The 568,326-nt window shown below is 39.9% G+C and overlaps 6 protein-coding genes across 10 annotated transcripts; 5 read left to right on the top strand and 1 right to left on the bottom strand.

The window, feature by feature from the left end:
* The first annotated feature begins 5,663 nt into the window (after positions 1-5,663).
* Positions 5,664-42,840, top strand: UBQLN1 (ubiquilin 1). Of its 2 annotated transcripts, XM_033122325.1 has the most exons (11): positions 5,664-6,331; positions 23,329-23,480; positions 24,998-25,113; positions 28,965-29,227; positions 29,718-29,876; positions 30,031-30,265; positions 35,436-35,578; positions 38,580-38,663; positions 39,878-39,993; positions 40,252-40,420; positions 41,748-42,840. In XM_033122325.1, the coding sequence occupies exons 1-11, from the start codon at positions 6,152-6,154 to the stop codon at positions 41,898-41,900; spliced, it is 1,770 nt and encodes a 589-aa protein (XP_032978216.1). In that variant the 5' UTR covers positions 5,664-6,151; the 3' UTR covers positions 41,901-42,840. The 2 variants fall into 2 exon arrangements, with proteins under 2 accessions (XP_032978216.1, XP_032978217.1); XM_033122326.1 differs by lacking the exon at positions 38,580-38,663 and having other exon boundaries at positions 5,925-6,331; positions 41,748-42,289.
* A 10,351-nt stretch (positions 42,841-53,191) lies between these two features.
* Positions 53,192-59,714, bottom strand: IDNK (IDNK gluconokinase). Of its 4 annotated transcripts, none has more exons than XM_033122129.1 (5): positions 59,591-59,714; positions 57,606-57,636; positions 57,174-57,260; positions 54,459-54,502; positions 53,192-53,740 (listed from the first exon to the last, which is right to left on the bottom strand). In XM_033122129.1, the coding sequence occupies exons 1-5, from the start codon at positions 59,638-59,640 to the stop codon at positions 53,395-53,397; spliced, it is 558 nt and encodes a 185-aa protein (XP_032978020.1). In that variant the 5' UTR covers positions 59,641-59,714; the 3' UTR covers positions 53,192-53,394. The 4 variants fall into 4 exon arrangements, with proteins under 4 accessions (XP_032978020.1, XP_032978021.1, XP_032978019.1 ...); XM_033122130.1 differs by having other exon boundaries at positions 57,174-57,256; positions 59,591-59,690; XM_033122128.1 differs by having other exon boundaries at positions 57,606-57,711; positions 59,587-59,685.
* A 39,009-nt stretch (positions 59,715-98,723) lies between these two features.
* On the top strand, positions 98,724-348,577 carry FRMD3 (FERM domain containing 3). The gene is made up of 14 exons (XM_033123926.1): positions 98,724-99,060; positions 218,543-218,647; positions 232,139-232,181; positions 247,768-247,846; positions 253,844-253,941; positions 260,756-260,879; positions 277,541-277,628; positions 279,471-279,559; positions 282,639-282,702; positions 283,535-283,623; positions 293,604-293,678; positions 293,993-294,061; positions 300,690-300,814; positions 344,230-348,577. Exons 1-14 carry the CDS (start codon positions 98,914-98,916, stop codon positions 344,826-344,828), a joined length of 1,794 nt encoding a protein of 597 aa, XP_032979817.1. The 5' UTR covers positions 98,724-98,913; the 3' UTR covers positions 344,829-348,577.
* Positions 348,578-368,853: 20,276 nt separating this feature from the next.
* LOC117032406 (uncharacterized) lies at positions 368,854-376,102 on the top strand. The gene is made up of 3 exons (XM_033123933.1): positions 368,854-370,300; positions 371,518-371,629; positions 376,012-376,102. The coding sequence occupies exons 1-3, from the start codon at positions 369,799-369,801 to the stop codon at positions 376,100-376,102; spliced, it is 705 nt and encodes a 234-aa protein (XP_032979824.1). The 5' UTR covers positions 368,854-369,798.
* Positions 376,103-376,426: 324 nt separating this feature from the next.
* LOC117031528 (F-box/LRR-repeat protein fbxl-1-like) lies at positions 376,427-449,698 on the top strand. The gene is made up of 9 exons (XM_033122018.1): positions 376,427-376,537; positions 384,698-384,848; positions 404,767-404,939; positions 424,143-424,297; positions 425,328-425,405; positions 438,604-438,681; positions 441,234-441,350; positions 446,861-446,971; positions 449,526-449,698. Exons 1-6 carry the CDS (start codon positions 376,427-376,429, stop codon positions 438,605-438,607), a joined length of 672 nt encoding a protein of 223 aa, XP_032977909.1. The 3' UTR covers positions 438,608-438,681; positions 441,234-441,350; positions 446,861-446,971; positions 449,526-449,698.
* An 8,177-nt stretch (positions 449,699-457,875) lies between these two features.
* Positions 457,876-527,469, top strand: RASEF (RAS and EF-hand domain containing). Its single transcript, XM_033122217.1, has 17 exons — positions 457,876-458,557; positions 487,515-487,661; positions 490,940-491,030; positions 493,181-493,276; positions 495,862-495,939; positions 498,101-498,216; positions 500,350-500,418; positions 502,076-502,160; positions 503,183-503,271; positions 506,405-506,639; positions 506,962-507,099; positions 507,217-507,364; positions 508,702-508,783; positions 510,102-510,216; positions 517,345-517,464; positions 519,830-519,906; positions 526,345-527,469. Exons 1-17 carry the CDS (start codon positions 458,133-458,135, stop codon positions 526,448-526,450), a joined length of 2,217 nt encoding a protein of 738 aa, XP_032978108.1. The 5' UTR covers positions 457,876-458,132; the 3' UTR covers positions 526,451-527,469.
* The last annotated feature ends 40,857 nt before the right edge of the window (positions 527,470-568,326 follow it).

Here is a 568,326-nt window from a genome sequence, read left to right as displayed (position 1 = left end):
CTTTTGACCTTCTCTAAGGGCTATTGGTGATGCCCCACTGCTGTTGACACTTCTTCAGCTTTGGTGTTACTGGTCTAGTCCAACCAACTGACTCTAGCCATACCATTGTGGCCCTTGAAACTAATTTGTGTCATGTTTTTGGCTTTCTGGACTATTTGTGGTCTGACAATGGTGTACCTTTTATTGCAAAAGCCACTTAACAATGGGCTAATGGACAAGGTACTAAATGGACTTTTTATGCTCTGTACTATCCACAGTCATCTCAAAAAGCTCTCGTACTGTATATCCCTCACTTCCTCCTAGTTCATACACTTTAATAGTAGGTATTTTGGTCACTGAATGTGGCAGTCCCCAGAAAGAGATCATTTCCTCTTCCCAAAAAGAGGCCACTTCCTAGGTAATGATAAGGACAAAAGGGGTAGTTTTCTTTGTTGTTTGTTTTTAACTATCTTGAAAATCCAGAATTCTACTCTGGGTGCAAAGCTTCTTTCTTTCCCCAAATGACAATCACAGGTCGGCCTGGTTGGTGTACCTTTTGGTAGCAGGCCAGCCAAAAGGGGGTCTAAGAGATTTAAACTTAATTCTGGTTTAACTACTTGGATTCTCTTGTTGGAATGACATGGTCCTCATGCGTAAGGAAAATGACTACATGGTTGAATACATTGCTTTCTGAGTCCCCCTATAATGGCATGGTCTATGGGGGTCCAAATGGGGTACATAATGAGTCTCCGTAAGTTTTAGAAAAATGTCCTTATTGCTTTTGTGTCTTACCCTTCTGGACAAAAGGTCTAGGTGTGAGTCAGGGATGAATAGAAAAGGTGAAGCTATAGCTACTAGAATGGGACACGCTGTTTTGGTGGTAGAGGTAAACAGGTTAGTGCTACAGGAAGAACATGTTGGACCTTGGGAGGCATGGGAGAGGGAGAGACACCAATGATCTTCCATCTTCCAGAGCTATCCCTGGACTATTCCTCATGAAGGAAGACACTCAGGTGAGCTTCTCCTGAACAAGCAAACACTAAATTCAATTGACTGTTGGGTCTGCTGTACCCCACTACATAGCTCTGATCACAACTGATTGCCATTCCCCTTAAGTTTAGTTAAGAAACCAATTGAAAATGGCAGGGAATGTCCCAGCTCTTGCACCTACCATGCAAAACATGTCAGCACCTCCAGGTATCTTTCCCACTCCCATTCCTGTAGCCTTCACTAGTCATTTTGTGGTGTAGATGAATGCCAGTGGGCTGGTGGCATGGACAAACAGGACAGTTTGGACTGACTGCCTACAGGCAGTTCCTCCATAAAGATTATTCAGTTATTCAAACTGAACTATGGAACCTTACGGCCTGTCAACCAGCTGGGAGACCACAATGGAGGCACTGTCAACATGTGGCCCCTGACTGATGTATATCACATTTGGGGGGGTGTCCAATAATTATAAACAACATTTGCTTTCTGAGTGTACACTGTGTGTGCACCCCAGAGCTGTACTTATGTGGATGTTAGGCATTAATTTGCCTCCTCTTGAAAAAACAGTGTTTTGCACCTTAGGGGTGGTCATAAGAGGCCTTCAAGTGTTTAAGGAAACACCACGGGTAGATCACAGAGCACTAAGATCTGACAGGGAGGACTATCCAAAATGAGGCTGCCCTTGATTTCTTGGAAGTATTTCTCAGAGGAATAACTTTCTTGCTATTTGTATGAACCTGGGAGCAGTTATTCTTACGAGAATCATTCAATTAGAAGAGGTGGAACAAAATTTGTCCTGAATTTAGCTGAAGAGATCAATGACATCACATTGGCCCTGGAAAGCATTCAAGTCAACCTCAACTCGCTGCTCAGGGTATTTATGATGTAATTGCTCTAGACTCCCTCCTCATAAGCCATGGCAAAGTATGTGCAATTGCTAAGACATCCTGCCATACCCAGATTAATGCTTTGGGGCAAGGGGAAGTCAATACAGAAACAGTACTAAGGAAGCAGCCAAAGTAGATCTCGATGGTTTATAGGATTTGTTCAGTTGATTGGGTCTGGACCCTTGAGGAGCAGTTAATACTGCAGGTTGGCCTCATCTTGCTACTTGGAATCTTGTTGATAATAGCCTTATTAAATGTTCTAGAGACAAAAAATGGATTTGATCCCAGCCTCTGGTGGTCAGATTAATCACAATGACCAACAGAGTGACACCCTCAAAGGAGTTTTCCAGAAGCCAAGAAGTGCAAAAACAAGGAGTGGATATCATCGGGAGATAATTCTTCATGGGTCTCTCATATTGTGTGTATTTTGTGAATACAGGCACTGACTACTATTGGTGGGCAGAATAATGGCTCCCCAAAGATCCTAATCCTCAGGACCTGTGACTCTGACGCTTTACATGTGAAGGACTTTGTAGATGTGATTAAGAGATGATGAGATTATCCTGGATTACTTAGGAGGGCTCAGTGTTATCACAAGGGTCCTTATAAGGGAAAGAGGGAGGCAGGAGAGTCAAGAGATATACAATTGAAGCAAAGTTGGAGTGATTTGTCCATAAACCAAGAATGTGGGCAGTCTCTAGAGGCAAGGAACAGATTCTATTTGTCCCCCAGAGCCTCCAGAAGGAACACAGCCTTTGATTTTAACCCTTTCTAAGATCCATTTTGGACTTCTGACCTCCAGACTTGTGAGGTAATAAACCTGTGGTGTTTTGAGCCACTAAATTTGTGGTTGTTAACAGCAGGAATAGGAAACTAATGTACTGCCTTTGTTTTGGACTATGTTTTCAAGGATATCTGTATAGCGAACTGTCCTTGAAGATCTCTGAGCAAAGGGCTGCAGGATTACTGCCCATTTGTAAGATCTGGGTTCCCCACGCTTGGGATTTCTCTTAATGCAAGTCACTGTATGTGCAGGTGTCACCTGGCCCTCTTTGCATCATTCTTCAGAGGTTAGGGCTTGCTGAACTGGTGCCAAAAAAAAAGAAAATAAAAAAAATAAAAAAAATGATGGTACCCTGGCTACTGCTATTACCGCAACAAAGTCTGTTTCCAACCTAGGAATTTTGTCTTCTGCCAGCATTCATGAAACTTGGCTTGTAAGTACGTAGTGGGAAAATCTCAGACCCTTCACAATGCCTGATTATAGAATAACTCAGATAAATCACACTGTCATTCTGTCTTCGCCTTTCAATTCACTTGGGAATCACGTTATATGAATTATTGGGATGAAATGGAGTGATTGAAGGCTATACGTTTTTTTCTTTTTTAAAACACCTCTCAGCTGCCTACAGGTATGTAGACTATCTCAATAGGTTGCCTTCTTAAGTACTACAGAACTCCCAACATCCTAAAGCATCTTTTCCTATAAGCATTAGTATTCTCTGGAATACGTAGATGATTTGCTTCACATAATAGATTTTGCATTTTCACCTACTTCTCTCTGATCTCAGAGAGTACTTAAAATTTCTCCATGGCTCATTTGCTTAGTCTACACAACATGATGGCAGACTCTTCACATAGGATAACCTCCTAAGGTCAGGAAACACAGTCCAAATACATATGTGTTGAATAAATTTGTTATCTGAAAAGAAATCATTAGGCTGAGAGCTTCACACAGTGAATGGTTCCTTCCTCTGAACCTATTGCGAAGCAAGTAAGTTTCAAGGTATAGCAGTATAAAGTACGCATATGATCTAGAGTTCTAAATGAAATTTCCTGTCTAGTGGAAACATGACAGCCCAATAATTCAGTTCAACAATAAATACTCTGAAGCCAGGAACTGAGTGCACTGTGTGATTAAGACTTGATCCCTGTTTTCAAAGATCTTGTCTAATAAAGGACTAGACACAATTACGTTTAATACACGGCAGAATGTGATAAGTGACACCAAAAACAGCAATAAAGCTATATGGGAATATGCGGTATTTATAGAGAATGTATGGCCTACAAAGTCTAACATACTATCTAGTCTTACTTGAAAGTTTGTTGATCCCTGATCTGGACCCCCATCTTCAAAGGTTCCTTACAAGGTAGGATTATTTCTAAAAAGTGCTTTAATGAACAAATAACTATACCATATATTCTTACAGATACAGTACTTCATAAATTGTGCAAATACTTCAGAATTTAGAAATTAATGTAGACAATTAATTACAGAACAATTTTCTTAAGTGTTGGGTTAGAGATAAATGACTGGTTGTCCAATGGTGGAATTTTCTACCTTGAGAAGTAATGATTACCTTACATCTAGACACAAATATAGTCATCCTTCAGCAGAGAGCCTTGCATATGTTATTGAACAATGCTGTCAGAAATTTAGCTGATACCAGATGATGACTATATTGCAATTTATACTTTCCCCCCCCCTTCTTCCGCCTGCCCTCACCCCTGCCCCCCATTCTGGTTCAAGCCCTATTTCTCAGTCCAGCTGTGTATTATGAGCCTTGCACTCCCTCCCTGCTGAGGCAATCAGCTGGCCACTCATGGTAGCCTACCGCAGCACATAGCAGCCCACAGCAGCCCACGCCAACCTCCTGCAGCTCATGGCAGCCCAGCTCCCGGGAGAGCCATTGTTCACAATCTTAGCTGTAGAGGGAGCAGCTTACTGGCCCATGTGAGACTTGAACCAGCCACCTCCTCCACCTGTTTGTTAGCACTTGGAGTGCAGCGCTCCAACCACCTGAGCCACCAGGCCGGCCCCAATTTATACTTTCACAACTCCTTAGGCCCAGATTCCAAAGGGACTCTGCTTTAAAGTAGTCTTCATGCAACAGTATTTTTTTCCCAGAAGAGAGTTGGATAATTTAAAAACAAATGCAGAGTGCATCTTTGCAATATTTGGGTCACGTTGGGCTGTCGGGGTTTACATTTGTGTAACACCGATTAATAAAGTTAACGTTCTGGGTTGTACATTCCTTGAAAGTCATCTTTAAAGGCAAACAATGGCATCATTTTAAATTTGGAATTTTCAAGGGGAAAATAACTTCTTATTCCTTATTTGTACCTACACTACATTGAAAATAATTATCTTTAATATTACCTAAAGTTTGAAATAGAGCAGTAACTTAATTTGGTAGAATATAAAATGGAACACTTCGGCTAAACTTCCTAGTTGGGTGGGCACTGTTTCTGTCCCAATTTATGGGATAGTGTTCCCAGAAAATTGGGGGGGTGGCGGTGCTCGCGCAGGATTGTAAGAGCGGGAGCGGAGGCCCCAGTCAACACAGGTGGCCTGATCACCTGAGCACACTGGCCTGACCCAAGGACAGGAAGCCGTGGCCATAGAGCAATGACTCGCGGGATTGCGCACAGCGGCTGGAGACGTCTACATTTTCCTTTCGTAATGAGGATTTTTCCTCCATTAACTTAACTTCCAACTTCCGCGCACTGGGCACTAAGATCAAGCATTTTAAACCTTCCAAATAGGCAAAAACTGATCGTATTAAAATAACAAAACACCTCCCCTGCATTTATTACAGACCCCCGTCCCAGTGGGATGTACGGAGGGCGCCCAGACCCGCGAGCGCGGCGGCACGGCCTTTGACAGAACCGGGTAGGGGGAACTAACTGGACCCCCACCGCGCAGCCGCGACCACAGCAGCAGCGCCCAGTGGTCGAGCCCCCTTTCTAGTATTTTCGCTAGGCGCAACGTCATTCCCGTGCGCCGTGACAGTGCCTCCCAGAACCTGCGAATTTATTTTTTGGTGAAAGGAGTGAAAAGAAATGAACTGACCTCTCCCACTACACTTTGCTTTTAGTCCTTCCCTCTGGCCGTGCCTACAATTTGGGCCATGGAGCGGGAAAGGGAACGTAAAGCAGCCGGAACTCGAAGCGGCGCCGGCTGGGCATGACTCGGTGACGCCGCCAGCCGCATTACCCGGCGTGCCCTGCGCCGCGCCGGCGGAGGGACGTTGGGGAGGGGTGGGGAGGAGGAAGCGGCGGCGGCTGCGGATGTCGCTGCGACCAAGCCGCGTCTGAACGGCGGCTGCCGAACGGCCGACCCGGGCCTGCACCGGAGCCCACACCCAGCTCCGCGGCCCGCCGCCCGCGGCCCTGCGCCTGTTGACACCAAGGCGGCGCGTCCTGTATTCTCCGTTGCCCGAGCCAGCCTGCTGTGGCGTCTCCTGGCTCCCCCTCGCTCGCCTGCACCCTCCTGAGTCACTGCCGCCGCCGCCATGGCCGAGAGTGGTGAAAGCGGTGGCCCTCCGAGCTCCCAGGACAGCGCCGCCGCGGCCGAAGGTGCCGGTTCCCCCGCGGCCGCTGCCTCCGCGGAGCCCAAGATCATGAAAGTCACCGTGAAGACCCCGAAGGAGAAGGAGGAGTTCGCTGTGCCCGAGAATAGCTCCGTCCAGCAGGTGAGGGCCGCCCTGCGCTCGGGCCGGGGTGGGGGTGGCGGCAGGACCTCCGCCCGCGGCGGGAGGAGACGGCTTTGCAAAGGCCTGGGAGGGGGTCGTCCCCGGAGGTGCTCTCGGCCATCTCCGGGCTCGTCCCAAATTAGATCACACCCAACTCCGTGGATTTGCGCCTTGGGACACCGCTGAGGTTTGTGGCGGGGCCGCGCGGCCTGTTTGTAGAACGCGCCGACGCCGCTTCCCTCCGCGCCTTCCTTTTGCTCTGGCGTCCACGGACCCCCAGCCTCCGCCCCCAGCTCCCCGCCCCCAGCCGCCTCCCCGCTGCTCAGCACAAAGGAAAAGGACTCACCGTCTGGCTCCTGGCGAGGTGAAGGCTGAGCCGGGGCGAGGGTTCACTTTAATCTAGTCGGCGGTTTTGTCTCATGAATAAAAAAACTGGGCGGGGGGTGCTCATTGTTTTACCTGCCTGTGGGTTAAGGTGGATTTTACTGTGAGGAGCACGTGTACATTTAGTTTTGCATTTTGACTGCTGATGTCTTGCCCATACTTTATATTTAGTTTTTTAAATTAACTATGACGTAGATATTGCGTACAGCCACATCGTAAGAAGTAATACTAGGCTTAAGGAGAAAGGTGGATGACTTGCAATGATGACTTGCTGTTTTTAATGTGTTTATCTTGCCTTAGATGCCAATCATTGAGTTGCTTTTTGTTTGATTTTAGAGGAACGATAGCTGCGTTATTCAGATATTATCGTAGCGGTTGCAATCGAATAAAAGAACATAGTTGGCGTTAATGGACAATGCTATCGAATAATTTATAACTTAAAATCTTCAGGAATACAAATTGTGCAGTTAATTAGAAATCTTGAAGAATTCAACAAATGGTTTTAACTTTGTTGAATACATCCCAGAAAATTTTCTGTAATTATTGATCTCTGGCGATTTCAAACATTGTGAACAGTTTATGAGGAAACAGCAGACCCTAAAATGTACCTGTTTCCCCAGGGACGGTAAATGGGGTATTGGTTTATATAGTTCCAAAAGGTGGTGTGTTTTTTGAAGCGGTAAGTAGAGCATGTAGCATCGAGTGAGAGAAACTTTTACCACCTACTGAATCACCACGTTTTTTGTCTCAATTTTCCTAGGAAATTTTTCCTTAATTTTATATTTTACAACATACAGGAAAATTGAAAGAATTAGACAACGAACACCCATATGTCTATTGCCTACAATTAGCATTTTGCTGTATTTGCTCTATCACATCATTTATTAGTCCATTTTATTTTTTGGATGAATTTCAAAGTAAGTTGTAAGTATCAATTCATGTTACCCTTAAAAAGAACTTCAGCAATGTGCACATCATTAACCTGAGTTCAATTTTTCTTTTAATTTTTTTCTTTTTAAGTTTGACTTGCAATAAAATACACATGGTTTCCATTCTGTGTATTTCCACAAAACTCCTGTGTAATCTAAAGACTCATCATGATGTAGAACTTTATAGTAGACTAGAAAGTTACGTCTTACCCAGTCAGTTCAGTCACTCTCCCCTCCATCAACCACTGTTTTCATTTTTTTCCCCATGGGTTGGTTTTGCCCACCCTAGAATTTCACATAAGTGGGATTATATAGTATGTATTGGGTAAGGCTTTTTATTCACTCAGCATATATAAGTTTTTGAGATTTATTCTTGTATATATCACTGATTCCTTTTTTGTTGCTGTGTTGTTTTCCATTGTATGAATATACAGTGGTACTTAGGTTTTCCAACATCTCCGTTGACGAACATTTCAGTTTATGAACGCCGTAAGTTTTATGGATCTATGGTATCATTAAATAGTAAAATTCATGCTGAATTTGCAGTTTTAGGGGTTGATTTTAAAGATCTGGAATGGATTAATCCATTTTGCATTACTTCCTATGGGGAAACCGAGCCTCGGTTTTTGAACATTTCAGAACTCAGAACGGTCTTCCAGAATGGATTATGTTCGAAAACCGAGGTACCACTGTACCGTAGTTTATCCATTTTGTTGAGGTTACTTTGGCTGTTTCCAGTTAGTTGCTGTGAACATTCTTGTACAAATCTTTTTTGGACAGATGCTTGTCTCATTAAATACAATGGTACCTCGGTTTTTTAACGTAATCTGTTCCAGAAGACCGTTCGAGTTCTGAAACGTTTGAAAACAGCTGACAGCTAGGCCTCAGGATCTTGCACTCAGCGGAAGCCATGTGACATGGAAGCCATGTGACATATTCCACTTCCGAGGCGTGTTTGAAAACCAAAGCATTTACTTCTGGGTTTACGGCATTCGTAAACTGAAATGTTTGTCAACAGAGAGGTTCGAAAACCGAGGTACTACTTACTAAGAAGTGGAATGACTGGATCAAATGGTAGCTGTTATGTTTAGTTTTACAAGAAACTTTAATAGTTTACAATCCCACCCGACAGTGAATGGGAGTTCCTGTTGCTCCACCTCCCTGCTAACATTTGATAGTGTCAGCGTTTTTTGTTTGAGCTATTCTAGTGGGTGTGCAGCTATATTAACTTTTGAAGACCTCAGATTGTCTTTCTAGGAGTCCTAGTTCAGGTCTCCACCATTCTGGCTTCTTTGAGCATTTTACTGTAAAAGATTTGAAATATTCAATAGTTTATAAATGGAAAATTTCATTTATATATCTGTGAGATTTTTTTTAAATAAACTTTTTGTGATGGTAAGATTAGGATTTTTAAATTCTGTGGAATTTTTAATTTTACTCCTGTGTAACCAAAAAAAAATTTTAGTAGATAAAATAAAGGCCTTTCTGAAGCAACTTTTTCTGGTGGCAGTTAAATTTTTATTTTAATAAAAGCTTTCTGTTAAAGCAGAAAACATGGTAAAAATTGAAGCTCACCACTACACCAAGGACCTGAAGACAAGTTGAACTGTCTTATCTCTGTGCTCTGTTAAGGGAAGCACAAACAGGAAAATGCAAGAATAAGAAAAGCAGATTTCAGATGATTTGTAAAATTCTAGTTGAAACACAAAAAAATCTGTCATTTTGTAATTAAAATTTTCTTAGAGGGTTTGATAGATTTAAATTATTTGCTAAAAATTAAAATTTATTTTTTTAAATATAGTTAATGATATTAAGATTCATCTAAAAATATTCAGCAAAAAATTGGGAAGTATTTGATCCTGAAAATTCTTATGTAATGTTGGAGGGAAGAGGGTAAACAAAAGACCTACAAAAAGGCTTAGGCTTTCTATCAGGCAAATCCTATTTTCTGCAATTTAAAATCTCTTTCAGTAATTGTTCTTACCATATAATGTAAATTATTGTAGTATACTGAAATAGTATTTATATGAATATGTTCCAGTTGATTGGATGAAATTATATTAAACCTCTTGGGTCAATTGTGAACTACGTTGGAAGGTGGTAATTTCCTTCCCCCCCTCGGTTTCTGTGTGAGTATGTAACCAACAGGCAGAAACAGAGTACCTTAATACAGTTGGTGTTTAATACATGTTACTGGTTCAGGGTTGATAATAAAGCTTATACTTTTATGAAATTAAAGTGAAATTTACTTTTTATGGAGCACTCAAAATCAATTGAGTAATGTTTAAATTTCTCCGTAAGAGTAGTTAGAGCATAAACTTCACTATGTATATTCCAAGCTGGTTTCATTAATAGGGGTTTTCATAACATAAATAAGTAGATTAAAAAATAGATAAATGTGTAGTGGTACAAAGTCCTTGTGTACGAGATTGTGTTTTATTTATTCCTTATCTGTTATTGGAAACAGTTTGAGGATTTCTAAGTGTCAGCAAGCAAGATGAAGTCCAGAAGAGTGTGTGCGCGTGTGTTTGGTTAAAATTAGTGCAGAGAATGGAAGGAAGCTCCTATAATAACTTCTGACTAGCTTGTTCTTGATTTTGTAGCTCTACATTATAGTGTAACATTTTGAAATACATATAGTTAGCTGAAATATTCAGGCAACTGGTATTGTTTTAGAAAACATCTTCACTTGAAATTGTTAGAAAAATATTAACATACAATAACGTAAGTACTGTACTGAATACAATTGAGCCTTTCCTGATGGAGAAATTGCAGTGCCTCAGGGTCATTATCATAGACATCATTTAACATTATAGTGTGGATCTAGGACTGCACTGTCCACTTTGGTACCACCAGCCACATCTGACTGTTGAGTACTTAAAATGTGATTGGGATGATATGAAATGTCTGTAAGTGTACAATGCACACCAGATTTTGAAAAGTTGTGACTGGTTTCTTTCACTTAGCATATTTTCAGGGTTTATCCATGTTATGTCATGTATCAGTACTGCCATTTTATTGCTGAATAATATTCCATTGTATGGATATGTATCACATTTTATTTCTCCATTCATCAGTTGATGGACATTTGAGTTATTTCTACTTTTTGACCATTGTAAATAATGTCTCTGAATACTCATACAAGTTTTTGTGTGGACATGTTTTTATATTTCTTGGGTGTATACCTTTGAGTGGAATTACTAGGTCATGTGGTAGCTCTATGTTTAACTTTTTGAGGACCTGCCAAACTATTAATATTTTCCAAAGTGGCTGTACTATTTTATATTTCCACCAGCAGTTTATGAGGATTCCAATTACTCCATATTGTCCACAACACTTGTTATTGTCTGTCTTTGATTGTAGCCGTGCTAGTTGTTGTGAAGTGGTATCTCGTTGTGATTACTTGGCTTGCCATTACTCAGGCAGCAGTTCTCAATGTGTTTTGGGGTGCCTAAGACCATTGAGATCCAGACTGTTTTTGTAATAATTCTGAGCTACTTGTGTTTTTCAATCTAATTCTCAAAAATGAACAATACACTTTTCCAGAAATGTAAGTAAGATGTGGGATTTCACAATACATGTGAAAATCTAATTGTTTTCCATTACAAGACTAAAGTGATTTGCAAAAATTTAAAACAGTGCTACTCTTCACACTGGGAAAATGTAGTTATTTTTTATAAGAATGTTATTTATATATTTTTAAATGAGTATTTTAAAAGATTTCTGTTTTAATTTCTAACGTAGCAAATACCAATAGCCGTAACCTACATAAACAACTCTTTGGGGTTTCAAATTTTAAATTTTTGGTCCTGAGACCAAAAATTGCTGTAGTGGAGTATTTAATAGATTAACTAGGTACTTGCAAGATTGAGGATTGACTCCACTAAGTTGCCTTTGCTACATGTCTAGAAACTATAGTAGCCTACTGGTCAGTCCCTACTTTTCTGTCATCCCCCATTCATTCCTAGAGTAATATCCAAAAATCGTTAGTCAAATCATGTTACCCTCTAGGTGAGACTAATGACTCCCCATCAGTCTTAGACTATCACGGCAGTGATGCCCTGTGTAGTATGGCTCCTGCCTACCTCTCCATTCTGATTGCCTGCTTTCCTCCTTGGTTACTTGGCTCTTGCCATTCAGTCTTACAAGACTCTTGTCCTGTCCGGTTCCCCTTTTGCCCCCCATCACCAGTCAAAAGTCCAGGTTGTTACCTGGACTTCTGATTGACAAGGTTCCAGTAACCCCCTCCTAAGGGTCAGTTTATTTGCTAGAGTAGTTCACAGAACAAAGAGAAACACTTAGTTACTAGGTCCCCAGTTCATTATAAAATGGTATATTTGTCAGGAATAGCCAGATGGAAGAGATGCATAGGGCAAAATACGGGAAAAGTCTCCAAGCTTCCATGCCCTCTCCAAGCAGCACACCACTCTTCGAGCACTTCCAATTGTTCACCAACCCCAAAGCTCTCCAAACCCAATCCTTTGGGTTCTTACGGAGGTTTCATTACATAGACATCATGATTAAATGAAAGGCAGGGATCTTCAATATGGAAAGTGGCACGTCAAACCTTAGGAACAGTGTGTGATAAGTTTCAGCTTGTTTGTGCAGTCAGTTGGGTGTGAGCTATGGTTGAGAGAAGGTGTGTTTTAAAGTGTGCCGTAAATCATGGATCACAAACAATGCACTATCATGAAATTTTGTTTCAAATTGCAAAAAAGTGCTAAAGAAACATACGAAATGTTAAAATTAGTTTATGGTGGTGCTGCAGTGACCACGAAGATAGTTTACAAGTGGTTCAAGGAATTTCTTAATGGCTGTGAATCGACCGAAGAGAGATAGGGACATCCTTCAACATCAAAAACCCAAGAGAATGTTGAAAGAGTAAATGAAATGATTTGATCAAACAGGCGATTGACTATTAGGGAAATTTCTGAGGATCTGAACATCTCTTATGGTTCTGTTCAAAGCATTTTAACAACAGGTATGAATGTGAGGTGATTGAGTGCAAAATTTGTTCTACGCATTTTGACTGGCAAACAAAAACAACAGCGTTTACCAATTTCTTTGGAGTTGCGCGATCTTGCTTCTTCAGATTCCAGCTTTTTAAGATATGTCATCATGGGAGATGAAACTTGGGTCTATGGTTATGATCCTGAGACCAAGGTTCAGAGTTCTCAATGGAAATCACCCAGTTCTCCTAGTGCGAAAAACACATCAATCAAGATCTAATGTCAGGGTGATATTAATTGTGTTTTTTGACCTTGAGGGAATTGTGCGAGCTGAGTTTGTACCCAGGAACAGTATGGTGAACTCTGAATATTGCAACGGCTTATTAGAGCATTTAAGAAATGATGTGGATAGAAAACGGCCTGAGAAATGAACAAACGGTTTTATCCTCCATCGTGGCAATGCTCTGTGTCACACATCGCTTCTGATACAGCAATTTCTGTCAAATAAACAACACTACTGTGTGTCCTCATCCACCTATTCACCAGATCTGGCATTGTGCGACTTCTAGGTCTTTCCCAAAGTCAAAATGACCATGAAAGGTAAAAGTTTTGAATCGATTCAGGACATTGAGGCAGCCATGATAGCGCAACTAAAGACACTCATGAAAGAGGACTTCCAGAACTGCTTGAGAAACTGGCAAGAATGATGGGTTAAGTGTGTTTGAAACGAGGGTGTGTGTTTTGAGGGGGATTAATGGCAATGTGTCTTTTACTGTAATAATTTTTTAATTTAAACATACAGTGTATGTTTTGATCACACCTCAGTATATATTCCTTATAAATCACAATATCGCAGTTTGGTTTCTTGAGGTTTTGTTGTGGGGATTGAACCAGGTTATGTGTTTGTGATGCCAGGCACAGTATAGCTATTTTATGGGGTAAGCACATATTCAGTTTCTACTGTGAAATTTTTTCCCAAAGTATACCATACCAATTTATACTTCTACCTGTATGTGGGTTCCAGTTGCTTCACATCCCCTGCAACACTCTTTAATGGTCTTGTAAATTGAACCATTCATTGGGTGTGTTGCTGGTTTTGATTTGAATTTACCTGATTATTAATTACGATGAGCACCTTTTTCTGTGTTTATTGACCATTTAGATTTCATTTCTGTGAAGTTCCTTTTTCAGTCTCTTGATCCTGTTTTAATTGGGTTGTGTCTTTTTTCCTGATTTGTAAGCATTCTGTAAAAAATCTGGATTTGAGCTCTTTGTTAGTTTAGTGATGTAGACATTTTCTCTCCGTTGTTTATCTTTTTACTCTGTTAATGATAGTTCAATTTATTGCTTCTCTCTTTTTTGGTTAGATCTTTTGTGTCCCACTTAGGAACTCTTTCCCAGTTGAACCAGTGCTTTATTGATTTATCTTTTTGGTAGTGTTTAATTGCATGGTACTGTTTAATTGCATGTGATCAGAGTACATACTTGGTAAGATTTTAACTTTTTGAAATACGATGATTTGCTTTATGGACTAATTTTGCAAATGTGCTTTAAAAGAATGCTTGTTCTGCAGTTGTCTAGTACAGTCTTCTGTTCATGCCAGTTAGGTCATTTGTTAATTATTGTGTGTTGCTCAAATCTTTTATATCCTTACTGACTTTTTATTGCCTGTTTAATCTGTCACTGAGGTAAATGTGTTAAAATCTCTTACTGTACTTTGGGGTTTATTGTCTTCTCTGTAGTTTTATTTAACTTTTGCTTTATGTATTTTGAAGCTGTATTATGATGTACCATATACATTTAAGATTTTATCTTTTTGTCAGTTGAACACTTAATGGTGAAATGTCCTAGTTACTTTTGTATTAATAAGTCTGCTTTGTCGATGAGAATAATTTCCCTATCTTTACCCATTCTTTTTCTTTTCAGCCTTTTCCTTTATAGTTCAGGTGTATCTTTTTTAATCAGTGTGAAGTTGGGTTTTTAAATCCAGTCTGGCAATCCTGTCTGTTTAACATATAGTCTGTTACATAATCACTGATAGATTTGATTTACATTTACCATTATACTATTTGATTCATATTTCTCCTATCTTGTGCTTTTTCTTTTCTCTTTGACTATTTTGTATCATTCCAATTGCTACCTTTATTAGGTTGGTAGATGTATGTTGTTTTTGCTACCGTGTTTCCCCCAAAATAAGACCGGGTCTTAATATTAAGGTTTGCTCCAAAAGACGCATTAGGGCTTATGGTCAGGGGGATGTCATCCTGAAAAGTCATGTTAGGCCTTATTTTCTGATTAAGTCTTATTTTGGTGGAAACATGGTATTCTTTTAGTATTTATCCTAGAGATTACCATATGCATCTTATAAAATGTGTAAAGTAATAAGTACTTGTAAATAATGCAAGAACCTTAGAACAGTTGAACTTCATTAACCCCTTCTGGACTTGGCTTGACCAGCTGAGCTACTTTTCTTCCTTCCAGCACGAGATATTATTAATGCTTTATAAAATCAATTTTCATTTCATTTTACCCACATATGCAGCCTTTCCATTCTTTATTGCCGCATCTGGGATCATTTTCTTCTGTTTTTGTGTGTCTGAAACTGTTTATTTCAATTTCATTTTGAGGGATTTTTCAATGGATATAAAATTTTGGTAGCCAGTTATTTCCCCTCGCCCCTTTAAATTTCTTCTTTGTTTTTAAATTATGGATAATTTCAAATATACAGAAAGTAGAGATAATAGTTAAGTTAAACTCCCATGAATCCTTCATCCAGCTTTGAAAATTGATCTATAGCCAGTCTTGTTTCAGGTATACTTTCCCTTAAGGCCCCTTTGTTTTTCCTTTTATTTTGATGCATCTCTCATTCATTATATAGTTTCTTCCCTTAGTATGTAAGCATGTATCTCTACAAGACAAGGACTCTTTTTAAAAAAAGATCAACACATTATCCCACCTTACAAATTAATAATTTCATCAGTTCAGAATTTCCCCATTGTCTCAAAATGATTGTTTTAGCATAATGATACCATGAATTTATTATTACACATTTTTACTTTTTGAAAAATAGGTTTTATGTTTTTGGAGCAGTTTTAGATTCACAGCAAATTGAGGGGAAAGTATGGAGTTCCCATCCCTCCTGCTCTCCCCCACCATCAACATCCCACTCCAGAATGGAACATTTGTTACAGTTGATGAACCTACGTTGATACTTCATTATTTCACAATGTCCATAGTTTAAAATTCGCTTGGTGTTTTACATTCTGGGGGTTTTGACAAATGTATAATGATATATGCTCAGCCTTGTCGTTCCTCTCTCTTCCTTAACCCCTGGCAACGACTGATCGTTTTACGTTTCCATAGTTTTGCCTTTTTCAGAATGTCATATAGTAGGAATCATATGGTATGTAGCCATTCCAGATTGGCTTCTTTGGCTTAGTAATATGCATTTAAGATTCCTCCATGTTTTTTCATGGTTTGATAGCTTATTTCTTTTTAGCACTAAATAATATTTCATTGTCTGGATGTACCACAGTTTATGCATTTACTGAAAAACAATTTGGTTGTTCCCGAGTTTTGGCAGTTAATGAATAAAACTGCTATAATCATCTATGTGCAGGTTTTTGTGTGGACATAAATTTTCAATTCCTTTGGGTAAATATAACTAACAAGGAATATGATTGCTGGATCAGATGATAAAAGTATGTGTAGTTTTGTAAGAAACCACCAAACTGCCTTCCTAAGTGGCTGTGCCATTCTGTATTCCCATCAGCAATGAATGCGAGTTCCTGTTGCTGCACATCCTTGCCAGCATTTGGTGTTGTGTTTGTTTTGGACTGGCCATTCTAAGAGGTGTATTCTACCTCGTTGTTTAATTAGCAATTCCCTAGTGGCATATGATGTAGAGCAGGGGTGTCCAAACTTTTCTCAACATTTTTCGCCAAGGGCCAATACGGTAAAATACACAAACAGCCGGGCCACTCACTCGAGGTGAAGTACGTATTGCCTCACCTGGTTTATTTAAGTAAACTAAATATATTTTTGGAATTTGCTGCGGGCCAATTAAAAATGGATTGCGGGCCACAGTTGGCCCGCGGGCTGCAGTTTGGACACCCCTGATGTAGAGCTTCATATATTCCATATATGCTCATCTGCCATCTGCATATCTTCTTTGGTGAAGTGTCAGTCTTTTGCCCATTCTTTAATCAAGTTGTCCAGTCTCTTACTGTTGCTTTTCAAGAATTCTTTGTATATTTGGGATAACAGTGCTATATCAGATGTGTCTTGTCAATGTTTTTTCCCATTCTGGCTTGTCTTCTCATTCTCTTGAAAAAGATTTCTTTTTAAAATGGGATGCAAATAAGGTTCATACATTGAAAAAGACTGATAAATTTATTTCATTTTCCTTCTTTTCCAGTAAGTATGCCTCCCCCCCCCCCCCCCCCGCCTTGTTGCATTGGCTAGGACTTGCCGTATGATGTTGAATAGAGTGGCAAGAGTGGACATCCTTGCATTTGTTCCTGATCTTAGAGGGAAAGCATTCAATTTACCATTAAGTGTGATGTTTACTATAGATATTTTGTACATGCATTTTATCAAGTCTAGGCAGTTCCCTTTTATTCCTAATTTATGTAGAATTTTGTCGTGAATGAACGCTATCAAATACTTTTTTACTGTTGATTGATGAGAGTGTGGTTTTCTTTTATCTGTTAGTAAAATGAATTGCATTGATTGATTTTCAAATGTTGACTTAGCTTCACATTTTCGGGATAAACCCCACTTGGTTATTCAGAATTATTCTTGTTTCTATATTTATCGATGTGATTTACTAGTATCTTGTGGAGAATTTCTGTATTATGTTTTCATGAGGGATGCTAGTCTGTAGTTTTCTTGTACTTTCTTTTCCAGTTTTGGTATCAGGGTAATGTTGACCTCATGAAATATATTGAGAAGTGTTCCCTCTTCTGTTTTTAGAAGAGATTGTTAAGTTCTGATAGCTTGAATCTTTGAAGAAATTAGTCCCATTTCACCAAAAATTGTCAAATGTTTGTGTGTGGGGTTTCCTTTTTATCCTTTTAATATTTGTGAGGTCTGTAGTCATTCCCATGTATAGTATCTGGTGTTCCTGATACTAATTTATGCCTTCTCTGTTTTTTTCTTGGTCAACCTAGGTAGAGATTTATCAATTTTACTGATATTTTAAAAGATTTTCCTCTTGTTTTTCTGTTTTTATTCTGTTGAGTTCTGCTCTTATTTTTAATTCTTTGTTTGGGTTTCATTTGCTCTTATTTTTCTAGTTTCTAAAGATTAAAATTTAGAGAACTGATTTTTTACTTTCTTTGTAAGTATAAGCCTTTAATGCTATAAATTTCTTTAGGCATTGCTTTAGCTGCATCTCATAATTTTTGAATATTGTAGGTTTATTTTTATTCAGTTGAAAATATTTTCTAATTTCTCCCCAAGATTTCCTCTTTGACCCATGAATTATTTAGAAGTATTTGTTTAACTTGGGGTTTTTCGAGATATCTTTTTATTACTGATTTTTAGTGTAATCCTATTATTACCAGAGAATATACTTACATGGTTTTAGTTATTTCAAACTTCTTTTTTTCTTTTTTAATTTTTATTGGGGAACATTGGGGAACAGTGTGTTTCTCCAGGGCCCATCAACTCCAAGTTCTTGTCCTTTAATTTAGTTGTGGAGGGCACAGCTCAGATCCAAATCCAATCACCATTTTCAGTCTTTAGTTGCAGGGGGCGCAGCCCACCATCCCATGTGGGAATTGAACCGGCAACGTTGTTGAGAGCTCGTGCTCTAACTAATAACTAACTGAGCCATCCGGCTTCTGTTTCAAACTTCTAAGGTTTGCTTTTTTGACCCGGTTTATGGTGAGTGTTCCATGTGTACTTGAAAAAGTTTCATTTTCATCTAAAGGTTTTATCTCTGCTTTTTCCTCCTTAGTAATTTATTTGTTGAGGACACTTTTTTCTTTTGTATTTTGTTCTTGTTAGTTGTTGTGTCCTTTTGATGTCATTTAATGTGTTCCTTTAGCACCTACTTTTCTTTTTTTAATTGTTAGACCTAGAGCAGACAGTGGTTCTTAAGCTTTAGTGTGTGTCAGAATTTCTTGGGAAGCTTATTAAACCATAAATTGCTGGGCTCCATCACCAGAGTGTCTGATTTGGTTGATCCTGGATAGGGCCCAACAATTTGTATTTCTATCACATTAACTTGGTAATGGTGAATGTTGCCCATCTGGGAACAACACATGGAGAGGTACAGCTTCGGGGGCAGAGTTTCTCAATCTTGTCATTGATGTTTTGACTTGGGTAATTCTTTGTTTTGGGGCTGTCAAGTGCACTATGAGATGTGTAGCAGCATCTCTGGTCTCTACCCACCAGATAACCAGTGGTACTCGCCCCTGTTGTGACAACCAGAAATGTCTTCAGACATTGCCAAATGCTCCGTGGGGTGTATAGAGGCCTCTACCCCTGTTGGGAACCAATGCTCTAGGGGGACTAATTGGGGAAAGCTCTTATCCGTATCTTTAAGTTCTTTTCTTTTAGGCTGGTTAGGCTTGGGATACTAGATATTATAATCTTCCTGCTTAGATGTTGAATGCCCAACTGCCAGAATTCTGTTTGACTGGTGGGTGAAGGGGGAAAGGGTCAGCATGTAGTATGTCTTTGCTTACTTAATCCTTTTAGTACAGTGGTACCTCGGTTTTTGAACGTCTCTGTTGACAAACATTTCGGTTTATGAACGTTGTAAATTTTATGGATCATTATAAAAATTTTATATAAAATTTATAAAATATATATATATATATAATTATATATATATATAAAATTTATATATATATAAAATTTTATAAAATTATATAAATTTTATATCATTAGTAAAATTTCTGCTAAATTTGCAGTTTTAGGGGTTGATTTTAAAGGTCTGGAATGGATTAATCCATTTTGCATTACTTTCTATGGGGAAACTGTACCTCGGTTTTCGAATGTTTCAGAACTTGAATGGTTCCGGAATGGATTACGTTAGAAAACCGAGGTACCACTGTATTTTCTCCTGCTCAAGTGTGCTTGGTGTGTTCTTAGTCGAGATCCTCTGTTCCCTTTCCAGAGAGGAAAGAAAAAATTCTCTGGTCTTTTGTCGGGTTTGTGGAGGAACAGTTGTTTGGTGTGCAGTGAAGATGTGTTTACTTCTTAGACTTTCAAATAATCCTCCTTATTTTAGTGCTTAGGCACTTCTTATTCCCTGCCTCCTACCCTCAGCCTCTGGGGGTACCAATATTGAGTCTTACGGGAATTCTGCAGATTGTGGGGATTGAATTAGCTTTTAGCTTTTTGCATTGCCAGTTTAGGATTCTGTTCTCTTGGGTTTGCTAAATTCGTAAGACCATGTGGCCATCTCATGTTGAGCTTCAACATTTTGTTCCAGTTGAAACCAAAAGGTCTCAATTTGTTCTGTAGTCTGAGTTTCTGCCTTAAAAAAATCTTGTGTTTTTTTTTTTACAAATCATATGTCTGTGAGAGACTTGTATCAATAATATATAAAGAATTTTTACAACTTAATGACAACCCAATTAAAAAATGGGCAAAAGATCTGAATAAACAGTTCTCCAAAGAAGATATACAAATAAGCACATGAAAAGATGCTCACCATCATTATGGGGGAACTGTAAAGCAAAACCATTTCACATTCGCTAGGATGGCTATAATAAAAATGTCAGTCAGTTGGTTAGAGCGTGAGCTCTGAACAGCAGGGTTGCCAGTTCCATTCCCACATGAGCCAGTGAGCTGCGCCCTCCACACCTAGATTGAAGACAACGAGCTGTCGCTGAGCTTCTGGAGGGGCGGCCGAATGGCTCAGTTGGTTAGAGCGCGAGCTCTCAACAACAAGGTTGCCGGTTCAATTCCCGCATGGGATGGTGGGCTGCGCCCCCTGCAATTAAAGATTGAAAATGGTCATTGGACTAGGGACTGAGCTACGCCCTCCACAACTGGACTGAAGGACAATGATTTGGAGCTGATGAGCCCCGGAGAAATACACTGTTCCCCAATATAATATTTAAAAAAAAATGTCAGATAATAAACTATTGATGAGGATGTGGAGAGATTGGAACCCTTATATGCAGCTGGTGGGAATGTACAATGAATGGTACAGCCATTTCAGATAATACTGGTGGTTCTTGAACTGGTCAAACCAAGAGTTAACATATGACCCAGTAATTCCACATCTATGTGTGTACCCAAGAGAAATGAAAACATATGTCTCCGTAAAAACCTGTACATGAATGTTATAACAGCAATATTCACAATCGCCCAAGGGTGGAAACAACCCAAATGTCCATCAACTGATGAATGCATAAACAAAGTGTTGTAGACCCACACAGTGGGATATTTGGCCATAAAAGGAACAACATACTGATACATACTACAACATGGATGGACCTTGAAAACATGCTAAATGAAAGAAGCCAGTCACAAAGACTGCATGTTACAGGATTGTAATTAAGTGAAATGTGCAGAATAGGCAAATCTATAAAGGCAGACTAGATTAGTGTTTTTTTTATGGCTTGGAATGATGAGAGGATAGGAAGGTGATAACTAAAAAGTGTACTGGTTTCTTTTTGAGAAGATCAAATGTTCTAAAATTGACCATGGTGATGGCTGCACACATTTGTGAATATACCAACACCAATTGAATTGTACACCTTAAATGGGCAAATTGTATAACATGTAAGATATATAGCTCCATAAAGCATTTACAAAATCCTTTATTGTTTTAGTGGGGATTTGAAAGGATATAAGAGTAGACGTGTGTCTTCAATTGTGCATCTTACCTTCAAATCCTAAAATATGCTAACATGTACAATTGTATGTTAGACAATTAAATCACTTATTTTGGAATGACATGAAGGATTCTGAAAAGGACTTCTTAGTTTAAAGTTAAGAAACACAAACCTAGATTACTCTCATTTTACATATGAAATAGGATCTAGTCAATCTGGGTAGTCTTATCCTTGAAATCAGACCTTATCCTTTGAATCTTACCAGCAGTATTAGTTGTGTCATTTTGAGAGGAGAGGGACATTTTGAACCTCTCTTTGTTTCTGTATCTGAAGTAGGATTAAAAATTGTGTGTCTCACCAAGTTATTCAGGCTTAAGAGAGCTGGCATAGTAGCTGCTGTGTGCCCGACGCTTGCATTTTACATATGTTCTCATTCAATTTTTACAAAACCATATGTTGCTGCTCATTACGTTATTAGTATTTCTCATATCTACCAAAGGGAGAAATGTCTAATCATAGGGAATGGTTAAATTATGGATTGGCCTATCTATATAGAGTGTTACGCAAATGCTGATCTACAAAGATTTTTTTTAGTTACTGTGTTTGGAAATTGCTTGTCTTAGATTAAAGGGTTATATGTCATTAATTTCAGATAAAGCAAGAAAAGTTCAGTTGGAAAAGCTCATATATTTTCTGCAGTATAATTTTGCATTATCTTTGATTTTTTTAAAAAAATCAGTTGCTTGCATTGAGTGTTGTAACTTGATTATGGAAAATTTTATTCATACTCAAAGGTAACGTGTGATGAACTTGAATGCACCTCTCATTTTCAACAATGATTGACATGTGGCCTGTCTTGTTTTGTTCATATCTCTACACTTCCCCTTCTCCATTCCCACAAGATCTCATAAGTCTCAGATATAGATGTGAATGTGTCTTTGCATTTACAGTGACAACCCAAAATACCTCCTTACATTTCTTAAACACACCCTTGGCGATAAATAATGCAGTCATCTGTTGAGATCCACTTCTGTAGGCCATGTGTAGAATGGTTTAAGATGTTTTTCTTTGCTGAATTTGGACTGATTCCCTCTGGTAGTCTAAATGTAGATTCCTCGGCCCACCCTGAAGTTTCCTGGTTTGGACTGTGGGAGTAAAACCTAAGCATACAGGCTTTGATAAGAGGTTTGAGAAACACTTAACCTGACCTAGCATAGAATAAGTAAGCTTTTCTTTATAGTATTATGTTCTTTTATCTGGTTTCCCATGTTATTCTCCAAACCTTTCTTCAGGTTTTCCTGGTTACTTCCTAATGTATTTTTAGTTTTTACTGGAAAGCTTTCTCAAACTACCCTTTGTGCTTCCTCTGTACTTTGTAGTTTACTTAACTGGCTTCTTTCGTTGGATTGTTCTCCTTCAAAGAAAGATTTTTGCTTCATGTTTTTGCATCTTCATAATACTGCTTGCTAATAAATGTTGAATAAAAGAGGTGAGGAGGAAAGTCAGTATAATAGGACAAGAATATATATTCAACTGTATACTGTATATTGGCTGTGTGTGTGTGGACACACATATTCAACTAGAAAGGAACAGACTGGAGATAGAACTATGAGAATAGGTTATTGTAAATTTGGTAAGAGCTATGTGTGCCTTGAACTACATTTAGTATTCTTGATATAATTAGAAAGAGGATATTGCAAAGAAATGAATTGTTAGATCTTATCAGAAGACTGAATATAGGAAAAATGCACCTGTAATAAAACCTTATGTTTGAAGATGAGTGCAGTGGTAACACTTTCTACTAAGATCAAGATACACAGAAAAGATGTATCTGTGAAGGGGCCTCTGTGAGGTATTTATTTTAGAAACTAAACTAGATAGTGCTATCAAGCACCTGTAATACATATTTTTTTTATTTTTATCTTATATCTTAGTTCAAGGAAGAAATCTCTAAACGTTTCAAATCACATACCGACCAACTTGTGTTGATATTTGCTGGAAAAATTTTGAAAGATCAAGATACATTGAGTCAGCATGGAATTCATGATGGACTTACTGTTCACCTCGTCATCAAAACACAAAACAGGTATGTTTTTAGAAGACATATTGCTTTCAACCATGAATAAATGATTATATTTCTCTTTAAAAATAAAACTTTGTTTTTAAAATAACCAATGTAATTCAGTAATGCTGATGCTTACACATTTGATGTTTAAGAAGGCTCATCAGTATAAAGCCATAGCTAAATTATTTGAATTATAGAACAAGCAAATTAATATGTTTTTAGGTATGCTTCTTTTTGGGAGATTTTTGGACAAAGATTGGGGTGATTTCATCTCCTTGGCAAACCACAAATTATAATCATATTTCATTAAATCTAAGTAAGGCACCATAAATTTTTAAGAGACACCTGTATGACTAAGAAAAATTACTGCCAACTAAGCTGATAGGTTTTCTTTTAAAATTTTAATTTTCCGTTTAGTGAAAGAACTCCTTTAGACTTCTGTAGATACGGTATTATCACTCCTGTGCATGTATGCAAAGAAAATATGCATGACATAAATTGGCTAAGGCATTCCCATCGTCACTTCACATTGAGTCTGAGTCTTTTGAATCACCTTCTGACTTACTCGTGTCCATGTTTTTCCATATGGCATGAAACTATGCTCAATATGGTAGGTGATGCAACATTTCTTAAAAGAGCCCTACAGTATTTTCTCCAGGAGGTTTTTTCAAGCTATTAATACCCATTCTGCAAATTTTTATGCTGGTTTTCCCTAACAGTAGATACTTGCTTCACAGATACAAAATTCATTCCTCCTGTTTCTGTTTCTGTGCTTTTTGTATACACAATAACTTCATTTTAGTACCAGTTAATTGTGTAATATTTCTGAAGACACTTTATATGGTAAACACAACATATATTGTACAACAGTGTGTACTCAGTCACTCAGTTGAAGTTATGTAGAATACAGTTGTAACACAGATCCTGGTTTTAGAGATGTTAAAATGAAAAAAATATGCATCTTAGAATCAATGAAAGAAGCAGTGAATGAGATTCAGAACTCTTAATTAACTGGTATCAGATGGAAGGGGTTTCCAAAAAAGTTTGTTTTTTTAATTTAGTAATCAGTTATTGTATTCACTTCTCAGCCTTCTTTTGGTGAAGTATCTCTTTTTATTTTTTACTTACAACAATTTCAAGAGTCTGAGTAAAACTTCTTCCAACACTCAAAACTCAGTAGGGGGTAGGTAAAAAGTTGCTTATATAATTGAGCTTTTCGGGTGTGATAGGTCACTGATTCTCTTCTGTGAGTGACCCATCTCCCTGTTATACATAATCAGTATGATTAGAAGTAATGAAATATTTATATACATTATACTCAAGGAGATGGGGCAATTGAAGTATAGTTTGGTTTTTGTGAGATTTTACTACATTTCTTTACATTTGTGTTTCTAATGCTTAGTTATCTCACGGTATTTACTTTATGATAATTGAGTTGGTCTGAAAACTTATACTTTATTTCTGGGTGTCAGTTTTAGAGGTTCTTTTAAAAGTGATCAATTGTACTGTTTATACCATGATTTAATTATTTTCCCTAGGCCTCAGGATCATTCAGCCCAGCAAACAAATACCAGTGGAAGCAATGTTACCACATCTTCAGCTCCTAATAGTAACTCCACATCTGGTTCTGCCACTAGCAACCCTTTTGGCTTAGGTAAGCGTCTTTAGTCATTTTCATAGGAATTGGGGAAAAATTGCCTTCTTCCCCAGGGTAGTTTTGATTAAATGACAGAATTACACAGTAAGTGATACTTTAACAACAACAAAAAAACTTATAGCCTATTTCTGTAATTGTTGTAGGTAGTAAGGAGATAGTTGGGAATATAGATCTGGTTAACTTTCATTTACATTTAGTAAATGGTCAATAAGTGACATATTTCTTTTTAATAATGAAAGCGGTAGTATATGTATACTTGATCTGACTTAATTGAATCTGAGGAAGAATAGCTAATTGTTGATCATAAACTAAGATCCTGAATATAATTTTCTCACTTGTAAAAAGAAGGGTTCAGACTGCATTTAGTGATTTTCTAACTCCTGAACACACAGAAAGTGCGGGGGCCTAGGAGCAAGCCCAGTGGTTAAGAATTTCCTGCACCAGCCAAAACCACTTTTATATCAGTTTTATATACTGAGGTTTTATGGAAGGTTTTGTTGGGGGTAGGGTGGGGGTGAGGGGAAGTATCCTGAAGCTAACAAAAGTTGAACTAGATAGATAGAAGCTTAATGCTTCTTTCAGTTCTTAAGTTGATAAGTGTAGTACCTTGAAATATGTCTATTTTTGCATGTACAGTTTTCACATATCAAGGATCATACCTTTTATCCTTCCAGAAAATGTTTTTTAGTAGTTGAGTTCTATGCCAAGTATGTTGGAAACATTTAGGGCATGGCTTGGCTTCACATTTGCTTTGTAAAAAATATTTGCTGTTTTTATTTTCTAAAATGATCTTAGGCTAAATGTGTCTCTGTTGGTTTAGGCCAATGAGTTTCAGATGGCAAAATTATTAACAAGAACAATCTAGAAAGATTAGGATGAAATTATTTAGTGTTCAGACCCGTGAAAGGTATTATTTAGGTGTAAATCTTTCCCCACTTCCCTCATTTTATAGGCAAAAAAATTAAAGCATAGAGAGGTTTTTAGTTAATTTGTCTGAGGCTATACATTTCCTTTATCTCCTCATTTCTGTTTTCATTTCTACCCCCTTCTACCAAGTACTCCATTTAGTCTATATATTCAGTTTTTCTTTTTGCTGCCTGTTCTCATATTAAGGTCTATCCCATGTATAAAAGCCACAGAATCTTGCTGCCACCCTTTCTTTTGCTTCCCTTCTCAGCTGTCTTTGGAAAAGGCATTTTCTGTTTTCCGGCTACATTTCCTTTTCACTAAGTTTGCTGTGCCCTAATTTTTGCTTATCACTTCGCTGAAAATTCCTTTGATAAGGTCACCATTGACCTCTTAGCTTACCAAAATTAGTGGACACTTTTTAGATTTTAAATCAGTCTCTTAATGCTTATCAATCTCTCCTTGAAATTTTCTTTCTTTAACTTCTAGTTCATTTTTTGACCCTTTTTTTTCTGTCTCGTTTGTAGGTCTGTTTTCTTCTGTTGCTTGTGTAGGTACTGTTCCTCAGAGTTCTGCCTTGGTTTTTTTTTTATCTTCTTTTACTCGTTTTCCTGAGTGACATTATCCTCACTCTATATATCCTGGTAACTCTCAACTCTGTATCTCAACCCACATCACTTCTGAACTCCATGCCTGTTTTCAACTCTCTTTGGTATTACCTGATGGTTTCTAACTACTTTAGCCTGTATGTGTCCCCTCAGAAAGCAAAAGAAAACAAAATAAATGCAAATACTCATCAGTTTGCTCCTCAAACCACTACCTCTTCCTCACCAGATCTCTTGATCCATAACCTCTTCTCTCTCCCACCCCATGCAATTATTGCTACTTTCTTGATGTAGGTTCTCAACTTTTAAAATCTGTAGTGTTTGCTCTGGGTCATTTCTACACTGCTATTAAAATAAGAACATCTTAAGTGACTATTCTGCTTAAAATCTTTCAAGATTCTCTGTGATTTAGCTCTTGTGTACCTCTCCATCCTCATTTCTTACTACATCTCAACAGTTCTATTAGTCAGGATAAGCTATCCTGTGGTAACAGATAACCCCAAACTCAGTGGCTTATTACCACAAAGCTTAATTTCTTGCTCCAAAGCTTTCCTTCATGCTGTATGCTTTTTGCTGGTTAGTGGGGCCCCCATCTGCATAGTCTTCGACACTCAGGCTAGCAGAAATCTGTTATCTTGCAGCTGCACCACTTGGAACATGGCAGAGACACGGCTAAAGAGAGTCAAGCTAGACCTCCTATGCTATGGCTAGAAGTGATACCCATCATTTCTTGCAGTCCTTTGTCTGTAACTAGTCACATGGGCCTGTTCAGCTGCAAAAGAAATATAAAGCTACGCATGGAATGATTAATGAGCACTGTTGTCTGCCATTCCAGTTATACTGAATTTTTTTGCAGTTTCAAGAATACATCTAATATTTATCTCTACTTCTTGTATATGTTGTTGTGCCTATTGTTAACTCTCCCAACACTCCCCACTTCTTCTCCTTGCCACTTATTCATTCCCCAAACTCATTAAGTATCATGTTGTGGAAAAGCAGCCATCCCACTTAGGTACTATATTACCATAATATCTGGGACTATCTATTGAAGTACTTCTCTGCATTTGTTTTTCTTTTCTGTCTTTCCCACTAGATTGAGTTCTGAGGGTAGTTCTTATGTCTTTCTTGTCACCTTATTCCCAACATGTAGCACAGTCCCTGGCATATATAGAAAGTGCTCAATAAGTGAAGAATGAATGCATTTGGTTGGTTATGTAATTTTTACAAAGTAAACATTATATAATAAGTACTTTATCATCCTCTTGGAACTGTTAGGTTTCTTCATGATTTCATTCTATTGAATGTCCTGGCCTTTTCTCTCCTTGATTGACAGCAGCTCTTCTCTAACCAGAGTTTATAGGTAGATTGCTATACTTAAACTAGTCTTTTGCAAAGAGATTGTTAGAAGTATAATCCAGAGCATATTTTTCATTTCTTTCTTCCCTTTTGTTGGCATATTAAGGGGTGTTTCTCTGACACCAGCCAATTTTTTAACACTACATGGGTGTCCAATAGTTCAATTCTGATACTACCTACCTGGAATTAGTGTCAGATCCCACAAGTTAAAGGGCTCAGCCCCTAAGACTGCCCCTACTTAAGATAACAGTCCCATACCACCTCTGCTTCTGAACAGCAGGCTATAAAGTGGGGTTTCCCACAACCCCCTCCTCAGGCTTGGTAATTTGCTAGAATGGCTCAGAGAACTCAGGAAGATACTTATATTTACCAGTTTATTAGAATTAGACAAATGGAAGAGAAGCATAGGGCAGGGGTAAGGGGGTTGGGGGTGAGTACAGAGCTTACATGCCCTCTCTGGGCAAGTCACTCTAATAGCATTTAGATGTGTTCACCAACCCAGAAGCTCTCTAAATCATTGCTTAAGAGTTTGTTACAGAGCTCAGACTCGAGCGCCTTCTGCTCCCCTTCCCTGAGGTTGGTGGTGATGGGAAGTACGCGGCTCCATTGTAATCTTAAGGGACCAACATCGTATATGCAGTCCGTTGTTGACCAGAACAAGTTATGTGGCACATGATTTATATTTTTGTATTACACCACACATAAGAAATATATATTATACCACACATATGAAAAATATGTATGGTTTTATTACTTAAACCTAAATATCAGGGTGAATACATTTTTGGCTAATTTCAATTATAGAAATTAAACATGTATTTATAAAAAGTAATAGGAATTCTGTTTTTGCTTTAAAATGGTTTTCTGTGATGAACTATTGATTCATTTAATATTTTTGCATCTTCATATTTTAGCAGTCATATTAATGACAAAATTTCTGACTTTCATTTATGTGTCTTTTTTTCTCTCTTTACCCCTTAGGTGGCCTGGGAGGACTTGCAGGTTTGAGTAGCTTGGGTTTGAACACTACCAACTTCTCTGAACTACAAAGCCAGATGCAGCGGCAACTTATGTCCAATCCTGAAATGATGGTCCAGATCATGGAGAATCCCTTTGTCCAGAGCATGCTTTCAAATCCTGACCTGATGAGGCAGTTAATTATGGCCAACCCACAGATGCAGCAGTTGATACAGAGAAACCCAGAAATTAGTCATATGCTAAATAATCCAGATATTATGAGACAAGTATGTGGAATGTTCTTCCATTTCATTTAGCTAAAAAATTATACTTTATTAATTTTTTTATGCCTAAAGAGCTTGGCTTGTATATATATGGCTAAGATAAAAAAGGAAATCTTAATCTTTGCTCAGGAAAACTCAGCAAAGCACTAATTTAGATTATTTGAACAAAGCATTAATTTAGACTATTTGAATTGTGAATTTACTGCTATATTTTAAAGATCCTTGTAAGTAGATATTTTTCATATTTAAGAAACAGAGTCCAGTTCAGGAGATAGGCATTCACTTATACCAAAGTGCTTCTTTCTTGAAAGGGTTTGAATATTAGCTTGCTTTTTGGGGTGAAATCCAATAGGAATTGTTTAAAATAATTTTCGGATTTCAATATTGAAGACTGATGATGGAATTAGAAAACTTGATAAAATTAGCTGTGGCAGTTAATAAAGTAATCCATGTGTATTTCATTGCCCTTTTTTAATGGAAATCTTTTCTTTAGACATTGGAACTTGCCAGGAATCCAGCAATGATGCAGGAAATGATGAGAAACCAGGACCGAGCCTTGAGCAACCTGGAAAGCATCCCAGGGGGATACAATGCTTTACGACGCATGTACACAGATATTCAGGAACCAATGCTGAGTGCTGCACAAGAGCAGGTGATAACTTTGGCTCCCAGGCTCAGGCTAAGGGGCAACTCCTATTTTAACAAAAATGTGTGTGTAATTGAGGAATGTGATTTTCATTAAAAAATTTTCATAATCTGTTATTTACAACAAAAGCTTATTATCATTTTTGTGTTTTTTATTACAGTTTGGTGGTAATCCATTCGCTTCCTTAGTGAGCAATACATCCTCAGGTGAAGGTAGTCAACCTTCCCGTACAGAAAATAGAGATCCATTACCCAATCCGTGGGCTCCACAGACTGCCCAGAATTCATCAGCGTCCAGTGGCAGCACCAGCACTGTAGGGGGCACTGGTGGTAGTGCTGCGAGCGGCACTGCTGGGCAGAGTTCTACTGCACCGAGTTTGGGGCCTGGAGTAGGAGGTATATTCATAACAACCTGCACTTTTCTTTGCTGTGCTCACTTATTTGAATAACGAAACCATTTCTTAACGCTGTTATTCTTTGTGCTTCTCTCTCTCTCTCTCTCTCTCTCTCTCTCTCTCTGACAAGTAGCATTTATGAACTATCTTTTCATATTGTAAGCTTTGGGTTTTTTTAAAGAAAGCTTTAAATATGTAATGATTAGTATTGATCAGTTGTGTGCATTATAATAGGGTTACTGAGGATTTCCAGGGGCAGTTTTGTTTTTTTAACATTTTCGTAAGATAGTTTGGGAGAAGTAGGTGGTCGATCATCTCATTTCAACATTTGGAAAAAGGAAGTGCAGAGGGAACACAGTTACCTGTGTGCTTATTACTAGAGCATATGTTTCCTGGCTTTAGTCTGGTTTTGTATTCTATATCAGGTTCTCAACTCCAGTCCTGAGACAGGGCTAAACTAGCTGCTTCAAAGCACCTGCCAGGTTTGTTAAAAATCCAATTTCCAGGTCTTAACCTCAGACCTCGTGGATCAGCATCTTCCACAGTGGGGTTTAAGATCTGTGTTTGTATAAAGCTGTTAGAGTCTAATGTGTGAACAGGTTAGGAATTTACTTTAATCATTTCCTTGTACACTGGATTCAATAAATGGATATCCTTTTTCCAACTATTCAGATATTTACATATAAGATTAGGTCTGAAGTTGGTAGCCAGAGGGATGGTTTTAGTTCTAATATTTGGCATATAAATGAGAAGAAATGAAAGCATGGGACCACTTCCTTAAGATGCGAAGGACTGAATAATATATTTTAAAAGATGCCTGTACCTTGGCAGAGGAAGTGTAAACATGACATGCTGGCTGAAGAATTTTTTAAAAATTCATTACTGAGAGAAGAAATCAGAATAGGCAGTGTAATTGGTGATCACAGTGCTATATATTCTTTTATAGAATACAGTGGATAGCATGAGGTGTCTGGATATAATACAGGTTTTATAAAAATTGAAGTAATAGCCATGTTTTAAAATTGAGGTATAATATATATTAGTTTCAGGAATACAACATAATGATTCGATATCTGTATGTATTACAAAATGATTGCCACAGTAAATCTAATTAACATCTGAAGTAATACCATTTCTAAATTTAAAAAAAATCCTGTTCTGTATTTTACTTACTGCTTATTTGATTCTTATTGACAATCCTTTGAGGGAGATGCTTTATTCACATTTTAAAGGTCTTAGAGCTGACAAGAACAACAATTTAATCAGATTTCCTAATACGCGAACTGCTTTTTCTACTACACCATGGTTTTTTACAGTAACTTTTTTCTAACAAACGAAAAATCAGTTTTGCAACTTTTTACTCAGATTTTTTATTTAATGGCTTGGTACTGTGATCTGGTTAAGACTTCATGTTAATGCTATCATCAAAGGAAAAAAAACAGCAAAAATGAATTTACTTTGCTGGCCTAACAAATTGTTAGCATGTTTGTACACTAGTATGATTTTTACTCAACTCTTTGAAGTTGGATATACACATATTATATACGTGTGTGTACACGTGTATCTGTAAAGATGAATTTCTTGACCTCTCTTTTGCCCTGTATACACTTAACTCTAGAAGGTAGAGAAATCTTAAAGCAGGGATTAGCAAATTTTTCCTTTAAAGGATCTCTTTCAGGTCAAGAGGCAGAGTCAAGAATATTACATTTCAAGAGAAAACATTTCCACAGGTTTTTTTATTGATGGAATTAAAAATATAATTTTTTTTATAAGTATCTACGAATGATAGGAATGGGTTTCTTTTTGGGGGATGACATTTTGCTTAGTTGGTATTCACACAGTTCCCTGTTGCAATTGTTTATCTATTAATACTGATATATAATGAGATTTTACTTATTTCATTCAAATACAGTCCCTTGGTAATGTAGGAGATTGGTTTCAGGACCCTCTGCAGATACCAAAGTCCATTCATGCTTTTTAAGTCCTTCATATAAAATGGTGTAGTATTTGCATATAACCTATATCCGCATATAGGCTGTAGCAAGGTATGCCTATACATCACTTCAGTTGCATTGATTCAGCATAATGCTTGGCCCCGGACGTTCAAGTTTTGCTTTTAGGAACTTTCTGGGTTTTTTTTTTTTTTACTCTGATTATTTTCAATCCATGGTTGGTTGAATCCACAGATGTGAAACCCTCAGACAGGGAGGACCGACTGTATGTACTCATTCCAAAAGTACATGATTTTAATAGCATATTCATCAGGTTGGAAAGCACTTACAGGATTCTATTAGATTCTTTGCTTTTAGCATGTTACTGCAGATTAATCACTTCCAATTGAAGGTAAGGTGGTAGTGCCTCAGTTATAGTCAAATGAACTTTGAAATGTGGAAGTTCTTTGCAGTTGCATTGAGGTCTAGAAAATGTTGCTGGAATGGTAATATGAGGTAAAAAACATGTCTACTGCAAATAGTGGGAATGAAGATCTTTTAACTTTTGACAGTATGAGAATGTATAAAGTACCTCGATGTTGCTTGTGATTCTAACAGTTTCAGTTGTTGAAATGACTTTACCACTGTATGAGTTTTGCATGTAAATGCTGTTTTGCCTTGTTGAATTAATTGAGAAACATTACCAAGTCTCTAGCAAAAGGTGATTTCCAAAGTCATTTAGTCTTGCTTCCATACTGGTGGTTGAGTGGTTCAGAAGAATTTCAATCTTAGCCCTAATCTGAAAAATTTGCCAATAAATCTTTTCCTCTGCTAAGCCGTCAAGCTGCTGTGTGGTTGCGTAAGACAGGGTATTTCTAACAAAAATTCATGGAATTGACTGTGGCTTAGTTTCCAAAAGTGATCGAAACTCCTACTGGTTTAATAACATGATAGTTCAAAATATTTTCCAGAGTACTTGCCAATGAATAAGACAATGAATCATAGTCTGTAAATACATTTTATTTTTTACAAGCTTTGTATATTTGTCCAACTAATCCTTTTATTCCTTCACATGTGCTTTTATCATCATCAGATCTAGCACGTTCCATCAGATTCTACTTCAGGTTGTGGTGAACTAGTTTTTTCTCAACTTTGAAATAGTTTACCTGTAGTTAGTTCATGCAGACTGCTTAATAGAGGCTAATTTTAAGTCCCTTCAAACTTGGCATTGGTTCCTCAAAACGAACGGGTCAGTATCAATAACATCTGTCAGCTCATCAAGATCCAAGGAATACCTCTCAAAATAATTTGCATTGTTTTTTAATTGAGCCTAATGTCTTTAACTCTTGAGGAGCTGTTCTCCCTGAAAGGCTAGTTTTAAATTTATTTTCTCAGGACACATTTATTTGGCTGCCGCAATCAAGATTTAATGAACCCATGTTAATTAATCACCATTAGTACACTGCTTTCCTTACCTGGCTAACAAATAAGTCACTTGGAAACTTAACTGTGGTTGCAGCCTTATTTTCATGTTTTATTTTGTGAAGAAATTTGGCTGTGATGGGATACTGCATTTTAAATTTTGTTATTTTTCTGACTTGCTTTTTTGTGAGTTGGGAATACTGTGATGAGTGCTTAGTCTAGCAGTGTCAAAGTGTATTGTATTCTTTAGTGTCATTGCATAATAAATACAAAATGTTGCCATCTCATTTGATAAAAGAAACCATACTCCACTATATCTTAAAGGCATGACATTCATAACCTAATTCTTCTTTTTTCTTCTCATTTTGACATGATAGGTATGCACTGGTAATAAATAAAATAACATGCTACAGTGATTTGTGTGGCATCAGGTATAACAGTTACTGTGATTTGTGGTACACTGAGCAGTAGTATGGGGCAGTAGGGTAGTGTCACATAAGCCTCATTCAAGTCTGCTTTTGTAGTGTAAAAGCAGTCATACACAATAAACAAATGAGCATCACTGTGTTTCAATAAAACATTTATGGGCACTGAAGTTTGAATTTCATATAGTTTTTGTATTTCACAAAATGTTTATTTTCTCTAATCATTTAAAAATGTAAAAACCATTTTTAGCTTATGGGCTATCTAGAAACAGTTCTCATGGGCCATATATTCCCTGCAGGCTATGTTTGTCAGTCTCTGTCTTATAATACTCTTGGACTCCACGATGTAGGAAAAAAACAAAATTGAGACATGAGAAAAATAGGAGAAAAACAAAAAATTAGTATTTAAAAAACAAACTGTAATAACTAGAAAGATAAGGGAGAAGAGTCATATGTTTTTTGAAACCTGATGAAACATTGGATGGAATAAGAGCATAAGGGAACTGAAAAAGTTAATGAGTTAAGTACAATATGAGTTTGAGAATGTATTTGAGTTTGAGTATATGTAGTCAGCAAGTGAAAAATCTGGATATATGTTGAACAAATTAATTCGTTTTCAAAGAAAGTTGAATTCAAATAAATTTAGCTGTAGCTCTCACCAAAACAAAAAGAAAAGAAAAACTAGAGAATAATAGGAGCAAGCACTTTACTAATTCAACGGTCACAACTGCCCTATGAAGTAGATACTATTGACCCTATTTTCCAGATGGGAAAACTGAAGTATGAAGAAGCTAAATAACTTGCTCAAGGTTACATAGATTAGATTTTAACCCAAATAATCTGGCTCCAGATACTACTATTAGTCTCTATGCTGTCTGGTCCCTGAAATGTTAAATGTGTCTGCCATTTTGCTCAATGAGTGCCAGTGCCCAGTGAAAACGGGATGGAGGCCTGCATCTATTGTTCCATTGGCAAGAAGGCTTCTGTCTTTCTTCAGTGTGAGCATATTGAGTGCTGACTAGGATTCTGATTAAGTGATCCTGGAGGAAGAGTTGGCTCAGATGTCAGTTTATGGGATTTTTCAATAGTAATTTTGACCATAATTTAATTTTTGTCTTAAATGGATCTAGAATTTAACTTTTCCATTAGATGTGATTTTACTGTGAATGCAACCAGAATGTTTAAAACCCGTAAGCCCTCCTTTCCTGGTATATGTTGGGTGTGTTTTGGAGATCTTAGTTTTTAAAATTCTTCATTAATTAGTTCAGTTGATAAGTAATATGTGTACTCCTCTGCTAAAATTATGCACAGTGTATATTGTTCAAAAATTGCACTTTTGTTTACATATATTTTCCTTGATACAGTGTTTTTTCTTTTTTAAACAAACTTCCAGCTAGTATGTTCAACACACCAGGAATGCAGAGCTTGTTGCAACAAATAACTGAAAACCCACAACTTATGCAAAACATGTTGTCTGCCCCCTACATGAGAAGCATGATGCAGTCACTAAGCCAGAACCCTGACCTTGCTGCACAGGTGAGTTTGTAATTGTATTGAGAAGGACTGTGCAGGGTGAATTGAAATAACCTAATCAGATACTTGTGATTTTGGCATATTTGTCAGATACTTGTGATTTTGGCATATTTGTGTTGTGTACTACTTTAACACACTTGAAAAGTAGGTAAACTGCATCTCCACTTTTTGGACAGTTTGTTTCTTTGCAGCTTCATTTCTGCCATTTACTGGCTATAAAGAAATGCAGGTGTACTTTGTTACCTACATATGCTGATTTAGGAGATGAATAGGAAAGTTTTGGGTTGCTTTGCTTTTTAAAGATATATTCTTTAATGAAATATAAATCTTGAACATGATTAAAAACAGTGTTAATACATTTGAAATACTTTCATTTATTAGTTCGCACAGATTCTGAGTAATCATGTTCAAAATGGCAGTTATAAAATAGCCTTAAGTTGTTTATTAAAGGCAGAGGAAGATTTGTGGGAACAATGTTCTCATTCTTTCTATTGTCGATCTACCCCGCTCCCCACCAAGTTAATATCCTGGTCCTTTGTTCATTTCCTAATTTGTTACTGGAGAGACCATAGTTAAGAAAATTAGTGGATCTCAACTGTCGCTGAACATTTAGGATCACTTTGGGAGTTTTAAAATGGGAAAAAAAAAATTCTTGACCCATGCGGGGATCGAACCGGCAACTTTGGTGTTATTAGCACTCTAACCAACTGAGCTAACCGGCCACCTCCCCCCCCCCCCTTTTTTTGAAAGCTTATAAGGGTTTATTTGAGCCAGACTGAGAGATTTTCAGTTAACTGCATTGGATCTCTTCCCCCTTTCTTCCCCCGCCCCCAAGTTCCATAGGTGATTCTGATATACCCCTAGGTTAAGAGCCATTGGACTTGAAAAACATTGGAGAATGTAAAATGAGCCTTGATCACCTGTAGTTTACATTTGCTATTTATTGAAAATGGCTTTTGTAGAATGTTATGAATTTGAAATAGTTCGCTTTATAGTTTATTTCCATTTCCAAAACTTTAAAAGCTTTTAAAGGTAATCACTTTCTTCATTATGTCAAATGAAATGCTTTTTATTTTCTGAAGTCTGGAACCTTATTGTTTGAAGTATTTAGCGCATATATCTTTGAGCTATAATTTTCATCAATAACTTTTGCCCTCTTAAACTTTTGTGGAATTGAAAATAAAGAAGTTTTTAGGTGAGTTTTTGTATACTCTTTTAATTTTGTATATTGTAGGTACATTTTACGAAACATTATTTTACTCATGAAAATTATCAGACTTGAGTTATTAGTATTAAATGCCACACTTTCCTGTGATCATAGCACTTTATTTAAATGTGGAACATATGTATGTAAAGGGATCCTATTTGTATGTTTTTAAATGTATATTTGACTAATCATTAACACTGAATGTGCATCTTGAACAATTTGGCTTTAGCAAGCACATTCCCAGCCATTTTTATTAACAATTTCATATTTATAAAGTGACATGAGCACTTTCTTCAAAGCAAAATGTTGACAAAGAAGGAATGTCTTTTGTTATCGACGATTTAGAAACATTTACAATGTGCTCCGGTTATCAGCAGATTAAAGTTTGTAGTTCTCTTCTGATTTTGATTTTTAGGCATTCGAAAAAGTCTGAGTGTAAAAACTATTGTTATATAAACAGGTAAGTTAGGAGAAATATCCTCATCAAATGAGATACGATTTTCTATGAAAGAATGAATTAAGTTTAAGGTGACATGCTTTTTCAAATAACATGAATTGGGAAGATAAATGTGATGACTTTATTAATATGTTCATAATAAAAAGTTATTTGGAGCCAATAAAGAAGCAGGTTTGTTGAGCTCAAGTAGGTATTACTTTACTGTAAAGTTACTGATCAGTTTGAAATACATACTCTATATCCATAAACCATTGTCTGACTTCTTCCTGCTTTAGATACTTTTTTAAAAAGTTAAGTAGTCCACTTTGCAACGATAGATAAACTAAAGGAGGGAGAGAGGAATTCTCTCTACTTCTAGTACTTACATATAATTACTCTCAAATATGGTTAACTATTTGAGGGCAAGGATCATTTCCCCCCAAACTTTGAGCCAGTAAATAGGCTATCAGTAAATCATTGTTATTTGACTCTTCATTCTGGTGGGGAAACTGATAAAAAAAATTGTGTCTTTCAAAGCTATGAGTATTTACTAGATTCTGGTTATGCTGATTGTGTATTGTAATTTCATTTTCAGTTATCTAGCATCATGTTAATACTGACCCTGACTTTTTAATTCTAACACCTATTTGAAGGTTAGGAGGCATGCCGCTTTTCTCATCTCTGGTGATAGTGAGGGGAAATCCAGAGGCTAATCTTGGTGTTCTTAAATGGACTTACATCTTTCAGGTCATAAAGTATTTATTACTTCCCCCGGAGATCTGCTGGTGCTAGTCCTGGGCTGATTTTCACCTACCAGCTCCTTTTCTCTAGCAAGGTGGTTGCTGTTCTGCGGTGTTATTTTTCTGGACCTAATATTAGCTGTTTTGTAGTAGGCAGGTAGTTTAGTGGTTCCAGATCTGGATTTTCTCTGCTTGCCACTTGGGTGTTGCGGTGTCTAAGCAAGCCGTGTATAGTTTCATGTTTTGATGCTTATGTTTATTCTGTCAGTGTAGCAGAAAATATATCCTCATGAATGCCAGTTATTCCCATTTTTCTTTCAAGGGCAGCTATTCACCTTTGCTCCAGGAAAAGCCTAAGAAAATGATTGCCTTTATTTCTTAGGATACTGCATGTCATTATCATAATCATCATTCTCGTTGAGAGAGAAGATGCCTTGTTTTTGTTTTTTTTCTGGAGATTTCCTCTTGTGGACAGTATCTTCCCTTCTTTTTTATTCATGTTCTACCTTCCTCCTTTTTAAGTGCCAGGTTAGGCACTTGGGGGAAGATAGACTATTAAACAAGGTACATTACTTGTTTCAGATATTTCCAGTTAAAATTGTTTGAACACTTGCCCCATAGATGATGCTGAATAACCCCCTATTTGCTGGAAATCCTCAGCTTCAAGAACAAATGAGACAACAGCTCCCAACTTTCCTACAACAAGTGAGTAAGAAAAGATGCTAGCTATCTTCAGTAATGATTTGCTTGAAAAAGTTTGATGATAAACATTTTCCTTGCTCTTCTCTGGCTGATAGCAAAACATAGAATAGAGTCTGGTAATGCTGTCAATTTACAGAGAACTCAGCTTGATATTAACTGAGCCCCATTTCACTGCTGACCTTTTGCGTATTTCTTAAACATAAATTTTGAGGAAAGGACCATTTTATTTTTGCTTTTGAGGATTTAGGATTTTGAATGCTTTGTTGCTACCATAAACCATTTCCTTTCACTTGACTAACTTTGAAGTGCTTCACTGTGTCATGTTAACTAATCTCCAGTAGCAGGAAAGAGCTACCCTATCCTATTTTACAGGTTTGCTTTCTTTGTGATGTTTTAATTCCTCCAAATGTAATACATCACCTGTTTTTCATGGGGTAGATCTCATTTCCTCAAACTTGGAATTAGCAAGATTAAAATTGTCAGTGTTGTCATATAAGGAAGGCTTTATTATTAAAAAAGTACTTGAGATTGCCATGGTATGTTACTATTTAAAAAGATAAAAGAGAAATCAGTCTTGGTGTTTTGAAACTGGTAGTTCTAGGACTTTTAAATATTATGTAAATGATTCTCAGGCCTGTAAACCATTATCCAAGGTTTGTTAGTGTCCTTGGTCTATTGTAATGTAAGCCTATCTTTTATTGGTCAGTCAGGTGGTGTATATTCGGAGGTAGTGAAGCTGAACTCAGGACACATGTATTAACTTCAAATTTGGAACTATTGTTTTAGAGTGTAGTTTATTGGTAAAATTGTTACATCAGCAACAAACAGATTAACACTTGGTCAGGAGGAATATGTGGCTTTTACCATATTACCATGTTATATAAATTGTGCATTTGGAGTTGTCTCTTAGAAATAATACTTTCATCTTCTGTTGGAGAAAGGGAACAGCTGTGGCTTCCAGAGGAGCTCCTGATTGTCTTTCATTATGAAAGATGGCTTTCATGATGGATTTGGGAGGAGGTCAAATAACAATTTGCACACTAGGTTTGCTGTCAAAGAGGAGGTGCTTGTGTTTATTTTGGGAAATAAATTATGGATTACCAGTGTCTAGCAGTAAGGTTTTAGATTTTCTCCAGAAACATAGCAAAGAAAACATTTAAATTTTACCATCACTGGTTGTAATTCCCCCATAACCACCGGTTTTCTTTCTTCCTTAGATGCAGAATCCTGATACATTATCGGCAATGTCAAACCCTAGAGCAATGCAAGCCTTGTTGCAGATTCAGCAGGGTTTACAGACATTAGCAACGGAAGCCCCCGGCCTCATCCCAGGGTAGGCTTCTTTGGGGAAGGTTATGAAAGCGCACAACGATTACTTTCTCTGAGAATTTCAGATTTAATATCATTTTACCTTTTTTTGTTGAGATTGTTTTTAAGACAGCTTTCAAAGTTAAAAAATGCTCTCATTTTAAGAGTATAACTTAGCTGATATTATGTTAGAATGTAACTGATTTAACACCAGCTGTCCTGGTCTGGCCTCCTATTTTGCAGGAATTTAGCATTATTACCAATTTGTGCTTTCCTTACTTAGGTTTACTCCTGGCCTGGGGGCATTAGGAAGCACTGCAGGCTCTTCAGGAACCAATGGCTCTAGCTCTGCCCCCAGTGAAAACCCAAGTCCCACTGCAGGAACCACCGAACCTGGACACCAGCAGTTTATCCAACAAATGCTGCAGGCTCTTGCTGGAGTAAATCCTCAGGTAGTGATGCTTTTCTGTTCATGTTTTACATTCCTTATGTTAGAAATTTCCAAAAAAGAAAGAAAAGAAAGTGCTTTAGGGTTTAGACTGTAATGAAAAGCACAATCTTAAGGATATTGATTCTAAAATAGGCATTACAAAAACTGTTTCTGGTACTGAATTGTACTTTGGTACTACATTAGACACTAAAGGAAATGTTTCAGTTATAGGTGAGAAGTGCTAAAACTTTGCCTTATTTTTTAGAAAATGCCTTTTAAAATGCAGTCTTGTTTGGAGTCTCTATTTGAAAATTATGTTAAATATGTTAATTTTATAAAAGTTTGTCAGGGAGAAATAAGAAACTTGCTTATCCCCAAATATCTCCCAAACAACTGTATTCTATCTAGTCTTTGTATTTTGACTTAAAAAACAAAATCCTAACTACCTTACCCCTGCCGCTACTATCTCTTCTAGGAACTTCTGTTACATATGTACACCTCACAAATATAGCTAAAAAATGTGGGCTCATAATAATGTTTTAGCATCTGGAAACATTATTGGCTTTATTAAGAGTCTGCCATTATACAAAGATGATTGCCAGTTCAAACCTATTATAGTAGGTTGCCTCCAAACTTCAGCATGGCAAAATAATGGCATGCTTGCTTATTTTAAGCCTTACTGAATACAAAAACAGAGCAGGCTTTTATCTCATACAAGTATTTGTATCCCTGATACCTAGCATAGCTTCTTGCTCAGTAAATATTCATGGACTTAACGAGAAAAAAAAATTTAGGTATTATTAGACAGAGTTGTTATATAAGTTGAACAATCTACAGGCCTCATTATCAGGTTGATCAGGATTGATTGATCATTTATGTATTTTTGTCTTATCTCATTATTGAAGAAAAATTTGATGCAGCTCAATTGTTAGGAGTATAGTCTGCAGGCCTGAAGCTGAAATGTTTTTCTGAAGACTTTTGGCCAATGCAGAAATTGAATCTACATTCTAAGCCTCATTAGCACTTAAGAATTTTATACATGAGGACATTGGCTTTTATAATTATCCAGTTGGTCAATAGCTACAAAATAAATTATCTAATTCTAAATTATTTCCATATATAATTTTCATTGCCTGTTCATTAGTTTCTTAAATACGTAAAATAATGGTTGAGGTTTATTAAGCTATTTTTTTAAGCATGTGATCTATTTGACATGGTTGTTTAGGTATAAATTAGACTACTTAAACTTAACAAAATAATGTGCTAATAGACTTTTAAATATGTTGAAAATGTTTTGAGAGTCTAGTGCATTTGTAGCTCAGAGTTTTGGTTATTTTTTTCTTTAACAGCTGCAGAATCCAGAAGTCAGATTTCAGCAACAACTGGAACAACTCAGTGCTATGGGGTTTTTGAACCGTGAAGCAAACTTGCAAGCGCTAATAGCAACAGGAGGTGATATCAATGCGGCTATTGAAAGGTTACTGGGCTCCCAGCCATCATAGCGTTTCTGTATCTTGAAAAAATGTAATTTATTTTTGATAACGGCTCTTAAATCTTTAAAATACCTGCTTTACTTCATTTTGACTTTTGGAATTCTGTGCTGTTATAAACAAACCCAATATGATGCATTTTAAGGTGGAGTGCAGTAAGATGTGTGGGTTTCTCTATGTTTTTCTTCCTTTTTTTTTTTTTTTGTGGAACAATGGGAATCAATGCTTTTTCATTTAAGGCTATTGCATGTATCAGACACTTCTGCATTTATTGTAATTTTTAAAAAACATATCACCTTTTATAGTCAGGTGAAGAAATTTTTGTCCTGCATCTGTCCAGTTTATTTGCTTTTTAAACATTAGCCTATGGTAGTAATTTATGTAGAATAAAAGCATTAAAAGAAGCAAATCATTTGCGCTCTATAATTTGCGGTATACAGTATTGCTTATTGTGACTTTGGCATGTATTTTTGCAAACAAAATGCTGTAAGATTTATACTACTGACAATTTTGCTTTATTTGTATACAAATAAAGTATGCACATTCGGGACTGCATTTCTAGAAATGTACTGCCGTAGATTTTCCGAGCAAAACACCTACAACCAAAAAAAAAGGTAAAGGTAAGGAAATAACTTTAAAGTTGAGTATTTCCTAATTGTGTAGAATCTTACAGCATCTTTGATAAACATCTCTGAGCAAAAGTGCCAGTCAAGTTTGTTGAAAATATAGTAGAAAAGCTGATTCTGGTTATCTCTGTAAGGCCATTTAATTGTACAGACAACATAATGTAACATTGTCTCAACATTCACAGATTGTAAATTACCTTAATCTTTGTGCAGACTGAAGGAGCACTATAGTGTAACCCAAAAGTGCATTTGCCTAGGACTTTTCAGCTTCTCCCATAGGTAGATAAACAGGCATTACACTTTGTAATTGAAATGTTGCTTTCACTGAAAGTGTCTTGATGTTTCAGTTATTTGGGTTTATCAGATTTCTCATGCACAGGCGATACATGAATTTAAAATGATTTGTGAGCTACTTGTTTCTGAAGTGTTTTGGTAGTTTATTAAGAAATAGTTAAATATTGTGCTTTCAGAGCCTCAGAGAAGGGAATTTAGGGGAGGGGGCGGGGATCTATCCTGGATTGGGCCAGCCTGAGTAATACTGGCAACGAAGATTCTGTTAGGATTTCTGTGCATATAGTGTAGTAAACAAGTATCATTCAGGGGTGAAAAACAAAGAGCCGTTTTAACAATGTTGAGTACATTTGGCTTTCTACAGCCTTTTTCTTTCCTCCCCAGAGAAGTTCTGTTTGCCTAACTCTCAAATTGTTGGGGTGGTACATTCCTTTAGGACCAATTAAAACATAACTTTGGGGTCAGAAATATATTTGGCTGACTCTGGTTCAGTATTCTCTTATGTCATTACAGTCTCTCATGTACATTTACAGGAAATTAAAATGTTAAAGTAATCTAAATTGAGTTCAGACCAATAAAATCAAGGGAAATAAAATTTGAATTCCTTTACTTCCGTAAGTTGCTTGCTATTAAAAAAAAAGGTCAAGAGGTCAGGTTGCCCACTAGCCCATGCATTGTTATGACACTTTCCCCAGGAGGAAAACATGTACCAAGGTCAAGGTGGAGGCATGGCTAGAGGAAGTTGTTAAGGATGATATTCATGTGTCTTTGCTCTCTCTATGCCTCAGTCTGATTTAAAAACTTTTGTACTGGCGAATGGTGGTATACAGTGTGGGATAGTGTCATAACCAATTTGACAGTTTATTAATCACAAAATAACAATAAATCTCTAGCTTTTACACTTGGTTTGTCGTGCCTCTTTTGTAGAAAGAAAAAAATGTCTTCAATTTACTTCTAACGATGTCTTTTAAAGACTGTTGGAGTTGATTTACCCCAGATTTTATCACACTTGATTCTTTATTCACTTTCCAAGTTTCTCAGTTAAAATATGTGCATATATCGTATTATATGTTAAAAACATAGCCAACTGGGGAGTTAGGTGACGTGGGCTCTGCTAACTTTTTGTGGTACCTGACTAGTTAGTTATTTGACTTTGTAAAGGCATCGTGATTTCTTTTCTGTAAAAATGGCGGTGAGGCCCATGCGTACACTGGACTGAATGATCTCCTACGTACCTTTTCAGCTGCTGCAGTGGTGTGATTTTTTTGTTGTTTGTTTCTAATACGTTTATCTTACATCTGAATATCTTTTAAGGAGTTCAAAATATTTACGATTCTCAAAAGATTAAAAAGACATTTAAAATACTATAGCCTTAAATTATCATATTGAGTTATTACAATTGAATAAAGAATGGAGTGGTGAAAAGAATATTTCAGAATTTTATTTACCAAGTGGAATATTTGTGATATCTTTTTTTAAAATATTTTTTTATTAAAAATATAGCTAACATACAATATTATATTAGTTTCAGGTGTACACCATAGTTATTCAACATTTATATACCTAAAGAAGTGATCACCATGATAAGTCCAGCAACCATCTGAAACTACTGCGCTATCACAATATAATTGACTATATTCTCCATGCTGTATATTACCTCCCCATTACTTAATTTGTTTCGTACCTGGAAATTTGGACCTCTTACTCCCTCCTCTCCCCCCTCTTTAAGTTTATCAATTACAGTTGATAGTCCGTATTTTATATTAATCAGGTGTACAGCATAGTGGTTAGACATTTGTATAATTTAAGAAATGATCCCCCTGACTAGTACTCACCTAACACTACACATAGTTACTGCCATATTATTGACTATATTCCCTGTGCTTTATGTCCCCATGACTGTTTTGTGACTACCAATTTGTACTTCTTACTCGCTTTACCTTTTTCAACCTGCCCCCAACCCCTCTGATTACCACCCCAACAAATCTGGTACCCATCTGACACCATATGTAGTTATTACAATATCATTGACTGTATCCCTTGTGCTATAGGGTACACTCCCAAACTACTTTGTAACAACCAATTTGTACTTCTTAATCCCTTCCCCCTTTTTCACTCACTGCCCCCCAATCTGGTAACCATCAAAATGTTTTCTGTATCTATGAGTTTGTTTCTGTTTTACTTGTTTATTTTGTTCTTTACATTCCACATATAAACAAAATTACATTGTGTCTGTCTTTCTCTGTCTGATATACTCTACTCTGCACAGTACCCTCCAGGTCCGTCCATGCTGCCACAGATGGTGAGAACCCATTTCTTTCCATGGCCGAGCAATATTCCATCGTGTATATATGTACCACCTACTCTTGATTCATTCGCCCATTGACGGACACACAGGCTGCCTCCACATCTTGGCCATTGTAAACAATGATGTTATGAACATATGGACGCACAGGATCCCTCAAAGTAGCGTTTTGGGTTTCTTATAAATACCCTGAAGTGGGATTACTGGGTCCTTCTTTGTTTCCTGATAGCCTTTGTTTTAAAGTCTGTTTTGTCTGATATAAATATTGCTATCCCAGCTTTTTTTTTTTTTTCCATTTCCACTTTTATGAAATATCTTTTTCTATCCCTTTACTTTCTGTGTGTCTTTCAACCTGAAGCGAGTCTCTTGTAGGCAGCATATGTAAGGGTTTTGTTTTCTTATCCATTCAGCCCTACTATGTCTTTTGATTGGACCATTCAGTCCATTTATATTGAAAGTAATTATTGATAGATATGTAGCTATTGCCATTTTATTCATAATTTTGATTTTTTTTTTCCCTGCATGAAGTCCCTCAAACATTCCCTGTAATACTGGCTTTGTGGTGATGAACTTCTTTGACTTTTTCTTGTCTGGGAAGCTCTTTATCTGACCTTCAATTTTAAGTGATAGCTTTGCTGGGTGGAGTACCCTTGGTTGTATGTCCTTGGTTTTCATCATGTTGAGTATTTCCCACCATTCCCTTCTGGCCTGCAAAGTTCTGTTGAGAAATCAGCTGACAATCATATGAGGGCTCCTTTATAAGTTATTAGTTGCCTTTCTCTTTCTGCTTTTAGGATTTTCTCTTTATCTTTAACCTTTGCCACTTTAATTATGTGTCTAGGTGTGAGCCTGTTTGAGTCCATGCTGTTTGAGACTCTACACTTCTTGGACTTGTATGTCTATTTCCTTCGCCAGGTTAGGAAAGTTTTCAGTCATTATTTCTTTAAATATGTTCTCAATCCCTTGCTTTCTTATCCTTCTGGTACCCCTATGGTGCGAATGTTGTTACGCTTGATGTTGTTCCAGAGGTCTCTTAACCTATCCTCATTTTTAAAAATTCTGTTTTCTTTTTGTTGTTCCGATTGGGTGTATTCTGCTACCTTGTCTTTCAAATTGCTGATTCTGTCCTATGCTTTATCTGGTCTGCTGGTGATTCCTTCTAAAGTGTTCGTCATTTCAGTTATTGTTTTCTTCAGTTCTGACTGGTTTTTTTTTATGGCTTTGTGTCTTTTTTTATGCATTCTATCTCTGTTGAAGTTCTCACTAAGTTCCTTGAGATCCATTTTGTTTAGTTCTTTTTCTGGAGTTTTCTCCTGTTTCATTTGGGATGCATTTCTTTGTTTTCTCATTTTGGCTGCCGCTCTGTGTTTCTGTGTATTAGGTAGATCTGCTCTGTCTCCCAGTATTGGCCAGGTGGCCTTATGTGGTACGTGTCCTATGGAGCCTCGTGGCAGAGTTTCCCTCGTCACCCAAGTGTGCTCCAGGAGTGTCCCTTATGTGGGTTGTGTGTGCTTTCCTGTTCAACAGGAGAGCTTTGATTGCTATTGGCATGTCAGTGAGTGGGATTGACTCAAGCTGACTTGCTGTGGGGTTTCGCCATGTCCATAGACTACGGGCTGCTGTGTGAGGGGCTTGCTGCACTGAGTGGGATTTGCCCCAGTAGGCTCAGATGCCTGTTGAGACCACCCTTTGTGTGTGCCACTTGGTCTAATTGGGCGATTCTCTGCTATGGTCTGAAGCCAACCTCCAAATAGGTTGGTTCTGGAGCCTTTTGGGAGGGGCTCCAGTGTAGTCACATGTCAGCCACTGCCTGTGATTGGCCAGGGGCTACCTGGTAGGAGCTACAAAGTGATCTGTCATTGTTTGCTGCCTGTGCTAACCCTGGAGGCACGTGGGAGAGGCCATGCTGCAAACCCAGGACACCGAGGACGGCTGCCACCAGTGCCGGGCCTGAAGTCACTCCACAAAAAGCCAGTATACCCGGAGGCCTGCTGCCACCTGCCAGCTCCCTTAAAGGTTCAGAAATTGATAAAGCCTCAGGCTATTCACAAGTTGGCTGAGGTAGGGTCTCAGAGAGTCTCTAGAATGGGAAGAATTGTAGTCACCAAGTTAATAAGTTAATGTAGACTCTTGTTTGGTGTTAGTGCTGAGCCTAGAGTGACTCAGCAAAAGTCTCAAGAGTACCCTGAGGCCAGTTGCTGCCCACCTGGGGCCCGTGGACTCCAGTAGTTTTCCAAGAAAGAGTGCAATGTGGCTGCTCACACAGAAAGTGCCTCTGGGGGTGTGGGAGTTGGGTAGGGTAGTGTGCCAGCTGAGTCAGCAGGGCAGAGCTCACCAGGCCAATCAAAATCAGATTTGGCCATAAGCATAGGGGGTGGGCTCAACACAAGAAAGATGGCACCTGCCTGCTGGCTACGCAGGGGGAGGACCTCCTCAGAGAAAATGCCTACTCCTCCAGCCCTTCTTCCGAAGCCACACATCTCAGTCTGTCTCCTGTAGGTCTTCAAGGCCTCCTGAATCACCCTTCCTCTGCTGGAGACCCAGGTGAGTGCCTGTGAGCGAGTCGGTGCACAGGCCACTTACATCTGTGTTTGCTGCAGCTTTCTGTCTCATCCGAACGGTTGGAATCCATACTGTTTTTCACAGCCAGGTGTTGCAGGGGCTCTTCTTCCTGGCACCGGTCCAGATTCTCGGCTGCCATAGGGATGTTTGGGGCCCGTTCCCTCCAGCCCTCCTACCAGTCTTGACTTAGCTGCTGCTTTATATTTTTAGTTGTAGGACTTTTGTTCGGCTAGACTTAAGGTGGTTCTCCAGGTTGACTGTTCTATAGTTTAATTGTAATTTAAATGTGTTCATGTAAGGATGCAGCCAGAGCGTTTATCTACTCTGCCATCTTGGATCTCCTTATGATATCTTTAAGGGTAGCAAATATTGAACAATCATATAAATGACAGCTGGCTTCTGTGTCTTCAGAATTGGAGTTTGACTTGGCTTAAATATAATAATGAAAGGGGTCTTTTGCATGGGGAGACATTAATACTATGTAAGGTAATGGGCAAATTGCAGCAAAATAGCACAGATTAAAATGTCACTTAACATTAGTGGTAAAAGGGAAACCAAGCTACATGTGTCTGTGTTCTTGACCTAAACAAAAAAGGTGGTGTGGTGAAGTCAGGGAAATACTGCATATTGTACTTCCTCTCTTAGAGGTTAACATTAAATTAAACATGTTAAAGTCAGAAAGTCTTGCATTAAAGAATCCTGTTTAAAATTGTTTAATCCAGCCTTTTCCCTATCTTCTTTCACTTAACTATTCGTCAAGGTAATGTTGTATCCAATGAACACATTTTGGGAAAAGTGCACTTAGCAAACCTCCATTTCTCTGGTATTGCAGGTGGTATTCTATTCTCTGGAATTTCATCTTTCTTCCTCAGCTTATGAAGAGCCTACCATTCCTTCTGGGCTCAGTTCTGAAGTCTTAAGCTTTGCCAACCAGTGATTGCTTTACTCTCAGCTATTTAACCTTTAAATAACCTATTTAACTATAGACTGTTGTATTTTGTTCCTCTCATTCACCTTAATGTTTTGGTGGGTTTGTTTTCTGCTCTGAAATTTTCTTGTCAGTTACTTAAATAACATTGTGTTTCTTCTCAACTTTTGTGTCTCTTTCCTCTAATCAACCATTAGCAACCATTCCTTCAGAAAGTAAACATTTATTGAATATCCAGATTCTTTTGTAGTTAACAGTACAGCATTAAATAAAGTACTGGCCATATGACATGTAGTACTGTCCATATGACATAGTAGAATGTAGGGAGACAGACAATAAAACACGTACAAGCCTGTTAGGTAGTGACAGTGCTTTGGTGAAAAGAAGAGTAAGGAGGCTGGTTCAGGAAAAGTGTTCTTATTTTTGAAGGCCTCCATGAGAAGGTGCCATTTAAATAGTGACTTGAAGAATATCTGGGAGAGTGAATAACTTTCCGGGAAGACGGACAATGAATATGCCCTGTAACGTGAGTGTCCTGAGTGTGTTTAGAACAAAGGGAGTTCAGTATGACTGGGCCAGGTGAGCTAGGGAGAAAGTGGTTTAGGGAATGTGGTTGGAGAGAGGGAGGCAGGGTAGTGGTTTAGGTGTTTGATGTGGAGTACTTAACACCCCAGTGTTTGTGTTTGCTCTCAGAGTTTCTGGTTTACTACTTCTGGGGTTGGAGAAGAATTGCATTTCTAACAAAGTTCCAGGTGAGACCTACTGGACTAGGCGACCAGGGTGGAAGCAGAGTGACTGTTAGGAGGTAATAATCTTGGTGAGAGATCGTATGGGCTCAGGCTGGGTTGGTAGCAGTGGAGGTGGTAAGAGGTAGACAGATTTGGAGTATGTTTTGGAGGCACAGCCGGGATGATTTTACTGACAGATACAAGTGTGAAGGTAAGAGCAAGAGAGGTATCAAGCAAGGCAAAAATGTAGAGGGGCACATACGGGGAGGAGTGGAAATCAGAAGTTTAGTTTTGACATGTTAAGTGGGATGTTCTTGATTGGCATATAAGTGCAGGTAAGGAGAAGGCAATTGGAAGACGGTTCAGCTGTGGACAACTTACGCAGTTGCCTGTGTATGTAGCTAGTAATTAAAGCCCAGGAACTAGGTCAGTGGTTCTCAACCAGAAGCAATTTTGTCCCCCAAGGGACTTTTCGCAATGTCTGGACACAATGGGACTGCTATTGGCATCAAGAGCAAGTATTTCAAGAAAAATAAAAGCTGTCAGTTTTTCAAGGTGTGGGCCCAAAACTGGCCCCGTGTCATTTCTCCCATATTCTAATGGTCAAGCAGTTTTAGCTTGCCCAGCTTTAGGAGTCATAGGCCCCGCTGCTTGATGGGTAGAATGTCAAAGAATTTATGAATTTGTGACTATTGTAATCTACCATACAGTATGGTCTCAAAAGGGGGAAAATGTCGGAGGAGCACATTTTTCTTCAGTGTTCACTTTTTTCCTGATGAAGTAGTGACTTAACTGCTTGTTGAATATTGTAGAAGGAACTAGGTACAGTTGGCTGAGCCCTTTTTCCTTGGGAAAGTCTCTCCAAAAGGTAGCATGCATTCTAGCCTGCTGTCCTAGCATTTAATAAGTTTAGTGAGATAGGCTCGGCTCTTGTGAAAAAGGCCTGTGGTTTTCTTTTTTGCTAAAAATTGTAATATAGATTAACAATTTACTATTACAACCATTTTAAGGTGTATAATTCAGAGGTATTAGGTACATTCACAGTGTTGTGCAACCATCATAATCCTCCAGAAATTTTTCATCGCCCCAAAAGAAAATACCATAGCCATTAAACAATCACTTACCATTTCTCCCTTCCCCCAGACCCTGGCAACCGCTGCTCTGCTTTCTGACTCTGGATCTACATATTCTGGATTATTTCATATAAATGGAATTACGGAGTATGTGACCTATTGTGTCAGGTTTCTCTCACTTAGCATATTTTAAAGGTTCGTCTATGTTGTAGTATGTATCAGTACTTCATTCCCTTTTATGGCTGAATACTCCTCCATTGTGTGGATGTATACCACATTTTATTCATCTGTTGATGGACACTTCCGTTATTTGGATATTGTGAATAGTACTGCTATAACATTGGTGTATAAGTACCTGATTTGACCTGACCAAGGATTGGGGAGGGTGGAATGAAACCCTGGTGGGGGTTAAGAAGGAAGACCTATTAGAGCCCAAGACTTAAGATTCACATACTTAGGAGGGGTTCATAAGCTACTCCGCTGTCAGAAAAACAGGAGTGAGAGTTTTTGTCCTATGGTCACACTCCCTCAGACTCCAGGGAATGACGAGCTAACATTTGTTGAACAGTTGATGTGTCCAGTTTTGGTCTCAGCACTTTGCATGTATTATATCAGTTCTTACAACCTTATGGGGCAGGGGGTCTCCCCGTTTTATAGGAGGAAAATGTTTAACTGGAACTTCTCCAGTGGTGGGGAGTAGGAGGAGGCAAGATGGAGAGTCCTGCCAGAGGGGGTGGTGACTGGTATTTGCAGGATTGAGATCTTTCATTGGTATCTATTTTGAGCCACTACAAACAGTTCTGGCCTGGCCCTTCTTCCTGGGTCATCGAGGCTGGGCAGGGGTGTGGTCAGGGCGGGATGGGGAGCCGCATTCCACTGCCTTTGACCCAGGGATATGACCCTTGGCTGCTGAAGTGTTCTCAGGACTTGGAGAGCCCTTTTTGCTTACTGTGTCCCCCTCTGCCGCCAGAGGGCAGTACTGGCTCACTTTGTCCTCCCTGTGGCCGTTTTTTGGGGAACATGACCAAGGTAGCCAACCTCACCAGACTTAAGGCCATTGTTTTTTTTTAAACAAGTATTTTCTAATGCCCCCTCACCATCTTGAAGTGCAACTATTTGCTAATAAAGCTTACCCAAGCAAATAATACATATGATGCCTAACTAAAGGACAAAAAAGGGAAAGTAACTTGTCATAAATGAATGGCTTTCGATATGTAATGCTTGGAGGTGGCTACACTAGACATACACAATGGAGTAGTTGGGTGCTTGTGCCTGTCGATGGATCACTGAATGAACACTACAAACGCAGGTGGATGTAGGTGTGTTGTATTCATGACAGAAAGACACCGTGGTTTTTCTGAAGTGATAAACAACTCTTGGTAAAGTTAAAAATAAAATGGAATACAGTTGTCCCTTTAGAGAGAGAATGTTGCAGGCTTGGCAATTTCAGTGGATATTAAAACTGCAAAAAAAATTTTATATATAAAATAGAGTTAGATTCTGTGCTCGCTCCTATAATTATAAACAAGTTTTTTCATTTGGTCCTACATGAATGTCCAGTGGGACATTTGAAAACCAATTCTTTTTTGTGAAGGACCACCTTCACTGAGAACGCTGGCCTGTGCCAGAGAAGATGAGATGCCTGATCTTTTCACCCGAGTGTAAGTGACCGGAGAGCCAGGGCTTTGTGTTCCAGGTCCTCAAATCCTCCAGAGTGGCCCTCACAGTACCCAGTATGGACTCACTGAGGACAGTGGACTGATTGAGTCCTTTCTCTGGCTGGGAGTGACTCTGATCCAGCTGGAGCATGTTGACTGGACCCTAAATATGAGGACTGATATAAACTGAAGCCGGGCAGGAGGTGCCCCCGATAGTCTGGCCTCCACAATTCCTTAGGCAAGGTCTGTTCACCCAGAAGGGTCCTTTAATCCCACGGGCACCCCATACGGGTATTCTATTTGTAGTTCCCAGGACAAAAACTGCATGTCCTTGTGAAAGAAAACAGGTGATTAGTTCCAAAACTTTCTGGCCAGAGCCAACCAGTGCCCCTGCAGAGTGGCTGGGTCCTGCGGTCCAGGTTAGCATAGATGGATAAGGAGCCGTCTTCTGGAGCCCCATGGGAGAAGGGCTCAAACCCAGCCCATGCTGGCCAGAGTGCAGCTTCCCTAGCTGGTGCCTAGTAAGCTGCCTGCCAGCAACGCACCATCACCTCCAAGCTCCCGTGCAGCCTCACGGGCCAGCGGCCACTGGCACGTCGCTGCCCATCAGAAGGTTTAGTTTCACGTCTGGGCCTTAGCAGCTCTGGCGTCCTTCCTTGCATGCCAAGTGTGCATCACTGATGGCTTTTACAGCAGGAGGGCAAGTGCGCTGATCTCCTGTTTTTCGGCCTGGTCTCAAAGAGGTCTCTAAAATAGGGACGGGCAGACTGGGTCAGCGAGTCCCACACTTCATTCACTCAAGTTCCATTTTTGCAGTTTTCTATATTCGTGAACTACATAGGCTTTTTATTTACTCAATCTTGAAATGACCAAAGGACAGAGGATTAGGTGTGTGGTATGAAATGACTTGCTGCTGAGTGGTCAATTTTGGACACATTTATGCTCCAAAGACCAATATCCAAGGGATGCCAAGGATATCCAAGTTTCATTTATTTGTCTGAAGGCAGCATGATCAAGAGAATTCTAAGTAAGGTAATGGTTTCAGCATCGATTATATAATATCCTTTGATCATCTGATTGGATCATATGAATTTAAATTTCAATTGGAGCTTTACTTGCAGTTTCCTCTCCTCTGAATGTGCCAGAGCATGATGACAAGAATATCACAAAATTCCCAAAAATACACCTGAACAAGCATATCACACATTGTGGTTTGATCACCCTAACTAGAATTTAGGATACAGTATCAGCAAGGTTGCTGGAACATGGTTTGGGATAGAATAGAAATTTATGCCTAAGTCTTTTCTGTACCACTGATATGAAATGACTTACATTTCATTTTAAAACTTTCAAAATTGTAGCAATTATCTCTGAAAGATTTTTGTCCACACTGATTTGGATGAAATTTTCTGGAGCTGATGGGGGCTCCAGAATATCGAACTGGGATTGCAATAACTCAGGGGGCATAAAATGTCCTTTTCTTTGGAGTAAGCGTTCAGAGATGACCTCAAATGACCCACTCAGATGGACCACAAGGAGCTTCACCTCAGCCAGCTTCTCTTCCTTCCCCGGCTCAGCACACTTCCGAGGTGCGCCATCTTTTCCTCGCATTAAGATATCTCTGTATACTTTCTTCAGAGCTGAACAGGCTAGAACCACATGCTGTCCTGTGGCTACATCTCTGTTAAAAAACAAAACAAAAGGGCAGGGGAAGAGGAGGTGCTAAAGAATAAAGACATTTAAAATACTTGATGTCAATTCTAGGTTGTAGTCCAGGCCTACTTTCCTGCCAGTGGAAGGTGTTACAAAATGGCAGTCAAGTATCAAGCAGTCCTAGCTTTGAGGTAAAGATCTACTAGTGAACTGACCCATCTTGGGCAAGGTACGTACCTCCCTGAGCCTCAGGTCCCCCCGTTAAAGGGGGCTACTTGGAAGATCTGCCCATAGAACTGTAGTAAGGAAAAAGTTAATCAAGATGCTCGCTAAGAGTTGACTCGGCTCCTGATGATACAGGATGTGGCTCACGTGCAGCATGCTATCCTTTTTTGTGCACTTTGTATATACTGTTCTAAGTGCCACCCGTGCTTCATCTCGTTAATTCCTCGCAATAATCTGTGACTAGGAACTATGTTTCATCTTCGTTTTTCAGATGAAGAAACAGGCTTACGGAAGCCAAGTGGCTAACCAAGACTGGAGCTGTCTAGGTTTATCTCCAGGACCAGACTAAATGACACGTCCGTAGCTGGTTAAAATCATTGTTGATTATTTGATAGAAACACATTCCACTTCTGGAATCCTTTATCATCAGTCAGTTGTGATTTCAAGGGTGTATTTTTTCCCTATACTTTCTGATGGGTCTGTTTTACTCACTGGCTTATGTCAAGGCCTGATGCTCTTACCTTAATAAAATGTCATGCAAATTGCAGAGCCATGGAATCCTGTCCTGAAATTAAAGCAGACACAAAATGACTTTTCCAGGTATTGTTTGTACAGAAGCATAATCATGTTTGTCTATGCTGAGGTCCAGAGAGATCTTGGTGGTTTTGAGAAGTAGGCCATACACAAGGCTTAGGGGTCAAGTCACTCGGCAGTTAAGCAACAGAAACATTTTCCTGGTTCAGACACCAGGGGCTTTTTTCACAATAATAAAAGTTGCCCAGTATTTATCTCCCCCATCTTAATTTCCCTGTTGTATATATGTTTTCCCTGGCTCTAATGTGTTTACAAATCCCCTTTTATTGTATTGCATGATTCTGTAGGTGCCTCTGATGTGAAATGCAGGGAAGTTTTCACAGAAACCTTTATGTTAGCTTTCCTCGGTCCTTTCTTCATATCCTCCAACATCAAAATTCTCCTCGGATTAAAAGCATTGTGAGAAATTTTTATTTTTCCAAAGAGAAGACAGAAGTTTACATAGGACACCCACCTACAGTGTTTCACACAAAAAAATCTTCCTGAGACATGTTCTTTCCTCCTTCCTGGGGTAAATACTGATTGGCCATAATACATTTTATAAAAGAAACATCTTTATTATGAAAATTTTAAACATACAAAAGCAGACAAAATAGTACAAAACAAACTCCTGTATAATCATAACATAGCTTCAACAATTTTCAACTCAATCTTGTTTTATGTCCCAACCATTTCCCCATGTGTACCCCACCCTATATTTTTGTGTTCTGGACACATGATACATTTTAAAATGTTACTGCTTTTACATATTTGATTACTACCATTTTATTGAGGATTTTTGCATTTATATAATTGAGACTTGTATAGTCTGTATTAAATTTTGGTATCAAGGTTATACTATCCTTATAAAATGAGTAGAGTAGCTTTCCCTCTTTTTCTATTTTTCTGTATTGTATGCCATCTGTTATTGTTACGGAGTAAATGTTTCTCTCTCCCAGAATTCCTGTGTTGAAGCCGTAACCCCCGAATGTGATGGTATTTGGAGGTAATTAGGTTTAGATGAGATCATGAGGGTGGAGTGCTCATGGGATTAGTGCCCTTATAAAAAGACCAGGAAGCTAGTGCACACTCTCTCCTGCCAATCCCCACGTGAGGATACAGTAAGAAGGCAGCGGCCATTTGCAAGCCAGAAAGAGGGCCCTCATCAAGAACCTGACCATGTTAACATCCAGGTCTTGGACTTCCAGACTCCAGAACTGTGAGAAATATCTATTGTTTAAGCCAACCATCTGGGCCTGGGTCCTTTTTTGAGGGGATATTTCTTGATTATAGATTGAATTTCTTTAATAAGCATCATTGTATTCAGGGCTTCTATACTTGATTCAGTTTTGGTAACTGCAACGCTGTAGATAGCAGGAAGAATGCTCTAGAATTGGACCTACTAATGGTTTACTGATTCAGGTCCTTCAGGGCAGGACACAGGGAAGAGAGTGAGATAGTGGGGGCACAACTGGGCATGAGCCAAGTTTATAGTAAGTGAAAGCAACAGTGCTGGTCGTTGGCCAGTTCCATTTCTTCCTGTCCTTTGGACACACTTGACATGTGGGCCTGGCTGGGATCCCAGCTCAAAGTTGCTCTGTGGACCGAAACCTCAGCCCTGCCCTCATAGTGTCTCCTGGGCTACAGCTAGTTAAGCCAACGAATCCACAGTTTGTAACTCTGGCTTCAGAGAGACCCTCTATGAAATGGCCTCATGGTGTTGCATGCAGGAATGAAGTGCTAGTCATACATTCCTTCTCTCATTCATTCATTCACTCACAAATATGCCACAAGTATTCTCTGACATTTACTGTGTGTCAGGCCCTGGGATACACAGGGGTTAATAGAAATGGCTAAAGTCCCTGCCCTTTTGGCAGTAAAATCTAGTTGCAGAGATAAATATTAATCAAATTCTCACACCATTAAATGCCAAGTTGCAACTGGGACAGTGGCAATAAGGGATGAGAGTTTATTATAGGAGGTTTTATTTAAGTAGGTCAGGGAGGACTTCCTTAAAGAAGAAGCACAGGAGCTAAGATGTGCAGGATGAGCAGGCTTAACTCAGTGATAAGAGGAAGGAAGCACCTTCCAGGCAGTAGGACTAGCAGATGCAAAGGCCCTGGGGAGGAACATAGCAGTAGAAGGGACTGAGTGCCTGGCACCTAAAGAGTAGAGTGGGGTAGGGTCAGTCTGTTCTGACCACGGACATTTAGGACTTTAGTTGTTTGGTCTTTACCCTGAGATTGGTGGGAAACTTCCAAAGGGCCAGATTTGAATTTGCAAAGATCACTGTGGCTGGGGGTGGATGCCACAGTCTGGTGATGGTGGTAGGCTGATCGAACCTGAGAAGAGAAGATGAACTTCTCCACATATGAGGCTCTCTCAGGGATTATATTCTGCAGATAAAAATTCTTCAACAAAGTGTTCTGGCAGATCCTGCCCAAGCTGGGGCAGAGGGCGGGTGCAGCATCACTCCTGACGCTGAGTTGAGAGAGAAGTTCGGGGCCAAAGTTAACATACATGGAGACCTCACTGTGCGTCTGGCTTGTGGAACGCTGTCCATGTTATGTCACAACTCAGGAACTGAACTACACCAAGTGCTGCAGAGATCCCAACCTATGTCACCCAGCTGGAGCATTCGTGTTGGAAATAGCTAACATTACCTGATCATTCAGTGGAATCCCTTTTCTCATCTTCATTCGATTTTCCTCCGGGTGAAAGTCATCTGCATCATAGAATGTCCATCCTAGCTTTAAGGACAAAGGGAAGAAAAGGCACATGTGGCAGGTAGGGCTGCCCTCTCCTGCCACCTTCTTCGCCACCCACAGCCTGAGGGCAATCCTCCAGCTGCAGGAGGAAGGACGCCTGCAATGCCACTTCACATCCCCGCCCACGCGGCTGCTGCAGCTCCTTTTTTCATTCATCACTACAGGTAATCACCAAGGAGAAAGACAAAATGGCTCCACTGGGTTTCACAAGCCCTGTGGAGGTACCTGTGGTGTTTTACAAACCACTACAGGCCAGAAGAGAGGGAAGGGAAATGGAGAGAAGCAGTGCCATGGAACTCGTACCCGGAAGGCATTAGAACACGTTACCTCGCATGCCAGCAGGGCGCCCACGGTGGATCTGTGGAGAAAACACAGATGTTCAAACGACTGCCCTTTCTCGGCCTGCGCGGCGCCTCCCTCCATCCAAGGATGGCTGCCCGCGGTATTAAAACACCAATAAACTTAGAATATTGAAGCAGTGAGAGTGATGCTCTTGACCCTCGAGTCTAGAGCATAACTTTTCTTCAGGAATTTAAATAATTATCCACTTACCAATTATTTTTTCCCCATAAAGCAAGACATAAGATCTCATTAAAGTCCTGAACTTCTTTCTGAAATTTTTTCATCCCTGTCCTATAGATGTTTATTTTTTGAGAAAAATACTGAATTAATAAAGCGATCAAACAAACCTTGAAACATTCTCGACTCCTCTCTCCCTCTCTCATACCCCTACATCCAGTCCATCAACACATCTTTTTGTTGGCTCTACCTTCAAGATACCTCCAGCATATGACCACTTCTCTTCACCTACATTGTTTTTCTGATCTCACCTCCCACTCAGCCATTCCCTCTACCTATTGATGCCCTTTCTCCAGCTATCCATGTGGCTTATTCCCTCACTTCTCGTAGGTCTTACTCAAATATCACTTCCTTAGAGGAACTTTCTTGACCATCCTGCCTGGCATTTTGTTCCACTTCCCTTCCTTTATTTTCCCCTAGAGCACCGATCACCACCTGGCACATTATATTACATGTACTTATTCACTTACTGTCTGTCTCCCATACGAGAATATAAACTCTTCGAGGGCAGGAATTTCATCTGTTCTGGTCATTATATCACTGACATAGTGTAAGGATTGAGCTCAATAAATATTTACCGAATGCATGAATACAATAACCATAATTATAACCATATAAATCATCTGGTTCAGACCCTCCTCTGTTCCATGGCAGAGAGGGGTACTGCCCAAGCTCACACAACCAGCAGCAGTAGACCCAAGACCTAGGGCTCTGGGTACATCTCACCAGAGAAGCAGTCATACATTCTCCAACTTCTCAACTCATACAACAGTTAGGGAGTTTCAGACTCCACGTCTTATTTTCATTTCAGTTAAGGTTTCCCAAAATTATTTTAACGTCTCAAGATTGGAAGCTAAAAAAGGCCACAATTGTTTTGGAAAGCTAAATCTACCTACCGGCAGCAAGAAAGAGCCTAATAATATACACCTGACCACATGGGCAGTTTCTGATTCAGAATACTACAGGCCTTTGAAGATTATCCTATTTTAGTTTAGTTCCGTCTTTTACTGTCTCTGGTGGAAAGCTGCAGTAGCTCTTTCCTGATAAAGGGCACAGTTAGATTTTGGTCTAATCAGGAAGCCAAAGGCTAGCGCCCTCAGCCCCCAAGTTGGCCAGACGAGACTGGGCAGAGGTTTTGCGGTAGCCAGTGTTCCTCTTTCCTCCCAAGCCTGCAGGGGCCTCCCTCCGTATTAACAGCTTTAGCTGATAAACACTGATCAGAGAAAGGGGAAAACAATCGACCAGGAAGCTTAAATTCACGTTCCGAAATCTAATCAGAAAAAGGCCAGGGCCTCGCGATGAGGGAGCTGCTGCTCTGCCCAGCCTGACAAAGGTCGGCAGGAGCCTAGGACCAGGTTTGTCCCCGCGCTTCGAGCCCTGCACCCCAAACGAGCACTTGTGACCGCCCCAGCCGCTCCTGGTGCTAGCAGAACCTTTTACTCCATTTGCGCCCCAGCAGGCACCTCTTTCAAGGGACTTTCGATAGAGCCTCTCCGGGTATAGAGACCCCGGGTCTCGGACGTGGTCCCGGGCTAGGTGCCCCTGGGGAGCAGGTTGGAGGGTGGGGAGAGGGAGCAGGTGCCCCGGGCTTCAGTTTCCTCACTTGCAAACAGGAGAGGGATCTCCCCAGGGCCTAACCGTCGCCGCGGGCCCGGAACGGAGACCCGTCTGGCCGCCACCGCCCCGCGCCGCCTCCTCCCCGACGCGCCCCGCGTCCCCGGCCCGGGACCTACTTCCCCGAGCCGCTCACGCCCATGACCAGCAGCGCGCCGGGCGCCGCCATGGTCCCCAGTCCCGCTCCTTCCCGCCGTCTCCCGGGGCCCGTCTGCCACGCCTTCCGGCCGCGGAGGGCGGAGGAACACGCGGGCGGGACGAGTCGTCCCCGCCGCCGCAGCTTGTCCCCCTTCACCCGCCTTCACCGCCCTGCACCCGCCGCGTCCCCCGCCCGCCTCCCGGAGCCCCTCCACCTGCTCTCCTCCCTCGTCCCTGGGCTGCAGGTCTTACTCTCCTGCGCCGCCTCCACAAATGGGAGTAGCTTTTATTTACTTAAAATATTACTATAAAAAGAATAAGCAGAAAATAAATTCACACTGTCCCACACCATGTGGCAATCAGCGTCCATTCCCAAAATGATCCCCGTCCCGCATAGATGGTTATGAATATTTTATGAAATTGGGATGTGCTGTACATAGTGGTTTGCAACCTGGCAATTTGTCACAGCAATATGAGGCGGACATCTTTTGGACCGTGGTGGCACATGTCATGGCTGTATGGCTCTGCTATATAATCCGGCTCCTGTTCTCGGGTAAATTACTGAAGGGGAAGGAGAACCTCTCTGAAGGGCCCATTTGCTTTAAAACAATACGTTAATTATATGTCATTTAAAATATTTGATTTAAAGCATTTCCAACGACATTCTGCCCGACCTTTGTTACCTTAGTTTGTTACTTGGTGTCCTCGAAAACAATAAAGCTGACATAAAGCATTTATTTAATCAATAGTTCAATTACCCTTGCACTGACTCTGCTTTTCCGTACTTAGCCAGAGTGGGTGACACTTCAGGGTTCCTGGATAGGGTTGTGCAGATGGAGAAATTAAGACCTGGAGAGAGGAGGTGACTTGTCTGAGGTCTTATACTTCAGTTGTGGCCAGTGACCATGTTTTGAATATCTACCAGCAGCAGGACTCCAAGGATGAATCTTACCCTCCAGGTGCCCCCAGGCCGGTAGGGGGATAGATGTGTATCTTGTGCTCTGCTTTACCAGCTCAGGTAAAAAAAGAAAAGTTCTTATTTCTTTCAGTGTCCAAATCATAATGATTAGCGGAAAGTCTGGTTTTTCTCTCCACATTTCCCTGCCAAGATCTGTCCAAGGGCCTCAACTTTGCTGTACTAGTGGGGGTGGTAACAGGAAACAGGACACTCAAGGGGTCGTTGCAAAGGTTTTAACAAGGGGGCTATTTACAGAGATGAGGAGGGTGTCAGTATAAGCAAGAAGGGGCAATGTCTTAGTCCCAGTAACTGAGGGGAGGTGTGAAGGGGCAACGGGAGGGAGCCTTCCTGGTGTGTGTGTACAAGCTTTATGGGTGGAGATGTCTTAGAGAGACAGACACCCCTTGTTGGCCCAACAAAGAGGGAATCAGGAGAGGAGATGAGCTCCCCTTGCCTTCTCTTGCCCTCTGATCTCCTGCTAGTGACCAAACCCCGCTGAGCCAACCCCACTGGAAGGCAGAGACCTAAGCAGTCTGTCGAGTTGGCGCAAGCATGCCAATCTCCTGGACACAAGCAGGGAAGAGAAGGGTAGAGAATGTATGTGAGAGGGCAACGGAATTACATCCAGCACTTTTGCTCTCAGTTGTCAGTAAAGAAATCCTCCTGTGCGACCAGGAAAGCAGAACTCAGAGGTGCCCCTAAGAACTGAATTTCGCACTTTTTTTTTTTTTTTTTGACTTCCAGAGAGTGCCACCTGTGGCTCTGGTTGTCTCAGCTGTGATTCATGGGCAACCCTGAGGCTGAACATTGGGCTGGTATTAGGTCCTGCTTGTCTACCGTGTTTCCCCGAAAATAAGACCTAGCCAGACCATCAGCTCTAATGCATTTTTTGGAGCAAAAATTAATATAAGACCCAGTCTTATATTACATTATATTATGTAAGACCTGGTCTTATATTACAGTAAAATAAGACCGGTTCTTATATTAATTTTTGCTCCAAAAGATGCATTAAAGCTGATGGTCTGGCTAGGTCTTATTTTCGGGGAAACATGGTAGGTAGTACAGGAGCTGCTATACTAGCTGAGGCACATGGTGCCTTGGAAACCCGAAGAGATCCTCGGTGAGGTCCTGCTTCCTGTGTGTGTTGTTATAGTGCATAGCTCTGGGACAGGGAGGATAGCATGAGGGCGTGCTGCTTTGGGTCATCTGGAGACAGCTCTCCATGCAAGAAAGCTGCTGTTCACGTGGCCAATAATGAGAAAGGGTGTCTGAGAGGAAGCACTTAAGAGGAAACTGGAAAGTATTTCATTTCCAGCATGCTCCTGGTTTTCCATCTGTAATCATCTCAAACTTTCTCACCTTTTCTCTAGTCTCAGATTACCCTCCACCCACAGCCTCCTTCACTCGCCACAGATAACTTACTTCAATTCCCCATTGGCAGAGACAAAAGCAACCTCAGCTTCCTCCCACCATTCTGTTAAGATGGAGATGCTGCTAAAAGTTTTGGGTCTTAGGACTCTTTTTCACTCTTCAATTATTGAGGACTCCAAAGAGCTTTGGTATTTAGGGATGATATATATTGATGTTTACTGTTTTAAAAATTACAACTGAGAAACTTAAAACTATTAATTTCTTTAGAAATAAAAATAATACATCCATCACATGCAAATATAAATAACACATATTAGGAAAAATATCTATATTTTCCAAAACAAAAATAATGAGAAGAGTAGCATTATTTTACATTTTTGCACACCTCTTTTACGCCTTGCTTAATAGAAGACTGGAGGATTATTGTACCTACTTCTGCATTCAATCAATATGTTTTGTTTGAAGTATATGAAACAAATGTAGTCTTACATGGACGTATTTTGAATAAGGGGTGGTGTGGGACTATTTAAAAGCCTTTTAAGAGAATTGTCTATATTCTTTGATATTATATCAAAACTTGATAAGTGGTAGTTTCTTAAAGTCTAGTTGTAGTGTGGAATCTGGAACCGAGGCAGGACATGTAGCCTAGGAAACTGACAACCCCTTCCAGGATATAATATGAGGTGCCTCACTGATTACACAAGTGACAAGAGACTGTATCCAGCACCTGCAGCTGGAGAAGAACAAGAACCAGTTTCATCTAGCAAGGCTAATCCCCTTGACTGGGACCTGACTTTTAGCTAATTATGTCATTATAATCTCATTTACGTTGTGGTTACCACAATGGGATGTTCCCAAAACCTGCCCTTTGGAAGGTATAATACCCATGGTCTGGACTTCCTCATTGAGACTCAATCCCTGAGTTCGCCTGCACTTTCTTCTTAAGCATGTACTTTCGTTTTAATAAACTTCCTGTGCGTTCCTGCACGTCTTGCTTGTGCAAAGATGAGAACCTGGTTACCACTGCTCTGGCTTGAGTCTTCTCTTAGACATCCCTGTGAGCCTTTGGAGACAAAACTATACCAATGATCACTTTTTACTCTTACATTAAAATCTCTTTATCTATCTTGCATGGATTTTTTACATTCAATGACTTTGTAACATCATGCCCTGATCATTTGGAAAATATTGGTTCACTGCTGCAAATCATCCAGATGCTGACACACTTCATTATACAATATATTTTTAAAATTACCTTTGTAACATCACCTTCAATTGTATAAGAAAAGTCTTTAAGTCTTGGGGAGCTGTCAAGCTTCCAAGGGACCCTGGGGTTTTGTGAACCTCACTTTGAGAACTACTGTTTTGAGTTGTTAACTGCCGACTGAGGTTGTTAGTTTCTGTTCTAATTATCTTTTCTAACTGAGGCAGAGGTAAAGAATATGGTGGTTTGTAATTTTTCCCCCCACAATTTATTTTGTTAAAGGTCTGTCTTCTCGACTTTACTCGTATCTCCTTAACTGTGGAAGCCATGTATCCTTAGCATCTGGTGCTATGACTGGCTTTTAGTAGCTGTTCAAAATACACCTGCTGAATGAACTACTGGGAGGGAAGAAAGGAGGAATGAAGAAAGGAAGTGGGGGGAATGAGACAGGAGGGAGCCAAAGTGGGGGGAGTGAAGGGGAGAGCTACTTCTGTTTCCTTACTGCCAGGGACTAGCATGGATTTTAAGTAAAGCCTGACCCCTAGTGGAATTGTTTTGTTGGATGAGCTGGATTGAGAAAGTTGCAAGCAGATAACAGTATTTATTGTTCACCTTGACCCCTCAAGTCCATCTGTCACCTTTTTTTTTCCTCTGCCCCTGTATGAGATTCTGATCATATCCAGCAGTGTTCCCATTCCTCGTGGAATCAACATGGTAAAGGGCCTGATTCCTGGCTTTGCAAGTCCATAAAATTGACTTCTATCAGTGTATCAGGGTTGATTAGGCCAGAAGACGTGATTCTGAAGCAAACTCATAATAGATAACAAACATGAAGGTGTTTTGTTATCTATAAATTTCTGTTACAAAGTGTTAGTTTCTTTTTTTACTGAGATACATTGATATAACATTGTGTAAGTTTAAGGTGTACAGCATGTTGGTTTGATACATTTATATATTGCAATATAATTACCACCATAGCATTAGCTACCACATCTATCACATCATGTAATTATCATTTTTGTTTGTGTGGTGAGAACAATTAAGATCTAGTTTCCTAGCCACTGTGAAGTTTATAATCCAGTATTATTTTCTATAATCACTGTACATTAGATCTCCAAGATTTATTTATCTGCTAGTTGCAAGTTTGTACCTTTAACATCTCCCAATTCCCTCTTGTTAGTTTCTTTTAATATGAGACTATTGTATAGATCATGCATTCATGATTTACAATACAACTCATCCCATTCAGTTTCTGAAAACCTGAGAAAACCAATGATTAATCGGAAGATTGCTTCGTGGGCGTGAATTAAGAGTGAAAAAGTATTGAATGGCCAGGGCAGGTATTTATTACAAACCGGGAATAGTCTAATGAGCTACACTCAGTTACTCTGTATCGTTCACCATTTCCTGTCTCAGGAATCTCTGAGACTTACGAGACTCGTGTATTTGTAGCACCGCTTTTCGGTAATGTCTGTGCACATCCTTTCTCCATTTTCTGTTGGTTGTTTTCTTCCTCTTACCGTATTGTAAAAGCCTCTTTGTGTATTTGTTGTAATATGTCTTTTTCAATTTGTCTTTTATTACTTTATAGTATTTTCTTTTTGCCCTGGAGCAGTTTAAGATTTTTATCTAATATAATTTCTGAAAAATTTTTTTCAAGTACAACTAGAAGTGATGGCACTTTTTATATAATACACTGAAATGTTTTGATATTTATTTCTGTCATGTCAGCTAGGAATCATTTTACCAGCAGAAAAAATATTTTATGAGTGTTAGAAAAAATATATAATTAAAAGATTTAGTAATTTTTTTTAATCAGTTTATTGTTTTAATCATTTACTGGTGATGCTACTTTATAGACAATATTAGTGTGTATCAAAAACTGTTAGAGAATGTATGGGAGAAAAACATAGTCTTGAGAAAATTTTACCCATAAACTTACTTTAATTCTATGGATTGGTAAAATATGAATTGCCAATGTATGATTTCAGTTGGTCCATCTCATGGAAAAAATGAGTGTTCCTTGCGAATATAGTTTGCAAACCCCTATGTCATATTTTTTCAACGTTTTTCTTTTTGTAGGTCCTCTAATGGGTATTTAAGAAACATGTACACCAAATTTTTTCAGTTAGTTAAAAAATATATTTGCTATAATTTTTTAAATAATAAAAGTAAAGCTGGATCTTTAAACATTGATGATAAAAATTATAATGGTTTCATATTGGTGAAAAGGGTGATATTTTTTGACCTTTCATGAGGCATCTATATAAAAAGCTTGAAAAAACTTAAGTTAGAGGTTAACACCTTGTTGGTTTATTTCCGGAGAGTTGACTTCTGTGAATTTAGAGAACACAAGTTCACAATGATAAGTCCTCAAGATGAGAGTAAGTGCAGGGAGCTCTCTCAGATGGTATTGGATTATACAGAAATGGACAGAGCTCAGGAGTGAATGCCTTCAGATGTTAACCCAAACAGCATGGCCCACATATGTTGCCATGGAGAAGGATTCCTACTCCAATGTGGCTTAATTCAGCCTTGCAAAGTCATTCTTCATGTTCTGTTACAAGTATTTGCCCAACAAAAATGTAAAATATGCCCAACAACATGCCAATGATTTTATTCTTGAACTAATGAAGAACCATCAACTGTTGGGAAAGAGCCAAACTCCACTATCAGCTGTTTTGCACATGGTCCAATATTCTTATGATATCCTGATACCCTTTTTACTCTACATTAGGACTTAAGAAATTTTGGCCCTATAGGAATAGATAAAGCAATCCACTTTAGAACCATTAAGCAGGCCAATTGAGATAATATAAACCAATCTTGGGGCGGCTGGTTAGCTCAGTTGGGTAGAGTACGATGCTCGATGCTCGTAATACCAGGGTTGCCGGTTCGATCCCCACATGGGCCAGTGTAAGCTGCGCCCTCCACAACTAGGTTGAAACAACTTACTTGACTTGGAGCTGATGGGTCCTGGAAGAACATACTTAAAAAATAAATAAGTTAAAAAAAAAATCCTTACTTTCCATTGTTAGTATTATAAAGTAATCCTTTTATTTGAAAAGTATTATTCCTGAGATAATTCATAAGCAGTATGGTAAAACAAAACAAAAACATTTTTCTGATGGCAGTTTAAATGGAATTACTCCTTCATAATGCTCTGAAAGAAAAACAAAACCAAATTCTCTAAATTATGCATCTTTGTAAAAAGAATGGTAGTTTCTCTGTTCTCTTGCATTATATTACAAATTTAGATGGAGCTACCATTAATGCATCAAGTGCTATCTCAACCTTGGGCACGCCACTTAAATTTGGGGGGCTTAGTTTCTTCTAAATAATGGGAGAATACTGTTCTATCAGAGGGGTAGGGAGGAAAAGGTGCCAGGATGAGAATTTTCAAGTGTCTTTTTCAACATCTTGCTACTTGGCTTAAGTTACCGGGATTGGATGCTTACCTAGCTGGCCCAAAATGTTCTTTCCTCTTCTTTATCCATTATTAGTACCATGGTCTGGAGCAATGAAAATGCTGGCTTTCATATTTTATACAACGATGTCAGGTTAGTAATTTACTGGGATCTTGGGATGGTTTTCCAGAAACTCATAGAGAACAGCAAATCTCTCATTTTTGTTAGGTCTTAAAAAAAAAAAAATCACACAAAGTGGAATATGTTGGTTGTAAAAAATTCAAGTGGCATGAGGTTGTGTAGAGCATAAAATGAAAGTCTTCCTCTTCTCCGCTCCCAGAGATGTTCAAAGTTAAAGGTCTTAGGTGTTTCCCTTTGGGCCTGTTTTTTAGCACATATTTAGGCCTGATACCTGGCTGTTGTCCAAATATGGGCTGTACCAGTTACTAAAATATTGAAGTGCTTCCGTAAGCATTAGAAAATAGTCTCTGTCTGAGGTTCCCCCCACCCCGATCTCTGCTTTGCAGGTTTCCTATTGCAGGGCACTAAATTAGAGTTCTTTGTGAACTTAAGTCAAAGCAAACCTGGAAGGGTGGCTGGGAGCCCGCAGTATCCACAGGCAGTTGGAGAACAGACTGAGAAACAGAGGAACCCCAGGGCTCTGGGGGCAGGTACCACTGGACGATTCAGGCAGGGCCCAGCGAAAATGGGTCCCACCCTTGTCAGTCTTGTCCCTTTGCTCAAGGTTGAATTTCTTTGATTCCAAGTACACGGTGTCTGATTGCCTAGGCCAGGCCAGGTGCCCTTCCTTTGGCTCCAGTTAGACATGGTACCCTAATAAACTATCCCCCAGACTGTAGCCAATAAGGAAGAGGCTGGTCTTAAAAGGAGATGAGGTGCTATTATCATAAAGTAGAATGGATTCTGAGCAAATCAGCCGAACAACTCTAGCATATGACTTAACTTTCCTAATTGTTAATTAAAAAATTATATCTAAACTCTTTTAAAAAAGAGATTTGACATAGCTTACAATAAGGAACATATTTAAACAATAAGATGGGTGAAAACAGAAAAACCTGTATCATTAAAATGAAGAATAAAACATACTGGCAAAAGGATTGACATATTTGCCATGACTGGGTCTCCCTTTCTTGAAGTTCCTGGTAGAAGGAAGGAGTCTTTGCTATTAGAAAGGATATATTATAGCAATTATTAAAATAAAGTTCTAGGAAAAGTTAACTCTGACACGGTAATGAACTACTGTGGACTCTTTACCAGCAGTTTAATGTATGGGGCAGAGATTAAACAGTTATCTCTGGGAATGATTGTGATGAAAGCAGAAGATATTACCAAAAGCAATCCTGTGGAGAAGTACATGGGGATTTTATTTATTCATTTAATAAATGTTTGTTGCGTACGTGCTATACTCTAGGGAGGTGATAATCTAGCGTCCACTATGGTGGCCCCCAGCCACGTGTAGCTATTTAAGTACTTAAATTTGTCTCATCCAAATTGAGATGTGCTGTTTAAGTATAAAATGCATAACAGATTTTGAAGACTTAATACAAAAAACATGTAAAATATTCCATGAATAATTTTCATGTTAGTTACATGTTACAATGGTGTTTTGAATATACTGAGTTAAATAAAAGATATTAACATTAATTTCACCTGTGGCTACTTGAGATCTTTAATTACACATGTGCCTCACATTCTATTTCTATTAGAGAGTGTTGGTGCAAAGGAAGAGGTAATCATTATTTAAAAAAAAACACCCATATTAATATTAGGTATTAGAGTAAAAGAGAGCAAACTAATAATGTTTGGGGATTCAAAGTTTAAGATTTCCTTGAAAATGTGATACCTGAAGGAGGAGTAGGAGACAGTCTGAAGGAGGGAAGGATTAGGGCTGGGTGTCCTGAGATGCTGATGGTTTTGACCAGGGCGGTGGCAGGGCAGGTGGAGAGAAGTGAATGGATTTAAAACTCATTTAGGTGGTATCTGGATAGAACTTTGTGATTGCTTGGATGTGGAGACAGTAAGGGAAAGAGAAGTTAAGAACGACTCCCAGAGATAAGTGTGGCAGCAATCTGATTCAAGTTAATTTTTTTTACTATTACAAAAGCTGCCTCTGAAGTAGCAAATCCATTAATAAAATGAAGATTAAAAAAAAAAAAAAGAATGACCCCCTGTTTTCTGGTTTAAGAAACCAGGTGGGTGAAGGTGCTGTTTACCGAGATGGAAGAGTGGAGGAGAAAGGTGATCATGGGGAAATCAAGAGCTCCATTTTGGACAGAACCTGTGGAGTCCCCAATAGTCAGATAGAAGAAGAGTCATTATCAAAGCAGACGGAGGGGGGTGTAGCAAAAGAGGTAGGAGAAAAAGAGAAAACTTTAAGGGAGCCATCGATCTTCTGATGTGACTGAGAGCAACAGTGGATTGAAGTGTGTCCAGTGGATTTGGTAACCCATTTAAATTATTCTTTGAGCAAAAGGGTAAAAATTTTACTTTCTCTTTGGAAAAACATATAGAAATGCACCCGGTACTAAGGGAACATTGAAGAAGAAAAAAAAAGTTTTGTATTTTAAAATTGCTGATAGTATTGCTAGAAAGGACCTCTAGTCCCTCTGGTGGCAGGGCTGGGATATGGCTGGTTCAGCGTTTAGGGGAGCCAAGTGTTAGTAGGGTGATGTAGGGTTATGTTCTTAACAGTGAGGATTTCCAAAGTGAAATTTAGCCAGTATGTTCTGTTTTTGGAGAAGAATTATCTGAGCAAGCTAAATTTTTACAGGGACAAGTTCGTGTGCAGAAGATACAGTAGAAGTAGGAAGGTATAGTTTCAGTAAAATGAATTCTCAAAAATAGAGGAGATTTGAAAGTCACAGAATTATTTGGGATGGAAAATCATTAGTCTTGGCTCTGGAAATGAGTCCTAAGTCATGGCTAGTGAGGATTCTAAACACCAACTGAAATGGACTTAATGTTTAGTGGAATAAGTTGAATTTTTAAACGCATTGCTTTATTATGAGTGAGATATGTTCCACGTTCAGAACTTTTGTGAGCAAAGAGACTATAGGCATATCAAATTGCAATTTCTCTTACCATTTGAGACTGATTTCTGGATCTGTTTGAGAAATTTTATCTGTTGCTTCACTAATATTGTACCCGATCTCAATTCTAGGTCACAAAAGAAACTTAAGTTTGAGAACTAACTCACTGACACTATGAAATAATCTTTGGAACCTCTCCAAATGCTACCAAGTCCAGGCCCTTAAGATTAAAATGGAGCATCTCACCAATATTTCATTCTATGGTTTTAATTCACATTAAGTTTATTATCAAGGACATATAATGTGAGTTGTGTTGGGTTTTTGTTTGTTTCAGTTCACAGATTCCACTGTGGAGAGTTTTGTACACAGTTATGTGTAAAAGTTGGTGATTTAGATGTGTTCCAGTGTAAGAGAGTTAATATCATTTCCCATCCTGAAATTTTAAAAAGACAACTCTTTATCAAAATATCCAAGTTTAAACAAATGCTAAGTTCCCTAATAAAGCAGGTTTAAGAGAAACTGATATAACATTAACTGGATTTAAGAATTAGAAGTTTTCTTGAAGATCCATCTTTTCATTATACCTGAAATGCTTCCAATCTTAACATTTTCTGATCTGAGTCTTACCTCAAGACTTGATTATGATATTGCTTTTTATTTTTTTATGACAGCTTTCTTGAAATATAATTCTCATGGCATACAATTAAAAGTTTCCAATTCAATGATTTTTAGTATATTCAGAGTTGTACAACCACCACCCAATCGAGTTTAGAACACTTTCATCACAAAATGAAGTCTTCTACCCATTGGCAGTCCTCCCTATCTCTCCCCAGGAATCCCCATCCATTCCGAAGTTTTCATGTAAATGGATTAATATAAATGGTTTCAGTATGTGTTCTTCTGTGATTGATGTCTTTTACTTAGCATAATATTTCAAGATTCATCCATGTTATAGCATGTGTCAACACTTCATTAATTTTTATTGCCAAATCATATCCCATTGTGTGAATATACCATATTTTATTTATCAGTTAACATGTATTTGGATTGTTTCCACTTTGGGGCTATTTTGAATAATGCTTCTATGAATATTTGTGTACAAGTTTTTGTGTGGATATACGTCTTCATTTTTGTTGGGTATACACCCAGGAGTGGAATTGCTGAATCATATGGGAACTCTATGTATAATCTCCTGAGGAACTGCAGCACTGTTTTCCAAAGTGGTCACATGATTTTACATTCCCACTAGAAGTGTATGAAGGTTCCAATTATTTCACATCCTCACCAACACTTGATATTACCTGTCTGTTGGATTATAGCTATCCTAGTAGGTGTGAAGGGGTGTACCATGTTGGTTTTGAGTTACATTTCCCTAATGATTAGTAATGTTGATCATCTTTTCCTGTGCTTATTGCCAGTTGTATGTTTTTGCAGAAATATATTTTCAGATCCTTTGCCAATTTTAAAATTGGATTATTTGTTTTTTATTATTGAGTTGTAACATTTCTTTATATATTCTGTATATCATTCTCTTATCAGGTATAATTTCCAAATATTTTCTCATATTCTGTGGGTTGTCTTTTCACTTTTTTGATGGTGTCCATTGAAGCATAAAAATTTTTGATTTTGGTTATGTCTAATTTATCTATTTTTTTTCATTGCTGCTTATGCTTTTGGTGTCTTATCTAAGAAGCCTGTGACTAACCCAAGGTCACAAAGATTTACACTTACGCTTTCTGCTAAGAGGTTTATAGTTTTAGCCTTTGCATTTAGGCCTATGATCCATTTGGAGTTTTTGTGTGCAGTGTGAGTAATGAGTCCAATTTCACTTTTTTGTATGCAGATATCCAATTGTCCCAGCATGATTTGTTGAAAAGACTATTTTTGCTCTCATTGAATTTTCTTGACATCTTTATTGAAAACAATTGAATATAAATGTGAACGTTGACATGTGGACTCTGATTCTCTTCCATTGACCTATGTCTTCCTTTTGCCACTACCATGGTCTTGATTATTGTCACTTTGTAGTAAGTTTTGAAATTTGAATTTGTGAGTCTTCCACCTTTGCTCTTTTTCAAGATGGTTTTCACTATTCTGGGTTTTTTATAGTTCCATATATATTTTAGGATAAGCATTTCAATTTCTTTTTAAAAAGCCAGTTGGGATCTTATTGGAGATTGCACTAAATTTGTAGATTAATTTGAACAATATTGCCAACTTAACAATATTCTTCCTATCCATTGACATGGGATGGGATGTATTTCTATTCACTTAGGTCTTTAATGTCTTTCAACATGTGTTTTATTTTTCAGAGTTTGTGCTCCTTTAAAAAATTATTCCTAAGTATTTTATTTTTTTGATACTATTGTAAATGGAATTATTTTGTTAAATTTTCAGATTATTCATTGCTAGTGTATAGAAATACAAATGATTTGTATATATTGCTCTTGTGTCATGCAACCTTTCTGAATTTGTTTATTACTTCTAATAGGTTTTTAGTGGATTCATTAGGATTTTCTGTATATAAAATCATGTCAAAATAGAAACAGTTGTATTTCATCCTTTCTAATCTGGATGCTTTATATTTCTTTTACTTGCCTAATTGTCCTGACTATAATCTCCTATACAATTTGAATAGAAGTGGTGAGAATGGACATTATTGTCTTGTTCTTAATTTTGGGGGTAGAGCATTTATCATTAAGTATGGTATTAGTTGTGGGTTTTTTGGTAGATATCTTTTATCAGGTAGATAAAGTTTCCTTTTATTCCTAGTTTGCTGAGTGTTTTTTTCATGACAGGGTGTTAGATTTTTGTCAAACGCTTTTTCTGCATCTACTGAGATTTTCATGTGGTATTGTCCTTTATTCTATTGATATGGTATATCACATTAATTGATTTTTGGCTGAGAAACTAACCTTGCATTCCTGGGATAAATCCTACTCGGTCATGGTAATTAATCCTTTATATGTTGCTGGATTTGGTTTGCTAATATTTTGTTCTGGGTTTTTTGTGTCTATATTTGTAAGAGATATTGGACTTTAATTTCCCTATAATGTCTTTGGCTGTGGAATCAGGTCACATAGAATGAATTGGAAAGTATTTCCTCCTCTTCTATTTTTTTGGAAGAGTTTGTGAAAAATTGGCACTTTCTTCCTTAAACACTTGGAAGAATTCATGAGTGAAGTCATCTAAGACTGGGCTTTTCTTTGTGGACAGTTTTAAAATTACTAATTCAATCTCTTGTTATAGGTTTAACATTTTCTATTTTTTCTTCAGTCATTTTTTAATAGGTTGTATCTTTTTAGGAATTTATTTCATCTAAGTTATCTAAATTTGTTGGTATACAGTTTTTGTTTTTTGACCAAGTGTATCCCTGCCCTTCATTTGGGAACTATCCATCCCCATTCTTTGTGGTTATAGTGGCAGAGTTCCTTAGCCACCTCTGTAAGGTGTGGGCCAGGCTGCCTTGCTAGCTTTGATTGGTTTATCTGACCAGTAGGGAGTTGAAAAAGAGCTATTTTTACTGCAGTCACATGGACCAGTAACATGTAAGCTCAGAAGCTCTTGGCAGCCACATTGGACATCCTGTTGCCTGAAAAACAGGCATCAATGAAGCTGACTGTAGGAGTAAGTATCGGAGACGACAACTGGATTAGGATTAAACCCCCGGTTTTAGGTCATATTATTGAAATTGGATAGCATCCATGTCAATGATTCCCCACTTTCACAGTCTCTCTCTCTTTTTTTTTTAAACGACCTTTGAGAAGACATCTTTCAAATACAACTAATAGAGTCTTGACTAGTAGAGAACTCAGTCCTGGGGAGTGGACATTGTAACTGGAAGCAGGCAAGGCTGCATTCTGTGTTTTCAAGGTGGTGTCACAGGTAAGCTCCAGTCCCAGGGGCCTGGCTGAAAGCAGACAGAAAAATGAGAGAACAAGGATGTAACTTAGCCAGTTATAGCCTCTTTGTTAGTAGTTAGTGAACTGAGGTTACATAAGGTCAGAAAAATCACACATCTGGGTGAATAATAATAGCTACATACTCTGTATACCCCATTTCTAAAATAAAGATTGAGATTCTGATTAGGAAGATGGAGAACCTAGCAATTAGAAGAGAGAAGTCTTGGAGAACCTAGGTCCCCACAAAGCAGCTTCTTCTAGGTCCTGCATTGGAACAAGGGATGTAGCTACCAAGGCCAGGAGAAAGCCTGAGGTACATGGACAGTATCCTAATGTAGTTTTAGAGGAATGCCGCCTACCTCACATTCCAATTTTCCATGTGTGGCCTAAGACCAAGATCCTTAAATGGATACAAAAGGGATTGACAGAATCCTTATTTTTTATGCTAAGAACAGAAGTTCTGTGGACATGTCCATGTTCCATTTAGCAGACCTAGGACTTTAAAAGTAATGAAATATTTGTGTCATGGAGTATTGTCAAATGGAGTTCCTCCTAAATGGAACTTATTATTAATAATAATCCACAAAATATACGAGTAGTTTCATGTACTTTACTGTGTCTAACAAAAAAGGTTAAGATATTTATTTTGGGAGAGTAATCTATTGGAGGGTATTTTTGTTTTTGCCATTATATTGTTTTTTCTCCACCATTATATATTGGCTGGAGTTGAGTTACATTTATCATTTTACCACCAGTTGTAAAATTAGGAAGTGCTATATCTGTACCACGTTGAGCTTACACTAAAGAAATAATGGACGCTACCAAAAGATCTTGAAAGAAGAACAGTGGCTCTATGAAATCTCCTCTCAGAGCAGTATCTGGGCGTGACTTCGCAATGGAGAGAAGATAGTTATGTTAAGACCATTTTGGAATTTTATATTTTAAGTGTAAGAGGGTATGTAAGTGTTAGGTAGAAAAGGGGACAATGTAACTGATACCTACTGGAATGACAGCCCTTCTGTATTTGAGAATGGTCTCTTTCTTTCATCTCCATGCTTACAGAGCTGGGACTTGCAGTAGCCGTGCATTGAAATTATAACATAGCCCTTTGGCCATTTTTGATTGGTTCGGAGATGACCATCTGATCCAAATGTGGACAAAATCCCTTTCTTAGACCTTTTTGTTATTTCATCAGTTCAGTAATGGCTGTATGACCCAAACAGGGAATAGCGAGTGTTAGAGAGAGATTGAGAAGGAGAGAAAGAGAGAGAGAGAGACACCAGACTATAATTTTCCACCATGTGAACTGAGGAAAGGAAAGAAGAGAGAAGAAGGAAGGCAACACTAAGAGCAGAAATGAAAGATAGACTAAGTGTGTTCAGGTCCCTGCTTCCAGCTTGTTTCTCGGTCCCAGTGTCTCATGGGTTCTGTGATCCAGTCTTTAAAGCAGATCTCCCTATATTCTTTAATTTTAGTAGGTTTTTGCTCCTTACACCCAAAAGAATGTAAATCAATGCAGTCTGTGAAAGAGACTAACATCCTATTTGCTACATCTATGGTAATACATTTAATATAATGATTTGTTATGCACAAAAAACATGACAATTATCTTTCTTAGTCTATCAGCCCTTCCAGTGCAAGGACTATAATTTCTCCTCCTTCTCTCCTTTTGCATCCGCCTCCTTTTTTGTGCTCTTGGAGCCTCGCATAGTCCCAACATCAGTGGATACTAACATAATGAAGTAAACAACAATAAAACGGAAAGCGAGAAATTCCCCCGAAGTCCTAACACTAAGTGAGTAAAACCATTTTCACTTCTCCCTGGATTTGCAGATTTGTCCATGCTCTTTTATCATTTTTAAATGTAATTCCGGTACAGATGCAGTTTTGTAGTCTACTTTTTTTCAATAACAATGGATTATAAACACATTTCCACGATGTTCACAGCCTTCAAAATTGCTATTATTATTGCTTCAGTAATGTGAAAGATAAATTTAGAAAGTACTTATACTGAATATTTCATAAGGCAAACAGAAGTTGAAAGTGCTTTCATCACAGTCAACAAGGCAGAGCTGCATCAAGAAAGATGCATTGTCCTCTCTTGCAAAGCCACGTCCTGCTCAAATCCAACTCTTCTCTTACACCACACCTGCTCCTGTGCTTCTGAGTGGGGCTGGAGAAAAAGCCACCACCACTACCACACTGACCATCTCACTTCCAATTCCTGGTCACTAACCCCCAGAGGACCCCTGATGCTATGCAGCAATCATTCCTGAACTGACGCACACTCCCGTTGTCCTAGGTGCTTCGATTAGTCTTTCACCTCTAACCTCTAACATTGTCTCCCCCAGCCTCCACCTGAGCTGATGACCTTGCACTTTCTTTCACTGAGAAATAAGAGGCAATCAGAAGAAAACTTACAAGACCCTACAGCCACCTCTCCTTGTCTACCTCCACTGCCTTGCCTCGTGTTACTAGGATCGATCTGAACGTGTTCGCTTTTAGGGCCAGCTGTTTCTTGCACTGCACTGAGTCCTCTCAGCAGCTCAAGGGTGTTTTTGTTTTTGTTTTTTAGCTCAAGGGTTTTGCGCCAGGGATTCCCTACCATCCCCACCACCCCCATCTCTTGCATCACTATTATTATCTTTTTTACTGGACTCTTCTCATTGGACTACAAATGTGTTGTCACTTTGTTGACCTAAGAAACGCCCAAACCTGTAGAGAATTTTTATAAGTTTATTTCAGCCAAACTGATGACATATACCGTGGAGCAACATCTCAATAGAGAATGGCAGTTTTGCAGCTTATTTGATACATTAGAATCAAAGGAGGAGACATAAGGAGGGTTACATGAAATCCATTGGTGGTAGATTAAGGGAGTGGGAGAAAGCATCGTGGGGAAATCTCTGGGACTGGATAAAAGGCAAAATGGAGAGACATATACTTCTTTTACATTGGTGGGTACAGGATAGTTAATAATTAACATTTTACAGCACATAGAGGTGGTATGTGGAGAACAAGATAACAATGAGCGGTTCTGTGGTCTCCTGCTCTGGTGCTTACGTGGTGCCTTCTAGGTAGGAAAAGAAAATTACTCTGACATTTCAAAGGTATGTTAGATGCATAAGAACGATGGGTAGAGCTCTCCTGAGGTGAAGATTGACCTTTGCTAAGGAATCTATGGGCCTGGAATGTGACTACTTGCTATGACCTGCCCAGTTAGGAATTCCTGATCAGACCATCCTGTGTGGTTTGTTTCGGTCTCTGAGTTTGTCCAGCCATGTGTCCCCCCCACCATCTGAGATTGTCGGGTTTATTGCATAGCCCCCCTTTTGTTTACAACTTCTTTTCTTAACACACACACACACACACACACACACACAGCTAAAAATCTTCTCATTTCACCTTCCACCTACTACTGCTCCATTTCTTACCTTCCTTTTTGAGGTTAGTGGTTCTTAAAGTGCACTTTGAAATCAGCATCACCCAGGAACTTGTTAGAAATGCAAATTCTCAGGCTCCACCCCAGATTTACTGAATCAAAAATTCTGGGAGTGGGGCCCAGCAATCTGTGCTTTAACAAGCCTTCCAGGGGATTCTGTGGCAGGCTAAAAGTTGAGAACCCATCTTTGGCATATAGTTGCTGACTAATTTCTCTCTCCTCATTCTCTCTGAAATACATTCCAGACAAGCTTTAGGTCCCTGCATTCCACAGAAACTGCTCTGTCAAGGTCAAGAAAGAGATTGGTGGGAGTCACATTTCTCAGAGAGGAAAGTTACAGATTAGTGAGCAAGAGGTTAGAAGGAACCCTGTGGTACTGGACTAGAGTCAGAGACAGTAGGATGAACTTATGTTTAGCTTAATGTAAGTACGTATACATATAGATAGCCACATAGATAAATAATTATAGGTAAGTGTACATACCTGCATGATCATATACATGTGAGTATACGTGTACCTAGCTCTGTGTGCCGAGAGGGCCTCAGAGCAATGACATTCCGGTAGCAATGAGCATACTCAAGCGCTAGGTACCAATACCATTCTCTAATAAAAGGAACTAGGCCTCCTTGAAGCAATGGCTAAGTTTAGTGCTGGGGTAAGGAAAATACAAGATTACCTGGAGCATCTTGTAGTACCAGAAAGTAACAAATTGCTCAAAAACAAAAAAAAAGTTTTTTAGTCCAGGGCACCACAGGCCTTGTTTTTGTTTTTATCCCTCTGGCTAATGTTTCTAGTCTCCTTTGCTGATTCCCTCCCATCTCTCTGATCCTTACACATTGGAGTGTCTCAGGGCTCAGTCCTTGGACTTTTTCCTCTTTTCTATCTTCAAATCACTCCCTCGTGATCTCTTCCAGTTTTGTGGCTTTAAATACTATCTACAGATCCCCATATTTCTATCTTAGCTAGACCTCTTCCCTGACCCCAGAATTGTATATACAGTCATGAGCCACTTAAGGACGGAGATACATTCTGAGAAATGCCTCATAGGCGATTTCATCATTGTGTAAACATCATAGAGTGACACTTACACAAACCTAGATGGTATAGCCCACTACATACCCAGGCTTTGTGGGGAGGAAAATCATTTTCCCCACTACTTTTCTGAATTCTTCGCTGAGACATCACTGTAATAAAAGCCGATTAGCAAGAGAAAAACAAAAGTTTAATAACATGTATGCCTCTTGTATTCATGGGAGAGAATACAGGAGTGACTGGAACTCACCAAAATGACTGAAGCCACTACCTTAAATCCTATCTTCAGCTGAAGACAGAAGAAGATATTGGGGTCCGGGAAGTCAGTTTCCTGGTAAGCAGCGAGGTTACCAGGAAAAGCACAGTGAGCAAGGGTCAGGTTGTTCGGCAGATTTAAGTGTCCTTCTGCATTGATGAGAGTTTCTCGAGCTGAGGTCGTCCCCTCTTCCCTGGACATCCAGGGAGACACCTTTATGAATGGAGATTTCCTTACAAATTTAAATTTTTTTATATGAACATGTCTCAGGCCAGGGCGCCCTGTGGCTAGAGGGGAGGCTCCCAGAGGAAGAAGAGGAGCCCTGATCTGGGGGTGGACGGGCGCACCCCTGAAATCAGCTTCCTTACACTTCACCTCTGGGGAAACAACTTCCTCTAGCTCTTGCTCTTCCTCACAGTCCTATTCTGAAACTATAGCACGTGTTTTCAGTAATCCAAAATGACGTTGAAATCAATAGAAAATCTCTACCTTTAGGTACTTTTGTGTCACTTGTAATGACTTGGGGGGGGTGGTGGTGGTGGTGGTGGCGGTGGCAGTGAATACTTGAAGGAAAAGTAGTGGACTGCCTGCGTGGTGGGCAATAGTCTCTGCCCTTAGCTTTCATTTCAAAAATAGCGTCAATGGTCTCTGGAGTACTTCAGCAGAATAATGGAGTAAGGAAGGCAACTGGAACATTCATGTGCATGATAAAATCTCATTATTATTATTCCTGGGAAATGGGCTCTCTGGATTAAAGAGTTCACACAGTGTTTATATGGGGAAAAATTAAGTTAAATATGCTTGGCATCAACAACCTGACTACCAGCCAGTTCCAACTGGGCAGCCAAAAGCCTTAAATAGAACGTGTTTTCCGCATCTGCTGCCTCTGCCTTCTGAGGTGATTATTTTCCAACTTTGGCTCCTTCAATGCCCCCACGTTGGCCAGCCTGCCCCACTTAATGGCCTCTTGGTGTTAGAAAGCAAATAACTGGCTCTGCCACAGGCTACACCTAATACAGTTCCCCCCCACCCCTGCCCCTTTGGATAAATTAGTCAGAGGTTTTTAAAGAAATAGGTATATTTTGTGCCAGCAATCAGAGCTGTCTGGTGACTGAAGTGATGGCTCTGTGCACAGAGAATGGGTGTGTATCTCTCTCTACAAAAAGTCCAATATCTGCCAGTTCAATGCAGTCTAGGGCACAGGAAGCTTTGGATAACTGAGGCAGACCAGAGGTGCTCTTCCCTGAAATGTTGGCGTAAAGGACTCGGTTTTCAGCTGTGCCTTGGTGAGGGAGGAGACCAGCTGTTGTATTCACCTGCTGCTCTCTGGTGGGTTTTCATATTAAATTGTCAGGTTTTAGACAGTCCGTAATAAGAGACTTCATAGTCATGCAAATGTGCAAAACGAAGGATAGAGCAGGACTGCTGGCCTTGACCCTGCTGACTTTCCTAGGACAGTTCAGAGCTTGGCATTTACTAGGGATTTGCAAAATTCCCTGCTCCCTCCCCTCTTCCCTTTCTTCCTACTTACACAGAGTAAAATTGGAAAGGAATATTTAGGCAGTAAATAGAGAGTGTTGAAGGTCCACACAGCAGTGGGGATTATTTTTTTAAACATTGGATGAATTGTTCTCAGTAAGTCAGTTAACAAACCTTTGATTACCCTCTCCACCTGTGATGTGGCCACCATACTTTCAGATGCCTGAGGACTGACTCAGACAGAGACTCAGCCCCGAGACCCCTGGAGGGGTCGATGGGACTGAGACCTGAGTATTCCTTTCCCACTGGCAATAGACTTTAAATATTATGAGAATGAATTTTACACCAGTAAAGACTAAGGAAGGGTCCATGGGAATGAAGTTCCATCAGAGATGGCATTGCAAGGTAGGAACACTGTCAGAACACGGATTTTAAATAAACATGTTGGAAGTATACAAGCAAACATGTTATTGTTTGAATATTTTCAGTCCGATAAAATAATGCTGGGGAATCGAGCACTTTCTGGCAGGATAATGTCTGCGATATTGGCTAGTCCCCCAGCCTGTGCCCCACCATTTGTTATTTTATCCCTCTTTAGTGAAAAGCGGAGAAAAGAAGGTTTCTTCCTGGCTTTGTGTTTCAAAAGCCCATGCTCTCTGTGACCTGGAGAAGACTGAGGCATAGCTACTGAGCTGTGAAGCAAGGAGAGGTTCAATCCTAGACAAGCCAGGGTAGGCTTGGGAGTGAGGTGGGGGTGCGAAGGAAACAGACTGTCGGGGGAAAGCCAGAGGCAGGAGATTGCCCTCTGAGGTCACCATGAGGGGCCTTGTGGGCTGGTGTGAGCAAGCACCCAGCAGCCAGCTGGGAACCAAGCCAGCGCTGATGTTTGAGTAAACATCATTCGTCATCACAGTACGGGCAAGGCTGATCCAGCCTTTTGTGAGGGTCTGTAAAGCTTCACTTCCACAGCCACCAGCACTTTACTCAGAGAGGCTGCACAGCAGGATCCTCACATTGTGAAAACAGTCGCCCCACCCTGCTCTCCCTGGCTCACCTGTACACCCAAGAGAAGTAGCATAGCATGGGGTCCTAGATACACAGCAGGTGAGAGTGGGGTGAAGAGAAAGTCCCTCAAACTATACTGGGAAGTTCAGGGGTGGGGGCTGAGAGGAAGCAGCGTGGAGCCCCTGAGCTGGGACAGTGGTTAACACAGCCTTGTTACACCATAAAAGGCCCTGACTGGGTGCTAGAGGGCCTGCTTCTAAGTCTCCGTGTAATCTTGGGCACAGTACTGAATTTCTTTGGGTCTCTGTTTCTACATTGCATTCATTTATTCATTCACCCTCTCATTTATTTATTTAATTTAATAATTATTTACTTTTTATCTTTTCTCTTATTCAGTGAACATTTTTCTGAGCACCCTTCATAGGTGAAACCCTTTGCTGGGCACTGGGTGGAAATGCAAACAGACGTGGGCTCTGTCCTCAAGGACCTCCTAGCCCAGAGCTCCAAAATGCGGGGGTCTCAGTGATTGGTCTCCAGGTGTCTGCCAGTTCTGACATTCTGTAATTCTATTATTATTGCAAGTTTTACATGGATGTCCCCTCCCCCTCCAAAAGGTAAAACCCTTTTTCCACCCCACACAGAGTTTGTGACCCGGTGACAGCAAATTCTTGCCCTGAGGGACTGGTTTCAGTATTTGGAAATGGCTAAGGGTCACGTTGAGCCACGTGTGCTGACAAAGGCAGCTCGGGCATAGAGAAGAACCGAATTCCAGGTGGCCTGGCGGTGGAGTTTTATGGCCTTGTATTTATTTCTGGTTGGAGTCACCCTGAGCACAGCTTGTGAGTGCCCTATGGTAGTCTGCCCAGGTCTGCGGTTTGGGGGAAGCTTTCAGATCATCTTCCAGAGTACAGCTTGCTGATGCCAGAGTGAAAGCCTCCCAGCGGCTGTGGGCAGCCTCTGTCAGTGAGGTCACTGGCGGCCTGCTCTGTCATCAGCTTCTCACGTCTCTGCCTTTGCCACAGTTAGTGCTATTTCATCTTCCCTCTCCCCCAGCTTCCTTCAAAGGTTAACAACAAACTCAAGTAGTAAAGGATGACACATCTAAGAACCTACTCATGGAAATGCTAATTACATGCCCACTCTCGTCTCAATTTAGAGGTACCCTTCTATCTTCTGGGTGGAGAAGCCTGTTGAATTGAAGAAACTGTTGTCATTCCATTAGTACTTCCTAATTATCTAGTCAGATTGTTCTGTGAGTGTGCCCTTGCATATCTCACACCTTCTCTAGACCACGAGTACTTGATTCCATCCACTTATTTACTCCTTTATTCTCTGAATAAATAATAGTTACCTGGTACCAAGCCATGTAGGTAGGCAGGGATGGTGCATAACACATGAGCCCTGCCTCGTGAAGCTTACATGCTGGACAAGGGATGGGCACATGTCCAATTGTGATACGACACATTAAGTGTAGACAGAGAAGTCTGTAAGAGAGAGAGTGGAAGCACGGAAGAGAAGAGCAGGCTGGGCTCTTTGTGGTAGACTGTGTTCTTGTTTGTAAATACACACTGCTCTTCTCAAGGATTTTACTTTCCTATTCTGTTAATGTCAGGCTTGGCCTTGGGACTTGCTTTGGCCAGTTACATGAGATGTGTCATTCTGAGTCAGAAGTTTTAAAAGCCAACATATGGTCTGCCACATTCTTTTCTTTTGCTCTTTGCCATGATGAACAGCAAATATTCAAGGTTGTTCTGTGAACTTGTGTCCTGGAGTGGAGCTGACATGATGCTCACGCGGAGTAAACAAGAAATAAATTATTGTTTAAAGCCACTGAGTTTTTAGGGTCATTTGTTATTGCAGCATAACCTAGTGAATTCTGACTGGTATGCTTTTATTTGACTTTGCACCCCAGTGTCTGGTGCATAGTAACTACTCCATAAATGTTTGTTGAGTGAGTAAAGAGCTGAAGGGATTAAATAGGCTTGAATGAGTAAGGAAGGGGGGTTCGGCGGGGTCTGGAAGGCCTTATGTAAAGAAGTTCAGCAGGAGCTTGGTTATTATGGGTGTTACAAACTTTTCCAGATGAACTGGATAGGGAAGGCTCACAGTGCTTTGTCTTCCTTTATGTCTACTGTTTGCTTGCTCTGTCACAAGCAAGCCTTGGCAGCCAACTGTACTGATTAGCTAGAAAAGAAGTGATATTAAAAAGATACTGGGTAGCTCATAAAAATCATTGGGGAGAAGGTTAGACTAGAGAAGCAGACTTGGGGCTAAGTTGCCAGCAATAATACCACAGCACTCTCAGAGAAGGCAGTGTTTCCCAGCTCCATTAGTAAAGGTAAAAATAAATGGCTGTAACAAAGATGCTCAAAATCCAGTGGTTTAAAGAATGTAGAACTCATTTTTCTTTTGTCTAACAGTTTCAAGGTAAGTAGTCTAGGTTTTTATAATTTGATGACTTTTGACAATTTAATACATAACTTCTTATAGATATCAAATTTTATACTTGAAAAGGCTACTTTCAACTCCTGTGAAAATTTCTTGTGATAATATTGATAGATTTTAAGCAGTAGATTGAACCACATAAAATTACAAGTACTAGGTCATTCTTGACCTGCAAAAATGGCAATTTCATATGCTTCGACTTAATGTAATTATACTTGGTCTAATAAAGTATTTCAAAATAAAGTTGAAGCTTATTATTTCAGCACATATTGATGTCACCATAGAAATGTTAACAATTCACTAATAATATTGGCTAAATATCACATTTTAACCATTTAACTTCACCAGAGTTGGCATTTTGCTTTGAATCCATATTATTTGTTCACATACACACGTTTTACACATTTTTAAATTTACAAAATTTGCAGCTTTCAATTTAACTTCAGGAAAACAAAAATGTTAGTAAGTAAGTTATTTCATTTAAGCTAGGAATATCCTTCAAATTTCCAAGGTGAGGGTCATTTGCAAAAAAATCCTCACTTCAACTTGACTTTTACTTTGAATGCCAACACACTTTGGTGTGAAAACCAGAATGGTACTCCAATTCCATGCTTCACTGAAAGTTGAAACCAGATGGACTCCTTGAACTTGTATTTTGTTAGATTTCCCCATTTTGTTTCCATCATTTAGTATATAATTCAGAGCTGTAGACATTTACATATGACAGCTTTTTCTCTGAATAAAACATGTATTACTTGAATCTCAAGATTTAAAAAAAAAAATTCATGCTGTATAGGGTCTTTACATCTTCCTGATGTTGCAGCAAAATCACAAGTGTGCAACTACTTGCAATGTTTCCCTCGTATTTCATTTAACAAATCTTTATGACCTCAAATAATTCATCTGCGTGGTTTGATTTGGCACTCTGCTCGTGGAACAAATTGTGTTCCTCCAAGCATTTCTCTTCGGACCTTCTAATCAGTGTCATTAACTGACACAGTTACTCATCTCTGCAGTTAGATCAGTTAATTGATAAACTTCTGAATTAGCGTGGTTTCTCCATTATATGAAATGTCATCCATGGGTCTGTTAATAGTACCATCTGATGGGGCAGTGGGTATCTGTTTCTTCTACTTTTGGTGGTCCCAAATAGGCTGTGGATAATTTTCGTGCAGGCAGATATAAAGAGCAATCTGCATTTATGTGAGGCATTTTAGCTTTAGCTATTAATATCATGACTTTGTAACCAGTGCTCTGATATTGTTACCAATCTCATAAAAGAAATTCATTTCTTATTTTGATTGTTCATAGAGATGATTGTGTCTTTTGCTGTTTAATGTGGAGGACTTGGGCAGGGGGCCATTGCTTCATTTGCTAACTGCAAATATGACATCTAAGCTCAGGAAGAGAAGACTTTTCAGGTCACACAAATCCAAATTCAAGACAATCCTTATAAAGTATTAATTAGTGACTCAAAAAATATGTATATTTTTACTGCTGTGTCTGTTTTATGAATCTAAAAGCTTTAGAATTTAAAACTTTTCCATAAATATCAGTAAAAAATTAATAATCAAATGTAAAACACTCGATGGAACTAGAGGCCTTTTAATGGCTTCAGAAAATCTTTTGGTCAGTATATTTCTAGGTCATCTTCATTCTTTAGGATGTTTTAAAACAAATTACGGGAAAGGATTTTGAGAAGATACTGTAGTAAGAAGCACCAGGAATCTGTCTTCCCAGGTAGGCAATAATTGCACTGGCAGAATCTGCCTATGTAACTATTTTGGGACTTTATTGAATGCTTGTAACTTCCAGGGGAAGCTTGACAGTAAATTGTAAATTGTGGTTAATTTTGGTCAATTTTAGCTCTTAGCATAGTAACAGTTACCCATCTCCACCCCCACACCCCACCCAGCCTTGTAGTAGAAACCATGCACACATTCCTGGAGCAGCCTGAACAGGCAATAAAGACCCTCCAAATGTCAGGGATCTCTACTCTGATTCTTGATTGAAACCTCTGATCGAGGAAGTACTGACAAAGAGAAGGGTGGCCATTGTTGTACCTTGCTTCATTCTTGCAAGCCCCTCACTCTCTGGCTGAAGTGACTTCCAGGAGATTTAAAGGGTCAGCACACTTTCTCCCCTCTCTCTTTATTAAGACTAGGACATTAAAAAACAGCTGCACATACAAGGAAAATTAGGAAGTGACAATGCGTGTCCAGGGACTGTGCATGTACACGCTCAGAAAAGACCTGAGGAGACTTTAAAGTTGCACCTTAGGCTGATCCTTTGAACAAAATAGAATTATCAATAAAGAGAGAAAACCAAAAAATGAAATCTGTAACTTAAAAGTACAGTAACTGGGGGAAAAAAAGAAAGAAAAAAAAATCACTAGAGGGATTCAAAGGCAGATTTTAGCAGGCAGAAGAAAGAATCTGTGAACTTGAAGATAGGACAATGGAAATTACTGAGTCTGAGGAAGCGAAGTAAAAGATCGAAGAAAGGGGAACAGAGCCTAACGGACCTGTAGGACAACATTATGCATCATGGGGGTCCCAGAAGGAGAAGAGAAAGGGGCAGAGAGAATATTTGAAAAACAATGACTGAAAAACCTCCAAATTTGATGGGAGATATGAATATAAGCATAACAAGAATCTCAAGTAAGATGAACTCAAAAAGACCCATATCAAGACATATAATTAAACTTTTGAAAACTAAAGACAAAGAGAATCTTGAAAACAGCAAGAGAGAAATAATTCATCACATACATGGGATCCTCAATAAGATTATCAGATTTCTCATCAGAAATTTTGGAGCCAGAAGATAGTGGGCTTGGGTGTGACACCAAAACTACAGATAGCTAAAGAAAAATAGACAAATTGGACTTCATGAAGATTAAAAAGTTTGTGCATCAAAAGACACTATCAACAAAGCAAAAAGGCAACCAAGGATGGGAGAAAATATTTGCGAATCACATATCTGTTAAGGGATTAATACCCAGAATATATAGAGAACTACAAACTCAACAACACAAAATAAACAACCCAATTCAAAAATGGGCAAAGGACTTGAATAGACATTTCTCCAAAGAAGATGGTCAATGCAAATGGTCAATAAGCACATGATAACATACTTAACATCACTAATCATTAAGAAAGTGTAAATCAAAACTATAATGAGATACCACCTCACATCATTAGGATGGTTACTGTAACAAACAAAAACAGAAAACAAGCATTGGAGAGGATGTGGAGAAATTGGAACCCTGTTGGTGATAATGTAAAATGGTACAGATGCTGTGGAAAACAGTATGGTGGTTCCTCAAAATCGAAAAAATAGAATTACCGTATGTTCCAGCAGTTCCACTTCTGTACATATACCCCAAAGACTTGAAAACAGGGTCTTGAAGAAATATTTGTACACCCATGTTCATAGCAGTATTATCAACAATAGCTAAAATGTGGAAGTGATTGAAGTGTCCATCAGCAGATGAACGGGTAAGCATAATGCGGTAGACATACATTGGAGTACTATTCAGCCCCCAAAGAATATTTACTGAATGCTGGAATTTCATAGATGGAACCATAAAAAAGAGTGTTCAAAATATTTTCAATGATCAATTTGTGGGGGCTTTACAGCAGAAATCTATTTTCTAACAGTTCTGGAGGGAGGCTGGGAGTCAAAGATTAGGTACTGGCCAAATTGGTTGTGGGTGAGAGCTCTCTTCCTGGCTTGCACATGGTTATCTTCTAGCTGTGTCCTCACATGATAGAGCTTGATTAATTTTTAAATACCCTTAATTTTTTTAGAGCATTTTTAGGTTTACAGAAAAATTGTGCAGAAAGTACTAAGAGTTACTGTACATCCTACCGCTCTCCTTCCACCCCCAGTATCCCCTGTTGTCATCTTTGCCTTTTCCAGAGGTCATATAGTTGGAATCATACAGCATGTAGCCCTTTTAGACTGGCTTCTTTCACTTAGCAATATACATTTAAGATTTCTCCATGTCTTTTCATGGCTTGATAGCACATTTGTTTTTTTTTTTGTTTGTTTGTTTGTTTTTTAAGATTTTTTTTTATTGGGGAAGGGGAACAGGACTTTATTGGGGAACAGTGTGTACTTCCAGGACTTTTTTCCAAGTCAAGTTGTTGTCCTTTCAATCTTGGTTGTGGAGGGTGCCGTTCAGCTTCAAGTTGTCCTTTCAGTCTTAGTTGTGGAGGGCGCAGCTCAGCTCCTGGTCAAGTTGCCGTTTCCAGTTGCAGGGGGCACAGCCCGCCATCCCTTGCGGGAGTCGAAACTGGCAACCTTGTTGTGGTTGAGAGGACACGCTCCAACCAACTGAGCCATCTGGGAGGCAGCTCAGCTCAAGGTGCCGTGTTCACTCTTAGTTGCAGGGGGCGCTGCCCACCATCCCTTGCGGGACTCGAGGAATCGAACTGGCAACCTTGTGGTTGAGAGCCCACTGGCCCATGTGGGAATCGAACCAGCAGCCTTTGGAGTTAGGAGCATGGAACTCCAACCACCTGAGCCACTGGGCCGGCCTGCACATTTGTTTTATTGCTGAATAATATTCCATTGTATAGCTGTACCACCATTGTATAGCTGTATCACCTATTAAAGAACATATTGGATGTTTCCAATTTTTGGCAATTATGAGTAAAGCTGCTATATATATATATATATATATATATATATATATATATATATATATATATATTTATATTTATTTATTTATTTATTTATTTATTTATATTAAAATTAAAGTTTATTGGGGTGACAATTGTTAGTAAAGTTACATAGATTTCAGGTGTAGAATTCTGTAATACATTATCTATATCTCACATTGTGTGTTCACCACCCAAGGTCAGTTCTCTTTCCACCACCATATATTAGACCCCGTTTACCCTCTTCTAGAGCCCCCCTTAACCTCTGGTAATCCCTAAACTATTGTCTATATCTGTGAGTTTTTGTTCTTTCATTTGTTTGTCTTGTTCTTTGTTGTTTTCAGTTTTATATACTACATATCAGTGAAATCATATGGTTCTCTACTTTTTATGTCTGACTTATTTCACTTAGCATTGTAATCTCAAGATCCATCCATGTTGTCACAAATGGTACTATTTCATCTTTTCTTACTGCCAAACAGTAATCCATTGTGTATATATCACTTCTTTATCCATTCATCTTTCGAAGGACATTTTGGTTGTTTCCGTGTCTTGGCCACCTTAAATAAGTTGCAATGAACATTGGAGCCCACGTGTCTTTATGGATAAATGTTTTCAGATTTTTTTGCGTAGATACCCAGGAGAGGGATTGCTGGGTCATACAGTAATTCTATTCTTAATTTTTTGAGGAACCTCCACACTGCCTTCAATAATGACTGCACCAGTCTGCATTCCCACCAACAGTGAATGAAGGTTCCTTTTTATCCACAGCCTCTCCAACACTTGTTACTATTTGTCTTGTTGATGATAGCCATTCTGACTTGGGTGAGGTGGTATCTCATTGTGGTTTTTATTTGCATTTCTCTGATGATTAGTGATGTTGAGCATTTTTTCATATGTCTATTTGCCATTTGTATGTCCTCTTTGGAGAAATGTCTCTTCAGGTCCTCTGCCCATTTTTCAAGTGGGTTTTTTTTTGTTGTTGTTGTTGAGTTGCATGAGTTCCTTGTATATTTTGGATATTAACCCCTTATTGGAGGCACTGTTTGCAAACATCTTCTCCCATTCAGTTGGTTGCCTCTTTATTTTGTCGATGGTTTCTTTTGCTGTGTAGAAGCTTTTAAGTTTGATATAGTCCCATTCATTTATTTTAGCTTTTACTTCCCTTTGGAGTCAAATTCATCAAATGCTCTTTGAACCCAAGATCCATAAGTTTAGTACCTATGTTTTCTTATATGCAGTTTATTGTTTCAGGTGTTATGCTTAAGTCTTTGATCCATTTTGAAATAATTTTGGTACATGGTGACAGATAGCAATCCAGTTTCATTCGTTTGCACGTGGCTTTCCAATTCTCCCAGCACCATTTATTGAAGAGGCTGTCTTTTCTCCATTGTATGTTTTTTGCTTCTTTGTCAAAAATTATCTGTCCATATTTATGTGGTTTTATTTCTGAGTTCTCAGTTCTATTCCGTTGGTCTATGTGTCTGTTTTTCTGCCAATACCATGCTGTTTTGATTATTGTTGCCCTGTAGTACAAGCTAAAGTCAGGGAGTGTGATATCTCCAGCATTGTTCTTTTTTCTTAAGATTGCTTTGGCTATTCGGGTTGTTTGTGGTTCCAAACAAATCTGATGATTTTTTGTTCTATTTCTTTAAATAGAAATAGATTGGGATTTTGATGGGGATTGCATTAAATCTGTATATTGCTTTGGGTAATATGGCCATTTTAACTATGTTGATTCTTCCAATCCATGAACACGGAATGTCTTTCCATTTCTTTGTGTCGTCTTCAATTTCTTTTAAAAATGTCTTGTAGTTTTCAGCATGTAGATCTTTCACATTCTTGGTTAAGTTTATTCCTAGGTGTTTTATTCTTTTTGCTGCAATTGCAAAAGGAATTGTTTTTTGTATTTCTTTTTCTGAGATTTCATTGTTAGTATATAGGCATGCAATGGACTTTTGTACGTTGATTTTGTAGCCAGCAACTTTACTGTATTCGTTGATTGTTTCTAATAGCTTTTTGGTGGAGTCTTTAGGGTTTTCTATATACAGCATCATGTCATCTGCAAAGAGTGACAGTTTAACTTCTTCATTCCCAATTTGGATGCCTTTTATTTCTTTCTCTTGCCTGATTGCTCTGGTGAGGACTTCCAACACTGTGTTGAAAAGTAGAGGTGATAGGGGACAGCCCTGTCGTGTTCCTGAACATAGAGCAAAGGGCTTCAGTTTTTCACTGTTAATTATGAGATTAGCTGAGAGTTTGTTATATATGGCCTTTATTATGTTAAGGTATTTTCATTTTATAACTATTTTATGAAGTGTTTTAATCATAAATGGATGTTGTATCTTGTAAATGCTTTTTCTGCATCAATTGATATAATCATATGATTTTGTCCTTTATTTTGTTTATGTGATGTATCACATTGATGGATTTGCGTATGTTGAACGATCCTTGTGCCCCTGGGATGAACCCCACTTGGTCGTGATGAATAATCTTTTTAATGCATTGTTGCATTCGGTTTGCCAGAATTTTGTTTAGGATTTTTGCATCTGTATTCATCAGAGATATTGGTCTGTAATTCTCTTTTTTTGTGTTGTCCTTGCCAGGTTTTGGTATCAGGGTAATGTTGGCCTCATAAAATGAGTTAGGGAGTACTGTCTCTTCTTCAATTTTTTGGAAGAGTTTGAGCAGGTTTGGTGTTAGATCCTCTTTGAAGGTTTGGTAGAATTCACTAGTGAAGCCATCTGGTCCCAGACTTTTGCTTTTGGGAAGGTTTTGGATGACTGATTCAATTTCGTTACTGGTGATTGGTCTGTTTAGATTTTCCAGTTCTTCATGATTCAGCGTAGGAAGGCTATATGTTTCTAAGAACTTGTCCATTTCTTCTAGGTTATTGAATTTGGTGGCATATAGTCCTTCATAGTATTCTTGGAAGATCCTTTGTATTTCTGTGGCATCCATGATAATTTCCCCTCTTTCATTTCTGATTTTGTTCATTAGTATCTTTTCTCTTTTTATCTTAGTGAGTCTAGCCAATGGTTTAGCAATTTTAGTAATCGTTTCAAAGACCAGCTCTTTGTCACATTAATTTTTTTCTATTGTCTTTTTGTTCTCTATTTCATTTAGTTCTGCTCTGATTTTTATTATTTCCTTTCTTCTGCTGATCTTCGGTTTCATTTGTTCTTCTTTTTCTAGTTCTTTAAGGTGCAACCTGAGGTTATTTATCTGGGATTTTTCTTATTTCTTGAGATAGGCCTGTAATGATATAAATTTCCCTCTTAAAACTGTTTTCGCTGCATCCCCAAAATTTTGGTAGGATGCATTTTCATTCTCATTTGTTTTTATGTATCTTTTGATCTCTCTTCTTATTTCTTCTTTGACCTGGTCATTCTTTAAAAGTATGTTGTTTAATCTCCACATATTTCTGGTTTTTCCTGCTTTCTTTTTGCAGTTGATATCCAGTTTCAAAGCCTTGTGATCAGAGAATATGCTTGGTATGATTTCAATCTTCTTAAACTTGCTGAGGCTAGTTTTATGTCCCAATATATGGTCTATCCTTGAGAATGTTCCATGAACACTAGAAAAAAAATGTATAGTCTGATGTTTTAGGATGAAGTGCTCTATAAATGTCAATTATGTCCATTTCATCTAATGTGTCATTTAGGGCTGCTATTTCATTATTTATTTTCTGTTTGGATGATCTATCCATAGCTGTCAATGCTGTATTTAGGTCCCCTACTATAATTGTGTCTTGGTCAATTGCTCCCTTTGTTCTGTCAGTAGTTGCTTGGTATATTTTGATGCGCCCTGATTGGGGACATAAATATTGATGACTATTATGTCTTCTTATTCTATAGTCTCCTATTATGAAACTCCATCTTTGTATTTTGTTACTTTTTTTATCCTTAAGTCTGTTTCATCTGATATCAGTATGATTTTCTACTCATGATTTTCTCTGGATACCATTTGCTTGGAGTGTCAATTTCCACCCTTTCACTTTGAGTTTGTGTTTGTCCTTGTAGCTGAGATGTGTCTCTTGGAGGCAGCATATGGTTGGGTTTAGTTTTTTGATCCAGTCTTCTACTCTATGTCTTTTTATTGGTGAGTTCAGTCCATTTACATTTAAGGTGATTATTGATATGTGAGGATTTCCTATCATTCTATCTTCGGTTTTCTGGTAAGACTGTGTCTCCATTGTTTCTTTGACTTTTTGCTGTTGTTTATTATTTCTGTGTGGTGGTATTCTATGATTTTTCCCTGTGTTTCTTCTTTTATTATGTTATATATTTCAGTTCTGGATTTTTTTTGAGTGGTTACCTTAAGTTTATGTAAAAGAAAATTTGATATTTAGAGTATTCCATTTTCTTCAGGATGCTTACTTTCTCCATTCCCATATTCCAGTTCAGGCCTTTACTCTCCCCCTTTTTATGTGTTGGTTGTCACAAATTATCCCTATTTATGGTGGTCGAATAGCCTCCTTCAGTATTTCTTGTAGTGCACGTGTTCTGTTAGAAAATTCCCTCAGCTTCTGTATGTCTGGAAAGGTCTTTATTCCTCCTTCATATCTAAAGGATATTTTTGCTGGATATATTATTCTTGGCTCATAATTTCTCTTAGTTTGAATATTTGATTCCACTCCCTCCTGGCTTGTAGAGTTTCTGCTGAAAAATCTGATGATAATCTAATAGGCTTTCCTTTGTAGGTTACCGTCTTCTTTTCCCTGGCTGCCTTGAGGATTGTTTCTTTGTCATAATTTTTGACAGCTTCAGTATAATATGCCTTGGAGAAGGCCTGTTGGGGTTGAGGTAATTAGGTGTTCTATTTGCTTCTTGGATTCGAGGATCCAGTTCTTTCCACAAGTTTGGGAAGTTCTCATTGACTATTTGAATATACTCTCTGTTCCCTTCTGTCTTTCTTTTCCTTCTGGTATGCCCATTATTCTTATATTGCTCTTTCTGATGGAATCAGAACGTTCTTGTAGAGTTGTTTCATTTCTTTTAAGTCTCAAGTCTCTTTCTTCTTCCATCCATGTCATTTTCAGATTTATATCTTCAATGTCACTGATTCTTTCCTCCATCTGGTCAACTCTACTACCTAAGCCAGCTATTTCATTCTTCATTTCTTTTATTGAGTTCTTAATCTCCAGAAATTCTATTTGGTTCTTTTTAAAATTTCAACCTCTTTAATTAAATGTTCATTTTGTTCTTTGATTGTGTTTCTGAGTTCATTAAACTGGCTGTCTATGTTTTCTTGCATCTTGGTGAGTTTTTCAGAACTGCAATCTTGAATTCTCTGTCTTTTAAGTCACATATTTCCATGTGTTTAAGTTCATTTTCTGGAGACTTGTCATTTTCTTCCTGAGCTGTCTTGTTATTCATGGCAATTAATGATTTATTATTTCTTTTCCTAGACGTCTACAGGAGTGGCTTCTGCAACAGCTTGATATAAAGAGGTCTTTCTTTTGTTTTCCAGTAGGTGTTGGTAGAATGTTTTATTTTCTCTCCGACTGCAGCCTTTTAGTCTCTCTCACACTATGGTATTATATTTTCTCTGCACTATTCCGGCTTCTCACACAATGGGGGGATTGCCTGGAAGGTGGGCTTCTCCTCTGTGAACAGTTTGCCTGGGTCATAGGGCGCTGCCTCCATGGGGGGATGTGGAGAGCTTCTGAAGTTCCAAAGCTCTTTCTGCACCAGATTCAGAGTCCGTGTGTTTCAGCAGCTCTGTTTACTCCTGCAGGGATCTGCCCAGATAGGTGGGGACAGGGGTGGGGTGTGTTGTGAGACGTGGCCAGAGCAATGGCGATGACCACCACCACAGCTAGTCCTGCTTCCACAGCTCCCTCCCCTTTGCAGGAACTAATTGACCTGCTAGTCCGTGTCTGTGGACCACATTCTCAGAACTGCAAATATTCTGTTCTTTTGATCTGACACTGCTACTGTTCCGCTTCTAGCACCGGGTAGGTGGGGGTGGGGTGAGCTCTGGGAGGGTAAGGAGGAGGTGGCTAGTCTCAGTGCCTATGGCTTCTGTTCTCTGCAGCAGTGAGGGCTTAAACCACCGTTTTCAGCCTTCTTCCTTCAGTCTTGTTCCAAGGTCTCTGCTGTGAGCGTTGGGTTCAGCTGTGTTATATGCTGTCCCCTCAGCTGTGTGGGACATAAAAGGAGCCCTAGCAGTCCGAGTTCTTCCCTCTCCCCCAGCTGCGGTAGTTCCAGAATGCAGCGAGCTCCGAGCACCGAGCTCCTGCGCCCGAATGGCCCTGTCTCCATACTTCTCCTTTCCCTTCTCCCCTGCTCGTGCAATTTGCCCACCTTGAGATGATTTCAATGGTGCACCTCTTAATCTTGCCTGTCTGCTGCACAGGGAATCCTTTGTGGAGTTATAGTTGTTCAATTTGTTGTAAGTTCAAGGGGCTCACCTCACACCACCATTTTTATAGACTCATAAATTTTTAACGAAATCCACCTTATTGTGCTTTTGGTGTTTTATCTAAAAAATTATCATCAAACTCAAAGTTACCTAGATTTTCTCTTGTATTATCTTCTAGAAGTTTTATAGTTTTGCATTTTACATTCAGGTCCATGATGCATTCTGAATTACTTTCTATAAACAGTATAAGGTCTGTGTCTAAATTCATTCTTTTTGCATGTAGATGTCTAGTTGTTCCAGCACAAAAAGGGTAGTTGAATTTCTCTATTGGGTTGACTTTGCTTCTTTTTCAAATATCAGTTGACTGTATTTATGTTGATCTATTTCTGGGTTCTCTATTCTTATCTATTGATTTTTCTATTATTTTTCCAATACCACACTGTGTTGATCACTGTAGCTTTATATTAAGCCTCAAAGTCAATTAGTGTTAATCCTCTGACTTGTTTTTCTTTAGTATTGTGTTAGCCAGTTTGGGCCTGTTGCCTTGCCATATGAACTTTAGAAAAAGTTTGTCGACATCCACAAAATAACTTTCTGGTATTATTATTTGAATTGTATTGAATCCATAGATCAGGTTGAAAACTGACACCTTAATATTGAGTCTTCCCATCCACAAGGATGAATCTCTCCATTAATTTAGTTCTTAGATTTCTTTCATCAGAGTTTTGTAGTTTCCCTCATATAAAGATTTATGCCTACATATTAATATTTCTTCTTTTTAATTATCAATTTTTAATGGCTGTGAAATACCTAAAACTTTTATCCGTACACACAGTTTATGACCATCCATCTTTTGTGGCCAAGCCACCTGTCGTCCATTTGTGGCTAACCAAATTGTTGTGACCCATGGGTTGGAACGGTTTTGATAAGGAGCAGCACCTACTACCACTGAACATGAGACACTACAGTTTCTTCCACTGCCTCTTCTTTATTAAGAACTGGACCTTGCCAATTCTTCACTGCTATCGCCAATGTTCTCACTCCTTAGGTGGACCCGTGTTTCCTTTACTCAAATGTCTCTATTTGTTTGTAGGGACAGGTTTCTGATTTGGGAATTTTTGTAGGGGAGGTTAGTCAGACTGTTGTTTAGCAGACCTAGAAATTTTGTCATCCTACAGATCTGGTAGGACCTTAGTTGGATGTTCAGTGATCAGCAAATTCCCTGTGGGTCACCTTACACTGAAGTCTACTTGGGCCCCACTGCTCATGACTATCCCCAAGCCTTCCTTGACACTGAATGTTAAGTACCAGTATTTGTCTTCTACTAATACAGGCTCCCATCATCCTCATTTAAATCAGGGAGCTCCTTTCAACTGCAATGTCTTTCACAGCATCCCTGGTCACAGAGAACGGCCACTGTGACTATTCAGAGAATCACCAATGATTTTCTGAAAGCTTGGTGGAGGCCCCCTCAGGAGAAATATTTGCAAGAGAGGTGAGCTGGCTACATGTGAAAATACACTTCAATATTTCTTTCTCCTCGATTCTTTGGATTCTTTCCTGTACAAATATCAGGGTATTTCCTCCTTCTCGTTTTCATTTAGCTGAGTCTAGAAGTCAATTAATATAGATAGTACATTGAAATCAATCACTGGGAAGTGCACTCAAATTGACAAATTTAGGTATATTCACACATATACTCTTCAATTTAAATTAGCAGAACCTTGTAATTCTTTCTCCTCCTGGGGCTGACTTTGTGATTGGGCTCCCAGAATGTACCTGGATCTGACTTAAGTATTAAGAGTGAAAGTAGTCAGAAGTTGGGAGGAGATGGTCTTCCTTTCCAAGGTAACTGCTTCAGGTGAGGTCAGAATAGGGTCTTCAAACAAGGCAGAAATAGCCTCATTATATAGGGGAAGGGGCTTTGCTTCTACTGCCAAGAGGGGTTTAGGAGTTTGGGGGCTTGAGGTACTAGAAGTTATCTAAATTCTATTTTACGGTCACATTTCTATTCCCAGATTTCTATTCTTTCCTGATGATAAAGCTGTCTCACACATGAAATCTGGTGAGGCTGATAATTCACTTGACTTTTTAATTTGGCAACTTGTTGACAAAGTTTGGAGTTTGGTTTTCAGCCATGCGATTCAATTAATAAAAAATTCTTTCAGCTCTGTTGTAGAAAGAATACACATTTTTAAGTCTTGAACTGAGAATTTAAGATGCTGAGTGTGTCATTACTTTTCTTTAAGTTCATTAGAATTCCTCTTGCTGGTCATGTTTATTTGTTTATTTATTTGACCATTCCACTTAGTTTCCTAAAGCTTTGTCTTTAATGGGTACTTCCATCCAAATGACCGTAAGTGGTAATTTACCTAGCTGTTTTTTCTTGTAAGCCAAGGGCTTCCTGAGCCCCTATTTTTATATTAGTTGAATCTCAGCCTTCATTCCAAACCAGACCAGATAACCAATCCCAGATTCTTCTTACTTCCTCATAATGCTATTGTTTGCAATCCCACTTTGGGTGATCTTCGTTCTTTTTCCTACTGTCCTTGGTGGTTTCATTCTGCTTCCTTGAAATTTGAGAGAACAATTTTGGGGTATTGACATGACTCGTATAGAGCCAAAAGGTCACTATAATAAGGCTGGACAAGTAATTAGCCTTAAAACTAAAGTTTAGACAGTGGTAGGTGGTGACTTTCCTTTGACCTCTAGGCTATCTTAGATCTGTTTTTTTGGATTGAGAGAGGTGATTCAACCTCAGGTGCAATTTTCAAACTGGAGTAGGGTAGTCGCCGCAGTGCCACCTCATCTATGCATGTGGGGATTTACCGATTACAGACTGTAACCTGCCCTCCACTGGTTTTCTCATCCCAGCTTCTCAGCCACCTGTGAGATGGGCAGAACAAACACAGATATGTTCGCCTTTGAAGTTGAGAAAAGAAATGAAGAGACTTGCACAGGTTCCCCAGGTTGGTCAGTAGCTGGGCCAAGAATCAAACATACATTTTCTCAGACCCTCCATTCTGATCTCCCTGTTAGGCGCTGCGTAACATTCACTGGCCCAGTGCAAGAGCAGACATGGAGGCCCATGTACTATTGTTTAAATACTTAAAAGCAGCAATCAACTATTAAATAAAATATACTCTATACTTTTGTCTTGACAAATTGTTACAGTTTGGAGTTTTCAGAAGCAGATAATGAGACTGAGTTTGGCCTGAAGCAGGCAGAGGGAGAAGTCTAACTGTAATACAGGCCCTAGCAAGCCTCAGCCAACCCCATGGGATGTTTTAGCGCGTGTATGAAGGTACCATCAGACCATACCAGGGTTAGGTGAAATGGCTGGGCCGCCCCTCCCAAGCTCCAAAGGCCGAGCCTTTGGATGAAGGGGTTCTGTGTAGCTGCAGCAAGAGCTGACAACTGAGCAACAAGTCCTTCCTCTAACAAATACTCTCTAATAACCACCTGTTCAGCTCAGGAAAGGGCAGCAGGAGGAGAGGCCCTCCTCTCCTCATTCCTGAACGGCCCATTCTCCACATCCAACCTCCATCTGCCTCCATGGCCACCCATTGGGCCTATGGGCACACCACAGGGGTTTGAGCCACCCCAGGGAAGGCAGAGGGGCAGGAGATCCCCTACTCCTAACACTATGGAGGTGGGCAGGGAATTTCAGAGTCCCCATTACTCAGAGATTGGTCTAAAACGGGATAGGGCACATTTCCATTCCTGGGCAAGTGGGGTGCAAGTGGAAGGTCCCTAAAGGGGGAGGATCAGGATAGCGACCGTCTTGCTTGGGTCTAAGATACTGCTACCAAAGATTATCCTGAGATGTTGGGAGACATCAACGAGAATTTACTTAAGGAAGGCTCTGAATTTCTTAGAGAAGGAGATTGACTCCAGTAAATATTAAATAAAATAAAGACTTAAAAATATTTCCATGAGTACCAGAGATTGTAACTGTTAGCTGGACTCCTGGGGGTAGCTGTGCCAGCGCTTCATGCCACTCTCGGGGTTGGGGGTCGCCCTTGATCCAACAATTCTCTCCTGTGATGGAATCCTCCCTGCAGGTATAGGTCAGGATCGCTCCCCGCCTCCGGCCCCCTAACGCCCCACCGTCCGCCCGCGGCCACCTCCCCGGGGCCAGGCATAGCCGGGCACTGTCGGGCACGTGGGGGAGCCCGGGCACGGACAAGCGAAACCAGAAGCCAGAGTGATAGTGGCCAGAGCGCGAGGCGGCGGCCGGGCCCAGCCTGACGCAGCGGCGGGCGGCAGTGGCGGCGTAGCAGGCCACTGTCTGGGCGCCCGGGGCACGAGTACCAGCCATCCCTCCGCTTTCTCCTCCCTTGGCTCCGCGCGCGTGGGAGTTACTGCGTCGTGCACCCGCCGGGGGTCACGGGCTCGGGCACCCTCCGCAAGCGAGCCCAGGCAGAGGGAGGCGCAAGAGCGCGCGCGACTGGCGGAGGCGGGGAAAGGAGCCTGCGAGGCGAGGCGAGGCGGAGGCTCCCCAGCAGAGGGGAGGGAGTGGAGGGGGAGGTGGAGGAGAGAGGGAGCCGCCCGCCGCTCTCCTGCTGCCCCGCATGTGTGGCCACAGGCATCGGTCGCCGCTGCTGTCCCGGGGCTGTGTCGTGCCCGGGTGTCCCGGACGGTGCGTCAGCGAGTGTGTGTGTCCGCGCGGGCAAGCGCCGCGTCGCCCCGAGCCTCCCGCTTGCTCCCACGGCTGCCGTGCATGTTCGCCTCCTGCCACTGTGTGCGGAGAGGCAGGAGGACCATGAAAATGATCCACTTTCGGAGCTCCAGCATCAAATCGCTCAGCCAGGAGATGAAATGCACCATCCGGCTACCGGACGACTCGGAGATTTCCTGCCACATCCAGGTGCGGGAGGCGCGGCGCGGGGCAAGGGAAGCGGGGTATGCACCCGGCGCAGCGCGGGGGGCCTCTGCGGGTGGGCGTGAGCGGATAGGGACGAGGAACCCACCCTGGGGCCCTGCTAAAACGCTAGATTTCGCTTCCTCCGCCTTCTGAGGCTGGGAGCCCTACCCAGGGAGGGGGGCAGTGTCCCCGGCAGACGCCAGTCGCACGTTATCTGCTCCCGGGCCCCTTCTGGCACGCACACTGCGCACACCTCCTGCTGCACCCAGGTTGGGGGCGCCGGGCAGCAGCCTCCTGGGCGTCTCCAGCCTCTCTGTCCCCTATCCCGCCAGGAAATGGGACTCCAATAACCGAGAGGGGCACCTGCAGGTCACCTACTCTTCCTTCCTCCCTTCCTACACGTGGAGAAGGCATGCACCAGCCCAGCTTCACTCATTTTTCTTTCCGGTGCCTGGGTTCCGAAGGTACTATCAGACCCAGGGACTGGCTCCCTGCCGGAGTCCTGCCCGTGGCCTTTACTTCTCTGGGGGTGGGCGGCGGCGAGTTTCCCGGGAGGGGGAGAGTCTGGGCAGCCCCGGGTTCCAGCCTTGAGGGATGGGGCATGCGCTACATGTAACTGGAGCTATCTCGAAAGGAATGGTGTGAACTCTGAGTGTTTCAGAAAGGAAAAAGGCTTCGAGGCTTGCAGAGCTGAGCTCAGGGCTCAAGGAGCCCTGTAGGACCTGGGTCCCGGGAAAAAGCGCCCGTTGGAGTGTTGGTGGAAATTCGCTTTCGCCCAAGTTGGGGAAGGCAGCCTTGCTGACAGCCCCACCCTCGGGTAGTAATAAATGCCTTTGGGCTTGCAGGAGAGCTAGTATGAGCTGCAAGGGTGTGTGTGTATACTTTCCGTGCGTGTAGGCAGGTGTGTGCTTTCTCCCAAGACCCATTCGGCAGGCACAATTTGGAAAGGTAGTGTCAGGGCTCAGTTCTGGAGGCGTCTGACTTTTAAATATGTTTACTTATCCCTGAGATTTACCCCGGTCTTGGATGAAGCTCCACGACTGAGCTTCAAGATACATGACACCCTTCCCGATTCTGGTGAGAGGTGAACCGGGGCAGCGTCTCCCAGCGGCAGGAATCCATTTCTGGGCTGTGTTAACCAAGAATGAATGAAAGGTCTTTCCCATTTTTTTTTCCCCTGGTGGAAGCTTGTGGCACGGGGACAGTGGCATCTAATTTGTAAGCTGACAGCTGGACAAGTTTCAAGGCAGGAATGTGGTGCTCCATGATCTCCTAGGAAAGTAGGCTCCCACTGAGTTTTCTGGAGGATCTTGAATTTCATTCTGAGCTAAGTACTGGTGCTAAACTTACTAATAAAAGGATTAGCAGGATAGGCAATTTTTCTGCTTCCACAGAGTTGCACAGAAACGTTTGGCATGTACTGTCTTGTGATCCAAAGAGAGTCTGTTTGTGCACTTTGCCTTACGTCCTAAAGTGGATGTACAAGTGCTTTAAATCCATATTGAATGTGTATGGAATACATAGGTAATGGAGGGGCCAGCAGCAGGGAGTGGGCTGTTGAGTTCTCCTTTGTTCTCTCAGCCCTCTGCCCTGTTCTGTCCCACTTGGAGTTGACATCACTGGTTTCCCCCTGGTTCCGGACTAAGTTTTCCTTAGACTAGATAAGGAGTCCTTAAAGGACACGTTTCTGTTGTCTGGTGTTCTGGGAAACAATAAATTGTAGCCAGTCTAATTAATAACAGTTTGGAAAGTTAGTCTTTATGCAGCCCAGCTGATGCCAGAGGTTAAAATGCTGTGTTCCAAAATGTTGATTTCGGCGTTGCTTAACACACACACCACACATACACACACCACACACACACACACACACACACACACACACACACAGTTTTGTTTTGTGGCACATCTTTTTCTGCCTCTTCTGCTCCCAAATGGTGATTATCATTTAACCAGTTAGAATGAATTAAAAGATTTTATTTTGATAATCTTGGACTTTATACCTTCCTAGATTCTAAACCCAAGGATTGAAAATACTTCTGGGTGTAATGTCACACACACAAAAAACTTGCCATTTATTTTGAGTGAGAACAAAATGCTTTTTTTTTTTTTTTTTTTTTTTTTTTTTAAAAAAAAGAACCCTTTGGAGTCACCAGTACATGCCCTGGGGAAGCCATCTGTCCTCCCTCCCTCCATCCTTCCCTTTCTTCTTTGCCTTTTTCCTCTGTTCCAGGGAATCACCAAGTTAAAGGAGTGTATGGACTGTTGCACAGTGTCTCACACATTCTCCCTTCATAACCCACACAAAATGTGGGTTATGGATTTTTTTATTTATTTTTTATTAACAGCATTTAAGTAGTCCTTTTCTAAGTTACATAATTTTGGCAATATTTTGGCAAAGAAAACTTTCAAACAAACAACTTAATAGCCCAGTCTTAGCAGCCTGATAGCCAGTTCTAGTAGGAGATGCCTTATGTCCCTTGTGTCGTCTCTTCACTGTGTCTGGGATGCTGTCCCATCATGTCATTTGCATGTGAATGTTTAGGTAGTGTGGAAGAGGAATTCCAAATGGACAGGAAGTCAAAGGCAAGTCTAAGGCACTAGGCTTGGGGAGAGGACAGAGTCACTGAATGCTCTCTACTGGGCTTTTCCAACTGAACCAGGCTTTGAAGTCTGGAGACTATAGAAAGACGTGGCTTAACTCTAACCTCTTTTATTCAATCTTGCTGCTTCAAGTAGAGTGAGGTCCTAGCCATCTTCCCCATTCTATCCACTTTTGCAGATGACAGTATGGTTATTCACAACTCCTAATGACTTGTCATTTTGAATACTGACTTTTATTGGGTAAAAGATAGGCTTTTCACATTATTCATTCTTTAGCAAAGCTTGGTGAACATGGTCAATATAGTCGGAATTGGCTGGAATTTGGATTTGCATTTGAATAGAAATCCTCGCACAGTGCTTAGCACATAGTAGTCACTCAATATTTATTGGTGTAGATTGGAGCATTTCCTTTCTATACTGTTAAATCCATGAGGGTAAGAACATTTTTTTGTTATTGTTCATCAAGGAGTCCCCAATACCTAGAATAGTATCTGGCATATATATGTGTTCAATAAACCTTGCTTAATTAATGAGAGCCCAATATTTAGTTTAGCTCATTACCTACCAACATGAGGGCAGCGTGCTAACATTGCATTGGGAATCAAGAGATGTGTTGTTTAGTTATATTACCAACCAGTTTTGTGAAATTGAGTGTCATTTGATATTTGGAGTTAATGTTTCCTCTTTTGTAAGCTAAGGGAGGATGTGGATTAGATAGATGGCTTCAGTTTAAAAAGTATGTAGTTTAAATAATACCTAGATCAATTAATTACATTTGAATAAAACATTGCTATTGACTAAGTGGTTGTATACACATTACCTCATGTGATTTTCATAACTGTCCTGCATTATCTCCATTTTATTGATGTTATGGTGTTATTGAGTATTATCTTAATCTTACAGATATGGAAAACGAGGTTCAGAGAGATTAAGCAATTTGGTCACCTAGCAATGAAGTGGATTAAAACTCAAAATCCAGAGCTCTTTCTTTTCTGTAGCACTGCTTCTTGAAACTTGAGAATTAGGTTGCTTTTGGCTGCAAGTAAAACAGTAGCCAAGCTAAAGTGGCTTAAATTACCAGAACGCTTAGTATCTTACCTCATGAGGAGTCCAGAGGTAGGACAGCTTCAGGGTTGTTTAGCAACTCTGGATGAAGCCACGTGCTTTCTGTCTTTCCGCTCCACTGTCCTCCGTCTCAATTATGTCACTATAGTCATCATAATTGTAAGATGGCTGCAGTCATTCTAGATGTCAGTCAGGCACTACAACATCCACCATATAAAAGGTGGTATTTCCTTATGCATTTCTTTTTTAAAAATTGCTAACACAATTTTATTAATTGCAATAGGTATAATTTACAATATATACCATTCAAACACAAGCCTGTTTTATGTGCTTCATTAAGACATAGGAGTATTTTGCTTCAGACTTTTCTAGTTCCCTTTCCAGTTCTTTTAGCTTTTGTGGTCAATGACTTGGAGAATTCAGCACAAAAAGCCTGCTAGCCTTTTTTTTTTTTTTTCCATATCTCCACTTATCCCTTCAAAATTCCCTTTGTGGCAATATGCATTTTTGGTGACTCTACCTGCTGAAGGCAGCTTTTTCCAAACATTGATAGAGTTTAATTCTCACTTTCCACTACTCCAGTCTCTGCTGGCTCCCTTGAATTTTTGTTTTCAACCTCTAACTTCTTTTTCTTATTTGCTTTTCATTCTAGGTTAAACTGAGCAAATGTCTTCGTTTATCTCTGTGATGTATCTTAGCAGTGAATTACTCCCCCTGGCTAAGAGCTTCACATCTTTGGGGTTAATTGTGCTTGTTTTCACATGTCTGTGGATAGGAGAATCACTTCTGCTTCTCTGGCCCCTCCTCTTCCACCATCACAGTGGCTGATCTAGGCAGGTGCGTGAGGAGCACATCAAAAGCCCTCATGCATTTCTTTTTATCATGGAGGAACACCTTTTCTAGAGGCCCCATAAGTCTACTCATCAGATCCCACTGGCCAGGGTTGGGTCGTATACTCATGCCCTGGAAACATCTGCATCTGCTGTCTTCACTCTTCACTCTCTGTAATGGGAGGTGGGCTTTGCCATTATGGAAGGAATGGAGGTGTGTGTGTGTCTGTGTGTCTGTAGTGAGGGACAGAGACAGCTGCTGGCTAAGTAAGCCATCCTGTCTTTCAGAATGGTCAAATTGAGTTACAATTGTTGTTACAATAAAATTGTCAGGAGAGTTTAATAAGATTTTATTTAAGCCCTGGCTTATTTTAGGTCATCTTTGTATGAACAAATTCCAAAACAAGAAAAATTATTGGGTAGTCCTTTGTAGTTTATCTTGTTAAATATGCGTCCAGTCCTTACTGCACTGGTATGTTCTGGGCAGCTACAAGCCATCTTATGCAGAACAGACATCTCTACTCTTGCTGAAGGGCAATATGGCAAAATGGTTGAGAGCTTCTGTTCTGGAATGTTCCTGGCTAGGGTTGGAAGCCTGGCTCTGCCATTGACTAGCCAGGCCACTTTGGGTAAGTCACTTTATATCTTTGAGTCTCAGTTTCCTCATCTGTAAAATGGAGATAATAATGGCACAGACCTCATAGGCTTGTTGTAAGGATTCAATGTGAAATATATGTCAAGTACTTGGCTAAGTACCTGGCCCATAGTAAGAGCTGAAAAAATATTGAGTTATCTTAACTTTATATGAAGGCATATTAGAAGTAATCCTAAGAAGACTTTGACTTAGAATCTAATGTCTTTAGCCCAGACACCATCACCTTCTGACTGTGCAAGTCTGTAAGCAAGGCACTGAGCCTCCTGTTTTTCATCTGTAAAATGGGCATAATAATTTCTCAGTTGCCATCTTCCACTGGGTTGTTGAGATGATGTACGTAAAAGCATGTTATAACTGTTAAAACATCATTCAAATGTAGAGTACTACTCTAATCAATTTAGTTAAAAAAAAAGAGAATAGTGTACTGCTTCCTGGATTTCTTATCTGTTGGAACAGGAATTGGCTGGTCACATGCAACATACATATGTACTAAATATCAGGCCCCGTGATGATCCTGTTGGTTTAATTCAAGCTAGTTTTAGCTAACAGCCACAGCTTTTCTGCTAGTAGGGACAACCCAACAGATTGTCTATCAAACTCATTTAGACTGCCATTTAGAGTCCACTGAAAAATCAGGCACAAAAAGAATAGAAAAGAGAGACAGTTTGTTAAAAACTGTGGCCGAGTGCTGACGTTTTTAGACTAGAATACATGGGGCAGCTCTTTGTATTAAGTATGTTCTGAAAAAAAGAGTAATGTTATTTCAATGGTCTGCTAAGATCTTATCTCTTTATGTCCTCAGAGCAAAGACAGAGTGTATTGACTGTGGTGAGAATGAAACACTGTTAGCTCCATATCATTTGGACACTATATCTGCTAGATGCTTTTAACTTCGTCTAGCAAATTCTAATTCAAATTGACTTTAACATAAACACATTTACTGGCTCATATATTTAGGAGTCCTGAGTGAAGTACTTAATTCAAGGACTCTCCAACCTTTTGTGATGGCTTTATCCTTGGATTGGGAGTGAAAAGGTTATAGTATAGTTCCTGTTCTCACATTCCTATAGGATACCCTCCAGAGGAAGAGATAAACTAGTTCCAAGCAAAAGTCTTGCAGTCATTTGCTCAGACCTCCTAGGTCACATGCCTACCCCTGAACCAGTGACTGCAGTAAGTGGAAGAGAATCTGCTAATTAGCTAAAGGTGACCAGAACTTGACCCTGGGACTCAGGTTGGAATCAACTTCCTTCCTGGTGGTGGTCTGCGTGGGGAGGGATCATTACCTAAAAAATCAAGACTGTCTTCAGACATAGGAAGGAGGAAGGGGGGAAATGGCCGCTAGGAAGATAACCCGCCTACTCGATAAGATACCTACTCGAGATGCTTTGTCTTAGTGAGTGGTTCTCAAAGTGTGAACCATTTCAGTGAGATCATTTCAGGGGGTCTACAAGACTCAAACTATTTTCAAAACAATCCTAAGATGTTGATTATCTTTTTAGGGTCCTATTGAGATGTAATTCACATACCATAAAATCTACCCAGTTAAAGTGTACAATTTTAATATATTCACAGAATTGTGCAACCATTACCACAATACATTTTTAGAACATTTTCATCATCCCCAAAAGAAAACCTGTGTCCTTTTGCAGTCATACTCCCATTTCCCCCTAAATCTCTCAGTCCTAGGTAATCACTAATGTACTTTCTATTTCTATAGATTTATCTGTTGTGGACATTAGATAAAAATGGAATCATACAATATGTGGAGTTTTGTGTCTGGCTTTTTTTTTCACTTAGCATAATGTTTTCAAGCTTTATCTATGTTGTAGTATATATTATTATTTCTTTCCTTTTTACTGCTGAATAATATTCCATTGTATGGATAGATCATATTTTCTTTATCAGTTCATCCAGTTGATGAAAATTTGGGTTGTTTCAACTTTTTGGCTATTATGAATAAAGTTGCAGTGAACATTCATGTAAAAGTTGCTATTTCATTTCTCTTGGGTGTATACCTGGGAGTGAAATTGCTAGGTCATATGGTAATTCTTTGTTTAATTTTTTCGAGGAACTGCCGAACTGTTTTCCCAAGCAGCTCCGCTATTTTACATCCCCACCAGCAATGTACAAAGGTTTCAATTTCTTCACATCCTTGCCAATATTTCATTGTCTGTCTGATTATAACCATATTAATGGGTGAGAAGTAGTATCTCACTGTGTGTTTGATTTGCATTTCCTTGATGGCTAATGATATTGAACATGTTTTCATTGCTTATTGGCCATTTGTATATCTTCTTTGGAGAAATGTCTATTTGGATCCTTTGTCCATTTTAAAATTAGATTTTCTTTTTATTATTGAGTTGTATGAGTTCTTTATATATTCTGGATACAAACCCCTTATATAATAAGTGATTTGCAAATATGTTTCCCATCCTGTGAGCTGTTTTTTTTTTTTACTTTCTTAATGGTGTTAAATTTTTTAAAGTTTTAGGAAATCCAATTTATCTTTTGTTGCTTAAATTTTTGGAGTCCTAGCTAACAAACTGTTGCCTAATGCAAGGTCATAAATTTATGTTTATGTTTTCTTCTAACAGTTTTATAGTTTTAGCTACTACATTTAGGTCTTTGATTTATTATTTTATTGATATGTAATTCATGTACCATAAAATTCACCATTTTAAAGGGTACAATTCAGTGGATTTTAGTATATTTGCAAGGTTGTACAACCATCACCACTATCTAACTCAAGAACATTTTCATCATCCTCAAATTAAATCTGTACCTAATAACAGCCACTCCCCATCTCTGATCCATTTTGAGTTAATTTTTGTATATGGTGTGAGGTAGGGATTCCACTTTATTCTTTTGTCTGTGGGTATTGTGGATATCCAGTTGTCCCAGCACCATTTGTTGAGAAAACAGTTTTTCTCCATTGAATTGCCTTGTCACTCTTATTGAGGTGCTGTTTGCCTTTTCTACTCTCATTCTCTCACAAGTGTACAGTGGAGTTTTCTAGACGCTGCATGATATGTGATATTACAACACATTGCATGCAGAAGCAGATGTGAGAATCGAGCTGTCTTTTGTTGATCCAGACATAAAAGATATTTGCAAAAGCATAAAACAATGCTTTTTTTAACTAAATTAGTTTGTAAATAAGTTATTTTTCATAAAAATATGTAATTCTTGTTAACGTGTGGTGGGTTTATTATTTTTAAGTGAATCAAAAATTGAATATTTAAAAAATTCTCAGCAAATATTGATATATACAACCTAAATAAAAGTTCTACAGATTCTCAATTGTGTAAAAGAGTTTTGAGGCCAACAAGCTTAAGAATTGCTGGTTTTGGTGACTGTTAGTTTATTGACCTTTCTGAAAATAAAAATAGAACTCCCGTGCATCTTGGACCTCCAAGATTGCAAGTTATAAGTACTTGAAATGATATCAATTAAATAAAAAAAACACCTAATATGTACATGGAAAATGTACATTTTCCATATGTATATTTGGAATTCTCAGTAGTAACCATATACGTCTGTGTGTGTATGTGTGTGCAGGTGAGTGTGTGTGTGTGTGTGTTTATTGCAGTGTTAACAGTAGAAGGACAGGGCCAGGCTCTGCTGTAGTAAACATTTCCAAATTGCATTAGCTCTTTAAGTGAATCTTGTTTTTTCAATTCTAATAATAAGATAAAGTTATGTCTTGCTTTGAGACCCCTCTTAAGGTTATGGAAAATGTACAGCATTAATGCATTAAGTGTTCAAAATGTATGCCGCTTGAATCAGGTCCATTAGTCACTTGAATTCTTAACTTGTTACTTTTTCTAGGTAGGCATTTTGGGAAAACTGTACAACATTGCAGGGATGGAAATCTCAGAATGTGTCCTTTGGAGAATCTGAGATTCACATGCATAAGTGACAGGCATTGGATAGATAACAAGGTCCTTTCTTAGTTCCCGCTTTGTGTGATGAAGGATTTAAGTTGCTGCTTCTATGAATTAGCAGAGAGAGCAGAAAGCCAGATGTGGAGTCCAGAGATGGGAAAAAAACAGGATTATGATCAGGGATTATGATTAGGGCAGGTTTTGCAACAGGTTTGAACTTGATTCAGGCTATAAAGAGTTGGTGTTCAGCTCTGGGAGGGGAATATAAGTGCTTTTCAGTTTCTGATTTTCCCCTGGATGTTCTGTGCCCTTGTTAACATGCAGATTCTGATTCAGGAGGTCTTGAGGAGGGCCCTGAAATTTGGCATTTCCAACAAGCTTCCAGGTGGTGCTGATGCTACTGGTCTGTGGACCACACTGGGAGTATAGTAAGGTGTCAGCGGAAGTAATCTTTTTGTTAATATTTTCCTTAATTTTCTTGAGTGTTGGGGACATTTTCGCCCTATCTCCTTTGGTAATGCCTCACCCGACACATTTCCCTCAGTAGGTGTTCAATGAGTGTTTCCTTGAGTGGGTGAGTGAATAAAGAAATCCACCCAGGTGCCTATCACGACAGACTAAAGTGCTGATTAGACACTGATGCTGGGGGTGGAATGATTCCTTTTGACTCCTGCACCAGTCAAATGAAAAGATTGTTTTCCAAACAGGCTTGCCTATGATGGCCAATGTGATGAAGTGTTGAGGGTCTGTGAGAGCAATGAGGGCCCCGGGTTAGAGAGGGCCTTCTCGTCCCTCTTGGCATTCCCCACTCTTGCTTTCCTGTGTCCTGGACTCGTGGTGGCATTGCAGAGGAACTCTGGCAATTTCTTATCACAAACAAATTATTGTGAATAAGCCAGCAGTGCTTGGAAGCTCCAGGGTATAGAGGGCCCAGCTGTTCTCACTCATTAGCAGAAGTGACCTCGAGGGACAGTGACCCCAGAGGACAGTGAAAAATGCATTTGAGGTGTAATATAAGCTCTGGGAGCTGTTTGCTTTGGTGACTTTCCCTGACGGTGCAGGAGGGAAATGAGAGGATCACGTTAGCAAAAAATGAAGCTCATTCTAAAAGAGAAGAACATTTGTATAGATCAAGCAATTATGTTTTTTCAAAAGCAAATTAGTGAAGTTTTTTGAAATAACATTAATCTTATTTGATAAACATTAGAAAATATTTTGTATATGCCAAGTGCAGGGCTGGGAACAAGAGATAAAAAGAAAATCAGCCGTCAAGAGGCTCACAGTCATTTGGGGGAGAGAGACAAGATTGCATGCGAGGACAAAGTGACAGATGCAGGTCTGAGGATGAAGATGAAAATGATGACAAAGGGGCGTCTGTACCAGACTGGGCAGCAGTCAGTATCTCTGCTATAGATGAATCTTGAGTAATAATTAATGGACAAGTGGAAGTCAACTCTTTGAAAGGGGGGAAAGGTGATCCCTTGCTTGGCATGAAATAGCACGATTAGATGTGGAAATGAAGGAAGGGAGAATCCAGGGTGGGTCCGCCCAGGTGGTTGGTTCCAGTGACAGGGGTAATGGTGGTGCCACTTCAGAAGAGACAGGATTGGCCACATAATTTTTTGGGGCCTAGTGCTAAATGAAAATGTGAGCTCAGTCCCTTGTTCAAAATTATTAAGAATTTCAGGATCATGACAGCAGACCATTAAACCAGGTTTGGGGCCCTTCTAAGCCAGGGGCATACATCCATGAAGCTGGCCCTGAGAAGATGGAATAAAGGAGAAGCAGGTTGGGAGAGGAGATGAGGAGTTTCATTTTGGCCATGTTGACATTGAAGTGTCCGTAGGGTATCTGAGTGGAGAATGTCCAGTAGACCGTTGGATATAAGGAATGAAACTTCACAGAGCAGTCTGGCATGGAGACACACGTGAGGGAGTTCTTAGTGTTCATGCAAATGGTGGTAGAAACCATGTGGTATGAGTGAAACCACCACGATGGATTTTCCTTTTTTGTCTTTGTTTCTTCCTGGGCCATCCTTGTAGATCAAGCCAATGGATTATGACCTTTGGAATTCTTTCCAAGGGTATTTGATTATTTTTCATTTGTTAGGCAACTCGGATCTGAGCAAGAAAAACTTCCCCATTTTCTTCTGCAACTAGGACAGCCAAGTCAGAATAATCGGCGAAAAAGCATTTTCCTTCTCCTAATCCTCATCCTAGCTTGGACTAGCAAATGAAAAAAGTTCTCTCTCAGCTTTACAGTTCTGAGTTACAAAGTGTAGGATTTTTCACTCTAGGGAAGTTACCCTTTGTGACAATGTCGTGAACATTAAATAGGTAATACATTTTAAAATTCTATAAACATGATACAGAACTGAAGTAAACATATGAGGAGCAGCTGTGTGAGTTATGCTGAGATAATTTATTCTTTATGTAGTATTTATTATTTGTATCTGAGATATCTTTTATGGCAAATTTTGTTTTCCACTTAATTTCTGTTTTTTTGTGAATATTAAGATAAATTCCAGTTCTGTAAAATTGTTAAAAGATATAATCTAATATTAGTAATGTAATGACTGGATTTTAGATGTACAATAGAGTTTTGTCTGAATATATGTATGTATAATGCTAAGGTTTGTATATGATTATTCTGTAGTAGGGAATAACATATGTTAACAGATCAGGGTTTGGTTTATTATTTCTCACTTCAGAAGCATAATTTGTTGCTTTAAGGCAGTTGACAGTAAACGTGGGTCTGAAAAAGTTTGACTGCACCAGTGTCTTCCCACACAAATTGTGAAATTTCACATACATTGTCGTTTAATAATGGATAATAAAATTAAGCAGTCTTAAAAATCAATAACTAATCAGCTTTATTAATAGAAAAGAAGGTAAAACCTAATTAATAAATTGTCTAATAATTCTTCCTTGATGTTCCTAGTTAATGTTAATTTTTTTGGTTGGTCTATACATGTGTTATGGTTCATTGTTCTGAAATAATGCTAGTCCTTGTGATCTGTATCTGTGTGTAAGTGTTGTCTACAAATGTTTTGGTGATGTTGGCGGTATTTATTGGTTGTTTGTTTTCCAGCATCCTTTCTCTTCACTCATATGCCTCTTTATATCCTTGAGCAGTAGCTAGAGATGTTAGGTGTTTTGCCCGAGGTTGCATATTTAACAAAATTAGGATGAGGTATGGTGTCTTGAGTTACAGGTTTGCTGCTACTATACTAAATCCTACCATTATTTTGGTTTTGAATCTTCATTTGTAGTCTATAGGATGTACTTCTTTTCCACTGAGAACTTTTTAACTAACACAGGAGAAAAACCATATGACCACACTTCTGGGTAAAGTTAACATATGTGGTGTGATAAAAAAATACAGTGAATGTTTACATTAAAAAATTATTACACTAAAAGACACAATGTCATTAATCCACCTCAAAAATACTCCCCCTCGCTTTGAACACATTTATCCCATCATTCTTGCCACTTTCTGAAGCAGTTCTGGAAGTCCTCTTTCGTGAATCTCTTTAGTTGCTCTGTCATGGCTGCCTCCATGTCCTGAATTGATTCAACACATTTTCTTTTCATGGTCATTTTGATTTTGGGGAAGAGCCAGAAGTTACATGGTGCCAGATCCGGTGAATAAGGTGGATGAGGACACACCATAATGTTTTCATTTGATAGAAATTGCCGTACCAGAAGTGATGTGTGACACGGAGCGTTGTCATGATGGAGGATGAAATAAAGACACTCACAAAAGAGGACTTCCAGGACTGCTTCAGAAAGTGGCAAGAACGACGGGATAAGTGTGTTCCAAGCGAGGGGGAGTACTTTGAGGGTGATTAATGGCAATATGTCTTTTACTTTAATCTATTTTTAAAAATTTAAACATTCACTGTATTTTGTGATCACACCTCATGTTGGTATTTTACAACTGTCATCTAAGGACACAGTTTTAGTTTTTCTCTGCTTTCTTTTAGTCAACATGTAGCTTAGTGTATATCCTAGTGAAAATTACAATCAAGTTATCATATATTTATGAATATTTTGCCATTTAATGTATCTAGATAATTGAAAGATATCTTCCCTTACCCTTTTCATGTTTGGCATGGTATAGACATTGCTTGTAGTTTGAAATTTCAAATTAACTCCCAAGAAACTGCAAATTTAAACAAAAAAGAGAAAGGGTGATGTCAATAGAATTTTCCATTTTCTAAGGTAATTCACCTTGTAGTTTTGAAATTGACTCTGAAAGTTGAAATTTTAGCAATCCCAGACCATGGTATTTAGAGAACTAATAGCAAACTATGAAAACAAAGTATTTGTTTTCTTTTGTTTTTTTGTTTTTCTTTTGTATTTGAGCTACATTTTTGTCAGACTCTCTTTGTTTTGAAGGCTTAGGGAGAAGAGTAATGAAATCTCTGGAGTCAGGGGTAGGAAAAACACTTCATAGCACCTGGAGCCTTGTCAAGGATAACTTCACCTCTTGTGTTTCCAAACCTCAAGGGAGATGTATTTCTGCTGAGAGGTATCATGGCACGGAGGTGGGGGTGGATGGGGGACCTTGAATAACACCTTTTGTCTCCAGTTTTGGAAACATAGTTTGTCCACCAGGCATAGATGGCACTTTCTTGGTTCAGTGCTGATTAAAAGAAAAAAGAGAAGGAAAAGTTGTACAGTAATTCAAGGGCAGCCGTGAAGTCTGAGTTTGCAGCGCCAGCAATGTGGATTTGAGAATAGCAAATTAGAAGAACAAAGCAGATTTTAATCATATGCCACAGAGAGGAAGGTGGTTTAGGTTTATCTCTAAATTGTACCTCCATTAGAAGAACAGAGGCTTTTAATGCTATTATCCATCATTTATTGTTAAAGGTTTCTTCCTTTCTTTCCCCTAGTCTTTCTTTAGTATACTCAGTGGGAAATGCCAGCCTTTCTTCCTCTCAGTGTATGGAGCAGTTGTTAAATATGAAACATTTTTTTGATGTTACTGGAAATGGGGGAGGGGTTGGAGAGAGAGAGAGAGAGAGAGAGAGAGAGAGAGAGAGAGAGAGAGAGAGAGTGAGATTGATTTTGATATTCAAGATCTTTACCCTTTAAGAGATTTTAGTCTGAAGGTAAAATTGAAGATTAAAAAAGTATCCCCTCCCATCTTTTCATCCATCCATCCACCCATCCGTTCATTCATCTGTCAACCTACCCACTTGCTCCTCCACTCATCCATCCACCCACCTGTCTGTCTGTCTGTCCATCCATCCAACAAAGTTTCACTGAGCACCTCTGTTAAGGACTGGTCTGGATACTAGTGATACAAGATAAATAAGAATACGGTCCTTTCCAATCTACTAGAGAAGACAGACACATAAACAGATTCAAGGTGGTACTACTATAATAGAAGAACAGCAGAATATTATTGGGGCACCTAGAGAAGCCAGTAGTAGAGCCAAGGTGTGGTGCAGGGGAAGGTGTAGCCCTCCTTTAATCTCTAGTCACTCTCTTCCAAAGTCACTACTCCTCAAATGGATATTCTTTGAAATGGATCATTGATATTTTCTGACGCACATTTAAGTGTGAATAAGAGCATCTTTAAGAACTTTGCTCTTCTTATTGCAAATATCTCAGCAAAAATTTTACCTTGTGATTTTGCCTTGTGATTTTACCTATGTGATTTAAGGAAAAGTCGCACACCTGCTTCCTACCATATTTTCCTCCTCAAAAAGTCTCCTATATAGAAATTGTGGAGCAGCCACTGGGTCTCCTAATCCAGCCTGGGAGGGACAGGAAAGGTTTTCTGGAGGATCTGATGTCTCAGATGAATTTTAAAGGAAAATGGGCATTGTCTAGCCAATAAATTGGGGGAGTGTGTTGAGAAGAGATGCAGTAAGGGAGAGAAGGGCATTCTAGCAGAAGGCTGAGCAGTTTGTGGAACTAAAAGAAATGCATTATGATTTTATTTATCAACAGAGAGGTCCATGGTATGCAGGGGAGAGTTGGCAATTACCTGCGGAGACTATACAGACAATGGAGTGGACAGTTAGAGTCTAGAAATCAATACTGGCTATTGTTTAGTAGGGAACAATTAAGACAACCCCACTGAGTCATGGTTTGGATGGTCCAATGACCTGAAGAATTGTTTTGCAGGGCCAGCTTTGCTATGCTTCCAAAGCTAGAGGTAAGACACACTGGGTATTTTATCTCAGGCTCTGAATGCCTTAGTGCTCTTTGGAAAGCGTCACCCTGAGGACCACTGGAGTTTTTGAGCTCTTAGTTAGGATTTTAAACTTTGACATGCTGTTGGGGGTGGTGATGTTTCCATGACCTGAGACCTTCAGTGAGCCCAGTGGTGATGCAAGTCTTTCTTAATTCCAGGTTAGGACATTGACAGACCTTCCCAAGGCAACTCACCCCATTAACCTGTTAGGATTGTCCAGAGCCCAGTCAGAGAGGGCCTGATGGAAGTAGTTGTGGGGGTGTCTGCAAATAAGTGTTGAAAAGAAGTGAGAGGAATTGCAAAGGCCTCTGTACGCACTTTAGATTACCACTGTCCAATAGAGCCTTAGCGGTGATGGAACTGTTCTGTATCTGTGTTGTCCAGTTTGGTAGCTACTGGCCTCAAAATGTGACAAGTATCTCATTTTGGAACTGAATTTTCCATGTTTTTTAATTTTAATTCATTAAAATCTAAATAGCTACTTATGCTGGTGACTATCATGTCGGACAGCACAGTGTTAGTTTCTTAACTGTAGTTAACTCTGGAAGGAGACAGGCATTGAGAGTCAAGTTGGGGAGGAGCCCAGGAAAACTTTTCTGCTTCTCTCTATTTGAACTATTCTGTACTATTTGAACTTTTGGTGAGCATGTGTTACTTTTGTCATTTTAAAAACATAAGACATTTTGAAGAAAATGTACATGCCTTTATTTTTGGAGAGGACTTAGAAAGCTGGAAAAGGTTTTAGATTTTTAGTGAAATGCCTGCATCTTTCTCAAGGAGGACCTGAAGTCCAAAGAAAAGAAGGGACTCACTTTCCCTGGTGAGTGACGGAGAGGACTGGGACCCAGGCATCCAGACTTCCATTTTCGTAGTTCTTTTGATTTCCTGATGAAACATTGTTTAGGTGAGCTTGGTTAACATTGCTGTGTGTTTTCTTTGTACCTAGAAATAAGTGACATGCAGTTATTTAAGTTTAAATTCCGCTCTTTGCTGGTATATAGGAAAGAAATGGACTTTTGTATGTTAACCATCTATCCTGCAAACTTACTCTAATTGTGTGTTAGTTCCATGAGGTTTTATTTTTTTTTGTCAATTCTTTCATATTTTCTACATAGATGATCATGTCATCTGTGAACAAAGACAGTTTTATTGCTTCCTTTCCAATCTGTATGCCTTTTCTTTCCTTTTGTTGCTATTTTCGCATTAGCAAGGACTTCCAGTATGATGTTGAAAAAGAGTAGTGAGACGGGACAGCCTGGCCTTGTACCTGATCTTAGTGGGAAATCGTAGGGTTTTCCCCATTGAGTATGATGTGAGCTGTAGTTTTTTTTTTTAATTTTTTATTGGGGAACAGAGTGTTTCTCCAGGGCCCATCAGCTCCAAGTCGTTGTCCTTCAATCTAGTTGTGGAGGGCGCACCTCAGCTCCAAGTCCAGTCATTGTTTTCAATCTTTAGGTGCAGGGGGCGCAGCCCACCATCCCATGCGGGAATTGAACCGGCAACCTTGTGGTTGAGAGCTTGTGTTTTAACCAACTGAGCCATCCGGCCACCCCTCCAGAAGCTCAGCGGCAGCTCATTGCCTTCAGTCTAGGTGTGGAGGGCGCAGCTCACTGGCCCAGGTGGGAACTGAACTGGCAACCCTGCTGTTCAGAGCTCACGCTCTAACCACCTGAGCCATCTGGCTGCACTGAGCTGTAGGTTTTTTATAGATATATTTTTTTAATCAAGTTGTGAAAGTTCCTCTCTATTTCTAGTTTACTGAGAGTTTTTATCATGAGTGGGTATTGGATTTTGCCAAATACTTTTTCTTTATTTTTTGATATGATTATGTGATTTTTTTTTTTTTTTTTTTTTTTTTTAGTTTGCTGTTCTGACAGATTGTATTAACTGATTTTTGAATATCAAACCTGCCTTGCATGCTGGCATGAATCTAACATGGTTGTGGTGTGTAATTCTTTTTATACATTGTTAGATCATCTAATGACTTAGACAAAGGAAAGTAACTCCCCAAACTTGTAATTACTGATAAATGAACAATACCTCTCAAATTAGTAATCCCCCTCATCATTTATTTTGTAGATACAATCTTTTCTCTTTAATAACTATTATAGAGCACATAGGAAAAATTCAAATAATGCAAAAGATTACTCAATGAAAAATAAATCATTCTCCTACATCTGATGTGCTCCTCAGAGGTCACTACTCTCCACGGACTTCCTTGGTGCATCCTTCCAGAATTTTCTGTCTCCTTCAGAAAACAATATCGACCATCTTTTATTGTAACAACAACCCCATTGGGGTGCAGTTTGTATGAGCCAAATGACCTGGAGATTTGTTTTATAGGGCTAGCTTGGCTAACACGTCTAGAACTAGAGGTAAGACGTGTGGGTTTTTTGTCTCAGGCTCTGCATATGACCAGAAGTGTTGAAGTGTACTTTGTGTTGCTCTAAGCTCCTTTATTCTTTTTGGTGGGCTTATTTTTGTGCTGGGTGATTGACAGTCAGGTGCCAAGTTTTTGACAGTGTCCTCACTGCTTCTTCCATTGCCTCATTTTATTTTCCTCCTTTGCAGTGAGCCTGGAATAACTGAAGAGCCCTTCTGTGCTCTCCCCCTTCTCTGCTCACTTTCTTGTCTTGCAGACTTAGGATGTCATCAAAGAGGACCTTTCCTCCCAAGGGCCCTGTTTAAAATTCCACTCCTTCAGTGAGGTGTGAAGAACAGTCAGAGATGCTGAAAGACATCTGATGTGTGAGATTCCTTCCAGGGAATAGTGACTTACTTAGATCCCAGAGGGCCCCAGACAGTGAGGGGCAAGAAGAAAGGCCTGGCCTCCGGGAGGAGGAGGGCAGAAAAGGGAGGCCTGGAGATCTGCTCAGGTCGCGTGTGAGCGTGACTTGCAGTGAGGGTATTGGGTGCAAATACAACCATGTAGTCCCTGTGCTCATTTTTGCAGAAGGTCTCAGATAAGCCTTCCAATCAACAAGTGATCAGCCAGTAAGCATTTACTAAACGAACAAAATTTTAATGCCCCATCCCACACACTACCTGAGCCTTCTCTCTAAAGTGACATTCCCAATCACATTGCTGCTTGTCACTTTTTTTCATAGCCCTTATGGCTGTTGATTAACTTGTGCGTTCCTTTGGGTGCCCCTTGGTGGTCTGTCTTCCCCACTAGACTGGCAGCTCCAGAAAGGCAGGGCAGCTGCATTTCAGTACCTGGGAAACTGTAGGTGTTCAGTACAAATATTGGTTAGCTGAAAGAATACAGAAATGAATACACTTTATGAAATAATAATGACAGTAGTGACAGTGATCAATTTGTTGAGCACTCACTATGTGCCAGCCCTGTGCTAAGCACGTTTTATCACATTCAGTCCTCAGAAGCAGCTCTATGAAGTGGGAATTAATATCCCTAATTTACAGTTAGGAAAATGGGCCGCAGAGATGGATCCTGTCCCAAATCACACAGCCAGTATGCGGTGGGCTGAGATTTGAATCCCGATCTGTCCAAGACCTTGAAGTTCAACAAATTAAGGTGTAATCCCTAGAAATGTCAACCTTGACCAGTAACTTCAGAAAGGAACGCTGCCAAAGAAGCAGGGTTCTGCCTTCCAGATATATGTCTGGTGGTTGGTAGCAGACCAAGTACCCGCTCTTCAGGAATTGAGCTGGAGACACCCACATGCCCCCTCAACATGGCACTGCAAGGCAGGTTTATCTCTGATGCGGGCTCCTAGTAGATATTTTGAGCAGTTGTGAATAATTTAGGTGCTGAGGCAGAAATGCTGCCTGGCATTGAATCCTAACTGAATCTTGTGCATGAAAATGAAAGTCAAGAGGTCCGTCAATTATTTATTTATTTTTTCTGTTAATGAATGGGGGAGGAAAAAAACAATCCTTCAGCAATCAGCCCGTGTGCTTCACCTTTTGTTACTCTTTCCTGGCTCTCCAAGTGGCCCCTTAGTGCTTGCGAGTCATTTTATTTTTATTGTGTCATATTTTGCAAAATACCTGAGAGCCATTTTCACCATTCTAGGTGCCCAGAGAACACTCAGTGTGATCCATTTTCCTACCAGGAGAGCTTAAACCAAGAGTGATAAGAGGCCTAGAGCACCCTGGTTGTGGCAAGCTCACTCCTCCTCGGGGCCCTGTTTGTTCCTCACTGCTTTCCCTCCTCGGCTGTTATGCTATTTAGAGATCAACTGAGTCTATTATTCTGAATTTATACACGTACATTATATTTTGTGAAATGTCTCAGATTCAGCTTATTGGCCATTTCCTAAGTAAGTCACTAAAGAGGGGAGGAGGAGAACCTGGAATAATTCCGGCCCAATATCCAGGCTTTCAGTCGAGTAAATTAACCTGGCGAGAGCAAAACTTTTTAGAGGGACCACATACATCTTAATGAGGGTCAGTGCTGTTCAGAATCTGTAACATCTATGTTTTTTATTTTTCTTAATAGCTTGATTGAGATATAATGCACATGCCATACACTTCACCCGTTGAAAGTATGTCATTCAGTACTTTTTAGTATATTCACAGAATCGTGCAACCATCATCAGAGTCAATTTTAGAACATTTCATCCCCCCCACCAAGAAACACCCTTAGTTGTCACCCTCCCCACCCTGGGTAACCTCGCCCAAGGTAACCACTATTTAATCTACTTTCTGTCTCTATCACTTGCCTATTCTGGACATTCATATAAGTAGAATCTTACAGTGTGTGGTCACTGCCATTTTTTAATTAGCATAATGTTTTTTCAGGTTCATTCATGTTGTAGTATGTATCGGTACTTCACTTCTTTTTATTGCCAAATAATGTTTCATTTTATGGATATAGCACAGTTTGTTTATTCCTTCATTGGTTAATGGACGTCTGGGTGTTTCTACTTCTGATTGTTATGAATAATGCTGCTGTGAGCATTTGTGTATAAGTTTTTGTGTGGACACATTTTTTCATTTACCCAGAAGTGGATAGAATTGCTGGTTCATGTGGTAACTTTAATTAAACTTAACGTTTAAATTTTGAGGAACTGGCAGACTGTTTTCCATAGCAGCTGCATTATTTTACATTCCCACCAGCAGCGTTTGAGGGTTCTGATTTCTCTGCATTCTCACCAACAATACTTGCTATTATCTGACTTTCTGAATGTAACCATCCTGTGGGGGTGAAGTGATGAAGTGGATTTGCATTTCCCTGAAGGCTTCAACCTGCATCTTGCCAATAATTATTTTCCCTCGGTGGCTGGGCCTTCTGTTAGATGTTAACATTTGAATAGGTGAGGAGAGGTAGGCTGTTTCTGGAGCGCAATTCTCCTCAGCCTCGTGTTTGTGGGTCATCCCTCACTCTTGAGCCTTTTCTATCTGTAGAGCTCGGGGGGGAAGCACCTGGGGACCGTGACCGAGCCACTTCCCAGGCCTTCACTTGGTTAGCCATCTTCACAGTTTATCTTCTGCTTTATCAGCCATTTATAATTACCACACGATCCACAAGAAAAATGAAGATTTAGAGCAATTTGTTTTTAAAAATAGTTATAGATGTTGCCCTGTCATGCTTACAATCTAAGTTATGAAAGTTTCTAAGGTCACAAGTGTTTTTATGAGGACACTGCACGTCAAGCCCACAGCCCAGAAGCACAGAAGAATGTGTTTTACAGCTTTCCTGTGCCCTCAAGAATGAAGAGATAAGCACAAATCCTTTGAATTTTTTTCCCCATTAAATTCTTCATTTGAGATAGCGGTATATTCACATGCAGTTGTAAGAAGTAATATTGAGAGACACCATTCTCGGAACTATTTAGCTATGGGAGAAAATGAAGATTTCCTGAGGGACTGGAAAATAACTCTGGAAGCACGCCAAGAATTCAGACTATTTCCACTGTCATCAGCTCCCTGCTTTTCCCATGATGAAGACCACATGACCCCATAATCAAATGAGCTGCTCCCCAGGAGTGGTTATTTATTGACAATGGCTCCCCAGCTTTTTTTATTTATCTTGGCTTAAAGTAGGCAAACCTAATAACACTACTTTCTTCCTTCTCATCTCTCTTCTTAAGGGTCATTGCTAATATTGACTCTTTCTGCCACGGTGACTGCTGCCACCCTTGATATGTTGAACTTTTAAAAGAAATTAAGACTGCCAAAGATCTCATTTTAACTTAGACTTACCCACACCTGGGGAAAAAAATTTCCTCAATGAAGCAGAGAATGTAAATGAGTTAAAGATTATAAAATTGGTCACTGTAGTACTTGGAATATCATTTGAATTTGGTGCTTTCTTTGATTCCACTTATAGAATTCTGATTCTGTGTTAGGTGTTGCTCGAGGTCCTAGGATACAATTAGAGAACAAAATACACAGAAATCCCTGCCCTCATGCAGCTTACATTCTTCTGAGGAGAGACCAAAAAATCAAAAAGAAAACAAGACAAACAAGTAAAATATGGAGTATGCCAGTTATTGGTAAATGCTTTGGATAAAAAGTAGTGTGTGTGTGTGTGTGTGTGTGTGTGTGTGTGTGTGGTGGGTGGGGAAAGTTGGGAGGGGGAAGGAGTGGGTATGGATTCCAGTGGTTTTTTATTAACTTTTAATGTAATGCTGAACAGTACATCCCCAGGTCTTATTTATCTTAGGAGTGGAAGTTTGTACCTTTTGACCACTTTCACCCATTCTACCCCCTGCCCCTGCCTCTGGCAACCTTGGATCTGTTCTCGCTATTTATGAGTTCAGTTTTTCTTTTTTTCTTTTAGATTCCACATAAACATTAGATGATGGAGTATTTGCTTTTTTTTCTGTCTGACTTATTTCACTTAGCATAATGCTCTCAAGGTCCATCCATGTTGTTGAAAATGGCAGGATTTCCTTCTTTCTCATGGCTGACTAATATTCCATTGTATAAACAAACCATACCTTCTTTATTCATTAATCTATCGATGGATACTTAGGTTATTGCCATGTCTTGGCTATTGTGAATACTGCTACAGTGAATATGGGGATACAGATACCTATTCGAGGTAGTGATTTCATTTCCATTGGATAAATGCCCAGAAGTGGAATTGCTGGATCATATGGTAGTTCTATTTTTAATTTTTTGAGGAATCTCCATCGTGGTTTCCATAGTGGATGCACTAATTTAAATTCCCATCAACAATGCACCATGGTTCCCTTTTTTCCACATCCAGTGGATTCTAGTTTTAAATGAGATCATTTAAAGGTGGCAGTAGAGCAGGGGTTGGCAAACCTTTTCTGCAAAGGGCCAGCTAGTACATATTTTAGACTTTGCTGGCCAACTGCTTAACAACTGTTTAATGCAAAAGCAGCCCTAGACATTACATAAAGGAATAAGCATGGCTTTGTCCTATGAAACTTCGTTTACAGAAGCAGGCAGTAGATTGAGTTTGGCCACGGGCTGCCGTTTGTCAGTGTTTGCCTTAGAATAAAAATTTGAAGGAGGTGAGAAATCAGGCCTTGTGGATATCTGTGGGGACAACATTCCAAGCAGAAGCAACAGCCAGTGCAAAGGCCCTGAGGTGGGCTTGTGGCTGGCTTGAGAGAAGAACAGTATGAGTCCAGTAAACAAGCAGAAGAGTAGTAGGAGATAAGGTGGGACAGACAGTAGGGCCAATCCTATGGGGGTTTCTAGGCCAGTGTAAATTCAATACATGCTTATTAAGAATATTCAAAAGAATAATCACTGAACTGATTTTTTGAACAATTGAAGCATGACAGCATACAGGAAAGTATGCAAACTTATAGGTGTACAGAATGATACACTTTTATAAAGTGTCACTGGGTGACAGTACCCAGATCCAGAAACAAAGCATGACTAATACCTCAGAAGTTCCCCTCATGTCTCTGCTTGGGCATTATTCCCGGAGGGCGACCACTATCCTGATTTCTAATACCCGAGGTTAGTTGTGCCCGTTGTTGAACTTGATATACTTTTTCATAAAAGGCATTGTACAGTATGCACTCTGTTGTCTTCTTGGGTCTGACTCCTTGTGCTGACTGTTAGGTTTTTTCAGATTCACCCTTGATGCTGCTGGTAGTTGTAATTCTGTAATTTTCACTGAAGTATGGGAGTCAGGTCTATGAACGTGATATTACTGAGTTAATGTTTCTACTGTTGATAGACATCTTGGTTTCCTGTTTGGGCTATTACAAACTGCTTTCACTTAAAAAAAAAAAAACCTCTTAATTCTTAAGCGACACAGAGACAGCCAAATATTTAGGAGCTTTTGGAGATTTTGGAAAACAGTCGCCAATCTTTGACTACAAGACAGGCCTGGGCCATTCACACTCAATCATGTTGTCGTCTGCCTGCTGTAGCTCAGGAGGTAAGAGCTGGCCGGTGCTGCAGCCGCCTACAGGCCTAGCCATGTAGGGGACAGTCATTGATAGTGCGGTTTGCTTAAGTCATTGTTGGGACACGCCACCTTTCCCTTCTGACATTTCTCTAGCAGGTGTTTGTCCCAGAAAGAGGCTCTTTGTGGTGGGGTCTTGGGGGTGCTCATGAACTCTTCTGCAGCCCTGATCTGAGGGGTCACAGAGAACCTGCATTCTCTAAATCTGTAAACCTGTGATACAGGAAAACTCAGCTTCTTAGGCCATAACACTTTCTTCCCACATCCTAGGAAGGAAGTAAAACACTTAGGCAGCTCAAGGTGGAATCTGACTCAAGGAGGGTAGACAGTGTTAGCAAATATTCTTCATGAAGTGCTCCAGCAGCATCATACGCAGATCACTTTCTGATGACTTTAAAGCTGACCTTTTTGAAAACACAGTTCTTGTGCTGAAAATGCAGACCAGGTGCACTTTGCAGCCGTAGAGGCATGAGATAGAAATCTGATCAGTTTGTCAGGACCTTGGTAGCTCTCCCGTTTCTCCTGGTTCTCTCAGGCCACCTGTCCCACTGCCTCTGCTCAGCCAGCATGCACCCCTCTCACTTCTGTAAGTCATCCTCTCAGTAAACAACATGGCCCCTAGTTGCCCATCTGGTGGCTTTAGCTCTTGATTAATCTTAGAACACTCCTGGGTCACCAACTGTAGCTTCACAGCCTCTGTGTCCATCTTGAGCACTTTCTGATTCAATTGGAGGAGGAAGTTCCTCCTTGTGGACTCATTCTGAATTGAGGAACTCAAGAACACAAACAAGTAGGTGAGTTAGGAAATAAGTAGGCTGGAAAAGCAAGAGAGAAGACTGCCTTCCAACTTAGCAATTCTGCGTATTCTCACCTGTTTGTAGATGTATGCTATACTCGTATTTAACAGGATTTCCCACTAATATGGATATTTCTAGATAATTCCATTGCTTTTATGAGAATCACTGTGAAATACCCCTTTCATGGTGCATTATTGTATGAGGGATGCTCTTCTTCTCCTGTGTAGAATAAATTTTCGTGACGGGTATGGACCCCTGGCCCAGAACAGATGCATGGAAATTGTTTGCTGAATGAATGAATAAGGAAAGTATGTCTTTGAACTTTCTGCAGCAACTGACATCCCACTATAATGGGGACTCCTGACCACAACATGGCTTGTTGTTTGATGGCAGCTGACCCAGTCTGACCACCCAACAGCTCCTAGAAGACTCCCTGTCATTCATTCATTCATTCATTCATTCACAAATTTACTGCCCAAGATACCTCGAGAGGATCTTGGGATACAGAAGTGAACAAAATATTATAAATGCATGGAGCTTATATTCTAGTGGGAGGAGGCTGATGATAAGCAAACAATCATTGAAATAAAAATTTTGACAGGTGGTGATGAATTCTATGTAGAAAAATAAAGTTGGGTAAGGGGGATTAGAGAGTGAAGTAGAGTAGGGGTGAGGTAGTATTTTTTTCTATGGTGTTCTGGGGAGGTTTCTCTCATAAGGTGATGTTTGAGTATAGGCCTGAAGGAAGTGAGGGAGAGAGCCACATGGATATCTGGGAGAAGAGAATTTTAGGGAAAAAGAAGAGGATCAAAGACTTGATGCAGATGGGAGTGTGGGATATTTGAGGAACATGATGGGGTAGAGTGAGCGAAAGGGGAGGGCTGGACAGAAGCCCAGGGAGGTGGTGGTGGGCCAACTCCGAGGGTCTTACCCGTCACTGGAAGCACTTTGGAAGCCATTGGAAGGCTTAGGTAGAGGACAGCCTGCGAGGTGGAGTTGGGCCTTTTCTGGCTGTGATTTCTGGTCAGACATGGGTTTTAAGAGGATTATTCAGTTGTGTTGAGGATAGGCCCTAGGGGGACACGAGCAAAAGCAGGGAGACTATTAGGAGGTAGTGCACTTGTCCAGGTGAGAGGTATACCTTTTGTGGTGAGAATTTTTAGAACTCCCAAGGCTGCAAGAACGTCCAGTGGGCCAGAACGTGCTGCTCTACTTGTGTGTCAATTTCAAGCTCAGAATGTAAACATCAGCCTGGCCTTGGAGAGGGAGTTGGCAAGGGCTTCCCTGGGCCCTAGCTCTTGCCCCTCTTCCTTTCCGAGGGCCCTCACTATTGAGCATCACAGGGCACAGACCCCAGCGAAGCCACATAGCATCTGAGTGTCGGCAGCCCTCCGAGCACACCTGAAATTACAGTGGGACCCTGAGTACATTGTCCTCCTTCACCCCCCTCCTTATTGTCACCAGCTGCAGGGCAGCCCGTCCTCTGAGGAGCAGGAGAGTCTCACCTCGCTTTCATCACACAGGGCCTCCACAAGCCATGGTTGCCCTTTTCCCTTCTCGTTGGGATAAATTGGGTGTTTTCTTTCTTTAAAATTCAGGTATAGTTTACATATAACATTGTGTAAGTGTAAGGTGTACCATGTGTTGATTTGGTATATCAATATATTGCAATATGATTACCACCAAAGCATCAGCTACCACATCTATCACATCACATGCTTATCATTTCTTTTTTGTGGTGAGAACATTGAAGATCTAGTCTCTCAACAGTTTTGAAGCGTGTAATGCAGTATTGTTGACTGTAATCACCATGATGTGCATTCGATCTTAGGAACTTATTTATCATCTAGTTGCAGGTTTCTGCCCTTTAACACCATCTTCTCATTTTCCCCACCCCCAGGGCCTGGTAACCACCGTTGTGCTCTCTGTTTCTAAGTGAGATCATACGTATTTGTTTTTCTTTGTCTGACTTACTTCACTTAGCATAATACCTCAAGAACCGTCCATGTTGTCACAAGTGGCAGGATTTCCGTCTTTCTCATGGCTGGATAATATCCCATTATATACACACACCACTTCTTCTTCATTCATTCATCTGTTGATGGACGCCTAAATTGTTTCCATGTCTTACCTATTGTGAATAATGCTGCAGTAAATATGGGAATGCAGATCTCTTTTCAATACTCTGTTTTCATTTCCTTTGCATATATACCCACAGTTGGGATTGCTGGATCATATGGTTGTATTTTTAATTTTGTGAGGAAAACACACTGTTTTCCATAGTGACTGTACCAGTTTACATTCCTACTAACAGTGTACAAGGGTTCCCTTTTCTGTACATCCTTGCCAACACTTGTTATGTTTTGTCATCTTGATGACAGCCATTCTTACAGGTTTGAGGTGGAGTTGGGCCTTTTCTGGCTATGATTTCTGGCTAGGTCTTATTTTCGGAGAAACACGGTAGTTGCAGACCTGTTTTTGCCTCGTGGTGAACCTTGGCAATTACTACAGTGTGCTTTTATTTATTTTAATTATATACAGTGTGCTAGGACCTGAGTTCCTCCCTTTTTAGAGAGACAGTTGTCATTTTGAAGTCACTTGGTGCTCCAGAACCCAGCGTAGAGATCAGAAATCAGTGTTTAGTGTTTTTGTTTGATTCTGAATGGCAGGGAACCAAGGAAATTATGGCCTGTTATATCATTATATGATCATTAAAGCTTCCCATTAAAGCTCAAATTATGAGGGCGGAGATAGTCAAGGCACTTTTTGGGTTTGATTTGAAGTCTCCTGAATCATAAATTGGGAAGTAACCTCTAATGTTGCCATGCTTCTGTTTTCATCCATCATAGCCAATTTCCTGGTAAAGTACCGGATGAGTCTTTCTGCTTCTGCTGGAACCTCCCATGATCAGGAGCTCGATACCTTACAAAGTAGTCTATTCCATTCTTGGAAAGGTCTATTTATTAAAAAAATTCTTTCTTTTATTAGCCCATATTGGCTTTCTTCTTTCACCCGGTGTACCCATTTATGGCCCATAGCGACACCAAATGCTTCTTTTCTCTTTTAAAGAGGATGGTTATTTAGATGTTTAGAGGCAGATAGCAAGTCTCGGATCATCTCTTCTCCAGCTAGACTCCGGCATTGCCAGGGAACCTGGCACACTACTTTCATTTCCGGTGCTGTGGGTGTACCGTCAGCATGTAGGCTTCATCAAGGGTGGGAGTCTGTTGTACTCACCACTATATCCCCAGCTCCTAGCATAATATGTCACACAGAGTAGGTGCCAATAAATGTTTACTGACTGAGATGTAGTCTCCTTTGGACCTGAAGTCTGTGTGGCCCCTGTTTAGGTGTTTGCATGTGTGAAAATGAGTAAAGGAAACCCCATTCAAAATGGGGTTGGGAAGCCATGAAGGGAAAGCCCTCATGCACAGCAAGCTGCTGTTGCCGCAGCCAATGAGAAGCCGCCACCACTTCGAACTCTCATTTTCCTTCAATGAACTTTTATTCAAAACAACCACTCCCAACTTCCTCCTTTCTTCTGTAAAAGAACGGCTGTTCTCCTGTGTTCTTAGGACTTGTCTGTGTTTCACCATATCTTGCTTGTCCCGAATTGCAACCCTTCTGCTATTCCTGAATAAATTTGAGGTTGTTGGCTGAATCATTTACCTTTTTCTATTAAAAAGGTTGACGTATATTCTCCCCAGTTGACATTGCCCAGTCTTGTGAGTCATCCCTCAGATTCCTACCTAGAAAGAGTTGATGTTTTCTCTCTTAAATCCTTTCCAGAACAAGGCACATAAATAGATAAATAAACAAGTTAATGATTCAGGCACTTGACAGAGGTTGCTTCCATAAGTAACAAATTTTGGTGCTTGATTGAAATTGTACCTTATTTAGAATGAGAGTGGAAAAGAGGAGGTACATTCATTACAGAGAAAAAAGGATCATATTGAACTTGGAATTGGTTTTCCTTCTCCTCTTTATTCCAGTGGAGGGAGTCACTTAATCAGACGCATCTCTCAATGTGGGCACTTGCTGGAGGGATAGAAATGAAGCCTCACTGATAATAAGAAGGAATTCCTCCCAAGAACAAATAGATGTGGCTGCCTTGCTGTTTGTTACACAGCAATCACTTATTACCTGGAGGCAGCAATACCTGGTGGGTATGTGCTACAATATTCTAACATTACTGCTTGGCTTAAAAGGCATACTGTTGTATTGTGCAATTATTGACACATTTCTATCATTTTTCTTACAGATAATATGTTGGTAATTATATCCGTAAGAAATTGCAAGTTATAGCCACTAGCTTAGTAGCTCAGCTCTATAACCAGAATGCCTTTTAATGCTCCCATGAAAGAACATTCCACATTTATAAAAATTTCAAGACGTAGTTCTGCTCTCTGAAAGATTAATGTGGCACCTTATATGTAAAATAAGGGGTCTTGCCTCATCTTCACCACATTTATCTTTCCTCCTTTCAACAGATATTTGCTGATTCCTGTGATATGTAAATAAGCGCCATTTTTAAGCAGACTTTTCAGAGGAAAATCTCTATTGTATGGTATAAGATCTATAGAAAAGCAATGATAGGAAAAACAATTGTTTATTGTCTTTTAATATTATTTGATAAACATCAGAATAAACTAGATTAGTTTTTGATAACTTTGATCTGGACATAACGTATTTCACACATACTTTGCAAGTTAATTTTTAAAATAGACTTAATCATTCAAGGTAGGGAATTTCAGTTGTTTAATTCTTCCTTTCTTTATCTCTCCCAATAGAGTGCTTAATAATTAACTTACAGATGATTATAAAATATTGAACTGTAAGTTATAAATGGCTAGGGAGAAGCCAACTTGTATTCTCCACACGTCTCCTCTCCTCCAAACTCATATTTTGCTGTCTCTAGATAGTTGCATCTTGTTAGAGTCCAAGCAGTATATTAATTCTGCAACCTTCTTAGCCAATTGCTTTGACTAATTAATTGACACAGTCATTCAGCAAACATGCATTGGGTCTCCTGTGTTTAGATCACAGAAGTAGAGACGGAGAGATGGAAAAAGCTCTACAAGACAGGGGAAACTTACCTTTTTAAAACAACAATTTTTGTGTGTGTGAGAACATTTAAGAACTATTCTCTCAACAACTGTCAAATATATCCTACAGAATGATTGCCTGTAGTTAGCATGCTATATCTCACGTCTCCAGCACTTATTAACCTTATAACCGGGAGTGTGTACCCTTTGACTGACATCATTCCTTCCTCCCCCACTCCCTGTCCTGACCTTGGCAACATCAGTACACTCTCTGTTTCTATGAGTTCAGCGTTTTTCAGAGTCTACATATAAGTGAGACCATACAGTATTTGTCTTTCTGTCTGACTTATTTCACTGAGCATAATGCCATCCAGGTTCATCCGTGTTGTCACAAATGGCAGGATTTCCTTCTTTTTTTATGGCTAAATAATATTCTAATATATATATATATATCACAAATAATATCCTAATGTGTATATATGATATACATAATAATATATAATTATATATATAAATATCGATATCTATCACATTTTCTTTATCCATTTAGCCATTGTTGGACATTTAGGTTCTTTGCATGTCTTGGATGTTGTAAATAATGCAGCAATGAACATGGGGGTACAGATATTTCTTCAAGATAGAGATTTCATTTAGAGGAGTCTTACCTTTAATGAGTCTACAGATCAATAGTTTTCAAAGGGTGGTTTCTCATATTGACATTTTGTGTGTGTGTGTGTGTGTGTGTGTGTGTGTGTATACGCGTGCATGCATTGTACACATGCTGACGGCCCTTCAATATGCTAGAGTAGGAAATGGACATTCAGGATTACTTAAATTAGGTAAAAAGACTTTATTGTTTGGAGTAGTTTTACATATGCAGACAAATTGTGCAGAAAGTACGGAGTTCCCATACGCCCTCCTCCTTCATCCATCCATTCTACCCTATTATTAACGTTTTGCATTCGTATAGTACATTTGTTACAATTTTTTTCTTGTGATGAGAACTTTTAAGATGTACTCTTTCAGCAACTGTCAAATACACAATACATTATTATTAACTAGTCACCATGCTGTACATCACATCCCCAGGACTTATTTATTTTATAAATGTAAGTTTGTACCTTTTGACACCAGCTCATTTCTCTTTATCATTGAATAATAAATATTGCATTGCCTGGATGTGCTACAGTTTGTTTAGTCATTCACCTACTGAAGAGACATCTTGGCTGCTCCTAAGTTTTGGCATTTATGAATAAAGCTTCTGTAAACATTCATATGCAGATTTTTATGTGGATATGTTTTAAACTCATTGGAGTTTAAAAGGAAATAAGGAACACAATTGCTGGATCATCCGGTAAGGTTTAGGTTTGTAGAAACTGCCAAACTGTCTTCCAAAACGACTAACATTTTACCTTTCTACCATCAATGAATAAGAGTTCTTGTTGTGCCACATCCTCACTGGCATTTGGTGTTGTCAGCATTTTGGATTTTAGCTATTTATTTAATAGGTGTGTAGTGGTATCTCTTTGTAGGATAATTTTTTAGCAAAGCAACTTAGGCTTGTGGGCCTCATAAATGCCCTGCACAGTTAGGCAGGAGTAGGAAGCAGTGACATTCTGAGTCTTGAGTGTTTCAGAAAACAATTTTCTTCATAATCATTTTTACTCATGAATATAGCTGTTTTCAGTCAAGTGTCAGAAATGGTGAGAGCTCTCTGAGGGCCCCTGATTAAGTCCCTGGTTCAAACTGAGTTTTTGTTTTCTTACAGCATATCCTTCATAGTTCCTCAGTTTTACAGAACTGGCCCTGTTGGGGTTCTCATCTCATTGTCAGTGCAATCAGTTTGCAGCTGATATGTCCTCAGTGGAAAAACATCTTGCTGTAAGGTGTCGTCTGGTGTCATTTTGGACAGTACTTCATGCAGAATTTTTGTTTACATAGCCAGTCCCATGGTATTTTCTGTGTTGAGTTTGCTGTGGTGTCCTGATGGAGGTCAGTGTCCGTAACTGTTCACCAACTCTGCCTGTTTCAGGAAGATTTTTACATCTTGGTGATAAAAAAACCAAAGACCCAGTAAGTTCACAAGGATATTGCCACTTAGAGTTACACACGCTTCACATGTTCAACTCTTTATGCTCTGCCTCAAAACTCTGTTTGAAAAGCTAATATGGCAGATTTTATGGTAAAGCCTTTCTTTATCTCATAGATATTTCTTCCCAGTTTTGCTTTCTCAGTTTTATCCCATTAATATTAATGATCATATTAGTTCATAGAACGGGCTTGAAATCTTGTCTTAGGGCTGTTTTTGTGTGGCAAATGCACTGTTTTTGCTTTATATGTATATAAATAAGTTAATTTTGTGTGTGGCTTTTGTCAGGGTATTCTAGGCCAGCACTGTCCGATGAAACTTTTCCGATGTGGAAGTATTCTGCACTGTCCAATGTGGTAACCACTATCGACATGTGTCTGTTGAGCATTTTAAATGTAGCTAGTGTGACTGAGGGACTATATTTTTCATTTTATTTAGTTTTAATTAATGTAAATAGCCCCATGTGGCTGAGACATGTAGGGGAGTACACAGACTGCTTGTTGAGTGCCCACTCTTTCCTTTGGCAGCATCATAGAGATTTTATGGGAGGTGGAACTGAACTAAATCCAAAAAAACTATTATCTTTCATCATGGAGTTTGAGATGACTACTTAAAAATGTTTCTTGATCTGATCTTCTGTGTCAAGTCTGGCCCTATCTGGTTCTCAAGAAGTTTCTAGATAATATACAGGAGGTTTGAGGAATGTGAAGTTTCAGTCTTTCCGTTGCCATGCTCTGTGGCCTAGGACAAAGAACTGAAAAATTCTGAGCTTCAGTTTCCCACATGTAATGAGAAGCAGGAAAGTACACTGTCAGGATATCTAGCTTCAGTTGGGGAGGTGACCTGAACAGAGCCATTGAATGAATTACCTCTGCTCTGGAGAATTCTGAATGGAAACCAGAGAAGTCAGGTGACTGCCAAGTGTATTAGGGTTGCTTAGGGTATGCTGTGGCACCAAATTCACCATGAAATCTCAGGGCCTTAACACCCTAAAGGCTCAGTTCTTTCTTTTCCTCTTTTTTCTTTTTTTTGTTTTTTGGTGTCAGAAGTGGGAGAAGGCTCAGTTCTTGATTCTTCAAAACATAATGCAATTGGGCAGCTGTTGAGGGCATTTGTCCTTCATGCAATCACTCACTGATCCTGCCTGTTTCAGTCTTATTCCTTCATTATTGAAGCCACCTAGATCTCTGCAGTAGAGAAACAGAGCACTGGAGAGTTTCACACCAGCTCTTAAATGTTTAGACCCAGAATTGACAGTGTCCCTTCTGCTCACACTCCATTGGCCAGTGCTTGACCATGTGAGGGGGCTGGGGAATGTGGATGAGCCCGTGGATATTTGGTAGTAGTAAATGTCTTTTCCATACAAAATCCTTAGCACTTAAAAAATTCCAACATTTTAGGATGATTTTGGAATTTTAAACTATTTCTATTAAACCACTTAGATATAATTTGGGAGGTTGTGTAAAATATTTTATCTCTAGGCTTTAGTCCCACTCGGAATTTACTTAGATTCTCTATTTCTCAATAAATTTGACTTCTGTTTCATTTTTAACATTTGCTCTTACAATGATAATTCTCCTTGAGATCCTTTGGGCATAGGTGCTTATAAATAAAAAAAGTTATGATAATTTCATTATCCACCTGAACAATTTTAGTTCACATCTTTTGGGATGTGGACTGAAATACAAATGGAAAAGTATCATACGTAATTCCCTCAAGCTTGTCCTGAACTTGAGCATTGCTGTGACATTTCATAAGCACACTGTGCTTTGTTTTGTTTATTTTTAGTTTCGCAAAACCCAGTGTACTACATATCCTGGTGAAATGCAGTCTTCAGTCTTAGCAACTAGCTTTAAAGTAGCAAACATGGAGAAATCACCCATTTTTTAAAAGGCTCCTCTTTAGTCAACTATCATTTTTTCTGCTATCAAATGGAACTTGTACAGATGCTTTCTGTGATTATATCCCAAATTTCCTTACTCATAGAAATCACCAGGGCCATCGTCAAAAATGCAGATTCACTGTTTTCAGCGGACCTGAGATGGGGTCTAGGAATGCATTTTTTTAACAAGTACTTTTTTGATAATTCTTAATATTGGGATAGTTTGGGAGCTCTGCTTTATCTTAAGGTAACCAAGTTGGTTTAGGATTGAGAGGCTGGGTTCTTGTCAGACTGAGAATAGGACTCTTGTCACATAAATAAAGGTTAATGACGAAACACTAGCTGGTGTCCTTGACAAAGAACAGTTGAAAAGTTGGGTTCTATTTCATCAGCTTCCCAAACTTCAGTCATTGTTCTGCCAGTTTCACAATTTTTGCATGGTTTCATACTATTTGTACAGTCAATTAATATTTTTCTTTCAATTGCATAAACTAATGTAATTGAAATTACATTGTGTAATTTCGTGGTTTCATACTATTTGTACAGTTATTTACTATTTACATGGTTTCATACTATTTGTACAGTTATTTAATATTTTTCTTTCAGTTATGTAAACAAAAATAAATAAAACTTATTTATTTAATTTTTCTTAATTTTTTTTAAATTTATTGGGATGACATTAGTAAAGTTATATAGGTTTCAAGAGTACATTTCTATAATACATCATTTACATATTGCATTGTGTGTTCACCATGCAGAGTCAGTTCTCCTTATTTAAATTCGAAATTTTATGCTGTATAATCATGATTTTACTATTAAAAAACGTTTGTGTACTACTTATAATTATTTCAGGTACTCATTGTAGAGCACGCACTGTATTTGGGGAACACCATATAAACTAATTCATTGTTCCAGTGGAAGAAGGACCCTTGCTTTTAAAGTACCTGCTTATTAACTTGTTGACTGAATTATTCTATGTAAGCTTGAGACATGCTTTGTCAAAATTCAAGATTTATTAATATATTTCGTTCATAGCCGTCAATATCCTTCATCACAGCAGAACATTTTTGGTTACACTATAAATACTCAGAACTGGTAATAAATGATCATCACAACTGTCATTTGAGAATGTAACCATTTGTTTGGCCCTTGCCTTTAGCAGAATGTGTCCATCTCTGTTTATTTATGGTGACACGAAAAAATACTATTTTCAAATAGCCCTGTTTTAAAAAGTAAATACTAAGTTGATTCACCATGATGTTTCAGAAAAGATGCTTGCTGTACATATCACTAAGTAAGTACATGTACGTATATGTTCAGACTTGGAAAATTTTCCATGTTCTGTGAAAGATTCCATGAGGTAAATTTAAATGCGTGCATTGTTGATATTGGTGGCAACTTGAAATAATATCTAGTAATTCCAGCTTAACTGATAGCTACATCTAGATTGAAAACATTTATTTTTTGAATTTATTTATCGAAAGAAATCCACATACGCATGGACCTGTGCAGTTCAAACCCCTGTTGTTCAAGGGTCAACTGTACATCCGAGTTAACTAATGATGGCGACAAACATAACATATAGCAAGTGCCTCACAAGGAAACTATGAAGGTTCCTGAAGATTCAGGGAGGGGAAGTGCTTGAGCTGGGCATGAGAGGATTGATAGGATTGGGTAAAATCTACATTTCCCAAAATCAGTTTTTTGAGATGCTCATAGGTGTTTTGTGAGTAATGAGTTTGAGAACTGCAGCACTTATATCCTTGTCTTATAAATTCACAAGTCACATTAGCATATTAAAAGCTTTCAGAATTCCTGAAGTTAAAAGAAAATCTATTTAATTATTAACTATGTGACTGTGTTTAACTCAGAATGTCCCCCAAAGTATTTGGCCCTAGAGCCCTCTTTGTATGTATTAGCTTTACATCTCCTGTTGAACCAGTGTTTCACTAATAGGTTTTGGGAATCACTAGGTTAGCTGGCAAGTAGAGGATGGCAAGGATGAGAGAGATCTGCAATCCACTTAGTTCTATGTGTAATAATATGTCCGGTGAGTTTTCCTGGACTTGGTGCTAGAGCACAAAGCTGATAGTAAGAGATGTTAAACTCCTTACTTCTTAGGCTTGAGGAGGTGCCAGCAGTTGGGACAAGCCTCCTCCCTGCAGGTCTTACTGAAAAGTGACAGTTCAGAGGAGTGACCCTACCACCAACAACCCCCCAATTCTCGCTCCTCCTCCTCCTGCCCCTGGGACTGTAAGAAGATGATTGGAAGATGTATGTGTGTGTGGGGGGGTGCTCAAGAGCTTTTGGAAGAGGGCTGTGTTCATGAAGAAAGGGAAAGAAAGGCAGAAGTTGCTTTTCCTCCCCAAAGTCAAGAGAGGGATTCTAGAAGGATCACTTGCAAAGTTGGGGGTGTCTGCAGGAAGGGAGACTGGTACTCTCTTTGACAGTACGATGTCTCTTAGCTACTCCACTTGCTATCCCACCTCTGTGCGCCCTGAGCAGAGAAGGGCATTGGAGAAGATGGAGAGGGGCCTGCTGAGAGGGCAAGCTCTGTGAATTTTCCGTTCATCAGCTGGGTTACTGGGAATGTAGCTAAGCTAGAGCTGAGCTTCCCATGAGGCCGGGGGCCCCTGGAGAACTGTGGATGGTGGAGGCAGCAGAGATGGTGGGAGAGGTGGACACACAGCTGCATCTCCTGTGTCTTGGAACGGAGTGGAGGGGAGACCCCAGCAGAACCCTTCAAGGAATGCATTAATGCTGAACGTCAAGGCACCTGTCCTCCAGAGGCCTCAGTGGCCAGTCACAGTCAGGGAGATAAGCAGCAGCAGCAACCAAGGAAAAAGGAGCTGCAATCCTGCATCCCTGTGGCTTCTCCCTGGTCCTACTCTGGAGGAGCCAAGTCAGAAAGGAAGGCCAGATATAGAAGGAACCCTTTTACACTGTGCTGCTGGAGTCAAAGGCTCTGACAGGAGTTTGAGGTTGAACTCCTTAATTGATTAGGACGGAGTCTTAAATACCACATGAACCTGTTCTAATATCTGAAAGTGACCAGAAAGTTATGGAATTTAGGTATCTAATAGAAAAGCAGAGTTTGAAAAACACATTAGGGACCAGTTTTTTTCGGGAAAAAAACAAAAACCCAAACCAAACCCCATGCCATATGTATAGCCCAATGAGACGAGATCGTTAATGGATGGTTTATTATCTGCTTTATTATCATCTCTGCGAAGTGTTTCCATGTTAACCAGGACTCATGGTGTGGTTGTCATCTGTTTGCTTGACTCTCTCAATATATCAGTTTTAGGTTCCAGTGGGAAGAGGCTTTAATCAAATCATCTTCCGTTTTGGGCATTAATTATTTTAGGGCTGGATTGTCCTGGAGTGACCTAGGAGAATGATAGAAGTCTTGAGTTACTCTTAGTGTATATGGGACTTTTCTCCTTGGGAGCCCAAAATGTGATGCATATACGTTTTTAAATTAAAAATTAAATTATGTATTTCACAAATGCATACAAAATAGATAATAACAGACATCACGACCTACCATCCAGCTTGAGAAGGAGCACATTAACAAATGTGTTCAAAAGGGTTAACAACATGTAAGCCTCCTGTGGACACCTGTCCCTTCCTGTTTCCTTTCTCTCTTCCCAGCATCACCTGCCCTCCTAAATTTGGTGTTACAGATGCATGTTAATTCACTTTGAGGAGGAGAACTTTTCTAGGCAACTGTATGGAGTTGAGTAGAGGAGAGCTCAAAACACCACTTCCTGACTGTGTAACATAATCGCTTATCCTCCCAGTAGTTGGGGTCAGGAGGCCTCCAAGGTGGTTTTCTTGGCTGACCTTCCCTTTTTCCATTGTGCTGGCCCCATAAGGATTTGTGTGGAAGGACAACGGTTGACTAAAGCTTTTACAGTTGCTGATGCCACAGAATCTTCCAGCAAAGTGACCCCTGATGGCTCATAACATATTGGGAGAGCTAGTTGGTGCCCTCTGCCGCGCGTGGCATGTCTCACTGAGATGTGTGTGTGTGTGTGTGTGTGTGTGTGTGTGGTGTCACTGGCTGGTGTGACCGAGGCATCATCACTCAGGCAGGGCTAGAGTGCCTGCTGGACAAGGCTCCTCAGCATAGATGTCCCCCCAGACCCCTGACAGAGTCCTGGTAGTCAGGAAACCCACAAGCACCATCTTTATATTGTCTCCAATCACACGTAGGAGCTTTTCTTGGTCAAGGGTAGGTTTGTTATCACAGCCCTCCGTTCTTATCCCTGGTGGGATAGTGTACTAATTACCAAGTTTCCTTTTATCTCAAGTTCCTGTCCTCAAATGCTATCATGCCGGTAGCTAAGAGGATGCAAATTGGCTGAAATCGGATTTCCTGAAATATTCTAGGTATTTCACTAAAAAAGGGATTTCACGGAAAATTCAGGCTTAAATAAATCCCCTCCTTTTTTTTTTTAAATGGCAGGACTTCACAGAGCCTTCATTATGCTAATGTTTATTGTGATTCTTCAAGAGTGAAGTATATATGTGGTGATTAGCAAGGTCATTTGACATGAAATCTAAAAAAATGAAGCCTCTCATGAAATGATGGGCTCAGGACACACTTTGGGATCTGCTGGAATGTAATATTTGATTTTCTGTGCATTTTTCACTTTGTTGTTTGTTTTCTAAATGGCGGCTACTGGAACGAGGAACTCTGTGTGTGTGTGTGTGTGTGTGTGAGAGAGAGAGAGAGAGAGAGAGAGAGAGAGAGAGAGAGAGAGAGAGAATAAACTGGATCTTCCACAAGCTGGTTAATCAGTTTTTCAGTCTGCAAATTATAGAAAGCTCATTAAAGACATTATTTTTTTCAAAAAAAATAATTTTTTTTCTAGTGTCCATGCTCATACATTCTCCAGATCTCTTTTGTGCCAAATAGATTAAATGTTAATTCCATTAGAGAATGTAGAACTGCAAGAGGAAGTTAGAAAAAGGCCTGTTTGTTTTTCCATTGCAACCTTTCCCAGGAGTGTCCTTCTTTGGATGAGCTGACCTGCTGATGGTCAAGTGCTTTTGACAGATTTACAGTTGTGTCTGCTTCTGGGATAAACAGAAGTTCCTGTAGTGGCTGTGGGGAAAAGTACCTTAGCAGATAAAAAGCAAAGTGATAGAAAATAAAAAGAGGGTGGGTATTAGTGTATTTTAGAGTTGGGAACATTGAAAGAAGCACGGCAGGAAACAAATTCTATTTATTAGCATTGGACCAGAGTTTGGCCGCTCTCTTGTCTTTGACGTTTCTGTGACTTGAAATGACTGGGGGTATCCGGCCCGGGGAGGCTGACTGTAAGTCATGAGCGCCCCTCTTTCTCTGTGTTTCTCATACTTCGCTGTTATGTTTATTGAGATTCTGATTAGCAACTTATGTACCTGGAAGACAGCTGCAAGCAACTATCTTTTAAATAGCATTTATTTTTAAATTTTTGATAGCATTATTATTTTTAACAGCAGCTATTAAACATCATTTTTTCTACAGCTTTTGAAGCTGAATTGAAGTGACTAAAAAGTGGTGATTTCAGTCTAGTTGTATGTAAAACCAGTCATAGAATGTCTGACACAAACGGAAATGACATCTTTGATCATGTCGGCAGCCAGACGACTGTCCAGGTGGTTTTGATGATTTGCATGATGAGTTTATATTAGTTTATTATTCCAAATGTCCATCTTTCAAGTGCCCCTAAAATTTGGTTCCAGGGCCCCCATAGTACAGCAACTGGAATACTTTTCTTTCCTTCCACTTCTGCTTACCTAATATGGCATCCTGCAGGCTTCTGCCATGGGTCACAGCAGGACCACTTAAGAGGACTGTTGAGATGGTCAGAAACCAGAGCATAACTTTTTCCTGTCATTTAAAAAAAAAATACCCATATGTGTCTGTGGGGATGAGCTCCAGCTGACGGAGCTATGGGTGACATTCTGATGGTTTGACAGTCTATTCAGTCTCTTGTAGCCTACTTAATTTCTTTCCTCCATTTTCCTTGTAGTGTTTTCTTCATTATCTAACATAGACAGTGTTTTAAAGTCATTTCTTCTTCATGTTCTTTAGCTAATTAGTCAAATATTGATGGAGGTGATCCTGATGGTCCAGTATAAGGTTTGGGGAGTGGGCAGGAGATTTATCCATGAGTCAGACAAGGTGCCTGCCTATAGAAATCTCACCATCATGTGGGGAGACCTCTGTGATTAGCCGGAGAGGTCTGCATGGAGAAAGTGAGTTTTAAGTTTGAAATGAAGTGGGGAGAATGATTCGACTGTCAGGAAAGCTAAAGTATTGAGTCTGATTTTTTTTTTTTTAAAACAGTGGTTCTTTTCTAAATTGTAGACATTCTGCTTATAGCTTCATTGATTATTTATCTTCTTCTGTAATCTCATGTGCCCTGATCCATAGTTTTAAACAGCTGAATATTTCCTTTCACTGTTGATCAATTTCTGCTAGGGTTTCAGCGGCATCTATGAGTAAATTTGCATTTAAAAATGACTGAGTCAGTGGAGCTGTGTGGAATTAATGTTAGCTCAGGACTAAATGCAGAATGAGGTGTTTCAAAGGGGCTCTGAACAAAATACTTTTTTCTGTCCTTCCTTTTGTGCATTGGTGTGTTCATTGTGTGGCTGAGTTGAAGGGGAGCATACTCGTGTCACTGAGATGTTTGTGAATCCTGGATGCCAGTTATTGATTTGTATGTAAATTATGTGACTGTAACAGAATTGTAGGAAAACCTCTGTGGTTAAGCATGCCTCTTTCAAAAGGAGGCAGAAGCAGTATATATTTTGACACGGCCAGATGTAAGACTAGTGATGCTAACAGGAAAAACTGTCAGAGTTAATAGCTTGGGGTCTATTTTTGTTCTGGCTGTAACCAGAATTGGTGAAAATTTAACCTCTGTTGTTCTTGACTGGAACCTGAATGAAAATTTATTTTACCCTGGCCTTCCATTGCTGTGCAATGGGTGGGTGGTTAACCCATGGTAAGCTTCTAGAGAAGATATTTTGGTGAGATTTGTTTAGTCGTTTTGGGGGTGCTGGACTCTTGAGTCTACCCTCTCCCCCAAAACTCCAACCTGTTCGTGTCCCAAAGGCCCTCTGGTGTGTAGTTAGCCCTAAGAAGTCTTTTTACACTCCCCTGAGGAGCTCAGTCATCCCCCTTCTCTGTGCTAGTTCATATTTTCATTGTTGTGCCTTCCACAGAGTAATAGTTGGCTAAATCTCTTTCTCCCACTCAAGTGATCAAGGGATCTCCTAGAACATCTGCTTTCCCTAGTCTGCAACCAGGGCTGCCACGGGGGGAAGGCTCAGTAAATATTTGTTGCATTAAATGCATTTGCCGAGTGCGTAACCACTACTGGCGTTTGAAGTTAACCAACTCCAGCAGTGTTGGAGATCTGTTCTGACATCCCACCTGTACCTTCAGAAGCCTTTCAGCAGATTTCTGAGATGAGGAAAAAGTCGTTCATATTAAAATTCAATTTTCTACAAGTAGAGAGAAATATACTGCAGATTGGGCGTAGCTTGCTTTTATTCCATTGAGATAGGCTTTTGGGGGCGGGGCGGGAAGGGAGGTGGTGAAATCTTGGTTTTTAGGAACAAGGGAAACATTACAAGTACTTTTTAACAAAACCTGCTTGGTTCGTTTTGGAAGGTGGCTTTTCAGTGACCTTTCCTAATTCATTGCTAATAGTATTTTCCCCACAGGATTGTGACCACTGGCACAAATTTTACTTCCTGTGGATGACACCATTAGTATGCTCTTCATTGCTTTGCTGAAAACCAACAGCATGTCAAATGAGAGAAATGGCAGGGATTAGGTGGGAAATAATGCTCTTTGCCATGAAAGCAGTGTTGCAAGAATCCCTGCTAACAAAATGGTTAGACAAAACATGCCTATAGTGGCTTTTGGGAGATACTCACAACCAGGTTATGGCATCATGTTGATTCAAGACATCATTGTTAATACAAGAGTTTACTTCATTTTTCATGTTTTAAAACTCACACTTAAAAAAACCTTAGGCTTAGAGCTAAATATTCACTCATTGTTATTAAAGGACCTAGTGTGTGTGTGTGTGTGTGTGTGTGTGAATTGAAACATTAACTAATGTTTCTTTAAGCAGAGGTACAGAATAAGCCCCCATTATTTTACCAGTTGAATAGCTTAGACATAGATTCAGGGGTCAGTGGAACGAGGTGGGCTTACTTGGGAGAATATACAAGCAAAGAAGATGGGCCAGGGAAGGGTTTGGCCACTCGAATGGCAGACACCCGGCAGTGCCATATTTGGGAAAATACAGCTCTTTTGCCTACTGCCTGATAGCCACTGAATGTAGCTTCCAAGGGGCTCTGGAGACTCTGATGGTCAAGACCTTAGGCTGTTGTAAAGTGTACAGCCTGGAAGAGATGCTTGGTGGTCAGCATCGTGAATAGGCAAAGTAGGTTTTTATAGCTCCATTGGCCTCAAAATTTAAAATTGTGCCTCTGGGTATAATTTAGTGAATGTATGCATAGGCTATTATTCACTGTTGATCAGCATAGATATGTGCTCGTGCAAGGAGGTAATAATTCTTTGCTGTAGAATTATACATTAATATGTACATTATATTATGTATTACATATGTATATATATGTGTGTGTGTATATATATACACACACACACACACACACACACACACACACCATACATTATACAACACATACATACATTAATATATTAGAATCTGGTAAAAGGGCTATTTTTTTTTTAACCTTAAAAGATTTTGAAGGTGTTTAAGAATCATTGGCCTGTAAGATAATTTTGTACTCTCTTGGTTAAATTCACCTAATTTTTATATAAGCAATCTTTGTGTGTGTGTGTGTGTGTGTGTGTGTGTGTGTGTGTGTGTATCACATGGCACATAAGTGCCTGAATGGGAGCTGGAATTTAGATCTTCTAACGCCTGGCCCAACGTTCTTAATACTACTTCTCACTAACTTGTTCTTTCTGTGCCCTTCTCTGGCTGACCCGAGTCACGTCTGGGTAGTGAGTGGTAATCCCCCAAGCACACTCTTGGTGATTCAAGGTGGTATTTCCCATCTGTCTCTGAAACGGAGGATCCAGTTGCATTGTACCCCAAGGGGTTTGGCAGGAAAGCCAGCTTTAGATGTGAGACACGATGTGTCTCTTGTTCAGAATTTAATGATGTGAAGAACTTAAATACTTCTAAATTATTATTTATTTTAGTTTTAATGAAATTGCTTAATGTAATTAAGTGTTATGCATCAACAAAGAATGACACATTGTTTACAGATCTCGCATTTTCTAAAGATCAAAAAGGAACTGGAAAATTAGTCATGCACTTGTTAAATTATTTACGAATTGCCCTGCAGTCTAACGAGATGTACGTTAGTGCAAAGGCAAACCAGCTGATTTTCACATCAGATTACTGAAGGGCGTTTTAACACCAAAAATATACACTATAAATACATGTAGTTCTACACACCAGGGAGCACACAGTATAATGCAGGTTTGTTGTCTCTGGACAATCTTCCCCAGCCCTACTATGTAGAATTCTGATTTAGGTTCATCTGTCTGTTGTCTCGATGAGGATTTATTAGTGGGTGCCCAGACAGAGCTAGCCATCGATACTTGTTTCTTTGGCTGAGGCCCTAGGGACAGAATTACAACCGTCCTCCAGTTCACATGGGAGCTAAGTCATTGACATACGTTTATTTATAGCCACAGCAGTGGCCCTTATTTTATTTCTTGATTATCTATATCTCTAGGCTGATATGTCTGCAAGATATGGTTTTCCTCTATATTGTTTCTTTTTATAGCTGCTTTGATTTTACTAGGGTGCAAATAATACTTCCGAAGGTCAATCATATCCCTTTCAGTAGTTTTAAGAGTTTTGCTTATCTAATTTTGATATTTCATACCCCTTTGAAAATTGATAACATGTTTGTAAAAGACGCATGTCTACCATGACTCCCCTGTCCTTTGCCCTTTCCTCATGATTGGTGGGGCGATGTTATGACTTGGAAAACTTCCAGTACATATGTTGTATTCTATACTGGTGAGGAATATTATTTTGAAACATGTTCAAATATGCGCCGCAGACTTTCACAAGATCCCTCCCCATAGCTAGTGTGGAAACAGATACTGAACACTTGATCTAAGTAAGCTCTTTGGAGTTAGATAAAGGATTGCAGTAGAAAGTTTTGCTCTGATTATTAAAAAGGTCTTTTAATATATTCACTAAGGAAAAGCACGTATCCTTAAGCTCTGAAGGTTTCATTAGAAATGTTCTCTTCCAGTGAGAAGGGCAGAGTAAACTGTCTCTAGTGAGTCTGAAGCCCTACTGCATATCATTAGAGTCAGAAGCTTTTTCTGAAACACATTTCTCATGGTCCATAGGGGTGTGTTCAGGCTCAGTACAAGCATTGGGATTCTTTATGCCCAACACATTTTTAAATTCACATCCTCTTACTTTACACTGTGCCACAGTTTACATTTGTATCCGATGAGGTTTTGGTTGCAGACATTAGAATCCACAGTAACTAGTTTAAACACAAAAGGATTTATTAAGTGGTGTAGCTAGCTCGCAGACTCATTGGCAGGGTCCAGAACAGATTGTGGGCTGAGCTCCCAGGAATGACTCCGAAACCACACTGTAGAACCAGACCGCCAAAGGCTCTGCTCTTCCTGCCACGAGCAGGGAGCCGCCTGCCATGCCAGGATGCCCGTGCAACAGTTTCTGTTCCAGAATCATACCTTCTCTGCCATCTTCTAAACTTTTACAAACACAGCTCGTGTGGCTCTCGGGAGGGTGTGGGCACAATGTTCATGCTTGTGTTGTTTGACTCAAATTAGGTTGTTTTCTTATCTTGGCTGTTGTGAATAATGCTGCAATGAACACGGGAGTGCAGATATCCTGTTGAGATACTGATTTCCTATCCTTTAGATCCTCCAAAGTGGGATTTCTGGATCATATTGTGTTTTTTATGTTTTGAGGAATATCCACACTGTTTTCCATAGTGGCTACACAAATTTACGTTCCCACCAACAGTGTACTAGGGTTCCCTTTTCTCCATATCCTTGCCAACACTTGGTGTCTTTTTGATACTAACCATCCTGACAGTACTTATTATATATACCGACCATTCTCTTGTTAGAATATTAAAAACATTTACATGTCCTGTCTTTGTGAGTAGCTTGTAACCCCACATTTTATGTTTGCTTTCATCCCCTAAACCTAGTAGAACCTACTGTAAATGACTTGTATATACTTGTTGCCATTGATAAAGAACTATCATTGCTGAAAACATGGAGTCTGATTTGTTAGCATGTCCCACCAGCCCTCTCTCTGGCATTCAAAATACTAAACACTTAGTGGATGCTGTTGACCATCCTACAGACAGATTATAGTACCAACTGACGTCTTTAAAAAAGAAAACTCTTTGTCCATTAATATTTTCTGAGTTACACACAGTGGTAAAAAGCTTCGCAGTTTTTGTTGAAATCATCTGGTAAGGAATCCAGCAAATAAATATTCTTTGAAGTTTTCAAACAGATGGGGTGCTACTTCCAAAAGTGTACCCGGTAGGAGCTCCCTGTAAATGAATGCCTTCCTTGTGTGCAGGCCTTGTCAGCGATGGCTGAGGCCTGACAGCCCTCCTGGAGACAGCACAGAGCCATGAAAGGAGATGGCCCAGCAGAGTGCAAGTGATGTGCTGTCTTCACTTTGGTGTGCTTTGCTTTATGTCTGATTGGCTAGGCTTCCCTCCTTCATTGTCCTGGTGAACTTCCTTGGAAAAAAAACAAAAACAAAGAACAAGACCAGCATTTCCTAAGTGTCTTCTGCAGGCAGGAGATTGCTGTCTGCAAAAAGGGTTCTGTGTCGAATAGCTTTGGGGAACACTACTGTCTTGGTGCTCACTGTGCACGTTAACATGGAAAGAGCACACGGAAGCTCTATGGGAAGAAGAAACTGGTTTAATTTTATTTAGCCTTCACTGTCCCTTCTTTATCAGACGGGGACCCCTCTTTTCCAGATAACTTTTGAACATCCCATAGAATTATTCTTAAATTGAATGTGCTGGATTTTTGGCAAACTAAAGTTTTATACATGGAATTTGGGTTTAAATAAACCGTGGTACTTATTGTAATAAGTTGGTAGTATTGGACCCCTTTCTAACGTGATCAGTTCCCTCTTCCATGTTTTTTTAATGTAAAATTCATATGACCGTATATTGGTTTTCCCTTAATGGTGTTATTGTTGTGTTTGGGTTCTCTGTGTATGGATAGCCTTCTAAACATCATTTAAAAAATATGGAAGCAGAATTTCTTTTAGTAACTGTCACCCCCCTTTTTTTTTAATCAATGTACCTAGAGAAACTACTTTTCTCCTTTGTTTTTGGTTCTTCCTTAAAATACCTCTAGCACACAGAATTGTGTTAATTATATGCCCTAGTTCATGACACACTCACATTATTGGAACATGCAAGGGCTCCCTCTTATTTGTGTGTTTGTTTGTTAGTTTGTTTATGGTAATGTAATAAGCATCCATAAACCTGGAACCTTAGCAATAAATGACATCTACGTGTGCCCTCTCCAGTCCCATCTTTCTGCTTCTTGTACCTGGCGTACCATTCATCCTAAATTCTGAGTTCATTTTCCTTTGCTTTTTTTTAAATTTAGTTTTCTTGATTCTATGTGTTTTCCCATGAAGTATTTTTTAAAATTTAGTGTTTTTTTCAGTTTATGAAATGTTTATATCCTGCTTTGTGTAGTCTTTTGGAACTTACCTTTTTCTCCCCACTTAATATTACGTTGCCATGATTCAGTCATGTTGTTGCGTATTGAGTAATTTTGTTGTTGAACAATCTTCTGTTGTATGAACAGAACCATAGTTTACTCATCTACTGTCCTATTGATGAGCACTGTGATTGTTCCCCAGGTTTTTACTGTTGTGAACAGTGGTGCTGTGAACATTTTTGTACATGGCTTCTGTTGTATTTCGACAGTAATTGCTTGTGATTAAGTGTGATTAAGTGTGAAACTGCTGGAGTGAGAATGTACCCCTCATCCCTGCTAACCTCTGTTCAGTTTGTCTCCATGAATTTGTCTCTTCTAGGTATCTCATAGTAGTGAAATAATACAATATTTGTTCTTTTGTGTCTGGCTTGTTTCACTTAGCGTAATATCTTAAGGCATTCATTCATGTTGCAGCATGGGTCAGAATTTCCTTCCTTTTTAAGGCCAAATATTATATTGTATAGATATACAACATTTTGTTTATTCATTTATCCATCTGTGTACATTTGGGTTGTTTCCTCCTTTTGGCTGTTGTGAATAATGCTGCTATAAACATGGGAATGCATGTATCTTCTTGAGTTGGTGCTTTCAGTTCTTTTGGGTGTATACCTAGTTGTGAAACTGCTGGATCATATGATAATTCTATGTGTAATTTTTTTCAGGAACTACCATACTGTTTTCCACAGCAGCTATACTATTTTATATTCCTGTTAGCAATGCACAAGAGTTCCAGCTTCTTTCCCCACCAACGCCAAACAGTTTTTTAAATTAAAAAAAATTTAATAGTAGCCATTCTAGTGGGTATGAAGTTGTATCTCATTGTGGTTTTGAATTACAATTTCCAAATGATTAGTGATGTTGAGCATCCTTTCATGTGCTTCAGGACTCTTTTGAAGATCTTGTGAAAATTATGGACTGTCTGCACAGAAAAATGTACATATGTTCACTGTACATATTTGCATAACCACCAAGGGGAGGACATTGCAGGCCTCCTAAAGCCCATATGGGGAGCCACAGGCCCAGATTTAGAACCCTCATTTGGGAAATAATATGGTAGGTAGCTTTCTCTAAGCCATTGCCGCAAAGAGAATGGATTGAATAGTTTTAACTTTTGTTAAGAAATGTGAGAAATTTGCAGTTCTAAATTGAAATATAAGTCTTTGGACAAAGGAGCTTTCATTCTTATGTATATAGTTTTTGGGGTGAGAGAAAGGAGAAGGAAGGGAAGACAGTTCTGGGAACATGAGTTATGCTGTGGTCCAGGCAAAGAAAATTGGTCTAACCATCAGAGCAGGGCAAACATTTGGTATTTTGGGATGAATTCGTTGGGAAGGTGAGAGTTTGATGGCTTTTCTCATACTGGAGGCTAAAATCACAGTGGGAAAGGACAAACAATATGTGAATTTTTTAAAGGAAAGATCCAGACAGGTCTAAGATTTAGAATGTCTAAACTGCGTGGGAGAAGTGTGGAAAACTGGAAGTCCAGGTGGATAGCATCAAGGAAGCCTGAAGGCAAAGGCGGGAATAGCAAGGGGACTGAAGATTCAGGGCCAAGAAGCTAATAAATGAGTCACGGATGGTATCTGGAAATATTAGAGAAGGGCAGAATAATTTTGCTCTACAGGCTCAATCAAATGGTGCTGGTGTATGAGACAAAAATTTTCTTCATCAATAATAGAACCGTGAAATGGAAAGGTCTTCATAATTGGCTGGGAGAAGTGCAATCATTGAAGAACTTGGCAACAAGGCCTTGGTGTTCTAGGAATGGGATCAGAATATGATTGGGTTCCGAGTGAGACCAACAGCCAGCTGGCTCCAGGGTGAGCTGGTCATCCACTGCCCCAAGGCTTGGCATAACCCATGACTAGAGAGAGGCTGGGCCGCAGTGTGGGGCATACCTAGTTAAGAGGCTCTGGCTGTAGGAGTTGGAATTACCTAGAGCAGTGGTTCTCAACCTTGGTTGAGTCACCTGGGAAATTATAAAAATCCTTGTGGCCCAGCATGCCACAGAATCTCTGGGAGGTGGGACCCAGGCACCAGCATCTTCTAAAATTTCCCAGTGATATTAATCTGTAGCCAAAGTGAGGACCTCTGATTTAGGGGCAAATAGTCAGATAGTCTTTACACATCCTAGTTGTCTTTGAAAAAAATTAATTCTCTAATAATTTTGGTTGAAACCGGATTCCTGGGTCAAAACCATTTCCCTCATTTCCTTCCACTCATTCACAGGAAGGTTTTCTTGCCTAGCTGTTAAAAAAGTGCCTATGTTGAGCCAGTGCTTTTCAAATTTCATGTGCATACAAATCACCTGTGGGCTATGATGCAGTAGGTCTGGGGTGGAGCCTGAGAATGTGCATTCTAATAAGCACTCAGGTGATGGTGATGCTGCTGGAAAGCAGGATTTTGAGCAGCAGGATTTAGGTTCATAGCCACTGAGCTGATTTTACTCATTCTTTTATTCATCACATTTATTGAAAGGTGCTTACTACCTGCAGGATCCTCTGCTACTTAGGTACTGGGGATGTGATGGTGAATAAAAAAGAGATAGCCCTGCCCTCAAGGATCATCAAATCTAGGAGGAAAGGCAATAAACCCATCATTTCATAAAGATTACTTAAATGCAATTTTGACAAGGGCCACAAAGGAAAAGTACAGGCGGCTCTATGAAGCCATGTTAGGGAGCCTGATCTAGTTAGTGGGACATGATTGTGACTCATGAGGTAAAGTAAGCCCCAAGAGACCCATCTTGTGAACTGATGCTCACTCTGGCTGTGGGAACCTGTTGACTTCTTCCTTCAGTTTCCAAAAGCACTGGCTAAATTTAGTATATTGACCTTCTTTTCCTGCTGTGCATTTTTCCCATGAAGGCCTCAGCCAATCCCTTGACTTTCTTTATCCACCCAGTCTCCACTTCTGCCTCGCTTCTGAGCTCCAGGTTCAGGTTTCTAACTATTGTTGAACATCTCCAGCTAGAAGACATGTTAGCTCCTAAACCCCAGTATATGTTTGGACAATCTCCTCACCCTCTTCACCAAATCAACCTTTCAATATTTCTGACAGTGGCACCACTGTTTTTTTGAGCCAATCAGGCAAAACCCAGCATTTTCCTTTAGTTGATATGGACTTCATTATTATTGGCCCAAGGATGCAGCACACATTTTTGTGATAGGGTCTGAAATAGGTGTATATTACAGTCATTTGATTCATAAGTGACGCAAGTTGAATAAATCACCCTTTCAGTGAATGCTGTTTAGATAAGTAAGACTTGGGGGAGGAGGGTAGGGAACTAACATTCATTTAATCTGTGTGTTTTCACTACATATTTTATGTACCTTAACTCATTTAATTCGCCCAGTAGCTTTCTAGGAAGCTATTGTTTCCTTTCATAGATAAGAGAATTGAGGCTCATCGCATGCCCACGTAGGAGATGCAGCAGCATGGGAACCTAGTTTTTGCCAACTTCAGAAACCATCATGTTCTTTTACTAGGCTTCAATTCACACTTTGTACACTGCAAAGTGCTTTCTAAACTATTATTGTGAATATATATTTGAAATAAAAGCTTTTTCAAACATAAATTATTAATGTTTTTTCCTCAAATTTATAAAATACAAATCAATATGTCTTATGAAATCAGGCTTAGTTACTTGAAAACAACTGTGTCTAGCCTGCATGTACTTAATATATTTGTCCTCTTTCATAGATTAAAATATTCTCATGTTGGTTTTCTTTGGATTTATTTTTTCCTTTCCATGATCAACTCTAGACATTTTCTACTGAACATTTTCATCTTCCACATTACTAATTCTCTGTTCAGCTGGGTCTAGTCTGCTGTAAATGCAGCATTTTTAATTTATTACTTTGTATTTCTCAGTTCTAGAATTTCTACTTTTCTCTCTCTCTCCACACACACACACACACACACAGACACACACACACACACACACACACACACACACACATGAATACTTTGGTCAACGTTGCTCAAACAGTAGTTCGCCATAATCAGAAGTGTCTGGATGCTTATGGTAACCACTTTGAGCACCTCTTGTAATTGCAGAAGTCAAACGTGACTTGTATTCATCTTTTGTTATCGGTATATATTAACACAGTTTTTTTCTTTCTTAAAATGTGTATACATTTTTTGGCACCCCGCATATGTATGTATGTATGTATGTATGTATGTGTATGTATGTGTGTGTGTGTGTGTGTGTGTGAAAAAGGAAAACAATAGGCAGAGAATATATATAAATTCCAGTTCTTTGGTGAGATTCTCATCTTGTTATCTATTTTCCTAAAATGTTTATCAGTTATTTTAAAATCTATGTCTAATAACCCCAATATCTGGATTACCTGTGGGATTGTTTCTATTGTCTGTTTTTCTTTTTTTTTTGGTTTTGCCTCTTGGTATGCCTGGTGATTTTTAATTGCATGTTGGGCATTATAAATGAAAAACTATGGAGGCTCTTGATGGTGTATTCTTCTACAGAGTGTTTTTTTCTTTAGCTTCTGGCAGGCAGGCAGGCAGGCAGAGTTTTAGGGTAGGAACGGCTCATCTTAATTCAGTATCTTTTAACTAGAAGGTGTGTAGTCCTTCAGAGCTCCCAACTGAAAGACAGGGTTACTCCATTTTGGTGAGCTCTGAACTGCAATTGTATCTTTTTATTAGTTTTAACAGCTCTGCTTAGTTTATCATCCCTCTAGCAACTGTTTTTTGCTCAGCTTTTTTCCTCTCTGCCTCTGAAATTTACAAATCAGCAAATGCCTAAGTAATGGTGGTGGGGAATGAGTTTTGGGTAACTTCTATGCTTTCTTACCCTGGAAACCTGGCCTTTCAGGTTCTGGTTGTCTTGGTAACTCTTAGATTCCTTCAAAGAGATTTTTTGTTTTGTTTTTAGAAGACATAATTTTCTTTCTTTTTTTTTTTTTTTAAAGAAGGGTACAGCTCACCGTGGCCTATGTGGGGATCGAACAGGCAACCTTGGTATTATTAGCACCACGTTCTAACCAACTGAGCTAACCGGCCACCCCTGAGATTTTTTTTGTTTATAAATTTTATCCAGTTTTTCTATATGCTTGCCTATCATCGCTGGAAGTTGACATCTATTCTTTTTCTTTTTTTAAACTTTGAAATTTAAGTAAATAAGGCTGATGTTTGATTCATTAGATTGTCTAGAAACAGGCGCCATTCAGATGTGCAGGTGAGAGGTCTTTGCTTGAGTTGCAGTCTAGTTTGCTAGTTGCTTGTCCCACAAGAACTTCTGGCTTTTCTCATGTCATAGCTTTTGCTTTGCATTCTGAGGAGGTAACTTGAAAATGAGTGAATTGAATATTATGTACTTTTTTGGATGTAGAATGGTAACTTTATTTAGTAGGGAACGGTTTAAGTAAATGCTAGAGACAGGAAAACTCAGGAGACTCATAGTCCTAGTTTGGTCTCTGAGGCAGTAGTACAGAGCAGTACTTCTTCCACAGAGGAAGAGAAAACCCTGGTAATGTCTAGTGATCTCGCCATGCTGATATTTTTACTGTACTTTATACTTTTGAGGGCTTGCAATTTTGAAGGGTATGGTAACAAGTTTTGAAGTGGTTTCAATGCTATTTGTTTCTATATATAGATAACGTGTATACACATAAACACATACACAGTACACAATCCCCTGTTCTCAAAAGGGCATTGGATACAAAAATATAAGTTCTCCTCAATCTTAACCTCGAAGAAAGAAAAGAAAATTTAAATTAAGGGCTTGTTAACTTTGGCAGGAGTTTATGGCTGTAAGATTTCGTCACCTTACTGTTTTATTGGGTACAGATATCTCTTCCTTGGTTTACTTATTTTTCTGCTTCCTTCTTTGTCAGCAGGGAACCTGGAACCTGAGGGAAGCCAAGCTGTATTCCTTGTGATAATTGTGGGGGAGGAGCCCTAGCTCTTTGGAGACTGGAAGTCATCATGAATGACTTTCCTTTAGAGGGATGAGTTTTCACACTCTAGCTTTCTGACTAGCCTGTTCATTCCCTCTCTCCCTCATCCCATTATTAGTTATTGTTAGTGGGATTACAAAGAAAGTGGATGATGTGCTTTCAGTCTCTAAGAAATTTGGAGTTTAGCTGTACGGCATATCAAAGACACATGAAAAATTAAATATCAATAGAAAAAAATTAAATAGCAACAGCTGTTAATAGAAAATAAAGTACTAAATGAGGAGTACAGACCCTGCTATAGCAATTTGATGAGAGAGAGGACTGTCCTGGAGTCATGTGGAAAGATTGTGTGGATTTGAGAATTGGGAGTTCTTGTGCATTTAGAATTGACAAAGAGTGGGATGGACATCTTTGTCGGGGAGACTAGAGTGCACAAAGACTTGGAGTTGGGAAGGGGCAAGGTGGGCATAGTGTCTCGAGAGTGTTCATATAAGAATGTAGGGGAATAAAAGAATGTGGGGAAGACGTGGGAGGAGAGGTTGAAGTCCCATGGTGGAGAGCCTGAAATGCCAGTTGTGAGGTTGTGTTTGGACTTCCCATAAGCAAAGGGGGTGCCATCAAAGGGCTCTGAATGGGTGAGTGCAGTGATGATTGTTTTAGGAAGGTTAAGCCTATGGAAGGGGAAATACTGTAGGCATGGTGCGTAGGAGGTTTTGCTCTGCTCCCAGTGAGTGTGGTGAGGATTGGTGACATGAAAAGGGAAATGAAGAGGCAGATTGGAGAATGCTTTGGAAAGAACACTGGTGACTGATTGGCTATGAGTATTGGCATTTTATGCAAATACAAATTATAGTACAAGTAACAACATTGACAAAGATTGTTTTACGGGAAAAATTTTGAAATAACCCTAAACCCTTTCTTCTCAACTGTGACAAATAGTCAACTCTCACAGTACAGGTTTCCACTCTTGACAAAATGGATCCATTCACACAAAAAGCAGTTTTGCAGTAAGGAGACTCTGATTTTTCTGTTGATATGCATTATGAATTTAAAGATATGTTGTCATGGAAACAAAAAGTCCCCTAATGGCTATTGTGTTGGGCCTCTAACGAGGAGGAGCTGGGCTGGGCCTGGCCTCCTATGCATTGACACTGGTGTCCTCGTGTGGACGGGTGTGGTGTTCCTCTGGCTGCTCTTCTCCTTTCCTGATAACAGTGTCGTCATTCCTGACTCCACAATGTCTCCTCCGTCATGATAGTGCCTGGCCTAATGCCAGTCAGGAAATGTCATGGCCCACAGGGTGGCTGAGTGGGTCATTCCCTCACGTGCATTACTGACCTTTGTTCCAGATGAGCATTTCCTGAACTGTGGGCTGTGAAACACTTTCCTGTGGATGTTAATGTGCATGTCAGAGAAGACATTGTTTGCAGAATAAAGTTTGAGAAGTGTTGCACATTTTATTCCCCACCCTGAGTCTTCTCAGATCACAGTGCACATGAGCATATTAATGGCTCTGAGAAGTTGAGCAAGAAAAGAAACTGGTTTGACTCTGTTGAACCCGATGTTTCCTATACTTCCTTGACCTTGGAGTACTATGTTTGCATTATGCTTACGAACATCTGAGTGTTGAAACTCAGGTTGGGAAATGCAGTTCTTTCTGATGGCCTCCCTGATAGCAGCACGGTCCCTTCAGTGAATCTGCAAATGAGTGTTTATGTGGCCCCTGTTCTGTGCTGTCACAGTGACTTCTCACATTCAAACCTCAAAACAACCAAGTGCATCTAAGGAAACAGGCTCAGAGGAGTTAGGACACTCATCTAGAGTTACACGGTTAGGAAAGGACAGGGCTGGAACCGGAGTCCAAATCAACCCCAAGGCCAGTGTGGGACCCCTTTGCTAGCTCTCCAGGCAGAGTTTTGGGTTCTGTCCATAAAATAGCAGCTGTTTCATCACAAAGGTTCATGCTTCACTACTTTAGACAAATAACAACTGTCTCATTGGTAAAATACACATCCCAGTTATTTTCATAGACGATCTATTCCATTGTGGTCAGAAAAGAAGCTTTGAATGTGATTTTGCTTATATGTGGAATCTAAAGAGCAAAATAAACAACACAGAAACAAACTCATGGATACAGAGAACATTTTGATGGTTGCCAGATGGGTTGGGAGGATGGGTGAAAAAGGTGAAGGCATTAAGAAGTACAAATTGGTAGTTACAAAATAGTCATGGGGATGTAAAAGCATAGGGAGTATAGGCAACAATATGGTAATAACTGTGTGTAATGCCAGGTGGGTACTAGATGAGTCAGGGGGGTCACTTCTTAAATTATATAAAAATCTAACCACTATTCTGTACACAAAATTAATACATGTCAAAAAAAATGTCAAAAATGTCAAATGTCAAAAAAGCCCACAAAACAAAGCTTTAAACAAGATCAATCTGCACTGGTTCCTTTTCAGCCCTTTCCCGTGGGAGTACAAGTGCCCAACGACACCTCTCTTCCTTTGCACCAAGCACTGTGGACTCTAGTGGGCCTGTTCGTTCAGCCGTTACCTTCCTGCTTTCAATTTCCCAGAGCTGGTGCCCCACCCACCCTCACTGACTCCATGTACTCATGCCCATCCCCTGTTAATGACAGTTCCGAGTGGCTAAAGAGATTCGCAGTTACCTCTTTTCTTTTTTTTTTAAATTTTATTGGGGAAGGGGAACAGGACTTTATTGGGGAATAGTGTGTACTTCCAGGACTTTTTTCCAAGTCATGTTGTCTTTTCAATCTTAGTTGTGGAGGATGCCGTTCAGTTTCAAGTTGTTGTCCTTTTCAGTCTTAGTTGTGGAGGGCGCAGCTCAACTCCAGGTACAGTTGCCGTTACTAGTTGCAAGGGGCGCAGCCCACCATCCCTTGCGGGAGTTGAACTGCAACCTTGTGGTTCAGAGGACGCGCTCCAACCAACTGAGCCATCCAGGAAGCAGCTCAGCTCAAGGTGCCGTGTTCAATTTTAGTTACAGGAGGCAGAGCCCACCATCCCTTGCGGGAGTCGAGGAATTGAACCGGCAACCTTGTGGTTGAGAGCCGACTGGCCCATGTGGGAATCAAACCGGCAGTCTTCAGAGTTAGGAGCACGGAGTCTAACCTCCTGAGCCACCGGGTCAGCCCCTCAGAGTTACCTCTTGAGCTTCATAGCGTTAGACTGAACATTGCATGAGAAAATGGAACAGGATGGGCAGATAATGATCAGGTTTTTCATTTGCTTGATGGGTGACAGGGTTCTCTGATGGCCTGGAAATTTCTGAGGTGCTCAGAATATTTTCGCTTCTTTTTTGTACTTGTCCTTGTTTGGCCAGGAGAGCAGGAGGCCACAGCAATTCCTGTGTTGTTGAGTCTGTTCTGAGTGTACTTTACGGAGGGAGTGCTTGTTAGTTTATCTTCTCAGTTTCCTCTTACTTGTCAAGAGTCAGAAGGATGGTACCTTTCTCCCCCAGGACTGGAGCTTTATGGGATAGAGTTAGTTATCCTCTAGCACTTAGGCAGTACCATTAAATTGCTTTCTACTGCTGTTTGCTCCCATGTTCTATTAGTAACAATTAATTAGTTTTAAAGACTTAGAAACTAAACAGATGGAGGAAAGTGTTCTAGCCTGTTTAAGACTCTATCTTTCAATCACTTTTATTGAAAGTGAGGGAAAAGGAGAATCACCCTAAAATGAAATTCACAGGTTATCTCCAAGCCTTATTGAGTCATCCAGCCCTCAAATGTCATTTATCCCTTGTTTCTATCGTACAAAGCACTATGCAAGATCTTGGACACCAAAAATCATTGTATTAAGTCCTACCAGATCAATCTGTGTGTTCTATTTATGAATTCAGAGCCTCCTGGGACATCAAAAGTTAGTACCTCCCTCGAGGTTAGGTACACGTTCGTGTGCTACAGACTTGGACACCTGGGTTGTCACTGGCAAGGGGATTTTTGAGCCTAAAAATCCACTTTTTGGTAGCAGCGCAGTCCATCAAGTGATTAATAGGCCCCTCTTCTGTGCAGTCGTCATGCAAGGCGATTTATATATATTCTCTCACTTCAATCTCAAAACAGCCCTCTACAATGGATATGAGAAAACCGAGGCTCAGAAGAGTTAGGGAACTTGACTAAAGTTGTATGGGAGATGGCAGGGCCAGAATGAGAACCCATATCAACCCTAAGACTATTTTGGGATCCTATCTCTCCCTCTCTAATGAGAAGTGCAGTAAGGTGGAATCCAGAAGCTTCCCTGGGCTTTTCTAGATGTGTTCTCGTGGAGGAAGAACTATGAATGGAGTGTTGGGGCAGCTGGAATTGGGCGCTTTAGACCCTCTCCTTCATTTTTAGAAAAAAAGTCTTTTAAATTTGCTGCATCTATTTTTCCTGGAAAATTGGAAATGGTTATGAGTTCATAGTTCTTCTCAGCCAGATTTAATGGTTTCAACATCCTGGACTAGCTGCACTTTAAAAAGTACAGATGGCCCGTCCTATCCCCAGAGGTCCCTGCCCTTGGAATCTCTGGTATTACAAAGTCCCAGAGGATTCCAGTGTGCATCCAACTTTGAGAACTGGTGGACCCGCAATGACTCATTCTGGACATTCTAACTTATTATTGCTCACCCAGGCTTTCTCCTCACCCCCATCTTAGTTTTCCAAGATATCCCATGAGTGAGCAGGCACTGGCCGTGAGAGTTTTAATTATGTATGGCCACGGAGCCTTTACCTGCCAACCACTGGTTTCTAATTTCCATCTTAGCTTTGAATTCAGTCATTGCTTTCTTTCCCAATTTAATCTTCTTCTTCTTTTTTTCTTTTTTTTGTAGAAAGGATATTCTTGCTCTTACTTAATTCCATGCGTTTAGTGAGGTAGTCTATGCATTTTTTCAATGACTTTGAGACAGTGCAATTACTTGGTTTTAAGTTTCTCTTCCATAAGTGATAGCCTCATGAATAAGATATGGCTCCTTTCTCTCACCAGGTACTTCCTTGCTGCTCTGGTTACTCTCTGCTTTCCTTTTGCTATTTTGGCCTATGGAAACTAAAATTCTCTGTGGCAGGGGTGAAAGTCACCTGACCTGTAGATATGCCATCTAGTCCTTGTCCGAGAAGCATGCTGACCTTCTTAGAACTGGTGTTAGGAGCGAGATGTTTTGATTGGGTCTTTACTGGACTGAGTTTGCCACAGTTGAGCTCCCACTGAGTGACCCAAATAGTAGTTAACCCTTGGTAGTGAACTGCCATTGACCAGCTGTGGAGATGAGACTCTGTCCCCAGCTTGCTTTGGGCAAACTGGAGTTTTAGTATTTGCCTCTGTCTCTGACTTAGGTGGTTTTGATTTGTTTAGTGATGGACTCTTTCCAGCCAGTATGACATCTATATCTTGTCACATTTTAGTTTAACCTCCTGTGAATGCACTTGGACATTTGAACAACATATTGGTGTGGCGTGCCTGAATTAGCTTTTGTGGCTGCCCCCTGGCTCTGGGCATTGCTGGTGCCAATGTCTTTTATCAGGGTCTGGATATACTACTCCTTCACTCACTGTGCTTTCTGAGCTTCCAGGTGGGGCTGGAAGTGAAATCTGTGGCCGTTATTTGGCTGCTCAGCTGCTGTCATGGGCTTGACCCCAAGAGGATCTTCCCTGTCTCTCTCTGCTCTCCTCCTAAATCCTGTCTTGCCAGGTAACTCCTTCGCCCCTTTCCCGAGCTGGGGCAAAAGTCAGGAGACTCTCTGGTGAACAATTGTCATATTTATCCTTTCTGTTAATTACTCAAAGGTTTCAATAGACAAGTTTACGAACCTTGTTATCAGGGAGGGTGGGGGCGGTTTACTGAGCCTTGGGTATGCTGAGCACTCTGAGACAATGGGGATTTATTTGTACAGCTTGTTGTAGCGCTGGGAACTAAATCCAGCAGGACGTGACTTGTCCAGGTACTGAGCCTAAGTCATTCCCCATCATTAATAAAGAGAAGAAACAAACCTTTCAGAACTTGAAGTTTCAGAACCTTTAGTTTGGTTACTTCTCTTCATAGAATTAATTTAATGTAATTTGAGAATACAGCTTCAGGTGGTTGTTAGGGTTTTTGGAGGATGAAGATCCTGGAAAAGACACATAAATAGAAATGACCTAAGTCTGTGTTCTTATGGAAATAAAGTGTGTAAAGGTACTGTCTTGGGTCTGTCTTTCAATTTCTTCTAGAAATGATTTCAAATGATTACAGAACCTATATTTCAATTTCTTATGGAAATGATCATAAAACTACATTTAATCAAATGGCCTTTGCTCTATGCAATGCCATTTTACCCTGGTTTCTAACAAGATGTGTTACTGACAGTGAGCTTAGAAGTAGGTGTTTTTGTTTGGCTGATGTCTTTATTCCCAAGTTTTTTTAGATTTTTTTTTTCCCCTAATGATAGCTAGGACTGAGACCTAAGCATGACCCATAACTATCTGGTGTTGTCTGATGGTAAAACTTTCATCTTACTATCCAACAGGTCCTTGAATGATTAAAAGCATCTCATGTTTGTTAATCCTTTAGAAGGTCATCAAAGTGTTTACTGTGATAAAATTCAGGAGATAGGATTTTGGTGGCTGGGAGTCCTCTGTGAGTAAACAATGCACTATTCAAACTGAAGAAAGCTTGGACTCTAGTCCTTGAGCTTACAGAGGCGGAAGACAAGATGATACTCAAGCGTGCTGGCTGATCATGATCTAATAACTCCATCGTGTCTTGGAAAGGCAAAAGAAGGTTTGCTTGTACATCTTTCAAAAGTATGTCAGTTCATTAAAATGTAATCAATTCAGACACACTTTTATTTACCATGACGCGCGTCATGGACTACTATGCAATGTTCTGCATTATTTTTACTGAAACAAATTAGAAAGAGTTGTGAAATTCAGGAGTGTCTCTTTTGGAGAGCTTCTGACAGATATCTTGGAGGAATCTTTACGTTCTGCTTAATGGCCTTTTGAGAAACCAAGCCAGAACTCTCCATTTCATTATCCTTCCCTCTCAGAGTAGAATTTATCCAAATCCCTGTGGGAATAATAGTTCTGAAGGTAGTTTGTTTCCTGACCAAGCACAGACAACAGGGACTCAACCACTGGACTTCCTGCTGGGGTCAAGATTGAGGTAAAATTTTTAAAAATTGGCCAGGTAACATCTTTTAGTTTGAGTGACACCTGCCATTTTCTTCACAATTTGTGAAAGAAATCTTTGTATCACTAATGCTTTATTTTCTGAGATCTTCATGTCAAATAGTTTGGTGGCTTCGATGAACAAACTGGAGATTCTTTGTTTTGTTCAAGAACCTGCTAGATATTAAATGCAAGTCTTTCAGTTTCTCTATTAGACTTAGCTCTGGACACTCGTTACCAATTAGCAGGGAAGGGAAAACAGGTGGAGCCTTTCCTAGTAGCAATTGGAATATGATTTTTCCAGCCTCTCTTGTTTATTTCAGCAGTACCAGCATCTTTTTGGTTGGTCCAGATTCTTCCATTTTAAACATCACAAACACTCACCATCTCTGCCTTATTTACTGAACAGTTGGGCATTTTGTAGTTAATCTCTCATATATGCCTTGTACACATGCACACCTGTATATGTAAAGAGATATTAGAATTGCTCACAGGGATTCACAGTTGAAGTTCAACATGACAGACGTCTGTTTGGAAATGACACACTTCCAGACTGTTTCGAGCTCTCACTATTTACCCATACCAGCTGGTACACATTTCCTTTGCAATCCATGAACTAGAATACCTAGAAAGGTTGGCTCTTAGAGTGGCCAGGTAGGATAAAGCATCTATTTAGGTAAATGCTCAGCACATGGTGTATAAACTTGCTATTTTCCCTGATGAGCACATTGAGATTCCTTTTTCAGAACATGTAGCAAACCAACATGATCCAGAGTCCCAGTACTTTGGGTCCAGCAGCATTGCAGAACTCACCATCATAGCCTTTCTGCAGAGCAAAAATTTGAAACAAGAGTTTTTCCATTCTTTTATGGGCAGAATAATGGCCTCCTAAAATTCATATGTTGAAGTCCTATCCCCCCAGTATCTCAGACTGTGACTGCATTGAGTAAGGTAAAATGAGGTCATTTGGATAGGCCATAATCCAATGTGACTGGTATTCGTACAAGAAATGGAGATGCGGACACACACATACAGAGGAAAGACCACGTGAAGACTCAGGGAGAAGATAGCCATCTATAAGCCAAATAGAGAGGGCTCAGAAGAAACCAACCCTGTGACACATTGATCTTGAACTCCCAGAACTGTGAGACAATAAACGTCTAAGCCACCCAGTCTGTGGTACTTTGTTATGGCAGCCCTAGCAAACTAATAGTCCTCTGATAGGCAGTCTTTGTTGCTAGAAGAAGAGCCTAATTTATCTTTTTGAGGTATTTGGCCCAAACCAAAATGCAAATTCTTAAAGAAATAAAATGCTGAAAAATCAAACCCGCCTCTACTGGTTGTGATAATTTTATAGCCAGGAGCTCTGTGTTCCTCAGGGGTCCCTCAGTAATTATGGGGAAGGTCACTAATGGCCAGGTTGACCAACAGCATCTTGCTAGCCCTGCTTGTCTCCTTTGGGTTTGTTCCCTTTTGTTTGCCCCGAGGACTGGGTGCCTGTAGTCCTCATATTGAGGCACCTGGTTGCTGCCTGAGTCACAGCAGTTGGTGGGTGTGAATGAGATGAGAGATTTCCAAGTGGTAACTGTTCCTTATAGAAAGTCCCAAATGGTCTAAACAGATGGCCCTTTTTAGGCATTTCATCATTTATTTCACGAGCCTATTTGAGACTTACGTTGTTGGTCAGTTAAAGCTCATGATCAAGACATTTTAGAATAAAAAAAATTGTTTTTAAATGCGTTGAACAGATCTAATTGATTAGATGGAAAATAGGCAATAGTTTCTAGTACTTTCTTCCCTACCATATGCTGATTTTAAAGCTGAGAGATACGATTTCAGTTTAGACGAGGCAGCTGGCTGCCAGGGTGCAGCTTGTAGTCAGGTCCCATTGTTAGGTCCTCTGTTATCTTAATTTCACCTTTATTTCTGTGACTTATGTGCAAATTTTTCATTCTCATGGAGTTTAGGCACACAGAGTGTCATTTTACAGAACACTGAAAAATGAAAAACGAGAAAATCAAGCAAAAAGGCTTGGTGTTTTTCTGTACTCAAGGAGGATTTGTGTGATGTCTGCATTAGAGAAGAAGGAAGGGAGGGAAGGGAGGAAGGGAAGAAAGGAAGATCTGGAGGCAACTGCCTGGTCTGTTGAGAATCCAGAAAGAGATGGCTGGATGACACTACAGCCTCTGATCAGAACAGCCATTCCTTGCCAGCACAGATAAAAAAAGCTCTGAAATAATTCATGAAGGTTGCCTTCAGCAATAACAATGGGAATGGTCCAATCTGAAGTGCAGAGAGTGCTGGCTACTCTTGGCAAGTGTCATGATGGGAGAAAGTTTGATGGCCGTGGCTGCCAGTGAATAATGATAAGTCGCTCATCAGGTGTGTGCAGTCAGAGTTGGGCACTTGGACGGAAGTGCTGAGGATCAGAGTCGATGCTCAGAAATCCTGAGACAAGGAGGGATGCAGTAGGCTTGGGGGGCGTAGGAAGAAGAGGACATGGTGGCCAGGCAGAGGTGTCGGCACATCAGACGACATGTCCTCTTCTCACCGTACCTGGCAGAGAGCAAAATTTCAGATGGGCACCGTGGCCATCCAGAGGCTTCTTCTATGAGATGGGTGGCAGGTAGGTATTCCATTAGACATGAGATGTTTTGTGAATAATGTCACACTGATTCTGAGTGAGTCTTCCCTGGGGTGGTAGTGGTGGGGCAGAGTATTTTCTTTCTAGGCTGGAATGAATTTTCTTGGCAAAAGCAGCATGACAAACAGGTCATTCATTCATTCATGGACAGACCACTTTATTGTATTATTACCAATAAGGAATCCTGAATATTCCAATGTTTTAGGCTAACATCTTGTTGAGCAGAGTACATACTCTGAACATGATGTTTGCTGACCCGCTTCTGAGTCCCTATTCTGGTCTTAATTGCTTTCATTTCCTTTGCTGTCACAGAATTCACAGGACAGTGTGGTGCCATTTTTACACCCTTTTCACACAATCTAACAAGTATAGAATATTTATGTGACACTGCCAACCATCAAACAAACATAACCATTTGTTTGGACTATATGTTTGGACTGACAGACTATTCTTATTTTGGAAGTAATACTTGTTAATAGAGGCAACTTTATAGCCATGAGTGCTTAAGTACTGTTTCCCCTACTGAGTTATATATTGACAAAACAATCACGATCCCCTTTTCTGAACATAGGTGTTCCAGGATAGTTCATTGAGATATTGAGTAAAAAGGTGGTCTCCCTCATCACCTATTCTCCTCTGTGATCTACTTAGGGAGGAAACTGAAACTACTGGAAGACTGCAACTCTTCCTTTCTTCTGTACCATATGAAGCTCTAGAAAGAGACAGCTCCAAGTGTTCTTGATGGTTAGAGATGAGGGAGTGGGCCTTTGAGATCCATAAGGGAGTGAGGGAAAGAAAATTGCTGAAGCCTGGGAAGAGGTTAATATGGCAGCAAGGCTGTAGGGAAATGGAGTACCTTGAAGGAGATGGAATCATGGTGATCCCATTGAGGGTAGACCTAGGGACATGGGCTCCCAGCATCACCAAAGAGCGTTGGAACCCTAAAGACACTGGAACTGCTGGACATGAGATGGTAGCTGAGACAATTGGCATTTTATTAATAGCTGTTACCACTGAGGACCAGGGCCTGACTGATAAGACCACAGGGGCATCCTCAATAAACACTGAGGCTTCAGACACCCCAGGATGGTGGCATAACCCTAGCTAGAGTAGAGGATGTGTATATGCATCGGTAATAACCGAAATTGAATGTCCTTCCATCTCAATGGTATGTGGGACCAGAGCCAGCCAGATTTATATGACAAGAATGGAGAAATGTTGTATTTCTTTCAAACCTGAGCTCTTCTGCTAAGTAGTCATGGGTAGGCATATGGTTTACCTAATCTACATTTCTTAGTTCACAAATGAAGACAGTGACACTAAAAACTATGTAAAATTTTGAGGTCCCTTAACCTTTCCAGTTCTCTTATGATCTGTAAAATGAAGGGAATTGGCTAATAGAATTCGTAAGAGAATTGTTTGAGAAATTGCTGAACACATTGGGAATTTGCCTAACAAAAAAAATCTATAATCTTGCTATTGTAAATGCTTTAAAATTCCCTGAATAGATACCAAAGGGCCTTTGCACATGCTGCTTCCACTCCTTGGAACTCCCACCCCAAAGCTTGTTCATCCTTTAGGACTCAGCCAGAGTTCTTCTCTGGGAAGCTTTCATCGATAACCCTTGCACCCCAAGACTAGGTTAGGTATGTCTTCTGGCATCCTGGGTTTACCCTATGTGTTAGTTTTTTTAAAATTATTTTTTATTGCTGCTGTAACAAATAACCACAAACTTAGTGGCTGGAAACAGATTTATTATTTTATAGTTCTGGATCTCAGAAGTCTGAAATGGGTGACACTGGGCTAAAACTCCAGGTGTCAGGAGGGCTGTGTTCCTTCTGGAGGTTCTAGGGAAGAATCTGTTTACTTGCCTTTTTCAGCTTCCAGAGGCCACCTGCATTCCTTGGCTTGTGGCCCCTTCCTCCATCTTCAAAGCCGGCATCTTCAAGCATCTTTCTGACTCTGAATACCTCTACCTCCTTCCACATCTATGGACCCTGTGATTACACTGGGCCCACAGGGATAATCTAGGATAAGCTCCCCATTTCAAGGACAGCTTATTAACAACCTTGCTTCCATCTGCAACCTCGATTTCCTTTTGCTATGTATCCTAACATATTCACAAGTTCTGTGTATAAGGACATGGACATTTTTTGGAGGGGCATTATTCTGCCTACTACATCCTATCAGTGCTCTCGTCACACTGTATGGTTATTGCTTCTCCCTTTGGCTGTCTCCTTCTCTAGACTCTTAGAGCTCAGAGTCTGTGATTGTTTCCTGCTGCCTCTCCAGCAATTTGTACAGACATTACAAATTGGAAGCTTTAAGATGATGATTTGATCTCTGCAGTGTTACGAATAGATTTAAATTCATTACCAACATTTAAAAGTTGGGAGACTTTGCATAATAGCTACGAGTCCCTTTTTAATGAAAGAATGAAACTTGGCAACAGTGGACATTTAATAATAGAGGATCTTGGCTGTCACTTGGCCCCCATCGCTCATATACATTAACTGTCTGAGACCTGTGGGCATTTTGCACTAGGATCCTGACCTGTGATAGGAACCCCATCAACTTAGTTGTTGAATGAATGAATAACTCAGGGGCTGACTTAAACCCTAGTGGATGGAATGGGTTAAATTGGGAGGGGGTGAGAACAGAAGACCAGCCTGTGAGGGGTATTAATACTAGGACTGGCAGAGAGCATCTGGCTGGGTGGGATCAAAGTCTGGTGTCAAGTGACATGCCATCTTATCTGGGTCTTGAAAGCAGAGCTGGAGAAAAGGATTTATGCACAGGTGATTTATTTGAGAGGTAATCCCAGGGACCCAGGATGAGGGAGTAGGGAGACTAAGGCAGGGAAGGAAGAGAGCCAAGATAAGGATGCTGTTATGGACGGATGTTTTTGTTGTCCCCCAAATCCATATGTTGAAGCCCCAACCCCCAGTGTGGTGGTATTTGGGGATGGGGCCTCTAAGGAAGTAATTAAAGTTAAGTGAGGTCATAGGGGTGAGGCCCTGATTTGACAAGACTATGTCCTTATAGAAGGGACACCAGAGAGCTTGTGCTTCTCCCGCTCCCCCCCACCCCAACCCAAGCATTGAGGAAAGGTCATGTGAGGACACAGGGAGGAGGTGACCATCTGCAACCCAAGGGGAGAGCCCTCACCAAGATACCAACCCTGCAGGCACCGTGATCTTGGACTTCTAGTCTCCAGAACTGTGAGAAAATAAATTCCTATCATTTAAGCCTCCCAGTCTATGGGGTTTTGTCATGGCAGCCTGACCAGACAAATGTGCCGAGGAGGTCACCGCCGTGGGCAATGGATGCTCACTTCTTCCTGTGTTCTGAGGCGGCTTCAGGACGTCAGGTGTTCTGAGGAGGCGGGGGCAGCATTTACCATTGGCTTCTCTCGCCCATTGTTCTGGCGTGGGCTGGGGGGTTAAGTCTCCACGTTGCGTGCTGCACTTGTGTGCAGGCCTCGGCATCTCTCGGGAGTCTCTGTGATCTGGGGAAGCCCCGGGGCAGAAGTGAGGATGCGAGGCCTGGCCGAGATGCCGTCAGCGTGGAATGAGCCGGAGCCTGCAGGCATTTGGCTTAAAGTCGGGGTGAGGCTTAGCGCATGTTAGTCGGGGTTCCAGATGTATCTGCTCATGGACACCTGGAGGTGCTCCAGGCTGGGGGTCAGGCTTCCAGAGGCCCAGGATTAGGAGACAGGGAGTGAACAAGCAGACAGGCTTAACTCCTTAGTGGAATGTCAAAGGACTGTTAAGTGGCCAGAGCTTTGAGGAGTGTTTGGGTTAATAGCCCTGTCGGCTCTTAATAAATGATGAATAAATGGGATCTGTAGATTCTCTACAAGACTCCATTTAATCTTTTCCTCTCCCTACCTTTTAGATTGCATCACACTACCTTTTATTATTGCTACTTACCTGAGTCAGATCAACTGCCAGGAGTTTGACTTTTCCCTCTGTTCACTCTTTTGGGTGGGCGCCAGCTAGTGAACAGTGTAATAACTTGATGGCAGGCGGCAGAAAGGTAGCTGAGAATAACAAAATGCCTAGAATAATAAACATTATTCAACGAATGAATCATTAATAACAAATGGAAATTGGTGCTTGGCTAACTGACCCTCTTCCTTCCTATTTTAGGTCTTCAGTCAGTTTTGTTTCTTTAGGTCCCTTCCTCCCTCAGGTTCCTTGTTTCATTTCATTTCATGGAAGTTCTGTATGTGATAAAGACTACCACCGTGATTGCATCTCCCATCCCCCCACAGCTTTATTGAGATATTACTGACATGTAACACTGTGTAAGTTCAAGGTGCAGAGTGTGATGCTTTGACACATGGATGTACTGTGAAATGTTTGTCACAATAAGGTTAGTTAACAAAGCCTTTCCCTCACATCTCATTGTTGTGGTGCTGATGAGAACATTAAAGCTTTTCTCTCACAGCAACTTCCAAGTATACAGTACAGTGTTGTTAACTGTAGCCACCATGCTGTACATTAGATCTCTGGAACTTACTCATTTTATAACTGGAAGTTGGTACCCTTTTACCTACATTTCCCCCATTTTACCCACACCCCAGCCTCTGTCAACTGCCATTCTACTTTCTGTTTCTCTGAGTTTGATGTTTTTAGAGTCCACATATAAGTGAGATCATACAGTATTTGTCTTTCTTTAACTTATTTCACTTAAGATAATGCCCTCAAGTTCATGACTGCATCTTGATTTTGGATGTTTTCTGCTAATGTTTCCAGTTTGCTGGATTTTAAGTTCATTAGTTATGGTCTTCTTGGTTTCTTAATCTCTTTGCCTTGCATTTCCATGGATAGCATCCCTCCTGGAAATCCTCAGGACTCATCATCCCATTACAGGCTTCTTAGCTGATTACTTGGAAACCCATTGGGTGAAATCTGTCTCTTTGGCCTTATGTCAGGTGTGTATACAGACATGAAATAACTGGTACCATTGCAACGGTCTTGAGCTGAGTGAATTCCATGTCCCATTGATTTTAATCCTCATTGAGCTTATTGATTGCAAATTTCAGAATGCATTTGCTCATCCCTCTAAGTCATGGTATGTGATAGAACAGATACCTATCCATTGATTCCTTAGACAGGTCCTGGAGTTACAATACCCTTATTTAACACACATAGACCTCTCTGTTCTTTGGTTTCAGTGGTTACTGACCATCCTTAAGCTATAGCCATGCATCCACCAAATGCATGTTAAAATGAAGGTCAGTGAAAGCCTCTGTACGTATTCATTCTTAGAAAAGCCACTCATCATCCATTAATCAGCAGCATCCGGAGTATCTTTCAGCTGGGAGGGACCTCAAAGGATAATCCACTTCAGTCCTTTCATTTTAATAAATGAGGACTTGGAGGTGACTTGACAGGGTTCACTGAACGAGCCAATAGCCAAACCCTGGTTCAGAACCCAGGTGACCTAACTCCAAGTCTACTGTTGATCTGAAGGACGGGACATTCATGGAGTCAATGAAGGTGTGTGTGACTCTGGAAAGAACCACTCACCTTTTTTTACCCTAAATTTGTCCTTCATCTGTGTTTTTTACTAGTTAAGTCCAGGAAAGTCATATAGCATAAAGCAGCTCTCATGTATAGTATTGATATTTCTTAGTTGTTGAACTTTAGACAGCTTATGGGTAGTTGGTTCTCTGTGAGATTTTACAAAGCTTGTACATGTGTCAACATTCTGAATTAGTTGATTGTAAGAGGTGGGGCAATACTGTAATTAAATATTTGTCTTTTTTGCTCATGTGAACCTAATATATCCCTTTATAGTGTAGTGTCATGCCTTGAATTTTATAGCACCTCCCTCTTAACAAACTCACTGTGTCATTTATTAAGCTTCTTATTGTTTATTAGGTTTGTATTGTTTTAAATTGCGCTTATTCATTTTAAAACTGAGAATTTTTAAAGTGTTTAAACACATTCATAAGTTCTTTCAATGAGATACTATTTATCACTTACCTTGATTAACAGAACTCATGGTACATTGTGTTGGCAAGAGGACGGGAAAAAAAACACTCATAGATGTCTGGTGGGAGTTAAATTGTATAACTTCTATGGAGGATACTTTTGTAATATCCATTAAAATATATATGTGTATATTTATATACATATATTTAATACACATATACATATATTTTATATATATACATGTAATACACACACACACACATATACACACACTCTCTTTGACTCAACAGTTCCATTTTTAGGAATATGTATTGTGTATTCTTGAACATTGTGAAATTCCATGTATATGGGAGTATTCAGAGCAGCAGTGTTTGAAAGGACTTGAAACTACCTCTCAATCAGTGGGATAGAGGCTAAATCAAGCATGGCGCATTTGTATAATGGATGAGACCATTGAAAAGAATGAGGCAGCTCCCTGTGCACCAATATGAAAAGACCTCAGAGATATATCGTTAAATTAAAATAGCGAGTTGCTACCATTTGTGTGAAAAAGTGGGGAAGAACCTATGTATGATTGCTTGTTTATGTGGAATATGTCTGGATATATACATAACAAATGATACTGGTTACCTATGGGGAGGGTTCCCGGGTGGCTGGGGACAAGGGCAGGAGGAGGCTTTTTTCACTGTAAACCCTTTTGTATATTTTGTACAATTCAAAAATTCTAATTCAAAGTTTATTTTCGGGTAAAAATGCATATATGTAAGTGATTTCCAATCTGCCCATTCAAAGTTTCTAATGATTATTGAACACACTGAACTCCTATGAATCTTGTTGTAACTCTATATGCTGTGTGTGTGAACACATATAATTATATATAATATTTAAATTACACTTATTTATATGTGACTTGGCCGGAGACTAAAAGGAAAAATTTATTTTTCTCTCTGCAAACTTGGTGAATTGTTGACATTTTTCGTGTAGTCAAAAAGAGTTACTTATCTTAGCTTTATGTAAAAACATCTGGTATTTAAAACACATATGTATACAATTTTAAAACATGTCAAACCACATATTGCTTAGGGATACATGAATATGTAGTAAAAGTATAAAGAAATGCACAGACATAGCAAACACAAATTCAGTGGGGTCCATGGTGAGGGGAAGTAGGGGATGGAATTCAGGAGGAATGGGTGCAGGATTCTATTGCTCATTGCATTTTTCTTTATATCTTCTTGCATATTTCAAACATTGCATCATAATTAAAAAGTTCATATGTGTTTCTGACTTACTGCTGGGAAATTATAGTCAGAGTTCTGTGAAATAGAAAAAAAAGATACAGAAATAGTCTAGGCACTGATGACCTTTATTTTCCTGTTCTCTGTTGTGTCACTCCAGCACCTAGAACAGAGTCTGGCAGAGGGTGGGCCCAACAAAATTTTTGTGAAAATGAATAAACAGGCATAAAAGCCTTCTGAGCTGGTGGAATGGTGGTTGATGGGTTGTATGATCTTCTGGTGTATTATTTTGTATAAGGGGACCCCAGAAAACGAAGTGGACATACTGATGATGTTTACCAACTTGGGAATTTTCTCAATAACTGGAATAAAGATGAAATATAGACAGCTGATTGGGTCTATAATAAAATTCAGTTCCCACCTGTACTCCAGAGCACATAGCTTGAAAAAGACCTTTTTATAGTTCGAAGTAACAGTGGTTGTTTTCTTTATGTGTCACACTCCATGACCCTCTTTATAAATACTGTATATTTGGTTAAGATGGCAAATATGGGTGTAACTCTTGAATTCCTCTTAGCAATGTTGTTGCTCTCTGTCGTGTATTTATTCCCAGCCCAGGAGCCAGGTTGTATGGGAGTGACTGGAATGACTGGCGTTTACTACTGCCCACTGTCAGTGGTAGAATAACTTTTGCTTTTGAGGGGATCAGTTAATCACATATTTGTTTAATAATTAGACATAGGCTGTAAAGAGTATGGGAAAATAATAAACATGGTTATCCTACAATAGCTACAAAAGATGTGTTAATATATGGAGACAGTATATGAATAATATGCAATTGTTGCCAGTTACCTCACCATATGTATCTAGCTAGAACAGTGCTGTCTAACAAAAAATATAATGTGAGCCACATATGTAATTTAAAATTTTCTAGTAGCCACATTAAAAAGTAAAAAGAACCATATGAAATTAATTTAATCATTTTTGTTTAATCAAATATAAACATAGTTTCATTTCAATACATAATCAATGGTAACAATTATTAGTGAGATTTTATGTTCTTTTTCTTCATACTAAGTCTTAGAAATCCTATGTGTAATTTACATGTCCAGTCGGATGCTAAATTTTCAGCAGAAATACCTGATCTGTATTTGGATTTTATAAAATGTACAGTTGAAAAAGTAGTTTTACATACCTAAATTGTTCCCATATGTACTTAAATATTTTTCAGTAACTGAATCAGGCACCCATTTTTAAATTAAAATTAATTAAAATTAAATATTTAGTTCCTCAGTCTCACTAGACACATTTCAAGTGCTTAATACAGCTAGAACTTCTTCATAAATTTCTACATTCATTTTTCCCCTGATTCCAAGAATTTGTCAATATGTTTCTGAGTATACAATAAAGATTAGACATATTCTTACTCTTTAGTAGATCAGAAACTAATAAAACAGTTGTGTATATTGCTTTGGGTTAAATTAGTTTTCAAAGTGAGTCTTGTAGCTATTTTGATGAACCTAATTCTGAGAACTCAGATTTAAGATCTAAGATTTAAGGTGAATAAAATTCTGGACGGTAATTCTTTCACAAATATACTTAAGCTCACTATACACAATAGCTAAGACATGGAAACAACCGAAATGCACATTGGTAGATGACTGGATTAAGAAAATGTGGTACATTTATACAGTGGAGTATTATGCAGCCATAAAAAAGAAAGAAATCTTACCATTTGCAACAACATGGATGGACCTAGAAAACATTATGTTAAGTGAAATAAGTCAGACAGAGAAAGATAAGTACTATATGATCTCACTTATATGCGGAATCTAAAGAAAAGAATAAGTGAATGAACTAATCAGAAACAGTTTTGGAGACAAAGAGGAAAAACAGGATTGCTAGATGGGCGGGGGGGGTGGGGGTAAGGGGGAAGGTGAGGGGATTAGAAAACAATCAGTAACCACAAGATGGCCACGGGGTTTGAAAATTAATCTCGGGAATGTAATTTAGTGGTTACCAGAGGGTAAGGGGGTTGGGGGGTGGGAGATGAGGGTAAGGGGGATCAAATGTATGGTGATGGAAGGAGAACTGACTCTGGGTGGTGAACACACAATGTAATTTATAGATGATGTAATACAGAATTGTACACCTGAAATCTATGTAATTTTACTAACAATTGTCACCCCAATAAATTAAAAAATAAATAAATAAATAAATAAATACATATAATTTGAGTCTAAAAAAAAAAGAAAATATATACTTAAGCTCAGGTCAAAAAATCTAAGTAGCTCTAACCCTGAAAAGTAATATCTAACTTTCCAGGTTTTAGGGAAAAAGATAGTAAGTTTGAACAAAAAAAAGTTCACCGAAAAATAATCAAATGCAACTTCAAAAAATTTAGAAATATAATTTCATGGTTTAAATCAGGGGTGTCCAAACTGCGGCCCGCGGGCCAACTGCGGCCCATGATCCATTGTTAATTGGCCAGCAGCAAATTCCAAAAATATATTTAGTTTACTTAAATAAACCAGGTGAGGCAATACGTACTTCACCTCGAGTGAGTGGCCGGCTGTTTGTGTATTTTACTGCATATGGCCCTTGGTGAAAAACGTTGAAAAAAGTTTGGACACCCCTGGTTTAAATAAATCTCAAGGATTAGTTAACAAGGGGATGGGTAAATTTAGCTACTGAACCTAAATTAGTAGAATTTGAAATTGAGCAAACCAATTTTGAGTATTTTGTTTTATTCCAGATTTTTGACACCTCCCTTTATCATGTCGGAGGATGTTGATCTAGAGATGCACACACAGTCTATCGCATCAAAGGTCCAGTTAGCTGGAAGAGAACTGTGGGAGGAAGGCCACAGTCCTCTGTTCCTCCATCAGCATGTCTGCTGGAAAGTTCTACGCCCAGAGAAAGGGGTCCAAGGGTCTTCAGTGCTTCTATCTCCCGATTGATACCCTGTTAAGAGGAATCAAGTCCTGGAACATGGGATTTTCATAGGAAATAGAATTAGTTCTTCCCCCGAAACTCATAATGCCCCACGAATTCATTGGGGATCCTTGAAATAGTTAATAATGTATAGACACCCTGAAGGGCAGGGAAAGGACCACTTCTGATAAGAGTGAGATTTTGTGGGATCGACCCTGTGGACGACTCATATTCAACAGGGGAATGCCTAGCTCTTCTCACCTCATTCCTGCCAGCTGCCAGTTCATCCTGCCTGGTTAAACCTTCAACCTGATTTCATAGCACATCCCGTAAGAAGCTTGCCATGAGTGTTTCTGTGAAAAGTTCATGTCAGCATCTCTGTCAGGCACTTACTTGGGCTATCTGGCAGCAGCCTACACTCCATGGTGGTTCTGTCACCCTGCAGTGTTTCAAAGACAATCGTCTAGGCAGGTAATCATTGTTCCCTATTAAAACAGAGACATGACGGGAGTAGTCAGTATTTATGTCTGTGCTGTGCATATTTGGTGCGTGTATATGTGTGCATTGGGGCAGTTCAACGTTTTCTTCTACTTCTACTGTTTTTAAAAGAAATTCACAAACTACCTTTTCTGGTAAATACATGCAGAGTATGGAAAATATGGAAATTCACAAAGGACTATATCATCTCTCTTCACCCCTTTCCTCCAGGTAATCACTGAAGTGGCCTGTCTCCTTCCAGTGTTAAAGCAATCCTTTATGAAAAATTCCACTGACTTTATTTAAAAGGATAAAGTGTTTTTTAATTTTTAATTAATTAATTTTTGTTTTGGTCATAAAAACAAGCAAACAAATTGCTTGTAGTGTAGGGGACCTGTGCTCTGTGCTCTTGGGTTGAGGATAATTTGACAATGGACTGCTTATGCCACAGAGCTTCTATATATGCCATATTTCACGTGTGGGTACTTATTAAATGGGGATTTACTAAAGGCTCATTTCCTATGTTTTATCCATTCAAAGAGATCACCCCACCCCCTCCAATTCGAAATAGTGTCTTTTTTACATTGCTTCGACTTTGAATTAATTATCTCACCTTGCAAGCATTCAGGTGTCCCTGTCGCTGGCTCTGGCACTTGATTTCCAGCATGATGTTTTTCTAGAGAGACAGTTTCTTAACAGTTTTGTTTCTCCTGCTTACGACAATGGGCAGGCCGTCTCTGCAGCAGCAGCTGTGGCCGATCAATACCCAGCCCGGTGGCGTCTGAGACCCTGGCTCTGCCATGTCCCTGGAGTCCCAGGCCTCCTTTCCCGGGCTGCTGAGGGTCTTTGTTCCGGGCTGCCATGTGGGGACCCTGCTATTCCAAAGAGGAGGAGGAAGAACGCTGGTGATATGCATTTTGCCCATAACTGCCTTTTGGGCAATGGTCTTGGGAAGAAAACACAAAAAAACAAATGTAAAAACTGAGAGTGACAGCTGGGATCTCATTAGTTTAGTGGCTGTCACAATATATCCAAGAAAGAGGCTGTGGACATGTGTCTGAAGAGCTGAAACTGTGCCTGCGTGCGTGTGTGTGTGTGTGTGTGTGTGAGTATGTACGTACACACATGTGCAGACTGCACTCCTGGAGGTGCGGCAGGCATTTCAGGCTTTGCTGTATAATTTACTTGCTTCAGCTTTGAAAAGATTTTCAATTAGTTGGGTTGCATCAGCCTTGGTTATTTTTCTTTATGGGTGCTTCTGTGAATCTCTTTAAATTTCAGCTTAGGCTTTTTAGAGGGGCATTCACTGTGAAGAATATACATATTATCGCTTTGCTTTTTAAAATTTTTTATTGTGGCATGAAATGCATACAGTAAACGCCTCCAGTGGAATTTGCACTATCTTCAGAGGGCAGCCCAGATCAGGACGAGTGTGTTTCTGCATACTCCAGAGGGTATAGGGTCTGGCTTTGATCATTGTAGGGCTTTTAATGTACCATCACTGTCCTTCCTTACTGCTGCCAGTCCAGTTCCCAATTCCTGAATCTTCACATAAGCTTCTGAGATGAAATCTATCAGTTGGTTATCGTTTTCACCAACAAAAGTGGTTTTAGGTCTGAGATATGTCTGCACCTGTTTTCACATTGACAAAGCTGAGGTTGGCAAGCAGAGTGTGATGGCCTGGAGGTCATGGGGGTCTGAACAGGAGGCATTTGTTGCCTAAAGATTCCTAGAGTGGGAGCCAGAGGCCTGTGTTCTGGATCCAGCTCTGTCACGAGCCAGCAGGGAACCTCACTGTGTTTGGGTTTGATTTCCAAAGTCCTACTCTCCAATTGGATGACATTATGATTCCAGTGGACATATGGCCTGTCACGTAAAATCAGTAAACCTCATAACCCCGGAGTTCAACCAGGAAATACCATGATCCAGGAGCCAGACCAGATGCTACTTTCTAAAAGACATTTTACAGCTGTTCGCTGGCCTCATTCTGTCTTCCTGGAGGCAGTGGCCAGGCCTTTCAGCAGGCTGGAGCGGCATTTATAGAGCCATTCACTAGTTATGGAGTTCTGGGCTAAGGCTTTTATTTTTTGAATACGTATACTTGGTTTTCAAAACTGCAAAATGTGGGTGCTACTACCAATTTCTTCAACAGGCTGTTGGCTGGTGGGACAATTGTTCTGATTTGGCAGTGTTGCCTTATTGTCCCTTGTAGTGGAATATTTTGAGTGTGGTCCCTAGTCCCTGAGAGCATTTGATGGTACCCCTAGCACATCCACTTAATAAATGCTGTCTTACTTTCTGATTTCCCTGCTGCCTGCAATGGCTCAGGAAGCCTACCACTCACGAACACAGTCATGTATCATGTGAATAAGACCCCACGGCCTGTTTGGCTACTGTGAGCTGAGCAAGACCACAGACTGCAGGAGACCTGGGAATCTCTAACAAAGGCCGGATCTGCTGTCAGGGGGTGCCTGCCTTCGCGTCTTCCAGCTGTGTCAAAAGAGCTGCCAGAAATCCCAAGAAGGAACCGTCAGTCACAGCTCACTCCATTGCTCCCAACGTAACGGGGGATTTGTGGAGACTAGGTGCTTTTGAGGTTTGGATAACTTAAGTCATCTTGGCCAAAGCAAAGTGGAAGCTTGAAAATCAGATTAGATTCCAAGCATCTTAGACTCTTTGAGTACTTCGGGAGAGGATTGGAGAGTGGCTCACGTACCTTAATTTACGTGGGTCACTGTTTCTATTCTGAGGTTCAGTGGAACTTTGGAGATGGAGCTGCTACTGAATTGCTGCTTGCACTGGCCACCCCACAAAGTTGCTGAAGCGCCTTCTTTCCCTTCCTGCCTCACCAAGGCTACCATTTGCCTGGTGCCACCTGAGGACTTAGAGCTGCTCTGCTGGGTTTGGCTCTGTTACTGAGGACCATAGCCACCCTCAGCAGTAGGATGGCTGACAGGGAATCTTGGCTGCGTGTGATGGGGTTCAGGGGTAGGCTCTGAGCTCTTGCTCTTCACCTCTCATATGCCTGGGCCTCTGTCTGCCACTTGCTCTGATTCTTGGCTTAAGGGCAAGGGTCACACACTCAGATGCCTACAGGGCCAGGCAGGTAGCACAAGGGTGCAAACTGGGCCAGGGGCAAGACAACGGGCAGTCGTGGAGTCTGTGGCGGAGGTGGGCGTGCCCCTCGTCGGATAAAGATGTTTAGGTTTAGGTGTGTGGTATACTGTCTCTCAGAGAAATACGTGTTTAGAGAAGTGTATTCCTATACATCTGTAGGAAGATTGGAAAAGTGTGAAGCCTGCATGGCAAGTAACATTGAAATTGGATTCTTATACACACCCAAGAACCAACTTTTAGGTATTCAAACTGAAAAACAAAAAACAAAAAACCCCAACCCACATCTTCAGGTTGCATGTAGGTCAGGCATTGAGAATTTTGCTACTTCTGGTGGAGTCTTAAAGGAAAAAGGAGCATTTATCGAGCACCTACCATGTGTTAGATAATGTGCTGGCACTTTAATAAATATTATCTCATTCAGTGCTCACAGCAATCCTGTGAAGTAGATCTCTTATATCCAGTTTTTAGATTAAGAAACTTGGGCACAGTGAGGACAAGTCACTTGTTTGGGGTTACTCAGGCAGAATGTGGCGGCATTAGGACTTGACACCTTGACTTCCATTTTCCAGTCCAGAAGCTCCTGCTGTGTGCCATGGTGTTGCTGGGATTTGTGGCCTGTGCCCCCTTGGGTCTCTGTTGCCACTGGGAGCTCTCTGTCCTCCCCAGAGGCTGTCTGCCTGCTCCGGGCTGACCCTCTGATGTCTTGAGGCCCAGTTTCTCATCTGCAGCCTGTGTTCCTGCCAATGCTGACAGCAGATCCTGCTCCCATGGTGCATCTCACCCCAGCCTGTGGTGCCTTGGGCCTGTGGCTGGTGTCATCCAGACTGGCTCGGGCCTAAGGTCTGCTTGCCTGTCTGGTCTCTTCGGGTTTGGATCCCTCTCTGCTTGGTGTAGCTGTCTAGGAGTGGGCATGGACCTCAGCTACCACCTCAGGGCCTCAGGCCCACCACACAGGGTCCAGGCCAGAGGGGAGGGCAGCGGCCCTGATCTCATTTCTTCAGAACCAGGATCTGCCGTCTGTGGGAAGGGCTTGGGGGTTGACAGTGTATGGGGGGAGGAAGATATCATTCACTGTTCAGGGTGTATTTTCCTTCCCGTTCACATATTCTTGATTATAAATAAAGTAGAACATTTGGAATCCAGTAAATTTAACACCTCCTCCTCAAGTGCCCTAGAAATGCTTTCCCGTACATGAGTAAATGAAGAACAATTGGTGCAAAGGACCAGAAAAGGACTTTCCTACTTGGGCAGGTGTTTTTCTGGGTGTGGATGTCGGCTGTGGCAGACTGGCATTTTTATTTTCAAGTGTGGGTTGTAGTTTCGCTCAGAGAGCTGTATTTAGGGCTACCTACGGCACATCGCCTGGAGTGAAGCCGCCGGGCTCTTGTGGATGTCACGGTGAGGTCAGTTGTGTCTTCCACAGTGGGGCGTCCTGCTCTGGGTGGGCCTGCTGGTGGGCTCTGTCGGGACAATGGAGTTGTGTCATATGGGCTGTTTTCTGGTGGAAAGGACCTGGGTTCTTCTCTTCCCTCTGCCACTAAATAAGTTGTATTCCCTTGGAGAAGCTACTAATCTCTCTGAGCTCTAGTTCTTATATTTATGTAATAAGGAGAATAGTGGAAACTTACAGGGTTGTTTTGAAGATTAAATGAGATAGTACCTATGAAGAGCTTCTTGTGATCTCCAAGACTCAATGAAGTGCTAGTTATTAAAAGCATGAAGCCCTTTACCACAGACTTTCAGGCTTAAGTGTGATGTTTGTACCAAATTATGAAGTAGGTATACACATCTTACCCCTTCCCCACTCCCTCTCCCGTATCTAAAAGCCCTGTAGTCTGCACGCTTGCTTGTCTCCGAAAAGCAATTCCCCACTGTGCAAATGTGTTTGATTCCCAAACATTCCTTAAGTCTTTCATCAAATGCTATTGTCTTTGTGTTTTCTTTTCCTAAGCTCACACCTGTGCTAAGCTATGTATGGTTAAATAGGATCATAATAAATTTCTTTGTAACAATAAGTGTTGAGGCATCCTTCCCAAGTATTTTTACTTTATCTTCTAAGAAAAGAAGAAAGTAGTTTTGCTAAATTAATGAATTTCAAATGCTGAAACTGTCATGCATCTGACATGAGGTTGTGGTGGGAAAGGAGAGGTCCCCTTTGGTGCCCTTTGGGGCATACCCTCTGGATGGCACCTCTTTGACATGGCTGGTGCCAGCAAGCAGTGTCTTGTTACTTTATATCAAACATATTTTATATAGGATTTGAGTTGACTAACAAGTAGTACTAGAATAAAATATTAAGAAAAATACGAAGTAAGAATTAGGATAAATGAATGTCAGGAGCATTTGAAGCTGAATGCAAGCTTGTAGGCTGTGTGACTTGCACAGTTGTTGTGGGTGGGCCATATGTTGGTGAGCTTCCTGGAGGGCGATTTGAAAAAGGAAATGTAATGTAACCAGGAGAGAAAAAATTCGCTGGTTACTATGGAAGGCAAAGATTTCTCAGGGCTTAATTCTACCCTGGGGCAACACAGACAATAGAGATGTAGTCAGCAGCAGCCTCAACAGCATCTTATAGTGAAATTGAAGCAGATATCTAGCCTCTTGTTTCTTGGCATCTGATTTCCAGGACCCGGTGTTAATGGTCGCCTACCACTTTGGGTCAGTGTGGTCCAAATACACAACTTTCTACGGCTATATTGACTTTGATGGGGACAGTGAGAACCAACTTCACTTCTGTCAAGCTAAACAGCAGATGTTTTTTGAGGGATACCCCAAGGATAGCACATGGTGCTTCCTTTTATGCCTGGGAAGATTTGAAGAGGATGGGCTGCATGTTACTCCTGGCTTGAATTTTCTGAGGATGGGATTTGAGCTGCAGCCTGTCCAGTTTTGGAGCTCATGTTCTTCGTATCGCACTAGGTCAGTGGCTAAAAAAGGATTGTATTTATTCGATAGTCCAATATATTTCGTTTCTTCTACATTGAATTAAGATCACTGTAAGAAGTGTATGCTGGTGCTTGGGAGTTCATGCCGGCCTTTTCTGGTGACTTTGAGGAAAGTGAAGCACTCTGTTCTCTGTTTGGATGTAAAGCTCCATTCCTATAGTGGCATCTACAGCTGTCGGCATCTGCAGATAGCAACGGAGGAAGTGTTAATATGTGTATTTGTTTTTGCTGGGGAAAATGGCAATGAATTTCATGCTTAGGGGTGCTGACTACTATTTAGCAATGAAGCTTTTTTCCCACTAGATTAGGAAACAGATGTTTTCTGGTCTATTGAGGAGTTTAAAAGCTGGAAATACTTAAGAGTTATTTTCCAGGGCTGTTGACCTCGATTCTTGGATTATGATCATTCTGGCCGGGGTCCAGTGCTTTAGAGCTTTTAATCTGCAGAAACTCTTTTGTGTATTTATCCTACTCTGCTCAATGTGACCTTTAAATCTTTAATTCATGGAAGCATAGTTCAGATTCAGGAACTAGGATTATTTATTCTTATTCCTTTTAACTCTAAATAACTAATGTATCAGGGTCCTTGCCTGGTTAACTGCCCTGAGATCAGTCTTTACTGAATTTAGTCAGAATCTTTGACTTCTTATGCATTCCCACCTTCCTTTTGAAGGTGGCATTTTGAAATAATGAAAATAGAATCATATTTGCTAGAAATCATTGAGTACTTATTCTCTCAGTCAGGATGGGATAGGTCATGCTGCAGTAACAAAAACACTCCCAACTCTCAGTGGCTTAATACAACGTTCCTTTTCTTGCTCATGCTATAATGCCCTATGTGTGTCTGTAGGGTTTGCTGCCCACCAAGGTCACATAGTGACCCAGGGTGATAGAGGCTTTATCTCTCATGTTTCTATGACCACCATAGTACTGGGGAGGGAGTGAATATTTCATTGGCTCTTTAAGCTTCCTCCACAAACACAAGTCACACGGTCAAAACCTACTTCAAATGAAGCTAGACATTCTACCATGTGCCTGGAAGGAGAGGAAAATCAGATTACATGGGAGCTGCTCTAATGACTGCCATACTTTCTGGGTACCAGAGTATATTAGGTGCCTCACATATGTCATCTGTAATCCTCACCCCAGTTCTGCAAGGTACAGGTTCCTATTCCCATTTTATGACGAGAAAACAGACTCAGAAAGATAAGGTAGGATGCCCATGGTCACACAGGGGTGGGATTCAAATCAGTCTGTCCGATATATATAAAATTTATATACTTTCCTCTATGATACACTGCCTTTGATAGCTTAGACTTTCATCTTTTTCTACAACTGAACATTTCCCACGGATAATAATGTTGCCAGTTAATCTTCCTGGTGATCAATTTTTTATGTGCCCTCTGATTTGTGACAATGGCCCTGGGAGACTGGAAGAGATAATTGCTGATACCGCCATGAGAGTGGTCCAGCTAGAAGCTGGTCCACTGAATCTTATGTCTGTAGGGATATGGAGAGTTCAGAGTGATTAGAGAAGAAATAGGAATCTTTTGGGGAAGTCAGAAACTGTACAAATACTGTTCTTGGTCATTGGATTGACTGTAGGGACCATGCCATGAGTGTTATGCTGAGACGGACACACTAATTATGTTTATTCTTGTAAGGGGAGCTTTGTGTTTTATTTATCCAAGTGACAATGTGTTCAAAAAATTTCTTTGGGCATGACTTGGATTATAGAATCAGAATACAGGGGAAGTGCTGTCCTTGAAATGACCCAGGCCTGTGATCAGTGGCTAGAAAGAAGTCTAGGTCTGGTCTCTTCTGATGAGCGTTCTCTTGGGCAGCCAGTTTGTGCCATCAAACCTATAACCTACTGATGCCCAAGTCTACCTTCTCTGTTTCTCATAATGACTAGTGCCAGGGAAATAGTACCACTAAGGTGGAAGTGAATGAGTTTTGGGACCTTGAGGCAGATCTTGAAAAGCAATTCCCTGCTTGAAAAACATTCAGAATTATAATACGATGAACTAGAATTAGTAGATTAGTGTCTCCTCTCTGGTCTTTCTACCAGCTTCTCTGTATTTTATATACACTGCTGCTAGTGTTACCTTTGTTAACGTATTGATAACTTATTGTCCCTCACTGACAGAACAACTTCTGGTGGCTTCTCATTGCCTACAGGGTAAATGTCAAACACCTTAGCAAGGCACACATAGCTCTTCCTGATTCTGTTGTTACCTACTAATAAAATATTCATAATGTGTGTGCAATGGTGCTGTTCAGGAAGAACCCATTTTCAGCTGCCCTCCAAACAGAAAATTCCTGCTAAGGGGGTGTAAAGAAAAACTCAGTCTTCCTCCTGTGTTTTCCTTTACTCTCACACTAATCACACAATGCTTCTGACACCAAATGTGTGGGTTTTACCCCACAACACGCAATTCTGAGACACCAGCTGGATGTCCTATAATTTAACTCAATTTTGACACTATCTATCTGGAGATAGTGTCAGACCCCACAGATAATGGGCTCAGCCCTACAAGACTGCCTCCCACTTCAAATGCCAACTGTAAGTCGTAGGTCTCTGGGTTCCCCACAACTTCTGCTTGACTTGACTACAAATCGATGGTTCCCATGACCTCCTCCTCCTTGGATTCAATTAGTTGCTGGAACAGCTCACAGAACTCAGAGGAACACGTATTTATCAAGGATGAGATACATAGGGTGAGGTCTGGGAGGGTGAGTGCAGGGGCTTCTGTCCCTGTGGAGTTGGGTGTGTCACCCTCCAGTATGTATTCACCAATCTGAAAGCTTTTTGAACCCCATACTTTTAGGATTTTATGGGAGAATCGTCATGTAGGCATGATTGATCATTAACTCCATTTCTAGCCCCTCTCTGGGGAATGAGGGATGGGCTGAGAATTCCAAGTTTCTAATCCTGCCTTGGTCTTTCTGGTGATGAGCCCTCATCCAGGAGCCATCCAGGGAGTCACCTCATTAGAACAAAAGACACTGTTATCACTCAGGAAATTCCAAGGGGTTTAGGAATTCTATGTCGGGAACCTGAGGTCACAGACCAAATATTAGAACAAAAGATGCTCCTAGTGTTCATATCACTTAGGAAATTTCAAGGGTTTTAGGAGCTCTATACTAGGAACTAGGGGCAGAGACCAATATATCTGTGTGTGTGTGTATACACACACACACACACACACACACGCACAGACACACACACATACACACACACACACACACACACACCGTGTTTTCCCGAAAGTAAGACCTAGCTGGACAGTCAGCTCTAATGCGTCTTTTGGAGCAAAAGTTATAAGACCGGGTATAATATAATACCCGGTCTTATATTAATTTTTGTTCCAAAAGACGCATTAGAGCTGATTGTCCAGCTAGGTGTTATTTTCGGGGAAATACATTAAATATATATGTATGTGTATATATATATATATATATATATATATATATATATATAAATGTATATATAAATGTATGTATATACATTTTAAGAAAGGAAAAAAACTATTAAAATTATGCTGATGGTAACCACTTTGAGCTTCTCTTGTAATTGCAGAAGTCAAACGTGACTTGTAGTCATCTTTTGTTATTGGTATATATTGAGTATTACAATTTTAATATAGTTTTTGCCTTTCTTAAAATGTGTACACTTTTTTCTGGCACCCTTTGTATATATTCTGTTATCTCACAAAGGAATTTCACTTTTCCTCCCCATTCTGCTGCTCCTGTGGAGAAGAGCTAACTTCAAGAAAGATGGTGGACATGGAGTAGTCACATTGGAGAGGCGATTCAGTGTTCTGTGGTGGTTCCTGGGCTATCCCAGTGAAGACTGAGGGCTCTCTCTGGTCCATAATAAGCCAGAAGTAGCCTCCTCAGAGTAGACCAGACCTGAGGAAGGAATTTTCCATGCGGTTACTGAGAAAAGAGGACATCGATTCAGTCATTATAGGGGTCCCCTCTTGGTCATTGGTTATGTTGCCATGTACATAAGGAAAAGGAATTGAAAACTATTATAACCCACTCTGGAGCCTGTATGGATACTATCCATTTATGGACATTAAACATTTTATGGCTCTCGTGGCCTAAATCGTATTTTACCATATATATAAAATCTTAAGTCAAAAATAAATTATTATATATAGTTTCCCAGACTGGATGCGGCCCCCGTTTAGTGATGAGCCTCAAGATTCTGGAGCTCAGAATGGGTAGGTCTGGTGAGCAGATGCCTTTTTCATTCATAGGTGCCTTTTTAAAAGAAGTTCACAGGTGTCTGGAGGTGCAGCTCACGCACAGGGGTTAGGGTTCGCAGCTGTCTCCTCCCTTCGTCCACAGTATTTCCGACTCTGAACAGTGATCTTTTGCAGCCAATCACTGTATGGGAGGAAGGCCACAGTGAGGCACAGCCCAGAGGCAGGAGCCACTCCTGATGGCCTCTGAATTATGTGACACACACAACAAGAAAGGCTGTTTGTACATCTTGCCCCCGATGAGGTTGTTTGGCCTAATTCAGGCTCCATGACCTTGGTCATACCTGATTGTACAAGCCCACTTTTGTGTGGAGAAAATACTTCACTCTCTTCTGAGACCCGTAGACTGGACAGAGGGAAATTACCTGTGACTCCTGCTGAGTCCCCATGTTCAAGACCCATTTAAGACATCAGCAGGTAACAATCACTGTTTTCCCCAAATAGCGGGTTCATTTCAGCAATTCAAAAAATGGAATTCATAAGTTTTTTTTTTTTTAATTTATTTTTAATTTACTGGGGTGACAATTGTCAGCAGAATTACATAGATTTCAGTTGTGCAATTCTGTATCACATCATCCATAAATCACACCGTGTGTTCACCACCCAGAGCCAGCTCCCCTTCCATCACCATACATCCGATCCCCCTCACCCTCATCCCCCACCCCCCAACCCCCTTACGCTCTGGTAACCACCAAATTACGTTCCCCAGATTAATTTTCAAACCCCGTGGCCATCCTGTGGTCACCGACTGCCCTCCAATCCCCTCACCCTCCCCCCCACCCCCCACCCCTCCCGCCCATCTAGCAACCCTCAGTTTTTCCTCATTGTCATAAGTTTTGTCTGTTTGGGATTATGCTGTATAAGCTTAGCCACCCCATACTTTGTGGCTTACTTTGGAAAATACATTTTTGACTTTTGGGGGGAAAATCCAGTAAGGTGTTTTCTTGAGTCAGATCTTTTCTTGGTATACTTAATAGTAAGTTAGCAGAAATTTTTAGCCTTGCGCTGGCACTTCCAGCCTCACTGGGAGTCTGCTTATAGCACCAGAATATCCAGTGTGTGGGAGGTGAGGCTGAGAGTGGAGGCTGACTCTGCAAAACACATGGGCCCTCACATGCCCTCGTTCTCTCTCTTCCCTGGCTTCTTTTTATTCCACAGTCTCTTTTGTGCTCTTGAGGATAACCCCTGCTTCATTCATTTAGCCTTGCTTTGTCCCTTCCAGTGACTTATAGATTTTCCTAAAATGATAAGTCTGATACAAACATCACACCCTAGAACAAAAAGGAAATAGGATACTGGACTTAAAAAGATGCAAGTATGTCTTGTCATTCTTTTCCTTGTGTTTTGCTCTGCTTCCACAGAAGATCCAGCTCTGTGTTCCTTGGTTAAATGCTGAATCTTAGCCTGATCCGAGGATGGGGGATCTGCAGAAAGAGCTGTTTTGTGTTGGCTGTAGCAGGAGCCACCATAACCTTGGTTGGTGGCGGTGGACCAGTGACAATTGTGTGAGCCAAATGGAACCTGCCCAGGCTTCATGGTGTTTTGGAAATAATGGGCAAGCTCAGACTTCAGTGAGAAAGGACAGAGCAGGCATTTGTTTCCAGGACAGAAAGATAGGTGGCCCAAATGGTAAAGAAAGTCTCAATGTATAATTTTCAATAAGACAAAATGATGATTCCTCTTATACAAACATACAGTGATCATGTGTCAGAGATTTATTTAACTCACTAATTAGGGAACTAGCAGGATGGCAAAGCTGATTCGAAGGAGAATATGGAGCCTTAAATATAAATAGTCAATGAAACAAAATAATGGTTGAATAAGAATTGCTGAGACATGACTGAGATACATAATGTTACATAAGGTGATAAAACCATTGCCTTCAGCTTATGGGACAAAACCAAAAAAATGGCACAGCAATCACGTGCAGCTTTTTGATCTTCTACAAGTTAACATCTAATTTAACAGTCTGGACCCTAAAGAGCAGTAAATATTAAGTCAAGTTATTTTCCGTAATCCGTCAGGTGCCCTTCTGTGGCTTTGTCAGATAAGCTCTATGTGACTGTGAAAGGGCACCTAGTTATACTTTTGACTTATTTCCAAATTGCAGATAATTTTTCCTGACTATACATGATGGAACCCTTGTGGAAGAGATTCCTCCAATGAACGTCTGAACAGTCTTTTGATTTTTTGTTGGATATTCATTCTCAGTGGTTAGCTATTTCAGGGCTTGAATGTTGCATTTTGCTTTATTGTTCTTTCTTTCCAGTGTGGTATGTTGTGACTGTTTTCAGGGATGATGGCTCCGAGAAAAACCATCTGGATCAATATTCTTTTCCTGTCCAACTTACTCTCATGTTTTTTTACCCTTGGTCCAGGTTGGAAAACTATAGTCATAGAGTAAAAATGTATGTCTTTAAATGGCATGATTATTTTTGAGAGGGCATAATTTTAAAACAAAATTGTATTTTTGTCTAGTTCCAGAACACAGTTTTAAATGAATCTTGTGAAGTAACTGGTTTCAATATAGAAAGTGACTGTTATATCTTTAAGTTTATAAGCAGCAACATTTTCTATTTTTGAATTGAAAACTTCCAGATTTTCTCTTTATTGCCTCTTGAAGCAAGGTTTGCTTTGCTAGTAGGTTGATCTTTTGTGCATGACACACAGTTACACATACAGTAAATCTTACTATTTTTGACTTCACGAAAGAAAACTTTGTAATTAATTTAGACACACTAGATTCTTAGTTAGAAAAAGCTAAATATTACGCAGTCCTGTGAATCCTTTGTATTGCCTGCTGTGCAGACTGTTTTATGTGTCAGTTACTTCCTTAATTAGGTTTCAGGAGCTATGATTTGACCGCCAGAGTGACAGATCTACAAATGGTTTTAATAGATTTCCACGGTGATTTTTTTTTTTTCTTCTGGAACTGCTTAATCTCAAAGAAGATGCTACAGAACCAGAGTCCAAGATCAGAACCCTAGGAGAGGGATTGCTGGGAATAGGGGCAGGGTGAGCTGGAGTCACACTGAAGGGAGGAGTCATGAGTTACAAAACAAGACCCAACTATATGTCATCTGTAAGGTACCCACTTTAAATATGAAGACACATACAAATTAAAGGTAAGTGGGATGAAGAAAGATATACCATGCTACCACTAATCAAAAGAAAATGGGAATAGCTATTTTAATTTCAGACAGAGCAGACTTCAGAGCAAGGAAAATGATCAGGGATAAAAAAAGAAGATATAACAAACTTGAACGTGTATATGCCTAACAACAGAGCGTCAAACTACGTGAGGCACAAATTGATAGAACTGCAAGGAGATGGATGAATCCACTATTACAGGTGGAGACTTCAACACCCCTCTCAAAAATGGAACCATGAGGGAAAGGAGTTGGTGTGCTATGGTGCGGGCTGCCAGGGAGGCACTGGTACTCCAGGAATTCCTGGACATGTGCATATTCAGGGCTCTCTTTCCCTAATAATTAGTTTGTGGAGATTTGAAACTTTTGTTTCAAGCCAGGTTCTAAGGTTGTAGGGATTTTTGAGTGGTACAGCTTGGTCCAGTTTCTCCATACTGTGGTCTGCGGACTGCATTAGAGTCATTGGGGGTAGAGGGTTGTTAAAAATATGTGAGTCCGGGTCTCTGCCTCAAATTTACTGAATCACAATTTGGGGGTGGGTCAGGAAATCTCCATTTTAAATAAACCTTCCAGGTGATTCTCAAATTGGAGAATCACTGAAAGGAATGTGGTGTTAATTCTGCCTCCATCTTTTACCTGTTGACCCTGGTCCCAAATGAAAACAAAATAAACAAAACATTCTTTCAGTACAATCGTCTTGGCTTTGACAAAAGCTATCACATTAAACTAATTCATACCAAGGGGTAAATGACTAAAAGATAGCCTTCTGGGGGTGTTTGTGGTTTAGGGGAGAATTTTCTTACTGTGGATGACTCACCAGTGAGGCCCAGTGTTCAGTGGGAGTTATTTGATCCGAAACCTTGAGCATTCCCCACAGGCTTCCTGTTTTGCAGTGGGTTTAGATTCCCCACTTTTGAGAGGCACCAACTTTCTTTTAATTAGGATACTTGATTTCACGAGAACTTCTCTTTTCCAATCTAGGTTAGACAAGAGGATTTTCTGGGTGGGCCTAGATATTTGAGTTCAGAAGGTCCCTGGGCACACTGCATGTTGACTAAGAGGAAATGAAATGGAAGTCTATGTGTGATGTTCATATCACATCCTGAGTGCCAAACACATTAAACCTAGCACATGTATTCCAGTCTTTTCTGACATTCTGTGGGTATTGCATGTGTATACGTGCAGTTATGTGTCTGGGTCCATATGGACATGTGCATTGCATATTATATATGATAATATGGTTCTATTCTATAAATACATATACACTGAAATAAAAAAATGATCATTGGAGTGAGTTTCTGATTTCCATATGGGTGCCTGCAGAATTGGAGAAGCACTGAACAAAGAGAACTAAATAAGAGATTCAGATGGTAGCATCTTATGTTAATTATAGTTTTCTTTTTCCTGGAAAGGTCATAAATTACTGATCATGATGCAACACTTTTTTCCCCTTGCTCTAGTTAGAAACCATAAGAATCCCTAAGCTTTAAATCTAAGACATTGGGAGAGAATTGTTAACAACATGGTCTGCGTCTGTTTTGGTGAGAGCTAGTTTGCTTTGAAAAGCTTTTAAAAATGAGTTCATCATCCAGAAAGCTCATTGGCCTACTGCAGGTTAAGCAGGAAGGGACGCTTGAATGGAGGTTTATTGGGCTCGTGCCATGTGCCATGTAGGGTGCCGAGATCTCTATGTGGACCATCTCATTTAATGATGAACATTTGTCCCAGTTCACAGTTGAGGAAAGGAGAGAGCCAAGTGGCTTGTCCCAGGTGAAACAGCCAGGAAGGGCCAGGACCAGCACGTGAACTGCAGTCCCTTTCTTTCTAATACCAGTGCCTGGGACAATAAGCCAAATTCTTTTTTTCTGACCTGTGGAGACCAGTAGTATAACATCCTAAAAGTGACCTTGAACTCCACTTGAGACTCAGATGGCCAAGAGTCCAGGAATTAAGGCATGGAGCAATCTAACTGGGAGTAGCGTTCATTTTTGTAGCTTGGGGAGAATTTGATATTTGTTAAAATAAATTGCTAAGCCTGTGGCCTTGAGGAAAGACGTTTACGAAGAAGCTTTCTACCTCCTTTCGGTCTAAGAGCCTCACATGGTGCTGCTCGAAAGAGGAGGTGGTGAAGGGGGAATTTGCAGCACTGAGCAAGATAGAGGCTTTTGATGCATCCCCCTTTAAAGAGTGTTGCCTGTAAGGGAGGCAGGAGAGGCACCAGGCGTGGTTCTGGGAGCAGGCCTAATTTCTTTTCCCCTTGTTTTACAGTCTCTCCTGACCATTTGCTTCTATCATTATTGCTGAGCATGCAGAATTTTATGATGTGGTTAAAAGTCACTTCCACCCATGTCCTTTGTTAATACAATGCATGAAGTAAGCTCTCATTGGCCTTCTTACGATCCCTAACATTTTTTTCCATAAAGAAACATTTTAAGAATGAAATGATTCAAGTGCTTTTATATTATACTAGAACTGGTATTGTACATGAACTTATATCCCATGCAAATAGGCATTTCTATCGGTTTTGGGTAAGTGACCTATGATCTTTGTTTTAAAAGTTTAACCTGTTGGGCTGGACAGCCTTGCAAGTTCCAGAGGGCTTGAGGCTATGGTGGCATTTTCTGTGGTGTGGTGGTGGGGTTAACTGTGCTGCACACATATGACCTTGGAATGTGAGTAGGCTGTTGGGGAGCGTGGGCCGGCCAGGCTGTGGAGAGGCAGCCACACAAAGGGCACATAGTCACATTCCTTTGGGGCCACCAGGCAAGCGTGGTGGCTCCTTGCTATCTGTGAGTGCTTTTTGGTATTCTCCTGGGAATGGATTCCTGGATTCCTTGGCTCCGGGGAAGCACAGTCACCCAGGAGGGACTGCTTCTGGCTCAGTGGCAAGGCCGGAATTGTAGAAATAGCGTATGAGGGAGGTGGATGGGTTTCTAAAGGGATCATCGTCATCCTGGGAGTAAACAAGGCATGCAGAGGGTGGGGGCCTGGGGAGACTCTTGAATTGCAGTGTATTAAACGGGCCCTGTGAGGTGTATGAGACGGTTCCCTCCAGTTGTCAGGTTTCGGAGTGCATTAGCGGAAGGGAATTGGGTGAAAGGTTCAGGTAACAAATGGGATGATGGGTACCTAGTGAGGAATGTCTGTGCTTAGAGCTGCCCCAGGTTCCTTCTGAAGAGTTTTTCTCAATAAGGTAAAGCCCCACATTTAAGAGTCCTCTCTACAGAACTTTGTGCCAGCAGCTGGCAAGCATGCATGTTTACAATGCAGTGATCTCTTGATAAGAGCTCATTCCTGAAAGGCAAAGGGAAACTTCTGATTAGAACTCAGGCCAGGTCGTGGGGCCAGGTTAGTGAAAAATAACACCAAATGCAGGCACAGAACTTGGAAAAGCCAAAATTATAAGGGAGCTGCAAGATTGCAGAAATTAAAAAGGGCATTAGAGCCAACAAATCAGAGAAAAGAGAAGGCCAAGGCCAGTGTCACTCGGACACCTTTATCGGTCCAGCAAAAAGCTGATACTCCTACAAACTGAAAGATCAGAGATGTCAAATGTTTAATCTCAGTGTTAAAAAAAGAAAAAGAAAACTGTAATCTGTAAAATACAAAGTAAAGAGTTGAAATAGAAAGCAAATTAGAATAGAATGAGGAAGAAAAGCATTGAAAACAAATTAAGATAAATTCAAACTTGGAATTTTATTGTTTGTCCTAGTTTTTAAGAAAACACAGATGATCTTGGAGGGCAGAACAAGTCATCCAACCTCATATTCCTGGAAATATACTAGAATAAATTATTCACAAGGGAATAATAGACATTTGGAAGCACATGTGGTGCTAGTTTCATTTTGCAAAATAAGAACTATATTACACCAATGTCATAGTCATTTATATTGGAAGCCTCGCTGGATGAAGGGAGTAGGACATCTAAAGTGGTTGATGTTCTGACGCATCCGTACTATTGCACAGTTCCAACAAGCTAGAAGTGCACGGTCTGAAACACACATGCTCCTTAAATGGGTTCATAAAGGACCAGTGGATCTCCCTACAGGAAGTGCTACTCAGTGTGGACTTGCAGGACATACCTGTGTGTCAAAGGGCTCCAATGTCATTTTATATAAATCACAATCAAACCTCATTGTTTAAGTTAGGGATCAAAGCATAAAATTCCTAGTAGGGTCAGATAGGTGATCTGAATGAACTAATGGGGCAGAGTGGGTGCCTAATGGGGTAGAGTGGGTACCAAAAGGGGAGCCATTTGTTATTCCTCTGCAGTGCACTGCCATGGGTCTGCTGAGTTGGTGTTACCTGCTCTGGTGGGTTTTCAAGGAAGGCCAACTTTTCAGATTTTAGGGGAAATCTACTTTTTAAACATTGGCTTTTAGACATCAAAGATATGGTTCTTGGGCCACCAGTGTGCTAACTCTGGCTTTAAACTTTAAAGGAGATAACAGGCAAATATTTGGTGGCTCCTTGGTATGAAATGAAATAATTAAAAAAAAAAATCAAGCAAGTTTGTGAAAGTAAAAAGAGTTTTCCTTTTATCATGGTCATACTTGTATAACATATTTTTAATAACTTGAGGAATAGGTATGTAAACAGGCTTATTTATGGTGTGTCAGCTTGCTAACTAACTACTCTTTCTACTCCAAGCATTAGTCAGATCTTTGCGATCTGTGTGTACCTTAGACACATATACAGAGGGTACCAGAAAAAGTATACACATTTTAAGAAAGGGAAAAAAACTGTAATAAAATTGTAATACTCAATATATACCAATAAAAAAAGATGAATACAAGTCACGTTTGACTTCTGCAAGAGGTGCTCAAAATGGTTACCATCAGCATCCAGACACTTCTGATTATGGCGAACTACTGTTTGGGCAACATTGACAAAAATGTCTACTTATACTACTGTGCATGCTGTTTCAATTTCTTCACACAGTACCACGTGTCTCAAACTTACCACGAATGTGTGCAGTTGTTAGTCGTGTTGGAGGTTCTGTTGCATACTCACGCCTCCATTGTCATTGTATTTCCACAACATTCTTGAATTTCAAATACCACTTCAAAATCGTCTTGCGCTACTCAAATGACAACCGTGCTTCCTCCATTTTCTTTGACTGTTCTGCATGTCACACGGTGATGCTAGCATTTATTTGATTAACACCATCTTCTGAGCAAATGCCATACTACACATTGCTACCGTAATTCAGTTCAACTTTGAAAAGTAACACATAGATAACTTCTCTTAAAATGTGTATACGTTTTTTGGCACCTCAGTTTATATACTTATGTACATAGACAAAACTTCCTCGATGTGGCTCTTAGTACTGATTATTCACTTTTTACCAAACTGAGCTGATCCTTGGGTTTTATTTGGCAGGCACAGCGGGCTGCAGAAGGAAGGGGCAGTGGCAGAAAGAGGGTGTACTTTAGGAAGATCTCTCTTCACTGGTTTGTAGGATAAAGAGGAGGAATGAGAGAGGAGCAGGAGACTGTGTAGTCAGAAGTGTCTTGAAGTTGTCTCAACTAGAATTGTTGAGACCAAGAGTAGGGAAAAAGGCGCTTCAATGTGCTAAGGAAGGGCTTGATAAAAGCATTTGGGTTATATGGAATAGGATGGGATTTAGTGATTAGTAATGGGGAAACAAAGGAATCCATGGCTGTTGCAAAGCCTCAAATCTAAGAAACTGGCCAATAGTGGTGAGGAGAAGCAGCTGGGGAGTAATGGCATTCCATGTGATCAGGGAAGATGAGTTTGGCTTGGGACCTGCTGATTTACGGGTGAGACATCAAGTCTGGGTATAGACCTTGAGAGCCATCAGCTTCTCTGCATAGAAATGTAGGTGTATCTAGAGGACTTATGAGATCCCTGAGCAAATAACAGAGATAAGAGACAAAGACCCAGGTCTAGGAAATAGAATAGGCAGCTAAATGAAATCCAAGAGAAAAGTTTCAAGAAGGGCAGGACTAATGAACTCCCATTTGGTACCTTCTGTCAGTCACACATTCTCACTGAAACCTTCTGACTGGGAAGAGATGAGATTACCCCAATGTAATGGATGAGGAATCAGGATTAAGCAATTAGAGGCTGGCAAAGAATGGAACTGCAGGACAGGCTGGGTTCTTTTAAGAAGTTGGGTGGTGAGAGAGAGCTTGGTGGGTAAGCGCACATCAGAAGGGAAGAAAATGGCATTTCTGAAGATGTCATGGGTAGTATGTTTGTTACCCCAAAGGAAAGGATCAAAGGGAGAGGGAGATACAGAAGATTATAGCTGGAGGTGGAATAAATAATTGATGGGGCTGAGTCGAGAAGCAGGAGGCATGAGATGGGATTAAGAGAAATCTTCAGAGTGACAGGAACCTGAAAGGATGTGCTCCACGGACAGAGTACCTCAGCTCCAAGCAGTGGTGAACTATCACAGTAGGAGAGCTACAGCTTTGAAAGGGGTAACCAGTTCTGGGAGCAGATGGTCAATTATACATTACTATGAAGAGAAATATTTGCTGGTTATTTTCTTTTTATCTGAAACATTTCTATGGGTTATTCATGTTAATTCTTGTGAATTATAGATAGTTCAACACAAATTAATCCAGCCTAGATTAAGTGGAGATGACTTTAATTAGCTTTCCCCCCACAAGGAGAGCATGCTATTATGAGTTGCTGTCAGATGAGTTTTTTTTTTTTTTGGTGGTTGTTTTTTTTGTTTGTTTGTTTTTAGTTTCAGTGAAGAAGAGGGATACATATCAAGACAGCATTGGAGGAATTAATTTGTTATTGTGCTTACATCATTATCAAGATAATAGGTTTAACACATACTGTGTGATTGAGATTTTTCTGGGAAAAAGAACCTGTTATATATGGTAAGAAAGAATTTGGGTTTTGGAGTGAATGGGTAGAAGTCTGAGCTGTAGCATTTCCCAGTGTGTGATCTTAGACTAAATGCCTTGCTTTATATTCTCCAACTGTAAGGCAATCATTATGCCTTACAGTGTTTTATAATCATTAGAAATATGTGAACAACACCTAGCACTTGCCTTAATAAATGGTAGAAATAATAATAAATCACTAGAACTGAGGACTAAATGTTTTTATTTATAAAAGGTACCAGATAACCATAAGGGATATGTGTAAATATGCATGTGTGGTTTGTGTGTGTGTGTGTATATTATATATAAACTTACTTTGCCTTTCTCTTATTGATGGATATTTGAATCGTTTCCAGTTTTATTGAACTACCAAGCATGCTACTATAAACATTCTTTTATATATATATATATATATATATATATATATATATATATATATATATATATATATCCTGGTACACATATGCAAGACTTTCTAGGCTTTCTCCCTGAGAGTGGAAGTACTCATGGTGCCACCTTCACCTGCTAGGTAGTGTCAAATCGTTTTCTACAGTGATTGTGTTTATTTACACTCCTACAGCAGTGTATGCGAGCTTCAGTTTCTCTGAATCCCACAAACCCTCGGAAACATCAGACTTTAAAATGTTTGCCAGTCTCATGGATATGAATTGGTATCTTGTTTTTTTTTTGTTTTTTTTTTTAATTTATTGGGGTGACAATTGTTAGTAAAATTACATAGATTTCAGGTGTGCAATTCTGTATCACATCATCTATAAATTACATTGTGTGTTCACCACCCAGAGTCAGTTCTCCTTCCATCACCATATATTTGATCCCCCTAACGGTATCTTGTTTTTTAATCAGTATTTCCCTGATTACTGCTCAGTTGAGCATCTTGTCACATGTTTGCTTGGCCTTATGAATTTCTTCTGTGAAATGCCTATTCATGCTTTTTGCCCATTTTTTTCTAGGCTCATCTTTTTAAAAGATATAAAGTCACTCAGTCAGGCATCTATATAACCTAGCTAACTGTATGTATCAGCGTTCAAGGGTCAATTCATACTAATACTAACTGATACTTTTATCTGGCAGAAAAATCCAGTTTATTGCCTATACCAAATAGGTGTCTGTCCGTGATGAGTATTGAATGAATCCAATAGTGGGAGGGAAAGATTGCTATTAAAGATGCACAGTTAGCACATCAAGGGAGGTACCTTTCTAAACTAGTACCAAGGAAGCCTGTTTTTCATGATCTGCCCCCTGAGGATTGTGTGACCTGGACAACCCCTCTAAATAGCTCTTTCAGTGAAGTTAGCACCTTATGCGTTGCCCCCTGCAGTGATAAGAGTCCAGGCTGTCTCCACACTCTGCCCCAGAAGCCGCAGATTTCCTGGTGTGTGGAACCACCTTGCCAGTTCCCAAGCCTCTGTTCCTCAGGCCACTCCCAGTGAATTCAGATTCCAAGTGTAGCTTGGCCTGGGAATATGCCTTTTGAATAAATGCCCCAGGTAATTCCTATTTCTAGGTGACGTTGGGAAATCGTGCTCAAGTTCCATTCCTGGAACTGAGATCCAACAGAGAGGTCCTTTGAGTGCTTTTGTTTTTACTTCTTTCGCACAAATCTAGCTGGGAAGCCATATAATTAGGGGAAAACAAGTGGTTCTAGAGAAAAGTTTTCTTGGGTTCGCATAGCCAGTTAAACCTCCCTCTCCAAGTTCTCAAGCCTGTGCCAGATGATTTTTGGCTCCTGCCAACCCACAGCTGGCCCCAGGGCACCTGGCCTCCTTAGTGTCCCCATGTCCCCACAGCCAGGTACCATGACGTGTGCCATAAGTTCCTCCCATGGCCCCTACACCTGCCCCTTCTCCACTGCTGTCAGGGCAGTATTTTAAATGTCCCCCGTGTAAGATCTTTCAAGGGCTTCCCAAGGACCTTAGGGAAGACCTAGCTGGGTCCTAGAGTATAGGCTCCCTTCCTCCGAAGCGCTTTCATTTACCACTTCTTGTCTGTTATTTATTCTGTGCTTTAGGCAAGTTGGTCTCTGCAGTTTGGAAATGTGGGACCATCTCTCTCACACCAGTCATTTTGCTTCTGCTCTTTCCCGTGTCTTAGATCTCCCCTCCCACTTATCTCTGTCTGACTAACTTATCCTTATCCTTTAAGACAGCCTTTCTCAGACTTCAGTGTGCACACAGATAAAATGCAGATTCTGATTCCATTGGTCTGAGTTGGGGCCTGAGATTCTGCATCCCCAGCCAGCTCTCAGGTGCTGCAGGAAGTCACCAAGTCTGGGGGCCACACTTGTAAGACTTCAAGACTCACCTGCTCCTCCCTGAGTTGTAAATGCCCCTTCTTTGTGCTCTTAGCATCTGGGCCAACCTCTGCCATACTTCTCACCCAGTTATTATAATAACTGCCTTGTCTGTCTATAAGTTCCTTGAGGACAGTAATTGTACCTTGTTTGTCTTTATTTACATTTGCCATGCCTGGCACAGAGGAGATGCTCAACAAATATTTGTTGAACAAACAACGGATTCCAACAATCCAGATAGATATTTGTCGGGTTGCATTTGTTGTTTGTGGCTGTTTTCCTATTGAGGCCAACGACCTGTTGCTTTTCCAGATGGTGCCCTGTGGCCTGAAGGGTTGGCTCCACTTACTATAATGAGACAGACCTTGCCAGGGGAGGAGCAGAGGAGTGGGTGGTTAGCTTTGGCGTTGGCAGAATTCAACTTCTTTGTGCCTCATTTAGGTCAAGATTAGTGAGTTTAAAATTAGCCCTGGCTTCTGTATTTTGTTTGGATGGTTTGCTCATACTTGTGAGCACACGTGCACACATCCCTTATGGAATGAGTCTCGGAGATTTAATAGCCTCTTGCTCTCCTAGCCGCATTCTCCATATAGGTGCCAGAATGGGCTTTCTGAAATGCATATTTGGGTTGTACTCCTCTCCGTGGCTCCCTTTCCTTTCAGGGAAAAGTCCAAATCTCCCATTGTGGCTTGTGAACCGGGTGCCTGGGATGGTCCATTCTTACTCTTATTGTCCCTGATGGCCCCCCTTCACTCCCAGAAATGTCCCAGTTACTATGATGAATGATATGACTGCCCTACTCCTAAGTCCTGTCCCCACAGCCTCACGCTTTACCTTTTCAGCCAGGTCGCTTGGTTGTGAGAACATTTCTCATCACTTGTGGGGTCCCAGGCTTCCAGCTCTGGCTGCTAATTCTCGTGAAGGGGACCTTGTTAATAGCTCACTCTTGCATTTGCTCTGGACAGTTATTCTGTAAACTAGAATATATGTCTATTTTAACCTGTAATTACTGTATATTCTGTAAAAACACACAAGCAAGATCAAACCACGAACACAAGGGTGTATCTTTTCCCTCAGCACATTTAGCAGCGATCTCTTAATGATGCATTAATCCTTTAATGGACTGATGGGTGGCGGGCATTCTACTTGTGGATGAGTAAATAGGAGCTAGATGGGAGAGGAGGTTGCCAGTCTGTAATCCTTATTTTGCTTAAAGGCTTTAAGCTCCCTTCTCTCATCTATTCATAAACTTGGTTTTCAGTGCTGTTGGAGCAATAGCCCAGGACAATGGATAGTATTACTTGTAAAGCCAGAGAGACCTGGGTGAACCCCAGGCAGTTTCTCAATTCCTCTGGGAGTTGGAATTCACAACCTGTAAAAAAGAAAATAAGACCTATTTTGTGTGGATAGTTATGCTGCTTGTGATAATGTGGAAATGTTGAGTTATGTACACCATAGGTAAGACTTCCCTTGCTTTCAAAGATTAAACCAACTGAGTTATTTTTATTTGGAAACAATGGTAGTGCTACAAATGCATTATTTAGTATTTACTTGCAGCACTTCGTTTTTCTATTGTGATGCAATGTTCTGTTTTTAAGCGAGGAGAGCTTCTTTCTTTCCCTTCATTATTCTAAATATATTTTCCTAATGCAGCCACGTTGAATCCCTGCTCGTGCCTGACTGTTCCTCTTTGAGCTACCCGTGTCTGGGTGTAAAAGGACTTCTCTCATCTTCTGAAAACACAGCTGCTTCACTTACATCAGGCCAGGATTTCTGTCAAGGAAATCTCCTTTGCAGATAGTGGAAATATAGCAAAGATGGAGAGATTCAGTACTCTGCACATTTTTGCTGGGAATCCTGGAATTTTTTTAATGCCAGAAAGTGAGGACTTAACAAGTTCTGTGGTGTCTGCTGTCCATTGTTTGGTAGAACTGTGACTTGAATCTGAAAGGTGCTCTCAGTGTTAGTGCAGGAAAAACATTTACCGTTCAGCCCAAGGGCAGCATTTAACAGGGTGGCTGTGAATCCTCTCCAGCCTCTCAGTGTGGTCCAGGGACCAGGACCAGAAGCATCACCACTGGGAGCTTGTTAGGGCTCACAAAGCACTCACAACCCCCTCCCCAGATGCACTCAATCAGAAGCTGCATTTCACAAGATCTTCAAGTGATTCACATGCACGTTGAGGTTGGAGCTTTGCTTTTGGCCAGTGCTGTCCAACAGAACTTTCTGTGATGATGGTGATGTTTTATATTTTCACTGTCCAATATGATGGACACTAGCCATATGTGGCTGAGAACTTGAAATAGGGCTAGTGCAACAAAGGAGCTCAAGTTTAAATTAGAGTTAATTTCGATTACATTGAATTAGTTACATGTCGTTCCTGGCTACTAAATTGGGCCGCTCAGCACCAGACCCGCCCAGGTTTTGCTTGTAGGATTCCTCATGGTGGGGGTGGGGGGCCTCTTATCACTGTCAGGAGGTAGTCAGTTCTCGTTGCATGGCTGGGGGGCACCACTGCACATTCTGGGGTTCCTGTCAATGACTGCGGCTCTGTGACCGGTCCCTGGCATGAGTCCAAGAGCCTCAACATTTGTGTCGGGGGGCCTGTATCTGGTGTATGAAATGAAGACTATGCAGAATATGACCAATTGAATGAGAGGGCACAAGCCACCCACATGGGGTCAGCAAGGAGCTCCCTCAGCATCTGAACGCTTACTTTGGGGAAGTGAAAACTGGGATCGGTTTTGATTGAAGTTGCAGTTTTAATACAGTCACACAAAGGAAATGAAATCACAAGATGTATTCCTTATAGATCCTAGAAATTGGGGTGGGGGGAACCTTGAGCCAGGGGGAAGGCAGCCCTCCATCCCAGGTCCCCAGTGAGCAGGAGGTAGAGAGCAGGGTAGCAAGCATCTATTATTTATAAGGGCTTGGGGCAGAGGTCACTAACTTTTCACGGGCTCAGCTCTACCTAAGTGGTTATTTTGAAAGGTGCCGCAAGAAAAGCAAAGTGGGAACTTATATTGGGAATCCTGAGCTCAGGTCCTTATGTAAATGTCTCGACTCTGGGTGTGAGCAAGGTTGTCATACTATAAAATGCCGAGGCAGAATCTCCAAATAGCTTTGTCTCATCACAGCATTCCTAACACACTTTCTTCTCTGGAGCCTCAGAATTAGATAGGAAAACAACAACAATAACAAAACAAAAACAAAAACAAAAACAAAAACACCCCAAACTTGACAATCAAACATCCACACTAAACCAACACAAGACATTAAAACTATTTCTAATTCCATTATTTCTATTATTTTACCAATCCCTGAAGATCAGAAGACATATTTCTCTGCTTTGCTTCATCTGCAGTGTATCTGGCTTACAAAATAGAAATTGATGCTTTTTATTGGCTTGCTTTCACCTTTAACTCACCTCCATAGGGAGCTCTAGTTCAAATTACTTTAGTTCCAGTCCTCTGAAGAGGCCTTGAGAAACTTTTGCTTCCACTTCTTGGCTCAAGCATTCCTTCTCTGTCCTCTTGACCTAAGCAGAGCTCAGCTGGGGTTGTCTAGTACGTAAACATCACCTGTGTTATTATGATGACATACGCATGTCCTATAACTTGGATATTTTCTTGTGTTTCTCCCTTCTCCATGCTGATCATCTCTAATCATTGTTCCAAACTTAAATTCTTTTGATCAGATTTGGCAACACAAAACATTTCCCAGCTGTTCACTCGTGATACGTGACTAAGCAATGATGCAAACATCTGTTCTTTCTGGAGCAATCCTCATAGTTCACCAATGAAGTTCTGCAACCACCAGTCGCCCCTTCCTCCTAAGTGACCCCTGGGTTCTGTTGAGGTGACAGAAATCAAAGAGCCACTTGGTGGATGAAAATGAAGCTTAGCGTGGCATCAAAGAACATGTATCTAAAATTGAAATGTGTAGTGACAGATTACATTTGATTACACCTCAGAAGGTTTTGTCATCTGGTGTAGGGGATCTCGTCATCTCCTTATATGAATTTTTGTCCTTAACTATTGCCTTTTTGGCTAGGAGGCACCTACACTTACACTCTGAGAGTGGGCGAGGGCTGGAGGAATCGTCTTGCACAGGGCCTCCCTGGATGTTGGTGGAAGAGCCAGCTTAGGAAGCTGGGTCTCTGAATATTTTGGCAATTGAGCCATTACGACACTTGTGTTTTTGCAAAGGTGGATCTGTGTTATAGAGAAAAATAGGAGAAGGACATGAATTTCTATTTTAGACCACAGATGAATCTTCATATGGAGGCAACATGCAGAGTTTCTAGTCCATGGTTTATCTTAGGTTGTTTCGTGGCATAGTTCAACCCACTTGCCCTGATCTCTGAAAGAGAAGGGCCTCCAAGAGCTGGTATAAAAGATGAATATTTACTTTACAATAATAAAATTAAAACAAATTCAGATGAGAGAGTTAAGTTGGCAGATGTAAGTGCTTTTTAGAATAAGGTAAAAACAGAATATGAACCATACCTCCCAGATCTTTTCTATCCTGCTTCCCACCGTACCCTCATACCGCTCTCTCTCTCTCTGTCTCTCTCTCTGTCTCTCTCTCTCTCTCTCTGTCTCTCTCTCACTCACACACACAAACACACACACAATCACACACCAGCCTCTTATGATCATAAAATCTGTGACAACTTCTCATGCATGTAACAAGCTTATGAGACTGGGAACCCATCATAATGCCCGATGAAGGTACTCCTAACAAAAATTTTCTTTCAAGGCTTCTCCCTTCCAAAATTGGGGAAAAAAAAAAGGTTAAAGCCAAAACAAACTCAGCTCTAGACTTTATTTAAAAGCAATGCATATTTCAAAAGTCAAGCTCTCTAGGAATGGAAAACTCCCAATTCAGAATAAAAAGTAGCAGTGGCTTTTGTGTCTTACATACCACCATCTGAAATCTTATTGTACTCCCATAGTTAACTAATGTGTCCTGTAGAAAGTGTTTATATTTTCAGACTTGATTGTTTTTAGTCAACATTCAGAGAATTCCTTTGAATTCTCAGTGCTAGTGAAAGGAATGACTTCCATGCTCACTATTTCATTCTTATCTGGGCAGTTTCTTAATCACCACCCTTATTATCGAGTCCCTTCCTTTCTCTTTGTGTGCGCTCTGGGAGACTCACTCTAATGACTGAATTTGGTGGCTTTTCTGCGGTCCGTGGTCCAATCTCTCTTGTCTTGGGTTCCCCGCCACCCCAAGCTCACCCCTCCGATTGTTTGGCTCTTCTTTCCTTGCCTTCCTGGAGTCGGCGGTCTTGAAATTCCACCATTATCCAGCCTCTTCCTCTGCACATCCCTTAAACACTGGAGTTCCTCAGGGCATCCTACAACACACTCTTAAAGAAAAAAAAGAACTTACATGCTTTCTTTGCAACACTTCATTCATTCCAGGGCTCGGACTGGCTGACTGCCAGAATCTGTATCTCCATTATAAACATCTCTGATTTTCACACCTGTGTATTTAAATGTCTGCTAGACAGCTCTAGTTGGATTCTGCAGGCATTTCCAGTTAGTGGGTTCAAAGTCACTCAATATCTTCTACACTTTCTCTACACTCATTTTCATATCTGCAAAATGAAAAGTAGGCTCAGATTAGTAGTTTTCAATCTATGGGTCATGACCCATTGGTGAGTCTGAGAAATAATTTAGAAGGTTGTGATTAACATTAAAACAAACTAGCAAGGAAACAAAACACACATATTTCACACACAGAGAGAGGGGTGAGTTTACATTAGAATATAAACTCCATAAGAGCAGGCAGGTTTTTAAAAAAAATTTTTTTTGTTTGTTTACTGTTTTATCTCTAGCATCTAGAACACTGCTTGGGACATGTACCTCCTCAAATTACATTTGTCGAAAGAATGACCCTACTCAGTGATGTAAAATGTGTATCCTACTGTGGGTTGTGGTCAGAAAGTTTGAAAGTTATTGGACCAGATGACCTCTAATGTTCCTTTCAACTTAAAATTATAAATAATGATTTTATTGATTTTCTTTCAGTGCTCAGTTGTTTGATTTTACCAGTGATCGAGGTGTGTGGCAGAACTCAGTGTTTTTGCTTGTGTGGTGAACATCAGAGAGTTCTGAGTGGGAGGAAGAAGTATTTGGTAAATGTGGTTGCGAAGACGCTGTGGGTTAGATGAAATAGTGTGGTCAGATGGCTGTGTGTGGTTGACTGAGCTGACTGGCGTAGTACAACATTGTTGTCCCTACAAAGGGACAGCATGGAATTTGTGATGTGCAACAAGATAGTGAACTCAGCTCCTGCAGCTGGCCAGCCAGCTTTTCAGAGAAGAGAGATGTTTTAGGGACATCCTTTGGTCTCTTTAATTTAACACAAGTAGAATTCTTTATTACAAAGATAGCTGGATCAGAGTGGGTGACAGACTCAAGGTCAAGAGCTTCCAAAGGGAAAGTCAAAGAAAGGATGTCACATCCAGTGACTCGTTTACTTAGCATACATTTGACTCACTGGGTTCCAGGCACTGTGTGAAGCTCTGATGGTACAACCTGAACAAAACAGGTACGGTGCCTGCTCACACAAACCATAATTCTAGTGGAGGAGACAACAGACATATACGTTAATATACGAGACTATCTCAGGTTCAGAGGAGCCTCCTGCACCAAACAGCTTGGTTTTGCTTTGTGCCATAATACAGAGAAGTTTAGAATAGGAAGCAACTGAGCTATGTCCTAGGTCACCTTCCGACTGAGGTTTGTGAAATGGAAGAATGCATCAGCATGCTTCTCGATGGCCACTTTTAAAGGCTTTTAAGAAAATCAATGTAGACAACATCTTGGATCCTGCACTAATGGAAACTGTGGTTGGGAACTGAGTGGGTGAGTGAAGAGAAGAGAGGGGGCTTGTGGGGATGGGATGGGGCAGCTGAGGAAGTGTGTCGTGATGGAGGGGAGACGAGAGGAGAGGCTGGAAGGTCTTAGGCTGTTCAAACTAAGACGTACCTGTTGAAGAGGAAACGCACTTTATATCCCTGTTGGATAATCCCCTTCCCTAAGTGCCTAGATGTGGCTCTGAAGTGAATTTGAGGAAGGACAACCCCCTCCAAGAAACTGGATCCTTTCACTCCTTCCTGAGAATGTCTAGTTGGACACGAGTCAGCTCCATGTCCAATCAATAGAAAAATTATGCAGGGCATTGTCTCGGTTGGGTGTATAATAATGAACTGCTACCCTTTCACCTCTTCTTTCTCCTTCACAAATTGCACATGAAAAGCTCATTTCTCTAAAGAATCTTTCTGTTCCAGGAGCGTAGTTTTACTGGTTGTGGTATATGTTCATTATTTCCTGCATATTTGTAAAAGGGATTCTAGGCAGCTTACAATGGAGACAACCTCTCTTCCATTTACTCTTCCAGAACCAGTTTCTGCCATCTCTGCCTCAGAAAGCTGACCTGATTGATGATATTGGTATAAAAGCTAACTTGTCCTTTGGTTTTCAATTGCGTTTGATCAAGGGGGGCGGCCCCCAAATTGGAGGCCACGTGAACGAGAGAGTGAAGTCTGGGTTTTTTCCCCCCCAGTTCTTCCTTGTGAGGTGGCCTTGGGCCAGTTATATTTCTGGACTTTCAGTCACTGTTTTTCTAGAGGCTGCTACTCTACATGACTCTCTCCAGTGGGCCCCAGTACCTGCTTTCTCCCTTATCCTTTACACCTGCATGTGGGGTGTGTGTACGTGTGTGTGGTGGGGGAGACAGTTTTGCTCCTATTGGGTTCCAGCACTAACTCTGGTGGTGCCCCTCCACCCAGCTCACACCTTCACGAACAATCCCTTTGGATAGGCAACCTTGAAATATTCTATATTGAGTGTGCCATCTCCTTCCTGGGGGGTTTTGGCAGATATGAATATCAAAACACACAACAAAGAGAGAAACACCTTAGAACAAATTGAAAGGCATAGAGACATAGAACTAGGAATTGAGATAATCATGACATTTGTGCACCTTTCCATGTATATTGGCCAAATGGATGTTTAATTTTCTTTTGTGAACTCCTGGTTGAGACTGTTTCTCATTTTAATTGGGTTGTTTGTCTTTTCGTTTATTTGTAGGTGTGTCTTAAAAATTATATTCTGGATCTGAGTCTTGTCGGATATAAGAATTTTGTCCAGATACTACCGTATAAGCAGCTATCTCTTCCCCGCCTGTGGCTTAACTTTTCACTATCTTAATGATGTGCTTTGTCTAACAGACATTCTTAATTCAGATGAAGGCCATTTTAGCACTTTTAGTGTTCTATTTAAGAAAATCTCTGCCTACTCGAAGATCATGACAATATTCTCTGATATTTTCTTGCAGAAGCTTTATTGTTTTACCTTTCACATTTATGTCTGTGATCATCTCATTGAAGTTTTAAACAGCTTTATTGAGATATAATTTACATATCATTAAATTTACTCATTTAAAGAGCACAATTCAATGATTTTTTTAAAAGCAAATTTACAAGGTTATTTAGCCATCTCCACCGTCTAATTTTGGAACATTTCCATCACCCGGAAAAGAAATCTCGTGTCTATGTGCAGTCACTCCCCCTTCCCACGCCCAGCCCCAGGCAACCACTCATCTACTTTCTGTCTCTATAGATCTGCATTCTGAATGTGTGTGTGTGTATGTGTGTGTGTGCGTGTGCGCGCGTGCATGCGCATGCATCGTGATGTGTACTTCTCCCGTTTGAACACAAACCTTAACTCTAAGCTTTCTGGAAGATAGAGCAAAGAGGGAATCCCAGTGCTTTGCATGGTCCTCCTGGTTGGTTCCTGCTAGGACTAAAATTCTGTCATTTCTAGGAAGAATCATTGTATCAAGTCTTATAATAGGCATGGGGTAATATAATATGGACACTGTCTTTGACTATGTTCTGGAAAGAGACAGAGAAATCTTGAATAGTTATTTCTCCTGTTGCCTTTCTAGGAGTGTTAAGGAGTTGTCTATCACCCAGCTGAGAAGAGTTAAAAGCTCTTCTGTGAGAAGCTACGATAATAAGGTTTATGCCCATGGATTTCTGATGATTTAAATGAATACACTGGGAGATCCTAAGGAAACTAAGGGACTGTCAGGCAGTATGGTTTTTCTGTTAAATACCTGAAGGAGGCTTTTGGTGAGGGCAGATCACAAACATTTTACTTTTGGATTCTCTGCTGGGTGAGTGCCCAAAGTGATGAAAAGCTGTATTGTTTATATATATGGTGATGGAAAGAGAACTAACTCTGGGTGGTGAACACACAATATGATATACAGATGATGTATTACAGAATTGTACACCTGAAACCTATGTAACTTTACTAACCATTGTCACACCAGTAAACTTCAAATTAAAAGAATTTTTCCTTTATCTATATTTCCCCCAGCTTTATTAAAGTATGATTAACAAAGAAAAATTGCCTATATTTAAAATGTACAATGTGATGTTTTGATGTACATATATTTTGTGAAAGGATTACCACAATCCAGCTATTTAACATATCCATCACTTCACATAGTGTTGGGTTTTTTTTGGTTTGTGTGGTGAGAACACTTAAGATCTACTCTCTTAGCAAAGTTCAAATATACAGTACAGTATTAACTAGAGTCACCATGCTATCTATATATTAGGTCTCCAGAACTTATTCATCTTATAACTGAAAGTTTGTACCCTTTGACCTACATCTCCTCATTTTCCTCATCCCCAGACCCTGTTAACCACCATTCTACTTTGTGTTAATGTGAGTTCAACTTTTAGCTGCATTGTTTATTCAGGTAGGAACCATGTGTTGTGTTGAGCCACCAGACGTGCAGGTGGCAGAGCTGACACATTGTTGAGAACATTTAAGGACCTGCCCATCCGCGGCCAGCACATTTCCTTTTTGTGCATGGATGCTAGGGGCTGTGAGTGGGGTCAACATTTCCCACAGAAAGGACCTTCCATGCTGCTCTGGTACCTGCAAATATAGATGGCTGCTCTCCTAGATTTCTGCACCATAAAGCACAAGAGAAAATAGTGTTTGGGGCCTACATAATTTTAAGAGTTCTTACCACTTGGCCACCTCAAAAGATGGACTTATACTTTGAGACACTCAACAGGATTAGGTAATTTCAAAATATAGCCATGTATAGCTAAATGAATGGACTTATTGGTCAGAATTACTTGTGGCCCACTAAACACTGAAGAATATCTGCCAGTTGCCATGGTTTTATTCGGACCATATTTTGATGTTGAAATGTGTTCAAGGCATCATTTAGCCAACATGTTCAGCTGCTCACAAAGGCTACTCTGGTCAGTCATGGCAGAGACCCTTCTGCTGGGATAGAGAAGGTTGCCTTTCTGTTTGTCTTAATAGTACTAAGCTATGCATCCAAAGAATGCGTTAATTAAACATGTGAAAGAACTCTTATACACTGCCAGTGGGAGAGTATATTAGTACAATCACTTTAGAAAGTGCTGAGGCAATATCTACTACAGGTAAACACAGAGTGTGCCTTAGCAATTCCGTTCCTAGGTATATACCCAGTACAGATAGTTATGTGTTCACCAAAGATATGGACAAGTATGTTCATAGCAGTTTTATTTGTAATAACCCAAACTGGACGCTATCCCACTGTCCATCAGTCATAGAATGGATTAATGAAGTGTGTATTTATACGATGGAAATACTGTAGAGCAATTAAGTGAATGAATGACTTCAGACAACAACGTATATGAATATCAGAAATTATGTTGAATGAAAGAAGCAGTACAAAAGAACAATATTGTGGGATTCCATTCACTTAAAGTTCAGAAATAGGCAAAAATGATGGTAGAAATCAGAGTAGTGGATACTTTTTGGGGAGGTAATGACTGAAAGATATGAAGGGACTTTTGAGGAGCAAGTACTATTTTATTGCTTGATCTGGGTGGATATATAGATTTGTTCACTTTGTAAAAACTCATAGAGCTGTGTACTTATGGTTTGTGTACTTTACTGTATAGATGTTATATCAATAAATGTATTTACTTAAAAACAAGAATGGCAGCTAGAACAGTCCTGCCTTACATATTGAGGATTGTCTGATAGAAGTCCATTTCTGTGCATATACTGAATCCAGAAATGCTGTGGATTTTTGAAGAATCATGAGCAACCTGAGTTAAAATGGAAATGGATAGCTTGGCTCAGGAAGGTTTCTGTATATAGACTCAAAATTTGACATGGATTAATGAATGACGTGAAAAGTTACATATTAATGTTCATCCCTCTTTGAGTGGAAATAATTTATAATAGTGAGTTTCAGTGAAATAGTTGTGTCTAAAACTGTTTACTTCTCATCTAAGATATTAAGCTGATAAATTGAGAGGTTTATGGTCCCCTACCCCTCCATCTCTCTACTAACCCAGACAAAAAGGCAACCTAATTTTACAAGGAGTTATCTGCCACAGTAATGGTCTGTACTTTCGAGGACTTTTCTCTCTCCCTTCCTCCCACCTGGCCTCCCTCCATCCCTCTTCACTATTGGTAGCTAATACTTCAAGTCATTAGAATAAGTTGGGAGTTGAATCATTTGGTGGCGATTTGAGCCTGCCTTCTCCTTGGTTCTGGAGGATCTGGCCACCTGCACTTCTCTAACCTCATCTGCTCTTATCCCCTTTGCTCCCTCGGATCCAGCCTCATTCCAGCCTCCCCTGACATTGCTCAGACCCATCCTGACACTCCAGCCTTAGCACCTTTGCCCTACCTGTTCTCCCTGCCTTGGATGCATTTCCCAAGTTCATCTCTACGCCTAATGCCTTCATGTCCTCCAAATCTTTGCTCAAATGTCATCTACCCCATGAGGCCTACTCTGACCATCCTATTTAAAACCGCCACCTGCCTCTCTTACCCCCTCCCTGCACTGCTGAGAAATTTCTGGACACACATAGGAGACAGCATAATGGGATGGAAGAAACATGAGCTTTGGAATGAAACCAAACGGGAGTTTGAAAGTTAGCTGTTTGATCTTGGGGGAGTTCCTTAGTATTTCTCTGGGCCTCAGTATGCTCAAAGGTAAAATGAGGTTACCTCATAGTATTGTTAGAGAGGATACCGTAGGTGAAGCACTTAGCTTGCACATAGCAGGCCTCCAGAAATAGAATCTTCCTTTCTCTCCAGCCATTTCCTTCCTGCATCGGTAAAGACTGATTTACACAGTAAAATATTCAGGGAAGTCAGTTCGGGGTGAGGATTAATACATTTTCACAGGGCGAACAAGCTAGCATTAAAAAGCTGAACCTGTAATATATTAACTGAAATTATTATGGTTAGCCTCATCTTACCTACTCAAAAATGACTTTGTCAAAAGCCTGGGGGAGGAAATGGCCTGAAGCCTTAGACACAGATGATGGGAATTGACTGTTTAATTAGCCAGGTCACTACTGGGCAGGTGATGCTACAACCCTGGAGGAAGGTGAGAAGAGGAGGATTTTCACTCTTGCCCTAAATATGCTGAAGGATTCCAACGAGGAGCTGTGTCACTAAGAATCAAGTTCTGAATCACCCTGAGGGGTCAGCAAAGGTGCCATTTGCCTCTGGGGCACAGGGATATGTGATTCCAGTTACTAAGCAACTTACCCTTCTCGGCTGGGCTGGCCTCATTATTCTGTCTGGTACAGGGGAGCAAGTCTGTTGTTTTTAGAAAGAGAATTTTATGGTTTTCTGGTCCTTCCATTTGTGAAAGGAAAGAACCTGATGAAAAATCAGTAATACCCAGGGACGGTTTTGCCCCTTGTGTGGTGAGAATAAGATTGGGGGTGTCCCAACTTGAAGGGAAGGCTGTCAATAGAAAATTGAGGGGTAGGTATCTGTCCATCACTTTCACACTTAGTCCAGTGAATACTGAGGAAAAGTGTGCAAGAGACTTGTTGGTTGGATAACAGAAGAGCTTACTGAAAAAGAGCTGTTCTCAAAGTGTGCACCCAGCATGTGAGGACCTGTGACTTGGGAGGAAAGAGCAGAAGTGTTAGGCATAGAAGAGAGTTTGAGTCTTGGGTTCAGCTCATATATGTTGTTTGAGCCTGTTTTCCTATCTCTGTGTGTGTGTGTGGGGGGGGGGGGGATAATAACAGTGATTCCACCACAGTGTTTGTGAGGATTGAATGAGCTAATGCATGTAAATGGATTAGCACAGTACCGGGCACATAATATGTGCTAAAAATGTTTGCTCTTACTGAGAAATTTGGATGGTTGTAATTGTATACAAGCATGTGTCGTGCCCACTCTGAGGAGTCTGACATTCTGATACGAAAGTTCTCGTCCCCCCCTTTCTGAACCAACACGAGCAGAAGCTGGTAGAGATTTCCCTGTGCTGATTAAGTGTTTTGTTTTTTCCCTTGGGAGAGGGCAGAGGTTGAGTGACAAGGCAGAGAGCCACAGTCAGAGAGCAATTAGCAGCTTAATAAATGAGTGGCCAATTGGATGGAGGAAAATGCTAGAAAGGAAAATGCAAGCCAAGGGCAGCAAGAGTGAGGCCGCCGGCCCATTCTCCAACCAGTAACTTGCAAAATCAGGAGCAGGCATTCAACTCCATGTATCCAGCTTCCTGTTTGGGGCTGGATATTGTGTGCTTTTCAAGCTCCCTCTGCTGCCATCTTCATGGCGGTTGTACTCAACAGCCCATCTCTAATGGGGCTACTGTCTGGGAGCCTGGCAGAGAGACAATTAACCATCATGCCTGCAGACCCCTTGAGAAAAGTGATAAAACAAGAGTTATGCAGTCATACATGGCAATAATAAGAGAGAACCCAGGCAGTATTTTATCAATTTCCAGATGAGGTCAGAGGACAGAGGTGTCCTACTGGGTAGTTCGTGAGGGCTGTAATGTAGGGGCAGATCCTGTAGCACCTCCTCTGCCATGAGCAGGTGAACACGTCAGTTACAGAATTTTGGTAGCTAGAGAGGAACTCTGCTTTGTTCGTGCAGGAGAATGTCATGAGTGAAACCATGATGGTGGAGTGATAAAATGAACTGGAGGGAAATGTGGAAAATGAAGCAAAAGAAAAACAACAACAACCCCCAAACAAACATGCCCAAACAATAAATAATAACCACACAAAATAAAACTCAGCCGCTTGAACACCAGGTATATACAGTTTACATGTCCAGATGTGCCTGCGCTCTTCACTGAAGTGTGTCCTCGCTGACCTTGACGAACAGCAAAAGAGGACCCTTTGACATCCTGTTCATTGTGCATTGGCCAAGGGAGTCACTTTCTGAGATGTAGCCTATAACTGGGGAGCAGCACTCATGGGTTGAAAGATGTGTTCTGATCTGGGAGGGTTATCTCCAGGACTCCTTGGCTCACAGGAGAAAAAGCCACCTCGTCTTTCTTTCTTGAGATTTTTAAAATTAACCAGGATTGTTCACTGTGGGGCCTTCCTCCCTCCCAAGAGGCATAGGTGGAATCTTTGGGGGTACTGGTTCTCCTCTTTTGCACAAAGCATATGCATGTCAACTGTGCAGTGGAGCGCTAGACCCAGAGTTAAGGCTTTCAGACTAGTCCTTCAAGACACATTAGTTCATCATGGAGAATTCTTTGCCTGGCACTCTCTGACTTTTGCCCTTCTCATCTTCCAACTTTGGCCATGTAGAAGGTGAGGAAATATTGGGAGGCCCTTCTTAGGAAGACATAGGAACTAGCAGGTGTGGGGTGGAGGAGTGGGTAGAGGGAAGCAGGGAAAGTTGGGGTGTTCTGGGACTGGAGGCAGAAGAAGCAGAGAAGGACTATTTTCTGTGCTCTAGGCAATCTAAAGATGCTTGCATTTCCTAAGTAATACTATTTATCTATTTTTCTGATTCCTTATCCTGGCTATTTTGCGTAAATATCATGACTAACTTCTCAGACTGTGCGTGTATGGGGGGAATAGGAGTAGGGAATGGAATATGATGGAATTGCTGCAAAGGATGAGAAATTGACTATGTAAGATGAAATATAAGTTACTTTTTTCTGGCTTACATTAGAGACTAGTTATGGTATATTTCCTTATTTATACCCGCCTCCCCCCAGCTTTGTTGAGCTATAATTGACATATAACATGGTGTAAGTTTAACGTATACAGTGTAATGATTTGATATACATATTGTAAAATGGGTATCACAGTAAAGTTAACATATCCATCACCTCACAGTTACTTTTTTTGTGTGGTAAGAACTTAAAAAATATCCTCTAACCAGCTTTCAAATATATAATACAGTGTGAACTATAGTCACCATGCTGTATATTACATCCCCAGAACTTATTTATCTTATAATTGGAAGTTTGTACCCTTTCACCACCTTTACCCATTTCCCCCAACCCCACCTCATAAGTTACTATTTGATTTAATCTGTGACCAAGTGGAGAAACTTTTGTCAGGACAGTAAGTAAGAGCGAATCATGCAGCCCAACAAATTTGTCAAACTAAAAAGCTGTACCCCTGAAGCTGAATAATAATGAATCTCAACTATAACTATATATATATACACACACACACACACATATATATGTATATATATATGCACACACATATGTATATATATATGTATGTGTATATATATGTGTGTGTGTGTGTGTGTGTGTGTGTGTGTATATATATATGGTCACAAGAAGTGGAGTACAGCATAAAGAATAGAGACAGTGGAAATGTAACGGCTGTATGCGATGTCAGAGGGGTAGTAGATTGGGGGAGGGGAGTTATCACTTTGTGAGGGGTATAAATCATAAATGTCTAACTATTATATTGTTTTATACACCTGAAACTAACAAAAAAGCAAGCAAACAAACAAACAAAGAAAAACACCTGTCAGCTGTGGTCCCTCCCCCATTGCAGGCATTGGCTTGGAGGAAGGGTGATGGCTGCTTTCAACATCATCTTTCCTTATCCCTGAGCTCCCTTTCCTTGTCCCAGCATGCAACTTTCAGGGGTCTCCACTGAGTGCATTTAGATGCAAATAAATCAACATGAGCCTTAGCCAGTGTGGGGCAACCCTCTGCTGAGAAGATAGTGTGGAAACCCAGGTCTGCCTGTGCTCAGGTCGGGGATGGTCTCTCAGTGTCATCCTGGCCAGCCTACTCTTGTATACCTGAGTACCCAGAGGTCAGAAAGGTTGGTAACTTGCCCAGGGCCATTCGTTGGTAGAGGCAGGGAACTCGCAGCCTGTACTGGGACTTTCAGATCACACACATCGTCCCTGTACCCAGCCTCTGGTCTGTGGCTTTTCTTGGAGGAAAAGGAGGAAGGACTTCTGGATATTATGATAATAACTGGAATTCTGATTTGTTAATCTTAAGCATAGTTCTAGCCATTGCCCTATGGAAGGAGAGTTGGTAAGTTATCAGAGAGTAAACCAGTGATTAAACCTCAGTGATTAAAAAGTGATCAGAAAGAAATGTAGTACACTGGTAACCAATCTAGTGCTTGTAATTTGTAGGAAAGCTAGAAGATGCAAATAGGCGCAAAGAGAAACTAAAAACCTCTTATCTCCCACAGATACCACCATCAATATTTAGCTTTTTAGCCTTTTTTCTTTGTCTCTATGTATATATAATTGTATAAATATGCACACAGTGTAAAAATAGGAATTTTACCAAAATCTTTCATTCCATCTTGATTTTTTTCCCATTTTACGTTGTCTTGAATATCTTCTCATGCCTCCTTAAGAATGATTCCTTGAAGGAGTCCTCACTTTTATACTTGTTTTTGAGTGTTTTTTGTGGATTCTTATGTGTTTATACAGTACCATCAGGCTCTGTATTGTGCATTGTTAAACAATGGACCAAAATGTTCTGTGGGTGCAAAGAGCTGGTAGGTTGCATCTGATATTTTCCTTCAGGAAGCTCCTGTCTACTGTAAAGAGGTAACAAAAAAGGCAGAAGACAGTTAAGGAAGAAAGCTGGTTCATAATAGCTGATAATGGCTGTTAAAATTCACATCAATCATTCTCTATATTTTTAGTTTCATAAGAAAGAAAACACCCTTGGCTTGGGGTTTCTGTGTAGTCAGAAGAGATGTAAATATAACTAAGATGTTTATCCTCCTTTGTGACTGATCACTTGAAGAAAGGGGGAGTGTGATAGTTGGGGAACACAGCCTATGCCTTTCAGTCTTTAAATATTTGTGATAAATCATTCTTGTGTGTGTGTGTGTGTGTGTGTGTGTGTGTGCGCGCGCGCAAGAATCCCCTCAGCACACAGAGGGTTGTTTCAGGGGCTGTGTGGGCTACAAACCAGCTAATGGCCTGACTACTGATATGAGAATATTCTAGAATGATACTGTTGAAGTGAAACATCATGCCTCCACAGAGTGGAAATTATGGACCACGCTGGTTTGGTCCTTTGCAAAAATAGGGAGTAGAGTTTGAGAGGGGGAAAAATGCAAGAATTAGGAATGGAGATGAGTTGAAATAATACATTCCTAGAAGGTCATCCACCCAAATGTGGCTGGTGCTAGGGTTGTTGGAAGGAGTTAATGACATAATCTCTGTTCAGCTGTTAGCAGTGGCCCTTGGTTAAGAGTGAGTAATTTGTAGGTAGCTGTTATTCCTGTTATGGTAATGACTTTTGTCATATTACTTATCACACTGAATTATGACTTCCTGTGGGGTGGTCATATTAGACATGTGTATGCAAGAGAGTGGAAGACTTTCTGGGGCTAACCTATTGTTCGGTGGGATCTCCTCTTTCCCTGCCCAGCCCATTCCAGTCCCAGCCTTCTCACCTTGGTCGGAATGCTTCTTTTGGCAAACTACACCAAAAATGACACTGAAATGTGTTGGGCCGCTGCACAGTGCCCTTTAAAACTACATTACCTCTGTAGTTCTAAGCACACACTTGTGTTCGAGCCACTCTCTGCCTTCGCTCCCTCAGTTTCTCCCCCCTCCTCTTTCTTGGAAGATGATTTCTTGCTGTAAATGAGGTTACCAACCTATGAGTAGGGGAGAGGTAGGGGATGGGGAGATAAAAGAGAAAGCCTAGTGGGTTTGACACTGGGGAGGGAATTTTGGGGTAAAAATTTCACAGCACCTGGAGGATACTTAAATATATCTAAGGTATGCAAAGACTGAGCCATGTGGACTCCCATGGATGTATTAGGGCCACATGCATACAGTCTTTTCTTAAATTCATCTTTGTCCTTGTTTATTTATTTATTTTTTATTGGTTTAGGCTAAGGGGGGTTTTTTCCCTACCTGAGCAAAGCCTAGCTATAAGTGACTTTGAATTTCTTTATAGACCATTCAACAACTCTTGTTCTGGCTGCTTTATCTCACATCTTGCATGTGCCAAGAGCTGCCCTGTCAGATGATTCTCAGAAATTGGAGGATCCTTCTGCCCAAGGCTCTCGACAGATAGATAGGACTAAGAAAGGGTTCTGTGCTTAATTGATTTCCTCGGCACAAGAACAAAACAGCACTTTGTTGAAATTTTAGAAAGGATGGGAGTTGAATTTTCTTTTAATTATTCATATGGGAATGCCTTTAAGAATTGAGCCTGGCAATGGCACTGCTGACCCTGAAACAGGAAGAAGAAAAAAGATGGGGGGGAACCTTTTGAGCACTGGGCAGTGGCAGAAATTGCTAAGAAGAACTGACACATCAAATAGGATTTCCCAAGCATCGGGCTGGATCTGTGTGCCTGCCAGAAGAGAAATAACCCTGTGCCTGAGCACGTCCACACAGTCTTTTAGAATGAAAGCTGCGGAAAACAGGAGAGGCATTGAAGGTGGAAAACACCCAGAAGAAAAATGAAGAGCAGGAAACTTGACTGACTCCAAGCCACCCTGCCCACTTATTTAACTATGGCACTCCTTGATAAGACCCCACTGGGGATCCAGACAATGGAGTGGCTAACCCATTCTGGCTGCTTCCTCTTTGCATGGATGAACTTTATTTGTCTTTCTTTCTTAGGGCCCTTTAATATTCCCCTTGATACTACAAGGCTCTTGCTATGAGGATGACAGCGTGTTTCTGTCTTCTCGAGTGCGTAGGGGCTACCATGGACTTGAGACAGGCATTTGGTTTTGATTCTTTACCGAAGGGCCTGGCTGAGCTAGGCAGCCACATGCATCTTGCCTTTATTTTCATAGCCAGATGCTCAGTTTCGGGCAACTGTTAATTTTTTAATTTTCCTGAGTGTCTGGTTTTGGTGGTTGCTTTGTTGTTATTTTCTGCTTTTTAGATCACTGCTACAGTCATAGCCATATCTCTCTCTTCCCCCAACTGAGGCATAATATGCTCATTATTACTGTATAACAGATGTGTATTCAGAATTAGGTACTTCAGCTTCTCCAGATCTTGCTTTTATCTTTCATACGCCTGAAAACATTTGAAGAGCACAACTCATTATTTACCATAGCCAAGGTATGGAAACAGCCTAAGTGTCTATCAATAGATGATTGGATAAAGAGATGTGGTACATATATACAATGGAATATTACTTAGTCAGAGAAACTTTTAATTTCTGTGTGAGAACCATAGATTCAACCATTAGAGGTCCCTCTATTCTTGTTTTTCTTTACATTTCTCCACCTTTAAACAGCTTTAATATTATTTCTTCCCTCACTGTTTAGGAATGATGCAATTTTTTGAATGTATGCCACAGCCAAATTCAAATACCAGTTACTGTCTGCATCGGGAAGGGACAATTAACAAAGCAATATATCACTTGCTACTTCAAATCCAATTATAAAAGCTAATTTCTTTCTAAAGAGATGCTTTGTTTTGGTTAAAGCTATGGTGCCTACTATAACAAAATATATGAATTTACACAAATATGCTAGAATTTTTGTTCGCAGAGATAGAAACGGAGAGCACTTTTATGCTGTGCAGTCAAGTCATAATCTTTCTTAAATTAATAAATGCTTGTCCTTCCCAATAGAAGCAGCACTATTTAGTTCCCGGTTCCTCATTATTATTCTTTGTTCATCTGCCTATGAAGGTGAATGGATCAGGGCCCTTAATTCATGTGAGAAATGCAGTGCTCTGTGCCTGGAAGATGTACTCCTGGCAGCAAACTGAGTATTCAGTTGCTGTTTAGGACCTTCTAATTTTCTAGAAGCCCCTTTGCAGTGTCTGGGTATCCAGGTGGAAATGGATTCTTCCTTCTCAGGTAGAAGAATCAGCAGAGATGGACAATTCTGCTCTGTCCCAGATGTGCGTTCGTGGAGGCCACCACTTCTCTAGAGCAACACCTGCGTGCATAAGGTGCCAAGCAACCAGGCCCTTTGAACAAGAACCTCACAACCTTTCTTACCACAAAAGTGGCAGTTCCACTTCTATTTGTCAGAGAAGGTTCCTAGGGGCACGGTGTCAACCCCAGAATGAACTGTTCCCAGCATCCTGGGTCTGTACTTTTGATTTTTCTGGCCATTGCGTGCTCCCCTCATCTCAGTGATCCTCCCTAAAATCTCTGGTCCATGTTGGGCCCTTCTTCCTCCTACGGGTCCTAGCACTTCAAGGGCTGTGCAGCGGCCTTACAGGGCAGCTCAACTCAAAGCTGTGTCCACTGAGGACTTTTCCTGGCTGTGAGGATGCTCCCAAACACTTCCATGGACAGCTCTTTCCAGGGACCCTTTCGAAAGCCTCTAGTTTCCCTCAGATCAGGGTTGAAAACTCAGATTTCTCCAGGGGTCAGGGAGGGGTGGGAAATAGAAGACGTGGAAGATAGGATGAGTGGGAATGTGGTGGACTGCAGGATTCATTTTCCACAAAAGGGGCAGCTGTTACTGAGTTCCAGCAGACTCTGTAGTCGAGCTTCCAGACCCTCTAGCTTTTCAAGAGCAGCCAGCATCCAGAGTTTTTGTGTAGCCTCCCAGCTTAAGCATACAAAAGCACTGTTTGGGCCAAATTGAATTTGTTGCGAGATGGACTCTGGTCCCTGGTTCATTAGTCGACAATCTCTGTGATGGTGTTTCACACCAGTACTGTTGTCCTCTTTGTATGATTCTACTTTGTCTGAGGCGTTGATTTCTAAGTGAACATTTTCTGCCACAAGCAGAAAAGCCAATTTGTATTGGCTGAAACAACAAGGAATTCTGTTGACGTCCCTGGAAGTTCATACTTAGGGTGAACTTCATGACTGATAATCTGGAGACACAAATTCCATTTCCCTGTAAATGTTTTGGCTCCACTCTGTGTCGGCTTCATCCTCACGCGGGTTTCAAGATGGTTGCAGCAGTTCCAGACCTCATTCCTCTGTATAACAATGTCCAGAGGGAAGAGAAAGTCTCTTCCTGTAGCTCTTTCAGAAGAATGAACACGAACCATTCCAGAAACACCAGTCAGTTGCTTCTCATGTCTCATTGGCCTGACCTGGGTCATGTGTCTTTTCCTGAACCAACAGTCAAGAGGGGTGGGGTTACCCTTATACAAGCCAAGCTTGAGCCCTGGAGGTAGGGGTGGGTTATGGTTTCCTGAGGCTCATGAACTTTACATGTTCCTCTGTGTGTGTGTGTGTGTGTGTGTGTGTGTGTGTGTGTGTGTGTGTGTATGGATTTGTTGTGTGTGTATATACATGTGCATACCTGAACAAAATCTGGGTTCTATTAGGAAAGACAAAGGGGTATATGGATGCTGGGGAATTAGCCAATGACATCTACTATACTGTGGTGTGTATTTTATAAACCTGCCCCTCTGCATGCCTGGTGTTGCAGTAGATAACCCAGTGTTCGTTCCTGTCAGTGTCCAAATTCTCGTAACTGGGGCACTTGATACTGCTCCCAAATCCACATATTGTTGTTTTCTTCCATCTCCACATAGAGATGGGAAGCAGATGGGCAAATTGAGTTCCTACAACAGCTTGGGCATAGGTGTTGGACCACGGTTTGACACACTTACAAACAAACTTAGCATTTTTGGGCCCATTTGAAGAAAGTGTAACATGGGAGAGAATATTAATGACCTCAGTGGGTTGTTAGTAGATGAAATGAAAAAGTATGTAACACAGTTCTTGGTGAGTGTTTAATAAATAGTAATTATCATGATTATATTCATACCTTCATTCCCGAAGGTAGCTACTTAAGCTCTAAACCTGTGTGTATAACAATACATTAAGTATTTGGGGGTTGGTACTCTTTTCCTCACTTACCCAATATCTAAAAGGTAATCAAATATCTTGGCTTAGAGTTTTAGGAAGTTGGGATTGAAATCTGTCATACATTTTCAATGATGACAAGCCATGACGGAGTTAGCCAATTGATTTTTATCGCTCTTTTTCTTTGTTTTTCTAAAACAAATATATTGTTTTAACTTTGCCACTGACCTGGGGGGTTGAAGTATATTCATCATCAACAATTAACTGAAAGAGGAATTAAGCCAAAGAATCTAGCTCTTTGTCTCTCCTTTTACTTTTTCTCTCACAGATGCCAATTCTGGGAGGTGAGTACTGTTCCTCTCCCTTCTTCCTACAATGATCTATGAAATTGAAGACAATGCTAATAGTAGCTGTCATGAAAAATCAAGGTCTGCTCAATCCCATGTCATTCCAAGGCATTGCCTTGACTCATGTATTTTGTGTGTCTTGTATGTAGTGGGGGTAGTCCACCAGATTAAATTCTACCGCAGAAAGCTTGGCAGTCCAATCATAAAGTGATGAACTCACGTGTTATGTTCCGTGATTTGGTTCTGCAGCAGCCTCTTTAAGATAGTTAGATTACAGTGTAAATCCGTAAAAAGGAACAAAATCCATTGATTGTATTCTGGGCATTGGATTTAGCTTTCGTCAGATATAGTTGGTTATTTTGGGGCTCCTGGGTTAAAAACAATTACAGAAACTGAAAAACAAATTTCTTTTTGATGTTTTGTCCCTTTTGAGCGACATCAAGTGGGTCTTCTTAGAAAGGAGGTAAAGGCTCAATGATCACTCAAAATTAAACTCAAAAGTGACTTCAGGAAAATCAAGGCTTCATATCACAATATGGGCTTGTAAGTTCCAGTGCTTCATTTAGTGCAGTGTATCCCAGGCTTTTTCAAAACTTCCCCAGCTGATAGTAGTAGTTTCTAATGAAAAGAAAATCATGTTAAGATAGACCAAACCGACCTTCCAAAATTACTTTTAGTGGATTTGGAAGAGTGGCTCACTTAATGTCTCCAATTTCTTCATTTATTTTTATAGGTCACATTCCATCCTTAAAACACTCCATGGGTCTGTCAGCGACTTTGATTGAAGCAGAAATTTGTCTTATCAAATATCCTGATGAGGGCTTGGAAGGGCCTTTGCTATTAAAAGGGTTTTGTTGTAATGATATTTATCTTAATCAGATTTGGCTGACACATCTCTCACTCAGAATTCTAGAAGGAAAAATAATCTAACCAACTCAGAAGTTATCTAGCCCAACCAACTTATTTTACTGCTGCGGAGTTCGCCCCAGGTCACCCTGCGCGGTCTTTGAATCCCAGTTCTGAGTTATCCCCGTTCTCCCACAATGCTTTCCTGTGTTGATTTATGGATATGACATGGTGGCTGTGAGGCCTGAGATAGCAGGCTTTCCACCTTTTCTGAGTGGAGTCAGGGTGTTCCGCCTGATGCCATTCATTGTGTTTCCATATCATCCAGATCCTGCCTTCTAGCAGAGCTGTAGTGGACTCACCCATGCTCCAGGGAGACAAAATGGCATGTTAGGAGCCCGGATTCTGCAGCCTGGTGGCCTGGGTCAAATCCTACCTTGCTCTGTATATGTTGTGTGATCTTGGGCAACCCACTGAGCCTGTCTGTGCCTCAGTTTCTTCAGATGTAAAATAGGGACCTTCCTCCTAGGATCATTGTGAGGACTGAATGAGTGAATACCTGGAGAGCAATTGGAGCATGCAATCAGATGCGTTGTGTGTGGAATTGTGTGTGGGTTTGCAAACTATGGGTCTCCCCTAGATACTGAGTTGTGAAATCAGTGTTCTGAATCATAAATGGCATTAGAAAAATTAACCGGTTATAGTAGAATAAAATAGAACATATATGAGTGCATGACATTTATGCAGGGTCTTGTTTGGTGTCTCTTTTGCTCCTCTTTTTGGTGTTCCTTTGGTTGTGTGTGTGTGTGTGTGTGTGTCTGTGTGTGTGTGTCTGTGTGTGTGTAACAGCTTACAGTGTAAAATTTATTGCTCACTGTGGATTATAGTTAGGAGTTTGGAAGCCTTTGCTCCCAGGACTGGAGTGAGCGAATCTATTCCTCTAAGCACAGATCTGTCGGGGTGATGAGGCATGAATATATAAGGTGAGCTCTGGCTGAAACTTAAATGTGCTTCCTTTGCAGAGGGAGACCAAAGGACAGTTTCTCATTGACCACATCTGCAATTACTACAGCTTGCTGGAGAAGGACTACTTTGGCATTCGTTATGTGGACCCAGAGAAGCAGCGGGTAAGAACTGACCTCTGTGAAAAAATAAATAAATAAAAAACAGCTGACCTCGGTCTGGACCCATTTCGGGGAGTCACTCAGGCTGTGGGTGCTGAAGAGTTCCTTTCAGAGCAATTAAGGTGCACTCTTGTTCTCGTGGTTATTGACCACAGGAACTGACCAGCCTGGGTGTGTGTGTGTGTGTGTGTGTGTGTGTAAGAGTCTGGCATTGTTCCCACTGCCCTGGGTAGGGCAGGAGAAAGGAAAACTTTCTTTAGACCTTACCAGAAAGCTGCTCACAAATGGCTGAAGAGGGAATGTTCCTGTGCACTTTGAACCCAAAGCTTGCGAAAGCTCTTCAAATGATGGCTACATAAAATCTCATTATAGAGAAAACCCACCCCTCACCAATCAAGAGATTGGTAGACAGGGAACAGGGCAGTGAGTGCTTAATGGGTATAAGGTTTGCTTTTGGGGTAATGAAAATGTTTGGCACTTAACATAGGTGGTGATTATACAACACTGTGAATATATTAAATGCTACTGAAATGTGTACTTTAAAAGGGTTAATTTTATGTCATGTGAATGTCACCTCAATTTAAAAAAAGGCCTTGGCAGATGAAGGGTTAAGATACTTTGAAAGCTGTTCCTTTGGTACCACTAAATCTGACAGCCCCCATTGTATCCCTGCTTCTGGACACACCTGTCTCTTTCTCGTCTCTGTTGGTGTGTAAGAGTGAACAGGGGAGTCTGTGCTATGGTACTAGTCTAAGTATGTTCAGGCATGGCATGTGCCAGACTCACAGGAATGCGTGCTCCTCACATCCAAAAGGACTCAAGAATCTCCATCTCAGCTCCCATCACCTGGGGTTTCTCATTCTGCAGACCTACTATGGGTTACAGCTATGGGTTAGAAGGCTCTGTACCTGCTCCGGTCTCTGTTTCTTACCTTGTCCCACTGCCAAACAGGACAGTGTGTGAAAGGGTCAGCTGAGGGTGGTCAGGGATGTGGGGACAGGTCCCCTCTGACTTCCTTAATTTGTTCTCTTCCTTACCAGTGTCCCTGGTCATCTTCCCGTCCCCTCTTCCCTCCCCATAACTTCACCTGTTTCTTGGTTTCGTATTTACTGACCCAATACAATGAGGAGAGGCTCACAGAGTATGTATATATATATATATATATATATATATATGTATATATATATATATATATATATATACATATATATATATACATATATATATATATATATATATTTTTTTTTTTTTTGTAAAGAAGCAGGCTGTTGAAGGAATAGATTAGATTTTCTTCTGAATCCTGAAGAATTGTACTTAGCTCTGAGAGTCCAGTAGAACCTAATCCTCTCTGAAGGGACACATTGCAGTGGCTCAGAAGAAGGGGATTTTGGTTTCCTGTAGCACTTGCAGAAACTCTTTCACTGAGTGAGAGGAAAAGGGCAGGACCCTGATGAGGATGTTGGGCTGTCACGACGTCACAGAGGGGGGTTGTGTGGCATTTACTACTGATTGACTCTGGTTCCCAGACTTGGCACTGCAACAAAATCCCATCAGGTGTTTGCTAAACATGCTTAGTGTGGACCCTGTTCTGAACCTCCTGTATCAGAATCCCTGGCTAGGGCCAGGAACATGTATTTTCACACATTCTGATTCTATTTTTGATGCGGCCATCCCAACTTTGGTTTCCAGACAGTGTTGGGGATAAAGACATTTATAGACATAACTTCTTATGGCCTATGAAGATATTACCCTTTTATGGAGAGAGAACAGGCTCAAAGATGTTGTTACTTGCCCAAGGTCCCACAGCGAGTGATGGCAGTGAGTATTTGAATTTAGGATCAGTGGTCAAATCCTCATCCCTATGGGCCAGACGGACTCTGTGGACTGTAACCACTGAAAATAAGTTATTTTTGTGTAAAATTCCATTCTAAATTCTAAACAGCCAACGTGCAGAAGTAATTCTAGCTACCATTAGTTGAATATCTATCATGTGCCAAGAATGTAACTCACATGGTCTCTAGTCTTCCCCAAAACACTGCAAAGAAGAAGGAAACAGGTGCAGAGAGGGTCAGTGGCTTGCCTAAAGCCACATGGCTGGTAATTGTTGGATAAAGGATCAGATTTGAACCTATATTCTTTCTATTCCATCTCCCAAATGAAAATTTGAAACATAGCCTAGACTAGGGATCTGTAACCCTTTTCTATAAAGACCAGATAGGAAATATTTTCAGCTTTATGACCCACATAGCGTCTCTTATAATTACTCAATTATTCTGTTCTAGTGGAAAGCAGCCACAGACAATACCTAAAGTAATGGCTGTGGCTGTATTCCAAAAAACCTTTTTTTCCAATAAAAGCATTTTACAAAAAATAGGCAATTGGCTATCGTTTGCTGATCCATTGCCTAGACAATAGCTGGAAACCACTTGAATGCATTAGCCATTTTCATTTCTTTTGACTCTCTCCTTGGGGAGATATTGGATAAAAATACTAAGACAGGTCTTTAGAATTGGAAGCAGAGACATCAATATGAACTCATTTTTTTTTTAAACATAAATACAGGAATAAGTGTAGGCATGTGTGTGTATGTGGGCTAGTACAAGTACATTTATTTACAGGTTCTGTCCACTGAGATGGCCTAGAATCCATGACACTACAGTACAATGAGCATACCTAGTCCCCAGATCTTGGTTTCTAAATACCATTCTCCAACAAAAGGGACAAGGGCTTCTGGCAGAAATAGCGGATCCTCAGGCTGGGATAGGGAAATCACAAGATGAGTCTGAAGCATCTTGTGGTACCAGAAGGTAAGCAAGTGCTCAAGAAGCTAAGAGATAGGGCCCTAGGAAAAGCAAAGAGCCACCCTGAGAGAACTGCCAGTGACCCAAACTGGAGCAAAAGGAGTGGCAAAAATAAATAGCAATAGTATTGAATTGTAATCCATAGAATAAAATAAGTATTCAGGAGTCCATACTAATATAAATAAAATAACTGAATAAATACAAGAGGGAGAGGTGGCAGCTCTTCATTACAGAAGATTTACAATTGATAAATGTGGAAGGAATGAGAGAAATAGGTTGAAACTGACATTAGAACACCACAATAAAATTGTGGGCAAGAGCCAATGGTGAACCCGAAAACTCATGGGCAAAACTTTGAGGAGAAACAGGTTACGTGCATAGTCTCAAAGTAATCCCCTCCTCCATATTTTTTAATGGCAAAGGGAAAAATGATAACTTCGTAGTGGATAAACCTGGTGGACATCACTTTACCCAAGCAATCAAGGTTAATATCGGCAGTAATAAGACATACCAACATCACACGCCCCTCATGTCAGGCACCGAGAAGGGATGAGTCTCTGTGGTGTCCTTCCCAATAATGCCTAACCTTATTCACCTCTTGAGGAAAAACCAGACAAAGTACAGTGAGAGACACTCTCCGCAATAACTTAAATAACACTCTTTAAAAGTTTTTAAGTTATTAGTTTTTAAAATCAGTACTTTTTAATGGAAACAACTTGACCAAAAATCTGTCACAGAATTTTGGACCCATTTAAACAAAGTTTAGTGAGAAAAAAGAAAAGAGTGTTAAGGTCATGAAAGGCAAGGAAAGGCTTGGAATCTCTCCCAGATTAGGGAGATGTATCAACTCAGGCAACGTGGGATCCCGGATTGGATTCTGGAATAGAGAAAAGTGTTAGTGGTGAGAAAACTGATGAACTCCAGATTAAGTCTGTACCTTAATTAATAATATTGTGTTAGTAGTAGTTTCTTAATTTTGATAATTGTGCCGTGGTTATATAAGATGCTGACATCAGGGGAAAATGGATGAAGGTTGTGCTATACTATCTTTGCAAGTTTTCTATGTCTAAAGTTATTACTTTTTTACAGCTTTCAAGTAAGTCTTTATTTTTTAGTTTTCAATTCAATTTATTGATGACATTGGTTAACAAAATTATATAAATTTCAAGTGTACATCATTATAATACATTTTCTGTATATTGCACTGTGTGCTCATCAGTCAAAGTTTAGTCTCTTTTAAAATTATTTTTAAGTTAAGAAAGAAGGCTTTAGGTTAATGTGCTTCATTGTTCTTTATAGATTGACTTGATTTAGCTTAATTTTTAGTGTCCAGGCTTGGGTAGTAGATTAGTGAAAAAAGAAGTTACCTCAAAACAAAACTATCTTATCTGATATATCCATTCAGTTGTTTAGCAGGCTGCCTGAATAGTTTTGTTTTTCCCCTGCATCATAGAGCTGTTATATAGCCTTTTGATACTGAGGCTGTATTGTGAATGTAGCTTTTATATGAGTTGCAGAGCAGTGGCTGCACGGAAGTGCGTGGATTGTGTACTCGGAAAAATGTGAATTAAATCCTATCTCTGCTGGTTAATAAACTGGGATACTTTGATCAAGTTATTGACCCTCTCTGTCCTGATTGTTAAAACAGGTAACGATACCTACATGTAGTATTGGCATAGGACTTAGAGATAAGGTATGCAAACGCTTCACAAATGGTATATACTGAGTACATGGTATATGTTATTTTTATTACTAATTATTAACACGATGACTATGCATGGACTGGGTCTAAGTGAGGCAATTGTATGAGGAAATAGGGCCATGATTAGCAAGTCAAAAACCTAGAAATGTTCATAACTTCTTTTAAAGGCAGGATGGCCATTATTATGATCTTTGGGGAGAGAAAGGGGACGTAAACCTTGGATAATAAGAAATATGAGCTCAAAGGCACAGAGACATATTGATATGGGAGTTTTAAACAGAGATTAAAGGACCAGCAATATTTTTAATAAACTTGTGTACTTCTTCTCAATGGAAAATAAAACCAATGAATTATTTGGATTGAAATCTAATCAACAGAGAAAATCAAGTTAGTTAGGAAAGCTGAAGTGGAACTTACCTCTGCTTTGGGAGTTGGTGGTTTGCCTACAATGCTTCACAACTTGATTTACGGCAAAGCATTGTGGAATATTAAATATTTAGCACTATTGCATTTGGAGCACCATATGTTTCACAAGATGTCTCATGCCCCATATGTTCTGAGAGTGGTGAGGACTGAGTCAGTAAATGATGACTACCTTTTGCTATTTTAATGGTAGAGTTTCCATTATTTTTAAAATTTGAGGCAGGGTGGGATTGATTGACTAGTGGTCAATAAAAATCCTCCTCAGTTCTGACTACATTTGTCTTCTGAAGAACTCTTACCGTCTCAGTTGCCTGCCATTAGGGGAAAGGTCGGTGGTATTCTCCTCATTTTATTGAAGAGAAAGCTGGGACTGTTTAAGTTTGGAAGTCCTGGAAGAAATAATTCCAGAAAAAAAAGGTAGCATTTGGCTTCAGTCAAGGTATTTTTTCTTAACTGTAGCATATTATTTCTACTACTTCTGCTCAGGTGTTTGGATAACTTGTCTTTGGAAAGTTGAAGTTTTGAAATAGTTGGATTTTGTAATTCTCAGTTTCTATGGCTATGGTATGAGATGTCCATTGTTCTGGATTTCCCTTCTTGTTCTTCCACCATTTCCTCTTTCCCAAACTGAGCTAGGGAAGTCACGCCCAGTGCCCTAGAAATGAGGACCCCAGCCCAGCTGGAGGAGGAATGATACCAGGATTTGGTTGGAGGATGTCAGTTTACAGTCTGCAGGAACACTGGACCCAGAGCTTTTGATTTTAACTTACCTATTTCTAAGCATCTCTTGAACCCACTTACATCAATGTGGTTAACTTTTCTGATTTAAGGACCTTTCTGAGTCATACCCAAAGACGACAAATTCACTTTGGAAATCCACTCCCCTAGGGCAATCTCCTCAAGCACCCTTGTGTTAAGGCATTGTGTGTCATGTGGCCATGGGACACACTTTCTGATAGGATGACCTGGGAAATCATGGGTGCAAAGACATGCTGAACCCTGGCGACACCCTCTCCCAAACGTAACTACAGACCTGAGGTTTTTATGCTGGTAACCAGAAAAGATGAGTAAGCTTACCAGTGAGTTTTATTAATAATGGGAAAACACTTTTTCTATGTTAGAGCAATTTGCTTTTTTTAGAGGCACCTTTGCGAAGGACATGGGATAGAATAAAAACAGGTCCAGTGATTTGAGGTTTCACTCTGGGGATGGTGCCAGGAAACCAGACAGCATTATGTCCCAACAGCTGCTCCTGCCATTGAAAGGCTGCTTCCTGCTCCTGGGGACAATTGTTTCACAGATGTTTGTTACTAGGAATGAAAGTGGTATCTAAGTTTTAGGGCAGCCCTGCACTGAAGAGAAGAGTTGTACTGCTGCCCCAAGTCACTGGTCATGAATTTGTCTGCTTAATGAGTCCCCTTTTGTTTTTAAGGCTCAGTAGGTATTAAATAATCAAGACTGCTTAGATACCTATTTTGGGAGGGGTATGGACAAGTAACTTGGTTTTATGGGAAAGGACTTTGGGAATTCAAGTTACAAGGAACACAACACTGTCATAACAGCTTGAAAACTGGACATATTGTCTAGTAGTTCAATTGTGGCTCAGGGTATTAGCACTGATAGATGTGGGGAAATTGTCATATTCCTGCAGTAGAAAGCAGAACTTGCTCTTTAACTAAAATGATTGCTTATAATTGATTCTGTCTACACCTGATGCCCTCTCTTGGGGAGGGATGCGAAGTCTGATAAACACAGGTTGCAATATGGAAGTTAGTTAGCCAACTGGGATGTCATAATTTTAGTGGAGGGAGGAACAAACACATGAACTATTTTTTGTTTGTTTGTTTGTTTGAGCCAAAATGCAGACATAAAAATAAGTGGGGCTGGGAAAATGGCATTTTATTCCTGTTTGAGTTAGGAAAAAACAGGAGGATATCCAAGGTAAAACAATCTTCCTCCTTGGTGGGGAGAACCTCTTGGGCTTAGTTCAGATGAGAACAGAAATTAATTAGGGACATAAGGGTTAAGTGAGAGAAGCATCATTAGTGAGAGAAGCACTCGCTGGAGGCCTCCAGCAGGCAAGAACATCAGAGCTGACTGGAGACCAGCAGGTTTGGAAGTTTCAAAATAGCTTTAAAAACAGTTTTTCAGTCAAACTGGGAAGAAGGAAGACTAGACTGTAACTATGATGTATAACCTGGAGAAATAAGAACAATATAGGTTAGGAAACGACAGTTTGAAGCAGGCTTTTATTTTTCATGCATGCTCTAGCAGATGTCTCAATTGTAAATGTGTGTTGTATGATGTTGAGCAGGCTCTTAATCCAGGCCTCAATTTTGTTATCTGTAAAATGGGAATACTAATAGTACCTGTGCCGTAGGGTGGTTGTTTAAATGCATTAGTCCATGTTATCAACATATGTAACTGATCTTTTTACTATTCCGTGCTTTAAAGAGTTTGTGAAGGTCCATGGGTCTGGCAACTAGATCTTTGATCTTAGAACAGTTTGATGACCATGTTAAATTTATATGACTTGATAGAAAATGTTACAGAGTGGTAAATTCCATTGTAATAAGCTTGAAGGAATGACTTTCCTTGTGATTGCATTTTGGTATCCTAGTGTACTTTAAATAGCAATGAATGTTTTTACAACCTCTATTGCAGTTTTGGGCTACTACTGTTTTTTTTAAGTGTACATTAAGGAATCCTTGAATGTAGAACAGGGGTTGGAACACAAAGGTCAGACTGGCACCCATTTGTTTTTGTAAGTAAAGTTTTATTGGAACACAGCTTATTCTGTTCATTTATGTATCGTCTATGGCTGCTTCCATGTTCCAACGGCATAGATGAATAGTTCTGACAGAGATCATATGAACCACAGAGCCTAGCATATTTACTATCTGGTCCTCTAGGGAAAAAACGGTGCTTATGTTTTCTTAGGTTTCCTGTTTCTGCCTCTGTTTTCTACAGTGTTTCTTCTCCTGGCTGTTACTTCTATTTTGCTCATACCTGAGACCTAGAATGAAAAAACAGTTATGGCTGAAGGAGTCAAAAACACTCCACCAAAGCAATGAAGGTTTTCTTACATAGATTGACTTCCAAAAGGACAATAACTTTTGAGTGTACCTGATCTACAGATATTTTTGTTGTTGCCGTTGTGTCATAGATTTTATTGAAACTGAAGTGGAAACCATTGTTACTGGTAGCTAAATAATTAAGGCCTAGCTCTAACTTTTCTCTCCAGACACTGGTAAGGCTGCATTTATTCAGGTGGTATTCTTCTTTTCCCCCCAGCAAAGGCCAAAGGGCTTAGAAATGGCACAAATTGGCTAGATAATGCTAGACTGAGTTACTCTGGGGCTTTGTCCAGGTGAGATGTGAGAATCAGGCCATCTTTTCAGGGTTATGATGGGAATTGGTCAGATTTTGGATCTGGTTACTCCTGAAGGGAAAAACAATCTTTTGTTTGGGGGGAGGCATATTCATTCTTGTTTAAAGCCCCATTGGTTATTCAACACATTTCTCTGGGCTACAGATTATTCTTGTCTAGGGCACCAAGGGTTTTGAGAAAGATAACAGAGAGGTGTGTAATTTATTCTGTAATCATAGGCTGAATCAATTTCAACAGAAGCCCAACATTTGAAGATAACTGTTATATTGTTTACTTTTGGAAGGTATGTGAGTGTGTGTGTGTGTGTGTGTGTGTGTGTGTCAGCAGCTACAAATTAAAAATCAATCTACTTAGTCACAAATCACTGCTTCATACCCACCTTTTTGGTCCCCAAACAAGCCCAAATTAGAAAGTACAAAGGAAATGTACTATTTCTAGGATGGGGTAGAGAAAAACGATCTCTTAGGGCTAAGGACAGCTGGACCTAGCAAAATTAGAAAGAAACATTGGTTGGCAATGTTCTCATCTTTCAGATTCATAGAATGTGGAACGTGAGAGTTGAAGAAATCTTAGGGGTCCTGGAATCTACTACCCACAACCCCAAGATCACAGATGAGAAAAATCAGAGCCTAGGGGCTTTATCATCTCTCTGCTTTTCATTCCTTTGTGTAGCTTCCGTCTGTTTCTTTTTTTCTCCCAGCTGCTGTCAATCAAAATAAATTTGTTCTAAGAAATGCCTTGACATGTGGTCAGGCTAGATTATCAATACTGCAAACCCTTTTAAATTGGGACCTCTCATAGGGGGACTTACGATTACTAGGGTTCAAACTTAAGGCAAAAGGAATAAATCTCTAAGGGAAGGATTTTAAATATCATGGAGGGCAGTTTTTGGTAGAGTGTTAGGGAGGCTATCTTAGCTCTGGTTCTCAGAAAGCAGATCATGAGATGAACATTCTACTTTTATTAGGAAACGTTCCCAGGAAAAGACTTGTAGGAGAGTGGGAGAATGGGACAGGGAAGAGAAGGAGGCCATATGAGTGTGCGATGTTGGGAAAAGGCATGAAGAGGGTAGCGTGGGCTCAATCCCACAGAGGAGCTCTAGAATAGTGCAGGTCTATCCTTGGACTTGTCCCAGCCAAGGGGCGAGGGAGCAGAGTTGTTTATCCTCCCACATCTGTCAGTTATCAAAGAGCTGCTGTGGGGTGGGGTGAGTGGGGAGGCTCAGTTCTCCACCCTGCAATGGATTCCAGTCACCTGAGGGCAGCCTTCCTAAAAGGAACCAGACTGTTGTATAACGAAAGGAAAAGGGTATCTGAGAGGACTTGGAAAGAGTCCTGACAGTTTCTCTGCAGACGCCTTCCTGATGATACCTTCAAATCATGCTGTGGGATGTTTCCTCTGGTTCATCTTACACCCTAAGCTCATTAGATAGAATCAATAATTGGGTCTTAGCTTCCTTAATCTTTGGAATTTTCGTTCTAAAATAGAGTTGAATAAATGAAGGTTTCAGTTATAGTACACCAAGTATAAATTCCGATATTTGGTTGGCAGACTTTCTTTCCTGCCTGTCTTAGGGAGTATCGGTTTCCAGTAAGGAAACAGAATTAAAAAAACAAAACAAGTAAGGGGGATCAAATATATAGTGATGGAAGGAGAACTGACTCTGGGTGGTGAACACACAATGGGATTTATAGATGATGTGATACAGAATTGTACACCTGAAATCTATGTAATTTTACTAACAATTGTCACCCCAATAAATTAAAAAAAAAAGAAAAAAAAGGAAAAAAAGCACCACAAAACCAAACATAAAAAACACACATATATTCTATATCAATTGAAAGGAAAATAGCAATGCAATAAGTGCTTATATCTAATTACCCAGTGATCGTGGTGATTATTTTCCTCCAGACTTGACTTCATTGGCCGACTCATAACTCTAAAGGGAAGAAGGAAAAATAGGAGAATTATCTGTTCATGCAAAGCACAAGGCTGGTGGGGTGGGAGGTGAGAGAGGAAGAGAATGACAAAGGTAGGCTCATCAAGAGGGGCTCATCATTGCACCAACTTAGGGGTCTCTCAGTGAACGTGAAGAAGATGGGAACAGCTGGTGTTTACTGAGTCTTCACTATGCTCCAGCTTTGTTCTAAGAGCTTCTTAATGAATTAACCCTTTAAACCTCACAATGATACTGTGAGGAAACAGGAACTTGGTGGAGGTCACACCATTAGTAAGTGGCAGAGCTGGGATTCGAATCCAGCCTGTTGGCTCCTGAATTGGACCACAGTGTCAGCCCTGGATGCTTATCTGGATTTGCTATCTGCCTGTTATGTATGAAATTCTTCCTCTTGAGTCTACATGACATGAAATCCACCTTTATCCTCTGAGTAGAGGTTAGCTTTCTTTCTTTCCTTTGTTTAAAATTGATTTTTAAATTAGTCATAGAATGCACCAATACATATAAAAATGTTCAGTTACAACATCATAGATGAAACATCACAGAAAGAACTTGAAGTTATCATTTCCTTTGATCCACACCCCTAAATTCCTGTTCTTTTCCCTGTTACCCAATCTCACTGGTATCAGTTTAGTGTGTATCATTTCAGATCTTTAAAAATACATTTAGATGCTTATTATGTATTCTTTGGAAATATATGATAATGTTTTGTACTTTTTATTTAAAAAGGAAAACATATGAATTGTATAATACCATACTTCAGAGGTTCTCAAACTTTTTTGGCCTAAGGCTCTCTTAGTATCTTAGTAGTGTTCCCTACCCCTCCAAGGCAGACATAGCCAATCCATCATGGCACTCATTCTCACTGAGCCTTCACCCAGTCTTCGAACTCTCCTTCCAGCCCTGGGAGATCGCCACCGACAACTGCTGTGGGCATACAAAATGAAACTTACCTGTCATCCCTGAAAGCAGAGAGAAGGTGGAGAGGTAGGTTTAAGTTAGGCTGAGAAGGACTAAGGAATTCAAAGGATGCCAGGCAAGGGGAATTTGGAAAAAATATTTATATTTCAGAATTTATTGGCAAGATGACTGGTGATTCTCCTCTGTGATATAGTAGCAATTGCTCTCTGGCTGCTGTTAATTGTTTTCTTGCCTTAGTTCTAAGTTATTTATTTCTATAAAAGTAATTTCATCACTAGACACCTTTTTTATTATTCTCCACGAATCCCATATGTTGAAAGATGTGGTCTATCAATTAAACTGTATTTATTAAGAAACAACAACAGCATCAGCAAACAAGTGTTTATTATTTTTCACATGCCAGCCACTGTTCAAGAGTTTTATGTTTGTTAACGTTTTATTAACTTTAAAAATCCTTACAACAACCCTGAATGGTAAGTACTATTATTATTCTCATTTTAAAGCTGTTAAAATTGAGACACAGAGTGATTAAACATTTTGCTTAAGGTTATATAGCTAGTAAGTGGTATAATTAATACATTTTCCACTGTTCCATTATAACTGTGTAAAGGACAAGCATAATTTCTTATTAGAAGGAGATAACCAAAAGTAGAATAGTGATTTCCAGGTGCCAGGAGGAAGCGGGGAAATGGGGGGGTTATTGTTTAAGAGGTATAGAGTTTAAATTTTATAAGATGGAGAGAGTTCTAGATGGATAGTGGTATTGGTAGCACAGTGTTATGAATGTATTTAATACCACTGAACTGGACACTTAAAAATGGTTAGAATGGTGGATTGTATGTTATGTATATTTTACCACAATAAAAAAATGGGGGGGAAAATCGCCAGGGTTCTCAAAATGGATTGATATAATTTTGGCCATCAGCAGAGAAACGTGCTATTTTAGTTTGTGAAACTTGTTAGGGGTAAATGTACGGTTTTCTCTTAGATTCTTCATGATGTTGAAATAGTTAAAAGACCCATTCTTGCTTTTAAAGACCTCAGAGAACTGAAATTCTGAATTGGAAAGTACTGATTTGAGCACTCAATTTTTCAGTTCCTGGGGGAAAAAGGGTGTGTTCATTGAGGAGAAGAATACCCTTTAGCGTGAACTGGTCCATTGGGAGGCTGCGTAGCCCAGGATAAGGGCCGGTGCTTTGGGGTTCCCCTGCATGCTGTCTTCACCATATGTTCATGGGGTGATCGTAGGCAAGTTGTTTAACATCTGAGCCCCAAATTTCTTATCTGTAAATGAGGTGGTAGTGATAGACCATGGGAACTCTTGGAATAGTTCCTGGTACTTAGTAAGCACTCAGCAAGTGTTAGCTCTTATTAAACTTGATGGTTATGCATTACATCCAACCATAGTGATAATACAGAACATTGAGGCTTACTGGATGACAAAAATGAGCTAGAGCAAGGTGTACGCACTCAACTGACAAGGTTCTTCCTCTTCTTTCCTCTCCAGTATCAAACAGGATTGGGGGGCATCCTTTAGTGAGGGTTCCCAGTGGCTCCCCTCTTACTATTTTTATAAACTGCAGATGCAGTTTATATATAAAGTGACACCTCCTGACATTCCCTAAGTGGCTTCAGGGACATCATGGCTAGTGATAGCAGAAGTTGCCCAGCTCTCAGCATGTTGAAGTGTGGAGACAGCTGGCCACTGGGGCAGGTCTTTGAGCTCCTTTGTTTTGTGATGGAGCTGATTTTCCTTCTTGATGACTTCAGGCCTCTGACATGAGATATTTAAAATCATTCGTTCCTCCGCACCGCAAAGGAAGAATTGCGTGTGTGTGTGATGGGGCTGGTGCTGTCTTGGCCCACTGCTAACGTGAGAGGAGGCGCCTGAAAGGGGAGCACGGTGCTAATCTGTCTGGGCCTGTGCCTCTGACATCACAGATGTCAGTCTTCACCGTCTGTGGCTGACACAGTGACCAGAGCAGTGGAGTCAACTCAGTCACTAGAACCTGCCTTTTAAGTGCGTGTTCTCTCCCTTGCCCTTCTCTCCTAGCAGCTACATGACTTGAATACGACTCAGGTAGTATTAATTCTCTTACGTTATACCCTGCCTGTGGTATTATTATTATTGCCGAATCGTTCATGCTGATCTTCGGAGGGTGGAACCCTGAGGAATATCTATGGGAAACAAGGCTGTACTTTGGAAAACGAATATTAAATTCCTTTTAATTATTAAGTATGCGTCATATATCCAGCCATGTGACCCACAATCTCTGTTTTTTTTTTTCTTTCTCCCCAGCACTGGCTCGAACCTAACAAGTCTATCTGCAAGCAAATGAAATGTAAGTGTCAATCTGTGGGCTCACTTTTGTTATGAAATGTCCAAAGATGGATTCTGTTTCTTGACAGAGTTTCTGCTGCCAGGGAAGAAATGGCTGGAGTTGAAGATCTGTGGGTGGGTGGCGGGGGGGTTCTCCCTCCCAGTAAGAGCTGTGTGACTCCTCTCTTATTTGCTGGCCTTGGTCCTCCTTGTAGTCACTGTTCCTATAGCCTCCTGTGTCTCTTCCCCTCCCCACCACTTACCCTCATATTTCATATTCGAACAGGGAAATTGGATTATATGGTTAAATATCTGTTAAACATAAGCAGTAGGTGCCTGGTTCCTTCTGATGGTGGGGGGAGCGAGTAAATGGGTCAGGGAGGGAGGTTCATTCCCAGTGGTAGAGGTCAGAGAAGGAGGTGTATTTTGAAACTAAAATCTTGCTGGTAACTTTACTGAAGAGTGTATTATTTTTTTCCATCCCTCACACTCCCTGGCATAAATATTGTTTTCAAGGTCTGGTGCTTAGACCTGCCTTTGTTGTTGTTGTTTAACTGGCTTTTGGAGAAGTCAGTTTGGGAAACCTTTCTTTAGACTACCCTGGTCATTCACTTGAGGCGTTGTGACGAGGATGCTGACTAGTGGCCCTAGGTGACATGATGTTCTGTCCTGGTTGCTGGTGCCAGGCGGCAGTCAGCCTACTTTTATTTATGGTTTGGAGGAGAGCTTCTGAAGTGCACCTCAGAAATTCATTGCTTGCCCTGAAATCCATTTATTCCCTCCTTGCCAACTTTCCCAGGGCTCTGAAATGTGAGCCATAAATCAGTTTCTCATCAGAGATCAGATTAGCACATATTATGTTACCTGTCATCATTCAGGTGATTCTTTTCTCTTTTCAAATATGAAGAAATTATTCTGGGCAGGGCTTTGAAGGGGGAGAAGGAAGACACTGAACATGGATAGCACACTAGCAACCAACATGTCTATTCCTTAACTCTTTTTTTCTCTCTCCCTCTCTCTTCCTTCTCCTCTCTCCCTCCTCCGCTCCTCATCTGCCCTTTTGCATGTGTGCCTCTTCCCTCTCTCATCACTCAAGAGCAAACTCTGTCTGGTCAGTGCAGGAAACATAGTTAGACAGCCAGACAGCTAATGCCCACGGCTGCTGCAGGGAGATGGCAGTAAGATGTGTCAGGAGAAAACAGGGACAGCAGTGCACATGGCGGGTTCAGAGAGGTCAGGCTGTTGGGGTGAGGCTGGGATAGAGTAGGTACAAGCATCTGATAATAAGTAGCAGCGCCAGAGGTATCAGGAAGCTCTGCGTAGAACAATATGCAGGACAATGAGAATGAACTAACATGCCTGAGGAAAACATAGCTGATGCCTAGCTTTTATCCCTTAACTACCAAATTTTGGTATTTTTGCTTATATATTTAAAAATATTTAGACAATTTCCCAGTACACTTATTTATAATATGTGGTTCTTTGACTTTGGTTCTTAAATGTCATGAAATATTTTTCTGAGGCCACACACAATTTTGAAATGTAAATCTGTCTCTAAAGTAGGACGTATTTCAATACCTAATAGAAGAAAAAATTTTAAATTTGTGAAGAATTTGTTGCGTAAGAGCTTTGTCTCTATTATTAGTAACTCTGAACAACCAACTCAAATTTATAGGGTTTTATAAAAGTACTGTAAAGATTGACATATGATTACTGGCCAATTTCAATCTAATGACAAATGGAATCTAAATCTGGAAGGAAAGGATTGTGTGAAATTCAGTTTCTAAACCAGATGCAGGAACTCACTGATTCTAGAAACTAGCAAGGGTCCTCTTACCTGTCACCTGATCCTCTGCTGGATTGTTAAGAATATGAATGAACAAATTTATGTAATTTTCTCACAATCACAAACCTAGTTTTGCTATTGTTGATGTCTTTTAGTATCAAGAATTTCTGTGTTCTTAGCCACATGTCCTAGAAACATTAACTTTAATGTAAATTAAGAAAAAAATTAAATTAAGGTTTATACAACGTTAACTCAGAGAAACTGTGTTTAACCCCTGAGACTCATCCGTGAATTTATCAAAAGGATCTGGTTGCAGAACCCAAGACAGTTTCCTGCCTGGGTGTGGACATGCCTTTTACACTCGGACAACTTTTAAGTAGGCAGCGAGGGCGTAATTCCTTGGAGGAAGAGTTTTTCCCGTTCCTGTCTCACTCTCCAGTGATTCCCGACTTTTAGGTCCTTTCACCCTGCCTCAGAAAGAGCCCTCTGACTATGGGTGTTCCCAGGACTGGTGTTTCCCAGGGTTGGCTAAAGATCAGCGGTCCTGATTAATAAACTCTGTACAAAGGCATTATTATTTCTTACTAGTATTTTTAAAAGTCATTTTTAGTAATAATGTTTGTGGTTGTTCCAACAGTTCAGAAAAGTTTAAAATGAAAACCGTCTTTCCTTTCTCCTCCTCCTTGTATCTCCAAGCCCACCCCAAAGAAATAACTATTAACAATATTTTATATCTTCTTGGGAATTTTTTATGTACATGTAAGCCCCCCCAACATATGTAAGGCCTTTTGTAAGCAAAAGCAAGATCAATTTCTGTATTTTTTTCTTCACCTTGTTATTTTTTTCTTAATTTTAGAGATTTTTCCATATCAGTGATAGTTGATTGCTTTCATTTTAATCGTTTTCTGATAGTTAATTGTGTGCCTGTGTGTAATTCATTTATTTTTTTAAGAAACTTCATTTTTAAACTTTTTTTTTTTTTAATGTAAGTGTGTTTTTCCAGGACCCGTTAGCTCCAAGTCAGGTCATTGTTTCAATCTAGTTGTGGAGGGCGCAGCTCACAGTGGCCCATGTGGGGATCGAACCGGCAACCTTGTTGTTAAGAGTACTGCTCTCTAACCAACTGAGCTATCCGGCCGCCCCTCTAATTCACTTATTAATGGATGTCAAGTTTGTTTCTAGTCTTTTGCTAATATAAATTATGCTATAGTAAACATGCTTGAATGTTCATTCTTACATCTTGTACATCTGTACTAGAAATTCCTAGAAGTGGAATTGTTGGATCAAAAGGTATACACATTTTATATTTCCTTAGTGATAAATGTCCATCCAAAGAGGTTATAATAATTTACTCCCAGTAATATTGCGTGAGAGTGCTTGTTTCGCCCAAATTTTGTTGAACATAGGCATTATCAAACTTATTTTTATGATGCACTTTTCTTTCCTCCCCATCCCCAGAATGGCATTGTGAAGCAGGGGAAGCTTATGCACTGTCCTTTCAGCAAGGGTGATAGCTCTCTTCTGCTCGGTCCTCTGAGTCCTCCCTTGGTGTCTCATGTGATTTGGTCTTTGGTTGTTGGCCTTTTGCCGCACGCATCCTCTCTGGATGTAACTAGTCCCACCGGCCTTTGAGGGTCCACTGAGGCCTGTGGTTTCTGTCATGGTCTTGTCCTGCAAGTCTGAAGATGCTGCCCTCCTGTGGTCCCCACTCTAGGTATCTTCACTGGTTGGCTCTCAGCACTTCTGTATTTACCACTGGGACAGGCAGAAACTGCTCAGCCTCTTCCGAGCCCTGCTTCAGCCTCAGGGAAACCTGTGTACTCTAGCTAAGCTTCCCTCTCTGCTTAAACACACCCTGCTGCCATTTCTTCAGTATTCTCTGCAGTCCCAACCAGAACACTTGCACCAAGTGACACTGAGATTTCTTTGTCTTGCCCCTACCTCACTCCATTCAGCCAAGTCTAGGGTGTTGAGGGATGCTGGATTCTTTCTCAGAACTCCAGATAGGGTATTAAACTTGGTGTTGTCCTCTCTGGGTCTCTCCAAGCGTTCCACCCACCTTCCTTCCCCATGCTCTACTCACAATTGATAATGGCTTTTGTCTTTGGGTACTACGTTAATATCCTAAAACAGTAGCTTTCGTAACAGCTACTGAGAAATTAACTTTCTCAAATATATTGGGGGAAAGTGCTATTGTTGACCATAGCAATAGGAAATCCAAACGTAAATTTCTTGTAAATAAATGTAATAAGCAATATGCAAGAGCTGTATAAAAAAAACTGAAACTTTACTGTGCAGTTCTGTAGAGTAGATGGAAAAGATGTGAATAAATGGAGACTTCTCAGGTTTCTGGTTAATATTGTTAATCAACTCTTCATAAGTTAATATATACATTCAATAATTTTCAAATAAAATTTTCAGTGAGATTCTTGATGGCATGTAGTAAACTGATTCTATGGCTCATTTGCAAAAGAAAATGCTCTAGACCAGCCCATAAAATGTAAAGAACGATACGGTTCTTGTTCTACTAGATAACAAATCAAGGCCTAGGCGTTATAATAATACATAGTAACAAAGATAGACCCAGGAATAGGAAAAGAACCCGCAGAACAAAAGAAAACCCCCAAATTGAACCATTATTTATGAGGATATGGATGATGATAAAGCTTTTATTTCATATCAAAGATAGAAAGATAGATTATTCAAAACATGATTTTTGGACTTTCTTTGCATTTGGGGGAAAAAAAGCTAAGGACATACCTCGCACCATACACGGGATTAATTCCAGGTGAATGCAAAAGTCCAGACTATTTAACAACCTACAGAAATTTTAGGCAAAAATTTTAAAGTGTTTTTTATAATTATGGGGTAGAACAGGACTTCCTAAAGAAAACCTAAAACCCAGAAGCAACAAAGCGAAATGCTGAAAAATTAGTGCAAAATTAAACTTTTGTACCAGAATATTTGGTTTGTTCACTGCACAGAGCAGATTCTCAGTAGACACTTGTTGAATTAATGACTGTAAAATGAATTATAAACAAGTTAAAGCACAAGGAAAATAATGGGACCAGCATTTGCCAAATATATAATACATAGTAAAATGCAGAATATATAAAGTTTGATGCCATGAACCCAGAGATAAACCAATAGAAAAATGTGAAAAGACACAAGGAATACAAATAACTGGCCAATAAACTCATAAACTAAATGCTAAATATCAGTAACAAGGAAAATGCAAATTAAAACTAGATATTTTTTATTATACTGAGAAGATTGTAAATATTGATAATATCCAGTTGATGAGGCTGATCCTAACACTTCAGGTGGGAGTGTATAAGTGGGTAAAGCCCTTTATGAGGGAAATTCGGCTGTATCTTTCAAGATTAAAAATGCCTATATTCTCTTGATCCAATGGGGTAATATCTATGAGTATATCTAAGGCAATATTTATTCCAGCACAGGTATATATTTTGCAAGGATGTCCATTGCAGCATTGCTTATAACAATGAGAACTTGAAGCAATGAAAAGCCCAGCAAGTTTGGCAAGGCTAAATCAATTAGGTGGAATACATGCAGTCATCAAAAGAAATGAAGGCAGACAGATATTATTGACACTGAAAAATTTATTAGATGCATCATAGAGTTAAAAAAGCAAGTAAAAACCCACATATAGAATGATCCATTTATATGAAAATAAACAGATTATTTTATATGAATAAGTGCATAGAAAAAGGCTGCAAAGATGCGTACTAACTGTGGTTATCTCCGGAGAAGAGAATGGGGTAGAGGAAAGTAAGGATCTCACATTTTATTATACATAGTTATATTTTACTCTGATGTTTTACAATGAGAACATTTTCATGTGTCACTTGATAATAAAAAAAAGGAAAATTAAAGGAGAGAAAGCTTTATGCAAAAATCAAGAAAGAGAGAAAAGAGGAGGAAAAAAAGAAAGGAAGGAAAGAACCAGTGCATTATACATCAAGCATGTACTTATAAAACTAGAGACCCAGATGAAAGAAAGCCTGCTTACTTTTCCAAAGAAGGTCTCTGCTTAATCCTGGCTGGTGCCTGACTAGCTCAGCAAGGTAGTTAAGATTTTCTTGCTCTATTTACCAGGCAACGTGGTACTGCCAAGCACCCTGAAGGGACAGGGGTGCTTGGAAATGGCTTCTGCATGCAAATCAGGGTGGGGAGGATCCCCAGCCTCTGCATTCCTGGTTTGACTCAGCCATAAGAACAAGGTTGAGTCAAGTTACTGGTTGTATTCCCTCCCTGAAATTATGATGGCTCTTTCTGGAAGCCTATAATTTCTGTCTTTGATGGTGATATTTATGTGGCATTCCTTAGCTTTCCAGCACCTCTTGTGGCTAATTCAGCTAATAGTCCCCTTGCTACTGAAGGATTTCGTCAATGGGAACATATCTTTTGAGAGAGAGGGAGAGGGAGAAGGAGAACCAGGAGCATAGATTTTGCTCTGGTGTAAAGAACAAAGGAAAAAAGCCACAGGTTCCCATACCCATTCATGAGGCCAGTTTGGATGCCTGACTCCCAACTCTGTTTGTTCTTCTGATTACTCCCCTTGCTGAGTATATTAGTTTTTACTAAGACTGCCTTTACAAAGGCTGGATGGCTTAAAACAATAGAAATTTATACTACCACAGTTCTGGAGGCTAGAAATTCGAGATCAAGGTGTCAGTAGGGCCATGCTCTCTTTGGAGTCTGTAGGGGAAAATGCTTCCTTGCCTCTTCTAGCTCTGTTTTTCTTTTTCTTGGTCAAATTATTATATTGTTATAAATGATTTACAGATTTGTGAGGGGAAAACTCATTGGATTCAAATCACTTTCTCTACCCATTTCTACCTTAATCTTCCAGCATTTGCACCTGTTCATTTTCTTTAACTAATTTTTTTATTGAGGCATAATTGACATAACATTGTATTAGTTCCAGGTGTATAACATAATGATTAGATATTTGTATATATTGCAAAATGATCATTATAATAAGTCTAGTTAACATTAGTCACTATATACAGTTACAATTTTTTTCCTTGTGATGAAAGTGTTTAAAATCTATTCCCTTAGCAACTTTCAAATATACTATACAGTATTATTAACCATTGTCACCACGCGGTACATTATATCCCTGGGGCCTATTTATTTTGTAACTGGAAGTCTGTACCTTTTGACCCTCTTTATCCATTGTACTCAGCCCCTTTCCCTGCTTCTGGCAACCACTGATCTGTTCTCTGTATGTATCTATGGTCTCTCTTTTCTTTTTAAGATCTCACATATAAGTGAGATATAAGTGAGATCATACAGTATTTGTATTTCTCTGTCTGACTTATTTCACTTAGCATAATATCCTCAAGGCCCATCCATGTTGGCAAGATTTCATCCTTTTTATGACTGAATAATATTTGTGTATGCGTGTGTGTGTATCGCATTTTCTTTATCCTTCCTATCTGTTGGTGGACACATGGTTGTTTCCATGTCTTGGCTATTGTAAATAACGCTGCATATTGAATGAACATGGGGGTGCCTTGAGGATATGAGCATACATCTTTTTGAATTAGTGTTTTGTTTTCTTCAGATAAATACCCAGAAGTGGAATTGCTGGATCAAATGGTAGCTCTATTTTTAACTTTTGAGGAAACGCCGTACCATTTTCCATAGTGGCTGCAGCAATTTACATTCTCACCAACAGTGCACCAGGTTCCCCTTTCTCCACATCCTCACTAGCACTTGTTATTTCTCTCTTCTAGCTCTTGGTGTTGCTGGCCGTCCTGGGCATTCCTTCCTTGGTTTGCCGGTGCATCACTCCAGTCTCTGCCTCTGTCTTCACATCACCTTCTCCCTGTGTTTCTCTGTGTCCAAGTTTCCCTCTCCTTTCTCTTGGAAAGACATCAGTCACCCTAACCCAGTATGACGTCATCTTAATCAATTTCATCTGCAGAGACCCAGTTATACAAGAGGGTCACATTCTGAGGTTCCAGGTGGACACAATGTTTTTTTAATAATATAAAATCTCAGTACCAAGTTACACGAGTAATTGAATTTAGCTGTTATAATTATTATGACTAGTTGATTGATACCTACCAACATGACTCCTGAGGGGCCAGTTAATTACACAACATCAATAGTGAGCAGGCACATGGATCCCTTGCCTTCAGTTTCTTCTACTTTTGCTAACATTTTTTGGCTAAAATTTTCAGGTAACTACACCCTAGGCCCAGGAAGCAAAGCTCTTCTTTAGAAACAGGACTGCCAAATAGCTCTTCCTATGTGTGCCTATTTCATGCCTATTTCATTCCCACTCCTTCCTGAGAAATGACAGTTCCCCCTTTCGCCCTTCAAATCAAGATATAGGGCTAGGTCAAGGTGAAGGGCTCTAACTCATCTATTGTCAGTTTCTTCTTCGACCTCTAAAGTAATAATAACTCCTATGGGTTAACGACTTACGTCTCAGGTGGTCTGCTGAGTGTTTTACAGCGCTAACTCATATCATCCTCATCAAGGTCTCTGTATCAGGGGTCAGTAACCTATGTTCCCTCGGCCACACCCGGCCTGGCATGTGGTTTCGTATGGCCTGAAGGCTGGGCATAGGTTTCATATTGTTAAATGGTTGGGAAAAGAAGCAAAAGACAATATTTCGTGACATACGAAGGTTATACGAAGTTCAGATTTCAGTGTTTTATTGGAACACAGCCATGCCTGTTTGTTTACATTTTATCTGTGGTTGCTTTCACACTGTAAAAGCTGAGTGGATTAGTTGAGGCAGAGACATTGAGGCCCACAAAATTGAAAATATTTACTCCCTGTCCCCTTACAGAGAAATTTTGCTGATCCCCATTCTAGGTTGTTTGTTCCATTATTATCTTCATTTTACAGATGAGGAAATGGAAGCTGAGAGTTTTCAGTTTGTACATGTGGTTTGTACATTCAGTGTTCAGTGTGTACCTAGCAGTTTGTACATGTGGTGACCGTGAGATTAGACATGTTGGACACCGGAATCCCTGTTAGAGCTTTTCCCGAATTGCACAGGCAGGCAGAGAACTCCGAGGACAAGTATTGGTGAGGCAGCTGCTCAGCCCTCCAGAGTTGCCAAAGGGAGTTCTTAGAGTGTGCCTTCACTCAGCGCATGCATGTGTGGGCGTGCCCGTGTGTGTGATTAAAGCAGACGAGAGAATGCTAACAGGAGGAGGAGGAATTAAATACAATTTTTTAAAAACCAACTCTGCTTTCAATGTAGTGGCAACACTGTGCCAGTAGTGTTGTCATTCAGTAACAGAGTGAGGGGGGAGTCTCACTGATCTTGATGCTGATGGCAGTAACAGTTGTCACTGAATAATAATCGTTTCCAAGTAGGAGCTCAGTCCTTCTGAGAGCAGTTCTCTATGGCTGGTTCGTTTGCTCATATCCCAAGTGTTACATAGTTCGTTGAATGAGTGAGGAATGCTCTGGCCTTTTGGTGCCCAAGTGTCATTTTGTCCATATGCAGAGTTTGTGCACCTGAGAGGTTTCATCATTGAAGGCAGTACAGGTGAATTTCTCAGCGTCACTGTGCATGCCACGCACACAATGAAGAAGTGGGAGTGTGCTCCTCAGTTCTCACTCTAAAACCCCACCCCCCAGGGGAGGGACGCTGTGCATTTGGTTAGGAATAAAAAGGTGTGGGTTGTACTGAAAAAGCCAGGAGCCCTTGATGCTTACTTGGACTTCTTTGGAAAGTAAGCATCTTACTTGCAGGGTGTTTGTGGTCCTTTGTGCAACACCAGACCATCTGCAGTATTTCTGCAGAGTCTGAAAGTCAGACAGATTGGTCCCTTTTTTAAAAAATTCAGTTCCAGAGGAGGGAGGCACAGGAGAGACCTATTCCAGGTATGGGAGTTGCTCCAACATCTGCTGGAGCCATGGGCTCTGTGTTTCAACTACTGTTTAAAGGAGTTTGGGGGAAATTTTTCAGCCAGAATGTATGTGAGAAAGCTTGTGAGTTTATATGTATATTCCCAAAGTTATGTTTCATGTTTTTCTATAGTTCTTTACAGTGTTTGGAGGAAGTATTTTAAGAAAAGCTGCTAAGTGACGTTTCACTCACAAAAAAAGGTCTATTTGTTTCTACAAAGATTTGAGAATGGTTGTGGGTTAAAAATAAAGTTGTGTTTTTGTTTTCTTTTTTTTCTTTCCATTTTTACCTGGGAGCCTCCTCAGTTAATCGTTTTGCATCCCTATTCCCATTTCTGGGCAAGGTCTCACAGTGGAGACGAGAAAGTCTGTCTGTGCTTTATAAACGGCTGTTACTCTCCCTGTGTTCTCACTGTTAACAAATTACCAAAATTATTATACCCTGGGATTTGCTGACACAAAAAAAGGGCCACCGAGCTGTCCCACAGAGACACAGCTTCCCCAGCCCTGCCTGGCAGGTTACACAGGGCTGTAAGAAAGGAGGCGCCCTGCTGTTCTCTGTGTAATTATACGCTCCTGGCATTTTTTTTAAAGTGGCTTTTTGCATTTCTTTTCCTTCTCTGCTACTCAGTGGTATTCTAATTTTTAGCACTTACATGACTGAGTAAATGTTTTTCAGCTGTTGAGTTGAGTTTACTTCAGGCTTCTCCGTCTCTTTTCCTCCATTTCTAACTCCCCCCTTTCTCCTCTTCTGGCAGGAGTGTTTATCCCCACAAAACAAAAGCTCCCATTTCTGTAATGTGCCGTGTGCATGTGCCAAGATGCCAAGAGCCCATTGGATCTGTCAAAACATCTCTGGGAAGTAAATGTGACTCCTGGTGTTGTCCCCTCACTGCTGGAAGTCCTGTTCAAAATCCAAGCACTTACCCCTGAGAAATTTGGGGATGCCACCACCCACGTGCCTCTGTCACTGGTGCTGAAGCTTTAGTACCACAGTAGGGATGCACTACCATGTCTTCCCCGTGGATGACCATGGTGTCCAGTCTAGTAAATATCCACATTGGCTATTCATTATGGCACTGTTGGGGTAGGGCCCCGATGCGGGGGTGGGGATGTGTGTGTTATTGCACGTGTGTTACCTCCATGCCAGGTGCTTGCTGCTCCACAGAAAAGTCCTTGATTAGACTTTTCCTACTACTGAGTCTACACCAAAGGTTTGGCACAGATGAGAGTCATCTTTTACATCGTCCCTCTTTCCCTGGAGCTCAAGAATAACATGGAAGCTGGAATGGCAGAGACACTTAGCTGCTTGGAGAAGGGGATAGGTTCATATCCACAAGGGGATTCTGACCTTAGGCAGGGCCCAGGGAGTAAACGCTACCTGTTGAACCTGGGAAGTCTTCTTTTGCAGCAGTTACACAGCTGGTATGGGTGCATGCCAGTACTCGAAAGCTGGGCTTTTGACCCTATACCAGTGCCAGCATATTTGGGGATGACTTTTCCCCCATCCTCTTGTTTAATGATTTAGGATTTTAAATAATTTTATTCCCCTCCCCTCCCCTCCTTTTTTTTGGTTTTCTAGAAGGTAGAAAAAAGAATTGTACTTGCCTTCATGGATTTGGTTATAGTGGGGATAAGAAAAGGGAACAGAGGTGGGGGTGGTCTTTCACCCCTTAAATTATTTCTGCTTTATTTTTCACAGCATGTATGACCTTCAAATGTCCTATACATTTCATTTGTTTGTTTGGATTGTATACCTGTGTTTCCCACCATAGTGTATTCTCCATGAAGACAGTTTTGTCTGTTTACAGCTGATATTATTATTTGTACATCTAAACCTATGCCTGGTACCTAGTAGGTGCAAAAGAAGTTATTTGTTGATTGAATTAATTAATCCTTTCTTTAGAAGTAGCTATTTCAACCAACTTGAAAGTCCCTGAATTTGTTGCAGATGTTGAAGCACAAAAGTTGAGGTGTAGGACCAGAGGTTTTCAAAATATTAATCCTAGCAATTGCCATAGTAATTCAGACTATGGACCCTCCAGATCATTTTGATGGGATGAATGTGATGGCAGTGCCAGCTGTTCTTGACATCTGCCTCACAGGTCGGGGGTCATCATTCATTCATTCAACCACACAGGCAGAGAAATCAGCCTTTTATCAATAATAAGCTCTGGGGATAAAAAGCCGAACAAGACATACAGGTCCATACCCTCATAAATGTTGTCATCCATAACTAGATCAACATTTTGGGGAAAATTATTAATCTTTTCAGCCTCTTCCAACCCTGTGAAGAAGCATTCCTTAGCTTTGCTACTTGTGTTATAATTTTGCCGCTAGAGCCTCAAGTGAGTTTTTCAAGGTAAAGCCTGCTGCCACAGTGGTCCCCTCCGGCCCTGGGGATGAGGTTGAGCTTCTTGTCAGAGTACGTCACGGGTGCTACTTGTGGTTCACTGTCAAAATCATCTATTCCTTTTAACTTTCAGGGAAACTTTTTCTTTTATTGGCGACATAGGTCTATTGTGCAGGAACAATACATGAGAAAGACATCAGAAAGTACAGGTATATATGATGGTAGAAGAAAATGGATAGATACGTACAATGTCAGAGGGGCAGTAGACTGGGGGCAGGGGTTATCACTTTGTGAGGGGTATAAATGTCTAATCATTATGTTGTTTTGTAAACCTGAAACTAAAAAGAAAAAAGTACAGATTGCCAGTTATAAAATTAATCATAGGATGTAAAGTACAGCATAGGGAACGTAGTCGATAATATTGTAGTAACTATGTATGGTGTCGGATGGGTACTAGACCTTTCCAGGTGATCACTTCATAAGGTATATGGAAACTTATATAACATTGTAGGTCAACAGTAATTGAAAAATAAGTTTTAGAAAAAATAGAAAATGGATAGAACATATCAGACTTGAAAAGTGTCTCCTCCTGTTTTTTCTGCTGCCCACTCTCATCCCTTCTGTGATAATGGGTCTAGTGGTGAGCATATCACTAGTACCCTGTATTGATTTCTTCCACCATCACATCCTAGGGAATGAGGGAGATGTCAGGAACTTAGTGGCTTTTTAATGTATGACTTAACAACAGCATATATGGAGCAACCCCTGGGACTCTGTGCTTGAGGAAACATGGAGTAGACAGGAATATACCCAGAGTAAGGGCACTCAAAACTGCTTCACATGAGGAGCAGTTAGAAGAACTGGGGATATTTATTTTAGAGAAGACTCAGAAGGACCATAAGCTCTGTTTTCAAATGATGGCAGGGCTCTCTCTCTCTGGGAGAAGCAGTAGACCATTCTGGAGCTTCGGGTCTTGGAACAAGGGTGACTGGGTGGAAGGAATGCCTACAGTTGGGGTATTCAAAGATGGCCACTCGGGGAGCTGCCTGGGAGCTTCACTGCCTGATCCCTCAGGATGAGTGCAAATCCTGATTTGTACCTGATGAGCTCAGATGAAGCCAGCCTAGGGCTGTAAACAGATATGGCAACCAGATAGGAGAGAAAATGACAGCTTTAGTTTGGGACCATCTTCTGTGATCTTACTTTCCCCAATTTGCCTTTAGTTGGCTTTTATTTTTCTGCTCCCATCAAAATATTTTCCCATACCTATAGACTAAACAATTCAAATTTTTGGAGTTTGTATTATAGGAATAAAAATAGAAATATTTAATGATATGTGCACTGAGATTTATCTATATATTAGAATTGTTTGAATTGCAAAAATGTGGAAACAACCTGAATGATGATTAAAAGAGAAGAGTAGAAATAGTGGAGTAAATTCTGGTGTATCCATAGTATGGAGGGATGGGCAGAATGTAGACTTAAGTGAGAAAAGCAAGAGAAACATCTGTAGTATGATCTTGTTTTGTGAGAATAAATTATATATATTTAAAAAAATCCCTCACATATGTAATCATTTGGAATATACTTGGGTGAGGATGGTAAAAGTGGTGGTATAATATAAATGAAGTTGTTAACATTGGTGGAGAGTTTGGGATAGGCCGGGGGACCTTAGGGACAGAAAGGGCAGGAATAGAGACAAAATGAAGGAAACCGAAGTGGCTCTATCTATCTATCCATCCATCCATCCATCCATCCATCCATCCATCCATCCATCTATTTATCTATCTATTTATCGTCTGTCTATCTATCTAATCTTCATTGGTTGTGATTAAGCATGTGTTAATTTTGAGGATTTGAGTGAAAGAAAGGAAGGAGTAAACTTATGTTACTTCCATTTTTTTGCTCTGTTGTTCTTCTCTTATAAAACTGCCTCAGCCTTTCTGTTAAAGACAATCCAGAGGTTTTATAATAAAAAATCCATTAGTTTTAATCCTTTAAATGAAGGCGATGATTTATACAAAAGAAATCTGGGGAATATGTAAAGATATTTTGAGTCAAAATTTAATTTCTAAATATCATGAAAGATGAATGACTTCAGAGTCATTTGCATTTTTCTTCGTTGTTTATTTGCTGTGTAGGAGGTGTCCATTTTCTCCTAGTATTCCAGAAAAATGTTCCTTTCTTAAATCTGGGGAACACAAGATTGGGTTAGGGGCACCTGACTCTGTTAGGAAGTTGCTAGGTCCTGGTGGGGAAGGAGAGCATTGAATGGAAAGTTCTGGGGTGGTGGGGGTGGGGGTGGTGGTGGTGGGGGTGGTGGTGGTGGTGTGTGTGGTGTATTTTTAATTAGTTTTTCTCTTCTGAGATAGCCAGTAAGATACTGCTGTTTTCCTGTGATTTGGATGCTTTCTTTCAAATTATTTTTGAGAATTGTTTTCCCTATTAAATTATCCTCATTATGCATTCATATTCGATGCTGATAGTACTTTCTACATAAAGAATTTGTCCACATACAGAATAGCCCCAGACATTGTAGAGTTGGTGGGTGATTTAACTCCTGCTTATCATGAAAGGGGGTTTGGGGAAGAATAGGATGCTGTTTCATATTCACATTTGGATGTAGGCTCAGAGCTGATTCCAAGTAGCCATTCTGATACAAAGGCAAGAAATGATTGGGTATGTCAGCTCTGTAGAAATAGTAATACTAACCATCATATTTCTTTAATTATAATATGCTCATTTTATATGCTAACTGACATCTGAATGTATCTTGTTACACTTGTGTGCACTTATTAGGTTAATATTGCAAATCAACAGTGGTCTTATAATTAAAGGTGCCAGAAATCCTGTAGATTCCTGTTAGCTGGTCACTGAGTTCTGAATATTTAATGCAATTAGACCATTCCAGAATCTTTAACCTCAACCAGAATTTCAGCCTGCATAGTGTTATCTTCATTCAGATAAATCAGGAAGTTATAGAAGTGTTTCTTTTCACATAAGTGACTACCTCATAAATAGGTAATAACTAAAATAATACAAAAGTATGCAAAGTAGGATCGGTGTGTGGTTAGCTCCATTTTTAAAATCTTGATTTTAGTTGAAAGGCACTATCATCTGAAGAAAACTAGTCATGTGCCGCGATATTTTTCCACCTCACAGGCTAAAATGTATTTTACTAGGCCAAAAATCTCAATGGGGTTCATGGGCAATTTGTCATAAGGGGGTGGTGGGAAGGATCAGAAGAGAAAATGTTATTTAAAGCTGTGACCCACAGAGAATGAAGGAATAAAGGGGAGCTGTGATGTGGAAAGATGTGCTAACAGACTACATTGCCTGTATCCTGCATTTGCTTTGGGTGTCCTGTCAAGAGTTTTGAGTTTTGTTGTCACTGTTGCTTTGTTTTCTTGGGCATGATATCTGCTTCTTTCAGAAAATCTCTGTCTCCCCTGTCCCCACCCCTCAGGCTAGGCTGTAAGGCTTCATGGCTGACTTTCCTGTGTGTGTGTTCGAGTCCACAGTGTTTTGCTGCTTTTCTCATGCCTTTTCTTTATGATGTTTCAGCTCATCCACCATACACCATGTGCTTTAGAGTGAAATTCTACCCACACGAACCCTTGAAGATTAAAGAAGAGCTCACAAGGTATTTTTCATTTGTTTTCTGTTTAACGTGCGCCTTGAACCGGCCAGGGCCTCTGAGTCTTACAGGCTAGACGTGCCCCTTGTCTAGAGCAGGACATCTCAATGAAGCCAGCATTCAGCTCAGCATTCTGGCTTGGAATGTTTCTCTTGCACTTAATTGTCTCAGGTTTTTTCAAACAGTTGTCATTGGGAGTGTAATTAACTGAAAAACAGCAGCGGTTATAAGGAGGAGGTACTCTCTGAAAACATCTGACAGCGGGGTGCTAAAAATAAATAGAAGATGACTATCTTTAGGATATGGGCAAATTCATAGCGAGTGCAGCCCCTAGGGCCTATCTTTGAGTCTAAGCTTTTCTAGGAGGGAGAAGATCACTTAATAGAACAGACTGTTGGTCATCCTGCCTTCCGCTTGCTAAATGACTGACTGTGAGGCAGGCTTCTCTCTCCTTATAGACTCTTCTGAGCCCAACCCTGAATTTTCCAGTTGTGGGGCCTCCTTCCTTCTCATCTCCCTCTGCTGGGGCCACATTCATTCCATCTTCTGGGGGTTTTGCTTCTGTGAACAGCCTCGGTCAGTGCACCTGAGCAAGGTGCTGGAAGGGTCAACTCTGTGAAGGGAGAAGAGGCATTCTGCGCTTAGCTCTTGATGAGGGTCTGATTTGGTGACTGCAAAAATTGCTCTGCATAATCATCTCTCAAAATAACCTACATAGGTACAAAATGCAACAGAGAAGCAAATGCAGTTTGCCAGTCATTTGTAGGGGGATGTGTGGGGCTCTTGAATATTTTGCTTTCTCATTTTCCATGAATGTCTGCTAAAGCTTGACCATAGTGACACTGAGGTGATGTTGGAAGGAAGAAGATACGTAGTTCTGTTCTCCATGATTTATTTGCACACAACCATTTAGTGAGGTTTGTGCTTGGGGGTGGGGTCAGGGTATAGGTGTGGAAAGGAGAAATACATGGATAGTGGACAATTATAAGTGGTGGTTGGTATTTTGCAATCTGGCCTGCTTTTTGATTTTTCAATTGAGGTAAAATGCACATAACAAAATTATTTCCACCATTTCAAAGTGGACAATTCATTGGCATTAAGTACATTCACAGTGTTAGGCAACCATCATCGCTATCTAGGTTTAGAACATTTTCTCATCATCCCAAAAAGAACCACTGTACCTATTATCAGTCACTACGCAGCTCCCCTCCCAGTCCCTGGCAACCACTAATCTACTTTCTGTCTCTATGGATTTACCTGTTCTGGACATTTCATATAAATGGAATCACATAATATTTGACCTGCTTTTGGCTTGAAACATTTATTCATTTATTTGATAAGATCTTCCAATGTTCCTACAATGTGCATAGCCCAGGGTGCAGGGGCTGTATGAGCTTACACACACACACACACACACACACACACACACACACACACACACACAGATTTGTCCTGCTCTCTGGGTACTAAAAGTGTAATTAGGAAGATCCTCCAGTGGCCAAAATGGCTCATTTTTGTCATTTGTTTTCTTTATAATCTTGTCTGGAGGACAAAAATTGTTATGTGTCACAATAAAAATTATCAATGGATCTTTTATTGTTGAGAAAAGTCCCATTTGAAAGTAAAAAAGAACAAAGTTTTAGCTAATAACCCTAGTTAAATCCCTCTGAATTAAACTTGCTAGCGTTTGCATGCACTTGACTGAATAGCTAATGTATGAATAGTGGAAAATTGTGAGCATTTTTATGTCTCTTAAGGAAATTAGGACAATGTTCTGTCCTTGTACAGGTAGAAATGGTCTTTTCTTAGCACAGTTCTTAGAATTCAAAATGAATCTAGAAACTGTGGAATGCCCCAGGTACTTAGGGTTTAAATCATATCTAGAAAGAGTTTAGTTTTTCTTGTTAGATAAATTATTATTTTATAAGATTAATCTAAAATTTAAGAATTGAACACATGAGAAGTTAAGATCATATTCATGACTATGCTTAGGGATAAAGAAACATTGAGAAAAAGCTAGGTTCAAAAGAGCAAAACAATAAAAATACTCACAAACAAGGATATTTGAAATAGTTTTTTTACCCTTCCTTTCTCTCTCCATTTGCGCAGTTATCTTAACAATGCTTTAGATTTCTGGGGCTTTTGTAAATGTTGCATACAATTGCATGTAATCAAAGTATGTTGGTTTTGTGTTTAGTCAGAATAATCTTTAAATTCAGGCTCGGTAGAGGAGCGTTATCATTAATGGTAGCACAATAATGTAACCCCCAGATGCTTTTGTGCTTTTGTTGCATAATCCTTTCATGAAGGTGTGCTACTGAAAGAAGATGCTTTATTTATTTATTTATTTATGTAGCTATTGTATTAAAAAAAATCAGTATCTGAATCTGAAACCATCTGTAAGGCTGAGTAGATTATATTGAATCCACAATAATCCATGAGTATCTCTAGAGGTCACTAATATGAGCAAGGACCCAGGCTCAGATGTTGTGAAAGCTGGTTTTTCTTTCTCAGAAAGCTTTTGTCAAACTTGATTTCTGATTTATGAGACAGGAACCCAAGCATCTCATTCATCAGTAAGTAGTTATTTGAAACGTGTGTGTGTGTGTGTGTGTGTGTGTGTGTGATTAAACTAATGAAAAAGGGAATGCTTGCTGTTCAATGCATACATTTAAGCAAGTAGAAACTTCGTGGCATTTGGCCTGGTAGTTTGCATCCTTCTTTTAAAAAGAAAAGATTTGATCATTTCAAGTATGTGCGCAGCCTTGGTATTCTAAATAGTCTAGGGCCGAGGTCTGCAAAGTGAAGTCCCCAAACCAGTGTCCGCATCCTCTGGGAATTTGGCCCCTGCCTTCAACCTGGGATGGGGCTCAGCAATCTGTATTTTCGTAAGCACTCCAGGAGATTTTAAAGCATGTCAAAATTTGAGAACCACAATTCTAAGGCAGTTTGGATTTTCAAAAGTATTGGTTTTTTTTGGCAGATATTATAGTGTACACTTAAATAGGTTTAGTATATTCAAAAACTTGTGCCTTCATTACCACGATCTAATTCCAGAATATTTTTATCACCGCAGTGGAAAACCCAGTACCCAAGCAGTCATTCCCTATTTTCCCCTTCCTTCAGCCCCTGGCCACCTCTAATCTATTTTCTGTCTGTATAGATTTGCCTATTCTGGGCATTTCCTATAAATGGAATCATATATGTGGTATTCTGTGACTAGCAATTTTTCACTTAGCATAGTATTTTCAACTTTCATCCATGAAGAAGTACTTCATTTCTTTTATGGCAGAATAATATTCCATTGTATGGTTATACACATTTCTTTTATCCTTTCATCAGTTGATAGGCATTGGGGTTTTTCCTTTTTTTTTTTTTAATTGGGGAATATTGGGGAACAGTATGTTCTTCCAAACCCATCAGCTCCAAGTCAAGTCATTGTTTTCAATCTAGTTGTGGAAGGCACAGCTCAATGGCCCATGTGGGAATTGAACCAGCAACATTGGTGCTATGAGCACTGCCCTCTAACCAACTGAGCGAACCGGCCTCCCCAGGAGTTTTCCATTTTTTAACTACTATGAATAATGCTGCTGTGAATATTCATGTATACATTTCTGTGAGGCTCCAGATTCTGATTTAATTGGGTCTGGCGTAGGGTCCAAAGCATTAGTACTGTTTAATGATTCCCCCAGTGATTCTAACATGCAGTCGGGCCTGAGAACCTCGGACTTACAACCTTAATACTCAAAGTGTGGTCCACGGACCTTCAGCCCATTAGAGAACTCATTAGAAATATGGACCTTCATGCCCCATCCAGATCTACCAAATCAGAAGCCACATTCTAACAAGATCTCTGGGTAACTCACGTGCTCATTCAAGTGTGAGAGGCACTGGTTCAGGGAGCTACTCTGCGTCTTTATCTACCAGATGTAACGTCGTTCCTTTGACAAAATGTTCACCCATCTCTCAACAAGAAATTTATTAAGGACTACCTTTATGCCCTGTACACAATACCATACAAAATTGCGGACAGAGAATCTCAGTTGAGCCTCCACTGTGTCCCCAGTGCCTAGCATAGAGTACGGCACAAAGCAGGTGTGAAATGAAGATTTGTCGCTGGCTTCCACACCAGTGAGCCACTAAACCCTTCAGTGTGTCCAGTGTGCTTTCAGTTAACCAGTGCCTAGACACTGTGAGCTCCACTGGCTGCAGCTGTGTGATCTTAGCACATTAATCACCCTCTCTGATCCTTCATTTCTTAGCCATTAAAATGGAGTCGTGCATATGGCTACTCACAGGCTGAATAAACATCAGGTTATTTGAGCATTGGAGGTAGTAACTGGGACTGATTGAGTGGTGTCCCTACTCTATCCCAAGAACATGGAAAGAAAAAAACATTTGTCTGTGCGAGTCAAACTCTAAAATAACCACAGAAAGATCTGTACACATCTACAAAGTTACTTTAGTCAGAAACAATAGACCCCCGGGCCTGAGTCTTGAATGAAAGAATCAACCTGGCTAAGAAAGGTGAGGAAACCTGAAGAGGGCTGATGATGGTGGAGGAACAGAAGGCACAGTGACAGAAGGAGCCTGAGCCAGCACTTGTATACTGGCAAGTCCCTTTTCCCTGGCTGAATTGAGCTCATGTTTATTTTTCATTTGGCGTGATAGTGTCTTTTAAAAACAGAATTTGTTGCAACATTAAAAATTCAAAGGATTTTACTTTGTTGACCAAAGAAATTCCAAACCTAAAGGAAGTTTTAAAGGGTTTATTATGAGCGAAGCTCTAGGGAATAGCAATTTTGCAGTTTATTTTATACATTAGAATCAGAGGAGAAAACATAAGAAAGGTTTGCTGGTGGCAGATTAAGGTGGGAGAAAGCAGGGAAGTCTCTAGGACTGGCTATAAAGTAAAATGGAGAGATACATGTGTCTTTTACACTGGTGGGTGCAGGATAGTTAACATTTAGCATACACAGTTTACAGAGGTATGTGGGTAACAATAATATTAGGGATGTTGGGATTGTCTCACCCTTTTCTGGGTATTTATTTTTGGAGTTCTGGAGAAGAGATCATTCTGACATTTTAAGTATGTTATTGGAGACTCACAAAAACAATGGACAGGGCTTGCTCAAGGTAGAGATTCATCTATCACACTGGCCTTAGGATGTGACCTCCCACCATTACCCATTCAGTTAGGAATTTCTTATGATCAAAACATCCTATGTGGTAACTTTCAGCTATGAAGTTGTCATGCTTGCCAAGGTAGTCCCTTTTTGTTTACAACTTCTAAATCCAGTGTCCTTTATTTTCTGGAAAAGCTCGATGCATTTGGCCTGCTTTTCTATGCGGTGGCATGGGGCCGGAGCTGTGGAGTAGCTGACCCCTTGATGGGGGCCAGCACACTCCATTCTGCTTCCCCAACCACCTTACGCCAGCCAGCCCATTTCATTCATTGTCAGGTGTGCCTGGCTCCATAGGCATCTGAATTTGCTGTTCTGTAGAGGATTACAGGACATTCTAGTTATGAATAAATTGGCTTTCAGGCCTCATAACCAAGTCTTTTTGAGACTGATTAATGGGAGTCTGTGACCCCCGAGACTCGACTCTGTATACTGATTGAGTCCATTTCCTGACTCTCCATTTCACATGGAACTTGGGCAGCATGTACCTGAAGTGCGGGTCATGGTGATCGTATCGTTAGGTGTGACTTCCTGCCAGGGACACCGGCTGCTGACCTGATGGCTTTTCTTGGTCCTTCTCATGTCTTTTTGAAAAGGACCAGCCACTCAGCTTTGGAAGCTGCCACAGACACTTCAGATTTTCCAAATTCACAGATTCCCTCAGTTTTCCTCTACTTGCCCTCCAGGGGACTTGGCATGTCTCAGGCACTCCTCGGCGTTGGGTAGGGCTCTGGTGACACAGGTGGGTAAAGCATGAACAGTTCTGCTTCTTCCAGGCCTTCGCCAAAACTTAGGGTGACTTTCTCCTTTTGTATTGCAGGTATCTTCTGTACCTGCAAATTAAAAGAGATATTTTCCACGGTCGACTGCTCTGCTCCTTCTCAGATGCTGCCTACCTGGGTGCCTGTATTATTCAAGGTAAGTGTGGCTGAAGCAGTGTCGTGCGGGGCGGCCTGCGGGGTCTCTGCTCCTGCTCCCCACATAAGAACGCAGGATGTGGCTAGGCCAAAAAGGAACACCCACGGAGCCATAAATAGGGGAGTCATACCACTATAATCTTGTTAGCAGCTGGGTTGGAGACACAGGAAGCAGGAGCTACACTGTCTGCAACCTGCTGTCCACTTCTCTGCAATCTGCAACCTGCACTCCACTGTGCTAACTGCAGTCGGTGCTTGCCAGCCACCATCTTCTTGCTAGCCCCCATTTTTTGCTAGCCTAGCCATGGCAGTTATATTAGTGCCCAATGGCTCACTGGTTACAGCTGACGGCCAACTAGCCACAGCTGATGGCCATTTGATCACAGTCGATGGCCATTTACTGCCTGAGCCAGCACCTTTTTATGTGAGGCTGAGAGCCTGGAGACTGCTTTCTGGGGCTCTGTCCCCACGGGCAGCAACCCCCACCATTGCACTGGACAGTAGAGCTCTGGTGCTCAGAACTTCCCACCTGCTCTACCTGTGCCCATCCTGCCCATGTCCGTGGTTTGAGGCCAGGCAGCGCTGGGTACTCAGCAACCGAGCCTCTGGTTACCTTCCCTCCCAAATCGGTAAGGTCCTGGTGGAAGGCTGGGCTGCTGTGGTCACAGGGGCCTCTGCAAAAGCAGAGGATCCTCAGGGATCCATGTTAGAGCCCAGAGTCTCTCGCTTTCAAAGGGAACAGAATGTGTGGGGGGGGACAGAGCCAGGAGTGTAGTTTCCAGGCTCTCGGCCTCATGTGGAAAGGTGCTGGCCTCACGTGGAAAGGTGCTGGCTCGGGTAGTAAATGGCCATCAACTGTGATCGGATGGCCATCTGCTGTGGCTACTTGGCTGTCAGCTGTAACCAGTGAGACATTGGCCACTAATATAACTGCCGTGGCTACACCAGCAGCTAAGAATGGTGGCTGAGCTAGCAAGCGTGGATTGCAGTTAGCAAGAGGGGTTGGGTGGTTGGCAGAGAGAAGTGCACCGCAGGTTGCGGATCGTGTGGCTCCTGCTTCCTGTGTCTCTAGCCCAGCCGCCAGCGAGACTATAGTGGTATGACTCCCCTATCTATGGCTCCTTGGGTGCTCTTTTTTGGCCTCACCATGTCCTGCATAGTTGTGTGGGGAGTGGGAGCTGAGACCCCACATGGCACACTGCATGACAGTGTGACTTTCTGAGGAGCTCTGAAAGGATATGGGGTGTTCTGTGCTCTGAGCTCCGACGGCCTGTTATAGGGTCTGATGGGCACACTGAGCCAGGGAAAACTATGTCCATGAAGGTAGCTGTCAATTCAAACATTTAAAATGAAATGTTTTGACATTTCATTTTAAATGTTTATACACATATACATATGTGTACATACATGTGTGTGTATTCATAAGGGTACATGTACACTGTGTCTAATTCTTCAGCTTTTCTAGTCATGTAGCATGGTGGGGAGAATACCAGGCTCACAGTCTGTTACACCATTTAGGTGTTCTGTTTCAGGTCAGTCAGGAGGCAGCTGGCAGCAGGGCATGTTTGGAGAGACCCCGGTGATCCTGCCATTTGTAGCGTGAATGCTAATGATATGTTTATGAGAAAGGAGGGCAGGGAGGGAAAGTAGAAGAGAGGAGGGTTGAGGGAGGGAGGGAGGGAGGATGGGGGGGGGGAGAGAGAGAGAGAGAGAGAGAGAGAGAGAGAATACCAATACCACCTTATAAAGGGTTTGGAATAATGAAGGAGCCTAAGCAGATAGCCAGTTCATCTGCCTATCACAATTCCAAGCTTCATTCACAGCTTAAGAGAGACATCCATCATTCTCCCAGGGGGCGTGATAGGCAGACCTGTCCCCTTGCGATGCTCTGTGCTGTGAAATAGTCCATGGACCCCGTTTTCAGCTGTGTGCTCCCTGAGCGTTCTGGAGTGTGTCTGTGCTGTTTTCCCCTTTCCCTGGGAGGGGAGACCTAGTGCTGCATAGCTGATTTAGGCAGATGTGTTAAAATCCTTGGAGACATTTAAGTTTAAAGTCAGAACTACAGTGATGCCATGATGGGATATAGTCCTTCCATCTGTCCTGAAGTGGAGTATGTGCTTCCAAAAGCAGCCTCTTTTACATCAGAGTGAAGAGAGGTGAAGACCCCACAGTTCTCCCGCTTCCCTCTGAAGACAGCAAATTCCTAGTCTGGGTGCGCCGTCTTCCAAAAAGGAAAATGGATCAATACTAATCCAAGCAGCAGACCTGCATGTGAGGATTTCAGAACGCATTTAGGCATTAGTGAGTAATGGTCAGTTCTCCAAGGGCAAGCGTGCAGTTCGGATGTGTAATGGGAAACTGTCCATTCTGTTGTAAAACACAGCCACAACGGCTCCATGCAGATGACTGGGGCCCTGTTTTATCCCTCCTCACTGTTTTCACTGACCACACACACCGAAGCTGTGCAGAAAGTAGAGTTGCAAATGGAATGCAGACCTCGAAAGGACCTTTCAGCTAAAAAATGCAGCGGTGTCCATGGGCCCTTTGCAGCAAATCCAGTAAAAGCAGATTCATAAAGTTCTGAACAGCTTGGGGTGATACTTTAGCAGTTGTAGAGATCATTGCAAATGCAGATAAAGATCTGCTTTGTCGGAACTGTTTCCCTTGAGAGAGAGTGATAGGGAATATAGAGTAAATGATTAGAAAGCAGGAAGCCATGTGACTTACATTGGCTTCTCATTTGCTAACACTCTTTGAAGGAGCATGTTTTAAGCTTCTGCATATTCTGAGTGTTTGAAAAACAGGCAGCCACCCAGAGTTTTGCCACCTGTACATACTGAATACAAAGAGCATATTCAACGCATGCCATGCATTTTCTTTCATAAATACCAACTGCAAAACAAACACACAGGACCCTAGGGATCTATTTCTATCTTTTCTTGGTAAAAATTCTTTTCATCTTCTTTCTGCAAAACAGCACCAGGGCGGGATTATTGTTCTCATCTCCTCTCCCTGGTGTTTTCAACCCCTGAGGACCTATGGCTCCTTCTAGACATTCAGAACTCAGTACAGATGTTGCTTCCTTTGAGAAGTCTTCCTGGACTACTAAAGTAGCCTCCCTCTTGCACATCATGCTTTCTCACACCCGATTTGTTATCTTCTCAGCACGTGTATCTGAACAGACCTTTTGAGTTGCTTTTGGACTTATTATGCTTCACCCACCCCCTCTGCCCACAACTGCCACTCCTGGTGTAGAATCTAAATTCATGGAAAGTAGGACTCTCGGTGCCTTTTTTACTGCAGTACCTCTGTGTCTGATACACAGTAAGTTCACCACTGAGTATGTTAAGTGAACAAGGACACTTGACTAAATTGCACCAACATACAATTTATTTCTATACTTGGGAAAGAGTGGTTGGTTCACTACTTTATGTATGTATGTATGTATGTATGTATGTGCTTCCTGAACATTTATTGAACAGCTGCTAGGTGGCAGGCACTGCAGTACAGAGTCCCTGAGGGTGAAAGGGGACAGGAGACAGACAAATGAATAGGCAGTTGTGATGATGTGTTAATGGCTAGGTAGAGAGGCATACCCTCCTGCTGTGACCTCAGAGGGCCCTGAAGGAGTAGGCCCTGGGGCTATAATGTCCTGTAGCTCAAGTTCTTTGATACAGTGGGAGGAGTCCTCTCCACACCAGGGGACATGCCTGGTGCCAAGCTTGCCCTTTCTACTTACCATCACCCAGTCACACTAATCCTTTTGCTCCCACTCTCTGGATTTTTCTCACAGTTAAAGTATCTTAAAAATGTTCTAGGGCCTGTGTCAACTCACAAGCCATCCCATGTGCTTTATGGCATTTGTCACAACTTGACTCTCAACATCATGTGTAGAAGAGAGAAGAAGCACAAGCCGCTGACCCAACTTCTCTTGGTATTTATTGGGAAACAAAATTTGAAGAGTTAGAAATCCTCAGTCATTTATAAACTGGCTTTTGTTTCAGGTGAAGTCAGAGTTAAAGATAAGCTTTCAGGGACAAGAAAGCAGGGCCTGTGATGGGGGGGGGTGGTGTTGGCATTTACCTTGTCAGCAACCCTGTGTGGGCTCCGTGGCGTTTCTTCTCTTAGATGTCTGGCATTTTCCAGGCGACTTATTTGCAGCGTTGAGCAGAACAAGTCCATGGACTTCACAAATTTTCCTGCAAAGACAAGTGCCCCCCACAAACATCACTGTCTCTCACCAACCACCATGCAAATGAATGTTTGAATTGAAGACAGCCCAGTTTTTCCTATTAGTGGTCCATTCCCTATGGAAAATGGAGGTATTGGGTTGTACTATCTCCTAACTTTTAGGCTCATAGCTAGCTCACGGGCGTGTGTGTGTGTGTGTGTGTGTGTGTGTTATGTGTGTTTCTTTTGGAACTTGAGTTAATCATCAGTTCATAGCCCATTCTCATCATTCATCCCTTTGAAACCATCTGCCATCTTTCCCCGAAAATAAGACCTAGCCGGACAGTCAGCTCTAATGCGTCTTGTGGAGCAAAAATTAATATAAGACCGGGTCTTATATTATATTATATATAATATAATGGAGGACCGGGTCTTATATAAGACTGGGTCTTATATTAATTTTTGCTCCACAAGATGCATTAGACTTGATTGTCTGGCTAGGTCTTATTTTCGGGCAAACACGGTATAGATTGATTGATTTTCCTTTTTTCACTGTTCTCCATTTCCATTCCTAAAGGCTACAGCAGGTTCATACAGATCTTTGACTTTGCATACGTCCTTGTAAAATGATTCATTTTGTTTTGTGTGTATACACTTTTAAGTTTCATAAATTAAATGGGGCCGTAGAACTCATTTTATTCTTTCCTTTTTATACTCAGAGCCCTGTTTTGGGAGATCTATTCACATTGCTGGGTATACATCTATTTTGTTGCTTTTAATTGCTACAGAGTGTCTGGAGGGTGCGTCACCCACGTTTTATTTATTGCTCCCACCAACAATGAACACACAAGTTGCTTCCATATCCTTTTTTTGCACCCAGAGTTTTTCTAGAATAATGCCCAGAAGTGGGATTTCTGGATCATATATTTGAGTAAATACTCTCAGCTTGTTCTCTAGAAGAGCTACATGCATCAAGAGTCCTTCAGAAATGTACAAGTATTTCCATTTCCTCATGTCTCTGCCAGCACAAGAATCATCTGACTTCCTAAACTTTTTGCCAATCTTATAGGTATAAAATGATACTTAGTTGTTTTGGTTTGCATAGCTCTGATTACTGATGACTTAGAGCATGTCTCCATACACTAGCCCTTCTGTGAACTGGCTCTTTATATCCTTTGACCATTTTCCTATTGGTTTTCCTGCCCATTTTCTTATTGATTTATAGGGATTTCTTCTTTATTCTAGATAGTAGGCCCTATCACCTTTCGATTTGGCAAATATATTCTTTCAGCTTGTCATCTGTTATTTCAACTATGATGTCCTTTAAGGAATAGAAATATTTAAATTTTGATATGATGAAATTAATCAACTTCCCACCTGTAGTTGATGGTGTTTGGGTCTTAAAAGTTCTTCCTCATGTGATATACATATTAGGTTGTTTTAAGAACTCTATAATTTGAATTCTATTAAAAAGCTTTAAAGAGCTTTGCTTTCCTTCCAGTTTTGTCCTTTTACGGCCATTAGATGATTCAACAATGAAGGGACAGTAGGTACAAATTACAGAGTTGGATGTGATTTTGCAGATGTGCTCACAGCATATTGATTTTTTATCTGTTTCCAAGTCATGTTGGCGATCAAGTGTTTTTAATACAATCTTCCTACCATCTTTGATCTCCTCTCCTGGGTCCATTTGTGCCTGAGATACTTGACCCTTCTGGCTCATTGTCCTCACTGAGTTTATGGAATCACTGCCAGAACATCACGTTTGTTGCTCCAGGCTGTGGTCCAGGCAGACCCTAGTTCCCTCCTCTCCCAGACCCTCTGAGTGCTCAGAGATGTGCAGGCATTTCTTTTTAGAGATGTGCAGGCATTTCTTTTTATACTTAAAGACCCTCCAGATGCACCCTATATTAGAATCCAGCAACAACCTTAATCTGGTATGCTCCTCCATACTTTCATGCACACTTTAATGTGAAGAGCAACCATTTTTTTTTTTTAAGTGCAATCGTCTTGGGTACCTTCACGTTGTGATTTTTCATTGAACGAGCCACACCTACACAAATCTTAGTGCAGGCAGCTCCAGCCAGGGAACTCCTAGACTCAGAGAAAATTAGCTGTGAAAGGAACCTTGAGGGACATCCAGTTGTTTCCAATTAGAGGTGCTGTACCACCTCCTATCCTGGGGATCATTTGGAAGTATTGGGGGTGGGTAGCATTTTTGGTAATTACAATAACTGAGTATCCCATTAGCACTTAGTACCTGAAGGGTAGGGGTGCTAAATGTGTTACCGTGCTTGGAAAGTATGCACCAATAAAGAATTGTTTAGCCCCAATAGTGCCCTATTAAGGGACAAATAATGCCAATAGTACCCCATTGAGAAACAATGATTTAAACTCCTTTATTGTATAGGTGACAAAAATGAGACTGAGAAAGATTGACAAGCGCCCAAGCTCATGCAGCTAGAGCTGAAGTAGAATATAAGCTTCTAGCCACCCAGGCTGTGGTCATTCCATGGATATGGATTCATTTTTTGGGGGGTGAGCTTATTCCAAGCTCTCCTTTTGGGTGGCAGGGGCTATTCCAGGTGTACCCTGTTCTTGTTGTTTTTAATCTTTCTCTCTTTCTTTATTTTCACTGCTTCCAGCTGAGCTCGGTGATTATGACCCTGATGAACATACTGAGAATTACATCAGTGAATTTGAGATTTTCCCCAAGCAGTCCCAGAAGCTGGAAAGGAAAATAGCAGAAATCCATAAAAATGAACTCAGGTAACAGGGGTAGATATTTGTAAGAACGGGAGACGTGCCAACGTATTCTTACTGTGGGGGATGTGGAAACCATGTTGTGAAGTGAGGGTATTTGGAATGTGTGGGCCGTTTGTGTCAGGGGGCAGAGCAGTATTCCTGGGCCCTGTCAGGGTCCTCCGTGAACAATAGTCTCCATAGCGTGGGATCCCCCGGGTAGCTGTTTATGAACCGTCAGCAGTGATCAAAGCCATATATTTTCTTAAGGGTTTTAACCACTCTGAGTTTCTGAAAGGGAAATCAAAGGTAAATAAGTAATCCTTTCTGTTTTGAAGTTTGCACGGCCTTTTCCCCTCCTGTGGTCACTGCTGGAAGCCTTGTTGACTCCAAGTAGAGTATATTCCCTCAACAGGTTTTCTTTAGCTGAGCTGCTTTCAGGATGACAAATTCAGTGCCTGCTCATCTTTCCCTTGTCTGTGATGCTCCAGGATGATTGCTAACTACAGACTAGTAATGGTAGGAGTAGCAAAACTAAATATAGTATTCACTGTGTCCCAGACAGTATTCTAATTACTTGCACGTATTGATTTATTTAATCTTCACAACAACCTAGGAGATAGGTGTCATGGTTATTCCCATTTTACAGATGAGGGAGCTGAGGCACAGAGAGATTAAGCGTCTTACCCAAGATTTCACAGCTAAGCAAGTGGCAGAGGCAGGATTTGAATCCAGGCAGCCTGGCTCCATTGTCTGTGCTCTCCAGCACTGTGCGATGCTTCCACTCTGCATAGGCTGCCAGGAACGCAGTGAAGCATGCATAGGAATCACTGACAATTTAGAATTCCGGTGACTTAGGTCTTCTAGTCTGCAACAAGAATTTAGATCTGTACAAATCACAGAAAAATTCATTTCGATAATAATAGCAAGCATGGGCTGTGCTATGACAGGTACTGATGAAGAACCGCAAGAACTGAGATGCTTCTATCTTCTGGGCCTTCAGTAATGATAAAAAAATTAGTGTCACTGGATTATGAATTCTGAACGAATTACTGTCCCTTTGTGAGGGCATGCTAGAGCTCCCTGCTTTGTGCAGGCACTCCCCCCTCTGGTGAGTCTGGGAAGGGTACACATGTGGCCGTGAAAGGTGGCAGCATACTTCAGCTTGTAAAACATGACCTTAATTCTGAGAGATAAAGATGGTTAGACATCAAAACATTGTACCAATTGCAGAAAGCAACATACCATCTCTATGGTAATTTTAGAGTGTTGTCTCCTAATGAAAAGCTTTGTTGAAAATATCTGACACTTTTACTACTCTTTTTATATTTTCAGGATGAGCTTGCTAGAGGTTAAATAAAGTTCCAATATCCAGTTGTGGGGTATGTGGACCAGCAGTGTCTGGGGAGCACAGGGTGAGACCATTTGGACAGAGGAGTCACATCCATTGTGTGACTTGATAGGAGAAGAGATGGAAATTGAAAGTTGTGGCCAGATTTTGCAGGGCCTCAAATGCTTGGAGCATATGATAATAGCAAACATTTGTTGAACACTTACGGGATGTCAAAACACTGTGCTGAGAGCTCTATGTGCATTACCCCACTCAGTCCTTCCAAACTCTGCAAGGTAGGTACTACCATCGTTTCCAGTCTGAGGTGGAGAAAGCACAACTGGGAGTGGCTCAAGGACTTGCCTTGTTAGTAGTGGTGTCAGGACGTGAACCTTGCTCTTATCTGAAACTAACACCTTTGCTCTTATCCACTATGCTGAGCAGTCGTAGGGCCATAGGGTGGTCTTGCTGGTGTTGTGCAGTGATCATCATGGTAATGGCACCAGAGGGTGGAGACTGTGGGCAGGAGGACCAGTTAGTTATTTCTGTGGTCCAAACAAGAGATGCCATGGACATGAAAAACAACAGGACTAGAGAACATTGAAAGAAGAAGTCTGAGGGGTCATTGCAGCAAGACTTAGTGGCCCTCTGCATTGCTAAATGACTAAATGAGTGCATCAAAGAAGATTCCAGATGATTGCTTTTTAATAAGCAGAAAGCTGTTGATTGGCCCTTGTGCCAGCACCTGAATTTGTTGATAACCGTGAAAGTGGTCATCATGTACCTAGGGAACAGAGTGGGTCATCAATCAGCCATAGTTTATAGATCTTGGAAGTAAATGCCATGACTTGATCAAAGCTGCCGTTCTGTGTCACCACACATTTGTAACATCCAGAAAGCCCTTGTAAAGAAGTCAAAGTTGTATGTCTGAAGGAAGAAACAGTCAGAAATCACATGGCATTGCAAAGACAGGTACAGAGCGTACTTTCCTATGTATTTTTGTTCATCCGGCTCAAGTAGTTGTTCATTTCCTTTTGCATCAGTGCAGCAGAGAGATTTTAGGTTTGGATGGGAAGATAACAGAACAAGTACAGAGGGGGAGGGGCTTTCTAGAATCGGTTGGAAACCTACTATAGAGACTGAGGTTACTCTGGGGGTTCAGTGAAACTTTTGTACACAGATTGTGTGGTTTAGGACAAGAAAGGTTTATTTCTTACTCTGCCGTGTGTCCACCATAGGTCAGCTGGGCGGGGACTCGGCTCATCATTGTCACTCAGAGCAGTCCCAAGCTTGAATTTGCCAGTTGTTGAGCCAAAGGGGAAAGAGAGCTCTAGAAGGTCTTGCTTCAGCTTGGAAGTGATACATGTCGCTTCCATTTAACCGCTATGTGCCACAACTAGTCACATGGTTCCACCCAAGAGCAAGGAACTGCAATTCTATGAGGTGTCCAGAAGTGCAAACTGGAAACAGATGGCAAATAGCTTTTAAAAGCCTTCACGATACTATTAATTAATAGTTTTTAAAATGGACTTTATTTTTTAGAGCAATTTTAGGTTCATAGCAAAATCGAGTGGAAGGCACAGAGCGTTCCCCTGTACCCTTTGCACAGCTTCCCCCATTATCTATGTCCCCCACCAGAGTGGCACATTCGTTACAACTGATGAACTTACGTTTACACATTGTCACCCACAGTCCATAGTTTACTTCAGGGTTTACTCTTGGTGGTGTGCATTCTACGAGTATAACAATAGTATGATGTCATGCATCTGCCAATATAGTAAGCATCATATAGAAGGCTTTTACCGCCCTAAAAAATTCTCTGTGTTCTGCCTCTTCATCCCTCCCTCCCCTCCTTACCCTTGGCAACCACTGATCTTTTTACTGTCTCCATAGTTTTGCCTTTTCCCAAATGTCATGTAGTTGGGTCCATACAGTATGTAACCTTTTCAGATTGGTTTCTTTCAATTCAAGGATCCTCCATGTCTTTTTCTTGATAGCTCATTTTACTGCTGAATAATATCCCTCGTCTGAATGTACCACAGTTTATTTATCTGTTCACCTACTGAAGGACATCTTGGTTGCTTCCAAGTTTTGGCAGTTATGAATAAAGCTGCTATAAACACCATGTGCAGACTTCTGTGTGGACATACATTTTCAGCTCCTTTGGGTAAATACCAAGGTGAGCAATTGCTGGATTGTATAGTTAGAGTATATTTTGTTTTGTAAGAAACTACCAAACTGTCTTCTAAAGTGGCTGTACCATTTTGCTTCCTCACCAGCAATGAATCAGAGTTCCCATTGCTCCACATCTTTGCCAGCATTTGGTGTTGTCAGTGTTCTAGATTTTGGCCATTTTAATAGGTGTGAAGCTAATAGAGTTTTATTTAGAAAGATTTTATAGAGGCATGTTTGGGCCTCTTAATATTCTGTGAACTAGAGGATGTGGAGATGTATGCTTCACATTATTGAATAGATGTCAGTGCTAAAATCCACTGAGGTAGAATGCTTCTTCTAGATTGGGGTGGTTAATATGTTTTTTTAAATTTATTTCTGGGTTGTATGGTCTCTTTTGCAGCTACTGAGTTCTGCTTTTGCACAGCAGAAGACAGACTATGCTTAAATAAGTGGGCTGTAATTCAGTAAAACTTTATTGGCAAATTGGATGGTGAGGCCCAGTTTGACCTATGGGTTTTAGTGTGCTGACCTGTTCTAAACATGTGGCAGAGCAGGTCTAAAATCAATTTCTACTTCAGTCTTCTGCCTCTGTAGATAATTTTAAGACAATAAGAGCCATATTTGTTTTCAAAACTATGTGTAAAAAAGAATCTCTTGTCATTTACAGATTTCATTTGAGTTTGGTTTGCAGACATGAGGTCCTAGCACTAGGTCCTGCTTTAGACATAAGTAATTCCTCTTTCTAGAGCCCTCTGTTGGCTGAAGGAAGCCATTGCCACAATTCCTGGGGAAAGGACGGTTGTTATTTTTTACTCTTCTTGGTTTCCGTTTTCCACAGTTTTAATCATGGCCGTCTGGGTTAAAAGGGAGTACCCATTCTTTTAGTCCTGAGGGTGCTTGGAGGGGGGTTGAAGATCAAGAATAAGATTGATTTCACTATCAGAAACCCTGATATACTTTTCTGAAGGCTTTCCTAGAGTTTCTATTCAGCTAGTCCTCTCATCACCAGTTCATCAGGTTTCTCATTAGAGACCAAGATATTTGGATCAGCTGCAGTCACAGGTCATCAGCTTTTAAACATTCAAAAAGTTCAATTGGTGCTGAGGTGCTTTTCATGAAGTACAGTAGTCCCTCCTTATCTGTGGTTTTGCTTCCCACAGTTTGTTACCCATGGTCAACTGCGGCCCAAAAATATTAAATGGAATATTATGGAAATAAAAAATACATACGTTTTAATTTGTGAGCTATTCTGAATTGCATGATGAAACTTCACACTGTCCTGCTCCCTCCCCTGGGATGTGAATCATTCCTTTATCCAGCACGTCGTCTTACCTTATCACAAGAAGAAGAAGGATGAGTACAGTACAATGAGATATTTTGAGAACGAGACCAGATTCACATAACTTTTATTGCAGTATATTGTTATAATTATTTCATTTTATTATTAGTTATTCTTATTAATCTCTTACTGTGCGTAATTTATAAATTAAACTTTATCATAGGTATGTATGCATAGGAAAAAACGGTGTATATGAGGTTCCGCACTGTCCACGATTTCAGGCATCCACTGGGGGTCTTGGAATGAATCCCCCATGGATAAGGGGGGGGATACTGTATATTCTTTGCCCTTAAAGAGAAGAAAAATCATCCAATTAGCCATCACTATAATGACTAAGGCAGTGAAGTTTTTGCTGGAATCAATAATGACACTGAGTGTATTTTAAACAGAGTCATTATCTCTTTTTATTTCTCAAAACTCACATTTTCTGTAAATCATATGCTGTGGCTTCCTGTCAAGGATTTATAGTCTCAAAAATGTCTAGCTTTCTCGAAATAAGTGCCCTGCTATGATAAATAACCCTCTACCTATGCTTCTGATGGATAGATCACAAGGGCCTCCTTAGGAAATGTTTTTGTGCAGTTTTGAGAAGAGTGTTTATTGTGTAAAAGTAAGAGGGGAAATGTCAGATTATTTTATAGCTCTAATCTTTCTTAAACTATGCTTTTCCTCTGTTATCTCTCCTCCCCCATCCCTGTATCCTTTCCCTTCTCAGGTCTGTCATTCCAAAACCCTAGAATCTGTCTCCCTGGTAGGTTGTAAACTCCATATCCATTCTCTGTTGTTACTTGGCATTACACCCTTATTAGGAATGGGAAAACAAAACAATTTGGCATCAAATACTCCTCCTGTACACACTAAATCCTTGAATTATGTGGCCTAGAGTCAGGGACATTTCTAGGGAGGGTTGGGCCAGGGACAAATGATGTGAACATCTAAGCCATCGATATTTTTTTATACAGATGAAAAAAAATCTGGCAAACGTGACTTGAAGAGAAAAAAGCAATTACTGAAGTACAACATGGCTATGAAGAACGAGAGAGGGGGTGGGATCAAAAGCTTGAATTAGCCATTTCTAAACACATCTTTGATTGCCTCTGAATTTTTTTTTGCAATTTTTGCTATTATTATTATTATTATTATTATTATTTTTAATTTATTGGGGTGACAATTGTTAGTAAAATTACATAGATTTCACGTGTACAATTCTGTATCACATCATCTATAAATTACATTGTGTGTTCACCACCCAGAGTCAGTTCTCCTTCCATCACCATATATTTGATCCTCCTTACCCTCATCTCCCACCCCCCAACCCCATTACCCTCTGGTAACCACTAAATTATGTTCCCCAGATTAATTTTCAAAACCCCGTGGCCATCTTGTGGTTACTGATTGTTTTCTAATCCCCTCACCTTCCCCCTAACCCCCACCCTCCCCCATCCACCTAGCAACCCTCAGTTTTTCCTCTTTGTCTCCAAAACTGTTTCTGATTAGTTCATTCACTTATTCTTTTCTTTAGATTCCGCATATAAGTGAGATCATATGGTACTTATCTTTCTCTGTCTGACTTATTTCACTTAACATAATGTTCTCTAGGTCCATCCATGTTGTTGCAAATGGTAAGGTTTCTTTCTTCTTTATGGCTGTGTAATACTCCATTGTATAAATGTACCACAGTTTCTTAATCCAGTCATCTACCGATGGGCATTTCGGTTGTTTCCATGTCTTGGCTATTGTGTATAGTGCTGCAATAAACATAGGAGTGCATAAAGATTTTTGAATTGGAGTTTTGGATTTCTCCGGATAGATACCTAGGAGTGGAATTACTGGATCATAGGGTAGTTCCATTTTCAGATTTTTGAGATACCTCCATACTGTTTTCCACAGTGGCTGCACCAATCTGCAATCCCACCAACAGTGGACAATCGTTCCCTTTTCTCCACATCCGCGCCAGCACTTGTTTGTTGATTTATTGATGATAGCCATTCTGACTGGGGTGAGGTGGTATCTCATTGTGGTTTTTATTTGCATTTCTCTGATGGTTAGTGAGGTTGAGCATTTCTTCATATGTCTGTTTGCCATCTGTATATCCTTTTTAGAAAAATGTCTCTTCAAGTCCTCTGCCCATTTTTTAATTGGGTTGTTTGTTTTTTTGGAGTTGAGTTGAGTGAGTTTTTCATAGATTTGTGATATTAATCCCTTATCAGATATATCATTGGCAAATATCTTTTCCCATTCAGTAGGATCCCTTCTTGTTTTATTGATGGTTTCCTTTGCTGTGAAAAAACTTTTTAGTTTGATATAATCCCACATGTTTATTTTTTCTCTTACTTCCCTCGCGTGAGGGGATATATCAGTAAAAATCTTGCTCCGGGTAATGTCTGTGAAGTTTCTTCCTATATTTTCTTCTAGGTATTTAATGGTTTCAGATCTTACATTTAAGTCTTTAAGCCATTTTGAATTTATTTTTGTATATGGTGTAAGGAGGTGGTCCAACTTCATTTTTTCGCATGTGTCTGTCCAGGTTTCCCAGCACCATTTATTAAATAGACTGAAAGACTTTTTGAACTTTTGATGAGACTATAACAGTGTGTTTATCCACTCATCTATCCACACACCCATCCATGATTCATCCAAATACCCATGCATCTATCCATCTGTCTGTCCATACGTACATGTACCCATCCACGATACATACATCCATTAATCTATCCATTCCTCTTTTCATGCAACAAATATTTATGGAGGGGCAGCCATATGTCAGGAACTGTAGGAGTGTTGGATGACCTGGCCCAGTAACCTTCCACTGCTTCACCACCAAGCTGTGCTCCACTGCCTAGTCCACACTCCCCCGTGACCTCATGTTTTGAAAGGTTTTGTCTAAAAAACAATATTCATGAAGCAGCAGTTAATTTGCTTCCTAATTTTTATTAGTCATACACAGCTACAACTACCATTCAGAGCCTTTGAATATCAAGAGGTAACAAACCCAAAACAAACTTAATGCCCAGTTATTACACTTAAGGGACTCTTGGAGTTCAAAGCAGGAGTTATAAAGTGACAGTCTTTGAACTATACTTGAACCCAGGTGGATGTTCAAATAATAGTTTAAAAAAATGGAACCAGTTGCCATAAGTTCTACTTTTACTTGCAACTGGAGGATTTGGTAACGCTGGGCCTTAACCCCGAGATGGCTGCACTCAGCTAGAGCTAAGCAGCAGTGCCCTTTAAAAGAATCATTTGCTCTTTGAGTTACCACCGTCTCTGCTCAGCCAATTCACTTTCTGCCTCCATTGGTATTAAGTTTGTGACCACCTTCTTTTACCAAGAAGGGAAGAGAGGTCCGAGAGATGAATTTTTCCAAGGCTACACAATTATGAAGCAACGGACCTTGACCTGAAACAGGAGTTTCCCTGTACATTGCTCTGATACTTTCTAAGCTGTTGCTAAGTCTTGTCCTTTCCTGGCCCCAGGGCATCACCACTGTCTACCTCGTAGCATGGCAGTTACCCAGATGTATAGTGTTCTATCTAATGCTTTGCATAGAGATGGTCCCTAATGGTCCCCAAGGAGTTTGTAAGAGATAACGTCCTTCTCTAAGTAAAGAATTAGAAATGACAGACTGGGGACTCTCCCTTCCAGTTTAGGATGTAGAAAAGCATGAGACATTTATCGCCTCTCAATACCAAGATAATATCAACAAGCTACCTAAACTACGAAATCATATTTTTAAAACCTATCTGAGAGTTGAGGATACAAAGAAACCTAAATGTACTAGAGTCCAGACTGTCTTTCCTTGGAGAATTGCTTTCACTTTTGGAGGTGTGGTTGGAGGATGAGGAATATGCCATAGGAGACCTATGCCAATGGCAACTGGCCAAATCTTTAACAAGCTTTAAGTGGCCCTAAGTGGGCTGACTTGACCACAAAGTCTCCAGCTACAGAGTGAGTTGCACTTTCCCACCATTTGGCCCCAGGCCTTTCCTGAGTGGAGAAGGGCAGGGTGCCAAAGTCAACCGTGTGGAGAGCTGAGTGAAGTCCCCCTGAGGCACTCCAGACCTTCAGCCAGGGCAGGGCAGCTCTTGCCAACAGAGGGTCAGGACCACAGGGAGGAAGAAAGATTTTCTGAAGTTCAGAGAGCCAGGGGTGGGACTGAAGAGCAAAAGAGATGTAATGCAGTCAAAAAGTTGACTGCCAGGCTAGAACGTGTAGGGAGCTCTCCAGAGTCTCATGGATGCTAAGATTGTAAGCCCTGAGGAAGGGCGAGTCAAGGAGAGCATTCATGCATTTGAAGCCAGTGGTGAGCAAAATCTAACTGAAGTTGCAACCAAGTTGCAGCAAAAACTAACCTCACTCAGGCATTATATTGGTCTTCTACCCATGAGTTTAATTCTGGATCTCATAGATCCAAACGGATCAGGTGGAGTGAAACCCACGCCCTTGCCTTCCAAACGGTGCTCCAGGCACTCCAGGTCATTGTTGGCAAGATCCACACCTCATTCCACAATTAATGTCTATGACTAATTTGGATTCATTCTTGGGATGCTGTACATTTTTGTACTCTGTGTAATGGTATGCTAAAAGGCAGATCAATAAAAGAGAGAGTGCTCCTCTTTGGCAAAAAGTATTCAGGAGGGCAGAAGGGACATATAGCTAAATACATAATTATTTGACCCCACCGAATATATTCCAAAAGCATGTCTTTAGAGAATTGTTAGTTAGCTCTTAAAAAAGAATTCAACTAATCAATGTTTTTTTTTTTTTTACTTCTAAATGTCTCATTAGAGACATTATTAACCTTAGCATAACAGTTTCTGATGCAAGATTTAAAGGCTAGAAAATCGTTATTTTCCATTACCCAGCAGAGTTTTTGCCAGAAACAAATGTCCAGTGGGAGACTCAAAGGAATTAAAAAAAAGCATTTCTATTTAATTGCTCTTAGTGTCTTCCTGCAAACCTGATCATGAAATGGTTTCTTCCTCAGTGAGTGAGGGTCGCAAGAGTTCCTAGTGCTGTTGAGTCTCCACCTTTCCTCCATTGGTTTTGAACCCCTTTCTTTCTCTGAACATTTGCAGTTATCCTTTTCTCTGTGTATGACCTTTTTTAGGCTAAATCTTGTAAATGCTTCCCATTGGAGACTTGTAGTCAAACCCGAAGCAAACAATACCGATTTGAGGACTTTTATTTTAAAGAGGGGCCTTTGCTGTGCTGTGAATATCACAGTGTGCTTTCTGACATTTTCCACAACATCATAATTCTGATGTCAGTCACGTGCAGGACTAGCAAGGGAACAAATGCTATTCGGGGTGAGAGGCGAGCATGCTCTGTGCCAGGCTCTAGTCTAACTGCTTTATGTCTGTTAATTGCTTGCTGTTTCTACCAAATCTTGGGGGTAGGTACTATGTTTATGTTCCTTTTATGGACTCAAAGAGACGTAGATTTACTTGTTCTCGATGCCTGTGTTCAGGGTTCAGCAAACATTTTCTGTACTAGGCCATTTAGCAATATTTCAGGTTTTGCAGCACATACGGTCTCTGTTGCCATGACTTAGTTTTGCCATTGTAGCTTGACAGCATCCATAGACAGGATGAAAATGAATGGATGTGGCTGTGTTCCAATGTAACTTAACTGACATTGAAATTTGAATGTCATATACTTTTCATGGGTCATAAGATACTATTTTTCATTTGTTTTAAACCATTGGAAAACAAAACAAAGCATTCTCAGCTTGAGGGCTGTACAAAACCAGGCTGTGGTCAGGATTTAGCCTGCGTGCTTTCGTTTGGGGATCTCTGACTTACATTGAAATTGAGACATCAGTTTTCTCTAATCATGGGATGGATCACCTCATCACTGATAAGATGCAATGCTTAGAATATGAGAAAGGCTTTCTATAAGAAGTGATATTGAGGTGCTCTGCCATGGCATCCGGGAGAGCAGACGGATGGCTCTTGACCATATCTGGTTGGTAGTGATGATAGTGCAGGCACTGAAAAGCCTGCTGGCACCAGGCAGACTTGGATTTGCACCTCGTTCCTCCACTTACTAGCAGAGTAACCCTGAGCAAGTTACTTGTCCTCTTTGAGTGTCAGAATCCTCATCTATAAAATGAAGATAAGAATTCCTCCTTTATGAATATTAAGTGAAAAAAGGATGTATATTCTTTGGCAATATGTTTCCATTCTCCTGTTGATGTACATTAGGTTGTTTTTAGGTTTTTGCCATTATGGCTTCTTGAATAATTCTCGCAGGGGTCCATGTAGTAGGGGTTCCTAGTCTAGGTGCAAACCCAGGTGTGGAATTTGCTGGGCCATAGAGTTTCCACAACTTTAGCTTTTCTACGGTACAGTAGCTTGTTTGCTAAGGGTTGCTCCTAGCTAACATCCACACCAACAATATGTGAGGGTTCCCAGTGTTTCTCATCTCCTTTTCTTTCTTTCCCTTTTTAAAATAAACTCTTAAAAGTTGAAGTATAACACAGATTCAGAAAAAATGCACAAAACATTAAGTGTAAAACTCAATGAATTATTACAAAGCAAGCATGTATGTAACCACCACCGAGGCCAAAGAGAGAATTGTCAACACCGCAGAAGCGCTTGTTGTGTCCCTTCCCAATATTTACCTTCTTCCTCTTCCCCAAGTGTAGTCACTTCTCTGACTTTTAACACTTTAATTTCATTTTGCTCATTTTGAAAGCCACATAAATGGAATACATTCAGTGTGTTTTCATTTGTATCTGGCCTCTTTTGTTAAGTTTAATTTTTGTGAGAGTCACCCATCTTGTTGTGTGTTGCTTTAACTCATTTATTTTCATGGTTGTATAGTATTCCATTTTGTTTCATTTATTTTTAATATTATTTCAATTACAGTGGGTATTCCATATTACTGTATATTAATTTCAGGTGTGCAGCCTAGTGGTTAGACATTTATATAATTTAAGAAGTGAGCCCCCTGACTAGTCTAGTACCCACCTGGCACTATACATAGTTATTATATCATTGACTCTATTCCTTTTGCTATACTTTACATCCCCATGACTATTTTGTAACTACCAATTTGTGCTTCTTAATCCCTTCACCTTTTTCACCCAGCCCCCACACCCCCTCCTATCACCCCAACAAATATTATTCCATTTTACATCCATTCAACTGTTGATAGACATTTGAAATTGTTTCCTATTTATTGCTGTTATAAATGGCACTACTATGAAAATTCTATTTATTTCTTGATGCAACATGAACTAATTTCTGTTGCATATATAACTATGAGTAGAATTGCTGTGTTATAGGGTAAACATGTTCAATTTTAATAGCTAGTGCCAGTTTTCCAGGTAGTTCTACCAAATTGCTAGCTGTGAATGAGAGTTGTTTTTGCAGCACATCCTCATGAGTACTTAGTATTGTGTTTAAAATTTCAGCTGTCAGATGGATGTGTAAATGCTTTCTCATAGTTTTAATTTGCATTTTCCTGGTCATAAAGAGGTTAAACACATTTTCATGTGATTGTTAGCTATTTGGATGTCTTATTTAAGTGTCTGTTTAAGTCTTCTGCTGATTTTTCTTCTGGGTTGCCTTTTAAAATTTTTCACTGTTGTTTATTGATTTATAGGATTAAAAAAATTCTATACAGGAGTCCTTTTTTATAATTGCACATGTTGCCAAAATCTTTTCCCATACTGGGGCTTGCCTTGTCACACCTGGATGATATCTCCTGATGAACAGAGGTCTTGGAGTTTAATGGCATGACCTCTGGAGCTATGCAGCAGTGCTCCTGCTGCCATCTGGGGTTGGGTGTTTGCGATTAGAAATTATATGCCCATCAGAGTTACGAAGGACGGGAGTGGTCAGAAAGAGACCACCGAGGCAAGCAAAACTTACTCGTTTTCCAACATGAAGTTCCAAATTACAACATTTCACAATTACCTTGTTTCCCAGACTGACTAGAAAAGAAGGGGGGTGTGCTTTAACCAAACTTTAATTTGTAGAATGAGCAATGTGTGGCTATACAAAGGTGCTGACAGTTTGACCACTATCGAGAATGGCGGGCTCTCTAGAGCAGAGGAGCTCTTATTAGTGTAGGCAGAGTGAGGGCCTTTCCTTTCACCTGGGAGGATGATCCTGGAGCAGACCTAATGGCCTGTGGCTGTAGGAGGCACTGGGCTGCGTAGGCTCTGGTCCTGCTTCATTTTGGCCCCAGTCTGGGTCAGTAGGCTGAAATTTTGCAGTGAGTGGCCACCAGAGTGGAGGTCCTGTTTAGTAACATGCTGGAGAGCTCAGTGTTGTGCTTTGTCCCTAGTCGGGTGAGGTGAGTATACAAATGAGTGAGAGAGAGGGAGAGATAGTATGTGTTTTGAGGAAGGGGGCGAGAAAGACCCAATATTTAAATTCAGTAATTTTCTGGTGAAAGGTAAGATAGTCCTTTAAGAATTTACAAGAGAGCTATGGAAAGGGAAATACCTATATATACTGAGAAAATGTAAAAGAAATCCTTTTCTTCATTCCTGTCAATATAGTTAGTGACTTTCTTGAATCTATTGTTACTTTATCAAGAAGAGAAATAATTATTATTACTGTGACTTGGGGACAAAAAAGAATCAAAGAAATGGTCAAAGAAAAATAGTTTGTGGCTTGAAAGGGCCCATATAGTGCCGATCAGGGTGAATAAATAAAGATGCCCCCTTTACATATCAGTGAACTTTCAGAATGCTAAGACTAAAGAGGAAATCTTGAAAGGCTTTAGAAAGACTTTATTTTCCTAAATTAGGGGTTTGAGTTAATCCCTTAGGAATAAATTCTGTAAAGGATGGATTTAAAAATTTTCTCTTCTATTAAAAGGAAAAGGTAGCATATATGGCTACCTTCCCTTCCTTCTCCAAGTCCTTATGGATAATAGAAAAAGTATTGGAAAATGGATATGAGAAAGAATACCATCTCTGGGTCAGAAGCCTTGCAGTATCTCTGGAAGACAGGAAGCAGAGGGAATCTAGGACAAACACACATAGAGAATAGGAGTAGTAGTTCTGGCTGCTTCAGGCAACAAATACAGAGGTTGGCCATCATGGTGAGTGGGCCACTGCATTTGGAGCAGTTGGGCAGTGTTGTTCCCTTCCTCTGGTTCCAGGCTTGAGCTGGAGGTGCCCTGTGTGGGGACAAGACCCAGAGTAACTAGAGCCTTTAGCCTGAAATCATGTTACTGGCACATACTGTTCCCACATGGCACATCCCATCCTTCCCTACAACCTCTGGAGGCCGCTGCATTAAATAAATAACATCGGATACAAAGATGAGCATCCAGCCAAGAATCACCAGACATTTAAGGAAACATCAATTCATTGAATGAGAAACTGACTCAGCAAACCAAAGGACCACCACCAAGAAAGCAGCATTAGTGGAACACACAAGACTGGACTTTAAAAGGAACAAAGTGAATATCCTCAGAGAAATAAGAATAATTTATTCCATGAAATAAGAACAGGTAGCTATTTCAAGAGCCGAGTACAGGCACACCTTGGAGATATTGCAGGTTGGGTTCCATACCACTGCAATAAAGTAAATATTGCCATAAAGTGAGTCCCACAGATTTTTGGGTTTTAAAGTGTATATTAAAGTTATGTTTACACTATACTGTAGTCCATTAAGTATGCAATAGCATTATGTCTAAAAAATGTACATACCTTAATGAAAAACTCTTTACAGCTAACATATGCTTACCGTCATCGGAGCCTTCAGTGAATCATAATCTTTTGGCTGGTGAAGAATTTAGTTGAATACTGTTGACTGATCAGGGTCGTGGTTGCTGAAGGTTAGGGTCGCTGTGGCAATTTAAGATAATAGTGAAGTTTGCTGCAATTGACTCTTTTACTTGAACACTTAGAGGCCATTGTAGGGTTATTAATTAGCCTAATTTCAATATTGTTGTGTCTCAGGGAATAGAGAGGCGTGAAGAGAGAGAGAGAGAGATGGGGGAATGGCCAGTAGAACAGCCAGAACACACACACTATTTATTAAGTTTGCCTTCTTAAATCGGTGTGGTTCATGACGCCTCAAAATGATTACAATAGAAACATCAAAGATCACTGATTACAGTTCATCAGTGATAATCGTGCAAAAGTTAGAAATATTGCGAGAGTTAACAAAATGTGACAGAGACACGAAGTGAGCAAATGCTGTTGGAAATATGGCCCCAGTAGACTTGCTTGATGTAGGGTTGCCAAAACCTTCAATTTATAAAAAAGTACAGTATCTGTGAAGTGCATTAAAGTGAAGCTCAACAATAAATTGAGGTATGCCTATAGATATTACATTGAAAATGAAATATTTAATTGATGTTAAGGAAATTCATAAATGGGATGAAAAGTAGGACGCACAAAGCTGAAGAATAAATTAGCAAGCTAAAAGTTTGATTTAAGAAATAATTTAGAATGTACAAAAAGACAGAGATTTAAAGTACGAAACAAAGGTTAAAAGACATGGAGGATAGACCTAGGAATTTCAAAATCCATTTACTAGGAGGGTCTCTCAAAGGAGAGAAGAGAAAGGGTGATTGGGAGTAAGGAAGGAGGTTGGGAAGAGAAGAAAAGAATCAAAGAAATGGCCAGTGAAAGATATGAGTTGTTGGATTAAATGTCCCCTCAGTGCTGATCATGATAAAGAAAAATGCTTTTAGACACATCAGAGTAAAATTTCAGTGCATTCAGGGTAAAGAGAAGATCCTGCAAGGCTTTAGGGGGAAGGTAAATGGGATACTTTTTGCTGTAGAGGCATGATGATGACTCTTAGCTGTCTTGAGGGATTGTGGAGGAATTTATCTTTGGGGAGAAGCTTGGATGGAAATAGATCTAATATTGCAATATAATTTTACCTTTTGAAAATGAAAGTGAGTTCCTGTTGTTTTCCTTAGCAAAGTGCTCTTGGTTGTTAGGGTTATATATTTATCCTTGGGGAATGGTTCAGATCCTTTAAGTTACATGTGGGATATTAATGTTAGACAAAGCAGTCTTTGAAATACTGCACAGTCCTGGTTTGGAAGTTTGCCCCCAAAGGGCTTTTCATAGGCATCTATATTTATAGTCCCTCCCCCCTCACACCTCCTACTCCTCACCCCCCTGATGCCAGGACCTTGTTTACTACCCTGGAGGTTAGTGCTAGGACTAGTGGCTGAGATTTCCTTTCAAAATCCAGGGCTTTCCAATGAAATGGTTGATAGTTCTTTCTACCCGGATGGCTCTGTTTAGGCTTGTTGATAGGGTAACAGAATTGCCCACTTTCTACCCTGAGTAAGAAGAAATGTCATGGGATGGCCGGTTAACTCAGTTGGTTAGAATACAGTGCTCTTAACAACAAGGTTGCCTGTTCGATCCCCATGTGGGCCACTGTGAGCTAGCTGCACCCTCCACAACTGGATTGAAACAACTACTTGACTTGGAGCTGATGGGTCCTGGAAAAACACACTTAAAAAAAAAACACAAGGAATGTCATTTACCCTAGAATATTTTTAAAAATAAGTTGGAAAGAACAGATGCTGAGTTTTATTTCATGTTAAGATTGCATTTCCAATGGCCTACTTATTGGTAAATTGAGAACCTTGATTAACTGTACGGGTCACTGGAGTCCTCTGAGTACTTGTGGGTTTATTGTGGAACAATTAGCCAGGGAACAGGAGCTCAGTTTCCTTGGCAAAGGGCTCCTTGTGGTGAGGAATAATGATCAGCCTTCCTGATTACTATTTGTGTAGGGATTTCTCTATTTATTTAGTTTAGGATATCACATTTTATTGAATGAAGGGACTCCATGTTTCTGTTATTTTCCATATTAACTCCCTAGTTTTCTTGTATGATTTTAGAGGCCAGAACCCACCGGTTGCTGAATTTAACTTACTCCTGAAAGCTCACACTTTGGAAACGTATGGGGTGGATCCCCATCCATGCAAGGTAAGTGCCCCTCACAGAAAGTCGACAATTAACAATTGTTTTGCCCTAAAAGAGTTAATTGGTGTGTATTCCTGGCAGACCCCTCGTAGGGCATTTCTGCAGCTGGCCCCACTGCCCCTAATTGGAAGGGACAACAGTGGGCTGCAGTCACATGTTTTAGGAGCGGATTTTGTCCATTGGAATGTACCAGTTCCTTGCTAATTGCTATGTAGCCACATATTCCTAAATTAACATACATGAATTCATTCATCCATCAAATGGATGGTTTTACCCCTGAGAAGTTACAGGGTCCTAACATTTATTTTCAAGGTTATTTCCAGCAAGAATGCAGCCTTAAAAAACAGGACAGTGGAAGAAAAGAAAGATTTTAAATTACACTGTGATATTAGGAGTATATGTTTTTCTTTTTCCTTTCTCATATTATTTGACAGTACAGTGGTACCTTGGTTTTCGAACGTAATCCACGAGTTCTGAAATGTTCGAAAACAGCCGACAGCTAGGCCTCAGAGTCTTGCACTGGGCGGAGGCCACGAGACATGTTCGACTTCTGAGTTGTGTGCGAAAACCGAAGCATTTACTTCCGGGTTTATGGCGTTCATAAACCAAAATGTTTGTCAATGGAGACGTTCGAAAACCAAGGTACTACTGTATTTCTCTCAGCTTGAAAACCAGACCATGTGTCTCAGAATCACCTGGGTCCCACCTTGGAGCTACGGATTCATAATCACTGGGGGTGGAGGTGGAAGTGGGGGTGAGGGTGGGGGTGTGCAGCTGGCGAATCAGCCTTTTAAACATGTTCCCAAGGTGATGCTCGTGCACACATTTGCCAGAAATGTTTTATGAAAGAATCTGTTTTCATATCTTAAACTACGCATCAGCCAGACACTAACCTGAATCTTGAACTAAGCATTTACATCAACCAGGCTCTTAAAGGGAAGTTTTTGCATCATACTGGAACATTCCGTTACTCGGGTGGGACCAGATCATAGTATTTGGGCAAGTCCCAGTCCTGTAACTCTCAGCGCAGGCTCCTCATTGCAGGCACGTGGGGAGCTTCCTAAACTGCTGCCCAGTTCCATCAGTATCTGTTGGGGTGCAGACCAGGCTCTCGGGGTGAGCCGAGGCTGAGAGCTGATGGTAACTGTCCACACTGGCCCATGCATCTTGTGGTCTGCCTGCACAATTAGTTTCGAATGTTTGTCAGATACTTCTTCCTAGTCATGGTATAAAACAGACTACTCCATTTAGTGAGTTAGAGTTCAGCCACAAGTGTGAGCCTCTCTGTTTCTTTTATTTTTTTATAAGGAGGCTGACTAGATTTTGTTGTTGTTCCTTTGAGTGTACTTACTGCTGCGTGTTCCTGGTTGAGGCTGGAAGCAAAGTAGGCATTTGTGGACATATCTTTATATTAAAATTGCCTGAAATCCTGTGTGAGATTGAATCAAGCTAGATTAGATGCTCACGGCTTTGGTGTCATGGCATCTCTAGTTTCAGGGCTGGTGACAAGCAACAACAGTTTGGTCACATTGCAGGGCAGATCTGAGAACTCAGGGGACCCCAGAAGACAGTTGGAAGTGGACATAGTGGTTTAAGATCAATCTGTCCTTTCCCAGGAGGTTCATGGAGAAGCAGGTCTGCTCCTCAAAGGGAAAAGCGACATATTCCTGGACCTTCCCTGATTTTAGAAGTATTATTCTTGGGTCCAACCTCAGAAACTTAGTTTATTGCTGCCGTCATTAGAATGAACCTGAAATTAACCCAGGGTAAGGATGAATAAGTATACCATTTATCATTTATTTATATTCTTCAATCCAAACATGTTTTTACTTCTATTTTTTGCAGGATTCAACAGGTACAACAACATTTTTAGGATTCACTGCTGCAGGCTTTGTGGTATTCCAGGGAAATAAGAGAATCCATTTGATCAAATGGTGAGTACTTCTTTGGAAAACTGACTTACCATTCTTCTTAATCTCGTTTTTCTTTCCCCACCTTTGATTTTTTTTGGGAAACATCAGGTAGAATGCTCACTATCCATTTCTTTGCCTTGGAGCTTCATTACAAAGGGATTTATTATCTATGAATGAAACCCAATCTAGGTTTCCCTATTTTAGTAGGGAATCGGATTTGTCAAGCTGAGGAGTCAACTCAGGGGATCTGGGGTGTGGCCCGCGCTCAGGGGCTCCGCCTCCAAATGGGAGGTGTCCAGTGTTTCCTCAGTAGCTTCTGCTCTGACCTGAGGGGTGACCACGTGTGGGTCAGGGTGGGTGCAAGTTCCCTTGAGCAACTCAAGACCCGGTCTTTCCCTCTCACTTTCCTCCACTCCCTTCTGTCAAATCCTTGCTGCAGACTTAACCTTTTGTTACCCAGTGTATCAGTGAAGATGCTTTTGGTCAAAATAACAAAATATCTGCACACAATGGCTTATAAATAAGAGGACTGATTACCTTCCATAGCAAAATTTCCAGAGGTTGGACAATTCCACGATCCTTTAACTTAATTGCCCGACAACACTGTGAAGGACGTGGGTCGGTCCATTTTCTTCTCTGCCATTCCAGAGTGGTAGCTTTTGTCCCCAGGCTCATGCTCATAAAATGGTCATGAGTGCAGCTGTCCATCACATCTTCACACAGCAGAACCCAGAGCTTGGAGGTGAGCAGCCCTTCCATGTCTCTGCTAGTAGAACAAAGGTAACTTTTTCAGAAACCCTCTAGGAGACTTCCTGCATATTAGGCAGGATTGGGCATATCACATGTGCTCACCTGAACTAGTCTTGCTGAGAAGAAGGGGAACTGTTTGACTGGGTTGGCTGAGGCAAGATCCATCCTGTTGGGACTGGGAAGAGCATGATCTGCACGAACGCCTGACCCTGATGAAGAGTAAGACCTTGGTGGGTCCATGAAGAAGTGGGAGGGTGGAGTGGGGTAGATGACTAGGAGTGCCACTACATCCAATCAAGAGAAAATGGTTTTGGTAAAGAGTAAAGGAGGCTGAACGTTATCTGTGTGATGGAATATTGTAAAGGCTTACTCTTGTTCATGCCTTCAGCTTGATTCAGTTCCCTCTCTGATGGTCCTTGACAGGTTTGCCACCTCTGTCGTGTCTCATTGGTTCACTCCTTTGGCTTGAGCTTTGGGTCTGGTGTTCTTCTCGATGGGCCAGTGGGCGTCCATCCTCGGTCCTGGATTGGAAATCCTCCCTGGCGCTTACCTGAACCTCAGCTTAATGGTCCTATAGCTTCAGGATTTCTTCCAGAACCAGTTTATTAAGTAGCCCTCCCCACTTTCTTAGCATTCTCCTCTTAGCACCCACCTTCCTTTCAAACCTTCTCTACTAGATTAACATTAGTTAGCCAGTGTCCACTCCTCTCCCTTTACCTTCTGCTCCTTTTTATGATCAGCCCTCTCTTTCTAAGATGTCCAGTTTCTCTAAATATCTTCCCTGCTCTATCATTGCCTTTTACTAATTCATACTTTCAGCTCCGCTCTATGCCCACTTGTTTTCTTCTTCCACAATTAGCATTCTCCAATCTTATTTGCCTTTAATAGATCACATCTCTGAGTCTCAGTGTACTCATCCATAAAATGGGGATCAATTATATCTGACTGCCTTATCGGGAAAAAAGGAGATAGGAGAGGAACAAATGAAATAGTGTGTGAGAGTGGTGTGATTTGTGAACTGTGATGTTATATACATGTATTATAACATGATGGTGTTAACCAGTATTTTTTTCTGTATTTTCAGCACTTTGTAAAGAAACTCCAATGTTAATCATCCTTCAGTCCATTGCAGAATAAATTTCCTAGGGATTCCTACTGTCTTTGGGGAGCATGGGTAATTTAGGGGCTTTCCCCATCCTATCCTAGGATCAGAAAGGCTTGGAGGTCCTGAAGGGTGTTCGATCCTCACATTCTGAATTGTCTGAGCTCTGGAGTAGTTAGGTTAAACTGGACATGTCCCAAGTACAGATAAATTGAAAGTCTCTCCCCCCTTTGGGACTCAGTTTCTTACTGTGTACATTGAAGAATTGAGATGGACAAGCCAACCATTTGTTTTGGGTTCTACATTTTGATGTACCTGGCGGGGTGTTGATGACAGCTCCATCCTTCTCAGCCACTTCTTAGGCACGTGTATTTCCAACAGCTATGAGAGAGTTACTAAAATGAATTTTCTTCTCACATTAATCTTAGTTTTGTTTTGTTTTTTAAATATCCATTGAGATTTGTCCCTCTTGCAAATCCTCTACCTAAATTAAAACAGCTTATTGTGACCTCACTGTTTTTTTTCCTCAGGAAAAGCACAGGGGCTCATATCACTATCCGAGGAATTAGATCAAAGGAATAAAAACCAGAATTCTCTCCTCTATTTACACATATTTTCTTGCCAAGAAGGTGACCTAGGGTCTACATTTCAGGCAGATTTTAATCAAGCAGTTCCTTAAGAGGACACATAGCATCATTCTTTTGACTATAATTTGTCATTTATTAAAGTTGTTCTCACAACTCTGAGCATCTAATACATAATAAAATATTCTTCTACAAACAGGGCGAGCAGGAATGAAAAATTTTCAGTGTGGTCTGTGTGCTTCTTGGAGATGGATATGAAAGGAGGAAGGAACAGATATTGTGAATTCATGTCATTTCATTAACTGAGTCTGAAATAACATCATTCTTCCTACCTCACAAAATGGGCTGGCCAATTAATGTTGTTTTGGTCATTAATGTTCATGAAACCCCTAGAGCTCCTTGGAAGAAAGGTGGAGCTTCACTGTAAAAAATGGAATAATTCTGAGCTGCCTGCGGATCCTCTCTTGGGAAGAAAATTGCTGCATAATTCACTTGGGGACTTTTCACTGCTCATTAGGCCTTCACCAATGATAAGATAATATCTTGTTTCGTTGCAGTCTGCTTGGTATTTGTGAGTCAGCAGATTCCTATGGAAAAGCCACGTACCTTGGCTAATTGCCACTTATTTTTTTCCCTCTTACCCAAAGAGATTCTCTTTTCGTAGGCCGGATGTCTGCAAATTGAAATTTGAAGGGAAGACGTTTTATGTGATTGGCACCCAGAAGGAGGTCAGATATTGCTTTTCTAATGATCTGTTATTGTGTGTGCGTGCACGTGCATGAGAGAGATTCAAGTATAATGTGCCTATAGCATTGTAACCACAAAAGACCATGACTTTAAGTTGGTGGTGAAAATGGAAGCTATATGCTGAGGACATTTTAAATGAATAAACACTGGGTTTGCACATTTAAGACTAAAGTCAGTTAACAATACTGACTGTATACCCCTATGTGAAAAATACACTGGGATAGATTTGGGAAATAGAAACTGGGACTTCCCCGACCTCTGTAATTTGCAAAAATACAGATATGTGAAACAAGTGAAGAATACTTACAAAGCTTTATATCAGTACTGGTTAGAGTTTTATAAGCAGAGTCTATAAGATCCAAGAATCTTAAAATAAAGGAGTTATCAGATATAGGTTGAGTTAACGAGGGAACACATTTGGGAGGAGGCCATGGCTGCAACTTTGAGCCTCAGAGCTAAGCCTGGAAGTTTGTGGATTTTCCTGACCCTAGTGTTTAGTTCAAGAACTAGTTATTCAAGGTTGGCAAATAAGTCTTTAATCCAAGTCTGATTGAGAGGTGGGCGATGCCTGGGGAGTTCAAGATTAGGAAGTTGTTTTTTATTGGAAACAGGGCCTAGATAGCTTAGTGACGTCTGCAAAGGGCAAGGGAGGGGGAAGACCATTTCAACAACACTTTTAAGAACATAGTAGTGTGCCAGTTACTTCAAATCCATTTGGTAGGTGTTGGATACATATAGGTAAATACTTGAAGGAAAAAGATGAAAAACACAAACTGTGTTTAACATGCCTTTTGTTTTGTTATTTTTTGTTAGAAAAAAGCCATGTTGGCATTCCATACCTCAACACCAGCTGCCTGCAAACACCTTTGGAAGTGTGGGGTGGAGAACCAGGCCTTTTATAAGTAAGTAGCTTTTATTCATTTAATCGTAGGTTTTAAAAGCACCCATGGTACCCTTTGTGTTTTGCAAACAGCTCCACGTTCATTTCTTTTAATACAGTCCTTTTTATTATATTTAAATGAATCATGAATTTGGTGCATTGTTCAGGGCCTGAGCAAGTCCTGAGCTCAGGAAGGGCTGTCAAGTTTTTTTGTTTTGTTTTGTTTTGTTTTTAATCATTGCTATTTCCATTCAACACGTGACAGGATCAATTTTTGTTTGGGTGTTCCCTCAGAAGCAGACCTTGAGAAGAGTTTAGTGCACGTGGTTTCTTTGGGATGTGGTCACTGGTCATAGCAGTAGGAGAATGGGGAAGGGAGGTGGGAAAGCAAGCGATGTAGGGTGCATTATTAAGCAGATCACTACTGTGGGCAGCTGGGCTCAGCTCTGCTAGGGAAATCTGGCAGACTGCACAACATGCCTCAAAGTTCTCCCATGGACCAGCAAAGAGGCTGGGCTATTTATCTATCAATTCCCCACTCATTTTGGTTGAGGGCCACTTTGGAGGGCAGAGTTGATATTCTCTGCCACTTTTGGCTTACCCTAAGCTTGGGTTGAATGTACTCTCACAACCAGAAAAAGAAACCTTTGGCAGACAGTCACATGCATTCATAGTAAGAAGCCTTCAGTTTATAGAGAGGAGAGCCAAAGATTTATGGGTGGAATGCCACCAGAGTCTAGGATCAGAGAAAGTCAGTGCTGGCTGGACAGGACTTCAGAAACCATCTGTAAAGCTCTCAGGTTTCCAAGGTGGTTCAAATTTAGGATCTTTGCACTGAGTTCCAGCTTCTCCTCTTTGAGATACACTTGCTGATTGGAAGAGCAGTGGTGATGGATGAAGTCAAGAACCTGGCCCAGCCCTGCCCACCGACCCTCAGAGCTCATCCAAGCAGCCTTTGCTCAATTCCCCGCCCTCGCCGTACTGAGATTCTGTCTTAGGCTTTAGAGTCACTTCCCTGAAAACGCTGAGCCTTTGAACCTCCTAGGCTTTGGCTGATGAGGCCCATCAGGAGAATGATGGCTTGGATAGTGATTTATAAAACATTTGTTAGCCACAGAACTCTTTTTCTTACACAGAAGTATAGGCAAAGCCCAGTATGTAAAAGAAATAAAAGTGGAGAAGCTGTGGGTGTTGGTTGGGACCAGAGCTGGGATTGGGGACTGGAGACCATTTACCCATTGCTTGTTGATCCTCAGGAACTTGGGTGACCAGTTGCCCCAGTTTGCCTGGGACTTTCCCAGGTTTAGCACTGAGATTCCCATGTCCCAGGAAACCCCCAGAACTGGGCAAAACCTGCCAGGAGCATAATCTAAAACCCCTTGCAAGAGATGATCCATGAAATGTGGTACTTCTAGCAATGACAGGAAGAGGGGATGCATATCAGTCGATTTTCCCACAACCATCACCACCTTAAGGCATCTGTGTATCCCATACAATGTTTTGGGACTGGTAAAAAAGGGTACCCAATGGCCTTTGAAAAATCTGCATGTCTAGATCTCACCATCCACATGAGGGCTGAGAGAGGGAAACACAAGGGGACTGGTCCTCTCAGTCTTTAGTTGAAGTCAACACATTTTTTGTTTTTGTTTTTAAAAAGTTATTTTAAAATTTGAGGTAATACATACCATAAAATGCACCCCTTTAAAGTATAATTCAGTGGTTTTTAGTCTAATTCATGAAGCTATGCAACCATCACCGCTATCTAATTCCAGAACACTTTTATCTCCCACAGAAGGAAACCTGGACCCATTAGCCGTTGCTCCCCATCTCCCCCTCTTCCTAGACCTTGGCAACCACTAATCTACTTTCTGTGTTTATGGATTTACCTATTCTGGATATTTCATATAAACAGAATCATAAACTAGCCTTTTGTGCTGGCTTCTTTCACTTAAAGTAATGTCTTCAAGGTTTATCCACGTTGTAGCATGTATCAGCATTTCATTTCTTCTTATGGCTGAATAATATTCCATTGTGTAGGTATACCACATTCTGTTTATCCATTTGTCAGTTGGTGGACATTTGGGTTGTTCCCTCTTTTTAGGTATTATGAATCATGCTGCTATGAATATCCATATAATTTTTTTTCTGTGGACAATTATCTTAGATTTATACCTAGGATTGTAGTTTCTGGGTCATAGGATAACTCTATATTTAACTTTTTGAGAAAATGACAAACTGTTTTAGAGCCTAAGTGTTTGGAACGCTTCTGTTCCTCCTTTAATGAAATTATCTGGTTCTTGTCAAATAATTTAGAGACATTTAGTTACTCGTTTTGAATGAATATTTTTTCACAAATGAGGGAGTTATAGATAAAGTCTTGAAACAAAGCAAAACCAAGATACATTGTTGTATCTTTTAGATTTTCTTGTAGATTTTCATGTACATATTTGTACTAGATCTGATCTTTCTGAAGGTAGGAACTAGGTTCTGTTGATCTTTGTATGACCTATAGACCCCAGGCATTCATAAAAGATTTACTGGATCCATTGATAAGCCTGGTTCCTGGCCTCAGGAGATTTGTACTTCATGATAGAGACTAAAAGGGAAGTGCAAATAAAATTGTAGAGGGTGGACCAGAGGAGGGAATGAGTCTTGCTACTGGGGGAGCTAGGAGGTAGAAGGTCCTTTCAGGTGGAGGAAGGACATTCTGAGTACGGGACCACGGTGAGAAGTGGAAGACATACAATGGGGAGAATGAGCAGTTACACAAGGCTGGAGCAGAGGGTAGAGAGGTGTATGAAGTAGAAAGGGAGGAGATGAGACGCCAGGAGATCTTCGGGCCAGATACAGAGGTCTTAGCCATCATGAAAGAGGTGGTAAAGGAATGATTGCTACTGACCCACGTACAAGTGTAAGGGGAGGGAGTAGTAGAGGAGAAGACCCAGCAGATGGGCTTCTTTTAGAGCCAACTCAGTAAGTCCTACTTGGAAGGAGTTTTGCACAGCTTTGAAGATCCTTTTGTGCAATCATAGGATCTCTATCAAAGAAAACTCAGAACATTACTTAGTCCTTTTACACATATGCTGTTTTATCATGTGTGAGGGAGTGGTTGGTAGATGGAGTCAAATAAAGGTAAAAACCGAATTGAAGAGAGAAAGAAGGAGAAAAGAAACTGTAATCTGGGGAATGTGTTTTGCACATTTTGGGGTACAGTCACTAGCTGGCAGCTAGCAATGAGGTCAGTCTGATAATTCTACCATTGAACGGGCAAACTAGGCATATCAGAGAAATCACTTCCAGGTGTCTGTGAATGCTTCACAAGACCTGGGGAGTCTGGCTGTGAGCACAGCAACACTGTACGGAGTAGACCGAGTCCTTGCACCAGCACTTCTGCTTTGCTTAGGCCAGGCTATCCCCTCTCATATTAGGACTTCTAATCCCTAATATTTGTACTGATCCGAGATTTTCCAGAATCTTTTCTTCCTGCATTATCCCATAACCACCCCTGTTCCTTAGGAAGAAGGAAAGCTGTCGCTTGTGCTGAGCCAGCTGTGTGTCTTGGACAAGCTGTGGCCTTTTCTCTCTCATCTGTAGAACGGAGGGACTGATGCTCAGGCGTGCTTTGCTTGCCACACTGTGGCCTAAAGTTGATGAGTGTGGGCTTTGAAGTGAAGGGGCTTGGGTTTGAATCTTGACTCTGTCGCTTCCTAGCAGTGTGTCCTAGAACAAGGCACTTGACCTCTTCAAGCCGCGTCTTTATTTTTCATCTGTAAAATGAAATTGGTCATACCTGCCTTTGCAGTGTTTAGTTCTGCCAGCCACATGGACCATTGATGAATGGTAGCTGGTGCTATGGCTGCCATTAATATCCGCTCCAGTAACAATGACAGTTTCGTGAGTGCCAGTTGGTCACAAAGCCCTTTCATTCTGAAGAGCTCTGATTTTGCTAAGCAGGGTGGGTGCCTGCTTCCTCCACTGTTCCATCCCTTTCCTGGGCAGAGGTCCTGGCCCTGCTTCCAGCTCTGTCTGACTGGCACTGTGCTTTAATGGTTTCGGCTGGCAAAGCAAGGCTCTGCTCTTGTTTCCTGGGTTGGGGGTGGCTTGTCCTTCCTTTTCACTTCACCTGCCATGAGAACGGGGAGTCTCGGTGGCCAAGAATTCCTGCGTGTGCTTTCTACATATGAATGTGCTGCTAGTGTCAGCTGGCCCAGAGCCACTGATCAGGTTTGAAAGCCCTGGCTCTGAGCTCTGCTGCCTGGGAACAGAGCCCAGAAGCAGAAACTCTGATTTCCCCTCCTGCTTCAAACCCCAGAGGATCCCCGACACAGACTTAGTCACCGTTTCAGAGCTTCCTTTATGCCGTGTGTTTTCTAGATGCTCTACCCACCGAGCATTGGAGCTCACCCTTTCTGGGTGCTGGTTCACTGAAAGTACTGGACACACTGAAGGACTTAGTGGCTCACTGGAGTTTCCACTGGACAAATCTTCATCTCACACCTGCTTTGTGCTGTACATTGTGCTAGGCACTGGGGACACAATGGAGGCTCAAATGTCACTGTTCCCAGTTTTGTATGGCAGTGTGTACAGGGGATAAATGCAGTCCCTAATGAATTTCTGGTTCAGAGATGGGTGTGCATTTTGTCAGAGGAACGACGTTACGTCTGGTCGATAAAGACCCTGAACCAGTGCCTCTCACACTTGAATGAGCACGTGAGTTACCCAGAGATCTTGTTAGAATGTGGCTTCTGATTTGGTAGGTCTGGATGGGGCATGAGGGTCCATATTTCTAATGAGCTCTCCGGTGATTCTGGGCTGAAAGTCCATGGACCACATTTTGAGTATTAAGGTTCTAGGTCCGAGGTTCTCAGCCCTGACTGCATGTTAGAATCACTGGGGAAGCTATCGATACAATGTTATCCCAGACCCAATTAAATCAGAATCTGAAGCCTCATAAAACATGTATACAAATGTTTATCTCAGCATTATTCATAGTAGCTAAAAAGTGGAAAAACCCAAACGTTCACCAACTGATGAAAGGATAAAAGAAATGTGTGTATCAATACAGTGGAATATTTTTCAGCCATAAAAGGAATGAAGTACTTATTCGTGCTACAACATGGATGAGCCTGAAAGTACTATTGCTAAATTAAAAGAAGCCAGTCACAAAATACCACATGTTATATGATTCCACTTATATGAAATGTCCAGAATAGGCAAGTCTATATAGAGACCGAAAGTAGACTAATGGTTGTGAAGGATTGGGAGTGGAGGAGATGAAGAAGGGAAACAGGAAGTGACTGCCAGTGGGTATGGGGCGGGGGGTTCTTTTTGGGGTGATGAAATGTTTTTTGATGACTTTTTAACTTTGTGAATTATACTATAAACCACTGAAGTGTACAATAGGAAAGGGTAAACCTTATGGCTTGCGAATTATATCTGAATAAAGCTGTTATCTGAAAATTCCAGAATTTGTGATGATGTCTAGATGTCGGTAGTTATAAAAATTTCTCAGTTGGCAAGCATGTGCAGCCTACGGTTAGATGCTCAAACATGGTGATTCTCAAAGTGGAGTCTGTGGACCAGTATCAGCATCTCCTGAGAACTTGTTAGAAATGCAGATTCCTGGGCTTTACCCCTAACTTACTAAATCAGAATCTTGTGTTTTCAAAAGCCTTCCCAGCGATTCTGATGGCCTCTGAAGTCTGAGAATCTGCATGGCTAACGTATTATTTTTAAAAGACATACAGACCTGAGTTTGCAGCCAGGTTCTTCCAGCTTCTATCATGACCATAGTTAAGTGACTTAACCCCTCTGTGCCTCAATTTCCTCATGTACAGATGTGGTCACTTCCTCCTAGGAGACAACTGTGAGCATAAAATGAATTAGTATGTTTAAGGCACTTTGGATGATGCATGGCCCGTAGTAGGTGCTCAATAATAACAAATGTTGTTATTGCTATGATGACTCCAGCAGTTGTAAGCCGTGATAGAACAGGAAATTGTACTGTTAATTCTAGAGGTAGCCCCTTAGGGCACCACCCTTTGTTTCCCCAGCAGCTAAGCTGACCTCCATCCCCAGCCCCTGTAGTACCAGGTGTCAGAGGAGAAGTTAGAGGCAGGGTGAGCGGAAGTGTACTCCTGCAGAGCTGTGCTGTGTGTGGACCATATGGTACTGACACATAGCGAATACTTTGCCTGTTCCAGGCTCTGTCCATGTGCGTGGCACATCTCACATATGTTACCCCCTTTAAAACACGACTTCAGTGTCAGGACTGGCCAGGAGACCTCCCTAGTGCCACAGGTCTGGGTATAGTAGCTGCCCTGGCAGGTCTGGGGTGGGGGTTGGTAGAGAGCTGTGACAGCAGAAAGGTAAATAGTGACTAGGCCACCATTTGATTACACAGTTGTCAAGTCAGGTGTCAGTAAATTGGGGACTGTCTGGATTTCTCCGTAAGGTCAGATGTTTGAGACGAGTCAGTGCTTCTGTGCTGGGATTTTGATGGGAAGTTGGAGATGGAAGTGGGAAGAGGGCAGTTGGGGAAGAAGGCTGGAGGAATGAGATTTGCTATTTTTAACTAGGTTGTACCTTCATTGTCTGCAGTGGGAAGAAGGCTTTGGCTCTCGACTTGTTGACATGAGAGCCTGGGAAACAGAGTGCTGGAATATGTCAGCTAGAGTTAGAGAATGAAGGCTCTGATTTTGGCTTTCAGAGTAACATGGTTTCCCGGAATCGCCATGATTTGCAGGATTGGCTTTGGTAGTAGCTCAATAGTGAGATGGCAATGCAGAGGTTTTGAGATTGATACTAGGAAGGGAGGGAGGTAAGTGGGGAGGGAAATTAGTATATAATGAGCAGGTTGTGTGCTAGGTACTTTCAAATCATTTAATCTCATTTGACCCTCCCCAGAATGCTATGAATTAGGTATTATAATACCCTCCCCCTTTCACAAATTTGTGGATAAATTGAGGCTCGGAAAAGCTACATGACTTGACAAAAGTCACAAGACCGAAAGCAGGTAGGAGCCGGGGTCTCTGCTCTTTCAGGTAAAAGGCCACTTCTCAGGTCATTCAAAGAGAATATGGGAACTCAGAGGTTCTCAGATGCAGGGCTGCCTTAGAATGACCTTGGGGTGTTTGCTATAACACCTTTCCAGACCTGCTGAATGAGAAGCTCTAGTGATGGAGGTTGAGGACCAATGTTTTTAACCCCTGCTCCAGGTGTTGCTGACACCTGGCCAGGTTGGGGAACAACTAGCTGCACGTCCTTTAACCAGCCACCTTGTCTTTCCCACGTCCCTCTATCCTACTGTCTGTTTGCCAATTCCAAGTGGGTTTATATTGTTTGAGCTCTCAGAAGAAATTCCCCTGTTAAAATTCCATTAAAGATACCTGCCCAGACATTATTGGGAGTCCACCTGGACATTTGGGAGGGCAGGAGACTAGCGGTAGTGCTCTCAGGAGAGTGTTTCTGAGCAAATCAAATGACAAATAATCACCAAGGGCAGTCAGCGGCCAGAAAAAAGCCAGTGCTATTTTCAGTCCTCTCATCCTGAGCAGACAGCTTTTCATTTTCCCTGTGAAATGTGTCTTTTGACCTGTTTTTCTTGATGTACTTTGAGGGTTGTGTATACGCAGTGCTGTGCTGAGGCCTCCCACCAGGAGGCCATTCCGGTGTAAGGAGGAGGGGCCTCCTCGAAGGGCCTGGAAGGGTGGGAGCTAAGGAGGAGCCAGTGAACACTAGGGTCACCTACCTGTCCCCAGAAGAGGGTCCCTGGAGCTGCTGTGCGAGCCACGCCCCTGGAGCTCCTGGTATCTTCTATAAACGGCACAGAGTTGAGTTTGAATTTCAAACACTCCTATTAAGGCTCTTAATAATTTTCCTTTTAGCAGACTGTCTTGCCCCAAGGATCCATAGGAACCTGGAACAACAACAAAATCAATATTAAAAAAAAAAAAAAAAAGGCTTCTTTAAAGGTTTCTTTTCCTTCCACCTCTGAGGACTTGGGAGCAACAGTCCTGCTGAGAAGATGGGGAGAGGGAGATGGTGATGGCCCTTTTCTCAGACTCCAGTGGATAATATCAGGCCCACAGCTCTCTAGGGTCGGGGTGGTGGGGGACATGGGTGAGGAGCAGGCGAGTCCTCACAGGAGGAGTCGCTCAGCTTGCTGGGGGATTTTTTTCTCCTCTTTACTGGGTATGGTCACCCAGCTCTGGCCAGCAGCCTGCACTGTTGGTCCCAGGTGTCAAATCATCTGCGGTGTGGCGCTCACATGCTCCCACCTGTCCTTAGGGCTCCTACTCCACCTTCTCTGGGCCCTGCCTTGACAGGAACCCCCCTCCTCAGGCCTGTATAGCCCCCACCCCTGCCCGTCTCACTGTCTCTGCTCATCCTTTGAAGCCACTGTCCTCCTCTGTTGGCTCAAGCTCTTTGCAGCGGTGGATGGCAGAAAGGGCTTCTTTACAAAAGACTGTTACTTAGCTTTCCATTGCTCTGAGGACAAAGACTAAAATCCTTAACAAAGACAGCTTAAGGTCAGGTCCTGCTAAATTAGGGAGGAGAAATGTGCAAGTGTATGTGTACCTGTGTGCGTGTGTAATAACAATAACAGCAATAATGTGGGCAAATGCACATCAGATCTTCCTTTTAGTTCCTCCAGTGCTCGGGCTCACGGCTTTTGTGTGAGCTAGGCCTCCTGCCCTGCACCCTGCCCACCATCTGCCCTGGGTAACACCTTCCCACCCCTGGATCTCAGCGCAGAAGTCCCTTCTTCAGGGCACTTTCCTTAGCCCCCAGACTGGATCGTCCCCCACCCCCTACTGTCATTGCATCTTTCCCTTTGCAGCATGCACCATGGCCTGTGATTTTACGTTTGTCACTTGTAATTGCTTGGCTTCTAGATTAATTTTCATTTCCCCTCTAGACCTTGCACTTCACGAATGCAGAGACCATTCCCTGAGCTTAGTGTGGTGCACAGAGCAGGCTAGGTCTTCGGTTAGTAACTGCTGAGTGAATGAATGAAGGCTATAGGAGGCTTGGGGTGGGGCTCACTGCCCGCACAGAAACTTCCAGCTGGAGCCCTGGCTATGTGCACGTCTTTGCTCAGAATTACAGAATGTGTTGTTCATATCGTGGGTTTTTAAAATTATGCTTTTATGACTATCATAATTTTAAAATGATCCTGAGCTCTGAGAGACCATTCTTTCTAACTTGTTGGATTTAATTGCATAAGGCTTAAAGAGACTGATGTAGAGGCATCCTCAGCTATCACAGTAATTTAGTGGCCTGTCTGCAGCCTGGGCAGCCCATGTTCTAGATTGTTTCTCAGTGTTGTGGTTTTGTTCATATTTACATGCTGGGCTCAGAGGTGCTGAATCAGGGCTTGGCATGGCTTGGCATGGCTTCTTGTTTGTTGTGTATCTTAGTCATTGACCAAGGTGGATTCTTTTAAAGGGCACTGGGTCATGGTAACTCAACCAGAGAATACTCAGAAGCCAATGACCATTTCCGTGGTGACATGGGCCCCTCATGTCCTCTCCTGGAACATACATGGTAGATGGGTTCTTTGTGATACACTGACTAACCTGTGTCTCCAGGAAACTATTTTTTTTGCTGCAGCATTGATGTAGGCCCAAGAAAGTGCCCATACAGCGAGGAACTTAATGATGTCATGTGACACTATCCAGCCTCTCCGTATCTTACAAATAGATATTGGGAAAGAATCCCTTCTGATCATCAATATTGCCTGGTCCTTTTTGCAGGTTGTGACCTAGTGATGGATTATGAAACCTAATATATGGGTCATCACCAACATTTAAAAAGAATGAAAAGAGAGCACATAGAAAAGATCAGATTGCAAATACAAACAGTAGAAGTTAACTATTATTTTGTGAAACTTTCTTTCAGGTGTGTGTGTGTGTTCGTGTTCGCGCACATGTGTGCCGACTCACACAATGAAACGTATTTCATTTGTCACTATCACCTCTGCTTTGCTTTTTCTTAAAGGTATGCAAAATCCAGTCAGATCAAGACTGTGTCAAGCAGCAAGATATTTTTTAAAGGAAGTAGATTTCGATATAGGTAGGTACCCATGGTTTCATGTCAGTGATGGGGCTGGGGCAGGGGCAGCCATTTGTATTTGAATGTTTTGCCTATAAATCAGTGCACTTTGGCTTGTGCCCTGTTTTGGTCCTTCCTTCCCACTCCACTCATCTCTTATGCTCACGGGCACCCTCAAACTCCATAGTAACTTCCCCTCATGGAGGAAGAGAAGGTGTGGATTCCTAGAGCTGGGTAAGACCATTGTGAAGTTAAAAAAAAAAAAAAACACACGGGCACACCCTTCCCCATCTGCTTTGAATGTCTGTGCACAGACGTATTTTTGTCTTTTGCAGCGGTAAGGTTGCCAAAGAGGTGGTGGAGGCGAGCTCCAGAATCCAGAGGGAGCCCCCAGAGGTGCACAGGTGAGTGGGGTGCTCCCCAGGGCTCCAGGAGGCTTCTGGGGTAGACAGAGGGATTTAAAGGCTGGCTTTGCCAAATCCTCTATGGCGGGAAAGGGAGCAAGGGCAGCACCTGCCAGGCCCTACATTGATTTTTGGCCCTGGCCCCAGACGACGTGGCACTTTCACCATCCCAGAAATCTCCCTCAGACAGATTTGGCCGGGCTGTGGCGTGAGCGTGGCTGGCTCCATTTTGAGATACTTGCTCTGTGGAGAGTCGTTGGCTTGATTGGACCTTGAGTGTCACATGAAGAGCAGGAGGTGTCTGAGGCAAGGCTGTGTAATTTCCTGGCTGAGTCCACAATCCCGTCCTCTTAGAACTGACCTCCGTTCCGCCTCTATTCATCAGATGAGACTGGTTCCTGTCAGCCCGCCTCCTCCTAGGCTGTTCCCCCAAAGGGGTGGGGTGCTCATCTCTCATGGGCTCTTTACTTCCAAGGGTCACTCAGAGGAAAGAGGGCTTGGTCGTTATCGGTTGAAGGGTACACATCATTATTAAGGTGGCCATATATGTAATTCTTAGGAATTAATTCTTTTGGCCATGTTGGACTTCATACCGCCACAATGTACACAAGTCGTTGTATATCCTAAACCTCAGACAAGGTAAATGTCTAACGCTGAACATTCTCATCATGATATTTCCCCTGGTGAAGGCAAGGTCATCATAAAATACATTCTTTAGGAAGTTCCCACACACTGGTTGGCACCTGTCCTTCCTTCCTGTCTTTGAACTTGGAGGAGTCTTCCTTGTGTTCAGATTTTCCCAGTCTCCTCTCTTTCCAGTGTGACGGATCACCTTACCCCATTGGGTCATTGGGCAGGAGGAGGCCATGGTCTCGTGGAAGTGTAGCCAGGCCAGCCTGGTGTAGGCATCCAGGCGGCGCTTCTCTCCCACACACGGGAGCAGGACTGCTGTTGGCATGAGATCCCATGCAGATGTGCACTGAGAATAATTCATCTCCGGTTTTGGATGACCCAATGGGAAGCTGTCACATGCAAGTGTGCAAAACCAGTCTCTCCTGCAGCAGGAGAACATTGGGGCGAGGGGAGCTGGAGTGCGTTGGCCGGGGCACTTTGGTACACTACTTGTGAAAGTCTTGTAGCCCGCCCATCGATGACAATAGTTTGTGGGGTTTTTTTAATAGTCTTTTTATAGCCCTTCCTCTGCCTCACATTGTGGTTACTCAGTGTAGCAGTAACAGAGAATAGGAAATGATAAAACATATCATTTGAAGTTCTATAGAATCTTTGGGCTGGAAATTATCTTAGAGATCACCTAGTTTAATGCTTCTATTTTATAGACAAGGGAACTTGAGTCTTGGGGAAGTTAAATGATTTATCTAAGGTCATAAATTGTGTGTGTGGGGGGCCACACCTAAGTCTGTTGTCTTTTCTCTGTAGCATCTGCCACCTTGAAAGCCTCTGGCGTTCTTTTAGAAGCTAGAAGGCAGGCTGCCCCAGGGGATTAGCTTGGGTTTTATTCTTTCAACTTGAAACTTAAATGTTTTATCTTTAAAAAAAATAATAATAATGCTGGGGAGTTTCCTTGATGGCACAAACACATATTAGGAAACTGTTTTTAACAATGTACTTTCTGAGAGACAGATTCCAAATATAGAGGGTCCCATGGTAACAATCTATGGATGGTTAATGAGATCAGAAAAGAATTAAGGAAACACACACACACAAAAAAAATCTTCTCTTTTCTTTTTTTTTTAATTTTATTTTTTAAATTTACTGGGGTGACAATTGTTAGTAAAATTACATAGATTTCAGGTGCGCAATTCTGTATCACATCATCCATAAATCACACTGTGTGTTCACCACCCAGAGTCAGCTCCCTTCTCTTTTCAATTGAACGTATGGAAATTAAGGCTTCCCAAATGAGGGCTTCTTAAACCTTAAGTGGCCCAGGAGTCACCTGGGCAGCCTGTTAACATCAGATTCTGATCCATGACTCTGGCCTTCCTAACAAGCTCTCAGGTGATGAATGTGTGGCTGGTGCACAGGCCACACTTTTCAATAGCCAGGCTCCAGGTGACTGATGGTGAAGGCGGTAAAGGGAGCAGACTGGCCTTAGTCAAAAGTTTTTCCTCGAGTAGACCAAACCGACAGAGGAGGTGGGAAATGAGGCACCAGTCAGTATACAGTTTCCCTTGTGTGGAATCTTCTAACCCCCCGCCCTCCTCCCCCTGGATATTACTGTACATGAGAACTTACAGGCCCTTGAGACACTGTTTCATATGCTCCTTCTTTCCCTTCCACTACCCCCTTTTATGTGTATGTGAAAACTGATTGAGTCCACATCCTCAGGATGCTTCTCTGGTCGTCTGTTCTTTGCCATTATCTCTCAAATTGGAGAGGACAAGCTTGTGTCTGTCTTGGCCATCTCCATATGTCTCAGCACCTAACATAGTGCTGGGCACAGAGGAGGAGGTCAGTACATACTTGTTGAATGAATGACAACAGCACCTCTGTGAATTTCCGAGACCTGAGATCTGTCCAAGGTGCTGCTCTGGGGCTCTCGACCTCCCAAGTGGCAGCACTGTGGTCAGAGCCATGGTGACAAGGGCCAATTTCAATAGCAACTTCTTTTTTCCCCCACTCATTTCCCAGCTAACAATTTATGTCTTCAATTAAATTTCTCCTTTATCCTTTGTCATCGTTCATAGCAGAATCATCAGAATTATTCAATCCCTTCTGTGTCTACATAACATCTTGATCATACGTCTAGCATAGCACTTATTACATTTGATCAAAACTGTTTATGTGCCTATCTCCCTAGTTTGAATGCCAAATTCTTGGGACCATGAATCAAGTTCCCATGTTTCTTTATGCTGAGCACAGAGCACAATCCAATCTTTCCTGTTTTTGCCTCCATCTTTTTGCTCTGGAAGAAAACGTTAGTCTACTGGCATTATCCAGAAACAACTTCTTGTTCCTGCCCAGCAGCCAGTGGCATGGCAGGAAATTGCTTCTCTTGAATAATTATTTTATTTTTGAATTATTTTAACTTCTTTGATGTGGCTGTCAGAAGTGAGAGTATAGTAAAGAGCTCCCTTTCTCTAGTGGTGTTCAGAGATGACCGTTAGTCTAGAATGGTGACAACAAGGCTTCAGTTATCTACTTTTCCTCATAGTTGAGATTCTACTTTTCTTTTTTTTTGTTATGCTCTTTTAAAGATTAAATTTATTGGGGTGACTTTTTAAAGAATGACAAGTTCATGGACTGCTACTTCCGCTGAGATGCGTATGTCTGGAGAGAGATAGATGCAGACAGACTGAGAACACTGTCTTGGGATTTATCTTCTTTTCAAAAAGAGAAGATGCTAACTCTCATGTTAGTTCATTGATTTTTGCTGATGACAAGATCCCCATGCAGAGCCCTCTGGGATGGCTACTCGGTGAGGATCACCTGCCGATCCCAGAGGCCCCGTGAGCCCAGGGCTGTCTGTACGTGCCACTTGGGCATAGCAGCCACCACCAGGGGACACCCAGAGGTAGCATTTGTACCTGAAGTGAACACCTGCCTAGGAGTCATGAGTGGGTTCTAACCTTGGCTGTGTTGCTTACCAGCTGGATAGTCTTGGGGAAGTCACTAAACTTCTCATAGCATCAATTTAAGTTTATTCATCTGTAAAATGAAACTTATAATAATACTTTGTCTGACTTCTAGGTTTTGTTATGAGGATGAAAATAAAGTGGCTTAAAAATTACAAAGGGTCATACAAATGTGAGGTGGTGGTATTATTATTATTGTCTCTCATCCAAGACATAGATGCTGACAGACAAGTTCACATTAAAGTCTGTTCAGATGAAGTTTTTGATAACAGGCCAGCGGCATTTCCTTTCGCTCCAAGGAGTGACGCAGGAATGCTGTGAGCCTCATTTCAGTTGCTCTGTTTTATGCCATCATTGTTTGATGCCAGTCTTAGAATATACTTGCGGTTCCCAAAGGAAACCTTTGTACCTTAGTAGAGCTCGCAGAGCTCTTAACGACAGTTTTGTTTGGAAACTGTTCTGTGCCAGGAGTATGCACATACGTGGGCTGCAGAGTGTTCCAGGCATTTTTGCATAATCAGCAATGGGTGGATTATGAGAGTGGAGAAACATGATGCTGACCCTCACCTGGCCTGGGGAGACCCCCAGCCACAGAAACTGTTATCTTAGGAACTCAGGTTGAAGGGCAGAGTGGGAGCTGATTGGGATGTCGGCACATCCTTTAGAAAACTTCGTGACACAGTGGGACCTTGTACAGCCACAAATGGCAGGACGTTAGGGGTAGCAAATGGAGTCTCCTCTGGGTGTTGCAGGAACAATCATGCAGAAAGGCAATGTGGAGCACAGCAAAAGCACTGGACTGGGACTCAGCATCTGGGTTTGAGTCCTGAGTCTGGCCACCCGAGTGTCTCAGTCAAGTTCCATAACTTCACTGAGTTTCAGTTTCCTCATCTGTAAACATGCTGTTTTTCTTGCCTATCTTATAGGCACATTGAAAAAAACAAATGAGGCAAAGGGTATACAAATCACTTTGTAAACTGAAAAAGGGCCATTTGAATGCTGGTATTGTATTTACTTATATTTATTGTTAGGACAACTGTGCTGGTGGGTTCTTGCTTGAAATGAAGCTTGGATCAGTTTGCACCTCTGCTTTGTGGAGATAGAATCAGTTATGAATAGCCACAGGGCCAGTGAAAAGCCCATGAAAGTTCAAAAAATGAAAACCCTTCACAATAAAAGGAGGACCTGCTCACGTTAAATTTTAATCTCCCCTCCATACTCGTTCCTTCCTACCTTCGCCCTGCAAGGAGTTCCCATTTGCACTTCTTTCCCCATAAACACAACCCATGCTTGCCAGGACTCGCCGTAGGCATCACCTTCCCTGGGAAGTCATTCCTGCTGTCCCTTCACTCATGGCAGGATCAGGTATCCTGCCTTAGTGTTCTCGTGGGACCCTTGGCCATCAGTCTCCTCTTTTAGATGTGTGTTTTTCCATCTGTGGTGTAGCACGTTAATGAGTCATGAAGTGAAAATACGTCAAGACCAGCACTTTAAACAAAATGAAATAGAGTAGGGGGAAAAAACAAAAGAAAACACCGAGTCACACATAGCAATAGTTATTATCACTGTGTGAAACATTCACTTTAGTTGTCTGTCTTCCTGCACGCGTGCATGTGTGTGTGTGTACAGAGAAGTGATGTAAAATGTATTTCTTAATGTGGGTCTGAGTCAAAAAAAAGTTTGAAAACCATTGTTCTAGAGAGAATTACTTCAGGCGAGGACCACGGTTCCCCAGAGCAAGGGAGACCATCCAATACACACATACGGCAAAGTAAGTGCTTGTAGAATGAAATTATGAAGAAAATTTATGAGGGTTATGCAAGCCCTCGTAAGTTTCTTTTCCAGGCAGTGCCAGCCATTCAAGATGCTAGCAGGCATCCTGATCTTACCCGATGTACTCCTTGTCCCGTATTCCCCGCAGAAATGCCCAGGCTATAAGACAGTCCTGCCAGCTGGCCGGGGGAACACTCTGGCCAGTCTGCAATGGCAATTTTGTCAAGCCAGGATTGCATTCAGTTTCAAACCTGAGCACCCCTTCAGGGACGCACAAGGTGCTGTACAGCAGACACACAAGCACGGATAGGTGAGTCTGTCCTTAAGGAGCTTATCAAGGTGGGGCTGATTATGACTCGTGCACCCTAATTACAGAGACACAGATACCAAATGCGGTGAATTGTGAATGAAGGGAGAGTAGTGTGAGCAGAGAACAAGAAAGAGAGTGTGTGTATGTGTGTGTGGTGAGGCCAATCCAGGACAGCTTTAAGGGGAAGGAGACATTTGACACCATATTTGAAGGATGGGTTGGTTTTGGTTTTGACAGGAAACAGGGAGGGGAAAGGTGCTCAAACACCCACCTTCCTGTCTATCAGGACAGCAGCCATTCCCCTGCAGCAGGAAGTGTATATGGGCTTCCTAGCCGCTAGCCAATAGTCTTGATGAGATGCTTGCACGGTTTGCCATCTGATGCCTGTCACAGCCACTGACACACATGCGTGCTCCTTTCAAGAGGAGAAAGCAGAGCTGGGTTCTGTGGCTGGTTGGTGAGTGGGGTGTGAATTTGAGTTGAGTTGTTAAACATTGATATTAAATGTTGGACATCCAGCGACACTAAGATAGCTCGCAGCTATGAAACATCTGTGCCATCCTACTGGTCGAGATTTTTGTTTTTGTGTTTTTGGTGGTTGTTAAATTACTTTGAGCCATGCCCTTCGTTCCCTTTTCTGCTTGTCTAGGCAGTGATACCTGCCTTCCATGTCTTTTTCAAATGCCTGTGTTGTCACCTGCCTGCCCAAATCTGATGACAAACGTGGAAATACATATTCTTTTACTGTATTGCATTAGAGCACAGAGACATTTTTTCAAGACCTTAAGGATAAAAAGAGCGATGTGTCCTGAGTGGTATGTCATTGTTTCCACTGGCCTAACCCACTGTGTGAGTCTAGAGGCAGGTTCCAGCTTGGGCAGCCTACTGAGATGGAGGGGCTGATGTTTGCAATGGAAACCAACCCGATCTGGCTTGTGTCTGTTTTCAGAGCCAACATTACCCAGAGCCGCAGTTCCCACTCCTTGAACAAACAGCTTATCATTAACATGGAGCCCCTGCAGCCCCTGTTCCCTTCCCCCACCGAGCAGGAAGAAGAGCTTCCATTAGGAGAGGGTAAGTACACTTCCTTCCAGAGGCCATGGTTGCAGGCTACCCTGGAGGAATGAGCGAGGCACAAATCCTGGGTAGGTTGGGTAACGGTGAGGGTGAGGGTTGGAGTGAGTTTGCAGCTGGAAGACTGCATTATAACGAGAGTTCTATCAATTTCTACTGGAGAGAGTTCACTGCTACGAAGTATTTCTCAAATTAAATGTTAAAACAGTAATGATGTTAGACCTGCACTGTTCACTATGGTAGCCACTAACCATATGTGGCTATTTATAACTAAGTTTAAATTAGTTAAAATTAAAAATTCAGTTTCTCAGCCACATTAGCTAGATTTCCAATGCTCAGGAGTCACATGTGGCTTATGGCTGCCGTCTTGGACAGCTCAGATTGAGAACATTTCCGTCATTGCATAAAGTTTTATTGGATGGCTGTGTTTGTTTTTTATTATAATCACAATTAAATTAGGGGTTATAAAAATTTTTCCACAAGTATCTCTACACTGGTCAACCCCTTTCTGTCTCAGTATTTCTCCAGTCGTTTTTGTTCTCTTTTCCATCAGTCCTTTTCTAACAGTTTTGATACGAGCTAATAGATATAGAGTCCATTTCAACCCAAAAGTTCTTATATTTTTACAGACTACAACATGTGTACTTCTAAGCTTCTTTTTTTTGTGTTTAAGGACTTACTTCAGGGAAGAATCTCACCGCACTTACTGCAGACACTTGGTGAGACAAATCTCACACTCTTACTAATTTCAAAGTAAATTAAAAAGCAATTCATCCAAAATAAAGTTATTGGAATGCTGAACACAACCATAACACATTTTACTTTAACTTCATGTACTTTTGGTTTCATTATTTGAAATCTGGATATGGGCAGTTTCAAGAGAGCAGGTCACTCCATCCCCAAAAGGTCACCTTCACCTGCAGCTTCAAGAACTCCTTGCGTTTGGAAAAACTTTTCAGCCCATAATAAGAATGTAGCTTGGAATGCAGAAATCCTTGAGTGAAAGATAGCAGAACTAATTCACACTGAAGTGTAAAGAATTTTAGGAACTCTCACTGAAAAAAAAAAAAGTATCCATGATTAGAAGGAAAACTGGGCAACCAGAATGCCAAAAATACCATGGGTGGAAGAAAAGCATGAAAAATACAAAGGATAGGGCCTCAGAAGACACCTTTATCTCCAGCTGGGCCACAAGATGATGATAATGAGAACAAACTTGTTATAAGTAATGGCCTTTACTCTGTCTTAACAACTAAGTCCGTACGCGTGAGTTCTATCCTAAATTAATTTTAGGGTCTCTGGGCCCATGTTGCTCAGCTACATCTTTTAGCACCTTCTCTGTTTTTCTGTGCTTTTCAAGGGAAATTAAAGCTTTCATTTATAATCATCAGTGATTTTCTGAGCTTCCTCCCAAATGCCTAAAATATTGGTTTGAGTGGAAATCACTCCACACCACTTTTTCTGGAGGTCATGATTATCCCCAGGTTGAACGGAGAAGAGGAAGGGAGAAAGAACAACCCAAGCTTGGGATTGTGACTATGCCTTATCTGTGAATATGGAAACCTAGATGAGAATGAAAGGTGTAAGACCAGACAGGTTGCACAGTTACCATGGGGAATATAGAAGCCAGGTTGCTGTTGCCTCAGGTGCCCTCCCGGGTTTGCAGGGGAGCTTGGGAAAACTTTCTTCTGGACCCTTAACCCCATTCAGTTAGAAAATTCTGCTTTGCACCATTTTCCATAATGAGGTTCCACTGCTAAATGCTAACATGACAACTTTGTGAACAAGAAATGCATACATTATAATTAGCTGCAATAAAAATAAAAATTTTCATGACATATGATAGGATCCATAAGCCACCTTTTCATTTTTTCCAGTAATATTAAAGAAGAATCTTAAAGAAGAATCTTAAATTCTTTCACTAAGTGTAAAGTGAAACTGATAGGTCTTTCTTTTAAGAAGTCCAAAATGCCTTTATAAATGTCTAATAAAACTCTTGTTTGTTTCTAAAAAATCCATCCCCTTACGGGTCATCTTTGTGGGTTTTGAAGCTTAGGCAAATAATAACAACCTCCAGGATATAGAATCAACTTAAAAGGAAGAGAAGTAGAAACAATAGTTTTATTAAATGTCCAGTAGATGGAATGAATTTCCCAATTTAGAGAAGAGAGCAAACTCATCTTAGGTACCACGGGATTCGAAGTTATGATTCCCACAGTGAACCTAGCTCTGTGTTTTTGATACCGTTACCTATCTGTTACTGTTTGAGAGTCAGATTCTGCTCCACGTGTTTTATCTTTGAGTGTCAGGTGATGGGATTTAGACATTCCATAGAGATAAATATGTTATAGATTTATATTTCTCTGATATATAAAGAGAAGATAGGCAGAGACTAGTACAGCTTTAAACAAAGATGTTTGCCCTTTGTGGGTGGGTTCTGTTTCTGGGCACTCACAATGTGATGAATTTTGTTTCATCCTTGGGTTTTCATGTTTTAGTACTTTTTATTTCTGAGTAAGAGCAAGATTGAAAGAGGCTAGGAATTTATTCATTTTTTTAAACACAATTATGACAAAGACAAGGTGTACAACTGGTAGACCATACTTAGCATGTGCAAGTTGCTGTGGCCTATAAAGATGAAGACACTCTCTTCCCTAGAGACTCACAGCTTGTTGGGGAGGCGGCAGTGGGATCACCGAAGTTCTGCCTCTGCTAATTGAATTGTGTGCTCACTTTTCTGAATGCCTCATGAGATATGAGTGCCTCAAGCTTCCTGGAGAGTTGTCTTGTTCCCTTTTCGTCTCATTAGAGTGTCTGACATAAAATTGGTGGGCAAAAGAATGAATGAATGAATGAGACTGACAGGCAGAAGGAGTTGTGGGTAGTCTGGTTGCTTGTGTGGCTTTGGAGAAAAGGAGTCCTGGGAGCAGGGAAAGCTGAGGCAGAAAATTAGGCAAGGGCCAGATCATGATGGTCTCACACGACTTGCTGGAGAGTTTACACTTTAACTGGAGGACAACTAAGAGGCACTAAAGGATTTCAAGCATGGAAATGGCCTGACTGGGGTTGTGTTTTGTGTCGTTTGCGGTATGCAGAGGGCAGCTGAGAGGTGAGTATGGCTGGAGCAGCTTTTTAACCTCAGCAGTATTGACCATTTGAACTTCATAATTCTTTGTTGGAGGCTGGCTCGTGCATTGTACAATGTTTAGCAGCACCCCTGGCTTCTACCCAGTAGATACCAGTGGGACCCCACCAGTCTTGACGATCAACAATGTCTCCGGGTATTGGCAGATGTCTCCTGGGGAACAAAATTGCTCCCTGGTTGAGAATCCCTGCGTTGGAAGCACAGAAACCATACAGGAACTATTGTACTAGTTCAGAGAATAAGCAAGGGCTGAACTGAGAGTGGGGCTAGGGAGGAGGCAATGGATTCGAGTTAATAAGCTGGAGATGGGGGTCACTGATTACATGGCAGGTACGCAATCCGTGGACTCCTGTCCAGTTCTGCTCTTGTCTCACAGACTTCACTGAGTGAAAAGACTTCAACCTTTTTAAAGTTGAGATACTTGAGACACAGGAATATTTAAGTCAGGATCACACAGGGAATTAGTGGCAAAACTGATTTTGTTTAGATACTGGAATTATCCGTTTTGTTTAGTTAGATACTGCACATCGCTTCGCTGAACTTCAAACGTGGAGTGGAGGAGACTCAGACATTACTGCCCACCTTTGATATCACCATTCCTCATCTCTACACAGTGGCTCAGATTCTTGTTTGGGAGAGTTTCAAATCACATTTTGGAACTGGATCCATAAGCAGGTCCACATTCGTACTGTGAGTCCTATTAAAAGAGTTGCCTGATTTAAGAATTAAAAAAAAAAAAATTAGACTGGGAGAAGAAAGGTCTTAACCTTGACCCTCAGAGGCACCGTCTGTGTGAGGTCATTGGGAGGTCCTGCAGCCTGTCTCCCATGGGGGCCATGGTGGTGGTGTGTCTCTGCCACCATGACTCTCTGGGATCACCACCACTCATTTATCTGACAACCCTTTTCTGTTCCTTCTAGAACTTCAAGTTTCTCAGAGACAGCTGGGCAGAGCCTGATTGCCCAGATTAGCCAGTGGCATTCTGGGAGAGCGTGTGATCCCATTCACTCATATGACAGCTGGAGGATTAGCTGTGGAGTTGGCTGTCTTGGTGGAGAAAAACGTAAAACAGTTCCTAGGCAGTGGGAAAGTTTTCAGTGTTACCTCAAAGTTGCTCAGTTACAGGATCTGAGTAGATTAGGGCTGTGGAAAACTTTAGATGAGCATGGCAAACCATTTGAAAAGTGCCAGTTAGAGCTTCTGAAAGTTTTGAAGGAAGAAAAGATTGAGGGTGGGAATTGTTCTGGGTAAACATGATATTTTAAGGAGTCGTTAAGCTGAATAAATTCACATGCAAAATGGAGTAGGATCTCCATAGCGTAGATAGCAAAATGTTTGCATGTTTAGTGATGGCGTATATTTTTTATTATGGAAAAATGCTAGGTTGTGGTAGAGAAGGAGAATGAAATTAATCATGTGAGACGTGGTAGCTGGCAATTAGTGATGCCCATTGAAGGTCATCTCGTCTACCGGAGCAATGGTGCAGGCTGGCAGACTCAACCTGGCAGGACCCCATGCTTTCCTCCCCTTGGTAGGCAAAACTAAGTAAGAGTTGAAAATGTTTGACACCCTCCTACTGGCAAAACAAAAGCATAGTGGAGACACAAACATTTCTGTAAAGGAGTGTCTTGGGGGTGGCAATGTGGTTTGAATTGAGGGTGGCTTGAGGTTTCATTTTCATATGATTGAGAAAATGTCTATATCTAAGAATAGATGGCAATTACGGAGGGTGGTAAAACTAACTCTTTCAAGCCACCCCTTAGCATGTTTGTGTGTTTGTTGCATGTGTAGTGTGAGTGCATGTGTTTGTCATGGATGTAGCTCTCTGTGTATGGGAGGGGCAGTAAGTATGTTTAAAGGGTTGTTTATAGTGTTTGGCTGTAACTATAGCCAGCTTAAGTAGTGTCGCTGACATTCTAGAAAGTCTGTATATGAACCTGCGAAGGCATTTTGAGGGTATAAAAAGAGTATTATCCTCATCCATCAAGCATGCCATACTCTTGACCCCACCCACCATCCACCCCAACATATAACAGGTGACCTGTGGGGCCAACTGCATTTTTCCATGTGAGGATCTTTCAACATTGGACCAGGCAGAACCTGTCACACACTATACAGTCGCTCCAGTGCCATCACTGGTGAGGTCTGTAACAACCCAAGGCTGCTATGGTTACACTGATTTTGAATTTCTTTGCCTACTCTTTTCCTCTGGTCTCCTCCCAGCTTATCTGATAGGAAAATTTTCCTCCCTCTTTTCTCCCTTTTCTCCCTTTATGGAGTTCCACGGCCATTGCTCAAACATATTTAACCTTTTCTCATTAATTCAGTGTCTTTCTTCCCTGCCATTTTTCCCTATGTGCTAAGTCATTTTTTTTTTCCTTTGGCTCAAGGTATGTCAGGACATGCATTAGAGCCATGCACTGGTCTTTTTGAAATTCCTTTTATGTTATGGAGCTGTAGGAGCTGTTACTAAATCCTGTGAAACCACTTTCCCCTTGTGGTTATTGCTACCTGGTGATGGCAGACTAATTAGCTCCGGCTCTAATTTCACTTATCCCTGACACAGGGTTTGTGATTGTTACTTGTTTGTATTTTCTTATTATAAAACAAAAATTACCATTTTCTAGAAAATTTAGAAAGTACAAAAAAAAGCATAAATAAGCAGGAAAAAAAAATCACCTTCCAGATTATCCCACCTCCTAGAGGCAGTCAGTGTTAATGTTAGCAATTTTCTTTGCCGTGCCTTTTAATGCCTTTGCAACCATTCTGTGTGTACAACTTTGAAGATTCTGGCTTTGTTTGCTTAATGTTGAAAACATATCAAAGTGAACTGTAGTTCAAAATGAATCAGGAACATATTTCATGCAAATGCAGACAAATGGGTTAATATCCTGAATTAGGAGGGACACATACAAAGCTCTGTTTAAAGCATCGTTTTAACACTGCATGTATTTGGCTCCCCTGAACTTTTCCATTTAAAAGCACCCACCATCTCCCACTGCTGATGGGAATCCAGCAGGGGCACCTTCTCCTGGAGGAGCTAGGGGCCTCCACAGAGCAGAGGGAAGATTTCTGGTTTTACTTACAACTGCAGTATCAGATTAGCAGAGTCGAAATTCAGAATTCATTACCACATGTGTGGAATTCTGGAAGAAAGAACCACAGCCTTTGCCTTTGGGTCCCCAGCTACTCTAGGGTAGGAGATGCCAAGAGCAACTCCAGGGAGCTGGGGTTGGTGGGGAATGAGGTAAAGGCCTGAGTGAGCTCTGCAAATTCTCGTTTGTAATGCTTGTAAGCTCTTCAAAGCTTTTTACCCTTTTGTGCTTTTCTTTGGAGTTTGTTTCATTTTGGGAGCTTTGGTTTCTGGTATTTACGACAGCTTAGGTACTCATAAGAAGTTTGTATCACTTGAAAGAGATCTTTGAAATTTTAAGGATTTATACTGCTGTAAGGAAGCTAAATGCCTTGTTTCTGATGCGATTTGAGTGCATTTTATCTTGAGAGAGCTTTTTATTTTACATCGTAAGACACCAACAGTGTGTCATGGCAGTTGTGTAGTTGGCTGATTTCTGTAAATTGTTCATTTTATGAAGTAGAGTATTCCTCAATGTTTCGGGTCGCTGCTCTGTTTTGCATTCATGCCTTGGACAAGTGGGGAAATAGGAACTCTGGTCTCGGCTCCTCCACCAAGCAACTGGGCGACCACAGACAAGGCACTCCACCTTTTGGAGCCTCATGTTCCTCATCTATAAAATGAGAGAATTGGACATGAGCACCACATAAAGGCTTTTTAGCTCTAATCTCTTTGATGCTTTTGCTGAATGTCAAGGTCAGATTACAGGACCATGGCTTGAGGTCTTCTACAGTGAGAATGGGTACTTGGGGACAGGAATACTTTTCATAGCTTTTGAGGGTTAGAGGGAATGTTGAAGATATTCCAGCACAGGAATTGGTGAACTGTGGCCTGTGGCTTCCCCCACTTCCACCCCCATTTTTCTCTTGGCCCCAGAGCTAAGGGTTACATTTTAAATGATTATCTGTAAGTACCAACATAATATCCTTGATTTTTACCTCTTGGCCTGCAGAGCCTCACATTTACTATCTGGGCCTTTCTAGAAAAAGCTCACGGATCTCTGATGTAGCACAGTCCGCAGGATTCTACCAATGAGAAAGCTCAGAGAGGGGTGGCAATTGGCCCAAAGTTATGTAGCTTGGTAAGTACTAGGGTTGGGAACAGGTCCTGGTTCTCAAACTCCTGGCCCAGGTAGCTTAGACGACCTCAAACACATCTAAAATGCTTACCTCCTTGTTGCTAAAACTAAGGAACTGCATTTATTTTTCAATTATATGAAGTGAATTCTCAAATGAAATGACTTATGTAAATGTAGGGAATCCCTGTGATTCAGTGCGAAGGGCTTCTGAGTGTTCTGGGCAGCATTCAAGCCTTTAGTCTTCTCTCATAGCAGCTGAGGACCTGGTATCACCTTGGAGACTTGCAACACACTGGTTAGAGTCACCTCACCTCAGAAGGAGCAGTGAGGAGGCTTTGGACAGAATGTGTCCCCACCGAACAGAATTCCTAGTAGAACCAGCTGTAGGGAAACAGATTTCAGACAGAAAGCCTTGCTCCCCTCTGGGAATCACGTTCTGGTTTTAAAGCTGAATTAGTTAAATAAGGAATGGCTCACTCCGGGCCTAGTTCTAATTACTCATAGTCTGTGTTAAGGATCTTTGTCTTATTAGTGAAAGCAATTCAGTGTGGAACTTCCCACATCGCTGCCCCTGCTCGGGCTGGCACTTTGCTGCTGCATATCAGTATTAATAATTCATTGCTTCAAAGAATATGGCTGGGATGAAAAAAAAAATGTCAGTCAAGTGTCCCATGAAGTAATCTGGTCACAGTCCTTGAGGGTGGGATGTGAGCCAGGGGAGAGCGTAAGCATGAGCAGCTGTGACAGCCAGAGCATGGTCTGTGATGGGGAAAACATTGTGCGTGGCGCTTAGACAAGTAAACACTCCCACCACCTCCCTATGAAACTGCAGGAGAGGAAAATATCACTAAACCATTGTCATTAGAAAGCAGAAGCTGTACTTTTCTGAGTTTTAGATGCATGGGGTTCTGTTTTCTACTGTTTTGGTTAGTGGGTTGGTGGTGTTAAATAAATGTTCTTTTTTTGATACCCAAGCTTAAAGTGAGGCAGGATCTCACAGAATCTCCTTCCCTCCCTTTTCTTCTGTTACTACCCAGTGGCAATGATGTGGAAGAAAGTGTTGGGCAGCGTGTGCTAGTTCCACTCTTTTGAGTACACTCATAGCAGTAGGTCTGTGGCAGTACGGTCAGGGTTCAGAAAAAAGCTTTGGTCATCTGGCACAGGCTGGATGTTGGGGGTGTCCACTGGGGTGCACGTCCAAGGCCTTCCATAGAGGGGTACAGCCTCCCATTTGGTTTGGCTGGTGGTGAATTGGATGCCCCAGAGCCATAGCTTCCAGAGTGGGGTGTACGGTGGGGTGGAGGAAGAATTTATTCAGACTTCTATTGGGATTTTCCTTTTATCAGCTCATAAAATTTCTATTGTGTACGTTTTATAATGGATGTAATATATAAAGACAGCACATGTGTTTAATTTATAAACAAATGTGCATTTATTCGTAAGTATGCACAAACCCCCCTTCACGAAATTTTGGCTAAAATGGCTCTGGATCTTACAGATGAGTTGACAAAGAAGAAAAGGCAGAGCATGTTTTTGAAACTCTGAAATCCCTGTTTATGCCAAAACTCTAGATTCCTAAAATAGATGTGAAATCTATCTGCTCTAGTTACGGTGGTGACATGCCATTTTACAGGCTTTCAGTCTTTCACGCCGGTAAGCCAGGATGAGTCACCCAAGCACGGCCTGAGATTTGCCAAGCTGCTTGGTAGGTGCTGTGTCACTCTTGCTGACATGTTCTGGGGTGGCCCAGTTTCCATTGGAGCTGGACTCCACTTTCGGAGTGGACACATGACACCACTTTGTGGGGATTCTCTGGTGGTGGAAGGAGCATTGGGTAGGGTAAGAGGGCTGGGGTTGGTTCATTTCATCCGATAAACATGTACTTGTATCTGGCACATGCTGAGCACTGACATTGCCTGGATCTTACTTCCTCTGTTATGAAACAAGGTGAGGTGATTTCTGAGTTTCTTCCCCACTCTGACTGTTCTTTAATAATTCTTCCCCCAAATTGCTGCTTTTCTTAAATATGTGCTTTTCGTCAGTAACTTGGAAAACAAAAGGTATACACGTCTTCTTTTTAAACTTTTTTAATGAAACAGTAAGCATATGTCACAATGCTCTAGGAAAGCAGAGTTAAGTTTTTGTCCTTTCTTTTTGTGAGTTACAAATTTCCAACATAAAACTGAAGATTAATTGCAGCATAAAGGGAATATAAAATGAATGTTGGCCCCCGTGCCCCACCCCAGACACACTTGAAAGAGCCCTCAGATCCTTTAACTTCTTCTCTTAGAAGAAAAGTCAATTTGGAACTTTTTAAAACCCCAAGTCTCCACTTCAGCATAGGAAATGTGAAAATGGGCAGATGCTTTGGCTGAAAGAAAAGTAAATAGGGTTTTCAGGATGACTCACTTGATAATCTGAACATAGACTGGATTTTGCTATTAAATGAAGGATTATCCACATTAAAAAAACTCAAGTATCCCTTGTGATCTGTGGGCTTGTCAGACCCTGCTTGAGCCTCTTTGGCAGTGTACAACGTGGCCCCTACATGCAGGCTCGGCCCCACCCCCGACTCTAGGACCAATCCTTCCCTTACTTGGGTGGGAGTTAAGCCAGTCTAGCCTTCTGTCCCATGTTTCTAGTCCTGCTCTTTCTTGCTCTGTCCTGTTTTCTGGTCCACATGCCAGCCTTGTTCCTTTTCCCAAGTCTGCCCTGGTGTTGCCCCTGGAACTCAACTCCCCCAGAACCTTGACAGCCCTTCTGCCTGGGGCGAGGCAGGCTCCTGACCCCTACCCAGTGGCTGGTGTCTTGCCCTGCTCTGTTGATTGACAGCCTGCATGGATCTCCAGTCCTGTCTTGGGTCTCCTGGGGCCATGTTCTATTCCTTCCCAGAGTAGATGCTTTCACAGTATTTGCCCCATCCTGAGTAGAGGAGTCTGGTCTTAAACGCCCATCTTCTCTGGTTAAATTTCTTCCACTGGTCATAAATTGTCAAATCCATCAGCAAAATCCTGTTCACTGTAACTTTCCAAATATTATATATCCCAGAATCATTACCACTGCAGTCACTCTTCTCTGTCTCCTGGAGGCTAGCCCTCCATCTGCTTCTGCTTATACACTATCTCCTAATCATATTTCCCACACAGCAGCCAGGGTGGTTGTTTTTATCAGTAGAACTCAGACCCAGTTATGATAAAGTCAAAGCTCCTCACTCTGGCCTAGGAGGCCGTGGTGCTTTGCCCCCTGCCCACTCTCAGAGCATTTCCTACCATGGTCCTCTTAAATCTCTGTGTTCTTACCACACTGCTCTTCCCATTCTCCCTTGAATATGCCAAACTCATTGCCACCTCAGGGCTTTTGCATGAGCTGTTTCAACTACTTGGAAAGCCTTTCCTCTGGTCTTTGCAAGGTTGCTTCTTTAAGTCTTAGCTCAAGTTTCAGCTCCTTGGGAAGTCTTCCCTAAGTATCCAATTCTGGGTAGTTCTCCCAGCCTACCCATTTGTTCTCTCTCATGCCATCACTCTGTTTGATTTTTGTCAGAGCATTTAGCACTATTGGACACTTTCTAATTTATTTCTGTATTCTCCTGTTTGCTGTCTCTCTTGATGAAAACATCAGCTCCATGAGAGTAAAGACTTTGCCTGTCTCACCCCTCACGTTATCTCCAGCACTAGAGTTGTTCTGACACATCGTCACAGCTAAATTAATACTTGTCAAATTAGTGAATGAATGTATAAATTCGAAGTGTAGGCGGGACAGTCTTTATATAAGAGAAGACATATAAGGAGAATATTCTCCTGGCATTAGGGTTACCAGAAGCAAGCATGTTCTTTTCTTTTTGCTTTTAATCTGAAATCAAAAGTATTTGGAAAATATAGAAACCACAAATAAAATTTGAAAATTACCTGCAATCTATCTCCTGCATTCAAACTGCATTATGAATATCTATAATTCATCTATATAGTTTTAACAAATACTGAATTACACTAGAGATACTGTTTTGTGTTCTGCTTTTTCACTTATTAATATAACATAAGCATTTCCTTATGACATTAAATATTCATCCACAGTTTTAGTTTTAATGGACATACATCATATACACATAAATATATAAAAATCTCTCTCACCCTCCCCACTTCCCACCAAATGATATATAAGAATGTCTCTTATTGTAGCCTTAAAACTGGGTATAACAATTCTTTAAAATATTTGATAATTTGAAAGACAAAGCTTAGAATGCTTAGACATTGTTCTGGATTTATTGGCCATTTATGTTTCTCTTACTGAGCATGTGACTAGAATGCAAATGTGAGAGGTGCGTGGCTGGTGTGTTGGGCAGAAGGATTGGGTCCTACTACCTCTAGCTTCTTGATTACATAGCAGCAACACAAGGAACCCACAGTTCCAGAAGAGTCTGGCTTTTTCGACAGGGAGACACAGATGCCCTCTTTCTTAATACCATCTGCAAAGCTGTTGGGAAATATGGAGAAAAAAATGGAGCTCCATTTATTAAAGCAGCTCAATTTAATTTCCTTTACGCAGAGAAAAATGGTTTATCTGTACTGGTGACTTATGCCTGGAGGGAGTAAAATAATAAAGCAGAAGTGATGGAAAAACAAACTCATCCTGTACAGAGACAAAGGAAATGTATTCTTGGTTGAAAATACGAAACACAACCCATGGAGGTTGTTCTAATCGGAACCAGTAAGGACAGTGTTGTCACTCATTTCTTTCGGGGAAAATTCTGGGCAGCTACACTGGTATCTGACAAAAACTGCACTATCAGTAGATTGCCTTGATGCATCTAAGACATGGAACATCAGGGAATTTTTAAACCCTAGGTTCAACCAGGGTAGAGAAAGACCATTTTGTTTTTTATAAAAGGAAGAATTTGAATTGTAGGTAACCTTGGTCAGCGAGATGGTTTAAATTCTACTCCAGGGGAATTCTTCATGTGTATTTCTGAAGAATGCATTATAGTTATGAAATTCCTAGTCCGTCTCCAACCTCGGTGGGACATTTTCAGCTGGTTCCTCTACGGACAGCTATGAAAGGTTTTCCTTCATGGTACCACCACCCCCTACAGTGAGGGTAACTGGAGGTATTCAGGCCTATCTTTATTCACGGGGTTTTAAGAGTGCCTTGGGTGAGTAAGTGTGTTTCTTATACTAGATAAATCAGAGGGGATGGACAGTTATGTTATTGCTGCACAATCTATGGCTGGCTTGTTGGGTGATGAAGCCCCTGGGGTTTCTTGGTGCTGTCAGTGGATGGTACTTGATTCTTTGGAGGTTGGGATCCTTTATCTCACTGTCTCCTCTACTTGTGGCCCTTTCATTCTCCTTTTACTCAGAGTATGGATTCCTTTCTCCAGTCTGCAGGTGAGGGAAGCCTTTCTATCTTAAAGTAATGGTTTGTGAAATTAATGGTCAGGTATTTGTGGTCATTGTTTTATTGTTGGGTGGGTTAGGTTTGCTCTCTGGAGCTCAAGAAAAGGCCATCAAGAATTTTGTGAGTATGGATGGAGGGAGAAGCCCATTGATTAATATTTCAAAATGTTACCTTACTCTGACTGGAAGACAGTAAAGCTTGTTCTTAGAAAGACACAAAGCAGCAAAGTGGGGAGACTACTGAACTTGGAATAAGGAGATCAAGATTCAAGGTGCGGTGTTTTCACTGATAAAGGTGACCCTGACGTCCTCTCTCTTTCTCTTCTATTAGCCTCCACACGGAGTGCTCAGTCCCCCCCTTCCACCCTATACTTTCGGCGGCTTATTAGCCACCTCCACCTGGAGGCCACACAACCTCTCACACTTAGCACATCCAACCTAATGGGTTTACATCTACACTCATGTTCTCTTCCTTCCCTAAACGCCAATTCCCAAACTGCTCCTACTCTGATGCAGTTAATGACATTGCCATCTATGCAATTGTCGCAGCCAGAGAGCTGGAGGCCATCCGTGTCTTGTGACCCCTCCTCATGCCCTGCATTCACTCAGCCCCCAGAGTCTTATCAAGTCTACCTCAGAAGCAACTCTGACATTTGCCCCAGTCTTCAGCCTGCAGCTACAGCGTCAATTCAGATCCCCTCTTCTCTTTCTCAGCACATTGCAGTATCTTCCTTATTGATTTCCCTATAACCCATCCTCTAAATTCCTGCTAGAGCTATTGCCCTTGTTTGAAGTAGTTTCTAGAACCTCCTCCATTGACTGTGGAGGAAAGTCCAACCCCGCAAGGTGTTCATGGCTCCTGACGACCTGGTCCCTGCTCACCTCCCCAGCTTATGCCCTCCTTTTGCCCTGCCTGACGCTGTCATCATGCTGTACCCAGCTTCCCCCTCCAGCACTGCACACCACGCTGATTCCTCTCTACAGGCTGGCTCCTGGACTTGGGCTGCTCTTTCAACTTCGCTTTGCTCTACCAGGTAATTCCATTCTGAGTTCTCAAGTGGTTCCTCCTCTATGACATATTTCCTGGCTCTGAAGATAGTACTAATAGTTTTCTTCCCTTTAATTCTTGCATGTGATTCTTTTTCTCAGCTTCCTTGAGATATAACTGGCATATATAACACTGAATAAGTTTAAAGAGTACATAATGTGTATAGTTTATATACTTATATATTGCAAAATGATTACCACTATGGCGTTAGTTAACACCGGCATCCCATCACAAAATTACCATTTCTTTTTTGTGGTGAGAACATTTAAGACCTACTCTCTTAGCAACATTCAAATGTATAATACTGTATTATTAGCTATAATGACCATGCTGTACATTAGTTTCAACAGAACTTGCTAACCTTGTAACTGAAGTTTGTACCCTTTGACCAGCATCTCCCCATTTCTTCCACTCCCCAGGCCTGGGAGCCACCATTCTGCTGTATGTTTTCCTGGAGGCACTGCTGCTTGCATTTGATTTTTAAAACTCTCTCTAATCATTAGTTTACATGTCTGGTCTAACTGGGTGCCCCCTCCCAGCACAGCGCCTATTACCTGATCAATAAAAGATAGATGGTTGAAGGGAAGGGGAGCCATTCCAGCTGACTTTTACTGGTACTGACTGTAAGCCCTAAAATTAAATATAAATCCTATATTATAGAGAAAAACACAAAATTCAGAGTTTTAATTTGTAACCATTGAGAACTCAAAATAAGTACATGCATAATTATAATGCTTTTTATATCACTTAAAAATAACTAGTGAGCTTTTTATTCTTTGCTCTAATTTTACTTTTTAAGTATTTAAAAATTATCCTATTGAGGCTAAGTATGATCATTTTAAATATTTTATGCAGAAATGCTATAGTCATCTCTTTGAGGGTATGTCAGGGAGCTGAATTCATTCTTCTAAAGAAAGAGGCAGTGACTCAACACAAACGTTTATCTTGAGTCACAAACATGTTTTAAATTTTTATTTCTTACCCAAAGCTGACTTCTTGGGATCATATGCTCTTTCCTTTCGTAAAGAAGATAGGGAGTCAGGAAAATATAAGGAACTATGAAGGAGGTTCTCAGCACTGTCAGCAGGCCTTGTGATTCTCACTTTCCAGAGCATCTGGCAGAAGAGATTTGCAAATGGAAATCGCGATTCCCATTTCCTTATAAATAAGAGCATCTCATGCTATTTCTAAGGCTTTCATAGGGTTGGGCTTGTCTTGCCCCTCACCCCATTCAGAGTTTCCCCTCTCTTTGATTTGACTGATAGAATTGGGTTTACGAGGAAACTAAAAGGAAAAAAAAAAGACTATAGAAGACAAAGAAAGCAATAAGCAACATTTACTTCAGAAGTTCCTTCAGCGCTGTCCTTCTAAAGCTCTTGAGAAGTTCCCAGCATTATGCTCCAGGGCCTAATTGAAAAGTTTGTTTAAGCAAATGTTGTATATCATTCTTCACCCTTAGATTTTCCCGTAAGTTTATGCATTCCATCTCCATTTGTTAAGATTCTGTGGTCGTGACAAGTTATTACTAGGTTTTTGTTCTAAATTTATGAGCTAAAAGTTCCAACAAGGTCCCCACTGGGTATATTTGAAGGGAGTTATCTGACAGTTTTAAGAAGCAAGTGACGTGAACAGATTTGTACTTTTAAAAATTCACTCTTGTATCTAGATGCTCGGGGATGACTGTGTATGAGAGGGTGACAGAGGCTGCAGTGGAGTCCGGTGAGGTGACTGGGACTAGGGAAGTGGGTGAGGAGGATTTAGGGCGGGTGACTGACTGGATAAAGGCTGAGGGGAAGGGATGTTGTGTGTTTGGAGCTTGATGTTCCTGGTAACGGCACTACTTTATTTTCATAGGAAGTAGCTCTTAATTTTTAAGCCTCTGCTTCTTCCTCCGTAAAATTGAGACATACTGACCCTAGTTAATAAGCTTGTCATGAGTATTAATCGACACATAGCAATATGAGATGAATTCTTTTTTACTAAGAAAAAGACAAAGGCACTCTCAAAATTAAGATCCGGATTACTGAGAGAATATATATGAAGTGCTAAGAACACCGCCTGGCACCTATAAAACACTCTGTAAGTATGACTTGTTATTACCTGCAGAGCTAAAATAATGAAGGCTCTCATTCGGGTGCCAGAAAAAAAGTTCCCAAGCAGATTTCCACACCACATATAAGCATTCGGTGTATGAATCTTTGCATAACTGGATCCTTCTGTCTCCTTTTCAGATGCAAGGTAAATATCACCCTCTTAGAGACTTACTCCAACAGTTCCATCTGAAGTGTCACCCCCTCCAAACCCCACGCCTGCCAAGTTACTGGTGATCATAACACCCATTCATTTCCTTCAGAGCACTCACAGCATTATCTGGTTTATTTGTTAATTTAGTTTACTTGTTACACATCAGTGTCCCCGTCTGGGATGGGACTGAGACCTTATCGGGCTTGCACTCAGCTGTGACGCAAGGTTCTGGGCCAGTGCTCAGGGAATACATAGCTGATGAATGAAGGACTGGCCACCCAGGTTGTAAACTGGCTCACCTGGACCCCTTGTGGAGCACCTTCTAGAGCAGTCCACTGTGAGTACTCTCAGAGAAGGAGGGAGGGGGAGAGCATGGGCAAGCCAAGGCTTGCTCAGAACTTGGTAAAAGGCACTTAGAACATCAGATGCTAAAGAAAATAATTCAGTTTTTAGATGTTTTGTTCAAAGTATCACACTTAGGATTTATAGAAGAATTCACTGGTGTTTTAGGCTGCAAAGTTAAAATTTTATACTCAATTATTGGCATCTCTAGGCCTCACCAACTTGTAAATATTTTAAGTGTATTTGTACTCCATTTAATCTTAAAGCTTCTGCATGTCTGGTAAGAAATAGAACAAATGTTCAACAGCAGTTTTCTCTGTGCTGTTGCATTTTGAAGGACTGTTGGGATCTCCTTCACTTACTTCCTAAACGATTGCTAGTTCTCAACTTTCTTAGACTGTAAAAGTAGTACTTTTAAAATAAAAATAATAACAATAATAATAACAACCAACACCTAAGATGTATTTTCAAAGATATTGACACTGAAAGGTTGGGACAAAAAGAGCCAGGGACAGGAGACAGGGAGGCAGGACCTGAGAGCAGAGCAGTGTCTGATGGTCTTCCCGAACACTCTATCTCAGTTTTTCTGCCCGTTAGAAATAATCACTGGCAGCCCGAGCAGACAGAGGGCCCTGCCAGACTCTGCCCGCCTCTCTCTCTGTCATGGCTCACTCAGCTGCCTGTTTAGAGATGCCACACTTATCAGTCTACGGGATGGTCAGGAATACAGATGGATGATCCTTATACCAAAATGCTCTGTGGCCAGAGTTGCTGCAAAGAGCATTCTTTTCCCCCATAATGGTGGTGGGGAGAGCCCAGCTGCTGGAATTCTGTTCTGTCTGCAACTGGAATTCTCCAGAGGGTTTTTATTAGCCTTCCTCCCACTAGTACCTGGTGATGCCCGATCCCACTGGGCAGGGTTCTCATTTTGCAGCAGGAAACATTCAGTGAGTGTCTCATCTGATAAGGGGCATAATAAAAGGAAGAGTATCCGATATGCCAAAGCATCTTACATGTTTTCAGAGGTTTTTGTTTTTTTTTTCATGGAGGCTATCTTAATTTGAGACTCATGATCATTTCTTTGAAATGGACAGGACAGATATTGTTACCTCACTTTATGAATGAGGAAATTGAATTATACAGATGATTGACTACCTGGCTATGTGGCCCTGTCACTTAGTGTTGCGAACTGCCTCCAGTTCTCCTTACTTTACACCACTGCATCACAAATATCGTATTAACATATTTTATTACATTAATATGATATTAGAAAAGTCCTCTAAGATATGTTATAGTCCCAAGGATTCTTAATCATGAATACTTTAAATTTATTACAAAGAACATTTCATGTATGTAAAAACTTTTTATCTTTTTAATTGGAGTTAGCAGTTAGTTCAAATTTCAGTGAATCTCTGTAACTATTTTAACTAATGGCCAAATCCACTACACCTGTGGAATCTGTTAGTTATTAAAACAGCTAGTGAGTACACAACATTGATGATATACTAAAATATCTAGCATTTATTACGTGCTTATTACGTACCAATCACCCAGTTACATAACAGCCAATAATATTACTGTTTTACAGACAGAAAACTGCATTTCAACAAGCTTATGTAACTTCCCCAAGGTTACAGGGCTGTTCAGGCAAACTCTTAACAATCAGCAGTACTGCTTCCCTACTATTTGGGGAGAAGTAACTAGAAATGTTAGAGGCAGATGGTTGATAGAAGGAAGAGAATCCAGACTATGTAAAATCCTCACTGTCTTCCCATTGAGTAAAGGAGAGAAAGGAATGATCACACATTAGAAGGAAGTCACTAACATTTCTTGAGTAATTCCTGCGCCAGCACTGATAGGAATATGCCACAGTGATTAACTTCATTAATTCTCACAACAACCCTGGGAGGCAGGCACTGCCTTTGCTATGCTCACTTTACAGGCAAGGAAACCAAAGCTCAGAGATAATAAACAGTATGGCCAAGATTAGAACCCAGAGCCTGTGCTTTAAACCTTGCTTTGTACAACTGCTTAGTAGATTCTAGTTCATCACCTAGGAATCAATACTATACTACTCAGTCGGTGTGCATGATCTCTTTTCCTTATCATAGCTACCACGAGGGGAGTGTTGTCTCCATTTTACAGTCACACCAGGGCTCCAAGTGGTCCAATAGCTCCAAGTCACCCACAAAGTGGAGACAAACTTGTTTGGTTTCTCCAAATCTGTGTCAGGATGTTTGCCACAGAGTAGAGATGGAACTCAGGCCTGTGAACAGCTCTCATTGAACTCTCTTCCTCTTCTCTGCCTTTTGCTTGATTTATCAGTCTTTCTGGTATCTAATTATTGAAAAGCGATTCCCCTCTTTACACATCCTCTGCTTTCTTTAGCCTCTTGTCTCTGCCCAGACATGCATCCCCGATTCTCCAAACAGATGAATCTAAACAGGAAGGATATTCAAGGGCTTCTGAATGTTGTAGTGTTGATACTGTTCTTTTGATCACAGTGCCTGGAACAAGAAGGGTCCTCCCTGTGCAGTATCTTGCAGAATCTTTGTGTTGGCTCTACATCCATGCCTCCCTTTGCTGTTTCCTCTTGAAACGTAGCCATATCTATGGACAGAGTAGGGCAAGGTAGAGAGAAACAGCTGGGACAATATAGAGTGCTGGTCCTCCTAGGTTTTCTGTTTCTGTAAGCAAAAGCAGAAAATCCCCGGAAGAAAGAGGATGAAAGAATCTACTTAGGCTCTCTGAAAAGTAGCATAAAGAGTGAGAACAAGTTCAAGAAAGGGCAAAATTAAAAATGTGTGAAATGCAAAATATTATGGCTAGTTGTAGTTAATAAAAGGCAAGGAGGAGACATTTTAAAACCATGGTGAGATCTTAAGCTTTAGAATTAATGGAAAGTAACTCTTGATGGAAAAGAATGGAAATAAAGAATGATTGTAGTTTTGATTCAGGTTTTTTACTTTCTGTTTGTTTTTTTTTCCTTTGCAAGTCTGTTATTTGTTCACAGTAGGCTATCAGGTCACATGTTGTTTTAACATAATGATAAGCATAGGGATTTATATTCCCTCCAAACAGGCAAAGGGAGATATTCTCAGTATCTGTGCCCTGGCCTACTGCCATGCAAATAAGCCCCCATTACTCTTTGAAATTCTTCATCTATATTATTGCAAATCATTGTTTCATCTAGAATAGGGATTTTCTAATTTGTTCTTCAGCATCCTAAAGATTTTCAGTAGTTCTTCAAGATCCGTTGTTGGTGTCTAGTAAGGGAAAGCCTACTAGGTACTATCCCAGGACCCTACCTTTGTATAGTATATCTGTTTTATACAGGGATTCTGTTCAAAATTAGATCACAAAGGGAATTGTAAAGGGTTGAAGATTTTGTGAATTTTTAGGGGTATTTTCCTTTCAAGTTTCAGGTTTGGAAATTGAATAACCTCCATGAGAATAGGAATAGCCATACTGTATCCAGAACTGACAACCTGTGTGAGGGGAGTGGGAACCTCTGTGAGGTCTCCGGAAGTGACCTCAGCTCACAGTGCACAGCTGGCTGCCACCCTTTCAAAATTTGTAGTCTGGTCTATAATGCACATTTTTACATAGTTGTGGTCATATTGCTTATATAAACTGCTTTTTTCTCTTGTCAATATATTGTAAGCTGTTTCCCATATCATTAAACTCCTAAACATAAATTTTATAATATTCCATACATGCATTTAATAATTTTCCCACTGGAAATTTAGATTGACTTTTTTTTACTATAATAAATGATACTCTTATGACTTATTGGTCCAAAAATTTTTGTCAACATTTCTAATCATTTCCTTAGGATAAATTCCTAAAAGTGAAATTTCTGGGTCAAAGAATATCACACCTATAAAACTTAATATATTTTGGCACACTTCTTTCCAGAAATGCTAAATCAATTTATATTCCCACAATGAGGTATAACAATGCAAAGTTTCAGCTGACTGCCTTGAAAGTAATGCTTTGTTTTATCAAGGAAGAAAAAGAATATTTTTATTAGAAAATCATATTTTGGCCACAGTAGCTATTTAAAGTAGAGAAATGCATACATGCATGATGAATTTCTGTGAGGAAATTTTTTTCTTCTAAAAATGAAGGTGAGAAAAATGTACCCATGAAGAAACACAACTGAAAGATAGTGTGTGGGGCACAGTTATTAATCAGTTGAAATTTTTTCAAATATAGTATGTCCTACAACAGTTTGCTCTCTGAGCCTTGAACACCGGGATGCAAGCACATTTTATGCCTCAGATGTACAAGTGCAAGACCTTCAAAGTGCTGAATTAGATGTACTGTTTGGATCCTGCATTTGAAACACACACTTGGTTAGAAGTGGGGGCACTAACATCTCTCATTCTGGAGCACTGTTTTTTTAGTCTCCAAATATTAATTGGATGCCTAGGTTCAAATCATGTTTTTGCTGCATATTAACTTTGTGAATTTGGCCAGGTCAATTACTCTCTCGGAGGCATTGTTATTTCTTTCTCTATGAAATGCAGAAAATTATTCGTATCCTGTGAGGATGGAGATAATGCCGTGAGGCTCTCAGAACAGCTGTGCTATTCAATATAGCAGCCCCATGGAGTTCCTGAGAAGTTGAAATGTGGCCGGTCGGAATTGCGATGTGTTGTAAGTGTGCACACACACATCAAGTTCAAAGACTTAGTGCCAAAAGGGAATCCAAACTATTTCATTATTAATTTTTATATTGTTGCATATTGAAATGATTGAAACGTTACTATTCTGGATATCTAGGCTTCAAATAAAACACATTATTAAAATTAATATATTTCTTTTACTTTTAAAATACTTTTTTAAAAATGTGGCTTGTATTAGAGTTTTGTTGGACAGCACTGCTCTAGAACATAATAAAGGCTCAATAAATATTTTTTAAAGGAAATCAAGGTGGGTTGTTTCTCCATTGTGGAGTTGCCCAGTTTTATCTTATGGGGTGTTGGAGTCTTAGGATACTATAAGGCATTTGGGTGGGGGTCCTCTGGCTTAGATGGGTTAGAAAAGGCAGGGCTAGGGATGATGCATAATATGTCATTGTTTGTTAGAGGAGTGAGTGGAGAGTTTAAAAATAGAGTCCCCCTCCCTCCTTCCGCCCCATGCTGCTCCCTCCTGAGTTATTTCTGTTGGCTGCATCAGGAACTGACATTTGATTCATTCAGTGGGCCCTGCCTCGGTCCTTTAAAACAGAATGGACAGTTACTGAAAGGTCAAAGCCACTATGGCTGGTGGTAGCTTCCCCGGCCCATGACAGGCGGAAGAGACTCACGGAGTAGGAAGAACCAGCATGGCAAAATGCTTGGTCAAGATCCAGACTCGGAGGGGCCTCCGCTTGCACATGGTGAACCACTGCAGCAGCGATGTGTTTGTCCGTCTGCTGAGACATGGCTCCAAGATCACAGCTAGAAACACTGGTAGGTGCCCTGCCCTGCGTTGCCATTCTGTGCCCGGAGAAAGGTGAGGGCTTCCAGCTTCCTGCTCGCCAGTGGCGGCTGGGAGAGAAGCCAAGGGTGAACCTAGTGTCAGAGGTTTGTGGTAAGGATGGGCAAGAGAGAGGGAGGGAGAAAAGCAGAGACAGGCAGGAAGGAGAGTGAGCAAGCAAGTGTGAAGGGGAAAAGGGAGGGCCTGAAATGGGGATCCTGACTCTCTTGTTAGGTGAAAATGGTGTGAAGTTATAAAGGCTAATAAATTACACTCTAGGCAGCATCTGGCGTAGGAAGGCGGCAGTGGTGGTGTGTCCAATCCAGAGTGCTCAGGAATGATAGAAGATTATGGAGAAGGCAGAGTTGATGATCAAAACGTGCTCCCCGTCCTTCCATTGTTTCAAGGGTAAAATCTTCAAGTGTGCTTACCTGGATGAGGCAAAACCCCGGTTTATCTTCAAAGCAGAGCTTTACTGAAAGGCAATATCAATTAAAGAATTGGGATCAAACTGATGTTCTGCCAATTTCCTTTTCACTGAAAATATCATTTGTGTGTGTGTGTGTGTGTGTGTGTGTGTGTGTGTGTGTGTGTGTGTGTTATTTTGTGGTCCTTGGGGGAAATAGGAATTAAAACAGGTATTTTAAAAATCAGAGCTTACAGCAGGAAAGGAGCTGCTGTTATATATGCATATGTGGTTCTCACCAATTGATTAAGATAAAAGAAATCCTGGGAGATGTCTGGAATTGGCCATACCTTATGAACGTGTGGAAGTGAATTGAAATTAATTGTATTTGTATAATGACATAGGGAACAGATGATGTGTTCTTGTTGTAAAAGATTTTAAAAAGCCCAATTATGTAGAATGTTTTCCTTGACCTTGGTACTCCCAGTAGCTATCTATGCATATTGATATGTAGGATACTTGATTGTTTATTTTACATGAATGGAATTGTTCCGTGTTATTTCACAATTCATTTTTTTTTACTTTATGTCATATGACTTGAAGGACTTTCCATGTCAATACATATTAATCTATATCCTTTTTTAAGGTGGTTGAATAATATTATGCAATGTAGAGATACCATAATTTAATCACCAAATTAGTGTTGGAAATTGGTATTTCCTATTTATTGGCTATAACTGATAGTGCTGCAAAGAATGTTCATACACAGACATTTCTCTATGATAGATTCTTAAAAGTGTAATTGTTGGGTTGAAGGATGTACAGTTCACATTTTGATGGAAATGGACAAATCATCCTCTTAAAGGGGAACACTCACAAGGCATGAGAATGTCTACTGCCACACATAATCACTAACCCTGATGTGATCAATTTCTTTTGCAAAAAAGGTGAAAAGGAAAATGAGATTTTTTTGGTTTTAAATTACATGTCCCTTTTTACTAGTGAGGATGAGCATCTTTTCAAATGATAATTGTCCATTAGCACTTTTCCTGGGAATTGCTTATCTGTTTACTTTGCACATTTCTGTTGATTTTATCCTTTCCTTACAGATTGTAGGAATTCTTTTATAATCTGCATATTAAATCTTTGCCTTTACAAATATTAACTTTTTTCCCTTCTAATCTGTCCTGAGCTTTCAACATTTTTTAATGTGAACTTTGCAACACAGGCACTTTTCACATACAGAACTTCTACATGTGCAGACTACTTAATTTTTGCACACTCTAAGTTTTTTTTATGTCATTTTTCCTTACTCCAAGATTATAAAAATGTTTCCTGAGTGTTTTTCTTCACAATTAATGCATTAACTTGAGCTGTGTGAAATTGCTGATACTCAACTGCTTTTGACCTACAAAAATGTGAATTTCATGTAGTTTGATGTACTACTTTTTATTTAATCTGTGAACTTCTTTGGAATTTTTAAGTATGTATGACATGAAGTAGGGATATATGTTTTTCCTCCCCATTTGGTTAGCAATTTCTCTCATTTATTTACCATAAACTTGCATTATAGTCAAAGGTATGTTTCTGAAGTGTATATTTTAATATTCATGTTCAATTACTTACTTTATAGCAGAGGTGTCCAAACTGCGGCCCGCGGGGCCAACTGCGGCCCGCAATCCATTTTTTATTGGCCCGCAGCAAATTCCAAAAATATATTTAGTTTACTTAAATAAACCAGGTGAGGCAATACGTACTTCATCTCGAGTGAGTGGCCCGTCTGTTTGTATATTTTGCCACATATGGCCCTTGGTAAAAAAACATTGAAAAAAGTTTGGACACCCCTGCTTTATAGTATAGTTTTGGTGTCAGATAAGTCAAGTTTCCCTCTCATTGATCTTTTCTTTTTTAAAATCCAAATTTTCCTAATTATTCGTGTGTACTTTATCCATTTGCCACTTTTGAAAACACTTTGAGATGTGTATTAGAATTGCAGTGAATTTTATTTTTAGAGGACAGCTGAATCTTCAAAATACTGAGTTCTCCTATTCAGAAACATCTTTATGTTTTTTCGTTTTTTCAGATTCTCCTTTATGTTACTCAGCTATGTTTTATCATTGTCCTCAGGCAAGTTTTGCATATTTCTTGCTATAGATGTTCCTGGATATTATGTGGCTGGCTCTTCGAATTTGTGAACTTAGCTATTTTGAATGGGATTTTCCATTATCATATTTTCACATTGCCTTTGCTGGTATGTAGTAAACCACTGCTTTGCTATGTTGATAATCCATTTTCATACCTTACTGAATTCTGATTAATTCTCCTAGCTCCTTATTTGAATTTTCGCCTTTTCTTATTAGCTAATAGTATCACCTGGAAATAGTGAGAGTTTTGTGCCTTCCTTTCCAATATTTACCTTTTTTTTCTTTTTTTGGTCTTTTTCATATTACGTTATTGAGGGCTACCAGAACAACACTGAAGGGTAGTGAGGGTTTTTTTGTTATGTTCCTTCCTGACTTGGTGTGATGATTGATTGTGATGACAGAGATTCATGAGATGGTACGACAGCTGCATCAGTTAGGCTGCCATTAGCAACAAGTAATAGGGAACTCTAACAAACACTGGTTCAAATAATAAGGTGATTTATTATCCAAGACAACAAGTCCAGAGTCAGGAAGGATTCCAGAGTTGAAAACCCAGGTTCATTCCATCTCTCTGCACCGCCCTTCTCAGTTGGCCAGAATTCCCCTCAGACCATTTGCTGTCAGTATCATAGGGTGGCTGCCAGAATTCCTGGGGTTTCTTTTAGATACAGACTCTTTCTCTTGACATTGTTGTACCTTTCCAGGATATTCTTCTTAGAAGCAAGAATCCTTTCTCAGAAGTCTCCCACCATCCCCACCAGACTCTTCCCTTCATTTTCAGGGTTGGCTCACATGCCCATTTCTAAACCAGACATCACCAAGAAACTGGAATTACCATGACTGGCTTAGATTAATCATTTGGGAGAGAAATGGATGATAAGGAGTCAACCATGGAAACTACCAGATAAGAAGCATCTATAATATACCAGACTAGTAATGGGGGATAGAAGAGTCTTCCCAGGGGAGGTGATACACGGGGTCTTAAAGAATGAGTAGGAGCCCTCTGGGTATAGAAGGGCATTCCAGGAAGAGGCAACAGTGCAAAGGCACAGAGGCATGTCATGATATGATGCATTTGGTCACCTCTAAATAGACAGATTAGAGGAAATGTATGGGGTAGAGAAGTGTGTTTTGTGCTAAAGAGTTTAATCTTTAGCCTGAAAGTCATGAGAGACCTTTTAAGAAGAGGATTCATGACTAATGAGCATTTTGGAATGACTGTTCTGGCAACAATTCAAAAGGAGCCAGACTGAGGTCAGGGAAACTCGTTAGGCAGCCACTGTTATCTGCAGTTGAGAAGTGTTGAGAATGGAGAAACTGTTATCTACAGTTGAGAAGTGTTGAGAATGGAGAAACGGAGAGGCGGGGCAGTTTTGAAAGTGCATATGGTAGCAGAGTTTGTAGAAATCAGTGACGGATTAGATGTGAATGGCGAGTGTGGAGATAACATCTTGGCCAACCCTCAGATGGCTGTGTGGGAGACTGGGTAGAAGTAAGTAGTGGAGGAGGAAAAGGATTGGGTGGGAGATAGTGTGTTTGGTTTCAGACATTGACGTGGATGCGCGTACACATGGCTGCGTGGTGAGTCTGGAGCTTGTTGGAAGGTTTTGAGTAGGGATGGGTCAGCGATTCAGTAGTATGCGTTTCCCAAACTAAGTCATGTTCTAAGTTCTCTGGTCAAATAAATTTGCAAAATATTGAGTTAAATAAAGCAACACTGTTTTTTTCTCTTCAGGACGTGTCACATTTTATTACGTTCATAGTAATGTTACTGAGTGCTTACCCTGTGCCAGGCACTTCACATGTGTTAACTCATGATTTCTTCTCCAGACAATGTCCCCATGCGGTATGTCCTGGAATTTTTTTTTCCTTTTTATAGATGAGGAATCTGGAACAGAGTGATTACGTAACTTGTCCAGTGTCACATGACAATTAGTACAAGGCCGGGATTCAAAAACAAAAATATAACTTCAGAGCTTGTACTGCTTTTTTTTTTTTTTTTAAATTTCAGCGTTATTGAGGTATGACTGACAAATGCAATTGTAAGATATTTAAAGTGTACATCATGGTGAGTTTATACACATTGTGAAAGGATTCCCCCCACTTAATGAACTCATCCATCACCTCACTTATTTATCCTTTTTTTGGTGAGAACATTTAAGTTCTACTGTCTTAGCACATTTCACTTATACATTAAAGTGTTACCAACTATAATCACTACGTCTTACATTATTAGATCCTCAGACTTTATTCATTTTACATCTAAAAGTTTGTAGTTTGTACCCTTTTACCAGTTTCCCTATGTTCCCCACCCCTCAGGCCCTGACAACCACTTTTCTACTTTCTGTTTCTATGAATTTGACTTTTTTTCTTCTTTTAAAGATTCCACCTGTAAGTGATATCATGCAATATTTGTCTTTCTCTGTCTGGTTTATTTCACTTAGCATAATGGCCTCAAGGTCCCTGCATGTTGTCACAAAGGGCAGGATTTCCTCCTTTGTCATGGCTGTATAGTATTCCGTTATACGTTATATGTCACAGATATAAATATAGATATAAAGATATAAAGATATAGATATAAAGATACAGATATAGATATATAGAGATATTAATTATACAGAGGGGGCCAAAAATGTATATACATTTTAAGAAAGGAAACTATTAAAATTGTAATACTCAATATATACCAATAACAAAAGACTACAAGTCACGTTTGACTTCTGCAATTACAAAAGGTGCTCAAAGTGGTTACCATCAGAGGCCAGACACTTCTGATTACGGCGAACTACTGCTTGAGCAACATTGACCAAAGTGTCCTCTTGTATACATTGTTTTGGAACCCCTCGTATATGTAATATATAATATATATAAATATAATATCTATATGAGTATATATCATCTTCTTTACCCATTCATCCATGTAGACATTTAGATTGTTAAAATTCAGACATTTAGATTGTTTCCTTATATTGGCTGTCATGAATAATGCTGCGAAGAACATGGGAGTATAGATATCTCTTTGATGTCCTATTTTCATTTCCTCTGGATATATACCCAGAAATGGGATTGCTGGATCATGTTAGTTGTATTTTTAATTTTTTAAGGAGCCTCCTTACTGTTTTCCGTAGTAGCTGCACCAATTTACGTTCCTACCAACAGTGCATGAGGATTCTCTTTTCCCCACATTCTCGCTAACATTTGTTGACTTGTCTTTTTGATGATAGCCCTGATTTTTTGATGAGAGCTTGCCCTCTTCACCTTGATGGTAAATTTACAAAAGGGTGGTAGGACGCACAGTTTCCCAAATTAACATGACCACAGAACACTCTTTTCAAGGAAGAACTGTCAACACCTTATGGGACACTAGTGACCTGCAGAGTCGCGTTGAGCAATGCTGCAGGAGCATATTGGAGCCATATGGTTGACTCCAAGGGAAGGAAGGTACAGAGTGACAAGAGCAGAGAGTTGAGGGCGCCACAAATAGAGGTGAGGAGACTGTGGAGAGGACAGAGGTAGCTTAGAATCATCGGATGAAAGCCTAGAGAGTATGGAGTCTCAGAGATCGAGTAGTTAGCAGGTGGACAGAAAAAAGCACTGTCTTTAGCATTGGAGATCTTGCTAAGGGCTATTTCAGTGGGCTAGAAGGGACATCTGCCTACTGCAATGTAAAGGCAGGATTGACTGAATCATCCTCTTAAATTCTAATTGTTGAAGTTGCCCAAAATGATGGTAAGACTACGGGTGTCAAAAATGTTCAGCCACTCCTGAAAGCATGAACAGAAGGTTGGTAGGTGATGAACACAAGGAGAAGAGAGACTGGAATGTATAGATGAGAAGAACATTAGGTTTGCTGTGTGTGTGTGTGTGTGTGTAAGTTTCCATTTGTCTGTACTTTCCTGAGTCACTGGGATGACTCTTCATAGGTTTTAAATAGAATGATCGGGCAGTCTCCCAGAAATATTCAGAGGCATCAGGTACATTTCTAGTATGAGATATTTTGCAATAGCCATGACTGAAAGTGAAAACCCTCCTCTGGATAAGTAAATGTTATTCTTAGGATCTTGTCTTTAAATCCATGGGACATGAGCTTCACTTGAAAGATTAAACTTTATTCCTAACAAAAGGAAGATAAAAGAGTCATGAGGGAGGTTAATGGCATGCTATCGCACTACATTTTGGAAATTTGTATGCTGCTTAATGTGGATAGAACATATTTTAGGGAGGGATAGCACAGGCAGAATATAGTAAACTCTAACAGAAACTGTTAATCCCCACATCAACAAGTGTTTTGTGGTTGGGTTTTTGGTTGTTTTTTTTTTTTTTTTGCTTCTATCCTGGCTATGATATAATCACAGCAGATCTGACATATAATGCGGTGACCATAACATTTGATAGGCAAATCTTTTGAGAGCAAAAGGGGCACTTTAATGATGCTGCTAGGACAACAGGCATATAGTGGGATCATCTGTCCCCGAAAAAATGAGAACAGATGATCACACTGCATATAATGACACTGTGTTTTCAGCAAGTGAAATTGGACCAGTAACAGAGAAGAGTCTTCCTCCTTAGTTAAGAAGTGAGGATCTCTCAGGCCTCTCAGATCCCCTCTCCTTCAGGCTATATGGTGGTCTGGAATAAGCTTTGGAGTCAGACAAGCTTTGGAGTCAGACAAACCCCTGCTCTTTTGCTTCCTGGCTTCATGACCTTGTACGAGTCAATGTCTCTGAGCCTCAGTTCTCATCTCCTCTTATGACTATCACATGACCGTGTGCTTAAAATGTCCAGCCCTATAAAAATCCGTTGAAAATCTTAGCACCCTTATCTTTTCCCCCTCTCCAACAGTTTCTCAACAGATAAAGGAGAAATAGCTCTGCTTATTATATACAGGTGATTGGTGCTTTCAGAGAAAGTACTTGTAGACTTTTAAGTGGGACCGTGTATGAACAGACATAGATTAAGATGTAACCACAGAACACTGGAACTGGAGAGGTTGGGACCATTTGTAAAAAGTCCAAGACTCACAGAACTGAAGTGATGTGTCTGAGTTCACACGGAGAGTTCTGGCTCAGCTGGGAACTGGGTCCAGGTCCTTGAAATTCTAGCCACTGCTCTTTCACGCCATCATATTTCCCAGAAGTGGAGAGATGACCTGTTCCCTTCTCCTCTCCCACTCTTCCTTCACACTTTTCTTTTCTACCTCAATTCAAGCGTACGGTATGTTTTCCAGAGCCAGTATGGCTAAGCTTAACAGCATAAGCGGATAAATCAAGAGTTCAGCCCAGCTCAAGAAGGATGGTTCTGGGTAATCAGAACAAACATGTGACTTCTGTAGAGACCTTACAATTTGGTATGCACCTGGGCAAGTGGTTGTTAACCCTTTCCGATCCAGTGACCTATTGTAATAATAAAGATCATATAATGTTCTCTCTACTGTCATGAGATGAAACTTAGAGAAAATACAGTCTACATGCACATAAATTTAAAAGTCAAAATAATGCTCAAATTGTGACCCCCCAAAGATCCTCTATGATTTCCAAAACACACTCCTTTCCCTGGGTGATGGTACCCTTTTCTTTGTACTCCTGCTCTGCAGATTTAATGGACAGTCGATATTTGGGTGTCAGCACAGGGTGACCTGGGGAGCCACCGAGGGAACCAGAATGGTGGTTCCCAATAGTTGCCATTCGCCGAAGCCTCCAGCATGGAGAATGGCCTGATGCTCACAGGGCAGGACCATGTGGCCCTGACGGGGGTGCTAGGAGCAAAGCTGAGGGAGTGTCTCCTGCAAAGTGAGCCAGTTTGGTTTCAGCCAAATGACAGCAGCGGCAATGGTAGATTCCAAACAGGAAAGGCATTGCTAAGTGGGTTTAAAGTTACCCTAAATAACCCAAATTCCTAAGCCTTTGCTAAGGAGGTTAGCATGGATACATGCAAATGACAAGTGATCCGTTATCTTTTGATACTACCATATTGTCCCTAAAGTGCTTTGTCTCATTTTTCTTTTCTACATACTTTTGAGCCTTTCCACAAACCCAGGAGATCATTCGGGGTCACTAGTACCTTCGTTTTGACATGCTTGTCCTGGTGATACCTGATACTGCATCGCTTCATTCATAAAGATGATTGGCACACAGGCAAACTAGGTAAGGGCCATTAGCTGGTCTCTTTAGCTGTTTTGTACACACACAAGCTGCTGGTAATCTCAACTGTAGTATTTGGATTTTGTCACAAATACGTGCAGAGTTAACCCTGGGGCAGATTTCTGAATGCAAATGTGAGCGATGCTTACTCCATTTTTACCTGCCACTAATTTGGAGGTGTACTAAAATAGGTCTCTATATGTTGCCTTCAGCAATTAAATGAAGAACAACTTTTTCAATAAACAGCGTCTGTTTGTAGCATGTTGAGGAGGTCGTGTTGTGGTGCATGGTGTGTCTTTAGGGGCTACTGTCACATTGGGATCTTGTGAATGGTGTTCAGTGGGACGGACAGTGCGCAACTTGGCTGATTGTACATGGCGGGCACACTGCCTGTCCATCACCAGGGGGCAGACTTTTCTATCAGCATCTTCTCATTCTCACTTCATAAAGCATTTCTTCAAATTGAATAATGACAATATTACTATACTAAAATTTAATTATAATAGTTAACATTTATTGAGCATTTCCTATGTGTCAGGAAGTTTACAGCTATTATCTAACTTTCATTGGGCTATGTAATTATATAAATTTGAAAACTATTTCCTTTTCCTACATCACTGTCATTTCATTTTAAAAACAAAAAAGCTGGCAGCCTTTGAGATTTGTGAATATATTCAGGAGGCTTCTCATACATGATGAAGTAAAATAAATTTAATGAAGCAGGGTAGATAATCTTACTAACATAGTATTTCTGGTCTCCTTGGACATTCTTATTAGAATTCACCAGAAAAGGGGTATAGGAAACTTTAAGCATCTATCATATAAAGAAAATTAAGAAAATATGGATGACCAACTCCTTGTACTCTGTAATAGTGGACTTGTTTGTAACTATGTATTGATAAAATGATATTGCTTGATAATAGATCAAATGTAGCCTACTGTTCCTTGGTAAAGTAGTAATATCTCATTTCTATAGTTTTGCTGTAGGCAGCACTCAGGCACCCGTGATTTCATTTAATCCTCACCGCAATCTTATGAGGTAGGTTTTACTCTTGTGTTGTAGGTTAAGCAAATTGAGCTCCGAGAACAGTAAGTAACTTTAACTAGAAGTTACTTAATAACTAAAGTTTCTTAATGTAAGTAGAGAGCTGGGATTTAAACCTGGGGTTGTCTAACCTTTGTCTGGTCTCCTTTCCACTCTACTCCAGCTGCTTTACAATGTGAGCATAGCGATGAGGGAAAGTAATGTAAAACTCCAGCATCACTAACACTTGTGGTTAGAAAAACTATGAAAGGGAAAGAAAGCATTTATTTCCTTGCCTACCTCTTCCTTTTCAGAAAAAGGAAGATCTCTCTGTTATTGAGCTCAAAGTACCAGAACACTCGAGTGACTTGAAACATCAGGAATCTAGCTGATTTTTATTAGAGCAACATTTATAGACTAGCAGCCTATATGCCTAAAAGACCCACAGGCACATTTTGTATGGATTGCACAGATCGTTTTAAAATTTTGAATTTTAAAGCTTTTAGATGGCGTTCAACATGGTTAATTTACCCCAGTCACCAGCAGTCCCATTGTCCCACGTGTGGCCCCCACCATTCACTTTAGGCACCTCCCCAGCCTGTGGAGGCACTGGCATTTGTGACCCTGGATTAGTTACTGTGGTTATGTCTTCCCCAGAAGCTGCTTGTCTTTACCTTTTGCTAGGGCTCTACTTTTCTTCCTTATATCCCGGACTTCTCAGAAGACAAATGAGGGAAGGGGAATACAGAGTACTGGGGATAGGGGCTGAAATGGTACACAGTGTGGCTAGGAAGGCCTCGCTGAGAAGGAGACATTTGTTTAAAGACCTGTAAAGAAGGAGAGAGCATGAACCTATCTGAAGGAAGAGCGCTCTGAGCAGAGGGAACAGCAAGTGCAAAGGCCCTTCAGTTGGGGCGTGACTGGTATGTTTCAGGAACAGCAGGGCATCTGTCTGGCTGGGGTGGAGTGAACAAGTGAGTCGTAGGAGAACAAGCTCAGAGTCAGAGAGGTGAGGAGGGCAGGGGAGGACACCTTGAGTGGGGCCCTAAGCATCCCTGCAAGTACTTGGGTTGTACTCTAAGATGGAAAGCCATTAGAGAATGTTGAGCAGATAAGTGGCATGATCAACTTTATGTTTCAAAGGCTCACTGTAGCTGCTGAGCTGACAGAGGCCCTTATATAGCAAAGGCTGAAGCAGCGAGAGCTGATGAAATGCTGTTGCAATAATCTAAATGAGTCAGGATGGTGGTTTGGACCAGGGTGCTAGCAGAGGACGTGGTAAGTAGTAGTCTGATTCTGGATACGTTTGGAAGGTAGAGACAGAGAGGGTACTAACAGGTCCAATGTGGTATGAATAGAGAAAAATCAAGCTTTTTGGTCTGAGCAACTGGAAGAATGGAATTGCCATCAACAAAATACTGCAGTCTGGAAACTTGAGATTTCCTATACCCGCTTGTTATAGGAGAAGCATGTGAGAAGCAGAGACAAAGGGAGAGGAAGAAAGGCCAGATACATGAGAAAATACTGTTAGAAAAAAGAGCACTGAAGATGTGTGTGACCACAGGAACAAATAAAATAGCCAAAAGGGATGGGAGTTCTTTCTAGAGCAGTACTACCAAGTCAGACACAAAGTTACTTTCACTGCTTTCTGAAAGGAGAGGACGATGACGCTCCTTCTGGGGCTATGGAATACCAGCTATGCAAAACATTCTAAAAAGCCCTAACTTTTGTCATCTTTCCCTATAGTGCAAAAATTTTCTCCCTTCAAGTTTCATGCAGTATTATAGGGTAGTAGAAAATTGATGGCTTGCACTTATTTTTTATTTTCATTGAGGTGAAGTTCACGTAACATAAAATTAACTATTTTAAAGTGAAAAATTCGGTGTCATTCAGTATGTTCAGTGTTTTGCAACTAGTACCTCTATCTAGTTTCAAAACATTTTCATCACCCCAAGAGCAAACCTGTACCCAGTAAGCAGTCACTCCTCATTCCTCTCTTCTCTCAGCCCCTTGCGACTACCAGTGTGCTTTCTGTCTCTATGGATTTACCTAGTCTGAGTATTTCATGTAAATGGAATCGTGTCATGTGAACTTTTGTGTCTGGCCTCTTTCACTTAGCATATATTTTTGAGATCCATTGATGTTGTAGTATGTATCAGTATTTCATTGCTTTTTACGGCTGAATAATATTCCAATGTATGGATGTACCACATTTTAATCTATTCATCCATTGATGGACATTTGGGACATTTGGGACCTTTTGACTATTGGAGTAGTGCTGCTCTGAGCATTGCATACAAGTATTTGCTTGATTCCCTGTTTTGAGTTCTTTGGAGTACGTACTTGGCAGTGGAACTGCTGTATCATATGGTAATACTACATTTGATATTTTGAGGAAATGCCAAACTGTTTTCCAAAGCAGCTGAACTATTTTAAATTCCCATCAGCGATTTCTCCACATTCTTACCAACACTTGTTATTTTCAATAATTTTAAAATTATTTCAAAAATCAAAAAAAAATTATTGCCATGATAGTGTGTGTGAAGTGCCATCTTATTGTGGTTTTGATGTAATGACTGATGATGTTGAGCCTCTTTTCATGTGCTTGTTCATCCTTTGTTGGCTTGCATGTTTTATGGTGTCTTTCATCTAGACTGCTAAGTGTTATCATAACAGAGCTGTTAGAAGATATCTGTTGATTTTTGAAAGATAAAACCAGTAATTCACTCCTGCACATCTTTTCCCCCAGTTTTATTGAGATGTAATTGACATACACCACGGTGTAAGTTTAAGGAATACAGCATAATGGTTTGGCTCACATATATTGTGAAATGATTACTGCTATACCTTTAGTTAGCATTCATTATCTCATTTAGATACAGTAAAAAGAAAAAACAAAAAAAGAAAAAATATTTTTTCTTGTGATGAGAACTCTTAGGATTTACTCTCTTAACTTTCATATATTATCATACAGCAGTGTTAACTGTAGTCATGTTGTACATCATATTCCTACCCTGCTTCCCTGAAAATAAGGCCTAGCTGGACAGTCAGCTCTAATGCATCTTTTGGAGCAAAAATTAATATAAAAGATCCGGTCTTATATAAGGCCAGGTCTTATATTATATATTATATTATTATGTATAATTATGTAAGACTGGGTCTTATATTATTATGTATAATTATATTATATAAGACTGGGCCTTATATTATATATTATATTATATTATATTATATTATATTATATTATATTATATTATATTATACCCAGTCTTATAGTAAAATAGGACCAAGTCTTATATTAATTTTTGCTCCAAAAGATGCATTAGAGCTGATTGTGGGCCTCGGCCTTATTTTCAGGAAAACACGGTAGTACTTACTGATCATATAACTGAAAGTTTATGCTTTTAACCCCCTTCCTCTAATTTCCCCTCACCACATCCCCCACCTTTATAACCACAAATCAGATTTCTTTTTCTATGAATCTTTTTTTAAAAAAATTAGAACCCACATATAAATGAGATCATATTGTATGCTTTTCTCTGACTTATTTTACTTAGCATAATGCCTTCGAGATCCATCCATGTTGTCACAAATGGCAGGATTTCCTCATTTTCTATCGCTAAATAGTATTCTAGTGTGTATGTATACAGGTACATTCCATAATTTACTTATTCAGTGAACTCTTAGGTTGTTTCCATATCTTGGTTATTGTAAATAATGGTGTTATGAACATAGGGGTACAGATATCTTTTCGAATTAGTTTTCATTTCTTTTGGATATATTCCCAGAAGTGGAATTGATGGACCATATGATAGTTCTATTTTTAATTTGTTGAGGATCCACCATACTGTTTTCCATAGTGACTGTACCAGTTTACAACAGTGCACAAGCATTTCCTTTTCTCCACATCCTTGCCAGCATTTGTTATCTCTTGTCTTTTGATGATGGCCATCCTAACAGGCATGAAGTGATATTTCATTGTGGTTTTCATTGACTAGTGATGTTGAGCATTGTTTCATGTATCTGTTGGTCATTAGTATATCTTCTTTGGAAAAATGTCTGTTCGGGTTTTTGCCCATTTTTAAATTGGATCATTATTATTTTTTTGCTATTGTATGAGTTCTTGTATGAGTTCTGCTATTGTATTGTATGAGTTGTATGAGTTCTTTATATATTTAGGATATTAACCCCTGATTAGATATATGGTTTGCCAATATTTTTTCTCATTCTGTAGGTTATCTTTTCACTGTTGATTGATTCTTTTGCTGTGAAGAAGCTTTTTAGTTTGATGTAGTCCCACTTGTTTATATTTTATTTTGTTTGTGCTTTACATGTCATATCCAGAAAATCATTGCCAAGACCCATATCAAGAAGCTTTTTTCTAATGTATTCTTCAAGGGTTTTCATGGTTTCGGGGCTTACATTTAAGTCTTTAATCCATTTCAAGTTAGTTTTTGTGAATGGTGTAATATCAGGGTTTAGTTTCATTCTTTTACACGTGACTATCCAAATTTCTCAGCACCATTTATTAAAGAGACTGTTTTTTCTCCATTTAGTATTTTTTGGCTCCCTTGTCAAATATTAGTTGACCATATGTGTTCCGGTTTATTTCTAGGCTTTCTATTCTGTTCCATTGATCTATTTGTTATTATGCCAGGACCATTCTGTTTCGATTGCTATAATTTTATAGTATAGTTTGAAATCAGGAACTGTGATGCCTCCGACTTTGTTCTTCTTTTTTTGGATGCTTTGGCTGTGCAGGTTCTTTTGTGGTTCCATCTAAATGTAGGATCATTTTTTTTCTACTTCTGTAAAAAATGCCATTGGAATTTTGCTAGGGATTGTATTGGCTTTTGGTAGCATTGGCATTTTAACAATATTAATTCTTCCAGGCTTTTTGTAGTATTGACAATTTAACAATATGAATTCTTCCAATCTATGAACACAAGCTACCTTTCCCTTTATTTATGTCTTCTTCGATTTCTTTACTTAGTGTCTTGTAGTTTTCAGCGTAGAGATCTTTCACCTCCTTGGTTTATTCCTAAGTATTTTACTGTTTTGTTTTTGTTTACGTTTTTTAAGATTTTATTGGGGAAGGAGAACAGGACTTTTTTGGGGAATAGTGTGTACTTCCAGGACTTTTTCTTTCCAAGTTAAGTTGTTGCCCTTTCAATTTTAGTTCAGCTTCAAGTTGTTTTCCTTTCAGTCTTCGTTCTGGAGGCGCAGCTCAGCTCCATTTCCAGTTGCCATTGCTAGTTGCAGGGGGCACAGCCCACCATCCCTTGTGGGAGTTGAACCAGCAACCTTGTGGTTGAAAGGACATGCTCCAACCAACTGAGCCATCTGGGAGCTCAGTGGCAGCTCAGCTCAAGGTGCCGTGTTCAATCTTTAGTTGCAGGGGGCACTGCCCACCATCCCTTTCGGGACTCGAGGAATTGAACTGGCAACCTTGTGGTTGAGAGCTCACTGGCCTATGTGGGAATCGAACCGGCAGCCTTCGGAATTAGGAGCATGGAGCTCTAACCACCTGAGCCACTGGGCCGGCCCCTGCTTTACTGTTTTTGATGGTATTGTAAATGGGATTGTTTTCTTTAGTTCTTTTTCAGATGATGTTTTATTAGAGTATAGAAATGCTACTGGTTTTTGTATGTTAATTTTGTATCCTGAAACTGTACTGAATTTGTTGATTAGATCTAGCAGTATTGGTGGAATCTTTAGGATTTTCTAAGCAGGCATACCACAGAGATATTGCTGGTTGGTTCCATACCACTGCAATAAAGTGAATATCGCAATAAAGTGAGTCACATGAATTTTTTGTTTTCCCAGTGTATATAAAGGTATGTTTACACTATACTGTAGTCTGTTAAGTGTGCAATAGCATTATGTCTAAAAAAAAATAAAATGTACTTACATTAACTAAAAAATACTCTATTGATAAATAACCATCATCTGAGCCTTCAGTGAGTTGTAATCTTTTTGTTGGTGGAGGGTCTTGCCTTGATGTTAATGAAAATGCAGTATCAACAAAGTGTGACAAAGCAAAGCACAAGAAAACAAGGTATGCCTGTATATAAAATCATGTCATCTGCAAATAGAGACAGTTTTATTTTTTCTTTTCCAATTCTGATGCCTTTTATTTCTTTTTCTTGCTTAATTGCTCTGGCAAGGACTTCCAGTAATATATTGAATAGGAGTGGTGAGAATGGACACTCTTGTCTTGTTCCTGATTTTAGAGGAAAAGCTTTCAACTTTTCACCAGTGAATATGATATAAACTGTGGGATTATCATATATGGGCTTTATTATGCTGAGGTACATTCTTTCTATGCCTAATTTGTTAAGAGTCTTCATCACAAACAAATGTTGAATTTTGTCAAATGCTTTTTCTGCATCAATAATAGGTGTTGTTCAAATCTGCTATTCCCTTATTGATTCTGTCTGGATGGTCTGTCCTTTGTTGAGAGTGGGGTATTAAATTCTTCAACTATTATTGTATTGTTGTTATTTCTCCTCTTAGCTCTGTTATGTATTTAGGTTCCCTGATGTGGGGTCCATAAATATATACATACATATATATATGTGTATATGTATATACACACACACACACACACACATACATATACATATATATGTATACATATACATATACATATACATACATATATACATATATATACACATAAACATATATATATATACACACACACATATATATACATATCTATGTGTATATATATATACACATATATATGTGTGTATATATATATGTGTGTGTGTGTGTGTGTGTGTGTGTGTGTGTATATATATATATATATGTTTTCCCCCAGAGGAAAATACTTGTTTTACATTCATATGCAATGATTCCTTTCATTACTATTAATAAGCTGGAGACTCATCCAACTGAATTCTTCTCACTTTGTGTGTGTGCCGGTGTCAGCTATATCTGAGAAGCCTGCTGCATTATGCTAATGAGCTATAATGATTTTAGTGTAGGGGCACATAAATATTTACAATCGTTATATCTTCTTGCTGTATGGACCCCTTTATCATTATATAATGACCCTCTTTATCTCTTTTTACCATTTTTAGTTTAAAGTCTATTTTGTTTGGTACAAGAATACCTACTCCTACTTTTTTGGTTACTATTTGCTTGAAATATCTTTTTTCATCCCTTTGCTCTTAGTGTGTCTATAAGGCTAAAGTGAGTCTCTTGTAGGCAGCATATCATTGGGTCTTATTTTTTTTTTTTATCCATTCAGTGTCTTTTGGTTGGAGAATTTAATCTGTTTGCACTTGAAGTAATTACTGATAAGTAAGAGCTTACTATCGCTATTTTGTTATTTGAAGGGCTCTTTTTTTAGCTACATTGTTCCTTATTTCTTATCTTGCTGTGGTGTGTGTGTGTATGTGTGTGTGTGTGTGTGTGTGTTGATGTCTTGTGGTATTAGTATGCTTTGACTTCTTTATCATGTTATTTTGTAATTACTACATGTTTTTCCCTTGCGGTTACCATGAGGTTTATATAAAATATTTTGAAACTCTAACACCTTCTTATAAATTAATAGTAACTTAACTTTATACAGTTCCTAAACTTTGCACTTTTACTTTTAGGTTATTGATGTTACCATTTACATATTTTTTATATTGTGTAATTAAAAGCAGGTTATTGTAGTTATGGTAATTTTTACTATATTTGTTTTTTACCTCTTAAATTATATTTGTAAGTGAATCACACACCACCTTTACCACATTACAGAATCTAACTCTGACTATATTTTTGCCATTATCAGTGAGTTTTTACACTGTCTTATGTTTTTCTGATGTTAATTAGTATACTTTGATTTCCACTCAGTGAACTCCCTTTAGCATTTTTTTTTTTTTTTGTAAGACTGGTCCAGTGGTGATGAATTTCCTCAGCTTTTGTTTGTTTGAGAAAGTCTTCATCCTGCCTGCATTTCTGAAGGACAGCTTTGCCTGCCGTATAGTCTTCTTGGTTGACAGTTTTTTCTTGACATATTTTGAATATGTCATCCCATTCTCTTCTGCCCTGAAAAGTTTCTGTTAGGATGACACCAATAGTCTTATGGGGGTTCCCTTGTATACAATTTCTCTCTTTTCTCTTGCTGCTTAAAAATTTTTCTTTATCTTTGACATTTGACGATTTAATTATGTGTGTCAGCATAGCCCTATTTGGGTTCAATATATTTAGGATCTTTTGGATGTCTACTTCTCTCCCTAGGTTTGGGAAATTTTCAACAATTATTGTTTTAAACATACTTTCTATTCCTTTCTCTTTCTCGTCCCCTTATGGAATTCCCATAATGTGAATATTGTTTCTTTTCATTATATCCCCATCAGGCCAGCAGTCTGGCTTTACTCTTCTTTTTCATTCATTTTTATTTTCCTCCTCTGATTGGATAATTTCAAATGTCCAATCTTCTAGGTTGCAGATTCTTCTGTATGGTCGAGTCTATTGTTGAAGCTTTCTATTAAGTTCTTCTGTTCAGTGATTGTATTTTTCAGCTCTAGGATTTGTTTGGGTTTTCTAAAATGGTTTTTATTTCTTTGTTGAACTTCTCATTTTGTTCATTCATTGTTTCCTAATTTAGTTTAGCTGCCTATCTGTGTGTTCTTGTAGTTCACTAAACTTCTTTAAGATGATTATTCTGAATTATTTGTCTCACAGTTCATAGATGTCCATTTTTTTAGCATCAATTATTAGTGCTTTATTAATTTTTTTTGGTGGTGTCATACGAGGTCTGACAATTAAGTTCGCAAACTTGTTGCAATGATGTTGCTAACCTTTTTTGATATCAGAGGGATTATTCATTATGAATTTGTACCAACTGGACAAACAGTTAACCAAGTTTACTATTTGGAAGTGCTGAAAAGGCTGCATGAAAAAGTTAGACGACCTGAACTTTTCGCCAACTATTTGAGGCTCTTGCATTACGACAATGCACCAGCTCACATGACACTGTCTGTGAGGGAGTTTTTAGCCAGTAAAAAAATAACTGTATTGGAATACCCTCCCTACTCACCTGATCTGGCCCCCAATAACTTCTTTCTTTATCCGAAGAAAAAGGAAATATTGAAAGGAAGACATTTTGATGACATTCAGGACATCAAGGGTAAGATGATGACAGCTCTGATGGCCATTCCAGAAAAAGATTTCCAAAACTGCTTTGAAGGGTGGACTAAGCACTGGCATCGGTGCATAGTTTCCCTAGGGGAGTACTTTGAAGGTGACTGTAGTGATATTCAGCAATGAGGTATGGAGCATTTTTTTCCAGGATGAGTTCACAAACTTAATTGCCAGACCTCATATTTACCTGATTTTTCATGAGGTGGGGTCTGCTATTAGAGTCTATTTTTGGGTGAGGCAATAGTTCAAGCTCTGAGGTCATGGATGGGGGCTGGGGTTGGTGCCACTGGCTGAGAACAGCTGGATAGGACTTCTGGCTTTGTTGCCTGCCTGAGGCTGTAGGATGGGTTCCATGGTTGCCTGTATTCTCAGGTCAGGCTTACTAGACAGTTGGGACGGGGTACTATATAATCAGCAGCAGGTGGGGCTATGAATTAGTTTCCCTATGCTGGTGAAGCAGCAGGATGGGACACAGGGCCTGTACAGCAGTTTGTTTGGGGATCAGAATCCGGTAAGAGTGTGTACTGGATATCCTGGTCAGGTGAAGCCATGGTTTTGCTTTGCAGACAGGAAAAGCCACGGGCTGTGCTCTCTGTTCAAGTGCCACTATAAGTAACATTGTTAGATGGGCTACCAGCTTCCAGTGTGCTCTGGTAAGGTTCCCTGGTTTGGCAGGCTGAAGGCTATATTCAGCGATGAGAGCCCAGGTGCAGTGCGAAAAGCAGCTTCAAGGCCTCTAAGGCTATATTTGTGGTCTTCACTCAAGCTGACCTGTGCCCCAGTTTCCCTGGCTGAACAGGGCTACTTGCTTTGCTCTCGAGAGTGATCAGGTCTGCTTGCCCACCTCTCAGCTTGAGCCTTGCTGGGTAACATTTTCCAGGTGTTCTCACCAGCTCTTCCTGTCAGATGGGGATGGGGCCACTCTCCACAGTGGATGGGGCTATGAATCAGCCCTCTGGAGGGCTCACTTCAAGCAACTCCCAAATTCTCCCAAACAGCCTTTCTAGTCGGGGGGGGGAGGCAGGCTTCACAGTGGGTGAGGCTATGACTCAGATCTTCAGCCTGGGCGTGGGCAGACCAGGCTACAGAGCTGGCAAAACTCCTTGTCTGAGGACCCAAATCAGGCAGACCGGCATCCCACCAAGTTCCCTGGTCAGACTGTGTCACCAACTTGGTTCTGCAGATGAGCACACCTGCTCACTGGGACTACTGCTTGGGCTTCACAGGTAGGAACTCAGCCTGCCAAGATCTGAGTGCTGGGTTTTGGAGGCCCCTCCCCCGTCTTTATCACAATCACATACCCAGTGGTTGAGATCTGCAGTGCAATCCCTGTGTGGTGAAAGCAGAGTAAGGGCTACCATGAAGTGACTCATAATACTGGAGGGCCTGGATGTCACCCCTGGTTTCTATTTTTCCACCAAAGGAACCATAGGCTCAGGGGAGACCTTTCTATGTGGAGCTACGCTGGCCTGGGGGGTGGGGCAAAACAGTCAGCATGTAACCAGTCACCTTACCCTTCTAGAGCAGTCTGTTTTGGTCTGTGTGGTGCAGGGGGGTGCTGCAGCCTCCCTCCTGTGTTCTAGGATTCTCTCAGTGGTGTCTTGTCCATGAATTGTTTAGTTGCCATTCTTGTGAGGGGGAGCAAAGTCAGGAATGATTACGTTGCCATCTTGGTGTCTGACGTCACTTGCTGTACACTTGAAGAAAGAGAAATTCTGAAATGTAGTCATTAAAAGCTGGTTTATAATTACCTAATGCACATGGTCACTGATTTGGTATTATGTTGTAGAACCATTCTGGGGAGCATTTCTGTGATCCTTACTTTGTTTCCCACTAAGTGCCCAACAATCAAAATTAGGAGGGCTGGCCGGAAGCCTGACAGTAGATAACTGGATTTCACATCTATAAAATGAGGGGCTGAGACATACCTCTCCTCCAGTAAACTTTAGGAAATAATATTCCATCCTTTTGACCAAGCAATTTTCCTTTTGGACATCTATCCATGGCGGATGAACTAAAAAACAAGAGGAGGAAAAAAGACTTTATAAGATGTCTCTTACAACATTTTTGTTTTTTACAATTGCAAAGCAATTAGTTGCCAGTAAGCAACTAATATTGTATTAACTAACTAGAAAATTTGGCAACTATTATAAATACAAATGGGAGTTTATTTCAACATAGAAAATGTCTAAGTTAAAATGTTATATAAAAGGAGCAAGATGCAAGTTTGTGCACATATTTGTAGTTACATAGAACTAGAAACCACAAAATTTTGCCTAGAATGAATACTAGAAAACAATACATAATATAATAAAGTGATTATCATTGGATAGTAGATTCTATAATTTTACCATAGTACTTTGACCATGTTGACTTCTAAAACACACTTCAAAATTATAATACTGACTTATTGTCATTTTGGCCAAATGGCCAAAATTGATGCTTTGAAGATCATAATTGCACATGTAAATGTTGTAAATATTGCCAGTCATTTGTGGTGTGTTGGTTATTTTGGGTTTAGCATGTTGACCTTAGAACTTATGGTTCAGGGTCTGTTACTGAAATGACTTTGTTAAAAGTCAGGATTCCACAGAACAATTCCACATATTCCTTGAATTGTATTTTTCCCCCCTGGTTTGTTTCCATTTACAGATCTTTATGGAAAAAGGAAACCTGAAATTTAAAATTAAGAAAGAAATGTCTCTTTACAGGTATTCCATTGCCCAAAGAAGATGACATTTCTGCCCCCTTGATCTCCAGTTCACCGGTAAAGGAAGTCCGGGAGTATGAAGACTCCCCAAGCGAAGAAGAAGATAAAATAAATGAAGAGCCTTTGACAATCTCTGAACTCACGTACAACCCAAGTGCCAGCCTGCTCCCCACCCCCATTGATGACGATGAGATTGACATGCTCTTTGACTGTCCATCTAGGCTTGAGTTGGAAAGAGAAGACATAGATTCATTTGAGGAACTGGAAGCAGATGAAAATGCCTTTTTGATGGCTGAAGAAGAGGAGCTGAAGGAGGCTCACCGAGCTTTGTCATGGAGTTATGACATTCTGAGTGGCCATATTCGGGTGAACCCACTGGTCAAGAGTTTTTCCAGGCTCCTTGTGGTGGGCCTGGGGCTGCTGCTCTTTGTATTCCCCCTGCTCCTCCTCCTTTTGGAGTCAGGTATTGATCTCTCCTTCTTATGTGAAATCCGCCAGACGCCAGAGTTTGAGCAGTTTCACTATGAATATTACTGTCCTCTCAAGGAGTGGGTGGTTAGCAAAGTAAATCTCATTCTCTACATGCTGGGTTGTTCATAAACTTCCTATCTCATATGACTAAGGGCTATATTCAATACTAGTGATTTGTTTTTTCAGCAAATGCCTGGTTCTGAATAGTCATGGGGCTGTCAACAGTGTTCCTTACTCAAAACTGATTATTCAAACCTTTAAGTTAGCTTTCCATATACTTCACTGCACTTAAATAAGTTTAAATCAAATATAGTAATTTTAGTTATAGATTAGGAAGATAGCCCTTAAATAACCAAAAATATGTTTATTTTTTATTATATCACAGATCTACTCTTAATTATATCATAACACATTGAGCTGAATTAGATTTCACCCTTTTTAATAGTTAGCATCATTATAAGCTATAAGGTTCAGAATCAGAATTTTAGTAAAAGTCCAAGAGAAAGTTTTTGAATATAATCCTTAGTGAAAATAATGTCCTCTAACCAATGCCTATACAACTAAATTTATGCTGGTTTTTTTTTTTAATATTTTTATGTGTTCAGAATATTTTGGTAACTTTTTAGCAAAAAAAAAAAACAAAAAAAACAAAAAACAAAAACAAAAAAGCCTCCTGGAGTTATTTAAGTGTACAGATTGTAAGACTAATGCACAAAGGGTATGTCGGGAATTTTTTAATGTTTTGGCACTGGTTTGTTTTTTAAAATATTTTTGGTTGAACAATCCCATAATTTGTTGTTACCTGCACATGAGATAGAAAATAGGTAGCAAGACACTGTAGCAAGTAAGCTCCTAAAACAGATGATGGAACTGGAGGATGTAGAAACTGAACATCAAGTGGACACAGGGTGGTCCATTTCTCAAAGTATTTGGACAAGATGACTTGTTACTTTCATTTGCATCCTGTCCACATATTTTGGCTGGGGAAGCAGAACATTTTAAAAAGAAGGTGAAACTTTAAAGGAAAAAAGTTAAAAGATATGCTAGTTAATTGCATGTTATTATACATTAACCCAAGAGTGGAAGCAGATGGGAACTTGACAAATGGCAAGTAGCAAAAGAAAGTTTTGGTGAGGCTGGTAGGCAGGTGGTGGTAGGAAAATGATCTATTTTCTGGAAGTGATGGTGATGCAAGGTATTGGATAATGTAAAGAACAGCACGCTTGCTGTCCAAGTTGACGTGAATATGGTTAAGTGGCTCTAAATAAGAGTGGAGAAACTTGAAGACACATTTTTGGTCCCTAATGCTATTTACTGTGATTCTGTGGAAGAAACTTCAAAAGAAGTGCGTGTATGAGAGAGTAGGAAAGAGAAAATGGAAAGAATGGAATTTCACTTTTCGATAAATGCCAATGATCATTTGTGGTGGTCATTATACTCCTTTCCTGGTTTCCTTAAGATCTGAACTCATTCATAATTGGGGCTCCCATTAAGAAAGTGGAGGGGACTCTTTAGGTAGACCATTTCAGCTTGGGTGAATTAGTGAAAGGACTCAGTAGAGGGGACAGATGTTCTAGTACTTTCCTTCATACCATTAAATCCATGACAGAAAGGTAAGAGTATGGAGCTTTGGCATGGAGCATTGGGATTTCTTCAAGGATTGAAAGTGTTCCTTTGTCTTCATTTATTAAGAGACTGGGTTGCCTGTAATCTCTCCCTACCTCTAATGGATACTCCAGCTCTGTCATTACCATAATTTCCAAGTTGGCCATTCCAGTCCTACTTATTCATGGAGCTCTGAGTGCTTTATTAGATAGTTGATTTTGAAATTAAGTTTTAAAAGTCAGCTCATGAAGTCTTCAGTTGAGCAAACTATAATGTACATTTGCTCTTAAGTTTGTAGGATGTCGTTTCTCCTGTGCTTTCAGTGATTTATTTTGCTTTTTAATAAAGACTGTTTAATACCTGAAATTTGATAATATACAAATATATTTTCCATAGTTTATTTTAAAAGTTGGCAACTGGCCAGCTTTAAAACTGAAGTTCTTTCCCCCCTTTTATCATATGACTTTCATGTCATCCTAAGGGCCCTCCAGTGTAGTCTGCAATAAATTAGTTCCCCCTCTAATTATGCTTCATATAATTTTCTTTGAAGTTCTAACCATGACAAATCACCTCGCCCTCATCCTTTATAAATATTAAATAATATTTTTTAAATTATGGAAATAATATATTGCCTATAATAAAACATTTGAAAAATACTGACAGGAGAAATATCACACATGGCCCAACCATGTATATTTATATTAAGGAATAACAAATATATTATTTCTAACATTTCCGGCTAACATCTTTTTTCTCTTAGGTAAAAACCTCATTGCTGAATAGAAATGTTTTTAAGTGAAGGTGTTGACAGGATTGGGTCTGCTGAATTTAAATAATAGCCACCGAAAGTAAAACTGGGATCCCAAAATGCCATTTTGTTGGGATAGAATCAGAGCCTTTTTAGAAATACCACTCCAGTTTGATAGAAGACAGTCACCAGTTGCCTGAGTCAAATGAGGAAAAGACTGCTTCCAAGATGGAGAGTATATAATATAGTGAGATAGAGTTCAAAGCAAGTGTGTGAGTATATGTATATTCCATATTATTGGTATATATGTGTTTATATATAAATCTGTATATATGTGTGTATTTGTGTATACACAACTGATAGGCCCTTCATTCACAGTCGTATTTACTTTTCCCCAATTGAGGAATTTGTGACACGTTATTATTCCTTTTCCTTCTCAGATATCATGGTGGATAAAAACCCACAGTCTCAAAGGTTTCAATTTTCCATGAAAACCACTGTGGGTACACTTGTGGTTATATATACACACATATATGGCAAATATATATACACACACAGTCTTGTCTTTAGTGCTAATGCAAGTTGGATCGTGAAAAAAATGTAGGTAAAGTATTGTGTTTCTGTCTGTGCTTGGAACATATTGTAAAATGTTATGTATTTGGAATATATTTTGTGGCTTGTTTACTATTTATAAAATCAATTCTCGGAAGAATTCAAAATGAATTGATTTCATTGAAATACTAGAGATAGGGGGGCCATGTTACCTATGATTGGAGCCTTATCTTTGTATAGTGAAATTTGCATTTCTATGTCAACATTCAGATTGTTTTATATGTTAATATGGTGGCAGGAATCCCTAATAAAAGTGCTCTGGGGAAAAATGTTTCTGCAATCATTTAGTTTTATTCAAAGCAAAGTTATATAAATATCCTGTTGGGAACTACACAAAGGTGCCATCTAGGACCATGAAATGAGGTCACCCTTGAATGGTGATAGTATGAAAAAAATAATCACAGGTAATGGATGGGAGTAATCTTTTGCAGAAGTCACCCAATCTAAGAGCAGGAATATTGTGTGTACTGGAAATGCACCTAAACGTGAGAGACAAGTATAGTCTATTATTATGGCACTAAGATAATTAGAGAAATAGAAAAGCATAGAAAAATAGAAGAGGGGTGTTTTGCATGACAGGTAGGGGAAAGGATCTCAGAGTGCTAGAAAATTAGTGTGTTATCACTTCTGGCCAGAAAACGGTGCCTTCCTGTGCTAGAAAGAGCTATATTAGCCTCACCTCTGCAACACTTGCCATTAAACTTCTCCTGCCTGTTCATGGGCCCTGGAGGAATCTGACTATTCTAACTACTCTGATCTTCCCCTCCATACAGCAAGGCCCTCTGCTTTGTTACAAAGCTAACAACGCTTCACCTATCAGTTAAATCAGAAGGTGTTACTCTGAATGAAGCAAAAGGGGCTCTCTTTACTATAGGAACACCATACACCTCCACTCAAATTATACTCCAGCTGTGGTGGCCACTAAAGTCTGTCAAGTTGTTTTTTTTTTCTTCCAGTTTTATCAAGATATAATTGACATATGACATTGTATTAGTTTCAGGTGTACAACATAATAATTTGCTGTATGTATATATTACAAAATGATTACTACAGTAAAATTAGCAAAATCCATCACCTCACATAGTTACAAAATGTTTTTCTTGTGATTAGAACTTTTAAGACCTCGTCTTAGTGACTTTCAGACACACAATATTGTTAACTACAGGCACGGTGCTGTACATTAATTCTCCAGAACTTATTTATCCTATAATTGGAAGTTTGTACCTTTTGATCACCTTCATCCATTTCACCCACTGAGGGGCTGGGGGTGTGTGTGCAGGGAGTTTGTCAAGTTCTTCCTCAGCAGTCCTCACAGCTCCAGGCTCTAGAGTAACAGGCAAGAACAGGAATCCAATAGTTGGTATTGAGGTGTGAGGTGACATGGACGTACAGTCCCCACTCGAGCAGCTCTATCCGGCATCTTGGTTCGGGTTATCATATGCAGACTGGAAGGCTCACACAGAGTGGCCCTTGGCCTCTTGTTGAGCAGAGCAGACTCCCGACCCAATCTTGCCTCTTGGTACAAACCCTTTTCCTTATTCCTACATTCCTTGCTCAGCCAAATAGGGGAAAGATCTCGTAACCACACTCCAGCTTTGAAGGAAAGTACTAGGGAGAAACTTTCCACTTCTGGGGTGACCTCGGGATGGTTCTGGTTGATGAATTTGAGACTCTTTGGGCCATCTTTCTCTACTGGGTGAAGGTAATGTGCTAAAAGTCCCTGCTTACTTGTCCTCCTGCTTCTCTCTCTCTCTTTCTCTTGGACCTGCTTTTGGGCTTCCAGTCTCCATGCAGTAAACAGACCCGCAGGACCTGCCCATGGTGGGCTCAGCCAGGACTCGGCTCTCCACATTCCAGCCTCGGTCTGTGATGGGGTGGGTAAGTCTAGTAAGCCCAGCCCAGTGGGCTCAGCTGTCGTCACTTCAAAGAGGAAGAAAGATGTCTCACTTGGGCCTCAGATCCCAGCTGTGTTCTACAATCCATTAATAAAACTGATTTTAATCCTTTTCTGCCATTGAGTCTATTGTCTCTTTGGAACTGGGGTGGTGGTGAGGGACAAGATTCACACTAATACACTCAAGAATATTTAGGATCTCTGCAACTTCCAATATTGCAAGGAAGAAGTGGAGAAGGCTGCTCCTGGCTGAACCTCAGGCATCAGGGGATGTCTGCCACTGACATCAGCCCTGATAGGCCTTGCAAATGGGTGAGAGAACTTAGGACTTAAGATTAGGAAAAAACAAGATTGCTTGGAACCATACCACCCTATTGTTTACCTGTTGCTGATGCTTACCCCAAATAGCTCTCTGGAAAGAGAATCAAGACCACTTTCCTTGTTGTAAAGGAAAATTTTTAGTAGGGCAAAACGTATGCTTTGTGTGGGTACCAAGTATTGAAACATGTCTTGCAAATTACAGTAGCTCCTCCAGCTAACACCGATTACCCTGAATCTCCTCATCCACAAGAATTATGATTTTGATAATTACAAGGATTTTGAGTTTTCCAAGGAGACTATCCTTCATGGGAGACAACAGACTAACAAACCAACATTAGTTTCAACTCTGCTTGGCAGTTACATTCTTCCTAAGTTAAAAAGCTCAGTGTTCTGGTTTAAGCATCAGTCTCCTGTAATTTCCTGGGTGTGAATCAGCTTCCTTCCATCTCGAATTAGCCTGAGTATCCTGACAACCCTGAGCTGCTAATTCTATAAAATTGCAAACCAGAACCTGAACTGTGGCCATGTAAAACTGATTTGTAAGAAGAGTTAAATCCTTTTAGAAAAATTGTTCTGCAAGCATCATGAGTTCTAGATGTACTAAAATTTATAATTCAAAATAAATTATCAGAAATTTATCCTAATGTTGTTACAGCTTATAAAATATTCTCAGTGGTACCAGTAACAGTTGCAATGTAAAGATCCTTCTCAAAATTAAAAATTATTAAAAAATATTTGTTATATTGCATTTATCAAAAGCAACTGATGTCACTCTCAATTATATCAATCTAAAATGAAGCTGCTAAAATAAGTTGATGGCTTAATGAATGAATTTGCAGAAAAGTGAACTCTCAAAAAATCTTATGATCAATCAAGGTATTTATATATTAATATAATAATGTGTCATTATTGTATTATACAAAATTATGACACCAAAATATTTTTTACAATTTGTAATGCTGCATGTTGTAGTATAAATATTGTTATACATGTATCACCATTACCCTTTTATGTTTTATAAATAATAAAATATTTTTAAAAGAAAAAGCTTTATATTTTAGTACTTTAACTGCAATTTTCCTTTGTATTTTGAACAAGGATCTCCACATTTTCATTTTGCACTAGGTTTTGCAAATTATGTCACTGACCCTGACTGGGTTAAAAGAATGGAAGAAGAGAGTATTGAAGGTGAATCCTTTGATGATCAGAACTGAAGGTTGAAGTGTGAAATCCAAACGTATAGGGCTCATTTTTCTTTCTTTGAAGAACTTAAAACCATCCAAATAACGATGAAGAATCTATTTTACAGAAAAGATTTCCTCTTTGTGTATAAAGAAGTGAGGGAACTATCTTTTTGCTAATGTTTTTATTTTCTCAAATTTCATTAATTAGATTGGGTTAAACCTACAAGTGAAAGAGAATGGATAAAATTAACATTCTGCATCTAGGATTTGATAAAACCTTTTTGGTATAATTCTGTATAATTGAGAAACTGAATAATCTTAATGATGGTATGACAAATCTTTTTTTCAAGTCAGGTCATTACCAATTTTTTGCTTCAATAAAATTGAAAGGATAGCTAGTTGAATCATTAGGTGATACATCCTTAAAATTATATTTGATGGAGAAGCACTTCTAGAGTGCTGGCATAAAGGCTTCTGAAAATCCATTCCTCCATAAGAGCAATGAGAACACTGGCAAAAATTATAAACATCAACTTATCAACTTTTGCAGAATTCTAGAAACTAACCAAAGGCTTGCAAATAACTAAGAAAATTTATTCAAGGAAACTCTCCTTGGTAAGTTCAGTGAGCTTTGTGGAAATTTAACCTGCCATATTCCCACCTCTCACCAACCCTGAAATTCCCTTGAAAACTAACAACCTCACAATTATGATACTTGTGAAAAACAGCGGCACAGTAGCCACTGGAGGAAACAGGATGGGTTTCGGGTTCCCTAACAACCCCATCCCCAGAGAATTGTTACTATTCGATCTGTATGGTAGCTCCTCGGAAGGCTCCATTCTCAGATGTATCTTTACTTGGCCTTATTCAGAGCTCCCTCTCTGCTCCTAGTTTTCTGAGAACACTTCTCAAAAACAATTCCTGGAAATGGTTTAACACTGCAGCTGCCCAGTGTGGTGATACAAGTTGAGTCTAAGAAAAACTGAAGAAGGACAAGTGACTGAGTAACATGGTGGAATAGGAACCACCAAGCACTCCTTCTCTAGTGGAGATACTGACTTAACAGCAATACCTGGACCAAATGACTGAGAAATCCAGAAACTAGTTAAAAAGTTCATAAATCCCAGATGAAAATGAAGCCAACTGCATTGAAGCTTTATAGGAAAATTTGTGACACTCTCTTGCCAGAGCCCTTCCTCCAGTACAGCATGGCATGACTGGGAGAAAACTCCCAACTCCTGACTTCTTCCTGGAGAATGGAAGAAGAGTGGGATGTAAGTCCAATGTTCTGACTTTTCATAGGCCCTGGTTCCTGTCTTGCATGAATCTAAGTGCTGACAGGAACAAAGCTCAAGCTGGGGACAGTTGAGAACAAAGGCAATGTACACCAGAGCACAGAACCACAGACAAGAGACATGGGTTGAAGATCCAGTACGTTAGCTCACTGTAGCACCAGAGATGCTGCAGTACAAGACAAAGACACCAGGGGGAGCTCCTCAGTAGAAACTGGGAATCTTCAAATAGGAAATAACACACACAAGCCCAGAGAGGACACATCCCAGAAAGGGCTTGAGAGGTCTCCAGAATCTCTAGCCAGGCTTATTGGAGAATGTCAAACTGTAAAGACTGGAAGAGGTGGCAGATTTTACAAACGCTAAAACCCAACAGAAGATAAAAAGGCATACAAAGGAACAAGGAGACATGGCCCAATCTAAGGACAAATGGAATCTCCAGACACCAGTACTACACAAACAGATAATTGAATTACAAGACACAGATTTAAAAATAACCATCGTAAGGGTGCTCAACAATAAAAAGAACACAGAAATCAGGAAAATGATTCATAAACAAAACAAGAATATTAATAAAGAGATAGAAACTATGAAAAAGAACTAAAGAGGAATTTTAGAACTAAAGACTTCAATAACTGACTTGAAAAATCCACTTGAGACTCAACAGAAGACTCAACAGAAGGCTTGACCAGGCAGAAGAAAGAATCAATGAACTCAAAGACAGAACATTCAAAATTACTGAGGCCATTTGGCTTCACTGATAAATTATACCAAAACTTAAAGAAGAATGAACAACAATCCTTAGAAACTACTTACAAATGCCACCCTACCAAGACCAGGAGATGTAGGAGATGTACCTAATACTTAGAAACAAATTCAGGGAGTCAGCCAAAATGAAGAGAAACATCTCAGATGAAAAAAAAGAACAGAACAAAACTCCAGAAAAAGAACTAAACAAAATGGAGACAAACAACCAGATACAGAGTTTAAAACATTGCTTATAAGGATGTTCAATGAACTTAGGGGAAAAGTAGCAAACTCAGTGAGAACTTTAACAAAGAGATAGGAAACATAAAAATGGAGATAGAGAACATAAAACAAAACAAAACCAGAAATGAAGACTACAACTGAAATGGAGAATACATTAGAGGGAATCAACAGTAGATTAAATGAAGCAAAGGATCAAATTAGTGATTTGGAAGAAAAGATAGTGAAAAACACCCAATGAGAAAGAAAAGAAAACGAGAATTTAAAAGAAATGATAGTTTAAGGGACCTCTGGACATGAAGCATACCAACATTTGCATCATAATTGTACCAGAAAAAAGAGATCAAGAACTAAAAAACTATTTGAAGAAATAATGATGGAAACTTCCCTAACCTGGCAAAGGAAATAGACATATAAATCCAGGAAACAGAGAGAGTCCCAAACAAGATGAACCCAAAGAAGCCCACCCCAAGACATATCATAATTAAAATGCCAAAAATTAAAGACAAAGATAGATTCTTAAAAGTAGCAAGAGGAAAGCAGTTAGTTACCTACAAGGGAGCTCCCATAAGACTGACAGCTGATTTCTCAACAGAAACTTTGCAGGCCAGAAGGGATTGGCACAAAATATTCAACATGATGAAATGGAAGGAACTGCAACCAAGATTATTCTACCTAGCAAGGCTATCTCTTAGAATTGAAGAACAGATAAAGAGCTTCCCAGATAAGAAAAAGCTAAAGGAGTTCCTCACGATCAAACCAGTATTATAAGAAATGTTAAAGGGATTTCCTGAAAAAGAAACAACAACAAAAAAGACCAGGAATATGAATAATAAAATGGCAATAACTACCTATCAAAAATTAGTTTAAATGTAAATGGATTAAGTGTTCCAATCAAAAGACACAGTGTGGCTAATAAATAAGAAAACAAGACCCAAACATATGCTGTCTACAAGAGACCCACTTTAGATTGAAAGACTAAAGACTATACCCAAACTGAAAATAAAGGGATGGAATAAAATATCTCATGTGAATGGAAACAAAAAAAGCTGGGGTAGCAATATTTGTATCAGACAAAATAAACTTTAAAACAAAGGCTACTACAAGAGATAAAGAAGTACTTAGCAATTCTACTTCTGGGTATTTACCCGAAAAAACCCAAAACACTAATTCAAAAAATCATGCATTCCTATATTCATTGCAGCATTATTTACACTAGTGAGGATATGGAAGCAACCTGAGTGTCCATCAATAGATGAATGGATAAAGAAGAGGTGGTACATATATATAATGGAATATTACTCAGCCACAAAAAAGAATGAAATTTTGCCATTTGTGACAACAGGGATGGACCTAGATGGTATTATGCTAAGTGAAATAGGTCAGACAGAGAAAGACAAACACCATGTGATTTCATTTATATGTGGAATCTAAGAAACAAAACAAACAAAACAGAAACAAACTCATAGATACAGAAAACAAACTGATGGTTGCTAGAAGGGAGGGGTATTGGGGAGGTGGGGGAAAAAGGGAAAGGAATTAAGATGTGCAAATTGGCAGTTATAAAAACAACCACAAGGATGTAAAGTACAGCATAGGGAATATAGTAAATAACACTGTAAAAACTATTTATGGTGTTGGATGGGTACTAGACTCATTGGAGTGATCACATAAATCAGTATGTGATCAGTATGCAAATCAGTCTAATCAGTATGTTGTACACCTGAAACTAATATGATAGTGTATGTCAACTGTAATTGAAAAATAAAAAATTATTTAAAAAAATACTTACAAAAATATACGAGGAGGGACATTTTCCAGTTCATTACCCTGATACCAAAACAGATAAAGATATCACAAAAAACCTAGAGATCAATATTGCTTATGAATACAGACACAACAATCCTCAATGAAATATAAGCAAACTGACTCTAGCAACATATAGAAAGATTATACACTATGACCAAGTGGGTTTATCTTAGGAATGCAATGTTGATTCAATATATGAAAATCCAACCTCTCTTCATGATAGAAACACTCATCAAAGTAGGAAAAGAAAGAAACTTCTTCAGCTTTGTCAAGAGCATCTAAGAAAAACCCACAGTTAACATCATACTTAATGGGCAAAAACTGAAAACTTTCTTCCAAAGATTGGGAACAAAACTGTTTTCTCCTTCCCCTTCTATTCAACATAGCACTAGGTTCTAGCCTGGGCAATTAGGAAGGAAATAAAATAATAGGCATACAAATTGGAAAGAAAGAATTAAAACTTTCTATTCTCCAGAATACACACACAAAAAAACTCTTGGAACTAATAAATGAATTAAACAAGAGTATAGGATCAACATATAAAAATTAATTATATTTCTATGTACTAGCAATGAACAACCAGAAAGGAAATTAGTAAGAAAACAGTTCTATTTACAATGCATCAGAAATAATAAAACACCCAGCAATAAATTTAACAAAAGAAGTACAAGAATTGTATACCTAAACAACAAAAACATCATTGAAAGAAATTAAAGAAGACCTAAATAAATGGAAAGACGTCCCACGTTTGTAGATTAGAAGATTTAGTATTGTTAAGACGGCAATACTCCCCAAACTGATTTCCAGATTCAAGGCAGTCCTTATCAAAATCCCAGCTGTCTGTTTTGCAGGAATTGCAAGTTAGTCCTAAAACTTCATATGAAAATGCAACGGACCCAGAATAACCAAAACAATCGTGAAAAAGAACAAAGTTAGAGGACTCACACTTCCTGATTTCAAAACTTAATACAAAGCTAATTAAGGCACTGTGGTACTGACATAAGAACAGGTAGATCAATCCCTGGAATATAATTGGGCTCCAGAGATAAACCCATACATTGAAGGACAATTGATTTTTGACAAGGGTACTAAGACAATTCAAAAGTAAAAGAATAGTCTTCTCAGCAAATCATACTAGGACAACTGGATATCCACATACAAAAATAATCAAGTTGGACCATTTAAAAAATAAATTCAAAATGGATCAGAAACCTAAATGTTACAGCCAAAAACTATAAAACCCTTAAAAGGAAATATAGGCATAAATCTTAGTGACCTTGAATTATGCAATGGTTTTAAAATATGACACTAAAAGCACTATCAACAAAATTAAAAATGGATAAATTATAACTGATCAAAATTTAACTAACGCTTTTGTGCTTCAAAGGACACCATCAAGAAAAAGACGACCCACAGAATGGGAAAAAAACATTTGCAAGTCATACATCTGATAAGAGTCTAGTATCTAAATTACATAAAGAAGTTTTACATCTTAACAATAAAAACACAAATAACCCAATTTAAAAATGAGTAATATCTGTGAATAGATATTCCTCCAAAGAAGATATATAAATATCCAATAAGCACATGAAAAGAGACTCAACATCATTCGTCCTTAAAGAAATGCAAATTAAAAACCCAGTGAAATACTATTTCACACTCACTAGGATGGCTATTAAAAAAAAAGACGGTGAGGATATAGAGAAACTGAAAACTTCATGCATTGCTGAGGTACAGTTGCTCTGAAAAACAGTTTGGCGGTTCTTCAAAAAGTTAAACAGTTACCATATAGCCCAGCAATTCCACTTTTAGTAGGTATGTGCACAAGAGAATTGAAAGCATACACATATATTCACACAAAAAATTTGCACGTGAATGTTTATAACAGTATTTTCCATAATGGCTTAAAAGCGGAAACTACACAAATGTTCATCAACTGATGGATAAACAAAATATGGTATATCTGTATAATGTAATATCATTCAGCCATGTAAAAGAATGAGGTTCTGATGCATGCTGCAACATAAATGAATCCCGAAAACACTATAGGTGGAAGCAAAACCAGACACAAAAGGCCACATATTTATGATTCCATTTTTATAAAATGTCCAGAATTGGCAAGTTCACAAAGACAGAAAGTAGATTAATCATTTCCAGGGACATGGGGAAGGGAGAATGGGAGTGACTGCTAATGGGGACAGAGCTTCTTTTAGGACGATGACAATGTTCTGGAATTATAGAGTGCTGATGGTTGCACAACCCTGAATAGATAAAAAACCACTGAATTGCATACTTTAAATGGGCGAATTTATTGTTATGTGAATTATATTTCAATATTTTCAAAAGTAAGTAGGATCACAACATTCTCCTTTTCAACACTCTCCAATAGGTTCATATCTCACAGGAAAAGTCAAAGAAATAGAAGACTCGGCAGAGCCAGGCTCCCTATTGCTTCTCTGATCTCACCTCTTCTCGTTTTCCTGTCAGTCTCCTCCAGCCACACTGCCTCCTGTCTGTTCTTCAAACATGCTGTCATGCTCTGCACTCAACCCTAGTGACACTCGTCCACATACCTGCACTGTTAACTTCTGCAACTCTTGAGGTCCTTGCTTGAATATTCCCTTTTCAATGAGGCTTTCCCTCACCACATGCCCCAGTACTTGTATTTTCTCATTTGCATGTATCGTTATCTAATATACAACACGCTTATAATTATTTTTTATTTATTATATGTTTCTTCCCACTAGAATTTAAGCGCCATGAGAGCTAGAATACTTATGTCTGCTTGTTCACTGCTGTTTTGCACTCTACTGGGCACACAGTAGGTGCTTATTTTAAGTATCTGTTGGTGCCTACAGAATGAAAGAATGCCTACAATGGTAAATGGATTTGGAGGACTTGTCCTCAGAATGAAAGCATTTCCAGGTTCAAATAAATGACATACAAATGACTTTGGGAATAAACTTTTTTTGAAGATTGATACTGCCTGTTATCAAAGAATCATTCAAGCCTAAGAGCTGCCAGATATTTTCTGACACCGCCACTTAATCATTGTAACCACACATGAAAGCAGCAGGCCCCAGGCCCTTTTCTTTCAGCAGCTGAGTGTGTGAGCCTTGCCCAGCTTCTAATCTTTGAACCTCACGTTTCAGTTGGACCTCTTACTTAGTTTCCCACAGTGACACTGACCTTCAGGTAACTCTCTCCGATGTGTGTGCTTTGAGTCTAACTCTGGGCCAGCTCTGCAGACTAAAAGGCATCTGGACGTGCCCACTGATAGGAATGGCTAGCCCTTCAGGAGGAACTCCACCTAGCTTTCAAGTCCAGACAGGGCTGGGGCTGTTTGAATCCATCCTGAGGTCCCATCCAACTGCTCAATAAAGGATAACGCTCAGAGGGCTGAGAAATCTGTTGTCTAGTGCACATGCATTATTCTCAAAAAGAACGTTACTGCTCTACAAGGCTAGAACCCTGAACCCTAAGTGTAAACCAGGAATTGGAGCTAAGAGATTCTTACATTTAGAATCCTAGGCTCTGCTACTGCCCCATTTCTCCTAAGGAGACTTCTTTCTCTACATCCAAGCTCCGCTTTCTAAACTAGTTTATACTAACTAGACTGCAGCCGTAATCAACTGGAATAGACACCGTGGGCCACGAACAGTGTGGTTTGCGCAATGCACACGAGCGAAGGATGAGGCTGCCCCCAAGTGGGAAGCCCTCAAAGAGCAGCTTACAGGGCTGTTCAACGAACGGAACCGGCTTTGTATTCCCAACTCCACGGACGTCCCCCGCCCCCGGCCCCCTCTTGGGAGCCGCTGGAGAGGACACGGGGCGCGGATTCATTTACCATCACAGTAGGGTGGTGTTGGGGCGTTGAGAAAAAAAGATTAAGCGAACCCAGTGTCTTCCGGCCTTCGACCCTATAAAGCACCTAGTTAAATCCAGATTCCGGGTCCTGGCCGCCGAGATTTTGATTTAGCAGGCCAGGAGTCGGGAGCCGGGGTCTGAGTTTCTAACCAGTGTGATTCTGGTTTGCATACAGGTGATTCTGCTCATCTGGCACATTTGGAGATTCCGGGAAGGAAGCAACTTTCTGTTTCCCTGTCCCGGGTCCCGGGCAGACGCCGAGCTCTCCCAGGAGCCCAGAGATCACTGCTCTTGGTGATCGCGCGGCTTCCAGCTGCCCTCCGGCGTCTCCCCGGCAGCCTCCGCGCGACCCCGCCCACCCGCCACGGATCGGTCTCGGAGACCGCCGCGGTTTCCATGGCGACCCGGGTCGCGCCCGGAGCCGCCGCTTTCGGGCAGTGTCAGGTTCCACCGGTCTGCCTGCCCCCGCGTCCCAGGCCTGACGGAGAAGGGGGATTCTGGTCCAGGACAGTCAAGCTAAGAAGTAACTTTGTTATTATTATTGATTTGAGTATTTCTTGTGCTCGTTTCTTATTAAAAAGAAGCTGTACGGGTTTTTTGTTTCCATTTGGAGGGTGGAAGGCAATACACGTAAATGTCTTTCTCGGTAGTACTTTTAGGTAACATTTTACCTTCAGAATCAAATGCTTGGGACAGACTTCTGGCTGAAAGAGTCCATGATTCCTAGTTGCCTTAGCGATTTGCTTTTGCACAGTCCTCCCGGAGTGTAGGAGGACACTCAGGTATGTGGCTTACATGCATTTGCGCCAGACACCCGTCACACATAGGTGATTCCCTTTCTGTGGACTTCCTATCCCTTACTTTCCGGTCCTTTCTTTTCAAGGACTGCTGCCCCAGCTGAACCAGATGGAGAAGATCAGGTTCTCAGGAGGCCCAGGTGGAAATGCAAAGACTGCTCTCAGAAGCATCTGGGCTGAGCTTGTCACTGAGAACCCCTCATTATTTTAATCAAGGAGCCCCAGCTCATTCTAATCAACTTCCTTTAGGAGAGGGTCACACCTTTTGGCGGTGCCAACCATTAGGCCTGGGCATAGCCTCAAAAGGTGCTTTAAGGTACCTTGGTCCAGGGCGTGTTTCAGCTAGTTAGTTCCTACCCAGGGGGCGCTTAGTTTTTGTTTTCGATCATGGAGGCTGCTGGATGATCTCTGAGTTGGGGTACTTCCTTGGGGCAGTTTGGCAGTTCAGGATGGCCAGAGGCTAAATGGAAGCTGGTTGGTATGTGGAGTGAATGCCCGCAGAGAAGTGGGGAGCATTAGGAAGGGGTGTTGCTTTTACTTTTCACAGTAACCCAGTGGGGGCTCTACTGCTATTTCCAATTGACAGAAAAAAGGGAGGTACAGAGAATTTCAGAAACTTGCCTAGTGGTGGAGTCTAGAATCAAACCCACACAGGGTCTGGCTTCAGAAGCTCATTCTGAGTACTCTGAATTTCGCTTCATTTTCTTTTGCTCTAATGGAGCTTTTATTCAAGCCCCACCCTTTCATTAATTTAAGCAAATTCATCCACTCATTTAACAGTGAGCTGTTTCGTTTCAGCCCTCATTTCCCCCCTTTCTCCCCCCAATATTCTCTGTAGTCCCTCGGGGCCAGAGATAACCACATCCATTTTGCTAAGTTCTGTATCTGGCACACAGTAGGCTCCCAGGAAAGTTTGACAAATGAATAAAGAACAAAGAGAATGAGTGCTGCAGAATTTTTACATTTATCATATAAATTAGGAGAAAGAAACAACAGATTTATAAGGAGCTCTCCTGGGCTGGGCCCCTAAGATATTTTACCCGCATTTATTCTTGCAGCACGAGATATGGAAGGAGTGTAAATCTCACTTTCCCCCCTATTTTTATGAATGATGAAACTAAGGTTAAGACACACTTTTGTTGGAGCTGGGATTTAAACCCAGGATTGTTTGCCTGACTCCAAAATCTGTACTTTTCCTACATACCACGCTCTGTACTGGAGCCTCTAAAAGGATGTAGTAGTGGTTAAGGGCACGGTAGGATTTCTTTTTGCTAAGTGAAAAATGAAAAGTGAAAATTTGATTGTAGATGTGTTACTCTTTAGCCAGTCAACAAGCCCATGCACGGGAGGAGAGAGAAAGCCTATGTATAATAGCAAAGTGCGGCGGCTGGGAGAGAACTCCTCATTTAGAGGACACTGTTTTTTCACTTGGGGCCTCGTTTAGGGAATCCAGAAGCTTCTACTTTAAAATAGGGGCTGGGAAAACTAGAAACATTTTATCTGTTGGCTTGCCTGAGATGTAATTGCAGACTGTTTTGTTGTTTTACACTAAAGAAGGTATTGTGTGAGCACCAGAAACAGAACAATGAAGTCTGTTGGATTTGACGGGAGAAGGTTTACTGTGGAATATGTAGGATTTTTTAAAGCCTGTGTTGTGTTTCCTAGTTTATCTTCCTAGAAAAAGAATCTCTTTTGCATTGTAATCATTTACCGGAGGCCATTGGGGCTTTGGATTTAGGTAAAAGATAACCTCTGCTTCTAGTCTGTAACTGATATACTCTCCTAGTTCTCCCAGCCCTTAATTTAGTGTAGTTAATTTACACTTTTGTTTTCTTTTTCTGCCATTGGTTACCATTTTTCTTTATTCCCCCTGATGTCCCTCTCAGTGTCGCTAGTTTTTGTACTAACCATCTCCTTTGCCTTTGCCTGGACTTCCGCTCTGCCTCCTAGGGCTGTTAGGGATGACAGTTAAGCTATCCTGTTGGCTGCCCTGGAGAAAACCAGCGTCTTGTTATGCCTGCAGGTGGCATGTGCAGCCTGCAGTCTGCGGAGGGTCTGGGAGATAAGGCTTAATTCTTGGAAGCTTTTAGTGGGTTGCAAGAAAAGATATTGAAACAATGAAGCACTGAGGTCTAAAAACTCGCTTGGCATTCAACAAGGAATAAGATAATAGACTGATTAAGCAAACATCTGTTTATCTACAAGCACTGACACTGCCAGTTCTGTACCATACTCGTCAGTAGTTGTAAACCATAATTTCAAAACTTTTTTTTTTTCTATTTAGATTCAGATGTTTTCTTTTCCATGGGCAGGTCAGTCTATTTGTGTTTAAATTAATCACCTGTCAGTTTGGGATCTCAAAATAGAACTTGAGCAACGCATTGGTTATGTCAATGCAGAGCCAACTAAATAATTAAAAGTAAAAGATAATATTCAAGACTTAATAGCAAGAACTCTGGAACCAGTAGGCAAGGGCTGGAATTCAGGCTCTCCCCCCTATAAGCTGTGTGACCTTGGTCAAGTTACTTAGCCTCTCTGTGCCTCCGTTTTCAAAATATTAAGTGCTGTGTGTTAGCAATTATTGTTATTGTTACTGTTATTACATGGTTGTCCATGTATTACACACACACACACAGACACAGACACACACACACCAAGGGTTTATGTAGTTTTTTCTATTAGTTACTGGTTTCTGGATTTCTGAGGCCATTGGCATACAACTTCCTGACAGTGGGTCTTCGTGCTGTCATTGTTTACAGTAAGTAAGCTGTACAAAAAGCACTGGGTTTCCAAAAGCCATGATTCCCTTGACACTTGGCGGCTTACTGCCTGTGGGCATAGTTGCGGTCCTACTCTCTCTGGATATGAGTGTCTATCTTTAACAAGCGACAGGCACAGTTGGCCTAGATAAAAGCCAAGGTGGCTTTACCCCACTGTGGCCCTAATGACACCCTAATCTGCATCATGACAAAAGTAAGGTCAATTCAAGGCAATGTGTAATTTAATTAGAAATGGGTAAAAATTTGAGATCACAAATGCTTTATTGACTAATTTCCACAGTCCCAGTATCTCACTCCTTGATGAGTTGTTAGTCCAGTGCCGCGAGGGCTATTGGGACCAGCCTAGAAGAAAAGGTTCTTGACTTCAAAAGTGAATTGAGAGAAGTCAGGAAATGAGGGAGAGAGTCTTTCCATTCTTAGGTTTTGTGCTAGTGTGAATGCCAGGCTCTTGAGGAGTTTTAATTGTTGCTGAGAATTGTTGCCAGTTCAATATATCCCAGGGGAATCATGGCTACTTTTCCCTTGTGTTGGCCGATCAGTTATTTATGGAGCATCTTCTATAAGAATAAAAATGTTCTTGGTACTCCAGAGAACACTGTCACAGCATACTATACGTGCCCTAAAGAAACTTGTACCCTAATCAGAGAGACTAGCTGTGGCTACCTTAAAACATCATTTAAGTCAAGGAAAGACTAGGGACTGTTCCAGATTGAAGGAGACCAAAGAGACACGACAATTAAATGCAACATGTGAATCAGGACGGAATCCTTTTGTTAGAAAGGACATTATTGGGGGCAGTTGGTGATGATTGAATAGGGTCTAAGGATAAGACAGTCATAATGTATCAATATTTTGTTCCTGCTTTGCTGATTGTATTGTAAGTTGTGAAAGCGACTGTCCTTGTTAATAGAAAACCTACGCTAATGTATTCAGAGGTGATGCAGTATCATGTTGGCAACTTACTCTCAAGGGAAACAAGTTCTTTGTAGTTAGGATAACCAACCACTGTGTTGTGCCTGGGACAGTCCCAAGTTTAGCATTGACAGTCCTGAATTTGGGAAACACCACAGCCCCTGGTAAGTGGGGACTGTCGGTCACCCTGTTTTTACTGTACCTGAAACTATCCTGTAAAATTGAGTTGTTTCAAAAGAAATGTTTTGGTAAAACATGAGCTAATTCAAGTATTAATAATTCAAGTGACTAATATGAGCATGGCTAAAGAACAATACGTGATTAGTTTCCAAGCAATGGTATAGACAGTAAGTGGTGTAGTGCCAGAAGTGACCACGTGATCTGGAACTGTCAGAGATGGGCGATGATACTAATCAGGGATGACAGGGCGGCTGCCATCTGAGAACTAACTCCTGCCAGTACTCAGCACCCACCCTGTCGGACCGTGGAGCCTGGGCCCTCGTCCTGGCTGTGCCGGTCTCAACCTGGCTGACCTTGAACAGTTACTTAGCCGTTCCATGCCTTAGTCTCCTCATCTGCAAAATAAGAATGTTGTATAGTGAATTTCGAGTGTTTTCATCAGCAGGAGAACCCTTGACTTAAGGGCAAGCTCAACATCTAAGCTGTAATGGAACGGCTCTAGTCGAAGTGTGTGAAGGGCTACCAGTCCTGCTGTCACGGCCTCTCCCAAAACCCCCATCCTGCCCTCTGTCTTCTTTGCAACCCTGGAGCTCTGTAGAATGCAGAGTGAAAGACACTGAGCTGGAAAATAATTTTGTTATTTATACTCGCCTCCTTTTCTTTTTTTTTCACTTTACATAGTTACCATTTTGTGTGCGTGAGGGATAGAAGACTTATGATCTACTTTCTTAGCAAATTTCAAGTAGACAGTACAATATTAACTGTAGTCCCCATACCATACATTAGATCCCCAGAATGTATTCATCTTATAACTGGAAGTCTCTACCTTTTGAGCAACATCTCCCCATTTCACCCCCTTCCAGCGCCTGGCAACCACCATTCTATACTCTGTTTCTGTGAGTTTGACTTTTTAAAATTCTACATATAAGTGCGATCATACAGTATTTGTCTTTGTCTGGATTATTTCAGGGAACATTACGTCCTCTAGGTTTTCTTATCTATTCATCTGTTGGAACTTAGCTTGTTTCAATATCAGCAATGAGCCGGGGGGGGTGGTGCAGATATCTTTTTGAGATACTGATTTCATTTCTTTGGATATATACCCAGAAGTGGGATTGCTGGAACTCATGGAAGTTCTATTTTTATTTTTTCAAGAAGCAACAATCAACAAAATGAAATGGTAACCTATGGAATGAAAGTATTTGCAGACTATATGTTTGATAAGGGATTACTATCCAAAATATGAGGGAACTCATACAAGCCAATAGCAAAAACAAAACAAAATAAATAATACCCGATTAAAAATGGGCAGAATATCTGAATAGACATTTCTCTAAGGAAGGCATACAATGGCCAAAAGGTATATGAAAAGGTGCTCAGCATCACTAAGTACCAGGGATGTGCATATCCAAACCACAATGAGATATCACCTTACGCTTGGTTAGGGTGGCTCTTATGAAGAAACAGAAGATCTGTGCCAGGTGGTGCGGGATAGAGGGAACACTTGTACACTGTTGGTGGATTGTAAATTGGTGCAGCCACTCTGGAAAACGGTCTGGAGGTTCCTTTGCCTTCTAAGATGGACGGCTCTCTTTCCCCTAGAAAATTCCATGATGCAAATACCTGTTACTTCCAGGACAGACATAGACTCTTCAGAAATTATTTGCCAAAGTGCACAAATACGTGTTTAAGAGAAAGTGTCCAGTTAGTGTTACTTAGTATCAGCATTATGTGTATAGCGTAATTCATTGTCCTTTAGTGACAGCTAGGGGTGCATTATTGATGGCATTGATTTCCTGTTGGGCACAGAGTTAAATGCCGCTTGAGGACACTACATGGGTGAGAGAAGGAAGAGGGTAGAGGTTAACTCTAAGTCAATGGAACATGACTTTTTGAATATAAGGTCCTGCTTTCAACCTGAAAAGTTTTCTCTAAAAACAACATGACAGTCATTGTACTTTTAGTAGAGTGATTAAGAAAATATACAATGTCAAAATACTGAGTTCAGAAGTAGTTTTTATGTGAACATGTTTTTTATGAATTGCAGTATCATTTGTTTATTATTCAGGAAATTCTCACATAAGCTCACAAAAAGATTCTACAACTTCTTGCAGTAACTGTGACCCCAGCCTCAGTGGTCTGCAGCCTTCTGCCTGGGCACAGATTCTTCGGGCTAAATCTCTCCCATCTGGAAACCTCCACACATGCTGTACCTCCTGCATGAAACATTCTTCCCTTCCTTCTCTTGACTGGGCTAACTTGGGACCGCCTTCAGGTCTCAGCTGAGGTATCAGCGCTTTAGAAGTCTGTCGATGTGCCCTTCTGATGGCACCCCAATATCCTGAGCTCCTAGTATCACATGCCACACAGCACCATTTGCTCATCTAACAGGAAGAAGGTTCATTGATAATCCCCTGCCCCAAGTGGTCTCTGTAAATGGACTTGGCTCCAGTCACCTGCGGGACCTGTAAGCATGTAAGCTCGAAGGAGCTGCAACAGAGCCTGATTTCCCCACGCAAAAGAGGTTTGAGAAGCTGGGGCAGTGTTCTGCACAGGAATTGTGGGGAGACAAGGAAAAACCCCTACGAATTGGAATCAGAGGTACTTCATGTTGTACAGGGGTTTATGAAGTTGTACACTCTGGGTTAGACAGCCTACCACTTCTAGGAAATCAGAAAGGCTAATACAAACTTCTGAGTACTTGATGTGCTTAGATTTTTTCTGTAGAAAAAAATAAAGGGCCAAGTTCAGTGTATTGTCTGGCATGGGGTCAAACTAGAATCACCAGGCATGTTCAAGGAAGCACCATATGTCAGAGATCTGTTTGCTCATCTGTCCCCTGCTCTAGACTCACAACATCTAAGCTCCATGCATTGTTCCTCCTGTGCAAACCACATAGTAGCTTCTCAGTCAAAGTGGCTGAATTAAGAACTTTTGTTCTAGATCAGAGCGTGGAGTAGATACCAAATGTTTCAAGTAACGCTTTTAAAATGGGACCATTTTAACAAGGTCAAATAGGCACTTGAAAAAAATCAAGTGGTGTCTGGGACACACACTCTTTCCTTCCTTCTTTCCTTCCCTTCTTTCCTTCCTTTCCTTCCTTCCTTCCTTCCTTCCCAGTGGCCCCTTCAAAATGTCTTGGTTCTCATGAAGCCCTTGCAGGAAGGGTGGTCCTGCCCCCAGAGTGGAGAGCTCTTAATCACTGAGCACCTTGCATGGGACCAGAAGTCACATTTCAGTACTTGTGATTCACAATAAAGTAGGAGAAAGAGGCATGAATTCGGAATGAAAAGATCTGACTTCCATTCTTGGCTTGGCAGGTGTAATTCTGTCTCTGGACAAATCTCTGATTTGAACCTCACCACATCTGAAACTCTCTCAGGATCACTGCAAAGATCAAAGAAGAGAACAAATGGAACTTGGCCAAACATAAATCTCTATAGTTATTAGTGTCGGGCATATTTGCATTCATTACTTTATTTATTCGTACAGAAATTTCCTGGGGCTGACCATGTAAGGCAAAAATGCTGAAGAGCTCTGTGTACAGAAGAATAATATTGTGAAGTGTATTTTTTTTTATATTAGTAATTTCAAATTACTGGAGGTGCCTCAAGGGAGACCTCGGAGAATCTGTCAGAGGAGGGAAGAAAAAGGAGTTGTGTTTTTTACAAAACTTGCTTTAGATTAAGAATAAAGGGCTCTACTGATTTATTTATTTATTTTAAGTACAGGTTTGTCAGGTATCCAGTTTTGGTTGGTAGCACATTTGATCGATAGGTGAACTTGAAGTCACTTCCTGGCTTTTATGTTAGATTTGGAGCCTTTCTGTCTGTTTTCATCATCTGTTTCTCCCTGCCCTGATCTGGATTGGCAGGGTAGTTAGGGAGGATAAATTGTTTTGAGATGGTTGTACTGAGTGGACTAAAGAAATTTTCTTATCCTCTTTCTCCATCTTTCCCCTTTTAGGTTTTCTTCTTTTTGTTCTTTTAAAATTCTTATGCCAAAGTAATTGATCTACTTGGTAAAAAGGAAAAAATAAAAGAAACTAGTAGAAACATCTTGAAATAACCAAACTACCTTTATTTAAGGAATCATTTTCTATTTCCTGTTCACTTAATTGGCATAGATCTCCTGCAAAAGACAGCATTAATCTTTCTTAGTCAGTGACTGAGATCCAAAGGATGACTAAATGTGATAAAATACTAATGGTGAAATTTTTCTTTGTTTCTCTTAATACGTTAGCTGCCTTGCTCTTGTATTTACAAAACTGCTTCAAGTTTTTGTCAAAATGTTAGTTGGGTTGTAGGATGTTAGTGGATATAATAGTGTCACATTATAGATAGAGGAAACATTGATGGGTTTTTTTTGTGTTTTTTTTTTTTTAATGTCTCTGACTTTTTATTTGCAGATGGATCCCTTAATCCCCACACTGATCGGACAATCTTTGTGCAATGAAGCAGATACTCCTTGAACCCATGACCTAAAGTGTTACGGGCCAAGCGTGTGGCTTACTATGAAAGCATTGGGATCATCAAGGGTGATGATTTCAGAAATGATGGCCACCCGGTGTTGACAGCTTCCCAAGACACCAACATGAATCCCTCAGAAAATCAAACCTTCAGGCTGAGAGGCTCTCAGATGTCATCGCATTATTTAGCAATTGGAAAGAAACCCACGCTGCAGGAAACGTCCAAAGTGGCTCCCATGGAAGCTGAGCAGTGTCAGGACCACAGGCACCATGAGGGACCTGGGAGAGAGAGCTTCCCTACAGAACTGGACCTCCATCTGTTGGATGATGATTTGGTCCCTGAGACACAGAAGTTGCGACATGTTATAAATTGGGCCCAGAAGTTCTTGACCAATCCTCTAAAAGAGCATGGGTTGAAGAGTCCCACAGCTTCCCTAGGGCTCCCCCAGGCTAACCTTTGTCAAGGTTCAAAGGCTCTAGGTAGTAAGAGAAACACCCCTCAGAGTTCATCTGATTCTCCACCCCTCCTCAGAGAGGACCAGTCCAGCACACGAATAGATATTCACTGCTACTCTTTAAGCCCCCAGAAGAACTTGTCAGAAATGGACTTGTCTTCAGAATTTCTAAGTTCCTTCCAGAAGGAAGGTTTTCAAGGCAGTCAGTCTTGTGGGTGGCAAGGAACTACGGTTAGGAAGGACGGGGAAGGAAGAACTTCCGGATGCCCTCCTGATAGGCTTCCACAGGAAGATTATGCACGACAAACGTATCAGAGAGCAGGAGATAGTGGTATTCAGACCCCCAACAAGGATAAGATGTTTCCTAAGAGACTGGGGGCTCAGCCACAACTCAGACATACTTCTGAAGAAAGGAATGTTTTAGAGGAAGCCAGTCAGAGCCCCCCCAGAAAGAGTTACTTCTGGACTCCACTGACAGACAGCTCAGAGGAGGAGCGTTCAGATGAACCTGGGGAAAGCAAAGGGACACTTCGAAGAGGTGTTCTAGGCAGGAAGTGTAGAGGGTACTCAGGAATTGCCTTGTCTCCCACAAGTGACAGCAGCACACTACTGTCGAAAACTACAGTGCAAAGTGGTGTTTCCTCCCTTGGGGACACACCCCTGGAGGGTGAAGTCAGGGAGGATTGCACAGGAGCCGTGGAGTCCCCGGTGGGGACCCCCAAGGATGTCACAGGGGAATTCAAGGCTGACAGCTCCAAAGGTGAAGGCCCCATCCAGAGACTGCCTGGGGGTCAACAAACAACCCCCGATGGCAGCTCTAGTCAAAGAAGAAAGGAATCAGAAAGTGTGGGGTTTAGTTTGTGGTCCCGTCAAACTGATATTAAGCATAAAAATGAATGGAAACATGCTGTCAAGGAAAGCGTGGGAAAGACTATCATGGGGAGAGTGCCGAGAGGTGGTCCTAACAGAAGTGTACAGAGTTCTGCTAAAAGCAGCCCTCTGGTGATAACACATCCTGAAAGTTCTGTGAGCCCTGAAATTACCAGCCTCTCACTGAATGTGTCAGAGGGCCCCTTGGAGAATGCTGCGTTTCATTGACGGTCGGGCACCAGTGTGTTCCGTGGAGCCACTGCAGATGCACTCGGTACACGCAGCAGCACTTGGTTTGACCAGTTGCCGCCACCTGAGATGGATGGCAGTTCAGTACAGACACCCCGAGTGTTCACCATGCAAACAACTCATAAGCAAAAAGAAAAGACACTTTCTTCAAGTCATCTCATTTCCAGAGATGTTTCCAAAACTGGTTTGAAGAGATCTTTCCCCCTCCAGGATGCTGGCGCTAGCGTTTCCTGGAGAGATGAGCTGCCACATAAACCAGAGCAAGGGGCCAGTGTACTGGAGACATATTTCTACTACTTGCAAATGCTGAACAAGATCAGGGGTCTCTCTTCAGAAGAGAGGAACTCTTCTCTGCCTTTCCAGGGGCCCAGACTGTCTGAATCAGAGTCAGCAATCACATCTCCAGAAGGAAAAGGCAGGTCTAAAGGGGCCAGCCTACGGGAGACAAAGGAGCGGGCAAATGGGTGTGAGAATGATGTGGCTGTGGAAGCTGGGAGGGACACCTGTCCCCGAGAACAAGGCCATGCGGAAGAGACCGCTCCAGATGGGGCCAGCGTGTGGAAACCTCAAGGTAACCATGGTATGAAACCAAAGCTGGGAAAAGAGTCTCACGGTAGCAGATTCACTGGCACTTGTACAACATGTCAGCTGGCCACTGGGAATGAGACACAGACTCCTACATGTATCGCCTCTTAGCTTCATTTTCCATACATATAAAACGGGGATGGTCTTAGTTTCTTTGGGCTGCTATAACAAAATTACTATAAACTGGGTGGCTAAACAACAGACATTTATTTTTCACAGTTCTGAAGGCTGGAAGTCCAAGATCAAGGGCTGACAGACCTAGTTCCTAGTTCACAGATTGTTTTTTCACTGTGTTCTCACATCACAGAAAGAGAGAGAGGAGAAACAAGCTCTCTCACGACTCTTGTAAGGGCACTGAATCCCGTCATGTGGGCTGCACCCTCATGACCTTATGTAATTCTAATCATCTTCCAAAGGCCCCACCTCCTATACCATCACATCGGGAAGTAGGGTTTCGACATAGGAATTTTGGAGGGGACCCAAACATTCAGGCCATGACAGGAAAAATTTTCAGAGTAAAGTATAAACCGTAAGATGCTATGCAAATATTACTTTAATTTTGGCAGATCAAAAGCCATTAGCTAATTAACAGTAATCTTAGAAAGTAATTATTCTGAAAGATACATGCTATAGCATTCTTCTGGTTGAATATATATTTCTCTCAGGAGGTTGCATTTTCCATGAGTGTGATGATTCAATTCATTTTGCTGTCTAGCAGTTTGTGTGGAAATAAGCATTTTATGCCTTTCGTCTAAAATATATTTTAATAACCAAGCATTAGAAAATACAATCTTCCTCTCCAAGTTGAGTGCTGTGCAGGTAGAAAATGATTTATGCATTTTCATTTCGTAGAATAAGCTCAGATTAGGAATTTAAAACTTCTTGATAGATCTTTGTGCAAAATTTTTTTTCTTATTTGAATTCATTCTCGTTTTTTGGAACTAGGTTATATGATTTGTTATAAACAATAGGAAAATATAACATTCTCAAGCTATTTTGAGATACAGTACAAATGGTAAAAGACAATACTTATGCAAGTATGCTTATAATATACGATTTGGGAAGCTCAGTGACGTGCCTCCATCAGTGCAGATAACAGAGTATATCTGCAAAATAAAATCTATGTACACAGTAAAATCCATGTGCAAAATGAAATCTATCTGAAACCTGAAGGATTTACAACTTTTTATTTTCTACTTTTAGGGAAGTTATATTCTGCTACCCGCAAAATGACATCCAAAATGACCGGCTGTGGGGGATACCGGGAAATGTCTACTGCATGTTCATCTCATAAACATGGAGAGGTGACGCTAAGGTTGGACTACTCTTTTGTTTTGTCACATACTGTTAATATTTTAAATAGCTAAGTATCAACATTGGCAATCTTCTGAGAAATTAGTTAATCCAGTTTATGCAATGTGGCAAAATCAATTATGCACTGAAGGTCTACCATGTGGTTCTGTGATGTGGTGTATTCCACTCTTTTCACCTCTTTCCTGAACTGGCTTACCGATGCTTGAAATAGTCACAGGTCTGATAATCAGAGGAGAGAGGTATTGCTGTATATATTCATGCATTTAAGAGTGAGAGCATTTAAAATAGAATGCAAACCATTTGATAAATAGAACGGAAGAGAACACAAACCAAGCATGAAATTGCACCAAGTAATTTTGTCTATTTACATACTAAGTAGAGCTAGATCTTCAGGAGGAAACTAATTTGTTGTTAGGAATGGAGAAGTAGAAAAAAAATCCCATTAATATTTACAGCTAGCCCAACTTCAACTACCATATTGGTTCACATGAAAATAAATGTTATATTCTGAATACATTTCTCTCAATTCTGCTTTTTTAAAAATGTGAAATTGCGCAAGATTCCTTAAGGAGTTGCCCCCAGAATCCAATTAGTATTTGGTGTATCCCCATTAGCAAGACCTCTGCAAAGAGAATATACAAGCTCAGACATTCTCTACTTCCGAGGCCCAATTCAAAATTATGTCAGCAAAATACAGTAATAGGAGGACACTCTCCTCCCTGCTAAGAATCCTAGCTGGGCTGTTACTTGGCATTTTTCTGTGTGTTTTTGGTGCACAGCCTGTGGCTGAATGAAGTGGGCTGTGTGTAGAACTTCATTCTACACACAAGACCGGGACATGAGGGCAGTTGCCCTCCCATGAACAGCCAGATAGATAAGGCAGGTGTCCTTTCCCAGCTTCTCCCAAACCTGTGTCATTGGCTGGAGTGAATGGCCTTTTAGGAAGAGGACGGTTATTTTTCCATCAAAAGTCAATGAGTAGCTGCATTTACCCTGTTAGTACTTTGCATCCAACTCATTCCAGATTGTGAAAACTTTGAAGTGGAAGTTCTCAGAGTGTAAGGCCCAACAGAAAGAGGAGGCCCTTGATTCCTTGGCCCCACTTCTGGAGCAAAGTCAACTGGAGGTCATGACCAGAGTGTCTCCTTCACCCCCGTCTCATTGCCTTAGTCACCATGAGAAACTTCTAGCTTTTTGCACATTTCAGAGAACAACAACAGAGGGCTTGACTTAACTAATTCTTGTAACAAACTTTTTGAGACCCTCTTCTGAGTAGATACTGCCTTAGGCAGGCACTGAGGACACAGCAGTGAGCCAAACAGACAAAAATGTTTCTCCTTTCATCAAGTTTAAATTCTGGTGGAGCAAGACAGAAAATAAAACACACAAGGAGATGAGTGAACCAGGAAATATAGCAGATGGTGATAGGTGTTTTAGAGGAAAATAAAGCAGCAAAGGGGGATAGAGAGTGTTGGAGGGGCTGTGATTTTAAATATGGGGGCTAGGAGTGTCTCACTGGATGAAAATTGAATAAAGAACTGAGGGGAGGCTCTTGGGGAAGGAGCTGAATGGGGTCAACTAGCAAGTGCACAGGCCCTAACTGGGAGCCTTCTTATTTATTTGTGTGTGTGTGTGTATCTCTTTGGAAAAGATATGTGTGTAGGTATGTGTCTGTGCACATTTTATATGTGTGTGTGGATATGTGTCTGTGCACATCTGTCACAAATGAACACAAATGCAATCATTAATAAGCATCCTGTCTACTATTTTCTTTTCTTAAATTTATGTATAGTTGGTATACAATCTTACATTGGTTATGTTAGTTTTAAGTGTATAATATAGTGATGCAATATTTCTATACCTTACAATACGATCACCCCACTAATTCTATAATAGTAATCATCTTTTACCGTGTAAACTACTTTGTTACGTAAGCAGGTCTTAGAGGTCTTTCCACACCAATGGACAGGTCAGTCTCATCGTTGGTGGCCGCATCCTGTGCCACGTGGTGCATGTGCTGTGTGTAGTTAACCGGTTCTCCACGAACATACGAGGCTGCAGCCAGTTCACAGTCGGCTCTGTCTGAGAACTTGAGAGGCATTTTCTCTACCTGTTGCCCATATTGGCTGTACGGTTGACTCTCAGCCTCTCTCCATGCTCTTTTCTTTCCTTTTCTCCTTCAGTTCAGGAAAGACCCATCCACTTTCGCTCCAGTGTCTGAGTCCTCAATAGTGACAGCTCTTGCTGACAGATGTCCTGTCAGTGCCTTGTTTGCTCACTGATTTAGCTGTGGAAAGGAACAGCTTTCCTGTTTCCTGTAAGAGACTTCCGAAATGTATTGTGTTGGCGTGTCCAGACAGTTGTGGTGTCAACTGACATTCTTGTGCTTCATTTCTCCCAAAGTCTGTACAGTCTACTTTCTGTATCCAGGGGTTTACCATCTGTGGATTCAACCAACTGTGGATGGAAAATTTGTGTGTGTGTGTGTGTGTGTGTGTGTGTGTGTGGTATTTTTTTTTATTAGTTTCAGGTGCACAAGACAAAGTAATACTTAGACGTTTATCATTTATATCCCTCACACTGTGTGAACCCCCCTCCCCCCATCCACTATCCCTCTGACATCGCACAGAGCCATTACATTTCCACTGTCTCTATTCCTAATGCTGTACTGATGGAAAATATTTGAAAAAAAAATGTTACGTTCTTGCTGACGTGTATTAACTATGTAGTTAGGCCTATAATGGTTGTGTCCCTACAAGTACAGACTTTTTTTTCTTGTCATTATTCCCTAAACAATACAGAATAACAACTATTTACATAGCATTTATATCAGGTGATATAAATGATCTAGAGATGATTTAAAGCATATAGGAGGATGTGTGTGCGTTATTTGCTAATACTGTGCCATTTTATAGAAGGGACTTGAGTATCTGAGGATTTTGGTATCCACGGGGGTCCTGGAACCAGTCCTCTGCTGATACCCCCTGGAACTGAATGGCCTCAGCAGCGCTGAACATGACGGTCTCATTCTGGCCTCTAGTGGATGATGCTGTTTCCACATGCAGGCTAGTTATGCTGGTTTAGCAATCCCTGCTGCAAACAAACTGTGAAAAACATTTTTTCAAAGGTCAAGTGCTTTTCCTCTACCTTCCAAATATGTAACTCATTTTTTTCCTGACCTAAAATCCTGCATTGTGTCTTTTTTCTCTTGTACAAGATCTTGGAAATATTTAGGCAATTAATAACCAAAGTGATTTGAGATGAATGCATTCCTTTTGACATTTGTAACATTTTGTGTAGTTCTTTGTATGCAGGGGTGGCTTTTATGGCAGTCCTCTTTGTTTCTTTCATTGTCTAAATACTTAAGGTTTTAATTTATTTCTGTAGTTAAATGTTTTCTGGATGTTTATTCCTTTTCCCATTTATTTATAACTTTTTAAATTGTATGGTAGCAGAAAGCCACTCTTTCTGCCTTTTCTCATCCTTTTTGGCTTTGTTTTTCTTTTAAACAAAGTATAACACGACTTACATAGAATTTACATTGTATTAGGTAGCATAAGTAACCATTTCTGCTTGCTCAGGAGGATGCAGTGCCCTGAGCATGTGTAACTGAAGTGTCCTCTGTGAGTGGCTTGCTGAGTGGGAACATCGCTTTATTTTCCAGACTCATTTAGTGAGCTCATTCTGCCTGAAATGTTGGGCTGGGGTGAATGGTGGGTGGTAAATGCTGAATGGAACCTGAGGTCCAGTAATTGGCACCCTTATTTCCATGTGGCACTGCTTTAGTCCAATGGGTTAATGAAATGGGGCTGCTCTCTGGGGTCTGCCATCACGGCAGCTGGCATGGGGGTTCATCCACATGTAAGAATATGCAGAGAGTAGAAATGAAAGGCAGTGAATTATGCATAAGGAAAGAGCTTTCCTTATTCACTAAAATGGGCAGGACATTTGATATTCATATTTTTAGACAGTAGAGAGGAAGGGGTGAAGTCTGTTGAGTTGTTTTTACCTAAGTTGTAAGCTTGTCTGTTTCCTTTGAACATAAGTGTTATGTAGTCATAGATTTCAGGTGGCTCCATATTTCCAAATTATATGTCTTTGGGTAATTTAGCACGGGTCACATTATTTGGGGAACCCTGATGTTACATATTAAAGGAATGGTGAACTGTGGTCACTCAACTAGTAAACAAAATGGTCCAAGAAGTCGTTTTGTTCTGGGGGCATCTCTTAGACCAAAGAGATTTTGTGAGCTGGACGTGACTGCAATGACATTGAGGAGATGTACACATGAACTTCCAAAGGACGATTTTCTCTGCAATGCAAATGCAAGGTAGTGCTGTCATCAAGCAATTAAATTGTTCCCCTGTGCTTTTATTGCCATAGATCTCAAAGCATTTCAAGACCAAACTCGGCTGAAGCAGAGGAGGGAACCTCTACTGGGACTTATCCCTGTGCTTATGCTGTTGGTAGGTAGCCAAGTCATTAATATGCCAAGTGGTCAAATCTGTCAGATGGAAATGAAGAGAGAACAGTTGCGTGTGCCAGACCTAATTAAGATCGAAAAACCAAGAGGAGCTGATAAGCAGGGGTGAAGAAAGGGAACCTAGGTCCATGACTCTCCAACTGCTAGCCTGTTAACATCCTTTTTGGAGAATCACTCATAAAAATCTATGGTTTCAAGAATAATTTTTAAAACTTTCCTCCAAAACTTCCTTATTAGAGAGTTATCATTGAATGCCACTAGCATCATTTTTTATACTATAAATAATAGGCTCAATCCCAGCAGCTCTTTGTGAAGATGGACCAACATGCTCATCAGAACCTCAGCAAAGACCTCTCTCCACGTTGGTCTTTCTGTGTGTCTCGTGGGCTGCGTTTACATGGTAAGGAGGACAGGCTTCATGAAGAGGTAAAGCCCTGGCCTGCTATGACCAGGGGCTACGCTGCCCCTCGGGAGAGTGCAGCCTTCCACAGCCTTCTATTGTGTTCAGAGTTGTCAGCGACAGACTTCACGGAAGGCCAGCTTGCCCTTCCTGTTTAGAGAACCATTTGTTCATTAAAGGAGCAGCACTAGAGAGTTTTCATCAATCCAAGAGCTGGGTAAAGATTTAATTGACCTGATGAGGGTGGATTTCTACGTCTACAGTTAGCATCTTGCCCTCTGAGTGGCTATAAAGACTGATTTGCACGTATCACCACCTGAAGTGAACTCCCACGGAGATGCTGGAGATTCAGGGAGGCAATAATTAAAACCTCTTTCTTCCCTTCCCAATTAAGGGATGATAAGAGTCAGAGAGATTACAATGTGGGCTTTATAATGCAGGGCTGAGTTATGAGTTCAAGTTGGCTTTGGACTCACGAGACACAAATAGGTTTTCATCTCATATTATGTTTAGGGGGCTTTATAGAAAGATACAATGCGGGAGATACAGCAAGCACAGTGTCTTCATCTGAACAAGCGAAGGACTGGCTCTTTTTCCTGTTTCCCACATGAGGTATGTAAGGCTGCCACGAGCTTGAATGAGAGCCAAGGTGTGTGCACTCAGCTGGACCCACAGACGTCATCGTTCTTCTTCCCCGTTAATGTTTCATATCATTCTGGTCATGCAGGCCTACACCTACATGCCAATCCAGGTGCAGAGTCACTCAACAGAGGGGGAAAGACAGTCCCCATTTATCTGAACTGCCATTTCTAAGGTAGTTCGGCGGGGCGGGGCAGGTTGTTTGTTGGCCCGGTGTTAACACTTGTCTTGCCGTTACTAATTTAACATGTATCCAGTGAAATGCCGGATCCTCTCCACCCCCACCTGCTCCTCTCACAGCCTCCCATATCGTGGTCAAGTCCAACTCCACCTGCCAGTTGTGCAGACCAAAAGCCTCGGGCTAACTAACCCATGGCTCCTTCTCTCTTCCAAATACCACACCTACTGCCACCACCCCTGCCCAGGCCACCATCTCATTGTTGGCTTGCTAGGCAGTCCCAGGCCCTTCTGACAGGGTCAGACAGCTGACCTCTGCCCCTGCCCTTGTGTCAGGACTTTGGAAAGAAAGGGCCCTGAAGGGGTTGAAGAGACTTCCTTTTTTGAAAATCAGCAAGCAATAATTCCCTCTCCTGGGGTGAGTGATGGGTGGGAGACAGGGCGGGGAAATTACTTAAAGTGAAGTCCCACCACATACAAGCATAAAGCCCCTGACGCGACAACTGTGATTTAGTAAGAAGATGCTGGTGGACCAAGTGCACGCCCCGGAGCAGGCCTCCAGTAGAGGGCGAAGCCTGTCATTCCTAGTTGCAGTGCGATCTCTGAGTGCAAAACACCGATGGTGAAACAACCAGTGCACGGATCTTGCTTTCTGATACCATTCTCTCGTAATAGGAACCAGTATCCTAGGAGAAATGACTGATTCTAGGACCAGTACAAGGAATATGCAGGGAATATAGTAGGAATACACCACAGGGAATACCCTGGAGTATCAGAAGTAAGGAATTGCTCAAAAAACAAAAGGATGGGGCATGTCAAAGGAACATAAGAGCCATCCTGGAAGAGCTGACCAAAACTGGCGTAATTTGAGCAACAAAATAAATAATGTATTATTGGGTTATAACTGAAAATATAAAATAAACATCTGTGAGTCCATGTTGATATGAATGGATGAAGGAATAAATAAATGGAGAAGAGAGAAATTTTCCTTAAAGAATTCCAAATAATTTATGTATTAATTATTAACTTATACAATGAGGATGTGGAACTTGTTAAAGAACAAAATTCATCTGAGTACATTTGAAGATCTAATTGGCTTTATTAAGTGATTCATGAATCAGGCAGCATCCCATCTAGCAGCGAGAAGAGTGCTGAGAGGGGCTGTACAAAATGGAAGGTTTTTATAAGAAGAAGGGTGGGACAAGGGAGCTATTAGCAAAAGAAAAGAAAGGATTATTTTTAGGCCAGGAGAGCATCTTTTTGGGGGGAGGGGCTCAGCAAGGGTTTTATCATACGTATTGCGTCTTCTTCCTGTGGGGGATGGAGAGGGCCACTGTGACAGGTGACCTTCCCAGTGCTTGACCAGAAAATGCCAGACTGGTTGATCAAGACTACGTTTCTGGTGAAGGTAGAAACTGTAATTAGGGGCTTTAGTACAAGTGACGCCATTTTAGGCCTCTGGTTTTCTGTTTAATAGCCCCATAATTTGCGTATGGGTTACACTTAGTGGCTTATTAGAGTATGGAAAGGAGGAAAAAGAACCTTCCAGGGGAGAACCTGGCAAGCACTACCTCAGAGCAGTGGTCAAGGCCACATCGACAATGACAAGTCATGCTGACAGCACACAGCCCGTGACGTATAAGCAGGGCACTACACCTCTGTAGTCGTCTTCTCCCAAACCCATAAACCCCATCTAACCACAAGAAAAACATCAGACAAATGCAAATCAAAGAACACCCTACAAAATGCCTGACCAGTACTCCTCAGAATTGTCAAGGTCCTGAAAAACAAGGAGAGTCTGAGAAACTACCTCAGGTGAGAGGATCCTAAGGCAACACAATGACTGAGTGCAACGTGGTATCCTGGATGGGATGCTGGAACAGAAAAAGGAGGTTAGCGGAAAAACTACGAAAACATGAATAAAGTGTGGAGTTTTTAAATAGTAATTTTCCAGAGTTGGTTTCTTGGGTAGTGACAAAAATACCATGGTGATGTAAGACGTTGACAGGCACAACAGAGTGAGGGGTATTCAGGAACTCTCTGTACTATCTTTGAAGATTTTCTGTATGTGTAAAACTATTCTAAAATGGCAGTTTATTTTAAAAATGTTATGCAGAATTAGTAAGCATTTCCACTTGTAGCCTATCTAAGTCCATACAACCTAGACCTTCAGTGGCTGATCCAACATTAATTCTTGGAAGAGGTCCATTGGATGTGATTGAACAGCCTGCTGAAAAATGCCTTTTATGTCATTAGGGTTCAGTGTGATTGTTTCACCTGTTTATGCAAATGCTCTATCCTTAGACCCTGCTGGTTGATCTTCAGCCATTTATTACCTAATTTACATTCTCTATCTTTTTTTTTTTTAGATATATATGATTCTTGCCTCAGTTGTCACATTCACTACCATAAGGAAACATCTATTTAGATTTTAATATCTAACTCCATATGTATGAGGCCATTTAGAGGGAGGAGATTATTGTTTACTGGCTGCTTCCTACGTACCAAGCACTGCTGTTAGGTGCTGTTTCGTTCAATCCAAATTATGCAGAGGGTTTGCATTCTGCCTACCCCAGGAATGGATTTTTCTCTCTAGGACTCATTGAAATGATTAAAATTACTGTTATCCTGATTTTTTTGTATAAAATTCCCTTCGTCATAGTGAGGCTGGAGAAGAGATGTTCTATGGGGTGAGTGTCCACAGTACTTTACTTCTCTCTGATCTTACATAACTGTAGGTAGTTACACTTTACTCTTTGTTCTCTCTCCTCTTTCATCACGTGGCTGGGTGTCTGTTTTTCCCTCCTGCGGGTCTGGCTGCGGAGTGTGATTCTAGTTCAAGCACGTGGGCAGGCGGGGCAGGGACCTGGCCCTAGGGCCGCTCCCCGCCAGCATGGGGGTGCAGTCTGATGGGCAAGCACGTGGTTTTGGGCAGTTCTTCTCTACGCGTTTTCCGGTGTTGCCCACTGCTCCTGTTGTACTTGTATTGAAACCAAGGCTCCCTGTGACTTTGATTAAATTTAGTTTTAAATCCTAACTCTAGAAGCCATATCCCTCTCTCTATATACCTCTATACCTCTGGACCTCTGGCAGGCTCAAGATAACATCTTGACCTAAGTTATGTTTCAGCTTCTGAGCCCTAAGGTGGAATGAACCCCTGGTTACTTTCCATGAGACCAGACATAGGGAGGCTGGAAAAGACCTCAGAACTGTCCTCAAGACCTAAAGAAATGATTTATTACCCTTACTTCACCTCCAGCCAATCAGCTCCCAGCGCAACCCCATGGTGTTTGTGTCTTGATTTTGCCCAATATAAACTATAACCTACACACCATCGGGGAGTCCGTTTTTTAGAGCACAAGCTCCCCATCTCCATATAGGACATTTCAGTATTAAACTATTTTTTCTTTCTATACTGCAAACTCCTGTTCATGGGTGTCTTTGGGCCAGTGTGTGCAGGCAGGTGGACTCAAGGAAAAACACTGGGGTTCCAGTAACAGTATCACAGAAGCAAGGAATACCAGCAGCTCTGCACAGCAAGCACGTTCCTTATTCTGTACTTGAAACCTGGAGGAGGCCTAGCATAGGGGTGGATGTGTTCATTTAACTTTTGGAGCTTGTAACTGGTTTCTCACTAGAATCCTGGCCACACTGTTCAATGCACATTCTTCAGGTTTTTCAACAGTAAAGCCATCTGTATAAGAAATAGTAATAAAACAGTTTGAATTTCAACATGATGTTACTATTTTCTTTTTCTCTGTGATAAAATTGTACTCGCCATTGCTTCTGTTAACCTGGAGCCATGAGCTTTACTTGCTCCTGAGGTGGTCAGCAGTCTTTATTACTGTTGTCATTATATAACTAGATTTTTTTTTCTTAATTTTTAAATTTTGGAATAATTTTATATTTACAGAAAAGTTGCAAAGATAGTATAGAGTTCCCATATGCCACCATTCATCCAATTTTCCCTAGTGTTAATATCTCCAAACAATGTTTTAATCCAAGCCATTGCAAAACAAAACATTTTTTCTGCCACAGGGGACAGTGAGGCAGGTAGGAGGAAAGGGACAGGAGTTTGATACTTGAAGTCAGCAATTCTTCAAAGGAAACGAATGGTCAAGCTTATGTGTTTTAAACATTGTGGGCTTCTGTTTACTCCAAGGGACAGTGTGTAAGGGCCTGATATAATCCCAGACCACATGGTTCTTTTCCACAGATTCCAAGTGTTTTAAAAGTAATGGCCGAAAATTGGGACCAAGCTGTGCTATACAATAGTTCAGATGAAATGAGGGAATTCACCTGGTGGCCTTCCTGTTGTCATTACCTGATATTATTTTATTCTTAGTATGTCAAGAAATAATAAAGGGGTAGCTGTGAAGTGGAAGGGGCTTTTTCTGCAGGGGATTATGATTCGTGCCTACCAGTTAACCAGCCTGTAGTAGGAAAATATAATCAAAGTAAGATGTCCTCTGTCTGAAGAAAAGCCAACATCTTTTCTGGAATGTTTGTTAACAAATTGGTTTTCCTGGTGAATGAAAGGTCAAAACCCACGGACTTGTCACAACTTCGAGGCCAGGCTTTCCTGTCTCTGAATTGAGTGTGGTTCCTTACAGCCTTCTTGAGATTGTGGGGGCATTTGCTCATTAGACTAGAGGGATATGTCACTGTTTAGTGTCCTCTGATGGGTCTCATGTGCTAAATTTCTGTGGGGACAGAGCCCCAAAAAGCAGTTTCCAGGCTCTCGGCCTCACATAGAAAGGTGCTGGCTCAGGTAGTAAATGGCCATCGACTGTGATCAAATGGCCAGCAGCTGTGGCTAGTTGGCCGTCAGCTGTAACCAGTGAGCCATTAGCCATGGATATAACTTCCGTGGCTAGGCTAGTAGCAAAAAGGAAAAAGGGGGCTAGCAAGAAGATGGTGGCTGAGCCTGCAAGCGGCACAGTGAGGGTTGAGAATTGTGTGGCTCCTGTTTCCTGTTTCTCCAACGCAGCCGCCAGCGAGAATACAGTGGTATGACTCCCCTACTTATGGCTCCGTGGGTGTTCCTTTTTGGCCTCACCATGTCCTGCGTTCTTATGTGGGGAGTGGGAGCTGAGACCCTGCCGGATACCCCGCGTGACACTTTCTTTTCTTCTTCTAGGATCTGTTGAAAAATTCTTTTGCAAGAATATGCCTCAAGATGTGGAGAGAGAAAATGAAGTACATGGGCCATGCACTGTGTGAATAATCAACATGTTAGTTTCATTGTTACTTAATTTTGAATAATCCCAGTGTTTCCAAGTGGGAAAAACCTTGCTTGGTTTATTTAATTTTGAATAATCCCAGTGTTTCCAAGTGGGAAAAACCTTGCTTGAGTAGGAAGGTCCCTAACTGATTAGATGAGCATGGATCTTGGTGGATGGGAGAAGCTGATGAGTTCCTGCAAGATGATTTTTCCTAAAGCCAGGTGAGGATTTGAGAGTTTTTTTTCCCCAGTACTCATTGCGTTAGCAGAATTATGGCAACTGGAGTGAAAACGTCTTTAAAGGGGATTATTGGTGATTATGTACATTAATAAGTGATTTAATGCAGGTGGGAACCTTGGCAAACAGCCAGGTCTCTTCCAGGTGTTCCTGTTTTCTTTTTTAGGCATCTTTAAAAAAAGAAACAAACATGCAATGTTGTCATTAAGCAGCAAGATACAAAGTGCAGCATTCACAGAATAAAAATATTGAGCGCTGTGACATCCATAATCCTAAGTAAAATGAAAGGCTGAGAATGTGAAACTGATCCTCAAAGACCTGATGTGTCACATAAATGAGGGGCAAGCTCTTCTAAGAACCAGTGTTTTTCCTTGTGTGTAGGTGGATACACTGATCCCTTAGAATTAAACAGATAATTTACAGTCCATTTTTGTGATTTAAAAATATATTTTAGCATAATTTAGTCACTTAATAATACAGTGTACTTGTCACACTGTTTTAAAGAGCATGTTTTCCCTGGGGCTTATATTGCGCATGTAGTTCAGATGCAAATATTTCAGTAACAGGGACAACAAATTATCGGTGTAGAACTATTTACAGCCTTTCTGGCTTTTAGAATCCAAGAAATTTGTGTTGATCATTGGAATATTTTCGGAAAAGTGCTGCAGAATTGGAGGAAGCCAAATAAGCCACTCAGGTTTTATACTGGAAAGGAATAAAACGAATAAAAAGAGGAGATAATCTAGAAAGGCGGCGGGGTGGGATTAGACGGGGTGAGGAGGACATTTTGGGGGAGTTTAGAGAGAGCCAGTACAGTCTACAGGGCCATCCCACAGTGTAAGAAAGTTTGAAAGAGAAATAAGGAAGGAGGCGTTTAAGACATTTTATCAGAATTGGGTCTTTGATAATTTTAGAAGGACTCAAGTCAATATTTGAGTTGCTGCTTAAATTACTTTTGATGGTTAATTTGATGTTTATTTGAATGAGAAACACCAGGGTGGGCTCTAGAAGAGACTTAATTACATTTTTGCTACATTAGCTTATAGTCTTCTAGGTTTGAGGTGAGATGCTCAGATTTATTCAAGAATTAAGACAAGAGTAGTAGTTTATCACATCTGCCTTTTCTATGGAATGTGTAAGATTGTAAAGTGAGCAACAATAAGACATGAAATATGGTCATTCTCTGAGTTATTCTAAAAGCCAGAAGAGCATCATGCTGAAAAGTGTCATACAGCTTTTCAGAGATAACGTGGTTTAGGACTAGATGTTGCAGGTGGAGATCCAGTCCTATGGGATATCATGAGGGCTCTCCAAAATGCAAAAATCTGAGAAACGTCCTAAAGAAGTCTCATCAGGGAAGTAGATTTTCATCCAACCTCAATAGTAACCAAATTTGTCAAGAAACTGGAGTCATCCATGGAAGGGGCAAGAAGGCTGGTGACAAAGATGCTTTGTCCAGTCTCCTTTCTAGCACCAGCAGCTGAGGCCACACCATGTAATGTGGACTGGGCTGTGGCTGTGGGATTGTGGTCAACCAGGGAACCACAGAACCATGGTTGGGCGCCTCTGCCAGCCACCATTGCTATTTCTGGATAGAAACTCCTGAGCAGTGGTTAGCCAATGTCAGTGAGACACTGACATTTGTAGTGAACCTAGAGGGGTTTGAAAATCTTCTGTTAGGTTTCTCTGTTGATGTTTTTCATTTTGGTTTCCCAAATTTGGGATATAGCTTCTGTTGTGGACAAGCTGGGTTGAGGTTGGTAGAAGGAAAGAAAAGAGATACTTGGTCTCTGTGTAGTATATGCATTTTCCGCAAATGCAGTGTGTTTTTCTTTTATTTTCAGTATGTGTGACCTTTCCTCTCTGCACTAGCTTTTTAGTTACCCATTGTCTCCTGTTCCATTCCAGGAGCACAAAAGAGATGCTGCTATCTCACAGTGGCTACTCCTGCCTGATGAAATATGGATTTGTGTATTTTCCCTTCTGTCGCACAAGGAGCTTGCTCGAGTTGCACAAGTGTGTCGCCACTTCTATCGGCTAGCAAGTGATGAAAGCCTCTGTAAGCAGGCAAATCAATATTTGAAATGAACGGGCTATAATTAGGAAGAAAATGTCCATATGACCTCATCAAGTTTGCTTTGCAATTTTTCCATTGTCTAAGGGAAGTCCTTTGGAAAGTACATTACACTTTCCTGGCCATTATGTTGGTTATGCATTTGGTCATCCATCCATCCAAACTATAAACCAGGTGGTATGGGGATAATGAGGAGAATGAGACATTGGCCCTACCCTCAAAGTACTTTTGTTCGATCAGGGAGAAAGATCTACAGCCAACAAAGTCGTCGTCGTCATCATCATCATCATTTATTGAGTACTTTCTATGTGCCAGACATTATACTGTTTCATGTTACTTTATCTCACTGATTTCTCCCAACAATAATATCAATCAGAACTTTTTCATCCCCATCTTGGTGATGAAGGAAGTCGGTCTTGGAGGAGTTAAATATTGTGCGTACAATCTCATGGCTAATAGATGCTAGAGTCTATTGCTGATCTCCAGGACTGCTATTATGCAGGTGAAAAGCAAAGTATTGGGTAGCTGTGGGAGGAGGGAGTAATCCACGAGGAGGGAGCATTTATGACAAGTTTTGAAGAATGAGTAGTATTTTCAAAGGTGGAGAAATGGAAGTTAGAGGGAAGAAAGGCATTCTGAAGAGGCTGAATAGCAAGAAGATAGCAAAAATGGCATTACGTCAGTTAGGGATTACGCTTGGCTACTGGTTATAGAAACCTGAAACAACAGTGGCTTAAACTAGCAAGGGTTTTATTTTTTATTTTTATATGGCATGAAATCCATAGGTAAGTTGCACAGGACTGATTTAATTGTTCAATGATATCATTCAAGGAGCCAGTTTCCTTCTCTATTTTTGTTCTATAATCCTTAAGTCACGGCTTCTGATTTGAAGATCACTTTATGGCTACAAGATGGCTGCTGGAGCTCCAACCATCATATCATAGTTCCAGAAAGAAAAAAAAAAAATATATATATATATATAGAGAGAGAGAGAGAGAGAGAAAGCAAAAGGGTAAGTGAGTAAGCCCCACTTAAATATTTTTTTTTCTTAAAATCCATCCAATGACATTTTGTATCTTATCGATCACCTCTTTATAAGGTAGAGTAGGAAAGGCAGGGATTTGATGTGGGTATATTGTCTTCCCCAATATCATGAGGATTCTGTTAGGAAGAAAAGCATGGATATTGGAGAGGTAATTTGCAGTACTTCCTATAGGCAAGAAGTGTGAGCACATGGCATGCAAAAGGTGGAATTCAGAATATGTATGGAGGAGGCTGGGGTCAACCCATGGAGTGAGTCCCCAACATGCAATACTGAGCTTAGATTTTATCTTCTAGGCAATAGGGAACATGCTGCTCAAAAACCTTTGAGCAGGGTGTGACAGTTTCAGAAAGATCAATCTGGAACCAATGTGAAACAAGCATTACACAGAAAACTCTGTAGGTAGGAAGAAATCCCCTCAAAATTGGAGTCTGGAGTGTACCTCAGGCAGGAGAAGAGGATGGCAGAGTGCTAACATTGGGTGTGGAGATGAGGGGACGCGTCCCTGAGACCTTCTGCAAGTAGAATCAACAGGGTAGCTGTTTGGAAGTAGGGGATTAGGTGTTCACCTGTGATTGACATTTCTGGTCCGAGGGACAGGGAGAAGGCAGTGGCTTCCCTGTATTCATTCCATCGTTAGAGAAACAGTGCTCAATAATACATTGAGGATGAATCCCAGCAGCCTAGCTCTGTGATTTCACAGTCAGGCATACGTTTTAACAAGGGCCAGGGCATTAGTGAGGAAGGAGTTCCCTAACTTGGCTCACTTGGGTTTGTTGGTAAGTTTTTTCCCTAGGCAGCAGGAAAATCATAGAACTCCCAAAACCAGGAGTCTGTAAACTTTGGCCCACGGGCCAAATTTAGAAGCCACCTGCTTTTGTAAATAATTTTTTTTTTTTTTTTTTTTTTTTTACTGAACGCAGTCAAGCCCATTTGTTCACATGTTGCCTATGGCTGCTTACTTGCTACAGTGACAGAGTTGAGTAGTTGCCACAAAGACCTGTGCCCCACAAAGCCTAACATATTTGCTATTTAAAGTTTCTTTAAAACTTTTAAAGAAAAAGTTTTCTGGCTCCTATCGAAAACATTAGACTCTACCTGATTTCTCTTCTTCCGGGTAATTTCTATGGAGGGAGAATACTGTGGATCCTTTTGCTTCTGTCCTGAGATTTAGGGGCTTAATGAATACTTTTTATAATGTTTACATTTCTTGAAAAACAATTAAAAAATAAACATCAAATTAAACAAAAATAAAACAAAAAATATTGTATTTGCCCACTCATCAAGGTGATTATGTAAATTTTGTGGCTATAGAAACATATTAGAAAATAATTACAAACCCTGACAGGCTTTTGTTTTACATTTAATATATATTTGTTATTGCAATCTCATGTGTAAATACAGAGTCCTCAAATTTAAAATTTTTTCCAGTGGAGCAATGAAAGCAAACCCCTTACTTATTTGTGGCTAACCTTAATTAAAGGTCATTTTAAGGTTATCATTTTAGGTGTCATGCATTTCAACACTGGGAAAAATGTTTAGATGGAGGTTGCAAACAGAATAACTATTCTGTGGGGTGAAAGAATAATTCTTTGAGAAGACCTTTATTCTCGCAAACGGTTGCTAAAGCAGCCCCTCCACTTAGCACCGTAGCTTCATTCACATTCACTAAATTGAGAGGGGGAAACATTCAGGAATAGGTAAGACACCACCTGAGTTCTTGGGCGCGTCTGGTTGTGCATGGGCAACCCGGGCGGTTGCGCCCCAGCTGGTGGCAGGCTGGGGTCTCTCCAGGTTGCCCAGAGCCCAGTGGAGAGAAAGAGTCTTTATGGAGGAGCGCCTGAGGCTTCCAGTTCATCTGCTCTTCTAGGCACCCTGCAATCTGTCCCTGGTTTAATTTCAGATCTTTAAGAGCTGCTAGTCTCCCTGCTTTGCAGTGTGCCCTCAGGGGAATTTCATCTGGCATGTGGCCATCATCAGCTTCTGTTGAGAAACAGCCCTAGGAGACTCGTTGTGCTTCTGGAAGCTTGTTCTTGAGAACATCAGTCTTTATATTACACAGCTGTCTCCCTACCAGAAACAGTTGTACTTTTCCTAAAAGACTCGTTTCTTTCATCTCATGGCATTGAATTGTGTAATTGACTGAGCTGCTTTAGAAAGCATAGAGCCACGTTGGTGGCCCACCTTCAACACGGATTAAAGACTTCGGGTGTTTATTTTGTTGACCAAGCGCAGCACTGGCTCTGGTAAGTTTTGTTTTGGGTTTCAGGCTTTGTAAAAAGCAGTGGTTCTTAAACTTGAGCATCCGTCTGTCCGAATCGCCTGGAAGGCTTGTTAAAACCTAGGGGACTGCCTTCCCCCCACAATTTGTGATTCCGTAGGCGAGGGTGGGGCCTGAGACTGTGCATTTCTAACACTTTCCCAGGCGATGTTGTGCTGCTGGTTCAGGAACTATGCTTTGAGTACCACGGTCATAAAGAAAACAACCAATACAAACAACTGTTGTTGATTATGTTAGCAACCTGCCCATGAAGCAGTGAGTTTTTAAATTCTTATTATGCAGCTGGCATTGAACTTGGCATTGTGGGGTGATGGTCCTTATCCTGAGGGAATTTTCTGATTGGCTGCAGAGATGAGAAATATAGATAAATCAGAGAAAAGGACAATGTCTTGCAGAGTGTAGATCAGGGGTCGGACAATTCAATGTGAATTTGGGTCTTTAGGAAGGAACACAGTGAAATAGGGCGTGAAGTAAGTTACTTCTTCGAAGTAATAATGGGGTTTGAATGGTGGAATAAAAGATGGTGACGAGGGGCCTTGTGATTAGAAGACCAGCTTGGGCAAACGGCCAACATTGAGAAAAAGCCCCTGGAAAACCATGTCCGGCTGCCTCATGCAGAACCCACAGTTTCTAACTTTGCAGGGCAGTGTGCCCTCCTTGGCTATGGAGAAGCGTGTTCCCCTCATGCTGGTGCCACTTGCCTGTCTCATCTTCCCCCTGCTTTCCATTTGATCAGATTCCTCATTGTTCCTGACAACTTTCTGTACTTTCCAAGACTATTTCTGATCCTTTGCCCCTTCACCTGACATCCATTTTCTCTACCAGTCCCACATGGTGCAGCTCAAATGCTATCAATGACTGAATGAAAATGCTCTGGGTTACTCCTTAAACCCTATGTCAGTGATTAGTGAATAGCTTGCCTTGACGAGGATATCATTCCTTCCTCCATTTACTGGTGTCTGAGTTTCACTTTCATCTGTCAATTCTAGTTTCCTTGCTCTTCCTCTGCGACAACCCTCTTCTCTAAGTGTGGTCCACAGGCCAACAGTATCCACCTTACCTGGGGATTTGCTGGAAATGCGAACATCAGACCCCGTCCCAGACCTGAATGGGAAGCTCTGGGGGTGGGCCAAGGCTTCTGAGTTTTCACAAGCCCTCCAGGTGATTCTGATAAATGCTGCTCTGTGAGGAAAACTGATTATTGGCAAGTGGCCCCAAATCCCTCCCAGAGACCTGCCTCCTCCCACATGAAATTCCTGCTCTCTAATTACCAACAGTCCATTTGAAGCGTTGAGATTTTGTGTTTCTTACAAATGAACAGTTTTAATTTCCTTGGCAGTTTGCTTTAAAAACAAAATGAGAATGTTTTCTCCATAAGTTTAACATTTCGCTGACTTTATTATGTAGTACAAATGCCCTGACTGCTTTTTAAAATGATTATAATTCAACCATAGATAATGAATACTTTGGAGCACTGTAACAAATTGGATAATAACAATTTAATAGAAGTCAAATTATCTAACAGTAGGAAGAAAAAAACCTGCTGATTAAATTCATTTTTCAAAAACTCATGTCCATTTAAAGTAAACTATCTTCATTCCTAAAATCTTCTAATGCCTTGCTTAATTTGTGTGTAGTGTAGGGGAAAACAATAATTTTCCTTCTTCCCTTCTAAGTTCTCCAGGCTTGTCTAACAATAAAATTGACATGAGACAGATGTTAACAAAAATCCCAGAAGAAATTAAAACAAAGTTTTATTCATATATGATTTGCAAATAAGAGAATGTGGCCCTCGGTATCAACCAAAGACACGTTCCAAAACAGAGGAGATAAGGTTTTTAAAGGCACACGTTGCAAGGAGCTAATGATCAAAGAGATGGGTAGCTGGGGGAAACAAGACCGTAAACTCACATCATTCATTTTTTGATTGGTGGGGACAACTGAATTTTCAATGGTCAGCTGACTCAATGGTCAAGCAAGTGGGGTTATAAGATGAGAACAATGGATAATATATGATTAAGCATTTATCAACATCCTAGTTTCAGCCCAGGCCTGTAGAACAAAAAGACTGATTTTTGATCATGTTTATAGTACAGGGAGTATTATTTATCAACAATGCAGAGTATGGTTTATCAAACAATACAATTAGCACAGAGTGTGCTTGTTCTGCACGTGGTTTTGGAGCCCAAAAGGGCAAATTATGCCTTGTAAGTAGCTTCAGAGTTCCAGCTGCAAAAATACAAATATTGGGCTATTAAATGTTGGGCTAATAGTTATGATATTAAAGTTCTTATAAGTTCTCATAGATTAACAGGAGAAAATGACCAAGTTTATTACATATGTGCATACAGGGCGTCTGTAGGAATAGAGGACCCATGGACAAATTGGACAGTTGAGGCTTACATGCTATCTTGAACTAAGGAGGAAGAGGCCAGGGTGGAGCTGATGGTTTGGACTTCAAAGGAAAGGTAGGCCATTCACAGGAAGATGAGAAGGAGCAAATGTTTGGTGAACAAATTATTGCTGGGGCCATTGAGAAACAATGGAATACAGAGGGGAGTCTAACAAACAGAAGTTGCTAGGTTCCTCCCTGTCTGCCACACTTAGTTCATATTATGCTAAGGTGATCTTCCTTCCCGGAGCAGGTTTTTCTATCTGAATTCTTTCAGGTAGGTATGAGGGAGCATTGTGAAAGGCTCTTCTTGAGTCTTTTGTTTCTTAAAAATAACCAGCTTAAAATAATATCCCCAAAAGGCATATTTCAGGTGTCAAACTCTGTTTCTCCTCACTAATATCTTCTTTCTTATAGGAAGAATTGAAAAAAATACTGTGAAATTCTATCTAGAAACGCTGTCGTTTTTAAGGATTTGCAATATATAATGCTTATTGTCCAGTTAAATTGTAACTGCTTGGCCATGTACAGAGTATGTAAGAATGTTTTTTCTATATAAACACAAAGTTGTGCTTTGATGAATTTTGATAGTTACACTCGTGGAACCACTATCATAATCAAGATGTAGAATATCTGTATTACTTTCAAAATTCCTGGGGGTACCCTTGCAGTCTATCCCATCCTCCATACCTGGCAATGTTTTGTTACTATGGATTAATCAGAATTCTATATGAATAGAATCATACAGTGTGTACTGTTTTGCACCTGGCTTCTTGAATTCAGCGTGATGATTTTGGGATTCATCCATGTTCTTTCATATATCAGTAGTTCATTCCTTTTTGTTGCTGAGTAGTATTTTGTAGTATGGATGTGCCACATTTTGTTTATTCATTCACTTGATGGATATTTTGAGTTTTTGGCTATTACAAATAATGCTACAATGTATACTCATATACAAATCTTTGTGTGGACATATGTTTTTATTTTTGGGGGGTAAGTGCCTAATGGAGGATGGCTGGGTCATATGCTACAGTAAAACTGTTAACTTTTTTTAAAAAAAACCTACCAAACAGTTTCCAAAAAAGTTGTACAATTTTATAATCTCACCGTTATTGTATAAAGCTTCCAGTTGTTCTACATCCTCACCAACACTTGGTGTTATCAGTCTTTTTATTTTTGGTCATTCTGATGTGTATGTAGTGATCTCACATTATGTATTCAATTTGCATTTCCCTGATGAGTAATGATATTGAGTAGCTTTTTAGGTGCTTACTGGCTATTTGTATATTATATGCTGTAAATAGCTTTTTTCTTTGGCTGTTTGCCACCCCCTTTTTTGAGTTGTTTTTCTTATTAAATTGTAAGAGTTCTTTATATATCCTGGATACAAGTTCTTTATCAGATACATTATTGCAAATACTTTCTCCCATTTTGTGGCTTGTCTTTTTATTTTCTTAATGGTGTCTTTAAAACAGCAAAACGTTTCGTTTTGATAGAGTCTATCTTAATTTTTTCCTATAGTATGTGCATTTTATATTCTGTCTGAGAAATCATTGTTCACAAAAATTGTGTCCTGTGTTTTCTTATAGAAATTTTATAGTTTTAGCTTTTTTATATTAGGTTGTTTATTCAATTTGAGTTAATTTTTGAGTATCGTTTATTTTATTTCCATAAGGATATCTAATTCTTGCAGCACCATTTGCTGAAAAGATTATCCTTTCCTTACTGGATAACCTCATTGTCTTTATTAAAAGATAACTGACCAAATAAGTATGGATCAATTTCTCTACTCTCTTTTCTGTTCCATTGATCTGTACGTTTGTCCTTATGCTAATACTCTCCTGCCTTCTAACTCATGAATGTGGTCTATTTCTCCATTTATGTCACTTTTTAAAATAATATTTCTCAGCTATGTCTTAAACACTTCATTGTGGAGTTTTGCATATATTTTGTTAAATTCTTAAGTATTTTAGGTTTTTTGATGCTATCATAAATGGAATTGTTCTTGTAAATCTTATTTTTCTAATGTTTTCTGTTAGTACAAAATATACAGGTTTTTTTTCCTATATCAACATTGCATTGATACCTTGATAAATTCACTTCTTATATATAATATTTGTTTCCTAGATTTCTGAGGATATAAATAATATTGTTACCTGAATGTAAAGACAGTTTTACATCTTTCTTTCCAATATTTTTGCCTTTTTTCTTCTTGCCTTCATGCAGTGCCTAGGCCCTTCAGAAAAGCATTGAATAGAAATGGTGAGAGCATTCATTCTCTTCTAGTCCCCAATCATAGGGGGAAATAGTTTAGTATTTCACCATTAAGTATGATGTTGGTTATCCGTTTTTAATAGATGACATTTATTGAGATTGAGGAAGTTCTTTTCCATTCCTAGTTTGCTGAGAGTTTTTTTTAAAAATCATGAATTGATATCTCATTTTATGAAACATATTTTATTCAACTAGTGAAATGATGCAATTTTTCTCCTTTATTCTGTTAATATGATGAATTACATTGATTGGTTTTGGAATATTAAACCAATCCTTCATTTGAATATTAAAGTCAAGCACATCCGGGTGCATTATCTTATGCATTCAGTTCTTAATTTTTTTCTTACCTTTCAGTTCTATAATTTCTGTGTTTCTTTATCAGATCTGCTGTATCACTTTCTGAAGTTTCCTGATTCATTCCAAGACTATTTTCTGGAACATGGTGACCATGCTTGTTTCATAGCCTGTGTCTGGTTATTTGTAGCTCTTTGCGTCTCTTGCTGTTGTCTCTTATTTGTACTGGGTTTTGTTATTTTTATGTTATTTTTATCTCCTTATAAGCCTTGTTTTCTTTGATTATATGTTTGACATTGTTTCTCAAAAGTTATTTGTGGGAAAATTTGAGGCCTACAATGTTTTTCTATTCCTCCAGCAGGTGCTTTTATTTGATTCTGTGCAGTTCCTGATAGCACTTCTAACATGGCATCGTCTTTATCTAATTAGTGATTGAGATTTTCTTGGACCACCTAGGAGAGTTCAAGTCCTAGGATGGGTTTACTTTCAGTTCACCTTTACTCCTAGTGTTCAGAGCAAATCCATCGCTGGTTGCTGGGGGTCCTTGTCCTGTTCCTGTCCTTGCAGGGCCTGGATTTTTTTCTTTGATTCCCTTTATTCCCAAAAGCCTGTGAAAATCACTGTTTGTCTCTCAGCTGCCTTTGCTGGATAGGTATATGCTGTAGGAAAAAGGGCTTTCAAATGCTAGACTCACCACACTGGATTACAGCTTTTCCAGGATTTCAGCAGGGTAGTTCCTCACCATTGAGTTAGCTTTTTAGCCCTTTCAAGCTGACTTAAAATAAAAGAAAAAAAGCCTTTTACTTAGCTTTTTCAGTTGTCTTCAGTGGGAGATTTGGTTTGAATTACCCAAAATAGATGTCCTGATGTTGCCCTTCTTGATCCTTTTAAAAATAACCCCTAGGTGATTGTCACACTATGGATTCCACATGTGTTCCCCAGATCATGTACTTTGACCTGCTGTTAGGAAGAAAGTAATTATTTCCCAAACATAGTTTTCTGGTTAGCTTGCACGTTTGCTGCAACCTATCTCTTCACTTGTGGGCATTTTTTTAAATTCATGAGTGAGTCATGTACCAGTCCATCCTGGCCTGCACACTCAGGAAGTGTGTACCAATCTCCTTGAGAAGTTCTCTTAAATTCTCTCTCCCTAGGCTTGAGAGGAAGACTAAGTACTACCTCCGCCCCTGAATATTTGTTACCTATAGTACATCAACAACTCTTTCTGAAGAAATTCTCTCAACTCTAACTTCTAGCCTCTTCAGCTTCAACCCTTTGATCCTCTCAAAGTAGATGAGTGACTAAGGGTTGCAAAAAACGGTTTTCAGAAGCTCCCTTTATAAACATTTAGAATCTGGGTAATTGGCACAGATTGCTTTGGAAACTGAAGTTGAAATATTTCAACATCCTATTATGTATTTTACAAATGTTTTCCCAGTTTGTCATTTGCCTTTTGATTTTCTATGGTGTTTTGATGTACCAATGTTAAATTTTACTATAATGAAATCTTTTTATGGTTTCTGACTCTGTGTTCTTTTTTTAAAAACGCATTTTGTATTTTTGAGATTGTTTAAATATTTACCTATATTTTCTTGTGCTACTTTTATTAATTCCTTTCCTACATTTAAATATTTGATCCACCTGGCATTTGGCAACTTAACTTAGGAAATTTAAGGTTTTTCTTTTTTACAAATGGTAAGTAACCCATATACTTATATATACTTGTATGTAGTTATTATTTTCTATATTTTTATAGTCTATTCCACTGATCTGTCTGACCATTCTGCTAATGATAATGTAATTTGTTAATTGAAACCAAAATATGGATGCATTTGTCTAAGTATTTACACTAATCCTGATGTAATTCTTTGTTAGAGAATTGCTTTTGAATTAAGTAGAATTATTGAAGATGTTTCTATGACATTATACTTAAATTGGATTTTTAAAAATTGAATCACAGATTCCCTTTGATTTACAGTGTAATTTTTGGTTATCTAATGACAGTCAGTGATGGTATTATGTGTGAGATACTCCCCGTTTTCATGATCCAGTCAAAGTAAGGTTTAAAGGCTGTAAACAAAACACACTTGAGGGACTGCCAACATAGGTCAATTGGTCTGAATTGTACCTGCTGCTAATCAAAGATTCTAGCTTCTGTGACATTCTCACGGTGAAATTCGAAGCTAATAATGAACTGGCTGTGCTAACTGCATGGCTGGAAGCAGCAGACCCTTGCGTAGCAGGCACAATGCATCAGTGTTTTAGACTTCAGGTACGTTGTTGTTTACAGTGAGCAGGACTCCTTGGCGGGGATCCTGCCAAAGAGGCTAAATGTTTTGAGCAGTTGCATGGTTACAGGGCAGTCAAGGGGAACACATGGTTATCTTTGAGCCACTCCAGAATTTCCTTCTGACATAAAATTTGTCCAGCCATGAATAAGAGTGGACTTTGGGGAAGGATCTCCCTGGTTGTGTTTTCCTGTTTCTAGGAGTGGATATAGAGAAAGAAGTTTGTACAATGTTACCATAGCATTTTCATTTTTGTTTACCAATTTATATAAGAAGGTAGTTTTGTAAATACTTAAAAAATTTTTTTCATTATGTTATTTATTTTTCCTTACTTTTTCCTAAAATAATTTGAGGTATTTCTTAAAAAATATATGAAATGTAATATTTCGTTTTGTAAGATAATGATATCAGGGTGAAAGAAAAATAAAGGCCAGATAGAAAGATAAAGGTGCGGGGGGAGGGGCGTGCGGTGGGGTGGGGTGGAATAAATATGTAGAAATGTGAGCTTTTTTTGTCCTTTCATAATTGTAAAGTCATTTGTATTATGCACTCTGAATTTTTTTGGGCCTAGAAAAAGAGGTGAACGCAATGAATCACAAAATTCTCATTGTTTAGAAAAGAAAAACAAGCCAGTTGCTCAGAGGAAAGACTTTTCTTAGGAGTATATTCTTTGAATGAGAGATACTTCTACAGAGTTGTTTTCCCCCTCCCCCACAGATGTTACTGTCTGTTATTTTTCTTGATGCTATTTAGGTTTTATAAATAAATAAATTGTGTCTTATATGGGATGAACGCATCCATCAGCTAATTTCAAAGATGTTGTCTCTAACTCATATATTTAATCAATTATTTAACAAGTGCGCTATGTGCCCAGTGTTGATTGATGCAATGAAATAAGAGATAAAGAACGCCACTTATCTCATTTTCATTTGAAATAAAACTAGGTAAGCAAATAATGATATAGGTACTATGCAATAAACATGTGATGATGATGATGATGGTGGCAAAAATCATGAAGGCAGTGCTCAAATGACTAAAGTTGGGGAATGTGGTTGTAGATACTAGTGGTGCTAATGAAAAGGTTTGGCAAGGCCAGATTTGTGATTTAGAAAGATCACTTTGGTTGCCATGTGGAGAATGGATTGGCAGTGGGGAAAAATGGAAGATTCACAAACGATAACACTTGTATTAAGGCAGAGACGTTTTGGAAAAAGTCCAATTCTTAGGACAATATAATGTGAGTTGAGAAGGGAGGAGAATTTGAGGACAGATCCCAGCTTCCAAGTATATTCCACTTGGATATAACTAACCAGAATATGGAATGTAAGAAGAGAAACAAACAAGCTTTGGAGGAAAAAAGGAGTTCAACCTTAGATATGTTGTTTAAATTTAAAGTATCTTTAGGTCATAAAAAAGAAATGTCCAGTAGGCAGTTGGATTCACAGTGCTGGAGCTCAGTGGGAGTAATAGAGGCATGAGATATATAGAAAGCAAAATGTTTCTATACATGAGATAAAGAGAACAGAAGATATATAGAAAACAAACTGTGAATGGATAAAAGAATCTAATCAAAATGCAGAGATGGTCAGACTACATAAAAAAGAGATCCAACTACATGTTATCTCTAGGAGACATACTGTGTATTCAAAGATATGACATAAAGGGATAAAAAAGATACGTCATGCAAACCACTATCATAAGAAAGCTGGAGTGGCTTTACTAATACCAGATAAAACAGGTATTGAAACAAAAAAAATTACTAGAGAGAAAAAGGGACATTTTATAATAAAAGGGTCAACTCATTAGGAAGATATAACAATTATAAACATATACATACAACATAGCCCCAAATATATAAAAGAAGACCTGACAGAATCGAAATGAGAAATAGAAAATTTAACAGTAATTGTTGGGAACTTAAAAATTCCACTTTCAATAATAGACATAATTACTAGGAAGAATATCAACAAGGATATGGAAGAATTGAACACTTACACACCCTAGACCTAATTAGACATCTATAGGTCAATCTACCCAACAAAAGCAAAATACTGATTCTTATGAAGTGTACATGGAAAATTCTCCAGGATACACCATATGTTTGGCCAAAAAACAAGCCTTGATACATTTAAAATGACTGAAATAATACAAAGCATGTTTTTAACCACAATGAGATGAAATGAATATAGACACAAAACCTACAACAAAATACTAGAAAACTAAATCCAGTCACTTTACCATAATCACTAACAAGACAATTCCATGATCAAGTAGGATTTACTAGGACTTCAAAGTTGATTAACATCAGTAAAAACATCAGTTAATTTAATACACTATGTGAATAGAATAAAGACAATAGTTACATGATCATCTCAACAGATGCAGAAAGCAATGGACAAAATCCAACGTCTCTTTATGATAAAAATACTAAACAAACTAGGAATAGAATAGAACTTCTTCAACCTGAAAAAAGGTGTCTAGGAAAAACCCACGTTAATAAGATACTTAGTGGTCAAAGACAATGGTTTTTCCTAAGATAAGGAACAAGCCAAGGGTATCTGCTCTCACCACTTCTATTCTACTAGCCTGGGTAATTAGGAAGTAAACGGAAATAAGAGGCATCCTTTTTGGATAGGAAGAATTAAAATTCTCTCTATTCATAGATGACATGCTTTTGTATACAGAAAATCCTAAGACAGTCACTAAAAATTAATTCTATTAGAATTAATAAATGCTTATCAGGGCAATAGGATATAAGATCAATAGACGAAGTTCCGCTGTATTTCTGTAAATTTGCATTTAATAATCTGAAAATGAAACTAAGAAAACAATTCCATTTACAAAAGCATCAGAATAATAAATATTTGGGAATAAGTTAAGCAAAAGGCAAAACTTTGAATATTACAACTACAAAACATTGTTGAAAAAAATTAAAGAAGATCTAAATGAGTGGAAAGACATACCATATTTGTGAGTCAGAAGACTTAACATTGTTAAGATAGCAATACTCCCCAAATTGATCTACCGATTTCATGTAATCCCTATCAAAATCCCAGTTTTCAAAAATTAACAGGCCAATCCTATAATAAAATTCACATGGAAAATCACGGGACTCAGAATAGCCAAAACAATCTTGACAAAGAAGAGCAAAGTTGTGGGACTCACACCTTCTTGATTTAAAAACTTATTACAAAGCTATATTAAACATGACAGTGTGGTCCTGACATGAAGACAGACATATAGATCAATGGAATAGATTTGAGAGTCAAGAAATAAACTGTCACATTTATATCAATTGATATTTGACAAGAATATCAAAACAATTCAACGGAGAAAGGTCTTTTCAGTACATGGTACTATGACAACTGGGTATCTACCTGCAAAAGAATGAAGTTGGATTCCTTTACACCATATACAAAAATTAACTAAAAATGGATCAAAGATGTAATGTAAGAACTAAAAATCTCAGGAAAAAAATTCAGGACAAATTTTCATGACCTCGGACTAGGCGGTGGTTTCATAGATATGTCACAAAAGCACAAGCAACAAAGAAAAAATAGGTTAATTTGAATTTATAAAATTAAAGATTTTTGTGCTTACCATCAGATGATGCCATCAAGAAAATGCAAAGATATACTACCAAATGAGAAAATATTTTCAAGTCATGTGTCTTCTACAGGATTTATTCCTAGAACATATAAAGAACTCCAACCATTCAATAATACTATAAAGACAAATAACCCAATTAAAAATGGGCCAAGGATCTGAATAGAGATTTCTCCAAAGAATATATGCAAATAGCAGATAAAAACATGAAAATATGCTCAGCATCATTAGCCATCAAGGTCATGCAACTCAAACTCACAGTGAGATACAATGTCACACCAACCAAAGCTGCTATAATAAGAAATACGTAGTAACAAGTATTGCCAGAGACGTACAGAAATTGGAACCCTCCGTCATGGCTGGTGGGAATGCTGTATAGGCTCTTGGAAAAAATTTGGCAGTTCCTCAAAAAGTTAAACATAGACTTAACCATATGACCTAGCAATTCCACTTTTACATATATACCCACGATAACTGAAAACGTATTCATATGCCCACACAAAAACTTTTACATGAGTGCTTATAGCAGCATTATTTGTAAATAGCTCAAAAGTAGAAACAACCCAAGTGCCCATCAACTGATGAGTGGATAATAAAATGTTGTATATCGATACAATGGGATATTGTTCAGCAATATAAAGGAATAAAGTACTGATACAACCTGAATGAACCTTGAAAACATTATGCTAAGTCAAAGAATCTCATCACAGAAGACTGTGCATTGTATGGTTCCACTTATGTGAAGCGCAGAATAGGCAAATTTACAGAGACCGACAGTAGATCAGTGGTTGCCCTGCCACGCTCAAGGGGAAATGGGAGGAACGGGGAGTGATTGTAAAAGGATATGGCGCTTCTATTTGGGGATGTTAAAAATGTTCCGAAATTGACTACGGCGATGAGTTTGCTCATCTAGTTACTAAAGGCCTCTGAATTGTACAATTTAAATGGGAGAGTTGTACAGTATGTGAATTACATGTCAGTAATGCTGTTATAAGAAAAAAGAAATACGGGAGCCCATCCCCAACATTTGTAGAACAGTTCACAAAGTGTTGTTGTGGCCAACATCCCATGGACTTCCATAGCAATCCTGAAAAGAGATTGGTATTGCCAGACCAAGTTGCAGAGTAGAAGACCAAAAGACTTTCAAATGATTTACCTAAGATATTGGCTGTTTGTGGTAGAGCCAGGAGACCCCAGCCCCCACGCCTGTGGCCAGCTCCAGTGTTATTTCCACCACACTAGTTTTTTTCCCCCAGGTCTATCTGTTCACACCTTATTTACTTTGCCTCAAGTGCCTTATTTAGGGACTCATGAATGTCTGACTTTGTGCAGGCACTGTTCTAAGCCCTTCAAGTATATTAACTAATTCAATCCTTGTAACAACCCTCTGAAGAAGATGCTACTTTGAGCCCATTTGCAGATTAGGAAATGGAAGCATGAGACTAACTTTCCTATATCACACTGCTAGTAAGTGGCAAAGCTAGGAGTTGAACCCAAGGAGTCTGGCTCCCTACCCTATTGCTCTTAAACATCTATACTCTACAGTGAACTTCTTTTCCTTGAATGCTTATATCTTGGATCTCAATGTCAATTGTAAAAAGATGAAGAGAGAGAACATGCTCTCTATCTGTGTAGTTGCACTGAGATCTGACACTGCAACCCAAATGAATATGCGGGGCTCTGGGCTCCCAAACACTAGGTGAGTGGTATTGGGAATTATTATAATTACTTCCAGGCCCAAAACTCAGCAAGGAGAACTGCTTGTTTAGCAGTAACTAAACAAATCCTTCATGTGACAGGGGATCTGCCTGGGGTAGGGGTGGGGTGGGCAGGCCAAGGAGGAGCAGCAGAGTTTGTATGTGTGTATTTAGTCCTATGAAAACTGTGCCGAGAAACACAACACCACTGAACAAGGGGCTGTACAAGAGCTGTCAGGCTCCAGAAATCTCTTTCATCACACACACACACACACACACACACACACACACACACACACACACATTGTGCTTATGGCAATACCACAATCCTCATAGTGTCTTACGGCTGACATGGCCAGAGTTGCATGTTATCTTACACCCTTGGCTCCCTGGGCTCTGCGTCAATGGGCAGCCACAGCTAGTTCCTGGACTTGTCTTTCTGGTTGGTTGTTTAGAGAAGGTTTACGGGGGTAGCAGTCCTTTTCTTGTGCTTTTCAGTCTCTATTTTCAAGTCTACACGTCGAGTGTAATTACGAGTTCTTACCAGGTCACACAGGTCGCCTTCCCCAGCAGTGTCTGCCCCTGGCTATGTCAGGGGAGGCCCAGTTACTCTTGTATTTGTTTTGTGGACAAGGGCCAGGTTGTTTGGTTTCACAATACGTTGGGACACTCAGAGTTAAACAAGCATCACTAGAACTGGAGGGGAGGGACATGCAGTTGCTTCCTGGTGCATGACTGCACAGACGTGCCCTGAGAGCTCAGGCTTACTGCTAATGTGGTGATTAAATCAAGGACTGTGCTCTTTTTTATTCAGAGGACAGTGTGTAGCTTCAGCAGGGATTAATAATGGCCATGACTTTAACAACATCCTTGTAGAGAGAAGCCTGAGTCTCTGTGTGATCTGGAGATGCTGCAGTTTGTCCTTCCTTTTAATATATTTGGGCATATCTTCCCCTTTATGTACTGTGTACTCTGTATTTTGAATACAACTTAAATCTGAATTGTGATTTTACTTTAGGAAAAAGAAGATTTATAAATGCTTCTGAAAATTGAAGAGTAGCTTAGAAATGTTGGTAGGGTAAAAGGAATATTCAGTTTTATTCTACTTTTAGTGTATTCTCGTTTCTACTGTTTAGTGATTGTAGTTTCCACCATCCCCTGAAGCTTTCCTCTCTTTTCACAAGCTATTATTAAACGAGAGGAAGAGTGTAAGAGACAAAGTGACAGGTATTATAATAGGGCCTGTTTGTATAAGAGTAGGTCTTATTATGCCACTGTAAGAGCTGCAGCTCTTAATTCTAAAGGAGATGAAAAGATAGTGGAGATTGTTGAGCAAACATTTAAAAACGTAATTGCAATACCATTATCCTACCCTACAAAATTAATAGTTCATATATATCATCACGTACCTAACAAATATTTATACTTCTAATTATCACATACATGTCCTACTTTTAGTTTTTTTTTTCTTTTTTAAACCAGGATCCAAATTAGGGACATAGTTTTCTTACAATCACTGTTAAATCAACTTTGAATTAAGTGCTGAAGCTTTTTTGGGTAGATTTGTGTCTGCTTTTCATTCGGTCACTGATATCACTACAGCCCCCTGGTGGATGGTAAGTGTCAACATTTTATATAAATTACACTTGGGTTATCAATTTTTTTAGGCCGGTAAATTCACTGCTTAATTAGTGTCCTGCCTGGTAAATTTGAGAAGGAGGCAGTAGTTATAGTTCATCTGGGAAGGGGTGGGAAAAGAGTGATGGGTTATTTGAAATATAATCACATGGTAAAGTGAAAACGCTGTATATTGCCTATGCATCTTCCACGTCACTAGATAAGGAGCTGGAAGTACAAAGTGGAGATTTCACAAACCCATCCTGGATTATTGTAATTAAAATGATAATGATAACACTTCAGAAAAGGAAGAAAACTCCAGGGCACATGCCAGGTTAGATAGGATGGCATGGGGACCACAGGAGCAGCCAGGACTGTCCCATGCAAACCAGGAAGGCTCTGGAGAAATGCATACATGGTTACACCACTACTAGATGATCAAGTGGAGATAATCATGTAGGCATGTAGCTTACACCCGAACAAGTTCCATAGCTTTGAAGTCTGAAGGAAATGTATGGAACCCAGGGCCACAGATAGAAGAAGATGATCACAGAAGCACCCAGAAATCGTAAGGGCCTTAAAGTGTTTGAATGGCCCCCTAAACATGACGGTGGGGGATTGAATGACCCCCAAATGCTGCCTATTATCCTTGGAGTCAATGACTTTTTCCTCTCTTTACTTTCTGGTTTGCCCCTGGATTCAGGCTGTCTGTCTGTAACGGGTGGTGTGAGTGTTCCTTCTTGGCTGTTTTCCCTGTGGAATCCACAAGGGGTAGTGGTTCGGTTAACTCTGAGTCAGCAGGCTGGTGTGTGGGGCCCGACTTAGCCACATTCTACCGATGTGGACTCAGAGTAACTCACTGAGGCTTGCAGGACCTTGTCTTTCTCAGTTTTTAAATTCTAAAATAGGGATGAAAACATCGTTCCCCATTATTTCCTTAGATGGTGGAGAACGTACAATATAACCTGTGTGATTTCATCTATGTGAGAATACATTGTTAACTCTATGAGGGTAAGGATTCTTATTTTAAAAGCAAGCAGGGGGAAAGGCGCATGCTGGTATGGAACGAGAAAAGGCAGACTTAAAAAAAGATTGTATTGGAAAAAAGAAAATTGCCATGGAGTAGAAAAAGGGATGCGCCAACTTAGATGACGAACTTGTAGAGATCATGCTCTAACGTTTTGTGCTTTGAAAGTTCCTGAATGTGTAGTGTTTCAAAGGCAATCGTGTACGTAGGGAGTGAGAACACAATGTGAGGGCAGGGAAGGGGAGGAAATCGGCTTTCTGCCCAGCTGTGAGTTTGTTCACCGTGACTCTAAAGCAGAGAGAGATCCAGTGTTCTGGAGTTCCTGGCCCATCTGAAATTGCATGACTGAAAATATGACTGTGGATGGTACTTTCAGTGCTGGGGAGAAAGGGTCCTAGAAAGATTTGATCCTTTAAATGGGATATGATAGGTAAATGGATAAGGCACGGAGGCCCAAAGAGGGTGTTAATCAATTTGCAGAAGATGGTGTAGTTCACAGGCTTTTCCTCATTCCATCTCTCCTTTTTTCCTAACAGCAACACTATGCAAACAGAGAAGATATTATTGTTTTTGTTTTATAACTAAGGTATCTGAGGCCATATTGACGGAGAGCCGGTAAGTGGCAGAATATAGACTAGAACATGGATCTGCTATCCTAGCCTACTTTTTATCCACCAGGCCATCCGGGGTCCATGTTTGCTGAATCTCAGAGTGGTTAGACAACTCCTAAAAGGTCACACAGTCATAAATATCAGAGACAGAACTTTAATCCAGGCATTCAGACTCTATATCCCATGCACTCTCCACTATTCTACACTAACTCCTTAAGGGACAGTAGAAAGGTTGTCTGACAACTGTTGGGAACACATCAGGTGCCAGGGCAACACCCTGGCCTCAATGAGATGGCATTCCATGACAATGGTGACACACCTGGGCCAGCCTGGGAATATGCCCTACGGAGGAGGAGAGGGTCTTAAAAATGATTTATCTCATCTCCATCAGGTAGCCAGAGTGATCTTTTTAAAAATTCAAGTCTGGTCCTTGCTTAAAACCATTGCAGGGACAATCGTGGCCTGAAAGGCCACACACAGTTTGACCCCTGCCTGCCTTGATGCTTCATCTTGGGTCACTCCCCCTTCACTGCCTAAATGCCAGTCACTGCAGCCTTTATTCATTTTCTCTGTGCCAAGCTCCTTCCTACCTCAGAACATCTCCCCAGGTGCCACCCACCTTCTTTGCCATCCTCCTTCACATCTCAGGGTAAATGTCTCTTCCGGGGGAAGCCATCTCTAACTCTGATGTCACCCTGCGCTACTGGCATCTGTAAGAAATATGTATTTGGTCATTCAGATTGTTTTATTTATTATTATTATTTTAACCCTCAGGGAAGCGAGTCCAGATCTCAGACTGCTGCATCCTGGAGGACAACTGGCTGGTGGTGGCTCTGGCTCGTCACCAGCCCTGCTCTCTCACTCTGCACCGCTGCCGCCATGCCGGCCAGGCTGTGACAGACCATGGGTTGAAGCGACTTTTCCAGCACTGTGGGGATATACTTCAGGTATCAGTACAGACTACATTGCAGAACGCTTTCCTCCTTGAGGCGAATTGTATGGGTTGGATGCTAATGTCTGTCTCCCTACTGTTCCCCTCTCCCCATAAAGCAATATCTCTTTTGCATAGGGTTGTATAAAAATATAATCTATTGAGTGGACACTACCTTTACTTGGCTTAAGAGTGAAGAATGATATGAAAAGATACCTATTGAGAAGGCTTACTCTCACCCATCTTGTACTAATTTGCGGGGCTGTCGTAACAAAGTACCACAAAGCATCACCTGAACTCTGCCTTCATTTTCACAAGGCGTTCTTCCAGTGTGCATATCTCTGTGTCCAAATGTCTTCTTTTTATAAGGATACCAGTCACACTGGATTAGAGGCCCACCCTACACCAGTTTATGCTCATCTTAACTAATTACATCTACCATGAACTTATTCCCAGATAAGGTCCCACTCTGAGGATGGGACTTCAAAACATGAAGTTTCCTGAGTCATACTTCAACCCGAAATACGTATACCACGTAACAGTTTAAGGTCTGATTGGACATTCATGCACGTGAAAAAATAAATGCCTGAGCAGAGAACTTAATAGTGTTTTGCATATATACTCGAAGTAAATTTTGCACAGTTTTAATAGGCTCTGAATTTTTCAGAAATGCAGTTACCAGGTTTATTGAAGAAAGAGGGTGCTTTGTTTTCTTTGGAAATGTACTAAAAGTTGTTTGTGTGTTTAGAAAATCATGTCATTAACAGCGACACTGTGCATAGTGTTTGGGTCACCAAGCAATGCACCTAAAGCACTCTTCATTTGTAGAAAAATGTCAGGCTCCTGTCACTGTAAAAATGATCTGGAATATGCTTTTTATTTTGTTACATAGTTTTCTTCTTTTGAGGTGGAAAGAAAGGATTGCAAAATATTCTAAGCCATATTTATAGATATTTTCTCCCAAAATATTATGGGAGACATATACACACACATACATATGTATATATACCTCATACACATGAAGTTACATATTTGTGGCATCTGGCAGGTACAGAACATAATGATTTTGTAAAATACCTTCAAGATTCTACTACCCCATTTGAAATTCCTCTTAAGATTGTCCATTTTTTTGCAGTCTTCCTTCATTCTCATCCAATTGTTGGGGGCTCTGTCTTTTCTGCACAATGTTGCCCCCAAGTTTTTAAAAGCTCGACATTTTAGTTTTGTCTTCAGCTAAGGGTTTTTAATGGTGGAAGATATTTTTGAGACTGACTACAATGACCTTGTAAAACACTGAGGTGCTGAGTGCCTCGTTTAGCATCTGTCCCCATGCACATATAAGTTTGAAAATGTCACTCTGAGAGAAGGTGTCAAAAAGAGCTTTGAATATTCAGTGACAGCTTCCAACCTTCATCTGAGTTCAGAGATTAACAATAACAATTTAGGAGGACAGAGGATGTCTGCTTTTTGTTGACATTCATGGATCAGTTGGTGTGCAAATATTGGATTCTTTCTGGCTATCACAATAGGCAAATAGCAGCAAATCTACTCTCCAGAATAGCAAAATTATGAAATACTCAGTCGTGTGTGTGTGTGTGTGTGTTTAGAATTCTTTTTATCCAGGGAAACAGCCCACAGTAGGGGCTCAGTAAAAATACAATCAAAAGTCACAAACACTTTTCAGAGCTAGAAGGACCTTTAGGGATTACCTAGGCTGTTCCACCTGCTTGTCATCCCCCCTTTTTCAAACTGAAGATATAAACGCCCATAGAGATTAACTGAATTGCTGGTGATTGCTTATATACTTGGCCTATTTTGAGAGCTCTGATAAAAAAAACAGTTATCTTACATTTTCATACGGATATCTTTGAGGCCTTAATTTGTGAGCCACCATATGACTCTCGAAGAATGTCACCTTCAACAACTTTTTGCTTTCTGCTTTTTTAGCAATTTATGTGTCCATCTCAAATCTCATGGATTATTCAAGTGTAAGGCAGAGCATTCTTTACAGCTACTTTATAAATTGTCCTTTTTATGAGGATCCATGAAACAAATTTCTCAGAAAACTGGAACCTAGGGAGGTTTGTCATTCTTCTGAGTAACTTGTGTCCATTTACTTTATGGAAGGAATAATTACGCTTTCTTCTTCACCTTGGCTGCTAGGGTACGCAGACTCAGATCTGTGAAATGAAGCAATAGGATGTAGGATGACTTGTATTTTGTAAACTAACCTAACCTTTGGTCTAATTTTATTTTTTCTGTCCCTTTTTACTGTCTATTTTTCTTTTTTCCCTACCTTATTTTTATCTTATTGAACTGTTGGTATTTTGAAGTTCATGAGTCCTTTTTAATATTATGCTTAGGAGTCTTCTTCAAATCTATTATTTATTGCACATCAAAGTATGAGACGCACTGTCACTAAATCCACCTGAGAAGTTGGGATGAGACAGGGAGGTTTAAAAGATGGAGATTCCAATTAGCTGTCTTTAATATTGGAAAGAAACTTTGGGTCCTACCAGGTGGGAAGAATGTGAGAAGAATGCAGGGTTCTCTCAAGTTCTAAGGTCTGTTGAACTAAATGGGATAATAAATTATAGAATTTAATACATATTTAAAAATGTATTCATGAAAAATGTATTATGAAAAAATGTATATCTTTAAAATGTAATATTTTAAGAGAAAAATTAATCCAGAATTCTCTCAAATGGTATGGTAACCTTGGATGATGATTAATTTTAAAATCTGACTTGAAAATTATGCCATGGTATGACTGAACTCCAGAGATGAGGAATGTTTGATTACCTCCTTCTATAAATTTTATAGTCTGTGTTAAAGACATAAATAGGGCTCTGTCTCACCTGTATTTTGAACAAGAATTCAGTTTGCATTCCAGACAATCATTCTGGTTGTTAGGGATTTTTAGCAAACTAAGAAGGCAGCCCCAATGATTGCTTGGAAAAGTAGACTCAAAATCATTGGGCATGATTTACATTGTTTTCTTTGTGAGTTTATAGATTCTAATCTAGAAATTAAGACTAGAATGTTGGTGAGACTCAAACCCATGATATTAATATTTTGTGTAAAAATCTGTACATATTTGTGTATTAAGTCTTTATAAAATTGAAGAGGATTGGGTTTATTAACGTAACAGATTATCCTTGTGATTCTAATTTAAAGTATATAACTGAATAAATGATTTGTATGTATAAGCTAGGATTTACATTCTCGTCACTGTGAGCCCCATTTTTCCCCTTCCTCTGTGCTGAATATTATAAGAAAGTGATTGATTAGTGTAACTTGATTATTCACAAGGGAACAGGTTAATGCTTGATTTCTAGGTGTTGTTTCCTTTAGTGCACCAGCTGTCTGTCTCATGTTTCCTGGGTGTATCGTGCACTTTCACACCTGTGTGTGTTTCTTCATGCTATTCCAGATGCCCACTGTTTGTCCTATCTCTGCTTGGAAAAACTCTGCATCCTTTAAGGCACGGTGGAAATGTGCCCTCGGTTGACATTCTCCCCCACCTCCTCCACAAGCAGGAGGCTCTGCAGGCTCGGTGATGTTCTAAGATTCTTGCCTTGAGATGAGAGTGTGTGACTGTCAACTGTGGGATCACACATCCATACAGGCCCAGAGCCTGACGTGGGCACAGTATCTGGGCCATAAAAGTTACTTAGCACATGTTAAATTGAGCCAAATTAATGCATTAAATTGGCATTAAATATGCTGACTACCTAGATAACAGATGATTCATTCCTTGGTCAACTCTTATTTAGGATCCTATAAAATCATAGGGATTTAAAATGTAATCTAGTTCTATTTCATTTTTGTGTTTTATGGAGAATTTAATTTGAAGAAAGAGGTCCCCAGTATAAAACAGCATGAAAACCGCTCATTTTGGACAAGACAAGATCTTTATTTTCAGATGAGTAAACTGAAGATTTTTAATAAAAAATAATCTAAATGTCTGATTTCTCTTGAAAAATTAAAAGACTCGCAACGCAGGATGCCATTTTTGAAAAGTGTAAATCTGCTGGGACCCTCTCCAGTCTGCCAGTCCTCACCATTCCGTATAGTTTCCCTGATACAGAAGCTAAATATCAAGAACAGCGCTAAAACCCCTAAGTGATGATTTTGGCAGACCATGGTAATACATCTGGCCTTTTCTCTTTGTTTGCATTACTTGCCTGTCACTGAAGGCACTTGAACTTAAGGATCCAGCTTTGCAATAGATGTGTTTCTATCAAGTATTATGGGAAATATATTGTTTACAAATCAAACTCCATCTGAAATGCATGTAGTTTGCTAGTCAGAGGAATCAACTATGACAGTAAACTAATTATTCATACATCAAATTAGCACACTTGATTTATACTTCTGTTGCCTTGACAAGAGCTGCATCTTTACTTGGCCTCTTATTCTGAGAACTCAACTTGTCCTATTGAAATTCTATCCAGTTGTTTTCCTTTTATTATCGTGATACTCACTTTTGTACAGGAGAATCTTGGGTTCAATGTGATTGTTCTTCCTTTGCAAGTAATCAGTTTGGCTTTCTTTTCCTGCATGGATAAGATCATATTGCTTATATAATTTTTATCATGAAAATAAAGCTGCTGCCAAGACAAGTTAAAGACTAAGCAATACTAATTTTTGTCAGAGACATGGTGAGCTCATTAGAGCTGTAGACTCAGACTATTTTGACCCTAAAAGTTTCTCTTTCTGTATATAATTTTTAAGAATAGTTTTATTGACATATAAATTTCATATAAAATTTACCCATGCTAAGCATACAGTTCAATGATGTTTGGTTTCAGAACATTTCCATCCCCCCAAATAGTTCCTTTTTGCTCATTTGCAGTGAATCCTGGCTCCAGCCCCCAAGCCCTAGCCAAGCCTGGGCCAGGAATATACTTGCCCCAGTTAGGACCTCAGCCTGGGCATCCACCCTCTCTATTCACTCATCATGGAGATGTTACTTCCACCAACAAGACCATTGGGCATGGTGTCACCACCACTCCAAATGGGGGAACCCCCTTCCTCAGAAGCACAACGTGTCCCCTGCCCTGGCAGAACCCCCAGCTTACTGAGCTAGAGGGGATGGGAGAATGATTGGAACGGCACTAGGCAAGAATGCCTCAAACTCCCACTCTTCCTACTTGAAATACAGCAGTTTAACCATAAACGCTTCACAGATTATTGTTTACAATTGCTTTTGGGAAGAGGATTTGCTGATCTCCTCATTCCCCCATAGCTAGAAATCTCACCTTTTTATATATGCTTGACTGCTTTTTTCTTTTTTTTTTCTTTTCATTTTTTCTGGTTTCTTTCTCATTGATGTCAATGTCCCCTGATTGGGCCTCTGTGCTCTGTAATCTATTGCTATCTCTTTTTATGTTACTGTCTTCTTTTCTGTTATGGAGCTGTTCTAGTTGGACCTTGATGTCATGGATTCTGTTTTCTTGTTAGTTCCTAATCATACTAGTTCTGTTTTCTGCAATGCATCATCCACTCTGCACTGCTGTTGAGATAAATTTTAGTTACTTATTGCAACATTAGTTTCTTTATATTTCTTTTGTTTCCTTATCTACATTTTCAAGTCAGCCTTTCACCTCAGTTAGTTCTATTTTCTCACTTTTTCTTAATTTTATAGTTATTTTCTCCTGTGGGTTTGAAAATAGAGCTGCTTTCTAAAAAATTCATCTGATTTGTCAGTATTAACAGGAATGATCTTTCTTTGCATCCCTGGAGCAATAATATCCTTCTTTGATTTTCAAATGCTTATGTTATATAACTTTTCCGATTGCTCAGCTTTGAACAAAGAAGATTGACTCCAGTCTGATGTTTGCCAGCTGAGTGTACCCACTTACTCTATTTCGATTCTTGCACTGTCCACCAAGGTACCAACAGAATTCTCTTTTCAGGAGAAGAGCTAGAGGTCAGGCAAATGCACTTAAGTTTTTATGTCAAGAAGACATTTATCCAGTTCAACATTACTTTACTGAGGCAGGACTACTTCTGTTCCCATGACCTGGTTTTCCATGAGCAAGTGTGTTTCTTACTGAAAACTTTGAATCAGCACGTAGCTCTTGCTTTGTTAGAGATAGAGCATGGTTAAGTGCAGTCTCCAAAGTAGATTGCTTTCTCTTTCTGCCCCCACCCACTCGCAGCTTGACACCACAAGGTGCATTTGCTCTTGCTGGGCCCATGAGCTCATGGCCACGTTCAATTAATGTGTGTTATAGGCTCCAAAGTCAATTTAGTAACAAAGCACTAAAGAATTCTCAGGGAAGAATTCCCTTAGTGAGGAAGATCGCCTCAGAAACTGGGTCTCTAATATAATGTTGAATTTTTATGGCTGTTTTGCTCTCTTTCAGAGACTGGTATACGAGCTCACTGGTGATCATTTCTCAGTATGACTCATCTCCATTGCTATTAGGACTAATTCTTCCCAATGATTAAAAAACTTCATTGATATCATTGATTTATAGTCTTAGTTTCTATTGCTGTTGTAATTTCCCCATTACATTGGTATTTTAAAATGGGAGGAGGAAATTAGCAACCTGCTACCGTAGACTAGAAAGTATCCAAATATTGGCTAGACTAATGAAATATTTTCACGTTCTGAAGGATTTTTTCCCCCAATAACCCTTAAGATTTTTAGCCCAACTCCTGAAAAATACACTTTTTGCTCTAATTTATATACAAAGAAATAGCTTGGAAGACTGTGTGTTAGGGCAGTGAATCTCAGATTGTAATATACAGTGCTTCTAAAACTTCAGTGTACACAGACACCCCCGAGAATCTTGTTAAAATGCAGATTCTGCATTTCTACCAAGCTCCCAGGTGAAGTCAGTGCTGCTGTTATGACTAGTAGGGAACCAGAGGCGCTGGTGTGCTGTGTCTCTGACATGGAGCCCACATCATTCATACTTGGATTGCCATTCAGGAAGAGGCAAACTAGGAAAATTCTGCCGCCTCATTCCGAGACTCACTGAAGGCCCGGTGATCTGTGACCCCTGCCCCGAAAGCAGAGGCTGCTACCGAAAGATTGCTCTGTCAACTGTTGGGAGCCATTTCATGTTCAAATACTCATGACCTCTTTATCTGGGAGGAGACTGTTAGATTAAGGAGGTGGCAACCACAGATAAGTCTTATCGTTTTTATGACATCAATAATATGTTGTTAATTTTTTTTATTTTAAAAAGCTTCCAAGAGTTTGATGTGGGGTTTGTTGTATGTCGTAAAACTTCAGTGTTTTGAGCTCATGGATAGAGCTCCACAAGGGGATTTGTGAAAGAAATGCTCAATTCCTAGGAAAATAGCAAAGGGTGTATTTGGAACGATGGGAAAGAAGCTATGCTAAGAAGGTTGGTCCTGCTGGAGAAGAGCCGAGATATTGATATTTTAACATTTAATGAAAATAAACACCCCTATTGATTTGGAAGATATGTTGTAGCAGACCCCTCAAAATAGATTCCATTGTGGTCCTTTGTTTGCCGATCTAGGCATATTTTCTGATGTAAATTTTAAATTGGAGTTAATTTTCAGGATAAGACTGCTTTTATCCCCCTGCCTGATTGACATCCACTATTTTATAGACCTCTCCCCTAGTGTAATTACTTCGTTATTCTAATATTTTCTTCAGAAAACCATCTTCATGATTGGCAATTTCAGTTTATGAGTTATGTTGTGGCTACGAATTTTAAGACATTTATCTGGAAATGCCTGAAAGACCATGGTGACAGTTTCAAAAATTGCACCATCTGAAACTAGCCTCTTGTACAGCTATAGGAAAGCAATGTTAATTGCTTGGAAAATGTTAATTGTTTGGAAAAAGCAGATTAACACAAGTACTGTTGACACCAACTCTGTGGCCTTGGACAAATAAGTGTGGTTGTTATTTAATTTCTCATACATACTGTGTGGTCTTTGTAAAGTAAAAAATTACATGTATGTCTTAAAATAGGTCAGCTCCTTCTGAGGAAAATGTTCAATTTTGTATATCTTCTATCAAAGCAGTCAGTCTTTTAAGTATCTTTTGCCTTTCTTTTTTTTAGAAAGAACAGCTTGTTGCCAGCTGAACCTGCATCCGTCCCTCTCTTCCTTCTATCCTCTCTCCTTGCCTCTTCGCAGTTACTGCACTCCATCCATTGCTTTTAGTCACTTCATGAATAAAAATCCCTTGTGGCTGCCCCACTGCTGCCTCCTAAATTTCCAGCCTTGTCACTCCGCCTGGTCCCACACTGTACCTAAACAATCTCTTCATGCCTTTCCATATCATTCTGATAAGGTAATATGCAGTGGCCCCCTGCCCCAGCTGATCCAACGTCTGACTTTGGTCGGCAAGCTCTCCAATATTTATCTGTACCATTCCGTCGTTCTCATTCCCAGCATGTCTGTTACTGTCTTGCTGCCTGTAGCTCTTTCTCCTTGTCTCTTAACATTCACCATTGTCCTGTTTTTAATCTACTAAATTATGTCCCACTATTACAGAAAATATCATCTTAATACAGCCCTAGTGATGACATTTTTAAGATTAACTTTTAATACAAATATGTCATAACTCTTAGCTCCCTACTCCAACTTACTCAGTTTTTATGATTATCTTCTTTATTACATATGTACTATCTTATTTATTCATTTTGCATCCAGTGACTGGTGGTCTTTTCAATATGTGATATCAGGTTTAGTCCATAAACCCACAATTTCCCAGTGTTTTGTGATAATAAAAATAGGAATAACAATTAATACAACAGACTAGAGAGTACCAACATAAGGCTATAGTATATATGCAAAATTGTGTGTGTGTGTGTGTGTGTGTGTGTGTGTGTGTGTGTGTGTTTAAAGAGATTAAGGAAGGATTGTTTTATATAGGGTATTATAGAAAAAGGATAATGTTTCAGTAAAAGAGTTAAGGTAAATCCCTGCTTTATCATGTCTCAAAATAAATCCATATGGAATAAAAATATAAAAATCTAATCAAATTATAATAAAATTACCAAAGATTGGAACACTTATTCAATATACCGGTGGTGCCAAAAAATGTATACAAGTGGACACTTTGGTCAACGTTGCTCAAGCAGTAGTTCGCCGTAATCAGAAGTGTCTAGATGCTGATGGTAACCACTTTGAGCACCTCTTGTAATTGCAGAAGTCAAACATGACTTGTATTCATCTTTTGTTATCGGCATATATTGAATATTACAATTTTAATACAGTTTTTCCTTTCTTAAAATGTATATACGTTTTTTGGTACCCGCTGTATATAAGAAGTATAACTTCATTGTTGAAGAAATAAATGAAATTGTAAAGGGGTGATTGATAGTTTCAAGAATATATATATTTAAATTTTTGATACTATTAAAAAACCCAAAAGGGGCTCATGTATACTGTATATATATTTTAATTTTATTGGGGAATGTTGGGGAACAGTGTGTTTCTCCAGGGCCCATCAGCTACAAGTCATTGTCCTTCAATCTAGTTGTGGAGGGCGCAGCTCAACTCCAAGTCCAGTTGCCATTTTCAATCTTTAGTTGCAGGGGGCGCAGCCCACCATCCCATGTGGGAATTGAACCGGCAACCTTGTTGTTGAGAGCTTGTGCTCTAACCATCCAGCTGCGTTATCTTCAATCTAATTGTGGAGGGCGCAGCTCACTGGCCCATGTGGGAACCAAACTGGCAACCCTGTTGTTCAGAGCTCGCACTCCAACCAACTGAGCCATCTGGCTGCCCCTACAATATTTTTAAAAAATCATATTTCTGAAGAAGACATCCAAACTTTAAAGGATAAATTAAAAAGAGGATATTAATGCATTTACTTAGACTGTCAGCTCTGTGAGGATAGGAATTTTTTCTTGTATTTCACACATAATAGGTATGTAATAAATATTGAATTAATAAATGATTAAGGGAGAACAGAAAGGAAGCAAATGTCTAAAAGCTCATCACTGCAAGGAATAAATATGTGAAAAAACACAATAACTAAAATAGTCTTAAACATTATACCATACAGTATCAGTAATGTTGTAGTAGAATTGGTACTCATTCCTTATAGTGGCTCTATAAATTGGTTACCTTTTGGAAGGTAATGTGATAATTTGTAATAAGAGCACATCATCCCCAATGCAGAAATTTATCTTAGTGAAGTAGCCAAGGTTAAATGTTTTGTATATGCATATTAAATAGACATAAATATTCCATATTCCGTATTCAATATATGTTTCTACATTTAATGTGTTCAGTCTAACTCTACAATATTTAATATCAGGGGAATCATTATATGCATTTTCACTTTGCACAAAGGTATGTGATGAGACCACACAAATGATAGGAATTCTAAAGATGCATGAAGACTATTTCTTAAGTAAAAAACAATGTGTATTATTATTACATTCTGATTGCAAGGATAAAAAATCCTATAAGCCTATAGAAAACAATATGCATACATGTAGAAATAAAAACAATTTTATGACGGTGGTGGACTTATGATCTTACTAATATTGTTTTTATGTATTTTTTAGAATTATAGCTTTAATTAAAATTTATAAAATGGTCTCTCTACTATGTATATTATATATGTATACACACGCATACATATATATATATATATACACACATATACATATGCATATATAATTTACATTCTCATGAGCTTAATAAAGCTGTTGGTCTCCCTAGGAAACTATAATAATTATTTATTGACCTCTAGACTCTCCACTGACATTGATATACTCACTAATGAATATTTATGAGGTTAGCAGGAAGTGCTGTTTCAACTTAGGGTTGAGGGGAAGCTTGGAAGGAATGTTCTTGAAGCAGTGTCTACCTTAGCATGAGTGTGAAGCACAAAGCAGATATTCTGTGCATATAGACAACAGGGCTTAGAGGCATTCAGGATGTAGTGGCACAACAGATAGGACCATTTTTGAGTTAATTGACTGGTGGATACCCATTAGGAGATAATTTGAGACATTGAAAATATTCACTGTACTTATTTTTATATCTTGGATTTATAGGTGGTTTTAAAGAAAGAACTGGGTTATGAGATAGAATTTAAAAACCACAAAATTCTCCTTTTTAAAGTGTGCAGTTCAGTGGTTTTTAGTATATTTAACTGAGTTGTGCATTACTGCTATCTAATTTTAGAACACTTTCATTACCCCCAAAAGCCCTCCTCCCCGTTTCCCCTCCCCCCAACCCTCAGCAATCACTAATCTTCTGTCTCTGTGGATTTCCCTATTCAGGACGTTTCATATAAATGGCATCATATGATATGTAGTCTTTGTGTCTGGCTTCTTTCACGTAGCATGTTTTCAAGGTTCATCTATGTTGTAGCATGTATCAGTACTACACTATTCTTAATGGCTGAATAAGTCCATTGTATTCATATACCACATTTTGTTTACCCATTCATTAGTTGATGGACATTTGGTTTGTTTCCACTTTGGCTATTATGAGCAATGCTGCTATGAGCATTCATGTATGAGTTTTGTGAAGTCATATATTTATTTTCAATTCTCTTGGCTATTTACCTAGGAGTAGAATTGCTGGGTCATTGTAACTCTATATTTGACATTTTGAGGACTGTCAGACTGTTTTCCAAAGCAGCTGCAACATTTTATAATCCCATTACAGATGGCTTTTACTTTCTTCTTTCTTTACTTATTTGTCTATAATGGACACATATTACTTTAATAATTAGAAAAAAAGGAAGTTATTTTAAAAAACTCTGAGTCCCAATTTGTGGGCCACACAGCTTTTAATCCATTTGGGCATCATCTTTATCTTTAAACTGAACAAAGACCCTGTCTCATATACTATATATAGAAGTTATTGTGATTAAAGTGGAACAAATTCTTTGTTGGAGGAAAGAACCTGCTTCCAATAGTTCAAGCAAAATGATAGACCTCTTAGGAAGAGACGTGGACTATATATGTTCTTCATAGGATTTCTCCCTGTAAGTTGTTGAGTTCCTATCCCTGTGTTATTGTTACACTTACCTATGAAAGTACAGTAAAACCACCTCTGCTGATCTGGTGACTGAGAATAGTGAGAGGTAAAAAAAGGATGAGAAAGCCTGTGTGTGATGGAAATAATTCACTTCAGTACATTTGGGATATATAACTATATCTATACATATATATATGTCTATACCCATATCTATATCTATATTAAAGTTGGCTATCAGAATTTTGACTAGTGCAAAGTCCTGAAGTAATTTGCTTAAATAAATAATATCATCTATATGTAAAAGAATGTTTTGGAATTGCATGGGGGAACCTAAAACAATGTAAGCATGATTTCTTGTCTGTCACAATTATGATGTGTGATGAATTGGTGGAGCTCAAATTATGTGACTTTCAGGGCTCCTTAACAGTGCCATGCTGAGCTATACTGGAGCCTGAGGCAAAAGGAAAAATTGGTAACACTGATCCTGTTTTTATTGAAAGTTTTGACATTTTGTTCATCATAGATTTTGTTTGTAGTAATTTTGATTTTAAAAAATCATTGCACTAAATGTTATATATCTTGATAACTGGGCACCCTCTTAAATTTTACACCCAAGGGGTGTACCTCGTTGGCCTCACCTTAGTCCCAGCTCTGACTTTGATTATATTTATTTATTTATTTATTATTCTTTTTTTTAAAGATTTTTTTTTTTTTTTATTGGGGAAGGGGAACAGGACTTTATTGGGGAACAGTGTGTACTTCCAGGATTTTTTTCAGGTCAAGTTGTTATATTTTTCAATGGTAGTTGTGGAGGGCGCAGCTCAGCTCCAGGTCCAGTTGCCGTTGTTAGTTGCAGGGGCGCAGCCCACCATCCCTTGCGGGAGTCGAGGAGTGACTCTGACTATATTTAGAGTTCCTTAGGTAAATGGGATAGAAAACTGAATGGCAGTTTATTCATGGAGAAACTGAGTCATGGATTAGATCATTTGATGTCATACAGTGATAGTCATACAATGACTAGTTGGGAATCAGAAGAGTAACTTTTCACTCCTTTTATCAAATCAGTAAGTGATACTCCCTTGTTATATATTTACTAAGGTTTATCCCTTTACTTTAATTCCCATTTCACATATTTGATTAGAAATATGAACTATTTCTAACTTTTTAAATACTCTTTCTCTAATTTTCCAACCTTTACAAAGTGGGCAAAAGTCTCCCAATGACTCGCTGTTTCATCCTTATTCCTGGCCTTTTAGAATTTTCTGGACAGGAGGAACATATGTTTTAAAGTCCAGGAGAGAATTTACAGTGGAGTAGAATTTTCTGCATAATTTCTTCATTCCTCTCAAAGAAATCAGGAACAATATTTTTCCCACCACCCCTATCTCTCATCAGCTTGTTCGAGCTTTTCAATTTGAAAGTGAAATAGTCAGAAGAGCAAGAGGGTTATGAAAATTTCAGGGCATTGAAATGTTTGTCAAACTCATTGGAAGAACAGCATATCCTGGAGCTATTATTGGCACAGCAAACAGTGACAGTCAGAGTTTATGCTGTTTGCTTTCTGATACTCCTGGAATGAGTTTAGGTCACACACACACACGTTACCAAAGGGTGACTCTTTCTGGGCTGGCCAATAACTGTTTGTTCTTTAATTTATTATCATGGTGAAGTAAAATGTTCATTATCTGTAGTTCAGATCACTGGGGAAGAGGGAACACTACAAATCAGAAGAGGGAACCATGTTAGCCCAGCGTTTATGAAAATTACCCCTTGAGAATAGCTACTCAAATGGTTTCTTGAGGAAATAAATTGGGAAATATTGCATACTAAATGCCAATCTTGGAGATGCACATAGCATATGAATGCTCTGAGAAACCCTACAGGGGAGAACAAAAACCCACAGTTTATTAACCCATTTTTGCCCAATTTTTGTTATGGAACTTCCTTGTCATGTTGCTATGAAACAAATTGACCCAAAACTTAGAGAGTTAAAGTAACAAACTTTTTTTTTTAATCTCTCATAGTTTCTGAGGGTCAGGGTTTTGGGAAGGACTCGTGTCAGTCATGCTGTCTTGGGGGTCTTTCATGCAGTGGCTGGTGCTAGAACAGCAGGTGGCAGGAGCAGCTGGCTGGCTGGGCATCTCTCTTCATCTTACCTTCGGGCTTCTCCTTGTGGTCTCTCCATGTGGTCTAGATTGGCCTCACAGCATAACTGCCTCAGGGCAATAGGACTGTTACATGGTAACTCAGAGTGTGAGTGAAAGTATTTCAGCTCACAAGGTGACTTTGCAGTAACTTTTATGATGTAACCTTAGAAATCATGCAGCATTGCTTCCACTGCATTTGATTACAAATAAGTCACAAGACCACAAGAGCACGGGAGTTCAATTCCACGTCTTGATGAAGAAGTGGCAAAGTTCCACAATAGCATGTAAACTGTAGATATAGTTGCTACCTATTTTGGAAAATACATTCTACCACAGAACCATCTTATCTCCATGAAATGTATTCAATGTTGGTTCCATGAATCCTACTTTGTGAGTGTTGCTTTAGATAATCATCACCAGAGCTACTTCTAAGTGGAAAGACAGACTGGCAAAGAAAAGATCTGTCTTTACAAATTCTGGAGACATTTAGGCATGCAATTCACAAAGAGATTATTTGACATGTCTGTACTGAAAGGTACCATTAATTTTAATCCTATATCCCAGGGTATATCCATTTAGATGTTTAGTTTTTATGGCTCTGAGAGGGTTAATGCTCTAACCTTCTACATCAGCGCCAATGATTGAACCAGGTTGTGTGAAATCTCTTGGCATTTCTATATCTAGACTAGACTACAGCAGGTTCGGAAGTGATCCACTGCAATCCAGAATGACCTAGAGAATCTTGTCCAAATAAGATGGGTCCTTATCAAACTGAATGGCTCCCTGGCAGTGTAGCCAAGTTTTGAGAGACATGTCAGTAAGCTACCGGTATTTCCTGAACCTCCCAACACTCAAATTCTCATCCCAGGGTCTACTTTTGAGGCACCCTAAACTAAGACATAGTCATTGTTAGGAATAAAGAAGAACTTACATGAATTAAATACTGTATATGGCGTTCCGGAAATGCCAATATCATTGAGAAAAGAAGTTGAGTTTTGAATACAGAGGGGGAAAAGGTGTATGAGAAGGGTTAGAGAAAAGGAAGGGCCTTGTTGGATTTATAGGCAAAAATTTACCCCGAAAAACCTAGCTTCAGAACAGTGTCACCCAGCAGAAGGTGACTCCCAAAACTGTGTACTAGATTTTCAACATTTGGAAGCTGGGGATTAGATGAACGCCAGCTCACCACACTGAGACCATCAGAAATGGAGAGCTTGTTGATATGTCTCTCAAAACTTGGCTACACTGCCTCACAGAATTCTTTCCCATCCCTTATGTTCTCTATACATGTTTATTTTTCAGGCTGAACCTGGCCTAAGGAGGAGCCTTACATTCTAGAAATCATGAACAAGCTTCCATTTAATACCTCACTCTTGTGTGAATTGTAGGCTTAAATGAAAATAGGGCATCTCTTCTCTTAGAAATAAACAGTCCAGGATAAGAACAAATTATTTGAATTTAAAGCAATTGCTGTTAAATTTTAATTGACTTTAAATTGAGGTACTTAAAATTCATTCCCACACTCGTGATGAATTTTTATTGATGTTATCACAGAGCTACCTTGGCCCCGAAGGCACTATTCGAAAATTATCCAACAAGAGTTAAGAGTATAGTCCGCATGTGACATAGAACATAACTGGATTTTTTCTCTTAGTTTTTGTTTAACGGTAACTGGCCTATATAGGGATACAACCCATTGATTTGAACTGTTGTCTCTGAATATCCATGTGTATACAACTCACTCTGCTGAAATGGTGATTAACCAATTACCAGGGCATGGGTTTAAAAGAACAAAATAATTTGGAATGAAAACTATCATATTGAAGCCATCATCATTGTTTTTAAAGAGTTTCAGAATTGCTAAGATGCTTCACAATGAAAACATTATGTCTTTATGTAAATTACAGAATAGGAAAAGTGGAAGTGTTGGACATATTTTTATTAGTTTTTGCAAGAAAAAGTCCCCTTTGTGGTAGTAGGCATTCCATTCCTTGGCCCTATTATTGAAATTCAGATCAATGAATAGGAGCAAATATCAGCTCATATAAGGAATATCATAAAAAATATTGGCCACCACAAGAACAGGTTTGGTTCTTGTTGAAATGAATGAAAAATTAGGGCAATCGTCTCTAAATTTGTTCTTCTGAGTCAGTGGCTACTGTAGCTTTGGGGTATGCATTTTGGTAGACTTGCCAGATTTCCCACATCCTTGCTGTTAGTATCCTGTTTCAGGGCTGCTAATAGACAAAGGAGGGTACACAAAGGACTGCCTGTGAAAGTGGTCACACCCCTGGATCAGGACAGCACTGTAACTAACCCCCACCTGTGGTGCCTCAGAAATGAAGCTCTCTTTCTCATTTCAGTCTCTCTCATTTCCTTTTTGCTCCTGCCTTTTCTTTCTCTACTCTTAGTCTCAGTACATACACTATACTTTCATTCACATTGCTAGAATTGTTCTACACTGGACCTCTGTCTCTCAGTCTCATATTTCTCTCTCTTTCTCTCTCTCTCTCTCTATCTCTCTCTCTCTGCCCCACCCTCCCTCCACGTTTTTTTTTCTTTCTCTTTTCCCATCCACTTTTCCTTCCCCAGCTTGTCCTGACAGAAGGATAGACAAACTCTCAGCCAGGAGCTTTGAAGCTTGCTTTCTTGTTTCGGTCTCTCATTTCATTTTTGTTCCTGCGAGGGAATTTGGAAAGAGAAAAAAAAATTATGTTTATTTTCACTTTTAACTTGCAGAAATTTAGCATTTCCTTCTACTATGACTATTCACAACAAATCATCTATTATTAGCAATATGTGTGACTTGGTCATCAACAGAAAGTGTACTTTCTGCAACAACATTACAGTTGTTGCAGAATCTCAAAATGTAGTTTACATCTATCACTATTTCAAAACTATGGAAGTTACTGGACCAGCAACTAGATCATGTTATATATTGTATTAATAAAGTAGAAAATATGTTACTGTATTACAACATTTTTTAAACTTTGATAACTGTATTTCAATATAATTGGTTTCCTTTGTAATTCTATATGTTGTATTTTATTCATTTACAAACATTATTCTGACACAGGTTCATAGGCTTTATACAGGCTCGACAAAGGAGTCCAGGGCATGAAAGGGCTAAAACCCTTCTGTAAACAAGTAGGCAGGGCTGGGAATTCATGCCTGCTTCTTCGGTATGGCAGGATATATCCAGTTGTCATTTTTTTTTTTTTTTAAAAGCATGATGTAGCAAAACAAAATTAATTTTTATTACCTTTAATTAGTAATATTGTACATGATACTTTTGGTGCTGTTAGTGAACAGGGAATGTCTGCCGATGTTAGTTATTTGAATTCTATTAAAGAAGTCTGAGAGCTGCCGTGCAGGGCAGCAGGCAGCCACTGGGAGTCTTCCCAGGGAAAGTGTGAGGCCGGAGGTGTAATACACCAACTTCAGCCTTAGCGTGTTGAAGCAGGAATGGGAGTGGGAAATCAAGAGACATGGGAAGCTACTTCCAGGTCATTATGACCAGATAATTCAACGTTAACTTACTCTCAAAACATTCAGGTTTGACTGGTGGAAAATTCCTATTTTCTGAGAAGATAAGCTTCTTGCCTAGGAGGATTGATTTTTCTGTTCTTTTTTACATCAAGTAGAAGTAGTTGCTATTATGCATGTGAGGGGACAATAAAAGCAAGTGCAGACTAGGGTATCAGTTAGGTCTCTATTACAGAAAATGAGGTCCCAAGCTGACTAGATTCTACTAGGGTTCAATGAATCCAATGCAGCTCAGAAAAAAATAATTGCCATATCCAACAGATCTAGATATTTATTTCAAATTAGTAACTTTTAAATAAAAAGAGCACTTACATCTTCATACCTGTCCTAGAATTTTTAGTTTTTACAAATTGGCTTTGCCATAGGTGGGCAAACCAGCCTCTCTCACGTCTGCCACTCTGTATTTGTATGCTGTTCTGACGTGCTCTCAGCTATGGCATAATGCTCCAGTGTGTACTGAAGGCCAGACCAGACCTACGTCTTGGCTGGAGTTTCCATCATTCTTTTAATGACAAGTTTAAAATATACTTAAAAATTGAAGGAATTGTACGGTTAATACCTATACTCACCACCTTGGCTTTTCAATTAGGTGATGTTATATTCACTTCATCACAGATCTATCTATCCATTCCTCAACCTGTGCATCAACCCATTTCTTCTTTTTTTAAATTAATTTCAAAGTAAGTTATAGACATCTGGTATACGTCACTCCTAAGCACTTCCGTCTGTATATCATTGTAGTTCCTTTTTGAGATACAATGTATATATAACGAAATACACAAATTATAAGTGTATCATTTATAAAGTCTTTTAAAGATGCATACATCTCTCCAGATAGAGAACATTACCACCACCCCAGAAAGTTACCTCATGCCTCCTCCCATTCAACACAAATTATAAGTGTATCATTTATAAAGTCTTTTAAAGATGCATACATCTCTCCAGATAGAGAACATTACCACCACCCCAGAAAGTTACCTCATGCCTCCTCCCATTCAATCCCCACACCACCATCCCCCAGAGCTAATCACTGTCCTTACTTTTTTCACTATAGAGAAGTTTTGCCTTGCTGGCAAATAACATGTTTTAAGCTACAAGATTAATACATATTTATTAAAGAGCATTTAACAACAACCTTTAAAGATCATTATGGAGATTATAAAATATATAAAACATTTTTAGTCATCATTTTCACTTCAGCCTTTTGTTTTCATAAAATTAACTTTTAATGGTTACGTAATCATGTGTTGTTTGGGTGAGCTCCCACAATCCTACAATGGCTCTTGAGTTACTTCTCTCCCCTAGCGTAATCCCCTGCCCTCAGAAGGAAGAAATGGCAGATTCAGTAAGCAGTCCTGAAGGAAGATGGGCTGGTGGAAACAAACATACTAGTTTCAATTGCTCTAGTCGTGTTCTTCCTCCTCCTTTGCTGAGCTGTTTACGTCTCAGCTGTTGGCTTCTAAGGTGATTTCTCTTCCCAATCCTCTCTCTTAGTTACTAAAATCTCCTGATCATGCCCTGTTCTGAAGGGATTCTGAAGCATGTCTAATGAATGTTCACTTGGATTTAATCACCAGGAACTGAATGTGATAAGCTGCAGTGGTCCTGGGCTCACAGGAGACAAGGTCCTGCTCCATGCAGGGGCCCTTTGCAGCAACTTGACAGCAGTGGACATAAGTTGGTCCGGAGCTACAGATGTGGGAATGACGGCTCTTATACAAGGCGCTTCAAGGTAATGCACCAAAACTTACCCTGCCATTTCCCCAATTAATTCATTTATGATACAATTTTTAAAATAACATTCTTGTTCTTACTATATTCAAGCCATTGTTCTAAGTGCTCTATCTGCATTATTTTAATCACCAGAACATCTTTATGAGCTAGGTATTCTTATTATTTTTCCTCATTTTGCTGAGGAAAAAACTCAGGCAGAGTAAGGTTAAGAAACTTGCCTAACTTCACAAACCTCGGAAGTAGTGGAGCCTTATTGGAATGTAGACAGTGGGATTGAGTATGATCACCCTCTGCCTTATACCTGTTTCCTGGAAAAAGAAAACAGTCAGGGTATCTTTTTCTGGGTTTAATGTGTGGTCCTAATCAAGCCTCAATTTCTGTAGAGTCAGCCTCATTGGTCTCAGTTCACACCCAGGAGCGCCAGGTTTCTAGAGTGCACAGAATCCGAACAATTTATCTCCTAAGTGCCAGGTAGTTTATATGTTAGTCTTTGCAGGCCATGAAATTCATCAGGACTACTCAACTCTGCCTTTGTAGAAGCCATAGACCATATGGAAATGAATGAATATAGTCATGTTCCAGTAAAACTTGGTTTACAAAATCAGGTGACAGACTGCATTTGGCCCATGGGCCACAGACCTCCTGTCTCAAGAAGTGCTTAAAATGTTATGAGTAATAACTTCTTTGAGAATCAGATGAAAGCAATTCTGTACCCATAATGAGCCATATAAACAAAGCAATAGATTCTGTACCCATAAACAATGTACAAAACCTTTTGCATACATTGATATGTATATGAGTATATTGCATATATGTATATTATGTATCAATTGATATACATACATGTATATTCATTGGTATGATATATTTACATATATTGATATATTGCCTTGGAAGTTCCTCTTTAGGTATTTTTGGAGCTATTTGAATAACTAATGAACTGCAAGCTTTTGGTATAAAATCTCTTTTTTTTAAATAAAGACATTATTAAGGTGTAATTTAAAAATCTTTTTTTGGTATATTTTCAGTCTTCATGGACTCTCCATTAATGGATGCCAGATTACAGACAAAGCCATTAAAGCTTTAGTTAAAAAGCATGGAAACAGGTAATAATGATAAATTTCTCATTTACATGTACCTTACATATATGTATCATTTAGCAGCTTACAGAGTAGATGCTGCTGTCTTATTTGTATTATATTATTTGGTGTTTTCATCAAACACTCACTGGGGTAGGCATGTGTCAGTGGAGTAACCTGAGGTTCAGAGATATTAAGTGACCTGCTAACTGGCACACAGTAAGTTACAGAAGCTAGACCTCCCGGTTTCAAGCATAGTGTTCTTTATGTTATAGCACAACTCAAAGAAACATCTTGAAAACTTTTTCCCCTCTCTCGTTTTGTTCAGAACCTCAAAGCTAATCACAAATAACTGAGACTTTCCCCCTTGTGATTTGACTTCCACTGTCTTGGGCAGAAGGAGTTAATACCATGCATTTCGCCCACTATTCTGGAAAGATCACCAAATGACTATATTTTCAGTAGCTATCATTCTCCCACATATCGGGGAAGGAATTATCTGGCCACTACAGTAAGATTACCAGTAGCAGATGGCACCTGCACAAAGACGCCCCAGACTTACAGGATTCTAAAGGGACTGATGGGGTTTGACTTCTGTAAACTGAAGACTCACCAAGTGGAGATATGAGGAGTTCTCAGATAAGGTGGCTTTAGAGATGAGTGTCTGTCTGGAGTCTCAGGCCAGGAGCTGCTACTCCCATACCCGCAGAAAACATTTAGAAAGAAGCGTCATGGACAGCAGTATGGGTTTCTTTCCATATTTTGGAGGTGAAATGATTCAGAGGGTGACAGATTCTTATTCCTCCAATGTGAGTCTGCTTCTGATATGTGGACAGTCCAAAGAAGCAAGTGAGTTTTGCTCAGTGTGAAGACTAAGGTATAGGTTGCGCACAAACAGCCCCTCTGCAAACAGAACTTTTATCTCGGTCATTTCCTGTAGAGAGAAGCTGCTGCCTTCTGTTCAACTCTTTGTTTGTTCGTTTGTTTTTAAATAAAATTTCCCAATGCCCTCAGCATGAGAAAATCTAATTGAATAGTACATTAGATGTGATGGTATGTTAAAAATACGGTGCAACTTGAATTGGGAGTTTGATGTATTCTCAAGAATCTGTTTGAAATGTCTTCCAATTAGCTCTCTTCCTTCTTATTTTATAAGTCATGAAGCACAGGAATCAGTTTTATTGTGTTTTTGCAAAGAGGAACTGAGAGAACCTAGATATTTACTTAAGACTGTGGTTATTTCTGATACCTCAGAAAAACATTCTACTAGACTGATCCAAGTAATTGGTCAACTTGTTATGAGGAGGAAGTATTGGATGAATTATAACTTGTTTACAGATTACCCATCCTTTTACCCATTGACATATTTACTCACTTTCCTCCCCTTGAAATTCTTACTTCTCTTTGAAAACTTTGAGCAGTAGTGAGAAAAGTGGGAATCACATAGACTTGTTCATTAGTTATATGAATTTGGGGAAGTTGTATAGTTTCTGAGCCCGTTATCTTATTTATTAAGTATGGGTTCTAATGATTATCAAGGAGTGCTATTGTTGGAAATTAAGAGATAATGTATATAAAAACCTTAGTGACTAGTACTTAGTATGTCACTCATATATGCTACTTTATATGCTCAATACATGCTACTTTATTTTATTGCAGTCTACTTTGATTATCCCCTTCTCTGAATGCCTGTAGCACACAGTTTGTTCTCCAGTATCTCTATAAACATAACCTTTTCTCATTAATCAACTTTTAAAGCAAGAATACCTTTTGCATTTGCAGGATCTCGCACAATGCAGGAAATACTTCTGGGAAACACCATGAATCTTCTCAAGGTCAACAGTCTATAAACTGTGTAATAGCTTGTTTGGTAGAAAAATACACCAAGGAGCATTGTCCTTGTGATGAAATAAAAGGCTCCAGTTGGCCAATAAAAACCTCATCAAATTGAATTCTGATTGGAAAAGTATACAAATAAATTAAGAAGGCCAATATTTCTTAAATAAGTTGGCAGCAAGCTGTGGTTTTTCTGCATGATCTTAATTCTTTTGTGTCCTAGTCCTTGAACAATTTTGATATAAGTCAACATTAAATGGAAAGATAAAATTAGAAATAAATTCTTGGCAGGGAATTCCAAAATGATACCTGTTGCTAGTTTCAAATCTCACCTTCACTCACTTTGGAATATGAATGCTAAAGCTTTGGCTCAGAAAAGTTCCAGTATATTTTTCTTGGTTCTTTGTTAAAACTATTACTATGTGAATGTATTTGCTTCTAATTGTTTTTAATGCAGAGGCTTGTTTTTTTTAAAAAAATAGTTGTACTTTTGTCTTTAGCAAATATTTTTATACATTATTGAAAACTTGCCATTAACTTCATTTTAACATTTGCAGAATTTATTAGCCATTTCTCAAATTTTGAAGAGTTAGAGTACTTCTAATATTTTAAAGTAAATGCTGCCCAAAAGATAAATCTTTTTGTGTGGAGGTTTCCATTTCCCCTTTACTGATTAGGCTTGAGGCTCCAAAGAGGGATTTCTGGGTTTAACCACAGCTGTCAACAAAATCTTGAGAATTCTCAGCAACTATGTAAGCAATAACATGATTTTTTGATAAACTTCAATGTCTGCACCGATGTGTGGATTCTTATCAAATTAATATGAAAAGTAGCAAATATGGACAGAAATATGTTCCTTCCACTTTGGAAGTCGATTCATTGGAATTTGAGAGATCTAGCGTCTTGGTGAACCCATAACACCTTTTTACTGTTAGGAAAAACGCATTCAATCTCATTGAAAGGAAAGTATAGAACACTGCATTTGGGAAGAAAATAAAATGGGCTAAAGCTTACATGGTGGTAGAAACGACAATTTTTGATTAACAAATTGTCAGCATGGGGCACATTCCTTCAATTTTCAGCAATTTGAAATCCCAGCATTAATCAGCTTTTGTAGAATGCCACCCACTGTTCTTACAGCAGTGAGGAGGGCAGTAATGAAAAATTGTAGAACTAGCATTAGATCAGAGATTGTACTGACTGGAGTGTCTTTGTTTTGTGTGAAGACTTTTCTTTATTATTATTCAGGAGTTGGTCAAAACATGCCACGTCCTCATCTTCTGAATGCTTTCTTTCAGGGCAATAAATGGTGCTAATAAGTTGGCAGGCATCCCACCAGCTAGACCTTTGATATATGTTGTGTGAGCATATTAATATGAAATCAGAATTACAGAAACACGGGGAGTATTCCCTACTCATAATTGTCTTTTTATGTAATGCAAAATAAATCAAACTATCACATTGCTCCCAGGAAGCCTAAACCATTTATAAAATAATGATTTTTGTTTTATAAATTGGTTTAATTTATCCATTTCTTTGTTGCTTACTAGGTTCCTACAATGTGCCAGGTGCTGCAGGGACTAAGTAGAAGCACAGGCATAGCTCTGCTGTAAAAGAGCTCACAGTATCCACATACATGCTATTGTTTGGTCCACATGTTTTTACTTCCTCTATATTCTTGGTCCATAGTCTTCCTCTGAATTCTTGGTCTGTTGAATAAATGTGCGGATATTCTTCATATGTGAATGTGACACTGCCTACTCCTTTGTCTGTAAGCTACTACTTTGTGCTTGTTTCTAGTACTGAAGCTAGGAATGCCACTTCATGTCTTCTGGTGTTCTTGGCTTACCTTAGTACCAAACTACCGTGTTTCTCTGAAAATAAGACCTAGCCAGACCATCAGCTCTAATGCGTCTTTTGGAGCAAAAATTAATATAAGACCCGGTCTTATTTTAATGTATTATATTTTTAAATATAATATATTTATTTATTAATATAATATATTAAAATAAGACTGGGTATAATATAATATAATATAATATAATACTGGGTCTTATATTAATTTTTGCTCCAAAAGACGCATTAGAGCTGATGGTCTGGCTAGGTCTTATTTTCAGGGAAACACGGTATATACATTTTCAGAAAGACTTTTCAAGGCTAAGTGGTATATAGGCTATCACCTAGAGGGAGAACAAAATAAATTGATTGATACTGGATTAGCTTTGTTATCTGGTCATCTTTGTTATTGGCTATAACCATGAGTAGTTCCATGGGGCAAATAAGAATGTGAAATGGAAGTTCAATCTTTTGTGGTTTAAAGAAGAGAGCCAACCTGTGAATTACTTTCAGTAGAGTGGTTTAGTAATTTGTGATGGGAATCTCAAGCAGGAGGTCTCATGTTGGGGTTGATGACTGTGCTTCAGAGGGTATATGAGAATCCAGAAATTTTAAATAACCTTTTTATTTAAGAAGCTGTGTGTTTTCTTGTGAAGATAATCCATAGATTTCACTGAATTCTCTAAGACAGTTATGAATCCCTAAAAACATTATAAGTTATTGTCCTAGGTGAGGGGTTGGTGAATTTTTTTCTGAAAAGCACAAGATAGTAAATACAGGTAGTGGTTATGTGGGTGTATACATATATAGAAATTCAGTGAGTTTTACACATAAACTTTGTTCAGTGTACCCCATATTAATTATACTTCTATAAGAAAGAAAAAAACAAAAATAAATAAATGAAATTCATATGTGAAATATAATATTTATAAAAGGGAAAACTTTGTTGTACTTCAGCATAGTATTTTGAAATTTCTGTTTTAGCATAAGCCAGAGATAGGTTGGAGAACTATGGCCCTTGGGCGATCTTGATTTTGTAAATAAAATTGCATTGCAACACACTCACACCCATTTGTTTACAGAGACTGTGTTCTTCAAAGCCTAAAATACTCATATCAAGATATAGACTATTTCATCATTCCAGAAAGTACCCTCATGTTCCTCTTTCATCATAATCTTCTCCTTCCCCCTGAAAGTAACCACTCTTCTATCACCATAGCTTAGTTTTACCTTTTCTTGAACTTCATTTACATGAGGTTATAGAGCAGTGTGGATGAGTGTTTGGCTTCTTTCACTCAACATAATGTTCTTGCAGTTAATTTGTGTTTTTGAGTACACAGATTTTTAATATAAATATCCTGGTTCATTTATATTGTTGTTGCCAAAGACCCTACTTGCTTAAATAGCAGGAATTTGTTGGTCCTTTGGGTGTTTGTAGTGTTAGAAAAGGCCCACAAGAAGATGCAGGAGAATACCTGTCTCCACCCTTCTATTTGGAGTTAAACAACAAACATAGAAATTGCAATCCAAGAACTCTTAGGTACAAACAACATCAACAAATTGAAGCATGAACTCTGAGTACTCTTTCTCAATGGAGAATTTAAAAGTTTAGATGTAGTTTTAATGAGTGAGAACTCTTATTTCTCTTTCTCTTCAGGTCAGTAGAAACTAATTTGAATTTGTACTATCATTGGCCCATAGAATTATGGGAAAGTTTCTAATATCCTTTAGTCTTGTGCTTCTCAGACTTGTATGTGTATATGAATTACCTGGAGGTCTTGTTAAAATACAGATTATGATTCAGTTGGAGTGGGGTGTAGACTGAGAATCTGCATATCTAGCAAGTTCCCACATAGTGCTGATGCTGCTCACATGTGAAACATGCTTTGAATAGCAGGGCTCTCATCTAGTAATTATTATTGGTGTTGTTTAGGCCAGAGATGATGGTATCCAAAGACAGTGGCAGTGAAAATTTAGAGAGAGGTAAAATAGTTATGAATTAAAATGGATAGAAGCTTCTGAGAAACTGGAATAGTACATGAGGAACAGAAGATACCAAGGATGAATCCTAGAGGTCTGCCTTATGCAATTAGATAAGTGGTAGTAGCATTCATTGAGATAGAGAAAACTCGGAAGGAAATGTTATTTGTGAAGGAAAGATTTGAGTGTGTTCTTGGCTATTCTGAGTTTGAAGTGATTTAGGTTATATAAGTGGAGATGTTGAGTAGGTCTTAGAATATAGGATTCTGGAGGTCGAGCAGGATCTGTCTGGAGATGTAGTCTGAGAAGCTGTGGCCATAGTTGAAATCTAGAGCGAGATTTGAAATCTAAGAGTGACAAGGGAAGGGAATCTTGCTCTTAGCCTTAATGAAACTCCAATAGTCAATGATCAGGTAGAGGAAGCTTAGTCTGCAAAAGAGACTGAGAAGGAAGAGACAATAAGATAGGAGGAAAACCAGAAGAATGTGTGTGTGTGTGTGTGTTTTAAAGAAATGAAAAGAATAGAATGTTTTAAGAACTAGGCAATAACTAATAGTGTCCAGACCTGCTTAAAGTGTGTAAAATGAGGGTTTAAATATGTCTGTTGGATTTAGTTACTAGCAATCATTAGTGACCTTCATGAGAGTTTTTTTTTTTTGTGGAATGACAGAGTGAACAAACCAGATTAGCACGAAATGATGAATGAATGAGAAATAAGAAAATGGAGATAGAAAACAAGTGGTTTTGTCCAGAGATAAAGGGATGACTTGACTTGGTTAGGAATGGGAGGTAAAGGAGTTTGATTTTTCATTGATGAGACTTGAACATGTTCAAAACCCCAGTGAGAAGGATCCATTTGAGACAGATAGATTGGATATATAAGATGACAAATGTATAGATGATAGTGTATGGTTCTGCAAAAGTCTGGAGTTGGTGGGATCCAAAGATTAGGAATTGACTTTTGAAAATAAGAGAGATGTCCACTTGTTGAAAGATGCTTCATGTAACAGGAGTAGAGAAAGATGAAAAAAATATCTGGAAGGATATAGTAATGGAGTGTTGAGCATGAAGTAGGAGGCGAGGTCACCAACTATGAGGAAAGGGGAAGCTGAAACTGTACGGACATGTCTAGAGAAGAGTGACATAAATTTGAAAAAACTGCTGCAGAGAATGCAATGCATTGGCCAAACAAATGTAATATGTTGCTGACTGTTTAAAATGTCAGTATGCTATATAAAGTTTCCTTACTCTTCAATTCATCATTGACTTTTAATTTTTGCATTTCCATGCAGGCTTTAACATGATTGCCTTCTAATTGTAGCATTTCTCTATCAAACTTCATGAACTGTATTCATACTGGTATAGGAATAACAGTCACATGCTTTTTTTTCTTGGTAAAAACACATTTAAAAGTTGTACCAAGCAAAGTCAATGGACATGGACAGTGTTTATGTGGTTCTGATTATGCCATACAAGAAAGACAGGACCTTAGGGTACTAGCTAGATTGTCACTGGCCAATTGGTGAATCATGGAATTTGAGTAGTAAGAGAATAAAATGACTATTTTGTGTACATATAGGTAATATTTGCATGATATACTATAATCCACGTTTGGTTCCTCTAAAGGTCTTGCTGCTGTTAGGTGTTTTGTGTTACATCCATCATAACTGTGTTAAACACATTTCATATATAAATAAACATGGGCACTTGTTCCTTGAGGAAAAAGAGAATAAAGTGAAGAAATTAGAAGGCCGATGGTAGGAATGGAAGTAAAGAAGACAGTTATGTGGAGACCCTGATGAAGCAGATGAATGACACAGTGGGAGTAGTTAGAAAAGTAATTTAAGTTGGAAGGAAAAGAAATTGGGGTCTAAATGCAAGATGCCCTAAGTAGTAATTTCAGAGTGTGACACAATCTAAGGCCATACTAATGGAATGTGTCGCTGATGGGACTCAGAGAAGGTCTTAAGTAATGAGGTTAGGAAGCCAAGGGCAAGGTGTTAGATGGGTCAACCACTTGGCTATTGAAGTCACTCAGGATGTTGGCAGGACTAGATGGAGAGGAAGACTGTGACCATGTGCCAAAGGTTTGCATGAACTGTGGTGATTGAAGGATAAGTTCATGTGTAACTTGAAGGGGTAGTAAGTGACATCTGAGAGGAAGGAGAGAGCTGTCATTCATGATGGGAGGGGAGGTAATAATTGTTGGCAGGTGATGACGGGGAGCACGGAGGACAAACATTCCATGTCCTGATTTTGAGCTACATGACAGAGAATGAATAGTCTACATGTGTGAGGGATGTGGGAAAGTATATGCATCAGGGTTTTTCTTAAGACAAGGTGATCCACTCTCTCTCCTTTCCTTTAGCAGACATGTTAATTATCGAGTGCTCTGTCATTGCATACAGAATATTGATTAAAGGGTTTCTTATATTGTTCAACTTTTATTGCACAGATTGACTCAATATTTTTTGCAATCTCTTTCAGTGGCTTTGCAGATACCATGAAAAGAAGACTGCTTCTCAGAGGATTGCTTCTTTCTTAATCTCCTCTGTTGATTAGCTTATAGTTACGGTTCATGGATTTTTTTTTAAGGATTCTTATTTGTTCAAACAAGAATAATACATTTGGAGAAAGAGTTTTTTTAAGTGAAAAGTTGGTCACTTTATGGAAAGTTTAAAGAAATGCTTAGGTAAATTCAAAACCTAGAATGTGTCTAAAGAAAAAGCCATTGATATCATTAAGATCAGTATATTTTCCTTTTCTTTTTGTGGGTAAGTTTTACAGGAATCTTTACACCAAGATTTCTGAGTACTGCAGTTGGAAGATTCTTTCATCAAATTAGCATGATAGAAATGTCACTCTTGACCTTGTTTCTGAAGGCTGTTTTAACCTTACTAATTAAGCAACCTCTGAAGCTATTCAGTGAAGCTCTTTTGAGAGTGGAGGGCCTTTGATTGGGAAAATTCCCTAATTGGGTAGGACCTCTCATCATAAAACAGCCATAACATGTTGATTATAGTTTTACCATTAGGAATTGCATTTCTTCACACAATGGATTATCACAAGAATTTGATTAACCTAAATCAATTTTAGCCTGGAGATATTTGGAATCATTGAAAACATCAAGTCACCTTAGCAATCAATCCTGGAGTCTAAGGAAAGAGGATAGGTTTTTGATTCATGATAGCAAAAATAAATATTGTACAATAGAGTTTGGATTTTTATGTAACAGCGATCCTCCAATGGTTGCTAATGTCTAATACCTTTTTCTCTATGTCTCTCAACTTGCATTTAAAATTTTTAATGAAAATATTCGTGAAAACAGAAAAGAACTGTATATAGAATTCCCATGTACCCATCACCCAGCTTTAATAATTACCAATATTTTGTCAGTCTTCTGTGATCAATCTTCTCCTTTGTTTTATTTGTTTCCTGTGATGATTCAAAGTAAATCCAAGATATTTTATTTCATCCATAAACTCTTCAGTGTTTATCTCTGTCAATACATTTTTATACTGGTAAAATAACTGTAAATGCTAGAACTTACATAGTGCTTTTAAAGTGCCTTAACTCATTAGGTTATCACAAAAAAATTGATAGATATCGTCACTTTTGAGCAGATAAGAAAACCCCAAACCCAGAGGTTTTGAGTGGTTAAATGAAACTCTCAGGGTCTACTGAATAGTGACAGTGGGTTTTAAACATGGGTCTCCTACAAATACTTAACTCAGTTTTACACTCTGCAGCAGATGTGACCATATTAAGTAAAAAGCTATTCCTTGGGCACTTGACTTCTACTGCTCTGAGCAGAGGTTCTCTTTTATTGGTCTTGTGATACTTGGGGACAAACTCAAGAGGGTGAGGGTGCCAGAGGAATACAGCCACTGAAATGTGTATTAAACATGTCTTTTATTCTGATGTTTTGAAATCGGGGGCTATCAGGAACTTAACCCTGTGTTTCCCCAAGGAGCAATGATCGAGTATGTGCTAAGCCAGTGTTTGCATGATAGAACATAACCATCATGAGAAAGGAAAATCAACATGGCTTAGATTTGCTGAGGACACCATGCTTAGTGAATTTTTTTCATCTATTGATTAAATTCACCAATTCGTTTCATATTGTCAGGACTATATATTCACTTCTCAAATATGGCACTGACATGCAGACTTTCCACCATGAAAAGTAAAAATGTCACTCAGGTGGTTTAGGGATTTGCTCTTGTGCAGTGGATCAGGGGCAAAGTAGGATATTGCGCTGATTTTTTTTTTTTCCTTTCTTAGTCTCCACAAAATAGAAGTATTTGGCTGCCTTGCTCTTACCTCCAGGAGTATAGGTACCCTAGCCCTGCAGTGTCCACACCTGCAGACCCTGAACATTGGGAGAGTCCCCAAGGTTTCTGAGGCCTGCTTGGTCAGGAGCCTGGAGAACTTGCGAGAAGTAACTGCACTGAATGTTGCTGGCCTCAAAATGGTGAGACTTCTTGGATTCAGACTGAGTTTTTAATTGGGCTTCATATTCCTTTGTTTTCGGAGCATAAAACTAATAATGCTTTCCCACCTCATCATGAAGTAATGCTCTGAAATGGGCACTTAAGGGAGAAAGAATCCCATAGTACTTGTGTGATAGAAAAGATTTAGACATTGGATTATTTCTTCTATTCAAAAGAAATATTTGAAACTGGAGGAGCAACTATGATCCCCCTAAGGAAACAGGGCTATGTAGTTATGAAGTAGGTAATAGATTTGAAAGTCAACCCATTAACTGGATCTTTTGCTGTTTTTGTAACTGAAATAATATTTATGGTAATTTAATAACACTATTGAACAAATAAAAGATGATAATATCTATCACTGAGTGAGCCCCTCCCATGTTCCAGGAACTGTACATGGCACTTGTTACACCACAAATTCATTAGCTTGCTATCTTTTCTGTATGAGAAGTAGCATTATTCCCAATTTAGAGGTAGAGTTGGAAAAAATACAGTACAGGTCACAAAGGTGGTAAGCCTGGACCCAGATTTGCTGTTTCCCTCCCACCCCCATCCCACTGACTTCCTCCTGTGTGGAAAGACAAGGCAGTTTGACTTTTTCCTCCACATATGGTTAGCCCAACTATGACGGGGCCATGGGACAGGCTGATTTTCACAAATTGAATGTTGATTGTGATTCTGTGAACTTGTAGTGGACAGTACTTTCTGAGAACAGATTGTCGTCATGCGTTTTGATAGTGGCTGATGGGGAAGCCAGTGAAAAAAATGTTCTGATGTAAGCAGTTGAATTACAAATTTTATGTGCTCATTTTCCCGTTTTATAGTTCATTTTGGGCTCTGAAGTGTTCTTGCCTTGAACACCGCTCTGAATGAAGTAATGAGGGAAGAACAATACTGTATTTCTTTTAATTTTTAATCAAAATGTCATGTCCCTGAAATAAATTCGCCATTAAAAATTGACAATGTGTTCTTAGCTTGCTTGATGATATATTTAGATGTTTTTGGGGAAGTCTTTTATAAGCTGAAAATTCTGGGAAGAAATAATTTCTCATTCTAAGTCTCTTTTAACTCAAAATAGCAAACTCACATAGCAACAATAGCTTACTCAATTTCTAGCTCTTCTAATCCATGAAGAGCTTTCAAATCAGCATACATGTGCCATGTTGGATTACTTGATGTCCTAAAAATGATGATGGATATTATACAAGGGCAGAGCCTGTTAGTTGAATTATTTGAGTCTAGTTTAATAATTACTGTATCACTATAATATTTGAGGTTCCTTAGTTAATCTAAGTACAAAATGGATTAAGCACGTCCATGACTCTGATTTCTATATTCAAATGGGGATTCTGTAGATTCTGGCACTAAAAGAGACAGACAAGAGCACAGATTTGGAGCCCATGTCCAGAACGTCTTTGGGCTGTAGGTGTTGATCAACAAGTAAACCATAGTTCCTGGTACGTGGTCAGTGCTCCGTAAATTTATGTTAACTTAATGACTGGGCTGCGACCAGGCTACAAAGGCTATGTGTCAATTAAAATTTTGTGCATCAAATCTGATTTTGAATGCATAGTGAAGGCTTGCTATATTTAGGAATTTTGCCTAGAATTATTTAAAAATGATTAGGTACTTCCTAATTTGCTACTCTCTAAGTTTGACTTTTCTGTTACATAAGGTTTCCTGAAAGTATGGGTCACCTAAATGTATGAGAAAATAATTTAGCATAACATGGTGTCCTGGACAGGATCTCTCCTGTGATTTTTTCCATCTTTTTTATCCTAGGAAATCAAAGACCCTTTATGTTGTTCTCTGATTGTCAATCCTTTTAATAAACTCTTAAGAGAGTCACCATGGAAGAAGTTATACTCTCTTTGCTCTTGAGACTGGAGGCCCTGTGGTCCAGATGGAGTTCAAAGATTGAAAAGTGGGCTTTTGTACTCACGCAGAGAGCATAAATGTATATATGCACTTAAATCAGACTATAATGGGTAAAGGGAATAAATATTACAGCATAATTATGATACATGATACATAAATAGATGAATAGATAGAACAGATATAAATATATGCAAAGACAGAAATGGACAGATACAGATCAAGAGTGGGTGAAGGTTGTAGGACTTGATTTTCATTTCTTTGTGGGTGTGTACATTCATTTATGTATAAATGGATAGGACTTTCAAAATGGTGCTCTATTATAAATTATGAGAGGGAAAATCGAGGTCTGTGTGCAGTGCCTAGCACCGTCCTAGTTGTAATTAGGTGATTATTAGTGATTTTTTAAATGATAATGATGATATCAGAAAGATGAATAAAATCTTCCTATTAATGAGTACTAAGTAGTCATTAGCATGATAGTTAAAAAAATACGAGCAGTCATTAAAATAAGCAGAAAAAAATCACATAAAATCTTGGAGTTAATCAAAGATTAGATTTGATTTTCCTGTGTTTACTAGGTTCCAGTTTGGTGCTTTTTGATCCTCAATTTTAGTGTTTCATACCTCATTTTATACTACTAATAATTTAAAACTAGCATACTAGGCCTAACTGTAACATTCATTTTAGAATCTTATAACCGATTACATTTTATATTATTAGTTTATCAAAGTCTCTCTTACTTTCTGATTTTATTAATAAAGAACCTGGGAGCTTGTATCAGATGACTGACTCTTATCAGTTTAGTTCTCATCTGAAAGTACTTTGGAAAAAATATGGGCTTTGAAACCATCAGTCCTAGGTTTGACTGTCAGTCTTGCCATTTACTTAGGGACAGCCTCAGGAAGACATTTAACTCCCAGACCCAGTTTCTTCAGTTGTAAAGTAAGGATGTTAACATTGATATTTGTAGGACCATTGCAAGGAGTAGAGTTAGTGCATATAAAGTTTCTGGCTTGGAATCTGACACACCAAAGGCAGTCCTCAAATGAGAACAATTAGTATTATGTTGCTGCTGCTGCTGATTATAACACATCTGAAAATAGGCACATTTTAATTTCTAACACACTTGATTCATTTTCCTGTCTTCTTTGTGCAGAGAACACTGTGATTGAAAATAAATTCTTATTCGTTTCCTCCTGTAGGTGAGAGATCAGATCATTCATCTTATTGTGACGCAGTGTCCTAAACTGGACAATCTGGTCCTCAGCTCCTGCGCTCAGGTAACAGGTGTGAGCTTGGTGGAAATCAGGTACTTTCTCCTCTCTGAGCTAACCAGACCCCAGCAAAGTGATCACATTATGCTTTAGAACTGTGGCTTTGTTCTCCTGATTTTTATTTGTCGAAATCACTGGAATAACTAATACACTCTAGTCGATGGATGGATTAGAAACTGAGACTCTGCCTGATACATTTTTGTGTCTTGGCCGAGCAGTCAGCATCATTCTGTGGAGTGACCTGACCCATCAAAACTGACTGAAATAGAATGAAACAGAATGGAATGGATGTATGACTTGGGGATGTGTGAGATTTTATTTGACCAAAGATTTTTTTGAAGGGCAAATTTAGCAAATGATTTCAACAACAGCACTGCATCTGTTCTGTATTTCTAAGGGGCCTGTCTTACAATATCAAAAACGGTTCTGCTTCTTCCTTTCTCCATCAAATATAAGCAAGAACGGGGATAGTGTGGAGAGGTAAGGGAAGGCAGAGTAGTCATAGAGGAAATGCCATCCATCACAGAAACGCGCTTACCCATGAGTATTCACCAGAGAAATGTGTCGCATTAAAGGTGATGTTCTAAAGGATCTGAGCCACAGCACTATTTGCTTAATTTATTCCTATCTCATGATCCTGTTCTCCATTTTCTTTTAACTCAAAATTACAGAGCTACAAAGGACAAGGCGGAGCTATCTTTATGTAATATGGTGTAATTAGCCTCTGTTCCAGTTACTGTTGCTGCATTACAAGCCACTTGGAATTGAGTGGTGTAAAATCCTCTTATTATACTGACGGATTCTGTGGTTTGCAAATTTGGACAGGGCATAAAAAGGATAGATATCTTATCTCTATTCCATAATGTTTGGGACTTCAGCTGGGAAGATTCGAAGGCTTGGATGACTTCATTATTGGGTCTAGAATCATCTGGAGGCTCCTTCACTCACATGTCTGGCACGTGAATGGAGATGACTTGAACTCTGGACTCAGCCAATGTGAAGAACCTACACATGGCCTTTCCTTACGGTTTGGGTCTCCTCATGGCATATAACCCTCAGGATAGTGTAGCTTCTTGTATGGCAGCTTGAACATGAGTAACCAAGGAAACAAGGAGGAAGCTGCATCATCTTGGATGAACTAGCCTTGAAATTCAAGTAGTTTCATTTCCTCTGTACTCTCTTGATTGAAGGTGCAACAAGTGTACTCAGTTTTACAGGGGAGGGCATATAGATATCATTTCTCAATTGCAGAAATGTTAAAAAAATTTTGCGACCATTTAAAAAATGGCCACTGCCCATTCTAGAGTTGAGTCACCGAAGAGAAAGGATCAATAACTTTATATAACTTCTAAATTAATTATCGACTTCCAATTATTGAGCTGAAGAAAACCTTAAAGATCCTCTAATCCAAACACTTGTTTAAATAATGAGGATATTATCGAGGGACAGAGAGGTGCTGTGACTTGCCCAAACTCCCACAGGTAGGCAATGGCAGGGCTGGAGTTAGACCCTGGTCATCTGACTAACATGATCTCTCTCCACCACGCTGAAAAAGTACTGGCAACTGAGCAACACTTATTCCAAACAGCTCTCTTTTGCATGGAAGAGAATTTTGTAACAGCAAATGACACCAGCAGTGACATCACAGACTACACAAAACAGCGACCACCACCATGACTGAAAACATGGAAGACAGAGTAACAGCAGAAAATCCATCAGTAGGTCACTTCTCTAATAGTATTGCCTTGAGATTAGGACTCTCACAGACACACATATATTTAGTCATCATAGCAACTCTAAATGTTAAGCAGTTATTCCCATTTTTTTCCAAGGAAAGTTGTGGTTCAAAGGAATTAAATGACTTGTCTAAATATGCCTTATTAGTAAATGACAGTATAGAAAAAAAGAGATTAATAATATAAAATATAAATATAAATGATAAAAATTAATAATATCATTATATCTGTGGAGATGTTTATATACAAGTGTTCTATATTATGAAAGCTGAAGCCATTTTTGAACTTGTAAAGATTTGACAATGATTTCTCAAATAGTATTTCATCGAAAAAGTCATTATTCTATTTCTTGATTTTGATACTTCAAAATACTTAAATGAAAATAGCAAAAACATTTGAGCTTTATTTGAACTCTGATCATGGAACTCTTATTCATTTTATCTTTAATACCTTTTTAAAATAACTCTCATGATCAGAACATTCTATGAAAATCTAGGTAAGGCTGAGCTTTTTTAGATACTTAGAGGTCATGGTCCTTAACCAGTTAGATGTGGGGAACACAGAAGACAGGGCTCTGTCTCTATTCAGGACAGTGAGACCTTGGCAATGCACAAAGTGATTTGAATTGTATTGGTATGTGTCTTCTTTATAAGCGCAAATTCCAGTGAAGTGACCTTTCCTCTCAGCTAGTTAGTTAAGTATGAAGCGAATGTTTCTCTACGTAGTAACACCAACCCTTGACCTGCTAGTTAGGAGAAGGGCAACTGAGTGTGCCAATTTTGTGAAAAGCACCTACAAATCCTTTTTACTTAAATTCTACAGGTATCTCGATGTGAGTGGATGCCGACAGGTAACCAATGCAGGAGTCCATGCATTGGCAAGAAGCTGCCACCAGCTCACGTATCTGGACCTAAGCTCTACAGGGATAAGCAAAACAGGGTAGAAAATGTTCAGATTATCCTTTTCATATAGTTGCTTTAAGAAAATGAATCATGAGTTAATTATCCATTTCAGTTTATCATTTTAAGGGCACCTTTGTGAATCTATAACGTAGACTATGATATGGTAGTCCAAAAAGAATCTGTAGAGATTCTTGAAAGAGAAAATACATGATAAATAAAAATATAAATGTATTTGTTGACTGATTACAACGGGTTTTGAGAGCCATCAGTTTGTGATTCCTGAACCACTATCTTTCTTTCTTTCCTCCATCTTTCTTTTCTCCACAGCCAGCATTTACTTTTAAATTCTTAAATCATAATCACCCTTCCTCAGGATACTGGAACTAATAGGACACTTTTCCAATGGAGGCTACTTCAGTTATTCCAAAGGGCTCTACATTTATCCATAATTTAAGTGAGGGAAATTCTCACTTATGCTTGGGTACGGGGCTACTTTTACTATTGTTGAATAAAGTCAAATGTGCAATGTAAGAAACAAGCAATCATAAGTTTCATTGTCAGGGCATATGTCATTCCTGTAAATAATGTTAATTAGCCAGAACGCTTGTTAAAACAGCAATATGTTAATCAGGTATAATTGACCCATCTTTTATAAGTGCCAGCCCAGAGCAGGAGGTATGTACTAGCCGGACAGTTTGTGAATACTTTCATTATATTTGTTCACTTTCACTGATTATCAGGATTTTTTAAAAAGAAAACTTAGTACTAAGGTAATAAAAATACAACATACTAACAAAAGCCCAAAAGGAAAGACTGAGGTATGCATAGGTGCTTTTATTTATTTAATTTTGTTTCAGTTATAGTTGACATTCAATATTATTTTACATTAATTTCAGATGTACAACATAGTGGTTAGACATTTGTATAATTTATGCAGTGATCCCTCCCAATTAGTCTAGTACCCACCTGGCACTATACATAATTGTTGCAACATTATTGACTGTATTCCCTATGCTTTACTTTAAATCCCCATGACTATTTTGCAACTACCAATTTGTATTTTTTAATCCTTTCACCCTTTTCACCCAGCTCCCAACCTCCCTCCCCTCTGGCAACCATCAATTTGTTCTCTGTATCTATACTTTTAAAAGCTCCAACATATTCCTGGGAATATAGGAGGCCATGTGCATGTGTAATATGCATGTGCATGTGTAAGGCTGTATGCATGCTCGTAAAATACCAGAGAAGGCTCAAACTTACCACTTGAAGGTTCCAGCAAGTAGGAATTGAAAGCTATGGCAGAGTTGAAAACTGCCTGTCTGAATGTTGAAGGCATGTCCTGAAGCACACATGAGTCCCTCAGTAAAGACTGAGCGATATAATAGTTCCAGATATTTAGGAAACATTCTATCCAATCATTGATTAAATACTAAGCTGAGCAGAGACTTTAGTGGCCACACATGACAAAGAATATAGACTTTAAAGAATTACTTCAGAAAAACCACTAATCAACAAATGCCAACAAAAACTAAAAACAGCAACAACAACAAACCCCGGGGGAGGAGGAGAATTAGATTTCCAGCATTGCCATATCATAGTATTTAAAATTTCCTGTTTTTAACAAAAATTACAAGACATGCAAAGAAACAAGAAAGTAAGGCCTATACACAGTGGGGGAAAGCAATTAATAAGAACTGTCCTGGAGGAATCTCAGACATTGGGCTTGCCAGATAGACCTTCAGTCAACTAGTTTAAATATATTCGAAGACCTAAAGAAAACCATTTTTAAAGAACTAAGGGAAAATCTACTAATGTCTCACCAAATAGAAAATGTCAATAAAGAGAATTATAGAAAGGAACCAAACAGAAACTGTGGAGTTGAGAAGTATAATAATTAAAATGCAAAATTTACTATAGGAGCTCAACAACATATTTGAGCAGGCAGAAGAGAAATTCAATAAACTTGAAGATAAATTAATTGCGATTATATAGTCTGAGGAAGACAATGAAAAAGAATGAAGAAAAATGAACAGATCCTCAGATACCAGAGGGGTACCTTTTAAGCAGATCAATATATACATAATGGGAGTTCCAGAAGGAGAGGAGAATGGGGAAGAAAGAATATTTGAAGAAATAATGGCCAAAAACATCCCTAATTTGATGAAAAACATTTCATATCTGAGAAACTCAATGGATTCTAGGTAGGGCAAACTCAAACTCCAGATTCACATCTACACAAATCATAATCCAACTCTTGAAAGACAAAGACAAAAGAGAATCTTGAAACCAACAAGAGAGAAACAACTCATTACCTACAGATGATCCTCAATAAAATTAACAACTCACTGGAAACAATGGCAGCCAGAAGTCAGTGGGATGACATATTCAAAGTCCTGACAGGAGAAAAAAAAATTGAACCAAAAATTTTATATATGGCAAAACTATCCTTCAAAAATGAAGGAGCAATTAGAACATGCTAAGATAAACAAAAGCTGAGAGCATTTGTTGCTAGAATACCTGCACTGCAAGAAATACTAAAAGTGTTCTTCAGGTGAAATGAAAGGACAATAAATAGTAATGCTAATCAACATAATGAAAGAAAGAGCACAGGATGTATATTTTAGCAAATATGTTCTTGAGCTCTGAATGACCATCTTGTAAAAGTATTAATTTATAACCTTTATTTTGTTCTTATTGTTTAATTCTTGGACTTTTCCCAAGTAGTTCAAGTTGCTGTATACATGGTCTGTGATTTTGAGAGATTTATTCTACTTCTTCACAACCCCCATAACACTTAGCTCATTTAGTAAGGCATTAGGGCTCAGTGGGTAAACTCTAAATAGTTCTTCATTGGTTGCTTAAAGCATCCTATGTGCCAAAGACATCTGAAAGTTATTTTTGTTTGTTTGTTTGTTTTAAGATAAAAATAATTAAATAAGGAGGATTGAGGGGTTGTTGTTTTGGAATGTATGTAGTGTGAAGAGTCACATCATTCATTACTATTTGAAGTTTTGCAATATTTTTTATGATGCTTAAGTTATTCAATCTCATGAAAATTGAGATTTTTGTATCTGTAAAATGATAATAGTTTAGCATAACTGAATTTATAGTGAGTCAACTTCCTAAAGAAGTCAATGGACACCTCCCACCTCCCTAGATTTTTTTATTTTAAAGTGAAGTGGGAGGGCATGGTGATGGCTGTAGTTTACTGGAAACAATTTAGCTTTCCTGAGCACATTAAATGATGTTCTTGTACCTATTTGTTGTTGTTAGTATATATCATTTTAAAATTTCAAATAAAAGAGTGATTTGTGGTTAAGTCTTCAGTCCCTGGATTCACAAAGCTGAGTGTACCTGGAATAGATGCAGCAATACTGTTCCTGCCATGATTTATTTGGCATATTTTAAATACTATATGATAAATTCAAAATTATCATGGTCAGCTATTTGCAGTGAGGAATAGAAAACAATATCCAAGACAGATTCTTCCCTCAAGGTACTTATCATATAATATGAGAAAAAATATCCCATGCACATGCAGATATCTTAAAGGAATACACATTCCTTGAAGAAGAAAGAGATTGCATAGCTTTGAGTGTGGGAGAGACTTCTTGGAAAAGGGTTTAACCTCAGATAGTCATTGAAGTACTTGTAGGATTTAGGAGGGCATAAAAAATAAAAAGGCACTCCAGGTGAGATCAAATTGTCCCACATTGTGATTTATTTTTAACAGTTTACATTTGCCAAAAGCTTCCTTACACATCAGATCCTCCCCAAAATCCTGTGAAGAGTTTAGGGCAGGTATTAATATTCCCACCTATGAAATAGGACATTTTAATCCAGAAAGCTACTTGAGAACTTTCCAAGTTAGTTAATGTAGGATGAGGACTGTAAAATTGTAGACAACTGCCTGTATTTTACTGGCCTGTAAGCTGAAAATGCTTTTTTTTTTTTTTAACTACAACTTTAAACGGTAATATTTTAAATAGTTATGTAAGAATCTAAATGATATCTTTGTTTTTTGTCTATTCTTAGCCTGTGATTAAATACAAATTAAATCCTGCAAAGCCTAAAATATTTAGTATCTGGCCCTTTAAAAAAGAATGTGTTGACCACTGATTTAGGATTTTCGTAATCAAATAAAACTTCTTTAGTTTATTATAAAGAAATTAAGATACGGTGCTATTACATTTAAATATGGATCATCCTGTACATATAGTTTTGCATCTGTCTCTTTTCCATCTAAACTTATACCATGTTCTCCTTATTAGCCATCATTTTTTCAAAAACATTATTTTGATGCTTGCTTGATACTCAATTATATAAATGTGATATAATTTATTTAAATATTGTCCTATTGTTCAATATGTAGATTGCTTCTAATCTTTAAACCAGTGATTTAGGTTACACACAGAGATCCCTTGGCCTGGAAGGGGCCTTTTTTTTTTTTTTTCTTTTTACTCCTGAGATCCAGGTAAACATTTGCATAAGGTTATCAAAATTCCATGCCCACTCGATTTTGAAAAATTCTGGGGTGGGACTTAGGCTCTCATGTCCCTTTCTGTGTTCTCATGCCTCTTTGGCAACTGCTCACTCTCACACAGTTCATGTTAATTCAGCCTCTTCTTCTGGTTCATTTGTGAGCAAAATAAATTCCAGTAAAAATGTTTCAGGGAACCCTAGGAAGGGCAAAGAAAACGCTTTCATAAGTCCTTCCAGTTCACTTTGCGGGCTCCAGCCTCTCTCCATTTTTCTCTTCTCAATTTTTCTTCTCCCTATCCAGAGGAAGAAAAATCCATCCCGGTACATGAAAAGTGGCAGAACTATCACATGTTATTCTGCAGATTCTTTTCTCCTGCAATAGTTTATAAGACTCTCTTCACCAATACCCTAGGCAGGGGTGTCAAAACTGCGGCCCGTGGGCCAACTGCGGTCCGCAATCCATTGTTAATTGGCCAGCAGCAAATTCCAAAAATATATTTAGTTTACTTAAATAAACCAGGTGAGGCAATACGTACTTCACCTCGAGTGAGTGGCCCGGCTGTTTGTGTATTTTACCGCATATGGCCCTTGGTGAAAAACGTTGAAAAAAGTTTGGACACCCCTGCCCTAGAGTCTCCTCTGGGAGTAATTCTGGTGCAAGAGGTTAAGATAGTAAGATAACTTTCACCTAGGTATTATTAAATACACATCAAAATAGTACTACTGTAATAACTCTCTGGATATTTCTACTATTACCATTTCTCTAAGAATCTCAAAAAAAACCCTCTGAAATCTTTGCCCCTGTCATCTTAACTTTTTTGCTTGACTTTTATAGTCTGGAAATTTTATGAGGTGTATCCATTGTGTGCGTGTCTTTCAGGAAGTCCCATTTGCAGTCTCAGAGCCGTTGGGAGGTCAGGGGCAGGAGACGACGAGGGACGCAGTAGGGTTAGTGGACATGCAGGGCCAAGGAAAATTTGAGGGTTGAGTTTTTGAAAACTTTGTAAAAAGTACATTTAATAACCATCTATTTTAATAACCTTTTGTCCTCTTTCTCCTTTCTAGAGTTTGTTCATTGGCTAATTATTGTCATATGAGTTTGGAATGTGTGAAACTCAGTTTCTGCAAGAATGTCACCCTGGTTGCCGTTAAAAAGCTTTGCAAAAACTGTAGCCGGTAAGAGAATGATGATTTTACCCACTTGTATCTCTCTCAGTTTTAAATGTCATCATGAAGTAGAAAGAACGATATCAGCTGTGATTTGGTTTGTGCATCTTAATAATTCCTAATGGTTTCCATTTTATTAACACAGAATTCTAGCAATCATTAAATATTTCCCAGAAAATGTTGACTTCATTTTAAGACTAAATCAGTCTTTCATGACCTCAAATAGCAGGAAATATATTAATTCCTTTGTACTTTGGAATTCATAAAAAGTTCTGGAAAAAATGAAAAAGTTAAGTGAAATACTTTTCGGTTATGTTGCCCCTGTTCTTGAAACACCATTTACTAGAATTGTACAAGCTAGAGAAAGAAAAACGTTTCAGGAGTTATCAAAGTTGAAGTGACCATTTCAGGTATTCCATATGCTAAGAAGTATTTGATTAGTTCTAGTCCACTTTGTGAAATCTGAGTTTTTGGAGTGAAATCTAAGATTTTCGTAATGAATTAATCTTCCAGGGGATGGGGAATCCGTAGAACAAATACTTCTATATGGAACCCTGGGACTTTTGTTAGCTTTCAAAAATCAACAAAACAGTGGGAACAGTTTGAGGAAATTTGGTTAGGCAATAGTAAATATCTTATAAAAAATTAACTAATAATTTGTTTATCACTGGAAAACAGGAATTGAGAACTTAAAGGACATAATCAAATCTACATTGTTTTTAAAAATCACCTCTAAATGTATGGCATTCTTAACATATGTGTTGGTGGGATAAGAATTCTGTTTTCTTCCACTATCTCATTTTATAGTAGAAATGTGACCTCTTTTGTTTTTTTTAAGCCAGCTTTCCATTTTAGTCACCCATCTTCTATAACATTAAAGACTTGCAAATTAAGGAATACATGTGATATTTTAGAAATCCTGATTCTGTATTTCCAATTACTACATTACTAAAAAATTAGTGTCCTACTTCATTAGTGAAGAGAGCCTTATTTGAATATCTCATCCTTTTAATACTGAATTATAGAATGAGTTCCAGAGGAATAGGAATGGGTTTAGAATTTTATAGATCTCTTTCTGACTGATCTAGTTTGTCTCATTTTGTACTTTTGGGAACAGGAGCTTTAATCTTTTTAAGTCTAAAAAGAGAGATTAATATTTAACATCTCCTCATATCATGCCACATAGAAATGTACATTTCTCCATTATTTTGGATGAATATAAATGTATCCCTGATCTAACAATGCATACATTGCATTCCTTGGAGTTAAAAGTAATTTTTGAGTGTTTGAGTTTAAAGTCATGCGCTTCCGTAGGAAGAAATCCATTGTAGTCTTAGAATATGATCTTCCTATTGCTATAATATAAATTTGGGAAAAAGTTGAGCATCTTAACAATTAATAAATTAATAACAAGGAAATTTTGACATAATTATTCCAATATACCAACATTAAAATGAACATAACTGCCTAATAGTTGTTTATAATTATTTATAATTCAAAAATCCTGCCTATTTTTAAAAAAGCTTTGGGACTTTTTATAGTAAAAATCACACATGCACACACACACATATAGTTGAGCAATTCAAAATTATGCAAAAAAAATATTTTGTCTGAAACCAGCTAGAAAAGGAGTAGAAATGGAATTGAGGTCAAGCTGAGTATCGCAGTTTAACACTAAATGGCTGGAATTGCTGGTAAGGAAGGCAAAATGAGATAAACTCTTGGTCCTTTTTGCCTTCTAAAAGGAGGCCTGGTAATTCTTCATTAAGGCAAAATTAATACATTCTAAGAAATATTTATCATAGGATTCTTCAGAAATACCGAGAAACTGAAAAATTTCACAATCAGACAAAGATTCTGGTCAGTCAGTATTTTCTTATTTTAAAAAATGTTAAATAAGTTCCCATTAATAGAATTTCCATATTCTTCCTTCATCGTAACACCACTCCCTTGTGAGAACTTCACCTTTTTCCTTGTAAGTTGAATTACTATGTTTTTATTGCATTTGAAGAATTTTTATAGGCACTGAAGGCCAGTTTGAAAATAAGGAGATTCTTGTCCAGTGCATTAAGTGACTCTGTGCTACGAGAATAAGTGAAACATGTCCTTCCATCACTGTCTTATATAGAACAGGGTTGGCAAACTTTTTCTGTAAAGGGCCATAGAATCAATATTTTAGGCTTTCCAGGTCATGTGTGTCTGTTGCAACTACTCAGCTGTACTCCTGTAGCTTGAAAGGAGTATAGGCATGACTGTGTTCAATAAAACTTTATTTATGGACAGTGAGTGTCTCTCACAGCAGGCCAGGCAATACCTTAACCTTTGGAATACAGATGATCTTTAACTTCAGATAAAGATCATGGCCAACTTAAAAAATATGCTTGTTATTCTCAAGTTTGATACTAGCTTTCTCTAGTTTGAGAAACAAAGTATTAGTCAAGGTTATTTTAAAGACTTCATGCATTTATCACACTAAGAATCTAGGCTCAACTGTATCCACTCCACATAATCTGTGGTCTTGTCTTTTTTTTCTTTCTTTGTTTGTTTGTTTTTTTGTTTTTAGATTGAAGATTCTCCATCTTTATGGCTATACCATCACTTCTGACCTGTGCAAAATAAAAGAAGTTTACCCAAGAGTCAAAATATTTCATGACATTTCTGCCCTTACCTGCTAACATTTTTAGGACAATAGAATTTTTAGCAGTAAGGATTTTGAAAATATACTTAGTTAAATATGCCCAGAAAATTTCCCAATTAAAGTGAGATATAAATTGTTTTTTTAGTTTAGATGGAAGTAGATTATCAAGGAATAATTGCATGTGAACTTTTTGTATCTCATAACAAAATAATGCATTTTTATGCCAAATATCTCTGCCACTCTCAATAATGATAAAGTAAAAAGGTAAATATTTGTGTTAGTATTTTCTTGCATGTATATATTATTTGTTATAATCGATTTAAACTTTTATCTGAGATTATTAATTGGTACATTGCAATCTACTTTTCTTCAGCAATTCAATGAATTATGAGAGAACTCTGGAAGGAATACTTGCTCTTTTACACCCCATCAATATATAATTGTACATGTATAATTTGCCATGGTTTTATGTGTACTACAGCAATGTCAAATGTGTTCATTTCTGCAGGACTCATGTCAGGGCATTACAGCAGCTTCTAGGGAGCCCATGTATCCCATAGGGTCCTTTCACAAACTGCAGACAATGCCACATCCATAGACTTGAGCCTCTGGAGAGACTGTTTCATGCCAAGGAAGTAGTTGTGCACTGCTTTGGCTGGGTTACCCAGACACTGAGATGAGGATTCCTGTGAATGTGAAAGGTTACGGGAGTGGGACAGGTAGAACTGGGAAGGGAAGGAGAATAAGCAACAGTGCAACACTGATATCCACAATATCCATCTTAGACTTTGTCTAAGTCCCACTGCTGAAGACTGTGCAGGTCAACTCAGAGTTGTTATGCACAGAGGGTAAGGGAGCTTGAACACTATTCATTGTTCAAGGTCTGCTTCCAGAGGAAATAAAAATTGCCAGGCACCTATGGTTCTCTGGACACATAGGCAAAGCAAACTCTAGCAGCCTGAGGGCAGTCCTCCAACATGCAACACAGGGGCTGATGGTTGGGAGGAAATGCACAGGGGATCTTAGAGGATGAGGCAGAGCAAGATATCATTTGCTACATGTACTATGAAGAGAAATGTGCAGCAAATTTGAAGCAGGTGGTCCAGTCTTGGTTTGAATTCTCATTCTACTAGCTATGTGATTTTAGTCATATCACTCAGTCTGAGATTTAGTTTTCTTGTCTCTAAAATTGGAAATCCTACCTGATGAAAGATATTTAAAGCATTAAATATGATTACATGGTTGCAAAACAGGGAAAGGATTTTGGGCAGAGGGAATAGCATGGAGGAAGCATAAAGTCTTAAAAAGAGTGCATAATATTTAGGAAACTATGGTGGGAGCACAAGGCATATGTGCAGTAGGTATGGGGGTGGGAAAGGGGTCCTATGGTCACACTTAGGAGGGAGGCCTAATCTCTTTTTGGAAGGTCAGGGAAATGATAACTAAGTTGAGGTCTAAAGCAGGGGAGGAGGATATCTAGTCAATATGGTGAAATGAGCTGAAGTGAGAAATGTCCCCTTCCACTTCAAATACATAGAGATGTAGAAAAAAATACAATAAAAAGGGTACACTATGAAACCAGACTCAAAGCAAGGAAGGTGTGGTAGATTAAAGATGGCCACAAATTCTTTACTACCCCTCTTGTTGAAAAGTGGTGACTATTTACCCTCCCCTTGAGTCTGGGTTGGACTTAGTGACTAGGTTGACCACTGGTAGGTGGATAAACTAACATTCTAGGACTTCTGGGGCTGGATTGTAAGAAGCTTTGTAGCTTTGGCCCAAGACTTTTGAACATCATTCTTGGAGGTACCATGTAAGAAGTTTGACTATTTGAGGGAAAGACCATGTGAAGAAGCCCTGATATCACTTGGAAAGTGAGAGTTGGATTAAAATTGGAAAATTCATCAATATAATTCATTACATTAACAGAATAAAGGGGAAGAACATGATTATACAAATAGATGCTGGAAGTATCTAACAAAATGCAAAGTTAACCCATGATAAATATTCTCAGCAATGTAAGGACAGAGAAGGACTTCCTAAAATCAATAAAGGGCAGCTACAAAAATCCTAGTGTTAGCATCACAATTAATGGTGAAAGACTGAATGATATCCTCCTATGATTAGAAATAAATCAAGGAGATATGTTCTTATTACTGAAACTCGACATTTTACAGAAGTCCAAACCAGTGCAATAAAGCAAGAAAAATAAACAGAAGATATACAGATTGCAAATGAAGAAGTAAACCTGTCATTTTCTTCCCATATATGACATGAGTTGAATGGAGAAAATCCTAAGAATTCTACCAAACAGTCACTAGATCTAATAAGTGAGCCTGGCAAGGTCTCAGAATACAAGTTTATCATAATACCAAAATTAACTGAATTTTTATATGCTGACAACAAATAAACAAAAGATACATCATGTTCATTGATAGGCAGACTTAATATTCAGATATCAGTTCTCCTAAAATTAATCTATAAGGTTCAACACAATCACAATGCCAGGTTATATTTTTGTAAAAATTGAAAAACTGATTTTAAAATTTATATGGAAATACTAGGATCGAAACATCCAAAACAATTTTGAAAAGTAATCACAGAACTGGAGGGCTTCTACTACTTGCTTGATAATGTAATCAAAGAGGAACTTCAACTGCATCTATAATGCTGTATTTGTTAAAAAAAAAAAAAAAAAAAAAACAGATCCAAAGAAAATATGATAAAATGTTCACATTTGCTTATTCTGGACAGGGGTATATAGGTAACATATTATTCTTTTCTCTTTTATATTTACATAAAGAATAAGTAAATTGCTATGATGTAAATTTGCTGACACATTCTTCTTTGAAAATATTCACAATTTTTCCTATAACTTCCTTAGGAACAGTAAGCCATGAGTAGATACCATGAGAAAACTACGACTCAAGCTGTTGCAAGGGTGCATATGTTTGAGAGAGTTGCTGAACCTACTAATTGGTCCCTCAGTGGTATGCCATTACTTGTATATCTAGTTTCATTTTAACAGGCTTATTGGATCTTTCTGGGGCAGAGTAACTAAAATGTTAAGTCAGCCTCTGAAGATGGCTTTTGTACCTGAAGGAAATCCTATAGGGTAGATTACAACAAGCTTCCATTAAAAGCTTCTCCATTAACTGGGTGAAAAGAAGATTAAGGGGTCGTGGTGCTCATTCCCCTTTATAGGGTCAATTTATAAAGTAGTAACAAGGGATAATTTCTCATGACTCATCACTCTAGTCATTGTCTAACACACAGTTTCCCAAAGTATGTTCTCAAGAGCATACTTTTCTCTGTGGAAATCCCACAGAAAACAAACACAACAAACAAACAACTGAAAGCTTCTACAGTCAAATAAATTTAGGAAATATTAGATTAAAACAGCTTTCTTTATCTCATCCAAGAAGGAATATAGGATTCTTTTCTAAATGTATTTGTGTTTTGGAGACGTATTTGATCACAAAACTCTTTCTTTTCAATAATGCTTTTTCACTATTTTGAGAAGCACGTTCTAACAAGATTATCTCTGATTTTTAAAATCCTGGAGCAGCCACAGAGAAGCTGATCTTTCTAAAAGTCGAGCTGATAACTGCACGCAAGCTCTCCTTACTTACCAATTCATTGGCTCTCAAAGGCTGCTCTGTTATCTCTGGTTCCTTGCTAGCTGTTTCTGGATGCTAAAATAGAAAAGAAGTGCCTGTTATTTCTTTCTTCTCCTCTCTTTCCTCTATTTCTTGAAAAAAGTTAGAGACAGATTATATAACCTTGGCCTTCCCGTGAGTATACTGCTGGGGATATTCAAAAGCATTCCTTAGTACCTTGTGAATGGCTTTGTAGATGTACCTCCCATTTTAGATAAACGGAGTTCCTTATTCTTTCTAAAAATCAACTCCCATATTCTCACCGATTTACATGAAAACTTCAGATGGACTGTCAACATGTATTTGTTCCTAACAAATTAGTCTTAAGCCTCCTCCCCACTCTCACCCAATCTTTTCTGCCAATTACTTAAGGATGTATGAAAAAACACTTAAAAATATAAAAGGCAACCCAGTATTTATAGGTCTTCTTTGGAAATCTTTTTATAAGCTGAAGAATCCTTTCAAAATGTGAGTGATTTATCAATAGAACAGATTAGAAAGTACAAAACTAAACCCAAACACATCCATGAATTTAGTATATGCTAAAAGTGGTATTAAAATCCGTGGGGAAGAGAGTGTTGAATAAATGGTGTTGAGACAACTAGGTAGAAATCCAGGAAAAAAGTAAAGTTGAATCTACAACTCACACCAGGCCCAAAATAAATTCCAGATGGATCAGAGTTTTAACATGAAAAATAAAACCATGTAAAAGACTTGCAAAAAAAAAAAAAAAAAAGCTTTTGGCCTGTTACTTGAGGTGACATAATACACGCTAAACAATGTCCTTGTAAGTGACATGCCACAATGCAATTGTGGAAACTTGGATAGGAAAAGAAGAATCCAACTTTTTCACTGAAGCTGGGAAATAGTTTGCTTAGGCAGAAGAGAGAAAAACTAGAGGATGTTTGATATTTACATTTTGTCATGACAATAAGGAGCTATAAAGTTAATCATGTAATCAAGTATGGCTTGTTTGGGAGACCATAGGAGCCCTGATGGAGGCTTAAAGGAAAGACGTTTGATATATAAGCTGAGGCAAGATTGCAGAGGACTTTGACGGCCCAGACGAAGAGTTTACCCTTGGTTCTCTTTTATTGGGGGTCTTCTGGGGGCTTATGAGCTAGGTTGCAGGCTTCTCGACCTCAGTACTATGTACAGTTTGGGCCACATAATGCTTTGTTATTAGGCGCTACCCTGTGCATCAGAGGATGTTTAGTCACATCCCTGTCCTCTACCTACTATATGCTAGTAGCATCTCCCCATTTTCAAATTGTGACAACCAAAGATGTTTCCAGACATTGCCAAATGTCTCCTGGGGAACAAAATTACCACTGAGTGAGCACAACTGAGCTCTAGAATGCCGGAATAATTGTTATTTAAGGACTATCCAGCTGTGGTTGTGTAGAATGAATAGGATGTTGGCAGGACAGGAACCTGAGAGAATATTAGAAGCTGTCCCTATACAGGTATGGTACATGATTATAGTTAAGGGCCTCCAATAAAGTACATCTTCCCGTATCCATGACCTTGCGTAGTCCCCTACAGCATTGATGTAGAGCTTGGCGTGTGACTTGCCTTGATCAATGGAGTATCAGCAATCATGACACAAGCTGAGGCTTGAAAAACATTTGTGCACTTGGACTTACTCTCTCAGAACACTGTCGCCATGTGATAAAGCCTGTACAAGCCTCGTGAAGACCATTTCTGGTCTCCTGTAAGGCAATTCGGCCATACAAGATAAAAGAAAGGAAAATAAAAGAGGGACATTAAAAAGGACATAATGAAACATGACATAATTAACAACAAAATTTAAAAGACTTTATTGTGAAAATACATTATCTTTGAAGACTTTCATTTATAGTATTTTTTTTTTTTTTTGCTTGCTGGTTTATCTCCTTGTTGGGCATCATACATTTTTTTTTTCCCTGCTGAAATTTCTTCCTTCATTAAGAGAGCTTTCAGTTTCCAACTAAAGAATCAATAACGCTCTCAGAGACTGCTGTGAATTAGCAGCCACCTCTTTTATACCGGGGGAGCCAAAAAATGTACATACGAGTGGACACTTGGGTCAGCGTTGCTCAAGCAGTAGTTCGCCGTAATCAGAAGTGTCTGGACGCTGATGGGAACCACTTTGAGCACCTCTTGTAATTGGAGAAGTCAAATGTGACTTGTATTCATCTTTTGTTATCGCTATATATTGAGTATTACAATTTTAATACAGTTTTTTCCTTTCTTAAAATGTGTATATATTTTTTTTGGCACCCTCTGTATTTGCCATAGCTTGGTAAGCTTTCAGTTTTACCAGGTGGGAGGGATGACTGTGCTTACTCAAGGATTTGCAAAAACTGATATGCTATGTTATCATTTTCTAGTATAGTATGCAAGCTGGCTAAGATTTATATAATATAAAAATGGGAGTACTTCGAGAACTTTGTCAATGGAGAAATGAAACCAAACTGACAACCAGTTATTTTGTCTTTTATGGTGAAATTGCTTTATGGCCAAATAGTAGTGCAGTAAAACAGATTGCAGCAAAAATACTTGGGTAAAGTTGTTTACAATGAAGCCACCTAGAACCCCTGAAGACACACACTCCAGCTAACAGCAGGCCCCAATTTCCAGACACATGAATGAGGACCTCCAAGACCATGCAGTGACTATGAAGCGACCATGGCTACATACATGATCCCTGCAAGTCAGTGAAAAAACCACGTACCTGAGCCTTGCCCCAATTGATGACAGTGAAATTATGAACAAATAAAATGGTGGTTGTCTTATTTTTATTTATTTATATTTTATATGGTGGTTGTGATACTTAACTGTTATAGTAGGTCTGAAGTAGATTAATATTAGTGCAAATGAGAAGACGTGTACATAAGACATTTTAAATAACCCATGTTTCTTGATGACTCTTCTGTGAAGGGGCTCAGGAAAAGGGCAAAGCAGGTCAAAGAATGTAAGAATTTAGAAGTAAGTGCAAAGATAAGAGTGAGCTCAGGAATGAAGTTGCATGAAGAATCTTCAGGAAAGCACTTCTGCCTAAGCAGTGAAAAATATTAACTCATTTATTTTGAAAAAATACAGATTATTTATTAATTGCTAAGAGTATAATATTTCAAAGATTCAGTTTAATAAATATATTTGTAAAGCTTTAAAGGCATTGCCAAGATAATAATTTTTTAGTTTATATGGAAAAATCAATCTTTAGAATAAACAGGAAAGCACATAAGCTCAAAATCAATAACAATTTATATTGCACTAATGATAAAATTCATTTCAATATATTCGCTGTCCACTTGTATAGAATTATATTCACTTATCAATTAGATTGCTAAAACCAGGGCTTCTAATGTAATGCCTTTCACAATTTAGCAGTTAAGTTTACAGCTTGATAGATGCTGTGTGTTGACCATATTTATTGTACTATTCAAGAAGAAACAATTCTTCCGATGTTTAGCACTTAGTTTTATGTTTAAGAACACTAGCCTGAGGAAATCTATCAGTGAAAACCCTTTATTGTTATATTTTAAAAATTGAAGTAATAAGCAATAAAGAGAATCCAGCATGAGGTGAAATGGAAATACAGAGTCATAACTAAAAGAAATGGCAGTGAAGAGAGTCTAAAAAGTGGAAGGAATGGATAATGTGAATAAAGTAAAAATAACCCAAGTGCACTTTCACAGGCTGTAAGAACCACAGAAGGGAACACACTACATAAGTTGTATGACAGAGTGAAGGTCTCTTGGAAATGGAAGGACAAGATTTGTAAAAAGGATCAAAATGAATGAATTTTAAACACCTTGTAACCACCAAGCAGTCAGTATTAAAGAAACAATAGCATTGTTGAAATAAGTGTTTAAGATCAAAGGGTAACATATATTTGGATATATCATTTACATAAGATTTGCTTAAAGAAAGAAAAAAAAGCTATTCCAGTCTTTTAAATATTGCTGCCTGCCAAGGATTTGGGTTATTAATTTTCTCTCAGGTTGAGGAGATACGGACTGAGAAAAATTATTTGGATGTGGGGATCTGGACGATCTGTGAATTTTAATGTGTGTTAACTAGTTGGACCTTAAGGTTGGATGGACATGCATTAAGAAAAGCCAGTGAAATCAGACTGGGTCTTCTTATTGATCTTGTACTTTGGTTTGTAGGAAAGCTTGTATATGCAGGTTTACCAATTTTCCGGAATTAGAAAAGAATAAAATACACATAACGTTGACCAATTTGGAATCCTACCGCTACCTTACTCTTCCCCTTCTGTCCAGTTAATTAGCTTCCCACGTTCATGCCAGCACCATATCTGGGGAGAGCTAAGTTCTTGGCTTTACCCTAGGAAAAATTTACGCCAGGGGGCCTGGCAACGCTACTGCAGCAAACCCAGTTCCGGCCGGGTCCTCCAACTCCAAGCGCCCCAAACTGAGGCTCGGGCCAGAGCCCGGCACCGAAAGCACTACAGGGCTCCGGGAGGCGTGGGAACCGGAGCCGCGCGCTCCTCCTCTCGGGCTGGGCGGAGCAGGGCCCCGCCGGGAAAGCGGCGAGTGCCGACGCGCCGGGCACTCAGTACCCGGAGGACACTGCTGTGCAGTGCGCGGCGTCAGGGTCGCGCTTGTACAGCTCCTGGGGCCGGTAGGGGTCCGACGGGGGTCCGCGCAGCGGACGAGCGTGGGCGCACGCCTCCCCGGACCCACCCAGGCGCCTGGAACCTCCCGGACATTCCCACAAGTGGTCAAACCAGCTGGACAAGCCGAACTCGCCAAGACTCCCGGCGGCAGTAGGTGGCCCCGGACTTCCCGCTGCTGCCGCAGTCCGGGCGTGCAGCGCGCCCCGTCGCGCCCCGGAGCTCTCGCGGTCGCCCCCGTCGGGCGGGATGGAGGCGGACGGGGACCGGGAGGAGCTGGCCCGGCTACGCTCAGTCTTCGCTGCCTGCGACGCGAACCGTTCGGGGCGCCTGGAGCGCGAGGAGTTCCGCGCGCTGTGCTCGGAGCTGCGCGTGCGGCCGGCCGACGCGGAGGCCGTGTTCCAGCGGCTGGACGCCGACCGCGACGGTGCCATCACCTTCCAGGAGTTCGCGCGCGGTTTCCGCGGGGCCCGCCGCGGGGGGCGCCGCCGGGGCTGCGGGACCCGGGAGCCAGCGCCCGCCGAGGCCCAGACCGGGTCCGACCCAGGGGACAGTGAGGAGGACGAGGGAGACGAGGACGTGGCGGCGGCGCTGGTAGCTCCCTGGGGCCCAGCGGGCCAGGCTTGGCAGGACTTCCAGGCGCGACTCGGGGACGAGGCCAAGTTCATCCCCAGGTGTGTGTGTGGGTTGGAGGGAGGTGGTCGTGTTGCGTGTGCAGACTCACTGGAGTCTACTCTTACCTGTGAGTTATTTTTCTCCATTCACCAACTGACTAACTTTTCCAAGACCGAGATTCCATAAGAGTTAGGGAAAGGGTTGGGGAGAAAGTCGCACTTGCCCATTTCTGAGCCCTGCAGAAGGCACTTGGTTAATTACACGGCCATAGTGAAATCCTCCCCGTCCAGACATTCTTCCGGATACCGATTTAAGAGCAATCCCCTCCTCAATGCAACTTGGTTACGTCACCTACTCAAAGACTCCGGGCTGCACCCCTGGACTTAGGCCGTTTGCCAATTTGGTATCCTCTATAGTAGTTTTTGCATATGTTCTTTTTCTACTACTAACTACTAAGTAGAAAAAGAGACGCTGTTGGGCACCTATATTGCTGAACACATATATTCATTGATGCCTACTATGTGCTAGGCATTTCAGAGTTCATTTGTTTAAATTTCAGAATAACCTGGGGGGAGGGGTAGACTTTCTTATCTCCGATTGATGGAGAAACTTAGACCCAAGCATTTAGACCTTTAAAATGTTAAGGGACTTGCCCAGTAAATAGAAGAGTGGGGATTTGACCCCAGGTGTTGTGAACTGAAAAACTCTTTTTATGCAACAGAATGAAACATAAAATCATATAATAAACTCTCTACTCCTGTGACTCCGACAGAAATAGCATAATATAAAGTTAATAACTTAATTCTTGGGGGAAGGGGGATGCCTGCAGGTTCAAGGCATGCTGGGAAAGCTACTCAGTTTTGTTTGTTTGAGATTAATTAGCATCAGCCTCTGCCTGGTGTCTTGGTATGTCTCAAGCTGCTACTTTCACTTCCTCAGGCACTACAAACATGTGACTGCTGTAAAATGTTTTTCTGCTTTCTGCTTAGATTTTAGTTGAAATTTTATGGAGCTCTGACTGTCATTATTAAGAAGATCAGAAAAGCATAATTTTGTTTGTCAGTTTACATATCGGAGATGTAAGACTCAGAGAAGAAAATAGCCTTGGGAACCTGCAGTGGCCTGGCTCACCCATTCACAGATTAGACCTGCAGGACAAGGAATCCTCCCTTTTGCCTCCACCCAGGTTCTCCCTGAAGTTTGGAAAATACTGGGAACTAGGCACAGAGAGTGACTCATTGCAGTGGAAGAGGCATTGTGTAGAGAAAGTGGGTGTGTTACCCATCTCTTCTAGTATTTACAAATCAGTTAAAATTCAATGTCTCTACCAGCGAAGTAGAAAACTTTAAACACTGCTATAAACTCTACTCTTTGAATCATCTTTCATCTATAATTTGGTTTGGGTCCAGCTAATTTAAAAGGTAACAATTTTAGGGATAAAGTGAGTCCACATCATATTATTTTTATGTATATATGGATGTGTGTACATGTGGATCTACTTTTCACAATTGTCAGGTCTCAGCAGCAAGTATTTGAAGCTTAACCCTTAAATGAGTAAAACTACCTTGTTAGGATCAGTGTACAAACCAGAACTTAATATTATTGGTGATATTATTATCCCAGGACCTTTCCAAGCTCTTCAAAGGTTATTAAATTTAATGGCCACCCATGCACCTGGTAGACTTGTGTCCTAAGCTCCACCCCCTTCTCATGGGAGATTAACAAGTACAATATTTGCCTTCCTGCACTTGTTCAAGTGGAAAAGAACTAAAGGGAGCTGCTTCATCTGATTGTTACCATGGCAGCCATAACTGTTTTGGTAAATTGGATTGCTTCTATTGGACTTCCTCATACAGCTGTTCGCCTTCCCTTCTTCCCATCTAAATGTGATAAAGATCTTTTGTTATTGATAATGCCATTGCCATTATTTCAGCCAAGTTGATTCTACAAACATTATTGAGTATCTGTTTTGTGCCAGACACCATCTTAGGTACTGTCCTAGGTCCCTGGAGACAAAGAGAAGGATGAGATGTAGTTCATGCCCTCAAGAAGTTCAGAGTGGGTGAAATGTTTCTCAAAAATTTCCTCAAAGCCCATTCAAAGGCAAGAGAGTTATTTGCCGGAAAACTCCATATATTGTGGACATAGCTTGACAGACAAGCAGGAACTTTTTTAAGTCTTGAATTTTTATCTTAAAAAATCATGTATTTGTTCATTTTACTCCATAATATATTGAGGCTTGTTTTAATATAAAATGTTATATTTTCTTCCAAGGGGAAATTGTCTCTCGGAAGGTGTGCCATTTCATCTGGTGGCTTTGTTTCCTACCTGACACTCCATCTTCCCCCTGGTGGCACCCTGTTCCATTCCTATGGGGGGTATTCATGAAGAGAACAGGTATCAGACATAAGAATGTTTGGTTCTTGTAGAGGCAAAATGTGGTATTGATTTTAATTTCAAAGTTAATTCAAGCTCTTAGATTAAAATATAAATATTAAATTTGGGTTAAACTCCCCAGTCATCAATAACTGTGATATTAGCAATATTCCATTGTATATATGTGATATTAGAGAGAAAATAATATTGCATTGTGAAAGGATGGAAATGGTCTCTAGGATGTCTGTCCACACATTCCTAAGTTCATTTCCTCTTAGAAAATTGAGGGACTCCTTCCCTTAAAGGTTGGGAGGAGAGGGGCGGGAGCAGTCATGTGACCTGTTAATCTGAGCTGGGCAGGTGTACATGGAGTACAGTCAGGATGAACCGTTTGTTACCACTTCCTAGTAAGCTGTAATTAGGTCAGCCAGCAGGTGAAACCAGAATGGGCAAGGTGATGTGGTTATGTAGGAAAATTCCAGAAGGAAGATTGTACCAGGCCAAGAAAAGTCCTCGAAATGGGGAGAGAACATCTGGGGAAAGAAGAAAGCAGACTTGTAATAACCTAACCTGGCCAATTTCTGGTGCCAGGAGTGTTACCTTGGTGAAAAGGAGGTTTGTATCCAGTAGGTACTCAATAAGTGTACTCAAATACTTGCTGAATGAATCAAATAAGCCTGTATTCTTCTATTCCTTGGTTCATACACTGAAAATGCAGTTAGTTCGTGCAGCGTGTTTTTTTAACTCATTTTTTAAAGGTTTTTATTAAAATATAGCTAACATACAATATTATATTAGTTTCAGGTGTACACCATACCACAGTAATTCAATATTTATATACTTAAAGAAGTGATCACTATGATAAGTCCAGCAACCATTTGACACGGTACCATCCTATCACAATATTATTGACTATATTCCCTATGCTGTACATTACATCCCCATGACTTATCTGTTTTATACCTGGAAATTTGAACCTCTTATTCCTCTTTATGTTCCCCCGCCTTTTAAAAATTTTCAATTACAGTTGACATTCAATATTATTTTATATTAATTTCAGGTGTACAGTATAGTGGTTAGACATTTATATAATTTAAGAAGTGATCCCCCTGACTAGTACCCATCTGGCACTATAATATTACCATATTATTGACTATATTTCCCATGCTTTATTGTACATCCCCATGACTATTTTGTAACAACCAATTCTTATTCTTAACCCCTTTACATTTTTCACCCTGCCCTCCAACCCCCTTCCTATCACCCCGATAAATCTTGTACCCATTGGACACCATATATAGTTATTACAGTGTTATTGACTATATTCCTTATGCTATACCCTACGACCCCGTGCTCCTTTGTGACAACCAATTTGTACTTCTTAATCCCGTTGCCTTTGTCATCCAGCCCCCAGGCCTCCTCACATCTGGCAACCATCAAAGTGTTGTCTGTATGAGTTTGTTTCTGTTTTGTTCTTTGTTTATTTTGTTCTTAGGATTCCACATATAAGCAAAATCTCATGGCATCTGTCTTTCTCTGCCTGACATACTCCACTCAGCACAATACCCTCCAGGTCCATCCATGCTGCTGCAGATGGCAAGAACCTGTTCCAATCCTTGGCTGAGCAATATTCCATTGTATATATGTACCACCTACTCTTTATCCATTCATCCATTGATGGACACCCAGGCTGCCTCCAGATCTTGGCCATTGTAAACAGTGCTGCAATGAACATATGGATGCACATGTTCCCTCAAAGTAGCATTTTTGGTTCCTTCAGATAAATACCCAGAAGTGAGATTACTGGGTCCTTCTTTGTCTCTGGTTATAGCCTTTGATTTAAGTCTATTTTGTCTGGTATAAGTATTGCTACCCCATATTTTTTAATTTTTCATTTCCATTTTCATGAAATATCTTTTTCCATCCTTTTACTTTCAGTCTATGTGTGTCTTTTGATCTGAAGTGAGCCTCTGGTAGGCAGCTTTGTTTTCTTATCCATTCAGTCACCCTATCTTTTGATTGGAGCATTGAATCCATTTACATTGAAAGCAATTGTTGATGGATGCGTTGTTATTGCCATTTTATTTTATTTTATTTTATTTTATTTTATTTTATTTTATTTTATTTTATTTTATTTTATTTTATTTATTTATTTATCGTCTTGAAGTCCCTGTAAGATGCCTTGTAGTATTGGTTTGGTGGTGATGAACTCCTTTAGCTTTTTCTTGCCTGGGAAGCTCTTCATCTGTCCTTTGATTCTAAATGATAGCTTTGCTGGGTAGAGTAATCTTGGATGTAGGTCCTTGCTTTTCATCACTTTGAATATTTTGTGCCAATCCTTTCTGGCCTGCAAAGTCTCTGTTGAGAAATCAGGTGACAGTCTCATGGGAGCTCCCTTGTAGGAAACTAACTGCTTTTCTCTTGCTGCTTTTAAGATTTTTTCCTTGTTTTTAACCTTTGGCATTGTAATTAGGATATGTCTTGGTGTGGACCTCTTTGAGCTCATCTTGTTTGGGACTCTCTTCCCTCCTGTTGTAGTTGAGCCTTGTTTGCTATTTGCATGTTAGTGGTAGGGATTGACCCTCGGGCTGATTGGTTGTGAGGACGCCATGACTACAATGGAGGAGCTGTCATGCAGGGACTGACCCTATGGAGCAGGATTTGCTTTAGCAGGGCTCTAGTGCCTGCCCAGTCTGCCTTTTGCATGTGTCATTTGTGGAGGCAGCTGGGTGATGCTCTGTCTTGATCCAAAGCTGGCCACTCGGTGTGCCAGCCTTGGGGCCTCCTAGGAGGGACCCTGGCACAGGCCAAGTTCAGCCGCAGCCTGTGCCCTTCCCAGGGCCACCTGGCATGAGCCACAAAACACAGATGCCTGCCACCTGCACTGGGCTTGGAGGTGCCCTGAGAGGCCAAAGCTCCAACGGAGGCTGGCTGTCTCTAGTGCTGGGCTTAGGGCTGCTCAGCTAGAGGTACAGGACACACTTAAGCCAGATGATGCTTGTTTGGGTTTTGTGAACCTTTGAGAGATTTTTAGGAAAGTTTGCAGAATAAGCCAAGACAAGCAGTTTGTACAGAAAAGCCATTGGAAACAGCTTGGTTGTGCCTGAAACTTGGGTTGGGCGGGGTCTCCAGGAATCACCAAGGCGGGGCTATTGATGAGGACTCAAATATGGCAGCCACAAGCGTCTGCACGCTGGGAGGTGGGAGGACTCAACAAAGAAACAATGGCTTCCTCCAGTTCCTCCAGGAGAAAGCTGCCCCTCCAGCCCTCACTCTGAGGTGAGACAACTCAGTTCCTCCCTGTATGTCCTGGGGCCTTTAGAGCTGCTGCCCCAGCGCTGGATCTCAGAGTGAATGAGTCCGTCAGCGAGTAAGTCCATGCACTGTCCCTTTAATAGGAGTGCTTGGGAGTGCAGCCTCACTCAGCCACAATTTTTGCTAGTTTTCACAGCCAGAAGTTACGGGGACTTCTCTCCCCAGCAGTGGAACCTTGGGCTGGGGAGGTTAGTATGGGACTGGGACCCCTCATTCCTTAAGGGGGACTTCTGCAACCGAGATATCCCTCCTGATTTTTAATAGCTACACACTGGTGTGGACCAGCCTATTCTGCGTCTCCACCCTTCCTACCAGTCTTAAGGTGGCTTCATCTGTCCTTAGTTTTAGGGCTTCGGTTCAGCTAGACTTCAGCTGATTTTCAAAGATTGTTGTTCTGTAGTTTAGATGTAATTTTGATGTGGTCTTGAGAGGAAGCAAGCACAGTGTTTACCTACTCTGCCATCTTGACTGGAAAAATGTATTCACTCAATTTTGGTTTTCTGATTTTTCCAGGCCGTTGGGAGATTTCCACTTCTCCACCTACTTGTAGTTAGGCCAGGCCATCTTTTATTCATTTCTTTTGTTGGTTTTCTGTATATTTTTTCAAGTTCTTGATGTGAGCTGGTTGTGGTGTTCAGAGGTTGGCAAGGAGAGAAGGAAATAGGGTGTGTGTGGGTGTTCACATTGAGCATTTGACCTGAGGCAGAGGAATGGTAGAACTCATTTCTCTTCTCTGGCCAGAGCTGAAGCTTTTCAGAGTTTTCTCAACTCCATGTGTAGTGATTTTGAGTATCATTTGTGAATTGATTCACTTTGATGAATTAGCATAGAACCCCACATTTTCACACAGAAACATGAGGCTCCAGCTCTGGAACCACACTGAGTTTATGGCGGGCGCAGGTGCTGCCATAATGGCCAGACCAGGGACAAACTCAGGTGCCTGTAGTGTAACAGGTGTTAGTGTCACTGGTGATCTGCCAGATAGCACTAGGGTGGGATTTGATCAGACACCAAAATTGGTCCTGTGTAGTCAGCTGTGCCACGTGGTTGTGACATTTCTACACACACAATATTGAAGGGGAGTCTTTTATGTAAAAATTTAGAAACAAGAAATTTAATTAAGAAGAAACAAAACTGCCCTGTACATGGATTGTCAAAACAGTTTACTTCAGCATTTCCATATAACTGTAACAATGATTACTAAAATCCAGAGAAAAAAGACCAATTCCACTTAACAAGGACATTTTGAAAAACAAGTAGCTACACGTAAGCAGAGGCATAGTTTGAGTACTAGTCAGGGTTTCTTGTACATTCCCCCTTCTTGGGTTCCACCTTTGGTCTCTCAGTCTGATCGTCTTCTTTTGTAACAGTGTAGTTGCTTCAGAAGCCCATTTCAGTGATACTGTGGTGCTTGAAAGATGGGAAAGGCCGAGGAGAAATGGAGGCAAAGGAAAAGATAAACTCAGAGAGGGCTAGAGACACAGGGTGAGAGGGGGTGAAAGGCAAGGATCAACAGACAAATGGAGAGACACTGATTGTTGATTAGATAGTGTCCCAGTTTCTCCTCTCTTACCACTCAATGAGTGTATGGCCGAGAGCCAGCTTGAGCGGAGACAGGCAAATCAGCTCTTCTCTGTTTGATCTCAGCCGTTAAGTATTTTCAAAATGTGAGTATCTGGGTGGTTTAGATTGTGGTTGTAGTGTTTGAAGATAAATATATATATTTTTGCTCATTGTGGGGACAGAGTCCCAGAGCAGTTTCCAGACTCTTGATCTCACATGGAAAGGTGCTGGTTCGGGTAGTAGATGGCCATCAGCTGTGACTAGTTGGCCGTCAGCTGTAACCAGCTGTAACCACTAATATAACTGCCGTGGCTAAGCTAGCAAGGGTGGATTGTGGCTAGCAAGTTGATTGGTGGGGTGGTTGGCAGAGAAGCAGACGGCAGATTGCGGATCATGTGGCTCCTGCTTCCTGTGTCTCCAACCCAGCTGCCAGTGAGAATATAGTGGTATGACTCCCCTATCTGTGGCTCCGTGGGTATTCCTTTTTGGCCTCACCATATCCTACATTCTTGTGCGGGGAGCAGGACCAGAGACCCTGCGTGACACTCATATAGCCAGTAGTATCTGGCCAGTGTTTTTCCAAGGAGACAACAATTTGTTCTAGCTTTGAGACACAATGATGGGTTGGACCCCAGTCCTGGAAGAGGTTTAAGTTAATGACACATTCAAAGCTCCTTCCCACCACACACACACACACACCAAGGATAACCACTCTTTTCAATTGCCATTTATTTGATTTAGTTTTAGGACATTTTATGGGAATGTTCAGCCATGATATCCCCTTGTGATAATTTACAACTGTAAAATTATGGAGCATGCTGAAGTGGCCATTTTGTTATAATGGTATCTTTGACCAAGAATTTTTAAAAATATCTGGATATACAGCAAAAAAAAAAAAAAAAGCAAGTTAGTTATTCATTGTGAAATCTGAATGCAGTGGTGAAAGTATTAATATCACCTGCTGTCAGCTGCCTGTGTCACCTGGTCCAGAGGTAGAAGGGCTTGTGGGAGGGTTGTGGTGACTTGTAGCCCATTCACTACAGACATGGTTGCTGCACCATTTCATCCTTGATGTGACAGTCACCTCGTAATTCTTGGTTCTATAGAACAGAATTACAGTCTGCTCTGGGCTAAAGTGGAAGAATTCCTGGAGAGTCAACCTACATTTGCTTAGAAAAATCCATGTTTTTGGACTTCCATATGTCATATTTTCTGACAGACATGCTATAAATTAGTGTTAGTGTTTGTGATGCAAAATACCTTTTCTTTTCCTCCATGGGTATCTTTTGGCATAGCATGTACTTCAGTCTGGCATACATGGTTAGCTTGGGGATGTTAATGAATTACAATGCAGGCATTTCTGCTCTCATATAGTATGTACATTCCAGAAAACCTAATATTCTGCAAACACACACAGGTCATATTAAAAAAAAAAAAAAGAACGTAGGCGTGGGGCTGACCACTTAATATCTGTACAGCTTTGTAACCAGATACTCAAAAAACCAGTAACAATCCTAGCAAGATACTAGCACAGTAAAAAAAAGTCTTAAACATAGAAATACAACAGTCTGGAATACCTGTAGATGTTTTAAAACACAGAAATATGGGATTTTCCAATTATTTTTTTGAAGGCGAAGGTAGCTTGATGGAAGGAGGTATATGGGTTGTAGCTGCTGAGTTAGGGAGACAAGGACAAAATGCACAAATTGCTGAGAGACCCAAGACAAAGCACGTGGACAGTCTATGCCAAGAGGAAGGCCCTGGGGTGAGTGGGCATTGTATCCAGCCCCATGTTCACCGGCAGCCTTCATCTATGGTAATGAACTTGCACTTGGTGGCTGTTACTTACGGGTGTGAAACATTAACATGCTGGGAAAGCCGACTTCTACTTTAGCATCATTAATCTATTGACCTGGGGAATGAATTCATTGATGCAATGGGAACATGCACTGTGGCAGAGTAGTCCTAGTCTTGAGTACAAATTCAAGAGGCTAAGGCAAGGCACAGAGCCAGAAATGAGTGTTAGATTGATTCTGTATGTACAGATTCGGAGGTTTTACACTGGTCTAAAAGGACAATGCATTGTTTCTCTCCTAATAGATGACAGTGAATAAGCTGTCTTCAGACTAATGAAAAACTGTCAGTCCACAAAAGTCTACAGATCTATCAGACAGGTCGTTGCAATCCTAAAGAACCCAGGCGAGAATTAAAATATTACAGTGTAGCTGAGCATTTGGGGCCTTAAAAAGTGACCTACTGTGTCGAATGATATTTAGAATTAAAGTTCTTATTCAGTAACTGAATAAGAATTCAGTTCTTATTGAATTCAACTTATTCAACTAGATAAATTGAATAATCTTATTCAACTCTTTTAGGCAATGCTGGCATATAGTCACTGTGAAGCTGGTACATTTGTTTATATGTAGTTAGCCCCAGTGAAAATGCAATGGTTTAAGCCATTGTATTAGTGTAGTTAAGGTTCTCCAGAGAAACAGAACCAATGATATATATATATATATATATATATCCATCTCCATATTTCTATGTCTATATTCATCTATATCTGTCTATCTATCTATCTATCATTTATGTATCAAAAAAGAGACTGAATTAATTGAAGAAATGGGCTCACATGAATGTGGATACTAGAAGTCCAAAATGCAGGGTAGCTGGCAAGCTGGAGACCCAGGGAAGAATCTGTATAGCAATTTGAGTCTGAAACAATCTGTGAGCAGAATTCCCCTGTTGGGGGAGGTCAGTCTTCATTTAAAGGTCTTCAACTAATTGGATAAGGATAATCTGCTTTACTCACTGTCTACCGAGTTAAATGTTAATCTCATGTACAAAACACATTCACAGCAATATCCACATGTGTATGACCAAATATTTGAGTAATGTACCCCGGCCAAGCTGACACATAAAATTAACCATCACAGCCACTAAGAAACTTACTCAGATATTCTCAGTTTTTGAGAATTCCTATGCTACGGGAATCAGTTTTGAAAGGATCAGAGAGCATTTTTTTTTAATGCCTTCAGCTTATAAAGTATGTACCAGAAAACTCAGATATTTGTTTGAATCTGGAAAAGTCCCTGTACATATGTTGTATTCCTCCTGTATGCCTTCCAAATGCCTAAACACTTCAAAAACAATGTACTAAATTTCTGGGGCAACATTAAAGTTATTAACATTTTTCTATCTGCCGAGAAAAGTCTTGCCCCACATGTGTTTATGGCTCTGAGATACTCCCCAGGAGAAGAGGGCTTATTATTCACCCTTGTTCTCTACCCTTCCATTCTCAACCTTTAATCACATTCTTCATCAAAATATCTATAACTCCAGACTGAGTGTCCACAGAAGAGACACCTTGGATTTAAGCAGCCTTACCCATCTGGCAAGCCCTGCCAGCATTTACATTGCTGTACTTTCCCAGGCAAACTAACTGCTTGCTTGCTTTCTTCCTTTTCTTCCTTCTCTCTCCTTCCTTCCTCCCTTCTGCAAATGCTATGGGAAAGGCATTGTGCTACGAAGTCCAAAGGTTGAAGTTTCAATGAAGAACAATATGGAATTCCTTGGAGTGGGAACAGGTTCTCATGCTGCTGTCCCCAACTACTAGTTTTTATCCCTGAGTTGGTATTTGCTAACAGGGATGCAATTTAAGAGGCACAGGGAAGCCCAGAAGTGTCCCCACCAAGATACAGGTCCTAAAACTCAGCCATAAGAGAGCTGCTGGTTCCACACTCATATTTCCAGGATGAGGCATTATTCAGGTCCCAGGAGCTCAGCAAACTGTGATTTTTAAATCTTTTTCTCAGTCTTTGCTACTCAAGGACCTCAGACCAGCAGCATTGGCCGTACCTGGGATCTGTTCTAGACATGGATAAATGAATTATGGTAGTTGTAGATCTGTCATCTCCATTGCTGTAGAGGATTCCGCTGTGTGACGAGAACAACAATGTATCCATTGTACCATGAATGGCCATTTGGGCAATTTCTACTTTGTGGCTGTTACATATGGCTTGGCAATGAGCAGTGTAGCCAATGTCTTTTGGTGAACACATAGACACATACAATGCATTGTTTGCAAAATAATTGAAGCTTTCCTTGCTAACTTGCTAATCATGAAGTCTAGTCTCATCCTGGGCTGTAATGTAGTGATATCCCCAGGATTTGTGGAGCCGGTAGTTCAGCTTGACTTTGTGAGTTCCTGTATACATTTTCTGTTCTTGCTGTCAGGCTGCCAGTTACGAATTACTATTGTCAGTGTTTCCTTCCTTCTTGGGTATCATTGTTTGCTGAAGATTCAGAAAGCAAATGATCAGATACATGAAAATTGGGTTTCAAAACCCCTGTTGGAATACCTATTATTCCTGTACTGACCATAGGTGTCTCAGAGTCTGTTTTTCATTCTTTCCTGACTCTCCACCTTCTCTTGGATTCTTCATGGTGCCAGATACCTGAGTTGCAGATGGCTGGAGTGCTGCTATCATTTTGAAATAATCATTTTTTTGCAGGTTTATTCCTTTTCCATTTGTGTCCATATTTTAACTCCTTTCCCCATTTTGTTCATATTGAAAGTTCCCCGAAGTAGACATTGTAGTTCTAAATTATATTTGTAAAAATAGTGCCATCTAGAAAGATAAGCACAAAACATGGATTTATATTACATACATGTAAGAAGTAGCCATGTAGCCAGGAGTGGATGTGGGTTCATGCTGAGATGAATCCATGCGAGTGTGGCAAAATCTGGGCTTACTCCTGTGTCTTGGGCCCCCAGTTTGTCGTTGTCGCTAGAATTACTTTTAATGCGCTTTTTTTGAGTTGGGGAAATGCTACAAAAACTACATGTGAAGGTAAACAGATACTATTATGTGGGTTCTGCGTATTCACTCAAATGAATTATTGTGGCAACTTTATTACAGCTCCTTCTTTAGTACTTGGATTTAAAACAACCATTCAGCATTTATTTCCATTTTGTTTAGTAGCTGTTGGGCAATTGTACTGGCCAGAGGGGATGTTATCCACGCAAGTGAGGGAGGAGGGCAGCTTATGCCACTGGGAACCAGAACTGGAAACCAGGGAAAAGTAAAGAGTTTGGGATGAAAAACATAAACTGAGATAAATGTAAAATACACAGCTCATTGAAATTACTTTTCTCTTATTTGATGTACTAGTGAGTTAAGATGATGACTCAATTAAGAGAAGACCTGGGTTTTCCTTTCTTGGATCTCCTGAGGAGTTGAGGTCAGATTCTTTCAGGACATAGTGTTTGTAAATCAAATGGTTATTTGCTTTTCTAGTGGGCTGGAGCTCTGGGAGCTCAAAAATGGGCTAGTTTTTAGGACAATTGATCCTGGTATAATGTGAAAAAGTCAGATTTTAATGGGATTTTTGGCTACTTTCTTTTAAAATCACATTCCAGAAAATCACCCTTCGGTTCTTCAGAAAATCAAATGAAAAAGTAATTAAATTTCCTGCAGGTTGCTGGGAAAGCAATGAAGTGGACAAGTGATGAGCAGTGGAATGTATCTGGGGAAGCTTCTACCTTATAGAAAATATGCCCCAGGAACCACTGAATAAGACCAAGAGTCTCTCAAAGGGTCTTAACCATAGAAACGTGGAATTAAAGATGTCAGGAGCATTTTATTTTAAAGGGGAAATGTGTTCTAGAAAATTTGTAAGAAAATCTCCACAACTGATTTTGCTTTAGTTTGATATTTTTGGTCCATCTCTTTGCATAAAACAGAGAGGCTAGAAAAACATTGATTTAGCTATATGTTGGTTTCATGTTTAGATAGCAAGGTAGGTAGGTTATAATCAATGATTCTTAAGAGTAGATTTAAAAAATTTCTAGGACATGTTTTTTGTACAGTAAATAAACAAACACTACCATGTATGCAAATAATTTTAAGATAGTTCAAAGATGTCGCCACTGAAAAGATTCTTATTTTATTACTTGATCTTTCAGAATAACTCTTGTAACCTTTGAAAGAAGCTTTTGAGAAGGCCAGAGAAGGTTGTGCACAACCTCCAACAAATTTTCTTGCCAGTATCAACTATGCTCAGGTGTAAGGTCAATATTTAACTATTGAAGAAAATTAGACTATAACTTAGGCACCAAACTGTTATCCTTCCACAATAATAATTATAATTTAGAGTTAAATGCCATTCAGTAATTAGTAGTAGGTGTTCAACATGCATTAAATACAAATTTATGAAATACCTTTGTTGCTGAGTAAACAAGTAGAATGTTCTTATATCCCTGGATATACTAATTTTAGGAGAGCTCTTTCATGAATATACAAATTTTAGGAGAGCTCTTTACTGGTACTCATGATTCTGTAGTATAGTAAGAAGTCATTTGGAGATTTTAGAAAGAGACACAAATCTTATCTTTAATAGAAGCTGGTGGTGAGTTATCTATGTAATGCAATATTTTACATCTGTGTTGACTTACATAAAATCATGTGATTTAATTTGTGTTTTCAGTCACATTGTATTATAATATTTATAAACTTAAACGTACATATTCTTTTGTTAAAAATGCATCCTTGTTTATTTTTGAAGAAATATATTCAGTATTCACAACATTGATTTAGCTATTCAGCAACTTCAACCCACAAAAACACAAATCAGAGGTGGAAAGGAGCAAAGGGGTCTCTGCATATCAGAAATATTAGTTACAAATCCCACCAGGACAGTTTCTCGAATTGAAAAATTTTGGCTCTTTGCAGCTTTCTAAGTATAAGTTATATAGTAAATATTGGGCAGCTCCTCTGTTGGAAACAATATAAAGAGAGAAAAGGGAAAAATGAAGGAGAAGGTAGCCAGCTGGTTGAAGAATAGTGTTTGTTCTTGCCTGTGGAGTTCAGATGCAATCTGGCATGTTTTCTAGAATCTCTTCCTTTCTCACTGTGTTCAGAAGGGGATTGGTGCTTTTTACCTTGGCAATCAGATTTCCCATTGTTTGTCTCTTCCCTCACCTTATGCCTGGCACATTCCTGTCTTCTTTACTCTGTCTTTCATTCCTGTCTTCTTTACTCTCTGAGTGGGTCTTTAGCCTGTCTCAGATCCAGTACCAAACTCTGCCTCCTCCACTTTTCTGCCCATTGACTCCTTCTTCCCCAGGCTCTGGCCTCATTCATTCATTAATGCAGGATCTGTTTCATGTCAGATCTCTGAGTGCTACAAGGGATATGGAAGCTGATAGGGTACCTGGAGAGGTAAACAGCCACAGAAAACTAAGTATGCAGAGCTTCAGATAAACTATGGCAGAGGATCTGAAGGGGAGGGATGTCTTGTGGTTGGAGTAATCAGGACAGGCTTCATGGAGGAGGTGACTCTTGGGAAAGCCTTGACTGATGTGCAGAATTCCATTTCTAGATAGGAAATAACAAAAGTTTTGATTTTGATCAGAGACTAATATTAAAATATACTTTGACCAGGGAGGGATAAAGCTGTTTTCCAGCCCTTTTCAGTCTCAAAAGTGGAAAAACATAGTTACAGGATGGGATAATGTGAAATGGACCAAGATATCATGTTCAATCTGACATTTGTCTCCTTTGTTGAAATTTTATGTATTGTGTGTCAAACACTGCAAAATAATTGAGGACAGTGAGCTCCTCAAAGTGCCTAGAAGATGAGAAAGGTGAAGGAAATGAGGTAGGAAAGTAGAGTGGCTATAGAATTGATTTTCCAAACCAGAATTTTCTTGTGAATAAATGAGAAGAACTAACATACTTAAACTATCCAATTGTGTTGAAATATTATTTTATTGTCTGACACACTGCTTTTATTATATATGTAGTCCTATAAAATACAGTTGACCCTTGAACAATGAAGGGGTTAGGGTCACCGACTTCCACTCAGTTGAAAATTCACGTATAACTTTTGACTCCCCTCAAAACTAAAGTTATCCCTCGGTATCTGCAGGGGATTGGTTCCAGGACCCTCCCATAGATATCAAAATCTGAGGATGCTCAAGCCCCCTATATAAAATGGTGTAGAGCAATGCATACAGTTGGCCCTTCATATCCATAGATTCCCAACCATGGATAAAAAACGTACAGGTATTTATTGGAAAAAATCCACATATAAGTAGACCTGCACAGTTCAAATCCATGTTGTTCAAGGGTCAACTGTAGTTCTATTAAAAAATTTTCGAAACTAAAGTTATATCTAAAATATATAAACATTTTATATACATTTAAGCAAAGACAATTTTTAATGAAATTTATTGGGGTGACATATAATTATATAGGTTTCAAGTGTATGCTTCTATAGTACATCATCTATATACTGCATTGTGTGTTCACCACCCAAAGTCAAATCCCCTTCCATCACCATGTATTTGACCCCTTTTACCTTATACCTCTCCCCCGCCCCCTGCTTTACCCTCTGGTAATCACTGAACTATTGTCTGTGTCTATTTGTTTTTCTTTTTTGTTTGTCTTGTTCATTTGTTGCTTTCAGTTTTATATCCCACATATGAGTGAAATCATATGGTTCTCGACTTTTTCTAATTTATTTCACTTAGTATGATAATCTCAAGATCCACGTATGTTGTTGCAAATGGCAGTATTTCATCTTTTCTTATGGCTGAGTAATATTCCATTGTACATATGTACCACATTTTTTTCATCCAATCATCTGTCAAAGACACTTCACGGCAAAATATATGGTGATGGAAGGAAAACTGACTCTGGGTGGTGAGCACACAATGTGATAAATAGATGATGTATTACAGAATTATACACTTGAAACCTATGTAATTTACTAACCATTGTCACCCCAATAAATTTAATTAAAAAAAAAGACACTTCAGTTGTTTCCATGTCTTGGCCATTGTAAATAATGCAAAGAAATTTTTATATCAATTATGTGAATGTTAAAAAATTGTATGATCAGGCTAATTAGTTGTGGAAAATATTCAAGTGTTTTAATCAGTTACTCATTCATATCTGTCTCGAATACTTTTCTGAAGAAGGTATCTTTTTTCAGTGTGGTCTTGTTCTTTTCTCCCCCCCCCCCCGTAAAATTGCTTGTAATCATCTTTAGAGTTACATTTTATGATTATTAAATTTGAAATTTTTGACATCAGCAACAATTAACTTTTCTCTGTAGGTCATAATGTTTTTAATTAAGAAAACATTCTCTGTACGAAGTGCTGAAGAGCAAGCACTTCGAGAGCAAATTTGGTGATAAGCTTAGAGCAAATTCTGATAAATGGAGGACATTCTCAATTCTATTTTTTTAGTATTGACTTGTGTAAATATTGATATATGTAAATATTTTAGCCCATGATTGTCACAAGTTCTGTGTTTTTGCCTCCCTTCAAAGTACTTCCTTTGACAAGTTTCTTAACTTTTACAAGACAAGACTTGCCAAATAAGTTGCCTCCATTTATGACTCTTGAATGTTTTCCCTTAATTATATGCTTCAAAACTGTAGGCCTTTTCAATTTTATTCTATTCTGGTACAGAATATAAATTTAATCAAGTAAAAATAGGAAGTCCATCAAAGTATTTTCCCATATTCCAAATCATGATTACAGAATTTTGGAATTAAATTTGTACAACATTTGAGTTCTCACCATTTAATATGTTTAGTTCATCAGTCAGTGCCTTCCTGTTTTCAGGCTTAGTTTTCAATTAATTCCAAGCTGCTAGCATCTTCAGAAGAAGGTAGTTTTTATAGTTCTCATTGTTTGATAAGTTTTCCAACAGTTTTGAACAAAATGTAATGAAAAACTTAGAGGACTAGTTACAAAAAACATAGGATGATTGGCTAAGTAGTTCTTCAGGGTTCAAACATTTCCAAAACCTGAATGATGATAGACTGCAATGAGAGAAAGTAACCACCACAAAAATGTTTAGATACTGTAACTACGTGTGTAAATATATTTGAAATTTCGACAGCTACAGCTTCTATTTCAATTGGTAGAATATCAGAACCTATTTGGATACAATTATAAGCATCACCACCAATTCTAGGTGCGTTTCTACTTCACAGATTTAAGTTAGTAAAAATTTAATTTTTACCACAATATTTTACTTATTTTTCACTGAATTTACAGTAATAAGGTTGATGTTTTACCTTCAACAGAATGATGTTCCAAAAACTTTACTTTGATTTCATGCAGTGGATGAAAAAAAATCAAACCGTTATTGGACTTAACCCAACTGATTTTCTTTTTGAAGCCTCTGATCAGACTGATATAAAATTAGCCTCACTTACCTTTGCAGAGTTCTTTTTCTGCTAATGGATACAACATTAACAGGTATTGCCTCACTATTTGCATTTGTACAAGAAAATTTGCAATAAAAAATGCACAGAATCAATTCAGAAGAACAGTCATTTAGGGGAAAAGTCATGCTTCACAGATGGTGTATAAATGAATCTTCTGCAGCTGCATGAGTGAAACTGTAGACTCTGAACATAGTTTTCTTAAGAGACATGTATGCTGATGCGCCTTCAGGAGATTTGTGTGTTCTGGTTTTCATGTTAATACCACTCTAGTCCACTATAGTGAAAGAGAAATGTTGACCAACATTTTTTTTTTTAATAAGCTTATTTTTTGGAATGCTTTTAGATTTACAAAAAGATTGTAAAGATAGTGCAGAGAGTTCCCATAGAACCTGCACCACTTTCTCCCGTTATTAACATCTTGCATGGGTGTAGTACATTTGTTAGAATTAATGAACTGGTATCGATAGGTTGCTGTTAACTGAAGTCCAGACTTTATTCAGATTTCCTCAGTTTTCCCCTGATGTCTTTTTTTTTGTTCTAGTGCCCCATCCAGGAGAACACATTCCATTTAGTTGTCATGTCTCCTTAGGCTCCTCTTGGCTGCGACATTTCTTTCGAGCAAGTTTTGACACATTTATAACAATCCTTCTTGAGGAAAGGAAATTTGGTACTTAACCTTTTGTTACACATGCACCTTTGTTTTTTGATGTCATCACTGCTAAAGGGGTTTATTTTATTGCAAAAGTGCATACACTTTAAACCATACTAAAAATGGTTCAATGACAATATGAAGAGCATTTCAGTTGCTCACTCTATTGCTCTGTGGCAGGACTGTCCAACTTCTGTTTTCTGTACCTATTTCATGTACATTGTCCCTATAGTTTCCTAATTTCTCATTGATTTAGCCAGACAGCTACCTGGCAACATTGCAAATCTTGCAGGTAGTAGCAGAACTGCTGATTCTCCAGGTGGCCAGCAAGCAGCTGACTCCATTCTTTCTCTACCACTACCTGAAACCTAAAGGAGTTACCTGTCTCCTGCTTTTCTTGTCGGAGCTTAATTTGTTTTATCAGTGACTATTCTGTTTCCTGTTCCTGAAAGGAAAGTCTTAGTTACATCGTGTCTGGAAAGGGTCAGGAAAGGAGAGATGGGTTTATCACTGATTGAAGGTCAGGAGGAGAGATGGGTTTATCACTGATTGTCTTCTGATTTAACCACATGTTAATGAGAAGTCTTTTCACTACACTGATGTCTACACATTACTAGGTGGAACTTCAGATCCAGCTGCTCACCCTGGCTTATTTTAATGCAGCTGTTAGTAGCTTTAATGCACAGTTAGTGCATAGTTTAATAAGTTACTGTTAATGTAACTATTTGATTAAAAAAGAAATTTCTGGACGGATGCAGGACAATAATAAGCATAAACTGAGATTGTTATCAGCAATCCTGGCAAGGTGACAGATGTCATCTAAAGGGAAATTTTGCATAGAAACTATATGCCACTCTATTTTTTCCCCAACTCCTATCTTTCTTGCCAAATTGGAAGGAGGTTTTCAGTGAAAAAATAACTAATACACCTATTTGCACTAACATTATTACATTATGCCTACATTAACTTGACGCAAAGTGAGTGGATGGAAAGGAAATATTGCGAGAGTGAATGTGCGTAAGTACTCTCAAGTAAATAGGTGTGTATCCTCACACATACAGATTCTGACATGTATAATACATTGATAATGTGATATCTATATATGAAAAAAAATTGGTATAGACTTTAGGGGCAGGATGTGTGTGAATAAGGCCTTTTCCTGGGTATAGAAGGGTTAGGTCTGGCTTGCCCCGTCCCCATTCCTATGCTCAGGAGCTATGTTAATAGACTTTAATAGGGATCAAAGTAAGGCCCATTTGGCCCTCAGCTTGTTTGTGTGAATATAGCTTTGCAGGAGTATAGCCAAGCTCATTAGTTTATGTATTATCTGCGTCTGCTTTCATGCTACAATGGCAGAGTTGAGTAGTTGCAACAGAGATCATTAATATTTTCCATCTGGTGCCTTACAGAAAAGGTTTACTGATTCTTGGGCTAGAAGCTTTGTAGACTGCCCTCAGGCATGACCCAATTCTCCATTTTCAGGTTCCCCTGCACTGGTACCCATAAGCCAACGTTTCTGTCCATGGGCCTTCCACACCACACGGCTTGTTTCCTCCTAGCCCTTTCCCAACACACAAATAGAAGCAGAGAGATAAACACCTATGTCTAACTCACTTGGGTAGAAGAGTCACAGATCGTAACAGTGGATGACATTTATCGGTTACCCTCAGTATGCCTTGTATGTGCCTCATTCAGTAGGAGTTAATCGTCACAGCCTTATGTGGTGGGTTCCATTACCACTCTCACGTTGTGACTGAAGAAACTGAAGCTCAAGAGGTTAAGGATTTTGCCCTGGGTCACAACGCTAGGATGTGGTGAGGAAGTGTTTGCGGTGAGCCAGGCCATTGCACTTACCTGCGCACTAGTCGTTCACGACTGAGGAAGCCCTCACCTGTTTTGAGTGTGCTGTCCCCAAACCTTTAGCACAGCACCTCTTGCTGTTTCTGTCTTCCTCTCTCCATTAGCAAACTCCCAGTAACTAAATGTCAGTGATTTTAAATAGGAAGCAATTTGCAACTTGGAATGTTTTCTAGTCTTTGAATAAATCTAGCTAACATACCCATTTTCCAGGGAGTTTTCATTTTAAACTCTTTTGGGGAATGTTACCCAAGTAAGTACTTAGTATTTTTCAGGGTGATGTCAATCTGGAAGGAATTTTATCTGCAGGATGTGTGTTTGGGCAGAGGGCCCTGCGTGAGGTGCTGGTGGTTGAATACCTGGACTAGATCATCCTTCAAAGGAGCCACAGCAGTCTGTGGGATGGCAGGACCACGTTCAAGAGACCATTGTTTGTTTTCTCTAGAAGGCAGAGCCAGATAAGCATTCTGTAACTGAGTTAATGAAGAGCGAGATCTATTGTGAGAACACAGACTGGAGTCACTTCCTGTCTCATGTGATCGGCTCAAGGCGGTAGTTTGCAGAGGCACATCCGGTCTGGAAAGACTTGAACATCAGAAAGAGGACTAATGCCTTCCTGTTCTAGCAGCATAGATGGATTCAGCTGTTTGAGTTTATTTTCCAGTTCGTTGGGGTTTATTCTGGAAGTGTGTGTACTATGTAATAAAAATACATTTTGAAATCAGTAATTTTTACTTAGCTTCTATGGGGGAAAAGGTAAGTCATCCACTTACTGACTAAATGATAGTATGGTTTGTTAAGGGCATCTGGAAAGATCAACTGGTGTCACCTTAGTAGGATTATAGTCATTATTCTTACCCCCAAAAGAAATAAACTCTCAGATTTTTTTAAAAAGTCTTTATTTTTTATAGCAGTTTTAGGTACACAGCAAAATTAAGAGGAAGGTACAGACATTGCCCACATAACCCTGCCCCCACACATGCATGGCTTCCCCATTATCAGTGCCCCCAACATTTGTTATAATTGATGAACCTATATTCACACATCATAATCACCCAAATTCCTTATTTTACATTGGGGTGCATTCTTGGTGGTGTACATTCTATGGGTTTGGACAAATGCATAATGACATGTACCCATCACAGTATCATGCAGAATATTTTCACTGCCCTAAAAATCCTCTGTGCTCCGCCTGTTCATTGCTATCCCCCACAACCCCTGTCAACGCGTTCTTTTTACTGTCTTCAAGTTTTGCCTTTTCTAGAATGTCATCTAGTTGGAACCATATAGTATATCCTTTTCAGATTGGTTTCTTTCACTAAGTTATTATATGCGTTTAAGGTTCCTCCATGTCTTTTCATGGCACAATATCTTATTTCTTATTAGTGCTGAATAATGTTTCCTTGTCTGGATGTACCATATTGTATCCATTCACTTGCTGAAAGATATTTTAGTTGCTTCCAAGTTTTGGCAATTATGAATAAAGCTTCTATAAACATCTCTGTGGGGTGGCTGGTTAGCCCAGCTGATTAGCTCAGTTGGTTAGAGCGCATGTTCTTAACAACAAGGTTGTGGGTTCAATTCCTGCATGGGAGGGTGGGCTGCACACCCTCCCCTCCCCACCCCCCCCACCCCCCTCCCGCAAGTAGATTGAACTTGGAGCTGAGTTGCGCCCTCCACAACTAGATTAAAGGACAATGACTTGAATTGGAGCTGATGGGTCCTGGAAAAAACACACTGTTACCCAATAAAAATTAAAACAAAAACCAAAAAAACATCTCTGTGTAGTTTTTGTGTGGACATAAAAGTTTTCATCTCCTGTGAGTAAGCGCCCAAGAGCACAATTGCTGGATGGTATGATATGGTAAGAGCATCTGTAGTTTTCTAAGAAACTGCTACACTGTCTTCCAAGGTGGCTGTACCATTGTGCAGTCCCACCAGTAATGAATGAGAGTTCCTATTGCTCCACATCCTTACCAGCATTTGGTGTTGTCAGTGTTGCAGATTTTGGCTATGTTAACACATGTATGAGTATAGTGATAATCTCATTGTTGTTTTAATTTGCATTTCCCTGATGACATGATCAAGCATTTTTTTATATGCTTGTTTGTCATTTGTGTATTTTTTTGTGTGTGTTTTAAGTGTCTGTAAAAGTCTTTGATCCATTTTTAAATTGGGTGGTTATTTTCTTATTGCTGAGTTTTAAGTATTTGTATATTTTGGATAACAGTCCTTTATCAGATGTGTCTTTGCAAATAGTTTCTCCCCGTCTGTGGCTTGTCTTATCATTCTCTTGACACGGTCTTTTGCAGAGCAGTTTTTGATTTTGATGAATCCACTTAATCAATTGTATGTTTCATACCTTTTGTGGTATACCTAAAAAGTCATCACCATCCTCAAGGTCATCTAGGTTTTCTCCTATGTTATATCCTAGGAGTTTTATAGTTTTGCACTTTATATTTAGGTTTGTGATCATTTTGAGTTCATTTTTGTGAACGGTGTAAGGTCTGTAATGTCTGTGTCTATATTCTTTCCTTTGCAAGTTGTTCTAGCCCCATTTGTTGAAAAGACTGTCTTTGCTCCACTGTATCCACCTTTGCTCCCTTGTCAAAGATTGATTGACTTTATTTATGTGGGTCTATTGCTGGGCTCTCTGTCCTGTTCCACTGATTGGTTTGTCTATACTACCAGGTTCTTAATTGTCTATAATTTTACACATTCTGTAATAGAGGAAAGTAGAAGTTAGTGAAAACTCCTGTAAATGGGGATAATTATGATGCACACTTGATCAGGTCATCTCTTTCTTTAAACTTTCTAGTGACTTCCCGCCCTCAAATAACTGCCCTCTCCTGTGTCTTTGCTGTGCTTTTAGGCTCTGTGCAGTCATTTGACGCCTGCTAACTTTTCCTGCCACATCCACATCGGTTGCTGCTGTTCCCTCCCCTACTCTGAGTTCTCCAGCCTCACCAGCTTCTTCCAGTCTCAGGAACTGCTGGCTCCTCTCCTGCCCCAAAGCCCCCAGCCTATGGTTATCCGTGCTTGGGACAGGTCAGCCCTCTCCCGCTTCCTGCTTTCTGCCTAGGTGACATGGAAACGTCCATACTCACCTTCTCTGTGCTGTCAGAGAATCTTGTATATAATCTTCATGGTGAGACTTATGAGGGAAGGAGCTTAGTTTCTTAGCATTTTACTTCCAGACTCTGACATGGTGCCCCTTGGATGGCATGGATGTTTAATTTCACATGCTCAGATATTAATTATCACATGCTCAGGTGCTCATAGTGTCAATTTTCTTATGACCGTCCCTAATGTAGAATGATGTAGACCTTGGCATTTAATACTGTTTGCTTTTGTTCTCAGAAAACTGTTTTGGGTTTTAGATCTATATAACTTATATTTTGAATAAATAAGTTAGCCTCCTATCTTAATGCTTAAATCAGCAAGACTTGGAATCCAAGGGACAATTTTCCTAACAACCTTCCTGGGTCACCATTTTCCTTAGTGTCGAGTAGTGTTGTCTGCTGTTGACTCTTTCCCAGACCAGAGGTGTTCAGACATTCTAAACACTGGCCTTCCTACATACATTACCAATATATGTGCTCTTCTAAGTAAAATGTCAGTCTAATGAAAATGTGGGACTTTTAAAAATCTTTACATCTGAAGTATACCTGTGTTTCTTCTAAGTTCATATAATATCCCTTTCTGCTTCAGTGGCACTATTTGCAACGTAAAATGCTTGTTTCCCAGGGATCAGTTTAAATTTTAAGATGTGATTTTTTTAAATCAGTAATTAACCATTACCGCAATCTTTCATGAAAACACTCTTGTAATTTATCAAACAAGAAGATGAGCAGGCTCAGAATTCACACATGTAAAATTGGTTGGTAATTCATGGGTGTATTTTTGTCTGTGTTTCATTTGACCCCTTTTCTTTAGACATAAATTAGATTATTTTAAGTGTTAGTGTCTCTCTCTGCATGGAAGCAGAAACTGTTTTTTGTCTTGGCTGACTAAAGCATATGACTTGACCCTTAATCTTTACCTGGTATTTGCCAAGCACACCTGTAAACAGGTCTACATGGTATTTGTGAATCCAGCTGTAATTGCCTTAGATGAGGCACTGAACTTATATTAAAAGTGCCTCAAGCCTTCTCACCACCGGGCGCCCTTTTCAGCACTCTCATGTGCCACACTAGGTCAGGCCCAGAAGAAAACAGCTGTGCGTGCAGCATTGTGCGGTCTCTGCTTGTTTAACCTTTGATGTGAGGAGCTAGGACACGGAGGAAGATGGTGACTACCCCACTCTCAGGAGTGGAACAAAAGATTGTCTTGGCAGCAAGTCTGCTGCATTGAAGAATCTACAGGTGTTTAGTTGCCTGTACAGGGCACAGCATTTCGTCTTACACTGAGGGACCAGGTATTATCTCTTGCTATGATAAAGTGTTTTTTGTTTTTGTTTTGTTTATTCCACCACGTGTGAAAATTGCCAAGTGCCTTATGTTGCAGTCTGTCACATAATCCAGATGGTTCTCTAGTTCCACAGATACAAACTAAATGAAGCACACAGGCAGACGGGGTGGGTTGGGGGCAGGGGTGTGCCTCACTATCTACGATAGTGCTTTCCCCAAATAGCTGTAGGTAAACCAAGTTTCATGAGATTATCTCATTTTAGTCATAGGTGTGCTTCGTTCTTTACATGAGTCCCTTTGTTATGTGTACTGGTTTTGTAGCAATAATTCATATCCTCTGCCAAAGTAGTTTTTACAAAAATCTTGGTACATCAAACTTTCTTAAATGGGGCCATGCACTTGGCACCCCTGAAAACCAGTTAAGCACTTACTTTTGACCTGAAGAGCTAGTTCCTCCCTCGAGAGCGGGGCTCTGGAGTCAGGTGGGCTAAGTTAGAATCCTGGCTCTGTTACCTGATGGCACTTACCTGTCTCTATCAGTTTTCTCCGTGGTGAATAGGATACTAGTGATAACTTCTTCATAGGGTTGTCATGAGGATTAAGTAATTCATACATGTAAATGCCGAATCACTGCCAGGACTACATATGTCAGGTGCTTAATAAATGTCTGCTTCAGTATATGAATGTTTCAGAATAGTCTTTTGTTCCCTTTAAATAGAGTGGGTGGTGGTGGGAAAGACTTAACCTGGTCAAAGAAGTCTTATTGCTTAGTTCCTATGAAGCTCTCATGGAAGTAATTTAATCTGGAAGAGAATGAAAGAAATCAGGAAACTATAATGCCAACTCTCTAAGCTCAAGCTGACTGTAAGAGAACTTCCAAACCTCACTGGCTTTATAAAGTACAAACTTATTTTCTTCTCACGTGTCAGACAGATCGATATAGCCAGGCAGCTCTCCCAAGCAGTTTCCCTCAGTGTCGTGATTCAGGCATCCAAGCACATGCCAGCTCTTGGTTTTGCCATACTGGAGTTCTTTACTTCAGCTCTGAAGATGAGGAAGAGAGAAAGGGAGGCAGAGAAGGAGAGGGGAGAGAGAGACAAGGGAAGGGGATGGGGGAGAGAGGGAGAAGGAGAGAAAATGAATGAATGAATGAATGAGAATGAATATGAACTAAAGCTCTTACAAAGGATTGTAAGTGCCAAGCATGGAAGTGGCAAATACACCCTTTCTGCTCTCATTCCATTGGTCAGAACTAGTCACATGGCTCCAGTCTACCTGCTGGGGGTTCTGGGAAGTCAGTTCTCCTTATGTGCCCTGTAGTAAGAAGCAGGATAGATGAGTATCCAGGTAGTCTCTGGCACAACAGTTAGCCATGTACATATTTTCTGCTAGTGGTGTACATTTTCTGTAATTAATCTATTTGTAAACTTCACTGTAAACTATTTCCGACATTCCGTATAATGCCAGAGGAACCAAGAGAATTTATAATTATGTTTCTTTCTTAGTTTAGAAATTTTCAGGGAATCAGGGAATCTACTGAGATATCTACTTCTGAACATTTTATTGCTGTGCAGTTGTCCAGTAAAGAAGGGCAGTGTCTTAATGTCCACCCATGACAGGCAGGTTCCTATTAATGACAAGGTTTTTATGCTTTGTATCCTGCTGGTGGTCAGTAAATGACAAAAGGCAAAGAAGTTAATGATCCTGTTGTGACTGAAATTACATGGGACAATCCAAGAGTAGAGATTTTATTTTACTGCTCTTTACCGTGTTTCCCCAAAAATAAGACCTAGCCAGACAATCAGCTCTAATGCGTCTTTTGGAACAAAAGTTAATTATAATAAAGTAAGACCGGGTCTTATATTAATTTTTGCTCCAAAAGACGCATTAGAGATGATTATCTGGGTAGGTCTTATTTTCGGGGAAACGCGGTAATAAACATGGCTCACTATTGCTACTAGTATTTGTACTCAGCTCTGAGGGGAGGGATGATGGCAGCTGTCTGTGTCTTATATCATCAAGTAAGTGACTTGCTTCTGCAGGTTTATTTATAATATTTCACTTGAGCAGCTCTTTTGAATCATAATTGGCCTATGCGCAGATTGAATAGTTTACTTATAAGAGCAAACCTGGGGGATTTTATAGCTACATGGACATACCTTGGGGCTGTGCTTCAATAAGCTTCCGGGTTAATATATACCTCACATTTTGCAATGCTTCATAGTTCTGTGGACTGATTTTGAATCCTGTTTCTTCCGCCAAGGTTCAGGTACTTAACACAATTGGGAAGCAGTATAATGGAACGGTTGACCATGTGGTCTCCAGCATCAGACTGAGTCTGGATCCCAACTCCGTCACCCAGTCACTATGTGACCTTGGCCACTTTCATTGTTAGCTACGGTTGCCTAGGTATTTCTGGTAACAAATACCAGACTGGGTGGCTTCTGTTGTATCAACAGAAATGTGTTTTCTCACATTTCTAGAGGCTGAAAATCTGAGATCAGGGTATTGGTTGGGTTGGTTCTTCTGAGGCCTCTCTCCTTGGCTTGTAGATGGCCTCCTTCTCCCTGTGTCGTCACATGGTTTTTCCTCTGTGCATGTTTGTGTTTGAATTCCCTCTTCATATAAGGATACTAGTCATATTGGATCAGGGCCCTTTCTAATGACCTGTCCAAATACAGTCACATTGTGAGGTACTGGGGTTAGGACTTCAGCATATGAATTTTGGGAGGATGCGATTCAGCCCATGATGGGCACTTAGCTCTGTCTGATCTGCAAAATGGGTTTGTGAAAGTACTTTGTAGGGTTGTTGTAAGTATTCAAAGATATTGTGCAAATACATTGCTCAGCATAATACCTAGTACATAGTGAGCACTCTCTAAGTAGAACTATTTTTATTACAATAATAAATCTTATACCTAGCTGTGTCACATATCCCAACTGGGAGATGATTGTATGCACAGCCTTTTAATTATTGAGGAGTGGGATTATTGCAATCTTTCTTGTACCCTCACAACATTGGAACAGGCTGCCTTCAACAGGGCAGAAGCCCAGGAGTTGTGATCAAGTGGATGGGTATGGATTTTGTGCCAAAGATTTCTGAGTGGTCTTCTTTGGCTGTCATTCTGGTGTCATTAGGCACCATAGATGGCTGTGAAATGCTCTCAGATGTCCTGAGTCCTTCAATGACCTGCTTCAAAGTTTTACCAGAACTAGATAAGCACCTGGAGAAGAGCAATCTATGTGAGGGGCAAGAATCAGAAGGACTTTTTGCATTGTCCAGGAGTAACTATAAAATCATAGCAATAGATCACTGAATGTAAGAATTATCCAAGTACTGGAGATGATTTTTAAGTAATGCAGTGTGTAAAAGCAGTTAGCATTCCGCTGATTGTTTCTATCCAAACAGTTCTAGACTTGAGAATTGGTAGAATTCTGTAATGCCGATACAATGGTAAATTATCATCTCAGGCCCAAATAAGTGCCTGTTATCTAAATTCCTGGCATTTCTTCTTTCAACTGATATAAATATTCTTTGGTTTTTAAAAAAGTGCTGTTACTGTCACAACACAGTCACAGCTTGTGTTAACCATTAGCAAGCATGGCTCCCCACTAGGGTCAGAAGAAGGAAGTTTGGATTTCAAGGATTCTGATGGAGTAAGCTGTCCAAAGAGGACAATATAGCTGTCAATCAAGAGGAGCTTTGGATGTGGTGGGAGAGTCATGAGGTTATTACATCCCACACCGTGAGAGCATGCATTGATGGCAGTTGAGTTCTAGAGGCACATCATTTGTAGTTCACACTAGATCCACGTAGTGCATCGGTTCCTAAACTTGAGTCAAGGGCACTGTTAGTCAGCTGCCCAGTCTTATCAGCTTTTCTTTTGAAATGATTGTGAAATATTTGTCTTTTAATAAAAGTTATTAAATAACGAGTAGGAGGGATGTCACATACAAATACATATACAAATATGAATTCATGTGAAGTAATTTTTAACTGACTAAAATAATAGGAATACCTACTCTTATGGTCATAAATTCTAAATATGTCTTTATTAAGGATTGGTGGAACATAGAATTAAGTAATTGGTTTTATGTTACCTAACTTTTTTTCCTATAAGTCTATTCACCTTTCTTTTAAAGAAAAAAAAAAATAAAACACCCAGCAGTGACAATAAAAAATGCTTCCCTATCAAGCCCTTTAAATGCAGTTCAATTGCCCTCACAGGCGTCCATCTTCTAATATGAAATCATCACATTGTACACCTTTAAAAAAATCACACTGTGCAACCTAAATATATGTAATTTTTATTTGTCAGCCTTACCTCAATAAAACTGGAAAAACAATAAGTTGCTGTTCCATTGTAAAAAAAATGTAGCGAGAATAATGCAACAGTATCTCTGACTGCTGTTGTTTCCCTTCATATAGGTCATTCTATTATTGCTGCTTTTTTCTTCCTTAGTTCTTTACTTATATGTCTCTTCCCTAAAAGTGTTCCAAAAATTTGCCTTTTTTTCACTTGGTTCAATTAGTTTTATTTATTTATTTATTTATTTATTTATTTATTTATTTATTTATTTATTTATTTATTTTTGCAGGAAAGAGCAAGTTAGTACCTTGTATCAAAATATCAACCTTGTGGAACCAAGACTGATTCAGCCATATGAACATGTTATAAAGAACTTCATCCGTGAGATCAAACTTCAAAGCACAGAAATGGAAAACCTGGCCATTGCAGTGAAGAGGTATTGAAGTCCTTCCTTTCTAAGTGGCACATGGGGTCCTTTCACTGGCTCTGACCCCGGGGCGGGAGCACATGGACTGAACTGCATTATCACAGTGTGACATGGGAAGACTTCCTGATCCTCAGGACTCTGGAGCTTTGTAAAAAAGCCAGCATGAGGGAAGTTGAGTCAGGCAGTACTTCATAGGGTCAGTCAGCAATCCAGCAGCAGGTCACCGTGATCCTATCACATAAAGTTCAAGGCCAAAGATTCCACACAGAACACTTCAGAGAGATTTGTTATCTTCTATCTAGCCACTTGAAACAAATGGGAAACTTTTCATTCAGAGAGGCAAGCAGGGCTCCATTTGAAGCCTGGCCTTGTCACTGACAGACATGTGACTTTGGGCAGGTTACTTAATCTCCCTGAGTCTCAGCTTCTGCATCTGTCCAGTGAAGCTGTCAGTATTCATCTCCTCAGGGGCTGAGACTTAATGGATGTCATCGTGGGTAATGCCCTTCCCACTGAGCCGACCAAGTGGTGGGCGCTCAGCGGTGCATCTTTCCCTCTCTCTAGCCCTCCTCACCTGGCCTGAACTGAAAGCCTAAAAGCTGTTTAGCCCTGACTGTCATACAGCCAGTTTGTGTAAGGCATAGTTGGCTTATACAGGATATCCTACTGATTTTAACAGCAACCCAGTGCAAAAGAAGAATTATATGTGTTACAATCCAAATATCAGCCACTTTGCTTCCTGGAAAGGTCACACTCCTTTGTCATATGTTGGGAAAGAGGGCATTTTGTTTGTCACAATTCCTGATTTTTCCCACAGAGGCTTCTCGCTGCCATGTGTTCCTCCAGCAGATCCCAGCATGCTGCTCACGCTAGTCTCTGCCCAGAACTTGTAAATGGCCCTTTGATAGCATAATCCCGTGTCTCCCCTACCCCCCCACCCTGCCCCCAGTCTCCATGGGGGACAGGCAAGGGTTGCTCCTCTGTTCTATTCTTTTCCTCAACATGGTGATGAAACTATCTTTGAAGTAACCAAAGCAAATTAAAATGTAGAAGAGAAATTGTTTTAAAACGTCGATGCGAAGTAGGCCTATTTTTATAGTCCCAGAGTCATGCAAGAGTTGAATTACTCATAGGGGGTTTCTTACAAACATTTTCACTTTCTGACTCTAACCTTTTCCCTCACGTTTGCCTGCTATAGGCTTTCAGTGGGATAGTAGAGTGTTTCTCGGAACTCCAAAGTTTGTACAGCATTGTGGAGTGTGGATCAGAGCCCCAGAATGGCCTCCTTTGAGAGGTGACGACAAGAGACACATACTGAATTTTTAGAGAGTCCAGTGGATATCTGGTAAAGTAGACAAACCCTCATGTACACACACAGGTACACATGTGCAGACCTACACAATGATATGTGGGACACACACACACGCACACGACCACTATGGATAGTATTAATATCATGTAAACGCATAAGGGAAATGAAGAATGGCATTCTTTGTGTTCTTGTCACCAGCCAGGTTGCTCTGCAGCTGTGGACTGACTATGTTACATTGTGTTGAGCTATGTTGGTGCATCTCCTCTCCTGGCTTCTGTGCCCTCTGGGTGGGATCCAAAGTCAGGCTCTGTGCTGAGCTCCGGGCCTCGTAAAGTCCCCTCACTCAGCTACCACAGACCTCACTGAAGCATGGAAATGATGACTGTGACCGTTTACTTAACATCCTAGCTAAGGACCATTCATCCTCTCCTCTATTTTTTGGTTGGGGAAGGTCTCAGTCTTTTCACTCTGCACTTGGACCGGAAGAATGGGCACCTAATGTCCTGGTAGGAGCCCTGGACTGGGTTAAAGTGGACACACCCAAAACGCTAGACATTTTACTAGGAATTAGGAACTCCCACAGTGAGTACTGTGTCGTTACAGACTAACCAACCAAGAAACAAAATTGTTGCTCAGAAGCGAGAAAGGCAGAAGGAACACGTTTAGGAGCAGTCCCAGGTGCCCAGATGTTTGGGACTGGATGTCTAGAAGAACTGGTTTGAAAAACTGGTCATAACAAAGGGAGAAATGGATATGGGGCTTAGCTATTTACAGTCTCACAGTTCACTAAACAAACAAACAAAACCTAGGTTTCAAATAACAAATATTTATAAACAAACTACAACTAGCTGACTTTCCATCCATTGTCAACATGACCTTGGGCAGGCTCTAAGGGGAGGAGGGAGTAAATAGGAGCAGAAATTAGCAGTAAAGTCACTCAAAATTTTACTGTGGGGTCTTACCCCACCCCTCAATGCTTGTTTGGAAGTTTACTAGAAATTAAACTAAATGCATGAACAAATTGTGTTGTGAGGGAGTAAATAAGTTAAAAGCAGGTAGGATGGTACAGCAGAAGTCATCACAGTAGAAGAGGGAGGTCTACTTAGGTCCTGTTGTCTAGTTGTTATTAATAGCATGTTATCGATCCAAGTCAACGGACTCTCCAAATCTCATGGTGGCTGCTTTCAAGTCACTTATAATCTAGTCGCGTGGGCAAGATGTATGGGTCTGAAAATGTAGGTAATTGGACATACAGCTGAGATAGAACAAAAATAATTTTTTTAAGGCTTAATCTGAATCTTCAACCATTGTAAAGTGACAGATGTCTCCAGACTAGACAATTGCTAAATAAAGCTATCTTGAAACTCTTATCAATGAAATTTTCCCATTTCTAACTTTTTTGGAAAATCAATATGCTCTGCCTCCATAGAAATGTAATATATTGATTACATCAGTAAAAGAAACAGAAATTTCTGAAGGGTAACTGTATCTCTATTCTAGAACTTTAAGGAACTTAAAGTCAGTAATAATTGTTGCGATCCCTGTTTTCTTTCCTTCTAACTGCAGCACATTAGGTGTGTTTCACAGAATGTAATTTCAAAGTTATATCTAACTGTATCTTTGCCATAGACTTTTTTTTTGTCCAGGGTTGTAGCTCAGTCATGGCAGCAAAAAGGATTTTTATAACAGCCTACCAGTGATTTGGTATCTTTTCTGTTCTTTGCCACAATCTAGTTTAATTCCATTCTATCCAATCTATTCCATTTATTCAATATCTGGTTTTAATGTCCTTTTATACCCAAATGGTCAAATTGCTGATCTCATTTTATTATGTGGAAGGAAAAAGAAATATTATTTTAAATGGTGTGTTTCTCCTCATTTGTAATATAAAGGGCTTCAAATAGAGTCGAAGTTTTCTCTTCATGTTACCAGTTCAAGAATGTTAAGAAAAGGTGTGCATCCTCTTGAATTTCAGAGCCCAGGACAAGGCAGCCATGCAGCTGAGTGAGTTGGAAGAGGAAATGGATCAGAGGATTCAGGCTGCAGAACACAAGACGCGGAAAGATGTGAGTGTGTGGTTTTCATTCATGCAGTGACTCCTCATGGAGCCTCTTTCATGGACTGGGCTCTTGGGTGCAGCAAGTCCAGGCTCTCAACAGCATCTCTCAATTAGGGCGTTCTGAGCGGTGGTAGTTTCCGAGGGTAAAGAGCAAGAACAATAATAAACAAGTAGTCAAATAAATAAAGCGGATAACTTCAGATAGTGACAGGTGTAGTAAAGAAACAGTGTGTGTGATAGACAGCATCTGGGAGAGGGGGCGGCTTCAGGTTGGCAGGTGTGGGCCTTCTTTGTGGACCTTCCATGGCAGCTGAGGCCTGAGGGAGAAGGCCTCGCTCAAGTATCACACGCCACTGTCTTAGTGCCCATGTTTACTACCAACTGTAAGTCTAGATTACAGTGAAATTAAAATTCTGTCTGCAAACATTGGTGTTTTATAGTGGAACATAAATGATGAATAAAAGTATATTCCATATATACTTTTATTTATCATTATAGAAACTCTTAGAGCTGAAAGTTGGACACTGCCTTCAGTGATTTCCATAGGAGAAATAATTATCTTCTTTCCTTATAAAACCTATTTGGGTGATGAATGTTTACCGGAAAAAGAAAACAGACATATTTCTTGGAGTAGCAAGTGTTAGGTTCCATATTTTTTTTGAAAAACATTCCATTTTTTCCTATTCATTTGTCCTGTTAACTCCGAGAGGCAGCAAAATAGAGTGAGAAGGGCCTGAGTGTTGGCATTTGATAGACCTTAGTTTTCTTCCTGGCTCTGCCCTTGTCTGTGTTAGGTGGTGCTGGAGAAATGACCTGACCTGTCCGTCTTTGTTGTTCCATCTTTAGAATGGGGTAATGCCACCTACCTACCTGCTTTCATGGGGACTAAGCCTGATGGTCTCTGTGAGTGCCCAGCGCTGTGCCTGAGGTGTGGTGGGTGCACCGTGGCTGTTGCCGTCCTGCTCTTTGCTGTTGCTCTGTGTACTTTTTAAAAATTTATTTTTAAATTGTAGTTGACATACTGTTCTGTGTGCTTTGTGTCTTTTCATATTCTTCACTTTATTTTACCACATATATGCCTCTGGGTCTCTTGGTTGTCTTACCTCTTAATAACAAGTTTAATAACTATTTGGATGTCACATTCAACAGAGTGAATGATTCAGAGTCTATGGTCCAGCTTTAGTGCGATGGATATCCCATTCTTCTGTTAGCACTTTATTTTTTGTAATCTAGAAAGAGTAGTCATATTTTTCCTGCCTTTTGTTTCTCTATTTATTTAATCTGTGCACTCATTCATTCATGAAACATTTACCAAGCACAGATGTTATTCTGTCATCAAACCTCATTGCTTCTTCCAGCTAAGTACTTCCCAGATTTGTTATTGGTAATGAAGTTCTTACAACTTCATATTTTGTTATTTATAAAATCGTCCTCGGTTTCCTTTGCTCTGGTACAAGGGTGCAAAATATATAGCCTCCACAGCATCATTTCTGTATTTTATAGCAGTGGCATATGTGGCCAGTCGGTTGCTGCATGGTTTTGGTCTCTGAAACCTCAGCAAGCCACTGCCAACTGAGCAGCTTTGGCACTGGAATGACACCAGTGTGCCAGCTCATTCTACTGTCCACCACATGCCCTTCTAAGCACAGTCTCTCTGGAATAGCACATCCAGGCTAATGGATGATTTTTCCTGTGAGTAGAAATTTGCAGATGATGTGATTGGAATTCAGATGAGGTGTCAGCTCTTGGAAAAAAGGGTAAACCCACCACGCCTTCCCAGTCCTGATGATATGATAGGATTCAGGCAAGCACTGGGGCCCTTGGCTGTGCCACATCTGCCAATTAATTAAAGCAGTAATTAATTAGATTAGCGCATTGATGTGCTACGACCCTCTATCACTATCAATGTGGGTAATAGTCTTAGAGGTACCGCTCCAGGTGATGTGTGTGTTTGCAGTGGGATTTGCAGTTTTTTTCACTTTCGTAGGTTTCAGTTCCAGGAGTGCCATACATCTACAGTCATGTGGTTTACTTCCGCCCTCCCTTCTTGCCCTCCCTCTGTGGGAGACTTGGGATCAGCCTTAGTTTGACCCAAAGCGTTTCTCACCTATGGGGTTTTGAAGAACCTGTTTAAATCATCAATTTTTTTTCTTTTAGGAAAAACGAAAAGCTGAGGAAGCTCTCAGTGACCTCAGACGTCAATATGAAACAGAAGTAGGAGATCTACATGTGACGATAAAGAAACTCAAAAAGGTAGGTATGTGACAGCTAGACTTTTAGGAATAGCCTCAGGATAGCAGTGTGTCTGAGTCATTAGTGTTGAAAAACATTTGGAATCATATTGAAGCAGCAGATGGAATCAGATTTCAGAATCAAATTGGACTCCTTGGCAAGATTTCTTTTTTAGGAGTCCCTGATTACCTTTTCTGTTTTCAAAGGCACCTGTCTTTTGCATAGATCTAATAAATATTTCTGATCCCTGAACGGTTGTCCATCAAACCCGTTTTCTTTCCTTAGTCTTCACCAACCAAGTGCCCTCAATTCCCATGAGTCCAATGGACTATCTGCCTGTGACAACAGGGGCACTGTTTTTCTTGGTCATGTGTCCCTTAATCCCTATCCTTAGCTTACTGTTAAATACATGGTATGTATCCAGTGACTATTTAGTAAATGAAATGAATATTCCTCTTCTATGTAGAAAGTTCAGATCTAGGGGACTCTGATCAGTAAGAGTTGGGAGAAAGTTGTTGAAGTGTGAGCAAAGGCTTGAATGCATTTTGCCTTTTGCTCTATTTGGTTCCTAATGAGCAGGGTACATTTCACTCAGTGGTGGCTGGTAGACGTTTAACAACTGGCTCTGGAGAGGGGAGGAGGGGAAGGAAGAGACTGGTAGGATTTGCCAATTCCCATGGTTTAAATGCTCCCACCATTACCAATTTCAGGCTACCGAGTTGACATCACTGAATGCAGAGGTTGGGAAGAGGTTCTTTAAAAAGGCTCTTACATGCTGGGACTTATTGGCGCATGCACAGTACTGGACCAACTTCTTGCATATGGATTGTCTCCATGAAAAAATGGAAACATCTTGGCTAAAATGAATACTTAAAAAATAATCATCCCTGAAAGTGGCATTGTGAATTTTGGCACATCACTTTGCTTCTCTTTCTAGTGTTTATATTCAATAAGATTAAGTGACGATTAACTCTATCCTGTGGACTATTGTAATTTGAATCTCTGAAATTACTAAGAATTCTTTCCAGTAGCCTTGGAAAATTTATTACCAATGTCAACCTTGTATTTAATTTGCAAAGGTCATTAGATCATATATATGATGCCTGTAGTACAGAATTTGAATGGACCAATCCCTTGCCAGAGTCACAGCTTCTCCTAGTCACTGCCCTCACTTATTTTCATGTTCCCAAATCTTTAGACTAAGAGAATTTATGCAAGAAATGACAGATACAGAGAATTTATGCAAGAAATGACAGATTTCTTGCCCTGATACAGCATATGATGAAGACCAAATAGGCAGTGAACAGTAAGAGTCAGGAGTGATGAGACCTGAGTCCTTAACGAGACTATGCCAATTTCTGCCTGTAACACCTGGGGTGATTGGCTTCATCTTTCTTATTTTTCAGTTTCTCATCTGTAAAATGTGATTAATAATGTGGTGTCCTGCCTAACCATAAAAACTGATATTTTATTGATTTGTAGTCTATTAAGTTCTTTTTCATGATTGAAAAAATATAAATCTTAAACTTTTTCTTTTTTTTAAATGTAGGTATAAATATCCTGTTTTTATAGATGAGGACACTAAATTACAGAAAGATTAAATAACTTATTCAAAGTCAGAGTAAGTTAAAGGCTGTCAGAACTGTAGAAGAATTTACAAAGTTGTTATAATTGCCATTCCTTATGCCACTGATTCGGAGAAACTCATTTTGCCCACAGTTTTTCTTCTCTGAAATTGGTATGCATCTTAAAATCAATGGCTCTTCTCAGTTACAATCAAACATGTGACAGTCATGACATAGTTGTGTAAATACCTTCAGTTGATGCTCTCCAGCAAGATGAAGGAAGGGAGTCCAGTGTCAAAGTATTTAGACTTCGATGTGATGAAATAAGGCAAACATTTTGATCAGCGCATAAATATGCAATTAATGGACACCCACAAATCCTCACATTTCTTGCGAGATGTCAGCTATTTTTAGGGAAGACATTTTTGTTGTTCATGTTATAAATGCTCCTGAGCCAGTTTAGTCTGTAAATACTAACGAGTCAACCAGCAAGTAAAGCTCATGTGTGTATCCATGTAATTTTCTGTGCGTGTGTCTCTAGCTTCATACTATACTTAAATTTGTATTGGTTCCAGTCATTTAATAAATATTTCCTGAAATCACTGGGCACATAGGTGAATCTGACACTAACTCTGCTCTTAAAAGTCTTAGACTCCAGTAGGAGAGTAGGACATTCATAAATACAGGATAGAAAGTATTAAGTGCAGATAAAGTTCTAGGTAAATATAAAGGTCAGACTCCTATGCAATGTACCTGAAAAGCAAGGATTGGGTTGCTTAACAGTTGGTTTCCAGAAAGGACTCTTCAATTGTTTCAAAGGAAATTTCTTAAAAAATTAACTCCCCTTTATAAATGTTGAAATTATTTAAAGCAATTTTTATATCCTTATGGATTATATGTAGTTTAATGACTTACAAAGTTGTATAATGTTGAAAATTAAAGACGTCTAGAATTCCCATTTCCATATGCAAGGATGTTCCTGAACTTACTGAATCAATCGAAGTAAGTTTGTAAATGTACAACTTTTATTTGCACTTTCAGCTAGAAGAACAATCAAAACACGTAAGTCAAAAAGAAGATGTGGCTGCATTAAAAAAACAAATCTACGATTTATCAATGGTAAGAATCCCTTTTCACTTACAGAACTACATTTTCTGTTAGACTGCTATTTCCTAAACATAATTATTTCAGTGTTCCAGGAGGAGACGCTTAAAGAGAAATTAAAGTTTAAAGATAAATTAATAGTGTAGTTGGAAAAAGTCTTTGAAATACCTTCAACCAAAGGTATTATTTATACAGGCTTTTTCCCTCAATGATACCTCATCTGTTGTGAATGCTTATATTTATTTTTTATTCAAAGCAATAATGGCCAGGCCATTAAACATTCAATAGTTAACTCTGAATTCTTGTAACATCAACTCTGGTCTGTATCCCTGGCTTTGTAAGATTCTGAGATATTATTACCCTACCCTTCCTCCAATTTTCCTCTTTCTGTCCCTTTTCCATCTTCTGTTTACCATATCTTTAGTCTTTCTATTGCCAATGCTGATACCATTTACATGTTTTGTTATCAGGTTTTCTTTATTTTGTTTTTAGGTTTGACTCTAGAAGTTGGAAGCCAATAATGAACATTTCCTTTATTATGACTCTAAATATTCTCACTACAGTTCCAAGAAGTGAACTAGCATGAGCTAGAATTGCATTTCTTTCTCTCCAGCCATTATCCTTGTGCCACTCAAAAGAGAAGGTGCCTAGCCTCAGAGTCAAATGTATCCCCTTTATGCACCAGTTCCACGTTTGACACATCTTAGTTGGCTTTGTATTTGGATCATGACTTTCTTGTAGAGTGGCTTGTTTTTCTTGGATTTCTTGGTTGAGTTTTTGGTTCCTTGTTGTAAAAAGAAGCTCTGCCATCTTCATGATATCACTGATACCTTACAACTTCCCATTCTTCCCTGTGCATGGATTTGTTTTTGTTCTCCTTAATAAATAGTAATTTTGGGGCCCACAGCATTTCAGTTCTTATTGAAATTACTTTTGTTTTTGGAATGACTTTTTTGAACTTACTACACATATGTCACCTTGGAATTTCTGATCATTTTAGGTAGCTGGTGTATGATTCCTGTGCAGCTAGGTAAATAGATCTGTTTACTTCAAGGCCGCCTCCTCTGTGTGTGAAGCTGGCTGTCAGACAGGGGGACCCTGGTTACCAGAATGATTGGGGCATGGATATTCAGAAAAGCTTTAGCTTTCCGTATAGGCGTCATTTAGCCCTTTTTTTAAAAAGACAAGCCCTGTCTCATTGCCCTTGAAATCAACTCTGGCTATCTGCTGTTCTTTCCTAGGGTAAGAGCAGACATGGGGTTAATATACAAATTTAATATCAATTTTCAGCTCTACTCTCACTCTCTGGGCTTCTACCTGCCGACCTGCATCTTCTTTGTTTTACAGCAGAACCTTCAACACACATCTTCTGGACCTCCTTTTCCCCTATTTTCTTCCTTTGTCAGCACATTTCCACCCAGTTTCCATTTTCTAGAAATGTTTAACTCACTAGACTGCAGATGAGCCCCTCTTCTTTTAACTTTTATTGCTTTATTTCTTTTGGCATTTCGTATTAATGGTGTCTCAAAAAGGAAGGAAGACACATTCATGTGCTCAGTCCACCATCTTGAACTGGAAGCCTCCAATGAATGTTTTTTTAGAAAAATTTATTAAATATTTAAAAATTCTTTTAAAAAATCCTTAGAAAATTCTAAATCTTTTAGAATTTCTAAAAGTTTTTAGATATTTCCTAACCACACTGGTTTATTTTTAAGTGCAAAACTTAGGTGATAGGATTTATTGTAAAAAGTAGCCAGTCTGCCTGGTAATAGGTACAAAATATTTATCTGTACAAAATTTAACTCTACAAAATATTTATCAGTAGTTTCATAGCTCTCGTTAAGTAAAACAGATTTTTAAATGTTTGGTCTCAGTTAATTTGCCAATAATATGTCAAAATACATAATGATAAACTCTTGAGTATTGGAGTTTGGCACCAAATGTCAAGTATTAAAAAAAAAAAAAAAAGAACAGTTTTGAGGATTTAGATTTTTGACACTTTAATACTTTACAGTAATTTCAAATACCTTAAATTGATAATTCTTTGAATACCAAGAGTTGGAGAATCAGGGAAGGATGAGGGTGATGTGTGGAAAAGATGCTCTGTACTTTGCTTCATTTCTCCCAAGTGAAAGAAATTTTGAATCTAATGAGCTGCAACATTCCTTTTCTCTAGGAAAATCAGAAAGTTAAGAAAGATCTTTTAGAAGCACAGACAAGCATAGCCTTTCTTCAGAGTGAATTAGATGCTTTGAAAAGTGATTATGCTGATCAGAGTCTGAATTGTGAAAGGTATGAAACTTCAGGTTATTTTTTAGTTTGAATGAAATGTTTATTTGCGTAACCATCTCTGGGAATGAACTTCAGTTATGTAATAATAAAGGTTTATTTATTAACTTTACTAATATATTCTTTGTTTTCTAAATATTTTACTTTTAGAGTCAGATTTCCGAGTGGTTTGTATTTTTAATTTTTTTAAAGACTAATTAGTTTAATTGTTGACTAGGTAGAGCAATGCAGGGCTTAATAAATGTTTGAATTAACTGGGAACAGAAGAATATACCAAAAGTATCAAGTGCCAGTGCTAATTAAAGTACTTTGAAGATAGGAATGTTGGCCCTACTATGTAAAAAAGAGAAAAGTAGACAGCTTAGGCAAGTAATTTTCTTTTGCTGTTTTAGTTTTGCAGTATGGTATTAATAACATAAGAACTAACATAGACGTGTTTACATACATGTTTATATATAGATAGATATGTAAAAATGCATATATGTGCAAATATAAAATATATACATATTTGCATATAAATGTATATGTGTACGTATAAGCATATGAAATGTATATACGAGTATATGTATATATACACATATGTGTGGGAAAATACCTTGGGAAAATATTTTGTTTTTTTGTTTGTTTGCAAACTTTAGTCAGAATCAAGGTCCTGTAATGGAAAGCAGTAAAACATTTATTAAGTATTTACTATAGATATGTCCCTGAGCTACATAAGGAGTTATATGCGTGGAGTATATAAAAAAGAAAAGATGTGGTCTCTGCTCTTGAGAACTTCACATTTAGTTGAGGAATATAAAAAGCTAAAATACAACAGAGTAGATAGAAGAGCTGAATAGTGTCAGGCACAGTACCTCCAGCAGTGCCACAGGTTGTTGCCCTTTGATGGTATACAGTTTGTTCTGTTAGTTCAGAGGTGAAGAACTTTCCTAAAAAGCAGACACTTGAGGTGACCGTGGGAGGAAGGATAGGTTTATGTTGATCAAGGGGAGCAGAGACAACATCAGCAAGTATCGCAGGTAGCATTGCCATCTGCCAGGCCTGGTCCTTAGTATTTTACTGGTATTAACTCATTCAGTCCAGAGAATATCCTAGGAGATAGGGACTTTCCTTACCTCCATTTCACAGATGGGAAAAGAGAGTCCAGAGATGTTCAAGGTGAGGCAGTCACCAAAGCAGGGGCAAGAACATAGAGACAGATAAGACTGGTTTGAGAAACAGTGGTCAGACCACTGGACAGAAAAAAGACTATTTTGAATAGAAAAGTAAAAGTTAAAAAAATAAAAAGTTTAAAAGCTAGCTTAAGGCTACAATGTAAGCACCCTGAATGTTTGGCTAAGGAACTTAAATTACTATGGAAAATTGAGAAGCTTTTAGTCTTCTCAAGAGAGTGAAAGGATAGGTTATTGTGGACAAAATTGGATAGCCTGAGAGTTTTGGAAACTGGTAATGGGGTTTGTATGCTTAGAAATGAGGCTGATGTAGAATAGGGGCTGGAAGTGAGTGGTTAATGTTCAGAGTGGACATTTTGAGGAGTAGGCCAGGGCTTCCTAAAAAAGCATCAGAGGAATTGGTGTGTGTGTGAGTTCATAGCCAACGGAGAAAGCCTGGCCTTATGGATTCCCATGGTTCAGGGCGAGGAAGGGAGGGAGAGCAGGAGTAGAGGCAAAGCAAGGAGAGGAGAAGGAATCAGAAGAAAGGAGAAAATAGCTGCGTTGGGATTGTATAAGGATTGGAATGAGCAGAGAAAGGTCAGAAGTGAGAGCAAATTGGATTGAAGGGACTGGTAATGTGACTACCTTGGGCGAGGAACTTGGCAGAAGGTCAGTGGTTCATTTCTAGTGAGGAGCAGAGCCAGGTCAGAGGTGTAGGGATGGAAAAGCTGGTGGGTGCTGAGGGAAGGATAAGGGGAGCAGAGCTTGCACAGGAAGCAGAGGGCATGGGTGTGTCTGTGGAGTCCCAGGAGGAGAGGAGGCTGCTGAGGGCACAGAGAAACCGAGTAGGAACATGGGTGAGAGCAACCGTGGCTAAGGACACATGTCTTTGAAAAGGTGGAAAAGAGTCTGGAAGGGTACGTATGGGTAAGGCGGGACTGAACACCTGATTCTCATTCAAACATAAAATATAATTTTACAGGGATCTGGAAATAATCCGAGAGTACACGGAAGATCGAAATAGTCTTGAGAGACAAATTGAAATACTCCAGTAAGTCCTCATATAAAATGCTCAATACATTTACATTTTACTTATTTTTTGTTAATAAAACATGTGCCACATAAACCACGAGGTGCTGTATTCTAAAGACTGGTTCGCAGGTCCACGTGGTGTTTCTTCTCGCTGTGCAGCAATTAGCACATCCACTTAGCTTCCTGATGTTTCTAATCCTAAATAAACTATTCAAATCCAAGGACTAGAGTAAAAATTCTCAAAAAGTCTTCAGAAGTCAGGTGATGCGTCCAGTGTGGCTTTATTATACCTCAGTAAAGAATAACGGCCCTACCTTTAACTAACGACCTTCTCTGCAGCTCAGCACACTGAGAGGTTGTCAGGCATCACATGTGTGCATGTCACGGCACCAGGCACACACGATCATTCTTTTGCTATTTATTGTGCCTGGTTAGAGGTATATTTTTCTTAGGTGTTTTATTTTTTTAAACCCTATTGGAAATACTACACCTCCTCTATCAACTTCACAACTGACTTGCAGTAATTCTGGCCTCTGAGGCCCTTCCTCCCCGATCCTCCCCTCTTCCTCCGTTTCTCTGTTTTGTACCCATTCAGTATTTTCCGCTGTTTTCACTTCCCCCAAATGAAGTAAGATCAGGCCCTGACAAAATTTTTTTCCACCATTTTTGAATGCTCATTAAGTCTCACCTGGGGCAATTGTAGAGTTGATGTATTACCACAATCCTGTTCATTCACTTATTTATCCATTCAGCAGTTTTTCACCCAGTTTCTTTTATGGGTCAGGTATGCCGTGAGCTGAGGATAGAGTGGCAAGCAGGGAAAAAAGCCTCTCTCTTTATGGAGATAGTCTAGGGAAAGAAGACAGAAATTGATCAATAATTACAGAAATAAATATAAAATCCCAAATGAAAGAGGTGGGACAAAAGAAAAGGGTGTATCTTCTAAGGGTATATAGTAAAGAGCTTCGGTCTAACCAGGATGGTCCAAAGCGTTCTGGAAGCAATGAGTGAGATGAGCTAGAAGGACGAATAAGCCTTCAGTAGGGAAAGACTAGCCCCTCTCTAAGACAGAGGCTCTGTTATTATCCTCATTTTATAGATGTTGCTGAGGCGCTGACAGGTTAAATAACTCCCGTAAGTCATGTGGAAAGGATGTGCCTGAGTTGGTATTTGAACCCAGAGTCAACATTGGAGCTTAACTGGTACACGATGGTGCCTGGTGGGACAGCACCAGGCCAGGAGTAGGATGCAGGAGTAGCCAGGAGAAAAGTGTGGTATAACACACCACATCCACAACCAGGGTGGGGATGTGTGCAAGGGCATAGAGAGTGGCGTGTGGGGTTGTCTGGGTCCAGGCATTGAGGGATCAGAGACCTGCATCAAACCTATTCAAATGGTGGAGCTACCTGAAGGAAGAGTGGTTCTGTAGCACAACTAATTCCTTCCTAAAATGCCTTGAGACCTTTAAAGAGAGGTGATACATCCATTAAGTTGTAGTTCTAGCAATGCTTTATGATCTCAGTTTATGAGGTGTGAAGGGAAGTGGTAGAAAGTTGTAAGAGGGGGAAAGTAGTAATTCCACATTCTGAACATCGCAGCCTAAAAGGAAGGGTGAGATTTACCCCCAGTAGTACTTTTCTGTATTGATTAATTTATTTAATGTATTTATTCTGTAGAACAGCTAACAGGAAACTGCATGACAGTAATGACGGCCTAAGGAGTGCCCTCGAAAACACTTACAGCAAGTTCAACAAATCCTTGGTATGCCATAGAATTTTGTAATGCATTTTGTTCTGTCTGTGGTAGAATATTTTGATGAAAATCTTGTATATTCTTAGAGGAGAACTTATAATCATGAGAAGCTATTTCATATAATAAAAGGAGGCAGCATTTTCCCAAATGTAAAAAAAATTCCTCTGAGGAAATAAACACCTAGCTGTTAACCAACTCTTTGTTAGATATTCTAGGAAACCAGAGAAATATGTGTAAGGTGTGACCTGGGTCTTGGATGAGTTTATAAGGTCGTAAGGGTCTAAGATATGCACAGATAGCAATAATAAAAGAAAACGTGGGCAATCCTGTGGAGGCATAAATGAAATATTGCCCAGTAGAGAAGAGGGAGAAGGTGCTTCTGGCTGAGGAGTGTGTTTACACACATTGAGTATTCTTCATGGTAGTGACATATCAGAGTGGAGGCCTTGGATTTTAAACCCTCCTACAGAAACAAGCTAAGCCCCGTTTGGAATTTTGAGGACCTTCCCCAGACTATATGTGCTAGAATAGAAAGCCGCTTCTCCTACTTTTGGGATCAACTTTAAGCTTGGTGTTCCAGTGCCATAGCTTTGGGTATGGACAGGTCAGTCACTAAGTGAAATTAGGGTTTGAGAAGAGACTAATCAAAAGAAGTTGGGGTTGCACGGTCCTGACAGATCTGGGGAACCAGGTGCCGCTTTATAGCTTATACAGTAGGGTTTGGACTTAAGACACGATGAGGAGAGTACTGTAGGCAGTTATTGCAATTTTCCCCTGGGTTTCTGTGCTCACAGATACTCATGTAGCATACCAAACTTTTAATTACATGAGGTGTTAACTAGTGCGCCACAGAGCTGACTCTGGGTAGTAAACACACAATACAGTATATAGATGCTGTGTTATAGAAATGTACACTTGAAACCTATATAATTTTAGTAAACAGTGTCACCCAATACATTTAATAATTAAAAATATATATAACTGAAAAAAATGTGTACATGGAATAACAAAACAATACTTATGTATTACAGCGTGTAAATAATATATCACCAGGGAATACAATTTCTAGGAGCAGTCCCAAATTTAATGGTCATTCTCCTCAACCTCTGGGCTATGACAGGTATGTTAACACCTATTTACTTTCTGTTTGAATTCTAGATCAAAGTTAAAAGGATAGTAAATTTTCTTAGAGGTAAATTAAAAGAATACAATATATTTTGGGCACTAATTTCTATTTCTACTTTTACTTTAAATTCCTGAAACATGAAGTACGTAAAGATTAAAGTAAAAATATTTCAGAGACTGCAAAGTGATTTCCTTAATTTAGGATGTTATCTTGACTTGGTTTTATGTATTCTCACCTTTACCTCATCCCTAATCATGTCTTGTTTCTTAGAAGTGAATTCAGAGGAGTTTCAGAGAAACCAGTTAAACTACATACAGTATATGATGTTTAGACTCTTGGCATGATCTGTAAATGTTTAATAGCTCAGCATAATATGTAAGCTATGTTCAAGGAAGAGGAAACTTTCAAAACAAATAGAAATATACCTAGTAGATGTTTATGAGCTACTGTATTAATGGAGTCACAGAGGCTTACCAGAAGTGAAAATTTGGCTCTACTCCTAATCAAATGAAGTGGAACACTGGCCCTGCTGTAACTTGAGATCTAGCAATAAAAACTGAAAGATTACATGTGTGTACACAAGTGTGTACATATTCCTGTGTCCAGTGTTGCTACTTTAAAAATTACTTTTGGAGTATGTCAAAGTTTGAAAGTAGAAGTGAACGCAGAATCTACAGGTTTCCAGGCATCCATTTCTGATGTGACTTTCCAATGCATGTTCATTCCCTTTTCATTTGGGAACCTTTAGTCTAAAGATTAATGTGCTTAATAATCTGGTGATAGCAAAATGGTCAGGTCCCCTTTCGGGAAGGTCTGTGACCAAGGCTTATTGGTGATCACTTTTAAGAAAATTCTGTCCACGTATCTGGTGTTTTTGTTGTTCACTGATTTGTGAAATAAAAACTTGTAATGGTTTATTGATTTATAGGCAACTGACTGCTCTGTTATTGGGAAATAGAGATTGCTTTTCTTAAATGTGTGGGAGTGATGCCATTTTTCTGGACTGATATTTCAGGTCAATTCTAAGCACACAGGGAAAAGATACACAACTGAAAATTATTTCAGAAATTTTACCATGATTCATTTTTGAAAAGAGTAGACACTATGCATAAGGCTCATAAGTACTGGACTAAGAGTTCCTCAGCAATAGGGCCGAAGGGACAAAGTCATCATATACCAGTGATTCAGAGTGACAGGCATGTATGACTCATGCTCATCACCTTGATCAGTAACTAGAAAGACACTGTGGTCCAGACCGACTTTCCTTTTTGAGGTGTCATTAGTTCAATACAAGAAGCTAACATTTTATTTTCTTCTTAATGCTAATATAAAAACTTAAAAGCATATTGTAAATTCAATTTCATTGCTTTTGTGGCCTTATTAGATTTTAACTTGTATATTTGTTATAGTTTTGTGTGTTTTATAAAAACTCTAACGAAAATATAACTTACTTTATATTTTTACATACTTAATTGTAATGAAAAGGAAGATATTCTTTGGGTAGGTAAGAACAGTTTGCTTTTAAAAGGGTATGTATATAAGTTCAGTTTGAGAAAGTCTGATCTATACTTATAGTTTTAATTTAGAGTCTGTATATTCATGGAGGTGATTTCTCAATTCAAGGTTTTACTTCTACTTCACTCCTTATCAAAAATGCAAATAGGTTTGAAAAAATAAAGTCTGACCAATAGTGACATGGAGCTGAAATAGTTTGTATTATATTATAATGAGAATGGTTTCCCTAGATGCCTTACAGATTGACCTAAAATCAGTTTCAGAAGGAGTTTCATAAATAATAAAACAACAAAAAAATGGATACATACACACACCCCTAACTAGCTAGGTAGACTGGGATTTGGTCTGAAGTTCCAGTCCCAGGATAAAGACTTCATAATTGAGCAACATTATGTAGAGAGAATATGGTGCTTAAATCACCTTTTTAGTTAATTTTAAACATTTGTGGAAGGCACCAAAATATTTTTGACTTCTCAGATTTATATGTCTTATACTTATTTATAATAAAATCACCCTGTCTTTTCTAAGCATATCCATCTCTTATTATTTCTTATATCTGGAGACCCATGTACCCTGCACATTCCCCCTTTCTGATGAAATTATGTAATGCCAAGTAGCTAGGATTGTGCCCAGTGTGTAGTGGGGACTAAACAACTTGTAGCCATTGTTTTTATTTCAGTATAAACTTAGATTCTCATAAAAATATATAGAAAAGCCAAAGTAAATAGGGAAATATGCAGTTTCTTTAGATTCTCCCGTTTGATGTTAATTTCTCCCTCACTTAAAAATGTTAGAGTTTCATAAAAAGAAAGATCCATAGAAGTCCAAAGTTGTAGCCTTTATCTGTGGCATTTCCCTAGGAAAACCTCTCCTATAGGGGTCTTTCCAGATGATGTGTCAATGAATGGTAAAAAACTCATCTCACATGTCAAACCATTCCAGGACCAAACATTCTAATTGCCTGTAATTTTTCACCAAGTTGTTTAGAAATATGACTCTCAGAAAGGTTTACTAGTTCACCCTTGTTTTGTCTTGGGCAACCTGAGAGAATGTATTCTTCTTCTTCATGTGTCAGCCTTTTGATTATTTGAAGAGAAACCATTAAGACTTAAGCTGAGTACCCTGAACCATTTCTTATCTGACGGTTTTGAGTCTCACATTCTCATGGTTGCCTTTCCCATTCAGGTTCTTGGCATCCCTTGTAAGTAGAGATATTATCTAGAAACAGACACACTGTTCAGAATGGGGTCTGACCACCTTAGAACAAAAGGGTTCACCTGTTCTACACACATTTTTCTTTATGCAACTTGAGATTGCATTTACATTCTGGGAACTGTAATTCTTTTTGTATTGGCAAATAAAAAATGTGATTTTTTTTAAATAGCTTCATTTATTAAAGGTTTGATTTGAGTATCTTTATTGAGTCTAGCACAGAATGAACTGATATGGCTTTGAACATTTCATTTCCCCTGACGCTTAATCATAAAAAACATTGAGGCTCTTGGCAAAAGTGAGAATGTCAGTCTTCTTGAATCCATGCTGTCTGACTATGGCCATGGAGGCTTGAGCATTGGGAGCCCTCAAGTAAAGCAGTCTTCTCCTTTATCCCCAGGTCATCCCGCTCTTCCTATGTGGATGAGGATTGCGACTCATTGGCCCTCTGTGATCCTATGCAGAGGACGAATTGTGAAGTTGACAGCCTGCCCGAGAGCTGCTTTGACAGTGGCTTATCCACCCTGAGAGATTCCAACGAATACGACTCAGAGCTGGAATACAAACACCAAAGGGCATTTCAGAGGTCACATGGCACTCAGGAGGGCTTTGCTGGTGATGCTTCAGACACCGATGTAAGCCCCAGAGATCACTTCTCCTAGACCTTATCTTCAATAGAGATCTGTCACCCTTTTGGATTTTGATCTGTCATGGCAATCCAATATTAAAGGTTATATATAAATATGAAACATAGTCAGTAGAAAGTTTTTCTTCCTCACCAAATTAGGGAGAAATCTCATAGATTGCCATTTGGGGCCACTCTATTTCATAAGAGCATTAACTGTAGATTCAGCTGTGTGTTTTGCTTCTCTTTCATCTCTGATGTATATGTGTAATGAGAGACTTTGTTTTTAACAGCTAACCTTTTTTTTAAAAAAACAAACAAAAAAAAAACAGGTTCCTGATATAAGGGATGAAGAGACGTATAGCTCAGAAGGCATGGCTTCCGTGTTAGACTGGAAACCCCAGGGATCTGTTAGTGAAGGCAGCATTGCTAGTTTTTCAAGAAAACCGATCTTGGCACTTTCACCCCAGGTAGGTAATTTCTGAGATACTTTTATTCATGAACACTATTAGTTTTCGGTTCCATATAGCTTATTAGGAAGAAAACTGGCATTTCCTTTGTCACCCACTGTTACTTTTTCCCTCTAGACAGACATGGTGGATGATAACCGCAAATCTTCCAGCTCACAGAAGACTTACAAGATTGTGCTTGCTGGGGACGCCGCAGTGGGGAAGTCTAGTTTCCTTATGAGACTTTGCAAGAATGAATTTCGAGGAAATACAAGTGCCACCCTGGGTATGGTTCCTTTTTTAGTTATTAATGGCGAAATGACCTTTAGCATAATTTTATTTTCTTTAGGGATTATATACACAGACCTCTCTCTCTCTCTCAATCTCTCTCTCTCTGTCTCTGTCTCTCTCTCTCTCTTCATACATACGTATATGTGTTGTGTGTGTGTGTGTCCGTGTCCACAGAATGGTCCTCTTCTGTTTTGGCTAAGGCCCAACTTTAGGAAAGGAAGCCTGACAAAAGACAGAGGTATCTACTTAGCCAGACAGATCAACTGAACCAAGTTTACAGCCTGAAATGACAGATCCATTTATTCAGCAACTATTTCCTGAATCTCACTGGTAGGTCAGATACTGTTGTAGGTGCTAAAGATACACAATGAACAGAGTGAACTAAATTCCAGCCTGCAAGGAACTGACTTCCCAAAGGAGGGAAGAAACAAAAAAAAGAAACAAAAAAAAGAAACAGAAAAAAAAAATATGAGGTTTGGGGAGAGGTGCAGTTTTACACAGGGTAGCCAGGGAAAGTTTTTCTGATGTCATTTGATGTTGATAACTAGACATTATTGATAGCTAGTTTGTCATTATGATCAAACTCATAGCCAGATGTATGCTCTGTCTCTTCCTTTACAATGAATTCGAGTGATACCTCTCAGAACAAGGAAAGAAGTAGTGCCCTGATATCCCAAATTTGCATAATAATCAGTAAAAGGAGTTGAAGATATGCAAATTATTATTTATTTTTCTTCTTCATCTAAAGTGTTCTTACATTGATAACCAGAAATGTTAGAACAGTTTGATTATTCTCTTCACAATGGGTGGCTTTGTAAATTTATGGTTCTCTGTTAAATCCTTCAAGATAACAAAGCTGAAAGTTCACTTCAATTTGATTCATAAAAAGACTACAGTATTTGGTTGAGTTGCTAGAGAGCATGGCACATATACAAATCATATATACATATACATACACATGTACATACGTACATATATACACATACACACATATACACACATTTGTGTGCATGCACATCCACAGATACACACACACACACAGATATAACTGAGTTCATCTAATTACATGGATAAATAGAACATAGATTTTTCCCTTTGTCCATAGATTAAATTCTTCCCCAAGTCAGCCAGCCTACAGATGGTGCATCTGCGTGCACATGTGTGGTCTGATTTATAATTAGTATGTAAAGGTCACTCTCCTTGAAGGCTGTCTTCATTCCTCTCTACCTCACTGGGCTCTTTGGCTTATGGGCTTTTGTCTCATCTAAAGAGGGCTTGAAAGCAAAAATCAGTGGAATTATTTACATCATGTTCTCTTCTATTCCTTTTCAGGAGTTGATTTTCAAATGAAAACTCTCATTGTAGATGGAGAGCGAACAGTACTGCAGCTTTGGGATACAGCTGGTCAGGAGAGGCAAGTGCTTTTCATGATGCTTTGCGATCTGCTTACGCCTGCACAGACAAGCTTTGTAGGAGGCTTGGTGTTTTTCATGCTGATAATTATATAATTATACCATATAATTGTATCGTATATTAGAATTCAAGAATGCTCGCTTTCCTCCACATCCTTGCTCCTTCACTTATCTGTCAGTTGTATGAGAGGAGGATCTTAAACTTCCATTGAGCTGGTGTTCATTGGGAAAAAGAGTGCCCTTTCCTAACAAGAGAGTTAAGTTGAGACAACATTCTTGAATGCAGTTACAGTGTGAGGAGCTTCTGAGCTGGGCACAATAAAAGATGGCAAAAAGGACCTGTCAGCTCCTCTTGGTTCAAGTGTGAAGGCACAAACTAAATAGCAGACTCGCATTAGGTGACAGTACCTTGTGTTGCATTCATTGCTGATGACAAGAAGCATTTAGCATAAGTTTTAGTATTGTCCAGCTTTTTGGGAGCAAAATCTATCCAACTGTTCAACAAGTAAGTATGGGGTTCCTACCTACCTCTGTACCAGGCACCATCCAATCTGCTAACACTCAACAGTGAACAGGCATAGAGACCTGCCCACATGGAGCTTATATTCTGTAGCAGATGGGGAGTTCCAACTTTTAAAAAAATATTTGTAGTTGACACTTGAAACCTATATAATTTTACTAACCAATGTCACCCCAATAAATTTAATAAAAAATATCTGTGTTTGACATGTCTCTGTTTAAGATACTATAAAATACTGCACTGGGTTAAGTGTTAGGACATTCATGGCGAGGTCTGCTCTTCCCCTAGTGAACCCCCACCCCATATATGTAAAGCTTCCGGTGCATTGCGGTGTTCCACAGTATTAGTTCTTCGTCCACCCACAATACTACCTAACACCTACCCACTACCTAACACCTCAAAAATAATTTTTTTCTAATGTGCATCTTCTTCCAGCCTCCTCTGTGTGTCTCACACATGGATTCTGGTAGTTGGTTGCCAAGGCTGAAATGTTTGGAAATTATTCCCTTAACCTTATCCTGGTTATGCTTTGGGGTTTGTAGACATATTTAGGATTGTTTGCTGGAGCAAATGATTGGCTTTTTAAAATCAGTAGCCCAGATTCTCACCCTGTCACCTTTTACTGGCTCATTCTAGGCTTCAGGGATGGCTATTTCACAGTGATATGTTGCCATCAGCTTCTTCTCATTAGGGGCTTATTTGAGGAGATGAGAAAAAACTGAGCATAAAAGAGATGAAGAATGAGGCAGCACCAAATTGACTAGTTAGAACCGTTACTCAAGTGCTTTTCTCTTTTCCAGATTCAGAAGTATTGCCAAGTCTTACTTCAGAAGAGCAGATGGTGTTTTGCTGCTGTATGACGTTACATGTGAAAAAAGCTTTCTTAATGTACGAGAATGGGTAGATATGATTGAGGTAAGAAATCAAAACAGAGAAACATAAAATTACACGGGGGAGTTATAGGTCATCTTGGAAAATGCTGGTGCTCTTCTTCATCGAAGTCATTGTAATGAGAAACCATTTATTCAAGTTGTCATGAACAACTGGATGTTAGAGGCAGAGTTCTCAATGGCACTTGGCAGTATTGGTCTCTCAGTAGCTGGGCAAGTTCTCACAAAACCAAGGACACGACTAAAGGAAGTTTCTGAGAGTAAAACTTCCAGTTTTCAGACAGATAAAATCAGAACCCCGTTAGAAGCAAGTGAAAATGCAGGTAACTTGAGAAGCAGCAGTTCTTACAAACAAGAGGGTAGTGTGGCTGGGCGTGTAGCATAGTTGGATATGTACAGGGGCTTCTGCCTGCACTAAAAGTACAGGTGAAACACCGCCGGGTGTGAGCATGTGCGTGGCTGAGATTCTGTAACTACTGTGTTCTCAACCTTATTCTGTCACTGATTTGGATCTTTACACATCCCAAGATACCACTGAAATATTAATTCGTATTTTTTATTTTTACTAAAAAATAGCTAACATACAATATTATATTAGTATCGGGCGTTCACCTGAATGTTATTCAACATTTGTGTACCTAAAGAAGTGATCACCAGGTGGACGGGTGGCTCAGTTGGTTAGAGTGCGAGCTCTGGGCAACGGGGCTGCCGGTTCGATTCTCACGTGGGCCAACGAGCTGCGCCCTCCGCAGCTAGAATGAAGTCAGTGAGCTGCTGCTCAGCTCCCGGGTGGCCAGATGGCTCAGTTGGTTGAAGCGCAGGCTGTTAACCACAAGGTTGGTGGTTCGACTCCTCCACTCCCGCAAGGTATGGTGGGGTGCGCCCCCTGCAACTGGACCTGGAGCTGAGCTGTACCCTCCACAACTAAGATTGAAAGGACAACAACTTGACTTGGAAAGTCCCGGAAGTACACACTGTTCCCCAATAAAGTCCCGTTCCCCTTCCCCAATAAAATCTTAAAAAAAGTGATCACCATGATAAATTCAGCAACCATCTATCACTATACCAAGCTATCACAATATTATTGACTATATTCCCTATGCTGTATATTATACCCCATGACTGATTTGTTTTACACCTGGAAATTTGGACCTCTTATTCCCCTTTACCTTTTCCCACTTTTTAAATTTTTCAATTAGAGCTGACATTCAATATTGTTTTATATTAATTTTAGGTATACAGCATAGTGGTTAGACATTTATATGCGGTCTGACAATTAAGTTCGCGAACTTGTTGCAACAATTTTGCTAACCTTTTTTGATATCAGAGGGATTATTCATTATGAATTTGTACCAACTGGACAAACAGTTAACCACGTTTACTATTTGTAAGTGCAAAACAGGCTCGTGAAAAAGTTAGATGACCTGAACTTTTCATCAACAATTCATGGCTCTTGCATCATAGCAATGCACCATCTCACATGGCACTGTCTGTGAGGGAGTTTTTAGCCACTAAACAAATAACTTTATTGGACCACTCTCCCTACTCGCCTGATCTGGCTCCCAATGACTTCTTTACCCAAAGATAAATGAAATATTGAAAGGCACACCTTTTGATGACATTCAGGACATCAGGATAATAGGACTACAGCTCTGATGGCCATTCCAGAAAGAGTTCCAAAATTGCTTTGAAGGGTGGACTAGGTGTTGGCATCAGTGCAAAACTTCCCTAGGGGAGTACTTCGAAGGTGACCATAGTGATATTCAGCAATGAGGTATGTAGCACTTTTTCTAGATGAGTTCATGAATTTGATTGTCCTACCTCGTATAATTTAAAAAGTGATCCCCCTGACTAATCTGGTACCCACCTGGCACTATACATAGTTATTACCATACTATTGACTATATTGCCTATGCTTTACATTCCCATGACTATTTTGTAACTACCAATTTGTACTTCTTAATCCCTTCACCCTTTTTCACCCTGCCCCCCAACACCCCTCCCATCTATCACTCCAACAAATCTATTACCCATCTGACACCATGCATACTTATTACCATATTATTGACTATATATTCCTTATGCTATACCCTACATCCACATGACTACTTTGTAACAATCAATTTGTACTTCTTAATCCCTTCCCTTTTTTCACTCACCCCCCAACCTCCTCCTACCTGACAGTGTTTTCTGTATCTATGAGTTTGTTTTGTTTGTTAATTTGTTCTTTAGATTCCACATATTAGCAAAATCTCATTGCATCTGTCTTTTTCTGACATACTCCATTCAGCACATCACCTTCCGTGTCCATCCATGTCACCGTAGATGGCAAGAAGTGTTTTCTATTACCTTATCTTCTAAATAACTGATTTGATTCTCTAATCTACTGTTGATTCCCTCTAATGTATTCTTCATTTCAGTTATTTTATTCTTTATTTCTGAGTGGTTCTTTTTTATGTTTTCTATCTCCATTTTTATGTTTCCTATCTCTTTGTTGAATGTCTTACTGAGATCATGGAGCATCCTTATAACCCGTGTTTTGAACTCTGCGTCTGGTGGATTGCTTGTCTCCATTTTGTTTAGTTCTTTTTCTGGAGTTCTGTTCTGTTCTTTCACTTGGGACGTGTTTCTTTGTCTCCCCATTTTGGCTGCCTCGCTGTGTTTGTTTCCATGTATTAGGTAGAGTTGATAAGTCTCCCAGTTGTAGTAGAGTGACCTTATGTAGTAGGTGTCCTGTGGGGCCCAGTAGTACAGTCTTTCTGGTCACCTGAGCTGGGTGCTCCAGGGATGTCCCTCGTGTGGGTTGTGTGTGCCCTCCTATTGTAGTTGAGCCTTGTTTGCTGTTTGCACATCAATGAGAGGGATTGATCCAGGCTGATTGGTTGTAAGGACAGGCTGTGACTATAGTGGAGGAGCTGCTGTGCAGGGTCTGACCCTATGGAGCAGGATTTGCTTTAGCAGGGTTCTGGTGTGTGCCCAGTGTATACATCTTTGGATGTATTGTCATTGTGGGCATCTGAGTAATGCTCCAGCTTAGTCCAAAGTTGACCACCAGTTGTACTAGCCACGGGGCCTCTTGAGAAGGGTGCCGCTACAGTCCAAGTTCATGGACAGCCTGTGCCCTACCCAGAGCCACCTGCCACGAGCCACAAAGTAATTCTCAGATGGCCACCACCTATGCTGGGCTTGGGGCTGCTCAACTAGAGGTACAGGACATGCTAAAGCCAGATGCTGCTTGTTTGTGTTTGTGAACCTTTGACAGATTTTAGAAATGTCTGTGGCATGAGCCAAGACAGGCCATCTGTACAGAAAAACCATCTGGATGGCTTGGGTATACCCGAAAGTTGGGTGGGGCAGGGTGTCAGGGAATCACCAGGGTGGGGTGAACGAATGATGTTAGCCAGATTGATGGAGACTCAAATATGGTGCCTGCCTGTGTTTGCATGTGGGGAGTAGGGAGGGCTCAACAAAAAACCAATGGATTCTACCAGGACTTTTGTCTGGGAGAAAGCTGCCCCTCCAGCTCTAACTTTGAAGCCAGACATCTTAGTTCCTCCCCATTATGTTCTTGGTGCATTTCAAGCTGCTGCCCCAGCATTGGAGCTCAGAGTGAATGAGTCCATCAGCATGTAAGGTCTGTGCGCTTGCTCTTTAAGAGTATCACCTTGTACTCCAGTCAACCTCCTTCTCACCCAGCCACAATCTCTGCTGCTTTTCAGAGCCAGAAATTATAAGGACTTCTCTTTTTGGCACTGGAAACCTGGTCTGGGGAGCTGCTCCTCTGCGGAATGGGGGACATCCACAGCTGAGATATCTCTCCCAATTTTTGACAGTCTCACACATGGGCATGGGACTAGCCGATTCACATCTCCACCCCTCCTACCAGTCTTGAGGTGGCTTCATCTGTGTGTCCTCAGAAGTAGGACATAGTTCAGCTAGACTTCAGGTGATTCTCAATGATGGTTGTTCTGTAGTTTAGTTGTAATTTTGATGTGGTCATGAGACGAGGTAAGCACAGTGTTTACCTACTCTGCCATCTTGACTGGAAATCTCTCAATTTGTATTTCATATATGTGTGGTAACTGTACTTTCTTTTGATCAAATGAGATCATGTTTTTCATCTGAAGAGGTTTCATATCCTTTGGTTTCATGGTAAGTAATTTTTAAAAGCAGAAAATGATTTGACCACAGTTAGTTTGCTGCCAGCAGTTATTAATCAACATAAAATTACATTTCAAGCTGTGGTTCAGCATTCTCTCTCAGAAAACAAAATAAAACAAAAAGAACTATTGGCTAATACAAATTTTCAACTGTGTCTGTTATCTATAATTTTTAACAGGCATTAAGTACAGGGGTAGATAAACAGAACTGATTACTGTCTGATCTCATTTGCTTTCAGATTCTTTAGTTGGGCCTTTTTTTGTACACTATAAAAAAACAGAATTAATGTTCTCTTTCTAGCTAAAGAAATTATGTGAGACATGACATTCTAATTGACAATAAAACTTAGTGATAAATGTGCATTTTGTTCTACTGAAATATGAATTGAAGTTATTATAAATACAAAAAAAGTGTATTGACATTCATATTATATTTTTGTTTCACAAAATTTTCCAAATGTAGTATTCATCTCTGTAACATATCTGAGAAAGAAACATATTGTTATTTTCATTTATGAAACACCTGAGGCATAGAAAGTATATGTCACTGGCTTATAGTTATTTAAAACTTAGGGCTGGAAAAGGGGCTAGAATTGGATTCTAATTGAACATCATTGCTCCCTTGATAAAGCACCAGAGTAAGCAGCAGATTATAAGAAGAAGTTTTGAGGTAAAGAAGGAATTCCTAGGTACAGTTAGTGCAGAGAGGAGAGGCTTCTGTGTAAGGAAACGAATGGACCTTCTTGTGATACAGCAATGAGCCCAGAGAATAATGGATAATCCCAACTAACTCATACACATGGATATTTGAAATTACAGCAAAACTTTTTGTTGTTAACACTTTTGAACTTAGTCATCGTTTTAAGTCTTTGGATTATGGTCAAGGAAAGGAAGCACAAAAGGCAAGGTCAGCCACAGTATTGAAATAGTCCTTAGTGACCAGTTGTAGCATGTGCCAGGAAACCCACTGTCATACTTTTCTGAACACCTATACAGGGTAAGTGACCTTTTCAGCTATTGGTAGCACCTTTCACCGGGTCTGAAGAGTAAGAAAACTGAATTCAAGGTGCATTCTTGAATTTGTTATATAGAAAAAATTAGAGACCACTGGCATTTAACTTTCACCTTAGGAAAAAAATGGGCATGATTAAACTTTGCCATGGCTCACCCTTTCCAATTTGAGGAAGTTCTACAGAGACAATTTATATGGCCACTATAAATATGGGTAGAAACTAATGGTGCGATCGGCAGGATATGCCAGAGGAGAAAGAAGAAGTAGAATGTCAGTGGTGAATGGACCCTCTGAATTAATACACCTTGATAGAAAACCACTGAGTTACAAAATCTTGTAATAAAATTATGGGTAAAATAAAATTATGGCCATTTACTTATCTGTCTAGAGTAATTTATTGATTGAAATATTTGGGTAAAAGTTGAATGGAGACACTTGAGACATGAGATCACATCCTGATTTTTACACATTCAAAAATATGTTTTGGATACCTCCTCTGTGCAAGTTCTATTTGAGTGGTTGGGATATATCTGTTAATAAAACAAAGAGCCCTATCCTTATGGAGCTTGTACTTTAGTGAGGGAGATATAACAAACGACAAACATAAATAAATACAATAAATAGAATAATAGAAAGTGAGACTTTTATAGAAATGAAAGAAGGCAGGGTGAAGGGCCTTGTGGTGAGGCAGTGGGCTGCAGTTTTTATTGGTGTGGTCAGGGTGGCCTCACGAGAAGGTGATGTTTGAATCAAGACCTGAAGGAGGTATTTACCTGTGTGACTTTGGGAAGTCATTTAGATGTTTGGATTCTTGGCTCACTTAAGTGAATATTTGATTAATGGCTTCCAAATGATGTCCCCTTAGATCCTGAGCAGATTGCCGAAGAACATAATTAATTAATACATTGATGGGGTAGGTTTGGGGAGGGCCTTTTACTCCCTTCTCCCCTGTTCTTACCACACTGTGGTGCCTTCATTTAGAGGAAAGTGATCTGATAGGAAAGGTAGTAAAATATAACATCATTATTTTTTAAGATCTTGTATTAGGTCCAACACCAAACTGAATGAGAACCTGGGTGTTTCTAGGCATTACAGAGAGTAATTTCCACATGTCTTAGCCAGGGCTGCTGCTGCTCTTGTTTAGGAACCAGAAACCTGTTTTTTCTGTGCTAGGCAGGTTATCTTCTCTTATTCTCATCATAACCTTCTGAGGTGGTATATGCCTTTATTAACCTCTACATTTTAAAAACAGGGAAATTGCGGCAGAAACCTGAAGAGACTTGCCTGCTTTTACACAGTCAGTGTGCAGCCAGTGAGTGGGAAGAGTGGGTTATCATACTCAGCCCTGCCTGTCACATCTTACTTTCCACCAGCTCTGCTGAGAATGTGGGAAAGTGTGACAATTTGCATATGCTGTTCTGGAAGCGTTATCCTTAGAATCTGTTACTTTGAGTGATGGGTAATTGATTCCTCATAAGAAAAATGTTGACTGTAGGGTCTTCTTACTTTGCTTTTGTTGTCAGTCATATAGTAGTGAGTGTGGAACAGTTTTGAACTCCAGTTTGGCCCCTTATGGCTGACGAATTACCTGTGTGTTTTGTATCTGGGATAATGAAGTTGACGTAATCACCGTTGTTTGGAGTTAAACATCATTTGTAGAAAATGATGTGGTTACCAGTGTCAAGTGTAATTCTGTGGTTATGCTTCTTGAGTTTATGTTGGTTTGTAGTGTGGGGAGGGAGATGTAGTCAATTTGGACTCTAGCCCAGGCCCTTACCAGTTCCTATTTAACCTCTTTGAATTTCAGTGTTCTCACCTGGCAACGGGAAAACATTTGGCTCTTTTCAGAGATTTTGAGGTTTCAGGATATTATCAATACATCATGTGGGACATAAGAGGCATGTGGAATTGGTAGCTGCTGCTGCCATCATCATAACTTGTCCAACATTTCATGTATGCACACTTCTTTTCTTTGTGGTAGGATGCAACCCATGAGAGTATTCCTATCATGCTGGTAGGAAACAAGGCTGATCTTCGTGATACTGCTGCTACAGAGGGACAAAAATGTGTCGCAGGATACTTTGGAGAAAAACTGGCCATGGTAAGAGTGAGAAGGAGTCCAAACTAAAAGATCTTTCATTTTTGTCTACTTTTGCTTAGAGGTTCTTTGACAAACCTCCACCCTGTCTGAGGGAGCTTCTGTCCTTAGACAGGCAGAACTCCCAGTTCTCTCTACCCGTCATGAATATAAATCATTTCACCAAGGATTAAATCCCTCATAGAGGTAAAATGATCACTTGATCATTTCCCTCCATTGAGTATCATGGACAAAGTAGAGCCAGAATTATCTTGTCTTCCTCTTCTCTCTCTCTTAGTTCCTGGAATCTTTCCTTAGTCCTGGAATCCAGGTAAAGGAAAAGAATGGGTGTCTTATTTTGAAAAGATGGGTTTGGTTCCAGAAAGTTACTATGCCAAGGGGCAGAGGACATTGCAATCTGTCACATGGATGGAAGAGAATTGGAAGATTTTTTTTTTTTTCTGTAAAATATATGTTTAGTTGGAATAGTCTAAAATTATTTTTAGTTATGCATTTATAGAGGATGGAGCTCATTCCTGCTCAGGTTACTATTGTGGGCAATATTTATCCTCCCGTTATTATCCTTGTATCAGAATGCTGTGTAGACCTCTTATGACTTGTCCTACTCTCCAAGGAATCAGATTCACCTTGGTCAGATCAGAAGTTCACACCGTAACAGCCCGATTTGACGTTGCTATCATAGCAGCTACCTGTCATCAACACCACGGAAGGACTTCTCTGTGGCATATACATGTGAACTTTAAAAAGAAATTTGAATTTCACTATTTTAAGTTAAGAAATATTTCTTGTTTTAAATTTTAGAGCTGTGAACCAAATATGATGCACATCAAAACTAGGCAATGAATACAGAAGAGATTCATTCAACATATATTTGTCTCCACCATGTGACAAGCACTTCACTGTGTGTTGAGCAAAGAGTAGAGAACGAAGCAGACAGTCCTGCCCTCGTGTGGTTTATCGTCTGGGGGAGACAGACATTAAATGCACGTAATCCACATGTCGGACTCTGTCCCACACACCTCCTTAGAGATCGCCTAGTTCCTAGCCGCACGACAGTTTCTTTCACTCCCCAGGATTTCTTAGCATTTCCAAAGTTTGTTTGTTTGCATCTCATCCCTATGCCCTCCTGCATCCTCAAAGGCTTTCTCTATTTCACCTGATTACATCTGGCCATAGAACTCAGCAGCAGCACTACCCATTTCTACTAGAAGTCCATTTATTTTGTGACTTTTAGAGATTTTTCTATGGATTCTGAGGCTTGTGCATTAAGGTCCCAGTGTGGAGTCTTTCCCTGCTGTTTGGTTCCTCTCTCTCTCCAGGCTCCAGAGCAGCCGACACCTTCCTCTCCTTATCTCACACAGGACTGTGTACCCCACACCCAGGCCCACAGCACACGTAGCTCTCCTTTCCTAAGGGAAATTGTCCCCAGCTTGTTAGACAAACACACACAAAAATAACTTCATCAGTTACAATTGTGGTAAGTGCTATGCACGAAAATTACAGATGGATATGAGGTTTTATAATAGGAAGACCTAATAGCAACTTTCAGTTAGAAAACACTTAATTTTAACTCAAGGGAGGATTACCTAGAAATCCAAAAGGTAGGTAGGAGTCAGTCTGGAGAAGTGGGTTGATGAGGGTAGAGGGGAACCTTGGTAGTGGGAATTGCAGGTGCAAAGGTCCTGAGATGGGAGGGAATTGGGAGGGTAACTGGAACATTGTGAGTGAGAGAAAATGGTGGCAGGGAAGCTGGGAGGTTGGCTGGGGCCATGTACAAGCTAGGTGTTGTTGGCTGTGGTAAAGCATTTAAACGTTACTTGGAGTGGAACAGAGAGCACTGAAAGGTTTGAAGCAGAAGAATGGTATGATCAATGTATGCATAACTGCTGGAAGGTTGAATAATAGAGGACTGAAATAAGTCCATTGGTTTTAGTAACATGCATGCTGCCAAATCTTAATAGAAGATGATAGTGTGAAAGGGGATGTGTGTTAGCTGCTGGCCAATAGTAGACATTTTTTTGATGGACATTTAATTCCTGAGTGATTACCTTAAGCTCTAATTTTTATCTCTCTCAAAATAATTTGATAGAGAACATTGGGTAGCATGTGTAGGACTTTTGGAAATAAGAATCTTAAAACATGAAATTTTATATTGTGGATTTTTTCAATGCAAAATAATAATCCTCTGACTACTAGGAACTGTCTCTAGAATAACAAGGCTCAAACTAGTCATTTCTTTTTAAGTATTGAAATTCTGAATCCAATTTCTTAGCTACTAGTCACTCTTAGCAAATAAAAAATATTTTTATTTATTTATGAGCTAAAATATCTGGAAGCTTCATTTAATAGTATATATTTCTTTCTACAGACCTATGGGGCATTATTCTGTGAAACAAGCGCCAAAGATGGTTCGAATGTAGTGGAAGCTGTTCTCCATCTTGCCCGGTAAAGTTTTGTCTCATAATTGGAAAACTGGATGTAGGATTGAATTTTCACTTAGTTGCTGCATATGTAATATTTCTTGACCATAACATGAATATACATTGGGAAACACTGTCTTGTCTTTCATAGTGGTTAGAGAAACAATTCAACATGGATTTTATTAAAACTGGTAATGCTGCTTGTTCACTGTGAACATTGGAAAAATACCTTTACAGCCAAACAAAGCAGGTGCATATGTGGTGTCGTTGACATTTCTGCAAAATGTCACCACAAAGCTAATAGTTGACTTGTATGAATCATTTCCAGGAACTAGAGTTTAAACACAAGAGACTTTTATGAATATAACTGTTATGCCATTTTCCAGGGTAAAGGAAAAAAAAAAACACCTCAATAAAGCAAATTGTATATCATGCCAGTTGGAAGCTCTTTGTTAAAATTATTACCTAGGTAATTATTAAACTATAGCAATGGTGTTAATAATAAATAACATTTTGGGATATAGGTAGAATAAAAAAATTGCATCATTGAGGAGCTTCGATATAAATGTGTTTTAATCCTTAGAGTATAACAACATCATCTGTTAGATTTATCTCTTCTGCCTAGTTTTCTGCCACAAGTGAAAAGATGATTCTTTATTGGCTCAACAGGATTACATATCCCAAAAAAGGGAAGAAAAATCAAAATGTGCATTGCCAGTGACCTTTAATTGTTGACAAAGCAAAAACATAACTTTAGGCATATAGTGCTTTCCCTGATTACTTGTGACGTTTTACAAGGATCTTAACTGTAGTATGATAATTGGCCTCTTCTGTTAGTAAACATCGACGTCAAAATACTTTGCAGTATTTTAAATACTTTGCAGCATTTTAAATGCTGCTATTCTATTAATGACAATATTTATAGTGCTTACTAGAATAGAATTATGTTAATAGAAGGCTTGGACTGTGGCCCTCGCTTGAGAGAATCAGGAAATGGCCTTAGGTGGCCTGTTTGGCATTGGTTTGTGGCAGGGCTTGGAAGATGCCTTGATTTGAACTCAGAGTCTTTGAACATTATCTCCTTTGACATCCATCCAAGAGAGAAAGCCACCTCCCCATATCACACTGGAAATCATTTTTGTTTAAAGCAAAAACAGTGCTAACTTTGAGTATGACCTAGAACAGGTAGAAAAAAATGCAAACAAACATTTAAACATGTATAACTTCAAGTGAATTACAGGCTACTATCACATTTGTCAAATAAGACCCAAAATAAAACCTCGATAAATTAGGATTCAATTACGGATTCCATGCACCTTTGGGTCCACAGCCATTTTGGCCATAGAAGATACATTCAGTACATGGGGAGGATGGGAGATTCAATGAAATGGACTAAAGATGTAATAATTGCTGAATTAGTAGGTAGTTTCACTTCTTTCAGATGGTTGTATTGGTTTTTCATTAAAATGTGCATGAGAATTCCTGGATGGAAATAATGTGCCTGCTGAGGCAGATGGGTGTGGGAAGGACCTGCAGGTCTTTAAAGCATCCTTAGTTCCACGGCTGAACAGGAGCTCAGTGCGACGTTAGACAGTGTGGTTCTGAACTGCTACTCCGTCTGAGCAGGTCAGGCCCTTGGCGTGGCTGTTGGCTGTTGGCTTCTGCCCAGAGTGCTGGAGGATTGTGGTGTCAGGAGACTCAAAGTCCACCCTTAAATCTGCCCCTGAATAGCTGGGAAGACTTGAGCAAGTCCCTGTCTTCCTTTAGGCATTCCTAATCCATGAAATTAGGGAGGGGGCTGAAGAAAATTATCGCTAAGGCCCTTTTTGATTCCGACAGTCTATGAATCTACGTATAACAGCCTATACTCCAGTGAAGAAAGTAATCGCTATTTAATGCTGAATTGTCTTGGAGGATCATATTAAAGTTAAACGACTCCAAACTGCCATGGTCACACCCAGCGTGTGGAATCGATTTTCTTTATTGTATCATAAAGATGGGAGAGGCCATAAACCGCCCATCCCCATCTGCTCCTGCCAGCGTGTTGGGTCGGCCAAGTGGCAGCCCTGTTTATGGTGTAGCTTCCACACAGCCCTGGGTTTGTTTACTTAAAACACCTGTGTGCATAGATATTTTGATAACAAGGGCACTTCTTGTGAATCACTTATCAAAGAGCTTTTTAAAATTGTTGGTATTGAATTATGGCCTGGTTTGAGGTCTCTAGTTATGTTAGCGATGTGTTAAATATGAAAATTATAAAGAAAGCACATATGTAAAGACTTTAAAATGCTTTATACTCTGCCTTCAGATTTGCTTGTCAAAGTACCTAAGTCTTAAATGGAAATGGCGTAGTTTCCACAGGTTAAATGAACATTTAAAAGTGTTTTACAGCCTTTAGAATGTTATGTATAATGCAAAACATAGACGTTCTTGATTTAGATCTCATAAGATAGAGAACTCCCAGCACGGTCCCTTTCACACCATGTATTACCATAAAACTTGAACTAGACGGGTTTATGGATTTGCACTGTCTGAAGGATTCGTTTTTGAAAGGAGGCCGTAAATGTTTGGTTAACAACCTGAACTGCTCTGCTTTTTCTTGGAAAACCTCTCAATCCCAGGAAAAGTTTGTCCTAGAAATGCAATTTCCCTATAGTGCTGATAGGACATTCATCACAACCATTGTCCATTGGGAGGTAAATCACCAAAACCAAAGGCTTTAAGCCTTTTGCCATGGATTCAAATTCAACAGGCATTTAATTGATCAATGGCCTGAAATTTGAGAAAAACACAAAAAGCTCAGGCTCATGTATCTGTTCAGTGCAATTGCTGGGCCCGTTGGGTGTAAATCTGTTGCTAAGATTGAGTCATTTTAACGGCAGTTGTTAAGCAAATGGTAGTTTTTGGTGAGATAATCTAATTTTCCTGGCCTTAAAACTGTTTTGGATGTTTGGGATTATATATTTCTAATTTCCTTAAAGTGGACATGCCACATTTTTTGTGGATTAAAGAAACTGAAGGCCAGATGAATGATGCGGGAACTTAGTTTTCTCCCTTAATATTTGCTTTCAGGTGTCTGCATTATTATGAACACTCAGCATGTGAAAGCCTTGTATATGGTTCAGTGGAGATATCAAGGGAATGTAAGACAGGCTGTGCAATTTAACCTTAGATTAAAAAGAAAAAAGAAAAGAAAACATGTGACTAGGCAGCCATATGATATGTAACTGATAGAAGCCATTGGACCTCCCAGAAGGGAGAGATGTGAGTTGCCTTATGAGGATGCTATGGCTATTGTACCCATTGTACAGATAAGAAAATTGAGAATTAGAATGCTTGATCACCTTACTCAAAGTAACACAACTACTAAGTGGCACAATGGGGACTTTTCACTACCAATCTAAATCACTGGTTTGCCATTTAAATATTGGTAATCTTAGGATTCCATTCGGCACGCTCTTCCTCTTTACTTTGTCTCTCTGCCTGATGTCTTCCATCCCCATGGTTACTAGAACTATTTCTAGCTGGTGACTTCCAATTTCTGTATTTTCAACTCTCACCTCTTTTTAAGATTCTATAATCATATTCCCACCCACCACCAAGTGAAATTCCATAGGTATGACAGGCCCAACATATCCAAATCCTAATGTGTTAACTTTTCTTCAAAGTCATTCCTCATTCTATATTCCCTTAAGAAACGACCAAAATTATAATTAAAAATAGTAACCTGAAGTCAATCTTAACTCCTTCTCTTCCATCATTATTTATCTCTAGTGAGTTCTGGGGCTCTGTTGATTCAGTGACCTCTCTGTAATCTTTCTTGAATCTGTACATATTTTTTGCTTCAGGCTTGAGAATTTATTGTGTGGGAATTTCCTGCCTGGCTTAGTGTAGGGGGCACCTAAATTTCTGCCTCTGCATTTCTCCAACATCAGTTCATCCTCCACCCTGTAATCAGGGTAATCTTCATAAATAAAAATCCAATGAATGCTTACTTTCTTGCTTACAACCCCACGTTAGCGTCCTATCTACAGAATAGAGTTTGAGCTCCTTAGCAAGTGGCTTAGTTCCCTCATAGTCGGACCTGACCTCCTGCTCTGATTATATCTCTTATATTGCTTCCCAAACGAATGATAATCTATAGACACAGCAAACTTTGTTTCCAGTCATGGCAAACTCTTTTATATCTCTTTGCCTTTATGCATGCTGCCCCCTATACCCAAAATCTCCTTTGCTCATTAACCGAAGGTGAATTCCTATTCTGTCAGGCAGTCCCTCTGCTGCCAGTCTCCGTGAAGCTCCAGCTCCACGAGGCCTTCCTTCCCTGCACCCAGCACGGCCATGTTGCACCTTCTGTGTCCCTGCAGCACACTGCGCATGTGTGGTAGCAGCTCTCTCGGGACCCGGCCGTGATTGACGGTAGAGCTCTGGCTCTCCCTCAGAGCTCGCTGATTGAGGATCCCAGAGTTTGGCATAAATTGGACATTTGTTGAATGACCAAATGACTGAGAGTTTGCATTTGGAAGTTGTATTAGTTTTCTATTGTTGCTGTAACAAATTCCCACTAACCTAGTGGTGTAAGCAATGAAAATATATTATCTTACAGTTCCGGAAGTCAGAAGTCTGAAATGAATCTTCCAGGGTGTCAGGGGTTGCCTTGTGTCTTTTTCTGAGTCTGTTTCCTCACCTGTGAAGTGAGGATAATAACGTTCACCTATCACCTGTCAAGGGAGTGTGTGTGTGGTGTATTGAGTAAGAAAAATGTGAAAACGTGTACCATAGTATTTATTAGCTGGCCTTTCAGCAAGAATTAGTTTCCCTTTTTTTTCCTACTCATAGCGCAGTGGTTTTCAAAAGTTAATACATATCAGCACCCTCTGGAACTGTGCTGACCAAATTGGTAGCCCCTGGCCACCTGAAGTGCGGCTGATCCAAATTGAGGTGTGCTGTATGTATTAAATAAATATTGGGTTTTGAAGACAGTATCAAGATTGTAAAGCACCTCATTAATATTTGTATTGATAACATGCTGAAATGGTGTTTTTCTACTGAGTTAAATAAAAAATATTAATCAAGTTAATTTTACCTCTTTACATTTTTTAGTGTGGCTACTAAAAACTTTAGAATCACATATGTGGATTACATCATATTTATATTGGGCAGCATTGCGGTCCTGGGAGTTTGCTGATTCCCAGTTTCTAACACCCTGTGACAAACAGTTTCTTTCATCTATCTACCCCTCTGTAATAAACCACCTCAAAACTTAGTTGTCTAAAAACACCACCTACTTTTTATATTTTGAAATTACCAGAATTGGCTGGACTTCAGTTGGAAGGTTCCTCAACTGCTTTCACTTGGGGGGGTGTCCTGCATTTGCAGTCAGATGGCCACTGGGCTGTCTTAGGCTGCATGCCTGCGACCAGGGCACCCCTCCTTTTGTCCTCTCGTCCCCCCAGGGCACCCCTGCTGGCCTCTCTCCATTGAGGAACCCTGGACTTCCTAAATAGCAGCTCAGAGCAGCCAGGCCTTGTTAATTCCTGGCTTGGAAGTAACAGCACACCATTTTCTTGCTATTCAGTTGGTCTCAGCAGTCACAGAGCCAGTCCTGACCACGGGGGAGGGGCACAAGCTCCACCTCTTTATGGGGAAGCACCAGGCACTGACAGGGAAGGGTGGAATTGTTTGGGAACATCTGGGGACTTGCTGTCACACTTGCCCTCACCCACAGAGATTGTCATGCAGCTTATCTAAGGTAGGACTTCCGGTTCTGCATATTTCACAAGCATCCCCAGGGCTGCACTTGGAAGGACACTTCCCTAGGGACCTTTTATAAGATTCTGGAGATCTTTTGTCAGTGTTACCTCTAGTAGTTAATTCTAGAAAGAAATTTAGGAAGATGCAAAAGGATGATTTTTTTTTTTTTTTTTGTATTTTAACCATTGTTACCCCCATGATCGTGTATAATTAAAGAATGGTTATACAGTCATCCTTGCTTTTGCTCATGTCAGCAAGTGTCAGCCAGGGGTGGGAGCCAGGTTCCAGAATGTTAAGAGTGAGCTGTGTGTGAGGCAGATGCTGAAGCTTGTGAAACCACAGGAGAGAACAAGAGGAGGCTGTGTGTGCGTGTGTGTGTGTGCATGCCAAGTGTGTGGCCTGGTGTGCTGGAGCCAGCCTGCATGGTTGGAATCCCAGGTCTGTCACTTCTACAGCTGTGTGACCTAAGGAGATTCTTCATATGTATATACAAATGTAAAATGGGACACAACAAATTCATATGGTGCTGGTGAGGACTAAATAAGCCACCATCTATAAAGCATTTAGAACAACATCTGGATGGCACATGGCAAGTGCTCAGCAGTACCATTTTTATTTCTACAGAGTCATTTGTGGTTTAGTTTTGTACCTCAGTAATCCCATCTCTACCTCTACCTCTACCTGTATCTCTTCCTCTCTCTCTCTCCAGGGAGGTGAAAAAAAGAACTGACGAGGATGACAGCAGATCCATCACCGATCTGAGTGGGAGCAGTTCCAAACAGTCAACCCACATGAAGAATTGTTGCAAGGGTTAAACCAGAAACATCCTTGGCCTGTGAAGTCTTCACTTTCGGAGTACAGAATGTGTGGGACATGTTTGCCTCTTACACCGAGGGATGTGACCTGTGGACACTGTGACATGTGGGAAGTCTGAACTGTGTTCTTGGTCCTTCCAGAAACTCAGCTCTTATTTTACTCCGATTCCATGAATGATTTGGGCCCTCTGGTTAAATATAAAATATACTTGTCATGTCCTTACAGAGTCTTAAAAGATAACTTGTAAATGTTTTTTAAGTGCTGAAAAAAAATCACATGCTCTGATCAAAGCTGTAGTAGAAACTCATGGACATAATTAGATTCATGCAGTAGCTGACTTCATAGATAACCTATGACAACATTTCCTGCCCATATTTAATACTAGAGTAGTAATAAAAGGGGGTTATCATCCTAGTTTTGCTGTTAACTAGCTTTGTGGTCTCAGACATGTGAACAGCCTACGTTCCATCTGTTTCCTTATCTGTAAAACAAGGCAGCTTGGCCTTGCTGGCACTGGCCCTCACAGTCTTTAGCACTTTTAAGCAGTAGGAAGGAGAGCATGATAGCCCACGGTTAATAAGGACTCTGGTTATTTGTATTTTTAAAATATTGGAGCATTGATTTTTCTCACTTTTGAAACAAGAACAGAATTTAATTGAGGGGAAAAAGTGGTAATTTTTAGGCTCCAGCAGAGACAAAAAAATCTATTTTTTTATGTATAAAGAAAAGAATTTTTTGTGACAAAAATAGTTGTATACAAAAGAGGGTATTTTAAAATCTCAGAATACTTACAAACTCCATGGTTTAAATTCAATGTTAAAAATTCTAATGAAAACATATAAAGCCACATACTACTAAAAGTACAATGCCCAGGAACGTTGTCACTCGTTACTTAAAAAAATACCAGTGAGTGGTTCCCAGGGGCTGGGGAAAGGGAGAAACTGAGAGTGACTGCTAATGGGTATGTAATATCTTTTGGTGATGATGAAAATGTTCTGGAATTATATTGTAATGGTTGCACAACTTTGTGAATATACTAAAAGCCACTGAATTGTATACTTTAAAAGGTGCATTTTATGGTATATGAATTACATTTTATTTAAAAAGTATCCTAACTCTTAGAATGATTTAACATTTTGCCAAATGAAAATATCCAGGTTTTTAAACCTTCTCATGGTTTAAAGGCATAATCTCCGATATAATACAAATCCCTTCACTCCCTCACTTCCTTAAATAATGAACAATGAAAGAAATGTTATGCATAGTTTTTGGAAAATCATTTCTTTGAATGAGAAATTGCGGTTAGGGAAGGAGTCAGAGTCCTTTGTTTAATGTAACTAGTCACATCCTCACCAAGGACCTGGTTGGTCTTGCTCTCCTTCTAGAACCTGCGATGGCTCCCAGACTCCCCCATTGAAATGTCTCTGAGAGCCAAAGGAGTGAGACCCTAGGGTGGGTCAGTGAGGCCTGGTTTTTGGGTTTTGGTTTTCAGTAGTCTGAACCAAATTATTCCCGACCAGAGGTCTGAATTTACCTTGGTTCATAGAGATCCCAGCCCCAAATAGTTTGTTCCCAAAACTTAAATAATAGCTGTTATTTATTGTATTATATAGGCCAAAAACATTCCTTTTGTTGAATTAAAACAATTAATTGTAGCAGTTTTTCTCCTGTTTATAATCCAACCTCAAATTCCCCAAGCTTAATTCTTATTTTAATGAAAACTCACCAGGTACATTACACACAGTGATTATAAATAGCCGCAACACCACTTAGCTTTTAAAAGCATGCCTTCTCTCTATTGATGACATCTAGTTCTTTTTACTGGAAAATTGTATCTGTCCATAGCAACTCCACCATAAATTCTTGTTTCCTTTTTTATGGTTTTTGGTCCCAGAAAAAAAGTTTACATTTCTGACCAAAAAGAATTCCTTGCTCGTGGGGAACTATCAGACTGAACAGGGGTGGGAGTGGTGGTTATTTTGTGACACGGTGAGATGAAAGTTCTGCCACTGCCCTTTGCCTAGGTGGTATCTGTGCAGCCCCGTTTAGAATGGACCTGACATATATTTGTTGACATGTAGGATTCATACTTAGGTGTTTGGTGCAGTTGCACAAAACTGTTAGTAAACATGTTATCGTGTTGCCTTTATTTATTTTTCCCCAAAGTGTCTCTCTATATTTGTCTTAGAATCTGTATGTACCGTGTTTCCCCGAAAATAAGACCTAGCCGGACAATTTGCTCTAATGTGTCTTTTGGAGCAAAAATTAATATAAGAGCCAGTCTTATTTTAATATAAGACCAGGTCTTATAATATATAATATAATTAATATAATATAATACCAGGTCTTATATTAATTTTTGCTCCAAAAGACGCTTTAGAGCTGACGGTCCGGCTAGGTCTTATTTTCGGGGAAACAGCATAACAGTATACCTTTGATACAGAAGTATTATTTTGGTTTTTGGTTCTGAATTGTATGTCCAGTACACCCAAATTTAGATTAGATTAGATTAGATTAGATTAGATTAGATTAGATTAGGTAGGCACCTTTAATAGACAAAGCAATCATCTTTAACTATTTGAACCTGGATAAAGATTTTGTTAATAAAATCCAAATTAGAGCTTTATAGCTCTGGTTAGCAATCTTGTTTAAAGAAAAGCTACTTACTGCTCTTTCAGCTGCATTGCTAAGAAATCATGATTATTACCAACATTTGATTTCATGAAAGTGTTCTCAAATTTAAAGTATATTTTCACTAAGAACAAAAATACAGTCATGCATCACTTAACAAACCTAGATGGTTTGTTATATATATCCTGTTGCTCCCAGGCTACAAGCCTGTACAGCATGTTATTGTACGGAATACTAGGCAATTGTAACACAAAGTATTTGTGGATCTACACATCTAAACATAGAAAAGTTACAGTAAAAATACAGTCTAAATAAAATGTATGTGCGCAATTGGGGGGGCAGGGAAGGGCTGTGGAGGGAGGTGCCATCGGACAGAGAGTAGATGACAGGAGTAGATGTCAAGGGAGAGAAGGGGAGAGAAAGAGCAGAGATTGAAAGCGACCCAGATATAAAGTTTGAGAAGGGAAATAATAAAAAGGAGAGGAGGAAGGGAGAGAGGGAAGAAAGAAGAGGGAGAAGGGACACTTGTTTTTTCTGGTCTGGTCTGGGAGGAAAGACAGAGAAAAAGAGAAATGAGTGGAGTGAGTCTGTGTGCAGGACTGTGTGAGTGTGGCGGGGGTGGCCAGGCTCCTCTCACTCCCTCCCCAACTCCAAGGCCCCGCCTCTGGAGGGCACAGGGTAAGTGGGCAGCATGCTGAGCCCCCCCTCCTCCACCTCTATTTAAACCACTCAGAGCTGCAGTAAATTCAACATTCATTATAGCTGGGGCCAGCCTTTTCTGCCAACATTGCAAACAAACTTTTTGCTTATAATCCATTACAATCTTATGGGACCAGTGTCATATATTTGATCTGTCCTTATGTGAAGCATGACTGTATTTCATGTTTTTAACTTAGACTTAATTTGATACAATTGCATAGTTCTGTGCAAGTAACTCATTTGTCTCAATTTTTCCTTTGAGAGCTTTTAAAAATCACAATTATACTATGCTCCTTTTTTATGTATCCTGACACATTGGATAATATTTTAATTTCATCATGGAAAAGAACGTTGGATAAGGAGACATTTTTTCACTATTAACTTTTAGCCTCATGCATTTTCATAATTTATTTTTTCCACTTGCTGCTTTACATGACATATGTGACATTTGATTATTTAATACTAAATGTGATTTGCATAAAGCCAAGTTGCACAATCCTCTTGCTGAAGATAAAAATTGAGGTTAAAGATAAAGATTTATTTTCATATTTGTACAGTGATCAGCTTCAGAGTGATGGTTTTCTGTGGGCTTTTACTGTATATGTGTGTAAGAAATTTCGTGTGTAAGAAATTTCATGTGTATATATTAAGTAGGCCTTTACGTATTGAATAATTATTTTATGATTTTGATTTACATGGTTTACATTTTCATAGTATCAGCCATACTTCATTTATACTGTTTATTTCTCTTCAAACCATTAATAATTATACCATAAAGTATAATTTTTATAGCAATGCAAATGTCTAAGGAACTACAACTATTTTCTGCATTGTAAATTCAATAAAGCAGGCTTCTTTTGCCTTTTGGGTGTTTCCTTAAACTATACTGCAGGCATTCCTGAAGTCATTTTAATTCTAGGAGGTGTCTACATGAAACTGTGCTACTAAAACACTTTTTAGCCTGGGCAGCTAGCTGGCTAGGGGGAGAAAAGAATGAACACATGGTGCTGGGTGCTATGGCATGGCCAGGTCATCTTGGCCAGTGGGGTAGCAGATCAATCAACTTGAGGAGTGATGGCCGAGAACAGCGAGGCTCTTGTAGAAAAAATTCAGGACTTGCTCTGGCCGTTGTCATGCCCTTGGTGTTAGCCGCTTTCTCTGGCACCCATCTTCTCCCTCTACCTCCCTCCCCCCACTGCCTAGCTAGTTCTGCTCATCTTCAGTTTTCGCTTAAACATCACTGCAGGAAGTTTTCCCCTCAGGACCCCCAAACTAGGATGAGGCTGCCTGCCCTCACTTGCGTAGCACCTTTTAACTGAACAGCATCGAGTTAAACCCTTACCCTGGTTTAACTAGACACAATGTCCTTAGCCCTGTTGTCTGCCTCCTTTCCAAAGAATTCACTTTCAATAAGGCAGGCTTTACAAAGAGTTTCTGCAGACACACACACACACACACACACACACACACACACACACACACACGTCATGACAGTATAAATACGAGGCAGCATATTTTAGTGGCCACAGGTCTGAGCTCTGCAATTGGTCTGCCTGGGTTTGAACCCAGCTTCAAATACCTACTATCAGGGTTTCTATGAACAAGGGGATTAATCTCTGTGTACCCCAGCTTCTGTATTGGTAAAGTAGGGATGATAATGTACCTTTCTCATGGGGTGGTTATAAGGACTGAGTGAGTCAATGTATATTCAGGGCTTGGAACAGTACCTGGCACTTTCATCACCCTCAATTAAAAAAGAAACGTTTGGAAGCCCTTGATGGTGTTGGTCTTGTTCAGGACCCTGGGTGCCGCCATCAGTGAGTAACAGAACTGAAATTGACCACATCACTCGGAGCATGGGGCCTTGTTGAGGATTCACTTTGATGTAAGTTCACTGACTACCTGCCACATATCTCCTCGGTATTTTGGTGGACACAAAGTTGGGGTATCATATAGGATAGGATGTTGTGTAGGATGAATTAAAAGAGAAGGAAATCATTGAGAGAAAAATGAGGGCCTGAAAGTTAGAATGGAAAGTTGTGACTAGAATCCATACAGGTGTAGGATCTCCATTTATTAATGACTGATTGGATCAAGTAGTTGAAAGGATGAGGAAAATACCAGAGCTCTGACTGGGATGTTGACTCTAAATGACAGTAGAAATGGTTGTGGGGTCATGCAGTTCTCTAATTAAATGGAAGCTAGCCTTTGTGTTCATACTATGACAAGTATGCTGTTGAGAAGGCGCTCCAGTGGATATGCCGTATATACAAAAGTCCACAAGACGGGAATGAATCCCCAGGAAAGCACATTGTTTTTCAAGCTTTCAAATAAAAATAACATCTTTTCTTTCCACATCTAGATGTTAAGATACGTTTTCACAGCTGAAAATGGAAAACAGGAAAAATGTGTCGACTCAAAATTGCAGGGTAAGATAAATTTTCAAGTGCAAAATTCTAGGAACAATTACCTAGCTTTCTTTATTTTTTTTCTGCATCTGTGTATCAGGTTTACTTGTGAATTTGCATTCTTAAACTTCCATAGAACGGGAATTTAGTTGGAAGGCCCTTGAACTTGTGACATCTCAGGTTGGCAATTAATGAGTCCCATTTCATAGCATTTGACTTAAGCTTTTGTAGAGTTCCTCCCTGTTCTTAGGATTTTGGCGTTCTGAAAAACTGTCCATCCATGTTTTCTGGTACTTCTTCCCACTCCTATGCAGTGAGGGTGGGGTAGAACTCAAGAAGTGAGTGTGGATCCCTTCAGGGAATCTTGTGAGTAGGTCCACTGTGGTTTTAATGGTAAAATAAATGTTCTTTAATTTGCCACAAACATCTTCTTGATCAGTCCTTCCGGTAACACATATTTTACCTTTTAGATAAAAAAACAAACTTTTTTTTTAAATTAAAATTTATTGGGGTGACAATGGTTAGTAAAGTTACATAGGTTTCAGGTGTACAATTCTGTAATACATCATCTATATATCACATTGTGTGTTCACCACCCAGAGTCAGTTCTTATTTCATCACCATATATTTGACCCTGTTTACCCTCATTTACCACTCACCTTCTCCCTTACCGTCTGATAACCACTAAACTATTGTCTGTATCTATGAGTATAAAACTGAAAAACAACAAAGGAACAAGACAAACAAATAAAGAAACAAAATCTTCTTAACATGATCTCTAAGGCCCTCTGTGATCTAGCTCCTAACTGTTCACTCACTAATTCAGTCACGTTTATCAAGCCCTACTTTGTCCTGGGTACAATGGTAGAAATGGGGGATACAGAGTGGATAAGAGACTTGTAAGCAGGTTACATTCTGGTGGGGGTTGACAACAAACTTGTAAACAAATCACTTGCCTATCTTTTTCATAACTACAGACAAATGGGTCTTCACAACAGTGCTTTAAATTTATTGGTTAAATGCTGTGCTGGGTAATTCAGATTATGAGACCCTGTGGTAGACATTTGTCACTTTCTTTTCTATTGGCATCTAAACAGCCTTCTTCTTTCGGGGAATCTCATATCATGTGAATGTTAGTGGAAAACAGAATTCCATGGGTCCTGAGAGAAGCTGAAAGGAACAAATATGCCCTCTCCCCATCCCTAAAACCTGGAGTGCAGTGTGCAATCTAGACTTAGCTCATCACAGGCTTCTACCCAGCACGGAGCTCTAAAGGAGTGACACAGACTTGAAGGCAGTTATTAAATCACTCACACCACAATGATGGCAGAGGGGCTGCAGCAGTGGCAGGATCTTGATTGGACCCCAGATCCTTTGGGGCTTTGCCTTGTCTGTACTCCCCAGGACCTCACTTCCTTTGCTTGCTGCTCATCATCTGTAATCTGCAATGGGTTTTTGAGCCTTCTTACAGATTCTGTGAGTTAACCACGGCCTTTGAATAAGATCATTTTCTGCTAAAATTTATATAAAATACAATTCATTGATTTTTCTAGTTTGTTTACATATGCCATCTCTTAATTCTGACATCAAAACCCAAAATAATTAGTACTGTTATAATTATCTTGTTTTTCTACTTGATCTGTATTATTTTCCTATTGCTGCGCTAACAAATTACCACAAACTTTATGACTTAATACAAATTTATTGTCTTACAGTTCTGGAGGCCAGATGTAGAGAAATGAGTCTTATGGGCTAACATCAAGGTTTCGGCAAGATGGTGTTCCTTTTAGAGGCTCTAGGGGAGAACGCTTTCCTGTGTTTTCAGCTCCTAGAGTTTGCCTGCATTCCGTGGCTCACCGCCCCCTGCCAGCAGTGCCCTCATTCCAGCTTCTGTTTCTGCCCTCACACCTCCTTGGCTGGCTCCGACTTTCCTCCCTCATTCTTTCCCCTGTAAGGACCCTTGTGAGTACATTGAGGTGACCTAAATAATTCAGGAAACCGTCTCTATCTCAAGATCATTAATCACATCTGCAAAGTCCCTTTTGCCATAAGGTAACATAGTTACAGAGTCTATGGATTAGTACACTGGAAGGCCATTATTTTCTCACCGGTAACATCCCCAATAATTTTGTACTACTAACTTTTTTTCCCATAATTCCCAAGTTATTAGGTGATCTAAATGTAATCAAAGGAACAATGCTTTATTCTACTAGTTTGCCTTTTAATCTTCTAATTTTGTAAACCAAAGTAAGTACGCAACCAAACATTTTCATACTTTTTTTCTATGCGAGATGTGCTGGTGATTTTTAAAAATTCCTAATTGCTCCTTGAGTAAAGGAAATGATCATTTATCTTTTCAAACATAAGTTCATCTCAATGATTACAACTTGACATAGAGATGACCAATTAAACATTTATATAGTACCGATTAGGGGGAGTGCTCCCTGAGAGGCTGGGCAGAAAGAAAAACAAAATAGGCTCCCTATTCCTGAAGAACATATCATTTAGTTGACAAGATTGTAAAAGAGGTCTTCTCCTCAGCAACTGGAGAAAATGGAACCACTGATGAATTCCAGATGTGTAGTAACTGGAAAAATGTGCATTCCCACAGATTTCTCCTACAGTCATTGGTTTAAGGTGTACTCTGTGCCTCAGAGTTTTAGAGGCTGTTCACATGGCTGTAAACAGATACAGTCCTTTGAGGAGTTTGTAACTCCTGAGGTTGCATACTCGATGGAATTGCAGTGGGAGCGCTGAGCAAGTACACGGATGAATTACTAAAAGTATCCATCCCAGCATGTACAGCTGACCTTATGCAGATGGTCTATCATAAAGGGGGCTAGATATATACCAGAAAGTACCAATAGAGCATCACCCAGACTTGTGGTTAGCTCAGATTCAGGCAAGGCACACAGAGGATATACATTTCTTACTGTAGACAGGAGAACTATTATTTCCTAAGTGTTTACTGTGCCCTTCAAGCTTTCTACATTTTTTTCTCATGTTATCCTTGCAATAACATTTCTATTTTAACAGATGAGGAAACTGGCTTAACCAAGTTGAGTGACTTAGCTAAATTGTTTCAGGGCCTAAATGGCAGAGCTAGGATTCAAACCCAAGTCTCTTTAAGTCTTTCCATTATAGCACCTTGTCTCAGATAATGTATGTCTTAAAGATCACCCAAATCTATTGAATGTAAATGGTCTTGGAGAAGGAAATAACTTCGGACTGGATTACTAAGTATACCTTAAAAAAAAAAAAAAAAATCACAGGAAGCATGTTTTCTTTCTACGTCTTGACTCACTGGGCTGACGTGCCTGGAAGAAGAAGATGGCTAATGTTCTGATTCAAATTCAAGACAGCCATCTGAATGGCTTTTTCCCTTGCAGCCAGGACTCTTGGAGTTCTTGTTTTAGAATGACTATGGTTTTTGTAGGATTTTTCTCCCTCAATCTCTGGTATTAGAAGCTCTCAAGTTCTCCTAAGACCTGATTCTTGATTTCCCTACTAGATAGTGGGCAGAAGAAACACTCTCCTCTCCATGGGCTTACTCCAGTGAATGGATACCCAGAATTAAGAGGGACTTGAGCGATTATCTCTTCTGATCAATTTGTTCTTAATTGGTGAGGTAACGTATTCAGAAATAGTCTGTGATTGTCTATGATTTTAGCACTGGACCCAGAGCCCAGGTCTCCTGTCTTCAGGCCAGCAGTTTAAGACACCACATTTCCCCTTGGTTTGTAGGACTGGGAACCGAGAGTGTGGTCTGGCTCCCTCCCTGGCTCCCTCCTGGCTTGCTTCCTTCCTTCCTTCCTTCCTTCCTTCCTTCCTTCCTTCCTTCCTTCCTTCCTTCCTTCCTTCCTTCCTTCCTTCCTTCCTTCTGTTGGGTGCAAAGGTGACAGCACAAGTGACTTGGGGCTCTGTGTCAAGGCACAGAAGGAGAGAAAGACAATTAGAGACATGGCCTGGTCACTAGTGACTACCCTGTTACCATAGAAGTAAAAGTTTTCCCCCTCAAAAGCAGGCAAGTAAACAAGTCTCTAACAGAAGCTACTGTGAGTATTTAATGCAAAGCACTCACCATCAGGTAATTTTTTTTTAATAAGCAACATAATAAGCAAATGACTTAGGAAATTAGCCATTGGTTTTAAGGGGGAAAAAAAACAAAACTGTTCATGTGAGTCAGTTATATGAGGGAATACAAATTACATAATGACTCATCAGAACATAAATTCAGAAAACCTAGTTAAGATGGCTTTTTTCTCCTGATATGATACTTCAAGTCTTATGAAAAACCACAATTTTTTTCCCTCCCTCTTTCCCTCCTGTTTTTTCCTTCTTTTTTTCTCCCTTCTTCCCTTCCTTTCTTCCTTCCTTTCTTCCTTCCTTCCTTCCTTCCTTCCTTCCTTCCTTCCTTCCTTCCTTCCTTCCTTCCTTCCTTCTTTCCTTTCTTCCTTCCTTCCTTTCCTTCCTTCCTTGGTTTTCTCCCTTTCCCTCCCTACCTCCTTCCCCTCCTCTCTCCCTCCGTCCCTCCTTTCTTTTTGTGAAGTATGCACTTAATCATTCATTCACTTTTTCCATTAAGTCACTGCTGTGGGTTGAATTACATCCCTCCAAAAGATAATGTTGAAATCCTAAACTCTGGTGCTGGTGAACATGACCTTACTTGAAGTGGGGTCTTTGCAGATGTACTCAAATTAAGGTGAAGTCATTCATGACTAGGGTGGGCCCCAATCCAATGTGACTGGTGTCCTTATAAGTAGAAAGAGAAGACAGACATACAGGGAGAACACCATGTGATGACAGAAGCCGAGATTAGAATGATGTGTCTACAAGCCAAGGAATGCTAAAAGTTGCCACCAACACCAGAAGCTAAGAGAAAGGTATGGAACATATTCTCCCGTAAAGGCTTTAGAGAAAGCATGGCCCCACCAACACCTTGATTTTTGATGTTTGGTCTCCAGAGCTGTGAGAGAATAAATTTCTGTTGTTTAAGCCACCTATTTGTGGCAATTTCTTACAGTTTCCATAGAAAACTAATAAAGTGATCAAACATTTTCAGCGTTCCTTATACAGCCAGGAGCTTTGAGTAGTGTGTGTAGTGAGGACCAAATAGGTCAATGGGACACATTTTTTTGCCCTCTAGGAACAGTCTAGCAGTTAAGTTAGGAACCTTGGTGAGGCCCCCACCCATCCCACACAGAGGTATATCCACTTTTTAGAATAGCAATCAAGGACAGGTGACATCTATGGTGATATCTCTGTGTTACAGTTTCACTGCAGAGATTGATCACAGGAAACACTGAGGAGAAGAAATGTTCATAAGTCTTTAGAGCCAGGAAGTAGTTGAGATTGACCCCAGAGAACTGGAGACCAAAGTTTTAAATTATTAAAAGAACAACGGTAATATTGAAGGTCCTATTTTGAGTTATTTTGGAGTCCTGAGCCAAGGTGAAGAGACATGAAGAAACCACACAGAAGAAGGAAGAAAGTTCTGTCTCAAAATATTTCTAGCCAGGATTCAAGGGGAAATTATAGTATGGAAAGCCCTAGCTCCTGAGGACCCCATCACTTTCCATTTCTCTAGTGTCACCCCTTCCCAGTTCTTTTCATACATAGAGCAAATTCCTACTGGATTGGCTTGAATCAAGCTGTGATCACTTCCTCCGCTCTCATTTTATTTAAAAAGTTGAGCTGGGACCCACAGTGGCTCTACGTTTTGTGCCAATGAAGTTACCTAGGCTGGCCTTGTCCTCTGCTGCTTGGTTCAAACCATTTCCTGTGAGAACTTTGGAGAGGATGGAGAAAGAGGATAGAGAAAGAAAGGGGAAAGTCTGAGGTCGGGTAGAACAGCAAGGAGCAGTCAGAGCTGGATGTGGAGATGGTTTGTGTCCAAACGGTGATGGTGAAGCCTGGCTCAGCCCAGGGGACACAAGGGCAGCGGTGCTTGCATCTTGATAGAGGCTGACGTTTGAATGCTTCCCAGCCTAAGCTTTGTAAAATATCCTGGGCTGCTCCAAGGTTAAAGCAAGCTGCCCACTGATTGAGAATTTCAAGTTTAGCAACCCTTAATTTTGAAGAGGTTTCTATGTCCAATGCCGAACAGGCCAAACGGGAGGCAGCGCAATGGTGGAAACACCAAAGACCTGCAGCAAGAATGTGTCTAGATCAGTGTTTCTCACTGATTTTTAAATGATCATCCCATTAAGAAGTCATTTTAGACATTTTTCTTGATTGCTTTCTGCATGAAATTTTAATACCACAGATACTTTACATACCTGTTTATATGCTTAAATGCATATCTATGCTTCATATGTTTAAAATTAATATTCCCTTCCCCGTCAAGAAACAATTTCTCCTACCTGGGGATGATATCACCACATTGAGATTCCTGGTCTAAAGGAGAACTTTTCCTAGTGATTAGCTCAGAAAGTTCAATAGATAATAGATTGTGTTGGAGAATTAATTGGTATCACCTCTTTGGAAAATACTTTGGCAATACCTGTCACAATTTAAAATACTCATACTCTTTAACCAAGACGTTTTACTTTCACAGATATATTTACATACATCCAAAATGCATATCATCACTGCATTATCTGCTGTAGCAAAGTTTGCACAGAACTAAATATATATTTTTTAAAATGACTTAAATAAATCATGGTGTGTCTGTAGAGTAGAAAGTTATGCAGCCATCAAGAAGAATGAACCAGCTTTATGAGTACACATCCTGCAATGGAACCATTATTGTTTTAATAATGGAACCATTTTGAAGATGCATCATTAAGTGAAAAAGAAAGATACAGATTGATAAGTGTAATATGATATGGTTTGTGATATAAAAGTTTTAGATACATGCATGTTTATATATGTACAAGCTACCTGTGGAAGGATCCAGAAGAAATTCAGGGGAGGAAAACGGGGGAACTGTGAGACAAGGGTGAGGATGAGATTACCACTCAATATACCCTTTGGAACCCTTTGCGGTTTGCTCCATGTGCATATACAGTTGACCCTTGAACAACACAAGTTTGAACTGCATGGGTCCACTTATATGAGGGTTTTTTTCAATAAATACCTGTACTGTTTTTGGTCTGTGGTTGGGAGTCTACAGATGTGGAGGCCCAACTGTATGCATTGATCTACACCATTTTACATAGGACACTTGAGCATTCACAGACTTTGGTATTTGTTGGGGTCCTGTGGATACCGAGGGGAAACTTATATTTTGGGGAGTCTTAAGTTATATGTAAATTTTCATCTGTGCAGAAGGTCAGCACCCCTAACCCCCATGTTGTTCAAGCATCAACTGTATTAACTATTTAAAAAAATAAACACAAAGCAAAAAGAAAGCCCAGCCAGGCAAAATGGCCCTCCCACCCATCTTCTCTAATCTGCTTGCCTCATCTTCTCTGGCTCACTGGCCTCTTGGATCCTTACCTCGTTTCTCTCTTCACTCCCAATACAGTTGTTTGTCTTAACAACTTCTTTCAGACAGGCTCCTCTGGCTTCTGTCACTGATGCCTTCTCTTGGGCATGATGCCATGAACACTCTCTGGCTCTGTGGAGCTCAGCTTGCTGGAACCTGCCAACTCCTGGCCAGGCCAGCCAGGTCACTAGGCAGCATGTGCCTCCTGGCTGCTGACACTGCCTGGGGACAAGGTGGGAATGGTCTATTTGGGTGGTTGTGCCATGTATAGATGTACTAGTGCGACAGCCTTTATTGACATTTTACCTTTAGCCTCAGGACATCTTAGTTCTTTCATTTACTTGTTTCTTCACTGGTTGATTGTTGATTCATTCACTCATTCACTCATTCATTCAGTATTTCTAAATCAGAGAAACAGAAGCTATGGTGCAGTGGGACAAATATTATGGGTGTGCTTGGAGATTTCATATCTCTACTCTCCTTTTCCCCAACCCCATAGATAATTTAGGTTTTATTACATCCTGATAGCGTCAGACTTTATTATTAACCAACTGAACATGTTGCATAAACAGTGGCAGCTTCTGGGAGTTACTAAATTCAAATGACCTCCCTTTCACCCTCACCAGAAAGGATCTACAAGGTACAACAAAGAGGCGTTCAGTTTAATAATATTTGCAGATGAGCCTTATTTCCTTTGATTGATATCTTTTTTTTCTTTTTTTTGAATCAGTGAAATCTTTATTATTGAGGCTTTTCAGTGTTCCAGTTCTCCCAGAGGGCATCTTGGGGAGAATAAGAAATGCCTATAGGCAATCAACCACTTTCTATTTTCAGCCTCCAGGGATCTTGGGTGAAGTTAGAAGTGCTGCTAGGAACCTCATCAATATTGAAAATGCCTTTGACTTGATTAAGCTTTGGAAATACCGCCATTGATTTTATTCAAATATTTATTGAACATCTGTCTCAGACATGGTATACTAATTAACCTCAGAAAAGTCACCTTCGCCCAAGGCCTGGGAGGGGAAGGTGCATGAGGACACTGGGTGGGAAAAGGAAATTCCTTATGGGTGACTGAAGAATGGGCTGGCTCAGCTCCAACCCAAGAAGGATCCAGGGGAAAAAGCCATCAGGTCCCAGAATAGTGATAGGCTTTATGTCCCTGTTATGAGCAGCGTGATCTGACCTGACTGGGCATCCAAGCAGTAAGGAAGCCTATAGAGAGGCAGCCGGAATGCTTCTCAGGAAGGCAATGACTTTCATTAAGTGGAGGCACCATCTTGAATAATGCCACAGGAAAAAGCAGTATGGTTTTTCGAGTTAGCCTATAGAAAATGTACAACATAATGATTAGACATTTATATAACTTACAAAGTGATCACCCTGAAAAATCCAGTATCCATCTGACACCACACATAGTTATTGCAATACTACTGACTATATACCCCATGCTATATTGTACATTCTCATGACTATTTTGTAACTTCCAATTTGTACTTCCTCATCCCCTCACTCCTTCACCCATCCCCTCAACAACCCCCCAATCCGGCACCCATCAAACTGCTCCCTGTATCTATGAGTTTGTTTCTCTTTCATGTGTCTGTTTATTCTGTTCTCTAGATTCCACGGATATGTGAAATCATGTGACGTTTGTTTTTCTCTGTCTGACTTACTCCACTCAGCACAATACCCTCTAGGTCCGTCCTTGTTATTGCACATGGCAAGATTTCATTCATTTTTTATGGCCGAATAATATTCCATTGTATATATGTACCACCTCTTCTTTATCCATTCACCCATTGGTGGACACCAAGGTTCCCCCATATCTTGGCTATTGTAAATAATGCTTCAATGGACATATGGATGCACGTGTCCCTTCAAAGTAGTGTTTTGGATTTCTTTGAATAAATACACTAAAGTGGGATTACCGGGTCCTTCTATGTCTCTTGTTATAGCCTTTGTTTTGAAGTCTATTTTGTCTGATATAAGTATTGCACTCCAGCTTCTCTCCCATACCCCCATTTTCATGAAATATCTTTTTCTATCCCTTTACTTTCAGTCTATGTGTGTTTTGATCTGATGTGAGTCTCTTCAGCATATGTAAGGGTTTTATTTTCTTATTCATTCAGCTACCCTATGTCTTAATTGGAGCATTTAATCCACTTACATTTAAAGTAATTGTAGGTAACTAACTGCTTTTCTCTTGCTGCTTTTAAGATTCTCTCTTTGTCTTTAACCTTTGACATTTTAATTATGATGTGTCTTGGTGTGGGCCTCTTTGGGTTCATCTTGTTTGTGACTATCTGTGCTCCCTTGGCTTGTATATCCATTTCCTTTGCCAGGTTAGGGAAGTTTTCCACCATTATTTCTTCAATAGGTTTTCAATCCCTTGCTCTTTCTGTTCTCCTTCTGGTACCCTTATGATACAAATATTGATATACTTGATTTTGTCCAAAAAGCCCCTTGAACTCTCCTCAGTTTTTTTGGATTCTTTTTTCTTTTTTGCTGTGCTGATTGGGTGTTTTCTACTATCTTCTAAATCAGTGATTTGATTCTCTTCGTCATCTAATCTTCTGTTGATTCCCTCTAATATAGTCTTCATTTCAGTTATTGTATTCTTTATTTTTGAGTGGTTCTTTTTATGTTTTCTATCTCCATTTTTATGTTTTCTATCTCTTTGCTGAAAGTAATCAGCAAAGATCACGCAGCATCCTTATAACCCATGATTTGAACTCTGCATCTGGTAAATTGCTTGTCTCCATTTTGTTTAGTTCTTTTTCTGGAGCTTCGTTCTGTTCTTTTATTTGGGACATGTTTCTTTGTATCCCCATTTTGGCTGCCTCCCTGTTTTTGTTTCTATGTATTAGATAGAGTTGCTATGTCTCCTAGTCATAGTAGAGTGACCTTATGTAGTAGGTATCCTGTGAGGCCCAGTGATAACATTCTTTCTGGTCACTTGAGCTTGGTGCTCCAGTTATGTCCCTTGTGTTTGTGTGTGCCCTCCTACTGTAGTTGAGCCTTGGTTGCTGTTTGCACATCAATGAGAAGGATTGACCCTCGGGCTGATGTATTGTGAGGACTGGCTGTGACTAGAAAGGAGGAGCTATTGTGCAGGAGCTGGCCCTATGGAGCAGAATTTGCTTCAGCAGTGCTCTGGTACCTGCCCTTTAAGGGGTGTATCATTTGAGGAAGTGGTTGGGTGGTGCTCTGGTGTGGTCTGAAGCTGGCCACCAGGTGTGTTGGTTCTGGAGCTTCTTGGGAGGGGCTCTGTTGCAGGCTAAGGTCAGCTGCTGCCTGTTCCCTGCCAGGTGCAACTTGGTATGAGCTTCAAAGTGATCCTCAGATGGTTGCCACTGTGCTGGGCTTGGAGGTGCCTGGGAGAGCCTAAGCTGCAAACTGAAGCTGGCTGGTGCTAATGCTGAGCTTGGGGATGCTTAACAAGAGGTACGGGGCATGTCAAGGTCAGATGTTGTTTGTTTGATTTTTGAGCTTTAAAGGAATGCTTTAAACCACGGCCATCCTCTGTCACTCTCAGCCACAACCTCTGCTCGTTTTTACACCCAGAGGTTATGGGACTTCTCTTCTTGGCACTGGATCCCTGAGCTGGAGAGCCTGGTGTGGGGCTGGAACCCCTAGCTCCTCAGGGAGGACCTCTGCAGCCAAGATATCCCTCCCAATTTTTCATGGTCACACCTGGGTGTGGAACCAGCCTGTTTCATGTCTCTTCCCCTCCTACCAGTCTAAGGTGGTTTCTTCTGTGTGTCCTAGGACTTCTGTTCAGCTAGACCTCCGGTGATTCTCAGTGATGGTTGTTCTGTAGCTTAGTTATAATTTTGATGTGATTGTGAGAGGTGGCAGGCACAGCATTTGCAACTCTATCCCTCTGACATCTCACACAGCCATTACATTTCCACTGTCTCCATTCCTAATGCTGTACTCCGCTTCCTGTAAATATATATATATATATATATATATATATACTTGTAGTTGACATTCATTATTGTTCAGCTTCAGCTTCAGGTGTACAGTGCAGTGGTCAGGCATCTACATCTTCCCTGAGGTGGTCTCCCTAATGAGACAAGTGTCCATCGGATACCCTACAAAATCTTTACAATGTTATTGATTAATGAGGTAATTTATTAGCATAATACAGGCATACCTCAGAAATGTTGTGGGTTTGGTTGCAGACCACCACCATAAAGCAAGTTCTAATCTTTTTCCTGGTGAAGGGCCTTGCCTTTAGTTTGTAAAAAACCCAACATCTGTGAACCGCAATAAAACAAAAAGCAATAAAATGAGGTATGCCTTTAAGAATACAGACTCTGGAGACAGACTATCTGAGTTTGGGTCCAGGCTCTACCCCCTAAGTTTTCTTAGGTCTCTGAGCCTCGATGTCCTCATCTATAAAATGGGGATATGGTAGTACCCACCTTTAAGAAATACTTCCCTTTGGAGGACTAAATGACTAAAACGCTAATATAGTGTCAGAACCATCATAAGTACTCAAACATGTAAACAGTTACTTTAACTGTGCTAAGTTTCACCCTTCTGAAAATGACCATGTCTTCCAATGAGTAGAATTGTTAATTTGCCTAGTTTTGAATTTTGTACTTGTATCAGTAATAAGATTTTTGTGCTGCAAAATGCTTTTTTTTCCTTTTTCGTGGCTTTGCTCTGTCGTCCTTTCTACATCGTTTTATGATCTCAGAGAAATGATGCAAATGAAAGTAGCCTCATGGTCTGTAGTACCTGGGGTGTGTTGCCAAATGTGCATGTGTTCCTGAAATTCAAAGAGGAGCTCACTCGTATTGGCTAAAAATATCATAAGGAGGTTGCAGCTGAAAATCCCCTAGCTCTTGAATGATTCTCTCAGATTTTTGCCGATCTCTTATCACAAGTAGCATTAATAATGTTGACTGAATCCTTTCCAAAAGCCTGCCAAAATGATCTTTTCCTTGAACTTATGTGTTCGTTGTATTAATTGTTTGGAAATAGCATCCTCATGAAATACAGGTTCTTCATGTCTGTTTTAAATGCTTTGCATTTGTGTATAAGTTGACATTGCCTAAGGAGAAAGTCAAAGACCTTGTAAACAACAACAACAACAACAGAATTTTGAGTTTGCCCTCAACATAGTGACGATTAAGAATATATCTGTCAAGTCCTGTCATTTGCAGAACTTAAGTACGCAACAAGTTTTCATCAGCCTTGCCCATTTTTCTGTCCTTGCAGTACTTTCTGGCTTCTGAGTTGAGCCCGAATAACTTTTGAATAAATTTTATTTTTGAAATTGAATTGTAGTTCTGACATTAAGGACCTATTCAGACTTTTGTAACAATCCACTGCCAAATGATTTTCTGTCAATTCAGTTCAAGCTGTAGTTCAAATCTAACTGTTGTAATGAAAGGAACTGTGCAGAGAAAAGTGTTTTCCAAATGGAAGTATTTCTTAAAGGACCAACAATAATTGGTCCTTTAATAATAATTAAAGATCCAACAAATAATCCTTGTTAGGGCCAATAATAATTTTTCACTGAACACACCCATGATCATGATTTTTTCGTAATATATTTTAAGTGAAACTGGGAATCATTTCAATTTGTTTTACTCAGTCCCTTGAAGTGGGAGAAAGGTCTCCTTTTCAACAGCTGCCACGGATCTCTGAATAACAGTGATTCAGTTCTTCAGTGGTACCTCTAGGTGGCAGTGCAGCCCAAGACAACTTTCTCCGTCCTCGGCTTCCTCCCCTCCCCCTCTATCTGGGTTGGCAGCACAGGTTGGATTGGCACGCAGGGAAAATAATCATTAAAAATAAATGCAATCAAAAGAAGTAGGTTATTACAGTGGCACACTGGAACTGCTTTAGTTAGAAGTCTGTCAGCCTCCCATTAGAAATGTTTGGGAGGAGTTTGCCATTTGGCTGGGGAAATTTGCTGGAGGTTAAATGTGACACACTCTAGGTCTCAACCTTGCGGCCTATTTATTGCTAAGAAGTTTGATTTTAGACGGCTGAATGGCTTTGAAGTGGCATGCAAAGACACACAGATGAATTTGTTTGCTTGAGGCAATTCATAACTGTTTTTGTGACACTGAAATGCACTATGACCCATTGACATATTGTGACTTCATTGGACTTATGAGAGTGTGTATACTTAGTAGGATTTCAAGATTAAAATCTGAAAAATACTGTTATGTGAGCAGGGAAAGTATGATGAGAAAGTGCTGCACAGTAAAACACTTGGACAGGTTTAGCAACAACCCCCACCTCCCACTTTATCTGAGGCTAAGCCCTTCTGACGCCATGGTTTCCTCCACTTTAAAATTAAAGTCACTCTCGAGGCATATTATCATCCCGTGTGACTTACGTGTTCTGGGTCATGCTGTGATAATAAGAAACCCTATATCTGAGTGATTTGCCACCACCAAAATGTATTTCTCACTAACACAGCCTGTCTCATTTGGGCTGCTCTGTGCTATCATGGAAGCGCTGCCACCTTGCAAATGCGCCAACTGGAATATGTGTTTTGGGCCTTCTACGTTCTGGTCTTGAATGGACACACATCACGTCTGACCCCCGTTCATTGATTACAACTAGTTACATGGTCCCACTTAATGGCAGAGGAGTGGGAAGATATTGGGTGAGCAATGCAGTCTCCATCAAATTCACTTTTAGCTCTGCATTTTATGATTCTGCTGAGAGTGCTATCTTATTTATATTTTAATGCTCTCAACTGTCCATACCAAACGTATGTTAATTCCTCAAAAACTAAATTGAATACCTTGAAGAACTCCCAGCCTCCCATTGAGGTGCCGGCTATGTAATTTTATTTTTTCTGAGGAACCTCATTTACCTTTTCCAGGCAAAATTAATTGCTTCTTCTCTGTGCCTTGCTGGCACTTTGTTCACGTAGATGGGTTTGCATTTGTCACAGCCAAATTTGTTGCTACTCTGTCTCCTCTGATAGAGTATGGTCCCTGATGGCAGATAGTCATATTTATCCATCTTTGTATTGCTGATGCCTGAAAGATATGGATGAAAAAAATGAATGGATGGAAAGAGTTATTCTATGGGAAATAATGATAAAAATAATATTTTTGAGCTCTATATGCTAAAAATATTAAGTTTTTAACAAATATAATATATATACAGGCCTAGTCACTTTCAATTCCTGGAATAATTCTGTGAGGCAGGTAGATGAGAAAACTGCATTCTACAGCAGTGAAGTAACTTGCACAAATTTATGAGGTAGAAACAGCTAGAGCTGAGATTCTAATCCAGTCCTCTTCGATTGTAGAGTTGTACTTCTGAACCATCATGCTATAGTGACTTACATCAAGATTTGTATGTTTTAATAACAAAACCATACTTAAAAATATAATTATGATTGATTGAAAAGTTCACCATGCAAAGTAGTGCCAACCTGGAGAAAACCTCCTAGGAATGACAAGAGACCTGGATTCTATTTCCTGTGCCAATTCTACCACTCATTGGTTGTATAACTTTGGGCAAAGCTCTTCATTTGCTTCATCCCAGGTTCCACATCTGTAAACTGAGAGTTAAGTTTGGATCACTAATTTTCAGCTTTACTGTACATACTGGAGATCTTGTTAAAATGCTGATTCTGATTCATTAGGTCCAGGGGGCCTGAGATTCTTCGATTCTAACAAGCTTCCTGATGATGCTGTTGTTTCTGGTCCATGAAGCACATTTTGAGTAGCCAGGAGCTAGATGATGGCTTTCTATAATCTGATTCTGTGAGTCCTTAGAAACTCTTGATTGAATTGCTTCTTAATTTATATAAATATGAAGCAATTGATCCAGTTATATTAATGTTCAGGCACTTGATCATTCACCTGAACATTCATTCTCTCTTCTTCCAACAATAAATTTAGAATTTCCCTGGAGAGTCTCTCCAATTCTCAATCCCTGTGCTTCAAGTGAATTTCGGACGCATCAGTGTTTAAATTTTTCTGGCCAAAACAATTGGTTCAGGGAATGTCTTGAAACAGATTGAAAACTAGTGAAATATAATCAAGTATGTTCCTGAGAACTCAGAAACAGGGGCAGAGACATTTTCCTGCTGGGCTTGAACTTGAAGAACGACAGCACCGCCAGCTATCTTACCTTACTGCCATGAGCATAGTAAGGTACCCACATAAAGGAAATGGATCTAAGATGTAGAAGGAGAAATGCCACATCCTGAGGAAGTCTCTTGAGATGTATTAGCTTGTGGGCGTGTGCGCGCACGAGCAAATGCATGCGCACGCGCATACTTACATATGTGTACCGTGTGATTGACCAATGAAAGGCTCAGGTCCAATCTCCTCCCAGATACTAAGTCTCTTGGGCTGTGAGATATGGGCTTTACACTGGAGAATAGGCCTAAGGGATTCATTCAGGATAGTTCAAGTCTGAAGCCACCCCTAAAAGCCAAGCAGAAAATAAGAACAGAGACATGGATCAAGCAGAGAGGTAGGAAATGGGAGAGAAGCCACAGGACCACATTGGAGATTCAAGGCCACAGCCCAAAGGGTAAGAATGGAGCCTATAGAGAGGCTCTGAGCTGCTGGCATCTGGCTGTGGTCTCTTCCACAGGGAAATGCTGACCTCTGCCATGGTGGGGAAGGAATTATGAGGTGTGCCAAGCCAGGAGGACATAGAATGAGGTGTCTCAGTCCTTAATAAGGCAAAGATATGGACTATGGACTGAAATTTGTTTGGGTTAGAAAACTACTGCTTGCAACGCTTTCTCTCTCTCTCTCTCTCTCTCTCTCTCTCTCTCTCTCTCTCTCTCTCTCATTATTTATTTATTTTCTGACAGAAGCAGTAATCTCAAATAGTCTCTTGAGACTGGGCAGCAATGATTATGGATGTCACAGATGAACTCCTCGTAGGATGGCCGACTTCACTTTGACCTGAGGCAAAAGCTATTTAAATTTTATTAGGGAAGCAGGCCAACCACCCTATTAGACCTTTTGGTGATTAAAAGGAAATCATCCTATAAAATGTTTCATTATACATGTCTGTGCACTGACCATGGCTTCTTGATGAATTTAAAATGTCTGATAGGCAGATAGCATAACAGTAACAATTTATCTGAATCAGAGTAAACACACTCAATTTTATGAAGTATCAGGAGATCTGTATTTTTCCTATGTATAAACAATCCCTTTCTTTTCCCCAATCCCCCCAAATATGGTTGCTTCAGCATATTCTGAAATCCATGTCCCTGTGATTGTTTTTGCCCTGCTTCAGTGACTCCAGAGCATTTATCCATGTAATAGCATGCTCTTCTGCTTCACTGCTTATATAGCCCTCATGCCTCAGTGAATTTGCTTGCTCGGTTGCAGACAAAATGCTGCTTAGTATATTTTATGTATCTAAATGAATATTTATAATAAACAAAGGAAGCAGACATTTTAAAAAAGATATAATAATTTTGAGACAAATGGCTAATTAAGTTTATATCATACACGTACATCATAACTTGTATTCTGTATACTCCTCATACTGCCTTACAGGACAGTGTACTGGGCCATATTTGACTAAATGGTGAATAATGATGTGTTTTGGTTTGTTAATAAACCAAAACACATCCTAAAATATGATTGCACACTCCCATCTTGGGTTAGTAGTTCTGCAGCAGTCATTTACATGGACCAAGATATTATTTCTATAAGGATATTCTGAACAGAACATTTTTGATTGGAGAAAATTAGACAAAAATTTTATCAAAACGATGTCCATATTATGGTACAGATTCATGAAGGAATCTAACACAGTTGATAAGAAAGAATGCGCTAGATCTGTACTTGCTGATCAGGAAGGTTTTTCAAAAAACAAGGACAATTTCATAAAATGTATATATAGTATAAACCTGTAAATATTTATTAAAATATTAATAGTAAAAATAATACATGTTTGTATTTTCACAGAAGTGTGAAGGAAACTGTACCAAATTGTTTTCTCGACAGAGGTAAGATAATGGATTACTATCTCTTTATAAATATATTTCCACATAATTTGTGGAATTTATAATAAGGAAAACAAAGTAAATGTTTTCTTTTGAAAAAGATCCCAACTGAGTGTATATAAAAATAACTCTGGCCTGCCATTGGAAATCTGACTGCCTAAAAGAGAGCCATACAGTAAAACGAAGGAATTTCTATTGATGTTTATGGAAAAAAGGAACTGATCCCTCACAATGACAGCAACCTTTGAACTTTCGGCTTGGCAGTGAACTTAGTGAAAGCAAATCCAACACATCATTTTTGAAGGTGGGAATAGGAAAGATTGGTGGGGTTAATGCCTTTCCTGAGCTCAGTCAGTACATGAAGAGTTGGCCACACATGTGAGGTCCCAAAACTTGACAGAGGCACCACCAACTGCTTTCTCCCTGAAAATCTTCTTCCTAGTTTAAGGGTTAATATTACCCAAGTTTTGAAATATGTCTGCCATTGCATTTGAAAGCTAAGCAATACTTTAGCTCATTAACTTAAGAATCCTAAAACACCTGTGTCTTCAATTGCTCGTATTTTATTACTGTGCTTTACGATTCTGGTTTTGAGTGTGGGAAATGAATTATTCATGACTCTTCCTTGCAGCCCTGTGAGGCAGTGATCCCTTATTACGGTACCTTCATTTTCCAGTTGAAGGAACAAGACACCAAGAGGGTAAGTGAAGTGACCTCGGTCACATGCTGGGTCAGTGACAAAGTTGTTAACAGTCAAGCTTGGGTCGGAGGGTTTTATCTCAGATTTGCTCTATCTTTCTGCATTAAAAATTAGTTCTGAAAATCCAGGACACTTATCATTGACTAACAGATTCTGGTATTTTGAGATGCCAAAGATTCAACTTTTGTAGTATAAAAAAAAGAGAGACAAAATCATGAACTTAGAAAATTAAATATAAAACCGGGATAGTAACAGGATAATTAACCCATCACCATTGAGCCTAGATTTACATATCTGTAAAGGAGGGAATACTTATTAAATGCCTGTGTATAAACCATCTATGTCCATTCTATGAGAAAGATGCAGAAATAATCTTTTTCTCTTCTTTGTTTTTATAAACAAATGTACACAGGACCTATAGAAAGATTTTAGATTTACTTGTCTCAGACTTGTGTGATGTAGCAATGAATTTGTTTCATTGGATCATTCTGTGCATAAGACTATTTCAATTATGTTTTTTGAAATATGAATTAAATCCTCCATTAATCTGATGGGAAAGAGTCAGATAAGGTGAATCACATTCTCAGATTCTACTTACACCCTCGTTGAACCTACTGGGACTTGCAATTCACCAAGTGCACTTGTGAGAATTCACAAGCAGGTTTTATTTTTTTTTTCCACTTTAGGCCTTTGGGGATCTTTGCTTATACATTCAAGTGATTTTAGTCATGTACTTCTTTATGAAACACACACACTCATACTTGAAATTATTCTTCCTTGGTGGAATGAACTGACGCTCCCACCCCATCACAAGGGTAGAAACTTGGTGATCAGAGAGATGGCATGAACTTTGCACCAGTCAGCATCTTAGTTGTCTCCAGGAGTTAATATGGGTTTCTGTCAAGTAAAAACTGTCTCAGGGAAGCAAAAAGTGCACTTTCGGGATAATATGGCCAGGGAGAGTTACTCAGGCATTGAGTTGGAGTTGGGCTTATAACAGAGTCCTGTGAGTTGCTTCCTAGGTTAGGTGTGGGTAGTGGGTTCAGTCTTCAGATACACTGGCCCAGGTGACCTCCAGAAGATGGCGACTTATAATAGAGACCAGCTGTGTTTGCTTCTGGGTTCCAGGAGGAGCTCCCCTGCCCGTATAAGCAATGCTGGCAGAAAGAGGTGAGGGGAGTTAATTGTGCCCCTCCCCCAAAGGAGACTCCACTCTTCCTTCCAGACTGAGTCTGTGGAAGCTTCCACTGGTACCAGCTGAAGCCAAATGTAGTCACATATAGAAAACATGGAATGGGCTAGTCTGTATGTCTGTCATTCTGTGGGTGGGTGGTAAGGTGGGGGCTAGTTTGGTGTGTCCTAGAGGGCTGCTGACACCATGAAAAGAACTGAAAGAGGACAATTCAGGAGAAGCTGGGAAAAAATTGGGGGAGAGAGGGGAAGTTAGATATAAGGAACCATATTCAGGGAGTGTGTGTGGGAATGGGACAGAGGTATCCTTCAAAGACCTTTTGTTAGTGCTGTTTTGTCAGGGGCTGTAATGGAGAAGGGCTCTAGGCAGAGAGAGACTAGCATGAATCAAAATGGACAGTGCATAGTTGAGATATGACAGGGGCTTGTTGCGACTAGAAAGGTGGTAGACAGTGGGATAATGACTCTAGAAAGGTAAATTGAGACAGATTGTAAGACATGTTTGATGTCCATTCTTGAAAAATCAATTCTAATAAAAGTTAGCTAGACTCATTTAGAATGGCTCATTTGCATTTTGGCCACATTACCTACCACATTATTTATAAAAAAATAAAAATACATTCAAATTGATACAAGTAGAAAGGTAGACATTTTTTTTTTGTAAGCATCACTTAGCTAGAATAATATTGTTTGCATAAGATTGTCTATAAATCCTTCTGTGCTGGTTAACTATACTCACTGAAAGGAGGTAGTTTAGGGGTTATCCATTTTACAGGTGATAAAATGGAGACCCAGAGGGGTGCTGGTATATTTACAGCTACGGGGAAAATTAGTGGTGAAGCTAGGACAGGAACCACGATTCCTTAGCCCCAGGCTGATATCCTTTTCCGTTGAACTGTGCTACTGTTTAATACTACTTTAGCCAATATCCTTTCCCTGGAAAATATTCTCCCCTTCTCCACTCCTTTCACAAACATGAAAGGAAAATATAGGTCAGTTGAGTGACAGGGTGTCTAACAAGAAAAGACTGGATAATTTCCTTGTCCCCATTGTTTTCGGTAGGATATATTTCCTCTCTCTTTTTTTATTCCCACTCTTCTCTCCACCCTCCACCCCCAACCCCATGGGTCAACCCTCTGCAGTTTATAGAGCAGTCCTGAGCCCAGCTTAATAGTGTATCTTGTAAAAGGTCTAGATTAGATTTATTTTATCTTTCAGAGAAGAAATAATCACAGAAAACGAGTATTTCTTTCATTTAGGCTACAGTTTGCCACATCTAGCCCAAGAAGCACTAGCTGAAATAACTTATTATATTTTATTTGGGCCCTGAAAACAAATTAGATGTTGTTTAGAAGCATCATCGAAATGGATCTTTCCTTGGTGGAGAGTTGTCATTAATTTATGCAATTGTAGGAACTAGCAATCAAGCTTTTCATATTTGAGTGTGTACTCTGTAGAGTGAATTCTTTGGGGGTATTACAAGAGAGAAGAATGTAGAAATATGTAACAACAGAGATGATTTGCTCTTCTATTTATTTTTTCTCTTTTGGGAGAATTTGCTATTTTTAAAAAGGAAGACTGTAGTGCCCTTTGTTTCATTCCATTTTGATGGTAACCTTGCCTTGTACAACATATCCATTTTGAATGATACAAGTTCCCTTCCCCGCATAATACATAAACCTTTCAAGCTCAGAGATTCCAGCAGATGACTGACAAAGCTTTAGCTTTACTGAACATGATGCTGTAATTAAGGAAATGTGGACTTTGGAGGTAATCATTAGTTCTTCCGTATGAACATCTAGCCTGGGATTTTGCCGCCTACTATGTTTCCTTCCTAATGACAACGTTGGGAGGCTTCCATGTAATTGAAATTGCCCCCTTTGAAGAATTGATGTGTTAAGTGATCATGTAATCTCATGATGAGCAAGTAACGGAGAGATGAAGAGAATTTATAAACTGGCACAAAGTGGAAATAAATAGACAATCATACGGTAAATTTCTGTACAACTCTGCAAATTTGTGCTGTAGAATTAAAGTAGTTAAGCATTGCCCACTGCTGCATAAATTGAGAAAGATGCTTCTAGACTGTTTTTGATAGACTATAAATCGATTCCAATTATACTCCGTGGAGTCAGCCACTCGGGGTGAAGGACCATATATATGTATCTATGTCTTATGTAGAGGTAGGGGTAAGGAGTGCATTGCTCAGCTATTTCTGCAGCAGTGTTACATTTTGAGCATCCCCAAAACTTGCTCACAGGTCTATGGGTCTGATGCACTTGAACTAGGTGAGGCTAGACCCTGGGTTCCAGGCTGCAGGTTGTGGCTCATGTTGGGTCTGAATCTTCTCCACGAGTTTCATTTCATCCTTGGACCAGCCTTCTATTCATATGGCAAATGGCAGGAATTCAAGAGAGCCAATGGAAACAAATGATTTCCCTAGAGTTCTCAGTCCTGAACTCTCACACTGCCTCTTACACCCAACATTCATTGGCAAATTGCAGGGCCAACCTCAACATGAATGCAGTAGGGCACGGATTCCAAGTCACATGGCAAAAGCCATGGATGCATAGAATTATATTGTGTATAATTGTAAATAGTGATTAAAGCTACAGCAAGGCCAATAATCTCTATTCCTACAAACTCCCCAGGTGGTTCTTCTGGCCTCCCTCCTTGAGAAGTATTGGATATATTTTGTTTACTGTTATAGTCTCTTATACAAAGATTCTCAAATCAACAGTAAAGTCAAACTATTAATAATAAATTCATTTCAAACGAAGATTACAAAGTGTACTGGGGAGGATATTTGCTCTCTAGAGGATCTTATTTTGTTTCTTGGGGATTTGTTTATAGATACATATAATTAGAGTAGAAGAAATGTTTAGATTATGTCTCCTTTAGTCACTAAAATACCTTTTATAAAATATGTAGGCTTCTGTTGTAGAAGAGTCTGTATCGGGAAGAGAGAGAGCTGCCACCGCCTCTACCCTGCATCCTCCACTCCTTTTCCACTCCTAGATGTCCGGCCAGTCAGCACCTGGGAAGAAAGGCTACACCTGGCTCACCCAGGTTATGTTTGAGCTGCTCTCACCTTTAATTTTCTATGGGTATGGAGTTGTATTCAGTTCTCTAGGAAGGAATTTACGCATAAGATGCTGAAATTTAATATCAAATTCAAACATGAGAATGTGCAGTACTTTTGCCTGAAGGAGCACTTAGAAGTTCACATTTTTAGCTATTTTTCCCAAAAACTCTACAGGAAAGGAAAAGAAAAGGTTAAAAAAAAAATCCAGGTCATTTGTCATTCCTGCCTCATTATGCATGTTACTCTGGTAAGCCTTACTGTGCTCCTTATTACACAATATTGCATTCACTTTGTTTTCACATTGTCTGAAGACGAGTATTTTTATGGGGAAGACTGCTTCAAGTAGGAACTGTTTGCTAAACTGTGCAAACATAGCCATTGAGTCTATACATGAGCTATCGTTCTGGTGGCCTCTCTGAAAACTTCAGCTCCTAGAAGAGACCTTTAATTCACTTTGTCAATATCAAGCCTCAAATTATGTATAAGCATTTCAAAAATGTTTTTGGAGTTTGGAATGATTTTTATTCAAATGCCTGGCTGCAGAGATGGAGAAATGGAAGCAACAAGTCTCAGTTCCTCAGCTCAGCCCTCACAGTAGGCTTGTGTCCTAAGGGAAGAGAGAGCATCTCTGCGTTTCTGCATGGAACATGATCCAGAGAAGAGTAAAGAGAACAACACAGTGCTGTCCTGCCATCTTCAGGGTGGAAACCCCTCTCCCAGGTTTCCTGGAGGATGAAGCACTAGCAAAGGCAGCTCTGTCATGGAGGGCATACAGCAGTGTCAGCGTTGTAGAACCATCCTTGGATATCTTATTTGACATTCTAGTGGCTGCCAAAGTGGAAGAACAAATGGAACACGTTTCTGGAACCCATGCAAGACATCTCTAAGGATGCCCAGGAAGTACTGGGGTCGGGGTGGGGGTGGAGAGAACTCAGCATGTGTGTACATAGGGAGACTAAACTGCTACCATAAACAAGCAACTTTTTGCTTTCTAACATTTTTAGAACTTTTGTTATGTTCACAAATAGGTGAAACCCAAGGTAATTCAGGTCACTCATAAATTGACAGATGCATTTGGCTAAGTAGATGTGTTAAATACCAACTGTTCAGTTCCTTGGCCTCATTCAAATAGTTCTCTGATGTGTATATGGTCACAGGAAGCTCAGTGGTCTCATGAAAGCAACTCCCTGCCATCCTCTGTCTTACCATCCTTACAGTTCTTCGTTCTGATAACTCCCCAGTTCTCTACCATTCCACACTCTTGCTCTCCTTGTTGGCACAGAATTTTGCAGAGATGATGTGTCTGGTTTCTGGCTCGTTCTTTGGCATTTCACTAAAACACCTGTTATCGGATCTCAGGAATAGGGAGGTTTATTTTTTGCCTGGTCAAGGCTGAGCATTTGTTGGGATCATTTCTATTTTTAGTGTGCAGTGTTCTGAAGCCAGTATTTTGAGTGTGGAGGTATAAGGCATTGCTTTAGATTCCAGGCCAGCTTCCTGGTCCACAAGACTTAAATCAGCCACAATCCTTAAAAGCCCTATAAGAACATATTAAGTACAGGTCTATATTAGAAATGTTCTAGCATTTTTGAAATGAGGTACTTTTGAGTATTTTTACTCCACAGACATCATGCATACCATATTTCAATTGCATGTCAATTCCTGACTCATACGTCTGCATTATAAATTTTGTAACTTCTTGCCCACAAATTAGACTGAGTTTTAAATACTCTTCAAATCGTGCAAAAGGGGTGAGCTTGCTGCCTACAGGTTTTTAGAGAAAGTCATAGGAAATGAACTTTTTAAGTAATAGCAATGCTAAAAGCGTTATCCTGTAAGCATAAAACACTTTCAAGGTTTTCCTAAGTGCTCCTTGGCACAATGGTGTCTCAGTGATTGAGATTTGAACTCCTGTGATCTGCTTAACACTGAGAAGGTTATTCGAAGGGCTTTGTGCTCTCAAACATGAGCAGTGTTTCTCTACCCCAGATTTCAACAGAGCTTCTGAAATGCCAAGAATTTGCCTGCTGTTCCCAAGCTCGGTGAAATATATAGCCTGGTCCAGCAGGTTGGAGGACCTTACCTTTGCACGAGGCCCACTGTGAATGTGAACTACTAAGCCTTCATAGCCAGAGCATTTGAAATGGCCTTTCATTTCCTAATTAGTGGGCGCTTTCTCTGCTCCTGACTCCCTGGGACTGCCAGGAAGGAGAATTTGCCCAGCTCGCAGGGGGGCCTGGGAGAGCCATTATCAATCACAGTGTGTTAGAAATGAAAGATTGAGGAAAAGATGACTAAAGCCCCAGTGGCTGCCTTCACAAATGAACTTCAGGACAAAAAGCAGTTTAGTGTAAATGTGGCAAGTCTTCATATTGGAGCTTGATGAAATTAAAGGCAACGCAAGGTAATATAAACCATTGTTGAAGCTTTCTTTTATTAAAACTGGGCTAAAACAAGGAGTAGGAGTTTGTCAGGTGCAGTAATTACTTTGGTACTTCACTGATGAAAGCTCTCTGGGGCAAAGCCCTCCTCTCATCTATTTTCCATTTCCTCCTAGTTCTGCCTTTAGCTGCTAGAGAAGAATAAATATGAGCTGAGGAGAGGGCAACTTTACAGCCTATCTATTTATGGTGTTTTTCTCATTCTTTCTGTTGCCCTGAATTACTACCTTTAGAAAATTTCTAGATTATTTTGTCAAATATGTCCTTAGGAGAGCATAGAAATGTATATGTCAGTGACCATAGAAACAGGAAATAAAAAAATCACCCAAATCCTGACGAGACAACATTTGTTGCCTGTGAAAAGACTGTGACCCAGGTATTGCAGCTGGGGGAGGAGATGGAGCAAGGATACTTGGGCATCTATGGTGGGATAGAAGAAACTGGTAAGGAAGAAATGACAAGTCTCTCGGGTCCTTGCTACTTACAGTGTGATCCTTGAAGCAGCATAAGCATCACCTGGAAGCTCGTTGGAAATGCAGAATCTCAGATACTGAGTTGGAATTAGCACTTTAATGGTATCTGTAGGTGATTCGTGTGAACTTTAGAGTTTAAGAAGCTCCTGTCCATGGACCACCCTTGCACTGGTTGCTACCCAAACCAGGCAGATCTGTAAAACCCAGAGGATATTCACGGGTTCTCAGAAAGCATTTGCAGAGGAACTGCCAGTTGAAAGAATTGCATATGCAGTGCTGGTGAAGGTAGAGCGATGGACATTCACACGGAATTTTTTGAGTTAAGGCATTCAAGCTCTCTCCTTTAATGACTGAAATTTGTGCACTCGTAGAAAGGGGTTAAAACTCTTGGTAATAATAGATATATTCGTTATGAAAAAAGCACTGAGTGGTCCAGACAAGGGTGTCATGGATGAGTATCAGATGTGGAGCCACTGGACGCAGAGGAAACACGTCAGCAGCAGGCAGGAAGACAGGAGTGTAGCCCAGGGTAAAGATCAGCTTCCAAGCATTTTTTGCTAATGATTTAACATAAGCTATTAGTGAGGCAGAGTGAACAATGAACCCAGACCATGGTTATCCATGGTAATTCTTTGTTATTTACTGCGTATCCTTCCCTATTCCCGTGTACTTAAACTAACTCTTTCATAAACTCAACATACTTTGGTCATCAATAGGTTTTGTTTCTTCACAAGCATGGCCTCATTCTCCAGCTCTACTTTTATATGCTGTGTGACTTTGACAACCTGGATCCTAGCCTCACCTGCCTCAGTTTCTTCAGCTGTAAAATGGGGATAATAGTAGTACTAACCTCATCGGTTTGTTTGGAAATTAAATGCATTAGTACTTGCTTAAGTTGCTTGCTTAAAAGAATGCCTGCCACATAGTTAAAGCTTAATAATTATTCGTTATGATTATTATTTATAAAGCCCTGAAATAAAAGTATTCCTTTAGGTATTATAAAGAGAGGTAGCTTAACCAGGAGGAGTTAACCAGCATTGGCAATCACTCTGCTAGTACCCAAAGAGGAGAGAGAACCTCAGTCAGACTTATTATTTTTAGATGCTCCCTACCTTCAATATGGGTAATAACATGGAAATTAGATAGGATTGTAAGTAATCATAAATGAATTTAAATATATTTTTATATAGCAAAAAAATTGAACTCTTTGGAAATAGAAAATCCATTACTTATCTTTGCTTCCAGAAATCTTATCCATTTTCGTGGATCCTTTTTATTCTCACTCACTTTGAAGGCCAGTAGTTCTTGGATAAATAGTAATAGTAAAAGTAGTGTGGCTGAACTTCATTTTTAAAAAATTGATTGAGATACTGAAATTAATTTGCAGCTGTATTATGCATCATGTTCCATATGACAGGAAAACTAGAACACAATGAAGATATGGGAAAATTGTAAATTATTTAGAATCATCTGGAACTCTATAGGAATGAGATGTTTAAACTGGTAGTTGTTACAAAATAGTCATGGGGATATAAAGATAGGTGAGTACTAGACTAGTCAGGAGGGTCATTTCTTAAATTATATAAATGTCTAACCACTATGCTGTACATCTGAAATTAATATAAAATAATGAATGTCAACTCCAATTGAAAAATTAAAGTGTCCTTTCATAGGTGATTGGATAAAGAAGATGTGGCATATATACACAATGGAACACTATTCTGCCATAAGAAAAGATGAAATAGTACCATTCGTGACAACATGGATGGATCTTGAGATTATTATGTTAAGCGAAATAAGTCATATAGAAAAAGTACAGAACTATATGATTTCACTGATATGTGGTATATAAAACCGAAAACAACAAAAGAACAAGACAAACAAATGAAACAAAAACTCATAGACACAGACAATAGTTTAGTGGTTACCAGAGGGTAAGGGGGGAGAGGGGTGGTAGTTGAGGGTAAAGGGGATCAAATATGTGGTGATGGAAGGAGAACTGACTCTGGGTGGTGAACACACAATGTGATATATAGATGATGTTTTACAGAATTGTACACCTGAAATCTATGTAACTTTACTAAAAATTGCTCCCCTAATAAACTTTAATTAAAAAATTAAATTAAATTGAAAACTCAAAAAAATAAACGAGAAAAAGAAAAATTGAAAAGAGGGGGTGAAGTGAAGGGGAATAAGAGATCCAAATTTCCAGGTAGAAAACAAATAAGTCATAGTGATGTAATACACAGCATAGGGAATAGAGTCAGTAATATTGCGATAGAGTGATATGGTGTCAGATAGTGTCTGGACTTATCATGGTGATCACTTCTTTAGGTATATGAATGTTGAATAACTATTGTGTACACCTGAAACATATATTGCATGTTAGCTATATTTTTAATAGAAATCTTCTTTAAAAGGATGAGATGTTTATCCTTAGAAATAGCTTTAATGAAAAAGTGTTTTTCTCCAACTACTTTGTAGTAGTTTTTCATGTGCATTTTGAAGATTTTCTTCCTCTTTCCTCTCTCCTCCCCCTCCTCTTCCTCTTTCTGTTTTTTTCTTTCCTGAAGGGCATTTCTGCAAGGAAATGTTATAAAAACACAATTTGTCATAGGTGATGGCAGTAATCTCCAAAAGCAATGCATTTGAACAGCTCTCCTTGAGAAGGCATAACAAATGTGTAAAATAAATAAATTTGAACCACGTTATAGACTGAGTATCTGAAAGCTTTCTTTCCTGTTGTGATTCTGCTTTGACGTTGTTGTCATTTCCCTTCTTTAGGTGTCAGTGTCCTATCTGTGAAATCTGGACTAAAATACATAATCATATATTCAACCAAACTTACAATTCTAGGCCTCTATGATGAAGGCCCTGCACAAAAAGGAATTAAGAAAAGCATTTCTAACCACGTAGTTAAATTTCACCTGGTGTAGGAGGATCGGGGTCAGGAACCAACCTGAGACTGCCCTGGGGAGAAGTGCAAGTCTTTCCCTGAATATAATACTTGCCTTAGGTAAATGTAGTTTCTGAGGATAATTTCTTTCTCTGATTTTCCTTCAGTCTGGGGCCATGTTGGTCAGCCTTTTGGTAATACAGATTTTTATTTTCGAATGTGATTTTTCTTGCATCTGCTCACTCTATCACTGAAGATGTTAACAATCCATACAAAATCAGAAGAAAGAGGTCTTTCGGATGGTAGTGCATTACGTCATGGTCACTTGGCCCATGTGGCCCAAGTTTGACAAGAAGGATATAGCCAAGAGGCTGGGAGGTCCTGAGCCAGCAAGGATTACTATAATTGAATTCTTGGGCAGCCCCTTGTTGTCTTCCAGCTCAGGCACACTTCTTTGCCTTGTTTCTATATTTTTTCTGGCTTCCATATATAATCTGCAAGTGGACAATCGACAGCCAGAAAATCAGTTGGCCCTTGTATCTTCCCGAATTAATTTCTCATTGTCAAACACTCACAAGGCATTTGTAGGAAATAAACTAAATCTTTTACCTGTTATGGTGCTTTTTATACATGTAGATGCCAAAACAAAGATAGATGCAGGGTGGAACAAGTAGGCAAAATTCTATAACTGAGTACACTCTGTCTGTATTTCCTGTTTTCTTGATTTATATATCCTTAGAAGACAATGTTTTTCTAAGTAACAAGTTGTTAATATAAATAACAATTATTTAGAGTTGGCTATGTTATCTTTGTATTTTAGAGCATCTATTAATCATTTTTGTATCCCCAGCAATCTTTACACAATTTTGGAATCACATTAATGAATGACTCTCTAGCCCTTTCCTCTGGCTGGAAGAACAGAGCCAAGGATATAACCACTCTTGATGGTACCCATCCCACCACGTCCCCTGCTTTCATAAAAGCATGGAGGCCATATCGTGGAGGAAAATACGGAGGAGCGATCAAGAGAAGCCATAGAAAAGGCAAACAATGACACTCATATGTTTCAGAAAAGACTAGGGAGAGGTGAAAAAGTGTGCAAACGATGAGACAGAGAAGGGAACAGGTGGTCTCCTATTCCAGGCCTTTCTCTATCCCTGTGAACACAAGACAGGGCTGTGCAGTGAGAACTTAGTGGAAAAAGCCATTGGTTATTGTATAAGGTAAAGGACTTTCAGGCATCTAATTCAGAGGCTTTGAAGTTCAGAGGGATCATGACTCCTCCAAGAGTGTCTCTCTCTCCCTCCTTAACTTTTTTTTTTCCTCCCCACCCGCCCTCCTCTTTTCCATTCCACGCCGCAGTACTTTTATACTTTGGAAGCAGTTTTCCCTATTGCTGCTGGGAAAAGGGGGTATGAACAGAAGTGAGAGGAAGCAGGGAGATGTCTGAGTGGGATATGTGGGTCTTTCTTTGCAAGAGAAGCATGAAGGCACAAGAACACACAGGTGTGCCACCCACTCCCCTGTATTCCAACACTACCCCCAACTTTTCTCTCTCTGTTTTTTAATGTTTTTATTAAAATATAGTAACATACAATATTATAGTAGTTTCAGGTGTACATCATAGTTATTCCTCAGTACCCCCCTGGCACTATACTTAGTTATTACCATATTATTGATTATATTCCCTGTGCTAAAGAAGTGATCACCATGATAAGACCAGCAACCATCTGGCACCATCCCACGCTATTGCAATATTATTGACTATATTTCCTATGCTGTATATTACATCCCCAAGACTTATTTGTTTTACTCCTAGAACTTTGAACCTCTTATTCCCCTTTATCTTTTCCCTCCTTTTTAATTATTCAATTATAGTTGACATTCAATATTATTTTTACATTAATTTCAGGTGTACAGCATAGTGGTTAGACACTTATATAAGAAGTGATCCCCCTGACTAGTATCTACCTGGCACTATACATAGTTATTACCATATTCTTCATTATATTCCCTATACTTTTTACATCCCCATGACTATTTTATAACTACCAATTTGTATTTCTTAATGCCTTCACCTTTTTCACCCACCCCTAAACCCCTCCCATCTAGTAACCCTCAAAATGTTCTCTGTATCTATGAGTTTGTTTTTGTTATATTATCTTTTTTGAGCTCTACTTTTTAATTACATTTTAGTGTTGTGTTACCAAAGCAAACTGTGGGTATTACAAATAAATAAAAAATAAGGATGATAAAATGAAAAGCAAAATTATAAAGTACACGAACATTCCTAAGGTTTTGAAATACACATATGAGGAGCACAGCAGATGTATTAGATACTCAAGAAATATTTAATGTATGAATGGAATTTTCCCAAACAGTTCTTAATTATATTTATATCTCTACCTACCAGCAGCTTAGGAAATAACCTATTTGCCTTATACTTGCCAATGCCATTCAATTATTTTCCATTCTTTAAATTCAAAAGTAATGTATTTGTGGAGCAGCTGGTTGGCTCAGTTGGTTAGAGTGCAGTGCTCATAATACCCAGGTTGCCAGTTCAATTCCCACATGGAGCTGTGCCCTCCACAATAGATTGAAAATAATGACTTGACTTGGAGCTAATGGATCCTGGAAAAACACACCGTTCCCCAATATTCCCCAGTTAAAAAAACGAGTAATATATTTGTATTACACATCTATGAAAATGGCTAAAATAGAAAATGCTGAAAATTCCAAATGCTGGTAAAAATGTGGAGCTACAGAACTCTCATCCATTCCTATTAGGAATTCAAAAATTTGCAGCAACTTTGGAAAACAGTTTGGCAGTTTCATCTAAAATTAAATATATACTTACCATACGAGTTAGCAAACCCAATCCTAGGTGTTTGTCTAAGAAAAATAAAAATTTATGTTCAAACAAAAATCTGTATACAAATGTGTATAGTAGCTCTGGGCAGAATCACCCACAACTAGAAGCAACCTAAATGTGTTTAAATGGGCAAGTGGATAAAAAATTCCTATGGCCATAGGATGGACTACTACTTAGTTATATCAAGGTACAAATTATTGTTTGATTCATACAACTACTTGGATAAATCTCAAAGGCATTACGCTGAGTGAAAGAAGCCAATCTCAAAAGACTACATACTGTACAACATTCTCAAGAAGTCAAAACTGTAGAGAGTAGATCTATGGTTGCCAGAGGCTTGGCGTGGGGGAAGTGTTTGAGTATAAAGTGAGAACAAAGGGGAGTTTTGGAGTGTAATGGAACTATTCTGTATCCCAGTGGTGCTGGTGGTTACATGGATCCATGCATGTATTATAATTCATAAAACTGTACATCAAAAAGAGCCAATTTTATGGTATAATAATGGTATGATAATTTTTGAAACAAAATTTAAAGAAATAATACATTATTATTGAGGACTATTACACTACAGGGACACAAAAATAAGTGGAAGTCTTCACTCCTCATCTCTGTAACTCATTCCTGGATATATATCTTTCAGAGCTCCTTTCTGCTGCTCTGACAGGCTGACAGTTGCAGGTTAGGACATCGACTCAGGAGCCACATGGCCTTGATTTGTGTCCCAGCCCCTTCACTTACTCACTGTAGCTCTGTGACCTTGGACAAATTACTTAACCTCTCTGTGTCTCAAATTCCTTATATACAAATGGTGTTATAGCAGCATTGTAGGCGTTTACATAACAAGCACTGTGTTTGCCATTTTTACCACATAAGCTTCTTATATGCACACACAAAATAGACTGGTATTATTTACATAGTTTTGACATTCTTGGTGCTTTTGTTCATTTGATATTACATTAATAACATTTTTCCATGTCAGTATACATAGATCTTCCCTACTTCTATGAATTCCAAAGGTTGTATAGTAGTAGTCTTTCATACATATGAATAATAATGTATTTAATATTATATATACATAATATATATTTAATACATTTAATATTAAAATTTAATATTACCTTATTTAAATATAAAGTATAATATATATTTAATAAAGTTCTTATTGATGAACCCTTTTTAACTTAAATGGTTTTTTATTTTTGAAAAACATTTCTCCACCAATCTAATCCCATTGTGCTTGCAATCTTCCAAGATTCCTTTACACCTTATGGTTCATTGCTGGGCCTTTTTTCATTTCTCATTCTCTTCTTTCTCTTTCCCCTTCTTTTTAAAATCTTTTCCATGAATCCTATGGGCTTTTACCACATATCTTTGGAAGGCAGTAAAAGTGATGTGTCATCAGTCCACCATCTTGAATCAGAAGCTCTTACTTTCTCCTAAGATCCTTTCTTAAACCCATCCTATGAGTTATGGAGAGTATTGAGGCAAAAGGGGCCAGTTGGGTAAGAAAACTGACTCGAGCTGGAAAATTTGAGTGTGAATTCTGCTTAGCCATCAGTTAGCTGGATGAAGTTGAGAATTCACTTTATGTTCTCTGGTTCTTAGTTTCTTGAGCTGTAAAATGATATGGATAGACTAAATGAACTCTAAAAGTCTCTATTTCCTCCATTTACAAATGAGGAAAATGAATTGCACAGAAATGCAATGATTTGCCAATGGTCATCAAGGAAGTAAGATGTACAATTGAGTCTTGTACATGTGCCTTCAGGTTTCAAATGGCAGCTACACCAAGCAGACTTGAGCAATGCCCTCTCTGAACATAATTTCCTACCATGGCAAGTACAAGTGTGGACATGGCAATGGGCACCCTCGTGCAGAAGCTGTCCTGGAAGCTCTTTGTCTCCTTGGCCTGATACCCCTGCAACCCCGCCAACAGAGCTGTGCTCTAGAGTGTTACCTGCTCTGGTCTTGCCCGGGGCTGGGTGGGTGCACAGTTCGGGTTTGGCCCAGCACCGAGAAGCAGCCCTGTACAGATGGTGGTGCGGCTGGTTGCACAGTGGTCGGGCCTCCCAGAGCTGGAGAGCACGGCTGTGCTCGTTCCGAAGCCGCTCTGACAACATTCCCCTCCTGGCAGCCATGTACTCTCTCCTCCAGTCTTGTGCAAGCAAATGGCTTTGCAGCAGCTTTCCGCAGTCCCTGTAGGCTAGGATACAAGCATTAGGCCTGTACATTTGCGTACATGTCACTTATTAAATCTTTCCACAAGACCCTCTCCAGAGTTTATTTCCTCCTCCTTTTCCATGGATTTCCCTTTGGGTTATATGAGCAGTTATTCTTTTTAGTCAATATCAGGATTATTAAAAAAAAAAACACACACACCTAAACCCCAAGCCACAACTCCTATAAACACACAAGCAAATCAGCGAACAGAAAATCAACCCAACAAACACGTATCTCCTACAAACCCATTTAAGTGCTTCTTCACCACGATCCTATCAGCATCTAATTAAGAGCCAGTCTGCTTGTTTCTTACATGGTTTAAGAATCAAGCGTTCATCTATTACCACATATCTTTAAACATTTTTTGGAAACAAGCTTCGGAATTTTGATCTGTAATTTCGTTCTTTCTGATCTGGTTTGTCCTACACTGTCTGGCTCTGCCCATGTCCTGGTCTTACACAGTTGTACCATCTGGCCAACCTCTTTGTGACTCGCCACCAGTTTGTTAACTCTGGCTGCACATTGTAATCACTTGGGGATTTAATTCATCTGTGTTGGATCCTATGTCTGCATATATTTAACGGTACCTCAAGTAACTTATAGGTAAAAGGGAATAAGAAATGGAAGCATTCGTAAATGGCATCAATTCCTTGCTTTATCTAGCTAATGTGTCCTTTTCCCCTTTCTCAGGTAGATTCTCAGGTAGATTTTTTCCCTTTCTCAGGTGATTCTCAGGTAGAGAATAGGAGCTTCCAAGTGGGTGGTGGCGACTTCCCAGTCTTGATCTGGCAATGCATTTATCACGCTTTCTGGGGGAATGGTCATCCCCCTACCAGCTTATAGGCACTTTTAAAGATCACAGGATGAACACGAGGTACAGCATGATTTTTTTTGCTTGCTTTTTAATTTTCTCTGTATCATTCTTTCATTCATAGTTGAGAAAACAGCAGATGAATTATGTAGGATTTCTAGACTCCTCAATAAAATGAGAAGGGGAAAGGGAGCTCTAGGTTGCAGGAATTTACATAGAAAGAAAGTTTGCTCCAGTCATTGTACATTTGAGAATATATGGTATAACTATTTGGAATGTTCGTGATGTTAGTTATTTTAAAAATATCTGGGGACATTCTGGTTATAAAGACACAAGGCATTTTGCACAGGTTTAAACTTGTGGGAAGGGAGTCATAAAGCATATCTGCCATGTCCACCTTCTGCTGGGTACTGAGAAAACTCTTTTCTCTTTGCCTAAGCACCTGTGTTGAATTTGGTAGCTGTGGTGTTTGGACTGATTTAGCAGTAATTAATCTCCAGGCTAATTATGAGCCCTGTTGTCATTTTGCTAGATGTAATTAAATTGCATAGCTGGAGAAAGTTTGGAAACTATGGTTTCCAAGAAAACTCTTCCCTGTAACTTGGCAAGGAGCTCAAGAGTGACAACATAATCAGCCAATTAAATATAAGCTGGAAGCCTGATGTCCTTCAGGATGAGTTTATAGGGAGAAGACAAATGTATGTTCACAAGAAACACCTGCTGTTTTACTGCTGCCTTTTTGGAAAGAGCTTGGAGTGTTCTAGAGGCTTTCTCTCATTAATCCTTTTGATAGCTTTATTAAACAGGAAGCGGGACGAACATTTTAGTCCCTTTCAAACAGATGAGATGATTAGCATTGTGAAGGTCAACTGTCTTGTCAAAGGGCGTAGTGACCATGGGTCAGAAGTGATTTTAATAATGTGTTTCCTTTTAAAAGATGATGCTTATCTGCATAGATTCCCATAGCAACCCCCAAATACATAAGAAGATTATACTAGCATGAATATATGAATATGCCCTTTGGTGAATAAATTCTTTAAGTCTTTTGGGGCCAAAGTTCTGTTTCATTTTTTAGTCTAGGGGGAGGAAATACAGATCATGTGTCAATTGTAAGCTAACAGGGTACAGGCTGGGTTCCTGAATCACACTGACCTTGGCCTTGCCTGACATGTAGCACTTTGAAGAGATGAGTAAGAAGGTGCATCTGGTCCATATGTCCATAAAAATGAGCCTTGGTGACCTCTTTGGCAAATAAGCAGTAGGCTTCCAATGCCTGATGTAGGCAGAAAGACATGTTACATTTTGGAATTTTAAGTAGGTTTTAAAATTTTACTTTGCTAGCGCGCTTATGCTAACTCTTTGCCCCAAGTGTGCAGAGAACACATGGTCAAGGATAAACCATTTAAAGCATGGGATAGCTACTGTAGCTGCGTAGTGTGTCCAAAAGTGTATGTGGGTGTGTACATGCACCCCACTGCTGATACTCAAGAATTCAGTATGATGTGGGTGGTACATTGACTCATATCAGTAGGCTTTTTAAATTGTTGGATATTTTTCATAGTTTTACTGACGGCAAAGGTTTCCCATTAAAAATAGTGAGAAACAAGTTCTTTTGAAAACGAACTTATCTTACTAAACCTGTGAATCACATAATATAAATTGTTAAACAAATAGTGATATGTGGATAGAACCAAAATTATGAAGATAGAACTTGATTGACTAAAGTTTGTCTCCTACTTCTGTTAGGAGGTCTATCTTCTTGATTCCTTTACCTCAACAGTAATTCCATTTTGCAAGAGGTGGTTCAGATAAGAAAACTAATGTGTTGTATCCCTAAGTCACAAATGTGCATGCCATGACTCTTGCAATGATAAAAAATAATGAAAACCATACCACGCTCTGCTTGTGTCTCCTAATTAATTTTATATCCCAATCATTTGACTAACAAAGTTTGGATGTCATGAACTTATGACTTAGTGTCTATAACAACCACAGATTATGATTATCCCCTGAGAGTGTTGATTCTTGCACTAGGATACCGAGGAACAA

This window comes from Rhinolophus ferrumequinum, chromosome 12 (assembly GCF_004115265.2).
Source record: "Rhinolophus ferrumequinum isolate MPI-CBG mRhiFer1 chromosome 12, mRhiFer1_v1.p, whole genome shotgun sequence".
Taxonomy (NCBI): Eukaryota; Metazoa; Chordata; class Mammalia; order Chiroptera; family Rhinolophidae; genus Rhinolophus; species Rhinolophus ferrumequinum.
The sequence above is the reverse complement of the archived record's forward strand: the minus strand, read 5'-3'. Positions and strand labels throughout refer to the sequence as shown.

Excerpts from the sequence above, each read along its gene's own strand:
- UBQLN1 (XM_033122325.1), top strand. The coding sequence starts at position 6,152 with ATGGCCGAGAGTGGTGAAAGCGGTGGCCCTCCGAGCTCCCAGGACAGC. Across the intron at positions 29,228-29,717 it reads ATCCAGATATTATGAGACAA|ACATTGGAACTTGCCAGGAA; the intron begins GTATGTGGAATG and ends TCTTTTCTTTAG. Across the intron at positions 35,579-38,579 it reads ACCCTGACCTTGCTGCACAG|ATGATGCTGAATAACCCCCT; the intron begins GTGAGTTTGTAA and ends CTTGCCCCATAG.
- IDNK (XM_033122126.1), bottom strand. The coding sequence starts at position 59,640 with ATGGCGGCGCCCGGCGCGCTGCTGGTCATGGGCGTGAGCGGCTCGGGG. Across the intron at positions 57,712-59,590 it reads GGCGTGAGCGGCTCGGGGAA|CCATCCTTGGATGGAGGGAG; the intron begins GTAGGTCCCGGG and ends TACCGCGGGCAG. Across the intron at positions 53,741-54,458 it reads TTGCATGACATTTTATTAAG|AGATGTAGCCACAGGACAGC; the intron begins GTAAGAGCATCA and ends GTTTTTTAACAG.
- FRMD3 (XM_033123926.1), top strand. The coding sequence starts at position 98,914 with ATGTTCGCCTCCTGCCACTGTGTGCGGAGAGGCAGGAGGACCATGAAA. Across the intron at positions 282,703-283,534 it reads TGATTGGCACCCAGAAGGAG|AAAAAAGCCATGTTGGCATT; the intron begins GTCAGATATTGC and ends ATTTTTTGTTAG. Across the intron at positions 294,062-300,689 it reads GAGCCCCCAGAGGTGCACAG|AGCCAACATTACCCAGAGCC; the intron begins GTGAGTGGGGTG and ends GTCTGTTTTCAG.
- LOC117032406 (XM_033123933.1), top strand. The coding sequence starts at position 369,799 with ATGGATGGCAGTTCAGTACAGACACCCCGAGTGTTCACCATGCAAACA. Across the intron at positions 370,301-371,517 it reads CAGCGTGTGGAAACCTCAAG|GGAAGTTATATTCTGCTACC; the intron begins GTAACCATGGTA and ends TTCTACTTTTAG. Across the intron at positions 371,630-376,011 it reads CATGGAGAGGTGACGCTAAG|ATCTCAAAGCATTTCAAGAC; the intron begins GTTGGACTACTC and ends TTATTGCCATAG.
- LOC117031528 (XM_033122018.1), top strand. The coding sequence starts at position 376,427 with ATGGACCAACATGCTCATCAGAACCTCAGCAAAGACCTCTCTCCACGT. Across the intron at positions 384,849-404,766 it reads AGCAAGTGATGAAAGCCTCT|GGAAGCGAGTCCAGATCTCA; the intron begins GTAAGCAGGCAA and ends TTTAACCCTCAG. Across the intron at positions 404,940-424,142 it reads ACTGTGGGGATATACTTCAG|GAACTGAATGTGATAAGCTG; the intron begins GTATCAGTACAG and ends TTTAATCACCAG.
- RASEF (XM_033122217.1), top strand. The coding sequence starts at position 458,133 with ATGGAGGCGGACGGGGACCGGGAGGAGCTGGCCCGGCTACGCTCAGTC. Across the intron at positions 500,419-502,075 it reads AGACAAATTGAAATACTCCA|AACAGCTAACAGGAAACTGC; the intron begins GTAAGTCCTCAT and ends TTTATTCTGTAG. Across the intron at positions 506,640-506,961 it reads GTGATGCTTCAGACACCGAT|GTTCCTGATATAAGGGATGA; the intron begins GTAAGCCCCAGA and ends AAAAAAAAACAG.